At 41.0% G+C, this 576,716-nt stretch overlaps 1 protein-coding gene across 1 annotated transcript; it reads right to left on the minus strand.

Moving 5' to 3' along the window:
- Nucleotides 1–10,447: 10,447 nt before the first annotated feature.
- On the minus strand, nucleotides 10,448–310,346 carry LOC124777290 (WD repeat and FYVE domain-containing protein 3). Its single transcript, XM_047252642.1, has 55 exons — nucleotides 310,213–310,346; nucleotides 296,941–297,147; nucleotides 294,452–294,697; nucleotides 294,186–294,338; nucleotides 292,514–292,706; nucleotides 272,276–272,462; nucleotides 270,549–270,715; nucleotides 269,581–269,783; nucleotides 265,613–265,761; nucleotides 256,479–256,606; nucleotides 250,418–250,585; nucleotides 242,749–242,864; nucleotides 233,354–233,593; nucleotides 229,370–229,515; nucleotides 229,057–229,204; nucleotides 221,191–221,382; nucleotides 206,758–206,939; nucleotides 202,801–203,135; nucleotides 198,716–198,931; nucleotides 184,303–184,475; nucleotides 179,603–179,831; nucleotides 176,207–176,343; nucleotides 175,680–175,863; nucleotides 175,273–175,544; nucleotides 169,091–169,323; nucleotides 163,618–163,863; nucleotides 159,012–159,232; nucleotides 151,398–151,588; nucleotides 150,786–150,934; nucleotides 147,592–147,793; nucleotides 143,467–143,640; nucleotides 141,911–142,112; nucleotides 136,993–137,197; nucleotides 131,388–131,480; nucleotides 128,551–128,707; nucleotides 120,120–120,284; nucleotides 119,729–120,009; nucleotides 118,258–118,378; nucleotides 112,238–112,415; nucleotides 104,214–104,380; nucleotides 102,857–103,095; nucleotides 95,470–95,586; nucleotides 94,233–94,371; nucleotides 93,866–94,077; nucleotides 93,501–93,633; nucleotides 92,887–93,040; nucleotides 92,230–92,464; nucleotides 77,642–77,865; nucleotides 72,575–72,828; nucleotides 53,254–53,481; nucleotides 51,315–51,506; nucleotides 43,423–43,630; nucleotides 32,515–33,219; nucleotides 27,951–28,260; nucleotides 10,448–11,353 (listed from the first exon to the last, which is right to left on the minus strand). The coding sequence occupies exons 2-55, from the start codon at nucleotides 297,136–297,138 to the stop codon at nucleotides 11,236–11,238; spliced, it is 10,815 nt and encodes a 3,604-aa protein (XP_047108598.1). The 5' UTR covers nucleotides 297,139–297,147; nucleotides 310,213–310,346; the 3' UTR covers nucleotides 10,448–11,235.
- Between the last annotated feature and the right edge of the window lie 266,370 nt (nucleotides 310,347–576,716).

Genomic DNA, 576,716 nt, shown 5'->3' on the forward strand with positions numbered 1-576,716 from the left:
CTGACTAGAGGTCAATTTTGACCTTAGTTCAGAAACTGAATTCAGTTCAGGTACCTGTCCTGTTGTATAACTTTAATTTGCCTCAACTAAATGACGTTCAGTGTTGTTCTAAATTAGCACAACTCATGCGTGGCAACATCCCTACATTCAGATATCGACACAATTATTGTGCTTCAAATGAATTGTACATTGTAGATACACAGTATTTATTGTTGAAAGTTTCATGTGGTAAAGATGGAGGGAAGTATGCAAAAAAAAGGGCACTGTTCAATACTTCTTCATATCCGAAAAACATTCATACAGTAGGGACCGATGACCTCAGCAGGTTGATTCCTTGGTAATTTGCACACATTTGACCATCCATACAGAAGGCCATGTTGGGTCAGTATAAAGACATAATAAAAGGCATAAACTGATAAAGTTAACATAAAAAGAAAGAAAAAAGAGCAATATAAAGAAAGGGATCAAGAAAGCAATGTGGTATTTTGCATATTAATGACTATTCCTAGTGCAAAAGCAGTGGTAAGTGAGGGGAAAAAATCTGAGAACTGACCTATGATTGAACCTCAGACCATCTGCATCATAGTCCAGCCCATAACCACTAAGAGACGGAAAGAACCTTCATCCGACACTAACTGATTTATGTACGCTATTTCTTTTCATCAACACGCAGGCACTTTTCTGAGCTGTTTAAGCATATTTTTGGTAGTTAAAAGTTCAACATAAATCATGTAGTTACTGCTCTAGGAAGTTTTTTGTCAGAAATGTTACACCATTATTGTCTGCTGTCAAACTTCATATACTTCATTATTCAATGCAAATAGTTTGAATTTGGCTTCCTTACTCTGCCGCTGAAGTGTCTATGAAATGTCTAAACCAATTATATTAATTATGAGTCTTCACCAAGAATTGTTATGACATCAGTTATTATCTGGTCCCATTACTTACATCAGTGATAACCTTAACAGGGTGTAAACGTGGACAAGGAAAAAAAAATCCCGGATTTCTCCCAGATTTCCCGGTTAAAAATACACTTTCTCCCGGGTGAAAACATACTTTTTCTCTGTTAATCTTCGAATGATTATGGTTTTATACATATGAGCAGAATTTCCCGGCGCTTTGTAAAACTAAACACAGGGGGAAAAACGCGTTTTGGAAAGATCTTTGATGTGCAGCAACATGTACGCTGCATATTTTCGTATTACGACAGTATAAATTTGAATTCCACCAAACACCCGCATGTTACTTTCCGAAGCATTGAAATAGAGACTGCGATGCGCTTTTGTAAGCCACGTGATTTCGCCAGCAGATAACAGTGGGTATTCAGAGCTTAGGACACGTGATGCAGTCAGCCAATAGCAACATCACTGTTAAGTAGCGCGAACACACAAACAGAAAAAGTTAATGGTTTAAATTAATATACATGCTACACGAAACGCAAAGCTTTCACATACAATGTTGGTCTTTTATGCGCGTACTACAATTTAAGATATATCACACAAATGTGATCGTAAAATTTTTAATAACGACTTAAATGTCTGATCTTCTGGGCTCGAAATTCATCTAAATGGCTCGTCATCAAAGAGTTGATTTTTAAATGAAAGTCAAACGCTCTGTGATTTAAGAAATTCATCGTACATTATCGCATGTAGCTCCGTTGTAACTGCCAGAATGGTACTTTGATGATAACGCTTTTCAAACCACCATTCGGAATATTTTCCCGCGACCTGTTAGAAATAGGTTCGTTTCCGCAGTTGCCAGGGGGCGCCAGATGACAGGCGTCACCGCGCTTGCGCAGCTACGATGTTGCAGGGAGCCCGTATGTTCGGACGTGTAAAACATTAACAAGACATCAGAGGATACTCCAAGAGCATAGGAATTTCGAGACCCATACTAAAATGTGCACATTTAAAGTGCACATTTGTATGTCCATATTCCCAGTTAAGTAGGCCACGACCTGATATTAAGCTTTTCAATGTGGTTTTTGGGATGTAAATTTTCTTGGAGTATCAGTACTGTGTTATCTCATGTTTGGTTCTTTATTATGGCATAATGCCATACGTGCTAGAAGTTAAAAACGTGCACATGAAATGCAACGAACAGTGTGTGGAATTAAAAAGAAAATTTCTTTAACAAACCGACAAAAATAACTTCATTGTTCTGCAAGACAATTAATGCTTGACTGTTAGAAAGGTGGAAATCAGAAATCTGTTTTGTTTTCATTTGACGTGAGAACAGTAAACGAAGAGGAAACAGCAAAATCACTAAATGTAAACACGGGTGACGTGGAGACTACCCACTGTAACTCAGACCGCTCTGCGCATCAGCCCCGGATCTACGATATTTCCGAACCGGTGCAATACCCCGCCACTCCCTCGAGTGTTTGAGATAGGACGTCAAAAATTTAAAAAAGAATCGAATTTTCAAAAATACGTTCATTTTGTAGCGCACATCTTTCTGAAGAGTCTGATGCACAAAATGTGTGTTCGAGGAAATGTAAGACATGTTATTTGGTCGTAAGTGTGTCAAAGGGCAGTACCTCGCCTCCTCACACAGCATTCTTCTATCGCACGTAACTGTACTTCGCTCTGTGGAATTGAAACGTGTATATTTTGTAATGGATGCCATCAAACCATATTCAGGACAGTGGAAATTAAAGTGTCCTGTGGTGCCACTCTTGCTTACAACTGGCTGGTTTAACATCCTGTCCCTCTTTTTTTTTTTTTGTTTGAAAAAAAAAAAAAAAAAAAAAAAACCCTCTTTCGAAAATTTGCACTCTTTATTACCTATCAGCTAACAACTTGCTGCTTTGTGTGACATAAAATTAAATATAGGATACATAAACCCAGTAAAGACATGAGACAAGCAAGACGATACACATTTCTTCAATCCTTAGCTCCTAGAATTTTTTTTCTCTCTAATATTGCTACAGCTTTACATGGCGTGCTTTCCTTTCTGCGAAAGAATCTATTACCTCATCAAAGTTCGTCAAATGTTTTGCTACATGAAAAGTCGAAATGTCGTCTAATACTGAAAAAGCTGTTAATGCAAATAGGACCCAAGACTGGTGTGGTTTCCCGATCTGATTACGTCTATTTTGTCACACTCTGCTAGATAAAACAAAATAGTCCTTTCTAATACTGCAAAAATTGTAATACACACCAAATAAACGAGACTGTTTCGGCACAAACGGTCTTTTTTGTAACGACAGAATATAATTCGCAAAGTACCAATATCAAATTCCTTTTAGGCCTACTACAAGCAAAAAGCCTTACGTTAGGAAATAGTTTCACACTTCATTCACACACTCCAGTTTCTCAAGTATGAGATTGAAAAGTAGTAGTACGAAATTTTTATACAAACTTGGAATCGTCATATTGTTCCATAATTTATGTGATGTCCCTGTTTCTTCTCCTTGTTATCACTAATTCTGTAACTATTCCTGCCAATGTCAAAGCTTATTTATCTATTTATTTTACCTGGCAAGATTAGGGCCTTCAGGCCCTCTCTTACACCTAACCAGGCATACTCAGATTCAACAAATTTCAGTTTCTATTTATTCGCAGGCTAATTCCACTAACTCCTCCAGAATCACCGGTTTAGTTATCCCGCGATTATTCTCCGGCTAGCCGTTGCTACATGTTCGTACAAAGCGTTTTCCGCGCTTCTTCCAGAATAGAATTTAAAGCGGCTGCTAGCCGGGGACTGTACAACTGACCCTTACTAGTATAGCGATCTGCCCAAAAAATTTCTGTCAAAATTTCATTTTCTTAGATACACCGAGAAGGTAATACGTAATCTTTCTTACCTGTTATTCGTTTATTTCCACTCCTGTAGTCTGAATCCATGGATTTAGCTAGTAATTACAACAACGCTCATCATTCGCAAACCCAATCAACCACACAATCAGACAGCGGTTGGCATTCATCCGTTCGGCCTTACTCCGCTCAGCTCGTATAGCCCCTTTTGTCTGTAGGAAAGTTTGTTTCTACATGCGACAAGGATTCCCCTGACAGAGGCATCATGTACACTTTGCACGCATTCAAAAATCAACTTACGATTCATTCAGAAATCAACTTAGAATGTGTTCAAAAACCGACAGGGATGCGTTTCAAAGTCATATGAATAATTGATAAACTAATGTGTGCTGGATGCTAGTCGCTTTGTGAAACAAGTTTTTCCCCTCAATAGTATGAATTTGCCCCCCACCTCCCTCCTAGTTCTGGGCCTGCTGCGCATGCAAGAATATGGCAGCTTGGGCGCTCCAGTAGAATTTTCCCCGGTAGCATCTTGCTGCTTACTGCGACTGATTACACAGCCAAACAGCCACATTTCTGTAGCCAGACGCGGGAGAAGGTACCACTCAATTGCGCATGCGCATGACCCAGCTCGTAACTGCTAAAATGAATCTAATGTAAACAGTTGTGACGTCACGCTCATCGGAGGCAGTTTGTTGTTACAGAACATTGCATAGTCTTCCGAAAGCCTTTGACACATTTTGCTGTTGGCAGACGCGCTGTGTTTTGTTGCTGTATATGGCGCATTTCCTTTGCAATTTCAGTTTTATTTTCGTTTTTTCTCTCGTTCATGTTTACTTGCCATTTTTTATGTTATCAACAACTTTATTTCTTTTCGACATGTAATGGCACAAAATGAACAATTTCTTGGTAGTGTTACTGGGTTGTGAACTAAAATTTTGCGTCAAAGCTGATGGTGGTTCTAATCTCAGTTGCTTTATGCAACCAGGCCTTTGTGTAATAGTCTCACAACTGGAAAATTTTATCCTCTTCTCTGCCCTTTGTTGCCTCTTGTTGCCAGCTTTCTGTAACTATTTTTTTCTGAACCAAATTATTTAACTCCAGTATAATTATGTATAAGATGTCCTTTTCCCATAAACAACAATACTGTCTATATTTATTGCCACAACTCTTCTTTCCACACGATAAGAATGCATCCACACAACACATGATGACAGAAATAGCTTGCTATACTCCAATTCTCTTCTGTGCCTCCTCTCTCACATACATACATACATACATACAACATACATGCATACATGCACCACATACCTCTCTCCTACTGAAACAATCAAAATATTGTGCATGCCTTACAGCCATCAAATATGAAACTGGAGTACAATTCAAGATGTTATATACATGATTTTAACCATAAAAACAAAGAACAGTGTTTCATAAGTTTTTTATTACACAGCTTTTCACTTAAACCTCCCACGAGTCTTTGGCATTTAACATGCTATTAAAGAATTATTGTGCTATACCATGCCAAATGACATGTAAGAGAGCTGCTGTTAACACCCATGTGAAATTTTAACAAGTAATACTTTTTTGTTTATTGTTTGCCTATTATTTGCACTCGACTAGAAGAATTCTATGCAATGCTTATCACACACATTGTTATATCAACATTATGTACACAGCAATGAAAGAAAAACAATGCACATTACTATACAAACATACATTTCCTAACCATAAAAAAATAAATTACTAATAAAGACATGGCCCCCTAGTTGTTTTAATTAGGTACTAAACATAAACAGTCTATCTCAAGGAGGAGATGCCTTCATTTATGCAATCCCTGTGTACACAGGTCTGTTTAATACAAAAATGGAATGCAAAAATTCTGTTCTATTAATGTTGTACCAAATATCACTTCTACTTCATTCTTTTAGTCTCAGTGTCAGAGGGCTAATTTACAATTACTTTGTTACATATTTAAATTATCATTACAGTGGTCACAACACACAGAGGCGGCAGAATAGTAGTGCTACAAAGACAAAACAAAACACTAGAGCAGTTTCTGTGTTATCCATTTCAGTTGCTTTCTCGTTTTATCTTCCATATTTGTTTATCTTACTCTTGTAACCACAGAAATAAAGCCTTGTACATTGCAGTGATCTTCTCACAGTAATAAATCTTGAAATGGAAAAACTTGTTGAACACTTGGTTAATTAAATCTTCATTGTCTCGAAACTGCTCCAAAGCTCTGTTAAACTTAATTGCCATTCAACAATTTCCAGTCTTTTGTTTTTAATTCACTTCAGACTTGGGTACAGTTAGGTACACTGTGTAAAACATACTTTAGGCATTCTTAGCAGTTTATTCTTCAGTTTCAAAATGTTATAAATGATTAATTCTTGTCAAAATTCTGCAATTCCTACTAAACTAATGTCTATGGCCTCAACAATCATCATAACCAGTACTGTTCTATATAGCAGATCAATTCCATATTCCAGAAAACAATCCAACTTTTGAACCTTTGACTTTCTTTTTCTCTTTAACAAAAACTGAGCTGGCTAAAAAGGGAATGGGAGGGGCATGGTGTGTGTGTGTGTGTGTGTGTGTGTGTGTGTGTGTGTGTGTGTGTGTGTGTGTGTGTTAAGAGAGAGAGAGAGAGAGAGAGAGAGAGAGAGAGATGTCACACCACTACATCATCCATGCCTACTATTTGCATACCTGGAAGAGAGAGAAATTGCAAAGGAGTGTGATAGCTTGATGATTAAGTGAATGCCTTTGCCAATGAGTAAAATATTTGATCTAAGATATGATACGAGAAAAGTGAGTAGAATGAGGGAGGTACAGATTTAGTTTAAGCAAAAACAGTAGAGAGAACTGTTGCCCCATACATAATAGTGTGCTCTAGGAAAAAAATAAAATGGTTAGACATAAATAAACATACAAAAATTTGCAGCTGCGTGGACACCAAAGTGTACAGACAATTTGCAAGAAAGGACGAACTTACAAATGTGGGCAGCAGTCAGAATGACCAGTTTATTTAATAATTCAATTTTTTGGCCATTCAAGCTCCACAATATAGCAGAAAGTATCACAATGCACAAAATAATCCACAATCATCATCACCACCACCTGGACAAGACACCATTTAAGTAGTTGATATACATGCCAACACTTCTGAGAGGAGTTCTACTGATATCATAAGGCCTATGTATTTGGTAATCTAATATTGTTATTGGAACTTGAGAAAACCATGGTGCTGTAAATGTTTAGATTTTTAAAATAAAAAATAATGGTTTGGAATGACGCCAAGAGAAAGAAGACACAGGTAGTTGGTAGAAGAAAAATGGTATTTTATAAATGACAAATATGATACTTTGGACAATTGATGTTGTTCCTAAACTATCAATTTATTCTTCAGAAGTATGATCATGACTTTTTATTCAAATCAAATAGCAGCTAGGAGGAAACAAGGCAATCTCAATGGTACTTACACTTTCAGAATTCAGTAGTAAGAAGTAGAATGACTCAGCAATGTCAAACAGTACGTCTGTTTCACAAAACTCAATTAAAATATGGCCAAAATAAACAAAATAATAGCTTACAGGAACAGATAACAGCAGCTGAGCAGATTTTTCAGCCTTTCCATTTCTCGGAGATTAGGGTTATGAATTTTTCACTTGAGTATAAAAATTGTACAATTTGTATTATGTAGAATACACAGAAAATAGTCATGTTTTGATATAAGTCTGGCAGTATACAAAAGCAGCATTACAATGACAAAACATTTTTATTTCTGTACTACCCAAATGGTTTTGACTTCTTCCTAGTTTACTAAAATACTGTAGGTATGTGCCAAGCTTGCCCGTATGTATTGTGAATGTAAGTACAGTTACGTTACATCTCTTATATTGCACAGTCATTTATGTGTTGGTGTGACGACTGTCTTCACAGATTTTGTTAAGTGTAATAAATGCCTGTAATATATAAAGAACTCGTATATATTATTTTTTGGGCTTTACAACAAAAGTACTAAATAATAATTTAGTATTAAGTGTACAAGGCAATCACGTTTTGAAGACTGATCTCAATTGAACAAAGGATCAGTTATATGAAAATTATGACATAGGGCCTAACACAATGACTGTCATGACACATTTACTTCGAAAACAACAGCACAGCACAGAGAACTGAATTCCTCTTCAGCTTTTGTATTCAAAATGTGAGTGAGAAAGAGATACAGAGGAAAAGATAGAGAAGGGAGAGGAGGGTGGGGGTGGATTACAGAGAGAGAGAGAGAGAGAGAGAGAGAGAGAGAGAGAGAGAGAGAGACTACGTATACTGAGCCATGTTGTGACTGATTTGTTTTCTTTGGGCTATTTTCACCACTCTAGTTCATCTTTTTGGTTTTTCATGTTAAGATCCATAAGTTCAAGTTATTAACAAAGTAAAAATTTGTTTGAATGGGACAAAATACAATAACAGACCTATAAACCAATTAGAAATACAGACAAGTAGTAGCTGACACAGATGTTGCCATACTTGTAAGCTCTGCAAGTGAGTTGCCAAATTAACGACCCAAGTGAATAAAGTGGTGAAGAATCAAGGGCAAGAAAATAACAACAAATACTGTGGTCTCGTATCTGCACCATGATAAAAGATGAATTTGGAACAAAGCAATATTTTGAGAAGAGGGATGTAACTGCTATGTCACACAGGACAAAAATAACCTACTTTCACTTGTGAAGTATGTGTTCTTTGTAACAGCTGCTTGGTTGATCATCTGTTGAGATATATTCCGAGTCACTAAGAACCAAATATTTAAAGGCAACACTTTTTCAGAAGGTAAATGTAGACTTGTGTGATGCAGCAAGTGATGTACTTAATTTAGAAAACATTTTATGATTAAATGTTACTTGGTTGCTTTACGTATTGTATTTTTTAAACACAGAATTTAAAACCATGGGTTGATGAGAAACAAGCAATAAGAAACAGAATTAATCTTTCAGACTGCAGCAATTTCATACTGTACTGAGACCTCCTGAAGCTTCAGAACGGAATTATTATTTTTGTTAAACATTCAAAGAGTCGAAAACGATATTTTAGGGCGTATGATGATGCATACCTAAATTTACACAAGTGTACAGGCAAACTATGATAATTTAAAATTAACAGCTTAAAAGGATCTAACTCACATCGTTCCAGCAAGTGTAAGAAGTGTAAAATGTGTTTGGTATCACTAGAATTAAAACACAATTTATTAAAAATATATCCACACTGAGTGCCATTTCTAAACTGTCATATAATGTTAACAGAAGTAAATTAGAAATGCACATTATCTTCTGGCATTCTCTATTTTATGAATGACAAATGCATTTTTGGTCTGCTTTCCAGATTTAGCTTTCAAAGTGAAGGGTGTCTAACGTATACTTAACAAAACAGACAACTAAACCCAAAATATTTAAGTCTATGTTGAATGCAAAAATAGATAATGACTTAATAATTAAAGTGTTGCTCAGTAAGCTATGAATTAAATTCAACAAGCAAACATCTAAGTAGCAACATATGAGAGCATAAACTAATATATCGTTTACACCAGCCACACAATAATTACACAAGTCAAGTGTTTGGTAACAATATTTTTATAAGCTTCTAGATAAATCATCCTTCTTCTTTTAATTTAATACTTCGTTTGAATAATGATATATGCAACATGCCATAGCCATCTTCCTCAGGTACCGCCATTTGTAAACACACTTTTCTCTGTCATGATTTGTTCATCTATATTATAAGTTAATGACAAAGCTACTGCACTGTCTACAAAGTGAATGGACAGACATTATCTTCTATATGTACTTTCCAAATTAACTAGCAAGACATTATAGGCCTAGTAATCTCCTCTCGTAGTATTGAAAGATGGCAGTAGGCAAAAAATAAAAATAATATTTCCAATCTAAAGCAGGAAAACACACAAAAGTTTCAACAGACATAAAATTACTTAAAAATCCTAGAATATTGCAAGAGATCAAGCAAAAATTATAATTTAAATTAATGTCCATTTCATTTCATATTAAAACTAACATAAAAACACTCCAGTTTTGTGCTAAGTAATGTCATTCTGAAACTTCATAATTTGTGCTAATACATCAAATGAACAAATAACTCAAATTTTCAGCAAATGAACTAAGTGTATCTTTACTATGAAAGAATGTATAGAACATACTTTTTCATATTTTTTTTTTTTCATTTGTTTCCTGCTTGAAAGTATTAGAACCATTGAATATAATACTGGCAAATTTTGCTGGCAACAAAAATATTTACTTTATTTGTAAATACTGTCCAACATCTAAGACTACCAAGTGGAAAGAATGCCAGTATTGGAGTGCATAATTCCATATCAATACTTTTCTTGTAAATACTGGGAGACTGCCGACACAGTATCAAAACATAACTTCCTTTATACAAACCAATATTTAGGACAAAATATAGATTAATAGCCGTATAACAAAGATTAATTGAAAATTACACTTAATAACTGTAACAACAATTCTTCTTTCAGAAGAACAAAACTAGCAATTAAAATTCTTCATTCAGAAGAAGAATAATTATTATTACAAAATGTAATTTAACATCTTTATAACAATGATTAACTGAAAATTAAATTTTAGTAATTGTAAAAACAATAAAGACCAGTTTACAAGGCTATTATACTAATAATAATTTAAAAAGAATCACAAAAAAGCTAAAGAAACAAAGTTCATCGTCATATTCAGCTCCACCACAAATCTAATGGAACTTAAAGAAATATTTGTGGAAATTCCACTGCTGTCAATTTACTATGTATTTATAACTATGACTTATTATCCAGACAGCATGAGAGAGAAAAGGAGGGTGGTAGAGACTGACACAGCCATAGGTCATTACAAGAACAAGAACAACAACAAAGGGAGGAAAAACTCACAATTATTAGCATTCAAGAATTAAAATCTGAAGCCATTTCTAGTTATTAAAATTTCACATAAAACTAGCATCTGACTTGGAGCATCAAATGGCACTGACTATACATATGACTGTTGAGACTGACATTTATTAACACCCTGCAGCAAATTAAACTTACAAAATACAGTACAAAAGCATAACAAAACTATGATACATTTATTATTTGGTGTTCATACAACTTGTCTTCCAAAAAGACAAAGCATTCTTTTACCCTCGCTTCCTCACATTTATGCCCAATAATTTGACAGTTGCATTACTCATAATTCCAGCTTTACCAATACATTAATCAACTAAGTAACAAAATCCATTATTGTTTGTATCATCAATACTGCTAGTCATAATACAAGTTGCACCTTATGGAAATGAAAGAGGATTTCACATGATACAATACCTCCTGAGGTGAATTGACAATACACCAGGCAATGGTGTGAACTACTATTCTCTATGAAGGATGCTGGTTGCTGTGTATCACTAACACTGGGAACTATGTACCACTATCACCTGAAGCGTGCTGGGGCCGCAACAAAGTATAGCAGCGTTGGCACACACGAACTGGCTTCAGGATACGAAGTTTCGATATTTCTGATTCGAAACGACTACACCTAAAGTTTGGAATAAATGACAACAAAGAATTAAACTTTTGAAACCATAATTAGTGTATATAAGCTATTACTTATGATAATATTATACTACAGAATGTTAGAAATTTTAAGGCCATGCCTGCATACATCATGCTAACCTCTCTTTTGACAGGTCACTACGAAAGTGACAGAAGTAACAATGATAAAATTATTCAATTGAATAAATAGATTTTTATTTATCCAATTAAATAATTTTATCAATAATTGATTGTTTTAGAAGTAACAATGAGTCTCACAAAATACTGACTCAACATGTATTTAGACTCACATCAACAAAATAAGTTTCAACATTCAGAGACCCTCAGTATCTTGACAGGGTAACATAATTATCAATAAAAAAATGAAGTAAATGCTGTTATGTACTTAGAATGCTCAAAAATACCTACAGCAAAGAAACAGTGATGAGTGCCTATTCTGCATTTGTGTACAGTCTACAGCAATATAGTTTCCTATTTTTGGGTATTTAAAGCCTAGTAGAACACTCTTTTACTATTCAAAAATGAGCAATAAAAATTATAAAAGGTGTTACACATAGGAAGTCCTGTAGGAAAATTGTTATATCCTAGCCAGTAATGCCACCCGAGCCCGCTGCCAAAAGGTTGGCAGCATCAAAGTCCGGACGCCGTCCGCATAAGCAGCGCCAGCGAGACAGCAAATCGCTACAAGTCTGCGCGCGCCACCGCTGGCTTCTGGTTTCTTAAGCGCTGGAGTCGCGAGCGCTAGGACAGTTCTGTATTCGCCGCTCAGTTGTATACTCGCCACCGAATTGTGTACTTGCTAGTCAGTTGTGTGTTCATCGCAGCAGAGTTGTTTGTCGTCAGCCGACGCTGACCTAGCCGCTCCGACTCGAACTAGACAGATTTCTGTAGACACTGAGTTCACTACTGTGTTTCTGTATCTTCGTTAATAAAGATAAGTACTGACTTTTATTTACTCAGAGTGTTTGGGTTTTCATCTTTCTGTTCACTGTTCCAGCGGACCGGTCGGCCCGCTATTAAAAGTGTGGCGGTGACTTCGTAAGCCGTTTCTACAGCGAATTGTTTGACGCTACGAACGCCGCCACAAAACTGGCGACGAGGACTTCCGAACTCGTGTGCAGGGCTGGTCGAACTTGTTTCTGGTTATACTTATTATAGAGATAAAATTTTGGGGGCTGGTTTAATTTGTGTTCACTATGTCTGCCGAATTACAACAGTTGATCTTGTTACAGAGTCAGCAAATACAAAGTCTGGTGGACGTAATCGCCAAACAAGCGGCTAATCCTCCAACACAAAAGGAACAAGCACAGGCAGCACCACCTTTCCGTGCTTTTGATGCATCAAGCGAAGAATGGCGAGAATATTTCGCGCAGTTGCAGGCGCACATGACAGTCTACAAAATCACAGGTACTGAGCGGCAGCTTTATTTAATTTCCACTGCAGGCGTGGAAGTCTATCGACTGCTTTGTAAGTTGTTCCCGGAATCCCAGCCAGAAGCTTTAGACTATGACGTTGTTGTTAACAAGCTTGCTGAGTATTTCGAGTCGCGAGTTCATGTGGCAGCAGCCAGATTCAAGTTCTTCAGATTAAAGAAACTGTCACATCAATCTAATAAACAGTGGTTAACAGATTTACGGGGCCTCACCCGTCAGTGCCGATTTAATTGTGTGTGTGTGGAGCTTCCTACAGTGATGTCATGTTACGAGACGCTATTACTCAAAACATTGCAGATTCTCGTATTCGTGCTGCTATCTTAAAGTTGCCTGACCCGTCATTAGAGACTGTGATGAACATCATTGCAGCCCAAGATACTTTTGACTATGCTGAGTGTGAGTTAGATCAGCCATGTATTTCTCAAATTGCCTGTGCTAAGCAAGTTATGTCACGCCCGCGGCCCCACCGGCAGAGTCAGACTGTAAACACTAGCCGGCCGCGTCATGTTAAACACATTCGTCAGCCACGTGTGCAAAATGATAGAGTTAAGTCTTGCCCTAAGTGTGTTCTTGCTCATCCTCGTGAACGTTGCCCGTTGAGAAACGCGGTTTGTCACTTTTGTCAAAGGAAAGGACACATCCAGACTGTTTGTTTGCGTAAACGCAAGAACAATTCTAGTGCTGCCCAGCCCATGGATATTCATGTTCTTCAAAGCCAGCCCGCCCAGAAGGTCGCGTTTAAAGACTCTTCCACGGTTCGTGTGGGTAATAAACTTGTTCGCAATAAGCCACCCACCCAGCCCTCTGCTATGCGACCCAGGCGTAATTCAAACGCTGTAAAAAGTAATGTACAGACTGCAAGTGAAGCGGGAGTTGTTGTTCCACCCGCCCAACCCACGAGTTGTCGTAAGCAGCGAACACGCGCTAAACGCGCTGATTTTGTGTCTTCCCCCTCCACTGCACCGATCCAGAGGCAGTGTAATAAACTATTTGTGAAGCTACGCATCCAGGATAAGACCTTCAATTTTCAATTAGACACTGGTGCGTCTGTGACTCTCATAAATAGTGCTACGTATGCGGCTATCAGCCGTCCTAAACTTTCAGCGGCAAAACATTCTTTGGCTACTTATAGTGGAGAACAAATTCCTGTGTTAGGTGTATGTAGCGTGCCAGCCACATTCCGTGGCAATACAAAAACAGTTTCATTCACAGTGCTCCGCGCTACAGACAGTGTAAACATTAACATTTTCGGATTAGACTGTTTTGACTTGTTTGGCCTGTCTATCCAAGACAATGTGTTGCAAATTAATTCTGTTGTTGTTCCTCAAGACAGCATAACCGATTTGTGTAAACGATACAGTGACATATTTAAAGACGAACTAGGTTGTGCTGCGAACTTTGCCGCTCATATTACTTTAAAAGATAATGCTCAGCCTCGATTTTGTCGTGCTCGTCCAGTGCCTCACGCCCTCCGGGCACCTGTAGAAGATGAACTTCGTCGTTGGCAAAACAACGGTGTTATTCAACCCATTTCAGCGAGCCAGTGGGCTTCTCCCTTAGTTATTATAAAGAAACCGTCTGGCAAGTTACATTTGTGTGCTGATTTTAAGTCGACATTTAATCCTCAGACTGTCATTGATTCTTTTCCTTTGCCTAGACCGGACGAGCTGATGGATAAGTTAGGGGAAGCTCGTTTCTTTTCCAAAATTGATCTCCGTGAAGCATATTTGCAATTGCCCCTCGACGAGCAATCACAACAGTATTTTGTCATATACACATCGTTGGGGTTGTTCCGTTTTCTGCGTTTGCCTTTTGGTTGTGCGTCAGCTCCAGATGTTTTTCAGCGTTTTTTGTCACAACTTCTGGCTAATGTGCCATCGTGTTGCAACTATTTAGACGATATTGTTGTGTCCGGTCGGACGCCTGCTGAACATTTCCGTAATTTGGAGTGTTTGTTTACAGTGTTGTCTCAGGCAGGCCTATGTTGCAACATCGATAAATGTTCATTTTTCCTTACGGAGATGGAGTATCTGGGACATGTTATTAATGCTCAAGGCATTCATCCCTCCCAGTCACATTTAGCAGCTATTCGTGATTTGCCCGCCCCTCGCAATCTGCATGAATTGCAAGCAGTTCTTGGCAAATTGACATACTATATTAGGTTTATACCTAATGCATCACAGATTGCTGCACCGTTGCATCGTCTCCGCCGTAAGAATGTTCAGTTTGTGTGGTCAGCTGATTGCCAATCAGCCTTTCAGCAGCTTAAAGAGGCTTTATTGAATGATCGTTGTCTGGTCCATTACGACCCTAACAAGCCTCTGGTGTTAGCTTGAGATGCCTCTTCTTTCGGCCTCGGTGCTGTGTTGTCTCACCGAGTCGGTAACACCGAACGTCCCATTGCGTTCGCATCTAAATTGCTAAACAAAGCTCAGTGTAATTATAGCCAATTGGACAAGGAAGCGTTGGCTATTGTGTTCGGTGTCACAAAATTCCATCACTACCTCTATGGTAGACCATTCTATTTAGTAACAGATCACAAGCCCCCTGACGTCACTGTTTCATCCGTCTAAACCAGTTCCTCAGCGGACAGCTCAGAGACTACAACGTTGGGCTCTTTTGTTATCACAATACCAGTATGAGATACTGTATCGCCCTAACGCTCAGCATGCAAACGCTGATGCGCTTTCTAGATTGCCGATTGCTGTGGATGATGTCTTCGATTCCTCTGACGACTCTTGCCATCAGATTGACGCCGATAAGCATCAATCCCTCCGGGATTTTCCGATTGATTATCGTCAGGTGGCACGTGAGACAGCTACGGATCCTCATCTGAGTTTACTATTACGTTTTGTTCAACGTGGTTGGCCGTCCAAGGCAAAGGACATATCGGATCCTGTGGTTCGTCGCTATTATCCGCAACGTCATCTGTTGTCTGTTTCGCACGGAGATTTGCTGTTACGCACCGAGAATGACCAGCTTCGTGTAGTGGTTCCCCAAGTGCTCCAATCCAAGGTCCTCGACTTGTTGCATCAAGGTCATTGGGGAGTGGTCCGCACCAAGCAGCTTGCCCGCCGTCATTGTACATGGATCGGCATTGATAAGCAGATTACGCAGATGTCTACAGATTGTTCGACGTGTGCCAAACACCAAGCTGCTCCGCCTCAACGCTATTTTGAGTGGGCACGCCCTGCCGGTCCCTGGCAGCGAGTACATATTGATTTCGCTGGTCCATATTGGAATTCTCGTTGGCTCATCGTGATAGATGCATTTAGTAATTTTCCGTTTGTTGTGCCCATGCAGTCTACAATGTCTGCACAAACTATACAGGCGTTGACTTCAATTTTTTGTATTGAGGGTCTTCCAGAAGTTTTAGTGTCTGACAATGGTCCACAATTTACCTCTGCTGAATTTGAAAGTTTTTGTTCTGCCAATGGCATTCGCCATGTTCTTACTCCGCCGTTCCACCCTCAATCGAATGGTGCAGCGGAACGTTTTGTACGCACATTCAAGGATCATATGGACCGCCTTCGTGCTACGCACTCTCGTCAGCAGGCCCTCATCACGTTCCTGTCGTCGTACCGGACCTCGCCACGCGACGGCCCTTCGCCTGCGGAGCTTCTCCACGGCCGTCGTCATCGCACCCTACTACGGTTGTTGCACCCCCCGGATCGACTCGCCGCTTCTGAGCATCGCACGCGTTTTCAGCGCAACGACGCCGTTTTTTTTCAGAGTTTATCACGGTCGCCGTCGTTGGGAACGTGGTACCGTGATAAGGGTCCAGGGTCGCGGTTTTTATACTGTTCAAGGTGCACAGGAGGCATCAGAACCAGTTGCGCCGCACTGGCCGCCCGGATTCTGCCGCTCGTTCTTTGTCCACAGATTTGGTCCGCGGCGGGTTCCAGCCGCGCCTTCCAACTTTGCTGCCGCCCCCAGGGCAGCAGCAGCAGCAGCCGTCGCCGCTACCACGCCGACAGCCCGTCCCGTTGATGCCTCCCGCGCAGCTTCATCCGGGAGCGCCCCAGGTGGTCGCTCCGGCGCCTGCGGTCCCTCTTCAGTCGCCACCGCCTTCGGAGCTGATGGACGTCCCAAGCGGTGGCTGTGCAGCCTGTCCTGCAGCCGCTTTCCTTGGGCACCCCCAAGGAGTCTGACACCGCAGCGCTTTGTCCGGCGCCCACTCAGCAGCCGTCGACGCAGCGTCAGGAGACGCTGCCCCTCTTCGTGGGTCCCGACGCCCCGTCGCGTCCAGTACCAGAAGCTGCGCCCGTGGTCACAGGCATGCACCCTGACCTCGGTTTTCAGTCGGTGTTTCCTGAGGCCCCGCGCAGCCAATGCTGGGGTGCGGACCGGGGACTGCCACCGACAACAGTCTCCGCCCCGGTCTCTTCTGCTACGCCTGCGGCCAGACCCCTCCCCCGCCGTCGACGCTCGCCACGTCATTATTCAACGACGGTGCGGCGATTTGGGGGGGAGGAGTGTTATATCCTAGCCAGTAATGCCACCCGAGCCCGCTGCCAAAAGGTTGGCAGCATCAAAGTCCGGACGCCGTCCGCATAAGCAGCACCAGCGAGACAGCAAATCGCTACAAGTCTGCGCGCGCCACCGCTGGCTTCTGGTTTCTTAAGCGCTGGAGTCGCGAGCGCTAGGACAGTTCTGTATTCGCCGCTCAGTTGTATACTCTCCACCGAATTGTGTACTTGCTAGTCAGTTGTGTGTTCATCGCAGCAGAGTTGTTGTTTGTCGTCAGCCGACGCTGACCTAGCCGCTCCGACTCGAACTAGACAGATTTCTGTAGACACTGAATTCACTACTGTGTTTCTGTATCTTCGTTAATAAAGGTAAGTACCGACTTTTATTTACTCAGAGTGTTTGGGTTTTCATCTTTCTGTTCACTGTTCCAGCGGACCGGTCGGCCTGCTATAAAAAGTGTGGCGGTGACTTCGTAAGCCATTTCTACAGCGAATTGTTTGACGCTACGAACGCCGCCACAAAAGAAATATTGAAAGAACTGGAAGTTATGACTCTTCCATCTATATATGTCTACGAAAGTATATGCCCTTTGAAATCCCATCCCCGGTTCTTTCTTTTTTTTTTTTCTTTTTTTAAACAGAGATTACCATGACTGTGAACTAGACAAAGAACTGACTTTCATAGAGAAGTACAAAAGAAAGTCCAGTATCACTAAAGTGCAATGTACAAGTATCATCCCAAAATCTGTTTTAGTGCCCTAACCTCAAAAATTAAAAACAAGCTTAAGAAAATGCTTATAAGTGAAAGCTTTTACAGTGTTGAAGAGTACATGAATTTTATGAGTTCAAGAGCAACCATAACTCAAGTTAAATGTAGCCATGTGTCACTGGATATAGTATAAATGAAGATTTTGTTTGGTTTATGTACTTGGTTATCTGAATGATCTGCATATTTATCTGCACGATTTGCTTCTGTTTATGTATTTAATTAACAGTATGATTTGTATGCAGACATTATTACTTAAGGTTTTTTATATCAACATATGACAAGTCCTAATCACAGAATTTAAGGAGACAATCATTCAACTAGATTACAAATGCAAACTTTAGGATCATTTTTGAATGTAGTACGATGGTAAAGAGAAGAGCAAACTGAATGAAAGAATATATATTCCATTTAACTATTTAATATATTCATACGGAGAAAACTTCACCTACTGGACAAAACAACTAGCAGACTATTCAAGATATTCTGAGAAGAATGTTGTGTTACTGGACTTGGACTATAATCACTACACATTTTTACACAAAGAACAAAAATGCCTTCCTCTCATGTGGACAAGTTATGCAAACAAATATAACAACTTGTCTGTTGCTTAGCTACTGAAAGCACAGAATCAGGTATGCTGGAACTGTACGAATGAAGATGACACAGATTCTCAGCAGTGTGATTTATCAGCGTCTGAGGAGCCACTGGAAGGACAGAAGCTGGCCAATCACAAGAGTGGTACAACCAATGCCACTGAATTGTCTCGAGGTGTAATTTTATGATGTGGACACTCACTTTCAAACAACAAGAGGTATTCAGATAAGATTAAGGTAAGACTGTCAGTGAACAAGAACAGCCAGAGAAAAATTAGCTTATGTTCGCAGCCCACTGTAATAGGTGGCACACAATGATGATATGCAGAGTATCAAAATAAATTGTTTGCACTTGTGTTTGTGAAGGCATGAAGCACATTAGGCCGTAAGATTATTGGCCTATATTGACTGTTCCATAACGGCACTAGGGAACTGCCTGAAGCCACTGGGCACGAAACTGTTGTGAATAATACAAATCAAAACATAGGATGAAGCTTAACAACCAATACATTCACCCATACAGATGTACGAGACAACCAAATATCGTAGTGGTGTTCTGACTGGGTGGACATGAATTAACATTGGACAGTAAAAAGATCTAAACATCTACTAATTAAGCAACAAAACATAACAATATTTATCCATTTAGGTAATATTATTTTCAGTACAGGAATATGAACTACTGAAAAACATTTTGCACCACGTGCATATTTGCAAGCTTCTTAGGGGACAAATTCAAGGGGAGCAGAGAATGAAAGAATAAGTTTATCAAACATACAAAATAAAAACACTTTACTTTGAAATAAAACAAAACATAAAGCAACATAAAGGCACTCTGTTTGAAAGGGGGTATCTTTCCTTGTCTATCAAATCAAAGTCTGTTGCTAGAGAACTTTTAATCCTGTGCTGCTGCATCTCAGTGCACTGTGACATGCTTTCACCTACTTGACATGTATCTCAAATGTAGTAAGAATAAAACAAAGAGCTGTATTTACTGGATTTATACATATGTGACTGGTTGCAATTTTACAAGAGACCAGCTTCAGGGCTCTGAGCATAACAAACATGTAATTTCTTGTTCTGTATAAAATATGACCTGTGAATATCTGCAGTTACTTTCAAAAAATCATATATTTACTAAATTAGGCTGAACCAATTCCAGTTACATAAGTGCATGTCACATAATATTAGGTCGGTGCATAAGTTTGTAGCATTTTTCTATAAGTTTAATAAACACAACAGACACACATAAAAGAGACTACAGTCATCAGCAATAACTTCTCTTTCACTATTCACAAAAGTCTGCCAACATTTTTGCAATTCCACAACTGTGGAAATCACAGTTTCAATGCAAAGAACTCTTTGAGCAATGTTCGAAGCACATTTTCATCCAGAAAGGAAGGTCCTTGAAGGTTGTTCAATAGAGAGAAGAAAAGGTGAAAATCAGATGGCGCAATATCAGGTGAATAAGGTGGCTGCAAAATGACTTCCCAACGCAACTCCTATATCGTGCTTTTTGTCAGTGTAGCAGAATACAGGTGGGCATTATCATGGAATAGCATTACATTCATGTAGTCTTGCTGGTTGTTACTCCGGGAGTGAATCTGAAAGCCATCTCAGTTGTTGACAATAACTATCATCAGTGATGGTTACATCTCAGGGAAGCAATTCGTAATAAACCACACTGTCGCTGTTCCAGCAGATGTATAACATTATCTTTTGTGGATGCATGGGGGTCTTTGTATGGGGAGTTGCTGCTTTATTTTGGCTCAGCCATTCCTTTCTTTATTGATATTGGCATAAAGACATCATATCTCATCACCTGTGATAATATAGGATAGGAATGGTCGGTGTTGTTGTTGAGCAAGCAAAGAAGCACATATGGCCACCCGCCGAGTTTTGTGATTTTGGCTTAGAGCATGTGGTACCCATACACCCTATCTTTGAACCTGTTCCATTGCATGCAAATGTTGCACAATGGTGAAATGATCACAGTTCATCACATATGCCAGTTCTTGCATACACTGACTGGGATCATTGTAGATTGAGGTGTTTAAATGCTCGTCATCAAACCCTGAAGGTCTTCCTAAATGTGGAGAGTCACTAATGCCAAAACAATCTTACTTAAAATGAGAAAACCATTTTCCTACTCTGCTCTATCCAATGGGATTGTCACCATACATGGTACAATTTTGTTTCTGGCTACCTCTGCCGCTGTCACCCCTCTAATGAAACACAAAAGAATATGTCGAAAATGTTACGGTTTCTCCACTTGGAACTCCATTTCCTAGCATCCACATCTCCACTCACTATCTCCAACGGTTTCTCCACTTGGAACTCCATTTCCTAGCATCCACATCTCCACTCACTATCTCCAAATCACAAAATGACAATATGTAAACTTAAGACAGCAACAGCGAACTACAAATAAAAGGTGTCAATCGATAAATAAACTCACAGTAAGTGGAACACCAACATGCAAAACAAAAATGCTAAAAACTTATGAACCAACCTAATAATTATGATACAAGACACTGTCTATAGAACATACTACAAATTTCAAGTGGTCCCTGACAAGCCAAACACGTAGCATGTCGGGATATGGCAGCAAGAGAGGGGAAGAAAACCAATGTGCACTCCGTGTGCATTCCGGGGGGAGTCATTCCAGATGTGGAAAGGGTCCTTCCGGATGCCATGAAGGGTACAGGGTGCACCCATCTGCAGGTGGTCGCTCATGTCGGCACCAATGATGTGTGTCGCTATGGATCCGAGAAAATCCTCTCTGGCTTCCGGCGACTATCTGATTTGGTGAAGACTGCCAGTCTCGCTAGCGGGATGAAAGCGGAGCTCACCATCTGCAGCATCGTCGACAGGACTGACTGCGGTCGACAGGACTGACTGCGGACCTTTGGTACAGAGCCGAGTGGAGGGTCTGAATCAGAGGCTGAGACGGTTCTGCGACCGTGTGGGCTACAGATTCCTCGACTTGCGCCATAGGGTGGTGGGGTTTTGGGTTCCGCTGGATAGGTCAGGAGTCCACTACACACATCAAGCGGCTATACGGGTAGCAGGGGTTGTGTGGCGTGGGCTGGGCGGTTTTTTAGGTTAGATGGCCTTGGGCAAGTACAGGAAGGGCAACAGCCTCAACGGGTGCAGGGCAAAGTCAGGACATGCGGGGACCAAGCAGCAATCGGTATTGTAATTGTAAACTGTCGAAGCTGCGTTGGTAAAGTACCGGAACTTCAAGCGCTGATAGAAAGCACCGAAGCCGAAATCGTTATAGGTACAGAAAGCTGGTTGAAGCCAGAGATCAATTCTGCCAAAATTTTTACAAAGGCACAGACGGTGTTTACAAAGGATAGATTGCATGCAACCGGTGGTGGAGTGTTCGTCGCTGTTAGTAGTAGTTTATCCTGTAGTGAAATAGAAGTGGATAGTTCCTGTGAATTATTATGGGTGGAGGATACACTCAACAACCGAGCTAGGTTAATAATTGGCTCCTTTTACCGACCGCCCGACTCAGTAGCATTAGTGGGAGAACAACTGAGAGAAAATTTGTAATACATTTCACATAAATTTTCTCAGCATGTTATAGTCTTAGGTGGAGATTTCAATTTACCAGATATAGACTGGGACACTCAGATGTTTAGGACAGGTGGTAGGGACAGAGCATCGAGTGACATTATACTGAGTGCACTATCTGAAAATTACCTCGAGCAATTAAACAGAGAACCGACTCGTGGAGATAACATCTTGGACCTACTGATAACAAACAGACCCGAACTTTTCGACTCTGTATGTACAGAACAGGGAATCAGTGATCATAAGGTCGTTGCAGCATCCCTGAATATGGAAGTTAGTAGGAATATAAAAAAATGGAGGAAGGTTTATCTGTTTAGCAAGAGTAATATAAAGCAGATTTCAGACTACCTAACAGATCAAAATGAAAATTTCTGTTCCGACACTGACAATGTTGAGTGTTTATGGAAAAAGTTCAAGGCAATCGTAAAACGCGTTTTAGACAGGTACGTGCCGAGTAAAACTGTGAGGGACGGGAAAAACCCACCGTGGTACAACAACAAAGTTAGGAAACTACTGCGAAAGCAAAGAGAGCTTCACTCTAAGTTTAAACGCAGCCAAAACCTCTCAGACAAACAGAAGCTAAACGATGTCAAAGTTAGCGTAAGGAGGGCTATGCGTGAAGCGTTCAGTGAATTCGAAAGTAAAATTCTATGTCCCGACTTGACAGAAAATCCTAGGAAGTTCTGGTCTTACGTTAAATCAGTAAGTGGCTCGAAACAGCATATCCAGACACTCCGGGATGATGATGGCATTGAAACAGAGGATGACACACGTAAAGCTGAAATACTAAACACCTTTTTCCAAAGCTGTTTCACAGAGGAAGACCGCACTGCAGTTCCTTCTCTAAATCCTCGCACAAACGAAAAAATGGCTGACATCGAAATAAGTGTCCAAGGAATAGAAAAGCAACTGGAATCACTCAACAGAGGAAAGTCCACTGGACCTGACGGGATACCAATTCGATTCTACACAGAGTACGCGAAAGAACTTGCCCCCCTTCTAACAGCCGTGTACCGCAAGTCTCTAGAGGAACGGAAGGTTCCAAATGATTGAAAAAGAGCACAGGTAGTCCCAGTCTTCAAGAAGGGTCGTCGAGCAGATGCGCAAAACTATAGACGTATATCTCTGACATCGATCTGTTGTAGAATTTTAGAACATGTTTTTTGCTCGAGTATCATGTCGTTTTTGGAAACCCAGAATCTACTATGTAGGAATCAACATGGAATCCGGAAACAGCAATCGTGCGAGACCCAACTCGCTTTATTTGTTCATGAGACCCAGAAAATATTAGATACAGGCTCCCAGGTAGATGCTATTTTTCTTGACTTCCGGAAGGCGTTCGATACAGTTCCGCACTGTCGCCTGATAAACAAAGTAAGAGCCTACGGAATATCAGACCAGCTGTGTGGCTGTATTGAAGAGTTTTTAGCAAACAGAACACAGCATGTTGTTATCAATGGAGAGACGTCTACAGACGTTAAAGTAACCTCTGGCGTGCCACAGGGGAGTGTTATGGGACCATTGCTTTTCACAATATATATAAATGACCTAGTAGATAGTGTCGGAAGTCCCATGCGGCTCTTCACGGATGATGCTGTAGTATACAGAGAAATTGCAGCATTAGAAAATTGTAGCGAAATGCAGGAAGATCTGCAGCGGATAGGCACTTGGTGCAGGGAGTAGCAACTGACCCTTAACATAGACAAATGTAATGTATTGCAAATACATAGAAAGAAGGATCCTTTATTGTATGATTATATGATAGCGGAACAAACACTGGTAGCAGTTACCTCTGTAAAATATCTGGCAGTTTGCGTGCGGAACGATTTGAAGTGGAATGATCATATAAAATTAATTGTTGGTAAGGCGGGTACCAGGTTGAGATTCATTGGGAGAGTCCTTAGAAAATGTAGTTCATCAACAAAGGAGGTGGCTTACAAAACACTCGTTCGACCTATACTTGAGTATTGCTCATCAGTGTGGGATCCGTACCAGATCGGTCTGACGGAGGAGATAGAGAAGATCCAAAGAAGAGCGGCGCGTTTTGTCACAAGGTTATTTGGTAACCGTGATAGCGTTACGGAGATGTTTAACAAACTAAAGTGGCAGACTCTGCAAGAGAGGCGCTCTGCATCGCGGTGTAGCTTGCTTGCCAGGTTTCGAGAGGGTGCGTTTCTGGATGAGGTATCGAATATATTGCTTCCCCCTACTTATACCTCCCGAGGAGATCACGAATGTAAAATTAGAGAGATTAGAGCGCGCACGGAGGCTTTCAGACAGTCGTTCTTCCCGCGAACCATACGCGACTGGAACAGGAAAGGGAGGTAAAGACAGTGGCACGTAAAGTGCCCTCCGCCACACACCGTTGGGTGGCTTGCGGAGTATAAATGTAGATGTAGATGTACTGGGAGCAGTTCCATTCAGCTCATTCCTGCCTCCTGTAGATAGGTATTCAGAGACTCGTGTCATGTGCCCATGCATTATTGTCTCAGAAGATGAACTCATGATCAAAATGTCCAGTGAGCACTGGACAATAAGTTGGAAGATCCTGTCCTAGTAAGGTACATCCCTTAAATTCCCTTTGATATCAATGAGAGCTGTCTGTCACCACACACGGTAAAGACTCAAAACATGACTGACCCGGCTCCCTACTCAACCTGTGTGCCTGAAATACACACTCCCTTTATCCATATTCTTTTATGATGATCGACAGGCATCTGATAAATCTACTACTTGTTGGTGAAGAAAACCAGACACCATTTATTCAGGTTCTGTGCTCCCCTCCTTCACGCACCACAATGATGGGATGTTTGAACTGTTGTTTACAATGGATAACTACATGCCACATTGATGTTGTGGAGATGGGTGCATACTGTCTGGGCCAAGAAAGATCTCCTAGCAGATTAAAACTGTGTGCCCGACCGAGACTCGAACTCGGGACCTTTGCCTTTCGCGGGCAAGTGCTCTACCATCTGAGCTACCGAAGCACGACTCACGCCCGGTCCTCACAGCTTTACTTCTGCCAGTATCTCGTCTCCTACCTTCCAGACTTTACAGAAGCTCTCCTGCGAACCTTGCAGAACTAGCACTCCTGAAAGAAAGGATACTGTGGAGACATGGCTTAGCCACAGCCTGGGGGATGTTTCCAGAATGAGATTTTCACTCTGCAGCGGAGTGTGCGCTGATATGAAACTTCCTGGCAGATTAAAACTGTGTGCCCGACCGAGACTCGAACTTGGGACCTTTGCCTTTCGCGGGCAAGTGCTCTAATCTCCCAGGAAGTTACATATCAGCGCACACTCCGCTGCAGAGTGAAACTCTCATTCTGGAAACATTCCCCAGGCTGTGGCTAAGCCACGTCTCCACAGTATCCTTTCTTTCAGGAGTGCTAGTTCTGCAAGGTTGGCAGGAGAGCTTCTGTAAAGTTTGGAAGGTAGGAGACGAGATACTGGCAAAAGTAAAGCTGTGAGGACCAGGTGTGAGGCGTGCTTCGGTAGCTCAGATGGTAGAGCACTTGCCCGCGAAATGCAAAGGTCCCGAGTTCGAGTCTCGGTCGGGCATACAGTTTTAATCTGCCAGGAAGTTTCATATCAGCGCACACTCCGCTGCAGAGTGAAAATCTCATTCTGGAAGGACCTCCTAGTTGACTCCAAAGAGGTATACTTATGAGCCATAATTTGTAGGTAGGGGAGTTGTTGACTGTGGGTAACCACTACAAAGTGATGGGACTCTTCAACTTCTCCCTGTGTAATTCATGACAAAATAGTTCATAGGTGAATGGCTCGATGTCAGTGTCCAATGGGAACGATATTTCGGCAAGCAACCAGGTTGCCATTGTCAGACGCACTGACAAAATGCCTGCTTTGGAGCTGGTGTGAGGCTTCTATCTCGTCTCTCCCTTTGACCTGCCACTCTGTCTGCAGTCCTTGCCCATGGATAGGTCTGCCAGCTCGTTCCGTCCACTGTGCGGCCCAGGAATGTGTGCCATTACTGAGGATGTAGCAACTATCACATTCAATCAGCTGTTCTGTTGCTTGATTCCCCAACAGATTCTTTAACACTGTCCCAGATGTTTGATGACCGTGTCTGCACCTTGTTGCGGTTGCCATCGGTGTTCAAGGCAGTGATCTTTGAAAGCATGTATTGTGAATCGAGTGGCAAGTCTGAGGATGGTAGGGAGGGGAGGGGAGAGATAAAAGCTGCACAGCAGCTTTCAGGCAGGCAGCCCATCAGACAATGGCAACACTGTCGCATGGTAAATTTTGTGCCCGTAGACACTGACACCCGACTATTGGTGGTTTCGACCGTCTTCTGTCTCACAGTAATACGTGAATGTTCGAATGATGGAGCTGTATGCCGTCTAGCAGATAACAGCTTGTGGTGACGAACCTCCTTATTGTAAAGTAACAATGTGTGCACACTCCAGACACACTGATGGACTGTGCGCTGCACACAAGTCATCCACACTGTACCAGTCAAACTGAAAACATCGCGTGTTTACTGAACTGAACTGTACTGTACTGAGAAAGCAGGATTAATTTTACCTCCATTACACAGGTGGCTAAGCATAGCTATTTCCTATGGTCAAAAGAGCATTGAAAACTAAGTTTTTGATTAAGAAACTGAAAACTATGTGAGCCACAAACATGATGCAAAAAAGATTTTAGAGAATTTTATAGACAAAAGCTATTCAGAAAGTAGATTACATTTTTGCCTACAGCAACAATGGGCTGAGCTAGAGTGGCCTTGTCACTGCCTGAGCATCTGTCCATTCAGTTGGCATCCAGCTGTGTTGTTTCCCATCATTTCACAACATAAGTTTCAAATGTGTGCTGCAAATCAAAAATCCCATAAGTTGCAAAGTGTCATCAGTAATAACATTTTTGTTGGCAAAAAACCAGAAATCTATTGAAATCTATCGGCAACTGTGTGAAGTGTACGGAAACAGCGTAATCACTGAAGGTGGATTGTGACAATGATTTATTACGTTTAAAACTGATGGAACTAATGGATGACCAAGTGTTGTGACTGATGAACAGGTCACAAAAGTCAATGAGACAAGTGAAGAAAACCATCAATTCACGTTGATGGAGCTTTCATTTAGTTTTCCACAAATTTCACAAAGTCTGTTGGGTCAAATCATTGCACAGAAGCTAGGTCAGCACAAATTTTATGCAAGATACATACCAAAAATCTTGAAAGAAAATCACAAGAACCAGTGTATGGCTGTATCATTGACACTTACGGATTCTTTCCAAATCCACTGTACTGTCTGTATCTTGCACCCACTGACTACCATCTGCTTCCAGAAATGAAGACCTGGCTCGCAGCACAGCACTTTGACAATAATGCGAACCGTGGGAGGGTGTTACTAACCCACTGAAGTCTCAAGTTGGAGACTTTTATAATGATGAAATTTCAAAGCTTCTTTGCTCTTATGATAAGTGCCTGAATTTGTGTGCAGACTACATTGAAAAGTAGTATTTAATTGCCACTTTCAAAATGAGGATAAAACATCATAATTTTTCCTACACCTGTTTAGTACAGAAATGTAATCTATTTTCTGGGCAGCTCTCGTACATTAGCACAAATATTGGTTTTTACAATGAACTGTGAAAGATTCTAAAATGGCAATGGAAATAACACACGCCTCAACTAACACAGTTATTGAGACAGAAAATCTGCAAGGAAATGAGGAAATTTATCACAATATAAAAAAATCTCACAATGATACCTGGAGCAGTAGAGTCCTCCGCAACTACGGCAATGGTGACGGCGCTCGTAGAGTGTGAAGCGCACTCCGCAGCCTGCACAAGTGTCTGTCCCTTCGTCCTTGACCCAGTGATCAGCTACTGTCCGCCCCGGCTGATCAGACACACTCCAAGAAAACACTCTACCTCGTGCATCCCCCACGAACACAGCACGGTGATCTCGTGACACCGCGAGAGCCGTCACTGATGCGGGTTCTGCGTTGTCCTTGCGATCGTAGGCTGTGTGCATTGTTAACTTACTGCGGAACACTAGCTGCCTCTGCCAGCGGAAACCTATGATATATAACAACAACATAGCTCAAATATAGGAATGTATAGGACAGTCAATTACAAATATTAATTTGTTACCTTCAATACATGCTAAAACAAACCCATACCCAAAATTTAAATCCTATCAAATTCCAAGACACTTGCCCATCCATTAATATATATCTGATCTATAATATGAATTAATATAAAATTTTTATTATTATGTAATAGGATAGTATTTATAAGGGAATTTTTCAGAACTGGCGAATGATGCATAAATATGGAATACGTGTCATAGATGCTAATGAATGTATTACATACAGTCAATCATTGTTAAAAACTGCAAATGATGCTGTTCATTTGTTGTTTTATAGTTTGTGTTCATGATAAGAATGATTTTTTAGGACAGTTGAGTTTTTGGTTTCGAATCGACAATGTGTGTTGACCAGTGAAGTACAGTCATCTATTTCGCTTGAGGGAAGCATTTCCTTTGGGGTAAATTGGTTGCATGCTGTTGTGATCAGTAGTCCAGCTACAAATAATGTTATTTTCACATTTTAGTTTCCCAAAGTTTCAGAGAGAAGAGGCAAAACCATTACTTACTGCAGTAACATTTAATCTAGGTAAAGGATGATGTTTGGGAAAAACAGTGACTGTAAAGTAAACTAGGTCTAGAGCAGTTTGTTCAGTAATTGTTCCATTCATTATCTGGAACTGGTAGCTATCTACAGGCTGCACAGTGTCCAACGAGTTGAACCGCCACTTTCCTTTTTTTTTTGAGCTATGTGGTGGTAGGTTGTCTAGAGTGGTGGAATAGATTAAATTGTATTTTGATAAAGAAATGGAGGCTACTGTTAATATTTTTCATATAGTTGTATGAAGCCAGTGGTACTAAGCCCCACATACAGACAGTTTTGGTTACTGATTTGGGAGTTCATGTTTTAGAACTGTAGGAAGCAAGGAAAAGCATTATTTTCTGCTTAAAGAATGGACTGCTTTGAATATCCATGTTTATTGTAACCTGTTTATTTTGGTGTGGTGAGCTGCCAAAATTTGAGGTGGAAGAGATTTGCTTCATTGTGTAGTGAGTAAGTTGAATGTGGCAGTGGCAACTACCATTTTCTTTTCTTTTCTTCCCCAGAAAGACCAAAGGAAGTTTGATTCAGAGAACACTTTAGTACTAGAAGATAGCAAATGTATGCATGGAATGACAGAATAAAAATGCATAATATTTTTCAGCATAAAAAAAAATAAATCAAAAAGCGTGTTATGTAACAACCATCTGTCCAGGTAAGCTACAGAAATGACAACAGCTTCAAAAAGAAAGAGGAAAGCCTCAAGGTGAATGGATTCTTGATTCCCTTGCTGCAACGAATGACAGTTGCAGATAACAAGGTGAGAACCATAGTGGTAATGACCTCGGAAATACCTCAGACGTTGGCATCAGAGAAAAGCACTTGAAGTAGCCCTGAAGAAACGGATTATAAATTTTGCCAGCCATACTGGAGCTAGATTGTCAGGAGTGTCCCAGGGAAGTGTGATAGGATCGCTTTTATTGTCTATATACATAAATGACCTGACGGATACGGTGAGCAGCAATTTATGGCTGTTTGCTGTGGTGTACAGGAAGATGTTGTCGTCTAGTGGCTATACGAGTATAGAAGATGACTTGGACAGAATTTCTAGTTGGTGTGGTGAACAGCAGCTTGCTCTAAATGTAGAAAAATGTAAGTTAATGTGGATAAGTGGGAAAAAGAACAGCTTGACACAGTCACATCAGTAAAATATCTGTGCTTAATTTTACAAAGTGATATGAAATAGAATGAGCATATCAGGTTGGTAGAGGGGAAGATTAATGCTCGACTTCATTTCTTTGGGATAATTTTGGGTAAATGTGGTTCATTCATAAAGGAGACTGTGTATAGAATGGTAGTACTACACATTCTTGAATACTGTTTGAGTAATTGGGATACCCACCATATCAAATTAAAATAAGACATTGAAGAAATTCAGAGGCATGCTCCTAACAGGCTCAATCAGCAGGCAGTGTTATGGAGATGCTTCGAGAACTCAAATGAGAAGCCCTGTAGGGAAGACACCGCTCTTTTTGCAAAGCACTATTGCAGAAATTTAGAGAACCGGGATGTGAGGCCAATTGCAGAACAACATCACTGCAGCCAACATACATTTCACAACATAAGGGCCACAAAGATAACATGCGAGAAATTAGGGCTCATACAGAGGCATATAGACAGTCATTTCTCTCTCTCTCTCTCTCTCTCTCTCTCTCTCTCTTTCTTTCTTTCTCTCTCTCTCTCTCTCTCTCTTTGCAAGGGGAACAGGGATGGAAATGACAAGTAGTAGTACAAGGTATCCTCAAATGTAGATGTAGATGTAGGAATAATCTGTGGTCACTAGTTTGAATCCAGTGTGCCATCATCAATGGAGGGGGAATCTTTGACAACACTAGCCATTTGTGCTGGCAAAATGCCAGAAAAATCATTAAACAAATGTTGGCCAAAGAACTGGAGGCAGAGACAGTAGACAACAGGCAGTTTGTCAATGTTGTTGTTGTGGTTTTCAGTCCTGAGACTGGTTTGATGCAGCTCTCCATGCTACTCTATCCTGTGCAAGCTTCTTCATCTCCCAATACGTACTGCAGCCTACATCCTTCTGAATCTGTTTAGTGTATTCATCTCTTGGTCTCCCTCTACGATTTTTACCCTCCACGCTGCCCTCCAATACTAAATTGGTGATCCCTTGATGCCTCAGAAAATGTCCTACCAACCGATCCCTTCTTCTAGTCAAGTTGTGCCACAAACTCCTCTTCTCCGCAATCCTATTCAATACCTCCTCATTAGTTATGTGATCTACCCATCTAATCTTCAGCATTCTTCTGTAGCACCACATTTCAAAAGCTTCTATCCTCTTCTTGTCCAAACTATTTATCGTCCATGTTTCACTTCCATACATGGCTACACTCCATACAAATACTTTCAGGAAACGACTTCCTGACACTTAGATCTATACTCGACGTTAAAAAATTTCTCTTCTTCAGAAACGCTTTCCTTGCCATTGCCAGTCGACATTTTGTATCCTCCCTACTTCGACCATCATCAGTTATTTTGCTCCCCAAATAGCAAAACTCCTTTACTACTTTAAGTGTCTCATTTCCTAATCTAATTCCCTCAGCATCACCCGACTTAATTCGACTACATTCCATTATCCTCGTTTTGCTTTTATTGATGTTCATCTTATATCCTCCCTTCAAGACAATATCCATTCCATTCAACTGCTCTTCCAAATCCTTTGCTGTCTCTGACAGAATTACAATGTCATCAGCGAACCTTAATGTTTTTATTTCTTCTCCAAGGATTTTAATACCTACTCCGAATTTTTCTTTTGTTTCCTTTACTGCTTGCTCAATATACAGATTGAATAACATTGGGGAGAGGCTACAACCCTGTCTCACTCCCTTCCCAACCACTGCTTCCCTTTCATGCCTCTCAACTCTTATAACTGCCATCTGGTTTCTGTACAAATTGTAAATAGCCTTTCGCTCCATGAGCAAAAAAGCCTCAATAATTTTGACATCTGGTTTGTTAGGCTGACCTGCAGCATACATTTTATTAGCCAGTCATGTTACAACCTCAACACTTGATACCAAAATAGATGGATTGATAGGAGGGAACTGGACTTACTACTATCACTAGTGATGACTATTTTCATGATGGAGATAATGCAAGCTGTCAATGGTAGCTTACATTCCTTAAAATCATGGGCACTGTGTCATTTAGAGGATGAATAGAGAGCACAAAAAGAGACAGCAAGAAGAAATATAATTACCACTATTAATAAAGCAACCACAATGGCAAAGCCAATTTTGAGATGAGTCAGAAAATGTTATGGTTTCATTTTATCACTTTTCCTAAAAATTGTACTGACTATGCTCACGGTGAGTAATATCTTGAAGCTAAAACTAAATCCCAATTGTAAACTACAAGTTTGGAGTCAGTTTTTAATACCATATGAAATTTGCATTTTACCCACCCCTTTTGCTGCAGCAGGTCATAACAACACACAGCAACTAATTAATATTTATCTCTTTGTATAATGTTGTTACCTCAGTTAAAATAATGGCACAGATACAAGGTTTTTGCGCAAACCTGACACGAGACTAACAATGGATTTGGACATGGATATGTATCAGTGGGTGATTGCATCTAAAATGAAAAAGACTGCCATTCTTAGGCTTGAAGAAATGTATATTTTACTTACCTTCTCTCAGTACATTCTGCGGATTTCTGCGGCGAATCCTATTATTGGGCACACAGCTGGTGTCGACACTGGTCCTTGTTGTAGGCGAACTTTCAATTGTGTCTGCATGCTCCACAATAACAAATGAATCAGGAAGGCTAGTATCACTTTTGCTCGCACGAATCCTAGCACCCTCCTCACCCACTGCCACGACTCCACCAGCGGGCAGAGGCCCGTCGAGACCCGCCGAGTTGCTGTCGCTCTCTGACAGAGCTGCCGACATTATCAGCGTGCTGCCTTCACTTTTGCGGAACTGTGGGTTAGCACGAGCTGACGACCTGCGGCGCAACACCACTAGCGAGTCTGAGGAGTCTGTGCTAGCGCCTCTGACGGCGTGCTGTCGGTGCAAGTCGCCCTTGTGGAGGCGCTCGGCCTGACAGGGTGAAACTTCGCGCACCTCGTCCTTCCCAGCTTCCTTTCCCACATCGGAGTTGTCAGGATCGTTAGCACTAACAGACCTCTCCCTGGAACGTGTGTCACTAGTCTTAGCAGTGACACTGTCTTCTGTAAACACTTCCTCTTCTTGAGGTACCTTATCGTCATCACTGCAGGCTTCTTTCTCTTCTATGCTGGCAGCTTCTAGTTCCTTCTTAGATGTGTCACAAGCTGCCTCAGGTGCATCCTCATCTGACAAACTGCTCTCAGAGCCACTCTTATTTAGCAAACCTGTTTGGAAAACAAACCAATCTTTTAAAGTCAGCAACACATCTACATGACAATAGCAGTCAAAAAATTGTGAGACGTAGCAGCACTTATGACACAAGAGATAAATTTACTTACCGGCAGCCAGAACAAGAACAACTGCAGGAAGATTGACAAAGAAGTTTAAAAATGCAGTTGAATTTCTAGCTTTCATAACTCTTGAAAAATTCTTTACCCTACAGAGAAAAAGGAAGGTCAAGGGAAAAATAACACAAGGTGCTGAAGGAAAGTAAAAGCCACTCCATAATTCCGATCAGGTGATACACACGGCACAAGAAATGAGGTATTATTGAAGCAGTTGATATATTTAATTAGTGATGATAAAATATGACCATATCCATTGTAGTAGATAACATGTTTAAGATTTAGATGTGATGTGAAATCCTTTGATAAATTTCTTTAATTTTTGTATCTGCATCAGATTTAAAGTTTTTAATAGTGTTTTACACAATGGAAAATCTAGGATGGAAGTGTGGGCACTGTGGTTTCAGTTGCCTGAGACTGCAGTCATGTGTGTGAGTTGCATTTGCGTGAGTGTGTGAGTGCGTATGTGTGTGTATTGTTGGCAAAGGCCATTGGCCGAAAGCTTTAAGTGTCAAAATCTTTTTGTTGTGCCTGTCCCGCGACTCAGCATCTCTGCTATATGGTGAATGGCAACTTTTCTTCACATAATATTGTTAATGATGTTTTACATTGTCATCTTTGAGAACTGACAGTTTTAACTGAAAAGGAATTTGTTACCAAAGTATGTTCGAACAGTTTCTTAGTCTCAGCTGGCAGACCACTGTTCTACATGCTCTCTGCCTGGTGTAAATTTTATGGAATGACTGACAGAATGGCCATTGTTTCTTCCTTTGTCTACAGCAGTGACCTAATTCTTTGTGGAGCATTTTGAGGACTGTCTTAAATTTGGATCACATTCATCCATCCTCCTCCTCTTGTTTGTTGATGAGGACATTTTTGATTTGGCTGCATGGTGCTGAAACTCCTCCATGGTCTAAATATGATGATACACAGATTTACAATAACTTACAATCAGAACCATTTGGAGGACTCCAAGATTAAAACTCTATAGGTAAAAGGGAATGTTCCGACTGACTGACTCATCATTGCCCAGCCCGAACCACTAAGGACAGAAACTTGAAATTTCCAGAGGTGTGTTGTTCTTGTACAGTAGGCGTTGTTTAAGAAGGGATTTTTCAATATTCCACCCCTAAGGGGCTGAAAGGTTTTTTGAAAATATGTCACTATTATGGCAATTTTGAAGCTGGACCTATGAAAATTGGTATTAGGTTTCTTCAGTCAGAAATAAAGAACACGTTTCAGCACTTTAGGAAATTTAGCCACTATGGGGGTGAAATAGCGGGTGGAAGCTTCTTTTGAAAATAAATCATTATTAAAGAACAACTGAAGTATTTTTAAAGCTACATCTATGAAAATTTGTATATGACTTTTCAGTTACAATCAAAATTTGGAAATTTAACCCCTAAGGGTGTAAAATAGGAGATGAAATGTTTTAACAAAATAATTCATTGTGAAAGCTTTTTTTAAAGCTAAATGTGTTAAAATTTGAATTTAGCTTATCAGCTGGAAATAAAGAAATATATGTTTCACTGTTTAAGGAAACTCAACCCCTATGCGGGTGAAATTGGGGATGGAAGTTTGTATGGAAATATTTCATTATGCAGTCATTTTGAAGCTAAACCCATGAAAATTTCTATTTGGCTTCTGTATTAGAAATAAAAAAAACATATGCATTTCACTGTTTTTGGAAGTTCAACCCCTAAGGGGGTGAAATAGTGGCTGAAATGTTTTATGAAAATATTTCACTGTGAAAGCATTTTTAAAGCTAAATCTTTGAATATTGGTATTTGGCTTCTCAGTTAGAAATGAAACAATACGTGTTTCGCTGTTTTCGTTTTTGAAAATTCAAGCTCTAAGGGGAGTGAAATAGGGCCAGACTGATGCATTGACTCATCATTGTCCAGCACAAACCTCTAAGGACAGAAACTTGATGTTTGGACAGGGTGTTGATCTTATACTGTAGGCATCGTTTGAGAAGGGATTGTTTGAAATTCCATTCCTAACAGGGTGCAATAGGGGATGGAAGACTTTTTCAAAATAGTTCACCATTAAGACAATTTTACTGTAGAACTAAAAATATTGGTGTTTGGTATCTCAGTCAGAAATAAAAAAATACATGTTTTCACTTTATTGGATATTCAATCACTAAGGGGGCAAAATAGTTCATGAATTTTTTAAAAAATAAATCATTATTAAAGAACTACTAAAAATTTTAAAGCTACTTCTATGAAAATTGGTATCTGACTTCTCATTTAGAAATAAAAAAAAAAAATACCTGTTTCACTGCTTTTGAATACTCAGCCCCTGAAGGGTGAACCAGGGGAGAAAGATTTTAAGAAAATATTGCATTATATTAAAAAAGTTTTAAAACTAAATCCACACAAATTGGTATTTCATTTCTTGGTTACATATAAAGAAATATGTGTTGGGGGGGGGGGGGGGAGGGGGGGTGTTTCTATAGAAATATCACCATAAAAATGCAAGAGGCACAATTAACAAAAACCATGGACTCCACTACCAGAATTGCTTTTTTGATCAGAAGTGCATTCAGAAAAGACCATTCTTCCATGATCTTAATTAGCATGACTACTTTAGAAGGTGTTGCAATTTGTGAACAACATAAAAATTCTATTAAAGAAAAACAGAAAAATCCCTGCAGACATACAGTGTACGCAAGTGAAGAGGTGGACGCTAAGCTAGTACTGAAATAAATTTGTCCACGAAGAATAATTTTGGTGAATGATAGTCTCTTGACGATGCTGCTAAGACAACTCAAGAAGACAAATGATGTATCACACCTGGTAAAAGAAAGTCATTCTCTCAGGATTTTTTAGATTTATATCATTAATTATAGCTGCATCAGCTGAGATGATGTTCAATTATACACCCAAGATCCAAACATTGCGCAGAATCCCGATTTCCTCACAGTGTATAAAATGTCCTAACAATTTAAAGGTATGCAAAGGTGTGATGAATGTGACAACTGCTGATATTTTGACAGTTGCATAACTCATCATTTTCAAGGCTCAAATGCAATGACAGAGTGCTGTGCAAGGAAATTTAAAACCTCGGTAGGTGGTAAGTAAGAATGCTGTATACTTTCCAGTGAACTATATATCAGCAGGAGCTAGGTGACGATCTTTAGCTTCTAGAACTTCCTGCAGTCTCCCATCTTTTTTGTGGTGGGCAGGACATTATCTTGCCATGACAACAATCGATACAGTAGCGAGTGCACAAGAGCAGTAGTGCGGCAGACTCGGTCGAGTGAACATGTAGTGAAAGAGCTGTGAATCACATAGCTTAAGTCTTTAATAAGGCATTAATGGGAATATGTTGTTGGAATAGGAATGTAGAATCATCCATGGCTTCACTGTGGTGACTGACATTTTATAATTATCCATATCATTAAAGTCAATGACTGCAGTGCAGTCCAAAGTGTTTTTCATTGTTTGAAGATAAATTAATTAAATGGCTCTGAGCACTATGGGACTCAACTGCTGTGGTTATAAGTCCCCTAGAACTTAGAACTACTTAAACCTAACTAACCTAAGGACATCACACACATCCATGCCCGAGGCTGGATTCGAACCTGCGACCGCAGCGGTTGTGCGGTTCCAGACTGTAGCGCCTTTAACCGCTCGGCCACTCCGGCCGGCATAAATTAATTAATATTATTTTATTCTGGAGGGGTCTTACCATATTTCACAATTGATTTTGTAGTAAACAGCTGCTTATGCCAAGGGCAGTCAGGCTGCAGTTTCATTTTTTTATGCACATCATGATTGAAGTAAATCTCTTTCCATATAGTCCAATTTCCAACCATTAGGAACATAGTCAGAAATTTTAAAATTATAGGCTTGCAAGTGGCATTCATGCCATGGTGCAATTTTCAGACTTAACAAGCACAGAAAGGAAACTTACTGAACTACACAAGGCAACGATAGGGTATGTACTTTGCGTGTGAACATCGACAGTTACTGACACATGCACAAGAAGTGTCGTGTGTCAAAGCATGAACACCACCAGCAAACAGAAAACATGATGGATTACAGTGGCACAAAACATCATATCGCAACACATCAATGATGGTAGCACAGCAGAGTGAGCTACATTCTCAACCAGAAACAAGAGTGAGTGTCAAAAGAAAGCTTTATTGCTTTATTGGGTTGCATGTGGCATTACTGCTTAGCCACTGTTGAGGAGAAGTGCATTTTGTGGATCTGTTGTGAATAAGATAATGCATTACATCCAAAAATAAGAATCAAGTTAATGAGACTCGAGTACTAGGAAGTCATGGACGAAAATATCAAGAGAGGTAGTGAAAGTAAGTTAAACAAGTTGGGAACCGAAATTGTCATGGCTAAGACAAAGGTAGATGCAGACTGAGGAATTACAGAAGTGTCGGGAACTACTGCAACAGAATCTTATTTCATGGACGATGCAGGGGAAGCGAAAGACAGTAGTATATAAATCTTGTGAGCATGGCTAGAAATTTTATAAAATAAAGGAAATAAGACAGAACAAGAACTTACGCATATAAGCACTGGTAGCCAAGGGCATTTAGATATGCGAACACTCTTAGTAACAATAATGGGAAAGATGGAGGAGAACACGTCCTACTTGAAAGGAATAGATAAAAATGTAGATGAAAACACTCAACACCTTGATAAAAAGATAGATGAAAACACTAAACGCCCTGTTAAAAATAAAGATTATGACACTAGAAGCTTTTGGAGCCAGTCGCGGCTCCTCCTGGCAAAAGGGCTGAAGGGGAAGGAAGGTCAAGGAAAAGGGCTGGTAAAACCCTGACCCACGGTTCTAGGTGACTTTTGGAAACTCTACCTCTTTTCCTAAACCTCACCAGTCCTTTTCCTTCACTCTTCTTCCTTCTCCTTCAACTCTTCTGCCAGAAGAAGCATCCACTGGCTCCAAAAGCTAGCAAACTGTAATAGCTTTTATATTTTTGTTCTCTTGACACCACTTCATGAGTAGATATTTTATCTATCCAATCATATTTTCAAAAACTGGTTATTTTCACTGTGACTGAGAAAGAAGAGCAAGCAACATTTATACCAAAATGTGTAGAAGAAAGAGCGCAACAGGAAGGCCTTGATAATAATGGGAATAACTGAGGCCTGAACTACTGAAATCATGAATACAAAAGTGAATGGCTAGCACCTCAGTGGGGCAGCAACAAGCAGCCACACAAAATGTGGAATGACGAGCAGCAGGAAGGCACAAGTGGTTACATGAGGGAAGGTTTCTAAGGCTGCAGTGAATACATCAACTTCAGCGTGGGTTTCCACGCACACAAACAGGAGATGATACAACTGGCAGACAAGTGAGGCATGAAGAGCACCATGAGAAATGGGGACAGCAGAAACGAAATTTTGTAGGTAACGAGAGGAAATACATTGTACCAAAAGGAGAGGAAGAATAAAAATATGCCATTCTGTACTATAAAGAATGGAAGACGTAACGTGGAAATGAAAGATGTTTAGAGAAATAAAGTTAAATAATTACTCAAGGATATGCATAATGCTGCAAAGCAGTAAGAGAATAGTAATGAAATAAGTAACAATATAGTGCCTACCGTGAGATGTGAATGAAAACAAGACGAACATCACAACATTATCTAAGATGTTACCCACAAATACAGGTGTACCACATGTATGCATGCTGCATGTTGCACCTCCACAACCAGATCTAACAGTAATGATGTGAAAATAAATGCTATGAGAAAGAAAGAATGAACTGGAAAAAGGAAGATTTACGTGAAGAAAATAATTATTTTTGGAGTCCCTGTTTTCTTTGAAAGAGAAGGAATTAGAAGCTACCAAAACAAGAATGACAGAGTTAGAAAAGGAAAAAAGTTCAACTTTGAAAATCAATCAGACATAGTGAGGAGACAGGAAGAAAGGTGATGGTGCAAAATCCACCAGTTTCAAGTGGATTCAATTTAGAACACTATATCAAAAAGAAAGTGAATGACAATGACACAAACAAAACTTCAAACAAGGCTGTGGGGAAAGCACGATGACGAAAACAGAATCAATATAAATGGAAATGCGGACATTAAAGAATGACAAGGGTATTTGCCATACTCCCATGGGGGAAGAGAAAGAAGAGAAAATTATGGCAAGATATGTGAAGGACAAGTGGAGAAAATGATGACACTGCATAATTGTGTTGTGCTCTCCCACAAAGACACCAATGACAAGGAGCATTACATTTGTTTCTAAAACATTAAATGTGGCATAAAGGAATTATTTACAAATTGAAAAAGAGGTGTTGGATATCATATACTTTGTCAACAAGCTTAATAATCAATAGCGGTCCAGCACTTGCAACCTCTCTAGACTCGCTGGCGCCAAATTGAGATAGAGGTGTTGGATATCATATACTTTGCCAACAAGTTTCATATAATCGATAGCGGCCCAGTACTTGCAACCTCTCTAGACTCGCTGGCGCTTGCAGTGCCGCCATATGGCACGGACAGAGTGAGACTTGCAGATCGCACCAGCCGAGTCAGCTACAGGTCGTGAGCAAAGTCAGATTAGAATAGCCTCCAACTCACTAGGTTCACAGCCTCTAGTTCGCACATGTATTACTCATGTAATACCAATACTGTGTTATCTTGTGTTTTGTATAATCCAGTTAATGAGTCATTTGTATTAAGGAAAGACAGCTGTTATTAGTTATGATCCTGGAGCGCAGTAGTTCAGTAAAAGTTATTTACTAAAGTATTCCAGTACTAATTATTATAAAATGTTCCAGATTCCTACAAACACCCCGCTCGTGCTAGCCTCTATCATTCCACTGCAAATCCCAGGGGTACCGATTGAAAAGCATCTTGCATTTGTGTGAGGTCGTGACATGCTGCCATCGACAGCATTTCAATGCCCTGACCACCTCTGGCAGAGTGTGTATGTTGATTTCACTAGACCATTCCAGGGAGCAATGTCGTTGTTAGCTGTTGACGCCCTCTCTAACTTTATATATGTGGCACAAATGGTTACAGCTACTATCCATTGCCTGACCATCATAACTGCAATAGAGAGGGCGACTTCCACCTTAGTTTCTGACAACATCCCTCAATTCACGGAACCTGCATTTCAGGATTTTTATAAAGACAATGGGCACTAAGCAGCTGACCATCGCCTCCTTCCAGCTCGTGTTCAATTTGGAAGCTGAGCATACGGACAGGACCTACAAAAATGCAGATGTGCAATATAATGATGACAGCTGACACTGGGAAGACAATCACCAGCTTCCACGCCACCTAATGGTCCAACAGTGTGAATGGACGTAGCCCAACTAAAATTTTACATGGGCGCGGACCTCACACCCTCTCCGACCTGCTGAGCCCAACTCAGTGGACTCACTGCCCATGCACACAGCCATACTACCTCGTGGGCTCCCATGCGAAGCCTTATACTTTCAGCTGGGACTGCAGGACAGCCAATGTGCCATCGGCAGCAGTAGAGGGCAACAAATGTTTGAAATCGCAGTCGGCCAGAAACAGCTGGTCCGGCATCCGAATGAGCTCTGTCTGCGAGACGTACCTCTTGTTCATTCCATTTAGCTGCCGACTGGCTGCTATCTACACAACCATACACAGGACATGCCTACCCAACAGCCTGTCTGCTGCCCCTGCAACCTCAGCTCTGTCTTAGGCGTAAACAGCAGATTGACAGTGACCAGCAATTGGAGGCAATGGAGTTGTAACCACTTCCATCCCACTAGCCACCACAAGCTCTCGCCAACACCAGTTACGCCTCCCCACACAATCGACAGAGGTGGAGCGTTTTCAGACTTAGGTGCCCATGGAGGCCAAGTCATCCTCATCTCCAATATAGTCAGCATCCACTCCCTTAAGGCAAGACCAAGCTGTGGCCCAAATCCCATTGATCAACTGGAAATCCCACTGCCTGAGTTGGCATCTGATCTGGCAAGTCACACTGAGAAACAACCACATTACACTTTGGAGGGGATTTCTGCACTTTTGAACCCCAAGTGCTGATTAAAAGTGGGGAGGGGTGGGGAGGGGGGGGGGGGGGGGAGGTTAGAATCAAACAGTGTTTCGAATACCTCTCGTAGCCTCAGTATTGACATGGAGGACAGGTCAGAGAGTCTGAATACTCCAGCCGCAGCTTGCTCCCGTGGAGGTTGCATGAATAGCAGAAAACATATTATGTGGGCCTGTTTACTGACGCGAGAGTGCTGATAAATGTTGCAGCCCCACACTTGCCAGCCAGTGTTGCTACTTCACTGAAGACTTAAGTTCACACCACTAATTAGTAGGGTGTCTGACCTCGCCTGTATTATGTGTTTATTCGAGCTGCTCGCTGGAATGTTTGCACATGTGTATAATGAGTTTGCTAACCTCTGGACTTTTTTGTTTTTGGCTAGTCATTCATTTCATGATCTCCACTGCCATCAACCTCAGGAACTGTCCACCAGTCTTTGTTTTACTGCCAGTGTGAGTGACTACAAACTGTGTTCCACCTACAGCCTCATAAGCAAATACGAGGCGTGATTTTTAAGTAAGTACCGTTTTGAAATAAAAAAAAGACGTGCTAAGATATCTCAATAATTTTATTTTTACATGAAAGCCTGTACCTTAATCTACTTTTCTACACAATTTCCGTCAATATTGAGGCACTTGTCATAATGTTGTACCAGTTTTTGAATACCCTTCTCATAGAAGTCTGCTGCCTGACTTGTTAACCCCTGCACCACCACTGTTTTGACATCATCATCGTCTTGAAGACGCTGACCGCCCAGGTGTTTCTTCAAGTGGAGGAACAGGTGGTAGTCACTGGGCGCAAGATCGGGGCTCTAAGGAGGATGATCTAGAGTTTCCCATCGAAAAGATGTGATGAGATCTTTGGTCTGATTCGCCACATGCGGACGGGCATTGTCTTGCAGTAAAACGAAGCCCTTGTTCAACTTCCATGGACTGTTGCTTTGACTCTGGTGTGACGTAGGCTATCCATGTTTCATCGCCCGTAACAATTTGACTTAAGAAATCATCACCGTCGTTGTGGTACTGCTCAAGAAAAGTCAATGCACTGTCTAAATGTTTGGTTTTGTGCACACCCGTCAACATTTTCGGTACCCAACGTGCGCACAATTTTCAGTAATTCAAGTGCTCAGTCACAATGCCATACAAAACACTATGAGAAACATTAGGAAAGTCATCCCACAAGGAGGAAATAAAGCATCTGTTTTCTCTCACCTTATTGTCCACTTCCTGCACCAAATTTTCATTAACGACCGAAGGACGCCCACTCCGTTGTTCATCATGCAAATTTGTGCAGCCATCTTTAAATGCTCTCACCCACTTTCTTAACATTCCATCACACATAATGTTTTCTCCGTAAACTGCACAGATCTCACAATGAATATCAATCGCTTTTAGGCCTTTAGCACTAAGAAATATTATAACAGCCCGTACTTCACAGTCGGTGGGACTCACGATTATCAGAGGCATCTTAAACACTCAGTACACAACGTAAACAAGGAAGAATCAGACTGTAGTGGCGTCAGTGCGTAGATTAAGGTACAGGCTTTCATGTAAAAATAAAATTATTGAGATATCTTAGCACGTCTTTTTTTAATTTCAAAATGGTACTTACTTAAAGAAATCGCCTCGCACGCAGAACTACTGTTAGGGTGTTTTTTAAATCAGACTACAACTGGGACTACACCTCTATTGTTTATCTCTTGATGCTGACAGCCTAAAGAGTGTTATGAGAACTTGTTTACTTTCAAACTACATCAATGATGCTACTGGCTTCCCTCCATCACAGACATTGACATAATCTCTGGTGACATGTAAATTCCTTGATTTTTGCACGATATGATCACAATGTAATATGGCCAACCATGCCACATAAAATACCTGTACCCCAGAACACCGATTATGATAGCTCCTGACAATAATGCTGGAAACTCGTCAAAAAAAATTGATCATCATTTAAAGCTAATGAGGCAAGAAAACAGTGAGAGCTATTTAGATGTAATGATCAAATATTAATTGATGAACTACGTACTCTTGTAACTCAAAGTTATTCATACCTTGGGAGTCTGCTGTAAAGTCAGCTGATATACTCATTTGCTTCACTAGATCTTGGACACGAATGTTCCTGGTGTCAGTGGGCGCACACGGTTTTCCGTCACTGGAATCCACGTCTGCAACCTCTGACACCAGATTACTATCACTTCCTTCTTTCACCAGTGGTCTTGTTTCTTCTTTTGGTACTTGGACATAATCAATGGACCACATCTGAAATTGGTAAACCACATCAGAAAGATGTAAAATGTTAATTCAAAAATTGTTTCACAATAATAAAATGTATAAATCACAAAAAGCAAAGAGAAAACATGAGGAAAGGTAAGAAATGTGTCCCCTGTGGAACATGACAAAAAGTATTGCACAGATAGAAAAACCACAATTTCGCAAAAATTTAATGAATAATGAAATTCAAATCACAGATATTTCCTTATTCTGAAATGAACATCAAGCATTACAGTCTGATACTTAGACACACACCGTGGTTATGAGTATGTTATGTAGTTCATTAAATGTAAAATGCTTACAACAGTTATTTTCAAAATAGTGCTCATTTGAGTGACTGTATAAAGTATTGATCTTTAGCCTTATCCTTTGTGTTTTGTGCAATCTCCAGACACTGAGATTGAGGAGGAGATCCTGTCAATATTCATTCCTGATACAATAAATTATAAAACAATAATAACTAAATGATTGCTTATACACTCACATGGAAAAGTTTTAGCCAACTGAAAGCAATTTCAATATAATGATTGTGTATTTATATTAGATAATGAAGGCTTATTCGTTTTATTATTATTATTATTATTATTATTTTTGGTACTGTTCAGACATAAAAAATATAGGAGAGTCTAGAATCAAGTATGTAAGCACTTGCATATGACATTGGAGAACTGTAACTCATTTAATTCAAATTTGTTAAGTCAAATTAATGGTCAGTGACATGGTCCCCTATGAGGTCTATGCTGGTTTAGAAGTAGTTTCAGTGCCTATTGAAGTAAGTACTGGTTGATTCTTCACACAACTAAAGCAGTTAAAATAGAAAATACACCAAGTAAAGTCTTCAGATGTCGTTTATCAAAAATTTACATGGAACGTATTACGACAGTTACAAGTAAACAGGAAAGTAAAAAAGTAGTTGCAATGTAGACAGATGTAAAAGACAGATTGTAGCCTTTGATATCAATTCGTAGTTTATCTTGAAGTAGAAAACAAACACGCACATGCATGCGTGCAAAAAACAACACACACACACACACACACACACACACACACACACACAGAGAGAGAGAGAGAGAGAGAGAGAGAGAGAGAGAGAGAGAGAGAGAGAGAGAATGTGTGTGGTGGGGGTGGGGGTGGGGGTGGGGGTGGGGGTGGGGGGGGGGTGGGGGGGAAACATGCGCGCACACATCCTATTATGAAAATTACATTACAGTTGATTCAAACTACAAATGGTTTAAAATTTATGTACCAAAAGCTCTGAAATTCTTAAGAAGTTATTTACAATACTATAGTTGTGTAACTAATTTCATAAGAATTTTGAAGCTTTCTAAACTTAAATCTTAAACCATTTGTAGCTTGAACCAATTGTAATTTAATTTTTTGTGATAGGTCTGAGGATTACAAATGTATTGTATTGCGAATACATAGAAAGAAGGATCCTTTATTGTATGATTATATGATAGCGGAACGAACACTGGTAGCAGTTACTTCTGTAAAATATCTGGGAGTATGCGTGCGGAACGATTTGAAGTGGAATGATCATATAAAATTAATTGTTGGTAAGGCGGGTACCAGGTTGAGATTCATTGGGAGAGTGCTTAGAAAATGTAGTCCATCAACAAAGGAGGTGGCTTACAAAACACTCGTTCGACCTATACTTGAGTATTGCTCATCAGTGTGGGATCCGTACCAGATCGGTCTGACGGAGGAGATAGAGAAGATCCAAAGAAGAGCGGCGCGTTTCGTCACAGGGTTATTTGGTAACCGTGATAGCGTTACGGAGACGTTTAATAAACTCAAGTGGCAGACTCTGCAAGAGAGGCGCTCTGCATCGCGGTGTAGCTTGCTCGCCAGGTTTCGAGAGGGTGCGCTTCTGGATGAGGTATCGAATATATTGCTTCCCCCTACTTACACCTCCCGAGGAGATCACGAATGTAAAATTAGAGAGATTAGAGCGCGCACGGAGGCTTTCAGACAGTCGTTCTTCCCGCGAACCATACGCGACTGGAACAGGAAAGGGAGGTAATGACAGTGGCACGTAAAGTGCCCTCCGCCACACACCGTTGGGTGGCTTGCGGAGTATCAATGTAGATGTAGATTGGTAGTTGGCCCAAAATCAGTCACATGGAAATAAAGGAAAGTGTTCCGGAGACTGAATGTGGACACTTTTATATAATCAATGATTGCTTACACTCACTCATGACTATACCCAGTTTTGAGAAATACTTAAGTAGTTTATTTATAAGTTGTTTATTTCTTAGTTCACTATTTTGAAATAGAATTTCATAAATTGTTATGTAGAAGAAATTAGTATTCAGTACAACAAATTATTTTGAATGTTTTCTTCATCTGTACAGAACTCGCTGACACCCTTTGAATATTATGAATATTTAATTCTTCACTATAACTAAGAAAATATGACCATGACTATGATGTATAAAATGTTGCTAATTGTTATTTGTTCATACAAGCACCAATGCTAGACCAGTCTGTGTATCAGTTACGAACTAGTCATGGAGTAGTTTTTTTGAGGCAGTTTTGTCACAGTTTTTGTAGAATTTTCATACTCCATCTAAATAAGACGAGGCTATAATCAAAAATTTGGCAATACAAGTCTGCATGACATCAAAGATACAGTTTTGTTGCCTAAATGGGAAATATATCTGGACCTTGTAATGTGACAATATGCTGTCTAGCGAATGCCAGGCATAGTCAAGGAGCAATGGTAGAGAAAGTGGACGCTTATGCCATCTGTGGGCCAGAATCGAAGGCAAAGTGGATGTGCTTCCGCCTGGTGGCAGCTAAACTAAAGAACACTATGCGGGAGACAGTGTCTAGCTTGTGTTGCACTCTGACAGCGAAATAACAAAAGAATTAAACCAAATGAAATTGTTACATTTAGTAAAAATATAAATATAATATTACTTTAATATATGAAAATGAATGTAATTGAATATTGTAATGCTATGGTATTTTAATTCTAAATAGAGAGCTTGGCGTAATGTAAAGTAATGTTTAGGTGTGGGGTGAATCCCTGAGAATGAGAACAGTGTACAGGGTGGCACGTAATATTGGCAGTAGAAGTAAGCTGGCGTAGCTCTGAGGCAGAACAAGTGTTAAGTGGCGTAAAAGTGACTGCCAGTGTGTGCTATGGTAACGTTGCTAACAGACCATTTAGAAGTGAGCTGAATACAGATATGGACTTCGTTTATCGTATGGCTACAAACTAAATGGACACTAAGGCTTGTAAGACGCAGTATTTCGACGGAGATGGGCTGTGAGCGGCAAAATAGTACGGTTTCCCGCTCTGAGGTACATGGCACTGCATGGTGCAATGCTGTGTGAATTGCGACGAGTTGCTTGTGCTAACGGTGAGGTGTGAAGGGACCAGTAGCCGCATCCAACGGCATATTGTGATCTCAATAACTGATGAGGTCCATTGGTGAGCTCACTTCGGTAGCAACGAACTAGACGTTATCTTACAAGAGTATTATTATGAACAGTGGTTGTTATACCGATGCCATTACCAGTACATTTATATTTTGTGAATCAGTTTGTGTAACAGTCAAACCAAGTTCCCTACAGTGTGTAAAGTTTGGAGGCAATAATAATTTTGTGGTTTAAATTGCATTCCCTGAGTGTAATCAATTATTTAAAGGAAATAGCTCATTATTACCCCATATCCAGTGATTTCTATGTGCTGCAACATCAGTGAAAAGTTACGGTGCGTGAGTATCGGCATAGCTATATTACAAGAGAAAATAGTCGGAATTAACGCCGAAATTGCCAGCAGACGCCGCTTCATGCAACGGATGGAAGATGCCAGGTACTGTGCCACCTTAATTACTATCCAGCTCGATGTGGTGGCTTTTCAGTACATTGCCATAATCTAAAATTACTCGGTCCCGTCCGAGCAACATGACTCTCAATTAGGGTTTTCAGTAACTACGGTGACAAGCAGATCTATATTGTTCTTTAATTAAGCGTTCAAGGAAATTGCTGCCACACAGTACACATTGTGCCTTCAGCACAATGCAAGCTCAATAACATTAAATTCAGTCATTACAATTTGTGTAGTTTACATTAACCTAAAACAAGTTCAAATGTTTATCATGTGTGTTTATGTATTGTGAAATGATTTCAGGCTGTGGTATTGTTTTAAATGAAGAATGTCCTCCTGCTAGGCAATATCAAACATACAGAATTAAGTGCTCCCTGTTCAGTCACTTCAAAGAGATTATTAGTGTTACTACTAATCAAATATAGACATAAAAATAAGTTTGTTACGCGCCATTATCATTATTTATTCCAATAATTCCGTGCAGTAGTTGGATCACCATAGGGTGTCTATTCAAACCTACTACACGTGAGAGCCGCTTTCTGGAAGTCCGATGCCGCATGGTCTAATAATAATATAGTAAATTCAGGTAGTGGCATTGCAACCTACTCCTAAGTGAGAATAAAAAATATGACTATGAGCCAAAATGAACAAGATTCTTTCTAGAGTTAATTAATTGGCGTCATTTCCGGTGACTGTTCACAAAGTTTAAAGCTGAAGGCTAGGTTAGAACACAGACAGAAAATTCTGTGGTCTAACCGGGATCTGATTCTGTGACCTCTGTTTCCAGGCAAGCACTTATCGCTAAACCACCAGGTATGACTCTAGAATTAATAGTACATAACTTATGGCACCTTTCAATGTAACACCACCTACATCTTGTATATAAGGAAACATTTTGCAGGGTCTCTCTCATTCAGAAATCATATTTGAATGTTGGTGGGTTCTGAGAAGATTGTGTTACACCTTACATAAGAAATAGAAATGTCTACACAAGGATATGTTTGAATTAAACAGCAACTGTATTGTGGCCTATCAAGTCCGCAGTTCATCGTTGTACAATATTGCTACCTGCATTGGTTAGAATACCATAACTGTCATGTCAAAAAATGGAAATGAGCATATGGCATTGTGGGCCGGGAGTCCCCCATTCGGGGAAGTTCAGTTGCCGAGGGCAAGTACTTATTGCATTTGACACCACATTGGGCGAGTTGCACGTCGGAGATGGGGATGAAATGATGATGAGGACAATGCAACACCCAGTTACTGAGCAGAGAAAATCTCCTGCCCCAGCCGGGAATCGAACTCGGGCTTCTTGGTGTGGCATTCTGCTGCGATGGCCATTCAGCTAATGGGGGCAGACACTGTCATGTCAATATGGAATTTATGGATTCAGGAGGGACGTATTCAGTGCAATGAAGGATGGCAACAGCTGCACACCACTGTCGCCAAAAGGGAGACACTGTGTGTTTGGCCACGCAGACTGACTCAGAAAATTGGCCAGGCTTTGCAACGACATCTAGAGCACCCGCCTTTCTGTCCGGTGGCCAATATGCTGCTTCCTTTGATGGAATCCGAGCACAGTTCGACTCAATGCTCAGCCACATTAGAGCCAATGCTGCTGTTGCTGGCAGAGGTGGCAGTTCTGAGTTCCGGATTTCACACGCTCTACACTCCACAATCACCTACAACATTAATCATGTATTCTTTCTACTACACTGTCTAAGCACACACACACACACACACACACACACACACACACACACACACACACACACAGAGAGAGAGAGAGAGAGAGAGAGAGAGAGAGAGAGAGAGAGAGAGAGAGACTGACTGTTGTCTCCAGGCCCTAAGGCCCTAGCATCGGAAGTCAGACTGACTGCAAATCTATGTCTCCTCTGTGCAGCAAGTACCAATCTGTCAGTCCCACATAGTTGTCATTCTATTCCAGATTTTCCGTAAGTAAGATTTCGTTACTTGCTGTCCTTCCTGGTGTTGCATGTTTAATGGGCAGCATTTTTTTTTATCCAGAACACGTAAATGTGCCAAGGCATGTTACATTTTCCTGTGGCCCCCAGATGACATCCCTTTGTATAGCATGGTATCACAGATTGCATAATTGGCAGACACAGCTGCTTGGCAAGGCTGACAGTGATGGCCACTTCAAGAGGGCACCTTAGCAAATGGAACTACTTTGACAGCCTTCCCCAGAAGCTAATCAAATGCTGGAGGACATCAATGAATAAGCAGCTTGTCAACCCAGCCATTGGCTGCCAATCGTGCAGACTGATTATGTTCATTGTGCAATAAAATAATCGGCTCTGCTGGGTCCCTATAGTCGCTCTATAATCAGTTCACAGTAACTTTGCGACATGACCAGTTCACAACATGACCAGTCCACAGTTGGAGTCCACTCTAAAAAGCTAGCGAGCTACCATCTATGCCAGTCATCAGTGAGATGTATGACCATCAGTACACTGGACCTGCAGGAAGTCATCTTGGAATACAACTTGGTATAAATGAACTTTTAAGAGAAACTACCAAACTTGCACTTTTTTGTCAGGTTGCAAACATACTTACTAGAAGTTACCTGCTTCAGAATGTGCTGTTTGTGTTCAGTTATACCAGAGTTCTACATTCCTATTGCCTGTTGTAATAAATGCAGTTATTGGGCTTGCATTGTTTAGTTGTGTAGTTCTTTCTCTTTCTGACACTACACTGGCACAGTTGTTAACACACATTTCCACTTATCAACATACTGTCTCGCCTACAGCAGAGCACTCGCAAGCTACACTGGTGGCAGTTGATCACTGTGACAGGAGTACCGACCAACAGAGCAGTGGCACAGTTGACACATATACAACAGTATGCAAGTGAATTTTAACATTTGTAGGCGGTGAATTATGACAGGCATTTTTTATACAGTTACATATGTTTTTCTGTGACCTTTGAAAGAGCCTACACGAAAAGATTCAATGATAGAACATATGTGGAACTTTATTAAATAGTAAGAAGATAACAGTACCACATACTATTGTCCCACAATTAGGAAATGACATTTCACATTTAATATGCCTCGCTGTATCAAATATAATCCCACACGTCACTCAGGTATGGTTCACTTGTGCTCTGCTGATGTAGCGAAAAGACAACTTGCTCAGGAGCTACTTGTACGAGTGTCAAGAAAGAGAAACTTGTTTTTGTTTCTACTGAATGTTACCAAGCACTGGAGTGATTGTATGCTGAAAGGTATCCTCATCGTCACAAGCCCTCATGATCTGGCTTTGCAAACATTATATAATAGTTCAGGTATTGGAAGTGTGAGAAAATAAAATATACCAATGAAAAGTAACAGCAACTGAGAGTGGGGCAACTAACATTTGTGGGGCAACTAACATTTTAGCAGCAGTAACAGAACGCACGTCACCAAAAATTTGTATGTTTTTGTTTGTTAGTTCTGAAAAAGGTCATTGTTTGAAAGCTCAGTAACGGCAATAATTTCACAACCATTTATGTGCTCGTCGACTGCTCAATGATATGATATAAGATGAAAATTTAAACTTACCATTTAAGCTTGGCTATACTGTCAACTACATAATATGCCTAGAGAAAAATTGTGACCTCCGATCGTTTCCCTGGATTAGATTAGATCAGATTCAGTTTTCGTTCCATAGACCCGAAAAATGAGAATGTCAAAGTGAAACATTAAAAAGAGAAAAGCCTGGATTAGCATAAACATCCAGTAGTACATGCTATGCAGGGACAATTTTTTTGCAGAATTCTTTATTTTAGTATTTAAGTATTTTTAGCATTAACATAGTAAGTTTATTTACTTACTCTCGCCACACCATCTGTCGAGCCAGTCATGATCACATTCTGTGAGTCCCACTCGTGGGTCTGAGAAAAGGCAACACACAGTATTTGCTGCATTCTATCTGCTCTCCCAACACATGTATTGACACTTGCAAGCTCGTCGCCATTTATACTCCACAAATGTAACCATGTCCCCGCACAGGTTGCTATCTCACCCTGCAAGTCCAAAATTACAAATATTAATAAAACACTTCACACTCTAGAAAAATAACGTATGTAAAGTTCAAAACTGAAATTCATAAAGACTAAGGATTCTCATTTAATGTATAAACAAAACTACTAATGACATCCTCAGATGTGAAAATACATCAGAATTATACCTATTAGTCCCATTTCGAACCCAAAACAGTTGTAGAAACAGAATATAGTTAATACAGCTATAAATTATGGTTTCATTTGAATATTGTATTGTATGGGTCAGTCATTAGAGGAAACAAGCGCTCTGAGATTAAAATGGTTATGAGAAACCTGAAACTAAATGTGATAATTAAAAAAAACTGGAAATGTTAACTCTCAAGGATGTCAGATGCAAAGATAAAAGTATGTTACAAAATGGTGTTTAATTAAACAAAAATGTTATCCTTAATACTTGAACAGAAACATTTATTGCAACAATGAAAATTTCTTCGACAAAACTGAAACATTACCTGAGATATAAAGTTATTAGTGGAAAACAAGAAGCAGCACACTGCTGGTTAAGTCATGAAGCACTTTTCTGCATTCACAAACCAGTTGAAATTTTGAATCTAGTCTTAACCTTTGACTGATACATATTTAACAGTTAAAAATGAGGGAACAGGCCTTCTCATAGGCTGTATTTAATTGGAATTGTGGACAAAACTGTTCTAGACATGATTCTGTCCTGTAATGATGTTTCTCATGGTGTTGAATACTACTGGAATTCAATATTTAGGTCTGCAAAGCAAATGCCTTGTCAGCAACATTACAAGTGTTATAAATGAACAGATTACACTGAGTTAAAAGTTAATTCCATGATTTTGTGTTGCTGTTACATGGTGCTATGGTGATCATCTTACAAAGAGCAGGTGCGGCAGCAAAAGGTGAGTGGTGAGCTGTACTTAATTTACTGCCATATATATGAGTACTGAATGGGAGATGCATTGTTGGTTGTTGCGTGTCAAGAATGAGCGGCTGTTCAACAGAGACCTATGAAGAAATGGCTCCTGGAAAGAAGGAATGAAGCAGAAATAAGAGTTTAATGAGCTGTGCCTGTCAACTTCATACAGACTGAGCACAAGCTTGAATAGGGCAAGGGTGGTGAAAGACATCAGCCTCATCCTCCCTAAGGAAACCATCCAAGAATTCTCCTTAACTGATTTAGAGAAACCACATAAATTCTAGATTTGAATAGTTCAATATTTGACCCATACACTTCCTGAATGATGAAAGAGTTCCTTAATCAATGTAACTCCCCACTTGATGGTCAAACCATGTTGTCATTACTCTTGCATGTTGTCATTACTCTTGCAATTATTTTTTGTAATTGCTTGTTGGGATGTTACGGTTCAATAAAATGGCAGTATATGATTAAATGCAAAAAATCTAAATGGTGTGGACAAAAACTAATAGGTGAATGAAAGTAATGACTAAAGTTTATTATCCAGAGATCAGAAAACTGTGGATAAAGAGAGCAAATAACAGTGCCAGTGGGATGAAGGAAGGAAACAGTAGACAAAACAACAACTGGAAAAGCTTATATGAGGATAGGATGTTTGCCCTCTTTATAATAAATTCACATAATTTACTATACCTCTGTATGGAATGCAAGTTAATGATTAAAAAATAAACATTCAGAAAGCAAACCATCACACACTGACATTTGAACTATACAATAAATTAATGGATGAATGACAGTAATGATTTTAAGCACAGCGTCACTTACAGTGAGTTCATTCACAGCAACGGCAGCTACAGGAGCAGCATGGCCCCGCAACTGCCGAACAAAGATGCGGCGCGACAAGTCCCACACAATAGCTGTTGCATCTCGAGAGCCTGACACAATCACATTGTACGCTGGGCTTGCAGCCAGGCATGTCACTGCATCAGTATGTCCGTAAAGGCACTGCTTTATGTTTAACTGTTTCTTGTTGTACTCCCAAATGGTGACAACCTAAGGGAATATTAGTTATATAGTACAGTGAGTTAATCTGAACAGAACACAAAAATTATTGTCATTAAAAAAATCACATCCTAAAATTACATCTTCCTTCAACTACGTGAACAAAAAATGTACACACATAAGTTGCTGGCTATTTTTATGTACAACAGAGTGGAGCAACCTATCAGTCCCTTACAAAATTACCATCAGTTTTCAATAACCAGTATAATGTAAGCTGTGCACCATCAGGATCTTTTCACAAACTATCACGAATAGTTTTCACTCTTTCATTTTTTCATATGTGCGATGTTAAAGCCCCAATTATACCTCGGACACGTACACCCTGTTAATCACCTCTGATGCATACACTTTATTATTGGCAAAATGAAAGACACTAACATAGAACAAAAATTTGCTTTTGTGCGACTCTTGTATAAAGTAACAAAAGATATCGCTTTTCAGAGAAGACATCCACCGAAATGATCTGGACAGATAGAAGTCATCTGAACAGTATAAAATCAGTGTTATAGTGACTCACAAGCAGACTACCTTGGTGTCAACCGTCGATTATATTTAAACTAGGACACTTTTACAGTAGTATGTGTGTGTGTTTTTTTTTTTTTTTTTTTTTTTGTGGGTGCATGCGTGCATGCGTGCATGTATGCACGTGCGCAATTTTAAGGGTGAACACATCCTCCGAAAGGTAATATGACATATTTGGTTTTAAGTTAATATCTCTGAAACCATGAGAGAAAAAAAAGTTTAACAGTAATAAAATTCTTAAAGATAGTATAATCAAATTTTGCAATAGTGATATTTTTCAAAATACCCCCACTACCATCAGTTAATTTTACAAAATTACAAAATTTTTATGATAAAAATGAAAGAAAGTATGACGCTAAACTCAATCATGTACAACAACGATGGCGTTTGAAATTCCATTTTTGGAAAATAACCCATAAACCATTCACTATGGTAGTATTTTGTAAACTATAAAATTGTTACAAAATGTGATTATACCATTTTCTTGACTTAACTACTGTTAAATGTATCTCAAACAATTTGGTAACTTCCATGGTTTCGAAGATAATCCCCCGAAACCAAATACAGTTAATTATTTTCCAGGGGATGTTTTATCCCTTAAAAGTAAGATTAGGCACTTATAAAACTCTACGTGTCTTTTACAAGGAAATCTGCCGTCTTGTCTGTCACCAAATTTTACAGGAAAAAGTAATTAATTCATTGCATTTAAGCTCAGGTTATTAGAGATGTTTGTAAAATCTAAGGAACTGTTAAGCAATTTTCATGTTGCTGAAAACAAATCTGATGTGAGCATTGTAGAATTAAAAATGACAGATCCATAATGGTGACCCGATAAAAATAATTTTATCTTGCTCTTTGCTGAAACCAGGAATAACCTACAAGGAGGTAGCAACAATTTACTCCCATTTTATTTTCTTGTTGTATGGGCCCACAGCCTCTATACATTTTTAAAGGATATTATCTTGCTTTCAGGTGTTAGAATTTTATTTCGTGATTCCAATTTCAGCATTAAGAAATTTTCAAGGACAAGATTTATGCTTGAAAATGGCTTAATGCCGAAATTGCAATCACAAAATAAATCCTAACCTGCTGAAGGCAAGAGGAAATCCTTTAAAAAAATATCCCCATTTCGTTTTTTTTTCATTTTTTTTAGTTTATGTTTTTCATTTATTATTCTTTTGCACTATTTGTCTTGTTTCTATTTGTATTTTTTCCACTTGTGTGAAAATACAAAACACGCAAACAACAGACAAGTCAGAAAGTAAAAGATATAGGAAACTAAAAGGAAACGAAGAAATGGATAGTTGCTGAGAAGAAATGATGAAGACCAATTAAAGAAAATAATTAATGTAAGTTAATGCCAGGTGGGTGACGAGAAGCATGGACAAGTTCTAGCGTCAGCTCCCATCTGCACAGTTCTGAGAAACTTGTGTCTGGGGGGAAGAATCTAGATGGCGTGTGTGCTGAAACAGGCACTGAGGTCAGGACTGTCATGCTGTAGAGAATGCTCTGCAACAGCATAGTGTGTGTTGTCTGTATACACCCACTGTCTATGCCCGTTCATCCTAATTGGCATCTTGATGGTAGTCACACCAATGAAGAAGGCCGAACAGTGTTTACATGAAAGCCTGTACACAGCATGTTTCATTACACAGGTGGCTTTTCCTCTCACAGTATATGTTTTGCTAGTTGCAGGTCTGGTTTTTAGTTTTCTATGTCTTTTATTTTCTTACCTATATATTCCCCCCCCCCCCCCCCCCCCCTGCTGGCTGGCAGTAAATAATGTGGAGATAGATTTGGACAATGGCAAAAGTCGTGGGGTAGTGATATGCACATATACAGGTGGTGGTAGTATTGCATACACAAGGTACAAAAGGGCAGTACTTAGGCAGAGCTGTCATTTGTACTCAGGTGTTTCACATGAAAAGATTTCCAACGTGATTGTGGCCCCACAACGGAAATTAACAGGCTTTGGAAGTGGAATGGTAGTTCGAGCTATACGCATGGGGACATTCCCTTTCGGAAATTGTAAGGTAATTCAATATTCCGAAATCCACAGTGTAAAGCGTGTGCTGAGAATACCAAATTTCAGGCATTACCTCTCACAATGGACAACGCAGTGGCCAATGGCCTTCACTTTATGACCGAGAGCAGTGGCATTTGCGTAGAGTTGTCTGACTAACAGACAAGCAACACTGTGTGAAGTAACTGCAAAAATCAATGTGGAACATATGACGAATGTATCCGTGCAGTGAAACTTGGCGTTAATAGGGCACATTATCAGACAACCATTGTGAGTGCCTTTGCTAAGAACGTGACATCGGCTGCAGCTCCTCTCCTGGCTCATGACCATATTGGTTGGACCCTAGATGACTGGAAAACTATGGCCTAGTCAGATGAGTCCCAGTTTTAGTTGGTAGGAGCTGCTGATAGGGTTTGAGTGTGATGCACACCCCTTGAAGCCATGGACACAAGTCGTCAACATGGCACCTTGCAAGCTTGTGGTAGCCCCATAATGTTGTGGACTGTATTTACATGGAGTAGACTGGGTCCTTTGGTCCAACTGAACCGATCATTGACTGGAAATGATTATGTTTGGCTATTTGGAGACCACTTGCAGCCATTCATGGACTTGATGTTCTCAAACATGGAATTTTTATGGATGACAACACACCATGTCACCAGTTGTTAGCGATTAGTCTAGAGAAAATCCTAGACAATTCTAATGGATGATTTAGTCCCCAGCCTGCCCAACATGAATCCCATCAAATATTTATGGGACACAATCGAGAGATCAGTTTATGTACAAAATCCTCCACCAGCAACAGTTTTACAATTACCGATGGCCATAGAGGCAGCATGATTCAGTATTTCTGCAGGGGACTTCCAACAACTTGTTGAGCCCAGGACACATCAGGCTACTGCACTATGCCAGGCAAAGGAGGTATCTCCATGACTTTTGTCACCCCATTGTAATACATTGAAAAATAAGAATGAGAAGGAAATATTTGCACATTAGACATATACTGTATAGTTTGTGAACTAATTCTTGATTTGCTATTAGAAGGGAGGGTACAAGGACAACCTCAGAGAGAAGAACTGACCAGTGGGAGTAGGGCCTGCCCTGCCTGCTTTATAGAGTGCATCTGATGTAAGTATGTGTTGTGTTTTGGAGCTTGCCTCTGAATCTATATCTTCTCTACTTGTGGACAGTAAATCATTTTTCCTCAGGAGTCGTCATAGGCAGTGCCAACAATGGACCAGGAACTGATCCCTGCAGTTTATAGCACAAGCAGCATGAGACCAGTACACCTAAATGAAATATGGTAGGCATAAACAATAGCTTCTACAGTGCTGCTACACTCTTGATAATTAAAAGCTGGCAGTCACCAGGCACAAAGTGCCTACTTTTAACAGAATTCTACCAAATTATATATATGAGTATTGCTGCTTTTTGATAATACTGTAAACTCTTGACACTTCGTGTGGATAATTTTACAATTGATCACTAATTCTTAACATTCTCATCTATTACGAATGGTGACTGATATGAGAGTTTTGGAGTCCCACAGAGCAATGTTTATTCTGAGTGGATAGAGCCATCATAAAAAAAACCTCATGTGCATTCCTTACAGAGTTACCTACAATGGTAACCGACCATAGTGTGTACTGCACCCCTGAGCCAATTAGGGTGGCCCTGCACTTTCAGTCCTGCAGCACAATGTTGTCATAGATTCTCCAGATCAGGCCTCCCACATGTCTCAAAACCACCTGTCTGCTGATGGTTTCAGCAAAAATGCTGCCTTATGTGAGTTTAGTTGGAACACCATGGTCAAGATTGATTTTTTCTGGAAGAAAAGGAGTACGATCTCAGAACCCAGACAACATACATTTGTTTCTTCGAGCATGAGGCACAGTCTGTAACTGGTAGCAAACTATGTCTTCAGTTGGTGGCAGAAAAGCCACCGACTTGTTCAACTAGTCACCCGGGTGTACACAATGAAAACAAGTGTTTATTCTTCCGAGTGCCTGCCTCCAATTCCCTCAGAGATACTATTACTCATTGCATGTATGAGCGAATGAAGATTAATTGGTGCCTCTCCTTCTGCAACTATTTCAGTGTGGCGTACAGTGGTGAAGGTGGTAAAAGAAGATTAGTGTACGATGTGCAGCCCTCCCCTCACACAAAGCTTCCTCTGTACATGACAGCATTTACTACTGTCATTGAAACAAATAGATAATAAAATGAACGAGTACCGTATTTACTCGAATCCAAGCCGCACTCGAATCTAAGCCGCACCTGAAAAATTGGACTCAAAATCAAGGAAAAAAATTTTTCCCGAATCTAAGCCACACCTGAAATTTGAGACTCGAAATTCAAGGGGAGAGAAAAGTTTTAGGTCGCACCTCCAAATCGAAACAAAGTTCGTCTAGTTGTAATATGAGACACAATTTAGGTCGAATGAATGATGATACAGCTGCAGCAGTTTGGTTCGAGTCATAAGCTTAGCAGTTACGGTTTACCAGGTAGCCATTGCTACGCGTCACGCGCTCCGTCCGTATTTATACAGATATCCTTCCTTTTTCACGTGCTTCGTCTGGTTTGAATTGATTGCTTATTTTTCTTTGATCTGATAATTGCTGTTCTATTTGTTATAGGTGTTTACGTCACTCCAAGCTGAAAATGCATTACTGCACTGTGTCATGCATTGTTTGTCGCATTCTGATAGTGCGTGTTTACGGCCTGTCGCCGCTCGCGGCGTGGCTTGCTTTTGTGCGCGCTACCGCCGCTTAAAAATAAAAAATAGAGAGGAATCGTCTCATTAGCGAAACATTTGTTGTTACTTACACTACTGCTTTCTTCGATAATGATCAACAAGAACCAAATAACAGACTGCGTATGATAGATGATGTTCTGAACGAAATTTTAGCAAAAATTTTTCTCCATTCCAAAATCTTTGCAGGCGCCTCTTTAGTTCATTACATTCTGCACAGAAATTAGAGTCATCTTAGATTTAAAAATATAGTCAGTTGCCGTGCTTTATTCCTGACTGTATCACTATCAGGCATAAGAATAATACGAATATAAACATGACATGATATGTATATTCTTCCCCGTTTGCTGTTGTCTCACTCTAGTTTCGTAGTTTATTAGGCAGACAGGATAAATGAGATAGTAGCAAACACCAAACAATACATGGCAAAATGTTTATATTCGTATTAATCTTATGACGAAGAGAATACTACATGTGATTCACAATTCATAAAAGCTCCTATTAGCAACCATCTCTTCTCACAGGTAGGAAAAAATTCAGAACGTAGAGTTGGCCATATTGACAAACATCCCAAACAGTCTTGCCAGTCGGATTTTCGTAGTACATTGAAATGCTGCTACATTCGAAGATCAACAATACAGAATTTGTATTTACTTCGTTGGATAATGTACCAAAATGCAGTGGTCGAAACTCTGGGCGGAGGAAAAAGGCTCATCGTCTACTTTTTTTTAAATTTATTTACTGACACAGAGATTTTGGTGCCAGTATGTATCTTTGTGCCTACAAAGCATGCCTGTGTGGCGCTACATATATTCGACGGCAGAAGTTAGTTGTGGCGGCACCCACCAACATTTTTCAGAACTCCCGCTTGCTTTGCACTCGATTCTAAGCCGCAGGCGGTTTTTTGGATTACAAAAACCGGAAAAAAAAGTGCGGCTTAGATTCGAGTAAATACGGTAGTTTGCAAGCTAGTTTTTTTTTAATGGAAAGGAAGTCCATGGGAGTAGTTCATCTAACACATCAAACTGCATCATTTTCCAGTTGCACAAATTTTGGCAAACTTATTGTGCATCTAGAAACAGAATTTGCATTGGGGTTCCATTCTAATTAAAATCAATGAACTTCTATCCCAAAGCAGCACTATGTACATTCACACAGAACAAGAAATATCGGAGTTAACGAGAGGAGCAGATAAAAATCAAAAGTTTCCACACAATGTATAGTTATGGATAGTAAAAGATATTTTAGTGAAACAAACTACAGTCCTTATGTGTACTTAAACTGTACAGATTACGTGAATTATGAATCTTTTTATCAAAAATCTAACATGCCACAAAATTTCAGTTGGACGATGTAAAAATTTAGTACTAACCACATAATATACACTGTAGTTAATGAGAAATAACTGTTTCAAACGAAATATTATTGCACAATTTGTGGAAATCACAAATGTAAGTCACAACCACCAATTTAGTACATATTACATTATGCACAGCTTGGAGAATTATAAAAAATACGTGGTATATCATATTTGTGGCCGTACAACTAACTGCACACCTGACAAGCATGCATGTGAAAGTACGCTTGAGCATGTGTAGGGTAAATGGGCACTGGTATCAGGACTGTAGAAGCTGCTTGATGCTTAATCAAATTTGAATTATGTAAGCTTGTGCAAGAATGCGAGTGTGTGAATATTTGAGTGTGTGCGCCAAAAACAGGGAGGCTCCAACAAGCATACATCAGTTGTGATACAGTTTTCGTAGAAGTCACATCAAAAAGTCTAAAACATTTCAACTTTGCATCGTTGGAAGATTTTATTCATCTAGAAGTCAGACTTTACTGTGGAATATCAAAACAAATGTGCATCATTATAAAGCAAAAAGGGACACTGTGTACAATTTCCTTCTTGTTAAATATAAAGCAATTTATCCTGCATCAGAAAAAGGTGTAATAAAAACAGAAAACAAATTCACCGAGATCAAATTACAGTGGGGGGGATTGGAAAGTAATTATAAATTAGGGGCTGCGGCATATCAGATGTAAAAACAGTGCCACGGTATTTTCGCAGTTAGTACATAATTTAGAAGACAAGTGATATGTTTTCCAGAATACTGGGAGCCAGTTATAATGGTGCAGTCAGAGTTGAAAATATTCCCTTTATTTGTTTATACAAAACTTTCATGTGTAGTTTTATTGTACTTATTCTGATTTTATATAGTTTAATGCACAATATTTTGCACCCACGGAACTTGTCTTTCTTTACAAAGGACTTCATGAACTCTCTAATGTAGTTAGCATCAAATGCAATGTTTCCAGCAACAGACCTTTGTGATGGTAACATGTACAAATTATCCGATGTTATGCCAGCATGAATTCTGCCATATTTCACATCACCACAATCTAGATATTCACAAGCAGCAAGGGTTTGACCCATCATAATCATTAAATAATTATTTAAAACAACAGTTACTTTTATTACTTTATCAATCCGGCCTACTTTCAAATTTCTAGTTGTGTGAAAAATCCTAAGAACTGCTGTAAAATCGCTGAAATGTGCTCAATAATGTGCCAACTGCTTAATGGTAGCTGTAATTTTTATTCTTATGGAGTTCAAGTCACACTGCCTGAATTGTTTTAGTGTATCAACCTCCAAAGTAAAAGCATCATATCCTACACATACATATGGCACTTTTCATGAACTATTTGCAACTTTAGTTTCTCAAATTTTTAAGGCTTCTCAAAATTCTCTATTCTGAAGAACACCACCACCCAACACTCTACTATCTGTGCCGAAATCTAACACAATAAATCTATAATTTACACCTGCTATGGTAAGTAGGTCCATTCTACGAGTATATTTGTAATTAATATACAATGAGTGACTTACTGAAGAAACTATCTCTGCATGTTTTCCATCAGTGCAGCAAAGTAAGTACAGAAAATTCCATCTTACTGCAAAGTCATTTGCTACGTTGGGCCAGTCATGCGAACACACAGTCATCCAAGTTCGACATATTTCAGGTATGAACCGATGCTTGTACATGCGTGCTTGAGCCATGTGAGGGTGAGAGGGATTTGTGCTCGATTGTATGAAACGCTTGATCATGTGTGCTTTTCAAGTGTGTAGTTACATTTATAGCCACCTTAATGCGCACAAATTTTTATGCAACCAACAAACAGAAAAATGATACCAGCAGCCAGTTTAGTCCACATACAACACATTAAAATGACAATATTTGAAGCCAATTTCCCAAAACCACATGATCACACTAGCTCACAAAGGAAAAACTGAATGTTGGCTACATGCATACATAACAAGAGACACAAATGAAAGTACAACCATTTTTCTTACTTAGCCTCTGTATGTACCATATATTCTACATTAATGTGCAGAATTTGTACTCTAAAACTTAAGTTTATCCCACTAAGACAGGCCACATTCAGAGTGTATGTTCCTACTGGAGCCATTCATTCAAAGCAACCACCACCACCACCACCACCACCACCTCCTCCTCCTCCTCCTCCTCCTCCACAATGAACTTCCTATTATTCTTCCCGTTTCTCTATATTGCCTGAGCTTCCATGCTTTTCAATGTATTACCTTCTGTCTTCTTATTCCAGAGAGGGCACTATATTCCGTCCTGTGACTCTTTCTTAATTCTCACATAAGAATGTGCATGCTAATTATAATATTCTCTCTCTTAATAGCCTCATTGGTTAACGGTTGCTGTTCAGATTGTTTTCGGTACTTAATAGCAGATGTCACACATTATATCTGATTGTGCCCCAAACATAACATTTCAGTTTCTCCATGGCGAAAGTGAATAGTACATGCTGTCAAAGTATGGTCACCACTGTAGTGTCTTACATGTATGTATCCACCATCTCAAAATAACATTTTGCCACTCAGAATGTCAGTGATCACATGCATCTGAATATACCCTACCAAACGAGAAAGCGATGGTATATTGATAGACACAATGAAAAACACACAAATTTCAAGCTTTCGCAACCCAAAGTTGCTTCATCAGGAAAGAGGGAAGGAGAGGGAAAGACGAAAGGATGTGGGTTTTAAGGGAGAGGGTAAGGAGTCATTCCAATCCTGGGAGCGGAAAGACTTACTTTAGGGGGAAAAAAAGGACAGGCACACACACACACACACACACACACACACACACACACACACATATCCATCCACACATATACAGACACAGGTAGACATATTTAAATGCAAAGATGTTGGGCAGAGATATAAGTCGAGGCAGAAGTACAAAGGCAAAGATGTTATTGAATGACAGGTGAGGTACGAGGGGTGGCAACTTGAAATTAGCAGAGATCGAGGCCAGAGGGGGGGGGGGGGGGGCTGGAGGTGGGGCGGGGGAAGAGAGAATATATTGAAGGGCAAGTTCCCATCTCCGGAGTTCTGATAGGTTGGTGTCAGTGGGAAGTATCCAGATAATCCGGACGGTGTAACACTGTGCCAAGATGTGCTGGCCGTGCACCAAGGCATGTTTAGCCACAGGGTGATCCTCATTACCAACAAACACTGTCTGCCTGTGTCCGTTCATGCGAATGGACAGTCTGTTGCTGGTCATTCCCACATAGAAGGCTTCACAGTGTAGGCATGTCAGTTGGTAAATCACAATTTTCCCACGTGGAATGTTTCCCTCTTTTATATTCATATCATGAATATACCCTACGATATTTATGGTATCTGGGGAATGAGAGTCAGTACACTGGCATACATACCACCAACTCATTTTCAAGTGCACAAATGAATGTGGACACACTGTCCTCGTTATGTACTAATGAGCATAATATTGCCACGTTGATGTGTGCACCTGAAAGTAAGCCCGAGTTCAAAACAGACTAGTAATGCTTAGATTAAAGATTAGATTAGATTAATGCTTGTTCCATGGCTCATGAACGTGACACTTCATAATGATGTGAAACACGCCAGTTTCATGAAAGTTTCTTTACATTTTTAATTGTGTGATTACTAATTCATATCTAAAAATTAGACTGTTGAGTAGAAGGTGTTGTCATTTAGAAATTATTTTAATTTGTTTTTAAATGCTGATTGGTTATCTATCAGACTTTCAATGCTGGATTCAAATTAATGATATCAATATAATGGAAGGAAACATTCCACGTGGGAAAAATTATATATAAAAACAAAGATGAGGTGACTTACCGAACAAAAGCGCTGGCAGGTCGATAGACACACAAACAAACACAAACACACACACAAAATTCAAGCTTTCGCAACAAACTGTTGCCTCATCAGGAAAGAGGGAAGGAGAGGGGAAGACGAAAGGAAGTGGGTTTTAAGGGAGAGGGTAAGGAGTCATCCCAATCCCGGGAGCGGAAAGACTTACCTTAGGGGGAAAAAAGGACAGGTATACACTCGCGCACACGCACATATCCATCCACACATACAGACACAATGTCTGCTTGTGTCTGTATGTGTGGATGGATATGTGCGTGTGTGCGAGTGTATACCTGTCCTTTTTTCCCCCTAAGGTAAGTCTTTCCGCTCCCGGGATTGGGATGACTCCTTACCCTCTCCCTTAAAACCCACTTCCTTTCGTCTTCCCCTCTCCTTCCTTCTTTCCTGATGAGGCAACAGTTTGTTGCGAAAGCTTGAATTTTGTGTGTGTGTTTGTGTTTGTTTGTGTGTCTATCGACCTGCCAGCGCTTTTGTTCGGTAAGTCACCTCATCTTTGTTTTTATATATAAAAGACTTTCAATGCTATTTGATAAGTGACCAAAGACTTCTGCGGCAGCACAACTCACACCTTTTCCGCGTCAAAGTGTCATTTAACCCAGAACAGTGAAGATCAGCCTTAGTAAAGTACTCATTTAAACTAACAGCCTGATGGAAATCATATCATTCCTTGAGTACGCTGGAGTACAAGTTGCACTCTACAGTTCAAGACAACCTGCTACCAGATGGTAGCAGCAAGCTGCTTGCACATAATGCTAGACACTCAGGTCCCATGCATCACATTGTTCAGCTGGATGCTCAACATCATCAAACCACACGGCACATCTGTCTCGGTAAATTTCTTTAATACATTTGCCTTTCTATTTAATTGTATTTACTGTTTTTGTAAGGTGATAGCATATAGAATCATTATCAATCTAATTGAAACAGAACTGCTGAAATGACTGCAGAGTATTTTCAGAGGAGCCTTCTGGACTCTTTGCTGAATAATGTTGAAATTTAACAATGAAAACTCCAAGTTGGAATATCAAGAATATTATGAAAAGGATAGACTGCTACTCACCATAAACACGACATGTTGACTTGCAGACTGGCACAACGAAAAGACTGTTTTACACATTGAGCTTTTGGCAATAGCCTTTGTCAGAAAAGGAAACACACATCCACACCTCACACACACGACTGCTATCTCTGGCCATTAGAGCCAGAATGTAACTGTTGCGTTGAATGAAAGCAGCAATCAGGAGTGAGGCAGAGAGGGATAGTAGGGTACACGTGGGGGCAGAGAAGTGCGCTGTCTGGCAGAGCGTGCAGGACAAGGTTACCAGGCACATCATCAGGAGCCTGTGGGGGAGGGAGGAAGGGGGGGGGGGGGGGACGAGGAGCAGAAAAGTAGAAGAGCAGAGAAGGGGAAAAGATCAGTGGGCACACTGACAGAGAGCGACGCACAGTGGAGTGAGGGGACGTGAATTGGGAGGAGGTGATGGGGCAGAGGGGGCAGAAACTGTTGGTAGAGAGTGGACAAACAATAGATTCGCTGTAAGTTAAGGCCAGGATAATTTTAGGTGCAGAGAATGTGTTGTAAGGATAACTCTCACCTGCGTGGTTCCGAAAAGCTGGGGTGGAGGGGAGGACACAGATGGCATGGGTTGTGAAACAACCATCGAAACTGAGCATGTTATGTTCAGCTGCATTTTGTGCCATAGGCTAGTCAAGTTTGCTCTTGGCCACAGTTTGGCAGTGGCCATTCAGCCTCATGCACTGCTAGTTGGCAATCATACTGACACATCAGGCTGTGCAATAATTGCAGCAGAGCTGGTATACAACATGGCTGCTGTCACAGCTGACCAAGCCTCTGTTGGGGTATGATAAGCCCATGACAGACTGGAATAGGAACTACTGGGTGAGTGGACCAGCCAGGTATTGCACCTGGGTCTTGGGCCTGGGTGTGGCATTTGGATGGACTAGGATGTTGTGGAGGTTGGGTGGATGACAGAACACCACTTTAGGGGTAGTGGGAAGGATTTAGGTAAGATGTTCCTCATTTCTCTTGGGGGAGGGGGGAGGATTGAAAATGTGAGTCAGGCAGCAGCAGCAAGCCGAGACACACGTAGCAACAGGGAAGTAACTGAGTTTGTGACTTACGAATTCCTAACCAGGAGCAAATTTTATATCATGATCTGTGTGTTTTAATAGTTTAGTCTCTTGAGTTTCTGCATGTTAATTTATTATCTAATAGCCACAGTTCTTGCCTTTTCATTTGCATCGGAAAGTAAACCAATTTTTTGACATATTACACGTTCCTCATCAGGGGCGAATAATTTAGTTTCACCTGAGTGCTTTGGTAGTTAGGTGTTTGAATCTCTGCATATTAATCTAATTTCTTAGACACACTTCCTGTATTTTCGTCATGTCTACAGTAGAGTTTTGCAGCACATGCCAATAGTCTGTTTATCTGCTAGTTTAGATTTCCACGGTTTTTAGTATGGACAGAGACTGTGATTGCTGTGTGTGGATGTCAGCCAAGTTGGTAACACTTTGTTCTCAGCTCCAGGCTGCGATGGTCTCGGTTACACAGCTTGAGGCTGCATTGGATGTGGGGATTCAACAGACGTCCAGCACGTCCGAGTACTCTGATCGTCCTCAACGGCGGCCAACCCAGTAACTGCTTGCACTGAGGTTGACCCCTCACGAGTTGTTGAGTGGGAGGTCGCCCCAGGGTGTAGGAGGCAGTGAAAGATTTCCCAGGCAGCTGCATGTGAGTCCTCCCCGGTTCGTCTGACAAACAGGTTCCAGGTGCTATCTGTGGCTGACACTGTTGCTGAGCCAGATGCCATCACCTGTCCTGTTTCAGAGGAAACCTCTCAGTCTGCAAGATCCAGACAATCACTGAGGATGGTATTATTGATAGTTGAGAGTTCCAATGTTAGGTGCGTTATGGGGCCTCTTAGGGATGCGGCTGCCAAGAAGGGAAAGAAAACCAATGTGCACTCCGTGTGCATACCAGGTGGAGTCATTCCAGACTTGGAATGGATCCTCCTGGATACCATGAAGAGCACAAGGTGAAACCACCTGCAGGTGGTGGCTCATGTTGGTACCAATGATGTGTGTCACTTTGGATCAGAAGAGATTCTCTCTGGATTCGAGCGGCTAACAGAGTTGGTAAATGCTGCCAGTCTTGCTTGCAGAGCTGGCCATTTGCAGCATAGTCGACAGGGCCGACTGTGGAAACAGAGCCATGTGGAGGGTATAAATCAGAGGCTCAGATGGTTCTGCAACTGTGTAGGCTGCAGATTCCTTGACTTGAGTCAAAGGGTGGTTGGGTTTCAGGTTCCGCTGAATAGGTCAGGTGTCCACTATATGCAGGAGGCGGCTACACGGGCAGCAGGGGCTGTGTGCGTGGACTGGGTGGTTTTTTAGGTTAGAGGGTCTCGGGAAAACACAAGAAGGGCTTCAGTCACAAAGGGTGCAGGCTGAACACAGGGAAAATGTAGATACAGGAACCATTGGTATAACAGTTGTAAATTGTCGTAGCTGTGTTGGGAAAGTACCAGAGCCCCAAGCTCTAATAGAAAGCACTGATGCTCAAATCGTTATAGGCACTGAAAGCTTGCTAAAGCAGGATATAAGCTCAGCCGAAATTTTTGCGAAGAACCTAACGGTATTCCAAAAGGATAGGCTAAACACGGTTGGCGGAGGCGTGTTTGTTGCTGTCAGAAGTAGTTGTCGCGAAACTGAAGTAGATACTTTCTGTGAGTTAGTGTGGGCAGAGGTCATTGTTGGTAACCGGAATAAAATAAAATAATAACTGGATCCTTTTACCGACCTCCCAGTTCAGATGATACAGTTTGCTGAAAGGTTCAAAGAAAACTTGAGTTTGATTTAGAAACACGTACCTGAATCATACGGTAATAGTTGGTGGTGACTTTAATGTACCCTCGATATGTTGGCGAAAATACATGTTTAATTCCGGAGGTACGCATAAAATATCATCCGAAATTGTACTAAATGCATTCTCTGAAAATTATCTCAAGCAATTACTTCATGAGCCCACGCGAATAGTAAATGGTAGTGAAAACACACTTGACCTCTTAGCAACAAATAATCCTGAGTTAATAACAAGCACCAAAATGGATACAGGGATTAGTGAACACAAGGTTGTTGTTGCGGGATTGAATATTGTAATCCGCAAATCCTCCAAAAATAAACTAAAAATATACCTGTTCAAAAAAGCAGATAAAAATTCACTTGACGCCTTCCTGAGAGAGAATCTACACTCCTTCCAAATTAACAATGTAAGTGTAGAAAAGATGTGGCTTGAATTTAAAGAAATAGTATCAGCAACAATTGAGAGATTTATAGCAAATAAATTAACGAACGACAGAGCTGATCATACTTGGTACACAAAATGCGTCAAAACACTGTTGCAAAAACAAACAAACATGCCAAATTTAAACAGATGCAAAATCCCCAAGATTGGCGATCGTTTACAGAAGCTCAAAATTTAGCGCGGACTTCAATGCAAGATGCTTATAATAGTTTCCACAATGAAACTTTTTCTTTTTCTGGCAGAAAATCCAAAGAGATTCTGGTCATATGTGAAGTATGTTAGCAGCAAGAAATAATCAATGCCTTCTCTGCGCGACTGAAATGAAGATACTATTGAAGACAGCGCTGCCAAAGCAGAGTTACTAAATGCAGCCTTCCAAAATGTCTTCACAATAGAAGACGAAGTAAATATTCCAGCATTCGAACCAAGAACAGCTGCCAACATGAGTAAAGTAGAAGTAAATATCCTCGGAGTAGTGAATCAACTTAAATCACTTAATAAAAGCAAGTTTTCTGGTCCAGACTGTATACCAATTAGGTTCCACTGAGAGTATGCTGCTGCATTAGCTCCATACATAACAATCATATACAACCATTCACTAGATGTAAGATCCGTACCTAAAGACTGGAAAGTTGCACAGGCCACAACAATATTCAAGAAAGATAGTCAGAGTAATCCACTAAATTACAGGCCCATATAATTAACGCCGATATGCAGCTGGATTTTTGAACATACATTGTGTTCAAACATTATAAATTACCTCAAAGAAAATTATCTATCAACACAAGTCAACATGGATTTAGAAAACATCGTTCATGTGGAACACAACTAGCTCTTGATTCACATGAAGTGTTAAGTGCTATTGACAAGGGATTTCAAATCGATTCTGTATTTCTGGAAGGCTTTTGACACTGTAACACAATAGTGGCTTGTAGTGAAATTGCGTGCTTATGGAATATCGTCTCAGTTATGTGACTGGATTTGTGATTTCCTGTTAGAGAGGTTACAGTTTGTAGTAACTGATGGAAAGTCATTGAGTAAAACAGATGTGATTTCTGGCGTTGCCCAAGGTAGCGTTATAGGCCCTTTGCTGTTCCTCATCTATATAAACGATTTGGGAGACAATCTGAGCAGCCATCATCGGTTGTTTGCAGATGATGCTGTAGTTTATTGACAAATAAAGTCATCAGAAGAAGAAAACAAATTGCAAAACGATTTAGAAAAGATATCAGAATGGTGCAAAAATTGGCAGTTGACCCTAAATAATGAAAAGTGTGAGGTCATCCACACGAGTGATAAAAGGAATACGTTAAACTTCGATTACATGATAAATCAGTCAAATTTAAAGGTCATAAATTCAACTAAATACATAGGAATTACAATAGTGAACAACTTAAATTGGAAGGAACACAAAGAAAATGGTGTGGAGGAGGCTAACTAAAGACTGCATTTTATTAGCTGGACACTTAGAAAATGTAACAGATTTACTAATGAGACTGCCTCTTTTAGAATACTGCTGCATGGTGTGGGATCCTTACCAGATAGGATTGACGGAGTACATCAAAAAAGTTCAAAGAAGGGCAGCACATTCTGTATTATCGCAAAATATGGGAGAGAGTGCCACTGAAATGATGCAGGATTTGGGCTGGACATCATTAAAACAAAGGCGTTTTTTGTTGCGATGGAATCTTTTCACTAAATGCCAATCACCAACTTTCTGCTCCAAATGTGAAAATATTTTGTTGACACCGACCTACATAGGGAAAAACGATCACCACAATAGAATAAGGGAAATCAGAGCTCATATCTCATATGGAAAGATATAGATGTTCATTCCTTCCGCGCGCTATATGAGATTGGAATAATAGAAAGTTGTGAAGGTGGTTCAATGAACCTCTTGCCAGGCACTTGTGATTTGCAGAGCATCCATTTAGATGTGGATGTACGACATGGTAAATCTGTTTGTGGACTAGGTCTGGCGGATAGTGCCTGTCTGTAAGGGCCTTTGTGAGATGATCTGAATACTGGGCAATGGAGTTCTTGTCACTGCAAATACGCTGTTTCCGAGTGACCAGGCATTATAGGAGGCATTTTTTGGGTGGAAGGGATAGCAGCTGTAGAAATACAGGTACTGTTGGACGTTGGTGGATGTAATGTGGACTGAGGTGTGAATGGAGCCATCAGAGAGGTAATGGTCAACATCCAGAGAGGTGGCAGGCTGGGTTGAGGAGGAGATGGTGAAAAGAATGGGAGAGAAGGTGTTGTGGTTGCGAAGGAATGAGGATAGGGTGCTTTAACCCTGAGGACAGATTATGGAGATACCATCAATGAACTTGAACCAGACCAGAGGTTTGGGGTTTTGAGAGGCTGGGAAGGTCTCCTCTAGATGGCCCACAAACAGGTTGGCCCATGAGGGTGCCATGTGAGTGCCCACGGCTGTGGTGTGAATTTGTATGTACATTCCCTTCAAAGGAGAAATAGCTGTGTGTTGGGGTGAAGTTAGTAGGAAGTCTGAGGAATGAAGTAATGGGTTTGGAGTCTGAAGAATGTCGGAAGAGGTAGCGTTCAATAGCGTTAAGACCATGGGCACGAGGGAGAAATAGCATCAACAGTGACATGTAGAGATCCAGGATGTTATCGAGTGGGGCTGATGGAGTGTCAGTGAAATAAGTCGTTGGTATATCTGACATGAGAGGCTAGGTTATGGGTACCTCGTTGGAGGTGTTGATCAATGAAGGTCAAATTTTTTTTATTTGGGTCACAATAACCAGCTACAATGGGGCATCAAGGCTGCTTTACAACCCAGGCCATCTGAATCCTCATCTCCACTCCCAGCTTTTCTGAACTTTGCAGATGGCATTATCCTTACAACACATTCTCCGCTCCTGAAATTATCCCAGCCTCAACCTATGGTAACTTACTGCTCCCAGACTCTCCACCCAACAGTTACCCACCCCCCCTATCACCTCCTCCCAGTTCATGTCCCCTCACCCTCATTACGCATTGGTCTTTTGTCAGTGCACCCACGGGTCTTTTGCCCTTCTTTGATCTTCTCCTTTTTTGCTTCTCGTCCCCCCCCACCCCCCACCGCTCTCTCCTGGCCCTTACCCACGGCCTTCTTCCTGCTGCCCTCTAGTCTCTGCATAATCTACCGAGCAGCACTCCCCCCCCCCCCCCCCCCCCCATGCCCATGCTCGGCTATACCTCCCCATTCCACACCTCACTCCAGACTGCTGCTTTTGTTCAATGCAGCAGTTGCAATTTGGCCAGAGAGCTTTTCTGAGGAAGGCTTTGCCCGAAACCTCAATGTGTAAAGAGTCCTTTCATTGGTTCAGGCTGCAACTCATGTGTCACTTTTACAGGGAGTAGCAATCTATCTTTTTGATAATATTATTCTTGAACTGACAGTTTTTAATGGACAGGGGAACAAGTGCCAGTAGTTCTCACAAGACACACTATAAAGTTAACTATTTGTAGCACATAAGTGACTCACTTGCAGAAAATAGCATAAAAAATGACATCTCACTTCACATGTTGCAGTCATTCACCATTTCACATCACAAATCTTGTTCCTCGATTTTGTGCACCAAGAGGACATTCAAACACTCTTTACAGTCTCTCTGTTCTACACTATACTCTTCCATTTGAATTTTTTTTCTGTCTTTGATTTCACTATTCTTTCCTCGGTTTTCTGAATTTCCTCCTCCATTTCCAGTTTACAAATATTCAATCTTACACATGTTCAATTCAAATAGAATCCAATATTTCCAAACGTAATATATGGGGCTGAATGGAACAAAGCACTGTCCAGTTCTAATTTATATAGCAACAACCAGTGAAATTTTAACGCACCCACCTGGATGGAAGCCCAAGAAGATTTCATCAGCATCAACCAGTTCTCAGGATAAACAGTGTCTCACAAAATTGCCCTCTGGCATTGAGGTGATGTATGTTACAGCACTAGCAAACTTAGGCATTATAGTGGACATGGTTTGTAGTGCAATTAATTATAGTAACAAGTAATTTATGTTACTTCAAACGAAATGGTAGCCCTACATACTGTTGGGTACTACGTTAAGAGTAACATTTTTCTCTAATTTTTCCTTAACTTCTTCTCAAGAAAACTAAAAACACAATTTAGACAGAAAAATTGATTGGAAAATTGATACATGTTCAAGGGAATCTAGAAAAAATATACAACAGAAGAGATTAAAAGTTTGTATAACTTACCGTACTAGTACCAGCTGTGATAATTAGCTTAGGAGAGGGACACACACAAGCAACAACTTCCCCATTGCTCTGTACCATTGCCTCAGAAACAAACACAGCCTTTTCACTGTCATAATTACCAATGCGTAAACTGTGATCTGCAAAGCCCCAAGCCACGTATTTGTTGTAAGCTGGAGGTACCAATACTTTGTTCTGCTCCACTGCTAAAATGTTTTTTTCAGCATGTAAGATTTGTCCAACTGGGCCCTTAAGTTCTGCAACAAGATAAACAGTTTATTAAACATAAAATAATGGTTTCAACTAATTCTTTAGAAGGACGTTGTCAGTTTATGATAAAATGTAAACTGACTCTTTTGTTTAACTCAACAGAAAATACACTCCTGGAAATTGAAATAAGAACACCGTGAATTCATTGTCCCAGGAAGGGGAAACTTTATTGACACATTCCTGGGGTCAGATACATCACATGATCACACTGACAGAACCACAGGCACATAGACACAGGCAACAGAGCATGCACAATGTCGGCACTAGTACAGTGTATATCCACCTTTCGCAGCAATGCAGGCTGCTATTCTCCCATGGAGACGATCGAAGAGATGCTGGATGTAGTCCTGTGGAACGGCTTGCCATGCCATTTCCACCTGGCGCCTCAGTTGGACCAGCGTTCGTGCTGGACGTGCAGACCGCGTGAGACGACGCTTCATCCAGTCCCAAACATGCTCAATGGGGGACAGATCCGGAGATCTTGCTGGCCAGGGTAGTTGACTTACACCTTCTAGAGCACGTTGGGTGGCACGGGATACATGCGGACGTGCATTGTCCTGTTGGAACAGCAAGTTCCCTTGCCGGTCTAGGAATGGTAGAACGATGGGTTCGATGACGGTTTGGATGTACCGTGCACTATTCAGTGTCCCCTCGACGATCACCAGTGGTGTACGACCAGTGTAGGAGATCGCTCCCCACACCATGATGCCGGGTGTTGGCCCTGTGTGCCTCGGTCGTATGCAGTCCTGATTGTGGCGCTCACCTGCACGGCGCCAAACACGCATACGACCATCATTGGCACCAAGGCAGAAGCGACTCTCATCGCTGAAGACGACACGTCTCCATTCGTCCCTCCATTCACGCCTGTCGCGACACCACTGGAGGCGGGCTGCACGATGTTGGGGCGTGAGCGGAAGACGGCCTAACGGTGTGCGGGACCGTAGCCCAGATTCATGGAGACGGTTGCGAATGGTCCTCGCCGATACCCCAGGAGCAACAGTGTCCCTAATTTGCTGGGAAGTGGCGGTGCGGTCCCCTACGGCACTGCGTAGGATCCTACGGTCTTGGCGTGCATCCGTGCGTCGCTGCGGTCCGGTCCCAGGTCGACGGGCACGTGCACCTTCCGCCGATCACTGGCGACAACATCGATGTACTGTGGAGACCTCACGCCCCACGTGTTGAGCAATTCGGCGGTACGTCCACCCGGCCTCCCGCATGCCCACTATACGCCCTCGCTCAAAGTCCGTCAACTGCACATACGGTTCACGTCCACGCTGTCGCGGCATGCTACCAGTGTTAAAGACTGCGATGGAGCTCCGTATGCCACGGCAAACTGGCTGACACTGACGGCGGCGGTGCACAAATGCTGCGCAGCTAGCGCCATTCGACGGCCAACACCGCGGTTCCTGGTGTGTCCCCTGTGCCGTGCATGTGATCATTGCTTGTACAGCCCTCTCGCAGTGTCCGGAGCAAGTATGGTGGGTCTGACACACCGGTGTCAATGTGTTCTTTTTTCCATTTCCAGGAGTGTACATCCAAACCTAAATTTATTCCAATACTGAATGTGTAATAATTACAAAATATAATCATGTTTATGTTATTGATCACTACTTCAACATAGAGACACTAAGCAGTGTCAGGAGAGCATCTTATCTCCTGAAATATTCTCCATAAGCTCGTAATTCAATTGTTCTTGCAAAATGTGTGAAAGATTACAAATTAACCCTTAACCGGAATTGTGGGTCATGTGGACTCGCCGACAACAATAAAAACATCTAACAATGGAAACACGCGGAGTTGCAGCTTCACACACCAGTATAATCTCAGCACATTTTGAGGTGCACCAGGGACCAGGAGCTCACTGCTTGAAATTTACTGGAAGAGGAGGTAAGTGACATCCCTGGGTCCAATTTGACCCGCAATTCCAGATAGAGGATTTATTTAGTCAGTATATACCAACTTATTTTGTTGTGTTTCAGGCACTTTATTGCCACAATGCAGCGGGGTCTCCACAATGCAGCGGGGTCTCACTGATACAGAAATCTGTGAATTATTATTAGATGAAAATTATTTAGACACAGAATCTTTAAGTGATTTTTGACCTTGTTCTGAAGAGAACGTAAGTGGCGATGAAAATGCACAACAATAAATTTCCTCTGATTCAAGTAATTCAGCGTCTGATGATTCAGTAGAGAGAGATAGCTGGTTGTCAAGAAGTGCATATTTTCAAGGTAATAATCGATTCAAGTGGTCTACACAACCACCAGCTATGTCCAGAGTCAAAAACCACAACATCATCACTCACCTGCCTGGTATCATCAGTACAGTTCATGAAAAGTGAAACATGTCACCAATTTAATCATGAGAGCTGCTGATTCAGATGAAATGACCGTACATATTTGCACTAACACTAATCAGAAAATAACAGAATATTCAGAAAAGTATAAAACTAATGCTACTTACACTAACCATGTAAGTATTATGGAAATAAAAGCATTATTTGGGTTGTTGCTGTTATCAGGTGTATTCAAATCTGGCCATGAAGATATAGTAAGTTTATGGGCAACTAATGGAACAGGCCGAGATTTATTCAGAATAATGATGTCAGTAAAGCAATTTATGTTCCTGTTATCTGCTTTGAGATTTGATTATGTGAATTCTAGGGAAGAAAGAAGAACTAATGACTGCACTGCTCTCATCTCAGAAATATTTGGAAATTTCATTTAGAATTGTCAAAACGACTATAGCTGCTCAGAATATTTGACAACTGATGAAATACTTGCCCTTTTAGAGGGAAATGTTTTTTTCAGGGTTTACATGAAATCGAAGCCCGATAAATATGACATCAAGATTACGTGCCTTTGCAACATTAAAACACACCATTTCTACAATGCTTTTATCTATATGGGCAAAGCACTCACTAATAAAACAAGCCAACTTTCAGCTTGCGGAACATTCATTTGGAACTAACAGGAATATAACTGCTGACAACTGGTTCTCTTCTGTGGAGCTGGTTGACAAACTGATTGAAAATGATTTGACTTACGTTGGAAAGATGCGCAAAAATAAAAGGGAAATACCACCAGAATTTTTAGCCAATAAACAACGGGTTGGATCTATGTATTTGGTTTCATGAAGGATAAAACATTGGCATCTTATGTCAAAAAAAAAAAAAAATAAATAAATAAATAAATTCATCAATGCACCATGACAATTCAGTCAATGAAAACAATGGAAAACCTGAGATAATTAAATTTTACAACAGAACAAAAGGTGGTGTTGATACAATAGATCATAAATGCGCCAATTATTCAGTCTCTAGAAGAACTCAACAATGGAAATGTGTAATTTTTTCAGCAATATTGAAAGTTGCAAGTGCAAATGGATTCGTATTATGGAAGGCATCAAATGGTGGGACACATATGAAATGTAATCATTACATCAAAGAAATTGGGATAAATTTGATAAGGTTATTTACATAGAAAGAAAGATGGAGTATTCTTCATTTTCAGTAGATTTGAAGAGTAGGATAGATAATTTTCTAGAGGCAGCTGATGAACCCCAAACTGACCTACGATTAGAAAATTCACCTTGTAGTCAGAGTGGTTCACGAAAAAGAGGAAGATGATGTTAATGTGGTCCTAGAACTGACTGCAAACAATCACAAAAATGCAACAAATGTTTTAAATTCATCTGTAAATGACATGCAGAAAAAAATGTGTTGTGTACCAAGTGCCATTCTTAGTTCAGGTGCTGATATAGATAACATTTGGACACTTCCATGTTTTGTTTTCTTTATTTTTGTTTCTGACTGATGGCATAAAGAGTCCCTATTTAAATTAAGGGGAAGTATGAGAAACTCCATAGTGTATCTAGGTTTTTTAATCTAAGCTTTTTTTGTAATCATGTAGCATTCCAAAGTAAGGTACTAAAAATTCTTGTAAAATATGAGACATAGGACTTGAAGTTTAAAAAATAACACTAAACTTGATTTATATTTGAAATAAAACTTATTTTGATACAATCATTATGCATTTACATACGAATTATTTCTTTTATGGGGATTGTGTTGAATTTTTAGTCAAGGGTCCATTTGGACCCACGATTCCAGTTATGTTTGTCAAAATATTGATTCCAGTTAAGGGTTGATAAAAACAGTTTGAGAGATTTTTCCTTTAGGGAATTCTGTATAATCTGAAAGAGAAATTTACTTATTACCTTACTCAGTCTTGTTAAACTTTACATTTATTTGTTTGTTGCTTATTTGCAGGCATATATAGTAGTTATTGTCTAACAAATTACCCCTTCACTGATGGTTATTTGGTTCTGAGATCTTCCTCTCCAGGATATTTAAGAATCATCTGCATATAGGAAAAATCCTTTTTAATTCATTCTCTAACACCAGATGCAAAGTCTGAATGCAAAATTTTGACAATCCATGTTTCAGTAGTTAAGTACAATGAGAACTTCAACAATACCACCCTGTAAAGCAATATCTTTGAAAACGGGGTGAGAATCAACAATGAAACGTATTTTGGATATCAAATGGGGCTAACAGCACACTGTCCTTCATAAATTGCTGTTGCTGACATTAGTGAATTAACATATCTTAAAGAGCCAGCATCCAGTGAGATTTGTATGACTGTTGGTTGCTGGTACTGCAGCACCACCTCTTGTTCTTAGAGTAAACTAACTCTCAGATTTTTGTCAATACAAAGAAAGATCACGTTTTACCTAACAAAAAATGAATAAAACTGTACTAGGTAGGCTACACCAAAATTATTGCATAGTAATTCATACCTTTGATGGGTTGTAGTGAAGGTCGAAGATTATCCAGATTATGAAAGAATAACCTATCTCCTGTGGTAAAACTCAGGCCTGGTGTTATTGGGCCTGGATCTATCACTGATGTACGATGACTTATTTTTTTAGCTGGGTGAGGCTTCTTGAAAAGCTGTTTTGGAATCTGACCAAAGTTGTTGATGAAACCAATAGTTGCATTCTTCTTCAGAGGATCATCAATACTGAAAAAAATTGAAGTAATATATTCAGTTAATGTGACTTCAAAAGTGTAGCACCTGAATAGGCTCTGCTAATAAATTAATATATTTTTCAAACACATTGACTTTTATCAGTGTCTGACCATCTACTTTATCAAAACTCCATATGAGAGTAAAAAAGAATATTTTTAGAAATTATGTGATTTAGGTCACATAGGCATGACTCTTTTTTTTTACACCGAAAATCTTTGTGAGTTAAAGAAATACTTTATGGTTCATAAATCCACTGTGCTGACACTTTTTTAATCTTTTTTTTCAATTTAACAAAAAAAAGTAGGCTAGGTGTGGTGGGAAATGAAAGTAACTGTAGGTTGCTCCGACCTGGGAAAAATGAAAGTGGAAACCAATTCAACCATGTTTTGCTAAATATTTGCGTATTCTAAAGTAGCAATCAGATAACAAAGCCTTCAGATGAAAGAAAAACGTGAAAAGTCACTCCAAAACTGAGGATTCCTCACAAAATTTGATTGGATTTAAAAAAAAAACTCCATGATCAGATTGTGATGAGGCTCAATAATATCTCTACCAGACAGAGGAACAATACAACAGAGAAATAGCAGTGGAAAATGAGTCAGAGCATTGTGATATCCGTCTCCCTCATAGGTGAATTTGAGTTCATAATAACTCTTCCAATGAATCCTACTTTACTGGCAGAGATATATGATTAAATGAACAACAATAAGGAAAGAATAGATTTCTACTGAACTCATAGAGGAGGTGCTGAGCCGCAGACAGACACAATGAAAAAGAATGCTGGAAATATTCAGCTTCAGAACAAATACCTTCTTCAGAAGTAGAAAACACACACACACACACACACACACACACACACACAGTCTCTGGGTGCTGAGGCCAGACTGCGAGCAGCAGTGCATGATGGGAGAAGCAGTCTGGGCGATGGGGGTAAGGAGGAGGCTGGGGCAGGGAGGGAAAGGGATAGCAGGGTAGGGGTGGGGGATGGTAAAGTGCTACTTTTGGGAGCATACAGGGACGAGGTGGAGAGATGGTAGAGCAGGAAGGTGTAGTATGGAGGTTAGACAGAAGGCGGAGGTGGGGTGGGTGGTGGCAATAAAGGGAGAGAAGTAAAAAGATTGTGAGTGCTTTGGTGGTGTAGATTGCTGTGTAATGCTGGAGTGGGAACAGGGAAGGGGGGAGGTGGTTGCAGGACAATGACTTATGAAGGTTGAAGCCAGGAGGGTTATGGGAACATAGGATATACTTGCAGGGAAGTTCCCACCTGCACAGTTCAGAAAAGCTGATGTCAGTAGGAAGGATAGAGATGGTATAGGCTCTGAAGCAGTCATTAAAATGAGGAATGTTGAGTTGGGCAATGTGCTCAGCAACAGGGTGCTCCAGTTTTTTCTTGGCCACAGTTTGTCTGTGGGCATTCATGTGGACAAATAGCTTGTTGGTTGTCATGCCCACTTAGAATGCAGCACAGTGGTTGCAGCGTGACTTGTAGATCACGACTAGTTTCACAGGTAGCCTTGCCTGTGGTGGGATGAGTGATGCTTGTGACCAGACTGGAACAGATGGTGGGGGGAGGATGTGTGGGACAGATCCTGAATCTAGGTATATTACAGGGATATGAGCCCTGAGGCAAGAGTTGGAAGCAGGAGTTGTGTAGTGATGGACAAGGATATTGTGTATGTTTGGTGTCAGCCAAATACCACTGTGGTTGCATGGGAAGGATAGGGGGATAGGACATTCCTCATTTCAGAGCATGATGACAGGTAGTCAAAACCCCTGGCAGAGAATGTGACCCAGTTGCTCCAGGTCTGGATAGCACTGAGTCATGAGGAGAACACTCCTCTGTCGCCAGACGGTGGGACTTTGAGAGATAAGGTAAGGATAGTAATTATGGTCAGTGATGACCTTTGTATGTTTTGAGAGGGCTTGCTCATCAATAAAGATGTGATGGCCATGAATGACTAGGCTGAAGAGAAGGAACTGTTTGGGATGGAATGGATGGTAGCTGTCAGAGCGGAGGTATTGCTAGAGGTTGGTAGGTTTGATATGGACAGAGGTACTGATGTAGCCATCTTTGGTGAAGTCGAGGTCAACATTGAAGAATGTGGCTTGTTGGGTTGAGGAGGACCAGGTGAAGAAAATGGAGGAGAAGGTGTTGAGATTCTGGAGGAATGTGAGGATGTCCTCACACTTGATTCAGATCACAAAGATGTTGTAGATGCCTAATCAGAGGCAGGGCTACCTGTGAAATCATTCATGTGATTTACAAGCTAAGCTGCAACCACTGTGCTGCATTCTATGTCATGACAACCAACAAGCTGTCTGTCTGCTTGAACAGCCACCAACAACCTGTGGCCAAAAATCAGCTTGACTACCCATTGTTGAGCATGCTGCCCAAAACAATGTTCCTCATTTTAATGACTGCTTCACAGCCAGTGACATCTGGATCCTTCCTACCAACAATAGCTTTTCTGAACTGCGCAGGCTGGAGCTGTCCCTGCAGTATATCATACTTTCCTGTGACACTCCTGGTCTACACTGACATTAGTCATTTCCTCAACCCATCTATCCTCTTCCCTTTTGTTCCCACTCCAGTCCTACATAGTGTCCCCCCACCACCCTCATCTAAAGCATCATTTTACTGTTCCCCATCCCTCTCCTGCTACCCCCTCCCCACCCCAGCCTCCTCCTTACTTCCACCACCCAGATTGCTTCTCTTGTCATGCGATGCTGCTAGCAGTCTGGGCTTGACAGCCATAGACTGGTCATGCGTGTTAGTTGTGCACGCACATGCAGGCATGTGTTGTTTAATTCCATTGAAGGCTTTTTTGGCCGAACACTTACTTGTTTGACAGTCTTTTTGTTGTGCCTGTCTGCAATGCAACATCTCTGCTATTTGTTGAGTAGAAACTATCCTTTTCATAATATCATTGCTATTCTGTCCTGGGTTTTCCACTGTTTGAGTAACCTAATTGTCATATATTTCTTCTTCTTTAACTGAGGCAAAGTGGCTTAATTGTCAAAAAGTCCAGGATATCATAATACTATTTGGGCTCTGTAACTGCTTGAGATAAAATGCACAAATCAGCTAATTTGATGTCAGTATTAAAGGCACGGATATCCCAATCAGTAGATGTCAATTTTAAATTGCCTCTTATTATCATGGCACGACTGACAAAAATTACACATCTACTGCTCTCCTGTTTCTCTTTGCTGTATTTATTCACTTAATCATTCAACAAAAGTGGCCAATAACTGTGACCATTTACAGTTTCAGATCTTTCACTTTCACCCAGATTACTTCGCATTCTGAGAAATTAACTATTTCACTAGACTTGACACAGGTTTTGTCAACAGTAAATGTGTCACCTGCATTGGCACCAAAAATATGTTTCTGACAATAGCAGTCAGGATTTACGTTTTTACAGTCAATTATATATTTTTAGTGAGATTTTCATTCCCAGTGCTAGACAACAACTACTACTACTGTTAATCATTGACAATAATTATGAGATCTTATTCTGCATGCTCTGACAAAAAATGGTTCAAATGGCTCTGAGCACTATGTGACTTAACATCTGTGGTCATCAGTCCCCTAGAACTTAGAACTACTTAAACCTAACTAACCTAAGGACATCACACACACCCATGCCCAAGGCAGGATTCGAACCTGCGACCGTAGCAGTCCCGCGGTTACGGACTGAGCGCCTAGAACCGCTAGACCACCACGGCCAGCACATGCTCTGACAGTTGACTAATATTTAATTTAAATTCTTTGTATGACCTAATAAGACATACTTTCCTCTCTGCAACACATAATCTACAAGGTCAATATTTAGTAGCTCTACAGTAATTGAAATCTAACCAAAACCACATGTGCACACCACCCATACTTTGCAACTCAGCTGCTGCTTTGTGTGTGCAGCCACTCCCACCTCAAATCAGAAAAGCACCACAGTCCTCAGCCTTATTGTGCAGATCATTCTATCAGAATGGAGTTAAATAAAAATCACTTGCAATGGTCAGGATATCACAGCAGCATACCATGTCAAGTTCTGGTGCCTGAATCTTGATAAAATTTAAACTGGTTTGTACACATAGACTACTTAGCAAATAAACTGAATATCTTGGCATTTTCAGTGTGTATTTTGTCAACTGACACAAACACAGACACCGGAAAGATAATCTATAATTTCTACTTCAAGTCAGTTATTTGTTATGGTATAATTCTCTGGGAAAACACAGAATATGCCATGAGGCTCCTAGTATTACAAAACAAAATAATTAGGACCATCTATGTTGCGAAATAATGGGTACCCTGTCAACCACTGTTAAAAACTTTAAGAACACTATCCGTTATCTCCCTTTACATACGTAAGGTGTTGATTTTCTTTTACACACACACACACACACACACACACACACACACACACACACACCTGATATTTTGTTTCCATTTCCATCACAACTACTGCACAAGAGAGTTCTGACGCACTGTTTAAAACTGGATATGTGCTTAAAAATTTACAATAAAATAAATGGCAGTAATACATTTAACACTGAGCTTGGTTCACTGAAAAGACTGCTCTTTACTCTTCTGATGGAAGAGTGTTGTTATTCTGTTGAATAATCCCTTAAGGATAATAAGGACAGTTTATTTTTTTGTGTACTGAAAACTGAAAAAAATATAAGATCCTAAATAGAAATAATCAGAATGATACAAAATTATTACAAAATTCCTGAGAAAACAGGATTACGTGTTAATGAAGAAAAGACAGAATATCTGGTCATATGTAAGAAAATCTGACATAATGTACATTTGGCTGCTTATGGATTCACTTTCAGGATAGTTGACTCAGCTACACAGGGAGCCTTTTTAGTAACAACAATACAATGGATACAGAAACAGATACCCATGTAGCAACAGCAAACAAAACACTTTTTAGTTTTAGTAAAATCTTAAAGAAAAGAGCACTTACTACTAACTTCAGGTGCCCTTACACCTGTTGTAACAGTAAAATTACACAGATCTGAAAAATCAATACTTAAAAAGAAAGAAGAAGAAGAAGAAGAACTGTTAATACTTAACAGAACTGTACAAATGCCATAATACTGGCAAACTGCTAAAGAAGAGAAGGTTGAATTGAGCAGGCCTACAGAAAGAATTACAGAGAACAAACTACCTAGAACAGCCTTTTGCACAACAGTAGATGAAATGAAGTAGAACACCAAGAATTAGCTGGTGAGATAATATCTACATCTTCATCTGTATTCTGCAAACCACTGTGAAGTGCACTGCACAAGGTTATGTCCAATTGTACCAGTTACTAGGGTTTCTTCTCCTTCCATTCATGTATAGAGTGCTGGAAGAACGATTGTTTGAATGCCTCTGTGCATGCTGCAATTTTACATTCCTAGAGTCATCGTTTAAAGGCAGTTCTTGAAACTTTGTAAGCAAGCTCTCTCAGGGTAGTTTACGTCTATCTTCAAGAGTCTTTCAGTACAGTTTCTTCAACATCTCCGTGAAACTCTCCTATGAGTCAAACGAACATGTGACCATTCGTGCTGCCACACTCTGCATAACCATTCATGATGCCACACTCTGCACACATCACATTCAATATCCACTGTTAGTCCTATTTGGTACAGAACCCATATATTTGAGCAGTATTCTACAATGGATTGCACAAGTTGGTTGGTTTGGGGGATTAAAGGGACCAGACTGCTATGGTCATCGGTCCCTTTTTCCAAAGACAAAGAACACCCACAGAGAATAAAAACAAGGAACAGAAGAGATCACAGACGATACAGAACAAGAGATACTGAGACAAAGACAAGACAAAACAAACTAAAACCACACAGAGTGTGACGGTGGTTGGCCGACCATAGACATAAAAAAGGAAAGGCCAACCACTTAGAAACACATTAAAAATCAGTGTAAAACCATAGGCCAAAGGCCAGAATCAACACAAAACAATAAAATAAAACAGAAACACTCAGAGTAAATGATAAAATCCCCCTGCCCGAATAAAACGTAAAACTAAGTCAGCCATAGTGGAGTCGTCTGTTAAAAGGGCAGGGAGCGTAGCAGGCAGCGCAAATGCCTGCCGGACCACAGCTAAAAGGGGGCAGGCCAGCAAAATGTGGGCCACTGTCAAAGCTGCCCCACAGCGACATAGAGGAGGGTCCTCCCGGCGCAGTAAATAACAGTGTGTCAGCCGGGAGTGGCCAATGCGGAGCCGGCAAAGAACTACTGAGTCCCTGCAAGTGGCTCGCAGGGATGACCGCCACACAGCCGTCGTCTCCTTGACAGCACGGAGTTTATTGCGCATTGTCAGTTCGCGCCATTCATCGTCCCATAGTGCCAAGATTTTGCGGTGGAAGACTGCCCGCAAATCAGTCTCTGGGAGGCCAACGTCCAGAGATGGCTTACTGGTGGCCTCTTTCGCCAGGCGGTCAACATGTTCGTTACCCGGGATACCGACATGACCGGGGGTCCACACAAAGACCACAGAGCGGCCGCAACAGGCGAGAGTATGCAGAGACTCGTGGATAGCCATCACCAAACGAGAACGAGGGAAACACTGGTCGAGAGCTCGTAAACCGCTCAGGGAATCGCTACAGATAACGAAGGACTCACCTGAGCAGGAGCGGATATACTCTAGGGCACGAAAGATGGCGACCAGTTCAGCAGTGTAAACGCTGCAGCCATCCGGCAAGGAACGTTGTTCGGAAAGGTCCCCTAGAGTGAGCGCATATCCGACACGACCAGCAACCATCGAACCGTCAGTGTAAACAACACCAGAGCCCTGATACGTGGCCAGGATGGAATAAAAGCGGCGGCGGAAGGCCTCTGGAGGGACTGAGTCCTTAGGGCCCTGTGCCAAGTCGAGCCGAAGGCTAGGGCGACGAACACACCATGGGGATGTATGCAAAGTAGCCCGGAAAGGAGGTGGAACAGTGAAACCCTGGAGCCCAGAGAGAAGCTCTTTGACGCGGACCGCTATTGTACAACCAGACCGGGGCCGACGTTCTGGCATACGGACGACCGACCGAGGGAACAGGAGGCGATAGTTTGGATGCCCGGGCGAGCTTAGAACATGGGCAGCATAAGCGGCCAGCAAACGTTGGCGTCGGAACCGCAGTGGAGGTACACCTGCCTCCACTAGTACGCTGTCCACAGGGCTGGTGCGGAAAGCACCAGTGGCAAGGTGTATCCCGCTGTGGAGAATCGGGTCCAGCACCCGTAACGCAGATGGGGATGCTGAGCCATAAGCCAGGCTCCCATAATCCAGACGGGACTGGATTAACGCCTGGTAGAGCCGCAACAGTGTAGAGCGGTCGGCGCCCCAGCGGGTGTTGCTCAAGCATCTCAGAGCGTTTAGATGCCGCCAACACGTCCGTTTCAGCTGCCGGATATGAGGCAGCCAAGTCAACCGGGCATCGAAAACCACCCCCAAAAACCTGTGGGTCTCCACCACAGCAAGGAATTCGTCGGCAAGATAAAGCCGCGGCTCTGGATGGACTGTTCGGCGCCGGCAGAAATGCATAACGCAGGTCTTGCCTGCCGAAAACTGAAACCCATGCGCTACAGTCCAAGACTGCGCCTTACGGATAGCGCCCTGTAGCTGACGTTCAACAGCTGCAATGCCAGTGGAGCTGTAATAAAGGCAGAAGTCGTCAGCATACAGGGAAGCGGAGACAGAATTTCCCACAGCCGCAGCAAGCCCGTTAATGGCTATTAAAAACAGACAGACACTTAAAACAGAGCCCTGTGGGACACCGTTCTCCTGGACGTGGGAGGAACTATACGAGGCCGCGACTTGCACGCGGAAGGTACGACACAACAGAAAATTGCGGATAAAAATCGGCAGAGGACCCTGAAGACCCCATCCATGAAGTGTAGAAAGAATGTGATGACGCCATGTCGTATCGTACGCCTTCCGCATGTCGAAAAAGACAGCGACCAGGTGCTGACGGCGGGCAAAAGCAGTACGGATGGCCGACTCCAGACTCACCAGATTGTCGGTGGCGGAGCGGCCTTTACGGAACCCACCCTGAGACGGAGCCAGAAGGCCCCGAGACTCCAGTACCCAATGCAAGCGCCGGCTCACCATCCGTTCAAGCAACTTACAAAGAACGTTGGTGAGGCTAATGGGACGGTAGCTGTCCACCTCCAGAGGGGTCTTCCCAGGTTTCAAAACGGGGATGACAATGCCTTCCCGCCATTGTGACAGAAACTCCCCCTCGACCCAAAGACGGTTGTAAAGATCGAGAAGGCGCCGCTGGCAGTCCACTGAAAGGTGTTTCAGCATCTGACAGTGGATGCCATCTGGCCCAGGAGCGGTATCAGGGCAAGCAGCTAGGGCACTGCGAAATTCCCACTCACTGAATGGAGCATTGTAAGATTCCGGGTGGTTGCTGCGAAACGAAAGGCTCCGACGTTCCAGCCGCTCTTTAATGGAGCGGAAGGCCTGGGGGTAATTCGCAGAAGCGGAACTCATAGCAAAATGCTCTGCTAAGCGATTGGCAATGACGTCGGAGTCGGTACAAACGGCTCCATTCAGTGAGAGCGCAGGGACGCTGGCAGGGGGCCGATAGCCGTAGACGCGTCGAATCTTGGCCCAGACCTGCGAGGGAGTGACATGGAGGCCAATGGTGGACACATACCGCTCCCAGCACTCCTTCTTGCCTTGGCGGATAAGGAGGCGGGCCCGCGCACGCAGCCGTTTGAAGGCGATAAGGTGGGCTAAGGAGGGATGTCGCTTGTGACGCTGGAGCGCCCGCCGGCGATCTTTAATCGCTTCAGCGATCTCAGGCGACCACCAAGGCACAGCCTTCCGCCGAGTGGACCCAGAAGAACGGGGAATGGCAGATTCGGCGGCAGTAACGATGCCGGTGGTGACAGATTGAACCACCGCATCAATGTCATCAGTAGAGAGAGGCTCAAAAGCGGCAGTGGAGGAGAACAAATGCTAGGGCGCCCAGAAGAGTGACGCTGTGGTAATGACAAAAAGAGCGGAAAGTGGTCACTACCACACAGGTCGTCATGCACACTCCATTGGACAGACGGTAAGAGGCTATGGCTACAGATTGAAAGGTCAATGGTGGAGTAGGTGCCATGCGCCACACTGAAGTGTGTGAAGGCACCATCATTTAACAGCGAGAGATCGAGCTGCGACAATAAATGCTCAACGATGGCGCCTCGACCTGTTGCCACTGACCCACCCCACAGAGGGTTATGAGCGTTGAAGTCGCCCAATAGCAAGAAAGGTGGCGGCAATTGGGCGACCAGTGCAGCCAGGACATGCTGCGAGACATCACCATCCGGTGGAATGTAAAGACTGCAGACGGTAACAGCCTGTGGCGTCCACACGCGTACAGCGACAGCCTCTAAAGGCGTCTGGAGAGGGACAGACTCGCTGTGCAGAGTGTGAAGGACATATATGCAGACACCACCAGACACCCTTTCATAAGCTGCTCGGTTCTTGTAATAACCCCGATAGCCACGGAGGGCGGGGGTTCGCATCACTGGAAACCAAGTTTCCTGTAGAGCAATGCAGAAGAAAGGGCGAAGGCTGAGAAGTTGGCGGAGCTCAGCTAAATGGTGGAAAAAACCGCCGCAGTTCCACTGGAGGATGGTGTTGTCCATGGCTGAGAAAGGCGTGAAAGAACTGGGAAGGCAATTTACGCCGCTTGTTCACTCACTGCCACCGATTCAGTACCCGTACGAGAGGCATCCATGGCGTCTGAGGGACCAGCGAGATCAAGGTCCTCAGCGGACGCTAGAATCTCGACTTCATCCTCAGACGCAGAGCGCGAAAGGTGCGGTGGGGTTGGTGCCACCGCAAGTTCTTTGGCCTTAGAGGTCTTTCTCTTGGACTTCTCTCGCTGAACCTTGGGTTTCACCGGCTGGGAAGGCTTCACCGATTCAGTCTCCGGGACAGAGGAGGATCGTGAAGCCCTACGCCCGGCTGCTGGTGAGGACTTATGCCACTGGTGGCCGTCATCCTTCCCGCTGGTGGAACCCTGGGAAGGGAGGGTCCCAAGGGAACTCTTATGGGCTAGAGTAGCCGAAGAAGTTAGACGCTTCTCCGGCTGAGAAGCGGGGACGGACGTCCCCGACGGGTGGGAGGAGGTTGCTCCTGAGGTAGGTGGTGCAGGAGCAACCGGTTGGGGAGAGCCCCCCACGGGCAAGGGGGCAGGAGGAGTCTTACTGCTTATCGAGCTGGCTGGAAGTCTCGAAACTGATGGAGCTAGCACAGTCGTTGTAGCAGCTGCATACGAAGATGTCATTCTCACAGGATGGAGTCTGTCATATTTCTGTTTGGCCTCAGTATAGGTCAGCCGGTCCAGGGTCTTATATTCCATGATTTTGCGCTCTTTCTGAAAGACTTTGCAGTCAGGCGAGCAAGGTGAATGGTGCTCCCCGCAGTTGACGCAGATGGGAGGCGGGGCACATGGAGTATCGGGATGAGACGGGCGTCCGCAATCGCGACATGTGAGGCTGGAAGTGCAGCGGGAAGACATATGGCCGAACTTCCAGCACTTGAAGCACCGCATCGGGGGAGGGATATAGGGCTTGACGTCACATCGGTAGACCATCACCTTGACCTTTTCCGGTAACGTATCACCCTCGAAGGCCAAGATGAAGGCACCGGTAGCAACCTGATTGTCCCTCGGACCCCGATGAACGCGCCGGACGAAATGAACACCTCTACGTTCTAAGTTGGCGCGCAGCTCGTCATCAGACTGCAAAAGGAGATCCCTATGGAAAATAACACCCTGGACCATATTTAAACTCTTATGTAGTGTAATAGAAACGTTAACATCCCCCAACTTGTCACAAGCAAGTAACCTGCGGGACTGGGCGGAGGATGCCGTTTGTATCAGTACTGACCCAGAGCGCATTTTAGACAAGCCCTCCACCTCCCCAAACTTGTCCTCTAAATGCTCGACGAAGAACTGAGGCTTTGTGGAGAGAAAAGACTCCCCATCAGCTCTCGTGCAAACTAAGAATCGGGGCGAATAACTGTTACCTCCATCCTGAGACTTACGCTCTTCCCACGGTGTGGCCAGGGAGGGGAACGTTTTCGGATCGTACTTCTGAGCATTAAATTGAGCCCGAGAACGCTTAGAGACTGCTGGCGGCTGGCCGCCAGCGAGAGATGATGTACCACGCTTCATTGCGGGTCATCCGCCCTGATGCCACCTACTCCGACCAAGGGCCCTCCCCACGGGCGCCACCCAGCCACAGCAATAGCCACCTGGCAGGATGACCATTGCTGGGAGTCCTGATGCCCCAGGGAGATGGGCATCTACTCCTTGGCATACGTGGGGAGTGAACGGCGCAGGCATCAGTAGAGCGATCCCTGTGTTGTCAGGGGGCTACAACCAAGAGGGTACATGGCGGCCCCACCACAACGGACTGGCTACCGTGCTGGATGTTAGGTGACATGTGGTCCATGGGCGTCGTCAGTGCAGAAAATGGCCCTGCACACTGCTTGGCAGAAAGTGCACGCAGGGGCGCATCGATGCCCAAGAGATGGAGAGCGGGCAAGACTGCAACGCAACGACGAATAAGATGGCGAAAGTTCTCAACACAACACGGACACAATGCACCAAGTAAGGCGCCCTTCCCCAATCGGCTCGCTCTTCGGAAAAATTTTGAGATATGGAGGTCAAACCCGACAGGGGACCATCACATAAGGCCGAAACGTTTGAGACTCCTTTTAGTCGCCTCTTACGACAGGCAGGAATACCGCGGGCCTATTCTAACCCCCGAACCCGCAGGGGGGGATTGCACAAGTGATTTGTAAGCAATCTCCTTTGTAGACTAATCGCATTTTCCCAGCATTCTACCAATAAACCCACCTACCACTTGCTTTAGCCACAACTGAGCCTATGTGATCATTCTGCTTCATATCCTTGCAAAGTGTTACACCAAGGTGTTTGTTTGAGTTGGTTGACTAGGGGGAGGGGATCAAACAGCGAGGTCATCAGTTCCATTAGATTAGGGAAGGATGAGGAGGAAGTTGGCCACGCCTTTTCAAAGGAACCATTCCAGCATTTGCCTGAAGCGATTTAGGTAAATCATGGAAAACCTGAATTAGGAAAGCTGGACGCGAGTTTGAACCATTGTTTTCCATAATGCAACTCAAGTGTGCTAACTACTGTGCCACCTCACTCAGTGTTTGAGTTGGCCAATGCAAACTGTGACTCACTGATGTTATAGTCATAGAATACTATTTTTCGTTTTGTGAAGTGCACACTTTTATATTTTGGAGCATTTAAAGGAAGCTGCCTACCTCTGCCCCACTTTGAAATCTTATCACAATATGACTAAATATTTAGGTAGCTTCTTTCAGATGGTACTACATTGTAACTGCATCATCTGCAAAAAGTCTACGGTTACAACTAATATTGCCCACAACAGCATTAATATACAACATTAACAACAACAACAACACACTTCCCTGGGGCATGTGCAAAGTTACTTCTACATCTGATGACTCTCCATCCAAGATAATATACTGCATCCTCATCGCCAAAAAATCCTCAATCAAGTCACCAATTTGGCTTAATACGCCATATGACTGTGCTTTTGACAGTAAGTGTAGATGTGGCATTGAGTCAAATGCTTTTCAGAAATCAAGAAATACTCCGTCTACCTAACTGACTTGATGCAATGGTTTCAATATGTCATGTAAGGACAGTGTGAGATAGGTTTTGCATGATCGATGTTTTCGAAATCCTTGCTGTCTGGCATGGAGGAGGTCATTCTAGTTGAGATACATCATTATGTTTGAGCTCAGAATATGTTCTAAGATTCTGTAAAAAATCAATGTCGAGGATATTAGTGACAGTGTCCAACTACTGGTCACAGTTTTTCGTGCGAGTGATTTATGATAGATCACAGTTAGAAAAGTGGCTAACTCATTCACAAATTCAGTATAGAATCTGATCGGGATTCTATTGGGTCCTACAGCTTTGTTCAATTTTAATGATTTCAGCTGTTTCTTAACACCACTGACACTAACACTTACTTCACTCATCTTTTCAGTGGTATGAGGATTAAATTGATGCAATTCTCTGGTATGATGCAGCGAGGATGAATATCAACAGGAAATGGACAAACAGCGCACTTGACAAAAAGAAATGGAAAAGGCTTGTAGAGCAGGCATGTGGTTGATGAGGCTCCTTACTGCATATAAAGTACAGAAAGAAAGAAAGAAAGAAAGAAAGAAAGAAAGAAAGTGCACTGAAATCTATAGCAGGTATTTGAATCTTAATGTGGACACGGGAGTCATTGTTTGAATGGTTGTGTGTGTAAATGTATGTACTATTGCTAGAGAAAGAACCAGTACTCCAAATCTAGTGTGAATATTGCTTTCTGTTATGTGTTCCTGTGCTCCACACAGTGATTCACTGTAGGCAAGATGTCATCTTTTCTCTATTTTAAATATTTCTCCAGCCAGGAATTTCCATTATTATAGGAAGCTACGCATCTCAGAAATGTATGTAAAATAGTGAAAACTTTTGGATTTCCCCTAAAAAATTTTCTTATTGTAAAATTTAACATGTCTCTTATACATCAAATTATTTGAAAATTGTATGGAACGAGATGAATAAGTCACATTTCACCCTTTAAAATGAGACAGGTAACATATTATGCTTCCTTCGACATACATCTCACGGAATGACCATGACAGGAAAATCTGTGGAAATGGAACTCACATGTAGGTTTACTGACAGTCAACCTTCCCATACTCTACTTGTGAGTGGTGCAGAAAAGAGGGGTGTGGAGAGGGGAGTGTGTGAATACTGTAATAACAGAAGTTCCCTCCACCATCCCACATAATGTACTGTTTGTCCACAATAGTAAAAAAGCCTTTTACTTTTGTTGCCAGTAACAGTGAAACTTGACAATAGCTGAGAGAAACTCATTTGTGTACAAGCATTGGAAATGTTTCCACATGTGTCGCCTCTGCTTTCATACAAAACATGGGTAACAGTGCCAGCAGTGCGGGAAGGACTTGGTCCTACCATTCTCTCACCATTCCTCTTCCTGGGGCACTACTTATGAGTGGTAAGACATGCCTCCTGCCATTCCTGACTGCCACCCCATAAAGACTCTTCATACCATGGGCAAAAAGTAGTTTGCAGAAAGCACTAATAAAATTTTTGTTTAAAAGTTTGTGCAACAACTATAAAATTATGTATAGGTTGTACACTGACAATGTTTTATCAAATGTCAGTATGAACTTATTCAAATTGCCAGCCAAATGCCAAATTGTCTGGTTTATGTGATATACAGACTTGTTTATAAGAACTAATGGAGAAGTGTACAAAACTGACTTGTAAATGTCAACGTTTCCTTCATAGAAGAGATGGTGGAACACATTAACAGCCTCAACAGCAGCCTGTCCTTGCTGCTTGCATCCAAATATCAGGTCAATCCACTCGTGCAGATGTTGCGACACGTAGTCGCACTCAAGTGCCAGCCGGTGCACCCGTATGAACTCTCTCGGATCTTCCTTGGCCCAAGGTGGCAACACTACGTCACCCAACTGAACACCATTCTGCTTACAACCTGTAAACAGTAAAATATTCACGTAATGTTAGAGATTGCTTTTTTTTTTTTCTTCTTAATGGCACACACCCAGTAACACAAAACAGCTGTTTTTGGTGAATAATTTCCACTGAATGTAATAATAAACATAAATTACAGATTGCACATAGTAAGGGAAAAAGAAATGTTATTTAACATGCTTTATTGCAGCTACCACCAATTTAAAAAAAATGCATGCACATGAAATCCCACAAGTACACATTACACAGGGTTATGGAAAACTGGTGGTTCACAAAGAGACCAAGTGCATTTTGAAGTAACTTATAACGCAGAAAGAGAAAAGCTGTACCAGAGATGATGGAGCAAGCCTGGTAACCTAATAGAGAAGAAATTTAGATGACTATGGAACATATGGAGAGAAAAGTTTAAGCAATCATTCTCACCTAAATCGAAGTTATTTGAATTACAAAGGAACTCTGGGAGATAGAAAAACTCAGGTATCAGTTCTTTAACATCTGCCATATTATGTTTCGATGCTGATAACCATGCTTCTCGTACTGAGTGGAACATGCGATCAGCCAAATCAAAATGTCCTCCCTGTGGTAAAATACAATTTATGTCAAGAAAATATCAGTAAGTAATACAAAATACAACACTTAATTATTTTCATAAACAATTACTTTCAGAGAGCTTAACATTTTTAAGCTTACAAGCCATTCTGAAACACTTAACGTCCATCTTGTTGCTAGACTTCAGGTTTCCCAATAACAATAAAATCCACTACAACATACTACAATACCAATGATCAGACAGATACAAATTACTAGTTGGCACTGACTGAACATATGCTGTGCAAGTATTGCAGTGATCATGTTACTCTCTCTCTCTCTCTCTCTCTCTCTCTCTCTCTCTGTCCCATTTGCAAATCATATACCTCATCATATAGTTCTAATCAACAGGACACAGTTTAAAAAAACAGCTATATTGAAATCGTTGTGACACGAGTGACTATTTCTCAAATTATTAGCAGTATACCTTTTAATAACATGAAGCTCACCTGCAAACGAAGGAAATGCTGAGTAAAAGGTTCCATTCTCACAAGATAAGAGCACACAATCATGGCTGATGAATAATGAGTGCCATAATGATAAGGTGGAGTCTCACCATGAGGATCGTCCCATTCCTTATACCTAGGAAAGTAAAATGTCATAGATTGGATAATAGATAACATGATTCCTTCAAACATCTTGACCTTTTTTTGCACTTGTTTTGCTTTATGAGGCAACGATATAGTGTAGAATGGGAAATTTGGTCAAGATAAGCCTCATTTTAAATCAGCTTTATGGAATGTTTGAGGGGGGGAGAGGGGGGGGGACATGGAATATAAATACATAAAATCCTAGAACTATAAAAAAAAATTACCTTTTTTTGAACTGTTCCAATCTCTCTGGACTTTGTGCTCCCATCGGCTTTGTGAAATCCCTGAAAGTTTGCGAGTCAGTCAGATCTAACTCTTCACTCTCATAGTCAGCTAGTATCCACGGGAATACAGGGTACTGCATTAGATCATTATATGATCTGCCAGCTAAAGTATTCAGATGCATCAGGTACTGGAAATTGGAGATTTCACCACGCTGGAAAAAAGCAGTGTTTCAGGACTGACGATCAAATTTGAGAAGGAAAAGACTATAATATTATAAAAATGAGGAATAAAACATGAGCATTAATAATATGAATAAAATGTTTATATCATTCCATATGAAATTAAGTTTAACTGTGAGCAAATTACCACCCATCTCTGTGTGACAGATGTCTCTCCAATTAGAGTTGAAAGTAACCCTGCCCCTTGTTCCACATTTGCCGTTCTCTTTTGACCAGCTACAGATTGCTGCGCACTATCTGCAATGGCTGTGGCAAATGTCATAAACCTGCAAAAGTTATTTTTTTGCTATTTTTACAGAAAAAAGAGTTTATACCAAAATGCAAGGAACTAACATCTAAAATGTTCAAAAAATGATTATGTTGAATTCTGTAGAGGTATTATGGACAAATAAATATTGTTATCATCATCATCATCATCAGAATTGAAATTCAATCTAATCTTCCTGGTTTTGATTTCGTATGATATTTAAAATAACTGTTGCCACAACACACGATTAGGTGGCCTGCAAGCTTAAATAAGCATGGGAAACCAAATGTTGACAATGCCGGCTTTAGAGGGACATTCTCTCTTCATTTTGCTGTGTCATTCATCATTCATCAGTTAATTACATCTACACTAAAGTCAGCATATGTAACTACTTTCTTCTGCAGTTTTTCTGTTTTTAATTTACCTATCAGCACTTCACATGTACAATTGAAAATATTAAACAATAACTGCTATTTTCTCTGCACAATCATTCTCAGTGGTTAACACATATCAATTGATCATGATGATGAAACTAATCTGAAAAAGAATTTGGAATTATGTGGATCTAGGAATAGCTGAAAAATATGTGCAATACTACTATGATTCAATATGTGGAGAGAAGAGTTAAAGAGAAACACAGAATTATGTAGTTTTAATATCTGACACCAGCTTCCTAGTATTAGTAGGTGGAACACACTGTCTCCAGGGATATCTATTCACTACATCTCATGAAAGCTTGACTGATATTATATGTAGAGAACAGTCAATTTTTCAACAACGTTTTCAAAATTGCTAGCATGGAAAGCAATTTCATTTTCCTGCTTAAATTTTTTCATTCTGTCTACATGATGCCTTCTACATGATCTAGATGATGCCTTTTGCAAAGAATATGTGACACAAACTTAAAGCAGTTGAGTGATCAGTTTACAATACTGTTACTACTTTAACCTCCATCTATAAAATTAATATATATAAAAACATTTTGCACCTCTTTGATTTGGAAATATCTAAATACACATTTTTGGTAATATGTATTACTGTATTAGTTACATTGAGTAGAAATATTCTGTAATTAATAAGGTATGTTATAATAAACTAAATTTAAACATGATATTACCTCTGATACACCTTGTTACGCTGCTTTTTTTGAAATGCAAGTAAGTAATTGCGGCCATCTCCAGAAAACACTTCAAGAGCCATAGGTTGGAGAAGATAGCGCCTTTTATGAACTTCCCTGAAACAATGTTGCAATTTAATGAAATGCTCAGCCAGGTATCACATAAAAGTTACAATTATCATTGATATAAAAGGTTATGACCTACAGCTACTATGAAGATGGATACGTCCAGCAACATAAGCTTTCGCCTGCTACATCATACATCAAATATGTTCACAAATAAAAGCCACTACACCTCACAAAACCTTGTTATTCTATACAGAGTTCTGAACCATCTTGAAAACTAGCAGCTAGAATGAGTCCAACCATGTGATCTATCAACACACAACCAGCATAGGTTCAGAAAAAAACATTCGTGTGAAATGCAGCGGCTCTCGATTCATGTGAAGTAATGAGTGCTATTGATAAGGGCTCTACAACTGATACTGAATTTCTAGATTTCCAGAAGGCTTGTGATGTACTGCACAAGTGGCTAATCAATTTGCAAGTGCATGGAGTTCAGTCTCAGTTGTGTGACTGGATTCAGACTTTCTATCAGAAAGGTCACAATTAGTAGTAACTGAAAGAAAGCATCTACTGAAATGAAAGTTAGAATAACAGTTCTCTGAGGAAGCACTATAGGCCCTCCATGTTTTTAATCTAGACAAACAATTTACCAGACAATCTGAGCAGTTCTCTTATAATTTTATAACTGAAGTAATTAGAAGATGAATACAAATTAGAAAATGATTTAGACAAGAGGTCATCATTTAAAAAAAGTGCCAATAGACCATGAAATATAGGAAATGAGAGAGAAGACACACAAGTACTAAAAAAAATTTCAATATCATGAGAAGGAAAGTTGCTACTCACCATACAGAGGAGACGCTGAGTCGCAGATAGGTACAACGAAAACTGCGGTTTCAGTTCTATTGTTGACAAAGGCTATTGGCTGAAAGCTTTGTGTGTGAAAATCTTTTTGTTGTGCCTATCTGCGAATCAGCTTCTCCCCTATATGGTGAGTAGCAACTTTCCTTATCATAATATTGTTACATTCCATCCTGGATTTTCCATTGTTTGAAAAAAATTTTTTTTTCTTTACATGATAAAATTAAATTTCAAAGTTGTCACTTTGACTAAATACATAAGGGTTACTATTATGAATAATCTACAATGTAATCATCACATGTGGTGGGGAAGGTGAACCAAAGACTGTGTTATGCTGCTGAACACTTAGAGAGATGCCACAGTGGGCTGTGATGGCAACCACTAAAATAAGTGGGCAGGCAGCATTTTTCAATGTTTCTAAGTGTTAATTTTCCTCACATGCTATCTGAGAGTGATACGGTCGAGAAATACAGTATTCTGAAAATGGTTCTTCCACGTCAGTTGTAGAGTAATCATGTAGATTTAAATGACACAGCCTCTATGGCAAAACTGTTGAAACACTGTGAACCTCTGAACAATATTTCTACCAATCTCTGGCAATTTCTTGAATGGGAGAAGATCGGCAATCACCTATACAAAATCCAGAGTTTGTTCTCACAAACACTTTCACATTCCAATTTCCCATCTACCATATAGAGACATTTGCTGTCAAATAACTGGAGAAGTACACACAGCATGATCATACAGAGATGTCAAACCTATTGTTCTCTTGTTTCTACTTTGAAATACCACTATCCACCCCAACATCCTTTAAACTTGTTCAGTTAGTTATGTTTTCCACAGATCATTTGCAAGTTTCTTATCAAAATTATGGAGAACAGGATAATTTGATTTCAAATAATGGCTACATGCCGGCTATTTACAGGTTACTATGTGACAAAATAAGCGGCTTGGCCAGTCTTTATGGAGTGTTAGATGGAGATGTGTGGTGGAGAGCCAGTTAGTTGTGTGTGGCAAGGCTGAGTGAATTGGGAATGTTGGATAGGGCCACAGCACGAGCAAAGTGGCTGAAGACTGGCTTGTCCACAGACAGGGCACGGCACCGGGCAAAGCCCAAGGCTAACACGCTTGGCAACGAAGGAGGTGAATGCCGACATGGCCTGGCAGCTGAGTGCGTTAAATTAAAAGTATTGTATACCTACTAAAACTGCCAAAACTGCCTACTGCCGAGGTACGGAAAATATAAGGACATTTTTGGAATTAGCGGAAGCCCCAAATGCAATAAAATTATTAGCACATTTATACGTCATCTTGTTTAGAGGTCATTAAAGTTTAAATGATTATTTATTTATGATGCATAATAATCATTAGAAGACATCTTATTAATATATACAATACACCAACAAATAGGTCGTGACATCAGTTGCAGGATGAGCTAGCTCATTGTGCAATATCAATGAAAAGAAATTGTTGAATTATTTATAGTTTTAATTAAACTTTAATAAAATGGAATTCTGCACACAAACGCGTATTTAGTGTCAGCATGTTGACACAGCAGTCGGGTCTACGCTGTAATGATTTATGTAAATATATGACTTGTTACGTTTGTAAAAAAAACATTAAGAATGTGCTGAGTCTTGTAGTGCCACAGTGATGAGTAGAACACAGACATGTATTTGACTAGCTTCTGTGATTTCCTTTCTGGACAGAAGTAAAATAATAAATTAAAAACATAAAATATAGATATTAGTTATGGGATAAGACACAAATATAAAAGGTAGTTTTAAGAACATGTGTATTAAAATTTTATAATTTATACAAAAGAGTGTTAAGTGTATAAGGGGCGTTCAGAAAGAAACTAGCTGGAGGCGTAATTACTGAAACTACTACCTGTATGTTTGAAGTATTGGCCCTGCCTGTTGAGACACTTGTCCCACCGTGACACAAGGAGGTGATGACTGTCTCATAAAATTCCCAGGGCTGCGATGTTAACCAGTTCCGCACGTACAGCTGGACGTTGTCGTCAGAGGTGAATCGTTTGCCCCTCAGAGCCTTTTTAAGGGGACCAAGATGGTCCCCTACTGATTCACCTCCTGCAGCGAAGGAAAACAGTGAATGCCAAACATTACTCACAAACCTTGACCACCCTTTGCCAAGCGTTCAAATCAAAACAACCAGGCAATTTCATCTGTGGGATCATTCTGCTCCACAACAATCCAAAGCCTCATACAGCCAACACAGTCGCAGCACTCCAGCAGAAATTCAAATGGGAGGTTCTCAGTCACCCTCCATACAATCCAGACTCACTCTCTGTGATTACGCCATTTTTGATCCCCTTAAAAAGGCTCTGAGGGGCAAACGATTCACCTCTGATGACGACATCCAGCTGTATGTGCAGAACTGGTTAACACCGCAGCCCCAGGAATTTTATGAGACAGTCATTCATCGCCTTGTGTCACAGTGGGACAAGTGTCTCGACAGCCGGGGTCAATACTTCTAACATATAGGTACAGGTTTCTGTAATTATGCCTCTGGTTCATTTTTAACGCTCCTTATATTTCTGATAAGGTGGGCCAAGGAAAGTAACAGACATGACTGCAGTAGGTGGTCATGTGACCAAGCTCTGGAGTAGGCAAGCAGAAGAACCTTGTTGTCTTTTTGTTGCTTTGGTTGCAGAAGTGAAGATGGGCTTCTGATCTTTGTTGTTGGAACAGCAGAGGTCTTTTTAAACGAGTTTCAGTGGAACTTTGAGAACCTTGCAAAATGTTGAAATTGTTACATGTGCTACAAACTCTGACGTTCATTAGTATTTGGAACTTCTCATTTGGTGCTTTGCACGACACACTGAATCATTTATCTGCTGCAGGTTTATTTAGAAACATATGGCCACCTTTTCATACTCGATTTGTCTGATTCTTTACCTGCAAGTGAAATTACAAGTTGAATTTAAACCAAACAATTAAACTACTTCAATATCCTTTGGGATACTACACCTCATTTCATTAGCAATAATTCTGATTTAATATATTTGGAAACACTTGCCTAATTCTATAAAATTATGCTGATTATTACACAAAGCCACATCAATGCTTAATTGTTTGGACCAAAAGGCAGCAACACACCATCGACCATTAGATGCAGTCATGTCAAAGTTATTCTAGGTTGTGCACTTGTACAATCATTATAGGTTGGTACTGACAGGGCCACAGTGATCATGCTGTTGGTTCACTTGTTAGAAGGTAGACAGTGAGCTCAAATCTAAATAGTACACAGGCTTAACATATTGGTCCTAAATACAACTCACGTAACTAGTAGTAAACCTAATGATTTAAGATTCACATGGTACCAGTTTTTGAATAAAAATTCATCTAACCCACACAACTTTCAATCACGTGATGTTAACTCTAACTCTGCACAAAACAAAGAACATCAAACTATAATCAGTTTTGGCACCCTATCCTCCAAAAACATGCAAAGATCTCAGTCCTCTCCAAAGATCTCTCCTTTGGCTCCTCATACAGTTTAAATTTTAACTTACAGAAGATTCACTTTCCTTCATGCTAACTTATCAGAGCTAAGCTAAAGAGAAGTTCAAAAATTGTCTCACTTGTTTCATACAGCCATCCAAATGAGACTCTCTTCCACTCCCACAAAATAACCCCCAGCAAACCATCCATAAATTCATCACCTTCAACCTTGCTCCAGCTTTGTTGCTTACATTTTTATTTTTTTTTGTAGCATTCACTTGACCACTGAAAGAGCTGTAATTCACAGTCTTGTATAGATCCTGACCTAATCATCTCACTGTACACAAAAGTTCCAAGACTTTTACAATTAACCTGGGAGAAAATCACTTCCAGCTGTTCAACACTTGCATCCAGAAGTCTTGCTATAGTGATCCAAAAAATTCTAGCCTGATCTCCAATGCTTCCTCTTCATTCCTCCAGAATCTCGATATCCTCTCTTCAACTTGTTCACTTGCACTTGGTGGAACTCCCTTCTTGAATACTGACTTCAATATTTATTCCTTCATAAAAACCAACGTCTATATTAAACCAACCAATAATGTCTCCACTGTGATAGCACCCCATTCCATTCCAAAGTGTTTTACACCTACAGGTACTTATGCATGCTGCATCTGCTGTGACAAACATTCCAAATACGCTGAAAATCTTTTCAAGACCAATGGAGACAGGCACCTGAATCCATATGTGGTTCATAGCACAAAAGATCTCCGATATCCGCATCAGAACTAATCCTTATGGAAGTACTATTCCACCATACATCAAATTTAAGATAAAAGTTGTCCAGAGTTATGGGAATGCTGGTCTTGATGACTTGGCTCAACAAGTCATATTCCAGCAAATTGGTTAGATGAATGAGTAGCTGGTGTATCCAAACAATACTTTGTACTCACTAAAATTCACTACCATTAGAAGCAGACTATCTGTGAAAGCAGCCACCTCAAACACCAACCACAAGCACTGAACAATATTATATGTGGGCATTATCATAAATCAAATGGCTGCCATATTAAAACCCACAACTTAACTGTAGCCATTTAGTAACGAGATAAATTTCACAAACCATATACCATTCAAATTGATCCCATTACATCACACAATTGCAGTGCTGGCAAAAGTAGTTGTAAAAAGTACATTAAAATTTAATATTTTGTACTTTTCCTCGTTTATTTAAGAATGAACTTTAGTCTAGGCCAATGGTTCTGAACATGAGGGTAATTATCCTCCTGAGGGGTAAAATGTAATCATCTGAGGGGCAAAAACAAAAGGCTTGAACAGTCTTTCGGTCACAAGACTAAATTATTTTTAAAAATCATTACTATTATCACTATTCTGTAAGACTGTATTACTGACTAAATAAGTTACCAATACTATACCACAGAAGAAAGTTGCTACTCACCATATAGCGAAGATGCTGAGTTGTGATAGGCACAATAAAAAGATTCACACAATTAAAGCTTTCGGCCATTAAGGCCTTTGTCAGCAGTAGACACACACACACACACACACACACACACACACACACGCACACACACACACACACACACACACACACACACACACACACACCTGCAGTCTCAGAGAGCTGAACCACACTGCCTCTCTGAGACTGCAGATGTGTGTGTGTGTGTGTGTGTGTGTGTGTGTGTGTGTACTGCTAACCTGCTGACAAAGGCCTTAATGGCCGAAAGCTTTAATTGTGTGAGTCTTCTTATTGTGCCTATCGCAACTCAGCATCTCCGCTATATGGTGAGTAGCAACTTTCCTTCTCTGGTATTGTTACATTCCATCCTGGATTATCCATTGTTTGATTATTACCAATACTATATTTATTTTTCAAATGCTAGCATTAATGTGTGACACAGTGAGCTGGATGTTACAACTTGTGAAACAAAGGAATGATGATCATCTGCATATTGTCCACCCGCAGCACATGTACTTTGCATAATACATCTATGAACGTAAAATTGAAACCTATACATCACATATACTCCAATATCTCATTAAAAGTTAGGCACTGATGCTGATGATGGCAGGGAGGGGAACCTAAAATTTTATTTGGGCTCAGGGTTAATGGTCTCAGAAATGTTGGAAACCATTCCCAAAATAGACTAAAAATGACTTCAATATTCAGTTTGCAAAATAAACAAACTAAGGGACAGCACAACACAACAGTAACTATGTAATGGTTACAACGGTGCTGTAGGATCTACATTGTATTGTCATTATTATTATTGTTATTATTATTATTACAAGTGGCAGTAGTAAGACACAAAGTACTGGTAGCCTGAACTATTCCAGTATAGAAGTGAGAGCGAGAGAGAGAGAGAGAGAGAGAGAGAGAGAGAGAGAGAGAGAGAGAGAGTTAGAAATTAGCAATACCAACTGCCTCATCGACTCATCAGTTACTGATTTCATACACATTCAGATACTAAATATTATTCATCTTCTGTCATTTTAAAGGTGAAAGGGTTCATAGAAAATTCCTTTTCATTCTCATATACAGTTAGGCACTGATGCTGATGATGGCGGGGGGGGGGGGGGGGGGGGGGGGGAACCTAAAATTTTATTTGGGCTCAGGGGTAATGGTCTCAGAAATGTTGGAAACCATTGGTCCAGGCCTTTTAGAATCCAGGACGAAAACTGACTCTGGGTAGTGACGACTCAAATGTGGTTTACACCAACAGCTATGGGATTTTACTTCAAGTGGATACTGAATGGATCTGTGAGCCATACAGAATTTATCAAGGCCATTTCTATGGTACAGCAGGCAACCAGGGGAAATCTGGTGACTTTGGACTATACAAGAACCTGTATAACTCATGGACAATAAGGAGTTGCCATCAGATGCACTCCCATAGATAGTTAGCAAGTGTTAATACAGAGGTAATCAACATGTAGTCTCTAGAAGCATTACAAATAACAATACTTCTCACCTTATATCTTCATAAGCAAATTTTGAACACTGTCTCATAGCTCGTGAGCGTCTCGGACTCCCAGGACTCGGAAGAATTGGATCGTGGTCATGTTCGGGTAGTAATTCTATATCACGTATATCACGTGATCTATCAACAGTGAAGCCATCTATTACATAAAAGTGTTCTTTACCAAACAACAGAACCCCTTCAGTTGTGTCCAGGCCTTGAATACGTGCACATCTAAACATGTAACTGATCTGCAAAAAAGTAATTAGTCTTTTAGTACCTGTGAATCAACCTTATGATTAAAAGCAAGATCAATAAGTAAAATGGAAAAAATAAACCTTTTTACAATGCATGTAGATATAATGGAAAATGAGAGGTATTAACTGAAGATGCAACATTAATTCTAAATGAACTTTCCACCAGAATGAGTGCCTGATGAAACAAATAGATACTGACTAAACAAAAAGCTTCAAATTCATTGCATAAATATTGGACTGGGCATAGGGTAATCAAGTTTCCTCTTTTAACAGGACCATTTAATCCCTGATTTCATAACAGTTTTAAATAACTGCATAATAACAGACGTCGGTTAGCCCACACAGATAGCCAAGTGCTTTAAAGTGCCTGCTTCTAGGATATGAGGAGGTGCAACCAAATCCGCCTCACAGATTAACGACAAGTGCTGGTGTACCTGCCAGCCCATGTAGGTGAATACCAAGTGGGTCTCCACATTCCGCCTATGACACATGATGTGCAAATACTTTAAAAAACAATGTCACATCTGACCATAGGATGAACACTAGATGCAGAAAGAAGGGTACATGTGGATTCCTCCATGGGGGAGAGGGTGCAGGGAAGGGTTCTGGCAGGAGTGTTAAAATACCTTTTTGAGTGGTGGCCCCATTGTAATAATAGCATATATATATAGGTGTGGTTGGTTCTCCATTAACGTTAGAGACGTATCATATGAGGACTAACCTGGCACTGGCTGGATATTGGGCACCCGAGAGGAAGGAACGGACTTCTGTTAGAGAATCAAGTGAAAGTATTGTTCCCTTATTTCAAGAATAGTGCAAATCAATTAAATTTTTAAGTGCATCATTCAATAAACAACAAAACAGAGATTTGCTTTTAAAGGCGAAACAAAAACTGAAACATTGAAACTAACAAAACTGTAGTAGCGCCTCACTTAATTTTCTTTTTCTTCTTCTTCCTTCTTCTTTTCTTTACCTATTTAATTCTCTCGCCCTTTGATGAAAACTTTACATGATCAAATTTTAATAATTTAAAGAATAAAATATACAATATTTAGCACACACAGGTGTATTTCTCACACAACATGGATGTGCATATTATAACAGCACATTACCTTTTCTTGTTCTTCCAGTAAACGAGGAAGTGTATGGTTATCTGGAGCAGAATCCTGATCTTCACTTCCTGTTGTGTCTGTTGCGTCATCGTCTCCAGCATCTTCAGGTTCTGATATAGAACGATGCACACCATGCCTTTCCAATGCACATGGCACATGGTGCAGACCTAGACAAATAAATAATGCGCTGGATATAGGTACACTAATCTCACAAAAAATAGTACTCACGTTAAGGACCCAAGGCATTAAACTACTGATAATAGTAATAATGGAATCTTTCATTACTGCTTCTTTCATAATAAAAAAGTGATATCTTGAACTGCCATAAGTGAAACATGTCAATGTGATGAGCACAAATACACATGTTCCATCTTAGTGTGGCTTAATACGTAGCATCTGTCAGTAAGAGTAATCAGTTATTGTAGAAACAAACATGGTTGCTGTGTGAGCAATGAAACAAAAGTAGTAGCGGATTTAATTAAGAGAGAGAAATCAGAATTCAGATCGATATCTGGAATGGGGCAAGCTGGCACGGATCACGGAGTGGCAGAAGGGAACGGTTCCAGAGTGAACTGAGTTGGGTGTCAGCATGGTGTCGCAGTGACTTGCATGAGCCAGGAGGTGCAGGAAGACAGCCACAGTAGAGGTGCAGAAAAAATGCAGTATCCATAAGTGGTACCACTTCACATTGTGAAAGATGGACTGGTCCTACCAGTGCCCTCCAGCAAAGAAAAAAAATGTTCTTTCAATAAACAATTAAGGTGAGGCAGGATGCAGTGGCAAAAATTAGATAAAATCAAAATACTGTAGTTCAACTGCTACAGAGTTAAACTGAAGTACGTTCAGTTTTATGGAACAGATGGTGGCTGACACAGTGGTGCAGCGAGAGAAAAGGGAGGCAGGTACACAACTGTTAGGGACTTTGACTTCTGGCTATGAAAGGGACAGATGGGCATCAGTGTCGCTAGCCCAAATCTCACAAATAAGCTTTGCATTTTGCTCAAATAGAGCCAGAATGTGTGCAGTCACTTGCATGTAGGTAGTGCAATTTTATAATAGTGAGTGAAAAGTCTGCTTTGGACTGTGCTGATGACAGAGGCACAAATGAATGTAGTTCACTTAGCAAAGCTTACTCTGTGCAACAACACAGATGCCACCAATCATGGTAAGTCAGGTACTATGCTCGCTCCTGCTGCTTACTTTTCATTTGTGACCAAGCAACGATTGATGATAAATTACTGGTTACAATTACTACTAATTTGAATTGTGTTAGTGGGGCATGACTGGGCAGTTCCTTATCATTCCTTAGGAAAAGATCCTGGCATTGTGCAGGGAAGACACACGTGGCAGAAAGAGCATTATACTTGTGACAGTACAGATGGGATTATCCTTATTTTGACAAGATTTATTGCAACTATGAACCAGATGGAAGGCTGCATCAGTGGCATAAGCACCACACAGCGAGGCATGACCACACAGCCACCATCACAGTGCATTCTGAGTCGCACAGTACAGAAGTGGTGGTGTTTGTAAAAGTTTGTAAGAGGGTTTCGTATAAGCCAACACACACAAAGGATATATGCGACTTTTATCAAAACTTTGTTATTTTCTTTAGTGATGGCAAATCTACACTTACCCAAGTTAGTCTTATGATTCGGTAGTGATACAGGATTCACAGGGTACGAACAGTGCACGAGTGGCTGCACTGCACATAAAGTCAGACATGTTACAGGGCGAAGTCGGACAGCAGCTACTGCCCAAGCAGCAGCAGCAAAAGGGGAAGTAACTGATTTTGTGACATTTTACAAGTTCCTAACAAGGAGCGAATAATTTAGTCTCACCTGTGTGCTCGGGTAGTTTTGTTTTTGAATCTCTGCTTGTTAAACTAATTTGCTAGACACATTTCTTGCGTTTTTGTCAGAGTCTACAGTAGAGTTCCATGGTGTGTGTTGATAGTCATTTGTTTGTCTGCATAGTGTAGTTTTCCACTGTCTTTATTGTGGTTAGGTGCTATGATTGCTGTGTGCGGATGCGAGCTGATTTGGTCACACTTTGCTGTCAGCTCCAGGCTGTTTTGCCTTCAGTTACATGGATTGGGGCTGCAGTGGGAATCATTGTTGTGGACTGGCCGTGGGGATCCAATGGATGTCCAGCATGACCCACATGTCTGGCAATCGGTCCGCACTGGTGGCCAGCCCAGTTACTGAGGTTGACCCCTCACTCATGGCCAACTGGAAGGTCACCTCAGAACGTGGCAGGCTGTGAAAGACTTCCCCATGGAGGGGAGGTGAGGTGAGGACAAATGTAAGGCCTTCCTGGTTATTCTGACAAACAGGTTCCAGGTGCTATCTGGTCTGATGGTGTCCCTCTGCCAGATGCAGTTGCTTGTCCTGTTTCAGAGGAACCTCTCAGCGTGCAAGAGGTGCATTATGCGGGCTCCTTGGGGACTTGGCAGGCAAGGAGACCAAGAAAGTTAGAGTGCACTCTGTGAGCATACCAGGTGGAGTCATTCCAGATGTCAAATGAGTCCTTCCGGATGCCACGAGGAAAGGGTGCAGCCAACTGGAGCTGATGGCTCACATCAGTACCAATGATGTTTGTCACTTTGGATCAGAAGAAAGACTGGTTTCGAGCGACTACCAGAAGTGGTAAGGGATGCCATTCTTGCTTGCAAGATGAAAGCAGAGCTCACCATTTGCATCATAGTCGACAGGAGTGATTGCGGCCCTCTGATGCAGATCTCAGTAGAGGGTCTGAAACAGAGGATCAGATAGTTCTCTGATTGTGTAGGCTGGAGATTCCCCAATTTGCACCATAGGGTGGTGCGTTTCGGGTTCTGCTAAAAAGGTCAGGAGTCCATTACACATAGGAGGCAGCTACACTGGTATCTGGAGCTGGATGGTGTGGACTGGGTGTTTCTTTTGGGTAGAGGGTCTCAGGAAACTACAAAAAAGGCATAAGTCTAAAAGGTTCCAGGTAAAACACATAAAAGAAACAATCAGTATCAGAGATGTAAATTCTCATAGCTTTGTTCGAAAAGAACTAGAGCTCCAAGCACTAACAGAAAGCACTGAAGCTCAAATTGTTATAGGTACAGAAAGCTGGTTAAAGTCAGAAATAAGTTCAGCTGGAATTTTTGCGAAGGACCTAATGTTGTTCAGAAAAGATAGGCTAAATACAGATGGTGATGGCGTGTTTGTTGCTGCTAGCAGTAGTTTATTTCATGGAAAAATTGAAGTAGATAGTTTCCACAACCTAGTATGGTTAGAGGCCATTCTTCGCAGCCAGAATAAAATAATAATTGGATCCTTTAGTGGCCTTGCAACTCAGATGACACAGTTGCCAAGAAGTTCATAGAAAACTTGAGTTTAATTTCAAACACATACCCAACTCGTACAATTATAGCTGGTGGTAATAATAATAATAATAATAATAATAATGTCGTGTGACAAGGGTCTCCCGTCAGGTCGACCGTTCTCTGGTGGTGATTTAGTTTTACCCTCGATATGTTGGTGAAAAAAACATGTTTAAATCTGGAGATAAACCTAAAACATCATCCGAAATTGTGCTAAACACATTCTCTGAAAATTATTTCAAGCAACTAGTTGATGGTCACACACTAGTAGAAACAGATTTGAAAACACACACAACTTCTTAGCAACAAATAATTGTGAGTTAATAACGAGCATCAAAATGGATACACGGATTAGTGAACACAAGATTATCGTAGTGAGACTGAATACTGTAACTCCCAAATCCACCAAAAATAAATGAAAAATATATCTTTTAAAAAAAGCAGATAAAAATTCACTTGATGCCTTCCTGAGAGAGAATCTCCACTCCTTCCAAATTAACAATGTAAGTGTAGACCAGATGTGGCTTGAATTCAAAGAAGTAGTATCGACTGCAATTGAGAGATTTATACCAAATAAATTAACAAAAGATGGAGCTGACCCCTATGGTACACAAATCGGGTCAGAACACTGTCGCAGAAACAATGAAAAAAGCATGCCAAATTTAAACAAAAGGAAAATCTCCAAGATTGGGGGACTTTTACAGAAGCTGGAAATTTGGCACAGACTTCAATGCAAGATGCTTATAATAGTTTTCAGAATACAACTTTGTTTTGAAACCTGACAGAAAATCCAAAGAGATTCTGGCCATATGTAAAGTATGCTAGTAGCAAGACATTATCAATGCTTTTCTTGCATGACAGCAATGGAAATACTATTGATGGCAGCACTGTTAAGAGTCACTAAACACAGCCCTCTGAAATTCCTTCACCAAATAGGACAAAGTAAATATTCAAAAATTCGAATCAAGAACAGCTGCCAACATGAGTAACTTGGAAGTAGATATCCTCAGAGTGGTAAAGTACCTTAAATCACTTAATGAAAGCAAGTCTTCCAGTCCAGACTGTATACCAATTAGGTTCTTTTCAGAGTATGCTGATACAATAGCACCATACTTAACAATCATATACAACCATTCGCTCAACGTAAGATCCGTGCCCAAAGACTGGAAAGTTGCACAGGTCACATCAATACTCCAACAAGGCATGTGGAGTAATCCACTAAATTACAGGCCCACATCATTAACAATGATATGCAGAAGGATTTTGGAACATATATTGTGTTCCAACATTATGAATTACATCGGAGATCACGGTCTATTGACATACAGTCAACACAGGGTTAAGAAAACAACATTCTTGTGAAACACAACTAGCTCTCTAGTCACACGAAATGTTCAGTGCTATTGACAAGGGATTTCAAATTGATTCCATATTTCTAGATTTCCAGAAATCTTTTGACACCATACCTCACAAGCAGCTTATAATCAGATTGCATTCTTATTGAAAAGTAATTGATAGTATTCATAAATTCATAGTAATTGATGGGTTTTTAGCAAAATTTTATTGACAGATAGTCATTGAGTAATACAGAAGTGATTTCTGGCATGCCCCAAGGTAGTTTTAAAGACCCTTTGCTGTTCCTTATCTATATACGTGATTTAGGAGACAATCTGAACAGCCGTCTTAGGTTGTTTGCAGATAATGCTGTCATTTACTGTCTAGTAAAGTCATCAGAAGATTAAAACCAATTGCAAACGATTTAGATAAGATATCTGTATGGTGCAAAAATTGGCAATTGACCCTAAATAATGAAAAGTGTGAGGTCCTCCACATGAGTGCTTTGGAATCCATTAAACTTCAGTTTCGCAATAAATCAGTCAAATCTAAATGCTTTAAATTCAACTAAATACCTAGGAATTACAATTACAAACAACCTAAATTGGAAAGAACACACAAAAAATGTTGTGGGGAAGACAAACCAAAGACTGTGTTTTATTGGTAGAATACTTAGAAGATGCAACAGATCTTCTAAAGAGACTGCCTACACCACACTTGTCCGTCCCCTTTTGGAGTACTGCTGCGCAGTGTGGGTCCTTACCAGATAGGGTTAATGGAGTACATTCAAAGAAGGGCAGTAAGTTTTGCATTATTGAGAAATAGGGGAGAGAGTGTTGCGGACATGATACAGGATTTGGGGTGAAATAGATTAAAAACAAATTCATTTTTCATTGCAGTATGTCTCACAATGCTTCAATCACCAATTCTCCTGTGAGTGTGGAAATATGACAAGGTGACAATCACTGTGGGGTAAGAACCAATTACCTATCAAAGGGGTGGAATGAAACAGTAACATAGCATGCAGTTTGTGAATTCTCAGGATTTACTCAGCCAGTATTTGAGAATGAGATCACTGAGCAACTTGCAACAAACTTTACATATAATTTAAAACCCTATGAAATTTTTTCTCACGGACAACCCCAACAAAATGATGAGAGGAAAAACGTTTATCACTCAGTATTTTTCTGTTGTTCTTGCAGTAAAAGTACCGCAAGTGACATGGTGTTATAATTTCTTACTTCTTTACTACTAGATTTATTACTTCTTTACTACTAGCATGAAAAACTGCCATATCATGCATGACATGTAAATTCATTACTTCTTTGCTACTAACAGTATTTGCAATAAATTTTGCACACAGTATCTACATATGCTGCTGAATGTACTATCAAACAAATTGTATCATTGTATAGGGTAAGACATGCAGTTCAGGAGATAATGATATCATAAACACTATGCACAAGGCCAGAGGCTGTATGGTAAAGGCGTGGATGCCCAGCTATAAACAAATACCAAGGCAACGACGGGTTTCTCTGCTTTTATCATCATCAATATAGCAGCATATTTTCAGTTCAATAAATCATTTTTAAATGGAAAAGATCTGTAAAATACTGCTTAAAATTATAGTTATGAAGGAAAACTCAAATTTTTAAATCTTCTACTGGATTTACTTGTCTTGTTGACTACTTATTGGATTACAAGGGAATCATCAGCCAAAAACTTATGTAATATAAAACATGCTGAAAAGATAAAAAAAAAGGTGCTGTTCAACAGTTACACTGCATGTTTTCATTTATAAATAATGACACTAAGTCTAGAAGCTTAAAAATCTTTGGTACCTAGAGAGAGAAGTGTACAAACCAAAAGTTGTAAAAAGGTAAGAAAGATGGTAAAGAAAATAATGTTGAACATGTTAATCTGTCAGAAAGAAACAAGGGACAGTGCAGTTGCAACACCACAGCATTAACAGGCTGCTACAAGTGTATAACATATAACTGTAAAATTGGAGTGTTTTAAGATGATAGTTTCATTGTTATGTCCTTTCACCGCCACCTATGATAAATCTGAAGATGTAATACACAGTCAAATACGCAAGTTACCAACACCTGTGAGACACTGCAATAGATTCCTCGGGAATCTCTTGAATGAAACAGATCAAGCTACAAGTAGCACCATAAAGTATAAAGCAGGAAACAATGAGTTGGTGATGAACAAACAGTTTTTCCTTAACGTAATATTTTATGAAGAATGTAGATTGCTTAAGTCATAAAAGTAAACAAACCACAGTATGGAACCTGAAAAACATAAAATTTATCCACAAAAGTGCAGTGTTTCTTAAATCAGATTACAGATTAATAAGTGTAAAAAAAAAAGGGGGGGGGGGGGGGGGGGGAAATTCCAAAGCTACCAAAACTTGAACAGTTCTTGAAAGCTATCACCCAACCAGTGACTGCTTTACTTTTAGAAATGTTGCTGCATGGAGGTACCATCCTTGAAGTGCAGTCATGACAAATCTAGAGGATTAAGAGAAAGCAATCTGAAGCAGACAGTTGCAAGCTCATGAAATGACTAAAAGACATCAGAAATAATACAGTGAAGGTCTCTAAAAGGGGCAGGAACAGTCTGTTAATGTGACAGAAGAAATGGAGTCAATTTGGAAGACAGAGAGGATCAACTGTTGCAGTCATATTTTGAGAGAGCTTTGAAAGGCAATACTTAAAATTCCTAATTTCTTTGGAATTTCTAAAATCATTTGGCGGGGGGCGAATGGCATTCAGATGTTTTTTGTTTTGATGTGCAAAATCTAGTTGACTGGACACATACCATCAAGCTTTTGGAGGAATATCACTCATACAGGTTAACAGCTCATGTATCCACCATGTTATCAACAACAATAATAATAATAATTATGCAGTTAAAAGGAATGATGATAAATAATTTTAAAGCAATTAAAAATCTGTCACTCTGCAGTGGAACGTATGCTGTTTTAAAACTTCCTAGCAGATTAAAACTGTATGTGAGGCTGGGACTCAAACCTAAATGGAAGGAGGGAAAGTTATAGTTCAGCATTCTATCAATAATGATGTCATTAGATGCGGAACACAAGTTTGTGTCTTTTTTGTTAAGGAATTTAATGACAATGTATTAAGCTATGGATAGTTGTAAAGTCTTCTTATTTGCTTTGCTATTGAGTGGTCATAATCCATGAGGGGAGTGAACTTTGAACTTCAGACTACACTCAAGGCCAATGAGTGAGCAAACGACTGTGTGAACTCCTATATCAAAATTATAATGTTTAGTCGCATAAATATGTAAATTGCATCACACTTACCTAAGTCTCTGATGTCGTCACCATTCTCTGGCAGCTGTATGTCTGTTGTAGTTTCTTCCGAAGGAAGAGCAGCTTCCATGATGGGGTCACGTTCACGCTCAAACAAGGTCTGGGGGCGGTATTTCTGATAAAACTCTTTACTGTCCCAGCTTGTTGCAACTTTGTATTTCAGTGCTCTCTATAAAATACAAGAAACATACATAATACAAGAAACAAACATTAAATCATAATGCTTAAAAAATAATTAAAATAAATAAAAAAATTAATGAAATAAACTGAAAAATCACTAAGGATCATCTGCACAATAAATCAATTATAAATACAAATTTATAAATATCGGGGTACATTTCTTTAAATCGGTATAGGTCCAGCTTCCTTGGTCAATACTTTTCACGCCCAGCATATGTAAATTGTACTTTGTTGCAAAGTGCTAGCCTCCGGGTTGCTGGCATTTGGCAGTGCTTTTATTAACTCTAGACAATATGAGTGGTGACAGAATATCTCTGCCTCATTGAGGAAAAAGTCAAAATTTGGCATAGAATAACAATAGTTCAGCGACTGCCCTTCAAACTTAAAAGTATCTGTTGGAGATAGAGAGGAGACATCTGTTTTAGCAAAAAGAGTGTTGTGTGTTCCAGCCTCTAATGTAGTAGGTGAAAGAAGAACTTTATCTCATATACACAAAGCAGGCTCAATCCTAAACAAGTCAATAACATTCTGACAGTTCAATGTGATTACTATGTTAGCAGAGAATAATTTGAAGACATGTTTCTTACTGTTAGATTTTTTATTTCTTTGCTCATAATATTCACACTAGTGCTGACAGATTTTCTTACATAAGCTATAATTAATAAAACAGAGCATGTTATAGTGAAACAGCAATGTCATGTCCCAGTCAGTGAATAACCATCACTACATTGGCTGGTAACCAGTTAACATTCCAGTGAAACTTTTAATGGTTTCTAAAATTTTGTTGCTGTTTGCTTCAAGCTTTTATCTCCTGTAAGCAGAGATTTGAAAAATTCGTATTTGCATAAATTCAAATACAGATGTGAATTCCAACTCAAAATGTGAAAAAGCGAAATTACCTAATAAGTGATATTTTACACCCAGTTGGGTCCAGACAAAATATATTATCAGAGATAGTTTGATGTAAGTTTATTTTCTAAATATAAATATCAAGAACATAACCAGTTTGGAAAGATAATGAGTGTAATAATGCTTTTCCAGAAAAGGAAGAGTGCCAACGCAATGGTATATCAGTGTGCTCAATGCTCTAATGCCACAATGATTATGGGCAGTTGAGGCTGTGTGTGTAAGACAGTGGCGTGGCGTGGTTGGGAAGGTTGGGGAGACTCTGCAGTTATTATAGGGAGACAAAATAGTACAATAAACAATAATTTAAACAAATGAAACAAAACTTATCAAATAAAACAACAACAAATACTACTACTACTACTACTACTACTACTACCACTACCACCGCCACAAATAATAATAATTATAACTAACTTGTTCAAGAAACGATGACAAATTTGTGGAACTCCAGCAGCAAGAGAAGAAGCACTTACATTTTCTTGTACACAAGTGCAATGCGCCTGTCTTTACTTTCCACGAATAAGTCTATAACTCGGTCTACAAAGATCTGATTACTGGATAGCTCTCCAAGTAGTGACTTTTCTATTGCTAACGTGCTCAAACACGACAGCCGGATGTTGGACATTGAATCCCTTAAATAATTCTTCACTCGCTTAAGAGTACTCATGCTTCGTTCACTGCTTGCTGTAGTTGCGGGTAGGGTCAAAACCAAACACAGGAACTTCGTTGTTTCTTCATAAACGGAATCTAAATCATTGTTGACAATGTTCTTTAAGAGGATTCTTGGAGATAAGTGTTTTTTCTCATCAGCGTATATGTTACACAGTTCATTTTCAACTTGTTCTTGTTTGAAAAAAGGGTACTGTTCTAATAATTGAAGCAGTTTCAACTTTGGGAATTCTTTTCGATAGTTCGGGAAACACTTTTCTTTCAAAAGTTCAACAAACTGAATTTGGGGAAAGTCTTGAAACCTTCTCTCCATCTGAACAATTTCCAAATCCAGTATCTTGTAAGTTAGTGACCTGAGAGATGTCTTCTGACTGTCACAGAATGATAAGTTGTCATTCAAACACAAGCTGCATTTAATGCATTCATCAACGAATGTTTCCATTCTTAATTGTTGTAAGTTTCTCAAAACAGTTCTTATTTCATTGTGGCAAGCAGTTATATTGACAGATTTTGACTAAATAACATTAAAGAGATGATCAACATAAACAAAGCACCCTCAGTAGAAGCAAAGCAAGTAGGCAAATGTAGGACCATCCATCCGTCGTTTCATTCCCAATGCACAGCTCAAAGATTCTGGGTCCCACTGAGAGTCTGTATCAAATATATAATTAAAAACACTATATAGCCATGAGAAATGACTAGATGTTGAAACTGCCCTGGAACGAAAGTTCCAGCGAGTGTTGCTTGCAAGTGGCAGTTTAAATCCTGTCTCCTTTAGCAATACAGTTTGTTATGATGTTTTGCTGAAAAACGAATGGAATGCAGTAAGATCACTTACAAACATGCGTACTTGTCATATGATTTTGGAGGCATGTAACAGTAGCACATTCAGTTGGTGTGCGTACCAATGAAGAAACAGCGCATAGGGACAGAACTGCTTCACCAATTGTTGTAGTCTCTTTCAATGCCCGCCATTACTGAAGTGTCATCATATGTTTGACTAACCACTTTTCCTTCCCTATTCCATTCTTTCAATAATGCATGAACAATGTTTGACAAACCTTCAGCAGTTTTATCTCCAGATACATCGTAAAATCCAACAAATCTTTCCTCAATTTTGTCTGCTATACAGTACCTGAATATTCTACTCATTTGACTCTTACATGATACGTCTAATGTTTAATCAGCCTGAATCGAAATGAAACTGCAGTTCTGAGTTTCAGATTTTATTTTCTCATTAACTGACAGAGTTATCATTTCTATTACATCATTCTGTATATCTGGAGATGTTCATTTAAAGGTTGAGGATGATGATAGATGGTCTCGGATTAACTGCTCTCCTTAAGCTAGTAAATCCAACAATTCCAGATAGTTACCTTTATTGCTGGAGGATTCGTCTTCTCGATGGCCGCAAAAGGCTAGTTCTTGTTTACAAAGAAATACAATTGCCTGAATAAGACGAGCCAATACTCTCCTGCTGGATGTAACTTGTTCATTGTATTTCATTGCTGTCAGACGAGCAGCTTCATTAAGGGCGTGCTCAATTCTAATTTTGCCCAATAACTGAAATGATTCTTTGTTCTGCAGGTGACGTTTTGATGTCTGATGTTTTTGTGCTTTCCTGTCAAAGTTCTTTATTGTACAAATGCCCTCATTGCACCATTCCTTTTCACCACCAAACAGAAGACATATATAACGATATAATCTGTTATTAACTGCATTCGCAGTCAGCCGAGCATACCTTGCGTACCAGGCTGTCTGAAAAGTGTGTTTTTATTTGGCTTCACTTAAAACTACACTGAGTATAGAAGTAGGTAGTTTGTACTTCAATTCACACTTTTTTCATACGTTAATGTAGAAGAAGGCGTTTTTAATAAAAATTCTATAAGGCGTACAGTTGCTGGCTCACTCATATTGGCGACACAATGAAAAATGCACTAAAATCACCCAAGAATGACTATGAACACAAACCACGCGACTGTTCACTTCTATGTTAAAAGCAGCATAGAAGCGGCAGAGACTAGTCTCAATACCTGCTAGCAAGTGCAGTGCACCAGCCTTCGTGGAAGAGGGGAAGTGGAGGGGAGTCAAGAATGCTCAGGCGCACACAGCCAGGTAAGGGAAGGGAGGCACAGACTGAGAGCAGTCGAGTCTCAAGCAGGCAGATACACCAATACTCAGGGTGCGGCGGCACGGGCTACAAACCTGATGTCTTTGCACATTTAATGCTCTTAGTAGAAAGTTGTTTATATTTTCGTTATGAATTACTATTGCATCATTTTTAAGCACGAATACAGGGGAGACTAAGTCTCAAAGTCTCCCCTCACACTATGCCACTGGTGCAAGATACACACTGCACAATGTACACCAAAGCACTTGGCCATGGGACCTACCATCTTGGAACAAATAAATGCATATGTTAGTCCGCATGCAGAAGTTTAAAAGTTGGTACAATGCGGGACCTTTTCATGTGGCAGTTTTAGGTGGTGAGTGTATCTAAAACACAGAGGTTGGGCCTGAACTATGTAGTTTACAGCATTGCCAATATCAACAAGCAATTGCACAGTAGCCATTACCAAATGTTTTGTGATGTGTGTTGCTCATTTTCTTCCAATTTTGATAATTCTTGTTTGTCTACATTTGAAGCCAACTGACAATTTATAGTGCCTGCACTTTACACTATAGCAAGTTGAAAACAAAACCTGTCAATGTATTTTGACCATGCTGAAAGTCTCCCCCAAATGTGCAAATTGAGTTATTTTTGATTATTCCAGAATAAAAGCGGTCTTGGTTATTTTTGGTTCTGTTTCTATGCTAAGTTCATTGATTCTATTTGTACTCCTGTCAGATATGGGATATGGGTTGCACATGAATGCTATAAATGGTCCAAATAAATATCCTGCAGCTTTTGTAATTATCAGATTGTGTGGGAAAATAAAAATAATGTCGAGGAACACATTAAATCAAAGGACTGTGCTCACCGATGGGAAAATGTTGCTGGTACTCAGCAGAAACAATCATTTGTTGAAAACTTAAATTCGGGAAGAGTGTTGAAGTTTTGCTAAAGCAAGCATTCCAGTCAAATAATTCCCCAGTCATCTCTTTTTTCTAGCAGCCAATTTCTGGGCACTAAGGCCTCATTTCAGGCATGTAGCATGATTATCTTTTTAATATGTACATCTAATGATATAAAAACAGAAAACATTTAGATGTGAATTTTGTCAAAAATATATGCTACATTTTCAGGTCTCTACCTATGAGTCACAATTAGATACTCTCACACTACAATATATATATTTGTTAAGTACAATCAAAAATGATCCGAGTGTAATTCCGTAAGCTAAGGGGAATATTGGGCTCCAGATGGAGTGTTACAGACAAATCTGAGCCAATCTGATGGCATCATCCCTCCTCATTGTGCCTCAGTTGATCACAGTACACTCACTCTGAACTCAAGCGTGTCACAAACATGTACAGTCAGGCACGAGTGGGCAATGTCTTCAATTTGCACAGACTTTGCTATATACGCTATAGTATGTATATGCTCTTCACTCCACCTATTACTGACTGAGAGGAACATAAATACATTGTCAAATTGTGAAAGGACCATTGAAATGTTCAATTGTATCCATTGCATTAAGAACATGTCCTATGACTAGATCCCAGATGATAGGTCCACTCCTCTAGGTGTCCATTAATGATTTTGTCAGCATTGTATATCAGCTGTGTGACAATGGATGAGTGTTCTCCTAACAAAGCAGTGCTTCAATATACAGGGACACACAAAATGTCATGTTGACCAATGCTGTGATATAAAGAAGCCTCAAACAGACTGTGATTTCATGTAAACACAGGTGACATGATGATCTGAACACTTTATCATTTTTTTTGGGATTATCCACATATATCATTTTGGCATTATTCACAATTATCATAAATTTAATATCTTAATATGTATCTTAAAATTCCTGACATTGTATTTTTTTCTTTCCACCTTTATATTTTGGAAATGTCATGATGGCAACATATGCAAGTGTTCATGCTTCATAAATGCACTTCTCTCAATGAAAGAGAATATGAAAGACATTAATAATATGAGCAGTTTAATATACATGTTTACCATACATTTGCTGATTATATCACTTGTGGTAGTGTGACCTACAAATGCTCAATCATTTCATTGCCTTCAAATACTACACACAGTACTGTCTTACTAATTTTGATTCAAGGCTTTGATTTACTACTTTACTTACATTGTCTCCAATTTCAAGTTCAGGTCTGTAAGGATAATGTATATAAAACAGTTCATTTTTCATCATCTTCTTCCTCATTCTACATGGCCCCTCAGTCATATCTAGCATCCACTTATCTAACCTGGAATGAAAACAAAAATAAAAAAAACATAGAGTAAGTAAATAATTCCCTAAATTGAGGGGGAAAACAACACGGTGGTACTGAGATCAGTAAGTTCTGTAAGTAGCACAAAAGAATACTATGAGAAACATTACTACCATTTGAAAGATTAATTAAGAAAAAATTGAGATGTAAAACAAGTTATAAAATAAAAAATAAAACATGCAAACAAACAATAAAAGTGATGGTTATTGTATGTGTCCACACATACTTTTCAAATCCTCAATTACTGACACTTTTCGTAGCAGGACAGGTTTCTGTATATGTGTGTCCTATAAATTTCTAATCTTTGATGGTAACAATCAAAGACAGTTTCTTTTACTGTGATATTACAGTTAAATTGCACAAGTCATCACTGTGAACATAAGCTGTCTCAGCCTGCAGCTTCAACCCTGTCCACCAATTCTTCAGTCACTTATGGTAGACACCTGCTTTGATCTTTACACCAGCTTTGTTTCTCTCAATCTACAGTACACAATTTAATCCATCTGGTTCATCCATTACCTCGTCTTCATAAATGTAACAGATTTCATAGTTTTTATCAAAGGTGTCAAGTTTCACTCACTTCAAATACGAATCGCTGCTTGAATCTCATACATAGTAGTAGTTTTGATTCTGGTATCTTCATAACAATTTGTCATCACTCAAGCATAGACTGCTGTTCAATGAAAATGGTGTATACTCCAACCAAAAAACCTTTTGTGGTGCCTGACCAGTACATCATCTGCACCACATGACTGCCAGAATTCATCAACATCATTTGTTTTTTCCGTAGACTCAAACAGAAACCAATTAAAATGAGACAAAATACATATGTAGTAATTACGTAAACACAGCTTGTTTCAGTTGTTACACTCTGCAGATGACAATCTTTCTTAGATCTTAATAACTTACGGCCCTGGAATACAGTCTTTCAACGTGAAAAACATTCCAAATGTGAGTACTGCTCATAATCAACTTCAGTGATGGGAATTACTACGAATGATAGAAAAACGGTTTTATCTGGGAGGAGACTGGAGTGAAAGATGTAATTATGACCATACTGAACATGAAACTGAGGTGGGCAGGCTTCTTGAAGGATGATATATGCAGGCTTCTTGAAGGATGATATACATATATAAGAAAAAACCTCAAATAAAAATTTGTAGGTTACCATTCATACGATTTCTACTAATGAAGCAACTGTTAGTTCAACATACTCCCCAACATAATTGGTCTTGCACAAAATGCATGGCTGCAAAAGCAATCTGTACCCACATCTTCCACAAAACTTTTACAATTAACATCAACACTCTGACAATGCCAACTTACCGACTGCTTGTGACTGGACCCCAAAGGCCCCGCTCTCGTGTCAGTTCCGTCTCAGTCTGCAGCCACTCCTCGAATACGTATCGTTGAGTGTGAGTCTGAGTCTGGTGATGCATCTTTGCCCGTATTTCTACCAACTCCCTTACCAAATTGACATGGTTGAGAGTGTACGTGGCAACGTCAACCATAGATAGATGGGACTGTTTTACACGCAACGTTTCCTCCTTTTTCACCTTCGTTCGACTTGCCAAGCGAGTCAGGCCACCAGTAACTTTCTGGATTTTCTGCAAGGTGGAAATAAATTCTGAATAATACTGATAAAAGATCAAATTTTTAGAAAATGTTTTTAATATCAGTAACAAGAAGAAACAACCAGTGAAAAATGTACACTTACAGATTGTATTTGATTATGTAATTCCCAAGGAACCCTATAAGATGCTTTTCTTTCCATATCCACATAATTGAGCCACAGGCGGGTAGCTGATTCATACACTTGTTCCCTTACAGTGGTCAAATCTGGAGCCTTGTTGTTTGGTGAATTAAGTGTTATTTTAAACACCTATAATGAAAAGAAAAGTAACACATTTTAATCATATTCATGATAATGAACGCTGATAATATTATTCATTATTTTCAACTACAAAGTGTTGTAAGTGATATGGATTAAAATTTTATGTTCTCTCACCTCCTTCCCATGTTAATCAAATGATTATGCAAGAACTGATACAGTACGTATATGCTCACCAATTAAGATTAAATATAATTATGCAAGCATTTTGAAAGTTTCTTTTGTCTACAACAGAAAAATAAGAGCACCTCTGCTTTATTACGAGGGTAATCCCAAAAGTAAGGTCTCCTATTTTTTTTATAAGTACAGAACTCTGTTTGTGTGGCAGTTGGTCACACTGTTATGAAGAGTGCTTCACGCACTATGTACAAACATGCGCACACTGCACTGAGGTGCTCAGTCTTGGCTTGGCAACCGTTGAGAATGGAGCTCCCGTTGGATGTTACCGTTAAGTGAGAATTGTGCGCAGTTATTCAGTTTTAGAATGCAAAGGGCACTGCGCTGATTGAAATCCATCGCCAATTGACGGAAGTGTATGGTGAGTTGTGCATGGATATCAAAAAGTTCGTAAGTGTTGTAGAGAGTTTGCAGCTGGTCGGACCGAAACTCACGACGAACAAAGGAGCGGGAGACCATCAATTTCTGAGGAGACAGTGTTGACGGTTGAGCAAAGCATGTGGTTCCTGAGGTTTCCCGAAGCAACACTCACAGAATTTTAACAGAAACATTGAACTACTGGAAGGTGTGCGCATAATGGGTGCCAAGTATGCTGACTGAGGACCACATGTGGCAATGAGTTGATGCTTTCAGTGCATTTCTTCATCGTCTTGCAGCCAAACAGGACAACTTTCTGGACTCAATTGTCACGAGTGACAAAACCTGGCCATACCACTTTACACCTGAGAACAAGCAATAATCACGCCAGTGGCGGCATCCTTCTTTGCCAAAGCCGCAGAGATGGCGGCAAGCTGGTATGACATGGGCATACAAAAACTGCCACAGTGTCTACAAAAATGCATTGACAGAAATGGTGATTATGTTGAAAAATAGCTAACTGTTCAAGCTGTAAACTGATGTAAATCATTGTAGAAATAAACAGGTCTATGTACTTATAAAAAAATAGGAGACGTTACTTTTGGGATTACCCTGGTATTTTATGTCTGAAATGTGCCTCGTAAACCGAAAAACAGTTAAACATGACAAAGATGTGTCAAAGGCAAAAGGAGAGAGATACTGAACATATTGCCAGGAAATCACATCCGTAAAATGTATGAATGAGTAAAGATTTGATATATTTGTGATGTAGTGGATTTCCACTCTTTTGTGGAAGAGTACATACAACAAACACTTACTTATTGGAAACCCTATCATTGTTTAAAACTGATGATTTGAGGCTATTTCATTGTTATTTCCCATGTGTAAGGTCTTTACATGACTGAAAAACTTTCAAACATTATTTACTTAATAATAATTCTCAGATATACCGAAAATTCTCAATTTAAACTTTGGTCCTGAGATTTTAATTTCACAGAAGAGAACATCAATTAAGTAAATTAAGAAATACTTGACACCACCTAATCAAAGTGATTATGTTGTAATGATACATTACTTTCAATTCACTACCCCTATTCAGTGGAAGTAATCAAAGATTATCCGATTTTAATGTTACTAAAAGTCACCCAGAAAGACTTAATGGACAACTACCGTATTTACTCGAATCTAAGCTGCACTTTTTTCCGGTTTTTGTAATCCAAAAAACCGCCTGCGGCTTAGAATTGAGTGCAAAGTAAGTGGAAGTTCTGAAAAATGTTGGTAGGTGCCGCCACAACTAACATCTGCCGTCGAATATATGTAGCGCTACACAGGCATGCTTTGCAGGCACAAAGATAAATACTGGCACCAAAACCTCTGCGTCAGTAAATAAATTTAAAAAAAAAAAAAAAAAAAAAAAAGGTGGAAGACGAGCTTTTTTTCTCCGCCCCGAGTTTCGACCACTGCATTTTCATACATTATCCAATGAAGTAAATACAAATTCCGTATTGTCCATCTTTGAATGTAGCAGCATTTCAATGTACTACGAAAATCCAACTGGCAAGACTGTTTGGGATGTTTGTCAATATGGCCAACTCTAAGTTCTGAATTTTTTCCTTCCTGTGAGAAGTGACGGTTGCTAATAGGAACTTTTATGAACTGTGAATCACATGCAGTATTCTCTTCACCATAAGAATAATACGAATAGAAACATTTTGCCATGTATTGTTTCATGTTTGCTGTTATCTCATTTAAATGCTGTCTGCCTAATAAACTACGAAACTAGAGTGAGACATCAGCAAATGCGGAAGAATATACATATCATGTCATGTTTATATTCGTATTATTCTTATGCCTAATAACGATACAGTCAGAAATGAAGCACGACAATTGACTAGATTTTTAAATCTAAGATGACTCTAATATCTGTGCAGAATGTAATGTACTAAAGAGGCGTCTGCAAAGATTTTCAAACGGAGAAAAATTTTCGCTAAACTCTCGTTCAGATCATCATCTATCATACACAGTCTATTATTTGGTTCTTGTTGATCATTATCAAAGAAAGCAGCAGTGTAAGTAACAACAAATAGCAGTCTCTTGCCATTGTCTCGCTAATGAGACAATTCCTCTCTCTCTCTCTTTTTAATTGTAAGCGGCGGTAGCGTGCACAAAAGCAAGCCATGCTGCGAGCGACGACAGGCCATAAACACACATTATCAGAATGCGACAAACAATACATGACACAGTACAGTAATGCATTTTCAGCTTAGAGTGGCATAAACACCTATAACAAAAAGAATGGCACTTATCAGATCAAAGAAAAATAAGCAATCAATTCAAACCAGATGAAGCACGTGAAAAAGGAAGGGTACCCGAATAAATACGGATGGAGCACCTGACGCATAGCAATGGCTACCTGGTAAAGCTTAACTGCTAAGCTTACGACTCAAACCAAACTACTGTAGCTGTATCGTCATTCATTCGACCTAAATTGTTTCTCATATTACAATGGACTAACTTTGTTTCGATTTGGAGGTGCGGCCTAAAACTTTTCTCTCCCCTTGAATTTCGAGTCTAATTTTTGAGGTGCGGCTTAGATTCGAGTAAATATGGTATTAACAGCAATAACCTGGGGGAAAAGAAACACCAAATCTTTTGTGAAATGATTTGTCTAACTGTAAGAAATAACATAGATTAGAGAAATATTTAACATGCCGAATGATACTCAAGATCATTTACAGCAGCTGAAATACTCATATGTTAGTAAGATGATCAATGAGTGAAATTCCATCAGACAAATATCCTCTCGTATTTTTTAAAATTTTATGATTCTAAGTTAAACATTCAACTTTAAATTCTCAATCAGCACCACATTTGCTGTGCATCATTGCAAGAATCATTCAAAGGAACCCAAATGTTTCGCTAATCTATTATATTTCTACTTTGAGACAGATGATTTCACAATACATCTGACTGTTTCTTTTTCTCTGTTTTTTAAATTTTCAAATTTGGTTCAGACAAGCATGAAATATAATATATTTAAATATATATTGGTGTTGTTTTATTATTATTGTTGTTGTTATTGCTATTAAGAGTTCATAGACCACGAAAAAATGGGCAAGTTTCAATTTATGCTGTGGGTTGATATTTTTTGACATTTCATGTACAAAGCTATCAACTGCTATTTCTGAAATATTTCAGGTTTTCCCTGAAATAACTAAGTTTTTCTTAATGACCCTGGTTACTTTCACACAAATTAAATCTCTTTTTTCCAAAACTAGATCTCCACTGGCCAATTTGATACCCCATTTTCTAATGCCTCACTATTCATTTGGCTATGAAAATTCAGACAAGAGTTTTCCCTCATATCACTAATAACGTTTTTTCTTAAGTACCCTTATTACTTCCAAGATGCTAAATCTTTCTTTGCAAAACTAAACCTGGTTAATTTGATACCCCTTTTGTCCACTTCTTTGTCTTCATTTCACTATGAGAATTCTGATAAAAGTCCACTGTGCAATTTCTAGGCAGTCTTGTTTTTACTCTGTGCAAACACTCCAAAAAGCAGGCACTAGTGAAGTTGCTATAAAATGCACATCTACTTCCACAAATAATTTAGCAGATAAACACAAGATAAATATTTATAGCATGTGTTTTATGTCGTATCATTTAAACAATTATGCCTACTCAATGCTGCAATCAAACAAAAGACTTGTGATGCCCATATTTTTATTCACTTCTTTTTTTCATTTCAGGTGATCTGTTATCCTGTGTCTGAAGTGCCTTTTTAATTCCTTTTGGAGATAGTTAATTTTCTGACATATGACATTTATATTAGTGTTGAATTTTCAATTTGTTTTTCATGTTTGGCTTTGTAACGTTCCAGGCTTATGGTTACCACCACCCCTGCATTATGTACTGCTAGATCAATACTCTTATATCTCCAACTGTAATTAAATTCAATTACTTTTCGATAATAGGAAAAAGGCTTTTAAAAGAATAATAGCAATACCAAACAATAGTAGTTACCATACCCTTTGTACCATATATAATCAAAATCAGATTCAGGAAATTAATATAAGGACAATGTTTAGATAAAAGAATAATATACGTCATTCTCATCATCTGTAAATGGTACAAATTAAATCTCGAGCCTAGTTCCCAAAATATAGATAATTGATCATTTAGCATTGAAGAATGCTTATTTCTGCAATTTCAATATTGATGTGATTTTTACGTGTTTAGAAAATGTCTTAAACTTGTTCTCGCAAAGTAGGGAATATTATAGTGTTTGATAATGTTGATAAACTATTTCATATTATAAATTATGTTTTGCATTATTATAGCCAGTAGTACATTGTTGAAAGAGTATAAATATTCGGCCTTGAGTATTGTTAGGACAGATGAGTGTTGGACCCACTAGAGGACAGATCTGTGCATACAGTTGAGATAAGTTCTTGGTGCATGATTCAGGTTTTGATTTACAATAGAGCAATTCGTGTGTTTGACACTGTCTAAAACAGCATATTAGAACAGTGCAGTGACGGATTATTTCGGAGTGTTAAACAGCTTGATTTAACATCGCAAAAGGCAGAATGATATGTGACTTTATATTCGTACTTTGTTGATTATTAGTGTTGAACAATGCAATGGATCTCACACACTCATTTCTATCAAATTACTGCATCTGGACTATTTAATATCACCAGTGTAGTATGTACTACCATCGGTTAGCTGTAGTAGTAACAACGAGGCTTATTACACCGAAGATTGATAATGAGTTCATAAGATACAGGTTTTGAAGTGAATAAATATATGTACTTACTTTACTTCAGTTGTGGTCTACATCATTGTAGTGAAATCCATTGTCGAAAGAGCATGCAGTCATCGAGGGACACCGAAGGCAAGACATTCACAAGTATTTAAACCATTTTTAACTACTCACTAACCAGTGGGACATTACAGCTTCTATATTTGAACTGGTATTATTGTAACAGCTTGTAGTTTCATTTATTTTCATTCAAATTTGAAAATCATTTGGAGCTGTGTTATCAAATTACAACCATGTGCGTTCCACTTATTACTTCAGATTTTAAGTTGAATTCTGACAGGTTTGAAGACGTGAATTATCTTGCACTGGTATCAGTTCACAGTGTGCAAGTTAAGCTTGTAGCCATGATACAATGGTCTGGTGTGACCAACAAATCGATTTCCTAGCAGGCAACTGTGTTTTGCTAAATTATTTTGACAAACCCAAATAATCATTTTGGCTATATATTTACACATTTTGAATTTAAAATTTAATTTGGATACATTATATTCGTTTATCTCAAACTATAAGGTATATGTGTAAATCAAGTGGGGACTGCATTTGGTGATCTGAGGATAGATTGCTACTCACAATATAGAAGAGATGTTGAGTCACTGAGAGGCACAACAAAAAGATTGCTACACATTTGTGTTATCAGGCAAAAGGCCTTATTCTGCTTGTGGGAGCACGCAGAGACATGGTGGGGACAAGGTAGGGTAGCTAGGTGCAGTTGGGTGGTTTGAAAGACAGGAGGGGAGGGGGTGGCAAGGGTATGGGCGGGGAAGTGGAAAAGGAGAGTAATCGAGGAGGGAAAAAGACTAGCGGGTGAGTTGGTGGTATAGAAGGCTGTGTAGTGATCCATTAGGAACAGGGGCTAGTGAAGGTTGATGCGGGGGAGAGGGGCGTGGGGGGGAGGGTTGGGGGTTGGGAACACGTTCAGAAACTGGGTGGTCCGGCTGTCTCTTGGTCACAGTTTGTCAGTTGCCATTCATGCAGACAGACAGCTTGCTGGTTGTCATGCCTACATAGAATGCAGCACAGTCATTGCAGCTTATCTTGCAGATCACAGGGCTGCTTTCACAAGTAGCTCTGCTTTTGATAAGATACGTGATGTCTGTGACTGGGCTCAAGTAGGTGGTGGTGGGAGGATGTATGGGACAAGTCTTACATTTAGGTCTATTGCAGGGATATGAGATATTGGGCTAGGAGATGGACAAGGATACTGTATAGGTTTGTTGGGTGGTAGAATAGCAGCATGTGAGGGGCGGGGAAGATGGGTAGGATATTCCACATTTCAAGGCAGGACTAGAGGTAGTCAACACCCTGACATAGAATGTGATTCTGTTGCTCCAGTCCTGGGTGGTGCTGAGTCAAGAAAGGAATGCTTTTTTGTGGCTGGACAGTAGGTATGTGGGAGGTGGAAGGTGACTGGAAAGACAAGACACTAGAGATCAGTTTATGTACAAGGTTGGGATGGTAATTTTAGTCTGTGAAGGGATTACCGAGACCCTTGGTATATTTGGAGAGCGACTACTTGTGATTACAGATGCAAGAGCCATGAATGGCTACGCTGTACGAAAAGTATTTCTTGGTACGGAATGGGTGGCAGCTGTAGAAATAGAGATATTATTGATGGCTGGTAGGTTTGACGTGGACAGAGGTACTGATGTAGCCATCCCCAAGGTGGAGGTCAACATCAAGAAAGGTGGCTTTTGCGCTGAGGAGGACTAGGTGAAGCAAATGGGGGAGAAGGTGTTGATGTTCTGGTGGAATGTTGATAGGGTTTCCTCACCCTCGGTCTGGATCATAAAGATGTCATCAATGAGTCTGAACCAAATGAGAGGTTTCGAATTCTGGGTGGTTAGAAAGGTTTTCTCTGGATCGTCCGTGAACAGGTTGGCATGGGGTGGTGCCAAGCAGGTGCCCATTGTCATATCACAGATATGTTTTTAGGTATTGCCTTCAAAGATGAAGTAATTGCAAGTGAGGATTTAGTTGCTAATAGAGACCAGATAGGAGGTTGTAGGTTTGGAGTCAGTTGGGCATTGGGAAAGGTAGTGTTCAATAGTGGCAAGGCCTTGCTGCTACTGAACACTACCTTTGGAAGCTACTGGCCACTACCTGTGCATTGGAAATGCTAGTGTAGATGGTGGTGACATCAACAAAGATGAGCAGGGTGCCTGCGATAAAGGTACACGAACTGCAGAGTCAATGGAGGAGACAGGGCTTTGGGTTCAGTCCAATTGGCAGGGTTGGTGACAAAAAGGTCTTGCCACTGTAGGACTGGAGGAAGGAGAAATTTATCAATGCAGGAAAAGACAGATTGCTACATACTGTAAAGAATACATGTCAAGTTGCAGACAGGCCAGCCCAAGATGCTGTAGTTGGCAGTCGTGTGTGCCTGAGGTGTGCTTGCTTCTTCGTCTTCTTCTTCTTCTTCTTTTTCTTCTTCTTCTTGCGCGCATTGTGTGTGTGTGTGTGTGTGTGTGTGTGTGTGTGTGTGTGTGTGTGTTTTACTGACAAAGGCTGTGGCCAAAAGCTATATGTAAGTGTCTTTTTAATTGTGCCTGTCAGGAACTTGACATATCTTCCTACAGCAAGTAGCAATCTCGTCTTTTCTTGCACTGTTGATATTCCTACCTGTTGTTTCCATTGTCTGAGAAGGAGAGGTTTACTTTTTCATAAATTTATAACCTTTTATCTTACACTTTATTTGACACCCACTACGTTTGATGCACTAGAAATCATTTCCTGTATGTGTATTTACTTATGACAATGGTGAACAGGGATGATATTTTCATGCTTGTTTGACTACCATTTCAATGTGGATAAAGCTTAAGTTTTTTATGGTTGTTCATAAACAGTAATCAACATAATTTATGAAGTATGAAGTAATAAGTAGTAGTTAAACAATACCTCTTCAATTGCAGGTTTCTTGCACACGTACAGCTCTTCCCAGACTCTTCGTGCAGCCACTGCCATCAGGTTGTGGCCCTGGTGAGACGTCAACCTATCCTCTGTTTCATCTGTCTGAGGATTTACATGCCACGTTGTTTTTATGTTTGTGTCCAACCTGGAAAGAATTTCATCAATTACTTAAGTTAGACAAATGAAAAAAATCTACCTATCCCATAATACAAAACACATGAGGAAACAACAAAACATAAATTGTATATACGAAGACAAATCACCACTCAATGGCCATTTGCTGCTCAATACATACAAATTTTTCCACTCCAAATTTCCTAGCGGAATAACTGAACAGTTACACCCAAAAGCAAATGTCTGGGAAAACTCATATCAATATGACCCGAAAAGGTTCTGGTCCTATGCAAAATCGCAAAGCAGGTCTAAGGCTTCCAGCGAAGTAGTCGAAGGTAGCAAAACAAAAGCTGAAGGTTTAATTTCACATTTAAGAAATTGTTCACACAGGAGAATCGTATAAACATACCACACTTTGACCATTAAACAGACTCCCATACAGGTGGTAGTAATAAGCATCCATGGCATAGAGAAACAACTGAAAGAGTTGAAAAGAAATAAGCCTCTATGTCTAGGTGGAATCCCAATTCTATTTTAGAATGAGTAACCTACAGCATTGGCCCCTTAGTTAGCTTACATTTATTATGAATCTCTCACCCAATACAAAGTCCCAAGTGACTGGAAAAAAGCACAAGTGACTCCTATGTATAAGAAGAGTAAAAGAACAGACCTGCAAAATTACAGACCAATATCCTTAACATTGGTTTGTTGCAGAATTCTTGACCATATTCTCAGTTTGAATATAATAAATTTCCTTGAGACAGAAAAGCTTCTATCCACAAATTAGCATGGTTTTAGAAAGCATTGCTTGTGTGAAACTCTGCTTGCTCTTTTCTCACAGAATATACTGCAAATTATGGATGAAGAACAACAGGCAGATTCCACATTTCTAGATTTCAGAAAAGCATTTGACATATGGAACAGGTTCCCAGATACGCAAGCAGCTCAAAGGCTTAAGTAATAGAACCCAGTGTTGTTGACCTCGAAGGCGAGTGTTCATCAGGAAAGAAGGGTATTGTTAGGAGTGTCCCAGGCGATTGTGACAAGAGAGTTATTATTTTCTATATACATAAATCATCTAGTGGACAGGGTTGTTTGCTAATGATGTTATGGTGTATGAGTTGAGTAACTGCAGGAGAAAGTGGCAGGCAGATTTTTTAATTAGTAAGATGAATGGCAACTTGCTCTAAATGTGGGAAAATGTAAGTTCATGCAGCTGAAAAGGAAAAACATACCCGCAACATTCAGATACAGCATTAGTAGAGTCCTGCTTGATACACTCATGTCATTTAAATATCTGGGAGGTAACGCTGCAAAGCAATATGAAATGGAATAAGCTTGTGAGGGTAGGAGTAGGAAAGAGAAATGGTTGATTTTTGTTTATTGGGGGAATTAAGGGAAGTGTGGTTCATCTGTAATGGAGACCGTGATAGGATGCTAGCACAACCTAATCTCGAGTAGTGCTTGAGGGTTTGAGACCCAAACCAGTTCAGATTGAAGGAAGACTTTGAAGTAATTCAGAGGCAGACTGCTAGATTTGTTACCGATAGGTCTGAACAACATGCAAGTATTATGGAGATACTTCAGGAACTCAAATGGGAATCCCCGGAGGGAAAGCAATGTTTATTTTGCGGAACACTATTGAGAAAATATTGAGAAGTGGCATTTGCAGCTGACTGCAGAATAATTCTTTTGCTGTCAATGTACATGCACGTAAGGACCATGAAGACAAGATACGAGAAATTAGGGCTAACATGGAAGCATACATACAGTTGTTTTTCCCTTGCTCTCTTTGCGAGTGAAACAGGAAAGGAAATGACTAGTAGTGGTACAGGGTACCGCCTGCCACACACCGCTGGGAAGTGATCTGCATAAACATTTGCACCAAAGAAGCTGAAAATAAAGTAGCTGACAAACCAATTTATAGCAAAAAGGCAATACCGTGGTGAAAGTTCCAGACTGCAGACTAGTGGCTACTGAAATAGCTGCATTATGGGCAGTGTCAGGCTTAATTTCTCATGAAGTTGTGTCAATAGGAGAAAATCTTTTTGAATTTAATGTTTCATGTCCTTGGAATTTTCACTCATTTGAGCTCTCTTTTTGACTGTTGCAACTTTCACGAACACTATTATAACCATAGATACGAGTGGCATCTGATTTCAACAGAGCACACAGCACACAACAAATTTATGCAATCAAATGTTAAAACCTTGTTGCACACATAAAATGAAAAGAAGGGAAAAAAATAGAAGTATAATCTTGTAACAATAGTCTAACAGTAAATTTCTCAGTAAGCTATAGGATGTAGGTGAATCTGTCTGCAGTTTATCCAAGATAAAGTAAGTCATATCATGTTAAAACATTGTGTGTGTGTGTGTGTGTGTGTGTGTGTGTGGGGGGGGGGGGGGGGGGGGGGGGAGTTAACGGTTACTTCCTGCAAAGAGAGCAATATTAATTACTGAGTGACTGTATTTAGACAGGTTTCTTTCTAGAACTGTGTAACATTACTGAAAGATAACATTAGATATCACAAGTAGGGCAGGAAAAAAAGATGATTTATCTATTACGATGTATATTCGTAAGTTTCCCCCAGAAAATGCTGTTCTCTGAACAGTATTTGTATAATTACAAATTTCTCATTTTTTTTTTTTCTACTGTGTTTTCCAATACAGCATAAGTTAAGATTTATGGAAACATTGTTATATACTCACATAATTTTCATATCAGATGTGAGTTGCAATAAACAGTATGTTAGGCAGCCGACAAAATCCAGTTCATGATTTCCTGCACCAAAGATTAGACCTCTGAAATCAATAATGCCCAGAATTAAATTAAATACCTTTGGAAATACTATTCTAAGTAAAAACAAAAGATAAGGTAAATATTGTATGTAATTGTAAACTGCAGAGAAGCAAAGTAAACACAAATACAATGTGTGAAATGGCAGATACAACAACCTTAATTCCAACTGCGAGACAAGAGAATTTCGACATCTGTGCCACTATATAAGTCATTTGGATCAACTTCGTCATCAATGGATACCTCAACCTTCTCAATGTATGTCACCTCCTGCAGTTTCCTTTAACTTTCCCTGAACATTTTTCAGTATCTTGTAATACAAAATTATTTCCTGGGTGCTGCTTTCATACAACTTTAGTTACAGACTCCATTTCTTAAAATTTACCTTGAGTTATTCCTTATCTTTTCCCTCCCTCTTCTCCATCTCACTATCTTTTATCTTGCCATTATTTCATTCATTTATTTAGTGATGTGATTATCCTTGGCACAAATATTATGAATATTCCCTCTCCTCTCAATTATTTCCATTCCATTAGCTCTCTTTTACAGTTACGAAGACCATTTCATTCACCTCAGTACACAGTTCACCATCTCTGATAACATTTAAATCACTAGAATTTTCAACACCCCTAACCCTCGAATAGTTTGCTGGAAACAAACCTGTGATTCCAAATCTTATGAGCAAGTGTTTGATGCATATCTCGAGAACAAACATGACTGTTTTCTGTTCTGGCACATGATATTCACTGCCACTTTCTGCCGCATGTAATTCAGCATAATTTTATTCATCAAATCCTTTGAAAAGTCTACAAATGTTCCCTTCTCTTTGGATGAATGACATCTCAGGATCAATTTATTGACATTTAAACAAATATTTGTGTGTGATTGTGGATCTGCGATAACAGCACAATCTGAGTTTACTTTTGTTAATATCAGCAAAGTTCTGACTGTGTAACTGAAGACAGCAATAAGATACTTTCTTATCTAACAGAACACAACTTGTAACCATTGTAGTGCCAACACGTTGATCATGCTTCCCCAAATTTCTCTCTCCCACCTACGAGAAAATGAGGATATTTGTGGCTGGATTGGGAATTCTTTGATAGGAAGGACACGTAATATTTTCTTAGATGGAGACTCATCAACATATGCATAAGTAATTTCAGCTGTGCCCCAGGGAAGTGTATTGGGACTCTCACTGTTCACACTGTACAATAATGACTTTGCAGACAATATTAATAGTAACTTCAGGTTTTTTGCAGATGGTGCCATTATATACATTGAAGTACTGTAGAAGAAAGCTGTACAAATATTCAGTCAGCTCATATAATATTTCAAACAGGTACAAAGAGTGGCAACTTGCTTTAAATGTTCTAAGGTGTAAAGTTGTGCAAAATGGAAAAAAAAAACATAATATTCTATGAACATAGTATCAATGAGTCAAAGTTGGTATCAATAAACTCATACAAATACCTGGTTGTAACACTATGAAGAGTTATGAAATGGAACAATCACATGGGTTAAGTCATAGGGAAACCTTGTGGCAGACTTCGGTTTACTGTTATAATACTAGCGAATGCAGTCAGTCTAAAAAGGAGTACAAAAGACTTGTGTGATCCATCCTAGAACACTGCTCACGTGTGACCCATCCTAGAACACTGCTCACACATGTGACACCTATACCAAATAGGACCAACAATATTGAATGTGCACAGAAAAGGCCAGTACAAATGGTCACAGGTTTGACCTGTGGCAAAGTGTAACAGAGATGCTGAAGAAACTGAAGTTGCAGGCACTTGAACATAGGTCTAACTGTCCAAAGAAAGTCACTTCACAAAGTTTGAAGAACTGGCTTTAAATGATCACTCTAGGAATGTACTACAATTCCCTATATATCACTCTCAAGGGAATCAAAAGGACAAGATTACATTAAATACAGTGTGCAGAGAGGCTTTTAAGCAATCCATACATGAATGGAACGGGAAGAAGCCCTAATAACTGGTGCAATAGAAAGTATCCTCTGCCATGCACTTCAACTTGGTTTGCAGAGGACAGGTGTAGATGTATATGTAGACAGGTTCACTGAAAATTGACCCCTGATGCTTTTTATCAATATTTGCTCTATAACATAAATCAGGATCTCCACTGTTTCTATCAGTGCTAGTTCCACACTGATGAGTCAAAATGTTATGATGACATGCTTAATAGTGTGTTGGTGCACCTTTGGAAAACAGTACAGCTGTGATTTTGAACGGCATGGATTCGACAAGTGTTTGGTAGGTTTCTGGAGGTATATGGTGCTAGGTGTCTACACACAGATCGTGTAATTTCTGTAAATTATGGACTGGTGGTTTGTGGGTGTGGAGTTGGTGCCTGATAGCATTCCAGAGGTGTTCCATTTGGTTCAGATTAGGTGAATCTAGTGACTAAGACACCAGTAGAAATTCACTATCATGCTCCTCAAACCGCTCCAACACAATTCTGGCCTTGTGGCATGGACAGTCATCCTGCTGGAAGGTGCATGCAACCACTGTCGGTGAAGACATCAGGCACGAAGGGATGGAGGTGGGGATGGAGGTGGTCTGCAATAATTGCATAATCCACAACTGTTTTGGTGCCTTCAATTAGCGCGACAGGTCCTATATAAGACAAGGTAAATGTCATCAATAGAATAATACTGCCTCCACTGGCATGTGTTCGAGGCACAGGACAGATAGTGAGCAGCCGTTTGCTTGGGTTATGGATATCTTGACAGGACCATCAACCTAGTGTAACAAAAAAATGGTGATTCATCCGACCAGGTGACACATTTCCATCCATACGCAATCCAACCTTGATGACACTGTGCTCACTGCAATTGTAAATGATGACATCACTGGGTCAACATGAGAACACAGAGCTTCATCTGCTGTGAAGCCCCACATTCAAAATTGTGTGCTGAACTGTGTGCTCCAAAGCACTTATGCCCATACCAGCATTGCACTTTGTCATCAGATCTGCTGCAGATGCCACTTATCCTGCTTTACAGAGTGGAAAAACCTCTGAGCTCCACTTTCATTACATGATAAAGTGTGCACATCTGGCACCTTGAAACCCACTCCTGTATTCAACCGTCCATCAAAACGTTTCCACAGGTCCTCAGAACAGTAGCACGTGAACAACTGTCCAGCTTCACCACCTCCAAGATACTTATTCCCATGTGCCAGACCATAGCACTCTGCCCCTTGTCAAAGTCGTTTAAGTAAATGGATTTCCCCATTTTTGGCCCCTACAGTCACTAGAACTACACCAATTTGTAATCCATTCAATTACACAGTATGTTGCTCAATGCTGCCCTTCAACAAATGAAGTGGAATGATGACTTTCTGACATGCAAACAAAGCAGCTCAGGTGGACATCTAGATTAGCAATGCACAATCATATCACAATTGATAAAGTTCATAAGTTATATGAAGTACCAGCAATAGTAAACACGATCAGAGAAAGCCTTGTATGATGATATGGGCATGTTCTTAGAGCAGACACAACAACAGTAGCAAAGACTAGTTTTAGTTTGAGAATACATGGTAAACAGCCTGTAGGACAACCCACGTAGGAATGGCTTGATAGGTTGCACAGAGATCTCTAGATTTCAGGGCTGCACCCTCATCCGGCACTAGATTGGATTTAATGGCAACAGAGCACTAAAACAGTGGACCTCGCCAGCAAGGAGGACAAATGCCAAGGAAGAAGACGACTGTCACTAGAATGATTCTCCATTTGTGCATCATAACCACAATGCCACCAGATGACTCATAATTTCACAGTTGGTTGGTTGGTTGGTTGGTTGATAGTTATGGGACTAAACAACAAGGTTATCAGTCCAACAACATAGGAAAAGAGAGACTGCTACTTACTGTAAAGAATACACATTATGTTGTAGACAGGCACAATTATTTGTTTGACTTATGAACGTATGCAGGAGTGGTAAAATCGAGACACTAACACAATACTGATGCCGGAGCTGAGAAATAATTTAAAGAGGAGTGAGTGTATGGGTCAGACTGGCACGCAGGTCAGAGCAGACAAGGGGTCCCCAACAACTCATATGTGGTGAGAGAAATCTTGCCAATTAAGAGGATAATAGTAACAGTGAGAAGGCTAAAAGGGTAATGGAAATCAAATGAAACTTCCTGGCTGATTAAAACTGTGTGCCTGACTGAGACTCAAACTTGGGACCTTTGCCTTTCGTGGACAAGGTAGAGCTCTTGCCTGCGAAAGGCAAAGGTCCCGAGTTCGACTCTCGGTCTGGCACACAGTTTTATTCTGCCAGGTAGTTTCATATCAGTGCACAGTCCATTGCAGAGTGAAAATCTCATTTTGTAATGGAAATGACCCAGACCAACAATAGTAGAAGGAGCGGAAAGAAATAATCAGGCTAGTGGGTGGATGGGGCCAGTGTGCATTCCGCCCCCCCCCCCCCCCCCCCCGGCACTCTGCAAGTGACAGGGGCCAAACAAGCTGACAGTCAAAATGTTCTCTCTCATCAGTGTAATGCTCTTGTTTGTAAAATCCTGTGTTAGAGAAATAAGCCTTTCGGTCCAGTTCACTCAATTATATCTCCATACACCCCATTAATACTCTCACTCAGAGCTTGACAATGAAGGATGGAACACACATTTCCTGCAAAATTATTTGAAAATAGCAATTAATTCCTGCACTCGCAGCAGCTGGGAAATTAATGTGTGTCATCAGGCAAATGGCAACATTTTCTGGAAATCCATTTCCTACTCAGGTGAAGACTGAAGAAGACTTTGCCATAATATGATGAGTACAAAACATATTGAAAGGTAGCTTCAAGAAAGCACTGAAACTTAGCTGATAACATGAGATAACAGAAAAAAATTCACTGAGGAAGCCCGCATTCTCATGATGTAATTTTGGTAACATTATCCAACTTTCACATTATAGAAAATATGTTTGGGATGACAGGCACCTCTGCTTAAAATATTTACTTGCTTCCCACGTTTCTCTGATAAAACACGTCTTGTAGTCTACCATTTATTTATTTCACATACATGTTTTTAAGAATAACACTGGATAAAATATAAACAACAACATGTAATTTACAGACGTTTAAAATTTTAATATCATCAATTGCGTCATTTTGTTGCCTTGTGAGTGGCATAGAGATTGCACCACTGACCTGAGTATTAAGCCTCATAGAATTTTATACAGAAAATCTGATGGATTAGCAGCAACACAAGTTTTCTTTTGAGAGAGAGAGAGAGAGAGAGAGAGAGAGAGAGAGAGAGAGAGAGAGAGAGAGAGAGAGAGAGGGAGAGAACAAGGTGGAGGGAGGAGAAAAAAAGGAACAAAATTTACTGCTTTGTGCTGGCTGGAACTGCATAATTGAAGAAATTCTTTCTTAAGCAAAGGAATGGCCAGAGTAGTAACCAAATTAATTAACAACAAGGAGTTTCTTTCCAATGAGTACCATGGGACACACAACAACAACAACATCATCACTCAACTTACCGATGCGTGGTAAGTTTGTGGAGTGCCTCCAGTACCGCCATCTGGTCAGCTATGTTTTCTGTAGAGCGGGACAATAGGAACAATATAGTGCGATTCAGGCAATGGTAAAGACCTTCCAAGGAAACTGTTGATGGGCGACGCTTTGCCTGCATTATTAATTTCACCACAAACTCAAATACTTCATGTGGATCTTTTGCAAAAGTACCTGCAAAGAAAGAATGGTAAAAGTGGTGTATATCAGTATGGTTTTAAAGCATTGCAGTAAAGATGCACAATACAAAAATATACAATTATAAATGTAATTAAATCTCATCAAATAACTACAGAAACATATCTATATATTGGGAAGCATTTTTTGTAGTTATTTTCAGCCTTGTAATAGCAATTTTTCTCATCATCATTATCAAGTTTTTACACTGTTGCTACTTTAATTTTAAACTCTATGACATAACATAACACAGGCCTTGTCTTCCAAAATGTAAATATTGATATTTTGAATTATCCTGTAGAGTGCAATGATGCAATGACAAAGAGCATAACTGAATTCTAGGCCTTTGTGAGCCTCATTTAGTAGCTCTTATGCTTAAAAATATTTATGCTGAGCTTGAAATTTCAATTATTTTTCTATGTAAATCAACTGGTTTCTAGGCTACAATCTGAAATTAATTACATTTCTCATTATACTGTTGTTGACTAAGTTATTCATTTAGTTAGTTACACCTTCCATGGGTCACTTTGTATGATATATTTTAAAGATGTGAAATAAATCAATTTACAGAATATTCTACTTATTGTGAACAAGATAAATAATGAGTGATGTTATATCATTGCTTCACATTCAGTGGAAGTAGGGGGGAAGGGTCTGGAGAAAGGAGGTTGCCTTTCTCATTTTAGTTTGCATGGGTTGCCTAAATCACTTCAACTGAATAGTAAGGTGGTTTCCTGTCTAGCATAATTATCCATTTCTGTCCTCCCAAGCTGAATTACTGAACATCAGAGAAACAAATAATTTGAAACTGGGGGGGGGGGGGGGGGGGGGGGGTGAGGGGTTGGTCCATTCATGTGCTACTCCCACTCCCAACCCAAAGCTAATGTCACAGGAGCCATATCCCCATGGAAGACCCCACATGCAAGACCTGCCCAGTCCACCCATCTAGCACTTCCCACTCCAGTCCTGCTACAGGCCTATCCTACACCATCAGAGGCAGGACGACCTGTGAAAGCAGCCATGTCACGTACTAACTTGCAGAAATCAGTTCAGAGCTTTTTATGTTGGAACATTTGTGGATAAAATCCTACACCAAGATTTATAAACACTTTTTTTAATCAACAGATCAAGTACCTCCCCATTGACAATGTCAAAGAATAACATTTTTATGTTGGTATGACAACCGGAAATGAATGGTCACCACTAAACTGTTGTCAACAACAAAGTTGACCAGCCAGTGGCGCAACATGCAGATGAGCACAACATGCTTGACTGCAATGGCAGCTTCACAACTTGCTCTATCTGGATCCTTCTACATGCAAACAGTTCCCTCAACTAGACAGACGGGTGTTACCCTTATCCTTCACTCCCATAACCCTCCCGGCCTCAATCTTCACTAACCCATTATTCTACACCCACCCCTTCCTCTGTCCTGTCACCCCCTCTCAACCCACGTCACCTCCTTCATGCGCTGCAACCCACTGGCTCCAGCACCTGCACATCGTATGCCTAGACCGTGCATTGGCTACACATCCCTCCCACATTCCTAGCTGGCGAACTCGCATCCCTCTGAGCTGCACGTTCTGCCAGAACTTATACAGTAAATAAGCAACAAGTTTCCTAAAAAGTTATTTTATGAAATAGAAGAAGGTACCCAGATGGAACTTTTTAGTTATAGCTTTACTCTCTATATTTAACTTCTCTAACCATATGGTTACATGATGTCCAGACATGCACAGAACATAATCGTTTCAAAATGATTTTTGTACAGTTTTAATACTGTAGTGGTCACATGTGTATAATGAAAATTATAGGAAATCACAGTGGTGGAAGACCACCACCGTAATTTCCTATAAGACTAACTACCTCAACCCTTTCTCTATCCCAAAAAAATGCCTTTCTGACACCAGTAATTGCAAGGGTTTATGCAACTGTAGCCCCTGCATATTTTTTGCAAGATGCTCAGCTAGGCTACCCTTCCTTGTCTTATGAGCAATAATGATACTATCTTCAGCTGTATGTGCAATACCTTCAGCTGTATGTATTTTTTTATTTATTTGTAACGGGTTTTGGTGATACAATCCACCATCTTCAGACCCCTAGATGCAGCAACTAATATCATTTATCACGCCATACCATAGACAATATCATAAAAGCTATATTTACTTTTTAATGATGAAATGTTAATTATTTTATGACAAGGATAGATAGCTACTCATTGCATAGAGGAGACATTGAGACAAAGACAGGCACAATGCAAATATTGCTAAACATTTAAGCTTTTGCACAAAAAAGCCATGCTTTGGAAATAGAAAATATACACACATTCACACATGACCACTGTCTCCAGCCACTGTGGCTGCCTCCATGTGGGCACCCCACTGAGGAAAGTGACCATGTGTGTGTTACTTGTGCTTGTGTGAATGTGTGTGTGTGTTTTCTATTTCCAAAGTGGGACTTTTTTATCCAAAAGCTTATATGTTTAGCAGTCTTTTCATTGCACCTTTCTGTGATTCAGCACCACCTCTGCATGGTGAGTAGCAATCTAGCATTTCCATATGGACTTTTCATTGTTTGAAATGTTAACTACATTAGACTGAACCAATTTTCATTATACACTTGTGACCACTACAGTACTAAACTGTAAAAAAATTAACTATAGTGTCTCCACTGCAACAAACCCATACAGTTGTTCAACAGTGTCTAAAACCTATTAGGCTACAATAACCTTAGGAGCAGGTCTGCATTCCTCTTGTGTTGGTCACCTAAAACTTTCAAATGCCATGTACAATGTGTCACTTGCACGGCACAAAATTAATCCATACAGCTAAAGGTATTAACATTTTTGTATGTTTACCCAGCACTGATCATGATGCTGCAAGACACCCAACAATGCCACACTGGCACTTTATGAGAAGTTGCTGATCATGTTTCGTCCAGGACACCCACTGGTTACATAGGTCTTTAGCCGGACTGTTACCTACGCCACCTACTATGATCACCTGATCCCTTTCACCAAACTGCCTGTACAATGGCCCCATGTCCTCTGTCACATAGTGAAGACTGGCACATTGATATGCAGCATTTGGCCTACACCACTCTAGCAACTAGTACCTACCAGAAGATTATTTTCTTCCTAGTGCCTTTTGTTCCTGGTGTAGCAGTAGTTATTTGTGTATCACATTACTCTATTTTCTGCTACATCTAGATGAACTCCTCTCCAATTTCTCGATGCAACAAGTCACACTTATTGTCTAATGTAATATTCATTTTGTGGACAGTAATCAACAGCACAACATAAAGACATGGGAATTTCAATGTAAGTAATCTAAAATTCAAACAGTTTTATCTTTGAGATTTGTTTGCATTGTTTTCATTTGTTATTAGGTACAGTTACAGTTAAACAGGCCGTTTTCTGCTGTAGGGCGTCATCACCCCAATGAACTTTTGCCACTACAGAAAAAAAAGCAGCCAGAAACTGTATATGACAACAAATATAAACAGCTCTCTGAAGATGAACCTGTCTGTTCAAAATCGGTAATGGGGCTACTTGTGTAAATAAACAGCATTATTAACAGTGCCTGATTGCTGTTTTCTTCTTTTCAAGAATCAACTTGTATTTTTCACACAGCCACAGTCTCAAAATATCCGGTTTTGACAAATCAGCAACAAATTTAATACAGTCAATAGGCCCATATAAAAGTACATGACACTGTAATAGCTTTCAGGGAGGGGTGAGGAATAGGTTGGGGAAGGTTAAGAAGCTATGGCAGGTCATCCAGACCCCAGGGTGAGAAGACCCACCTGTTGTAGCTGGAAATTTGGTCAAAAATTCATGCCTGGGAACAAGTAAGGAAGACTTGTTTTTAAATACTGATATTGTAACCATTACAAAGCAACCATCCACCAACAATATCTCTGCTGGTATATAAAATGATAATTACTGCCTCAGTTCCCTATAGAAAGTATACGTTGCACTTAATTTCTTTTTTACCACACCTGATACTAGCTAACAACACACTGAAACTCGTATTTAGTATGAAGTTATGTGCAATCACAAATCTTGCTTTTCAAGCAGCAGTGTAACACCTTTCTTTTGACCAAGAAGACTAGCAGTTGGCTGCATTTATATAACATATGCAACAAGGTTTAAAAACTGAACTAAACACAAATCAGATACCAGTTAAGGCTGCAGTAAAGCAATTTACAAATCATAAACTTCATGTGAGTGAGTTACTACGAATAGTTGAAATTTTTTAAACTGCTGCTCCTTTAAAAATTTGGTCAATTCTGACAGAAGGTGCTGATTTTTCTAGCGATTTGCTAAATGACATACCTCTTTACGCCTCCCCTCACCCCTCACAGTTTTTGAACTGATTTTTTCCCCTTGATGTTCACTAGTTCACCTAAGCAAGACGAAGGACAGAAACATGCAATTGTGCTAGAGAGGCAACTATCTCGCTATTCAGTTGAAGTGATTTGTGGAAACAGTGAAAACTAAAACCAGGATGACAGCTCCCCTCTACTATTCACAAATAAGAAACCATGACACAGCTTCACTCTGAATTACGTTCACAATAATTACATTTAAGAATCACATAAAAGATTCATGACAACAGTAAGAGGGAGACTAGCAAATTATTGAACAGACAATTTAATATTTACAGTGGAACAAGTTTAGAATGCAGAAACTGCAATAACGTGACTCACCCTGCCAAAGCTTGTCCACAATACGTGAAGCGAGGTAGCACACATTGGGAGCAATATACTGAGGCGCCCCCCCAGGGACTACAGGCAGTGCAGCCTGCTCCCCGATGAGGACGTCGGCTGCCAGCAGGTGCTCCATCAGAGTTCCCAACACCTCTGTCTGATAACGTGTCTGCTGAGACATGCTTGCATTCTCCGGTGATGCCTGCATATAGAATGACACTCAACATTTAATTTGTTTGATGTGTTCTAAAAAATTCTATTCTAAGCAAACAGACAAGTTCCTAATAAGAAAAAGGTTTAATGCAGACTACAGTACAAAACAACACCACCTTAAGAACTAAAAATTGACAACAAGTAGGGAGATATCAGGAACAAAAAAATCTGTCCATAATGAAAAATATTTGTGTTCTCTCACTGTAATAAAATTTTGTAATTTCACATTCATTAACAAAAGGGTTTGTCTGAATAAAGGTATGTGTGCAAGTTGAACTTGTGTGTGTGTGTGTGTGTGTGTGTGTGTGTGTGTGTGTGTGTGTGTGTGTGTGTGTACTGCTGACAAAGGCCTTAATGGCCGAAAGCTATGATTGTGTGAATCTTTTTAGTGTGCCTATCGTGACTCAGCATCTCCGCTATATTATGAGTGGCAACTTTCCTTTGCTCATATTGTTACAGTCCAACTTGTTTATGTGATCGCTCTAAGCTTGTTGATACCAGTGCCTACCAATTTTAATTGTATATTACAACACTGAGGATGGTCACTAAGTGACCGAAAATCGATTTTGCGGATAATAAAACAAAAAAATACGACCAATGCTGTTTCTCCTTCCAATTATATCCATTATTTGGTCGTGGTGCACAGAACACTCCATGGAGTCGCCAATCAATTCCAACTTAAAATAAAACATTATCCCACTAAGTCTCTTATGACACAAAGCTATCAATTCAAATTTCCTGAAACGAAAGCGGGCTGCCAGCTAAAAGGATTGAAGATCATACTTGGTAACATAAAACATTTTGAAACAATCTTATATCGGGTGAATAATATTTCAATATGGATTCTGAATACCGGCAGAGTAACCAGTGTGGTGACAGACAGTTTGTATCTTGTGTTTATTTCCTTCATCAGCTTTCTTATACGTATGTTATCAGAAAACTTTGAGATCTTTTACACCTGGTGAATAAGACGAATGTTGAAAAGCTATCTGAACGTAGTAAAGCATTACTCATAGCAAGTTCTACTCATTAGTGCTATGTCACATAAGCATAACAAATTTCATAAAAACTTTACATTCAGTACTTCAGTCAAAGAACAAAGCTATTTTAAATTAATAGTACAACAATGTATATTCTACAGCTGTCCTTCAATGGCCACTAACAATAAATGTTTTCTGTTCTTTTTGCAAATAGCATGTAAATCAAATTTGAGCATAGTAATTTTGCAATGGTTAAAATAGTTAACAGTATTAAGCAATATCAGTGGTCACACTATTGAAATACACACATTATGAATAATCTGTAGTAGCCCAGAAGAACAATTTATCAACAAATCTACATACCTCAAGGACTAAGTCAATTGCAAGAGGACCTTTTCCAGGTGATGGTAGTGATAGCGAGTCCACTACAATCACGCGCAGGAAGTCCATCACAAATTTCCTTGCTGGGTGGTTGCTCAAACCCGAATCCTTTGATGGAGATCTAACAAGGACAGCGGAGTCAGAGCCAGGATAAGTCTGAGGAAAGATAAATATCATGTTTCAAGATTACAAAATTGTCATAATAGTGATTGACATGTGTAGTTACTAAAAATGTGAAGTAACAGGGAATATATACTTATCCATATGGTGAAACAAGGAGGGACAGTAGCCTACAAGCAAGATTCACTTTATGATGTAATTATGTTCATAAGAAAAAGGTTAAGTATACATCTAGGGAAGAGTACCTATACACACACACAAGGTGTAAGTAAGGACGTGAACTAACATTGTACTTTAACAATTTAGGTACATATAAATTCTATAATATTAATATTGGTATGCCACATGTAATTGCAAAAGAATGGCAGAAACTGAAATGGCAAAACAAGTGCAGAAAAGGATGAGGAAACAGAATGAACTAGTATAAAGTAGAAAATTTAAGGACAGGTTATAACTTATTTACACATTGAAGGTAATCTGCAGAAAATAGAACAGAGGAGAGAAAAGAAAGTTTTAGGAGCAGAACTGAGAAGAGGGAAAGGGAGGGGAAACCACTATAAATTGAGACTACATGGGTGAAAAGTATTGAAGGTTGGTTCAGACCTTCAAAGTAAAGAAGCTATAGAATTACAGTATTGAGAAGCGTGTCTAACAACAGCCCCAAAAGAGAGAAAAAAAACTGTTCCTATATTTTACACAGTGTAATAAGCAAATGAGAACTTTTGAAGGGTTTTAAAGCTGTGCCGACTTCATAGAGAGTTAATTTTAAAAACAAAATATGACAATTCTTCAAGCAAAAATCATTATGGTCTACTGCAACTGTAATCAATTTCTTATAAATATACAACTCATGGACTCATCATCATTTTATAGTCCCATGTCTTCTGTTCATCTTCACTAAAAATTCCAATATCCTTGCAACTGTCACAGGTGCAAATAGAACTCCATGTGCCCTTCCGTCCTACCCTAAACTCTAGTGCTGTCAGTATTCTGCACGCTAACAGTGTCAAGGAGCATTGAAAACATTTGTATCATACCAAACAAATGTACACAATATTCAATTTGATATGTTGGTATGATCATTACAAAGTATATTCCATGAATGAATGAATGGACATAACCAGACAATTCTTCACAAATCTCTCCTAGGCTTTTAGATGTTGATAATTCAATAACTATAGTAGTCATATTAACAAGCAATTAAGAAATCAGTTTTGTAGTGAAGCCAAGTACATACATTCTCAAAAACTACTTGACTTTAGAATGAAAGATTCATCTGGGGAAAGGAAAGAGGGTAAATACGGAAGACTGATCACCTGCGCAAAATGCGGTAGTCTCAGTGCTTACACAGCAGTTTGCACATTTTTTGCTTTGTTTTATTCTGTACAAGTTTCCCCCAGGCCCCCTAACATGAGTAATTTTTATTATTTAAATTTTACACAGCAGTCGCTTTTTTTCTGTGTCACCTTTCAGCTGATGTGACAACCATCGAACAGTTTGCACTGGAATAGGCCGAATCATCGTCATCAAAGCCACTCTTCCAATAAAATCGTGTCACAGGGTCACTTGACTTGTAAAACAGAACTCTCGGAGCTGTGACTGAAAAATCTGCCTCTCTTCTGTTCCAAGCCACCACTTAGAGCAAGGGTTCCCACAATTTTCCTCTGATGGAACAGTTTGAGAATCCTGGTACTTTGATGAAACACATTGTTTATTTAAAAATGAGAAAAACTTGTTTTATCCAGTACTTCATTTTTAAATCACAACTAGTTACACAGATATCTTATTCCTATTTTAATAGAATAAACAACTTGTTTAATTCAACTGTTGTGACATGGCTTCACCATTTCCCGTTCTTTGTGTCCATAAGCTAGTAAGTGTAGTGTGCACTGAGTTGAAACTCACAGCTTCACCTCTGCCAGTACTGTAGACATGGCACTGGGGGAAGTAAGGTTGTAAAGGCAATTGTGATTCCAGCTCAGATTGCTCAGTCGACAGAGTGCTTGCTTGCCAAAGGCACAGACAAAGGTACCATGTTTGAGTCCCAGTCCAACACACCGTTTTTATCTGCAGGAAGCTTCAAATCAGTGCACACTAAAATGCAGAGTGAAAATTCATTCTAGCAATGGATAGTATCTCAAAAATTTACCATGTGATGCTGAGGAAATTAGATTAGGAAGTGAGACACCAATAGAAATAGAGACCAAAATAAATTACAACTGGGAAAGCTATTTCTGAAAACAAACACAAAAAAAAAACACACACACACACACACACACACACACACACACACACACACACACACACACACAAATCACTGTCACTGAATATATATTTTTGTGTTAGGAAGTCTTTTCTGAAGGTACTTTTCTGGAATGTAGCTTTGTACAAAAATGAAATGTGGATGGTAAACAGTTTAGAAAAGAAGAGAGAAGAAGGTTTTGAAATGTGGAGCTACAGAAAAATGCTGAAGGCTAGGTGAGTAAAATGTACAACTAAAGAGGAGGTACTGAACAGAACTGGGAAGAATAGAAATTTGTAGCACAACCTGATTAAAAGAAGGGATCAGCTGATAGAACACATCGTTATGCCTGAAGAGATTGTCTACAATTTTGTGCTGGAGGGATGTGTGTAAAGGGGAGGAGGGGGGAGAGAGCAGAGGCAAGCTTGTTGAAATCAGAAATCAACAGCAGCAAAGTGTTCGGAGTTGAATATATATTGGAAGGATAAACTAGACAACATTTTCTATTGCTATGAAAAATTTAATAATATCTAGTAAGATAATTACAGTAGTGGCAGAGTGTGTCACAACAAATCTTGAGTACCTTGCACATAAATAAGTTAAGCATGTTGGCATTTTTTCTAAAATTTTTTACATCTGTGGAACAATTAAATTAAGTGATAGCAGAATAACCAAAACCATGCGCATTTATGGATTTCCATACAAAAAGGGTATTGTGCCACAAGAAAACTGAGCTTGGAGGAGAAACTAATTTCAGTTTCAAATTCCGCTCCAAAGACATACTTAAATTCTTTCTAACCAAAAAAGTTTGTGATCACTGTTGTAAAATTATATATACTAAATCACTAAAGATAACTTAAAATTATAGAATGACCAAAGGACTACAATCATGTGATCACATAATAGAAGAGTGGCTGAAGTTAACTGAGGTCCTTAGTAAGACTGAGTTGAATAGTCAAACAAAGAAACCCTAAATTGAAAATAGTGTTCAGTTATCCTTGGTTGACTGATCAAATAAATATTGGCAGTATCACTGTCTGTAAAAAATAGAACTGGGCAGAACAAAACAAGATTTGTTAGGTTGCCAAGGCTCTCAGGCATTGCGTCAGATGATCCCACTGAAATTTCATAATATTTCAGTGCAGCCTCCACCCAATCATCGTCATCATCATCATCATCATCATCATGTGGCATGTTGACAGAAAATCTTACCAATAAATACCACTATGACTTGAAGATGATGAAGATATGATTTGTTGCAACATTATGTACCTTCACTGAAGACACATGTAATTTCAAAGATCGCGTGCCCATACAGTTCACAGGCTTGCTTATGGAGACTACCTGGGTTGGCCCCCTTGTGCACTCCGGTGAGCAGCCAATGAAACAGTAACTCAAGTGATCGCAAACAAGTGCTCGGCCTATTCTGTAAGCTGAATTACTGTTGTCCATTCAATTTGCTCAGTGCTAAACACTACCTGTACCTCATTATCTTACGTTGGCTCTATAAAGTTCTATGTTCCATAAATCATGTTTATTGTTGCTATAACACAATATTGTAGTAAAAATGATAACACCCGAGAGTGAAAATAATTACTATGTTGGAAAAAACTTTAAAAAACATAAGAGATTTTCTGTTAATATAGTTGTGATACTGCCAACTACCTGCACAAGTATATAATGACTGAAAGGGCAGAGAGAGAGAGAGAGAGAGAGAGAGAGAGAGAGAGAGAGAGACCACTGACCTTTACTTCATCACCGGGTGTTGAAGCTGCACTACCTGCTTCACTTCCAGCTTGCCTGGGGAAAAGAGTGCCTGCCAATGCCCCCAAAACTTCACCAGTCATGCACACTGGCGTGAAATCTGCCATATTGTGGTATAAAAAGAATAGGAACTGTATAATTGTCACTGGGTAATCCCGCAACCATTCAGGTAAACTATCTGGGCTGTTAACAGAACAGAATAAAACACAATAATTTGCTAGATGACTGTTATATACATATCATATCATAGTTATTATTATTATTATTATTATTATTATTATTACAATAATCAAATCTTTAACTAATTTTTAGTCTTATGATTTACAGAGATTATCACTTCTTTCCTCAATAAGAATTGAAGAGAGAATTCTGTAGGAATTTGATGAAAAACAATGGTCTTGTTAAGTATGCTGTTCCCTAACATTTATAATCAAGCATTTTATGTTAATTAGGGTAAATGACCCCAATTTCATGGCTGCTTCTGATGATGGTGAAGTGAATGAGCCTACTGACTTTGTCAAGCTCTCTCCAGAATGCATAGATCAGATGTCTGACCATGACGATATCGACAAAAATATATTGGAAGAAACTCTTCCAAGCTGATGCTGCCGTTACCCTGGACACTCATACTAATGAAAAAAGAGAGCATGGGGAAAATACAGTCCATCACAAGAACAAAATTAAAGCTAATATCACTTATAACTGAACAACAGCAAATGCAACCAACACTAAAACTTACCCCAATGTAGCACAAACTGAACAGCACAAATGCCATTTGGCAGCAGTACTAAAAGTAAAGTCTGCAGTTGATTGTGTTGAATACTTTGATGAACAAGTAATGAACTTGAATGCTGGTGAAAGTGTCCAATATGCTACACAGAAGAATAATCACAGCTTAGATCCAATGAATACAAAAAAAGTTCTTTGGTATACTGCTCTTCATTAGATACCATGTTCTCCCACAGGAACAGCCATATTGGAATGAAGATGAAGTCTTTGATATAAGGTGCATTTGGCAGTGTATGAGCTGCAATAGATATCTCAGAATCAAGTGCCATCCTGACTTCAATGATAACACACATCTCAACAAAATCCCAGCTGTCAAAAGGGATGAACTTTTCAAGATAAATCCCATGATGGACTTTCTGAATAACAATTTCATTAAATTTAAAGTTTCTTCTGATAGCCTGAGCACTGATGAGCAGAAGGTTCGATATTATGGACACCATTATTTGAAACAATAAATTCGCAGGAAACCTGAGACTCAGATTCAAACAGAGGGCCATGTACAGTTCCAGTCATCTACTCTCAGTAATGAAAATATTCCACTGCTCCAATTTAGGAGGGTGGAAAGGGCACGTTGTGCGCAATCATCCACTGCTGCTCATCAAAAAGTGGTAGGATATCCATCATACCCAAAGGCATCGACATCCTGTGTTCCAGCTGAACTTAGGACTTTCCAAACTGGACATGTGATCGCAAGCATGACAATGGGGAAGCAAAGGAAATGTTGAATTTGCATAAAAAATGCAAGGAAACAATGCTTTGTACCCAATTGTCAACTCCATATTGAATGCTTTGTTTTTTGGCACACAAATTAAATGAAAATGTAAAAAGAGAGTGGCATATGTCATGATCCCCATTTGGGGACTGAAGTTTTTCTTTTCATTTTATAGTCTTATTCCCAGTCTCTATGTCAATAAGGCAACCTAGAATTACATGTAGATTGAAGGAAAAAAAATCATCAGGTAATGGATTAAGCCCATGCCACTTGTGAAACTCTACCAACTAGCTGTCATTAGTGTCACCAGACTTTTATCATGAAGTAGCTGCCAACACAGAAAGAACAAATCAGTCTCCTCAGGAAAACCATCCATTACATAAGCACATTCCAGCAGCTGCAAGATTGAGGCCCAGACCACTGTTGAGGCCAAGAAGAAGTTTCCTCAAGACCACTTCAGTCTCACAACCAGCAGCAGCAGCTATAGAAAGAACATAATTATGGATCTCTCAAACTGAGAATAACTCCACCTGGCCTCTCCCTTTGGAGACCCTCCAACCCGGTCATGAACAAAAATGGGTTGTGTGAAGGTCACTCAGCTGTCTTCATTCTGGAGTTGGAAGATACAGGAGTAATCTACGAAATGGCTCTTCAACTATGCCCCACATCTTGAACAGCAGAAGATCTGCTTACGGCCCTGGGTGCAACTGAAGTTGCACGATTTTGGTCAAGAGTAGTGTAGCTTGGTAATTCTTTCTTTTATTTGTTTGTAATGGTAATTACCACAAATTGTCTTTGTTTTCTCACTAATCAATAAATAACAGCTCTGCTTAAGATTTTTTTTTTATAAAGTCATTATAGCATCCTCACAATCTGGAGCTAAAAACCTCTGTTTCCTGCAACATACAACATTCCTCTGCAATGCAGGGTGGTGGTCACTGAGTCACCAAAACTGGCCGAGAGTTCGAAAGTAACGTGAAACTGGTGGAAAAGATAAACTTTCACAACTTGTGACAGTAAACCCCTTTGGGGACTAAAGGATGATATGCATACAAGTGCACTCATGAGTCTGAGAGCTGAACAGGTGTGGTTGCCAAGCATGTCTTTGGCAGAAGTGAACATCAGAAGTGAGGAGGTAGCTCACGGCTCAGCCTACAGATGACAGCAAGTGTAAAGTGCTTGTCCAAAGTGATTTGTCAACTTATATTTTTGTCAAGGTGGGAGGAAAGGAGGTAGCCGAGTTTGAATGGACACATGTGGTGTGATCCGCAGTCCTCTGTGTCCACTGTGGAAACATGCGGCAGAGTAACACACTTTTAAAACCATAGTCGCAGTAGAAGGTGCACGAAACACCAAAGCTAAGTAAAAGTTAAGCATGTCAGATTAAGTGTGTTGTGAAGATCAAAACAGATTAGCCTACGCTGAAGCACATGGCGCATTTAGTTTAGGAGTTCCACAGCCATAAAGACATTCAAATTATCATAAATTAAGAAAATCAGTAACTTCTGTTATATCGACTTAGAGCCAAGTGATGTCCCAAAAGAAGTGTAAAGTAAAGTAGAATGCTGGTCTGATACTAAACATTAGGAATTAATATTTATTTATGAGTTACTAGTATATTTGGCATGTAATTTTAATAAAAATATCATTAACAGTGGTAAAGATACCACATACCTTTTGCCCTCCTGGTTAAGCATTGTTCGGACCATTCCCAAAAGAACTATGATAGCTTCAGAACACAGAGACACCCGACTTGCCACACTTGTCACCGATTGACTAACAGGTACACCAAACATGAAATTCCATACACTGTCCAGGTCAAGCTGAAAAGTAAAACAGTTATTCTTTAAAGTCTGGGAATATTTTTCTTTTGGTTATATACACATTCATAAGAATATGCCAAATTTCCATTCTCATTTTTCTTTTCTCTCAGTATCCTTCAATTAGCTGCTGCTTATGTATCTGGATGCCCTGGTTAATGTTTCTAGGAAAAAACATTTATATGACAGACATTACCTACAAACTATATTTGCTTCAGCATGATGACTTGTAAGCATTGCCATTGAGCATGTAAGTAAACTAAGTCTTCTTTAGCTATTTCAGCAACATAATTACATTCTCCAAACAACACACTCAAACAACTGCTACAGTTATAAGAGAAATTAGATGAATCTCTTTGTGTGATATATTTTTACCAACCAAACGTCATTCATTCATAACATTGACATGTGTAACATATCCTTTTAAAAACGACATATAAATTACATGCAACAGAACAGTACTAACCTTCGAGTCTGCAGGAAGCAGCTTCACTGGTTGTCCCATCATTAAAGCCATAAGAAGAAAATAAACCTCTGGTACATCAATGTGCAGAGGCATTAAGTACCCAAGCCTCTGAAACCCAGGCACTCCCAGTGCTTCTGCTTTTATTTCTCTACAAAATGGGTACTTTGGCGTAGATGGTGTAAACTGACAACCTAATAAAATAAAATTGTATATGAGGAAGATGTTGAAATACCTGTATGAGCCATGATTGTCATTTGAAAGCACACACATTTTTGTCTGAGTATAAAGTAAGCAAATAATCCAAACTGGAAAACAAAAACAAACAATTGCCTCCCCACGTCACACAATTTACTGGCACTCTATATGCATGTCACATATTCATAATGATCGTAATTGCAAGACTAACCACAATGCCAGTGTGCAGTGCCATCAATGTTGAAATTAATGAGATTCCATTTTTACACAACTTATAGCCTCTTTCCCAGTCAACAAGGTTTTCTGTCATGTGTATCTTCATGGACTCTTTAATAATGATACCCCAAAAGAAAATTAGCAGTTGCCAAAACTATTATTTTATCATAGTCCACTGCATGTCTGGTGTATAAGCAATGTTCCATCAATGGCAGACTTCACTGGTTGCAAAAGGTGAATGGTACACTGATGATGTTCTGTGGCTCATGTGTACTGACAGTACCCTGTTGAATGTCAAAGTATTAATTTTTCTTAAAGACTGCTGCTAAGGTGGGTGAGCTCCTAAGTAGACTGTCAAAATTTGGAACTGTGTTTACCTTTTGCACAAGTCTTTTAAGAACAGATATGGTTCATGATGGATTAAGATACTTTAAGTCTGCAAATTCAAACCCCTATGAATTGGCTTACGGTAAACTGATGACTCCGAGAGTCATCATTTTCTACATCCTCATCATCTACATCTACATCTACACACACACACACACACACACACACACACACACACACACACACACACACACACACACTATACGAACAACTGTGAAGTGTATGGAACAGGGTACATGCCACTGTACCACTTATTACAGGTTTTCCCCCCGTTCCGTCCACCTTTGTAACACAGGAACAATGATTGATTGCCTGCCTGGGCACACTAATTAGTCCAATCTACCTTATTTTACAGACTATAAGACCCATTTTTTTCTTAGAAAAATTGCCTCCAAAATTCAGGTGCATCTCACTCTCGAAATTAATTTAAAAGTGCCCAATGTTTGATTTAGAATTTCCACTAGTCTTCAAAATAGCCATATATTTGATGCTGTGGGAAACCTATCCCTATCTAGCAAACACTGGATTCAGCTGGCAGCAATAGTGCACCGATGCGACAAACATGAGTTGTGAGGATTCACAAGCTTGCTAACACTGTCTCCCTCTCACCTCAACATCACAAACCCAAAAAACTGTCTAGCCTATGACGTGTCATTGCAATCTATGGTGCCAGTAAACTTGAACTGAAAGTGAATTGTGTTATCGGTAACAGTCCAATATTTTTGTTAGTAGCTGGTTTCGTAACGGAAAAAAATAAAAGCTATTCATTTGATGTGGGCTATAAATTTAAAGTGACAGCATATGCATAAGAACACGGAAACAGAGCAGCTGAGCACCATTTTGGCCCTCCAACTACAGAAAAAGACCACTCGTGATTGGTGGGCTTAAAAAAAGGGGGGAAGAAGAAGAAGAAGAAGAAGAAGAAGAAGAAGACGAAGGGGGGGGGGGGGAGAGAGAGAGAGAGAGAGAGAGAGAGAGAGAGAGAGAGAGAGAGAGAGAGAGAGAAATAGATGAGGAAGGCTAAATGTGCAAATAGAGGACTGAATGCAAAACGGATGATGATGAATTTCAGGGATTTTAAAGGTCAGTTTGATTTTATACACTAAGAATTTTTTTTAGTCTGACATTGCAATCTAATAACAAAATAGTAAAAATGTTATTTTTTAAACTAATTGCTTAAAAATTAATGTGCATCTTACAGTCAGTAAAATATAGTAGGTCTCTCAACCCCTAAAAGAGTGATATGTGAAGGGTTTAAGTATATTCCTACTGAAATAATTTAAAGCTGGTTCTTAAAATTTTGAAAGCAGACTTTCTTGGGATAGTTTATAACTAACTTCAAGAGCATGCCATTGCAGTTTCTTCAGTATCTCTGACACTCTCCTAAAAGTCAAGCAAACGCTTGACCATTTGTGCTGCCCTTCTATGTCAGCTTTCAATAACCTCTGTTAGTCCCATTTGATGCAAGTCCCACACACTAGAGCTATATTCTAGGATGGATCGCATAAATTATTTGTAAGCAATCTGCTTTGTAGACTGATTTCATTTTCCCTGTACTCTGCCAACAAACCAAAGTCTACCATCTGCTTTACCCATGACAGAGCCTATGTGATCATTCCATGTCATATCCCTAAGAAATGCTACAGCCAGTTATTTGTACGCTTCCAACTATGACTCATTCATATTACAGTTATGGGACACTACATTTTTTCTTCATTTTGTGAAGTGCTCAACCTTACATTTATGAGCATTTAAAGTAAGCTGCCAATCTTTGCAGCACTTTAAAATCTTATTAAGGTCTGACTGAATATTTAAGCAGCTGCTTTCATACACTACTTCATTAACATTCTTCCATGGGGCACACCCTAAGGCACTTCTACATCTGACAACAACTCTACATCCAAGATAACAAGCTGTATCCTCCCTACCAATAAATCCTCAATCCAGTCACGAATTTCACTTTGAATCCCATATGAATTTACTTTCGATAATAATCATAAATGTGATACCAAGTCAAATGCTTTTCAAAAACTGAGACATACTGCATCTATGTGACTGCCTTGATCCATTGCTTACATAATTTCATGTGATAAAAGTGGAAGTTGGGTTTCATATCATCAATGTTCGTGGATTCCATGCCGATTAGCACAGAGGAGGTCATTCTGTTCAAGATACCTGATTATGTTTGAGTTCAGAATATGCTCCAAGATTCTACAATGAATGGATGTCAAATATATTAGATGACAGTCCTGTGGATCACTTCTACTACCCTTCTTGCAGACAGGTGTGGCTTGTCCTCCTTCCAGTTATTGGGCATGGTTTTCCATCTAACTGGAATATCCAAAACCAGCAAACAACCATCTTTTTCTGCTCCCTTAGTAAACCAAATGCTCTAATGAACTCAAAATTAATATAAAAATGTCCAGTTTCTGATTTAGAATTCCCGCCAGTCTTAAAAACGGCCATATATTTGATGTCGTGGGAAACCTATCTCTATCTGGCAAGATTGGATTCAACTGGGATTCACAAGCTTGCTAATACTGTCTCCCTCCCACCTTGCCATCACAAACAAAGAGATGTGTCACTGCAGTCTACGGTGCCAGTAAACTTTAATCAAAAGTGATGGTGTTATCAGTAACAGTGGCTAGTTTGTTAATGGTCAGTACAAAATAAAACAGTGGTGCCTCAAGGTGCAGTAACAATACTGTCCAGAACAGCAATTTGCCCTGTAAATAACTCTACACATGGTCCAAAATGAGAGTGAGGACACAGAATAAAATCACTAATTCAGCAGCATGAGCTTCCAACAAATGTTTTAATACCACAGGGTGCAGAGAAAAGAAGATAATGTATCTTGTGGGAGATTGAAACATAGGCGGAAAAATGTTGGGGACAGTGCATATGAATAGTAACTAGCTACTCAGTTTTCAACAGCAGTAACACAAATTTGCCACCTCAAGACATAGAAGTGATTGACATCTCTCGTGGATCACAATGGCAGGATTCAATAAAATGGTACACAGTCTTCATGCGAGTGTGCTGGCCACAATGGCTGGGAGCTCGAATCTTGGCTAGTACCCACATGGGAACATGCATTTGCTGGTGGGAAAGAATGTCATGCACAGTGTAATGAACAGCTTTATATACTGTACTGTAGAGATGCCACAGCACTGGCAAGTTTCACGACTTTTTCAACAAGCATCTGAGAATGGACTCGGTACTGTGTACTGCACTATTAGAGATATGAAGTCCATAGATATGTGGCATGTCTGTCACAGTGTGTGCTCGGGATCAAACTCTGGTGTTGTAGCCCCAAGGAGAAGTAGAGAACTGAGAACTTGGTTAGGTCAACACAAGTTTCTTGGTCTAATTAGCCAGCAACCACAACAGACATACTGAGGGTCCTATATCATCATATTTCAAGATATTTGTCATCATGTGTAACATTCGAAAGTAAATTTATCGATCTTCGTCATTCCCGTGTATTTGCAGATACCTCTGGTTTATCCTAGGCAGAATTCTAAGGTAATCGCTGCCCACTGACAATATTTAGAATAAAGCCTGATTGTTGATGCTGGCTGTGAGTACTCAGAATGGCAGATTAATGAAGTACAGTCTGAGAGTCCAAGCCTAGAGGCTGGACTGAGACAATAAGTGGACCAGCACTGTTCTGATGAAATTGTTAATTTGTTTGGAATATGATTACCAGCACAGCATTTGTTCTCCTTGGAATTTCAGTGGGAAAAGATTGATGTCATACGGTGGCAAGCAGAATATTGCTAAACTGTGTGTGTTTAAAATTGCTTGCTATGAGTAGTGCTCTCAGCAACAGACAGTACAGTTAATGATCTACTAATGTTGACTGTTCTTATTTGAACCAGTCATTATTTGCTTTATTAAATTATCAGCCATTGGAATGTGTCTCCTTTCATTAATGGTGTAGAGAAAGGCAATAATCATCGTACAATACCATGCACCCAATGGTGGTCTTATTAAGGGTGTTCAATCACATGGCAGAACCAAGAGTTTTGGGCAGAAGCAGACAGAGGTGTACGAAGAAACAACCTCAGTGCAAATGGCTGCAGAGAGCTAGGTGTGTAAGGTTAGGGCTTAAGTGCTAAAAAAACCAGTGTGCGATAAAAGGCTGCCACAAAGCCATACATCTAATCAACTTAAACGTCAAGTTACCCTCCGTTTAGAGGCTATTGCACACAGTGACTGTTATTTTTACTTGTAAATAATAGATTTCAGCTATCAGTCATCCTTTGGAATTTTTATTGGCAGATCTAGATTTCAGCCAGAAACTAGCCATTCTCAATACACTATCATTTTTTATCAATGAATATTCAATGAACTGTGGATGAAGCCCGACCAACAGGCATTACATGCATTTATTAAAAATGATAGTGCATTGAGAATGGCTAGTTTCTAGCTGAAATCTAGATCTGCCAATAAAAATTCCAAAGGACAACTGATAGCTGAAATCTATTATTTACAACTTAAAGGGTGAAAGGTAACAGTACCGTCACATTAACTTTTTCTCTCTGGAGATTACGTGGAGTTGTTAAGAGTGCAAAGTCTGACACTGCTGAGAGTTACTCATCCACTGAGCATATAAAGACAAATGAGAAAAACAATTTTTCCTACAAGCAATTCATTTTGTGATTCCATTATTAAAGAGTCCATTATGGAGGTACATACAGCAGAAATACTTATTAACTGGGACAGCAGCTATCAGTTGGTTAATGCATGGTATCCCATTATTTCCACAATTTGTTCTCAGTTAAGCCAAAAGTGTGCTGATGGCCACAGTGAATGGCAACCAGCCAGATGACTGAGTTTGAAATTTACAGCATAAAGGGTGCTACCTCCTGGTGGTGTGGTCGGTGTTGTAATCACAATTGTGATGCATGCGCCAAACACATACTGTGCACAAATAAGTAGTGTGATGTGGGTGGCCAGTCGCAACCTTTGATAGCTGATCTGAAGATGTCTGGCTGGTGCCCAGATGAAGTGTCATGTGTGATAGTAAATGACAAATGGCCGCCCTCTTTAAACATCGAGTATTCAGTACACTGGGAAAATTTCAATATCACATTTGCGACAAATTCAAATGATAAGAAGTAAGGGAAAGAAGAAGCACTGAGTCAAACCACGAGACATACACAGAAAACTCAATTGGTGAGAACAATGCCAGTAGAATGGAGAAATCCAGGTTTGAGTTCCAGTCTAGCAAACACTTGTACTAGCCACAAATATTAAACCTAGTTTATTTAGTGCTTCCATTAGACCGGGTGCAGCACAGAAAATTCCTTATTTGAAAAGTGCATTATGTGGGCACACACATTTATGGATACTGGTAGTAATCAGAAAAAGAAACCAAGCCCTTCAAGAGCCACCAGGACACCAGAAACAATGAGCAAGTAAGGCTTGCGATTTTGAATTACCCCAAGCGATCTGCATGCAAACATGCACTGCTCTTGCAATTTCTGATCACACAGTAAGGCCAATTCTTCATGAAGACTTGAAATTTCATCCATACAAACTGCCAGTGGTGCACACACTTAATTCACACAACTCTGTTTCACAAAAAATGCATGTGACACCTTGATTGAAAACCCGCCTTATGATGCCCTTGTGTTCTTCAGTGACAAGGCACATTTTAATTTTCCTGAATGGGTGAATAAAGAAAACATGCAATACTGGAGTGGTATGAATCCACAAGAATTTCATGGGCAGTCCCTGCATATAGAATATCTGACTGGTGTGCAATATCTACAATTGGTATTATTGGCCCAAGGTTTTTGAAAAGAACAATACGGCAGTTACCATCACTTCTGAGTGTTATGTCTAGATAAGTGAGGAGCTTTTTCTCACTGAACTTGAAGAAATGGATGTGGGAGATGTCTGGTTCTTACTGGTCTATCTTAACTTCTTAGTGTACACAAATCGTCCAAGGATCCAGGGTGAGCTGTGGAACAATATTTGTGCTGCTATTGGCAACACAGACAGAAAGATGCTGGATGAAGTTGATCGAAACTTCTGCTTTTGACTCTCCAAATGCATTGAGCAGAATGAAGGCCACCTTCAAGATACCATTTTCAAAACCTAATGAAATAAAACTTTGATTGTACCTCTGTGTAAAGAAATGAAAATTAAACTTATCAACAATACTTTCTGCTTTTTTTCTTTAAAAAAAAAAATAATAAGAAAGTCCCTGCACCACGCCCTGTACTACCTTAATCTCAAGTTGACAAAAAAAATTCCCATTCTGAGACACTAAAAACATAGTCAAATAAAAATTAATGATGATTGTGCACTTGATTAAGTCTAGTATTTTTCACTTCTCCACATAAGTAAATACATGTAGAAAATAAAATAAAGCTTGTGGTCTCTCCACGAGTTTCAACATTATAAACCATATGAAAACAAATACCATATACCAACACCTAACATAAAATTGTGTGAAACATCACTTGTAACTGAATTCCTTGTCCAACATAAAGTTTTTATTTGAGACAAGAAGGTTTATTGCACAGTTGAGCCAATTACATGGAAACACAGGGCTGTAGGTACATCAGCAGTAAAGTTCACCAACTGTATCTTCTGTGGCATGCCAAACTGCTCTTTTTTCCTTCTTTTAGAATTTATCATTGGTAATTTCTTAAACACAGTCAACTGATGACAGACACTGCCAAGGCCAACAGAAATTTTTAAGTCTAACTTGTAGAGGCGAAACAAGGTTATATGTTTCACATCATAACAAATTTGATAGCAGAACATCAATAATTAAACTGATGAAATAGATCAACATACCCAGAACACTAGCTGCCATCTTGTTACGAGTCACTAGTTCAGCATCTCTCAACCATCCTCCACAAGAACTACCTTCACGAAATTTCTGCAGCAATGGTGGACAGGAACACAGCACCACAAGTATCCTGAGTCCCCAGACAACTGTTGACGGATGCAGCTGGCCTTGGAGGAACAAGAGCACCCAGTCTAGACCAAGAACCTGGACGACCTCTTCGCAGAAGCTGTTAATGAAGCACAATGCTGTCACTAAATTATAGAAATGTAATTAACTCCTCACTCTGATTTTTCAGTTACAATTAGACAGTATAGGAGCAACAACATATAAATTGGATATTTAATTTTAAAAATAAGGCCAGATCAGTAATTTGACAACTAAAAAATTAAATTTCATTTGAGAATCAAAATTTATTCTTCTGAAAGTAATTCATGTCAATATTTTACAACCATGACTTATTAAAGTGATAGTTTCAAATACTAACAAAGAGATAGAGGGGCTGGCCAGTACTTACCTCAGCTCAGTACAGCCGATAGATACACAAAAAACAGAACCGAAAATTTACGTTCCTAGCATTCGGAACAAATGTTCCTTCATCAGGAAGGAGAGAGTGGAAGTGATAGTTTGGTAATATTCGCACCTGTCAGCACCTGCCTTCTGTGGAATGGGGATTATTACATACTTCTTGAAGTCCAAAGGTATTTCTCTAATCTCACACATCTTGCACACCAGGTGGAATAGTTGTCTCATAGCTGGCTCTCCCAAGAATCTCAGCAGTTCTGACAGAATGTCGTCTAGTCCAGAGTCTTTCAACTTAGTTCTTTCAGTACTCTGTCAAATTCTTCTCACAGTATCGTACCAACCATCTCATCTTCATCTACTTCCTCTTTTCTTTCTATAATATTGCCTTCAGGTTCATTTCCCTAATATAGCCTCTCTATATACTCCTTCCACCTTTCAGCTTTCCCTTCTTTGCTTTCCATCTGAGCTCTTAATATTAATACAGCTGTTTCTTTCTTCTCCAAAGGCCTCTCTAGTTTTCCTATAAGAAGTATCTACCCTTCCCCTAGTTACATATACTTCTATACCCTTGCATTTGTCCTCTAGCTGTTCCTGTTTAGCCATTTTGCACTTTCTCTCAATATCATATGTTGTATGCCCATATTATGTTTCACCTGCTTCATTCGCTGCATTTTTATATTTTCTCCTTTCATCAGTTACATTCTATATCTCCTGTGTTATCCAAGGATTTCTACTAGGCTTTGTCTTTTTAGCTGTTTGATCCTCTGCTGCTTTCACTATTCCATCTCTCAAAAATACTCATTTGTCTTTCACTGAATACCTTCCTGCTGTTTCACTCAATCATTGCCTAATGCATCCTCAAACTCTCAACAACCTCTGGTTCTTTCAGCCTATCCAGGTCTCATCACCTTAATTTCCTAACCTTTCTCTACAATTTCTTTAGTTTTAATCTACTGTCCATAATCAATAAATTGTGGTCAGAGTCCACCACATCTGCCCTGGAAACATTTCATTATCTTATCATTATACAATCAATCTAAAATCTTTCACAGTTTCCATGTCTCTTCCAGGTATACAAACTTGTTTGATGATTCTTAAATCAAGTGTTACTGATGATTAAATTATGCTCTAGCAAAATGTGCTGATAGCCTCCTCAACATCGGAACCCTTTAAATAACTGAATTGTGACTTCAACAATGTATTATTTGCTGTCAGAGTGTTAAGAAGCCAATTGTATATTATGTGATTTGTCAACTTGTCCTCACAATGATGCAGTTCACACATGAATATCTAGATGTTGATGTCCATTAGGCGCAATATTTCAGCAAGCGAGCATGCGGCTGTCATAAGGTCAACTGATGAATTGACTGCCTATGAGCTGGTTTCCCCCCCACCCCCTTTCCTCCAACTTGCCACTCGATCTGCCAACTGTGCCCAGGAGCAAGTATGCGGCTAGACACCATTATTGACACCTCACTGAATTTGAATGAGGTCATGTAATAAGGCTACAAGAAGCTGGATGTTTTTATCTGCAATATTGTTGAAAGACTTGGCACGAACGTAGCCACTGTACACGATTACTAATAGTGATGGTTACAAGAAAGTATAATTGCAAGAAGATTGAACTCTGGACAGTCACCTGGCACTCCCACAGGGAAGGCCAGTGTGTTAGGTGTGTGGCTATGTCGCATGATACTGCCATTTGCACCAGCAATTTGAGCCGCAATAGGCATCGCAGTGACACTGAACTGTTACAAATGAGTTACTTGAAGGACAGCTCTGAGCCAGACACCCAGTAGCATGCATTCCACTGACTCCAAACCCTCGCCATTTATGACTTCGATGGTGTCAAGTGAGAGCTCATTGGAAGGCAGGGTGGAGGCCTGTTGCATTTTCCGATGACAGATGGTTCTGCCTCAGTGCTAGTGATGGCCATGTGTTTGCTACGAGGAGACAAGCTGAGGGCCTGCAACCAACCTGTCTGCATGCTAGACACACTGGAATTACACCTGGAGTAATTGTATGGGCTGTGATTTCATATGACAGGAGGATCACTCTCATGATTATCCCACACATGCTGACTGCAAGTTTTTATGTCAATCTAGTGATTCTCTCTGTTGCGTTGTCATTGATGAACAACATTGCAGATGGTGTTTTTCAGTGTGATAATGCTTTTCCACAAAACACTGCTGTAACCAAACATGCTCTACGGAGAGTGAACATGTTGCTTTCGCCTGCTCGCTCACCAGATCTATCTCCAGTGGAGCACATATGGGACATCATAAGACGACAACTCCAGTGTCATTCACAACCAGCATTAACTTTCCTGTATTGATTGACCAAGCACAACAGGCATGGAACTCCATCCCACAAACTGACATCCGGCACCTGTACAACACTATGCATGCACGTTTACTTGCTCGCAGTCAACATTCTAGCAATGACATTGGTTATTAATGTACCATCATTTCAAATTTGCAATAATTAATCTCACAGTTACATTAATGTCTGATATTGCAATGTTAAGCACTTAAATGTGTTACCTAGACAAATGTACACCTGAAATTTCATTACTCTACATTAATTATTCTTTGGTGTTATGATTTTTTTTTCTCCTTTCAGTGTATTAATATTTCCAACTCTTCCGACAGAAGAATTCAAGTGAGGTTAGTCATGGCGTCTCCCAACACTTACGAACTCAACATTTGTATTTCTTGACGCTTGAGCAATCTAAACTGATTCACACTCCACATAGCTGCCAACATATCTGCCAATACTTTTGCCTGGCCCAACCACAGTGTTTTCCCTGCTGAAGTCTTTACAAAGGGATCCAAAATCTTCTATTATGTGACCCAGACCAGCACTAGTTCATGCTGCAAAAGTTGGCCTACACCTCAAGTATGAGAACTACCAAACAATGAAATTTTCTTTCTCTTTCCTGGCTTCCCTAAATTCTTACTGTTCAATTTATCACTGAAAGTTACTTGTGACTGTCTACACTTACTTCTGCCTTAGGGCCTTCAGTTGCTTACTGAAGCAACAGGTAAAACTTATTTTTCATATTCACCAAAAAGCTGCCAGATGAAGTTCTAAGCTTGTTGTCATTCTCTACCCTTTTTTACCCTTGTCCCTCCTTAACCTGTCCAGATTTTTCCTAGCCTCATCTAATCCAGCTTGAAGTGCAGCAATTTTCCCCTAGTGTTCCACTATCTATCTATCTTCATTACACTATTCTTAAAAACCACTGAAGAGCTGCATTTACTTCCCCAATTTCCATGTCTTTATAGTCACAGCTGAGGCTCTGTTTTCAGAATAATCCCTTCAAAACATGGCTGGAGTATAATATTTTTATTTTCTAATTGTTCACTGTATTTAACCTCTTGCCTATTCCAGAGACTGAAGCAACTTCTCCTCCCCACAGCATCTGTGTATGCACTCTTTCCAGTTTGCCAATTTTAATCTGACAAAGCAAGTGATGAAAATACCAAAAGACATAATTTAACAGTGTTAGTGATCCAGCTGTGGCTGGTAAGTGGAAATACTTCTTCTGTCACGTAGATCATTAATGTTTATTTTCACCATGGATTTCTGTAGTTGTGTGTGTTTCTTGCCAGTGGAGCATCAGGGCAAGTGTAACAGATCACTAAAAGCCCTCTCTACATACGCTTCTTTTCTAAATGTGTCTGTCTATTTCACAAAGTAGACAATCATTACTTCCACATGATATCAGTACAATATCATCATTTGCTTCTCTTAACTAGATCAAAATTTCCGCAGATAATCAGTAGATAGTTTCTCTTTGTCTTTAAACAACACTTGTACTTTGAAACACAGTATGTCCTTCAGAAACAATTGCTCAGAAGACAAACTTAAAAATCTAAATTACTAGAAGTAGTAGTAGTAGTAGTAGTAGTAGTAGTAGTAGTAGTAGCAGCAGCAGCAGCAGTAGCAGTAGTAATAAACAGCACCACAGCCAGAGGTGGCTCTATGTCAACAATCCAAAATGCATGTCCTTATTACTGTAACTAAAAATGCTAAATTTCTCTACCTCTCTGCCACATATATCTTACAAAATATGATCATACTCACGTTGTACTAACAGCACTCCGTGGTGTGAACAGGAGAGAGTGGAGCAATTGTAAACATCGATTACGTAACACTATTCCTGTAATCATGTCAGATTCTTCATCTCCATATATGGGTACTACTGCCATGAGACTCAGTTCATCTCCAGTAATGGCAGGCTGTTGCCTATTCTGACCTTCTTGCAACGTTATCTTCTTTTCATCTGCTGTAGGCGAAGTGGGAAGTGTTGCTGCTACAAATTGTCCAAACCTATGGAAAATATTAAATCCTTACCGTACACAGTGTTTTCTTCTTTTAAACAATTGAATTAAATAATACCCTTAATCCTAAACCATATTTTAATTTATTTTGAAATGCACAAAGTAGCTGCCACTTGTGGTTTTATTTATGGTGAGATGTTCTTTACTATTCTGAGTTACGGCTGTGCACATGTGCGCCTAATATGGCTAAATGGACTGTCTGGACTGATAATCTGATATTATTGGATTTTGAGTGAGTATTTTTTTTTTTTTTCATATAAACACTAGATAGACAAACACATACTTAAAATGTATCTATTGGTAAGAAGGCTACACAGGACAATGGAGTGTAGTTACAGTTATACACAATGGAAATACTGCCTTATGGTGAACTCAAGAAATCTAGACACACTTAAACTAAACTAATCATATCTCACTATATAACTGTTCACACCCTAATTGGGAGACAAAAGGATGGTGAAAATAGGGAAGAGTATTTGCAGACCCCCATGAACCATGGACCTTGCCGTTGGTGGGGAGGCTTGCGTGCCTCAGCGATACAGATGTGCCGTACCGTAGGTGCAACCACAACGGAGGGATACCTGTTGAGAGGCCAGACAAACATGTGGTTCCTGAAGAGGGGCAGCAGCCTTTTCAGTAGTTGCAGGGGCAACAATCTGGATGATTGACTGAACTGGCCTTGTAACATTAACCAAAACGGCCTTGCTGTGCTGGTACTGCGAACGGCTGAAAGCAAGGGGAAACTACAGCCGTAATTTTTCCTGAGGACATGCAGCTTTACTGTATGATTAAATGATGATGGCGTCCTCTTGGGTAAAATATTCTGGAGGTAAAATAGTCCCCCATTCGGATCTCCAGGTGGGGACTACTCAAGAGAACGTCATTATCAGGAGAAAGAAAACTGGCATTCTACGGATCGGAGCGTGGAATGTCAGATCCCTTAATTGGGTAGGTAGGTTAGAAAATTTAAAATGGGAAATGGATAGGTTAAAGTTAGATATAGTGGGAATTAGTGAAGTTCGGTGGCAGGAGGAACAAGACTTTTGGTCAGGTGATTACAGGGTTATAAATACAAAATCAAATAGGGGTAATGCAGGAGTAGGTTTAATAATGAATAAAAAAATAGGAGTGCGGGTTAGCTACTACAAACAGCATAGTGAATGCATTATTGTGGCCAAGATAGACACAAAGCCCATGCCTACTACAGTAGTACAAGTTTATATGCCAACTAGCTCTGCAGATGATGAAGAAATAGATGAAATGTATGACAAGATAAAAGAAATTATTCAGGTAGTGAAGGGAGATGAAAATTTAATAGTCATGGGTGACTGGAATTCGTCAGTAGGAAAAGGGAGAGAAGGAAACATAGTAGATGAATATGGATTGGGGGGAAGGAAAGAGAGAGGAAGCCGCCTTGTAGAATTTTGCACAGAGAATAACTTAATCATAGCTAACACTTGGTTCAAGAATCATAAAAGATCCTGGAGATACTAAAAGGTATCAGATAGATTATATAATGGTAAGACAGAGATTTAGGAACTAGGTTTTAAACTGTAAGACATTTCCTGGGGCAGATGTGGATTCTGACCACAATCTATTGGTTATGAACTGCAGATTCAAACTGAAGAAACTGCAAAAAGGTGGGAATTTAAGGAGATGGGACCTGGATAAACTGAAAGAACCACAGGTTGTACAGAGTTTCAGGGAGAGCATAAGGGAACAATTGACAGGACTGGGGGAAAGAAATACAGTAGAAGAAGAATGGGTAGCTTTGAGGGATGAAGTAGTGAAGGCAGCAGACGATCAAGTAGGTAAAAAGACGAGGGCTAATAGAAATCCTTGGGTAACAGAAGAAATATTGAATTTAATTGATGAAAGGAGAAAATATAAAAATGCAGTAAATGAAGCAGGCAAAAAGGAATACAAACGTCTCAAAAATGATATCGACAGGAAGTGCAAAATGGCTAAGCAGGGATGGCTAGAGGACAAATGTAAGGATGTAGAGGCTTGTCTCACTAGGGGTAAGATAGATACTGCCTACAGGAAAATTAAAGAGACCTTTGGAGAGAAGAGAACCACTTGTATGAATATCAAGAGCTCAGATGGCAACCCAGTTCTAAGCAAAGAAGGGAAGGCAGAAAGGTGGATGGAGTATATAGAGGGTTTATACAAGGGCGATGTACTTGAGGACAATATTATGGAAATGGAAGAGGATGTAGATGAAGACGAAATGGGAGATAAGATACTGCGTGAAGAGTTTGACAGAGCACTGAAAGACCTGAGTCGAAACAAGGCCCCGGGAGCAGACAACATTCCATTAGAACTACTGATGGCCTCGGGAGAGCCAGTCATGACAAAACTCTACCATCTGGTGAGCAAGATGTATGAGACAGGCGAAATGCCTTCAGACTTCAAGAAGAATATAATAATTCCAATCCCAAAGAAAGCAGGTGTTGACAGATGTGAAAATTACCGAACTATCAGTTTAATAAGTCACAGCTGCAAAATACTAACGCGAATTCTTTACAGATGAATGGAAAAACTGGTAGAAGCCGACCTCGGGGAAGATCAGTTTGGATTCCGTAGAAATGTTGGAACACTTGAGGCAATACTGACCTTACGACTTATCTTAGAAGAAAGATTAAGAAAAGGCAAACCTACGTTTCTAGCATTTGTAGACTTAGAGAAAGCTTTTGACAATGTTAACTGGAATACTCTCTTTCAAATTCTGAAGGTGGCAGGGGTAAAATACAGGGAGCGAAAGGCTATTTACAATTTGTACAGAAACCAGATGGCAGTTATAAGAGTCGAGGGGCATGAAAGGGAAGCAGTGGTTGGGAAAGGAGTGAGACAGGGTTGTAGCCTTTCCCCGATGTTATTCAATCTGTATATTGAGCAAGCAGTAAAGGAAACAAAAGAAAAATTCGTAGTAGGTATCAAAATTCATGGAGAAGTAGTAAAAACTTTGAGGTTCGCCGATGACATTGTAATTCTGTCAGAGACAGCAAAGGACTTGGAAGAGCAGTTGAACGGAATGGACAGTGTCTTGAAAGGAGGATATAAGATGAACATCAACAAAAGCAAAACGAGGATAATGGAATGTAGTCAAATTAAGTCGGGTGACGCTGAGGGAATTAGATTAGGAAATGAGACACTTAAAGTAGTAAAGGAGTTTTGCTATTTAGGGAGTAAAATAACCGATGATGGTCGAAGCAGAGAGGATATAAAATGTAGACTGGCAATGGCAAGGAAAGCGTTTCTCAATAAGAGAAACTTGTTAACATCGAGTATAGATTTAAGTGTTAGGAAGTCGTATCTGAAAGTATTTGTACGGAGTGTAGCCATGTATGGAAGTGAAACATGGACGATATCTAGTTTGGACAAGAAGAGAATAGAAGCTTTCGAAATGTGGTGCTACAGAAGAATGCTGAAGATAAGGTGGGTAGATCACATAACTAATGAGGAGGTATTGAGTAGGATTGGGGAGAAGAGGAGTTTGTGGCACAACTTGACTAGAAGAAGGGATCGGTTGGTAGGACATGTTTTGAGGCATCGAGGGATCACAAATTTAGCATTGGAGGGCACCGTGGAGGGTAAAAATTGTAGAGGGAGACCAAGAGACGAATACACTAAGCAGAATCAGAAGGATGTAGGTTGCAGTAGGTACTGGGAGATGAAGAAGCTTGCACAGGATAGAGTAGCATGGAGAGCTGCATCAAACCAATCTCAGGACTGAAGACTACAACAACAACAACAACATTTGCAGATCTTGAGTCATGCAACAACTCGCCCCAAAATAGTATTCTCATGAAAAGCAAAGGTCAGGTTTGAGTTTTGGTCTGGCGTACGATCAAAAAGTTTTGAAAAAACACAGTCATGGCAGACTGAAAGATTCATTCTGGAATGGCATGTACAATGTTGATAATCTATTCTCTACCATGTCTGTTCTCTCTGAGATGCTAGAGTAGCAACATATCAGGAGAGGGGCAGCTTAACAAACAGGAAAAAGGCACTTACAAAATGGAGCTTTTATTCAGCCTGTGGTGCATAATTTAATAATTCCACAAGTAAAAATGTTGACCAAGAAAGGTATGAATTATTCAGTTTTGAATTTGGTGTGCACAGTTTGAATCTATCAGGAAGGTTTTCCCTCTCAACATGTCCAGTAAGCCTCCCCTGAGCCCGGCTCTGAGTGTCTTCCCCGAAATCTACCCCTTTTCCTAGACCACTCCAGTCCTTTTCCTTCACCCCTCTTCCTTCCCCTTCAAACCTTCTGCCTGAAGGAGACACTGGCACAGAAAGATTGCCTAGTTAGAATCTCTTACATGTGTTTTCTACCACTGTTTGGTGACTATTTTTTTATCCATCCAATTACCTCATTTTATCAGGAAGTTTTGTTACAAACAATCCTGTTGGAAGAACATCTGCAACTGAGCATTATAGCAGAGGTTGAAAATACCGCTTCAGTTGTAAATTACTTTATTTTCACACGACCAGTTTCAGACTGTTATAAGCCCATCCTCAGGTGTCATAGCTGTGCTGTGGTCCTCAAGTGCCGCATGTACCGAGCGCAGTGTGCTGCCTATGAGTGCAGAACAGCATACGCAGCACAATGCGCCTGGTAAACGCGGTGCTCGGGTACCACAGCACAGCAATGACACCTGAGGATAGGCTTCTAACAGTCCGAAACCGGTCGTCTGAAAAGAAAGTAATTTACAACTGAAGCGGTATTTTCAACCTCTGAGGAAGTTTTGTGACAGCATTGATTCAGCTACCAAGTGAGAGAATCATTCAGGATATACCTTACCATCTAAGTCCTCGAACACAGAGGAATTTGCATTTTACCTCTATAGTACTATGGATGAACTGCTTTGAATGACATTGACATTCTTTAATGTTCAGAACACAGTTCCAATTTTAAAAAGTTTATGAACTATGCAGCAAATATTTACTTTATAATAAATAACATTTTATTTAACCACAAACACAACAATACTGCAAGAATTTGAAGTTCATAATACTGATAACAATAAAAGCTAATTACAGTCTATTTTACCAACTATGCAAGCATTTCAAATTTATGGTAATGAGCACTAATGCCATGAAAATGTCATTTTTTATTGTAATTATACGCTATGAGCTACTGTTATTGCTAGAATACTGGCATTACCTCAGTATTTTAGTAACAAAATTAGTAGTAATATATTACCACTGACCCTAGAAGGTCAGAATGCCTCGGTGTTCCCGCCAGAAGGGTGCCGAGCAGTTGTAACAAGACCTGCCGTGTGGGAGCACACGACACAGAAGGCAGGACTAACAGCAGGCGGGGCACTAGGCCGAGGTCTCTCACTGTACGCAAATTGGCACGCTTCTCACTAGACTCCGAGACTAGCTCCAGGAGGTGCTCGAACAGAGAACGCTGGAGTTCACCTGGAGCTTCGTGCCAAACCTAAAACATATTGCTGAAATCACAACTACTTTCCAAATAAGGATAAAAAAACTGCACATCAATCTGGAAAGTTCACACACCAGGACTTTTGCCTGACCTCATCTTCACTACAGGTCAATCTGGAAAGTTCACACACCAGGACTTTTGCCTGACCTCATCTTCACTACAGGTCTGTCCCTGATGGAATGTAACAATACTATGACAAGGAAAGTTGCGAAGATGCTGAGTCGAAGATAGGCACAACAAAAAGACTGTCACAATATAAGCTTTCAGCCTGCAACGCCTTCGTCAAAAACACACACACATGTGCAAACACAACTTACACACATAGTGTCAGGCAACTGTAGCCACACTACATGCAGCAGCAGCGTATGATGGGAGTGACGACTGGGTGGGGTTAAGGAGGAGGCTGTGGTGGGGAGGGGGAAGGGGAGTGCTGCAGGTTTGACGGAGGACAGGCGAGAGGTGGGGGGGAGGGGGGGAGGGGGGGGGGGGGCTAGCAGAGAAGGAGAAAAGTAGCCAACCTTGTACAAAAACAGATCTCCCGTGCCTTATCATTCCAGTCTCCTACCACCTCCCAAAGGCCCACCATCTGGCCACAGAGGAGCATTCCCCCCATAACTCATTACCACCCAGGACTGGAGCAACTGCATTACATTCTCTGCCAAGGTTTCGACTACCTCTTGACATGCCCTGAAATGAGAAATGTCCTGCCCACTATCCTTCCCACCCTTCCCACAGTGGTATTCTGCCACCCACCGAACCTACACTATATACTCGTCCTTCCCTACACAATCCCTGCTCCCAACTCCCTACCTCATGGCTCATACCCCTGTAATAGACCTAGATGCAAGACCTGTCCCATACATCGTCCCACCACCACCCACTCCAGTCCAGTCCAGTCCAGTCACAAACATCACCTTTCCCGTCAAAGGCAGGCCTACCTGTGAAACCAATCATGTGATCTACAAGATATGCTGCAACTACTGCGCTGCATTCTATGTGGGCATGGCAACCAACAAACTGTCTGTCCATATAAATGGTCACTGACAAACTGTGGCCAAGAAACAAGTGGACCATCCAGTTGCTGAGCACGCTGCCAAACATGACAGCCTTTATTTCAATGACTGCTTCACAGCCTGTGCCATATTGATCCTTTCCACCAACACCAGCTTTTCTGAAATGCGCATGTGGGAACTTTCCCTGCAATATATCCTATGTTCCTGTAACCTTTGTTAGTCATTGTCCTCACTCATCCAGCCTCCCTCTTCCCATTCCAGCATTATACAGCCCTCATTCCACCATCACACCCCCCAGTCTTTCTACTTCGCTCCTTTTCTGCCTCCATTCCTTCCCCATCTCTCCACTGCCCTCCGTCTACCCTCCCAACTGCACATAGCTGCCCTACCCTCTCTCCACCTCATCCCTGGCGCTCCCCAGCTGCACTGCTCTGGTTTTCACCCCTACCCTACTATCCCTCCCCCTCCCTGCCCCAGCCTCCTCCTTACACCCAACAAGTCGCCACTACCACCATGCACTGGTGCTGCTACTAGTAGTATGGCTACAGTTACCTAAGAATGCAGTCGTGTGTGTGTGTGAGTTGCATTTGTGTGTGTGTGTGTGTGTGTGTGTGTGTGTGTGTGTCAGTTGATGAAGACCTCAGAAGCCAAAAGCTTTATTTATGACAGCCTTTTTGTTGTGTCTATCTGTGACTCAGCATCTTCTCTATATGGTGAGTGGCAACTTTCCTTTTCATAATATTGTTACAGGTGTGTACCTCTTATCCTGAGCTCAGAGCGAGCTGACATTCCTTTGAATCTTCACAAACCTATTCCTCTCCCCTTCCTCAGGAAGGAGCTATTAGTTTTTCTAACTAGGAAGTTTATCATTTTTACTTTTATATTGGTCTATCAGCAGTACTATACCATTCACTTCCTGAAGGTTAAGTATTGGCCAACAGTTCTGTCACGAAGTAAACATTCCAATGCACACACATCATAACAAGCTGATCATCAGCAAATGACATTAAAAATTTTACCTAGTATTACTAATGACTCATTTCTAAAAATGGTGTTTTGGAAGAAGAAGAAGTCATTTAGAAGTTCATACAAACACACCTACAGAAAAAAATGAGCTATTGCTTTTGGGATGGTAGGAGTGCTAAGAGTAATCTGAACTGTCCTGAAAATATTGAAAGCAAGATGCAGTATGTGGCTTTAAATATATATTTAGCACTTATTACAATAAAACTGACCCCCACTCCCCTCGAGTCAGTTTTTCTCCTAACACATATTTATAAGTAGCTAGTGATATTGTTTAGTTGAGGGAATCAATGAAATATTAGAGTCTGCAGAACATATGTTCACAGCGCACAACTCAGTAAGCTCTGCCTGGCTAACAACTAACCATCGTGATCCCAAATGCCGAAGGTGTGTTAAAATTTTTTTACACATTTTCATTATATTTTCATCTTTCTTTCATCATTTGCCTTCAAATCATTAAGGGATAGAATAATCTCAATTCTTAATGTGCCTGTGTTGATATAATTGTCCAATAAAGTAGTGGCAGTTATTGACTGCAAGAGTCGACCGCCTAATATTTGAGAACAAACTTCTTTGAAAACTGTTGATCTCAGTGTGTTCCGAACTCTGTATTCGAGCGGATGTGTTTGTACCAACATGTTCGAAATAAAGTTAATTCATTATAAGCGAGTGAATACTTAATGCTGTGTTCAATATTACCGTACGTAACATCTCGATCCCCATACTCGTGACCCCAACGTTCACGAATGCGGCTTACGACGCCAGAAATGTGTACTGGAACATCGCCATGGACAAACAATGCAGCAACCCTTTGTCGGATTTCTACGTCCATCAACTTCGCATCGCACCGCATCTGGATGCAGTGTACAGGAAGTGTAATTAGTGTGTAAATTCCCGACTCTTGTGTGAATCGTGCTTTTTGGTAACTTTCATCACCTTCTCACACGTCGACAATACGACCGAGGCGCACACGTTGTCCGTTGAAATCCGCTCAACGTGTCGGTAATTTCACTTCCGGACAGTGCAGTTTTCCTTCGCTGATTAATTTGGACAATTTTGACTTGCTTTTGTGTAATGAATTAACTTTGTGCAGTGCTTCGACATCAGACAATCATGCCAAACAATGGACTGCAACAAACAGGGACTATGTTGCAAATCCCAGTTCGCACGAACTCTGAACTATGGCTAAATGGCATGCCTGGTCGAATTTACAAATGCCCATCATGGCTACCGTGTCTTCCACGCCGCATACAAATTCGTTCGACCCAGTTTCCGCACAGCCCGTCTTCCAGAGTTCGAATGTTCGCGCCAACTCTTCCACCGCTTCTCCGCGCTTGTCCCTCATTTGCAGCATTCAACTACCAACATTTCTCTCCGACCAACTTCCAATGTGGTTCATGGCTGCGGAGTATATATTCTCCTCTTATGGCATCACCGACGAAAGTGAAAAATACCTCGTACTCTTCAGGCACCTAAAGGACTATCATTATATAATTACGGACATTACCTGTGACAATTTGAGTGACAAGTACACCAGAGTGAAAGCCGCTTTAATTCAGCATCTGTCACCAACATCACAAGAACAGTTTCATCGAGGACATCCTACCGATCAACGACAATGCACCAATTACACCAATGAGAATGCCGGCTGTTTCTCAGTGCAACACTGGACGTGCCACACCTCCCTCTACGCAGCACTCGAGCTGCACCGACTCTGCCCGACAGCGACGTCACGGCCCCCGCCTGCTGGCTCACTGACCTCAACCCAGTCGAAACAAACAGCTGCGCGACATGCAATCCCGCCACAGCTAACGCACCCGCATCTTGTCAACAACTCGCCGACACTGCGCACGCTTACTGCCCGGCCGTTCACTACTCAATTGCGCCCGCAACTTGTTCACCCACCACAGAAGATTTCAGCCGTATCAATGCTTCATACAGCAGTGAATGTGTTCTCACTCCGCCACCACCGAGTACTGAGTTTCACATTCGCTATCGCACACACGATCCCTTCTACTTGAACTGTTACATAAATACTGTGCCGCCGACCTTGTCGTGCATGCCAGGTTACCCTTTGATAGAGACAGATTCTGATTTCGACCCCATCTTACTCAGTGATACACAGCAGACTACTTCACGACATACATTTTCACCTGAACAACTGCGACAGCTACATGAGCAAATAGCGACATACAACTTGTTGGTACAAGATCAGTTACACATGCTGCAGCCAACACCGACCGACTGCTGACGATCTTTTGCCATTACTACCAGCTACAAATGATACCCTGACGATCACGCTACATGGATCTATGTCCCAGATGTCACAACTGCCATCATCACGCCGCCTCAAGTGGAAATTCTACGTTACTGATGTGATACAAGCAACGTATTTACGCCGCTGCCATCTTTCCTCGGTAGTTCCAGACACTTCATTTCTGTGCCACAGCATAACCAGCCACATTCCAGTGCCGCTTGCTTTGCCGCCCTCTTCACTACCTCCGCAATGTACGACCAACACATCTTCCGTTACTGCTTCGACAAGTGAGCATCTTTCCGCTCCGACACACGACCGCGCATCAGTTTCGCACGAGCAGCTTGCAGCTTTACGACTCGACTGCAGCACTGACAGTGACAGCACACACGCAACTCCAGTTCCATCAAACTGTGTTGCCTCTCCGCCATGGACCAGTAGTTCATCCGCCAATTCGACTTCTTCATGTTCACATTATGTCTCATCGCCTTCCTGCTCCGACCTTGGTTTCGCCGACCACGTCCGCCTTCCACTACCTCTCGCCCTCGCCATGCATCATGGACAGGGCTCACAGCTACACCCCCCAAACTTTGATCATGGTTGTTCCACACATCAAAACACTGACACTGTCAACTCCACTTGGAACATCCTGCCATCTACCGCTGTAACATACTCACCGTCCACGGACTCTCAGGTGACGCTTCCATCTACACCGAAGTCATCCGCCGCCAAGGTCAATCATGTGTAGCTTGCTGTTTTCTCCCCTGCTGCGACATCAAGCGCCTCTATAACTCCATCATTACCGCAACCTGTTAAGCCACAGCATGCTTGCTCCTTTATGTCATACGGCCAATAACAAACTGTTACCGGACACGTTGTACTTATCGCGGCACTTGCCGGCAAATACTTTGGCAATACATCACATTGCATCTTCGACACACTCCGCACCTTTGATCGGATCAAAACCCCGCTGCGCCGCACGGCATCAGCGCGACGATGTTCTCCCCATCGACACGCTGCTGCCTTCTGCTTCCACCGTGCCATCAGCAGCATGGCACGGTCAACCTGTGGACGCCTTCTGCACCTCCTTCCCTCTGCAGGTCACGCCTACCAAGACATCGAGAAACGGTCCGATCGCGCCTGCCACGACACGATCGGTCACGCGCCCCTGTGCCATCAGCCAGCCAGGTGCACACACGCCTCTCTTCATCCTCACCGTGCTCCGCACTACCGGCAGGGGCTCTGTGGCAGTTATCGACTGCAAGAGTCGACCGCCTCATCTTCGAGAACGAACTTCTTTGAAAACTGTTGATCTTGATCTCTGTGTGTTTCGAACTCTGTATTCGAGCTGATGTGTTTGCACTGACATGATCGAAATAAAGTTAATTCATTATAAACGAGCGAATACTTAATGTTGGGTTCGATATTACCGTATATAACATCTCGATCCTCACAAAGTGAATGTAGTTTTTTAGCTCTTTATTTACAAATATTTTAAAACATTATAAAGATGAACGTAGAGATTCACAGCTGTACTCACTTTTCACTATATTCAACAAAAACAAAAATTATGAGCCAAAAAATCTGCATTTTAAATTTGCATATAAAATTATCCTGCCTATAATAAAGCTACCAACAAGGCAATGTCTGTACCTCCACATCACAGAGGAGATCATGGAATGCAGTTGTGTTTGGAATAGTAGAACTTTCACGGCCACTGTCAACTGTTCCAACAAGGCTGAAGGTTAAATGTAGTATGTGGCTATTCAGAAGAGGGCGCTTCTTGCGCAACAGCATAGCTAATGTCTGGTACCCACGGCGACGGTCCATTTCTAACTGTGCTGATCTGTTGCTGCGAACGACACACACAAGTGCCTTGACTGCAGCATACAAACTTTCCACATCTTGAGCCATAGCGATTAACCCTGTACCGAGAAAACAAGCTTAATTAGCTCATACAGTCTGACACAGACATGTGAGAAAACACTGAAACACTAACACTATTTTAATGTCATTCTACATCTTCTTCGCTGACTTAACATCTACCTACAGTTTCATACCTAGTAGAACAGAACAGCCTCCAACATTGTCAACCATTTTGGTAACTGGTCTCGGGGAGAAGACACGCACTCCCAAGTACCCGATAACAACACCTCCAAGAGAGCGTGCAGGGCCACTCAAATGACCGGCAGAGTTATGCAGTATCCTAATTGGTGTAGCATTTTCATGAGATGACATACCAAGCTGAAACACATTTTGCAGATTTATGTCAAAACTTTAACAAGTTTTTAATGTAAGGCTATAATCTCCAAACATTTTCAGGCTACAACTTCATTATTTCAAGCGAAATTCCCCTCACTGACAACTTTAGGCCCTGGTTCATTCTACACATCTTCAGTAAACATTAAAGATTACAAAATACACTACAAGGACACAATATATTTCTGACAACACAATACCCTAGACTTAAAATTCATAACTGGCACAACCAGTTTGATAATGCATACTACACATTTAACATTCAATACACACATGCAATACTAACGCACCTCTACTCGAAAAAGAAGGGAAAAGAAGTCATACATACCTGTTTGGCAATTGCTTTATTGTCAGCTCTGCTGTATACTTTTCTGATCTTTGCCAATGTAAGCTGTGACACAGCTTTTGCATTTAATCCAAATATTACTTTCTCCTCTGCGATTAATGATGGTAGTGGTTCAATCCCTAACAAAAGGGAAGACCACTGTAAAACACAAAAACTACTACAACTGACAAAATATTATTTTACCTATCAATTTTCTCTTTTAAGAACACATTAGCCCACCACCTAGTAGTCTAAAACGAGTAGCAGTTAAGGCATTGCTTTATAATGTTTATGAAAAAGGTAAAAACACATTTTTATTTATAATCATTATTATAAAATTTCCCAGTACCATGTACCACAATTGAAAAGGAGGCATGCAAATCCTGCTACAGAAAGAAAGGTGTTGACTAATTGTAGCAGTGCACAAGTTTTCCACATTACAATAACCTAATATTTGATCTGTAAACTAAAAGATGTATTATTACATGTGAAGAATAAGTAATAATTAATCGTGGGCACAGGCACTTTAAAACTAACTTGAATTTCCAACTTTCAGAATTACTGAAATCCCTTCATCAAGATTAAAGGCAAGAGTTAGGTAAGAAACAGCAGAAAGAGGTATAGTTGCCGAAGACAAGGATTACCACTTTGTCATTCACCTGACCTACGTAATATACTTATCACACCCAACAACACACTTAAATCATGCCTCCTTACCTGTGTGACTGAACCCATTGTACATCTGTTCTGAGAAAACAGGCAAGAACATAAATCATAGTTTCACTATCGTTACAAAACATGTAACTAAAAGAATGGAGATTTGTTAGTGTACACATGTTATCTGTCAGTTACCGTGCATGTCTGACCTAGCTTTTTATATTGATTTCACTGGTACTTAGAAATTATTAAGAATGAATGGCCACAAGAAAATTGCCTACAAAAACAACACAGAACAATGTATTGCTGAATAAGTTATCAAACTTAACAGCAGTCATGGATTCTTATTTTACGGATCATGCCATTTGGCTTCCCTCACTCAACATTATTTCCTCAAACTTGTGGAAATAGGAATTCACTACCCATGTACTTTTTATTAACTTGACGCATGTATTTTATTTATTTAATTAATTTTCTCATTCACCTACCTTCCCTCCTCATCCCAATGTTTTTTCTTTCTTCCTGCCTTCAATTATCTTTTGCTTTACCATGCACCCTGTAACTCCTTTTCCAGTTGAACATTAAATGAAATATGTGATAGGTTCTAAATATTTCAACAAATATTTTGCAAAAACTGACAGGTTTATCTTTTTGAGAATGACCACTCCACTGTATTTTTACATCTTTAAGACTACCGTTTCCCCCCTCTAGCTTGAATGAAATGAAGCACATATAGTGCTACACTCTCATTTTTCTACTTGGCTGCTCTGCCACTTCTTTAAAGATGACAGAGAGAACTCCCATTAGAACACTTGGGAAGTTGGCGCCACACAAGCCTAAGTAGTATTAACAAAGAAAATAATTATTGATAATATAATGTAAATGGACAGATAAAAAAAATTTACTCAACAAGCAGTGGCAGGGGAGCACACACACAAAAGGATTTAACTTTCACAAGCTTTCGGAGCCAGTGGCTCCTTCTTCTGGGGGAAGAACTAAAGGGGAGTAAGTCTCCCCTGACCTGAGGTCCTGGGTGACTTTTCTAAACTGTTGTTCTTTCCATAAAGCTTCCACTCCTTTTCCTTCACCCCTTCCCCTTCAACTCTTCCACCAGAAGAAGGAGCCACTAGCTCAGAAAGCTTGTGAAAGTTAAATCCTTTTGTGTTTATGTTCCCCTGCCGCTGCTTGATGAGTAGATTTTTTTATTTGTCTATCTACATTATATTACAAGTAGTGATTAAGTATAAGTGTACCCCCTTCACACATTTAGCTCAAATAATTAACCACAGTCTTTAGGCCAGGTGTCACACTGTTTTCCATCAGAATTGCCTTGTGGTAAAAACAGCATCTGTGTAAAATATCCTACACTTCTTTTAACAACATGCTGCTCCTGTGTGTAACAGATATTGCTAGAAACATCAGAGCATACCAACAATTTGCAAGAGAAATGTTCCTCATTTTGTCTTTAGTCAATGATTTAGATTGATTATCCTTTGAAGACCACTTCACTTGATTTATAAAGGCTGACTCTGAGAGACTATTTCATGCATAAATAGTCAAAATATAGTCTGGTATATTAAAAATGATGGAGCAGTATAATACATAAAAGAATAATCTCCATTCAGATAAAGAGTCATACTACAGCATCACAGAATGATTCAGTTCGAAGTCTGCAAGCAACTTTAGGATGATTTTATCATTACAACAGTCACATAAATGGCAGTACATACACAGAACAGTGAAATCAATGGCCTCAAATGTTATCACCCCTTTCTTAAACCTTACCGAGACCTGATAAATCATAGGATCACAACACAAATGTTAATTACTTTTATTGTACTATTACAGATATGTGAGTAGTTGAAGCTTTCAAAACAACCTGATACATCAATAAAATTTTGAAAATGCAAAAGTATGTTCTAGACTGCCTGATATTTCAACTGAGAACAAACAACCATTTGATTAGCTAGATGTTCACATCATTTTGTGTAACAAATTAGTTAATTTAACACATTCCACTCAGGCCATAGTGACTGCTGCAGCCTCCGGGTGACAAACTTTTTCCACTTCCTTGCATGTCCTGCTCAGAAAATTAAGGATTCAAGCAGATTACCATGCATTCCAGAAATACCGTCATTGATTTAAAAAGGATTATCATCAATTTCTGAACCACATTCTTCAAGCACAATAAGAATTTCATCATCAGTCAAACTCTTCCCCATTTAACAACAAACTGTTGCAAGCAAGACAACTATGGAAGTGAGGTACACCAACGAATATGTGAAAACTGATTACACCCGTAAAATGTTTTCAAAGTTACACAGCACTTTGTGGAAGTAGGGACATCCATTTTGTGGCTCTCCAAAGCACTAAATGAGTGAACAACTGACTTCCAGCCATCACTGCTTGGAAACAATGCATCGTGGAGTAACAGTCAAGAAAGAGCACTGAGAGACTCTCTGAATGCCAACTTTTAGGGAAATCACAACACAATGTAGTTTCTACGGACAGTGACCAGACTGAATTAATTCCTGCACAAGTCTTAGATCTGCCAATTTCTTTTAATTTTATCTGTACAGAGAATGTTAATTTGTTTTTGTTGCATACATCCTGAGCTAGGTTTTACATTTGTGCATTCTTCGTCATTGAAATTTTTGCAATATAAAAATTCTCTTTCAAATACACAAACAAAAATTAAGTACAAGTGGTTCAAATATTCATAGTAATTAAAATGCAATATACCATTAAGTTCCGGTGCTTGTAAACTGCCCATATAGTGTGGCCCTAGTTGATGCAAAAGAGAGACAGTCTGTGGGCTCAGAACCTCTTCCAGCAAGTGGCAAGGTCCTTGTTTCCAAACAAGTCGCGAGTTGCGACGCCAGACTGGCGGCGTCCCTATGTACCCGTACACTGATGATGCCACAGTCAGATTTGCTGCACCGCCTCCTGGGTTCTGTGAGATGTAGTGCAGCTAGACAGAAAAAGAGAGAGAGGGATCTCAGTCTCTATTATTAATAATCAATGCACAACAGAAGTGACACATTACAGGAAATTTGTTAGCTATAAAATGAAATTTGTTGAAGAAAAACATTACATCAACATCATCTCATTCATGGTCAGAAAACAGCACAATGATGTAATGTTTCATCTATAAATCAAACATTGTACACTGCATAAATGTTCTGAAACTATGAAGTATTTATACATGCACAGTCTGAGATTATATGACAAGTTGCGATTTTATCTGAAGAAAAGCGAGTTGCATAAACTTAGCCAGTTGACATCATTTGGCAAGTACAATTCTCCCACGTGCTTCAGCAGATACTACATGCATGTGGCCTTCTGCCATGTGTGTCCCTCTAGCATCACAGCTTGGAAAGCTAGAGTGCTTGGTGCAGGCCAACCATATGGCCACAGGTGTTTCTTCCACATACTTCAGTGTAAATAAGCACATGGCTTTCCATTTCAATTTGTGAAGAGACTTCAGTGAAAGTTTACAAGAAAGACCACAATTCTAGTGATGAAAATAGTGATAAAAGTGTAACTATTTTGTGTATTTATTGTGGTAGAGGCCTCTCTTTCACAGTCGCAGTTTTACAAGTAATATGGGATTATTCTGTCTTTTATGACTGTAATAAAGTATTTTGCTGTTTATTTAAAGCATCTTCTGTGGTGACTGCAAAAAAATAAAAGGGAAACAAATCTGGGCCAAATAATACTTTATTACAGTTTCAAAAGGTGTAAGAACTCCTATATTACTTGTAATTGTTACAATCACTGAAGCTTCAAGAACAAGACTGGGCTCAATTTTCAATGAATATCTGGGAAACTGAAAATACGATGACATTGCCCATTCTCCTACAGCACAGGAAATGATGTGACTGATTTCTAATGAAAAAATGCTGTGTCCCTCCACATCTTCCAAGACCCAATGTAAAGCAGTCATCAATCCAAAGACTGTGTTGAACACCATAGTGCTTTATATTCATGGCAGTGTTAGAGGTGGTATGCCGTCACCTTCTGCTGACCTTTGAGCTGACTTACCAACCCAGTTACAGGTGGGCTTTTTCAGATCAATGAATACTGCCAAAGATGAAAGAACTGATAAGTGGCAGTTTACCACTGAGCCATTTCGAGATCTATCACACCAAAACATCGTTCTGAACCTGCATTGCTGGTAGTGCACAGTTTCTAAAATATCCTACAAAGTACTTAGTATCTGATTATTTAAGCAAATGTATGCACTTTTTCCAGCAGAGTGCCCATTACAGCCCATCTGCTGAAGCAGCCGCAGCATATTTAAACTTGGCACAAGTGATTTTTAGAAAGATTCCACTAAATTCAAAAAATGCAAGCTTCTGTTAAACTTTTCACTACAAGCATTAATTCTAAGAACAACTATTCTCTGAGAATATTGCTGTCTGCTGCTTAACATCTGTTCTGAACTGTGGTCTTGTTACAGTTGTTTTTTGTCAAAACACTACTAGAAATAGAATCTTAATTTTTCCATATGTTGATGCAATAGTCCTATGAGGACTATTATTGCATTGATTTGATTATTTCCTTGGATGACATTCACAGAGTGATGCAAAAATTTATAAATAGTGTACATATATTTTTCTGCACTATGAATCGTACAGCATTTAACACTGCTGGTGCCCATCCCATGAAAGGTAATGTTTTCTTAGAATTTTTTGCAATCAATCATCATGTAACCCATACTCATTCTCTTTTATTATGCACCTCCAATAAATACACTTACTATGTGATACGGCAAATCTCTTGCATCTCTGCAATTTCTCCCTGTTCTCAAAGAACTGAAAGCCTATTTAAAGTTGGTGTTTCAGAGTACACCAACCGAAAATTGTTACCAATTTTGTAACTGCCTCTGGTATATATATTTGTCCATTGTACACTGCTTTTAAGGGTGTAATGTATAATGTCTTGGCTAAAAAATTTCCTTCAATAACCCATTACGAAAAAACTATTACAGCATATACAGAACATAACAAATCAAAATGACTGAAAAGTGAAATACGAGTTCGCTATAAGAACAATGTTTTATATCCAAATGAAAACGGGAGCATTATTAAAGAGAACAACCAAATACCACAGCATCAAAATGGTACATTTACTCTGTTATTCTGGAAAAATATTAAAAGTAATCAGCAAGTACTCCAGATGAAAGAGGTGTTGAGCATCAGATACGTACATAGCTAAGGTGCTAAAGCATTTGTTAGTGTAGCTCATCTGTCAAATATTTTCATTCTTCAGCAGAGCACATATGAAGGGGTCGGCAGAAGAAAATGCCAAGCATCATATTAGTAGGGATTAGCCTGATCAAGTTATCTATTCTGCTTTTGAGTGCTCCATAAGCTGATAACAACTAGTTCCATATGCACCACTCGAATATACTGTCTCATTGCTCAGTCTTGTTGTATTTATGTCCTTGTCTTTGAATTTAACCAAACTTGTATCATGCAGTAATGCAAAAGATGCTATTGTGGGTTAGCACTGTCTTCAATGGACTACTCCACACACACACTCACTGATCCCCTCATTGGGATGCATACAGTGTTGAAATGACTGAGAATACAGAAGACTCAAAGAACAGTTCCAAGAATTGTGACCAATTATTTTCCCCGTGACAGAACATTATAGCAATATTAAAATACCCACTGCAGGCAATAAAACAAAAACACTGTGCAGGACAGTTGTTCAATTTCTGAGTATACAGCTTCACAGAGATGACAAACAGCATGTTACTCTCTTCAATATATATGGACTATATCTGCATGGGCAGATCACATGACTAATGAGGAGGTACTGAATAGAACTGGGCAGAAGAACTGGGCAGAAGAGGAATTTGTGGCACAACTTGACCAGAAGAAGGGACTGATTGGTAGGACACATTCTGGGGCATCAAGGGATTGCCAGTTTAGCACGGGAGGGAAGCGCAAAGAGTAAAAATTGTAGAGGGAGACCAAGAGATGAATACACTAAGCAGATCCAGAAGGATGTAGGTTGCAGTATCACACCAGTCTTTGGACTGAAGACGACTACAACAACAACAACAACAACAACAACAATATTTGTTCAACAGTCTAACATCTCAACTAAAACACACACTAAGACTGCTCTCGAGCACAAAACTGCCTCAGTCTAAACACATCTGTCTCATTTACCTACTGTACGCCCCTGGCATGGTGTACGTAGACTCCTTTCCACTTTGTCATTTAAGTGTGAATAGGCAGTTCTGCCAGCAGTTCTCTAGGTGCCTCCGTTTACAGCATCCAGAAGGTTTACAAACACTAGCAGTGAATTTGTCTTACTGCATGGAGATTATTTTGAAGGCCAACAAAAGTTTTGTTTCTCTTGTGTTACCTTCAGATTACGTTACACACACCTCTTAACAGTCAGACAAGGAGTTGTGAGGCAATGAGGGCAGAAAGATAAGCTTACAGGAGTGAATTCCACATATCATGGAATTTATCTGGGAATATGTAGAAGAAAGCTTTACATTCAAAAAAATCAAGGACAGATGAAATTGGTGTCAGGTATTTCTGTTTACACAGAAATAAAAAAAAAAAATATTCTTACAAAGGCCCTAATACTTCACCTGTGTTCTTTCTTGAATTACAGTTATAAAGTTAGAGAAATGAGGTCACATACATAAGTCCACTGGCAAAATTCTTTTTTGCTCCATTTTATTAATGGAATATGTAGTGGGATACAACAATATATCACACACAGCAGAGGAACACAAGGGTGTTCTTTCTACATAAAGTACATGAATGTACACACTAAGAATACTGTATCCTCTAAATTACTTTGTAAGAACTTTGATATGTGATACTCACCAAACAGTGGAGGCAGTGAGGAGCAGAAAGGTACATTTAAAAGTAAACTGTCTCACCTCAGTACCAAACTGTCTCACCTCAGTACCCAGAGATGACAGAAGTCGTGAATTTGAAAAATTGTGCATGTATAAGTGTGTGTGTTTTCTGTATGTGAAGAAAGACTTTGTCCAATAGCTTATTCTATTTTTAAATGTGCCTCTCTGTTGCCCAGCACCACCTCCATGTGGTGAGCAGCGGTCTGTCCTATGCACATAGTTCAACAATAAAAGAAATTCATAGATGGAAAAATATGTAAAATACGGAAATGGCAATGTGTGTGGGCGCGTGTAGGTATGCACTTTTACTGGAGAAAATGCAGAGCTTGAAGGCTACTGTCAATACTGTTTTCTATCATGTGTTCATGTGTTCCTGTGCACCAAAGATTGGTCTGTTATAGGTGAGTGATTGCCTTTTCCTTATTTTATGTACTATTCTCACTGCTGTTAATCCATCCCAGATTATCCATTGTTTCTAAGAACTTTACACTTACAAATGTTATAATTTACTCTGAAATAATTTCAAGCACTACACACAAGAAAGTACCTTTCTTGTATGCACAGGGCGTCCATCAACATACAGAGAAAATGTAGAATTCTTAAGGACAGCTCTATTGACAATTAGCACTAGATGGTGCCATTGACCTTCTTGCAAAATTTCTGGACACCAAATTCTCACACCCGAGTCTCCCATTGGCTCTGGTTCCCATTCTCCTGCATCTGAAAATAAAAATGTGTGTTTATGCAAATGGATAAAACAGAAAGTACAGAGTGTTTGGAAACGCCCATTACAAACTTCTAGGACTTGTAGAGGGGATTGAGTACATAATATTTTGAGCAGGAACCTATGTCCGGAAACTTACCATTTCCATTCTACAGTTGTTTCCATTCAGATGTTCAAATCATCAACTTCTGCTTGAGGAACTGAATTAGATGTGATACAGTACAGTTGTCAGGTAACAATTCAAAGGGAGACATAACAAAACATTCATTTATGACTTCAACACATTTATTTGTATTAACACTTGAACACTACTAGTTTTCATTACTCCAAAATGAAAAAGAACCCAGCATACTGTAAATAAGAACAGTATCGATGCATTAAAACAGCTGCTCAATGTGGTGACCACCAACGCTTTTACATTGTACCTGCAAAGCATGTTCTGGTACATGCTCTCCATCCCACCTGGTGTCTCTTCAATTTCTAGCACAGTGGCCAGAACTAGTGTCAGCAAGATCTTCCTCTGACTCTAAGGTAGTCTTGTAAATTAAACTTTGCATAAGACTCAACAAGTAGCAGTCCTTAGGAGTTAAATGCAGCAATTACGGAGGCTACACAGATGGACCACCTCAGCCTATCCCTCTTTTAACATATTGTTTGTTGAGATGTCTCACATGAGAAGTGCGGTGGTGCACCATCATGCTGAAACTACATTTCCAGATGGACAATCAGTGGTATAGCTTACAAGAACATGTACAGTGCATTCTGTAGGCAGATCAAGTACGCAGGTCCAGTTAGCTTGAGTGGAAGGAGGTACAGCCCACTCACTTGAGCATACAGAATACCTGCCCACATGTTAATACCAAACCGGTGCCGAAATCCCTGAACACGTGTGGCATGAGGATTTTTGTCTGCCCAGACACAGCTGTTTTGCGAATTCAGAACACAACCCCTATTAAATTTAGTTTCACCTGTGAACAGAACTCGCCGTGGAGACGGGATGTGTTGATGCAGCGGTGCAGGAACCACATGCAGTAGGTAACAACACCCACTGCACGCACATTTGTTCGAATTGTAGTTGATGGGTTCTCTTCAACGTGATGCAGTAGATCTTCAGGAAAATTTTTGTGAAACAGCTGACTAGCAGCTCTTCCATTATCTTGAGCCTCGCCATATGCAAGGAGCATGTCTGTGCATTTTGAAAACATGTACCGAACCATGTTTATTGTACCAGAAACACACAGGCACTGAAGAGGTCTCACAGTTAAATCACATCAAGTGACCATCTCATATCATGCCATCCTGTCTACCTATTGTATACCAGGACAAGCAACTCTGAGACTTTTCTCTTTCCCTCAGCAGAAACTGTGGTAGAATGGGAACAGTACATTTCCGGACATGGGTTCCTATTCAAAATATTACATACTCACTCCCCTCTTCAAGTCCTCAAAGTCAGTAACAGGAGTTTCCGAAGATCCTGTATAAGACAGTAGTACATAATTGATAATGTTTTCTTTGGTGAAGCTCAAAGCAAGAAAATAACTGGGTGGTTTTGGAAATCAGCCTTTTGCAAACACAGTAAGTTTATTTTTTATACTTTTCTAGACATGTTTCGACACCAATGTGTCACCTTCTGTGTGTCATATTTTATTACTGTAAAGTACAATATCACATTTGTAATAATTTAACTGCTGTAGGCCTAAGAAATACAATATTTGCAATTTGCTTCATTTTGTTTGAACACTCACATTAAAATTACATCGCTAACTGAACTGTTATTATACATCGATTTAAGTGCTTGTTTTCGTCAATTTTTTGACAGCATGTCATCTGCAAACTAGCTATGAAGAAAATTATTACATATTTGTTTAGAGCTGTTTCGAGGGTAGAGGTTATGCACGTTTCTGTACTTACATTTTCCGTCCTGTTTCGTGTCCCAGCCTCAATAGTTTACCAAAGATGCATAAAAATAACTGTCCAATCAGGCCCATAATCAATTTCAAAAATGCACCATCTTACCACCTAGCTAGACACTTACATTGCTAAAGAAATTATATACTTTCACAGACAACAGAAACCTAAAAAATACCAGTGAACTGATAGAAAAGATAAAAGATATAAACATAACATCAACAGCAACTCTGGTATCTTTTGACATCACATCCATGTACACAAATGTGCCAGTAGAAGAAACAATCAGCATTGTTAAAAAGCAGCTGCAGTATCAAGGACGCATAACAAGTACATACATAGATGAAAACCACCACCAAAAAAACATGGATACTGATCTGAAGATCCTCAGAGAAAGCAACGGTCTATCAAAAACTCACAATAGAGGAGAACTGCCACATACAAAGAGCAATAATACAGGGAAAGAGAGTCCTGAATGAAAATATAACACTGTGCAACAAAACACTGTTTGGAACACTCAATGAACTATACAAAAATGACTCCCCACAAAAAACATAAAAAAGCTTCTGTTTTCTGGGTTCTCAACCCACCTCTCTCTCTCTCTCTCTCTCTCTCTCTCTCTCTCTCTCTCTCTCTCTCTCTCTCACACACACACACACACACACACACACACACACACACACTCAGATCAGTGCCATAACAAACACAAGATCAATGATGAACAAGTGAGCAACGACAACAACATGACACCTCTCATTCAGTGTGTTATCAGAAGTGTGTGTGCAGATTACATTTCACCACATTTTGTGTAAGTGCACGTGATGTGAAGTAGTGAGTGGAAATTTGTGATGAACTGAGTGAAAACAATGCACCAAACAGCAGCTGATTGAGACACCAACCAGCGACATGAAACAGGATGGAAAATGTAAGTACAGAAACGTACCTAACCTCTACCCTTGAAACAGTTCTACACAAATACGTAATAATTTTCTTCATGGCTAGTTTGCAGATGACATGCTATCAAAAAATCGATGAAAACTAGCACTTAAATTGATGTATAACAATACAGTTCAGTTAGCGATGTAATTTTAAGGTTAGTGTTCAAACAAAATGGATCAAATTGCAAATATTGTATTTCTTAGGCCTACAGCAGTTAAATTATTACAAATGTGATATTGTAGTTTACAGTAATAAAATATGACCCAAAGAAGGTGACACATTGGTGTCAAAACATTTCTGGGAAATTATAAAAAAATTTAAAAAACTAATTGTGTTTGCATAAGGCTGATTTCCAAAACCACCCAGTTTTTAAATCACAAACACAGAAGAAAGGAAAGAGGAGCTTCAAACCTTAGTAAGAAAATAACTGTTTATTCAGTAAAAAATGCTCTCTGATTGTAATGCATAGTTAATTACGATAAATAACATAGTGCCTTACAGAAGGATATTCCTCAATGGAAATTGGTTAGGATAATTAATGAGGCCAGGACAAATGTTTTAAGAACAGCTTACAAGAAATGGCCTGGGATGAAATTTATAATGAACCAAATGCTAACATCAAATTTGATCTATTCTATGGTAAATTCATATCATTATTGAAAATAATAAATCAGAAAGGACGTTAAACAGCCATGTAAAAATCCGTGGATCACTAGAGGGATTAATTACCTTGTGAAAGGAAAACTTATCTGTTGGCAGGAACAAGTAGAGATCCTGCAGTAGTTGCACACTACAGAAACTACTCAAAAGTACAAAGGAAGGTTATTAAAAAAATAAAGGAATATGTATATAATGTCAGATAATAGCAATTCTGACAGCAGACTTAAAGCAATATGGAATGTAGTGAAATGAGAGACAGGACAACCAGCCACAGAACAAGTTAACATCACTACCGAACTGAATGGAAGGGCTATAAATGATGAGCTACAGGTAAGATATATATTTAATAATCATGCCTCAAATATAGTGCAAAGTATAGGACAAACAGTTCAAGAGAAAAATCACAGTAGTATGTTGAAAAAGTAACTCTCATAAAAATCAATCACATGAATGTACCATCAACTTCTTCTTCTTATGAAGTTAAGAAAATTATACATTCTCTCAACAATGAAAGCTCATCTGGTTTCATTAGTGTTTCCAATAGACAACTAAAGATTTGCTCCCATACAATAAGCCTGGTCTTGTCCGAAATGTATAATGTGTCAATAACACGGGGCATTTTTCTAGAGATGCTGAAATATGCTGTCGTTAAAACCCTCTTTAGGAAAGGTAATGCGAGAGATGTCAATAACTACTGACCTGTTTCACTGCTGACATCATTTTCCAAAATTTCTGAGAAGAAGATTTATTCTAGATTGGTATCTCACATTAGCGACATTAATATCCTCAGTAAATCACAGTTTGGGTTCAGAAGAGCTGTCTATTGAAAATGCCATTTACACGTTCACTCATCAAATAATATACAACAAGTACAATTAGTTCTTTTTGCAGATGACACTAGTATTGTAATCAGTCCAAGTATACAAACTGAAACAGAAGAAGCGGTAAACAACTTTCTTAAAAGTATCACTGATTAGTTTTTTGTGAATGGTCTCACTGTCAGTTTTACAAAGACACAACACATTCAGTTCTGCATGTCTACGGGCACTACACCAGTGATTTCCTCACCACATGGAGACGAAATAATAAATAAGGTGGAAACTTCAAAATTCTTAGGTGTCCATACTGATGATAATTTAAACTGGAAAAAGCACATTTTGGAACTCCTAAAACAACTTAATACAACCACTTTTGCACTCAGAATCACTGCAAATCTTGGAGAGAGACGTATCAGTTAGTTGAGATATTTTACATATTTTCGTCCAGTATTGTCATAGGGAATAATTTTCTGGGTTAACTTATCTTTAAGAAAGTGTCTTCATTGCTAAAAACATGCTGTAAGAATAATATGTGGTGCTCGCCCACAACCTTCTTGTAGACATCTGTTTAAGGAGTTGGATGTTCTGACTACTGCTTCACTGTATATTTATTCCCTCATGATATTTGTTGTAAATAATCCACCACAGTTCAAAAGGAACAATGATGTACATAATAGAATACCAGAAGAAAAAATGGCATTCATTACTCCACATTAAAGTTGTCTTTAGCATCAAAAGGGGTGCACAATGCAGCAACAAATATTTTGGATCGCCTATCCAGTGATATAAAATGTCTGACAGGCAGCAAAGTAAAATTTGGAAAGTTTCTACTTGACAATTCCTCCTATTCCACAGAAGAATTTCTATTAGCGTAATGTGTAAAAGATGGTGGATAGGAATTACTAACTCACATCTGTATAGCCTTACCATGTGTTACACTTATCAGTGGTGTAGTACATCGAGATGTGCAGAACTGAACACCTATCTTTTCAAAATTCAGAGATTTGCAGAATCTCAGTCAATGATACTGTTAAGAACATTTTTTACCATTTCTTCTGTTTTGTATGCAAGCTTTCCTTCTCATCCTGTACAGTCAGTCTCCCATGACCTAGGGTTCTGGGTGACTTTTCAAGCTCTACCCTTTTCCTAAACCTCTCCCATCCTTTTCCTTCACCTCTCTTTTTCCCCTTCAACCCTTCGGCTGGAAGAAGGAGCCACCGGCTCCGAAGGCTTGCATAAGTAAAAGCTCTTTTTTATGCGTGTGTTCTCCTGCCACTGCTTTGTGAGCAGATTTTTCTATCTATCTAATTACATTGTATAAAAAATGTAATTACATTGTATAAAAAATGTAATTAGATACATAAAAAATCTACTTACCAAGTGGCAGCTGAACACACACACACACACACACACACACACACACACACACACACACACACACACACAAAGAAGAAGGAGGAGGAGGAGGAGGAGGAGGAGGAGGAGGTTATAATCAGGCAAGCTTTCGGAGCCAGTAGCTCCTCCTTCAGGCAGAAGGGTTGAGGGAAAAGAAGACGGGTGAAGGAAAAGGATTAGAGAGGTCTAGGAAAAGGGGTAGCTTTGGGAAAGTCACCCAGAGCCACAGGTCAGGGGAGACTTACCAGACGGGATGAGAAGGAAAGACGGATTTCTGGCAGTCCCCGACAATCACACTTTTTACCTATACAATTACATTATTTTGTCAAACTTGATTGTTTCAATTACATTGTATGTATGCTTGGATTGATTACAACCAAGGAACAATGACAGGCCATAGACTGAGTTTTGGAGAACTCCATAAGCGATTTCTCTCAATCCTCTGATTACATTAGTTGAATTAATAAGTACAACTTCCTGTATTTGAGACAGGAATGGGAAGGTGCCAGAAGTACAATGCAAAAGGAGAAGGCCCAAAGAACCCAGGAAAGAGATGTGATTCAACAAAGTAGAAACAGGAGAAGGATTTGAAGCAACCTGGTTGGCAGCCATGCACTCTGTCATCAGGCCACAAGGGGCCCATCGGGACCATCTGACTGCCGTGTCATCTTCAGCTGAGGATAGGAGGGGTGTGTGATCAGCATACTGCAATCCCAGTCATTATGATGGTTTTCTTTGACTAGAGCCGCTACTATTCGGTAGAGTAGCTCCCCACTTGGCATCACGAGGCTGAGTGCACCCTGAAAAATGGCAACAGCGCATGGCGGCCCAGATGGTCACCCATCCAAGTGCTGGCCATGCCTGACAGCACTTAACTTCGGTGATCTGACGAGAACTGGTGTATCAACTACAGCAAGACCGTCTCGGTTGGTAGTCATACCAATAAAAAAAATGTGTGCAATGATTGCAGCAGAGTTGGTAAATGACATGGTAGCTTTCACAGGTGACCCAGCCCCTGATGGGGTAGGATAAACCTGTCACAGGAATGGAATAGGAAGTGCTGGGTGGGTGGATTGAGCAGGTTTCACACCTGGGTCTTCTGCAGGGATATGATCCTTGCAGCAAGGGGTTGGGATTGGAAATGGGATATGAATGGGCTAGGATGTTGTAGAGGTTGGTTGGGTGATGGAACACCACTTTATGAGGGGTGGGAAGTTTCTCAGGTAGGATGTTCCTCATTTCAGGGTACGATGATAGGTAATCAAACTGGTGGAAAAGGATGTGGTTCTGTTGTTCCAGTCCGGGGTGATACTGGTTGATGAACGAATGAATGGGACACTTCTTTGTGACTGGTTTGTCGGGGTGGTGGGAAGATGGGGGTGTGAGGGGAAATGGTATGGGAGATGTGTTTGCGGACTAGGTCTGGGGGATAGTACCTGCCTGTGAAGGCCTTGGTGAGACCCTCAGCATACTAAGCAAAGGAGTTTTTGTCACTGCAGATATGCTGTCCCCAGGAAGCCAAGCTGTATGGGAGGGTGATTTTTTGGTGTGAAATGGATGACAGCTGTCAAAATGCAGGTGTGGTTGGTGGGTTTAATGTGGACAGAAGTGCAGATGGAGCCATCAGAGAGGAGGACGTCAACTTCTAGGAAGGAGGCACGCTGGGTTGAGGACGATCACGTGAAGTGGATGGGAGAGAAGGTGTTGAGGTTGTGAAGGAATGAAGATAGGGTGCCTTGATTCTTTTTACATTCATATTTAGATATAAAGGAAATGGCTCAAAATGTTTCAACAAGAGCCACTTACTTCCATGAACATTAATAACTTTACTGAATGTTATATATAGAGTAATAGAAAACTTTAGGACTAACTCAAATGTACACCACCACCACCACCACCACCACCACCACCACCACCACCACCACCCAACCCCCTTAGTGATAGGGTCTAAAAATCTGCTGCTTTTATAGCTTTAGTATAGTGATATTGCTGCCAATTGTGACATAGCTTCTTAACCCCCCATGTGTGAACATTGTTTAAATCTTACTCTATTAATTTTGTTCATCAGATCTTCCCCAAGTTTCCACTACTCATAATCGTTCTTGTGGCCTTTGTACTTGTCCATTCATAGCAATACAACAAATGAGTTGATGTTTCAACAGCTGTATCACTAATATTATCGGTATCCCCATTTGAGAATGTTTTCAGTAGCTGTTTAATTCACCTGTGGATAACTTTTACAAGGATATTGGTCTTGTCATGGTATTACAGTTTAAAAACAAAAACCATAAGTCACATATACACGCATTTACATAAATACATGTCCAGTTTGAGAAGGATGGGATGGATAGTTGACCAGGCTTTACAGAGGAAAATAATTTAGAGAAACCACAGAAAACCTGTATCAGGATGGCTGGATAGTGACTGATGCCTCAGTCCTCCTGAATATGAGGCCAGTCTGTTTAAAACAGTGCAACCTCACTGAACATTACAAACACTCTTTCATAAATCAGGCCCATCGTGACAATGTTTAGCTTTGATATTGTGTGTGCTACATCCCATATGCTTCTCTCAATGTTAGTGCTATCTATTGCAAAGCCTGGAGTCAGGGTTTCAATTTACAGAAAAAAGATGGATAGATAGAAAGAAAGAAAATGTTATAGTGCAAAAGTTTTGTGTAAAAGAAAGAGATGATTTACTATTACTATTACTATTATTATTATTATTATCTTATTTCCTTTCTCAGACCTTAGGTCTGGTTAAAAATGGAAAGTGACGCGGACCTTGCTCAAGCGTGACTTCCTTTTAACTGTACGGTATCTGTTATATTGCATTTAGGAACTTTCGGGTGATTGAACATGTATCAATAATTACAGATTTCTGTAGTTGTATATATATGTTTGGATGTAGCTGTATTGCATTGATGTACTGGTGGATATTGTGTGGTATGACTCCTGTTGTTGATAGTATAATTGGTATAATGTCAACTTTATCCTGATGCCACATGTCCTTGACTTCCTCAACCAGTTGGATGTATTTTTCAATTTTTTCTCCTGTTTTCCTTTGTATATTTGTTGTATTGGGTATGAATATTTCGATTAGTTGTGTTAATTTCTTCTTTTTATTGGTGAGTATGTTGTCAGGTTTGTTATGTGGTGTTGTTTTATCTGTTATAATGGCTCTGTTCCAGTATAATTTGTATTCATCGTTCTCCAGTACATTTTGTGGTGCATACTTGTATGTGTATTATTTTTGCTACATTGTCATGTCTTCTGGGGTATTCTGTATTTGCTAGTATTGTACATCCGCTTGTGATGTGATCTACTGTTTCTATTTGTTGTTTGCAAAGTCTGCATTTATCTGTTGTGGTATTGGGATCTTTAATAATATGCTTGCTGTAATATTTGGTGTTTATTGTTTGATCCCGTATTGCAATCATGAATCCTTCCGTCTCACTGTATACTAGGGCCGTTCAGAAAGTAACCTCCGGTTGATTTAAAAAAATACACCAAGTTAAATAAAAATATTTTAATATATACATCTTACAACTACATCTTTGCACTATTTTTCTACATAGTCTCCATAGCGATTGAGGCACTTATCATATCTCTTCACAAGCTTTGAAATTCCTTCTGCATAAAAATCACCCGCTTGTGCCTGGAGCCAGCCTGTGACCGCATCTTTGAGCTCTTCGTCGTCATCAAACCGCTGTGACCCGAGCCATTTCTTCAAATGCATGAAGAGGTGATAATCACTTGGCGCCAGGTCTGGGCTGTAAGGTGGATGGTTGATAATGTCCCACTTGAAGGACTCAAGAAGGGCCGTTGTTCTGCGAGCAGAGTGAGGACGGGCGTTATCGTGCAAAAAAATGATACCGGAAGTCAGCATACCACGGCGTTTTTTCTGTATAGCCCGTCATAACTTTTTTATTGTTTCACAGTACACGTCTTGATTAATGGTCGTACCACGTTCCATGAATTCAACCAACACCACCCCTTTGGCATCCCAAAACACCGTTGCCATCAGTTTTCTGGCAGAAAAATCTTGCGAGGCTTTTCTTGGTTTGGTAGGCGAATTTGAATGTGCCCACATCTTTGATTGTTCTTTTGTCTCAGGGTTCACGTACTTAATCCAGGTTTCGTCACCGGTCACGATTCTGTTTAACAATGGTTCTCCTTCGTCCTCATAACGTGACAGAAAGTCTAATGCAGAGGCCATTCTTTGAGTTTTGTGGTGATCGGTAAGAATTTTGGGCACCCATCGTGCACAGAACTTACGGTAACCCAATCTTGCTGTCACTATCTCGTACAAGAGAGTCTTAGAAATCTGTGGAAAACCAGTAGACAACTCCGACATTGAGAAACGTCGATTTTCACGAACTTTTGCATCAACTGTCTGAACGAGTTCGTCAGTCACCAATGATGGTCTACCACTCCTCTCTTCATCATGAACGTTTTCTCGTCCACTTTTAAATAAACGTACCCATTCACGGACAACTCCTTCACTCATAACTCTTGGTCCATACACGGCACAAAGCTCACGATGAATAGCTGCTGCAGAATATCCTTTGGCTGTAAAAAACCTTATGACAGCACGCACTTCACATTTGGCGGGGTTTTCTATTGCAGCACACATTTCAAACTGCCACAAAAACTAAACTAGCGCAGGTACGACCTTCACTCAACCACGGCTTGATGCCGACTGACCTGTTGAGTGCGTGAACGCACAGATGGCGTCGCTACTCCCCCCACAACCCGCACTGTGACCAATCAGAGGTTACTTTCTGAACCGCCCTCGTATATTGCCTTTTCTTAGCCATGTGTTGGATGCGTCTTGATCGATGTGTGGCTGTGTTAGATGATACGGGTGCTTGCCATGTAGTGTTCTCTTTTTCCAATTTACTTTCTTCATATCTGTTGATGTTATGTGATCTAGAGGGTTGTAGAAGTGGTTATGAAATTGCAGTGGTGTAGCCGATGTATTTATATGAGTGATTGCTTTGTGTATTTTGCTAGTTTCTGCTCGTTCTAGAAAGAATTTTCTTAAATTGTCTACCTGTCCATAATGTAGGTTTTTTATGTCGATAAATCCCCTTCCTCCTTCCTTTCTGCTTAATGTGAATCTTTCTGTTGCTGAATGTATGTGATGTATTCTATATTTGTGGCATTGTGATCGGGTAACTGTATTGAGTGCTTCTAGGTCTGTGTTACTCCATTTCACTACTCCAAATGAGTAGGTCAATATTGGTATAGCATAAGTATTTATAGCTTTTGTCTTGTTTCTTGCTGTCAATTCTGTTTTCAGTATTTTTGTTAGTCTTTGTCTATATTTTTCTTTTAGTTCTTCTTTAATATTTGTATTATCTATTCCTATTTTTTGTATGTATCCTAGATATTTATAGGCATCTGTTTTTTCCATCACTTCTTTGCAGTCACTGTGGTTATCCAATATGTAATCTTCTTGTTTAGTGTGTTTTCCCTTGACTATGCTTTTTTTTTTTTTTTACATTTGTCTGTTCCAAAAGCCATATTTATATCATTGCTGAATACTTCTGTTATCTTTAGTAATTGGTTGAGTTGTTGATTTGTTGCTGCCAGTAGTTTTAGATCATCGATGTATAGCAAATGTGTGATTTTGTGTGGGTATGTTCCAGTAATATTGTATCCATAATTTGCATTATTTAGCATGTTGGATAATGGATTCAGAGCAAGGCAGAACCAGAAAGGACTTAATGAGTCTCCTTGGTATATTCCACGCTTAATCTGTATAGGCTGTGATGTGATATTATTTGAATTTGTTTGGATATTAAGTGTGGTTTTCCAATTTTTCATTACTATGTTTAGGAACTGTATCAATTTAGGATCTACTTTGTATATTTCCAATATTTGTAGTAACCATGAGTGGGGTACACTATCAAAAGCTTTTTGGTAATTAATGTATGCGTAGTGTAGCAACCTTTGTTTAGTTTTAGCTTGATATGTCACCTCTGCATCTATTATCAGTTGCTCTTTACATCCTCGTGCTCCTTTGCAACAGCCCTTTTGTTCTTCATTTATAATTTTGTTCTGTGTTGTATGTGTCATTAATTTCTGTGTAATGACATAAGTTAATATTTTGTATATTGTTGGTAGGCATGTTATGGGGCGATATTTAGCTGGGTTTGCTGTGTCTGCTTGATCTTTAGGTTTCAGATAAGTTATTCCATGTGTAAGTGTATCAGGGAATGTGTATGGGTCTGCAATGTAACTGTTAAATAATTTAGTTAGATGTGAATGTGTTGAGGTGAACTACTTTAGCCAGAAATTTGCTATTTCATCTTTTCCAGGGGCTCTCCAACTGTGAGTAGTATTAATTGCTTGGGTGACTTCATGTTGCAAAATTAGCACTTCAGGCATTTGTGGTATCATCTCGTATGTGTCTGTTTCCGCTTGTATCCACCGTGCATGCCTGTTATGTTGTACCGGGTTTGACCATACGTTGCTCCAGAAGTGTTCCATGTCTGTTATGTTTGGTGGATTGTCTATTTTAATGTGTGTGTTATCTATTGTCTGGTAAAATTTCTTTTGGTTTGTGTTGAATGTTTGGTTTTGTTTCCTTCTATTTTCACTTCTTTTGGATCTTCTAAGTCGGTTGGCCAATGCTTGTAATTTCTGCTTCTTTTCATCTAATTGCTCAATCGCTTCTTGTTGTGAGATTTTACCTAACCTTTTTCGTTTTTTTTCTGACATTTCATTTCTTATAAATTGTATTAGCTGTCCAATGTCTTTTCTCAGTTTTTCTATTCTGATCTGCAGCCTGTGTTGCCATGCTGGTTTTGTGGGTTTCTTCTGTGTGTTGGTTTGTTCTGATCTCTGCCTAGTGTGTATATTTAGTGTAGTGAGTGCTCCTATATAAACCAGTAGTTGTAACTCTTCCATAGTTGTGTTTTCATTTATTTTGTTGTGTATGATTGTGTTGATAGTTTTTATTGTTGTTTCGACTTGTGGGTTATTTGGCAGTCTATGCAAGAATGGTCTAATGTCTGCATTTGTGTCTTTGTATTCTATATATGTCAGCTGAAATTTCTCTTCTATATCTAACATGTGTGTCTCTTCGTGTTCTATTTGTGATTGTTCTGGTGGCTGTCTTAAGATTTCGTTTTCCTCTGATTGTTTAATTGATGCGTATTGGTCTTTGTTTGTTTGCTCTGGGATGTTTGAGTCCATTACTGTATTTTCTTCTTCTTCTTATTGCACATTATTTTGTTCAAGTATTTGTTGTACTTGTTGTTTGATGTTCTCTAATTCTGACTGGGGTATCCTGTTATTTTTGATTATTACACGAATCTGATCAGCTAGACGTTGTTCTGTTAAAAATTTTAATTCTGGGTATCTGGTAATAAATGTTGTGTATACTTGTGATCTGTATCCAGTTGTGTTGGTTCCTAGGTTTGTTGATTGGTAATAACAGAACATGAGGTGTCGATTAACTTCATCTGACCATCTCATCCTCTGTCTTTGTTTTCCTTCTAGGGTGATTTCAGGAAGCATATCCTGCAAAACACCTCTATTTGGATTTAAATCATTTTCCAGTTGGCTAGCAGTGTCGTTACCATTGTGGGCGGGCATAGGGTTCAAGCGTCGTCCCCGACCATGACGGCGCTTGTCCGAGGCTTCTTTAGTTCTGTCCTGAACCAACTAATCACACTAAAAGGGGGGTTAGCCCTATTAGTGGTTTGTTCTTTTCGTTGCCTTTTACAACTGGTAGAACATAGCAGAGGCCTATTCTTTTCCCGGGCCTCCACGGGGATTATTATTATTATATAATTCTGTTAATTTTTTTATCAAGCCCATTCTCTGTGTTAGCTAAGAAATTCTTCACTGGGTACAATCTACAGTGTAACAGCTCCTTTTAAATGCCTTTTTAAGTAAATTCATTTTAGTAATCTCTTTAAAATTGATATTGGTCAGAAGCTGAATACACTTGGATTAGTAACTGTAATAAAAGCTGTCGTCAACAGTCCCGATCACTGATATAAATGTTGAAGCACAGTTTTGTATTTATCTTCACTTACAGATTTGAGGAAAACTGATTACAACGATAACGTGTAAAAATTTCAAGCATTTGGATTTCAAACCCATACAGTTCTGATGTAGTAGCATAAAGGTATAAGTAATAATAATAATAATAATAATAATAATAATAACAATAGAAGAACATTACATAAAATTTCTTGAAAGTTTACAAAAAGGAAAACATGAGCATTAATGTTATAATTTTATGATCATATAAACTAGAAGAAAGAAGGAAATGTAAAACAATGAAAGGCAGCCATTCGCCAGCAGATTAATGATGGGTGGTGCATAAACATACTTAAAAAATAAAAGTTCTTATCATTCCTAGCTTTTTGTTTGATCTCATAATTTCGTTTTCTACTAAAAATCTTTTTTCTTAAATCACCACATTACATGAAGCCCTAGCCCAATATGCAAATTTTATATGCCACTGTAATCAAATATTAAAACTCAATTACTTACTACTATGGGGCATCACAGTTTCTTGGGTGGAAACAATTACAGCCTTGTCCCTTGCTGACAGCACTACAGCTAAACAAATTAGATGATGATCGCGGCCATTGCGAACAAGTGTGAGCAACCGAACACAGTGTGGATCTGTGCGTGGATCCGAAAACTTGTCTACGCAAATCCATGACGAGTAGCTCAAACCAGTCTGTGGTGGGAACATTCTGTCACCTAAAATCCAGATACAAATAAAATTAAAATGTAATACAATAAATAGTTCTTGTGCATGAGTACAGGTATGAAACCTCAGTGGTTAACAGTGCAGTTACCATACTCAAGGAAATTAAAAATGTTAGTTAGCAACATTTATCAATTAAATTTGCAAAGCATGTACTAACTATTGTAACAATGTGAGAAAACTGCTGGCTCTATGACCTAGAAAATTGTGCAGTCAGTGCTCAAACATTTGCAGCTTCTGCATTTTCCTGTAAACTTCCAAAACATTTGTCATTGATTATTTTTTACTCAATCAAGCAATGGCCCAGAGGTCAGTAAGTTTAGAAGATAATTCTTTGCTATGACTACACTTACAAAATCAGAAGGTGTCATTACTTGCGACTCACTTTTGTGCACGACACAAACTTCAAAAGTAATTTATTTTCAAGAAAAAAGCAAATGGTTTCAAGAGGGCACATAAAATAAGCTAAATTGTAGTGTCAAATAGACAATATTTTTATAACCACACATTTTATCATCAGACACATTGATGACCTAATGTGCTTACAGATATGATTTTCCACACACATCATAAGTATTTGGTGTAACAATTGGTTTATACACTCCTCTTGGGCGTAAGGAGAACGAAATTGAGAGTTGGAGTTTGAATGCATAAGTTTGTGAGATGGAAAAGACGGACAAGACAACTAATCCACACATAATACTACAAGTACATACAGAATAACATCTTTCGTGACAGTGTTGAATGAGTGATTGCTGTGATCTGGATATATGGAAGGTCAGAAACTACCATGTGAAACTAGTAAGTACTGTCTCTTTTTAATATTTTTCTGTGGTAGTTTATTTTGCCAGTAAGTCCAAATAAGGCGTGAATTCAAATGTGCCAAGAAAAATTGGGTGCCATAGGCTGTTAGAACTATTATGGCCCATTTAACATATTGTACCACACATGGCATGTCAACTGAGAAGTAAGTCCATGACTAACATACAAGATGTTCATAATTCAAGTTTCAGTTTCAAAATTCTGTAAACAGAAAACCACTCCTCACAATGACATCGAATTTGAACAGCATATTATTGAAGCAAGGGAAAACACCATGGGGGTATAAAAACAATTTAACGAAAATCTGACCAATAGCTCCTTGAAGCATCACACACTGCTGGTAAAGCTCTTTTACAAGAACGGTGACTGTGCGCCAGTAGCCCTACAGGAGTTCCACACATTCAAGGGTACGAAAACAGGCATTGGTCTGATGCCTGCTAAGACTCTGGAGCAAATGATTTCAAGATTCAAAAAGACAGGTTCCTTTGAAGTGCAATGTGGCAGTGGGAGGAAAGCCACTGATGCGACATTTGTCGAAGATGAGGCCACCGCATTGCAGGAGGCATCAAGCAGTGGTGTGCAAATACACAGTGCATGGGGAATTCCTCGAAGGTTTGACATGCCATTGAGGGTGGTGCATAAAATCCTATGAAACATCCTGCACTTCTATCCATATGAAATCACCCATATTCAGAAGCTGTCCTGCCACCAAGATATACTTTTTCCCTGGAATTTCTTGCTTGCATGGAAGCAGACAATGAATGGCAATGAAACATTCTGTGGGCAGACAATGCTCATTTCCATCTCCAAGGAAACTGCAGAATATGACCAACAAAAAATTCGTTTGCTCATCAACTGGTACAACTTTATTCTGCAAAGGTGACTGTGTGGTGGAGGTTGATGGCACTTAGTGTCGCAGGGCCATATTTTTTCAAGGAGACAAGTCCTGCCAATCCTGTTACCTCATCACTGGTAAAAGCTGCAAGAGTCTTTTGCACACCAGCATCATCCCAACCCTTCAGCAGTGTGTACATGTGTGTAGGATCATTTCTATCCAAGATGGCACTCCTCCACACACTGCATAGCCAGTGAAGTGGCTGCTGCAGAAACATTTCGGAAATTTAGAATTATCAGCCATCATTTTCCTACAGCCAGGATGACCACATCACCCGATCTCAGTATTGTGTCCGGGCTCCACTTACAAATGTAGCTGAATTGAAGGTATGCATTTCACAACACATTCTGAACATGACCTCCAAGACATTCCAACCTGTTGTGGAATGTGCAGTTTCTTGATTTCAACTTGCGGCAGAAAACGGTAGACAGGTTATTGAACATGTCTTGCGCTAGTCTCATGACAATTAGAAACCGAAGTCATTTTGGTTTTTACGTGGTTTTTGGTTCCAGAATGACTAAAAACTGATTGCAATTCATCTGCCATTTGTAGCTGACTCCATTCATGTTAAGACACTTACAGCACCATCTACGTTAAGACTCTTGCACCACCATCTACTTGTAAAATTTTCTTTACATTTTTTTTTGTGCATGATGTTTCCACCTGTGTCAATAATATGCTTATCAAATTTGACATCATTCTGAGCAGTAATTCTCTTTCTGTAGCATGTAAAAACTGGAAGTATAATTATGGACAACCTGTGCTTACAAGAGAGAAGTGAAAAACTAGTATTTATCAGAATTGAGCTGCTGTCAACAATATATAGGTCTGCTGCAGATGAATACGGTTCCAGAAGATCCAAGAAAAGAAGAATCAGTCATAACATGAATGTAGCTTACTGGCAAACAGAGATCCAGATGAATGTAACTCAGAGTACCTATTTAAGCTGAAGAATGTTTATTAAAGTGAGTTAGGATATGTGCTACCATAAAAGACAAAACACATTTCAAAGTATGAAAATGTAGGGTTTTCTAGCAATAAAAAACACAGTATGTCAGGAAGAGGCTGTCAATTGTAGGGCTGACATTCTGCAAGACTTTACAATCAATATGCACCAGAATGAATTTTCACTCTGCAGTGGATTGTATGCTGATTTAAAACTTCCTGGTAGATTAAAACTGTGTGCTAGACTGGGACTTGAAACTAGGGATCTTTGTCTTTCACAGTCAAGTGCTCTGCTGACTTAGCTATCCAAGCATGACTCAAATGCAGTATTGGTGGAAGCAAAGCTGCAAAGGTGGGGTGTGAGTCACATTTGGATAGTTCAACTGGCTGAGCACCTGTCTGTGAAAGACAAAGTTAACTCTTGGTCCAGCACACAGTTTTAATCTATCAGCACGTTACAATGTACTGCAGAAATAACCACACACCTATCTTCAAAATTGCTTACCTACAAAGAAAAAACTCAAATTTGAAGCACATCTGTCTTACTCGCATTCCATGACATTTAATTGTTCTAATATTGACATTCCAGCAAATGGATATTTCCTCATAGCATTTATTGGTGATGAGATAAATTGTTTTGAAGTCACTCCATTTCCTTCTATAAAAATTACCACCTCTTTCAAATCAGCCTCCCTCTTTCATGCTCTGCCTCTCCCTCTGCAATAAATACCTGTTTCCATTCATATACAGTTCTCACTCTTCTAATGTTTGCAAATAATCACAACACTTTCAGAAGTGATAGTGACCAAACATTCTCTGACTTTAATTGCACAATTTTTGCCTGTAGTTATGAATGATATAAAATGTTTAGGCATTACTACTTAGGAAATCTGACAAGAAATTATTTATATAATAAGACAAATGTACTTGTCCCCACATCTTTGAAACACTCATCTGGAAGGCAGACACAATAACATGTTAATTTGCAATCCTGCTATAGAAAGTATAAACAGAATATTACACAAGTAGTATAATGTAATGTTACTTTTATCAACATCTCATCTCAGTTTCAGGATCTCTCTGTGACTGAAAGCATAGTTCACACAAAAGATTCATTTAAAGTCAAATTACACAGATAAGGGAAAAAAAGATCACAAAATTCACTTAATTGTGCAACAAAAATCTATAAACAGGATTCACCTGATCCAATGCCGCCAACAACACTTGTATCAGCTGGGACTCCTAAACCACCCACAGTGACGACAGGTGGTCCTGATGGGCTCTGAGGTGCTACACTTGGCAGATATAAACATCCAAAACCCTCAGCTGACATATCAAATTCAACAAATGGAGGCAGTATGGAGCTCCCATGCACAGTACGAAAATCACGTGGCGTTGTCATAGACACAAGAGTTTTCACACGTGTTAATGGAACAGGACCACCAGGCTTACAATGAGGCGGTCGCAATGGATAAATACGGTCAACATCATCCATGGAAATGCAGCACAGTGGATCGCCAAGTCGAAGAAATTCTCTGCAAAAGTAATCAGTAGTCCCTTACTAGTGGAAATTATCTACACAAGAACATTATAGATATATTTCAAATGAAAAGTTTCTTAAATAACAGTTATATATTTGCAAATGAGCTTTTAAATGTATGCCTTAAATGTATGCCAGAAATTTTACCTTTTTTTTTTACAGTATTATTCTAAAATTGGCAACACTGCCTTAGCTATAATGATGTAGTTCACAAAATCCAAAGAACAAATAATGATTCATGATTGCTTGGAAAGACTAAAAGATTCAAGGACATCAGACTTTCTAATTTAAGTCATGTGGCCAATATGTTGTATTATCTGAAAAAGATTAATGGTCCAATTACTGTTGTCTTCTTGCAAACAATAACTGTTTCAATTTCCAACTAGAGCCAAAGTGATAAATTACCAACTGTTTGCTATTAACTGTTGAAAAATGTAGCAGCCAGATATAAAAAATATATAAGAGTAGCAGTTGTATCTATTATCTAGCACTGTTATTTATTTAATAAAATAAGAATACCAAATGTTGGCTCTTAACATTGTCAACAATCTGGACATCTTTGTCCTACTATATTTCATATGCCATTATGACACATTCTGGTGACTCGTACTTCAGGATAGCAATCCCACTCTCCAGAAGCTTGTTTCATGAACATATCTTAGTTTGGTTTCTTAATCTACCTCCAATAAACCAAAAATAAGAGAATGCAAGATTTTTCCAAATTATGACAGTATCCTTTTGTTATTTACATACTGTTCAGAAAAAGACTGAGCAGCTGTACCAGCTCAGGTAATGGTGACACATTTTAAAATAGCCTACTGCTTAGTGTAAGCAACTGGATAGATAAAAAATCTTCTCACAAAGCAGCAACAGGAGAACAAACATACAAAATATACTAGTTTGCTAGCATTCTGAGCCAGTGGTTCCTCCTCCTGGCAGAAGGTTTGAAGGGGAAGGAAAAGGGGTGAGGGAAAAGGACTGGTGACATTTAGGAAAAGGGGTAGAATTTGGAAAAGTCACCCAGAATTCCTTGTCAGGGGAGACTTAACAGTCGGGATGAGAAGGAAAGACTGATTGTTGGGGACTGCATTGGATGAGACTGGAAAACCTCTTAGCTTAAAGGAGAGGATAGTGCAACATGCAAGACAAGGACTACTGCTAAAACATCATGCAGGAGCTAATAAGAGCAAAAATCTAAGTGTATTGGATGTGATAAAGGTGGCAGGGGGACAGTGAAAAATAGACACACCAGAAAACTAAATATGTAGAAAGCAAAAAGGGAGTGAGGTAAGGAATAGTAACTGTAAAGAAATGCTGAGACTGAAGAAATTAATGTAAGTTAAGGGCAGGTGGGAGGCGAGAACCAACAACATCATGTAGTGCCAGTTTCCACCTGCGAAGTTCTGAGAAACTGGTGTCTGGGGACAAGACTGCAGATGGCACATGTGGTGAAACAGGCACTGAGGTCACAACTGTCATGTTTTAGAGTGTACTCTGCAACAGGATATTGTGTGTTGCCTCTGACTATGCCCATTCATTCTGGTAACTTTTTGGTAGTCATGCTGACGTAAGAGGCCAAACAGTGTCTGCATAACACCTGCTATACAACTTCTTGTTTAATGGGGTACGTTTTATACTGGCTCTTATGCAAATGCTGTAAAAATGTAAACTTTCACAGCCAGAAATGTCACAGTTAATAAAATGTTCTGGGCTATTATGCTGTGGTCAAATGGATTTCACATTAAAACTCAATGTTTCATCCCCATCTGCAGAGGACATTTTCAATGCGGATTGTAGCTTCTTTGAATGTGCAGTTCACATCCTGGCTCATAGCGAGCGAGAAGCATTTTAATGTGAAATTGATTCGACCATGGTATAACAGCCTGGAACATTTTGTTAATTATGCAAACACTGTTTGGCCTCTTATGTTGGCATGACTACCACCAAGTTAACAGTTATGGTGAATGGGGACAGGCAGAGAATGTATACTGGCAGCACACGATATCCTGTTGCAAAGCATGCTCTACAACATGACATTCATGACCTCAGCACCTGTTTCACCACACGTGCTATCTGGATTCTCCCCCCAGACATCAGTTTCTGTAGATGGAAACAGACACTACATGAAGTCATTGGTTCTCACCACCCACCTGGCCATAATTCACATTAATGTCTTCAGTCCCAGCATTTCTTCACATTAACTATTCCTCTCTTTATTCCCTTATTTACTTTATTTTCTGACTACTATTTTTTCACTGTCCCCTTCCTACCTCTATCACATCCAAAACACTTAGCGTTTTGTTCTTATTAACTCCTTTATGATGTTTTAGCAGTAATCTTTGTCTTGCATATTACCCTCTTCCACCTTTACGTTCCCAGGTTTTCCAATCTTGTCCAGGCACATTCCTAGCAACCAGCCTTTCCTTCTGTCCTCATCCCATCTGGTAAGTCTCCCCTGACCTGGAGTTCTGTGCGACATTCCTGAGCTCTACTCCTTTTCCTAAATGTCACCAAACTTCTCACTCACCCATTTTCCTTCCTCTTCAGCCCTTCTGTCAGAAGAAAAACCCACTACCTCCAAAAGCTAGCAAACTCGCATATGTTTTGTATGTGTGTTCTACGGCTGCTGCTTGGTGATTAGTTTTTTTATCTATCCAATTACTTATATTTTCAAAAATTGATTATTTTTGTTGATCTACTACTCAGTATCTGCTGCTCTTTACTGTTTCATTGTTCTGCTCACCATGGAAGATCACAAGCCCACTGTCCCTTGTCACTTACCATCCCATATTACTTTGGCTTTGTCTCAATTCTCAGGTTAACAGCCACCACCGACAAAGGTCTAGACTACATTTTATTCACATTTCCATACCATTAAATTCAATTTCTGACATTAACATGTACTACTATTCTATTTCTTTGGTTCAATCATTACAAAGTGTGTCGGCATAACCTCATGACTGTCAGGCACTTACTTCTTTAGTATTATGTAGTCTATCACTATGAGCTGTTCCTTAGAGTCACGTTCTACCGGATATGCACCACTTCCAGTTTGCATTATGTGACTCTGAATCTTGTGTGTGTCATCAGCAATTCAGACCTTTTGCACTTTTAATTCCAGTTCTTAATGTCTGTATTCTTGATAAATTTTTTGCCCCATACGTCTGTTGTCTCACAATTTATTTGTTTTCCACATTTCTTAAACATGTGGTACATCATCTAATCTACAGTTTATTTTTTAAGTATCTTGTGGTTGTTTTAACTTCATCTTGATTTATTCATGCTGCTAAGCTGATCTTTGTTATTTACATCGATTGGCCAGAAAAGTTTTCTCTTCCAATGAAATACAATATGACTATGAAGTGTATCTTCACATCTAAGAAACTCTATTCATCACAAACCTTCACAATCAGTCTAACAACATATTATAATGTTTTTTACAGGATCAGGCCACCATTATTTTATTAAGTGATTCAACTTCAATCCAGAGAGTGAGAAATGAGATCAATGGTAACTACTTTATACTGTTTTCTGGCAAAAAAATACTAATGTGACACTGCGTACAATTACAGAATACTGATTTCACGAAATATGACACACAGACAACAGATTCTAACCTGAGATCTCGTGGTTCTAGAGTTTGGGCTGCTAATCGCTCCAACATGTACTGAAGTGGAGGGTGAAGAGGATGCGTATCTTCTTCAAGTGCTGCACGGCCGCATGCCAACAACTGTCCAGGTAGCCCAGCTTCACACATTATCTGCTGATTTCGCTCTGATCGAACGAGACTCTTCAGTACCTAGCACAAATAACACAAATATTTCTTTTCCCATTCTTACATCAAATGATCAAACACACAAAACTAACTAATAATGAATTATGCCAAAGTGATTAAAAGCTATTTATTGCATATGAATTAGTAATTAATAATCTACTGGATACTGTAAAATGCAGATAAGCCTCAATACCACTCTTGCCATATTTTTGTGGGTTCCACAATCCTACATGACCAGGTTTATGTACTTAAAGGACTCATCTGAAAACTGAGGCAAGATCTGATCCTGCAACTCTCTTAACATGATGTTAAACCTTAATCTTCGTTTCTCTGATTACGTGAAAACAATCCTTTAGTTTCACACACAAAAAGGAATGGGCACTGCAAGGTCATTTTTGATAGTCACTTTTTGGGTGGCTGAAATTACTGAATTCACTCAAAAACTGAGGGTTTGAAATTGCTACATTACTCCAGACAAGTATAAAGACATTATTTTAACTTGTACCACTTTTTAAGAAAAGCTATCAACCTCTCTACATATGAGGCAGCAGAACACACACATAAAAGACAGTTGTAATTGTCAAACTTTTGGAGCTAGTGGCTTCTTCTTCAGGCAGAAGGGTTGAATGGGAACAAAGAAGGGTGAATGAAAAGGAGATTACTGTTTAAACATCATGCTTGAGTTAATAAAAGTAAAAGCTAAGTAACAGAGGTGGGAGGGGAGGGGGGCGCAGTGAAAAATAGATGGGAAAGACAATGAAAGATGTAGAAAACTAAAACGGAGTGAAGCAAAGAATAGTTACAGTGAACAAACATCTACATCTACATGGTTACTCTGCAATTCACACTTAAGTGCCGGGCAGAGGGTTCATCGAACCATTTTCACAGTACTTCTCTACCATTCCATTCTCGGATGGCGCATGGGAAAAAGGAATACCTAAATCTTTCTGTCCGAGCTCTGATTTCTCTTATTTTATTATGATGATCATTTCTCCCTACGTAGGTGGGTGTCAACAAAATATTTTCGCATTCGGAAGAGAAATTTGGTGACTGAAATTTCATAAATAGATCTCGCCGCAAAGAAAACTGTCTTTTTTCAGTGACTGCCACCCCAACTCGCATATCATATCAGTTACACTCTCACCCCTATTGCGCGATAACACAGAACGAGCTGCCCTTCTTTGCACTTTTTCAATATCCTCCGTCAATCCTACGTGACAAGGATCCCATACTGTGCAGCAATATTCCAGCAGAGGATGGACAAGTGTAATCTAGGCTCTCTCTTTAGTGGGTTTGTCACATCTTCTAAGTGTTCTGCCAACAAAGCACAGTATTTGTTTCACCTTCCCCACAATATCATCTACGTGATCTTTCCAATTTCAGTTGCTCGTAATTGTAATTCCCAGGTATTTAGTCGAATTGACGGCCCTTAGATTTGTGCGATTTATCATATATCCAAAATTTATCAGATTTCTTTTAGTACCCATGTGGATGACCTCGCACTTTTCTTTGTTTAATGCCAACTGCCACTTATCGCACCATACAGGAATTCTCTCTAGATCATTTTGTAATTGGAATTGATCGTCTGATGATTTTTACTACACAGTAAATTACAGAGAAATCTGCAAACAATCTAACGGGGCTGCTCAGATTATCACCTGGATCATTTATGTAGATCAGGAACAGCAGAGGGCCTATGACACTACCTTGCAGAACGCCAGATATCACTTCTGTTCTACTCAATGATTTACCGTCTATCACTACAAACTGTGACCTCTCTGAGAGGAAATCATGAATCCAGTCACACAACTGAGACGATACTCCATCTGCACACAATTTAATTAATAGTTGCTTGTGTGGAATGGTGTCAAAAGCCTTCTGGAAATCTAAGAATATGGAATCGATCTGAGATCCCTTGTCTACAGCACTCATTACTTCATGGGAATAAAGAGCTAAAGAGCTAGCTGTGTTGCACAAGAACAATATTTTCTGAATCCGTGTTGGTTATGTATCAATAACTCATTTTCTTCAAGGTGATTCATAATGTTCGAGTACAGTATATGCTCCAGAATCCTACTGCAAATTGAGGTCAGTAACATGGGTTTGTAATTCAATGATTCACTCCTATTTCCCCTCTTGAATATTGGCGTGACCTGTGCTACTTTCCAGTCTTTAGGAACAGACCTTTCGTCAAGTGAGTGGTTGTATATGATTGCTAAGAAAGGTGCTATTGTGTATACCTACTCTGAAAGGGACCTGATTGCTATACCATCTGGTTGATTTGAGTTGTTTCACAACACCTAAGATATTTTCTTTTATGTCATTCACACCAACAGCTGTTCTGGTTTTGAATTCTGGAATATTTACTTCATCTTCTTTCATGAAGGAATTACAGAAAACTGAATTCAGTAACTCCGGTTTAGTAGCACCATCATCGGTAACATTTCCATCGTTATCTAGCAGTGACGGTATTGACTTCTTTTGCCACTGGTGCACTTTACATATGACCAGAAACTCTTTGGGTTTTCTACCATATTTTGAGACAATGTTTTATTGTGAAAACTATTAAAAGCATCTCGCATTGACATCCGCACTAAATTTCGAGCTTCCATGACACTTAGCCAGTCTTGGGAATTTTGCGTTCTTCTGAATTTGGCATGCTTTTTTTCGTTGCTTCTGCAACAGTGTTCTGACAGGTTTTGTGTACCGTGGTGGATCAGTCCCGTCTCTTATTAACTTATGCGGTATGAATCTATCTATTGCTGTCGACACTGTATCTTTGAATTTTAGCCTATCTGGTCTACACTTACATAATTAGCTTGGAAGGAATGAAGACACACTCTTAGGAAGGCATCAAGCGAATTTTTATCTACTGTTTTAAATAGATATATTTTGCATTTATGTATAGTGGTTTTGGCTGATATGGTTTTGAGGCTCACTACAATCACCTTGTGTTCACTAATCCCTGTATCAGTCATAACGGTCTCTATTAGATCAGGATTATTTGTGGCTATGAGGTCAAGTGTGTTTTCGCAACCATTTACAATTCATGTGGGTTCATGAATCAGTTGTTCAAAGTAATTCTCAGAGAAGGCATTTAGTACAACTTGGGGAGATGTTTTCTGTCTACCGCCAGCTTTGAACATGTATTTTCGCCAACAAATCGAAGGTAGGTTAACTCTCCAACAATTATAGCTGTATGAGTGGGGTACTTATTTGAAATGAGATTGAAGTTTTCTTTGAACCACTCAGCTATTACATCATTTGAGTCAGAGGGGGGTGGGGGGTGGGGCTGTTGAATATAACCTCTACCCATAGCAATTCATAGGAACTATCTATTCCAACTTCACTACAAGATAAATTACTACCAACAGACGCAAACACACCACCACCTACTTTACTTAATCTATCACCTATGAACACACCCCTTTGTAAAAATTTCGGCAGAATTTATCCCCGGCTTTAGCCAGCTTTCTGTTCCTATAATGATTTCAGTTTCAGTCCTTTCTATCAGCACTTGAAGCTCTGGTACTTTTCCAACACAGCTACAACAATTTACGACTACAATACCAACTGTTGCTTGATTGATTCCCGTCGTTTCTTTGTCCTGTATCCTTTGAGACTGGAGCCCTTTTTGATCTTTACCAAGACTGTCTAACCGCGTAGCCACCTCCTGTGTGTAGTGGACACCTGACCTATTTAGCGGAACCTGAAACCCCACCACCCTATGGCGCAAGTCGAGGAATCTGCAGCCTACACGGTCACAGAACTGTCTGAGCCTCTGATTCAGAATCTCCACTCAGCTCTGTACCAAAGGTCCGCAATCGGTCCTGTCGACAATGCCGCAAGATGGTGAGCTCTGCCTTCATCTCATTAGCAAGACTGGTAGTCTTCACCAACTCAGACAGCCATCGGAAACAAGAGAGAATCTTTTCCAATCCATAGAAACACGCATCATTAGTGCCGATATGAGCCACCACCTGCAGTTGCCTGCACCCTGTACCCTTCATGGCATTCGGAAGGACTCTTTCCCCATCTTGGATGACTCCGCCCAGTATGCACACGAAGTGCACACTGGCTTTCTTCCCGTCCTTAGCTGCTCATCCCTAAGGGGATCCATCACCCGCCTAATACTGGAGCTCCCAACGACAAGCAATCCCCCCCTCTGCACTTGTCCAGACCTCTCAGGAAGACCGGCCACTGCCGCAACAGGTGAGGCCGCCCTTGCTGGCTCAGAAGTACTTTCCGCAGTGGGCAGTACCTAAAACCTGTTACGGAGGTGTAAGGGTACAGCCTTGCAGCCAGCACCAACTTTCGCCTTCTGCCCAGAGATTCGCGATCCCACCACGGTTTGCCAATCACCGTCAGGCAAGTGTCGACCGGTGGGGACGTCCGAATCTGAGGGCGCATTGGCATCAGAGATCCCACGTGATACTACAGGTTCCAGAGGCACCAAAGCGCTCGCCTCAGGTGTCCCAATGTCACTGAAGCCCAGGGCAACAGCCTGGAGCCTGTCTACCATGGCCAGCACAGCTTCCAGCTGTTTACAGATGGTGGCCAATTCCTCCTGAATCCGTACACAACAGGCATAGTCCCTATCCATTCCTAACAATTTTTTTCCTCTCTTTTATCTCACAAGCTGTTCAAAACAAACAGATGACTGACGACTACGTGAATTTACACTATACAGGTACTAAAATGCGATGCTGCAACTCTCAAATACTATAATAAGCCCGAATTTGTGAATTAAACTATGCAAGTACCCAAAAAATGCAAAGAAATTAAGAATTAAACTATAAAACAAATAAGTGAGCTAAGAGTGCGACTTGCTGCTGGGTGCTGCTTATCCAGCGGCGGCAGGGAGCTCACTCAAATGCTGAGACGGAAGAGTTTTGATAGTGCAAAGGCATGTTTTCACAAAGAATTGCACGTTTTCTAATTTTTCCAACTTTTTCCTTGCCCCTCTTCTTTTTTTTTGCCACGCCCACTATTTATAACTCTCCAAACTGTCCTCTCTAGCCATGATGAATCCTATCTCATACTACATCCATTCTTTTCGAAAACATGCCTTTGTACTATCAAAACTAAGGTCCCACATTCTTTTCTCTGAAACTTGCTTGTCCCTTGGAGTTACTCCATAAGACCTAACACTGAAAGTCCCTATTTCCCCATCTGCAAAATCCTGCAGTTATCTGCTCCTCATGTTTCCTTGAATGGTATCATCTGCCAAGCCAACTTCAAACTGCAACAACATGCCAGACTTCACCTCAAAAAGCTATCCCACCTTCTCCTAAACTACCTGAAAAATGGTATTTCCCTTCCTGTCCCTCTGCAGCTCCCTAAACAGCCACACCATCAACTAACACTCCTCTCCTACAAACCGAGCTTGGTCAACCTCCTTAACATCCCACAGCCTTCACCACTGCCTCCCAGACCAAGAATAATCCATAGTCCCAAGAATCAGTCACAATAGTACAGAGTCCTTAACCTCTCGTCTGAAGTACTCTCCCCTTCTGAATTATCTGTAATATCTAAGGGCCTCACTTTCAGTCCTAAACATGCATTTGATCATGCTGCTTTTGTGAAGGACCACCTTTCATTCACACGCAAAATCCATTTGAAATATCACTTTGCAACCCAATCCCAAAACCTTTCCAACAGCACACCTGACATTGAACCCTGTCTTGAACAGTTCAGACCACGATCCCAACTTGATCCACCACCACTACCTCAAAATCATCCCTTACAAGCCTTCCACGAATTCCTTACATCCAGCATTGCTTCACAACCCTTCCTCAGATCCCTACAACATGACCCTAACCAAACCCGTCCTCTGAAGAGCTCCAGGCTCTATGTTCCCTAAAAGTGGATGACTCCATCACTATCCTCCCATCAGACAAAGGATCTACTGCTATAACACTTGAGCGAAAGGAGTATGTCAGTGAAGGTCTACGTGAGCGGTCCGACACCTCTACATATAGTGTCGGCCATCAAAATTCCATAACTGTAATTCAAACTGACCTACAGTCCCTCCTTAAAACCTCAGGCCCCTCACAAGCACTAACACCTCCGTCCATAGAACTTCTCACCCCTCCCACAACCATGCAACCCCACCTTTTACCTTCTTTCTAAGATCCACAAACCCAATCATCATGGCCATCCTATAGCTGCTGGCTTCAAAGCATCTACCAAACGTATATCTGCCTTAGTTGTTCAACACCTGCAATCCATAGTAGACTCTCCTCCTACATCAAAGATAGCAATCATTTCCTAGATTGTCTGAGATCCGTGCCCACCACAATCCCACCACATACCTTGTTTATCACGATTGATGCCACTTCCCTCTATACCAGCATCCCCCACATACATGGCCTGTCTGCTGCTGAACATTTCCTCAGTCAGCATCCAGCTGATCCCAAACCTATGACTCCTTCCTACTCACCTTACTCAACTTCATACATACCAACAACTACTTCACCTTTGAGGGGCAAACATACAAACAGATCAGGGGGTACAGCCATGGGAACCAGGATGGCTCCTTCCTATGCCAAACTTTTAATGGACCACTTGGAAGGGGCTTTCCTGGAATCCATAAGTCTTTAGCCCCTGGTTTGGTTTAGATACATTGATGACATCTTTGTCATATGGACTCATGGTGAGGCTGACCTGCTAAAATTCCTGGAATCTCTGAATACCTTCTCCCATTTAAATTTCACATGGTCCTACTCTGATCCCATGGCACTTTACTTGATGTTGATCTCATCCTCACCAAAGGCTAGCAACACACTTCCATCCACATTAAATCTACCAACAAACAACAGTACTGAGATTTTGACAGATACCTTCCCTTCCACGTCAAATGTTGTCTCCCTTACAGCCTTGGTATTCAAGGCAAACATATTTGTTCAGATGCAGACTCTTTACAGCAATACACCACCACTCTCACCTCAGCCTTCGGTGGACGTGGTTACCCCTCCAGCCTAGTTAAAAATCAGATTTCCCAGACCATCACATCTAATCCTGGTACTGCTGATCACTCCACAAAACAGCTTCAGAGCACAACATTGGTGACTCAGTATTATCTTGGTCTGAAATGTGTTAATTAGCTACTTTGACAGGACCATACGTCCTAAAATCGTGCCCTGAAATGAGATCCATTCTGTCTGAAATAGCTTTCCGTTGCCCTCCCAATCCCCACAATATTCTTGTCAGACCTTATGCTCCTTCTGCACCCATCTCCCTCGCCTTGTGTCCATCTCCACTGCAAGACTTGCTCTATGCACCCTTCTAACTGACAAAACATGTACTATCAAAGGGAGAGCCACCTGCAAAACGACACGTCATATACCAGCTATTATGTAAACACTGTTCGGCCTTCTACATCGGCATAACTACCACAAAATTATCAATTTGGATGAATGGTCATAGGCAGAGGGTGTATACTGGCAACTCGCAATATCCTATTGCATAGCATGCTCTACAACCTGACATTTGTGACATTGGTGCCTGTTTCACCACACATGCTATATGGATTCTTCCCCCAGTTTCTCAGAACTCCACAGGTGAAAACTGACACTACATGATGTCGTTGGTTCTCACCACCCATTTAGCCTTAATTTACATAATTTCTTCAGTATCAGCATTTCTTTAAAGCAACTATTCTTCACCCCACTCCCTTTTAGTTTTCTACATATTTAATTTTCTGACCTGTTAATTTTCACTGTCCCCCTCCCATCTCTAAAACATACAATGCACTTAGCTTTTCACTCCTATTAACTCATGCATGATGTTTAAGCAGTAATCTCTTGTCTGCATATTACCCTGTCTTCCACCTTTAAGCTCTAAGGTTTTCAAATCTCGTCCGATGTAGTCCCCAACAGTCTTTCCTTCTCATCCTGTACGATAAGTCTCCTCTGACCTGCAATTCTGGGTGACTTTCCCGAGATCTACTCCTTTTCCTTGAGCTCTCCAGTCCTTTTCCTTCACCTTTCTTCATTCGCCTTCAACCATTCTGCCTGAAAGAGGAGCCACTGGCTCCAAAAGCTTGCCAATTCTCTAATATATGTGTGTTCTGCCACCACTTGGTGAGTAGATTTTTTATCTATCCAATTAAATAATTTTGTCAATAATTGATTGTTTTCGTTGTTATATCTCTACATATGAGGTGTGTTTGAAAAAGTAATTGAAATTTATTCATTTTGCGAGATTTATACAACCAATAATTTTTTTATATTTGCATATTCAGCAGTTTCAATTTATTTTTTTTTTTTTTTTTTTTTTTTTTTTTTTTTTTTTTTTTTTTTTTTTTTTTTTTTTTTTTTTGCTGCCAGTCAGAAAGGTTACATGTGTTTTCAAGTGCTTGGTGAATTTTTACTTCAGAAAAAGATGTACCAAACAATTTGCATTAAATTTTGCTTGGAAAATAGAATAAAGTGCAGCACCCCATTCGATATGGTGACTGTGGCTTTTGGCAAATCTACTATGAATAAGTCAAGAGTTTATGAGTGGTATAAACATTTTAAAGGTCTTTGACAAGACGCTGAAGACAATGATTGCCCTGGATGCCCTAGCACATCAGTTACTGGCGACAATGTGGAAGAAGCAAAGAAAATGGTTCTGGAAAATCCCTGAATCACCACTTCAGAGAAGTTGCTTACAATGTCAGCATATCTGTTGTGTCATGCCAATCATGCCAATCAATGTTTCTGAATGTTTTGGGCATGAAATATGTAGCAGAAAAGTTCATTAAAAAATTGTTGAATTTCGACCAAAAATGACAAGTAGACATCGCTCAGGAATTGCTGAATGAAGTTGACAACTTCTAAAGGAAACAGGTGACAAAACATGGGTGTATGGAATGTCAAAACCAAGGACCAATCGTACTAATGGAAACTGCCTGAAGAGTAAGCAACGAAAAAATTCATGAAGTTCGATCACATATGAAGGTTCTTCTCATTGTTTTCTTTGACAACAATGGGACAGTGCATCATAAGATCCTGCCTTATGGTCACATGGTCAATAAGGAATATCACCTGGAAGTTATGCGCTGTTTGCATGAAGCAATCTGAAGAAAACAACCGGAATTATGGTACAACCACTTGTGGAAACTGCATCACGACAATGCTCCTGCTTGCATCTCAATACTTGTTCATAATTTTTTTTGAAAAAAACAAGGCCATTGTGTTGCCTCAGCCGCCGTATTCACCAGACACGGTCCCCTGCGACTTCTTTCTATTCCCAAGGCTGAAGAGAACCATGAAAGGACGTTGTTTTGGCACCATTGACGAGATAAAAACAGAATCACTGAAGGAGCTGAACACCATAATGGAAAAGTGAGTTTCAGAAATGCTTCCAAGATTGGGGAAAGCACTGGCATAAGTGTATCATATCTGAGGGGGACTACTTTGAAGGAGACAAAGTTGTTACTGATGAATAAATAAAGATTCTTTATGAAAAACAAAAATTACTTTTTGATCACACCTCATACATCCTTTGCAGATAAAAGCAAGTTGATCAAGTAATTCACACACATTGTTTAAAGAGTATTGGTGGAACAATATGTGGTTCACTATGAGGTGTCTAGGTATTATACATAAAAAGCACAGTGTAAGTGTATATGTATGTTCATGATCTCCCCCCAAACCTCTGGATCGATTTCAACCAAATTTGGCACAGAAACAGTATGCATCACATATATCGGCGCTGTGGGATTTATAACCACCTAGATCCAACAGGAGCAGAGATACAGCCAAAAATGTGTCCTTCCTAGGCCCTCGTATATAGGCTGTTTTGCATGACAAGCATGTTGTGTGGGAACAATATCGGCCTGTGAAATCAATCTGTTTTTTTTTTTTTTTTTTTAGGGCAACCTACATGTTAGGAGCAAGAAAAGGTTTTCCGGAAGCCAACATGTAACCTGCCCTGCAGGAAAGGAATGTTGCAGGAGCAGTATTGGCCTGCTTTATGGAACGATATTGCAGGGGCTACATGAGCCAATGAGCATGGCTGGGGACAGATTAAGATGGACAGAGGAGGGGATAGACAGGCAACGAGGGGAGGAAATGGACAGAGAGAGAGACGGGAGGAGGGGGAAATGAGGCAGGTGGAAGGTGTAGAGATGTAGTGGGCAGGTGGAAAAGGAAGAGGAGAAGACGGGGTGTAAAGAGAGAGAGGAAGGATGATTGGTCAGAGGGAAGTGGGAGGAAGATATGGTCAGAGAGAGGGGGTGGAGAAAATGGACAACGAGAGGGGGGGGGACGAGATGAAGAGACAGAGAGAGCGAGGAGGAGGAAATAGACAGATGGAGGTGGGAGGATGTGGTGGACAGGCAGAGGGAAGAAGAGGCAGACACAGAGAGAGTGAGGTATAGGTGTATTCAGTATATGTGTTGAATACATATGTGGGTGAAACCATGGGGAACAGGACAGTATTCAATGAGTGTTTCAGACTTATCCATTATTTATGGCAGTGGAGTCAAGTATGAAATAATTAAGATGTGGCAAGGGACTAGTTAGTAGCCACTGAGTTGTCTCCTTCCAGTGTCAGGGCTTTCAAATTTTTTCCTCCCCTCCACCACCTCTGCATATACCATCCTCAATTTCTTCATCAACTTCATCCAAATTAAGCAATCTTGAAAAATTCTGAAAATTAGAGATTCATCAGTTCTTTTAAAATTGTGTGTCTGCAGCCTCATTCCAGTTGTTACTACTGTGGCAAGTAGTACGAAGATATTTCTTTTCTGTTATAAATATTCTTAATTTTTCTTTTTTACTTTAATTCTTGTTATAATCTGTATTAAAAAATGTGAAAATCCTACACACACAAGACACTCAACACTGAATATTTAAAACAGGACTGGAAACTGTTAAACAAAAGCAAGGTGTAGTCTTACAGATGTCACAGGTTTATGCTTGTAGATGTTTTTTGATATAGTCTTTGTTCCCCCATTAATAGTGGACCTTGCCACCACCTCATGGTGGACAGAGGGACGAGGGGCAAGGATTACATGCCTCAATCCTTAACAATGCAGATGGCCATACTGCAACAGCGATCACATTGGAGTGGTATCTGTGTGGAGGCCAGACTAGCGTTTGGCTCCTGAAGATGGGAAGCAACTTTCTAAATAATTTCAGGGGCAGCAGTCAGAAACATTAAGTGATCTAGCCTTGGAACATCTGCCATCATAGCCTTGTTATGTTGGTATTGCAAATGGCTGAAAGAAAGTGCAAACTATGTTGGTACATTTCACCAGTGACATGCTGGTGTACTGTATGATGACAGCATCCTCTTGGGTAAAAACTTCCAGAGGTTAAATAGTATTTCATTCAGATTCCACAAAGGGACTACTCAGTAGTATGTTGTCATCAGGTACAACTAATATAGCTTTTTCTTGGTCCGAGCATGAAATTCTAGAGTCGTTAATTGATTAGGTAAGTTCAAGAATTTAAAACAAAAGATCAGTAGTTTAAACTTAGATATAGTGGGAGTGAGAAGTTAACAGTATGAACAGAACTTTTCATCTGGTGAGTATGTGGTTATAAAATACCAAATCAAATAAAGATAATGCCAGACTAGGTTTATTAATGAATAAGAAAGTAGAGATGTGGACAAGTTACTATGAATATCATAGTGAATTCTTTATTGTAGCCTAGACAGACACAACGCCATATTCACCACAGTACACGTTCATGCGCTTACTAGAGATCCGCAGATGAAGATTGAGGGAAACAGAGACTACTTCAAAAATAAGTGAATTTTTTAGCTAAAGAATGCACACTCTAATTATGAGGTCACAAAAATTTCTCATTGTCCTCATAGTTTGCCCTCTGTTTTATATCCCTTCCACAAACCAACACATATTTCTACACTTCGCTGATACATGCCATCAATTTCACTGAGGTTTCACTCATTTGGTCATAGATTTGACAGTACAAGACACAGCCTCCACTAAAATACAACAAAGTAAATCAGGATCTGTTTAAAGATACATTTTATATTGGAAACAACATACTGAATGCGTCATATGGTGGCTGGCGGATATGACATCAGGCAATGGGGCAGAATGTAGTTCTGAGAGCAAGGAGTGCTTGGCTGCCATGAGGGTAACGTCTGTTGTATAAGATCATGTATGGTTCGAATAAATGTATTCAGTGGAAATCAGTCACAATTATTCTTCAATGTTTAACAGTTTCTATTTCTATAAACTACATGAGAACATCATATAGCTTTGTTTGCCCGATGGACTATATAACAACAAAAATAATCAATTACTGACAATATAATGTAATTATATAATAGGGGGAAACATTCCACATGGGAAAAATATATCTAAAAACAAAGATGATGTAACTTACCAAAGGAAAGTGTTGGTATGTTGATAGACACACAAACAAACAAACAAACAAACACACACACAAAATTCGAGGTTTCGCAACCCACGGTTGCTTCATCAGGAAAGAGGGAAGGAGAGGGAAAGACAAAAGGATGTGGGTTTTAAGGGAGAGGGTAAGGAGTCATTCCAATCCCGGAAGTGGAACGACTTACCTTAGGGAGAAAAAAGGACATGTATACACACTCACACACACACACACACACACATATCCATCCGCACATATACAGACACAAGCAGACATATGTAAAGGCAAAGAGTTTGGGCAGAGATGTCAGTCGAGGCGGAAGTACAGAGGCAAAGATGTTGAATGACAGGTGAGGTATGAGCGGCAGCAACTTGAAATTAGCGGAGGCTGAGGCCTGGTGGGTAACGAGAAGAGAGGATATACTGAAGAGCAAGTTCCCATCTCTGGAGTTCTGATAGGTTGGTGTTAGTGGGAAGTATCCAGATAACCCGGACGGTATAACACTGTGCCAAGATGTGCTGGCCGTGCACCAAGGCATGTTTAGCCACAGGGTGATCCTCATTACCAACAAACACTGTCTGCCTGTGTCCATTCATGTGAATGGACAGTTTGTTGCTGGTCATTCCCACATAGAAAGCTTCACAGTGTAGGCAGGTCAGTTGGTAAATCACGTACGTGCTTTCACACGTGGCTCTGCCTTTGATCGTGTACACCTTCCAGGTTACAGGACTGGAGTAGGTGGTGGTGGTGGTGGTGGTGGTGGTGGTGGGAGGGTGCATGGGACAGGTTTTACACCGGGGGTGGTTACAAGGGTAGGAGCCAGAGGGTAGGGAAGGTGGTTTGGGGATTTCATAGGGATGAACCAAGAGGTTAGGTGGACAGCAGAAAGACACTCTAGGTGGAGTGGGGAGCATTTCATGAAGGATGGATCTCATTTCAGGGCAGGATTTGAGGAAGTCGTATCCCTGCTGGAGAGCCACATTCAGAGTCTGATCCAGTCCCGGAAAGTATCCTGTCACAAGTGGGGCACTTTTGGGGTTCTTCTGTGTGAGGTTTTGGGTTTGAGGGGATGAGGAAGTGGCTCTGGTTATTTGCTTCTGTACCAGGTTGGGAGGGTAGCTGCAGAATGCGAAAGCTGTTTTCAGGTTGTTGGTGTAATGGTTCAGGGATTCAGGACTGGAGCAGATTCGTTTGCCACGAAGACCTAAGCTGCAGGGAAGGGACCGTTTGATATGGAATGGGTGGCAGCTGTCATAATGGAGGTACTGTTGCTTGTTGGTGGGTGTGATGTGGACGGATGTGTGAAGCTGGCCATTGGACAGATGGAGGTCAACGTCAAGAAAAGTGGCATGGGATTTGGAGTAGAACCAGGTGAATCTGATGGAACCAAAGGAGTTGAGGTTGGAGTGGAAATTCTGGAGTTTTTCTTCACTGTGAGTCCAGATCATGAAGATGTCATCAATAAATCTGTACCAAACTTTGGCTTGGCAGGCCTGGGTAACCAAGAAGGCTTCCTCTAAGAGACCCGTAAATAGGTTGGCGTATGTGGGGGCCATCCTGGTACCCATGGCTGTTCCCTTTAATTGTTGGTATGTCTGGCCTTCGAAAGTGAAGAAGTTGTGAGTCAGGATGAAGTTCGCCAAGGTAAAGCCACTGTCTCTGAGAGCTTGCATAAGTTAAACTTTTTTGTCTGTGTGTTCTCCTGCCGCCACTTGGTGAGTAGATTTCTATATCTATACAATTACACTATATAGCTTTATTTGTACCACAGGGAAAATGTTATTCAATCTTCTTCACACAACACACAGAGCACATGGAGGCTGTGAAGTACCTGTTACTGAGTGATGCTAGCCCCTAAATTCATTGCACTGTCACGCACAAAGTTATTTTAATCAAAGAACAACATCATAGATGCTTACCTCTGAAGCATACATCTGCAATGTGAGTGATAGCTGGGCACAGTCTTGATGGTGTACTGAAGGCAGGAGATGAAGCATGGCTACAACCACACCTGGGTGGACAATAATTGGGTCCGGGGCAGGTGGATTCAAGTTTAGAGAATTCACCACTGCACGGCGAGCTGATACTGGTGACTCTGGAGGACGATTCGACTGCAAACACCATTCATATTAGATCCACAACAATCGACTGGGATCTAAACATGTTTGCAACTTGTGACTATACACAATACTTTTCTCATATTAAGCATATATAAGCATCCACATATGGTTAATTTACTGTTAAATAACTGGCTATAAATGGATTGCTTTCTACTTAAATTAAGTATAATTGGATAACATACAGGATGGAACACAAAGCATACAATAGGCCATAAAATACTGCTTTTGAAACATGGTGCACTATAAATGAAGTTATTGGTAAATAAGCGATTTCATTTGTACCTGAAAAATTAGAGTGCAATGGATGGAGATCTCTCAACCAGAATCTAATTACATGCTAAAATACCTGTCCAACCCAGTTTCCCCAGTGTCAAACGTGGAAAAACAGTATTGTTTGCTGATGACAGTAACATTCTAAACAACGAAGAGTCACTAAGAGTACTAAATGAGAAAGCTGAAGAAACACACACATGTATGCAGGTGGATAGAAAACAATGAATTAACCCTAAGTGTAAAAAAAGACACCCATGAACAGCATTCGTTTCAACATAAATAGAAAACCCAAAACTAATTCTCTAGAAGTGAAAGATGAGCCAATAGAATGGGTAAAAAGTGCAAAACTGCTAGCAATGCATGCCCCTCTCAGTTAAAGTGGACTCAGCATGTTACTGTAATCAGGAAGAGAAGAATTTAAGCATGCAATGCACTTTGAACAATAAATTCAGTGGGTAATAGCTCATCCAATAGAACAATGTATTTTGCATATGTCTAACCTGTGATTAGGTACAGCATAATCTACTGGGGAACAAATGAGTAGAATATACAAACAATCTTTAAGCTACAAAAAGTGCTGTATGTATTACAACAAAAAGCAGCAAGAGGACTCACTATACTGAGGTGTTACACTCTACGAGAACCTTGAGTGTTCGATGTGAATACAGTTAGCAAACAGTGATTCACACAAGAAAGACGTCTCCACGTGAACTTGGAACCAGATGCAGCTAGCACTTACATCTCAGTAGAAGAAATAAAATGCAAGCCCAAAATAGTGTGCTACATAAGAGAATTAAATTAGATAAATGACCATAGACAAAACTGAAATATGTGCTCCAACTATAATCTAAAAAATTATCTGTAAATTTTTTTTTGTTTTCAAGGATTACCAGAAATGATACATAAATTACGTTGACAATTATGCTAATGTTGAACTGTGATGATTAAGAGCCATTTTACAATATATATTCAATAGAAAAATATACTGTACAAACATGTAACACAATAAAGCAAATATTGTATGTCTCTATTTGTATATCTTTAGTGCACATTGAAAGATGAAGAAGAAGAAGAAGAAGAAGAAGAAGAAGAAGATGATGATGATGATGACAATGATGATGATGATGATATTATTATTATTATTATTATTATTATTATTATTATTACACAACCTCAACAACTGGAATAACATAAAAAGAAAACATCAAATCAATTTGTTTTACTGTACACTAACCACTATGTACCAACAGACAAATTGCTGCAAAACTCCATATATGACACAAAAATAACATCAAATAAAATCTTTCAATTTGTATCAAATAACGATTTCAAATGCAATTCCAGAAAGGAAATGACTAAAATTTCCTTGCTGCTGATGGCAAGCTGTGAACTCCATACCGCAATGCAGTCAACACAAAATATTTGCTACTTTCATATGAGGTTGCACTAAATGTTTTATTTTTATATATGTCTAAAAAGGGTTCCTCAGCTGTAGTTCTTCTAATCTTATAAAATAAACCTTTACACAGTTTGTCGCAATACGAAATGTGATGCACAGATAAATATTTTTGCATTAAAGGAAACTAGTCACCGAAAAGCAGACATATTGCGTCTTTGAGGGACAACAAAAATGAAAGAAAACTTGTTAGCTATGGGAGCAATCCTTTATGAGCTAAAGTAGTATGTACACACACACACACACACACACACACACACACACACACACACACACACACCTAGTTTTTGTGCCCCCAGTGACAGAATGAAATATGAAAGAATTTCCACTCTTGTTTGATCAACAAAGCCAACCAACTGCATGAAACCTACCTCTCATATCAAAGACACTGTCCAGTTCCTTCACCAACTCTCCTTTACACTCGAAACCCACCACCTCATTCCCCATACAACTTACCAATTACATCCTGACTCACAACTATTTTTCCTTTGGAGGGAAGGTATACAAACAAATCTTCAGCACGGCCATGCGCACCCGCATGGTACCCTACTATGCCAATATGTTTATGGGACATTCCTAGCTTCCCAAAAATCCCAACCCCTAGTCTGATCCAGGTTCACTGATGATATCTTCATGGGCTGGACTCGGGGCCAAAATGCCCTATCCTCATTCCTTCACAACCTCAACACCTTCTCATTCGCCCACTTTACCTGGCTCCCCTCAATCTAATGCGCCACCTTCCTGGATGTTGACCTCCATCTCTCTGATGGCTCCATCTACCCCTCTGTCCACATTAAACCCACTAGCCATGAACAGTGCCTTCCTTTTGACATCTGCCATTCCTTCCACACCAAAAATACATACCCAACCTCCTAGCCAACTGTGGATGACATATCTGCAGTGACAAGAACTATTTTGCCCAATATGCTGAAGGTCTCACAGAGGTCTTCTCAAAGAGGCAATCCCCCCTCCCAAGGCCTAGTTCACAAACAGATTTCCTGTGACATATCCTCAGACACCACCAGTCCTCCCACCACCTGCAAGAATCAGTTGCATAGATGGATCCCCCTTGACACCCAATGAGCCGTGCGTGGCTCAGGCTTGTGCCATCTCTTCTTTTACATCCTGTTTTTTTTCATGTTGCCATCTCATTATGTTAAGTTTTAATTTCTGTTATCACTGAGTTGCTGCTTTGCTTCGTCTTCCCGGGAGCAGCAGCACCTATCGATATAGCCCTCATGTGTTATCTTTGCTGCCCTGCTATTACTTCCCGGTTGTCGTTTGTCATGGAGTCAGTTGAAACATGCCAGGAGGGCAGTTCGGACCTTCCAGTCATGGAGTTGGAAGGTGGCATTAGTTCAGTCGGGTTGGAGCAGCAGTGAGGCCTGGATGTCAATAGTTCGCCAGACCGCTGCCACCACGTATCACTTTAGCAGGGGACGGTCTTCGTGGATCGTCGGTCGACGCTCATTCTGGCCCCCTTCCACAATTCCTACTACTTGTCCTGTCCTGCGGGTGTATCAGGGTGTCTCACCCAATATCACCCTGGACTGGAACCACTGAACCACATCCTCTGTCAGGGCTTTGATGATGTATCATTCTGTCCAAAAATGAGGAACATCCCAACCAAGATCCTTCTTATCCCTTCCTAAAACGGTATTCCATCGCTCACCTAACCTACACAACATCCTAGTCCATCCCTATACCAATGCCAACCCCTTGCCACAGGGATCGTATCCCCTGGGGTGGACCAAGGTGCAAGACCTAACCAATCCACCCACCCAATACTTCCTAGTCCAGTCCTGTCAAAGGTTTATCCTATCACATCAGAGGTCAGGCCTCCTATGAAAGCAACTGTGTTATACACCAACCCTGCTGCAAACAGTGCACAGCTTTTTATGTTGGTATGACAACCAACCAGCTGTCCACCAATATGAATTGCCACCGACAAACTGGAACAAATTTGACCATTTGGTGGTACAACAGGCATCTGAGTAGGACATGCTAAAATGCAATTGCTGCTTCACAACCCAGACCATCTGAATCCTCCCCTCCACCACTAGCTTCTCTGTACTACACAGATGGGAGTTATCCTTTTAACACATCTTTCACTTCCATCGTCGCCGTGGCCTCAATCTCTGATAACCGACTGTCCCCACACTCTCCATCCAACAGTTTCCCCATCCTGCCACGCCTTCCCAGTTCATGTCCCCACATCACCTTCAGTGTGTACTGGTCACCTTTGGCTCCAACAACTCTGTGTCACATGCCTAGCCCACGTATCTGACACATCAAACTCATGCAAACCAGCTGACTCCCTTCAAGCCTTCAGCCACCCATCCCCAATCCCTCTCCCTGCCTCCCACCTCTCTCTCCTCTACCCATCCCATTCAACACAAACCCCACTACAACCTATTCCACCTGTTGAAATGCACCACTAGCACTGTTCATCCAGCCAGCATTATGTAGTGAGTGATCTCCTTAAATCTGGAAGTACTTACATTCTATCAGAACTTTCATACAACATTTGTCCCACAGATATCAGTTACAAATCAGTACAAAAAACAACCAACATTTCCTCAGTTTTACAAAAAGAAGTTTTAGGCCTTATCTTGCACATGTGTTCAACTGTTAAATGTTCCCAAATATTCAGACAATAAATAATAATTCACAGAAGACAGCATGGAAAGTGTTCAACATATGTGAGTCAAATGAGATTGATTTACTGTGTACTGCATAAGCTGAAATTTTTATGCCAATTTTCTTTCAAAACACAGGTGATCAAATAATAAGTCTTCATGTTATATTAACTAATAACTTTGACAAACAGGGAAAACCAACTTTGAATCCTAGTTAGCCTGAATGAATAAGGACATCATCCAGAAGCTTAGCGATGTATCCATCTACATCTACGTGATTATTCTGCTATTCACAATAAAATGCCTGGCAGAGGAGAAAACTGGTGATTGAAATTTCATGAGAAGATCCCATCACAATGAAAAACACCTTTGTTTTAATGATTGCCACTCCAATTCACATATCATGTTTGTGGCACTATCTCCTGTATTTTGTGATAACACAAAACGAGCTGCCCTTCTTTGTACTCTTCCGATGTCATGCGTCAGTCTAACCTGATGCGGATCCCACACCGCACAGCAATACTCCAGAATAAGGCAGACAAGCACAGTGTAAGCAGTCTTTTTAGTAGACCTGTTGCACCTTCTAAGTGTTCTGCCAATGAACCGCAGTCTTTGGTTTGCTCTACCCACAACATTACCTATGTGATTGTTCCAATTTAGGTTATCTGTAATTGTAATCCCTAAGTATTTAGTTGAATTTGCAGCCTTCAGATTTGTGTGAATTATCGTGCAGTCGAAATTTGATGGATTGCTTTTAGTATTCATGTGAATAACTTCACATTTTCCTTTATTCAGGGCTAGTTGCCACTTTTCCCACCATACAGATATCTTATCTAAATCATTTTGCAATTCGTTTTGGTCATCTGATGACTTTACAAGATGGTAAATGACAGCATCATATGCGAACAATCTAAGACTGCTACTCAGATTGTCTCCTATTTCCTTAATGTAGAACAGGAACAAAATGGTTAGAAGGCGCTTGTGAGGAATGGTGTTGAAAGCCTTCTAGAAATCTAAAAATATGGAATCAATTTGACAGCCCCTGTCGATAGCACTCATTACTTCATAAGTATAAAGAGCTAGTTGTGTTTCGCAAGAACGATATTTTCTGAATCTGTGCTGACTATGTCTCAATAAATCGTTTTCTTGGAGGTACTTCATAATGTTCCAAAAACCTACTGCAAATCTACATTAGTGATATGGGCCTGTAATTCAGCAGATTACTCCTGCATCCCTTTTTGGGTATTGGTGTGACTTGAGCAATTTTTCAGTCTTTAGGTACGGATCTTCCTGTGAGCTAGCAGTTACATATAACTGCTAAATATGGAGCTATTGTATCAGCATACTCTGAGAGGTACCTGACTGGTATACAATATGGACTGGAGGTCTTGGCTTTATTAGGTGATTTAAGCTGCTTTGTTACACCAGGGATATCTACTTCTATGTTTCTCAACTTAGCAGGTGTTCGTGATTGGAATTCAGGAATATTTACTTCATCATCTTTGGTAAAGGAGTTTCAGAAAACTGTGTTTAACAACTCCGCTTTAGAGACACTGCCATCAGTGATTTCAACATTGTGTATCGCGCAGTGAAGGTATTGATTGAGTCTCTTTGGGTTTTCTGCCAGATTTCAAGACAGAATTTTGTTGTGGAAAATATTAAAAGCATCTTGCTTCGAAGTACGCACCATATTTTGAACTTCCGCAAATCTTTGGCAGTCTTGGGGATCTTGGGTGTTTTTAAATTTGGCATACTTTTTCCGCTGCTTCTGCAACAGCGATCCGGCCCATTTTGTACACCCTGGAGGATCAGTACCATCACTTATCAATTTATGTGGTATATATCTCTCAACTGCTGTCGATATTATCTCTTTGAAGTCATTCCACAACTTTTCTATGTGTACATGGTCAGATTGAAAGGAGTGAAGACTGTCTCTTAAAAAGGTGTTAAGAGCATTTTTATCAACTTTTTTTAATTAGATATACTTTGTATTTCTTTTTGATGGTTGTAGGTGTTATGGAATTCAGCCTAGCAGCAGCTGCCTTGTGATCGCTAATCCTTGTATTTGTCACAATACTCACTATTTGTCCAGGATTATTTGTTGCTAAGAGGTCAACTAGGCTTTCGGAACCATTTATGCTTCAAGTGGGCTCATGAATTAATTGTTCAAAATAATTTTCTGTTAAAGCATTCAGTACAATTTTGGGTGACATTTTATGCCTGCCGCCGGCTTTAAACGTATAATTTTTCCAGCATATCGAGGGTAGATTGAAGTCACCACCGACTATAATTGTATGAGTGGGGTACCTTTTTGAAATGAGACTCAACGTTTTCTTTGAACTGTTCAGCAACTGTATCTTCTGAGTCGGGGGGTCGGTAAAAGAATTCAATTAATAGTTTAGTCTGATTGTCAGGTATAACATCTATCCACACTATTTCATGGGAACTATTTACTTCAATTTCACTACAAGGCAAACTACTACTGACAGCAATAAATATTCCACCACCAACTGTATTTAATCTATCCTTTCTGAACATTGTTGGATCGTTTAGAAAAATTCTGGCTGAACTTATTTCCGGTTTTAGCCAGCTTTCTGTGCCTACAACTGTATGAGCTTCAGTGCTTTCTATTAGTGCTTGGAGCTCTCATTATTTCACAACATAGCTACGACAATTTACAAGTACAATACCAATTGTTTCTACAACTACCTTACTGTGTTTTACCTACCCCCTTTTACATGGATGCTCTTTCTGTGGTTCCCTGAGACCTTTTAACCTAAAAACCTTCCACACAGCATCAGCTACCCGTGTAGCCACCTCCTGTGTGTAGTGGACTCCTGACCTATTCAGCGGAACCCGGAAACCCACCAGCCTTGCTTATGTGCCGGCTGACTTCTCAACACCTTAAAACTATACAGCCAGTGTCACCCTTACTTCTTTCATCATTTGTGTTCCATTCAGAACTTTCCAGCATGATGCCAATTTCATACAAAGGGCTGAAATAGCAATCAGTAATTGAAAACAGGACAGAATAGAAAATTAGACAGCCCAGCAGAAACAAAAAGGAATGCGGAGGGAGAGGGAGAGGGAGAGGGAGAGGGAGAGGGAGAGGGAGAGGGAGAGGGAGAGGGAGAGGGAGAGGGAGAGGGAGAGGGAGAGGGAGAGGGAGAGGGAGAGGGAGAGGGAGAGGGAGAGGGAGAGGGAGAGGGAGAGGGAGAGGGAGAGGGAGAGAGGAAGATACTCAAAGTAAGGAGCAGTTGTATTAAGCTTTCTCTACTCTATTTCCCTCTTCTGTACCTCTGATTGATGTCTTCGATGGGTTGGAGATTTGAAGGTTACGGCCGACATCAAGTTAGGTTTTTCAAATGCATCAAGAGCCACATCATACAGCATCCGAAGAACTAAACATGCGTACGACAGCTGTACTGGAATGTGATCTGGAATGCTTAAACAGGAACACAAGTGGTGTTATGCAAAAGAATAGCAATTTTGTTATGTAACGAGAAAACTGTACTCATATCTACTGCTTATGCAAATAATCTGTGACAACTCTACTACTGCTTATGGAAACAATCTGTGACACAACTCTATCATGGATACTAATTATTACCTTGGTTCGAGAACATTCCCTATAAATAAATTATGGAATGTATTTTCCTCTTTCGAAAGCAGTGTGTCATCACACTCTTCTAATTGTTGCTGACTAGAAAAACAGCCCAAGAGCCTCAGAGTGTCACAGAGGCTTGTTAAGCATATCTGGAAAGAAAGAGGGACATTTATCATAATTTTAACAGTCTTTAATGCATAGTGATACAAGCTAAAACAGCAAAGAATATGTAAGTTCTGCTGTAGTGTCATCTTAAGAGCACCACTGTCAATGTTAAAGAATAAATGTCTTTAAAAAGCTTGGGATTTTTGTCTTATATAGGAGCAATGATTAAAGATTCAGAAATTATATTCACTGCTGAATGGACAACAAAAATGTTTATGTAATCGTATACATAGTTTCTTTAATGACACTGATGTTGGGGAACCATTACACCTAATTTCCTTCCTTAATTTCCTTGTATTGAAATTTAATTTTTTTTCCAGAACAAACTTTAAAAAATCTCACTGAATGTGATTCTGAATCTTGTTTCATATTTTCATCCGCTCATTAATACAAAAGGTATCTGCTAACAAAGCATTTGTGAAAGGAAAAGCAACTATGGTACATCTGGTAACAAATAAAGAGTGTGTCCACAACAAGCTCTAAAAAATCAACAACAGGATAGAGCAAGGGATCTGTTGTTTATCAAATAATCAGAGGATGTTTTCAAAGAAAAAGAAGAAAAAAGCATTTTAAAAAATGCAGTTGCTGCAGACAGTGCACAATGGTATCCACCAAGAAGCTCTCAAGCGATAAAAATAGACTGACTATTCTTGTAGCATTCCTCAACAGTGTAAAATGTTCTCTTTCAACTGTTTCTGTACCTCAGTTGTGTCCTAGAGTTGACCCAGCAATACTGTGGCTATCTTATTATTGTGGATGGGACGTAACAGTCAAGATCCATAGAGAAGTAAATGTTTTCCTACACTTGAGGCAGCCAATAATGATTCCTACACTGACAACACATTTTAAGAACCAATACACTTTCTACATTAAAAGCACTTGATTACTGTAAATGACTTCCTAGTGGAATAATTTTCCAGCTGCCATGATGGCCAAGACAACAGGCTCATGTTTTGGACGAGTGAGGTTAAATCTCCCCCTCTGCCCATCCACATTTAAATTTTCCAAGGCTTCCCTAAATTGTTTAATGTAATATCTGGTATGTTTCCTTTAAAAAGGGCACACCCAATTATCTTCCCTATTATTTCCCAATATGAGCTAATGCTTTGTCCCTATTGACCCCATCAACAATAGAACACTGAACCCTAATTTTCCTTGAGAATCTTTGAGTCATATACCCCACATGAAAATAATCAGCTTACCAATGATAGTATTAATTTTCCAAATATCAAGCCACCTTGTCTCTCAAAACTCTGTTCTTAGCACAGTATGGACTATGCTTCTCAGCATTGTTAGTTTATTTGAAGTAGTAGTGGATATAAGGTAATATTTCTCATGCAGAATAAAAGTTAATTCCATCCTAATTTTTAATTAACAAGTCACATAAGTATCAAGTTTCCTGTGTCTACCAAATTTAATTTAAAAATGGATAGATAATTATGTAGGAACAATATGGTGTAGATCAATTACATTCAGAGCAAAGCATGAATTTCTATCTGTCTGAATCTGCTTACTGTATTCATTCTTTGGTCTCACTTTATGATTTTTATCCCCAACACTTCCCTTTCAACTGGTAATCCCTTGATGTCTCAGAATGATCCTATCAACCAAGCCCTCTGTTTGGTCAAGTTTTGCCACAAATTTCTTGTCTCCCCAGTTCTACTCAGTACTTCCTCATTAGTTATGTGGTCTACCCATCTAATCTTCAGCATTCTTCTGTAGCAACACATTTCAAAAGTTTCTATTCTTTTTCTATCTAAACTGTTCATCGTTCATGTTTCACTTCCATACATGGCTACACTTCAGACCCACACCTTCAGAAAAGACTTCCTAACACTTAAATCTTTATTCAGTATTAGTAAATTTCTTCGTTCAGAAATGCTTTTCTTGCCATTACTAGTCTACATTTTATATTCCCTCTACCTTGGTCATCATCAGTTATTTTCCTGCCCAGATAGCAAAACTCATCTACTGCTTTAAGTGTCATGTTTCCTAATCTGATTCTGTTAGCATCACCTGATTTAATTCACCTGATTCAATTCAACTGCATTCCATTATCCTTGTTTTGCTTTTACACCTGAGCTTTTCATATTGTCTTTCCCCCAAACGCCTCTTTAATTTATCTTTCCCCTAGAGAAATATGCTTCTAAATCCTTACATTTGTGCTATAGCCATTCCTGCTTAGCACTTTTGCACTTCCTATCAATCTCATTTTTTAAATGTTTGTATTCCCTTTTCCCTGCTTCATTTGCTGCATTTTTAAATTTTCTCCTTTTATCAAATAAATTCAATATCTCTCGTGTTATCCAAGGGTTTCTACCACACCTTGTCTTTTTACCTACTTGATCCTCTTTTGCCTTCAGTGTTTCATCTCTGAAAGCTACCCATTTGTCTTCTACTGTATTCCTTTCCCCTGTTCGAATCAACTGTTGCCTAATGCTTTCTCTGAAGTTCTCAACAACCTCTGGTTCTTTCAACTTACCCAGGTCCCATCTCCTTAAATTCATCTCTCTTTTCAGTTTCAGTTCCAATCTACAGTTCATAACCAATAACATGCAATTAGAGTTCACCTGCCCCTGGAAATGTCTTACAATTTAAAATCTGTTATCTAAATTTCTGTCTAATCATTATACAGTCAATCTGAAAACTTCCGGTATCTCGCGGTCTCTTCCACATATATAGCTTTTTTTTTTATTATTCTTGAACCAAGTGTTAGTGATGATTAAATTCTGCTCTGTGCAAAAATCTACCAAGCAGCTTCCTCTTTTATTCCTTTCACCCATTCCATATTCACCTACTATTTTTCCTTCTCTTCCTTTTCCCACTATTGAGTCCCAATCCTCCATTACAAATTTTCATCTCCTTTAACTATCTGAATAATTTCTTTCATCTCATCATAAATTTCTTCAATCTCTTCATCATCTGTGGAGCAAGCTGGCATGTAAACTTGTACTACTGTGGTAGGCATGGGCTTCGTTGTCTATCTTGGCTATGAAACTGTGCTCACTATGCTCTTCATAGTAGCTTACCTGCATTCCTATTTTCTTATTCATTATTAAACCCACTCCTGCATTACTCCTATATGACTTGGTATTTATAACAATGTATTCACATGATCAGGAGTTCTGTTGCTCCTACCACCAAACTCCATTAAATCTAACTTCCACCATCCACTTCCCTTTTCAAATTTTCTAACCTACCTGCCCAATTAAGGGATATAACACTCTACACTCCGATCCGCAGAATGCCAGTTTTGTTTCTCCTTACAACAATATTCTCCTGAGTAGTCTCTGCCCAGAGGTCAGAATGGGGGACTATTTTATCTCTGGAATATTTTACCTAAGAGGATGCCATCATCATTTAACAATGCAGTAAAGCTGCATGTCCTTGGGAAAAATTAAGGCTGCAGTTTCTCCTTGCTTTCAGCATTCAGCAAGCACAGCAAGGCCGTTTATGTTACAAGGACAGATCAGTCAATCATCCGAACTGTTACCCCTGCAACTACTGAAAAGGTTGCTGCCCCTCTTCAGGTACTACACATTTGTCTGGCCTCTCAACAGATACCACTTCGCTGTGTTTGTACCTACGATTTGGCACGCCACCCCATCGACAGCAAGGTCCGGATTCATGAAGGGGATACATACCAGTGTCACAGTGATGAAAATGATTAACAACAACAAAGGAATTTGGGAGTGGGTCTGTTATAGATACAAAATAATGCTGTAACACTAATACAAGAAAGAGGACAATTTTTAGTGTGTTAAAATATCATATGGACAGACATAAAGCAACTACTAAATATTTACCTGAAAAATTACATACCTCATTATGGAAAAATTTGGCATTTGCAGGTTCGAAGCGCATGGCAACAGTAACTGTATTAAAGACCATGTGCAGTAAATGCAGCACCTGGGTGTACGGTATACTCTCCCAGGGTTGAGATGGCTGTCCAGACAGGCAGCCCTCCATAGATACCAAAACACTCATTACATACACAAAGCCACCAACTTTGCGAAATACCGTACGGCATCGATGGCTTTCACGCAGGCAAATCAGCAATGACTATAAAAAAGAATACAACATCAAATTAATTTTGTTAGTAAGAAATGTTGTCACAGTTCAAACACTTCAGCAACTTGGTAATAAATGGTAATAACTTGCAGTACTACTATACATGCGCAAATAATCTGCGCATATTTTTTCCTGAACGTATGGATGAAAAATTGTGGTGCATGGATTAATTGTAATAAGGTTAGTACTGCTCCACCCCCAACAATAGACCCTGTTATACTATAGTGTTGTTGGAGCCTCAGACTGTGATGTGTAAATAACATGTTAGAAGTGAATTATTAAGCATGTGTTAACTTGTTAATTATGGCTACAAGTTCTTGTTATTACTCATACACAGCTAAAGAAAGACTTAAAAGTATTGAAGAAACAGAGAACACTGGAATCCGCAACAGGAAGAAAGTACTATGTGAGTGAGGGTTGTATTCATGACTGACAAAGAAACAAAATGTGGCTTCAAGAAACGAACAGTAATCACTGGGCATTTCGTTGCCAAAAAGTGAAGCACCTGGACCTCGAAAAAAGGTTTTTTAATATGTAGGCGACAATTGACAATATGGATGCAAGGTGACTAGTGAGATGAGCCAACTCAAAGCACTGCTTTAGCCAGAGAACTAGACATCACCAGTTTCAAAGCTAGCTAGGGCTGGTCACCAAAAGTTTTAAATTGAAATGGATTATGCTTCTGGAAGAACACTACCATCGCTCAAAAGCTTCCAGGCATTACAAGGTAAAAGTAGTGAATTTTCATCACACTGTGATAAATTTGTGCAATGGACATTCCTATACACAAGGTGAGTCAGGAGGAAATGTACATGCTTTAAGGGGTGATACTAGTGGAGATTCTGAACAAAAAACTCCTAATAAACATATGCCTTTTCTTAAATGTTTCCGGGTAAACCAACGAAAACAACTAGGAACGGGAAAGACGTAGCATCGTCCTTACTAACCTTGTCAGTATGCAGGATGGATGGAGAGGTTTGTATGGGCGCACGACAGCAATGTCTTCAAGCACCCACTCAAAACCAGATTGAGATGGGTGTCAAGAAAATACCCAGAACAGGGAGATAAAACAGATTGTAAAACACAGGTAACAAAGGTTGGAAAACTATGTGCATACCCACGACGAAGCATGGCGTCAGCAGTAAAACATGGACTACACAGGAAGAAAGCTAAAACAATGGAAGTAGCAGACTGACCACAAGGAAAAAAAGGGAGGAGCCAGCCACTCTGCAAGCCTAAAAGTTTAGGTCAGAGTCCAGACACATAAAACTGTAAAACGCTAGATACATTCGTCTCATCATCAGCTAAAATAGAGGGCAGATCCCCACCAATTTTTGCCACTGCCCTTGCAACACGATATAACATGCATTCCATTAAAATGTGGCAGACAGAGATGTGCACACCACAAGCATCACAAAATGGGGGATCCTCCTGCCATAATAGAAAGCTATATGTGAGAGGACAGTGTCTGATCTGAAGACGTGTAAGGGTCACTTCACCCCGCCTGAGCAACTAGCAGGAGGAATGCCACGGCCGAGTTGCTGGCTTCACCAACCACAGATTATTGGCCGTCACCTCCAGCCATTCTTCCTCCCACAACAGCATGCACTTCCTGTGGAGTGCAGAAATGACAGACTGCAAGGCAATAGGATACTGTGCTGCATCCTGCTCTCTGCAAGCTTCCTCGGCAGCTCAATCGGCCTGTTCATTGCTCCATATTCTGACATGACCTGGCACCCAGCAGAATGACACCTGCTTACCCTGCTGGTGGAGCAAGTACAGTTGGTCATATATCAGCTGGACCAACTCCTCAACTGGATACAAATTCTGCAATGATTGTACGGCACTCAGGGAATCAGAGCAGATGAGAAACTGATTGCCCCGAATACGATTCAGCTGCTCCAATGCCTTCAGGATCGCGTGGAGCTCTGCTGCAAAAATGGTATATTCATCAGGCAGGCGAAACCTGGTGACATGATCAGGGAACACTACAGAACAGCCACGGAAATCCCCTTGTTTGGAGCCATCAGCGAAAACGATGGTAAAACCATGATGCACATCTAAAACTAAAGCCTGGGTCTCTAGAGGAGCCATGGTGGAAATCTGCTCAAACCTCAACGAAAAACATTAAGAACAGCCATAGCCATCGCAAAAAAGCAATCCTGTGTGCGAATGCCATAGGGCCTCGTTACTTGTTGCCAGTTATGAAAAATCTGTGCCAGAGGAAGCTCAGCAACGATATGGTATGCGGGTGTGTATGGTGTGGACATAGTTTTATATGCCTGCTGCACCGTAAGTAGCCATCGCTGCATATGAAGTGGCGGTTCACCAGCCTCTGCACAGAGGCTTGGTATGGGGCTTGTTCTGAATGCCCCAGTGGCCAACCTAATCCCATCTGGTGCACAACGTCCAACATCTTTAAATAAAAAGGTCTTGCAGACCCATACACCATGCACCCATAATCAAGCCGAGATCGCACAAAAGCCCTGTAAAACTGGAGCATACAAGTCCTGTCTGCTCCCCATGTACTGTGGCTGAGACATTTTAAAATACTTAAAGCCTTAACTGACAGTTGTTTCAGGTCACTAAGATGAGGTAACCACGTAAGCTTCGAGTCAAAAATGAGCCCCAGAAATCTCACTGTGTCTTTAAAAGTAAGGACAGTGTCCCTCATTCTCAATTCAGGAAATGTTAAAATCGAACAAGAACGGTGAAAAAGAACACACACGGACTTCCCGGTGGAAAACTTAAAGCCACTCTTCTGCGCCCACTGATCCAAACATCTAAAGTTAAGTTGAAACTGACACATTGTCATTGCGAAGTTTGAAGAAGAGGAAAACACAGAGAAATCATCCACAAACAAGGAACACTGGACAGGACTTTTCACTATGGACGTAATGCTATTAATAGCTATGGCGAAGACAGTCACACTTAAAACGCTACCTTGAGGGGTACCGTTCTCTTGCTCAAAGCAATCAGGCAGGACGTCACTGACTTGGTATCTAAAATATCGTGGCGAGAGGAAAGACTGAATAAAAATGGAGAGACAACCACGATACACCCCATTCGTGAAGCTGCTCTAGGATGAGACGCCTCCAAGTAGTACCACAGGCCTACTTGATGTCAAAAAATACACCTAGAAGGTGATGACCGCATAGGAAAGCTTGTTGTATAGCCGACTCCAGGAGGGCAAGGTTATCAAAGGTGGAATGAAACCTCCTGAACCCACACTGAAAGCGGCCAAGGAGTTGCCACAATTCTAAGATCCAGACAAAGTGGTGGTTGATCATCTGCTCCAAGGTCTTTCCCATGCAACTAGTGAGAGCAACACTACAGTACCTGCTTGGGCATGCGCGGTCTTTCCCAGGTTTCAAAAGAGGAATTAAAACTGCCTCACGCCACAAGTCAGGAAAGTGACCTGATGCCCAAATGGCATAAAAAAATTCCAAGAAAGATACCTCTGTTGCACCTTGTGAGGTGCCATAGCATACTGTAATGGATCCTGTCGTGACCAGGGGATGTGTCACGAGCCACAGACAATGCAGAATCCAGCTCCCACATGGAGACTGGTCAGTTGCAAATTTCATTGGAGGTGGACTGGAAGTCCAAACTACACCTCTCAGCAACCATTCTATGGTGATGGAAACCCAGATCCTGACTGGCTGTTGTGGTAACTGTGGCAAAATATGCTACTATAGTTTGGGCAATGTCTCGTGGATCCATGTGGAGAGTGCTGCTATTCATTACAGCAGCCATGGGGCACCTCCCTCCTCTCCCACAAACTCTCCTGAAGGTCTCCCACACAATGGAACTTTTGGTGGAACGATTAATGGTATTCAGGAACTGTTGCCATGACCTCTTCTTGCTCTCTCGAATAATTTGGCGACATTTTGCCCTCGCCACTTGAAAGGCTGCAAGATTCTCAGCAGTTGGCTGACACTGGCACCTACGCAGAGCCGCACACCTGGTCCTGATTGCAGAGTGGCATTCTGCACTCCACCAAGGGGCAGGCTGCCTCTTCTGGTGGCTCATGGACTGTGGAATGGATGCTGCAGTCGCATGGTGGACCATTTTGGTAATATGATCCACCCACACCTTGACATTCGCACAGTGTTCGAACTGGGCCAACTGGCTATAAAGTGTCCAGTCGGCTCTACTGAGAACTCATCGTGGGGATTTCATTTCAGGGCCTACACCATCTGGCAGGTGAATCCAGATCGGGAAGTGATCACTTCCATGCAAGTCACTGGCCACTTCCAATTGAGCACTGTGGGCAAGAGCTGGAGAGCCAAGCGAGAGATCAATGGCAGAGTGTCGCTGTGCAGAAGTGAGTGCTCTGTCCCGCATTTAGCAAGTATGCACAGGATGACAGGAGGAGCCTCTCAATTGCTCTACACCTGGGACAGGTAATTGTAGAGCCCCAAAGCACGTTGTGGGCATTAAAATCACCACAGAAGATGAATGACTGGGGGGCACTGTGTAATAAGGGCAGTGAGGGCCCTTCATCAAGGGCATCATGTGGGGGAAGTAAAGGTAACATATAGTCAATGGACGATGCACATGCACAGACACAGCAATGGCTTGTAAAGTTGTCATAAGTGAGAGAGGCGAGGAGTGGCAGTCCATCCTGACGAAAAGATCTACACCCCCTCCAGTTCCCTCTCCACACAGGTCATCCCTTTTGCGGAGTGTATAGCCTTGGAGCGCAGGGGAGTATGAGGGATGTAAATAAGTCTCCTAGAGACACACACACACAGTGGACTACCCTGAGAGAGTAGACGAAGTTCCTCCACATGTGTCCCGAACCCCTGCAAGTTCCACTGAAGTATGGGAGCCATGTATGATGTGGGTAGCACCTTCATCCTATCTTTCTGATGGGGTGGGGATACTGCAGCAGGTGGAGGGGCAGTCACGGGGCAAGATGATTGCCCCACACATACATCATACTCCATCGGCTCTGGGGAAGAGCCAGAGGAAGCACATGTAAAATGACATCGACATGGTCAGACGGTTTACCACATGATCTGACCTGCTGTGCTTGCTTTATAGGAGCTTTTTGCAGTTTGGTGGGCTTTGGTGGAGCTGGTGTGGGAGTGATAATGGCCCTACTGGGCTTCTGAACAGCCTCAGCTGTTTGAGGCACCAGGGGCTGGCCCAAGTTGGCCACTGTGCCCTTTTCTGCTGTTCGAGCAGAGGCCACAGGCTCTGAAACATTTGCTGCCTTGCAAGTGCACTGACATCTGCAGGTGTTAGTGCCAACACTCGCCACCTCCGACTGCACAAAGGCATCCGCTTTTGGAGTAGGCTTCTGAACCATTGACGCAAAATATGTAGCAAATGTGGGAGGCTGTATCAACTTGTAGATACTTTTGGCCTCACCATAGGGGATACGCTTGATTGTTTTTATTTACTGGACTTTGCATCCCTCTAAAAAGATTTGGCAGTCCCTACTCCAAATGGGGTGGGTTCCAGAGCAACTGATACATTTGGCTGGAGACGAGCAACCAACTTCTTCATGAGCGGCCTTACCACAATTGCCACAAGTCGCTTCACCTTTACATCCTCAGGTGGTATGCCCAAAGCACTGGCATTTAAAGTAGCACATTGGGGTTGGGAAATAAGGCTTCACACTAAGGTGAAGGAAGCCAGCCTTAACATGATCAGGAAGTTTCGTGCTACTGAAGGTCAGATTAAAGGAGTCGGATTTAATAAGATGCCCATCAACCCTTTTCATGATATATTGCACGTCAACTATACCTTCCGGAGCCCACTCACATTGCAGTTCCTCCTTGGGAATGTCTATTATATCCTGGCATGTCAAAGCACCTTTGCTATAATTCAAGATGCTGTGCAGCTCAGTGTCTATGGCATATTTCCTCCCAAGGCATTTAGCAGTGTGGAGGTTAGTTGCCTGCTGGGAATTGGAAGTTTCCACTAGCAAGGTCCCACTGCCCAAGCACTGCACCAATTTTAAGGAGCCACAGATTCCCTCCAAACCCTTTTGTATATAGAAGGGCAAAACCTTCTCGAAACACTACCCTCCTTCTGTTTCACTATGAGAAACACATTTTGAGGACCAGAATGCATTCTGTTACTGAAGAATGGAGTTGTCAAAGAAGCGCCGGAGTCAGGGAGACTGACTACAAGAGTCCTCTTGATAGACTGGGTGTTAGAACCTTCCAGTGGCCCACCCTTTCCACCAGGAGGAGAAAAAGAAGATTTCATAGGATACATTTCGGTCCCACAAGCAGCTACGGAAGTAAGAGTCCACTCAGACAAAGCCCCACGTGCCTGAGTAAGCCTTATACAACCGAGGTGCGGCAAGTTCCCCAGAGGTTGCCCGCTAATGACTGTTCCACCTCAACAGCCATGCATCTCATCTGCACGCAGCACACCTCGAGAATGAAGTTTTTTTATTATAGAGGTTTATTACATCCTCGCGATCCGGGCAGTCAAGCCAAGATCCCTATTCGCTGAGACACACAACGTTCCACTGCCGCACTGCACGGTGGTCTCTGAAGCATGCCCAGAGCTTACGGTGACAGAGGACTAGCGGTGCTTACCAGTCCCCAGCTCCGGAATCCCGGGGTTGCCAAGCCCGTACCCAGCAAATGAATGCCAAGCCCCTCGGGCCCTATCAGTACACAGTTCACTTGCGCACGGTGCAGTTCTTTACCTCAAGTCACAGTCCAACAGTGCTTTAGTGCACGGTACTACTGTGTTGTTACGTGAACAACGAATACAGTTTTGTGTACTGAAAATGCTACAGATCTTCACACTTGCAGAGTATGCTAACATGGTGTTCATATATGGTTTGTCCAATGGGAATTCCAGAGCTGCTGTACAAGAATACCAACAACGATTTCCAAATTGCAGAGTGCCAGATAGCAGGGTGTTTAGCAGAGTGTTTCACAGATAGCGTGAGCAAGGTATGCTTCCCAGTGTAAATGTTGTCTCTGAATGTCCTGTACAACAAACTCTTAATGAAATTGACAACATTCTTCAAGCAGTGGAACGCAACCCTACTACTAGCTCTAGAAGAACTTGGTATTCCACAAACATGAATGATACGCAGAGTACACAAGCATGGTCTGTATCCCTTTCACCGGCAGAGTGTACAACATCTGCATGAAGGAGATACTGTCGCCCGGCAAGAATTCTGTCAATGTATCATTGCCAATGAGCAATTAATTCCACATATTCTGTTCACTGACAAGTCAACATTTATCTGCAACAGAATTAACAACACGCACATCTCTCATGTATGGGCAAATGTGCATGCTACTGTGGAAACGAATTTTCAACGACATTTCTCAGTCAACACGTGGTGCGGTATTATCGATGTCCAACTCATCAGCCCAGTTATTTTAGAAAACTGTCTCACTGGGAAACGGTATCTTGAGTTTCTTCAAAATGTGTTACCAAAATATGTGGAGAATATCCCTTTGGCAACATGAGCTCGTATGTACTTTCAGCATGATGGAGCTCCTACACATTCCGTACGGCCAGTGATACAGTATCTCAACACAACATATCCTGTTAGTTGGATCATTCGCTGTGGAGTCATTGCTTGGCCACCGAGGTCACCCAATCTTACCCCATTGGATTGCTGTTTGTGAGGGGGGTTGAAAAGTGATGTCTACAAGCACAGAGTGGACACAAGAGAGGAACTTCTTGCTTGTATTTTACATGTTTGTGCCCAGGTAAAGGAATGCAAAACTGAGCTCTGATCGGCGACACAACACCTGTCTACAAGAGCAGTAATATGCATTGAAGTTGACAGTGGACTGTTCGAACATCTTCTGCGAGGAAACATACACAATTAAACAAACCATAATATAACAGTATCTTAATTTACCGTCACCTGCACCTTTCCCATTCCTAGCTGTGTTCATTGGTTTACCTGGAGACATTTAAGAAAAAGGCATATGTTTGTTGGCAGTTTTTTGTTCAGAATCACCAGTAGTATCACCCGTCAAAGCATGCACCTTTCCTCCTGACTCACCCTATATAATCGCATATTGGTAATGCGGATCAAACTCCAGTCTATTTTGAGATGTCACTCAACAACCAAATACCAGAACAAGGAATCCAGCATCATGATATGAACTGGAGGCAATGAGAAGCAAAATTGTACAGTGAAGATGTTTGTAACTGGCAATGGATGAAAGCTAACACCTTATGTGATACCTAAATGGAAAACTATTCTGAAAATATCAATGAATCCAAAAGGGTGGATGGACAATGACCTCTTGGTTGACTGGGTGACTCACATTTGGCAATGTTGCCCTGGCCGTTACTGAATTTACATAACATGTTGGTCCTGGACAATTTCCGCCAGCATACAGCTGAGGAAGTGCGAGACAAATTACAAAAAGGGAAAACTGAGTTGGTCATTATCCCTGGAGGCCTAACATCTGTCCTGCAATCACTAGATGCGTGTATAAACTGTCCATTCAAAGCCGTATTTAAACAGTGATATATGCAATGGACAGCCAATGAAAACCACAAGTTCACACCAAGTGGAAAAATCAAGCGGCTGGATTTGTCCCAGATTTGTGAGTGAGTAAAATGAGCATGAGACTTCTTTCAGCTACCACTAGTGGAAAAATATTACAAAAAATGTGTTATCACAATTTTATTGGACAGATCCGAGAATGGCGCTTTATGGAAAGGTGGCGATGAGAAAATGATAATACCACAACTGATGATGGCAAAAAAGGCGGTAAATAGAATCATTATGTTAGAACAATTATAGGTAAATAAAAAACAAATCAAAGCCAATATCCTCCCACCCTCCTCCTTAAAATTGGGCTGCGCAGATTATTCGATGGCACAGATTATTCGTGTGTATATGGTATGTGTGACTGCCATAGGCACTTGTAATATCTGGTATTTACTGAATGCTATGAGGTGGGGAGAGAAAATTTTCTGGTGCAAAAAAACTTGATGTTCATGGTTAGCTTTGCAAGATCATAAACTCTGCTGGTGGTAGTGAAGAATGCATCCAGTGGGCCTACAGTGACAATAATTCACCAGCAAAGGCAACCGGTTTAGACAGCCAATGCATTCCTGCCCCTCATAACATTTCCATAGAATAGCTTTTTTCTCCTACCAGTACACCATTGAAAAAATTGATAACTGACCTTCAAAATGTGGGCTTTTAGCTGCAGCGCTGATGCTGGTGCAGAATGCATCATACCCAGGAGAGTTCCCATGTCATCATCACCTCCAGCACCAAGCAGAAGTTCACGAACAATTCCTGAAAGATATGTCACAAAATAGTACAGAATTAGAGAAAATCTTTTGTGTCATATTACATGTTATTGAAAATTAGATTTGGCAGTTACAGAACCAGTCACATATCACAGCTGTATACTGGCTACTGGTTATTTGTTCTGAAAATTGGGATGCGTACAATGTTATGACATTCAATGTGTAAAATCTTTAACATTTTTAAACAGATCAGAGAAGACAGTGAGGTTAAACATCTCACTGACAACATTCTAGGTGGAATTTCAGCTGAGAAGGACAGGAAAGGTATTGTGTACGTCCTTGTTGAAGGGTTCATCTTGGCATTTACCCAAAGTGAATTTTGTAAACATATATCTGCATCTTTTTTTAGTTAAGGATAACAGGTACCAGAATAATCATCCTTCTCACTATTCTATTCACAGAAAGAAGCATACACAGTGGTAGCCCTTTGCCCAAGCCCAAATTTCTCTAATTTTACTATCATAGTTGTTACACTGGATGCAAGATGCAACAAATGATATGTTTCTTGTTTCAAAATGGAATATGGGCTCTTTGAATTCTGACAGTATAGCATTTTTTGGAGCATCTGCCAATGGTGTTTGCTAATCCATCTTTACAAGGGTCTCAGAACAACAAATTATACTCAAGAATTGGTCACACAAGGATTTTGAAAGCAACTTCTGCATAGGTAATTTAAAATTCTTTAGGAACCTTCCTTTAAATCACAGTTTGGCATCTTACCTCTCAACACATAGATTCATGTTACCAACCTATATTAAATTTCTCCCGATAGAAACCACTGTATACCTGATAGTTGTGACTGACTCTTCAACTATGTAATCAAATGATATAAGGGATTTTCAATTATTTATGCACATTAGATTAAATTTTAGTAATTTTGAGGTTATCTGCAGGTCTTTGCACCAAGTGCAGACTGCATATCAACATTATCCACAAAGTCATTTATATAATGGTCTGAACAGAACTGTCGCATATCACTTCCTTATGACATGTCATTTGCTGCTTTTGTTTCATACAATGTATCCATATTAACAATGTGATATTAACATAAGTTTCCCGGGAAGTCTTTTATCTAGCCACATGCCTGTCTCAATACTCCATATGCATATATTTCAGTTGCTGAACTGTGTTGTGAAGCTGTACTGACGGGTTTCTGGAAATCAAGAAATGTGCCATCAAACAAGGCCCCTCCACCTACAAACTTGTACACTAAGTGAGTGAAGAGAGCAAGCTGGTCTTCACATAATCTCTGCTTAGAGAATCTGAGATGGTTGCTCCCAGAATGATACTCTGAATCTCAAAAAGTTGTCACATGCTAGGCGTTCGAGTCCTGCATGGTATGCAGGAGAGGTGGGAGATGAAGTACTAGAAGAAGTGAAACTGTGAGGGTGGGTTAGAGTGTCCATTAGTCGCATTTTTCCCGGGACAGTCCCGTTTTTTACCAAAATGTCCCGCTGTCCCGAAAGTTTTTTGGGGGATGCTCACAGGTCCCGTTTTTTTTTATTCCACTTGGCTAGAGTATTTTACGCTACTGGTTGTTTGACTTGCTATTAACTGTGCAATTATTTACGCTAGGAAGCGTGTGATGACTTTCAGCATACCCCAAACATGTACTGAACTGTCAAAAATCGCAAGTAATTTTAAACACACTATAGGTTACGAATAACAACGGAGATTCTTCTCTTCTAAATCGATCCACTGAATCCGTCCTTTTGGTCCAGATATATTCTACACCACTCATACTTGCTCTCTGGCTTTCGTCACCACACTGTTAATTGTTTTCACTGTGCAATCACTGTTTCATTATGCCAAAACGAAAGTGTAATTTTAAGAGCAATATAAAAAGTGAGTTTCCTTTTATGACTGGTAGTGGAGAAACTGTAGAATGTACGTTGTGCAGATCAAAATTTGCTATTGGTCGTGGTGGAAAGTCTGACATTGTGAATCACATTAAGACGAAGAAACATCGCATAATGTGTGAGTGACTACTATGTAAACTTAAAATCAGTAACAGAAATGGATAGGCAGTTGGCAGCAGAAGAAGCTAAGTCTGCATACCACAGTGCAATGCATAACCATAGCTTTAAGTCAATCGACTGTACTACAGCAGTTGTTAAAAAGCTTTTCAATCCAAAATTCACATGTGGACACACAAAATGTAATGCAATCATTTCAAATGTTATTGCACCATATACAGCTCAGCAGGTTTTAAATGTACTGAAAAGTGCTCGATTCATTTAAGTAATGATTGATACATTGAATCATCTGGATTTGAAGCTGGTTCCTCTCCTTATCAGGTATTTTCACCCTTAAAATGGTATCACGGTGAAAGTGCTCTAATTGGTTAATTTAGCTGGAGAAACTTCAGATTTACTTCAGAATTATGTGCTGGAGGTTTTAAAGAAGTATGATCTTGAGGGAAAGGTTTCTGTAGACAACACTAATATCAATTTTGGTGCTAAGCAAAGGAAAGGAAAAAACAATTTGTTGTATAAACTGCAACAGAACACAGTGAATAATGTAGTAGGTGTTGGCTGTCCAGCACATGTGGTGCACAATTACTTACAAATTGGCTGTAAAATATTTGCTCATTTCAAAAGTAAAAACATTAACATGAAAAACACGATTCATTTGGTGGAGTTTTGTCTGGTAATTCCTGGGTCAAATGCTGCTGTGGAACGTGTGTTTTTGTTAGTGAACTCTTCACTAACAGATGAATAAAAAAAACAGAATGAAAGTTGAAACAGTGAGGACCTTACTCATTGTCAAAACACACTTTAATGGTGTATCGTGTACTGACTTTTATGATACAATTTCAAACGAAAATGCACATCTTGATCAAGTACATAAAAGTGGAAAGTACGGTGATAGTGTGGCAGAATAATTGTAAAAAGTGATTTGGGATCATCTGAGTGCACGTTCTAAAGGTAAACTTGTATGTGTATTAAATTTAGTCAATACAATATTTATGTCCCGTTTTTTTTCTTCATTGTCCCAGGTTTTTCTCTAATTAATTTTAAATGTCCCCTTTTTCAATGAAAATGAAATGGACACCCTAGGGTGGGCCATGATCCATGTTTGGATAGTTCAGTCGACAGAGCGCTTGCCCGCGAAAGGCACAGGTCCCAGTTTGAGTCCTTGTCTGGCACACAGTTTTAATCTCCCATGAAGTTTCAAGAGTTATGGATGTTTATTTGGTGTGTAAGTATTATATTAATCAACCAATACTCACACATGACTGCAAAACGTACAATCAAGCTGATGGGTTCTGAATTTAACTGCTATTGCAAGTGTGGGTGGCTTTCTTGTCAACCAACACAGTGGTCCAGGATGTGTACAACTATCTTTTTGACTGAGAAATATCCATTACTTCAGTCAAATTAAAACTGATTTTCTGGCCTCCTTTCAAAATTGCCCTACATCTACACACATGCTCTGCAAATCCTCTCCTTCACTGTTGAAGTTCACTTGACTAAACTCAAATAATACAATCCATCAGCAAAAGAAAGATACTGCAGTTATGTTCCATTAACACAAATTGTTACTATACACACGACTATTTTTAATTATATGGCTGTCCATTGTCAAATTTCTTAAAATGGGCTCAAGGTATGACATTACTTTAACATTCACTAAATAATAACAGAAACGCCCAATTTTATGATACATTATAGGTACAAAATTTATAAATACTAGTATGTTATGAACAGCTATCTATGCAGAGGGAAACAACATTGACCCCAATGAATTAAAACCACCACTTTAAGACTCAGTACTAAACAACAACAAATAGCTTCGAAAAACACAGAATTAAAATCTACAGAAACAAAAGATGATTAGGAAAAATAAGATCATACAAATTCTTGACAAATAAGCTATCATCTGTGTTGCACACTAAAACAAGTTAGATACAGTTATCTGTACGTGTCCATGACAGAAAACTCATTACCTTTCAAGCAAATGACTGAAATTAACATACTCAAGGTTGTAAAATGTGATTATTCAAAAAGAAGATATCCAATGGCTGCCAGATCAGATACACTCAACACACTAATGGAGAAATCAAGGGATGCCAGGTGGCGTCATCTCTATACAATATACAGAGGTTGGACAAAAACATGAAAACAGCACAAGAAATGCATGCTTAAACATAAATTCAGGTGCTAGATATGCCTGCAGATTGTTCTGATGTATCTGACCACGTCCAGTGTCCTCAATATGTTGTGTCAGTCATGATTATTACAGTGTTCTGTGTAGTTGTCAGTGCATTATGTCAGGGCTAAGTGAAATTTGAACATGAGATGTTTCTGTAACCAACGCAAAGGAAGTGTCTGGTGTTTCAAGAGAGACTGCATTGAAAATTTATACCAGGGAAAGTGGAAAAGTATTACCGGCTAAGTCACAATGCAGATAAAAGTGCATGTTGAGTGATCTGACAGGAGGTAATTGAAGTGGATTGTGATGAAAAATTAGACAGCAACTGCTGTAAAAGTCACTGCAGAACTGGATGACACATTCAGGAACCCTGCCAGCACCAAAACAAAACGAAGGGAGCTCTACATACTGGGAAATGCAGGGTGAGCTGGAATGCCAAACTACACATCAGTGGTGCAAATGGCCATGACACGAGAATGTGGTGCCAAAGCCATAAAATATGGGTTGTGGAGCCATGGAAGAAAGTTATTTGGTTGGATGAGTCTTGTTTCACACTGTTTCCAACTTATGGTTGAGTTTACATCTGAGTTGTGTTGTCCCAAGCATATGATGCAGACTGCTTGTAGCTAAGAGTGAAACATGGCAGAGGTTCAGTGATTGTTGTAAACCCATATCATGGTGTTTCATGGGTCCCATGGTACTATTCACGGTCTCATTACTGTTGAAAATGACGTGACCATTTTAGCCACTCAGGTTCATCCCAAGATACAATATTTTTCCCCAATGATGATACTGTACTCCAGGAAACAGGGTCCTTGTTCACACAGTTTGCACTGTACACAACTGGTTTTGCAAGCACGAGGATGTCACATCTTCCCTGGTCACCATAGTCACCAAAATCTCAATTATATTGAGACTTTGTCATCTACTTTGGAGAGAAAGGTGCATGATAGCTAGCCACCTCCATCACAGTTACCTAAACTTGCCACTATTTTGCAAGAAGAATGATTTAAGATTCCATTGAAAACCATACAGAACCTGTATGTAACCACTCAGGGATGACTAAAAGCTGTTTTGAAAGCCATCAATTTTCTTATGATGTATTAGGCACAGCAATGTGTTGGTTTTTTGGCGTTCCGATATTTTTGTCCATCCCCTGTACTGATTGTGCCCACAATAAGCTCTCAGTCCATAAAACTATCACAAAACTCAAGAAAGAGAGAACCGATAACTTTTTAAGACCCATTGGTTACGAGAATCCCACTTCAAGATTCAAGTGGATTACCAGTAACACATTTTAGCTTGTTCATAAGGCATTAAGCATGAAAAAAGCTAGATGTTCAGCTCATTTCACTGAGAGTGTGACTGTCAGACCAATCCGTTTGCATTAGAGAATGATGGGTCACCAATCTGAGATGACTGAGTAGGCAAAGTTTACAAGAGTCTTACTTCTATGCATAGCACCCTTTGTTCTGTTTCCATCCAATAGAATAAGACGGAGCCATTAGAACATACACTGTTCTCTCATAAATCTGTTCTATAGACAAATATTATGAAAAGGAAAGTTGCTACTCACCATATAGCAGAGATGCTGAGTTGCAGATAGGCACTATGAAAAGACTGCCGCAATATAAGCTTCTGGCCAACGGCCAACAAAGACTTTGTCGAAAATAGACAACACACACACACACACACACACACACACACACACACACACACACACACACACACGAGCGCGCACGCATGCACGCACACAATGACTGCAGCCTCTGGCAGCTGGAGCCACAGTCGTGTGTGTGACTTGCGTTTGCATTTGCATGTATGTGTGTTTCATCTATTTTCAACAAAAGATTATATTGTGGTAGTCTTTTTGTTGTGCCTATCTACTAATGAGGAGGTATTGAACAGTATTGGGGAGAAGAGGAGCTTGTGGCACAACTTGACTAGAAGAAGGGATCGGTTGGTAGGACATGTTCTGAGACATTGAGGGATCACCAATTTAGTACTGGAGGGCAGCGTGGAGGGTAAAAATCGTAGAGGGAGACCAAGAGATGAATACACTAAGCAGATTCAAAAGGATGTAGGCTGCAGTAGGTACTGGGAGATGAAGAAGCTTGCACAGGATAGAGTAGCCTGGAGAGTTGCTTCAAACCAGTCTCAGGACTGAAGACCACAACAACAACAGCAACATCTGTGACTCAACACCTTCGCTATATGGTGAGTAGCAACTTTCCTTTTCATAATACTGTTACATTCCATCCTGGATTTTCCATTGTTTGAGTGTTCTATAGACCACTAGCAGGCATTTCTGTTAGGTATATTAAAATGACTTGTTCAAAAATAGCTTAACAAAAATACAGCTTCCTTATCAATTTTAGCTATATGGATATTAGACTATGGTCCGAGGCATGTTGTGTGGCTAACATTTCATCTCTTAATACTGGAGACATTCTCAAATGCTATAAATGCTTTGTAATCGTACAATGATTGGGGGATGACATTCTGTCATGTCACCCGGCTGGTGCCGAAAAATCACAGAATCGCACTAATGTTGGTTATGGAGCTTGTACACCAGGAAAGATGGTGCTGTTTCCTTTATTTGGCAATAAGGCTCACAACTTGTTTAGTTTCAGTCTTCCTGTTTTTCTGTTAAAGTTGCTTTTGTATTTTTGAATTTCTATTGGATCTTGATAAAACTATAGTACCACGGAACTGAATATGGTGGTTTCCTGGTCCCAGTGCATGATCTGCCACTGTCAACTTATCCGTATTGCCATAACAACAATTGATCTTGTGTTCTGTAAGCCAGGTGTCGGCAGTTTTCAGTTCCGATTCACACTTGACTGCATGTGCAAGGGAATTTGTACACTCCTGCTGCAGTAAATGGTGGGCTTAGATCCTCCACAATATTAAAATATTAATGCAACTCTCTTGTCAGTTTACACACTATGACAATACTCCAACAAAGTATCTTACTTTCTGTATTACAAGTCGGGAGATGGCATTGTAACATTCCTTTGAGATTTTACATTTTACAGTTGGAGCTATGGCACTGATCCAGCTACTGAGTGTTGTAGTTTGAATTTCCACAGATGTATTTCATTTGTCATTTAAATTCAAACAATGTAATTAAAAGAATTTGAATCTGACCACAAAGAGAGGTATTTTTAAAAAATCACTGCTCAATTTTTTGCTGCTTTATGGGTGATAAGATAGCCTGCAGAAAATAAAATGAACCTTTGGAAAATTATGATTGCAATTAATGCTAGTCAATAACCAACCATAAAAACTGTATGTGACAATTAGTTAACTACACATGCATTATTGCTGCTGTTTCTTCATCTTGTTGGGCTTTATGGAGCATGACAAGTCAATAATACATACCTAATGCCTGCTGCCTGCATTCAGAGTAAGGAACAAGATTGTGGGCACAGCGAGCACCACCACTTTCTCTGAAAACTGCTGCATTACTTGCATTTGAATGCAATAACAATGTTAGGGCTTCCATTACAAGCATTCCCAGTTTTTCACTTGGTGCTGGAATCTCATAATCTGCAATTCATTAAATAAGATATCTATAAATACCCAGCAACTGTTCCATATAATCACTAGTAATGTATATTCAGTACTAGATTTTTGCCAAACAGGCATACTGGAACTTAAAAGTGATAAAAACACACCTCAACAGGAGTCAGCAAAACAATAAAAAAGTTTTACAGTTGTAAGAGCATAAAAAATCATCTCATTTGATTCTCTGCCTTAATATATACACATTCAATTAAAACACCATCTAGAAATTAATTAATTACCAATAAAATTATTGCTCAGTTACGAGCTGTTTTACAAGATTAACACCACACAAACTTCATAAAAGAAAGTGTACACAAATAACTTTTAAAAATGCACACACTTACATAACAAAAACACTAGTTAATTACAAAGCAACCATTTCTACGCCATTACACGAGTAAAACTAGCGTTATGCATTCCAGAATGGCACAGTTTATACTGTTTTATTACAAAGCAATTTACTACACTTTATTTCTTTTATTACACTAGTGAAACAAGCGTTATGCATTCCAGAATGACACAGAGACAAAACAACAGAAAAGTGAACATAGTTTTAAAACCTTACAGGTGTCTCTGTCTAATCTGAAGACCTAGTCATTGCACCAAAGTAAATTAGAAGAAACGGAACAAACAGAAAAAAATGGGAAAAGACAAACAGTAACTCAATTTAAATTTTTAATGTGAAGAGTGCAAAATTAATATCATTGCTATGAGAAATTTCACTAATATGTACAAATACATATTTTTAATACTTATAATGACAGTAAAGTGAAGAATGAATATAAACTTATGAAAGCAATCAGTCATAAATACAGCGGAACTTCACTTAAGGAGCACCTCCCACAATGCACAATTCACATGTCGTTCATGTACAGCGGGGAAAAATTTCAACAATATGAACACCTATCATTGTCTCTAGTGGCATATGAACAATGTCTTTAGTACATACTGTAGTCTGGATTTGGCACTCTTTTTGGTACCATCTTAGTACAGCTTGTAATCACACATTTTTGTAAACTTTGGTACACACAGTGTTTTGTTGTGTGCAAATTTTAATAACCGTCATATAAATGTCCCTGAAGATACAGCCGCAAGAAGACAACCGTAAGAGAAAGAATATGAGCTTAGGAATAAACGTAAAATCATTGAAAAATGCAAACGTGGTGCGAGCGTTTCTGATTTAGCACACATACATTCGGTCTACCTCAACTATCTGCACTATCCTCAAGAACAAGGGACAAGATTAAGGAGATAGAGGTTTCAAAGGGAGTGATAGGAGTATCTAAACAATGGTTTCGTATTCTGGATGATGTTGAAAGGCTGCTCCTTATATGGACAAACGAAAAGCAATTGCAAGGTAACACCAATAACGACATCATCATTTGTGAGAAGGCGAGAATGATTTTTGCTGACCTCATTAAAAGGACGCCTCGATCATCAGCGGCCAAAGAAGTTTTTAAGGGAAGCTGTGGGTGCATCAAGAAGTTTAAGAGAAGAACCGACATCCACAGCATTGTGAGGCACGGCGAAGCTGCCAGTTCCGACACAAAGGCAGCAGAGAACTTCACCAGCAACTTCAAGATGCTGGTAGATTCTGAGGGTTATCTGACCCAACATGTTTTTAACTGTGCCAAGAAGGGTATATTCTGGAGAAAAAATGCTGAAGTATGCTTTTAGAACAGCAGGGGAGAATGCATTGCCAAGTCACAAGCCAATGGAAGGCCATCTCACACTGTTATTCACTGCCAATGCAAGTGGCAACTTGAAAATCAAACCATTGCTTGTTTACCATTCAGAAACTCCACAAGTCTTCAATAAGTGTAAAGTCCGGAAGAGCAGGTTAAATGTGACGTGGAGGTCCAGTAACAAGGCTTGGGTGACACGTGATCATTTTTCTGATTGGATCAATGAAGTGTTTGGTCCTTCAGTGAACAAATATTTGCTTGAGATAAATTTGCAACTCCACATCTTGGTTATTATGGACAACGCTCCTGCCCACTCTCCACGCCTACAAGACCATCTCCTTGGATAATTTCAATTCATCAAGAACCAATTTCTGCCTCCCAACACCATTCTGTTACTACAGCCAATGGACCAACAGATTATTTCTAACTTTAAGAAGCAAACAATAGGAAATCCAGGACGGAGGACAGAATGGATAGCTGCTACTCTGCATCTCCCCTATAAGTTGAGTAGCAACTATCCTTTTTATGATACTGTAACTTTAAGAAGCTCTATACCAAAGCACTTTTCGAGCACTGCTTTGAGTTGACTGAAGCTACCACTCTCACTCTCAGAGAGTTTTGGAAATATCACTTCAACATCATTGCCTGCGTCAAGATGATCAAAAAGATGTGGGAAGGGGTTACCAAGAGAACTATCACTTCTGCTTGAAAGAAGTTTTGGGCAGAGTGAGTTGTCAAATGTGACTCTGAGGCATTTGAGCCAGTACCTGTGGAGCCTGTCATCAACGAAACTGTGTCTTTGGCCAAGAGCATGGAACCACAAGTGGATAATATTGATATCAATGAGCTTGTGGAAGATCACAACCAAGAAATAACCACCGAAGAGCTTACGATGTAGTGTGTTTCACAGCAGGAAGCTGTAAGATTAGTTCAGAGGAGGAGGAGGAGGAGGAGGAGGAGGTGGTAACAGCAAAGCAGCTATCTTCTGATGCAATAAGATAAATACTGAAGCATGGGAATCAGTTGCATCGTACAATGAAAATCATCACCTCAATAAAGCAGTGGCTACAAGCACAGCAAATTTGTTTGACAATAATGCTGTCTCACATTTTTGCCAAGTATTGAAGCAGTGACAGAAACAAATGACTATAGATAGCTTCCTAGTAAAAAAGAATTAGTTATGTACTATGAATAATAAAGTATATAATACAGCATGTATAATATTCTTCAAATAAATGGCATGAATAAAATAAAACTTTTATTACTTTTTCTGTACGGAATGCATTACCGTATTTTACATTAATTTATATGGGATAAATTGCTCACTTAATGAGTGTTTAGCACTATGAGGAAGATTCTGTAGTGAATTATGCTCAATATGCAGATTCCACTGTTTCCTTTAATTAAAAACTGCAGAAAAATAAATTTTATCAATTATATAGACATACTATATGAACCAGACTTCCTAGACGCTTTATCATTCTTCCAAAAAAATCTACAGGAAGGTACTGTGAGTGGGGGACAAAAAACAAAGAGAGAGAGAGAGAGAGAGAGAGAGAGAGAGAGAGAGAGAGAGAGAGAGAGAGAGCTATCTGAAAGGCTATAAATAGGAAACAAGCAAAAACAAAGAAAAATGTAATAACATAAAACTAAAGGGCATAGGTAGGTAAATAAATGATCCACAGGAACAAGTAAATTGTAAAAATGAATACTTTTTCTTTATTGCAAAATAATGACAAAATTACTGTAAGAGGTTATACGACATGTACAATGATGTAGTTCACCACATAGATTCAGGTCAGGCAAACAGAGCAAAAATTAAAAAATAAAAGCCAACAGTCATATGTGACCAACCGGTTAATGTAGTGAAAGAATGCATAAACAGCTTAATAGTTCAAGTAACTACAGAGTATCTAAAACAAGTGAAAGTCATATCCCTATTAAAGTTAGTATAGAATAGACAAATTTACAAGGCTGTCTCTCTGCTGTAATCACTCCCAAAAGTTATAAAATCAATTGTGAAAGACGATCTAATGAATTTCCTGAACAAATCTAGCCTTCCCAGTAAGTGCAGACTGGTTTCCGAAGAGACAGAAGCACAGAATCAACCTCAGTGGAATTTACTGAAGTATATAACAGCTAAATTTTACAATCTATCCGATGCCTTTGGCACTGCTGGGCATAAAATTCTACTTATGAAGCTAAAACTATTAGAAATAAGAGGAGTATCAACCCCAGGAAACAGAGTGCAGAGGGTAATGAAATTTTAATAAAAAATTGATCAGCTCCAAATACATTAATGCAAGGAATGGCGTTCCTCAATGCAGCAACATAAGACCATTATTCTTCTTTATACATTGATACACACAACTCACTTTCCGCACAATGTCAGGTACAGGGAAAAAATCTCTGTGCAGATGAAAGCAACACTGTAATTACTGCTGAATCACCAGAACTCCTGGTACAGAAAGCAAATGGAACCCTCAAGGATGTTTACAGTTGGTGAATTACCAATAAACTAACACTGGCAATAAGCTTCACAAAAAACATACTCTAAAACTGGCAAAGAAAATAAAGAGAAAAGAATTGTAGCTTTGGTGGTATATTAACATCTCACACGTAATTTATAAAAGCTGAGGACAAGCAGAAGATTTTACAAGTAAAAGATTCTGATGAAAATCTTAGGACCATTAATAAAAGATGGAGTATTTCCCCTTAAGCCCAAATGCAAAAATCTAAAGGCAAATCCCTAAAATCATGATGATGTATAAAAAATGCAGCTTATGAGACATGTAGAAAGAATGGACCAAACAAGTTAACCCATCAGATTCACACATTCTTGAAACACAATATCGGTACAAACAAACAGAAGAAAACTTAAGGATTTTGTTTCAGCTACAGGACAGACTTGCAACCTGGGGCATCAAAATGAGAAAAGAGAAGGAGCAAATAATACATATGGATGAAGAAATGGTAGTGCTTTCATTCGTTGCACATTTCATTTTTTATATTTGCTGCTGTATATTACAAATTGTACAGGATGGTATTTGTAAACTATGCTAATGGGAAGTTCAGGAAGAGATGATTTTGTGTAGTATGAAGTTCCCTTTTGTGGAAGAAGAAGAAGAAGAAAACAAGAAAGCAAGAGTGTGGAAAAGAACTGACAGATTGAAAAAAAAATGTAGCTAATCTACAAATAAGGGGCCTTACGAAGTACTCTTCAACCCACTTCAGGATATTCATTGTGGATTTGTTTAGCGTGCACCAAAATAAGTCAGACATATTCCACAAACTCCAAAGACTGTAGGGCATCAAAGAGAAGCATTATGAAAAACTTACTCTTAATTTTACAGGAATTTATTCACAGAATGAACATATTACAAGCCCTAAATATGTCAGTAACACAACAACAGCGAAATAATAGAAACTAGGGCAAATTCATAAACATACAAGTAATTAGGCTTGGTGCATAATGGGCATCCAAGTAGTCAAGTAATAAATGAAATATCAAGCAAAAATAACTCTGGTACACCATGCACCTTCTGTTAGACGAGTCTTTATTGCTGAGCAGAGATTGTACTAGAGGTTGTTGACAGCAATTGTGTGACCATTGATGGAGGGGGAACTGCAGACACACACCATTTCAAAGTATTGTTGCAAATGACTGAAATATCGGCACACACATCATACACATGGTGTGTCAGAAATAGTCTGAAAAGCTGGTAACAGCACTGCAGGGGAGGTTGTACTGAAAAACAATTGTTAAGAAACCACTCTGCAGTTACAGAGTTATTTAGCACAGAAGTTAGCTAGTCAGGCCATCACTACAGGCAGCCTACTGTAGGTGGTGTTGCCAAACCTGTTCGCCATTTGGTTAGCTGAAACTTGAATTTGCGCACACAAGGACATGACTGGCTAACTTCAATGCTAGATAACTAGGAAATGGCAAATGTATCGAATTTTTTTCTTAACAATTATCACTCAGCACAACCTAACCTGCAACACCCTTACAAGCTTTTCAGGATGTTTTTGATGTTATGTCACTAAAACTAAAGTATTACTCGCCATTACCCTTCTAACTGGATACTACACACAAGGTTAACACTTTCATAAATAATGTTTCTGCAATAATAAATTCTAGTGTACCACACACAGCCCAGCAGTACTATGCCTTCAAAAACTCTACTAACCTTTGCCTTCATCCACTGCTTGCTTCTTCTCTTTCAGCAGTGCAGCATACCTGTGCAAGCACGTCACAAATACTTCCAAGATTCCAACTTCTCTGTAGACATTCTTGAAAATTTCATTGTGTTTAGAACTGGAATACAGAAGGGTCTCTCCTTAACAACAGCATATATCATCAAAGGCATAACTTTCTCAAACTGTTAACCCTGAAGTAAGATTCACATCCTTTTCTTGTACAAATGTTTTAGTCACATATTTATGACTTAAATTAAATGAGAATAAAAGCAATTAAGAAGGGCTTGATAACTGAAATTTGAGAAAGTTCTCCACAAATTATACAAAAAATTGTATAAATAGGCCTCACACACATTTCCACAGTTTCTGTAATTGAAACTATTCTTTGATCTACATGTCTGATAAGAAACAGATGGTAGAAGCTTTCAAAACTTGGGTCTGAGTAAACGGTTCCATTCTTTTCTTTAAGCCATTACTACTATTTTATTTACCACATACACATACTTCCTTTGTGGCACTATGCCACAAAATATAAACAAACATTGGAAACTCCAGGATGGAATATCAACAATGTAGGAAAAGACAGAGTGCTACTCACCGTATAGATGACACATTAAGTTGCAGATGGACACACAAGCCTTCAGCCACAGCCTTCATCAGATCAAGACAGAGCTGCCGGAGTTGGTGGTCATGTGTGTGTGAGGTGTGTTTGCTTGTGTGAAGGAATGGTGTGTGTTTCTGTTTTTTGTTCTGACATAGGCTGCAGCTGAAACCATATATGTAAGTGTCTTAATTCCAACCTGGAGTAGCAATCTACCTTTTCCTATGTTGCAGATAAAAACAAAGCCTTTCATGATCAATAATTAGTGCTTTACATTCTATCCAATTAAAATGTCCATGTTAAAGTGAGATACATAAAGTTCAATGAACAAAACATTTACAAACCTCAGAAGGTTTTCTGGTGTTACAGTTCAATGGCCATTGGTGGTCCAGTTAACAATTCATCTGACCATGTAGCAACATCTTTGGCCTTGTTTACCGTATTTACTCGAATCTAAGCCGCACTTTTTTTCCAGTTTTTGTAATCCAAAAAACCGCCTGCGGCTTAGAATCGAGTGCAAAGTAAGCGGAAGTTCTGAAAAATGTTGGTAGGTGCCGCCACAACTAACTTCTGCCGTCGTGGTATTGAACGACGACCGGCTGCAAGCCCGAAATTTGTTTGAACAACTGCCGTCGACTATATGTAGCGCTACACAGGCATGCTTTGCAGGCACAAAGATAAATACTGGTGCCAAAACCTCTGCGCCAGTAAAAAAAAAAGTGGAAGACAAGCTTTTTTCTCCGCCCTGAGTTTCGACCTCTGCATTTTCATACATTATCCAACGAAGTAAATACAAATTCCGTATTGTTCATCTTCGAATGTAGCAGCATTTCAATGTACTACGAAAATCCGACTGGCAAGACTGTTTGGGATGTTTGTAAATATGGCCATCTCTACGTTCTGAATTTTTCCTACCTGTGAGAAGAGATGGTTGCTAATAGGAACTTTTATGAATTGTGAATAACATGCAGTATTCTCTTCACCATAAGAATAATACGAATATAAACATTTTGCCATGTATTCTTTCATGTTTGCTGCTATCTCATTTAAATCCTGTCTGCCTAATAAACTACTAAGGTAGAGTGAGACAACAGCTAATGAGGAAGAATATACATATTATGTCATGTTTATATTTGTATTATTCTTATGCCTAATAGTTATAGAGTCAGAAATGAAGCACGGCAATTGACTAGATTTTTAAATCTACGATAACTCTAATTTCTGTGAGGAATGTAATGTGCTAAAGAGGCATCTGCAACGATTTTCAAATGGAGAAAAATTTTCGCTAAACTCTCGTTCAGAACATCTTCTATCATATGCAGTCTATTATTCGGTTCTTGTTGATCATTATCAAAGAAAGCAGCACTGTAAGTAACAACAAATAGCAGTATTTTGTCACTGTTTTGCTAATGAGACGATTCCTCTCTTTTTTTTAATTGTAAGCGGCAGTAGTGCACACAAAAGCAAGCCATGCCGCGAGTGGCGACAGGCCATAAACACTCATTATCAGAATGCGACAAACAATGCACGACACAGTACAGTAATGCATTTTCAGCTTAGAGTGGCATAAACACCTATAACAAAGAGAACGGCACCTATCAGATAAAAGGAAAATAAGCAATCAATTCAAAAAAGATGAAGCACGTGAAAAAGGAAGGGTACCCATATAAACACAGACGGAGCGCTTGACGCATTGCAATTGCTGCCTGTTAAAGCTTAACTGCTAAGCTTATGACTCAAACCAAACTACTGTAGCTGTATCGTCATTCATTCGACCTAAATTGTGTCTCATATTACAATGGACCAATTTTGTTTCGATTTGGAGGTGCGGCCTAAAACTTTTCTCTTCCCTTGAATTTCGAGTCTCAAATTTCAGGTGCGGCTTAGATTCGGGAAAATTTTTATCCTTGATTTTGAGTCTCATTTTTCAGGTGCGGCTTAGATTTGAGTAAATACGGTATGTGTGTAACAACTGCTTAATGCTTCAGCTATACAGAGTTGTTATCTATATTTCTTCCCTCATTTATATTCCAGCCAGGACTTTCCATTATCATATGAATATAATATTTTATTGTTATATCAAGTTCCATTAAATTACTTTCACTTAAAAAAATGGGTTAATTTCTTTACATATAGCCATTGGATACTTTAATTTCAAATATTATTTTTTTTTAATTAATCACATTACTGATTTTTGCTCAGACTTTTATTTCTACTTAACTATAGAGTTTATATTGTTTGTTTCTATTTGGACCTTTAATTTTCACTTGGTGTATTGATTGAATTAGAAACTTTTGATTGGATACGTTTCTTCAGTTGTGATATACATTCTTTATAATGCTGTTCATAACTGATAAACCACAAATTTCATTTGTAAAAGACTTATTATCATGACTTGTTTGAAATTTTAATTTGAGAGAGAAATGTTTAATTTAAATGATTCTATGATCAACTGCATATTAAATTTTTGTGTAGTGTTACTTACATTTTCTCTCTTGCAATTGCGGAGATTACTGTCTGTCTAGTGGAAAAAATTCAATTGATGTATTTTCTTATGTTAATATTTATAATTATGAACAGAATATTCTGGTATTGTTCTTACAATGTTATTTACAATTCCTCGTACTGTATTTTTAACTTAACGTAATTACAGTAGAAACCAATGAATTTCTGCACTGAAAAGAATATAAAACTAGGTGACTATTTTCATTGGTCCTAGAAAACCTAATTGGATAATAAAGGGAATCCAAGTTCTGGGAAAAAGATTACACAACCTGAGCTTTGCTGATAATATTATTCTATCTGAAAATAAAATAGAACAACTTCCAATACTGGTTATCAAAGTAGCATTAGTTTGCTCCAAAGTTGGTCTAAAAATGAATTATGATAAAACCAAGATCATGATGAATGAATGAATGGACACCGGAGGGAAATACAGAATGAAGAAAAAATGCCACACTTACAGACTGGCATGTGATTTCTCATCCAGATCCAAGGAAAAGCTTATCTAGCAAAATCGGATCAGCTTTGTTTTTAACACATGTATGAAAACAAGGACCCGGCAACACTATGACACCATGCAGCACTTCAAAATGTACAGAGGAACATGCATCACCCCACACTACTGTACCAGCCATCGCAGCTCACCGAGTACACTGCTGGGGCGTCAAACCCACATACACCATGGAGCTACAATTAAAAATGTTGATGTTGCAATATTAGTTTTATTTGTTGTACATAATTTCGAGCCCTGTGCTCATTATCAAATCATCCAGTAAGTTATACTATCCATCAAGACAGCCACATAACTGTTTATTTTAGTTAAACACATCATTGTAAAGTAGTGCATAACCAAACTTCAGTTTGTTCCTAGTGATTTAAAAGGCTCTCTCCATTTTATGTACTGTAGTCTCTACTGCTGTCTTTTCCTGGATGATGTTTGACAAAAATTCTCCTAGATATTTAAAACAATCTAGTTTAGATATTGAGTTGTCATTTTTGCACATTTTTGATATGCATTACTGATGTCTACCATGAACTGTGTTTTTCAAATGATATTTATAATCCTGTTTTTGCTGCTTGATGTAATAGTCCTGCAATTCGTTGTTCTGCACTTTCAAGTGAATCTGTAATAAGTGCTATGTCTAGACAATCTACAGTGATCTTTTTTGGCTTTACTCCTAATTGTATCGCCTTACTATTTATGGTCTTCCTGCAATCTCTATGCACTTTCTGTAAAGCACTGTTAAAAAAAAAGTGGTGACAAACCATCTCCTTGTCTCACTACTGATTTTAATTTACAATTTTCTCCCATAAATTTTTCTTCTGATGTTGTTTTAGTTAACACTGTTTTATTTCTATTGCTTTTTTATCTTAGTCCAAACTGTTCTGAAATGTTGAGTAGTGTATTTCTATCAACAGAATCATATGTCTTTTTGAAGTCTACGAATGTTATATCAAGCTTATGATTTTTCCTAATTTCTAAAATGTGTTTTAACTTTATGACTTATGAAGAGGCATTTAAACAGTCATTCTTTGCGCAGTCCATACGTGACTGGAAAGAAGTCCCAATAACAGGTACAATGGGACGTGACCTCTGCCATGTACTTCACAGAAGTTTGGAGAGTATAAATGTAGATGTTGACACGTTCGACACACTATCTGCCTTTCCTAAACACTCCCTGATACTCCCCTAATTGTGGCTCAAGTATTCTTTCAGTTTTGCTTCAAAGTGCCTCCAACAAGACCTTATTTGACACTGGCACTGACACTTGTTGGGATCTGTTTTATCTCCCTTTTTATGTGGGTCATGGATTAATGCAGACATCCAATCCAGGAGGCACCACATTTGTTTCCCAGATTTCTGTATTATTTTTGCTAGGCATACTATCATATTGTCTCCAGAATGCTTCCAGAAGTCCGTAACTAAATTGTCTTTCCCAGATGCTTCCTTATTTTTAAGTTGTCTAATGATTTCTTCAATTTCTTTGAATGTTGTTGGCTTCAAATCTTGTTCTTTTCATACTGTATTGTCAAAACTGAAATTTTTATATAATGCGCTGCAATTGCATAACTGTTTGAAATATTCGAAGAAGGACATGTCCTGAGGCATCAAGGGATCACAAATTTAGCATTGGATGGCAGTGTGGAGGGTAAAAATCGTAGAGGGAGGCCAAGAGATGAATACACTAAGCAGATTCAGAAGGATGTAGGTTGCAGTAGGTACTGGGAGGTGAAGGAGCTTGCACAGGATAGATTAGCATGGAGAGCTGCATCAAACCAGTCTCAGGACTGAAGACCACAACAATAACATTGAAATGTTCAGCAAGTATTTCACAGCGTTCAGAGCCACTGTATGCAGTTTCAAACTTTTTTGAATGTCTAAATTGTAAGCTTGGTGGAATATATTTTCTTAAATTAGTTTTAGACACTCTGTAGAAGCAAGGCACTTGGAGTAAATGCCCATTCTTGCAGAACTGGTAAGATCCTTGGCAGATGCTGACAGGTAAAGATATTACTGAAGCATCAGTTCAAAAAGTCATGGCTGCAAAATACTAACTTGATGTATCTACAGAAGGAAGGAATGACTGGTAAGAGCTGAACTTGGGAAAGAGCAGATTCAGTTTTGGAGAAATTCAGGAATACATAAGTTAACACTGACCCTAATACTTATCTTGGAAGATGGTTGAAGAAAGGCAAAACGGAACTTGTAGCTTTTGATCGTGCTGGCTAGAATATTCACTTTAGAATTTCAAAGTTATCACCGATAAAACAGAGGGAGCAAAAGTATAACAATAATGGGAATTCCTGGATGGAATAATATGTCAAATAACAGGAAAGGTAACCACTCACCTACAGCAGGCGGACGTATGGTGCATTGAAACACGTAACGGAAAACAGTATTCACATTTGCTCTTTTTCTAGGAGAATCACATACATTCACAGACACAACCATACAGACACACAATGCTGTGATCACACGGTTTTCTGTCACATGTTTCTATGTGCCACACACCAATCCACTATAGACACTATTTGGGCAGCAAAATAACTGATGGCAGCAGGAATAAAAAGAATTTAGTATGCAGATTGGTAGTAGCATGTAAAGCACTCCTAAAAAAAAGATATACTGATATTAAATTTACATTCATTTGTTAGGACATGTTTTCTGAAAGTATTTCTTTGCAGTGTAGCCTCATATGGAAGTGGAGTGGGGACAATAAACAGTATGGACAAGAAAGTAATAGAAACTTTTCAAATGTGGTGCTACAGAAGAATGGTGATGATGGATAGACAAAGTAATTAATGAAGAGAAACTGACTCGAATTTGGGAGAACAGAAATTAATGACACACTGCAACTAAATGAAGTGATAAGTTTAGAGGACACATCCTGAGACATCAAGGAGCCACCAATTTGGTAATGGAGTGCAGTGTGGGAACAGTGAAAATTGTAAAAAGAGAGATCTAAGCTTGAATACAGCAAACAGGATCAAATGGACATAAGGCACAGTGGTTATGCAGGTGTGAACAGACTTGCACAATGCAGACTGGTGTGTAAAGCTCCATCAAACTAGTCATCAGATTGATGATGACAAGGATGTGACACAAGATATCAGCTTTGTAGCGTCATTTGTCAATCTTATTTCTTCATTTCTTGTTTGTTTTACTGTTTCTCATTTCTAAGTGGTATACTTTTTTGTTGCATTTTGTTAAAAAATTTAGTAATGATTACATTTACACAAGAAATACTTTTTTATATTGTATTTTACACCTCCAAGTATTACACCATACCTTCAGTTCACCTCTAAACAACAGATGATCAAATTTTTATTGTAGTTTATAATTTGATGATACGGCTGTAAATGGTTCCCTTGTTGTAGCTATTTGTAAAGATAAAGTAATGAGGACTAAACAACATGATCAGTTTACTATTTTGATCTTTTACGAGTTACTATTTTTTAGTGGTATCAATATAATAGAAGGAAACATTCCACGTGGGAAAAATTATATATAAAAACAAAGATGAGGTGACTTATCGAACGAAAGCGCTGGCAGGTTGATAGACACACAAACAAACATAAACATACACACAAAATTCAAGCTTTCGCAACAAACTGTTGCCTCATCAGGAAAGAGGGAAGGAGAGGGGAAGACGAAAGGAAGTGGGTTTTAAGGGAGAGGGTAAGAAGTCATTCCAATCCCGGGAGCGGAACGACTTACCTTAGGGGGAAAAAAGAACAGGTATACACTCGCACACACGCACATATCCATCCACACATACAGACACAAGCAGACATATTTAAAGACAAAGAGTTTGGGCAGAGATGTCAGTCGAGGCAGAAGTGTAGAGGCAAAGAAGTTGTTGAAAGACAGGTGAGGTATGAGTGGCGGCAACTTGAAATTAGCGGAGATTGAGGCCTGGCGGATGACGAGAAGAGAGGATATACTGAAGGGCAAGTTCCCATCTCCGGAGTTCGGATAGGTTGGTGTTGGTGGGAAGTATCCAGATAACCCGGACGGTGTAACACTGTGCCAAGATGTGCTGGCTGTGCACCAAGGCATGTTTAGCCACAGGGTGATCCTCATTACCAACAAACACTGTCTGCCTGTGTCCATTCATGCGAATGGACAGTTTGTTGCTGGTCATTCCCACATAGAATGCATCACAGTGTAGGCAGGTCAGTTGGTAAATCACGTACGTGCTTTCACACGTGGCTCTGCCTTTGATCGTGTACACCTTCCGGGTTACAGGACTGGAGTAGGTGGTGGTGGGAGGGTGCATGGGACAGGTTTTGCATCGGGGGCGGTTACAAGGATAGGAACCAGAGGGTAGGGAAGGTGGTTTGGGGATTTCATAGGGATGAACTAACAGGTTACGAAGGTTAGGTGGACGGCGGAAAGACACTCTTGGCGGAGTGGGGAGGATTTCATGAAGGATGGATCTCATTTCGGGGCAGGATTTGAGGAAGTCGTATCCCTGCTGGAGAGCCACATTCAGAGTCTGGTCCAGTCCCGGAAAGTATCCTGTCACAAGTGGGGCACTTTTGTGGTTCTTCTGTGGGGGATTCTGGGTTTGAGGGGACGAGGAAGTGGCTCTGGTTATTTGCTTCTGTACCAGGTCGGGAGGGTAGTTGCGGGATGCGAAAGCTGTTTTCAGGTTGTTGGTGTAATGATTCAGGGATTCCGGACTGAAGCAGATTCGTTTGCCACGAAGACCTAGGCTATAGGGAAGGGACCGTTTGATGTAGAATGGGTGGCAGCTGTCATAATGGAGGTACTGTTGCTTGTTGGTGGGTTTGATGTGGACGGACGTGTGAAGTTGGCCATTGGACAGGTGGAGGTCAACGTCAAGGAAAGTGGCATGGGATTTGGAGTAGGACCAGGTGAAACTGATGGAACCAAAGGAGTTGAGGTTGGAGAGGAAATTCTGGAGTTCTTCTTCACTGTGAGTCCAGATCATGAAGACGTCATCAATAAATCTGTACCAAACTTTGGGTTGGCAGACTTGGGTAACCAAGAAGGCTTCCTCTAAGCGACCCATGAATAGGTTGGCGTACGAGGGGGCCATCCTGGTACCCATGACTGTTCCCTTTAATTATTGGTATGTCTGGCCTTCAAAAGTGAATAAGTTGTGGGTCAGGATGAAGCTGGCTAAGGTAATGAGAGCATTTCCTTTCACGCCGATCACCTGCCACCCTACCTAAAACCTCTTTCCTCATTCCTTTGTTTTTATATATAATTACTATTTTTTAGTTTATTTATATTATCTTGTTTCTAATTCTGTTTTTTCTCTATTTGTTTTCTTAAGGCATTATATCTTTTACAGGATGTGCTATATCTACACATTACACATTATAACTTTTAACTACATTAGAGGTAGAAAGTACTTCATCTGTGTAGTCCATGGTTTTTCTTTTCCGCAAAAGAAGTGATACACCTTATAATTTATATATTTTTCTTGTACTGCATAGTTTTAGGGAAAAAAACTTGTGAAGTACTTTTGGTCAAAACTGAAGTATTACCTTAGAATGTTGAGCAAAGTTTGCATACATATTATGCTGCAACTGACAGAAGACTGTGCCTTCAGAAGTATTGACAGTGATATGAGTTCTTTGCAGGGTACAAAATTCAGTTGAAATACTATAAATTCCAGGAGCTGGAAAAATTTCTCCTGAAAAATAACAAAGGATAAGTGCCATTAGTGCAGTAATTTAAACATCATATCAAGTTCATTTTACATAAGATACCTAGATAGTTGAATACACAATTTTATTATTAACATCAGAGTTAAATTTATAAGTCTCAGTACATATACATAGTATTTTCTATTCTTATATTATCAAGACATTGAATCTTCAAGCATGGTGACACATTTAGAAATTTAAAAAAAATGGTCAGTATAGAAATTAGGTAAAAGATGCTGGCAGAACTGAAGTTGCAAATGCTTGGACCGTTTAGCTGGTAAGAGCACTGTCCATGAAATGCAAGGTTCCAGGTTTGAGGATTACACTGTATTTCACACTAGTTAACTATACATGGCACCAGATGACACCATTTCTGCATTTCAGCATGTCCCATAACTTCTAATAATTGTGGCAAAATCTGCTTTTAGATAGTATAGTGTCCGATTCTAACCTCAACCTCCTTGGCTTCTGATAGAAGATATCACATGTTGCCTCCAAATATTTTTATCTTCCACTACTCCCTCCCAATAATTTATCCCCATCCTGTTGCATATTGTTTTAATTTCATTTACCCATGTACTCCTAGTTCTCCCTCTTGGTCTCTTACCAAATGATTTCTCCACGAATATTCTTGAAACTACTTAATCCGCTTCCATTTTCATCAAATCACCTGTCGATTGAAGTCTTTTGTAATTATTGCACTCATTATTGTTGCTCGTCGTGATAGCATGTAGGTTTTGGTGTTGTGTATTCTCTTCCAGCTTTGGGATTCATTATCATAGTACAGACCAAGGATTTTCCTATAAACTTTGTTTTCAAATATGTGGAAGTGACGTCCTTCCATTTTAGTTTAATTACATGTTTCTGCTCTGTAGTTTAGGACTGGTCTGATGATTGTGTTACATAGCTTCATTTTAAACAATGGAAAATCCACGATGGAATCACAAAATACTATGAAAAGGATAGACTGCTACTCACAATATAGAGGAGAGAGAGAGTCATTGACAGGCACAACAAAAATCTGCTACACCTTGGAGCTTTTGGAGAAAAGGCTTTCTTTTAAAGTAGAAAACACATGCACATTCACACAAGCACAACTCTCATATACATGACCACTCTCTCTGCCAGCTGAGACCCCTGCCTGCCTGCGACTCAATGTCTTCTCTATTTGGTGATTACCAATCTATCCTCTTCATAAAATTATAGCTTCATGTTAGTTTTACTTGTCAGTAGTTTAGACTCTAGAAGTTTTGTATAGAGCAGTATGATCTATTAGCATTCTGCAGTCTGATTTTCACTTCACTTGTCTCTGATTTCGTTTATGTATCATTGTGCCCAGAAATTTGAACTGTTCGGCACTTTTGAATTTTGTTTTCCAATTATTAAATGCAACTGACTGTCTTGTTCGTATCTCCAGCCTTGACCTATGATGCACTTTGCTTTCTTATCATTTACTTTTAGTACAAGATTGGATGCTGCTTCTACAAGCTTGACAAATAACTGCATATCTCTATTTCACTGTTTTCAATGAGCGCTATATCATCTGCATTTGTTAAAACTTTATTTCTTTGGAGGATCCCAGAAGACACTAGCTTCAGCTTCCTTACAACTCTCTCCACGGATGCATTTAAGAGAAGAGGAGACAGAGCTTCCCCATGTCTTGGTCCCTTTTTATTTTTAAAAATGGTCAGATTTTATTCTATTTAGCAAACTACTACTCATATTTTCACCAATGCACATTTTACAAAGATTAAGAAGATTGACTGGAAATCTCAAGTCTGTTATCACATTCCACAGACTTTGTCTGTCAATAGAGTCATAAGCTTTCATAAAACTGGTGAACAAGTAATATAATTTTTCTTTACTTTCCTGTATTTTTCATTTATTGTTTTGATTACTGATATATTATCAGTGGTGGATCTATTTCTTTGAAAGGCATTTTTATAATCCTGATAATATTTTCTGCGTATGCTTTCACATGGTTAAGCAATAAACAAAATAAAATCTTACAGACTGTGTTAACTCCTCATATTCCCCTATAGTTTCTGAAGTGTTCCCTGTCTTCTTTTTTATGTACTGAGACTACTGATTCTTTCCAGTCTGCTGGTGTGTTCTCAGTTTCCCAGGTTAACTGTGTCACGTGAAACTAACATCTGTGCAGTGGTTCTTCTCCATATTTTAATATCTCAGCAGCAATTCTGCTGCTCCCAGTTGTCCTGCCATTTTTAGGTATTTCTACTTCTCAACACATCTCCACATGTCAGTTCTGGAATTTAGTTATCATTAGGGCTGGTGCTGGAACATGTAATTGGTGATTCTGGATCAGAACAGTTCTGTAGATTGTCAGAGTATTCCTTTCTTGTTGATAAAATTCTGCATGGTTCAATAATTATATTTTCACCCATAACCTTCATCACCTCACATTTGTAATTAAAACCTCTTCGTTTAGATCAGTTGTGGCCAGAGAAGCTATGTGCCAACTGTAGGCTTGATGGACAAGCACTCCAGTGCCATGCATCAGAAATTGAGTACCAGTCATCTCATCATAATCCAAACGTAAGGGCTAATTTACCTAGTACCCTAACTATGCCCATCTATAAATCAAGATAACTCGTGAACTCCCCCTCTGTTGCTGCTATTTGGCTCTGGAATGAGCTACCCTGCACTCTGTGCACAATTAAATGTCCTGTTGCTCTAAAGGAAGAGCTGAAGCACTGCCTCCTGTCACTCTCTAACAACTCCTCAAAAATCAACATTTATAGTCAGTTTTCACCCTGCCAAACAGTAACGTAAATGTGCCTGCCTTCTCCCATTCACACTTCTTGCTTTTTCATTTCTCAGTCAGTCACATCACTTTACTTTCTTTTCACCCTTTTTAATAGTATTGTGTAGCCCCCCCCCCCCCCCCCCCGCTCTCTCTCTCTCTCTCTCTCATGCTCATGGCTGTATACTTCCCAGTTTACAACTATCTCCCTTTATCTTGTCTCTATTGTTGTAACCATGGACAAATGTACTGTGTTTTCTTTCTCTTTCATGCTACAGTAATCACAAAAGTTGTATAAATGTTGTATACTAGAAGTAACTTGTGTTTATTATAATGAACATAATATGTATAATGGCTGGTTAGATGTGACAGAGAGTCTGATGTCCCAGAACTTGCCAGGTTTAGTAAATCAACAAATAAGTAAATAAATATTACAGCCACTTTCCTCCCACACTCCTGACTCAGGGCACATGAAAAACTCATTACTGATTATGACATGTTGCACAAAATGAAATGCTGAAGCATTTCACAGTTTTTGTCACATTTTTACACCCTCGGTATTGCAGTAAGGAGATGTATGTGAATTTTGAAAGTATTTTCTACATCCTTATACTTTATTTACAAACACTTCTCACTAGACATCCACACACACAGTTTTCCTTCTGCAACTAAAGTTTCCAGACATCCATCTTCAGGACAATATCCTGCATAGCACTCAAATTGTCGTACAATATAGAACAGAGTCCAGAAATGCTCCTTGCAATTTCTGTATGCATTCCAACTCATTTAAATTAAGTCGTCATAAATGGCACGAAAATAGTTTTGATGCACAGTAGAGAATGGTGCCCACTGAGATTCCTACGTTGTGTGGAGTACCTAATTTGTAGTTCACAATGCCATTTCTGATGTGCTTTGCTAATGAAGAGTCAACCTTTATGATCGCATGAATGAAGGATTATTTAAAAAACCAGAAAACTTGTACAACATTTAACGATTTCTAAATTAAAAGTCATTTTATATGAATAATTTTCATGAAGTTTACCTGTATTTCTTGTGTTTTCAGATGAATTTTTTCGGCAAATTGAGAAAGGGTGTTCTGTCCCTCAAGTATAAAGTAATTTGCGTTATCTGCATGATATACACTAGAAATTGCATCAAGAATGGTGCAGCACAATGCAGGGCAGTTCGATTTAAGAAAAACAGATTGTAGTACTTGAAAGGCCTGTATATTTCTCACACTGGCTCCTGTAAGAATGAATAATTAGTTTCAGTTAATGAGGCAAATTAAAGCATAAGTTCCATGAAAACTATATTTAGGTGTAGATGGACATAAAGACTGAAAGAAAATTCTACATATCAGGCAGCAATAGGCATGAAAGTAAAGGTTTTTGCAAATACTATCTCTTGAACTTCAATAAAATTAGTTTGGATACATGGCTGCAACATGAAATAAAAACGAGATTTAACATTTCAAATTGCAACGGTACTTGGGGGGGGTGATGAAATTTTTGAGTAGTCTAGGGTTAAAAAGGAGAGCCATTCAGGGGAAACACAACATAACAGGACTAAACATGAATTATTACCCTTTTTCTCTTATCCTTTCAACAGTGTCTCACTCGGACCATACTGATGGCTCCACCAAATACTTGAACTACTCAAATACCTCCAGCTCTTCTCATGTTTGAAAAGCAATATTTCTGTTTTTTTTTCCTTTTTTTTTCTAGTTCTACCACTACACAGTTAACAGCTGCCTACTGCGAGTATTATTTCTTTATCTTTTTCATGTTAAATTTGAGATATTCTATGTATATAGATGTTGATGCCAAAAGAAATATTTAACTATTTTCAGTGGCTCAATAGAATATTTCAAACTGATTATGTATATTAGATTATGCTAAAATTACACCTGTAATGCATGTCGTTATTAGCTAATGTTAAGACAGTAACGAATGCACTGCCATTATGTTTGACAAGTATTTTTTAAATAAACTCTCCAACTGTTTCCCTTACCTCTCCCTGAAGGCTGCGGCAATGAGAAATTGCTGATTTTAAAGAGGGAACCCATACTAGCCTGGCTAGGGCGTAGTTCAATGTAACCACACATCGCAAGAGAAGCCACCATCAGAACCAGGTTACGGATGGCTTCTTGAGATTCTGGGCTAGTGTCATGTTCTAACCTAAAACATACACAATTTATGTATCAGTCCAAAAGAGGCATATAATATGCAGTGTCATTAAGTGCACGATTTTTCCCCTCTCATAGTTCACATTTGCACAATGCGTTAATAACGTAAATAATATCCGCTAGTAAGTATGAATTTCTTCAATTTTCAATGTGTCAGATTATAAGATATCTTATGAAAAATAACACAGATCTGATTACCATATAATGTATGATACTAGAGACAGAAACCACGAAACCGCTGGAAATCTCTTACTTAATATGCTCAAAGGAACATCATTCCTAACAACTTTCGACCATAATCTTGCAAATATGCAGATATGTTTGACAGATCCATGCCAAATATGAAAACAGGCTGGTTAATACAATAATTACAAAGCCCAAGACAGTCTTCAATAGTTTCGAACATTCCATTTCACAAATTTAACACTGGGCTTTTATGAGCAATTACACTTCTCATTATTAGCAGTGCTATCAGTCATAGCATGTAGTCATATTTTATTTTATTCACTGTGCACTAGTTCTAACACTTACATTGCACAAGTTTAGTGAAACATCACAGTTTAAAACTCAAACTCATTGCAACAAGTCAGTTCACATGAAGTAAATAATTTCTTCATAATGTAACAGTTCAAAGTGGTCCTCAAGGGCATGGCTTTAACCCAGCACCATACTGAGCATTTCCCTAATGTTTCCATCTGTAACTGCATTTCGAGACATCATTCACATGGGCCTTCTTCAAGGTATGTATGGTGACATCTGAATTCAGCCACCCATTTCTTAACTGTTCAAAATTAAGGAGTAAATTCATTAGAAGCCTTCACACTAACTTTGGAGGAATTTATGCAAGCACAAATTCATTCGGCATATAGAACTTTATGACTGCATGGAATATCGGTTCATAAATTTGAACAAAATATATATACAACTATTTTAAAAAGCTGTATTAATAAAACAATGCTGGAATCCTTAGAGCATTTCCTGGAATTAAGACAGGCAACATTAGTGCATTACAGATAAGTCAAAACACTGTCTGAATGTAAGTTGTCTCTACCAAGATGTTTATATTATTTTATCCAACCCTTGCTCAACACATCTATTTGCTATTTTTACCAGTCCTTCAGCTTTACTTATTCTGGGTGAGCACCAAGCCTCAATAAATTTCAACAATGAGCTCTTCCCACAAGGCACTTTATGAAGCACTAGTAGATAGTTTGAGCATGTGCTCATAACTAAATGCACAATAGGATGATACATCCACATCCACTGTGCACTTGAGATTGAGCACACACTTGAAACTGGCTTTATAACGTTTTCACTTTAAATAACAGGCTGGTGGAAACTATGTCGCCCTTTAAATCCTTCAACTTATCAGTACTTCCTATACATAGGTCCTTTTGAAACACAATATGCAAAAGCTGACTTTGCATTGAATTTTATAAGCATTTTACAGTGAGGCAAGCAACAATGGGAATCACACATTGTTCACAACAGAATGTTTAAGCTGCAAAGTCATTTAAAGAAACTCAGAAGCTCTGTTCAAGCAATGACTTACTTCAAAAGGAATTCGGACAGGAAAACATAACCCTGACAGCTGCGAAAATCATCAAGCAGTGTCTGAGAGACTTCACTGGAATCTTTCAGGAAGCAGAACACAGTTACAAACATCTCAACAATTTCTAGGGGTGTCAGTTCTTGAACTCTTTGCATATTTTCAATACAGAGAGCTACACAACCCTTATCTGAAACATAAAATGTTACATTAACACTGCAATGCACAAGTACACAAACAAACATTGAAAGTAAGGTATAAGCAAGCTTTTAAGACGACTCACAAGACAAACAATGGCAGTAAAATTTTGGAATATTCAATGCACCTAACACGAAATATTTTATATAACACACTTCTTGCCTACAATTCTGACTGATCATTGAATGAATATAAAATCCTTTCCTCTCTGCTTCAAGAACCATCCATCATATACCCCTGTGGCACAGTTCTTCAACATTCACAGTTTCTAAAGAAAAAACATAGTGATTTCAGACCCAGAAATAACAAGTCAAAACTGTCTTTTCTTTGAGAGAATAGAGTCATATTAAGATGTTACACATTTCTCCTATACTTGCACTGTGTCTTTGGCACTGAAAAATGATGAAGCAAAATCAAGGTGGTTTGTTCCACTGCTATGGATTCTAAGATTTATTTGTTTACAGATTTTTTTCTGTGGAGCCATCACAGTGATGACATTTACAAATGTCAGAAATGATAGTATTACTATAATTAAACTTGCAAAATATGTTTTATACTGCAACCGTTGTACCTTATATCTATGTTATACATTTATTACATTACAGGTGAAATCCCAATGGTTCACAATTAAAAACAGTGTCTTAAAATTCTTGGATGAATATTAACATTTTTCTATCAGAAAAGATTTTAATATGGTTGTAAAATTCTTTCCCTGCATACACCTTAAGAAGTCCAATGTGTGGGCTTCCATCTGTCATTTTTAGCCCAATGTTGTTCTTTCCTGGAAACTGTTAAATTTGTCCTGGTGTTGTGTTCATGTACATCATTGCACTTGATAACTTACGTGTAAAGAATAAATTTTTAGGTATTTGTGCTGCATAAACACATCACGACATGAATCTCTACAGCACATACCATGTACAAGTCTTACAGCTCCTTTCTGTAGGAGCATTATTCTTTTTAAGTGTACATCAGCTGCACAGCATTACAGTTCAATCACATAACTAAGGAAGTGGTAAATTGTTCCATAATATACTATTTTTCAATGTTTGGCTCGATACTATCTTTGCAAGCTGGCTGAGAGGGTATAAGGTATAACTGACTTTTCCACATACAAAATTTGTGTGGTTATTTCATCACAGATTTTCAACAACATACATACCTAGGAATTTACAGCTTTCATTTTCTGTAGCTGAGATGTTGCATATATATGGGTCATTCAAAAAGAATGAGCCAGAGGCATAATTACAGAAACCAGTACCTGTACGTTAGAAGTATTGACCCTTCCTGTTGAGACACTTGTCCCACTGTGACACAAGGTGGTGAATGGCTGTCTCATAAAATTCCTGGGGCTGTGATGTTAACCAGTTCCACACGTAAAGCTGGACGTCATTGTCCGAGGTGAATCATTTGCCTCTAAGCTGACGTTCTTCTCTGACCAAGATAGTCTCCTTCTGATTCACTTCCTGCAGCACAGGACAACAGTGAATGCCCAGTATTACTCACAAATCTTGACGACCCTTTGCCAAGAGATCAAATTGAAACGACAAGGCAATCTCACCTGTGGGGTCATTCTGCTTTGCAACAATGCATTGCCTCATACGGCCAACATGCTCGTGGCACTCCTGCAAATGGGAGGTTCTCAGCCATCTTCCATACAGTCTGGACCTCTCTTCCTGTGATAAAGCCAGTTTTGGTCCACTTAAAAAGGCTTTGATTCATTTTTGACGACAATGTCCAGCTGTACATGTGGTAACTAGTTAACATCGCATCCCCAGGAATTTTATGAGACAGCCATTCACTGCCTTGTGTCACAAAGGGACAAGTGTCTCCACAGCCAGGGTCAATACTTCTAACATACTGGTACTGGTTTCTGCAATTATGCCTCCAGCTCGTTTCTTTTTGAACGCTCCTTATACATTATTTACATTGTTTTCATGAGAACCGCCCATTTGAAATACCAGTAATTGAGCTTTGGTGACATTCACCTTTAAGCCCTGGTCTTTGAAGCACTTAATTACTTCTCTTAGACCACTAGTAGCAAAAGATTCTAGTTCCTTACATTCTCTCCCATATGCATAGCTTATTATATGGACATTAATGGGCTGTGCAATGCCGTTAATATATATAGGGAGAGAAAGGATTGAGCTGTGAGGTACACCTTTTATAACCTTTTCACTAGTGGACTGAACGTTCATAATTTTATCATCTAGCTTGAATGACAGTTTAGTGCATTGCTTATGATTCAGCAGGTATGTGGCTCGAGGATTCCTGGACTTCAGCTTTCTTTTTCAGAAGTAACCTATGGTTTACCGTGCTAAAAGCTTTTGTCAGGTCTAAAAATATACCTGCAGTCTACATCATCTGATCCAACAGACAGTAAACTTCTTGGAAGAACTGCATAAATGCTGTGGTTGTACTTAGATCTGAAGCCATGCTGCAAATCTACAAGCAGTGTGTTTTGAGAAAAAGGCACTTAGCTGGGAAAGGGTAATACTTCCATATATCTTATTAACGGTGGGTCTGGAAACATCTTCCTTACTTCCCTTTTTATACACCAGTTTCACTACACTTATTTTTAGGACAGTTGGATACATATTGTCACTCATGCTGCAGTTAGTCAGGTAAGTAAGAGTTCAGAGATTCTTTTAAGCACACCCTACTAATAGCACTGGATATGCCATCCCATCCAGATGAAAATTTTTCTTTAGCATGCAACTGCCTTGCATACTTCCTGCTCATTCACTTCCACACGTTCAAATTCAGTACACCGAGTGAGGTGACATGGGATCTCTACCTGTGCATCTATAATGTGGGTTTACTGGTCAACAGAAATGAAGTAGTTATTAAAAATATTACATGTAGTTTCTGATTACATGCAGTATTTAGGCTTTTTTTTTTTTTCAAAAATATTACATATAGCATTTGCGAGTTTTTCAATGTTACCAGCAAGACTTAAGCTGAATGGTTCAGTGTTCATCTCGCTAGGACATTTGCGGTACTTGCCAATCAGCTCCCATGATGTTTTACTTATGTTGTCAGACTGTTCTATTGGTTTACTGTTAATCTGCTTCCTTAGGTTAGCAATTTCAGTTTTAAAACTTTTCTTTGCCCAGCTGTATTCTTCCTTAAAAGCCTACAGAGCAGTAGCTTTATAAAACAGGTTTAGATGGTATATACTCTGCCTGAGCCTAATGAGATTTCGTGGGAGTTCCCATTTTGGCAGTTTTAACTACCTTCTGGATTTCTCCGACTGGACAGCAATATTCATAATGTCTCACAAGGGTTGAGTACAACTCATTCAATTTGTCATCAGGCCCTTCCTTTCACCCGATACACATAATCATATTTCTCATTTGCTAATTTGTATTTAAGAATGTTAATGTTTAAGGTATTTAGAGTTTGTTTCTGTAGAACAATTTTCGTTATTTTTGGCACAGCTGAATTCATGCACTATCATCTTACAGAAGTGATCAGAATAATGAAAATCTAAGCTACTGTAATTTACCTTATCTTTGACATTTTTGTTGATTACAGCATAATCCGTTCTAGTGGAGTATGTGACTGTCATTTTACTGTCACAGTTTACTATATTTATAAGATTATATGAGCTTAATACATCACTAAGTTTCAAGTTTACTCTACTATTTGGATTTGCATTTATTATAACCAATCACAAATGATTTTCTATTTTTGCAAACCACACATTCAATGCAGCATTTTGGTTCATTGTACACTTAGTCTGAAGTTTACTGCACAGAGTTAGGTAGGTGGATCTTACATCCACATTAGAGTAAGCTGAATTGGGTTGGTTTCAATTGTGTGTGAGAGAGGCACAGCCATTATTCTTCAAGATGGTTTAATTCATTTCTATGTTTATCATGTAACAATAAGGATCATTTTTGTCAGAGAATACATACCCTCTTATCTACAATTCTTGGAGCCACACACAGTGTGAAGGGAGGACAGTCCTTTTAAGATGTAAAGAAATTAAACTGATTATTTATTTTTCCTGAAATACTCCTGCATGATATCTATAGATAACATTGCTAGAGTATGATTTCATTTGTTACAATCACAGCAGTCACTGCCTATTACTCCAAGTAATAGGGATGATTGTCTAACCTGTTCAAAATAAGGGAATATCCATACATGCATTTCCACTTGTGACACTGAGTTGGTGGCCTATGGCATTCTTCCCCATCTACAATCAAGTTTCAGTGGGGGCAAAGACATGATAAAACAAAATGGTATATTCTCTCTGAGCAAGAGAAGACATTTGGAAGGCATCTTAGGAACAGTTCCGGCATAATGAAAAATTCAAATGTCCTATGGGATAATCAATAACAAGACCACCTCAAATGTTTACATACCATGTTTATTAGCAATCTAACAAAAACTGAATGAAGGTTTTCACCATACCAAATGTAGCCATTCCTGATGCTGAAATACTCTTCTTGTGTAAATATAATGTAACTGGATAGATAAATAATCTACTCAACAAACAGCAGTGGGAGAACACACATACAAAAAAGGTTTTGCTTATGCAAGCTTTTGGTGCCAGTGGCTCCTTCTCCCAGCAGAATGCTTAAAGGGGAAGGAAGAGGGGTGACATAAAAGGACTGGAGGGATTTAGGAAAAGGGGTACAGTTCAGAAAATTCACAAAGAACCCCGAGTCAGAGAAGGCTTACCGGACGGGATGAGAAGGAACGACTGATTGTTGGGGACTGCATCAAATGAGATTTGAAAACCTGAGAGCTTAAAGGTAGACGACAGGGTAATATTCAATACACATATTTCTGCTAAAACATTGTGAAGGAATTATTAAGAGTGAAAAGCTAAGTGCATTCTATGTGATGGTGGAAGCAGAACGCCAAAAATAACGCAGGTCAGAAAATAAAAGATGCAGAAAACGCAAACACAGTGAAGAAAGGAGTAGTTACTGTGAAGAAATACTGAGACAAAAGAAATTACTGTAAATTAAGGCCACGCGGGTGGCGAGAACCAAGGAAATGTTGTAGCGCTAGTTCCCACCTCCGGAGTTATGAGAAACTGCTGTCTGGGGGAGAGAATCCAGATGGTAAATTTGGTGAAACAGGTGCCAAGGTCATGACTGCCATGTTGTAGAGCATGTTCAGCAACAGGATATTGCGTGTTGCCCTTATACACCCTCTGCCTATGCCCATTCATCCTAATTGATTACTTGGTGGTAGTCATGCCGATGTAAAAGGTCAAACATTGTTTGCATAACAGCTGGCATATGATGTGTCATTTACAGGTGGCTCTCCCTTCGATAGCATGTGTGTTACCAGTTACAGGGCTGCTATATGTGGTGGTAAGAGGGTGCTTAGGGCAAACCTTACAGCAGAGATTGTCACAGGAGTAGGAGCCATAGGGTAGGGAGATGCTTGCAGAAGGAGCTCCAGATACTCAAGAGTTTGGGAGGGTGACAAAAAGCTATTCTAGGTTTGGTGGGCAAAATCTCAGACAGGAAGGATCTCATTTCATGGCATGATTTAAAGAAGTTGTGGCCATGTCAAAGCAAATCATGCCCTGAAATGAGATCCATTAAGGCCACCCATCTGACCTTGATCCATTTCTTATGTCTGAGCATTTTTTCACAGTCCATTTTAGTTTTCTACATCTTGCGTTTTTTAACCTGTCAATTTTTTGCCGTCCCCCCCTCACACCTCCGTTACATTAAGGAGGCAGGTGGCAAAACAAGAGAGGAAGTAAAGAGATCACAGCTTGCTATGTCACACACTGGTTCCTCCAAAAGTTTGCACAAATAAAACATTTTTTATGTGTGTGTTCTCCCGTTTCAATTACATTATATTGTCGAAAGTTGATTATTTTCTTTGTGATCTTCTTGTGTGAAGCAGGTCTCATCAGCAAACAAGACATGTGCAACTTCCTGGCAGATTAAAACTGTGTGCCGGACCGAGACTCGAACTCTGGACCTTTGCCTTTCACGCCAAGCGCTCTACCAACTGAGCTACCCAAGCATGACTCACACCCCGTCCTCACAGCTTTACTTCTGCCAGTACCTCGTCTCCTACCTTCCAAACTTTACAGAAGCTCTCCTACAAACCTTGCAGGACTAGCACCCCTGAAAGAAAGGATATTGCAGAGACATGGCTTAGCCACAGCCTGGGGGATGTTTCCAGAATGAGATTTTCACTCTGCAGTGGAGTGTGCGCTGATATGATACTTCCTGGCAGATTAAAACTGTGTGCCGGACTGAGACTTGAACTCAGGACCTTTGCCTTTCGTATGCAAGTGCTCTGCTCGAGTCTCGGTCCGGCACACAGTTTTAATCTGCCAGGAAGTTTCATATCAGTGCACACTCCACTGCAGAGTGAAAATCTCGTTCTGTAAGACAAGTGCAAATCAGCAATACTTTGTTACAGAAGACCCAGATCCAAATGAAAAGCTGATACAAAATCATTTGGTACCCGTCCTAGCCTCGACATCCACGTGGCGTTTGCCCACAACGCTCGGCATACTGGTACTTGAGGTGTGCTCACAGTCTAAGTTTGTATCCTAGGCAACAGATAGGGACCCTACGCCTCCTCTCTAACATTTTCCGCTCTAGCCCTCCCTCATCCCTGAGGAAGTAACTAACAGTTCTGGAAGCTTTTATGTTTTCCTATCAGCAATACTGAACATTTTGCCTCCTGAATGAAAAGTGCTGGCCAGTAATTTTGTGTCTTATTAATTACTTTCATCGATAGAATTTTCCTTTGATGCAACAACATTAGCAGAAAATATTACACGAACCTTTCCCCTGAACTGTGTCCTCTCATTTGACTGAGCCTCACCACTGTTTCAAGGATGGTTAGATATTAGAGATACCGATAAAACTGTGCACTTGCAGTTTATGATATGAGTTATGTCTGCCAGAGAACTGCAGTTGACACAACTGAATACTTATCTTCAGTTTCCTCTAATCTACTCAATGCACAATAACGTCAGTGGCCAAAGGTATATCAAAAAAGTCCTTATACAAACAAATATATAAATGAGGAAAAGCCACTGTCACTTTATTCAGCACTCTCAACATTTACGCACAGAAATTCAATGTCTATAGAATGTGTGCCGCAAATAGACAAACTAACAAATATATTCAAACTCTTACTGATCTACTGCCCCAATGATTACACGTACTCTAAACGAACACTTTAAACAATATGTAAGGTAATATGGATTGCCTGACATAAAATATTTGTTCTAAAATTTCAATTGTTCCTCTGACTGTACTACATGGCAGACAAACTCATCATCCTTAGAAAACCAAATACAATTTAAATACTTCAGATCTTTTTCAAAAAGATAACAAGTATAATTTAATTCTCACTCAGCGCATCCCATTCTCATTCTTAGCCATCAGACACCCAAACAGACAAGTAAAATACATAAAACTCACTTTACAATCATATTGTAAAATCAATTGTAAAAATACAAGGATTGGTAACAATGTAGAAGCTGAAATAAGTGCTACAGCCAGATGAACTAGCCAGCCACTCTGAAAACATAGTGAATTCTTTTATTTGTAGAGGTGCTCATACATAACATAAAATATTCAAACAAGTAACACATTCATTTCACGGTCATACAAAATAGAGAGCTGATCAGCTGATAAACCAAATATTGGTTATCTCTTGTAACAGCATAAATCACATTCTGTTAAAACATGATGTACAGATATGAGTACACCTCAAAAATTACATACTAGTCTGTTCTATCACTGGAGATGGAACTTTTGCATCACAGGGAAATGATGGTTGTCGATGCACACAAAAACCAGGTGGGTAGAGCAGAGTCTGACTAGGGAAAATTATGTTATGGGGTCCCCCAAGCATTTGTCCAAGGCCCCTACAATTTCTTATATACCTTGATGATCTACCTTTGCCCTCCAACAAGGCAAGTAACTTCACAATTTTTGCTGTTTATACAAGCACTGTGACTGACAAAATATCTGACACCATAGAGACTAAAGGCAACCAGTTGCTTGCAGATATTCTGAATTCATTCACAGTAAACTCACTTGCAACAAATCTCAGGAAAACAAATTACAGCCTGTTCCATACTGACCACAGAAGTATAGCATCCCCAGCAAAATAATAAGAAAGGACTTAAAAGACAGTACTTACAAAAAAAGAGACATTTAAAAATTGAATAATATACATTTTTCTCATGTATCCCTATTATAATAATTTCTCTGTGTAAGTTTCAAGGGCAAAGAAATATAACAAAATGATCTAAAGAGACAACAAGATACGCTCTTTTGTTAATTTTTTAGTCGTCTTCACTTCTTCTTTCGTCTTGCCTGTGTGTAGACGGACATCTTGCGAGTGCTGGCAAATGTAAGCATATTTTACACTAATTAAGCAGATAATTTATTGATTTAATATTATTGTCCACTTTTAATTTGTAAGAGGTGATCCCAATTTCATGTCTGCCTTCCTTGAATTAACCTGCATTCGAGTAATTCACAGTGGAACAATCGCAACGGCTGATGCAGCCGACGACGCCATTACGTGGCAATATTAACTTATAAAAAATTAGCGAAAGCGGAAAACATGCCCGCTATTAACATAACATACATTTTTCTCCACAGCCGACCGACGTTGTAGAAAATACGTAGCTTTAAGATTCTTATTTTCAGTACAACAGCCGAGAGCCAGAACCAGGACTCTGACTATAATGCAATGGTTAACGGAGGTAAGAAAAAATACTCTCACGCGTGTGTGGGCCACAATTGTCATTAATAACTAAAGATTTTTTGCTTTAAAGTGAACTGACTAGCCGAAGAAATTAATATGAAAAGTTTATTCCATTGTTCAACTTATATGCTCATGTTCTAAGATTCAGCGAGTCTAACGTTCATTAATGTAACAAATAATTTATACTGAAGATTAATATTGTTACAAAAGAGAACTTCACAGAGGTATTTAATTGTAAATCAAAATAAAATGAAATACCATTTTTATTAAGGCCCACCACGTAAGTCAGCACAATCAACGTTACCAACAAATAATATATTAAATTACGACGATCGACAGACACGAGAGAAGCTTACAGGGGATTGTTATTGCACAGGAAGGGCAGCAAATACAGAGTGTAAACTATACAATAGTTGGCAGGCTTAGCTTAGAAAATTGTATCCTATAAATCCCGGACTGGCTGTGCTCAACAGTGTTCGCCATCAGTATAATTTCCAATATCAGAGATATTTGTAAATCAAAGTCTGCTTATTCTGGTTATTTCCATTTAGTTGGCATAGTCCATATCAATTCAGGCAGGCTAGGAAAAAATCTTACCTTCGTAGTCTCAGATGTTATTGAATTTAGCAGATCTGAAAATGAAGGACTAAGTAAGGAAGCTGTATTTTTTTGGTTTCTCCAAAAAAATTTCTTCTCCGAGACACAGCCCTCCAAAGATGACGCTGCACATACCATTTCGAAGAAGCGAATTTTCAAAAAAAATTTAAAATTCTGTATCTCTGTAACAGTTCTAGATATTTTGTTGGTGTTTTTTATTTGAAAGATAAATGCTTTATGATTACAAAGAAATCCTCCATTTGGACTTATCTGTCAAAGTTCTTTTACTATACTGTTCTGAACTTTTTTATAATTTATGGATTTTTTTTTTCAAAAATGCCAATCCATAAAATTTTGATTTTTTTTTCTGTTGATTAGTACCATATAGTTCTACATTCCCTGAAAATGAGAGCTTCCATTTTTAGGTTTAAGAGGCTTTATAAACAATTGATATTTTTGCCATACATAAAACCTGTTTCATTACCACATTATCACGTAACAGGCTCATAAAAATCAAAACCTAGCCTTATTTAACATAATTTTAGTTTTGAAAGCTGAGTAAGAGACTCATTTTTCAAGCATTTTAAATGGTTCCAAAATGTACGTTGAAGATCCAAAGACTTAAAGGTTTCAGTTTATACAACTTCTGTGCACTCCGTTTTGTATTGAAATTAGCCTGTCAATGAACTAAAAATGTGTAACTTGCTTCAACATCTTCCTCTGATATAGAGTGATGCCTTCCTGTTGAACCAATAGGAATTGGAGCACTTACAATCTTCAAAACATTGTGAACAGGAAGTGATCATTGATAGCAATGTTGCTGTCCTTCAGCTGGAAACCAGCCGTATTTGATCTGCAAAGATTATATTTCGTAGTATGGTGCTTCAGCAGGCCTCCTACACCATCACAAGGCCCCATCCCATGACCATTAGCACTGTATACCCAGTCAGTTGGCAAAAGCAACTTACTCAATTCAAACAGCTGGTCCATGTGGTAGAATAAAGTTCACTACAATTTCTTTTAACTCATAACTGGTGTCTATTAATCTCTGCAATCCACCAGTCACAGTCACACAAACTCTCAGGTTGTGAATCTGAATACTATACTGCTGTTTCTGAGGTGTTGGCCAAACTAATGAAATTTCTTCTTTCTTGCTCTTTAAAGTGTGTGCAATGTGAGTTCGCCCATCACTTTGAATCCAAAAATGTGTCTTCCGAATTCCTTTCACAAGAGCAGTTTGTTTGGACCATTCTTCTTTTTTCTGCTCACGGAATTCTTCAATTTGCTCTTTGGAGGAAAGAATAAGGGCTGTGGATGTGTAAGATTTCACAACTCTCATAAAATCCTCAGCATTCTGAATTGCAGCCGTATTTGATCTGCAAAGATTATGTTTCGTAGCATGGTGCTTCAGCAGGCCTCCTACACCGTCACAAGGCCCCTTCCCATGACCATTAGCACTGTATACCCAGTCAGTTGGCAAACGCAACTTACTCAATTCAAACAGCTGGTAACAATTTTTAAAATGACTAGGAGCGACATCAGAAATAATGATGACCTTCTCTGCCTCTGTTTGCAGTTGAAGAATTTTGTGCATTGCTAGCCAAGCATGTGCTGGGTCATGTTCTATGTTATCACTTATAACTGCAACACTTGCAGTCTTGTTTTGAAAATATGTCACTCCTGTAAAATTGAAACCTGGTCATTATTCCAATGATACCCTTGTACCTCTTGTGAGAGAATTACACACCAGTTCTCAGCAAAATCACAGTGAAGCACTAAACATAGTTCTTCAGCCTGTACGCACCCTTTCACTTCTACAATGTGTTGTTGTTGCAATTTCTTCGGATGCTGGTGTGTTACTGCTTTCACTGACCATTTACCAAGTTCAGTTTTCTTAATTAGTTTATTTTCCTCCCATGCCACATATGGACTTTCTGCAAAGGTATCTGCAATGTCTTCCAGGCCAAGTGTGTGTATCCTTTTCCAGGACAGTCACCACATTCTTGAAACAAACAAGTCTCTAGCTTTATGTCACAGACTGCTAATAACTTCCACACCCAACCAAGGTGTCATATGTCACATACTCCAGTAAGTTCTTCAAAGTTAACACACAAAGTTCAAAATCCGCACAGTACACACATAAACAGACATCTCTAGGTGGGTGTGGAACTACCCACTCAGGTCGTAGTGCATAAAATTTTGATCTTCCAACAAGTGAAGTTGTGTAGTTGCTCTTATAAATTGCAAAAGTTTCTTTAATACTGTGAGACATGTACCTCTTCACTGTCACAACTTTTTGACCTTCAACTGTTACAGTTATAGTGTCTTTTTAGGTGGCACTCTGGCGAGAACAGTCCCATTTATCTTCCAGATAAAATGAGTGAACTATTTGAACTAGAGTTGCTTCTACAGGATGACCATAATAGGGATCTGGTCTTCCAAAGACTCCTTTTACAGACCTCACATTTCTTGATTTGTCTGCCCTTTACTTTGATACTGATGGAACATAGTTCAAAATTGTTTGCTTTGAAAATGTATCTGGAATAATAGTTAAAACTTGCACTTTTTCACTGTAGGATGCACAATATTCAACAGCTGAATTGATATTTGTGAAAAATTCCTGGCAAGAAGTGCAAGAATGCTTTGGTTCTTTTCCTTCTGAAGATGCAATTCCTACTTTGAAGAGTGTGGTCAGTTTTGCTGTAGTGTATTCATCCACAGCTTTAGTTATTTCTCTGCACTTTCTTGATTCATAACGCTTATGACTCGACTTCACTGACCACGGTTTCTTAACAGGACTAACACCTAGTTGACTGATTCAGGGTATTTAATTCTTCCTCTACTGATGCAAAATCTGCATCAACTGCACCATGGGAAGCTTCACCTTGCTCAGATACTATCACTGTTGTTATTCTGTCAAAATATTTAGAACACAAGAAGTCGTCACTGGAAACATCTTCACTTTGAAACTGAGTCTTCAAATGAAAACACTTATTCCCAACCTGAAAAAGTCTGTGTTTTTTGCCTTATATAGCACTCTTTTATGGATATGAAAATAGTCAGCACACTTCACTCTCCTGTGGCCCCAGTCAGAAGACATTTCAAACAGTCCTTTCCATAAAACACAGTGCAATTGTGTCGACTGGCAAATTCCTCATGAAAACACAGAACTCACTGGATAGTCTCAGATTCCTTAGAAGCCTCTTCAGTAAACAAATTAGCACTGAACAACTACGATACAGAAACCTGACAAGAAACTACAACAAAGTGAAAGAAATATCTGCAACAGTGAAAGTGAAAAGAAATAACTGCAACAAAGGAAAGTGATAAGAAATAACTGCAACAAAGAAAGTGATAAGAAATAACTGCAACAAAGAAAGTGATAAGAAATAACTGCAACAAAGAAAGTGATAAGAAATAACTGCAACAAAGAAAGTGATAAGAAATAACTGCAACAAAGACAACAGAAATAAACATTGTAACAAAGAAATTAGTACGAAGCAACTTCAGTGAAGAAATAAATTTACCCTTGAAAGTTAAAAAAATAATTTTTTAAAGTAAAACCTGTCCAACTTAAAAGTGGAAGCTCTCCTTTACAGAGAATATAGTACTACATGGTACTAATCAACAGAAAAAAACTAACTTTTCTGGATTGGCACTCCTGGAAAAAAAATAAAAAAAAATAAATTATAAAAAAAAATCAAAAGGCAACAGTAAAAGAACTTTGACAGACATGTCCAAATGGAGGATACCATTTTAATCATAAAGCAATTATATTTCAAATAAAAAAACTCTAACAAAATATCTAGAACTGTTAAAGAAAGACAGCATTTTAAAAAAATTTCTGAAATTTACATCTTCAAAATAGTCTTTGGATACCTGTATCACAGGGCAGGAATTTGTTTGGAGAAAACAAAAAATTATGTGTTTCTCACTTACTCCTGAATTTTAACATATGTTAAATTAAATAACATCCAAGACTATGAAGGTAACCCCCCCCCCCCCCCTCCTGAAGTGATACGGATTATGCCAGTTATGGAATAACTTCCTGGAGCAAATCCCAGCATAAAAATAATTATTTATGATGCAGGAGGTCACCAGAATTAGGTGTATAGCACCCCCAACACTAGAAGGAAATTATACCTACACTGTGGCAGAAGAATTTGTCCAGTTTAGAAAGGATTAAAATACATCAGCACCAAAATCTTTAACGCATTTCCAAGTAAAATTAAGTCCTTATGAAACAATAAATTATTCAAGAGTAAATTAAAAAAGCTTTTGTTTGAAAACACTGTTTTCTGAAAATGAGTCTTTTTTTAAAAACAACAAATAGGTCATTTCTCACACACTTCTATTTGTTGTTCCTGCACCAATTTTACATTTTATTTTAAACATCACAACTTAAATGAAAATATTAAGTAACACAGAAAATAATGGAAGTAACATACAGAAAGAACAGATAATGAATGTATTCCAAAACAGCTGCTACAGTACATTGCCAAAGGGAGGAGTAACATTGGTAGACCTGAGAGAAGATGGACGGATCAAAAAAGTCACAGCAGACCAATTGATCTAACACTTGACCGAGAATAAGACTGAAGAAGAAGATTTCAAACATTTTGTTTATATCTTACAACACATAATACCATTCTTTTCTACTAGTTTAATCAATATGAATCTCTATATAAACCCTTAATTATAGTCTGCAAATCATAGTTAGATCCCTTCTTATCTATAAGTGAAATGATAAACAATTTGTATGCAAATGATATAAATGTAAATGAAGTAACTGGGCGGATAAAAAATCTCCTGTTCCATAAATGACACGCATGTAATAAAATAAATGTTTTGGCTTGTTCCACATCCTTGCATCTACATACACTTATGAGCCTGTGGAATTTGCATCCCAAATAAAGAATTTAAGGCATGCAAGCGAATGACACATTACATCACAGTATTTCCCACACAGAAACCCTTAACTATTTCACCTCATTTCTCTGAATTTCTAAATATCCTGGCACCCCAAACAATGAATTATCTGCCACTGCTGCCAACCTAATTCTGTAATCATTAACACCTTTAATGATTTTAAGACACAATGGTCAAGCTGATCTATATGGCAACTGTGCATCCATATTCAAGGTAGGGCTACACAAAAGCCTTGCAGTACTTCACCATACAAGTTTGGTCTGGTATCATGAAGAGTAATTGAGTCATGTTCATATGTATTCAATGAGTTTTTGCTTCTAACCCGTAATTCATCAGATGTGACTATCGTTATATAGACCCACAAACTGAAAGAAGTTTTAAAACTGAGAACAGTATTTCCACATTTCGAGTGCAAGTAAGTTAAAAAGGTAAAAGAACAATGGAAATTCCTGGACATAATAATATGCAAAATAAAGGAAAGGTAGCCCCTATATCTGACTGCTTTGTAGTACATAGAAACACACAATAGAAGACCGTATTTACACACTAGGCAAAGGTAATAGGAATTGTTAAACAGATTTCAGTGAGAAAAATTTACAACTTCTGCTACTTGCCACTAATCAAATCATATTATCAGTTGCAAGTGCTGAGAGTCGTCGTAAGCCTGGAGAAGGAATAAAATATAGCAGTTACCCACAAACAAGAAACATAAGAGGGAGAGACTGAACTGTGGATGTAATGCCATTAATGGCTGCAGCAAATATTGTTACGCTTGAAATAAATCTGTAAAATATATCATTCTCTTCCTCACATCTCTGCAAAAATGTATCACACACCAATATATGCACACAAAAGACTTTCTGAAGATGAATACAGGTGCAAACAACCCCATTTGCAGAGACTTCTAAGCTACAAATAGTGTTGTAGGTGCTCTCAAGAAAACTACACCTAAAGGATGTTGTCAGTTGTATTTTAGCCTCCAGTAGCACAAGGTAGCGAAGAACTTTATATTGAAAACAGTCATGCAGATTTCTTTTTTGTAGTATTCTGTAACAAGAAGTGTTGGAATGCTGGTGGTGATCAAAGTAAAGTACCCTGCCATATACAGTATAGCTGATGTCTTTGCAGTGAAATTGTGTCGACAAACACCTACTACAGTAAAGCATTATAGGTGACCTGGATTGCTTGCAAAAAAATTGTCTATATGGCATTCCCATATCTTTGTAGAGTCAGTGAGCCATGAGTCCAGAAATACTTCCAATGACCTCTTTCTGCCCCTCTGATTGTTCTTGAAGCCTTTGTCCTCACAATCCTCTGCAGAAGTTCAGAATTTGAACTGTTATGGAGCCTCATGACTGATCTTTGTAGCACAATAATATTAGTCACACTACCCAAGACATGCACCGCTGACCCTGAAGTTCACTTGAAGACTCTGGGATACATGTATCAGTGATGCAGAGGATAACACTTACGGTCTGATCTACACAATCCTTGGGTACTCTCTCTGTGTTTTAAGAAACTGCCATTTGTCTGCACAGCATTCATTTTGCTCAGCTGAGCATGCATCATCATGGTGTGACTTGATAGGTCACTAAAGTTGACCCCAACATGCAACACACAGATGTCATATTCTGTGGTAACTGGCGTTTTATTGTCTGATGGGTTTCACTTAGCTTTCATGGCACTACTTCATTTTCCGTACTTTTCCCTTGTGACTCAATGGCACTGTTGAGGCCAACGGACGTTATTTTCAGCTGTTGCCTTCCCAATGGTGTCCCTATTTCATAAGTTGAGGATTTACTGATCACTGGAGCTGATTTGGAATCAACTGCAATTTTTGTGTATTTGAACTAGGGTATGTTTGTGTTTGTTGCCATATATGGATTATTTTTTATCAATGCTTTTATTGGTGCCAACAATGGTTATAAAAACATGTGGGGCTGGAGATACTTTTAATCTTTCTTGCCTTGGGGTATCACATAAAATTATAAACTTTCAGGCTTTTTTTCTTTTATCTTCCAGGAAGAGATGAAATTTTCTGCTGCACACTGCATGTATGGGAGTCTGAGACGTATGGTGTTACATTTAGTCTAATAAATCCAGATGTAATATAAGCTGAAAATATGGAAATTTTAATGTCAATGTAAATGAAACTCTTATCTCAAAAGCACTACCTACCTGACACATTAAATTGCGCACTTCCATTTATTTGTTTATCTGACACTGCCCCCGTAAAGCTCTGCAGTGTCACTGCATATAATATCACTGTATGTTACCACACCTTTGTTAAAGTTGAAGACATGATGCAGTTCTGCTATAACTTAGTACTTTCTCCCCATTGATTGACAACCTTTTGCAACATCACAGTTACAAAAATCAGTTGGCAGTTTCTTAATGGATCTTAGGGGCTTGGACTCTGCTTTAAGGCCCTTTCCAATATAGGAAGATAAAAAACTCTCTGAAGTACCTTCCCTTCAGATAGTTCACTGACTTTGTTGAATGAGTCATCTCCAGTGCTCTGTTACGTGTTCCTTTTAAGCATACAATGAGAGTCTACAGAGTTTGCAGACTTCCTAAACTGCTACCCCCACCTTGCTGCTTCATGTTGCACTGAACCAAATGAAAGTCTATATTCATGCATGAAAGTGCATCCACTGATATACAAATGGTGTTGAGAGAAGCTGTAGCATTCCCTCACAGGTATGCTTCAAAGCAAGGAAGACATCTGGAACGGTGCACTCCGTAACTCCTGCAGTGTGCCTACAAAGATGATTTCAAGAAAAATGAAGGCAGAATACGGCAAATTGATGCAAAGGACACAAGAGTGTTTTAACTAAACATTGACAATGTAGGAAAAGATAGATTGCTACTTACTGTAAAGGGGACATCAAGTTGCAGACAGGCACAATTAAAAGACACTCACATAAAAAGACAGAGAGAGAGAGAGAGAGAAAGAGAGAGAGAGAGAGAGAGAGAGAGAGAGAGTGTGTGTGTGTGTGTGTGTGTGTGTGTGTGTGTGTGTGTGTTTTACTGATGAAGGCTGCAGCTGAAAGGTTTATTTGAGTGTCTTTTAATTATGCCTGTCTGCAACTTTACGTGTCTTTACAGTATGTAGCACTCTGTCTTTTCTTACATTGTTAATATTCCTACCTGGAGTCTCCATTGTTTAACTGAACATTATAAATTGAAGCTGGGTCTTTCTGACATAAGAAGTAGAGATTATCAAAACAAGAGCAAACCTAATACTGCATAACACAAAATATGCTGTACTTCAAAGGAATGTAGAGCACTAACAACACTGAAGGAAATTAAAGAAGAAAATAAAAAATCTGCTTTCACATTATCACAGTAGTGCCAAGAAGGATACATCAATGAGAACTTGAATAGAAGTGGTGTTGGTAGTGAGGATGCATATGTACCAAAAGTATAATATGACAGACTTTGGTTCACCATTGTCCTCGAATCATTGAGTAGCTTATCTAATCTTGGAAGACGTAATCGTTTTTCTCATCACGGCATCCTCTACACTAATTTCTGCTGCACAGGGTTTAGCAGTAACCAGTGACTTTCCTCACTCATCATCAATCAATTTGAAATAAGTATTCATCCTACAAAATTAGTTATTTTAGAAGAAATGTTATGTTTTCCCCTCACCTCCCGTCTGATCAACAATTTCTTCACCCATAACGACTGGTTTCTTGTTTTCAAGTTGTTCACTGCCATGAGATATAATGCAGCAGTGCAGAGAAAGCAAGAATTGCTAACTTCCTTTTAGCACTCGACAACATGACTCCCTTATCTCTGTGCGCACTGCAGTGTCTACAAAGGTGCACCTTGTGGCATGTCAAACCAATCACAGCTTTTCCCATTCACTTTAGCATGTGCTTTATTGTGTCGTTTAAGGAACATGTGAATGGGCACTTACTGCCCTACAATGATTGTCTTCTCATTCCCACAAGAAGCTAAAACAATTAAATTTAAACTCAGATGGAGTTCCGCATGCCTGAGCAAGCCTAATTCAACTTAAGTGTAGCAGGTGCTACAGAGGTATCTTGTTAATATCTGTTTCATCTCAACAATCATCCAGACCATTAGTACGTAGTCCAAATGGATATTTTGGGCTTTTTAGAAAGGTTTGTGCCATCCACACAATTAGGTCACGGTCTGTGTGACACACAATGTTCCATCATTTCACTGAACAGCGGTAAGTAAAGCACATCCAAAATTAGCAGAAACAAAAGACTGGCAATGCTGACCATGTCCCAGCTTGGAAACCCCAAGTTGTCTAAAATCAAATTCAGTCAACAGTGACCAAAGTCCCTGAAGTATTATTTACATATATGTGATGTCTCAAATGCTATGCAATGAACTTTACACATCCTCCTGAGTTTGTCTTAGAAGTTTGCACTCACTGTACTATAATTGATATACAAGTTTATACTTACCACTTGTTTTCAACAATATGAAATCACATTTTTGTTACTAATTGTATGATTATTATCTGAACATGCATAAGGCAAGTCACAAGTTGTGTAAACCTAACATGTACAAATGCAGGTACTATGAAGAACAAAGTAAGTTTCTACTATGGACAAATTGTAACATGTAATCAATTAATTAAAGCTATCAGTTCTATTAACTGTACTCAAATATGTAAAATTGGAAGATAGTAATAGAGAATGATTACAAGCATATCTCCTACTTTTGTAACACTTTTTTTTTAGACAAGGATAAAAACAAACTGAAAAATTGTACAAAAGCAGGTATTATGAAAGAGACACACACAAGCAAAGCATATTAGAGAAACAGAGAGGCATGTAGCGGTGAAGAGTGAACTTCTGGAATATCTATACGTTAAAAGCATTTCACAGATGAGTCAAGGGTGCAAGCAAAACCTACAATAGAGAAACACAGAAGGAAGGAAATTAATAACTACACATAAATGAAAAGTTAACCAGATAACTGGTTAATGCACTACGTCTTGACTTACCACCGCATCTTCCCCACTCATCACTGCTCAGACAAACTAAGCTGCCAAGTTAACAATTTTCATTATGATACACCCTCCTCCCTCCTCTCCAGTGAAACATTTATACAACCTGGAAGCCACACACCAGGCAGCTTAAAATTCCCTGACAGATCTCATATCTTTCTCTTATACGTGTTAAAGGTCACGTTATTTTGCTATATAAACTTTAAATCATAGAAACTGTTCAATTCTTTAGAAAACAGTTCTACCACTGTAGTGAGTGAATGATTCAAGTGAAAGAATCTCAATTCCCCACTGAATCCTACAGAAAGCAGACATATTATCCCTTCTAATTTATATGTCAAATTAGAAATGCCCCTGACTTATTTTACTTGTCTCCCTATTTTTATTTTGAGAGATACAGTAAGAAATTTGAAAATTTTCAACACGATACTACTGCAATTATGTAGTAGTATTCTGCCAACACATTACACTTGAGAGACAGTTTTAACACTGCCCAACTTAAACAGGAGATTCAAATTTAATACCAATATCGCTTCTCTAGTCTACTCTACTTCAGTACCGCCTATTGTTCCTCATAGCTCTGACATACCTACCCAAAAAAAGATAAAGAAACATAAAAGCTGATCCTATTTTTCCCCCTTTCTTCATTTTTTACCAAGTACTCAATATGCATTCATGTCTCAACAAAGCAGAATGATACTTGCCATGTCAGCCGATCCTTAACGATAAGCTGATTTACGTGTGCTACGTTGATTGTCTTTACTAAGTATAATAATAAGTATAACATAACTACTGACTGTGTATGTAACTGACAACAGGCTGAGTGAGACCATGCCGCGACAGTGTCATCAGGACTTCTGCCGCGCTCTTGCGCCACATTACATTATGCGGAGGACACCAGCTAGTTATGGCAGAGAACAGAAGTGTGAGATCGTCCTTGCGAGCAAGTTCCTCTGCAGGTGCGGTATGGCTACAGAGCCTCACAAGTACCTGCAACAAGAGCAGAGTATAGAAGAATGGTAGAAAACTATGGATCTGAACAATAATTAGAACAATATTAAATGCAATATTAAAGTTTTATCAACTAATAAAGTAGGTCAAATGAAAACTGAGCAACTGGGAAGAAGTATCTTCTTCTTCCCCAGGCAGGGAATGTGTGTAGCCTGATTGCCTGCATGCAACATTATTCACATGAAAGTCAGTGAAAAATCTCTAAATGTTTGTGAATCTTGAGGTGGGAAATCTAGAATTCACCAAGTGGGTTGTGAGAAACTGCCTAAAATCCACATGCAGACTGGCCATCAGATGGCCCCTCGTAGTTACTCTGCCAGTTGGATTTGATCTGGGGCCAGCACACCTTCCCATCCTGGAAGTCGCACTTAAATACACACAGCTATCTAGGTGGGCAATTGGGAAGAAATACAATCAACAATTTACTGACACCAAAGTTATCTATGTTTTCAAACATTTATCCCTCTTAGAGAGACGGTAATTAAACTACTACTTTTGCAATTCGTTAAGATGCTGACAGAATAATATGTCTAACTGGATCCCAATATTGATGTTGATCGTATACCAAATGAGAAGTGATAAGCAATGCATAAAAATTAAGAACCAGTACCACCACCCCAAACCAGAGGGCACTGCCCCTCCCGCAGCCCAACACACACACACACACACACGTGCATGTGCCCTTACATCGTGTAGGGATACAGGCGTGTGTGTGTGTGTGTGTGTGTGTGTGTGTGTGTGTGTGTGTGTGTGTGTGTGTGTGTGAGAGAGAGAGAGAGAGAGAGAGAGAGAGAGAGCTGACTGCGAAAGTTAGCAAGTTTTCCTCCTCTTTTTGTGTTCCTACTGACAACTCAATGCTTCTGCTATTCACAAATAAAGAAACAGGTGACTAAACAAATCTTATACCTACTCTAAATCAGAGATAGTTGCACATATTTAAAAATATTGTGTGTGCGTGGGGCTGGGGGGGGGGGGGGGGGGGGCAGACCAAACTCCCATGAGATTTACTGTAAACAACACACCCTTGTTTGAAATAAACAGTTGCACCCATTCAGTAAATCCAAGACAGAGAAATAATGTATGTATGGAGAGCACATCTTTGTTCATTGTTCGGTAAATTTTTGTCATTTGGAATTATCAACACGTCTCTACAACAGCTGGAATCAGGCAGTGACAACCACATATTTTCAAGACAAAAGTGACATAATTATTTATATGCCTTGAAGCAATGCATCTGGAGATACTGACCAGTGTAAGTAATTTGGCAAAGGTCGTTAGGGAATGGCAGATGCAGAAGTTAACATCTGTGTGAACATAAAGGGAAATAAGAAAATGAAATTCCCTTAAATTATTATGAGGATTGTTAAGAGGATACTGAATACTATACATATAAATAATGAAATGTCAATAGGAGAACAAGCACTAAGTATATCAAGAGATTTTTTGGCATGTAAATACCTGCACAAATATCTTTTGTAACAAAATTCTTCTCTCTCTAGGAGTAAAATCACTTCCAGTTTCAGCTGTCTCAGGGTTTTCTATCTCAGGAAGATCAAAAAAGAGGTACAAGCATTTAACAAGTGTGGAAGGCACTGCTACTGACGTCATAACCTGAAAGTCATCAGAATTAATGAGAGATAACACTGTTTGTAAACCAAATACACAAACAAATGAATGTTTTGTTCAACTGAGGACTGTTTTAAATTAATATTTTTGTTCATTACCTGCACCAGTGAAGCATCACCAGCGGCTAGAAGATTAAGAGTCGAAAGCAACATCCAGCCATTACTTGACTCCTCTGAGTTTTCTATTTCAAGAAATTTCACAATGGCACAGCTAGCTGCCTCAGTCGACTGATTTGAAGCTCGACGCCTCATTTCTGACACCATGAGTCTGGATACTTGTTGACAAAATGCTAGAATGTCACGGAACTTTTCCATCATGTCAGCCGATGGACTGTTGCCAAATACCTGTAGCATAGATCATTAAAACTGATGTGACATTAAAGTAAACACCTTATCAGCAACCACTTTCAAAAAATTACATGAAACCTAGCACAATTTGGAACAAGTGTAAAATGAAATAAGTTATGCCACATATTCAAATAAAAAAAAAAAAAGCACGAGTTGAATGAAGGGCCTCCTAAATGCACTAAAATTATCAGAAACAGTACAACATGACAAAAATTATCTTACCTCAGTTTTTCGCTAAAGTACAAACAAATGGTATGACTCACTGTAATTACAGAGCAAAATTTGAAGTGAGTAGAAGAAAGTCATACTTCACTCAGCTACAAAGTTTATGGCACCAAAAGCTATAAAGCTGGTCAACACTTTAGGGCCAATCGTATGAGGTATTTAACATTAGGTTAAGACAGAAAATGACCTCACATCAAGCTTAATCTGGAAATCGTGTTGTATAAACATTAATCGTAGATCATAATGCCATGAAGTCTGATCATATCTGACTGGTGAAAATTCGTAGTTCAAAGTCAGGTTCAGCTCTAATCATCAGTTTATAGTGTAGATGCACTATGATTCATTGCTTTTCTTTTTAGCAGATATAAATTGAAATAACAAAAAAAATTGTTATTAATTTTAAAAATGGCAACTAAATATGTAACAATGCCATTCTCACACTGCTGATGCTCAAAATACTTTTTTTTTAAACGTGGAAGGTTGCGTCAAGAAAATTACTGGCTACTAAGTGTACTTAATGATCAGTCTCATAACAGCTCTTGAGAGATGACTCATAATTTATGTGATTAGTTCAACGGAATTTTATACACACTCAGCAGAGAGTAAGAAAGGAAAATTTGAAATATTTGCAGTGAACAATTAAGTTTGGGAATTCTGAAAGCAGCTGATAGTGGTTCAACATCATGTATGTACATTCTCTTTCAGATTGAGAAGCAGTAACTATGCAATTCATATTAATTTTTAACTACCAAACATGTACTTAATCTGCTATGACAATTCCAAGTGTGTTGATAAATAGGACATAAGCAAGTATTTTGAAACGAACTAACAACATACTAGTGTTTCACTCATTTTGGTGGCTCAGTGGTTGTGTTGTGGACTTAGGTGTAGAAAATCACGTGTTTGAACCCACGTCAATCTTGAATTTTTTTTCAATTTGTTACTATTATCTCTACTTTACTGGTCATAGATATATTTATAATGATATTAACAAGGCATTCCACACCACTGAAACCATGCAATACCATACTCTCTTTTTTCAGAGCATTCTGGGCCACTGTTGAGCAAAATTGTGTGTGCAACAACACTATACGAAGTGAATTACATTGTTTCCTTTTGTTTACTTTACAAATAACTGAGCAATCAAATGTGTCTACTGAGGATGACATCATGAGACCCAACAAGCTCCTCACACGTTTTATGAAAGAGTGAACCCATTCTTGGAGTTAAATAACAAGTCATTTAAGCTGACTTTTATTTTGGATAAAAGTACTGTAGACTAGTTGGAACTATGGCTCAGGGACTATCTGATGAAACAAACCAAAAGAAACCAACCACTGTTTGCAATGTGCACGCTGCTGTTAACCTTAAGATTTTACGCCACAGGAACCTTTCAAATAGTGGTTGGTGCTCTGTTTAAAGGATACATAGCAACAGCTTGCAGAGCTATCCTTGAGGTATCAGCCTTATTTCAGAATTAAAGTTAACAGCAACTTTCCTTAACCTTGTTGGCCATAGTGACTTCATCTGATCTCCTCCTCTTTTTTTCACTCAGTTATATCTTTATACTAGGCCAACACAATATCTTTCTCAAATTGAGAGGGTTTGATGATCGCTCCTTTTTCTGTTTACTTGCTCCCACGGTTATAGCACGAAACCTTCGATAATGAACGCTGCTTATCGACAATATACAATAAATATCTGCAGATGAAGCACAATAATCATGTTGATAGCCAATTTTAGGCATGTTGCCAAGCATGTTACGTGCTACCTAAGATCACACTGAATCTGCTTTGGTGGACCCAAGTTTAACATTATACAATAGAGCCAACTCCTGAACATAGTTCAATTTCTGATCTAATGTCAAATTTGATCTCCAGTCAGCGATTTTTATAAGATCAGCACTAAATTTCATGTTAAATAATATTTGATGATGTCAGTAATTAATGATTCATAGGCTATGCTAATATACAATATAAAAGTAATTACAGTAGTACTTTTTTTGGATAACGTACCTTGCAAAACAGTGGTAACATATTATACAGCTTATCATCACGTTCTTTTTCAGTTAGTGGGTGTGAGGGATGAGTATATTCAGAGAATAACTTCTTAAGGTGCATTAATCCCAGAGCTGTATGCTGAGGGTTAGAGTTAGCTTCATCTTGTGACATGGAGGGGAGGGTCCCTCCCCGAAACTTCCGCATTATGTTCATTCTGCTGTCCTGCAATTTCACACAAAATTTTCATTATAGTCCAAGTTTTGTAACAACAATAATAATAATGATTATAATAATGGATCATTAGGTAACACCAAATGATTACATAAAATTCCTGTCACATTAAATACACATTTGGCAATACCAAAAACGGCTCCAAATTATGTACATAATAATTTCAGTTAAAAGACAGTATATATCAGCAGTCCAGCTTTTAAACAGTGCAAAAATGACTTCCTTACATCTCTGTAGCTAGTATAGAAACTCACAAAAAGCAGGTGGTTAAATATGCAGACCTTGTGTTTTTTGTTGACTTCTTTGAGCTACTCATTTTAACAAGGCAACAAATCCTTGCGCCACATGGCCTGGTAAACAGCACAATGTCGGCCTCTTACTATAATTTTGGTTTGTGTGTTGACTGCGTTCTGAATGCTTTGAATCATTATTTGCAATTGCCTCGACAGAATCAGAGTAGTCCATTCAGCATCACATACTGTTTCAGATTGCACACTATGAACGTATCGGCTACACAAAAAAGCTCATAAATTAAGGATAACTGCAGAATATGATGCCACACAACGTGGCACTACACAAAACTGGAGCTAATAGCATAGGCACATAAGGAACACACACGACACAGATCAGTAAGTCCACGGTATTGATGATAAGTTGAGAAAACCGTCCCGAAAAACATATGTTACAAAACGCTACTGTCTCCTGCACATGTACCCCGACATCAATATGGGATACGATCACCACGCACACGTACAGAGGCCGCACAATGGGTTGGCATACTCTGGATCAGGTGGTCGAGCAGATGCTGGGGTATAGCCTCCCATTCTTGCACCAGTGCCTGTCGGAGCTCCTGAAGTGTCGTAGGGGTTTGAAGACGTGCAGTGATACATCAACCGAGAGCACCCCAGATGTGCTCGATGGGGTTTAGGTCTTGAGAAAAGGCAGGCCACTCCATTCACCTGATATCTTCTGTTTCAAGGTACTCCTCCACGATGGCAGCTCGGTGGGGCCATGCGTTATCATCCATCAGGAGGAAGGTGGGACCTACTACACTCCTGAAAAGGTGGACACACTGGTGCAAAATGATGTCCCGACACATCTGATCTGTTAAGAGTTCCTCTGTCAAAGACATGCAGGGGTGTACATGCACCAATCATAATCCCACCCCACATCATCAAACCACGACCTCCATACATGTCCCTATCAAGGACATTAAGGGACTGGTATCTGGTTCCTGGTTCATGCCAGATGAAAACCTGGCGAGAATCACTGTTCAGACTACACCTGGACTCGTCCATGAAGATAACCTGGGACCACTGTTCCAATGACCATGTACTGTGTTCTTGAATCAGGATTTACGGGCTCCCCTGTGGCCATGGGTCACCTTTCAGGTCTCCAGACGAATAAACCACGTCTGTTCAGTCATCTGTAGACTGTGTGTCTGGGGAGAACTGTTCCAGTGGCTGCGCTAAGGTCCCAAGCAAGGCTACTTGTAGTACTCCGTGGCCATCTGCGGGCACTGGTGGTAAGATATTGGTGTTCTTGTGGTGTTGTACACTGTGGACATCCTGCACTGTAGCACCTGGACATGTTTCCTGTCTGCTGGAATCATTGCCATAATCTTGAGATCACACTTTGTGGCACACGGAGGGCCCGTGCTACGACCTTCTGTATTTGACCAGCCTCCAGTCGCCCTAGTATTCTACCCCTCATAACATCATCAATATGTGCTCTTTGAGCCATTTTCAACACACAGTCACCATAAGCATGTCTGAAAACGTCTGCACACTTATTCACTGCACTGTACTCTGACATGCACCAACACACCTCTGTGTATGTGGACTGATGCCAGCACCACCGTGCGACAACTGCAGGTCAAATTCACTGCATGGTCATACCCCGAACTGATTTAAACCCACAAACTGCCCACCAGAGTATTGTTTCACCATGTATCAGCATTATCCTTAAATTATGAGCATGAGTGTAGATACAACAGTAGAGGGTCTGCAGCTTGTAATGCCCTACATTCATGGCATTCTAGATTCAAATGTAACATAAATGCAGACAAGTCAATCATACAGATAATAATTCAAACAGTTTGTTTCAAGTCTGTTGAGTTGGAAAAGCTAATTACTAAGATGGCATCAATTCAAGATAAGGTGCATCTGTTGTGATATGCCAAGATTTGCTCTATCACTATGGTGCAATGAAGTTTCTCAGTATGTCTCACAAAACAACACCAAATGTTGACAAGATAAAAGTGTAACTGACAGTTTTTGGACACAGTACATCTCTGTAAAACAACTGAATGTGGAAAGTGTTTTATTTCAGATAGAGGATGTCTTCAAATGATCATGCACAGTCCAAGGAAGTCAACTTGGCATACTTCACACAAATTTTAAAATTCTTACACAATTGTGCATGATATCCTGCAATAGCATCTTTGGCTGTGTGCATTAAAAGAGCAGATCCTGCAAATGCTGCTGGCTACAGACAAGAAACAGCAAAACAACTTGGTTTACAATGTGCCGAGACATATTGAGAAAAAAGAATGTTATTCTGAGAAAGGTTATGTTGCCTATTACAGACACATTTCAATAACAGAAGGCATAATGTCTGATGTAGGGTCCACAGTGTTCAGGAAAACATACCTCACACTGCAACAAAATTGATGGCTGTTGTGGACTGTTTTGTAATATGATCATTGGGCCATTTTTATTCACAGAAGAAACCAAAAAAGTGTCAACATACATAGATATGTTGGCTGAATAAGTCTTTCCATTGCTGGTACAAATACAGTCACATCTTGTTTCAGTTGTATGGTGTTGGTGTTCTGTTCCACCAGGCACTAGAAAAGCCAGGGGATCTACAAGAAACTTTTAGGTGAAAGTGGATGGGCGATTACTTTGCCACTTGAATATTGTGTCCCTCTATTTATTATTCTGGGACTACAGTAATGATCAGGTTTACAATGCTGAAGTGGCTGATCTTCAAATCATCTGGGATCAGACTGCAAATGCTATCAGCACCACAAGTATGCAAATGTTACAGTAAAGCTGGGTATACACTGGGCACTCCCTGTGCACCCAGAAGAGCCCACTCTGCAGTGCTATGGTTGTTATTGGAAAACAAACTTTACACCTCTGCAAGTTTGTAAATGGGAAGACATGAAAATTATGGTTCATATCAGGAATCTGTCCTCACTATAGGTAGCAAGCTTTTATTTTTGAAAAAGAGTTGTATGTAGCACCAACAATAAAACCTCATAACTTTTTCTGTCACTAAATATGTCCTTTACCACCCACCATAAGTTGGTTAGTGAAGCACAGGCATGGATAAACAAAACAGCACTGAGAAAAGCAGCACAGAATTCACCAATGGCTGCTAAATTGATAATTCATGTAGTATTGTTTGATGAGCAAGACAATACAAAACTAATGAGCCAATATACTCTGCCATCTACACAACCATGGAACCAGGAGAAAAGAGAACAAACGCCCCCTCCCAACCCCCATGCGAACGCATGCGCGCGCGCGCACACACACACACACACACACACACACACACACACACACACACACACACACACACACACACGTGCATATGCTTATGTGCACTTTGTTACAACTGGTGTACTGCCCCAGTTAAACTGTACCTCAGCACAGATGAATGATATAATACTGTCACATCAAAACCACAATCTAGTCCAAATCCATAGGTAGGGTCATCAATGAAGTACAAAATGTAAAACTGAAAGCATGTTTATTACTGACAGCAACATGCAGCCAGAATGGAACTGATCTCCTGGACAGAGAATGAATGTATATTTACAAACATCAAATATTCTAGATCTAAAAAAAAAATTGCAAAGATAAGAAATTTGAAAAACATTCCAGAAATGATAAATATTGAATAATAAATAACTGCTGATTGGTTTTGAACCAGTGACTTGCAGCCAGTGACACTTACAACTACACCACACAGCAAGCAGCAGAGTCTGTGGCATCACTACCTCTGCTGGGCAAACAGCAACCTGCAGTTTCAAAAGTCCTCACTGAAGCCAACTACAGCACCCTGGACCTACATTTTGTCAATGGTCCCCTGTATGGCAGCACTTGCAGATCCTCATGTTCTGGTCATTATCATTACTTTCTCTTCAGTGTAATGAGCATCAAAGGTAGTCCCTCCTGTTGGAGCTCCGTGACCAAGTGAGTCTTCAGTTTGTTCCTTCCCACTGTTGATCTGTACCTCTGGATTGTAATAGGGCTTCATACAGAGGACACTGACATCTCCATGCTTTTATCTTCTTGATGAAGGGTCATAGTCCTCAACTTCATATGTCACATCCGAAAAGCAATGAAGGAGAAGATACAGCACAGAGTAGCACTTTACTAACTTTTACAATAGTCAAACTTTCTGCACTGGTATAAAAAACCGTACTAAGTTTCTCGATCTACCTCTCACTGTCAGTGCTTATTTTTAAAGCACTCTTGGTCTTTCTTTGGGCGCCCGCGATCTGTATGTGAGCCAGCTGCCTTGTTCCTTTGGCCCTGGTAATGAGGTGTTTTGCATAATTATCTTGAGTATAATACAGTTGACCAATATAATACAGTTAACGATTTTCACTTCAGGCTTGCGGCTGTGGAGCAAAAAGAATGGCGTAAAGACCATAGTGTCTAGCTGTGCTCTGTAGTATGCGTTGTATCCCTATCTTTCTGTTCGACCTCAAGATATACAGACAGCATATTTGCCAAAGTTTTATTAAAGTGTTCTGTGTGGCCATTTGCCTGTGGCCATTGTCATCCTGTGGGTGATGTTGCAACATGAAATTATCTCCATTTTTAGTCTTGACTGGAAAACTTTCCCATGATCAGAGTCATCACACAAGATGTGGCATGCTTCAAAATGACATCCCCTACAAGGAACTTTGCAATTTTCAGCCTTCAGCAGCTGGCACAACTTTGCTGACAGCATAGCAAGTGAGCTCATTGGAGACTATTACCCATCAATTCGAGTTTATCGACTGTGGCACCCTCCATAAGAGGTCAATCTTAATTTGGTGGAATGGTGCTCTACAGGCAAGATTGGTACCAGATGCCCCAAACTTAATTGCAGCACATGCTTCTGTCATCGGCATTCCTTAAAGTGGCTCACACAGTGTCTAATGAACTGATAGAGACCTGGCCAGTGATACTGGTGTCTCATTTGGGTAGAGTCTTCACCAAACTCTGCGGACCAGATGTCAGAACAGCACTGTGGAAATCCTTCATGACTGCTGGCTGCAGATGAGCTGGGATGATGAGTAACCATTTGCACCCCATCACATCACAGACCCTCTAATACCATGGTCCAGTTATTAACTGGTACCCTCTTCTGATTGGTTCCTCATTCTTCGAGGCTTCTCCCCCTTTTCAGCAGCAATGTCATTTAAGACAGTGATGACAGATTTCTTCCACACTGCTGTGTTCCGTCAAAGCATTCCTTAAGAGGCAGTCAATGTCCTGGTGTTTGCATATGTTTTTGTGTACCATTACAACATCGTACTCCTGAAGCCTCAGTGCCCAGCTTGCCGGCTAACCAGATGGGTCCTTCAGATTACTCAGCCAGCACAGAGAATGGTGATTCATCACAATGATGTATGGTTTGCCAAATCATCACAGACAGAATTTGTTCATGCCCCAAACAATTGCTAAGAATTCTTTCTCAGTTGTAGAGTAGTTCTTCTCAGTCTTGGACAGTACTTGACAAGTGAAAGTTATCATCTTTAGAGCACCTAACTGATTTTGTATTAGAACTACTCTTATCCCAAAGCTGCTAGTGTCAGCATGAAGTTGTGCCTTGGCATTCAAATAATAAAATACTAGAACCGGAGATGTTAATACCTCCTTGAGGAAAAGGAAAGATCTTTCTTTCACCTCATTCCAATAAAGTTTGGCATCTCTCTGCACTAGTCCTTGCAATGGATGTGGCTTGATAGAGAATTCTTTAATGAACTGCTGGTAATATGAGCACATCCCAAGAGAACTTCTCATATCATGAATGTGCCATGCAATCAGATAGTCTTTAAATGCTCTTATTTTCTCTGGATCAGGGCGGACTCCATCGCCATTCACTAAGTGCCCAAGATTTATGTTTCTTGGATGACAAAGAGGCACTGTTTTGGATTCTGGTGGAGACCCGCAGTTTGAAAACTCTTGAACACAGTTGTCAGTCAGTTTAGAGGTTCTTCAAATGTCTTCAAAGAAATGACAACCTCATCCATATAACAAAGATATGTCATACATTTAATATTGCAAAGTGGGTTGTCCACCATAGGTTCAGTGAATGGAGCATTACATAGTCTAAACAACATACCTTTGAACTCAGAGGCCATTAAGAGTTATTAAGGCAGTCTTTTCCCACTCAGCCACATCAAACTTGATTTCCCAGTAGCCTGTTTGTATCTTCACAGTTGACAAATACTTCGCTCTTTCAAGCAGTCCAGAATGTCATCAATGTGTGGCAATGGATACACATATTTCTTCATGGTTTTGCTCAGCTGTCAGTAGTGATTGCAGAAATACCGTGTGCCATCCTCTTCCTCCTCCTCCTCAAGGACTCCCGGAGAGGACCAAGGACTCGCTGAAGGTTCAATGTCGTCACCTTGCAGCAGCCTCGCCACTTCCTACCAGATTAATCATTGTTCAGCCAGTGACTCTATATGAGCACTGGTTAACTGGTGGACAATCCCCAGTGTTAATCTGGTTTATCACTGTCCACTTGGTCTGTCTTTCTTCCATCCTGGATTCAAAAGTATCCTAAATTGATGCAAAATGGCTATTACTCATCCACATTGTTCCTTGGTCGATTCAATAGTAGCTTCCTCCCTTGCATTGTCTGTAGTGCACTAAACCTCTGTTCCTAGATTGGTTTGACTGCCCCTATGGACATCCCTTTGGGGATTAGTTATGAATGCTCACGACAATAAGTGATCCAAAATTCTCCCTGACATCCAAAATGCTTATGACAATTACTGGGATGTATATTTCTTTTGAGTTTTTTTTTTTTTTCGCTATAGCTGTGCATCTCAACTGACAATTGGAATTCATCTCAATTATGATAGTGAGATAACAATGTCTTCAAAGGCAAACAGATGCCCCAATCAATCTTTGTTATATGTGCTCATTGAAACAGCTTTATGAATATGAAGCTCTGATCTTCCACCGTCTGTGATTGCTTGTGATGCCTGCAAGAAGTCCCACCTGAGAATAACATAATGACTACACTCTGTTAAAATGATAAATTTGGAGGGCTCTTTTGTATCACTGATAGTTATTTCACAATACATGTTATTGTTTGCTAGGGATATTTCGTATTTGCGACCTTCAGCACAATCAGATTTCTATCACATAATATAGTCTTCTTTAGCTGGCAATGATACAGCATTTGATATTAGAGAAAAAGAACTGCCTGAGGCAACTAGTGCCTGGACCAGTTGCTCGTTGATGAGGATGTCAATGAGTTTTCCTGTCATCTTGATAACTGTCATTCTTGGAATTTTTTCAGCTATGGTGCCCTCACCTTCATAGACAGTCGTCTCGCTTAGTTTTCCCGAATTCATCAACTAGGCGAGAAGATGGTATCTTGGTAAGATGATGAGGAATGGCTACGGCATGCTGGCAAGTAACATTGTCCAGGATACAGTGACGAGCTTTGACCCACAGTTCAACTATATTATCTGCAGTTGACTGGCTTGAATAGGACTGTTGAGATGGTTGACGTCTTGCAGCAAAATAATTGTTGAATGTTCTTTCTCTGTAGTAGTGTACAATGTATCAAGGGTGCCCACAGTGAAAACAGATTGGTGTATTGTCCTCTGTCCTCCAAATATCTGTTATTCTATAAGGTTTTGGTGGAGGAGTTGGTTGTACCTAGCTTGGTCAGATGCTGGGTTGTCATTTGGCAGCAATGGCATAATGGCGAGGTGGCTGAATTTCATTTTTCACAATGCGTTTAACTAGTGTCAAAGATCAAGACACCTGTTCAATGTTGTCCTCTACCTCCTGACATATGGGGGTCAATAATCACGGCTGCTGTCTCTTGTGTACTCAAGCCAACATTTCTGGCTGCCACACACCTGTTGTATCTTCTCTCCTGTGCTCTGACTTGTGGTCATCTATCACAACTCTCTTAGAGACCACATTTGGGAGCCGATCACGCTTCTTACGTCCGACTCTCTTCTGCTGCATTTCCTCAATGTGCTGGGACCATCAGATGAATTATTCTGTTGTTGTGACATTGTACATCAGAAGAGCTTGCTACATGTCTTCGGCAACTCTTCCATCAAATGTGAGATTTTGTCAGCTTCTGTCATATTTGCATTTATAATGCTGCAAAGAGCTAAAACTTCCTGTATTTATGACTGTTGTCTCACTATGACGTTGGGCCCTGTTCCTCTGTCATTGTGCTAAGTGGACTTGCTGTTGATCATCAGTAAATGTTTTCTTCAATTCAGCCTGAAATTTGTCCTAGCTATTGAGCTTCTCTTTGTCATTCTCAAACTGTCACCGGACTGTGCCATCCAAGTGAAAGCACGCATTTGGCAACCACACCATGTTATCCCAATTGTCGTATTTGGAGACTCGGTCAAATCCTTTCATTTCATTAGATGAGTCTTGCCTGATGTGCAGGTGACTTACTGCTACTTGGGAATCCACATTTCTTGAATCTACGAATCTTAGCAATGATGTACTACTTGTATTCCACTTCCTGTCCATGAAGGTGATGACTAATTGGAGCTACAGTCATGTACATGTTTTCAGGTCCCATGTCTCTGCCAAACAATGACACACCAAACCCACAATCAAGTCTAAATGTGAAGGCAGGGTTTTCAGCTAAGCGTAACTCTTAGAACTGAAATCACATTTATCACTGACACCAACAAACAGGCAGAATAGAACTGATCTACTGGATAGAGAATGCAACTATCTCTACAAAAACCAAACATTCCAGAGTGCTAGTATTTATACAACCATAGAATATTACAGGTACACAAACACCACAAAGATACGCTATTTCAAGTACATTCCAGTAACAACAAATACTAAATAACAGATAACGGCTGGTGGTCAGATCTGAACCGGTGACCCGCAGCATATTGGCCAGTGGTGCTAACAACTACACCACACTGCATGCACCAGGGACTAGTGTCAGTTGATCTGAGAAACAGCTGAAACAGCTAAAATTGAACAAAATCCATGGAGTGATGGAATCCATATCAGATTTTATACATAACTAAAGACTGCAGAATGATTCTACTGCCACAAAAGTACATTTTGTGTAAGGACTGGAAAGAAAAGAGAAATCAGGGCTTGCATGAAGAGACATAGAAAGTCATTTTTCGCTTGATCTATTTGGGACTTCTTGGAACAACATTCAGGAAGTGGTAGCACCTAAAATGCACAATGTGCTCATTTTTTTGCACCTCTAACAACTTTAATGTTGATGACAGGCCATATTTCAATCTTTGTTCCTGTGGTAACACATCTTTAAGAAAGAAAGTCTTCTTCCCTATAAAATGTGCTGTAAGAATAATATGTCATGCTCATCCATGATCATTTTGTAGATATCTGTTTAAGAGAGTTGGGCAATCTGACTATTGCTTCACAGCACATTTATAACCTCATAAAGTCTTTTGTAAATAGTCCATTGCAATACTAAACAATGATGTACATTATTACAATACCAGAAGAAAAAAATGACATTCAAGACTCAACAATAATGTTGTCTTTAGCATAAAAGAAGTGCACACTGCTGAAAGTAAATTTTTTGATCACTTATCCAGTGAAATAAAATGTCTTATTATATATAAAAAACAAAGATGAGGTGACTTACCGAACAAAAGCGCTGGCAGGTCGATAGATACACAAACAAACACAAACATACACACAAAATTCAAGCTTTCGCAACAAACTGTTGCCTCATCAGGAAAGAGGGAAGGAGAGGGGAAGACGAAAGGAAGTGGGTTTTAAGGGAGAGGGTAAGGAGTCATTCCAATCCCGGGAGCGGAAAGACTTACCTTAGGGGGAAAAAAGGACAGGTATACACTAGCACACACGCACATATCCATCCACACATACAGACACAAGCAGACATATTTAAAGACTGCTTGTGTCTGTATGTGTGGATGGATATGTGCGTGTGTGCTAGTGTATACCTGTCCTTTTTTCCCCCTAAGGTAAGTCTTTCCAATCCCGGGATTGGAATGACTCCTTACCCTCTCCCTTAAAACCCACTTCCTTTCGTCTTCCCCTCTCCTTCCCTCTTTCCTGATGAGGCAACAGTTTGTTGCGAAAGCTTGAATTTTGTGTGTATGTTTGTGTTTGTTTGTGTATCTATCGACCTGCCAGCGCTTTTGTTCGGTAAGTCACCTCATCTTTGTTTTTTATATATAATTTTTCCCACGTGGAATGTTTCCTTCCATTATATTGAAATAAAATGTCTGACACACAGCAAAGGAAAATTCGGAAAGAAACTGAAGAAGTTCCTCCACGAGAACTACTCCTATTCCACAGAAGAATTTCTGTCATTGTAACACACAAAAGTTAGTGGGCAGCAATTACTAACTCACATCTCAACATTCAATAGTAACAAAATAATAAAAACAAAAATAAAAAAGTTCTAAATGTTCAGCATGAAGCCATATTTAAAAATTAATTTGCAATGAGAGTGTAAAATGACTCATTCCACATCATTCCCATTTATTGTGCAAATTATCTGGGGAACAACTAACCAACCCATACTATTAATTCTCTGTTCCTCACTATGAAAAAGAGAATAGTGCAAACAAAACATAAAACTGCAACTAACTAATATGTCTTCTCAACAGTGAGATGCTAAAAGAGTTCAAGTTACATTATTAATAGCCAACCATTAAAAACTATTAATTATAGTAACATAGTGCCTCACTCAGTATTATGCCATCTGTGGAAGTAAAATGTTTCACTAAGTATTATGTCATTTATAGGAGTAAAATGAGAAAAATATAAGTATCACTGGCAAACTATACCTTTTTGTTGGTAATAAATTGGTAAATTCAGTTGCATGAAAATAATTGTAATGTGCAACTTCAATGTAGATGTCAAATTCTACAAAATTAATTAATACCAAAGGAGCAGCACATTAACTCCATCAGGAATTGCTGCACAGAATAAAATTAGTGTCTCACAAGAAAATATTTCAACTTGAATGTGAAAATATAAGTTTTCTCTCTCAATTTTTTGGAGCTCTACATGGACAATGGTTAAAAGATGTTATCAAAGCAAAAAGTTGCTTTGCTGTCACATGTTCACTGAATGACTGCTGCAGTTTCTTGAGTTGGAGTCTTTATTTCACACCACGAATCCCTTGTGGAATAGGCTATATACGCAAGGATGACAGAGTTAGAATTTTGGGAGACTTCATTTAACTTTATTTGCATTGCAAATATCCTTTGCTACTGCACTGGCTACTCGAAAGTATGACCCCATAGGAGATAATAGGGTAAAGGTTGGGAAAATAAACAAGCTTTTATTTATCAATGCCAGTGACAGTGAAGATCATTCTCATTGTTAAGACACCAGGATTCACTTTCTGCACAAGATCCTGAGATAATCGTCAATCAAACGCTGTTATCTGGTCATAAAAGTGAGGTCCTTGCCAGTTGCACAATATTCAGTCTTAATTCCTGACAATACTGATGGAAGCAGTCATAGCTGCCGGTACCCAAAAGCATAAACCTTGAGACAAAAAAAAAAGAATTAGACAAGGAAGTTAGGGGGGAAATGCCCCAACCAAGTGAATCGAAGGGAACGATGGTTAGGTGCATATTACCATGTGAATCTTTGCTGAAGACTGTAAGAAAATGCATACTGTACAGGAAGAATTACAGTTATGAGTACATAAGGCAAATTATTCATGATTTAGGATGCACCAGTTAAGCTGAAATGCAGACAGCTAGTGATTGACAAGAATGGAGAGCTCCATCATCGCAACAGCTGGCTGTATGCCAAAAAGAAGAATGTTAAAATTAATTTAAAATAATGGGCATCTGTACAACTAATGTATTGTTCTACACATTTTACTAAGGTTTGAAGCTCCTCTTCTAATTCTTTCGTGTTTGTGAGTTAAAAAACTACTTGTGTTTGCATAAGGCTCATTTCCGAAATAACCCAGTTTTTTAATGTATTGTTGCTAAAACTACACATTTATACATCTGCAGACAGAGCAAGATAATTTTCAACTACTTTACTGATGAATAGCTACAAAAATTATTTCACCACTAAAGTTCATATATTTATAACTTAATGTAATGAGTCACGGGTGTATCAACAAAGTAATGGAGTTAAATGCCATAAAACATGTTAATGCACAGGTTCTTCGAAATGTAAACAAGACATGGAGCACCAAAGATGCGGAATGATGAATGGTTTACACCAATTTTCATCTTACCTACACCGTTTTTATCATAGAGATTTGTGGGCCAGGAGCATTGCATAAATAGCTAGTGCACACTTCGATCAGTCAGACGAAATGGGGTAATGATAACAGCAAAGTCAGTTTTTCCGGCTTTTTTTCCAATGACAAACAATTTATGAAAAAAAAGGCACTTATAATGGTGTGTGATTCTCGTGCCGATATTGAAACGGATTGCGACTACAACTTACTAGTACGTCAAAATGTTCACACACATGTAGAGGTACCGTTCGGGAACAATATTTTCCAATTGAATGTAAAATAAGGTGATACACGAAAACAAAAAATCTGCGTGCAATGCATTCGATTCAGTGTCTGGTTCTTTTTCCCTATGGTTAAATATTGTTAAGGTGGATGCAGAAACTTGAGAATTACTGAGTCATATGTCTTACACGGAACCTCCAAAACAAACTGATCTCTTCTAAACTTGTAACTCATCAATAATGACAGCAATCCAGTCCAGTATGACTGGTGAGCGGCGACTTCAGGTTTGAAAGGCTACATTATTTATTCTCTGAAAAATAGAGCGCCTTGCACTGAAAGCACTAATATTGCACAACTCACCAAACAGCTCCTGTTTTCAAGTCATCTTCATTATACATCCATTGATTAGGACACTGTTTTCTGTTTACAACAAACAGTTTTGACGTTCATTCTCACTGACATTACACGGAAATAACCTACACCGCCACTGAAACCGACATCACTGACAGTTGACACCAATATTGTCATCTGTCGGCCATACGAAAAGTAGCAGTATGGTAAAAACGTTAAATAATATCAACATGAGTATGGAACTTTACATATTGTCATTTCTTATAACGCCATCCCGCCCCCTGAACAGCTAAACAGCTGATGTTAGCCATCTTGATTTTCATCGACTAAATATTTTCATCACAGATAAAAACCCTTGCTACTCGGTCTCAGATACGTCATTAGGGAATACTTTCTTGTAACAAAAACGTCTCTGACCAGTGACATTATTGAAGCTGAGGGCGGTACACTAGAAATTAAATGTTGGCTAGCCAGTTATGTCTATAGGTGACGTTTCCGTACGCGTTGAAAGGCCCCAGTGCGTAAAGACCGGTCCATACGCAACGATCTGTCTGTGTAAATGTCTGTGCACACCACATCGGCGCAGACCGATCGCAGCTTGGGGATTGTAACTTTGTGCAGGAATGACATGCGCGCAAACCTGGAAGTCGGAGTTGGAGGTTTCGTCAAAAGTGCGCAGGGAGTGCATAATCATATATGCAGAGGCAAATATAAGCGCGTTGACGGCAAATTGCCGATTATCAGGTGGGCGAACTCTATTGTTCTCTTCTTTGCGTGTACACTTGAATTTTAAATGGCCGATATGCGTCAGTATCCTACAGAGTTCATTACTGAATCTATCAAAATTTATTGAAAATACAAATACATTTATGTAAAGTTAGAAAGGTATATTATATTGGAATAAGAAGCCAGCTGCTTATAATTATTTAACAAGGAAGAAAATAGCAGTTGACCATGCAGCAAACAAAACAAGTTTTATCATGTCCTGACCACACTTTTATTTTTTCTAAAAACACCTTACGCGTTTCGACCTTATGTTGTTTTAAAAGGTAAGTTATGTCAGTCATATGTAGCCACCTCGTCTCACATCATGTCCATGCAAACTGCAGCTGATAATAAAAATAATTATAATTTCATTTGCCCTGATTACCGCAAAAGTGAAGCAAAATAACACAATCTATTGAATCTGGCACTTAGAGCAACCAAATAAATAAGGCACGTTTATTGTATTTTGATCTCAATGGCTTTCTGGTCGACCATTAAAATCGAAAAACAACCAGGAACAAGGTGAAAATAGAAATTGGAGAGCAAATATCAGATTAAATTGAATTTGAGGAATTACAAATGTCAATAGGTATTTATAGGCCTCCATGTTAATTCTGCAAACCATTTATTCAGCTATTCGGTTTTTCAACTACAGGCCATTTCCATTGTATAGATGTTGTCAGCACATTTGCAGTTTCTATTATATTTATACATATATCTTATTGTAGACATATTTTTATTTAGTCAAAACTTAATTTAACAGCCCTTACATGAATACGTGAAACCATTTCAAGATTTGCGTAACATAAACTTTATAAGATAAAAGAATGATTTATCACACTTTAATATCCTCAGGAATTCACATACTCCTCTTCAGATTTTCATAATCACACACTTTCACCATATCACTGTTGCATCACCCAGCACGCAGGCACTAATTTTCACCATCTTACACTCTAGAAGCCTTCTTTGCAGCACCATGTCTGTTCAAGACACTTACAACAAAAAGAAGCAGCAGCATGACTACCCGACGGGAGACCCTAGCCACACGACATTTCCATTTACCATTCTTACATAGTGAGAATATACTGCTATCTTATATTTATGATTCATGTTTTGTGGATACATAGATACCTTAACAATTCCTTGTTTGAAAGTATTCTTTCAGGCTATATGGAAAGAAAATGACTGAATAACCTCTTAATTTATTTTTGGATACAGATGTCTTGTCAATGCATTTTATAATTTGTATATAAATTGTATAAAATGTGTCCAACAGCTATGAAGCCTTTTTTGGTTAATTTTAGATGCTTCCTGTATAGATAAAAATCACTATTTGTCAAAATACTACATATATGTTTTTATTTAACTCATCAACGCTATTTGCTTTCAAGTGCATAATAGTTTATATATATATATATATATGGAGGGACAGTCATTACACTAAATTCACTGAATTTATTTCTGTAGGGTTGTCTTGGGGTCCAGTTTTGCAATGCATCAGACATCAGACAGCCATATGCATATGCGCTGCATTTCCCTAATTTCCCTAGACTATAATGTGGTATGAAAGATGAGGGTAGAGTATTCCATAGTATGTTGTTAACAGTATGTCTATATATATACTGTCCCAGGCATCTTTCACATTAAGAATATACTAGAGGCTTTTTTTTAGCATGTTTTGCTAAGATGATTCACCCTTGTCAAGTGCTTATCAACCACATTACTCAAAAATTTGTGATACCCTACTTCTTTGAGAACTGAATTACCTATTTCAAGGCAGATATTGTAGTTTTATTTGTTTGTAATTTTACATATTTTGTCTTATTTGCATTTACAAATTAATTGTTTTCACAGAAATTCCCTCAAATTTGCAAGGGTGCTTGATTCTAGTCCTTCTACTGAGTCACTTTTCCCTACTACATTATTGTAGTGTCATCTACAAACCGTTACCAACTGCTGATGGTATACTGTCTACATACAGAATGAAAAGTAGGGACCCTAGAGCTGATGCCTGAGGTACAGCAAATTTACTGTAGTTGATTTGGCATCACCCACAGTTGCAGTGGGCTGGGCGCAGCAGCTTCATGCGTCTACCTCAACTAACAACATAATGTGATTTTGCAAATGTCTCTGTGGCTATGCCTCAGTGTTGTCACAGCTCTGTAGACGGCTAGTGTTTTCGCCTGCAGTCACTAACGCTTCGCAATAGATAGCTGGCAGCCATGTTGTGAGTTGCCAGAGACTTTTGTATGCCATCTCGACTATAACTGAAAATAGAACGCATATTTACAGTGGCATCATTATTTTTATCCTGTGCTTCTACACACTGTTCCTTGCTTTCCACAAATCACTTCATGTTAGCTGCCTTGCCCCTGATATAACAGCACCTTATTTTGGTTATTAGTCTGTTGTGAACACAATCAATAGCCCTTGAAAAGTCAAGGAAAACTCGATAGACTTTTCCTTGCTCTTCTTACGCCCCCATAACATCAGATACAAAGTTAGCTGTGACTGTGGTGGTAAAGCTACATTTTCTGAAACAGTGCTGTGCCTCACTGAGTATGTTATATTCCCATATAAAAAGTAGTATTCTATCTTTTTTTAAGACAGTTTCCACATTTTAGGCAAGGAAGATGTGATTGTAATTAGCTTATACATTGATCATGACCAGGCCAAATATCTCACGAAATAAACGTCAAACAAAAAAACTACAAAGTACGAAACTTGTCTAGCTTGAAAGGGGAAACCAGATGGCGCTATGGTTGGCCCGCTAGATGGCGCTGCCATAGGTCAAATGGATATCAACTGCGATTTTTAATTATGAACCCCTGTTTTTTATTACATATTCGTGTACTACGTAAGGAAATATGAATGTTTTACTTGGACCACTTTTTTCACTTTCTGATAGATGGCGCTGTAATAGTTACAAACATATGGCTCACAATTTTAGACGAACAGTTGGTAACAGGCAGGTTTTTTAAATTAAAGTACAGAACGTAGGTACGTTTGAACATATTATTTCGGTTGTTCCAATGTGATACATGTACCTTTGTGAACTTATCATTACTGAGAACGCATGTTGTTACAGCGTGATTACCTGCAAATACCACATTAATGCAATAAATGCTCAAAATGAAGTCCGTCAACCTCAATGCATTTGGCAATACGTGTAACGACATTCCTCTCAACAGCGAGTAGTTCGCCTTCTGTAATGTTCGCACATGTATTGACAATGCGCTGACGCATGTTGTCAGGCGTCGTCGGTGGATCACGATAGCAAATATCCTTTAATTTCCCCCACATAAAGAAATCCGGGGACGTCAGATCCGATGAACTACCAATCCACCTGTCATGAAATATGCTATTCAATACCGCTTCAACTGCACGCGAGCTATGTGTCGGACATCCATCACGTTGGAAGTACATCGCCGTTCTGTCATGCAGCGAAACATCTTATAGTAACATCGGTAGAACATAACGTAAGAAATCAGCATACATTGCACCATTTAGATTGCCATCGATATAATGGGGGCCAATTATCCTTCCTCCCATAATGCCGCACTGTACATTAACCCGCCAAGGTAGCTGATGTTCCACTTGTCTCAGCCATCGTGGATTTTCCTTTGCCCAATAGTGCATATTATGCCGGTTTACCTTACCGCTGTTGGTGAATGACCCTTCGTCGCTAAATAGAACGCGTGCAAAAAATCTGTCATCATCCCGTAATTTCTCTTGGGCCCAGTGGCAGAAATGACGTTCAAAGTCGTCGTCATGCAATTCTTGGTGCACAGAAATATGGTACGGCTGCAATCGATGTTGATGTAGCATTCTCAACACCGACGTTTTTGAGATTCCCGATTCTCGCGCAATTTGCCTGCTATTGATGTGCTGATGAGCCGCGACAGCAGCTAAAACACCTACTTGGGCATCATCAATTGTTACAGGTCGTGGTTGACGTTTCACATGTGGCTGAACACTTCCTGTTCCCTTAAATAACGTAACTATCCGGCGAACGGTCCGAACACTTGGATGATGTCGTCCAGGATACCGAGCAACATACATAGCACACGCCCATTGGGCATTTTGTTCACAATGGCCATACATCAACACGATATCGACCTTTTCCGCAATTGGTAAACTGTCCATTTTAACACGGGTAATGTATTACGAAGCAAATATCGTCCGCACTGTCGGAATGTTACGTGATACCACGTAAAACACGAATAGGTAATATAAAATTGGCGGTTCATAATTTAAAAAACGCAGCTGATATCCGTTTGACCTATGGTAGCGCCATCTAGCGGGCCAACCATAACGCCATCTGGTTTCCCCCTTCAAGCTAGACAAGTCTCGTTCTTTGTAGTTTTTTTCGTTTGACCCTTATTTCGTGAGATATTTGGCCCTGTCACTATCAATGGACCACCCAGTAGGTTTTTCTTATCGTCATTGTTATAAATAGACACATACTTACTCTTCCTGATACAATGCCACAAACGTTTCCTACAATCTCCATATTTCATTTTTCACCTCCCTCACTGTTTATAGGAAGATAGCGGCGAGTACAGGTGTATGCGATATTGCTGCAAAAATGAATTACCATAATGAAGTCATAAAGATAGCTTGTGAGAAGTGCAAAAGTGAATTCTCAAAATTCAGTGACCGCGTTTCAAGTTTGCACTATGTAATCGACGATCTAAGAAGAGAAGAAGACGAGCTGAAGCACGAAAATATGCAACTGAGGCATGAAATGCCGCAGGATAAAGCCGATAAATCGTCAGAATCGGAGCAAAATTTTACCAGTGTGCTACAGTGTGGTGCCCTGTAGCCTTTATTAATTTTACGGATATAAATTGAACTTTTAAATATTTAAGTTTTGTAATAAATCATTTAACATTGCAATGAATAAAAGAAAATGAGAAAAAATGATAGTAGAAGCAGGAATCGAATGTGAGCCAACAAACTGTCAGCAGCGTGCTTGACCACTGGGCTACTGCAACGGTACATGAATTTCCTACTCAAGAATCTCTCATATGCTATGCGTAAATCTTTAGATGGTGTTTTAGATTTTCCTACGGCCCACTCAAGCGAAATATTTTAGGATCTTGACTGGAGCATCTATCTGCTTCTACTCACACAGTTTCAGCCAAATTGGAGAGCCTCATCCCTTCCCCTCTTGTTGTCAGATCTATGTTTGGACTAGGTCTACCTAACTTTTTAAATCTCACTTTCTGCTCCAAAGATCAATTAGAAAAGGACCACTTCAGCAGATCATCTACAGAAAACACTTTCATGCTAAATTTTCTCATATACTCTCTTTTTTACCACAATATATAGGCGTTTTACTTACAACCTTAATAATCATGACAAAATTGAATACTGTATATTAATACTATGTACATAAATTGAATTGTTTTAGTATATTTAAATTTTAGAATTAATTGTAACATTATGAGTAATAAAGTGAAAAAATAATGATGGGGTGGGACTCAAACCCAAGCCAATGAACTGCACTGGACTACTTTTTTTTCTTTATAAGGAACCTTCTCGGCGCCCAAAGGAAAGTGTAGGGAACGTGAGTGGTGGTACACAGAACATCAATGATTTACTCGTTCATTTAATTCTTTTTTATGTTTTTTAATTATTATTAATACTACCAAGAATACCATAAACTGGCGTCAAACCAAGTAGGGAGTGGCAAGTCTCCAGACTCGGTGAGAATATCGATGCATAGTTTTTCAGAGACGAACATTCTGATGACCAGAGAATAACCGATTCTAAGAGTGAAAAAAGCGTGGGTCAACTTGTTACTGTAGTAACATCCTACTTCTGCTGTGGATTAAGAAAGACAATACAAAGAAAACTGGAAAAAATTATCTGTATTTGGGATTGCGGACAACTGCACAATGTCGTTCATTAAGGGTGTGCCAAAAGTCAAGGATATTTTTCTCGTCCTCAGCAAACAAGTAGTGAACTGTACTGTCTACAAATGCAGTTCACAGAGTTCGTCTTTGCTTACGTGAAGTATTCCGCGTAAAGAAAGAGGAGCCGTTGTATCTAATGAGTAGTCGTACGGGTAATTAGGAACAACACCTGTCGCACCTTTAACTACAATAACCAGACACCTCTCCAATCTGCATACCAGACGATGCTCGTCTGAGTCCAAAATATCACAGGCGACACAAAACGGAGCGTCTGTGAGGTGAATCCTGTGAAGGCGTGACCGGCATACTTGCTTCCCATTGACAGTAAGTTACCACACAGACTCAACATCAGTGTTAAGATAAGGAATCCAAACGGCACGCCAGTCGACGTGGGGATGCTTCCCCTCAATCACATTCGGTGACATGTACTGCTGAAGAAAGCCATAGATCGCCTTCATGTACGTCACGTGCACTGGCATTACCGCTGTACGAACGTAGTTTAGGTCGGGGAACAAGTGGCGGAAGTAAAAGAAGGGCGGTGGAGCGTCCGAAAGCTGGATAGGTACCCACCGTGGTACAACAACAAAGTTAGGAAACTACTGCGAAAGCAAAGAGAGATTCACTCCAAGTTCAAACGCAGCCAAAACCTCTCAGACAAACAGAAGCTAAACGATGTCAAAGTTGGCGTAAGGAGGGCTATGCGTGAAGCGTTCAGTGAATTCGAAAGTAAAATTCTATGTACCGACTTGACAGAAAATCCTAGGAAGTTGTGGTCTTACATTAAATCAGTAAGTGGCTCGAAACAGCATATCCAGACACTCCGGGATGATGATGGCATTGAAACAGAGGATGACACGCGTAAAGCTGAAATACTAAACACCTTTTTCCAAAGCTGTTTCATAGAGGAAGACCGCACTGCAGTTCCTTCTCTCAATCCACGCACAAACGAAAAAATGGCTGACATCGAAATAAGTGTCCAAGGAATAGAAAAGCAACTGGAATCACTCAATAGAGGAAAGTCCACTGGACCTGATGGGATACCAATTCGACTCTACACAGAGTACGCGAAAGAACTTGCCCCCCTTCTAACAGCCGTGTACCGCAAGTCTCTAGAGGAACGGAAGGTTCCAAATGATTGGGAAAGAGCACAGGTAGTCCCAGTCTTCAAGAAGGGTCGTCGAGCAGATGCGCAAAACTATAGACCTATATCTCTTACGTCGATCTCTTGTAGAATTTTAGAACATGTTTTTTGCTCGAGTATCATGTCGTTTTTGGAAACTGAGAATCCACTATGTAGGAATCAACATGGATTCCGGAAACAGCGATCGTGTGAGACCCAACTCGCTTTATTTGTTCATGAGACCCAGAAAATATTAGATACAGGCTCCCAGGTAGATGCTATTTTTCTTGACTTCCGGAAGGCGTTCGATACAGTTCCGCACTGTCGCCTGATAAACAAAGTAAGAGCCTACGGAATATCAGACCAGCTGTGTGACTGGATTGAAGAGTTTTTAGCAAACAGAACACAGCATGTTGTTATCATTGGAGAGACGTCTACAGACGTTAAAGTAACCTCTGGCGTGCCACAGGGGAGTGTTATGGGACCATTGCTTTTCACAATATATATATAAATGACCTAGTAGATAGTGTTGGAAGTTCCATGCGGCTTTTCGCGGATGATGCTGTAGTATACAGAGAAGTTGCAGCATTAGAAAATTGTTGCGAAATGCAGGAAGATCTGCAGTGGATAGGCACTTGGTGCAGGGAGTGGCAACTGTCCCTTAACATAGACAAATGTAATGTATTGCGAATACATAGAAATAAGGATCCTTTATTGTATGATTATATGATAGCGGAACAAACACTGGTAGCAGTTACTTCTGTAAAATATCTGGGAGTATGCGTGCGGAACGATTTGAAGTGGAATGATCATATAAAATTAATTGTTGGTAAGGCGGGTACCAGGTTGAGATTCATTGGGAGAGTGCTTAGAAAATGTAGTCCATCAACAAAGGAGGTGGCTTACAAAACACTCGTTCGACCTATACTTGAGTATTGCTCATCAGTGTGGGATCCATACCAGATCGGTTCGACGGAGGAGATAGAGAAGATCCAAAGAAGAGCGGCGCGTTTCGTCACAGGGTTATTTGGTAACCGTGATAGCGTTACGGAGATGTTTAATAAACTCAAGTGGCAGACTCTGCAAGAGAGGCGCTCTGCATCGCGGTGTAGCTTGCTCGCCAGGTTTCGAGAGGGTGCGTTTCTGGATGAGGTATCGAATATATTGCTTCCCCCTACTTATACCTCCAGAGGAGATCACGAATGTAAAACTAGAGAGATTAGAGCGCGCACGGAGGCTTTCAGACAGTCGTTCTTCCCGCGAACCATACGCGACTGGAACAGGAAAGGGAGGTAATGACAGTGGCACGTAAAGTGCCCTCCGCCACACACCGTTGGGTGGCTTGCGGAGTATAAATGTAGATGTAGATGTAGAGTGTGGTGCAAGGGCCTCCAGCAACAGGCTGGTAAGACAAGTAAGACAACGGTGCCACAGAGTCATTTGAGAGCTGAGGAAAAGGGCTATCGCTCCGTCAGGGACATGATATAAACCTATAGCGCTCGTGCACCAAGGCGGTGTGGAGGTCTCGTGCCTTACATTGAACAGGAATCCATGGTAATCATACACTGAAGAGCCAAAGAAGCTGGCACACCTGCCTAATATCGTGTAGGACCCCCACGAGCATGCAGAATTGCTGCAACACAACGTGGCAAGGACCCTACTAATGTCTGAAGTACTGCAGGAGTGAACTGACACCATGAATTATGCAGGGCTGTCCATAAATCCGTAAAAATAGGAGGGCATGGAAATCTCTTCTGAAAGGCACATTGCGGGGCATCCTAGATATGTTCAATAATGTTTATCTTTGGGGAGTTTGGTGGCCAGTGGAAGTGTTTAAACTCCAAAGGGTGTTGCTGGAGCCACTCTGTAGCAATTCCGGATGCATGGTGTCTCACATTGTCCTGCCGGAATTGCCCAAGTTCGTCAGAATGCACAATGGACACGAATGGATGCAGGTGATCAGACAGGATGCTTACATATGTCTCCTCATCAGAGTCGTATCTAGATGTGTCATGGGTCCCATATATTTCCAACTTCATACGCCCAACACCATTAAAGAGCCTCCACCAGCTTCAGCAGTCCCATGCTGACATGCAGGATCCATGGATTCATGAGCTACACGTCCAACCGCTCGATACAATTTGAAACGATACTCGTCCGATCAGGCAAAATGTATGCAGTCATCAACAGTCCAATGTCGATGTTGATGGACCCAGGTGAGGCGTAAAGCTTTGCGTCATGCTGTCATCAAGGGTACACGAGCGGGCTTTCAGATCCGAAAGCTCATATCGATGATGTTTCGTTGAGTGGTCCGCGCGCTGACACTTGTTGACGGCCCAGCATTGAAATCTGAAGCAATTTGCGGAAGGGTTGCACTTCTGTCACGTTGAACGATTCTCTTCAGACGTCGTCAATCCCGTTCTTACAGGAACTTTTTCCTGCCGCAGCGATGTCAGAGATTTGGTGTTTTACCAGATTCCTGATTACATGGTACATTCGTGATATGGTCGAAAGGGAAAATCCCCACTTCATCGCTACCTCGGAGATGCTGTGTCCCATCGCTCGTGCGCCGACTATAACACCACGTTCAAACTCAACTTCAAATGGCTCTGAGCACTATGGGACTCAACCTCTGAGGTCATCAGTCCCCGAGAACTTAGAACTACATAAACCTAACTACCTTAGGACATCACACACATCCATGCCCGAGGCAGGATTCGAACCTGCAACCGTAGCAGTCGCGCGGTTCCAGAGTTCAAACTCACTTAAATCTTGATAGCCTGCCACTGTAGCAACAGTAACCGATCTAACAACTGAGCCAGATACATGTTGTCGTACATAGGCGTTGCCAACCGCAGCGCCATATTCCGTCTGTTTACATATCTCTATATTTGAATACGCATGCCTGTTCAAGCTTCTGGAGCGCTTCAGTGTATGAACCCAATGACTCTAACAAGATGCAGAGGGCCTTATACAGAGGAATAGGTTGTGTCTATCGCACAAGGTGGATATGTGACGTCAAATGTATACCTTAATACTGTGTCCATTCCAGAAGATTGAGGACTTGCAAACGATGATTTAGCATCCAGTAATTGGGACAGTAAGTGCCGGCAGTTGAGGGCCATCATGCGCCACAGATCACTCGCGAAATCAGATAGTAGCAGCTGTCCCCCAGGAATCCCCGCACCTATAGCAATGCTGCTCGATTTGCAGACTTTGATGCAGCGACCAGAAGCTTCGCCCTAGTTGGCAACCCATGACGGCAACTCCCTGAGTTTAGCACCGAAACAAAGAACGATTACAAGATCGTCTGAATAGCTAGTACAGCTGAATACATGGCCACGAAGAGACTCCCAGAGAGATGCTGATGGACGCAGCAGAGCAGTTGTTCCATGGCGAAAGCACACAGCAGTGCATAAGTGGGCAGCTTTGACGCACCAAATGGTGGCTCAAGATGGGAGGAGTGAGACGGCCACTGTAGAGGACACAGGACGTAGCTCCACGAAGGGAATGCATTACGGCGTTGGCGGTAGCGTCAGGGTATCCCATACTGCAGAACATCCCTTCCAGGCAGTCGTGATCGACTCAATCGAAAGCCTGGCTAAAGTCAAGAGCTGCCAAAGTCCAGGCACACGACGAGCATGAGCAAGAGTGATTATTCCCCAACAGCTACAGACGGAAGTGTAGATGTTATTGGCACTTCCCAAAGAAGTTTGATAATGGGAAACCATGTAGAAGGCCGTCTGTTTAATCCATGGAGCCAAAAGCTGGGTAAAGATCTTTGTGCCCTAACATCAAGGGGCTGTAATCGCAAGTCTGTGAGGCTTTTGGATGAGAATGAGGAGACATCAAGGAACCTGTCTGGGTCCTACACGAGAGTCGAAATTACGTTCTGACAAATTTCCATCCACATCACCACTATTAAGGGGCGAGATGTTCGATAAAATTTCTATGGGAGGCCATCAGGGCCAGGCGACTTGCTCGTAGAAAATTGGAAATTTGTAGTAAGATCTCGTGGGACCAAACTGCTGAGGTCATTGGTCCCTAAGCTTACACACTACTTAATCTAACTTAAACTAACTTACGCTAAGGACAACAACACAACTATGCCCCTGTAATTCTAGAGGGCATATCATTTATATAAATAAGGAACAGGAGTGGCCCCAACACTGATCTCTGGGGCACCCCCCACTTGACAGTACCCCACTCAGACCCCACATCACAGTCATTTTCAACATAGTGAATAATGATATTTTGCTGCCTGTTGCTAAAGTAAGAGGTGAACCAATTGTGAGCTACTTCCCGTATTCCATAATGGTCCAACTTCTGCAGCAATATTTTGTGATCAACACAATCAAAAGCCTTGGTTAAGACAAAAAATATGCCAAGCATTCGAAACCTTTTGTTTAGCCCATGCAGTACCTCTCAGAGAAAAGAGAACGTATCATTTTCAATTGTTAAACGACTTCTAAAGCCGAACTGTACATTTGGTAGCAAGTCATGTGATATAAAATGATCAATTATCCTTACATATACAGCCTTTTCAATAACTTTTGCAAACACTGATGGCATAGAAATAGGTCTAAAATTATCTACACTATCCCTTTCTCCCTTTTTATAAAGCAGCTTTACTACTGAGTACTTTAATCACTGAGTACTTTAATCACTGAGTGCTTAAATCATATATTCCGCCAAAATATCTCCTCAATTATTTGTTAACCTTCCTCGACGGAACAGATTAAAGATGCCTATCTCCTTCCCACCTAATTATCTATTTCCTTCCTATTTCTTCACTTCCTTTCATCTACAAGAATGAACTTCCTCCTCCTTTACACTACATCTCTAAGAGAGAATCTACTACTATTTCGTCGAACTATCCACATGCTGATCTCTATTTCTCTCATTACTTTCACCTCTTTACCCAGAACACATTTCGTTTGTAGAAGAGTTACTTTAGTTCTCGTTTCCTTATCATTTCTTCATCATTCTCCATTTACCTTCCCAACAACATTTATTTTATTTATTTAACTGAAATAAGTACAAGTTAAAAATTTTATCTGTGTGCATTTTGCTATCTTTCACACTCTTTAATTTCTGGACATTTAATACAACTAAATTCTCGTGTGGAGTTACACTTTTTTCTTTTGTTTAACCTTTATTTACTCTTAAATTACTCATGTGGTGCAAACCTAATGATTTCCCTGTTTTTGGATTAATCAATTCGACTGCATTATCATGGACTACTTTACTTACATCCATGGGGCCTTTGCAAATAGAAAAGAATTTGTTTTCAGTGCTGTAACCTTCCTATTGTTTGGTGCTAATTTTACAAAATGTCGATGTTTTACTTTAGGTACTGGTGGGACTTCACTTATAACTTGGGTGTTACCATTGGTCTTCATACCATTCATATGGTCAATTCTGTCTTTTACCTGGATTTGGTAGCTTCAACTCGACTTCTTCTGCCGGTTCATTTCGCGTGTCTTGTCCCACTGAAGCTTTATTTTCCCCAACCTTTGTGCATTTTGGCCATTTGATAGCCACTTGAATAACCTTGATTTTGTTGCTGAAAAAGTCTAAACATTCCGCCTTCGTTCGCACGGGGATTGTATCTCTGCTCATAGTTACCACCGTAGTTTCTAGGACCAAATCCACCATTGTAATTCCGCTGCCCAACAAAATCATAGTTGTTATTTGCCCTCTTGCATTTCCAAAACCATAGTTATTATAGTTATTGTTGTTATCCCATGGGCGATTACCACTCCTTCCAAAACCATTACCCTTTCCTACTTTATTATCGCCATTGGAATTATTATTATTAAAACCTGATATGTTTTTGTTATGCCCCCTATTATTGTTTTCTCTGATTGTACGCTGTTTCTTTGTGTCATCTTTACTGAATATTAATTCAAGTTCTCTTAACATTCCTTTAAATGCTTGTATATTATCTCCTGCCCTACCAACCAATGACTGCTTATAATGTAATGGTAACTTCACTATGCACATCCGTATCAGTTCCCCGTCACTGTTTGGATTGTCTAAACACTGATTCTCTTTTGTCATTTCCTCGAAAAAACTAACAGGTTTCTTTTCTCCTGAATTTTCGAACAACCCTTTCTGTAATAACTCATACTTTATCCTGTTTTGTGTTTCTGTCGACCAGTATCGCTCCTAGAATGTGGATTTAAATTGGTCATACGATTGACGGTTTACAGCTACTCTTTGCATGGATTCCGTTATTGCGCCGTCCATATGCCCACAAATGAATCAAGTTTATGGCTAAGTGGCCAATGCTCTGGTAAATTGATCTGAAATTGATTTATAAATGTGCGTGGATGTAAGCCGTTCCCGCTTTCTTTGTCATGTTGGAATTTTCTGACTGTCAAAAAGTGATCATTGTCAAATTTTTCTTTTTCACCATACGGCGTTTGTGTTTTCACAACATTACTGGTTCCCTCCGACAGTGTCATGTTCTCTTGTACTCGTTCTACCAAATTTGGGTCTTGGTATGACGTATTTATGTCCCATCTAACAATGTATCTACGCAGTGGTGTGGTAGTTATCTACACCTTACCGTTCTTCGTGTATCGGACTGAATGATTCGTTTACATTTCCCGTTAATGGTTCAGTTTTTTGCCTTTCTATTATATTCATATTGTCTTGGGGTTTATAAACTGTTGTACTGTAACTTTGATATTGCGCAACTGGTACATGTGTCGCCGCTTCTCGCTTCCTTGTCTGCTGTGACCGCACATCACCTGCCTCGCTCACCTGTGTTAACTGTTCTTTTCCTGTTTGCTTTTGTTTCGCTTCCGTAATTATGGACGCAACCTCTTGTAGGTATACAATTGGAATTTCATGACGTTTTTGTGTTTCTGCTACTGCTACGGTAGACTGAACAACCGACTTTTTTCTTTCTGGATTTCTGTCTATCACTACGTCAGATGGTACTATCGATTCCGTCACCCCCCTACTATTTTCTGTACGATTCTCGATACACTGTTTCAATTCTGTACGAAGGTCTTCATACAGTTTCAGATTTTTCGAGACTCTGTTTTCAATTCGTGTGTCGAATAGTTTTAATGCGGCTCGCGTGACACGTTTTCTGACATTGAGCTCTTCCACAATTTGTTGCGCCTTACCAGACGTCTTACGTGCTAACTTATCCATTCTTTGATTAACGTTAGACACTGCATCCTGCACCTGGTCAATGTCAGATTGCAACTTTTTCCAATCAGCCATTAACGACTGTATAAGTTCGCGTGAGTCTCTCGCATTTCTCCGGATTTCAGTAAACTGTTCATTAACCTCCGTTGGTAGTTTTTGCTGATCTTCGCGGAGTTTTTCGAACCTAGCGTAGGTTTCAAATTGGAGACTACTTAAGGTAGCACTGTTTGCCTCTAACCCTGCATCTGTTGCTGTTTTCAGATTTGCTGTTTCGGTTTTTAAGTCTTCTACCCTTGCATTTGTTGTTTCACTCGTTCGCTTTACGACCTTAGTGAGTTGCTTCAATAATGCGAACACACTATCTGACTCATCGTCATCGCCACCTGTCACTATTTGATGTAAATTTTGCCGTTCGCATCTTTCACGTGGCGTTTCAACGACTTCCATGCACAGTGCGGACGCACTTGCAGACATTCTTTCTGTGGGAAACTGTCCCGTTTGGTTCAAAATTACTATATTTGGTTCAACATACCGAAGTTACTAGTCCTCTGACTCTATTTCTGACCCACTAGATCGGTCATTTGTTTTCGTGCATTCTCAGACTGGTACCAATCTTGAAGCTGCTACCATTCCCTCTGCATTGTAACTACGTCCCGTTAAGGACTCGCACTCGAGACTTTTTGTTCTACGTTGTAATTTTACTTGAATTACGTAACCATTACGATACCTCAACTCAACCTCTCGATACCAGCGATATTCTACTGTGTTTCTGTTAACTACTTAACATATTTCTGAGACAACATTCAGATTTGATTTCATTTGTGATACATAGATATGTTTATGTTGCAATGATATTATTCTTATGTTTATTCTTTCTTTTGTCACTATGATCTTTGACGTACTGGTAACTATGATTTTTGGGCGCGTAAGCGATTATTAGTTAGTTGTTAGAGAGTCGGACCTTGAAAAGGTCAAGTCTTGGACGTCATGTTGGAAAGACGTATAACGTAGTCAGCTTATAAAATGTGAACTTTAAAAGTGAGGAAGATGTTTTCAAGTATGTTTTGTATTGTGAAGTGATGTTATGTGTGTTACGTGATATTACAATAAAAGCAATTAAAGGGAAGTGTAACTTAAATTCGGAGTCCTGAGTATTTTTTTTACATTACTATTGTGCTAACTTTGAAAGGTTTAATCTTCAAGAATGGTTTATGAAGCGCATCTACAAAACTTTGGAATATAGCAAAATAAAACCTAGGCCTCTTTGCATCCGAGCTTGGTATCATCACCTAGATTTTCTACGATTGAGCCATGATTTTACAACGAGACCAGTGTGGGAAACACGAAAAGATGAGTACCAGAGTTTATTCATTATTACATTAAATGACTTTATTAACTGTGCTCTAATGACACCTGCCACATAATAACTATGTTGTTGCCCGAAAATGCAGTATTTAGCAGCGTGAGCAACACCACAATCATTATTAAATTTTGAGCTTGTCAAGATCTTCAGTTTGACCTATCTGCGACAATCTCCGTTCTTCCAACATCTCTGATCGTCTCGCTAACCTCTGTCTTTCTCGAATTGCACTCTCGTCAACATCAAGATATATGATCTTACACGTTTCCAAAATTTCATTGAAATTTTTTAGATCATGTACACATCATTAGCAACACCGTTCACTGTTTGTGGATTTTCAAACCAACCCAACAACGCCGTGAATAACTTCGCTCTCCAGCAAGGTCATCCACAAGCTGCTACTACACAATGACAAATGTTCTTCTACTTGCTAATACAACTTTTCTACACTTTGGATCACACATTTACTGTATTCTGTCCACTATACATTTACATACATTGGGTAAACTCATCACAAAACACCACGAAAAAAAATTTTTTTCTCAAAATTCAAAAATTTTTGTTTTTCTTACTAATTTGTCCAATTGCCATCCAGGCAGACTAATTGCCATCCTGCTAGGGTCGCCATTTGTATGGTGCAATATTTTTGGTTTACTTATTCTGGGTCTGAAGACAACTGTGTAAGTTGAAATGACATGTTTAATGTCACAATATTAGCACAAAAATACACGCTTTTACACAGTTTTCGATGTGACAACAAAAAACAGTTGTCAGGATAACGCATCTCTTCAACATCAAAAAGTGAAGTAATCCTAAATAAAAGAATATTAAATATTAACTCTTAGAAGGTTAAATTTCCTAAACACGACAATATTAAAGTTTAACTAGAAGTTTCTTTATAAAATTGTTCCTACACTTACGTTATGATGTTGGTCAGTACTGCGAAAATCGTCCGATTCCGGTTCAAAGTTCGGTACTCTTTTTAGGATGACAATCAAGTCACGGTGGATGCTTAGTTATATGACAAATTAAGCAAAAGATTACCCAAGGTCGCTCGAGTTTACAGTGGACGCAAGCTGGTGAACCAACAAGTTTACGCCTCTGCACGCGGTATTTACCTTAAGCTGTGATGAGCTGTCGTCTGCTACGCCGCCCTCTTCCGCAGAAATTGCTATAAAACTAATTGCACCTTTTCTGAATTTTCCAGTAGAAGCTTTCCCTATGCTTCTTAGTATGTAAGAGAACATGTACTCATCCCTAGTCTTAGAATGTGGCGATGTACACGAGCATGATTGGAGCAGCGTGCATATTATAATGCCCTCTCAGTTCTCGCAAGAACAATTAACTAATTGGCTGGTTCATTTCTCCAAAGTTGGATTTAAATAATACTACAGCTAATTTCTAGCTGGATATCAGCTGCTGTGAACGCAGTGTTCACACAAATTACTCCTCTGAGTCGTACAGAGTGTTATGCGCTCCATTCTGCACTTGATGCCAATTCAGAGAAGAGTCCCCGAAAATTTCCGACCATAGCCGAACTGTCTCCCCACCTGGGTTCTTTCGAATCTTCACGTCACGGCTTTTTTCGACCAATAGGAGCATTCCTCTTATTTTGAGGAAACTCTCTCTACCAATCGCAAGGTCCCTATAATTTAGTTGCGTCGAAACTTTGGCTCTTTTCTCCTTTCTAGCTCACTTCCGGCAATCGGACGTTTTGTGCCCATTCCAGATGCCTCAATGCATCCTTTGACTCTCTCATGTGTGTATCACTTACTGGGCACGTAATCGAAAATGCGTCACTGGTCTTGTTTCGTATCCATTTGGAATTCCTAAACGCAGAGCTTTCTTTCCTGTCCTGACTCAGATGGGCCGCTATATTTACTCTCCCCATCTGAGTCACCTGGTGGGTCATTGACTTTCCGCATGGGACACCCCTTTAAGTGATTTCCATGGTACCCCCTGTAGCGCGGCCTTGCCTCTATCCTCGTCCCTCTGAATTCCAAACTAAAACGCCTCTTACTGCTGGTTTCACATTCCACTCAAACATGCATTATAGAAACGCTGTGTTAATTACCATCGATTGAGTGTCATCCCTTTTTGCATTACATATTGATAGGCAAATTTGCTCATTACTGCCAAATTATGTTAGATATCATATTCACCTTCCGTTGCGATATACAAAACTCTCATGTAAGGTTCGAATCTGACTTTCATTTTTCTGCCACCTTACAAGAGCATCTAGTTAAATACATTGTCTAGCAATACATCACGATTCACTGTCCCCAAGAGTTTTCACTCTGCTCGTGCCAAAGATGGTTGGTCGCTCTAGAACGAATAACCCCACAGAGTCCCATGCTGGGACTACAGAGCACTGGGTTGTGTGGCGCCCAGTCTGTATCGACACACGCAGGAGTGCCAGGCAGTGTTGCTGATTGCAGTGGCAGAGGTGCAAGTGACCTGCTGTCTGCAGAGGGGCTACCGGACCATTTCACGTGGAGCGTGCAGGAGCATACGTGACCGATCACGTCTTGGCTGGCGCTTGTGTGAGGCGCCATCGGACCATTTCTCACAGAAGAAGAAGTTGCCGGCAGATGTTGTACATGTGGCAGGGGGCGATGTGTCACAGCAGTCGTCTGGTGCTGCTATACTGTGACGTCAGAGGTGTTGGTGGGACGGTTGTCAAGTTGGGAGACGCGGCAGAGCTGACTAGAAATGTCTGCTCTGGTCGTTTGTAATATGGTCAAGTGCACCAAAGTGCACAATCCATCGATCCCACAGAGGCGGCAAAGAGCGTTGGAAAGGGCTGACTAGAACTCCCCTGGTCGGTCGTTGTACGGTCAGGTGCACCAGAGTGCGCAATCCATAGTTTGACAAAAGTCCATATGACGGCGCTGCTGTGGTATTCTGGAGGGGGAGCCTGGCCTACACCCAACGAGTCGTTCTATCAATGGCAGATAATGTAACTAAATCCTCTGGACTCTAGTAGTGGCCCAACGATGTCAGTGTGGATGTGTTTGAAACATGGTGATAGGATGGGAAAGTCGGTTATATGGGTTGAGCATGCCACCCAATTTAGATTTGCTGGTAGGGCAGAGAGCATCGTGCCCAGTGGCGACAGCCCGTTTTTAGATCAGGCCATACAAAATGGCCTGTAATCAGCCATGTCATTGCCTGGGCACCTGGGTGGATGAGGTTGTGAAGTCTGTCAAATATTTTGCATCGCATGGCGAGAGTGATCAGTGGTTGTGGTTTTCCCAGAGAGACATCACAGATTAATGTCATGGTTGTCAAAAGCAGGGTGCATCATTCAGTCTAAAGACTCGTACTTCCATCAATGAGTAGTTGAGTGGCGGCATGGCGGGATAGTTTGTTTGTCCTGAGCCATGCATTAACAGTCGTATTGTAGGGAGGTTGCAGAAAGATGTTAGAAATAATTGGCGATGATAAAATCGCCTCTGTGCACATGGCCGGCCGCTGTGGCCGACCTGTTCTAGGCGCTTTAGTCCGGAACCACGCTGCTGCTACAGTCGCAGGTTCGAATCCTGCCTTGGGCATGGATGTATGTGATGTCCTTAGCTTCGTTAACTTTAAGTAGTTCTAAGTCTAGGGGACTGATGACCTCAGATGTTAAGTCCCATAGTGCTTAGAGCCATTTTAACCGTGCGCATGTGTGATGTTGTTCTTTTATTGACCAATAAGATCCAGGTGACGAAAACGTTGGGAGATGGGGTCTGTGAATAGATTGTGAATGACATCGACCAAGGCCTATGACCTGTAAACACTGTTACATGGCGACCTTCTATTTTTTCATTGAATTAACGCACAGCAGAGTCAATTGTGAGCAGCTCATGGCCGATGCTGACCATTTCGACTGTGTGGCCGACAGCTTTCGGGAATAAAATCGAGGTGGTTTTGGCACACCATTAACAATCTGTTGAATAATTGCTCCAATTGTGTTGTCGCTCATGTCATTTGTAAATGTCAACAGTGTATCCGGTTGTGGCTATGCAAATGTAACAACTTTTTAGTGTGGTGAAATGCTCCTATCATTTCTGGAGTCTATGGTAATTTCCTTTTCCCATGCTTCTCTCTGCCTTTCAAAACATCTGTTAGAGCGATCTGAACTCAGCTGCCTGCGGCGGTAAAAGGTGAGAATCCCGAGGAATCGTTATAGCTCGTGGTCCGTTTCTGAATGAGGAAGTTATTGCACCAGCAACATAGTTCAGTTTTCGGTTTGATCCCAATGGTATTACGAGTGTGCCTGAGGAAGGTGACTTCCATCTGCTGAAGTTGTGATTTCGGTTTGTTAATGAGCACTCCAACCTCGTCCAATAGGAATAAAACTTGTTCTAGGTGCTGTGAATGCTCGCCTGGAGAATGCGAAAAGGTGAGTACATCATCGTGATGGGTACAGCAATAAGGGAAGCGGAGCGGAAGATATTCAATGAGCAGATGCCAAGTCTGCACAGCATTTCTAAGCTCGTATGGCATAAAGAGATATTCAAACATTTCGAACAGAGTTATAGTGGCACTCTTTTGAATGTTGTCGGTGTGCATCGGTGTTTGTGGTCGATAACGCTGAAAATTTCAGAGCCTGCGAGGGCATGTCTAAAGTCCTGTATGTTGGAAATGGGGTAGCTGTCGTGTGCTGTTTCAGAACTGAGCACCCTGTAATCGTTGCACAATCTGGTAGAACCGTCTTCATCTACATCTCATATACATCTACATGATTACTCAGCAATTCACAATAAAGTGCCTGGCAGAGGGTTCATCGAACAACCTTTAAGCTACTTCTCTATCATTCCATTCTCGAACGGCATATGGGAAAAACGAGCACTTAAATCTTTCCATGCAAACCTGTGATTCTTATTATTCTATTATGATGATCATTTAACCCAGGTAAGTGGGAACCAACAAAACGTTTCACACGCTAAGCAGAAAGTTGGCGTTTGAAATTTCATGAGAAGGTCCTACCACTGCGAAAAATGCTTTTGTTTTAATGACAGCCACACCGATCCCTTTATCATATCTGTGGCAAATTCTGCCTTCTTTCGCGATACTAAAAAACGACCTGCTCTTCTTTGAGCTTTTGTAATGTCCTCTGCCAATCCTATCTGATGCATATCCCACACTGCACAGCAATATTCCAGAAGAGGGTGGAGAAGTGTACTGTAAGCAGTCTCATTTGAAGATTCTAAAAGGGACCTGACTGGTATACAATCTGGACCGGAGGCATTGCCTCTCTCAAGTGCTCTAAGCTGATACACTACACTGAGAATGTCTACTTGTAATACTCGTTGGCAGTTATTCTTTATTCGAAAACTGGAATATTTATTTCGCTTCTTTTGTGAAGGAATTTTGGAAAACCCTGTTTAGTGACTCTGCTTTAGTGGCGCTGTCGTGAATAACAACACAATTTTTAGTGTGCAGTAAAGTTATTGACTGGTGTACTTTACGTATGATCTGAATCTGTTTGCGCTTTCGCCAGATTTCGAGACACAGTTTCGTTGTGGAAACTATAAAAAGTGCCTCGCATTGAAGCTTCTGAGGAGCAAGATTGATTCTGGAGGCCTAGGGACTATCTGAAGGGAAACAGATCCTGCTTGAAGGGGTTCATTAACTAAGTTGTAGATCTGCTGGGGCTAACAGCGGTGGTTTATATCGATTTGAGTCCATCTCCAGTTCCTATGGTACGCATCGTTGCATCACAAACAGCACAGGCATGTGCGCATATGAGTCAGGATGGGGAGTACTGTTAACAGACGCTGCGCACTGTAGAGTACTGACCTTTGGGTGGCTGTTGGCAGCCGGTATCGTCTCTGTTGGCATGGTGTATGCTGGCTGGGGGGGGGGGGAGGGGAGGGGGTTTGGAGGGATGGGGTGTGATTGTGCAAGGGAGACAGGGCCGTGACCAGCTGTTTGTTGACTGCCATGTGGAGCTCCTTGTGTGCTGCTGCTAGGGCCACAGTGGCAGCAGGCAGCGACATTGAAGCTTGTCGTTTTCTACATGGACAGATTGCATCTGCGTGTTGCGAGCAGTATAGCATCAATGTGTGTGGAGAATGTCCTCTGAAAGTTTGGCACATTCGCGGACAATAGCGTGGACGGTGTGATCGAGGGGGAGAGCGATGGGCGCCGATCGTCGAGGCATGAAAATGGCAGGGGTAGCTTGGACTCGTTCATGTAAGATGTGGATGATGAGTGTGGACTGTAAGAGATTGGGAGAGCTGGTGATGCCGTGGAAAGTCGATTTCAATATCCGGTTCCAGCACATCAGTAACCAGGAAGGTCTTTTGACACTGGAGTGTGTCTGACAGGTGCATGGTGCCATATACTCTAATGTTATAGTCATTAGCCACCTGGAGCATGAGGACGGACAGAGGCTCGAAAGTCGGAGTCGAGGAGTGGAAGCAACCCTGTGTCTGTTAGTAGATATTGGTTCGATGCTCTGTTGAAGACACAGAGACGTCCATGAGCAACAGTTGAGGCAGGCATTTATGTATTAGATATTCAGGTGGGTTGTAGACGACTTGGGGAGGCATTGCAAGCCGAATGGTCTAAAGTGACCTGCTCGTGGAGTTTGGCTGTCTGTAAGGGTCCAGGCATATGTGTGTGGAATCGCCGAATTGTGTATGATATCCGCAGTGAGCAGGACGTGGAGCCAGTGTGGGTTGTTTGATGCTGTTGCCGTGCATAGCTTCAGACGCTGGTTTGCGATGCTGTGAAAGCAGCGAGGAGTGCTGCGATCTGCTATGATCGTGGCTGTTCGTGTCCAGTCAGCTGTGATCGTGCAGTGCAGAGGCAAGATCTAGGAAAAATGTCCCCACAAACGTAAACAGTTTTAGTAGAGAGTTGGCTAGTAGTCACGGCGTGCGCCTGAACAGGCCAGAGGAGGAGGAGGAGGAGATTAGTGTTTAACGTCCCGTCGACAACGAGGCCATTAGAGACGGAGCGCAAGCTCGGGTGAGGGAAGAATGGGGAAGGAAATCGGCCGTGCCCTTTCAAAGGAACCATCCCGGCATTTGCCTGAAGCGATTTAGGGAAATCACGGAAAACCTAAATCAGGATGGCCGGAGACGGGATTGAACCTTCGTCCTCCCGAATGCGAGTCCAGTGTGCTAACCACTGCGCCACCAGTATTAAGTGCCCTTCTCAATGCAGCGATTATGGAAGAACTCAACTCTATGAAAGCCAGTGCACATAGAAAGACTACTTTAGACAAATGGCTTTCAGAATCATAGGACAAGAAAGTGCCTGTGAACTCATCAGCTATGAATTCTTTTTTAGGCAGAACATTGTAACTGCCTCTAGAAAGCATCAGCTGATAATCTTCTGCCTGAATATTGGACGCTTAGACAAACCATACAGTAAGGCTTTAGTTCTAGAATCATCACACAGAGAAAATTGTAACCCTTTAGTTCCAGAGTCATTACAGAGTAACAGTACTTCATGAAAAAAACAGGATACTAATGGCTTAAAGAGAAAGCAAAAGGAAAATAAATTAGTTACCCCCCCCCCCCCCCCAGCAACTCTGGCATTTCTAGAATATTCTCTTTGGAATTATGAAGGTAGCAGGGGTAAAATGCAGGGAGCCAACGGCTATTTACAAGTTGTTCAGAGAAGAGACGGCAGCCATCTTGCAGTGGTTGAAAAGGCAGTGAGACAGGTTTGTAGCCAATCTCTAGTGTATTCAATCTACGCACTGAACAAGCAGTAAACGAAAGTAAAGAAAAATTCGAAGTATGGATCAAGCTTCAAGGAGAAGAAATAAAAACTTTGAGCTTTGTCGATGACATTGTACACTACTGGTCATTAAAACTGCTACACCAAGAAGAAATGCAGATGATGAACAGGTACTTAGGAGTTACTATCCGGAGCGATCTGAAGTGGAATGATCACATAAAACAAATAGTGGGAAAAGCAGGCGCCAGGTTGAGATTCATAGGAAGAATTCTAAGAAAATGTGACTCATCGACGAAAGAAGTAGCTTACAAAACGCTTGTTCGTCCGATTCTTGAGTATTGCTCATCAGTATGGGACCCTTACCAGGTTGGATTAATAGAAGAGATAGACATGATCCAGCGAAAAGCAGCGCGATTCGTCATGGGGACATTTAGTCAGCGCGAGAGCGTTACGGAGATGCTGAACAAGCTCCAGTGGCGGACACTTCAAGAAAGGCGTTACGCAATATGGAGAGGTTTATTATCGAAATTACGAGAGAGCACATTCCGGAAAGAGATGGGCAACATATTACTACCGCCCACATATATCTCGCGTAATGATCACAACGAAAAGATCCGAGAAATTAGAGCAAATACGGAGACTTACAAGCAGTCGTTCTTCCCACGCACAATTCGTGAATGGAACAGGGAAGGGGGGATCAGATAGTGGTACAATAAGTACCCTCCGCCACACACCGTAAGGTGGCTCACGGAGTATAGATGTAGATGTAGATGTAGATGTACTCATTGGACAAATATATTATACTAGAACTGACATGTGATTTCATTTTCACGCAATTTGGGTGCACAGATCCTGAGAAATCAGTACCCGGAACAACCACCTCTGGATGTAATAATGGCCTTGATACGCCTGGCCATCGAGTCAAACAGAGCTTGGATGGCGTGTACAGGTACAGCTGCCCATACAGTTTCAACACGATACCACAGTTAATCAAGAGTACTGACTGGCGTATTGTGACAAGCCAGTTGCTCGGCCACTGTTGACCAGACTTTTCAATTGGGGAGAGATCTGGAGAATGTGCTGGCCAGGGCAGCAGTCGAACATTTTCTGCATCCAGAAAGGCCCGTACAGGACCTGCAACGTGCGGTCGTGCATTATGCTGCTGAAATGTAGGGTTTCGCAGGGATCGAATGAAGGGTCGTAACACATCTGAAATGTAACGTCCACTGTTCAAAGTGCCGTCAATGTGAACAAGAGGTGACCGAGACGTGTAATCAATGGCACCCCATACCATCACGCCGGGTGATACGCCAGTATGGCGATGATGAATACCCGCTTCCAATGTACGTTCACCGCGATGTCGCCACAAGCGGATGCGACCATCATGGTGTTGTAAACAGAACCTGGATTCATCAGAAAAAAATGACGTTTTGTCATTCGTGCAACCAGGTTCGTCGTTGAGTACACCATCACAGGCGCTCCTGTCTGTGATGCAGCTTCAAGGGTAACCGCAGCCAAGGTCTCCGAGCTGATAGTCCGTGCTGGTGCAGACGTGGTCGAACTGTTCAATCAGATGGTTGTTGTCTTGCAAACGTCCTCATCTGTTGACTCAGGGATCGAGACGTGGCTGCATAATCCGTTACAGCCATGCGGATAAGATGCCTGTCATCTCGACTGCTAGTGATACGAGGCCATTGGGATCCAGCACGGCGTTCCGTATTACCCTCCTGAACCCACCAATTCCATATTCTGCTAACAGTCATTGGATCTCGACCAAGTGAGCGAGGTGGCGCAGTAGTTAGCATACTGGACTCGCATTCGGGAGGACGACGGTTCAATCCCACGTCTGGCCATCCTGATTTAGGTTTTCCATGATTTCCCTAAATCGCTTCAGGCAAATGCCGGGATGGTTCCTTTGAAAGGGCACGGACGACTTCCTTCCCCATCCTCCCCTAATCCGATGAGACCGATGACCACGCAGTTTGGTCTCTTCCCCCAAATCAACCCAATCGACCAACGCGAGCAGCAATGTCGCGATACGATAAACCGCAATCGTGAGAGGCTACAATCCGACCTTTATCAAAGTCGGAAACGTGATGGTACGCATTTCTCCTCCTTACACGAGGCATCACAACAACGTTTCACCAGGCAACGCCGGTCAACTGCGGTTTGTATATGAGAAATCGGTTGGAAACTTTCCTCATGTCAGCATGTTTTAGGTGTCGCCACTGGCGCCAACCTTGTGTGAATGCTCTGAAAAGCTAATCATTTGCATATCACAGCATCTTTTCCTGTCGGTTAAATTTCGCGTCTGTAGCACGTCATCGTCGTGGTGTAGCGAATTTAATGGCCATTAGTGTAAGTCTGTCAGAAGTGACAAAGAACTTGTAAGAGAAGTTGAACGGAATGGACAGTGTGTTAAAGGAAGGGAATGAGCTGCATATGGCGGTTCGATGAACCCTCTGCCAGACACTTAAATATGATTTGCAGAGTATCCATGTGGATGTAGATGTAGAACACTAACAAAAGTAAAACAACGATAATGGAATGTAGTCGAATGAAATCAGGTGATGCTGAGGGAACTAGGTTAGGAAACAAGACACTTAAGGTAGTAGATGAGTTTGGCTATTTGGGCAGCAAAATAACTGGTGATGGCCGAAGGAGAGGATATAGAATATAGGCTGGCAATGGCAAGAAAAGTGTTTCTGAAGAAGAGACATTTCTTAACATTGAATATAGAATTAAGTGTCAGAAAGTCTTTTCTAAAGGTACTTATTTGGAGTGTAGCCATGTATGGAACTGAAACATGGATGATAAACTGCTTAGACGAGAAGAGAATAGAAGCTTTTGAAATGTAGTGCTACGGAAGAATGCTGATGATTTGATGGATACATCACGTGGCTAATGAGGAGGTTCTAAACAAAATTGGGGAAGTACTAAACAGAATTGTGTAGCAAAGGAATTTGTGGCATAATCTGACTAGAAGAAGGAATCGGTTGACAGGACACACTCAGAGACATCAAGGGTTCGCCAGTTTAGCATTGGAGGGAAGTGGGGGGGGGGGGGGGTATCGTAGAGGGAGACCAAGAGATGAATACAGTAAGTAGATTCAGAAGGATGTAGGTTGCAACAGTTATTCAGAGATGAAGAAGCTTACCAGGACTGATTAGCATGAAGAGCTGCATCAAACCAGTCTTAAGAATGAAGACCATAACAATAATAAGATGCAATTTGAGATTTGTAGTATTGGAAATAAATTATTAGACTTGGAAAACTTTTTAAGATAAAAAAATGAATGTAATGTATAGTGTGTCTAAGAACATTGGCCCACAGAAAGTGAAGTAAATTTTTTCATACCTAACGATTACATTCTGGCAGTTAAAATGTGTAGAACTGAGAGAAAACATTTGAGAGGGTTGCAGCATTTATCAGATAAGACACAAAATTTTCTTAAATAACTGTAAGCTCATACTCCTCTGAATTTAATTGTACAAGACTGATCGATAAGAATATCACAACTGATAGTCCGTATAGAGCTCCCATTGGGAATTTTAATTAAGGAATTCGAACAATGATGAATAAAAAATTAAAATTCAAAACAATTGTTACAATATGTGGTGATTTCAATATAAAGTTTTTAAGCTAAGATGAACTCAACTCAAAAACATTTTAAACATATTCAGATTTATATTTACTTATCTTAGAAGAAAGATTAAGGAAAGGCAAACCTAAGTTTCTAGCATTTGTAGACTTAGAGAAAGCTTTTGACAATGTTGACTGGAATACTCTCTTTCAAATTCTAAAGGTGGCAGGGGTAAAATACAGGGAGCGAAAGGCTATTTACAATTTGTACAGAAACCAGATGGCAGTTATAAGAGTCGAGGGGCATGAAAGGGAAGCAGTGGTTGGGAAGGGAGTAAGACATGGTTGTAGCCTCTCCCCGATGTTGTTCAATCTGTATATTGAGCAAGCAGTAAAGGAAACAAAAGAAAAATTCGGAGTAGGTATTAAAATTCATGGAGAAGAAATATAAACTTTGAGGTTCGCCGATGACATTGTAATTCTGTCAGAGACAGCAAAGGACTTGGAAGAGCAGTTGAACGGAATGGACAGTGTCTTGAAAGGAGGATATAAGATGAACATCAACAAAAGCAAAACAAGGATAATGAAATGTAGTCTAATTAAGTTGGATGATGCTGAGGGAATTAGATTAGGAAATGAGGCACTTAAAGTAGTAAAGGAGTTTTGCTATTTGGGGAGCAAAATAACTGATGATGGTCGAAGTAGAGAGGATATAAAATGTAGGCTGGCAATGGCAAGGAAAGCGTTTCTGAAGAAGAGAAATTTGTTAACATCCAGTATTGATTTAAGTGTCAGGAAGTCATTTCTGAAAGTATTTGTATGGAGTGTAGCCCTGTATGGAAGGGAAACATGGACGATAAATAGTTTGGACAAGAAGAGAATAGAAGCTTTCGAAATGTGGTGCTACAGAAGAATGCTGAAGATTAGATGGGTAGTTCACATAACTAATGAGGCAGTACTGAATAGGATTGGGGAGAAGAGACGTTTGTGGCACAACTTGACCAGAAGAAGGGATCGGTTGCTAGGACATGTTTTGAGGCATCGAGGGATCACAAATTTAGCATTGGAGGGCACCGTGGAGGGTAAAAATCGTAGAGGGAGACCAAGAGATGAATACACTAAGCAGATTCAGAAGGATGTAGGTTGCAGTAGCTACTGGGAGATGAAAAAGCTTGCACAGGATAGAGTAGCATGGAGAGCTACATCAAACCAGTCTCAGGACTGAAGACCACAACAAAAACATTTACTAACAGTAGCACTATATGTGGGAATGCCTATTTGGACAATATTATAGTTAATTTCTCAAGAAGCCCTTACAGTGTTAGTATAGCAGGTTTCACAGATCATAATCGTCTACTCCTCACATACCATTATGTACAGTCAAGCATGACATGGGTTAGAGGTCAGGAACATGAATTTAATAAGTTATTTGTGCACTGCCTTAGAAATGTAAACTGGGACTTTGTTTATGAATACGATGTAGATAAATCAACTGTTGAAATACTCTTTAATAATCTCCTTAAGTTATCCTGGATAGTTATAATTAAAGTGCAACTACTCACAGAGGTCCAGTGTGGGCTGTAATCATCGTATGACAGAGAAACTTGGTAGATATACTAACGCATTAATGCAGAACCAGTTTATGCCACAAAAAGGTTTTTCCCAAGTTTGGCCACCAGGTACAGATCTGGCACTGTAATTATTTGTATTACTGTATGACATGCACGCTGTCATTTGACAAGCCATAGCGTGAGTGGACAATATGGCTATCGAGGATAGAGATCGTGCGGTGTTAGTGAAAACGTTTTATCTTAATGGCGGCAGTTACAGTGCTGTATTGAGAGACTATTGCTGGCTGAAAGGTCTGAGGAGGGGCCCAACGACATTAAATGATTTAACGAAGATGATAATGAAATTTTTGAAAACATCAGTGAGCTTGGTGTGGCACCTGGAAGAGGATGGCGTCCTATCCCAGTGGAAGTTATTGGCGAGGTTGCTGCTGCTGTAACTGACAATGCAGCACATTCTCCATTTAGAGCTACTGCTTGTGCAGTGTAGCGAGAATTGTACATCTCATAGTCAACAGTACAGAAGTTTAATGGTCTATATTATGCTGGTTCTCCTACAGGATCCAGAGGGTGCACCAACTGAAACCTCATGATCCTCAGTAACTTTCTGAATTTGCTCTTCGTTTCTGGCACAGATTGATGACATGTGGCCAGGAAATATCCTATGGAACGACGAAGTAAATTTTACACTGCAGGGTGCAGTGAATACACAGAACTGCCGAATTTGGGGTACTGTTAAATTGTGTGTTATGCAAGAAAAACAGTGCCCTGTGAGTCTGTGGTGTGGATCCACAGACACCTTTATTCTCAGTCCATTATTCTTTGAAGGGAACACACGCAAGGGCATGTCAGCTGCACCACGATGTCTGCACGTTATGAACACCTCCTTGTACAGCATACGATTCTTGCTGTGGAAGAGCCCAGATGGGTGGAAACCACTGTTTTCATGCAAGACGGGGCAAGACCTCATATCGCTCGCCAAGTGAAAGATCTGCTCAATGTAACCTACCATGAATGTATTATCTCCAGAAGTTTACCAGATGCATGGCTCACTAGATCAGTTTATCTGAATCCATCTGCATTTTGGCTCTGGGGATATCTAAAAGAGTGCATATCCCAGGGACACGTTCAGTCTCCAACTGATCTGAAGGCCAGGATACAAGAACACGTTGCTCAGATTCCACCTGAAGTGCTGTGAGCAACTACTGATCACTACGTTTTACGGATGCAGCATCTCATCAACGTCTACTGAGTTCAAATTAAAAAAATTGTGTAAGTCTTAGTTAATAATAAATATCAGTATTGTGCCTTTCTCATTTGTTTAACCATTTCTGTCCATGTTCTGTTCCTAATCCATTACACATGGAAACATTTCTATACATATTTCTTGCGTTCACAGCATGATATTTGCAACAGGTGGCCAAAATTAGAACTACTTTTTTGCCAACATAGATCGGTACCACATTAATGGATTAGCGTATCTATCAAGTTTCACTGCCACACAATAATTTAGGCCTACACTGTACCTCCATGAGTAGCAGCACTTTAATTTATCATAACCCGCTGGTACATTCACTTGTGGTATCGATGTACACCACTGGAAAGAAAGAGTACCAAAACGAATAGAATCAGTAAAAAGCTTAAATAATACACTGATAACATTGCTTCTATGAGGTAAAATATGCTCTCACTATAAAATTTATGAAAATAATAGGAAATGTGGCATGGTGCAGTATGATATTTATTATAAAGTGTACCTGCAATGTAAAATACCTTATAAAGCCAAATTTAAATTTGTCAAACAAGCTCTCTATGAAAATTACATAGAAGTAGCTTCCAACAAATGCAAGGTTGCTTGGGATATTACGACAAAAGAATTCATTTTTCTCAAACTCAAGATGTTCCATCTGCACCACAAGAGCTCAATAGATATTTTACTACTACAGCAAATGAATCGAGATAAAAAATTAGCCAGTCAAACATATCAGCAATTGATATATTTGTTGATCAACTTCCTAGAAGGCATGAACTTCATTGGGATATTGTCACACCCCCAGGATATAATAAAATTAAATTTCAAAACTATCAAGCTCTGAAAATTTGGTCTGCTACTGACTATCTTACTACAAAATAGAAAGGACAATACACCTTATTTGTAATCTATTTGCTTTCATTGTGAATAAATGCCTAGAATTTGGAGTTTTCCCTGTTCAGTTCAAATTTTGAGAAGTTATACCTACACACAAAAAGGGGAAAGTCATTTGCCTGAGAACTACAGACCAATGTCTATTGTTACAACCTTTTGCAAAACACTTGAAGCAATTTCTCACATGCAGTGTAATAACTGTTATGAGAAACATAACTTTTGTAAAACACAGCACGGTTTCTGACAAGGAAAAAATAGCAGTTCTACAGTCCTTGAAATTGTTGTATGACATTAACTGCATTTGAAAATAAAAATAACTGTCTCTTGACTTATGTAATATGAGTAAGTTATTTAACTGCATTTGCTTTCACATCTTACTAGGCAAACTACAGTATTATGGAATAAATAATATGGCATTATTTATAATTCATCCTTATCTAAATAATAGGAGACAATTTGTCAATTCAGAATTGGAATCTTTCCTGAAAAAAATTACAGTTTTTGGGCTTCAGGGCTCTGTCCTTGGAGCATTCTTCTTCAGTGTTGCAATTAATGATTTGCCAAATTATATTGGTCTTCAGTCAGTTAGCTGCTATGCTGATGATACAGTTTTGATCACTGCTGATCTAGATATGTGAAGGGTACACCAAACGTCACAGGACACTCTCTTCTTAGCATTAAACCGGTTCTCATGTAACAGACTATTGTGTATTCCAGAGAAAACTCAGGATCTACAGCTGGGACTAGCTAAAGACATAAAATCAAAAACTGTAAAACTGCTTTGAATACATGTTGATTCCAAACTAAACTGTCAACCCCACATGAATCATGTCTGCAAAAAGATATCACAGGTGTCCTATCTGACATGTAAATTAGCTGACCTAGTGAGTAATAAATACATTAGGGCAACTTACTCTGGGCTTTTCCAATTTCAAATATCATATGAGCTGTTGCTGTAGGGTCACTTGTATCATGTCAATGATGTACTACTGATTCAGAAAAAGGTGCTACAAATAATCTTTAAGGTTGGTCCAAAGGAACAGCGTCATTCTTTATTCAGTAAGATCAAAATATTGACAGTGATAATTCATTATATCTGTTCAACACTGATATTTGCTAAAAACAACATAACAGAGTTTAACACCAGAGAGAATATACATTGTCATGACATCAGAAACAAAAAGAGTGTCACACTCCGAGGCATAGCCTGAGAAAAACAGGCAACTCTCACGAAGTGAACTGTTGGAAATTATTTAATAAATTGCCATGTTTTGCTTTAAATATAGCTCTCAATAAATTTAAAAGTAAGCTGTATAACTGGTTAATAGGCGATGCATATTTTGTTTAAGAGAATTCTTGCATATTTGTAGTGTAGAAATTGAGTATGTACATTATGACTGCAATTCAGTACAACTGGTTAATGTAGGATAAATAATTTGTTCATGAAACGTAAACATTAACATAATGGTTGCTATCTCGTATCATGTTGTCAATGTAAAGTCTGTTCCACTATATTTAGCCAATACAAATAAAGAACCTGAATCTAAATCAACTTAAATATCCTCTGGTGACTAGTTAGTATGTCATCTGCTTGTTTAGAAGTTAACACTCTTGCTTCAAGTCATTGGCTCTGTAGCACATTCCCTACTACTCCCCTGCAGAGATGTATAATCACTAGACTTATTGCACCCAGTTTGGACATTCTTGGTTGATGCAGAAACCTGGGAGAAAGAGATTTGCGTCATTCTCCCTCCCCTATCGAAATGGGAGGGTGTACACAATTCATCAATACATCTATATTGCCTGTACCTTGCGCAGTCATAAACACCCGTAATTGACACCCCAAAAACATAAGACATAGCATTAACAAAATAAATTAGCAATATAGCCCCAATATTTTAAAACAGTTATAACAGAGTTTCACCCATTACTCCTAAGCGAAGCTACACTCTTATCACATTGCTATTCATTGACATGATCTAAGTGTTTAAGGCATTTTACATATACTTTACTCATCCTTCCTTGCCTCCTTCCTTCCTTTCTTAGATTTAATGCAATCTACCTGCAGAAGAGCATCTGCAGCTTCCTTAAATGTCTTAATGCGTCCCACATGCACAACGCAAGTCTTTGTTGGTAATTTAAACTTGACAGTGATGGGTGACATCATTGCAATGACATAATACAGTCGATCGTATCACACCACCAACTTGTTTATTTTACCCTTAGGCGTGTAGGGATTCATCAGTGACCTATTGACCAATTCTGTGGTGTGGTAATTTATCTATTTGCTCTTTATGCTCGGGTTCTGTCATGTTTGCTTCCTGTATCTTCTTCCAAACATCTTGTAAACAGCTTTGCATACTTCTTTAGTTGTTTCCCATTTTTCCCGCGCTTAGGCTAAATCACGTCAAAAGAAGAAGGCATCTTTCTACTGTGTATTACCTCAGATGGTGAAAGACCAACACTGCTACATACTTTAGGATTGTATGCTGACAAGATGTATGGAAGGTAAACTGTGGCCCACGAAGATAAGAAACGAGAAATCAGGGCTCACACGGAAGCATATAGGCAGTTGTTTTTCCCTCGCTCTCTTTGTGAGTGGAACAGGAAAGGAAATGACAATTAGTGGTACAGCCTACCTCCGCCTCACGCTGAGCGTTGGCTTGCGAGTATGTATGTAGATGTATATTCCAATCGTTGTGATGCTTGTTCATAACTGTGTAATATGGATGGACATCAAATTAGTCATCGAGGAATACTATACCTAAGATTTTCTCGGATCCCAAGGTAGTTCTGCTGGCTGAATTTATGGAGAATAGAACGACAGTCACTTCAGATGCCCACTGTGAAATTTTAAAGAAACTTAACCTAGCCATTCAAAACAAACGCGATGGTATGCCGGCATTCAGTGTTGTGGTTTTGTATGACAATATCCGTCCTCACAGAGAAAATAAAACTTTTGAAGCAATTCAAATGGAACGTTTTTGATCATTCCTCTTAAGGCCCAGACAGTGTCAAGTGTTTCTCATTTACATGCTCACATGATGAAATGGCTTCCGTCGCAGCACTTCAGTGATGACAAGGAACTTCAGAATACCATGAAAGATTGGCTATGTGCCCAGCCAGCAGAATTTCACGAAGAAGAAATTTGTAAATTAGTGAAGTGCTATAGCAAATGCTTAAATCTAAATGGCGACTGCGTTGAAAAATAGCAAAAAGCTGTAGTTCCAAGATGTATCAAACAATTTTTTTTTCCATGTAAGTTTTTATTTACAGCCAGACCGAGGTTAGTTCCTGAACTGCCCACGTACAATTTTGGACACAGTACTCAGCGTCCTGTACCCTTGTCCTCCACCAAAATTTCTCATCTGCATGACGATAAGTCATTTTTAACTAATCACGACTCATTCAGCTTGGCAACTTCGACAAAACTTCGGCTGTGTCCTGATTAGTTATTGCTCGTGCTTCTGGCCTCTATCTAACAATACAACACGAATGAAGGACATCAAACATAGAACATACATGTGGGTACAAGAACAAATTACACTAGTTCTTACTAAGGATCACAGTCCAACGTGATTCAGAACACTGATATACAGGATATCCACGTTAAACATATGATAATATAAAATGCGATAAGTTGAGAAGTAATTAAGATATTTATTGACGATGTGTTTCTGCTAGTATGGCAACACAAAACGTATTTTTACATACCTAATACACCTTGATGCCACACCATTAGAGGTGCGACATATGTCTAATCTGTATTCCACTTTTCTCCAAGTGTTTAGCATCACTGCAGGAAAAACATTTGCTATAGCTGCACAAATGCGATGGTGAAGATCTAGTAGACCATGAACTGGTATCTGGTTCACTTGGTTCCTGGTAAACCCCTACACAAAAAAATCAAGTGGAGGAAAGTCTGACTTGTAGGGGACAAGCAATCGATAGACGACGTCTCATAGTCCAGCAGTCTGGGAATTCGTGTTCCAAGAAATCCCTCACAATGTTCACGAAATGGCATGGTTCGCCATCTTATCGAAAGATCACATCACGATGAACTTGTGGCACAGCTAACAGCCCCAACATATCTGCATACATTGCGAGGGACTTCTTGGATCATGAGGTCTCAGATCACTGGACCAGGAGAGACAGTCCACTGATTCTTTGGCCCCTAGAAGTACAGACATTCTGCCACTTGATTTTTTTGTGTGGGGGCTTATCAAGAATGAAGTGTACTAGACACCAGTTGGTGATCTACCAGATCTGCGCCATCACGTTCGTGCTGCTATTGCAAACGTTATGCTTGCAAGGGGGCTAAACATTTGAAGAGAAGTGGAACACCGATTAGAAGTCTGTCGCGCCACTGGTGGTGCACATATATGCATGTATTAGGTGTGTAAAGAAACATTTTGAGTTAGCATATGTATAGAATCATGCTGTCAATAAATATCTCAAGTACTTCTCAAGTTATTGAATTTTATATTATTGTGTGTTAAACCTGGACACCCTGTACTTCAAGGCCATTCCATCAGCATTTACTACACACAGCCGGTACTACTTGTATGCATGTAAGCCATGCGAAGCCAAATTACAGTACTGGCACCTCACTAGTCGTAATTAATATTCCCTATAATTACACGTAAACTGTGACAAATCAGAAGACTCCTATCATTTTACAAATCTGACCTTTAAAATTCGATAAATGTCACCAAGGTCTCAAACAAAAGAAAACAAAAAAAGCAGAGCAAAAAGTTATTCACCAAAGTCGCACCGCTGGACCGCAACTATGGCTGAAGTCGTGGTCCCAGACCCAGCTGCAGATGTCAGTGGCCAGTTCTGTCACAACATGCAATGACCAGGTGGGTCAACCCTCGAGGTGTGTGGTGGTGAAGAATAGACTGGCATCAGGAGAGCAACATACCACCACCAGAAGACAGGGGCGAGCAGTGGTGAGGTGAGTGGATGCTTGTTGCACACCCAGTGGTATGTCAATGAAACAGTTTTGATAAGGTTCACGGTTTTGTAGTGCGGCAGTAATCGAAGTGCCACTCTAGGCAACAGCTCTCACAAGCTGTCAGTACTATGCAGCTGCTGAGGTAAGCACTGACTGGCATGTGCCTCACAGCCACTGGAGGGTGGTATCAAAGGAAGCAGCAGTGTCAGCACTGGCGATGCTGCGAGACCGATGATCCTACGGTGCATCAACCACGTGGTCAACGGGCTGCTAACAGCTTCTGGAGTAGCTGACAGTGCAATAACGACCACTACGTAGGCTATGTGCACAAAGAGCGGACCCCCAGAGGCAGAGTCTGCCCACTGGAACGGTGTAGGCAGCAAGTAGTTTGCCTGCAGAAGTGGGGGTGGACTAGCAGCTCCTCACCCCCAGTCATGTACTAGAGGCCACCAGAGCGCCCTCCATTTGCAGAGCTCCAAGTCACCATGGAACTCGTAGATCGGTAGACATGAAGACAGTGGACCATACGAGATCCCACTCATAGCTGGATGCCGGCAGACTGAGACACATCTAATTGATGCTTGTTCTGCTACTGCGCTGGTTTCTTCCGCATGAGTTCTAACAGAACTTTGACCTTTGCATGAAGTAAACGAGCCTTCCATGCCAGGAGCACTCTGTCTCTCTGCTGTGCAGGCGCTTCTGCAGCTCTGGCCGCTCAGTTAGGTGGCAGTCTGAAGCAACTGCTTTGATGGCGCAGCTGTAACACTTGCTACATCAGCGGGAATTCCCTGATGAAATTCTGCCTGGCTGTCGTAACCTGACCCGTTCCTTTGCTTCTTGCGTTACCAGCGAATGTGTCTTAATTTTACCCAGCTCTGCTCTTATTCTGGGCGCAGCAAAATAAATATAGTGTCAGTTTATAGTTCGCAAAGCCGTGACGAAACAACAGCAGGATATGGTTATTTCATTCGCTAGCGCATCGAAAAATACTATTAGGTGATTCTAATGTTCATCATTCTGCTTGGGGTTTAGACCAAAAGAATTGCATCAGAAAAATTAATTTGCAGTTGTTTATGAAGATAACTTAATCGTTTTAAATAACAGTTCCCCAACGAAGATAACCGCATCAGACCAACGACTGAGTGCTTTAGGTAAAAGTTTGTGCAACCAAGTTTAACATCAGACTGTGAATGGGAGGTAGTTGAAGAAACTGTTGTACCTGACATCTACTGACCATTCTCACATGTGTTACATAGGCGAAATGTGCTGTCATATGCGCAGCCTGGAAGTGGAACATTCAGAAAGCATACTGGAACAAGTAAACTACTACACCTTCAGAAATACACAGACAATTCAGAATATGAAGAAACTAAAAGAGACTAAGTGAATTTGATTGTTTATAGTGAACAACTGCACTGATAACCACCCCACAAAAGAAACCCTTTGCTCTGAAAACGAAAACATTGCCAGCAGGATTAGATGAAGAATACAATAATGAACTGCTGGAACGAAAGGAAGCACTAAAACTCTACAGAAAGCGCGCTTCTGAAGAAAAATTACATGAACTTCTATAGACTGCAGGCGAAACCAATAAGAAGAAATCTGAATGGATAAACTTCCGCTACAATCTTAACAAAGGTGTACTATGACCGTCTCCAGCCTCTTGTTGTCCAGTGTCGAACATAGTGATGTTTGGAGTAAGTTGGCAATTTGGACGGCTGGTCGCAGTTTCATAGCACTTGCCACAATGCAGTGAGTGACAAGGACAGTCGAATTTTAAAAACCAGTTCCTTTAATAATTAAAAAATTAATCTTTTTGCTCCTCTTCTTTGCTGTATGCCGTTGGCTCCTTGTTCTCTTCCTTTCTATGGTTCATCTTTTAGTAATTGTCTGGAGGATGATCAGGATACTAACAATGTGAATAATAACTAATAACAATGTGAAATCTGGCGGACTTTCTGTAGAAGTACACATATATTTCCAGTCATTTCACTTTTCGATACAAATCAATAAAACACTCATAACTCGTTCTCCATCCTTGCACTTCCGACTTGTACAACCAACTGCGCAAAAGAACAAAGACTTTCCACTAACCACTAGTAGCAAAGAAATTACTATCATATATATCGATCTATTTATGCAAAATAATCTTTGGGACATACATTTCATAAATAAAATACAATTAATTATCTATCATTTTGAGAAGTCCATAATCATCATCGTAATTACGTTAACTATTTATAAATGTTGATATTTAAACATTTTCTCGTAGCTCTGTAATTGTGGATTTTTGTTTTTTATTGCGGTATCGTTCGTTTCATTTGAACCAAGATCGGGTAGTACATTTATCTCACTGTAACCAGTTTTATTACAGTACCCAGCTCAACTATCTGGCCAGGAACTACCTGTACACATTTAGGGTGTAGCCTGCAACAATAGTACAACAGCTCTACTGAACAAAATAGTGGGTGATTTCTTGAAACATATGGCGTCAGATTCAGCAGCCCGTTGAACAATACTTTAATGGGGAAGAAGAGAAGGAGACCTTTTCATGTACGAATGCTTTACTGTTGGGGAGAAGTTGTGCCCCAGACAGTGACAATATACACTGGCGCGTAAAATTTAAGGTCGAAAGTAATTTTCACACGATGTATCGCTGCCCAGTAAGATAGTTCGATGAAACTTGCACAATACACAGAAGAAACTGTTACAGTATAGATCAGACGTTAAAGGACAGAAATACGCAATGAGGTGAACAGAAATGACACGTTTATTCAGAGAGAATAATTACACTCAAGTAACCGCAATTTATCAAGGTCCACTCGACATTAAAAACGGCGGGACGTGATTCTGAACAGGGGGTGTGACCACCATGAAAGGCAGTGGGTTCCCATACTGGCCAGAAGGTTGGTAAGGTGTTGTTGTGAGTGCAGCTGACAACTCCTGGATGATCTTTGGTGCATATGGACATGCTGCAGGTCAGTAAACTCATACAAAGTTATACCTCTCTGCACCATAGCACACGAACCACCCAAATTATCACGTTTTACAATGCTGGACAGACCACCACATGACGAGAGGTAGGAGCACGTAATGCACCCAGGAACACTGTCGAACATGTTCATTTTGGTGGACCAGGTGTTGTGGTATGGGGAGCCATAACGTTGTAGGGGCATGCTAATCTCCAAATCCTTGAACACAGTACATTCAGTGGTCAATATTGTTTTAACACTGTACTCTTTTCTGATGTGCATCTTTTCAGGCTTGCGTTGGGCCCTGTCTTCATGTTTATGGATGACAGTGCACGACTGCATCGAGCAGCACAGGTGGAGGAGCTCTTGGAATGAGAGGATATTCGGCGAATGGACTGGTCTCCCCATTAACCGGACTTAAACCCCATCAAGCAAGTGTGGGATGCATTGGGGACACGTATTAATAGCACAAACACGTGGACCAGTGACCAGTTGTCAAGCATGCTAGTGGAGGAACAGAATGCCCTATCCCAAGAACTCTTTACGAACTTGTAGGCAGCGTGGGAGAACATTGCAGAGCATACACTCCCATCCGTCGTGGTCACACACCCCATTAAGTGACATGTCCAACCTTTTGTAATGTCTGTGGGACCAGCATAAACTGCAGTGACTTCAGTGAAACCTTTGTCTTTGAGTGAGCATCATTTCGGTTCACATCGTTGTGTATTTCTTTCAGTTACCTTCTGTACTTCACTGTAGGAGTTCATTCGATGTATGGTGCAAGTTTCAAGCTGCTTTACTTGGCATTATCACATCATGCGAAAATTACTTTTGTCCAGAAGTAATGCGCACCACTGTAAATTGCCGCATGCTCTCATTCTTAATACAGAAAGATAGGAACAATTTTTTTAGTATTTTTAATAATATTTAGAACAAAGGAATTGATATTCCTGAAGGAAAGACATCACTAATAGTACTGATAGGAAAACACAGCAAACCATCTAATGAAGCAATCTCATATAGGCCACCACTGATCCTGAACTGTGTACGGAACATGCTGGAGACGATGGTGAAATACACACTTGACTGGCGGTATGAGCTCCACAAATTGTTTCCCGAAACACATTTTGGTTTTTGAAGAGAAATAGCACGTGCAAATCCATGTCAGCAAATCACAAAGTCTCAGCAGGAACTACTGTGTATTGCCCAATACCTCTCTTGCACGGGGCAGTATATTCAGTGAGTGTGAATGGTTTTAAAGTTTTGCAATCTGCCTCTCTATATGCCACAAACCGTCAATACTGCTCCCAGATACTCAATATTATTGCGCTTTAAATAATGAGCGTGTGAGGGTCTTTTACCGTAAAAAAATATGACATCTTTTTAATAATGTGTGGTACTGTGATAGAGAAATTTCAATTTTCGACAGACTGTCAACAGAATACGTGGGAAATCTGTGACAACAAAGAATATCGCTGGCAGTCGACTGAGACCACACGCAAGCGATCTTTGACTATCAGTTCTTTTAATGGCTTTTGAGGACACACCTTTTCACCAAGGTGTCATCCAAACAGTGCATGAATTCATTTGCTCCAGGCCTTGTGCTGCTGCCTGCGTTGTCTCCCAACTAGCCTACTGCGCATCAAGTCATGCCATGTATGGAGCCTAATTGAGCTACTGTTTCCACTCTACAGATGTTCCCATGGTAACCTATAGGACTGAGGACGTATCTTAAGCTCCCAACTTTTCAGCCAGGTTAACCAAGCATGTGGGTCACCATTATGACAACATTTTTGCTCCAAGTAATGTCATCAGTTAGAGCACAAAATTCGTCACACTAGTCATGTGGGTGAACACGTGCACAGGGTCAGGGATATCATCTCACTCCACCCTCAGGTAATAAATACGAGTTTACTAAAATAGCACTCCTTCACCACCTCACTCATTCCCTCAAAAGAACAATTACACCAGATTTAAACAACAGAGCTCTGTCGCAACTATATTGTTGGTTATGCACTCAGACTGATTTGCAGTTCATGCCTCATTATACACGATGGACATTATGGGTCATCAAGGTGCCCCTCACTCATTCCCTCAAAAGAACAATTGCACCAGATTTAAACGACAGAGCTTTGTCGCAAGTATATTGTCGGTTATGCACTCAGATTGATTTGCAGTTCATGCCTCATTATACACGATGCACATTATGGGTCACCTGCATGTTCAACTGGCATGGTCGCCCACTGACAAGAGACATTAGGTGCAGGACTCGACCTTCCAATCAGGGTATTTTCCATCATACAACATCCACAATGTATTAATAACGTTGACAACAATGGCTCCAAACGTGGCTTGAACCATGGCTTGGGCACAGCTGATATCACTGTGCGTGGCCGGACCAACGAGCTACACGCTGCCACAACAAACCTCCACCCACTGGCCATCTATGCCACACCTGTGTCCGTGCAAAATCACTTCTGCTGCTACCACACACGATCCATTGACTCTACTCACAACAGTTGCCAGCAATGTGACTCCCCAAACTCGAGGTACAGTGCACAGAAGGGAGCACTGGAGTTTCCAGGATGTCTAAGCCACCTAGACATCTGGAACAATGAAGCTGATCCCTCCTGCCTCACTCTCACCACGATAACAGACTCTTCATTCTCGACATCCTCAGTGGCCAATGCTTCCTCGTGAACTCTGGCTCAGAGGTCAGTACTTCACCACCCTCTTCTTCATTCCTCATGTCCTCATGTCTGTCTGCTCAACCGTCCAGCTCCACAGATCAAACAACCCGATAATCCGAGTCTACAAATCTCAGACCTGCTCAGTGGACATTGGTTTTGACGACGTTTTGACCTGGGCGTTTCCAGTTGTGGATATGGGTGACCCAGTCGTCAGAGCAGACTTCCTCCAACACTTCCATTTGGTTTCCTATCTATCTGGTCGCATTTTGATTGACACTGCTAGCGGCCGCTCTGCCACCAGTATCATTGGCCATGCCTCCTTGATGGCCTGGGAAAATGGTGCCGCCCATTTCACACAGCAGCTTCCGCCACTCACAGTAACACCCAAACGCCATTGGTGCCTTCAGGACTACCTTCTTACCTCTGATTGTATTTAGAAAGCACAACAGCTCTATTTTAACACAAATGTGACGAACATCCACCTGCAACATGACAACAGTGCTGTCCAGTGCAGAATTCACTAAACTAAGGAAGAACTCGGGGTACTACAGCGCCGTCTCAAGCAGTTACGTCGACCATCTTTGCCAGATTCCGACGGTCCATCCACCTCTGTGTCACCAAGTCACCATGAAGTTCTTCTGCCACCTGCAGGTAGACATACAGCAGTGTCTTCATCTGCTCACACAAACATCAGTACTGTACCTTTCGCCTGTCGCCCTTCTAATGTGTCTCCATGCTCTTCCCTGCAAAACCAGTTTGTACAGAGCGTCCTTAAAAATGGAATGGTTCATAAGATTATCACTACATCCAGTTACAGACTGTGTAGATTACCTCTGGTTTTACTCCGGGTCACTAAGGCAGTGGCATTGTATGACTGTCCGACAGCTTCTGGGCTTCACCCATCAAATTGGTTCCCAAAAAATCTAGATATGTCAGGTTGTGTGGTATTACCTGCAAATATCTATCTGCCTGGACGATATTCAGAAAATGGCTATTACGAGTATCATGCCTTTTGGTTTGTTTGAGTCTATATCTATGTAATACGCACTTAAGATCGCCTTTGAAACATGGCGACTCTTTATTGATGGTGTACTGTTAAAGTTTCTAGTCTGTTATGTCTAGCCGGGCGGGGTGGCCGAGCGGTTCTAGACGCTACGGTCTGGAACCGCGCAACCACTACGTTCGCAGGTTCGAATCCTGCCTCGGGCATGGGTGTGTGTGATGTCCTTAGGTTAGTCAGGTTTAAGTAGTTCCAAGTTCTAGGGGACTGATGACCTCAGAAGTTAACTGCCATAGTGCTCAGAGCCATTTGAATCATTTTTTTGTTATGTCTATCTCGGCGATATCTTGAGTTTCTCGCCGGACTATGACTCCCATAACACACGTCCCAAACACATTTTCGGTGCTGTCTATGACAGTGGCGCTGTGATCAACGAAGAAAGTTGCCAACTCTGACAAAAGGAAGTCGTTTTCCTCAGCCATGTAGTAAACGTATTTGGCATTCGCCCTACACCGCAATGTACAGATTCCATATAATAACTGCTGCCACTGCAGGAATAGCAAGAACTGGACCGGCTTCTGGGATTGGTAAATTTTTAGCGAAGGCGCCTGCCATAGGCAGCTTCGCTTCGGTTACTACTCACTTAAGCCCTCACTGATAAGAACATTACCAGCAAACACAAACGCTTGTGAATGTCAGAGGTGCAACTTGCTTTCCAATGCATTAAAGACCGCCTCGTCTGAGCTATATCTTTGGCGCATCCTCTCCCCAGCTCCCAGTTCATCATAACTCTGGGTCCTCGTGACTCCACTATTGGCACTGTCCTTCAATAAGAGGCGATAGGGTGTCCAATAGCCACTCCTATTTTTACTCACACAAACTCTCACCTTTGCAATGTAAGTGGTCAGTGTATGATTGAAAGCTACTAACTGCTTCAAAGGAGTACATTATTTCAGGCAAGACGTCAAAGGACGCCATCTGATTATTTACATGTACTGCCATCTGCTCACTGATTCTATCTGAAACCTAGCCAAGGACACTTGTCCCCGATGGTTTCGGCACTTGGATTATGTTGCACTGTTTACCATCATCTGAAAGGTGTGGAAACGTCATGCCAGATTACTTCTCGTACATCACCATTATGTCATCTCACTTAGACTATGAACAGTCTATTGAAATGCAACAGCAAGACTAGCAGTTACAGGACAGGCTCTTCCTCATGACTGTTCCACGAACCTATGGATCAAACTTTGGCCTATGTTGGGCACAACCCATCCAGTCCTCTGTATTGTTTCGCAAAAATCGTCTTGTGCTTTTGTTCCCCAACCATTCCACAGTGTCATCTTTGACCAGTTACATAACTTGTCGCACCATGGTGTACTTCCACTACGTGCCTGGTGATGGCCCAATGTAAATAAGGCCCAATGTGAAGAAATATTCTAAACTTTGGGCTCATGTGTGAGTCCCATGCCAAAAAAAACAAGATTTCACGCCACACTCAACCACCTGGGTCGCTTTGAAGTTCCAAAAGACGTTCCCAGTGTGTGCACCTCGATCTCATGGGAGCACTACACATTTCTGATGGCTATAGTTACATGCTTTCCTTCATCGACCATCGATGAGTCCACCGCCAAAGCAAATACTGACAATGGCGCCGCCCACATCACACAGCAGTTATGGTTGTCCCATGTCTATAACAACCGAACAAAGTCAGCAATCTGATTCCACCCACTTCCTTGAATTGTGCAACATGGTCGGCACCCATAGATTTAGAACGACAGCCGATCACCCACGGAGTAACAGGCTCATCGAACGGTGGCACTACACATTAAAAGTGGCTCTCACATGCCACGGCGGATTTTGGATACAGACATTACTGTGAGTACTCCTATGAGTGAATACTGCCCACAAACACGACCTTGGAGCTTCGCTCACTGAAATTTTGTGCAGTGAAGTGCTCTACCTGTCTGCGGCCTTTGTTGTCCAACAACCTACAAATACACCTCCAGACATCCCCAACCTCGTATCATGAGTAAAACGACACGTCGCTCACCTCCACATACGTCCCCCTCTTCTGCACTCATTGTCTAAAGTTTTCCTTCACAAGTCTCTAACAGACTGCAAGTTCGTGATGTTCAACAATGGCACAATACGACTAGCCCTGCAACCCCCATACTTGGGTCCCCACAGGTTCACTCGACAGCACAAAAAGCAGATCATCCCTGAATTCCAATGTGTAGGCGGCAAATGAATGTATGCAACCATCATAGCATAGCTGTGTCGCAGGTCCTCTAACCCTCTGCAGTACAGCTGTTCTACTATGTACTGAAAAGTTTATATGCACGAACCAGGATGGTTTCACAAAGCATCGCTCGTGCGAAAAGCGGTTTGCATTTTACTCACGTGATATACTGAGAGCTGTGGATGAAGAACAACAGGCAGATCCTATATTTCTAGATTTCCTAAAATTACTTGACACTGTCCCCCACTGCAGGCTGTTTAAAAAGGTACGAGCATATGGAATAAGTTCACAGATATTTGAGTGGCTCGTAGACTTCTTAAATAATAGAACCCAGTATGTTGTCCTCGACGGCGAGTGTTCGTCAGAGACAAGGGTATCGTCAGGTGTGCACCAGGGAAGTGTGATAGGACCGCTGTTTTTCTCTATATACATACACTGAAGTGCAAAAGATACTGGTATAGGCACACATACTCAAATAGAGAGATATGTAAACAGGCAGAATACGGCGCTGCGGTGGGCAACGCCTACATAAGACAACAAGTGTCTGGCGCAGTTGTTAGATCGGTTACTGCTGCTACAATGGCAGTATATCAAGATTTGAGTGAGTTTGAATGTGGTGTTAAAGTCGTCGCAAGAGCGATGGGACACAGCATCTCCGAGGTTGTGATGAAGTGGGGATTTTCCCGTACCGGCATTTCACGAGTGCACCGCAAATATTAGAAATCCGGTAAAATATCAAATCTCCGACATCGTTGCGGCCGGAAAAAGATCCTGCAAGAACGGGACCAACGACGACTGAAGAGAATCGCACAACTGTGACACAAGGGCAACCCTTTCGCAGATTGCTGCAGATTTCAGTGCTGGGCCACCAACAAGTCACAGCATGCGAACCATTCAACAAAACATCATCAGTATGGGCTTTCGGAGGCGAAGCCCCACTCGTGTACCATTGATGACTGCACAACACAAAGCGTTACGCCTCACCTGGGCCCGTCAACATCGACATTGGACTGTTGATGACTGGAAAGATGTTGCCTGGCCGGACGAGTCTCGTTTCAAGTTGTATAGAGCGGATGGACGTGGGGAGGCTCTGTAATAGTGTGGGGCGTGTGCAATTGGAGTGATATGGGACCGCTGATACGTCTAGATACAACTCTGACAGTTGACACGTACGTAAGCATCCTGTCTGATCACCTGCATCCATTCATGTACATTGTGCACACCGACGGACTTGGACAATTCCAGCAGGACAATGCGACACCCCACACGTCCAGAATTGCTAACGAGTGGCTCCAGGAACACTCTTCTGAGTTTAAACACTTCCTCTGGCCACCAAACTCCCCAGGCATGAACATTATGAGCATATCTGGGATGCCTTGCAGCGTGCTCTTCAGAAGAGATCTCCACCCCCTCGGACTCTTAAGGATTCATGGTGTCGTGATGTCAATTCCCTCCAGCACTACTTCAGACATTAGTCGAGTCTATACGACGTCGTGTTACGGCACTTCTGCGTACTCGTGGGTTTCCTGCACGATATTAGGAAGGTGTACCAGTTTCTTTGGCTCTTCAGTGTAATTTTTGACGTTATGAGGAGCGTGGTTTATGCATTAGAAAACGGATTCTGAACGGAGTAAAGTCTAAAATTTGTATCATTATGTTTCGTTTGTCTTTAATAAAAAGATGAAACCAGTGGAGGCAATTTGAAACACCTGTGCACTGTATGGACGGAGTTCTATCGAGAAAGTCAAGTGTATCGTTTCACGCACGATCTTTTTGAGATAAATCAATCACCAGACTCAGGAAGACAAACAGGCGTTTGTGAAGAACGTTTCTACGATTTACTACTATGGCCAATGACAATGTATCCGATAATTAGCAAGTGTGATGATCATTAACCTTCATGCGACAGTTCCTTCAGTAGTAATATTGAAGTTAAAAGAAAGGAAGGAGGATTACGGTACAATGTCTCATCGAAAACGTGATTAGACGCGAAGCAGAATCTCGAACTGGGAAGGATGGGGAAGGAAGTCGTCTGTGCCCTTCCAAAGGATTGATTCCGACATTTGCCGTAATAGATTTAAGGAGATCAACGTAAACCTAAATCAGTGTTGCCCGTGGCGATTTGAAGTGTTGTATGGTAACTTCATAAAGAGAAAATCATGGGTACGCCGTAACAAACATTTTCTCAAAGAATGGCTTGTGTACTTCCACAAAATGTATTGTTATTGATATACATCTGGTGGTACAAAGAAGATATTTTGTGTTACGAACTGCTTCACAGGGATGTGTCCTTTGCAGTTGATATTTATTGCCAGAAAATGAGATACCGTGCAGATGCAGAGTATCAAATGCGACCAGGAAGATAGCAGCAAGGAGCTTGGTTGGCAAACACACCTATCGTACGAACGTCTTCTAATCTGGCACCCACATTTGTTTACCTTTCTCGCCGCTTATCAGTCAGCAAGGAAGTTAGTTCGAGCTCAGATTCCAATTTTTCTCTGGATTTGAATCCTTCGAGATGATCCTGTCACATCATTTCGTAGTTTCTTTACGATGCCAAACTCTTCCAGGCCTCTACGAACGGCGCGATCCTAACTACCAGTGAAACGCAATTTGATAGTTGACACCTCTTCGTGTGGGATCAACAACGACGATATGCGTGGCGTTGAAGTCCCAGGCAGCAAAGGACTACTCGTTGTGTTACCTCTAGCCAAACATATGCACATTTCGCTACTGGTGAAGAAACAACAAATATTTCATGTTTATTCATAACTATAAGACAGTAGCAAAAGGAATCCCCCACCAGGCAAAAATCATTTGTAACGTCGTTTCAGATTCCAATATCATGCGATTGGTCGCTGTATTTAATATCTGAGATCTGATAGTGCTTAATTAACAATTCATATAGGTACTGGGTTCTACTCCCTGACCATTGCCACAGCTTTATTTCATGGCGTTTCACACTATCGTGTTACACTTTTTTTACATACCTTTCGTCGTTACCTCGCAGGGGCATCATGGCGTTCCCGGTGAAGTGCTAAACGTCTCTTCATTTATTTCCAAGTTCGGATATTCGGCCTTGTAAGCTGATACTGGTGGAAAATTGATATTTTACGTCTCTTTATGTCTAGCTGAATCTCGATCAGACACATAACATTTGTTTGGTTAGCAGTGGGTTTAAATTCAGACCAGAAACAACAAGTCGTTATGTAACTTAACGGATGTGATTAGACTTCAGAAGTGTCTTGTAAAGAAGTTTAATTTATAAGGGTTAAGGACTGTCTCATCTCTAATATCGTGTTTTCTAATATTTGTTGTATCGTTGTTTACATCTGGACTGACTGTCATACAGAACAGTGTTCTCTAGTGCATTCTTGTGGTAACCATTGTGTATAGTCAAACGACTGTACACCACAGGGTTTCAGCATTTAGAGGACACGCAACACAGCTGCTCTATGTGGCGACCTCAGTAGTCATTAAACATCGTGAGAGAGCAGAATGGGGAGCTCTGAGGAACTCACGGACTTCGAATGTCGTCAGGTGATTGGGTGTCACTTGCGTCATACGTCCGTACGCGAGATTTCCACACTCCTAAACATCCCTAGTTTCACTGTTTCCGAAGTGCTAGTGAAGTGGAAACGTGAAGGGATACGTACAGTACAAAAGCGTACAGGCTGACCTCGTCTGTTTACTGACAGAGACCGCCGACAGTTGAAGAGGGTCGTAATGTGTAATAGGCAGACACATATACAGACCATCACACAGGAATTACAAACTGCATCAGGATCCACTGCAAGTACAGTTAGGCGGAAGGTGAGAAAACCTGCTCTCACCTCCCGCTTCTCTGCTGACAATATCCTCGACATCACGACTCAACGCCTGATGAACTCTCCGCCACCCCTCTGACCCCTGACACCACTATGCGCTCATGCTTGAGCCATTCCCAATATGTACCGTTGCACCTTCACAACTACTACCTGTACCCCACACACCGTACATCATCTCCCAGCAGATGCCATCGTGCCCTTCGTGTCCACACGATGCCCAGGCAACCTCTCCATCTCCACATTTTCTAGTCGCCATGTGCTCAACAGGTTTCCCCTCACAATGTTCCACACTATGGGGGTTGAGGGGGGGGAGGGGGAGAGGGGAGGGGTTCTGTTGGAACTCTTGAACGACAGAACGTTGGTGGCGGTCGGCTGAAACCACGCGTGAGTGATCTTTGACTGTCCAGTTCACTTAGTGGCTTCTGCATTCTTAGATGTATTGTGGTTGTACTGCCTTACCGAAAATAAAAAGTGAGGTTATTCGGATTCTGGTTGTGTTGTTATACATTTTACATATTATCCATTATGTATCGCTATAAATATAATGCAATGATTTTCGTTGATGATACAGTTCACATCGCCCACGAAAATTTGACATAACCTGTGGCAGTTGAGCGCCCCATAGAAGGTCTCCCTACACTACTCAGTAATAATGTCAATAACATTGTGGTTTGGAATGTTGGATGATAAAGACACTGCTACTGTTATAATACCTCTTAATACTTTACCACAGGAGTAAAAGAAAGTTGAATGAAAAATTTATTCAAGCAATGTAAAAAATTACCCAGGAAAATTTGTTGGGGCAATTGAGGCTGTACGAAAAAAAAAAATCATAATTTTTATGTTTCAATAGTTCAGCACATTTGACACACTACTAGAAACGGTTGTCTCTTTACATAGGCATCTGTCCTCGATCCCTTCCTATGGAATCTGGAGTACAGAGCTTTCATTCATTATAAAATTTTCATACACTTCTGTAAGTGATCCCGTGATTCAGCTAAAGCTCTCGCTTAGGAAAATGTGTGATTATGTCACTGATCGCGATGAGACAATACCACAGCTTTAGAAGTTGCTGTACAGTTTTAAGTATCAAACGAATATTGAGTGGATAACCATCAATTCTCTGGAATTTAATAAGTTTATAGTTACTAACATCTTAAAGGACCGGAAATAATGATGGTTGAACACACTGTTTAATGAATAATAACCATTTTATTGAATATTTCGAATACTGCTTTTCACAACATGAAACACCTGCAAACGCATTGCAGTATCAAAGCGTACTAACTCTTTCTTCCTTGGAGAACCCACAATTCTCAGTCTCTGGCGTGAGAAAGATTATTTCTTCACTCTGTCGATCTTGATTGGTTGGACTGCCTTTAACTTTTCATGTTATTGTTATTGTCGTAGCCGCATAGTCCTCCCCTGCCCCCCGTTTTGCCGGCCGGAGTGGCCGTGCGGTTCTGGGCGCTACAGTCTGGAGCCGAGCGACCGCTACGGTCGCAGGTTCGAATCCTGCCTCGGGCATGGACGTGTGTGATGTCCTTAGGTTAGTTAGGTTTAATTTGTTCTAACTTCTAGGCGACTGATGACCTCAGCAGTTAAGTAGCATAGTGCTCAGAGCCATTTGAACTCCCCGTTTCAGTGGAGAGCACTAGGGGACTGATGTATCATACCGATTAGTGGGACAACAAACATGAAATGTTCAAAGATACACAATAAAACATGTTACATAAAGGATCGACAATGCTTCAGTCCAATTAATATGTTAAGAGAAATAAAAATTATACCTGTGCAACACATGATTAAAACACGTATAAGAACCTTATAGACAATAGAAATATAAGACAATAGCGGCAACAGAATCAACACGGAGTCTATAGTAGCATGGATGTACCTGTGAGAGAAGTAAAGGTCAATAAGGGTGTCTGTGAAAAAACGCTTAAATAATTGTGTTAAGATTATAACTGTAACTTATTTACCAGAGAGGGACAAAATGAGCAATTTCTGAACAGGTACCTGTTAATGCACAATTTTTTCACTGTGAACAATACTTTAATTTTCACTATTTGACAGTATAGTCCTCTAAGTGTGCTGGTGGTCTGTGCCAACGTTCGTAGCGTGAGTGTGTCGCATCAGCTGGTGTAAAAGTAGCGATGTGATCTGGAGCAGTCAGCAGTGTCCCTGAGTGATGAGAATTCTCTAACCTCCCTGTAAGGTTAGTGCAGACGATGAAACTTGTGACTCGAGTTTTGTGTCACCATCTTTCAAAATTCACGCCACTTTCGGCGTATGTACTGAAACTGTTGATGGTCTTTCATGTAGGCTGACGTCAAAAGTATTATCACCTCAGGGTGTGGGCTCGAATATGGCCCCTGGAGCGGCGATCTCACTGTATCATCACGCAGCATTACAAAATAACAGTTTTTAAGTTCTTTGTGTACAAACACGTTAACAGAACCGTGAGATTGCGAGGAAGGAGTGTGAATCTCGACGATATGCATGATATGCATTTTCACTAGCTGAAGTAATTCGGGCACATCTTTGGAGACTGGTAATGATGATGGTTCAGAGAGTTCTTGCGGTAGGTTTAGTGTGTGTCCATTCAGAATTTCAGACAGGGAGACTTGTAAGTCTTTGAAAATTGATCTCATGCCTAGTAACACCCAAGGAAGACTTTCCTATTACTCCCCCCACCCCACCCCCGTCCTCCAATGATACACTATTGCCGCTTTTAAAGTGCGATGCTACTGCTCTACCAACCCATTGCTTTGCAGGCGGTAGGTAGTGGTTCAAAAACGTTTCACTCTCCACATTTGACAAAGGTTTGAGGACAGCACTGACTCAAACAGACGACCCTTGTCCATTGGGATAACTGTGGGGCATCCAAAACCTGCAATCCATATTTCTACTAATGCTTTAACTGTTGATTCCGCCATGATGCCTGGCAGTGGAGTGGCCTCGGATCATCTCGACACTATGTCAATAGCTGATAAGATATATTAAAAGCTCCCTGATACTGGAAGGGAGTCCTCGAAGTCCACGTGAACAAGCTGTAGGAATTCTCAACGTGCTTGAAGCTGTGGTCGAGTGTCGTCCTATCTTACACTTTTGATCCTCCACAAATACTCGTACCTGTGTTCTAAGTCAGAACTGTTTTTTCATATCCGGCCATACAAAACGTTCCGTCACCAATCTCACCAATAGATGTACTCCTGGAGGAGCTAGTCCATGCAAGTTGCTGAAGATGGTTTTTCTGTAACTGTTGGTCACAGATGGGTGGACACAATCTTGCAATGTGTCACATAATAATTTGGTTATTGTGCCAATCATTTGTTCATGTTCTAATTTTAGGCTTGTTGTATTGTTTTTTAAATAACTGTTGGAGTTCCCCATCAGTCTTTTGTGCTGCCACAAGGTCATCAGAATCATGGCAAGCTGATACAGATTTCATTCTGAAAAGGCGGTCAATGACCATATTATCCACCGCCTTTATGTGCACAACGTCTGTGCAGAATTGACTGATCAATCCAAGTACCTAAAAACGTCGTGGTGAACAATCCTTACTGGGGTTTTTGATCGCCTACACCAGCGGGCAGTGGTCAGTAAATACTTTAAATTTTCGTCCATCAACGTTTGCCTTGAATTATTGTATCTAATGGCCTCATAAACCACCAATAACTCCCAATCAAATGCAGATCATTAGCACTGAGCTGTAGTCAACATTATTGAAAAGAATCTCAATGGGTATTGTCCTCCATCAGTATTCTGGTGCAAAACAGTGCCAATCGCCAAGTCACTTGCATCAGCTGGTAAGGTGAATGCGGCACCATCTAGCACGTAGAAAGGTCTCCTTTGAACTGCAGTCCGAATTAGCTCGCTCCTGTTGCACTATGCTAACTGCAGATCCAGAGTCAACCAGGAGCCAGCGGCCTGGCACTCAGCCTCACACGAAAATACTGGAATCCGTAAGCTGATAGAGTATAGGGTTGTTTTGGCCAGCTGCATGTTGTAGCCCGCTAACATTGTGCCTTACACTGTCCAGAGCTCCTACGGTAGGATTTGTTGTTGGAAATTGAAATTATAGGGTAAAATACATTTGTGGGCCACTGCAGCAAACTTCTTGTGATGCCAACACATTTGTCGCATAGGTAAGTCGCTGGTACAGGCTAAGTTGTCGTGATCCGATGACCTGGGGGCGACATACTGTTTTCGGGAGAAGTCATCTGCTTCCATGAGAGCTCAGCTAACTGCTGTTAGTGTTGTCACCATGTCCATTGTGCCTGCCTTGCCGGCCTCAAGCGAGCGTTAAGTGCTCGCATTTCACTGGGACCACACTCTTCTTGCTGTACAAACATGGCTGACGGCGTAATATGGGGAAAATATTTGATGTACGAAGCAGTTTCATTATGTAGATGAGATACTGTGTGGATTCTGTTTGCCAAGTTCAGTATGACTTCTACACGTTCCTGCACTCCTGAAATAGGCATGGCTTGTAGTGAAAGTGGAAGTTTTAGTATCCGCACTCTCCATAAGGTGTCACTTGAAACGATGTCGGATGTCACAACTTGCTGAAGGTGCCGCCACAATTGAAAGGCGTTCTGCTTCCAATTTCTTCTTCATAGAAAACATGTTATACTTGATGTTCATGTGTCTTTGACAAACTTAACACTAAAGACTTTCCTGTTGTGTCAAGCCTGTTTGATGTAGTTGGAGAGGCAACAACATCACTGTTCAGGAGAGAACGTTCTGCCAAATTGTTCAGCACGACTACGAATATTTCGTTCTCGTCTGTTATTTTAATTTTGTACAATTAATTCGGCAATTTGAAACAAAGGTTGATACTGGTTGGGCGGAATGCTTGCAATTTAGGAATGTTTTCTGATCAAAGTGGCTTGTTGCCGAACACTTGTCGGAAGGGTATCAGGTTGCTAGGTTTGGATGGTGAAAGTTTTTGGCACAGTCGCAGTATGTTGGTACACAAGATGTACATCTCACTTGGTTTTGCAGTTATAACCAGCTTAGTAGTAAAATTAGAGCACCCATCACAAGGCTCGATTCGTCGAATGGTGTGCTGCAAAGCGAGGACTGCTAAAATCTCCATGTTCTGTGTAGTTTGTAGGAAATCTGTCTCCTCCAATTTTCTTCATCCTGCGCTGATAGAATGAGAATGGCGTGCAAATCGCCATCTGCGTCCGCGTTCTGAGTGACAACGTTCATTATGTACTGGTGCTCTAATTTATCCTTTGCGACCTAGTGTTTGACATTTCGCATTCGTTGTTGTAAAGTATCTGCTGACTCACGGTCACCACCGTTGCTACTGACGTTTCAGTGTATTGGAACTAGTGATGGTCGGACACATTGTTTAATGAGCAGTAACTACACTTTATTCAATATAGCTTCACCCAACATAAAACACAAATACAGTGCATGACTAGAGCATCCTGACTCTTTTCTCCTGAAGAAGCCACATTCCTCAGTATTTTGGTCGGAAAAATTCGTTTATTCACTCTATACAACTTGATTGCTTGGATTATCTTTAAATTTTGATGTTACCGTTCTTGTCGTTGCTACAAGTTTAATGTATGTGATTTAGATCCTGTGACACGACACGTCTTGAAATTGAGTAGTTCATTTTTGTTAAAGATGTCCATGCCTCCTGAATAAATTCTATGAGGTCAGCTTTAATCTATTACGCTATAATACCTTGTTATTGGCAATTATTTCGAAGGTTCCAAATCTATTAACGCATTTTCACTTTAAACATAGTTGTGGAAATGTGTTATCCAATAATACGTGTACTAAAGGATTATAGTCTGGTAAGTAATACACATACACATAAATATCTACATATATTTTTATCCATACCTTTCCATTAATTAAATTGTTTTTAAACATTTTCCTTCGTGTTCAGACCTTATATGTCAGCATTCCGTGTATTTTCTGAGTAACAAATCATACCATTCATTCTTAACATTTCTATTTTAATATTAATTTTTCCTAACATCCCACAACGCCGGCTTTGGTTTTTACATTTAGGTGCACCCCAATACGAACTCATTTTCAGCACAACAACAACGGCGACGACGATATCTATCCAGAGAAACTATCCACAGACGGCATAATATTTTCAGGCAGCGCGATACATTTCAAAAGTTTTTGATGTGCTCAAAATTATTGCGCTACTTCTCATCTCACTCGTACACGTTTTGGTCCTGCGTATTTAGGCTCCAGAAGCAGCTTTTGGATTTTGTAGAGTAGACATGTGAACAAGAGACTTTAGTTAGTAGCGATTGTAATGACTGACGTCTTTTTTTTTTTTTAATTTTAGCTTTTTGTGAGCGATGTATCTCCCTGGTAATAGAATTCGTTACGGTACCTGTTTTGTGACGTATGTGGCAGCAAAGATTTTTCAGCCCAGTCACTGACAATGCGAAGTGCATTGGGTATTGACGGCCCCGGGCTAGGTAGGCGTCGAGGAGAAGCAAGGTTTAGCGGGTCAGCCAAATAATTCACTAGAATTGGCAAATCAAATCGATATAATCGGAGAGTGCTGACTGCTTCGTGCGGGAGATGGACCACATCACTGCAGAAACCGGATGTCGGACCGTTTCACTGCAGAGAAGCTGGAACTCCCCGAAGCTGCGAGAAGTTAATTACTCGCCTGTTGACAAATCATCAAATGACTCAAAGTTTACTGTATTTCTAATAGTTTTGGAGGTTTTAGCGCAAGAAGGGAGTGAATTTGTGGTTAAATTTAAAACGGAATGAGGTTTGAAGGTCTTATATTCACTGAACGCATACCAGATAAGGAAGGAAAAATTGGATTTAGTGTCTCGTCGACAACGAGATCGTTAGAGCCGGAGTACAAACTTGGATTATTGATGAAACTTAGAGAACTAAATCGCTTTTTTTTCCTTAGCAAAGAAACCATTCTGGCATTAGCTTTGACGAATTTAGGGAAGAACACAGAAAACGTCAATGGACCGGACGCGCATTTGAATCCCGCTTGTTTAAAATGTCCATAAATGTGTCCAACACATCGCTCTATGTAACCGATACAAACTTTTAAATGTGGCGTGAATACCCTCTGATTGTTTACAGATACCCAAAGAAGAGCATGCGCTTTACTGCAACAAAGAATATTAGCACAGAGGGTGTAGGATTACAATACTGCATTACCGATAAAAGAATTCAATTGTTGACCCGAAAAGAGGCACAGGACGGAACAATAAATGAACGTGTCGCAGTGGTTTTCCATGTAAAAAATATTTGTGCTAAGGGATGTTGGGAACGTGAAAACTTACAAAGTTGTATTCCCAATAAGTAGAGTATTTGCATCTATTTTACATCTACTCCCATAACGCAAATTCATTTATCAATTTAACGTGATAGAAACAACTGAAGTGATGTTGAGCTGCTGCTCTCCAATCCAGAGCCAGAGGTTTGTACTTTCAGTAATGTTTTTAAGCGCGGTACTGTAACTAAAGAAACAGCACAGTTTGTAATGATCTAGTCCGTGAGGAGTTAAGGATTCAGCTGAGGTTTCGCGTAGTAGCGATTGTGACCCGAGAAACAGGTTCTGGCTTTTATTGATTACCGATCCTATATACCCTTCTAAGGCAACGTTTTCAAACTTGGCTCCAGTGTGGTAGTGACCCCCTCCCCCCCCCCCCTTCCCCCCTCCAACTAAAATCTTGGTTATAGTATTACGCTAATCTGGAGTTTTGATCGAGGTAATAGAATTCGTTACGGTACCTGTTTTGTGACGTATGTGGCAGCAAAGATTTTTCAGCCCAGTCACTGACAATGCGAAGTGCATTGGGTATTGACGGCCCATAAGATCAGGTAAAATAGTACATAGACTTTTAAGAGAAGGTACAGGGTAGTTGTAATTAAACTTTCACTACTTGGGAGAACCACTGTGAGAGTGAAACTTCGTGGAAACATTTGTAAGGGAAAGCGGATGAGAAATAGGAATAAACCATTGAAGAAACACAGTCTAATTTCCACACTAGAAGCAAACATTCACTAGTTGCATACGATATTTACATTTCAGGTTACGGACATTGCACAATGTGACATCCATCTGCATCCATGATAGCCTGGAAATGCACTACTGAAGATTGCTGTACTGCTGCTCAAAGCAGTGGTTGACCCTGGAATGTTCAAGTGTTACGACACTGCTAGTGCACTGCTTGAAGATTGTACATTGCCTCCAGCATTCTCAGTGATAGCGATAACTTTTTCAACAGTGTGTGGTGCAATTTGCTGTCAGCCTCTCTCAGGAGCAGTTCCCAAATAGCCAATTAATTTGAACTTCTGAATCACGTTCTCCAACCCAAGTGTGGAAAGAGGACCTCTCCATATTCCTTTAAGACAATAATACTCACAAAGAGCGACAGCACTACTGTTATTGTCCTGGTAAAACAGGTTCACAAGTAAAGCCGTGCTCACCTTCTCCAGACCCATATTGACTGACTACAGCTGTAATGCATGCTGATGCTTGTATTTCAACCCTTCGTCGCAATACTAGAGCCGGCACCTAAATATAAGTCCTGACACTTACACTACTAACAAGTAAATTCTGCAGCACACAGTCTAAACATCATACCTACAAAATTGGGTACCCATATGGTAAATAGTTTTCCAACTACATTGGCTCAAATAGTGCAAGTTTAATTTTAACTACCCTGTATAGAGGTACTGGTATTCCAGATGTTAACAATCACTCTTTAACCAAAACTTTTATGATTTCAAACATTTGAAACACAGCTGTGAACCCATGAGGGCAAAGAAAAAGTCGCTGATGTAGTGTGTGCACCAAGTAAATAAATGTAATTCCAGATAGAATTTAGCAGTAAGTTTTAAGCTATCGTCTTCAAATGTAATATGTTCAAAACCTACAGTTGTGTCCGCATCTCGTGGTCGTGCGGTAGCGTTCTCGCTTCCCATGCCCGGGTTCCCGGGTTTGATTCCCGGCGGGGTCAGGGATTTTCTCTGCCTCGTGATGGCTGGGTGTTGTGTGATGTCCTTAGGTTAGTTAGGTTTAAGTAGTTCTAAGTTCTAGGGGACTGATGACCATAGATGTTAAGTCCCATAGTGCTCAGAGCCATTTGAACCATTTGAACCTACAGTTGTTCAATAGAGTGCGATATTGGACCATTCGCATCTCCCCTCCAACCCTCCCCCCCCCCCCCCCCATCCTGAAATCTTAATTGTGGTGACAGATTGGTTTGTAGCATAGCCGAGGTTTAGGATGGGATGGAAGGTGATAACTTGTTTCTGAGCTGGCAAAGCCAATGATGGTGAATGCTAAATCTATAGCATAATCTAATGTTTATGTTTGCACCATATTTGATGCACTTTTTTCATAATGTATAAAGCTCCTAGATAATTTCAAAAATCCTATATTAGACAAGGTACATGACTCCCATGAGTATTTTGATGTATACAGTGTACCAGATATACTACGAATAATGCAAGCAAGGGGCACTACATAACTTTCACCAAATTGTTCATTAGAAGACTTCACGTTTATAAATTATTTTGAGTCAGACAGGGAGAAGAGGTACCATTAAATGTTTCTTGGATAGAAAACATTGTATTTTTTGCAGTTTTGAAACCAAATGATTTCCAAAGTATGCTCATGTCTACATCTACATGACTACTCTGCAATTCACATTTAAGTGCTTGGCAGAGGGTTCACCGAACCACAATCGTACTATCTCTCTACCATTCCACTCCCGAACAGCGCGCGGGAAAAACGAACACCTAAACCTTTCTGTTCGAGCTCTGATTTCTCTTACTTTATTTTAATGATCATTCCTACCTATGTAGGTTGGGCTCAACAAAATATTTTCGCATTCGGAAGAGAAAGTTGGTGACTGAAATTTTGTAATTTAGATCTCGCCGCGACGAAAAACGTCTTTGCTTTAATGACTTCCATCCCAACTCGCGTATCATATCTGTCACACTCTCTTCCATATTACGTGATAATACAAAACGAGCTGCCCTTTTTTGCACCCTTTCGATGTCCTCCGTCAATCCCACCTGGTAAGGATCCCACACCGCGCAGCAATATTCTAACAGAGGACGAACGAGTGTAGTGTAAGCTGTCTCTTTACTGGACTTGTTGCATCTTTTAAGTGTCCTGCCAATGAAACGCAACCTTTGGCTCGCCTTCCCCACTATATTATCTATGTGGTCTTTCCAACTGAAGTTGTTCGTGATTTTAACACCCAGGTACTTAGTTGAATTGACAGCCTTGAGAATTGTACTATTTATCGAGTAATCGAATTCCAACTGATTTCTTTTGGAACTCATGTGGATCACCTCACACTTTTCGTTATTTAGCGTCAACTGCCACCTGCCACACCATATAGCAATATTTTCTAAATCGCTTTGCAACTGATACTGGTCTTCGGATGACCTTACTAGACGGTAAATTACAGCATCATCTGCGAACAACCTAAGAGAACTGCTCAGATTGTCACCCAGGTCATTTATACAGATCAGGAACAGCAGAGGTCCCAGGACGCTTCCCTGGGGAACACCTGATATCACTTCAGTTTTACTCGATGATTTGCCGTCTATTACTACGAACTGCGACCTTCCTGACAGGAAATCACGAATCCAGTCGCACAACTGAGACGATACCCCATAGGCCCACAGCTTGATTAGAAGTCGCTTGTGAGGAACGGTGTCAAAAGCTTTCCGGAAATCCAGAAATACAGAATCAACCTGAGATCCCCTGTCGATAGCGGCCATTACTTCGTGCGAATAAAGAGCTTGCTGCGTTGCACAAGAACGATGTTTTCTGAAACCATGCTGATTACGTATCAATAGATCATTCCCTTCAAGGTGATTCATAATGTTTGAATACAGTATATGCTCCAAAACCCTACTGCAAACCGACGTCAATGATATAGGTCTGTAGTTAGATGGATTACTCCTACTACCCTTGTTAAACACTGGTGCGACCTCCGCAATTTTCCAATCTTTAGGTACAGATCTATCGGTGAGCGAGCGGTTGTATATGAGTGCTAAGTAGGGAGCTATTGTATCAGCCTAATCTGAAAGGAACCTAATCGGTATACAATCTGGACCTGAGGACTTGCCCGTATCAAGCGATTTGAGTTGCTTCGCAACTCCTAAGGTATCTACTTCTAAGAAACTCATGCTAGCAGCTGTTCGTGTTTCAAATTCTGGAATATTCCATTCGTCTTCCCTGGTGAAGGAATTTCGGAAAACTGCGTTCAATAACTCCGCTTTAGCGGCATAGTCGTCGGTAACAGTACCATCAGCACTGCGCAGCAAGGTATTGACTGCGTCTTGCCGCTTGTGTACTTTACATACGACCAAAATTTCCTCGGATTTTCTACCAAATTTCGAGACAATGTTTCGTTGTGGAACCTATTAAAGGCATCTCGCATTGAAGTCCATGCCAAATTTCGCGCGTCTGTAAATTTTAGCCAATCTTCGGGATTTCAAGTTCTTCTGAACTTCGCATGCTTTTTCCGTTGCCTCTGCAACAGCGTTCGGACCTGTTTTGTGTACCATGGGGGATCAGTTCCATCTCTTACCAATTTATGAGGTATGAATCTCTCAACTGCTGTTGCTACTATATCTTTGAATTGAGCCACATCTCGTCTACATTTGCATAGTTAGTTCAGAAGGAATGGAGATTGTCTCTTAGGAAGGCTTCTAGTGACACTTTATCCACTTTTTTAAATAAAATTATTTTGCGTTTGTTTCTGGTGGATTTTGAAGAAACGGTATTGAGCCTAGCTACAACGACGTTGTGATCACTAATCCCTGTATCAGTCATGATGCTCTCTATCAGCTCTGGATTGTTTGTGGCTAAGAGGTCAAGTATGTTTTCGCAACCATTTACAATTCGCGTGGGTTCGTGGACTAACTGCCTGAAATAATTTTCGGAGAAAGCATTTAGGACAATCTCGGAAGATGTTTTCTGCCCTCCACCGGTTTTGAACAAGTATTTTTGCCAACATGTCGAGGGAAGGTTGAAGTCCCCACCAACTATAACCGTATGAGTGGGGTATTTATTTGTTACGAGACTCAAATTTTCTCTGAACTGTTCCGCAACTATATCATCGGAGTCTGGGGGTCGGTAGAAGGAGCCAATTATTAACTTAGTTCGGCTGTTAAGTATAACCTCCACCCATACCAATTTGCACGGAGTATCTACTTCGACTTCACTACAAGATAAACCACTACTGACAGACACAAACACTCCACCACCAATTCTGCCTAATCTATCTTTCCTGAACACCATCTGAGACTTCGTAAAAATTTCTGCAGAACTTATTTCAGGCTTTAGCCAGCTTTCTGTACCTATAACGATTTCAGCTTCTGTGCTTTCTATCAGCGCTTGTAGCTCAGGGACTTTCCCAGCGCAACTACAACAATTTACAACTACAATTCTGACTGTTCCTTGATCCAAGCACGTCTTGTATTTGCCATGCACCCTTTGACATTGCAGCCCACCCTGTACTTTCCCGAGGCCTTCTAACCTAAAAAACCGCTCAGTCCACGCCACACAGCCTCCGCTACCCGTGTAAGCGCCAGCTGAGTGTAGTGAACTCCTGACCTATTCAGCTGAACCCGAAACCCCACCACCCTATGGCGCAAGTCATGTATTTCTTTAAGGGTAATAACTAATAAAGAGATGGATGGGCAGGCCACTACTTCCTCCAGCATGCTTATCCAACAATTCAGTTGGTCAAAATATATAAGAATAACAAAACTACTAACTTTCAATACCCTGATCCTCTCTTCAAGGTGAGAAAGAGAAAAATGCCTGGGAGGTAGGAAAGGAGGGTTGCTCACTCTGAACCCAAATTAAGAGAGATCCGTGAGGTATAAGGAATGCAAAGGAGCAGTCTGATTATCATTTCCTTCCTCTCCCATATTTTTTCTCTTCTCATGCTGAAGAATATATGAAAGGAAAAAAGATTAAGATTTAGCATCTTGCCAATAATGAGGTCAGAGATAGATGACAACCCCAGTAGAATAAATTGGGAAGGAAGTTAAATAAAAATCTGGCATTTATCTCTATCAATTTAGGAAAACTTCCACAAGGACAGCCATTCTCTGAAAACCACTGTGAAGTACACAGTATATACATAGAGGGAAACATGCCACGTGGGAAAAATATATCTAAAAACAAAGATGCTGTAACTTACCAAAAGAAAGCGTTGGTACGTTGAGAGAGACAATAAAAAACACACAAACACACACACAAATTTCAGGCTTTCGCAACCCACGGTTGCTTCATCAGGAAAGAGGGAAGGAGCGGGAAAGACGAAAGGATGTGGGTTTTAAGGGAGAGGGTAAGGAGTCATTCCAATCCCGGGAGTGGAACGACTTACCTTAGGGGGAAAAAAGGACAGGTATACACTCTCACACACACACATATCCATCTGCACATATACAGACACAAGCAGACATATGTAGAGGCAAAGCGTTTGGGCAGAGATGTCAGCCGAGGCGGAAGTACAGAGGCAAAGATGTTGTTGAATGACAGGTGAGGTATGAGCAGTGGCAACTTGAAATTAGCGGAGGTTGTGGCCTGGTGGGTAACGGGAAGGGAGGATACATTGAAGGGCAAGTTCCCATCTCCGGAGTTCTTATAGGTTGGTGTTAGTGGGAAGTATCCAGATAACCCGGACGGTGTAACACTGTGCCAAGATGTGCTGGCTGTGCACCAAGGCATGTTTAGCCACAGGGTGATCCTCATTACCAACAAACACTGTCTGCCTGTTTCCGTTCATGTGAATGGACAGTTTGTTGCTGCTCATTCCCACATAGAAAGCTTCACAGTGTAGGCAGATCAGTTGGTAAATCACGTGGATGCTTTCACATGTGGCTCTGCCTTTGATCGTGTACACCTTCTGGGTTACAGGACTGGAGTAGGTGGTGGTGGGAGGGTGCATGGGACAGGATTTACACCGGGGGCAGTTACAAGGGTAGGAGCCAGAGGGTAGGGAAGGTGGTTTGGGGGTTTCATAGGGATGAACCAAGAGGTTACAAAGGTTAGGTGGACAGCAGAAAGACACTCTAGGTGGAGTGGGGAGGATTTCATGAAGGATGGATCTCATTTCAGGGCAGGATTTGAGGAAGTCGTATCCCTGCTGGAGAGCCACATTCAGAGTCTGATCCAGTCCCGGAATGTATCCTGTCACAAGTGGGGCACTTTTGGGGTTCTTCTGTGGGAGGTTCTGGTTTTGAGGGGATAAGGAAGTGGCTCTGGTTATTTGCTTCTGTACCAGGTCAGGAGGGTAGTTGCGGGATGTAAAAGCTGTTTTCAGGTTGTTGGTGTAATGCTTCAGGGATTCAGGACTGGAGCAGATTCGTTTGCCACGAAGACCTAGGCTGTAGGGAAGTGACCGTTTGAAATGGAATGGGTGGCAGCTGTCATAATGGAGGTACTGTTGCTTGTTGGTGGGTTTGATGTGGAGAGATGTGTGAAGCTGGCCATTGGACAGATGGTCAGCATCAAGGAAAGTGGCATGGGATTTGGAGTAGGACCAGGTGAATCTGATGGAACCAAAGGAGTTGAGGTTGGAGAGAAAATTCTGGAGTTCTTCTTCACTGTGAGTCCAGATCATGAAGATGCCATCAATAAATCTGTACCAAACTTTGGGTTGGCAGGCCTGGGAAACCAAGAAGGCTTCCTCTAAGCAACCCATAAATAGGTTGGCGTACGAGGGGGCTATCCTGGTACCCATGGCTGTTCCCTTTAATTGTTGGTATGTCTGGCCTTCGAAAGTGAAGAAGTTGTGAGTCAGGATGAAGCTGGCTAAGGTAATGAGGAAAGAGGTTTTAGGTAGCATGGCAGGTGATCGGCATAAAAGGAAGTGCTCCATCGCAGCGAGGCCCTGGACGTGCGGAATATTTGTGTATATGGAAGTGGCATCAATGGTTACAAGGATGGTTTCCGGGGGTAACAGATTGGGTAAGGATTCCAGGTGTTCGAGAAAGTGGTTAGTGTCTTTAATGAAGGATGGGAGACTGCATGTAATGGGTTGAAGGTGTTGATCTACGTAGCCAGAGATACGTTCTGTTGGGGCTTGATAACCAGCTACAATGGGGCGGCCAGGATGATTGGGTTTGTGAATTTTAGGAAGTAGGTAGAAGGTAGGATGCGGTGTGTCGGTGGGGTCAGGAGGTTGATGGAGTCAGGTGAAAGGTTTTGTAGGGGGCTTAAGGTTCTGAGGATTCCTTGAAGCTCTGCCTGGACATCAGGAATGGGATTACCTTGGCAAACTTTGTATGTAGTGTTGTCTGAAAGCTGATGCAGTCCCTCAGCCACATACTCCCGATGATCAAGTACCACAGTTGTGGAACCCTTGTCCGCCGGAAGAATGACGATGGATCGGTCAGCCTTCAGATCACGGATAGCCTGGGCTTCAGCTGCGGTGATGTTGGGAGTAGGATTAAGGTTTTTCAAGAAGGATTGAGAGGCAAAGCTGGAAGTGAGAAATTCCTGGAAGGTTTGGAGAGGGTGATTTTGAGGAAGAGGTGGTGGGTCCCGCTGTGACGGAGGACGGAACTGTTCCAGGCAGGGTTCAATTTGGATAATGTCTTGGGGAGTTGGATCATTAGGAGTAGGATCAGGATTATTTTTCTTCGTGGCAAAGTGATATTTCCAGCAGAGAGTACGGGTATAGGAGTATATATATATATATATATATATATATATATATATATATATATATATATATATAAAAACAAAGATGATGTGACTTACCATACGAAAGCGCTGCCAGGTCGATAGAAAAACAAACAAACACATACATACACATAAAATTCAAGCTTTTGCAACAAACTGTTGCCTCATCAGGAAAGAGGGAAGGAGAGGGAAAGACGAAAGGATGTGGGTTTTAAGGGGGAGGGTAAGGAGTCATTCCAATACCTGTCCTTTTTTTCCCCCTAAGGTAAGTCTTTCCGCTCCTGGGATTGGAATGACTCCTTACCCTCTCCCTTAAAACCCACATCCTTTCGTCTTTCCCTCTCCTTCCCTCTTTCCTGATGAGGCAACAGTTTGTTGCGAAAGCTTGAATTTTGTGTGTATGTATGTGTTTGTTTGTTTTTCTATCGACCTGCCAGCGTTTTCGTATGGTAAGTCACATCATCTTTGTTTTTAAATATATTCTTCTTGCGTGGAATGTTTCCCTATTATATATATATATATAATGATATGGTTACATTAGAGGGAAACATTCCACGTAGAAAATATATATCTAAAAACAAAGATGATGTGACTTACCAAATGAAAGTGCTGGCAGGTCGACAGACACACAAACAAACACAAACATACACACAAAATTCAAGCTTTCGCAACAAACTGTTGCCTCATCAGGAAAGAGGGAAGGAGAGGGAAAGACGAAAGGAAGTGGGTTTTAAGGGAGAGGGTAAGGAGTCATTCCAATCCCGGGAGCGGAAAGACTTACCTTAGGGGGAAAAAAGGACGGGTATACACTCGCACACAGACACATATCCATCCACACATATACAGACACAAGCAGACATATTTAAAGACAAAGAGTTTGGGCAGAGATGTCAGTCGAGGCAGAAGTGCAGAGGCAAAGATGTTGTTGAATGACAGGTGAGGTATGAGTGGCGGCAACTTGAAATTAGCGGAGATTGAGGCCTGGTGGATAACGGGAAGAGAGGATATATTGAAGAGCAAGTTCCCATCTCCGGAGTTCGGATAGGTTGGTGTTAGTGGGAAGTATCCAGATAACCCGGACGGTGTAACACTGTGCCAAGATGTGCTGGCCGTGCACCAAAGCATGTTTAGCCACAGGGTGATCCTCATTACCAACAAACACTATCTGCCTGTGTCCATTCATGCGAATGGACAGTTTGTTGCTGGTCATTCCCACATAGAATGCGTCACAGTGTAGGCAGGTGTTACGAAGGTTAGGTGGACGGCGGAAAGACACTCTTGGTGGAGTGGGGAGGATTTCATGAAGGATGGATCTCATTTCTGGGCAGGATTTTAGGAAGTCGTATCCCTGCTGGAGAGCCACATTCAGAATCTGATCCAGTCCCGGAAAGTATCCTGTCACAAGTGGGGCACTTTACCAGATCTCCAATTATTTTCTAGTTCACCCTTATCTCTCCCCATATATTTTTATCTTTCATTTTCATTTCAACCTCATCTTACACTTTCCACCTTCTAATACCATGTCACCCTCACAACACCCCCACAACGACCCCATTAAGTTTTATTTACATTCCCTCCGCAAACATGCCTTCACCCTAGCCAGATTACGCTCGCATATTTTATTTTCTCAGGCTTGTCTGACATTTGGCATAACCCCCAAAGGCCTCACACTTAAAGTTCCCATCTCTGGCTGCAACCCTTCTTTCCATCAGTCCCTATACCAGTTCCAAACTGAACAATCCACTGCCCTCACCCACCTAATCCTTCACCTACACATCAACTCAGCCAATGAACACACCCGTCAACTCCTATCCTTAATAAAAGTCCTCAATCTTTCCTCTCCCACATCCACACCGGCTATTCAGAGCATCCTCCTACAGGCCAACCGCAAGTTAGAGCAGCATGCCACCCTTCACCTCAAAAAACTATCCAATCTCCTGGTTTCCCACCTCCGGAAAGGCAACTCACTCACCCTTCACAACCTTTCCAGCAAACCTCAACCACCTCTCATTGCACACAAACCCAGTCTCTCCCATCTACTCAGTCTCCCACTTCCAGCTCCACTCCCTCCAAAACCTCAAAATTCCAAGCAACACAATCTGGCACCACAACACCCTAATTCAGTAGTTAACCTTTCCTCCAAAACTCTCTCCCAATCTGAAACGTCTGTCCTATCCAAAGGCCTCACCTTCAGCCCCACTCCCAGATTCAACCAAACAGCCCTCGTCAAAGATTTACTGTCCTACACTCGTACTCTCTGCTGGAAGTATCACTTTGCCACGAAGAAAAATGATCCTAATCCTACCCCTAATGATCCAACTCCCCAAGACACTATCCAAATTGAACCCTGCCTGGAACAGTTCCGTCCTCCGTCACAGCGGGACCCACCTCCTCTTCCTCAAAATCACCCTCTCCAAACCTTCCAGGAATTTCTGACTTCCAGCCTTGCCTCTCAATCCTTCTTAAAAAACCTTAATCCTACTCCCAACATCACCACTGCTGAAGCCCAGGCTATCCGTGATCTGAAGGCTGACCGGTCCATCATCATTCTTCCGGCGGACAAGGGTTCCACGACCGTGGTACTTGATCGTCGGGAGTATGTGGCTGAGGGACTGCGTCAGCTTTCAGACAACACCACATACAAAGTTTGCCAAGGTAATCCCATTCCTGATGTCCAGGCGGAGCTTCAGGGAATCCTCAGAACCTTAGGCCCCCTACAAAACCTTTCACCTGACTCCATCAACCTCCTGACCCCACCGACACCCCGCACCCCTACCTTCTACCTTCTTCCTAAAATTCACAAACCCAATCATCCTGGCCGTCCCATTGTAGCTGGTTACCAAGCCCCCACAGAACGTATCTCTGGCTACGTAGATCAACACCTTCAACCCATTACGTGCAGTCTCCCATCCTTCATCAAAGACACCAACCACTTTCTCGAACGCCTGGAATCCTTACCCAATCCGTTACCCCCAGAAACCATCCTTGTAACCATTGATGCCACTTCCTTATACACAAATATCCCGCACGTCCAGGGCCTCGCTGCGATGGAGCACTTCCTTTCACGCCGATCACCTGCCACGCTACCTAAAACCTCTTTCCTCATTACCTTAGCCAGCTTCATCCTGACCCACAACTTCTTCACTTTTGAAGGCCAGACATACCAGCAATTAAAGGGAACAGCCATGGGTACCAGGATGGCCCCTTCGTATGCCAACCTATTCATGGGTCGCTTAGAGGAAGCCTTCTTGGTTACCCAGGCCTGCCAACCCAAAGTTTGGTACAGATTTATTGATGACATCTTCATGATCTGGACTCACAGTGAAGAAGAACTCCAGAATTTCCTCTCCAACCTCAACTCCTTTGGTTCCATCAGATTCACCTGGTCCTACTCCAAATCCCATGCCACTTTCCTTGATGTTGACCTCCACCTGTCCAATGCCCAGCTTCACACGTCCGTCCACATCAAACCCACCAACAAGCAACAGTACCTCCATTACGACAGCTGCCACCCATTCCACATCAAACGGTCCCTTCCCTACAACCTAGGTCTTCGTGGCAAACGAATCTGCTCCAGTCCGGAATCCCTGAAGCATTACACCAACAACCTGACAACAGCTTTCGCATCCCGCAACTACCCTCCCGACCTGGTACAGAAGCAAATAACCAGAGCAACTTCCTCATCCTCTCAAACCCAGAACCTCCCACAGAAGAACCACAAAAGTGCCCCACTTGTGACAGGATACTTTCCGGGACTGGATCAGATTCTGAATGTGGCTCTCCAGCAGGGATACGACTTCCTAAAATCCTGCCCAGAAATGAGATCCATCCTTCATGAAATCCTCCCCACTCCACCAAGAGTGTCTTTCCGCCGTCCACCTAACCTTCTAACCTCTTAGTTCATCCCTATGAAATCCCCAAACCACCTTCCCTACCCTCTGGCTCCTACCCTTGTAACCGCCCCCGGTGTAAAACCTGTCCCATGCACCCTCCCACCACCACCTACTCCAGTCCTGTAACCCGGAAGGTGTACACGATCAAAGGCAGAGCCACGTGTGAAAGCACCCACGTGATCTACCAACTGACCTGCCTACACTGTGACGCATTCTATGTGGGAATGACCAGCAACAAACTGTCCATTCGCATGAATGGACACAGGCAGACAGTGTTTGTTGGTAATGAGGATCACCCTGTGGCTAAACATGCCTTGGTGCACGGCCAGCACATCTTGGCACAGTGTTACACCGTCCGGGTTATCTGGATACTTCCCACTAACACCAACCTATCCGAACTCCGGAGATGGGAACTTGCTCTTCAATATATCCTCTCTTCCCGTTATCCACCAGGCCTCAATCTCCGCTAATTTCAAGTTGCCGACACTCATACCTCGCCTGTCATTCGACAACATCTTTGCCTCTGCACTTCTGCCTCGACTGACATCTCTGCCCAAACTCTTTGTCTTTAAATATGTCTGCTTGTGTCTGTATATGTGTGGATGGATATGTGTGTGTGTGCGAGTGTATACCCGTCCTTTTTTCCCCCTAAGGTAAGTCTTTCCGCTCCCGGGATTGGAATGACTCCTTACCCTCTCCCTTAAAACCCACTTCCTTTCGTCTTTCCCTCTCCTTCCCTCTTTCCTGATGAGGCAACAGTTTGTTGCGAAAGCTTGAATTTTGTGTGTATGTTTGTGTTTGTTTGTGTGTCTGTCGACCTGCCAGCACTTTCATTTGGTAAGTCACATCATCTTTGTTTTTAGATATATATATATAAAGATGATGTGACTTACCAAACAAAAGCACTGGCAGGTCGATAGACACACAAACATACACACAAAATTCAAGCTTTCGCAACCAACGGTTGCTTCATCAGGAAAGAGGGAAGGAGAGGGAAAGACAAAATATATATATATATATATATATATATATATATATATATATATATATATATATATATATATATATATATATATGTACACACACACACACACACACACACAAATTTCAAGCTTTCTCGTGCAGTAAGTCACAGCATCTTTGTTTTTTTGAATATATTTTCCCCACGTGGAATGTTTCTTTCTATTATAGAACAACATCCTGAACAAGGGTTCCCTAGTTCTAGATTGGCGAAAATCTGTCAATTTTTAGCCGTGAGTGTTTTGTATCTGTCCACTGCCAAAATGAGTAAATTAGTGATCTGAAAATATAGTGCCAGTGTGTTCAAAGCAATTGTCATGTCATGCTTTTGCAAACCAGCAACTAAATGTATAGTGTCAGCAGTGCATGAGGAATGCGCATTCCCACATCTCTGCCTATCACCCCCTCCCCAGCTGCAGATGTGTCGGGCTTTGGTGGACAGAGCTTACTCCTGCAACCCCCAGAGAACTCAGCCAGGACATTGTGAACAAACTATAGGATTTCTTCCCATTCCATTCCTATATGGAATGCGGGATGAATGACAGTTTAAATGCTTGTGTGTGTGTATTCTCATAATGCTCTCTTTAATACTGATTCCTGAAACTTTATAACTAATTTTTCAGCATAACTGATGTCTATCTTCAAGTGCCTGCAGCTAAAGTATTTCAGGATGGTTGGTGACTGTCTTTTTTTGACACTCTCCTGTTAGTCAAACAAATATTTGATAATTTGTGCTGCCCTTCTTTGTATATGTTCAACATCTCTTGTTAGTCCTGATTGGGAGGGAATAGTCCAGTCTTGTCAGAGGTTATCCTGTCCCATCAGAGGCTGGCAGTGTCATATACCAGCTCTGCTGCCAACACTACACAGCCTTTTATGTTTGTATGACTACCAACCAGCTGACCACCATGATGAATGACCACCCAGTGGCATGACACGCAGCTGAGCAAAACATGCTCAATCTTAGTGAATGTTTCACAATCTGAGCCATCTGAATCCTTCCTCCCATCAACAGCTTCTCTGAACTAGGCAGTTGGGAGTTATTCTTACAACATACCCACAATTTCCATAATCACCCTGGCCTCAGTCTCAGATAACCTACTATCCCCTCACTATCCACTTCTCCATCCTGTCACCCCCTCCCAATTCGTGTCCCCACATCGACTACAGTGTGTGCCACTTTCCACTGTCCACCACAACTATACCTGCCACATTTCCCTCCCACGCTCCTAGCTAGTAAACAGCCCCCCTCCAATCTGCTAGCCTCTCACCTCCAGTCCCTCTCTCTGCCACGTACCTCCCGCTCGCTCTACCCACCCCATCTGACACTTACTGTCCTAACAGCCCTTTTATTACAATTCTCTGTCTAAAATTCAGAATGAGCAAGAAAATTATCCTTACAGAAAAAAATTATCTGAAACGTGCAAGATAAGACAAAAAGAATGTTATTGTCCACCATTAATAGACCTAAATATACTAAATGTTCCCTCCTTGTACTTATATGAAATAATTCTCTTCACAAATAATAGTCCTAAACTGTTTCTTCCAAATAATTTCCAGAACAGGTATGAAACTAGAAACAGAGCAACTTTCATAGTTCCTACACATAGACTTCTTCGTTTCATGCAGACCCCACAGTATATGGGAATGAAAATGTGCAACAAGCTAAAAATCATAAATTTTCAAAAGATTGAAACTGAGTCTATAGAAAAAATGCAGGATGAGTCAAAAAGAACTTTGGAATGATATAGTAATTCAAGCAATATAGTCCAGGGACATAATTCTGACTGGGGAGAAATCATATATGGGATTCCTCAAAGGCGAAGGTTTAATCTTGGATCCACTATGTTCCTATTCAGGAACTAAGATACTAGAAACAGCAAAGGTGGCAGCATATTCAGCAACAAGTGTACCAACAGGTGATCCATCTGTCCATTCTGCAGCAACATTTGAACTACCTACAGTGGGAACCCAGCCACTTAGATCATGGCATGAACAAGAAGAAGAGAAGAGACCTGCAAGAGTAGAAGCAGTATCAAGTGTAGCAGGGAAACGGAAAACTGTACCTCCATTATGTCTAAATGATTTTTTAGTAGAAGGCAGCAAGGGGAAGAAGCCCACAAGATAAATAGTGCCAGAGATTTAATAGCCTCTCAGCAAAATAGTGCATCTGTAAAGAAAGACAGGTTTGATTTTGTAATCTGTTATCTTAACATTGAAGGAGTAAGGGATAAAGAATTTATTGTCAATGACTTTGGATTAGAAAATAAGTTTGATATCTTTTGTTTAAGTGAACACTGGGCTAGTGAGAGTGAACTTACATTTATTAAATTTGATAATTATAATCTAGCCAGTATCTACTGCAAAAAATTGCATTTAAGAGGTGGTGTGGCAATATATGTTAACAAGTCACTTAGCGGTGCAGTCAATAGATTAGATCTAGATTTTCTGGGTGATGAACAAAACTTTGAAGCTGCTGGTATAGTAATAGACAGTTTTAAGTTAGTTGTAATTTCCCTGTACACGTCACCTAAGGGTATAACTAATGTATTTTTAGAAAAACTGGACCTTCTGTTACATGTACTTACAGATACTAGATGGATGCATTATGATATTGTGATAGGTGGAGAAGTGAATGCTGAATTCGATGTTACAACACAAAAACGAACTGTCACTGAACTCCAAAACCTACTAAGACAGTGCAACTTACATTCAGTCAATAACAAGCCTACGAGAGAACATGCATGTCTTGACAATATTTTTGTAAATTTTAAAACAACAGAAGAATCATGTTTTGTGACAGTATTTCCATATTCTGATCATGATTCATTATCTTTAAATTATACAAGTAGGTTCCCTCTTGATAAGAGTAATGTAAATAAGCCTGCCCCAGAAGTTGTGGTCGCTAGACCAGTCACAGATGAGGAAATTGACAGGTTTCGTACGTCCCTTTGTAACAGAGATTGGTTTGGCCTGTGTTATGATGAGACACATTATACTCTAAGCAATTATCTGCCAGCAAAGGCACTATTTGATAGGTTTCTTAAAGCGTTTTTGGGACACTTTAATGACTGCATTCCAATAAAGAAATGCAAAGTAATTGACAGAGTCCTAAAAGTAAAAGCTCCACATAGACAAAATACATGATATACAAAACAGCTGTCTACTATGAAAAATCAAGTTATGTTGTTGTACAATATTTATAAAAATCTGAAAACCAACCATGCTAAATTAGCCTATGTTAGATCTAGGAATGAGTACAAAAAAGCAATTGTGGAAGCCAAACAAGCACACAATCTCAGAAGTATTGAGAAATCCACCAATAAGTACAAAGCAGCATGCACACTAATAAATAGCTTCGCCAAAGATAAAAGAAGTGACAAAATTAGTATCTCTCCCCAGGAATTTAATGACTTTTTTATTAAATCAGTTGAGGAAGTAGGAAGTGCTATAATTAAACCTGAAATCAGCTCATCACAGTTACTGTCAAAAAATATTGCTGGGTCATCAACAAACACAAGTACCTTCAATTTTTCTGAGGTCTCACCTGGTTTTATGTTAAGAATAGTGAAGCAGATAAAATCATCAGACTGTGTAGACATATATATAGTGTACCCCCTAACATATTGTATAAACAAGTGTATACTGAAGGGTTTTTTCCCTGATGAGCTTAAACTGTCTAGGGTAGTTCCAGTACATAAAAAAGGAGTTAAAAATTCTGTCTCAAGTTACAGGCCAATATCCACAGACCCAATTTTTTTAAAAAGTTCTAGAATGCATAATTTACCAACAATTATCTGTTTACTTTGATAACATAGGATTAATAAGTGGATCACAGTATGGCTTTAGGAAAAACCTGTCAATCATTGATGCCATAGACAATGTTGTTAAATACATCCATCAAGTATTTGAAGATAATTGCTTTGCTCAAGTGACTTTTTGTGACCTAATCAAAGCCTTTGACTGTGTAGAACATACACTACTACTCGAAAAAATGGACTTTTATGGTGTTAAAGGCAACAGCCTTATGCTATTAAGATCATATTTACAAAACCGTAAGCAAGCCGTCTGTGTTGGGAAAGAAATGTCCAGTATAGAACAAGTTAAGGTAGGTGTTCCGCAGGGATCCGTGCTGGGCCCTTTCCTTTTCCTAATAATGATAATGACCTGCCATCATTTATTAACTCCAGAACAGTACTCTATGCTGATGATACAACGTTTCTGAACAGCAGTAATGATCTTAATAGCCTTAAAACACGTGTTACAGAGAGAATTGAGCAAGCTTCACTCTGGTTTAAAGCAAATGGGTTCCTGCTTAATGAAAGCAAAACCCAGCAGATGGTATTTAGTTTAAAAGACAAGTTTCCATCAGATGATCCTAGTTGTGTTAAATTTTTGGGGATATATTTGGATGATAAACTTTCTTGGAATCTACATATTAAGTATATTAGTGGTAAATTGTCTAGGGTAATCTATTTGTTAAGGTGATTAATGCACTGTGTACCTAAAAATTAGGTTAGAGTATGTTACTACTCATTTTTCCAAAGCATCATATCCTATGGTATTATTTTATGGGGAAACTCCACTTGTGTGCATGATATACTATTGCTGCAAAAGAAAGCTATTAGGATAATTACAGGCTCACCATACAAGGCTCATTGTAAACCTTTGTTTACTCAACAGAAAATCATGACAGTAATAAAGCTATATATTTATGATGTTTTAATCTACACAAAAAAGAACTTACCTAAAGTAAAATACAGGGCAAATATACATACAGCTGTATCTATACGCCCTACCACAGATTGTCAAAATCAGTTAACAGTTATGAACTTATGAGCCACAAATTATTTAACAAACTTCCACAAGCTATACAAAATTTACCAGAGCAACAATACAAACAAACACTTTATGACTGGTTAGTTGAAAACCCATTCTACAATATAAACGATTTCATGACCTGTGATATTAAACTGTAACGTTATTAAGAATTCTGTTCTTTTATAGCATGTACTGTATTGTATTATGTGTATGACTTTGTCTATTGCTGTAATGGCTTAAAGGAAATAAAATTATTATTATTATTATTATGTAAACAATCTTCCATCCAGTATTCAACAAGCAGAATTAGTTCTTTGTGCAATGACACTAATACTGTAAACAATTGAAGCATACTTACAGAAATAGTAAACAAAGTTCTTAAAAGTACCATTGACTGGTTTTCTGTGAATGGTCTCACCCTCAATTATAAAAAGCCACAACATATTCATTTCTGCGTATGGAGAGGGACTAAAGCAATGATAAGTGTAACACATGGTGAGGAAATAATAAATAGGGTGTACAGTTCAAAATTCTTGGGGGTCCATATTGATGAGAAATTCAATTGGAAAAAACACATTTTTGGAACTCCTAAAACAACTTAGTTGAGCCGTATTTGCACTTAGAATCATTGCAAATTTTGGGGAGAGACAAATCAGTAAGCTGACATACTTTGTATATTTTAATTCAGTAATGTCATATGGAATAATATACTGGGGTAACTTGTCTTTAAGAAAGAAAGTCTTTATTGTGCAAAAATGTGCTGTAAGAATAATAAGTGGTGTCCCCACAGTCATCTTATAGACATCTGTTCAAGGAGTTGGGCATTATTACTACTATTTCACAGTATATGTATTCCCTCATAAAGTTTGTAGTAAATAGTTACAGTTACAATTCACTGCAGTTCAAAATGAACAATGAGGTACATAAGTACAATACCAAAAGAAAAACTGGCATTCATTACTCCACATTAAGGTTGTCTTTAGCATAAAAAGGGGTTCATAATGCTGCAAGAAAAATTTTTGATCACATACCCAATGATATAAAATGTCAGACAGACAGCAAAGTAAAACTTGATAACAAACTGAGAAAGCTTGCCCTTGACTACTCCTATTCTGTAGACCAATTTTTACCACTATAATGTAGTAGTTGTAGTAGTAGCTTTATTCATCTGTAGACCTCTTATTACAAGGATATAGGGCATGTCAAAGTATTTACAAGTTTAGACCAATTTAAAATAAGCTAATTCGTGTACACATATATTTACAGATTTCTGGTTTTACTCCTGGTATACAATACTTTTTTTACAAATAACTTATTAAATAATGTAATGCCACATCACTCACTCATATCTCACTATCAGGCACTGCACACACTATACACAAATTGTTTCATAACACTTCACTCACTACACACACACACACACTGGTGATCTCTGGGCCATTTTCTGTACCGCAACTTCCCATTTGCTATCCTAAAAAACTGAGTCAGCATCCCTCCATAATGAGTGTGATGTTGAGCTCAGAAAGAGGAAGAGGTGTTAGTATTGTGCTATGCATAGCTTGGGGGTAAGTATTTCTAGAAAGGAAAAAAGAAGGAAAAAATCATAAAGTGAAGGTGTTATATGGACTGTTGGATGTTTTATAATAATTATTATCATTTATTTGTACAACATTCTTTTATTAAACCCCTACTCTGTTTTATCTAAGTAATCCCTCAATGTATAAAACGTATTGCGTAACAGGTACTTTTTAGCTGCCTTTTTAAATAAGTGTTTTTTATTTTTGCAATTTCTTTAATCACTTTTGGTAATTTATTGTGCAGTTTTATTCCTTGGTAGAAAATGCTGTTTCGAATTTTATGTGTATTTTTTCTTGGTAAATGTAAGTTGAGTCTATGTCTTGTTGCATGGTCATGGACAGAGTTGTTTGTGCAGTAATTACCAATGTAATTTTTGTTGTGTATAAAATCTCCAGTGTTTTGCTCAAATCTTTACAATGAGCTCAACTAGTATTTTTGGTTATTATTCCTATGGTTCTTTTCTGGAGTTTGAAAATTGTGTTCATATTTTGTGCATTTGTTCCCCAAAAAAGAATGCCATAGCTAAGAATTGAGTGTACATATGAATAATATGTAACTAAAAGACACTGCATGTTACAAACTGATGATAGGACTCTAAAGGCATAATGTGCTGATGACATTCTGTTTGCAAGTACTTTTTTTGTGTTCACACCACTTCAACTGAGAATCAGTATTCATTCCTAGAAATTCTGCATTTGTTACACAGTTAATACAGGTGCCATCTATATTTAATTTATCATTGTCATTTTTCCTCTTCAAACTGAAATTCATGGCATTCATTTTCTTTATATTCAATGTCACTTTATTGCATATTGACCAATCATAAACTTCCTTGAGAGTTTCATTTGCTTTCTCTGCAAGGAGTTCTCTTGTTTTCTCAGTGACTATAATATCGGTGTCATCACCGAAGAGAATTTTTTCACCATGAGTAACACTAGTGGTAAAGTCATTGATGTATATCAGGAATAGTACTGGTCCTAATATGCTACCTTGCAGAACTCCTATATTAATATATTTTGGTTCTGATAAGTGTTTTTCTAAATTAATGTATTTGAAGTATGTGTTATCCCTACTCTTTGTACCCTGTCTGCTAGGTATGAGCAAAATCAGTCATTAGCTACCCCTCTTAATCCTAATGCTTTTAATTTATTTAGTAGAATCTTGCGGTCGACTGTATCAAATGCCTTAGAAAGATCCAAAAATATGCCTGTGACACACTCATCTTTATCAAGAGCATCAAGTACAACTTTTGTGAATTTTACTATGGCTCACTCCATATTTTGGCCACTTCGGAAATCAAACTGTGATTTTCTTAAAATATTGTATTTATTCAAGTGATTCATTAATCTGTGTTTCACAATTGCATCTATTATTTTTTTAGAATGGTAACAGCAGGGAAATGGGCTGGTAATTTTCAATGTATTCTCCATTATCTTCCTTAAGCAAAGATACAACTTTTCCCTGTTCTAACTGCTCTGGAAATGTCCCTGATGTGAAGGATTCATTTATTATATTTGTTAAGGGGCCTTGTATAATCCATATGCATTGTTTCAGTACACACATTGGTACTTCATCTAAGCCTACTGACTTTTTATTTCTTAGTTTCTGAACAGTTTTATAGACTTCATTCTCTGTGGTTGGAAGCAACATTATTGTATTTAGTGCAACATTATTTACAGATGTTGTATCTGTTTTGGGGAATTTTTGCTGTAACTTCTCTTCAATATTTGAAAAATGCTCATTTACATAGTTTGCTAAGTGTTGTGGATCATTTATTACCTTATCCCCCTCCCTTAGCAGTATGTTATTCTGCATTTGTTTGCCTCTCCCCGTTTCCTTTTTTATAACATCTCAGACTGTTTTGCATTTATTCTCTGCATTATATATTATTTTGTCATTAAATGACTTTTTTGCAGTAATCAGCACCTTCCTATAAATCTTTTTCTATCTGTGATAGAAATTTAAGAATTCTGGATCTTTGCGAATCTTTTTCATGGAACTGAGCTGTTTAAGTTGTAGGCGACTTGCCTACAACAAATAATTGCATAGCCGTCCGGTATAATGAGTTAACAAAAAAATATTTATTTGTGAAAACTCACAATGAGAAGAAAACTAAAAACAACAGAGAAGTAACAAAAACTAGGAGATCCTCTAGTCTTACGGCAAAGATAAAAAAACAACACATGACCAAAAAAAACTCTCGTGCACTTTTGATCTCACTTTGCACCAGACATGAAAAATATCACTGCCACACAGCCCCCCCTCCCCCCCTTAAAGTACGGAGCCCCAGGGATATCTTGATACTTGAATTTTATTCGACATCCAGCTCTGGTGTGCGTCGGGTGTCTCGGGGGCGGTGACATTGTTGTTTGTGGTAGGGATTCACTTGTCTCGGACGATGTACTGAGCGGTGTTTTGGTATGCTCTGTGTCTATCATGTGTTGCTGCACAGGCGTGGTGTCAGAGGTCGGAGAGGGTAAAACCCATGCTGGCTTGACACGTTCAATCGATACCTTTGTCGGAACACCATTGCACATTATGTCCACGGTATGCTTATTTCTACTCAGCACCTGAAATGGGCCCGTATATGGTGGTTGTAAAGGCGATTTGACTGAGTCTGTTCGCAACATTACGTGAGAGCAATTGTACAAGTCTTTGTGTACAAACACCTTACGGTTACCATGGCGAGAAGGTGGCGGGCAACGTATATTTGTGCAGTGACGTTTTAGCTGCTGCACCCAGTATGTGAGGCCCTCTGATCCAGGTAGTAAGGTTGGTACTAAATAATCTGCAGGAATCCGTAGCGGCTCACCGTAAACCATCTCGGCAACTGATGCACCAATATTGGGTTTGTGAGCTGTCCGCAGGCCTAACAACACTAATGGTAATGCTTCCATCCATCTCTCTTGATGACACATCAATGCTGCTTTGAGTGTTCTGTGCCATCGTTCGACCATACCATTGCAGGCAGGGTGATAGGCAGTCGTGTGGTGGCATTGGAAACCGCACATTTTGGATAGCTCGAGGAACAACGTAGATTCGAACTGACGTCCTTGGTCAGTTGTGACATGAAGGGGGCATCCATATTGGGCAACGCACATACACAGAAACGTCTTAGCAGTAGTTTCGGCTGAAATATCGACTATTGGAGTTGCTTCTGCCCATCTTGTGCACCTATCTATGGCCGTAAACAAATATCTGTAACCCTGTGACTGTGGGAGAGGTCCAACCAGGTCCACGTGAACGTGTGCGAAACTAGCAGAGGTACCTTGAAAATCTCCAATATCAGCACGCACATGTCGTCCTACTTTACTCTGTTGACAAGGAATGCAGGAACGTACCCAAAGGCGCGCGTCTCTTTTCATAGAAGGCCACACATAGCGGTCTGTCAGCAGCTTTATTGTAGCGTTGGCTCCTGGGTGCAATAGTGTGTGGACACTGTCGAATGCCGTCTTGCGCAATATTTCTGAAATGAATGGTCTTGGTCTGCCTTGAGAAAAGTCGCACCACAGCTTCCGCTTGGAGTTAGGCACCTGAATTTGCTCGAACTTCAGACCTATAGACGGGTCGTTTAACAGCTGTCGTAGCTCTGCATCCTTGGTCTGTTCCACTGCAAGTTTATCATAGTCTATAATTTCTGAAATCCCGCAAATACGTGAAAAATAGTCAGCCACTAAATTTTCTGTGCCTCTTAAATGGCGTATATCTGTCGTGAACTGACTTATGAACACAATATAACGGAACTGTCTTGGTGAGCATTTATCACTGGTGTTTTTAAAAGCCGATGTTATGGGTTTGTGGTCTGTAAACGCGGTCACTGGTCTAGCCTCTATTTGTGGGCGGAAGTATCAAATTGCTTCGTAGATCGCGAACAATTCTCTGTCATATGCGCTCCACTTCTGTTGTGCAGTCTGTAACTTTTTAGAGAAAAACCGTAGTGGTTGCCATTGCCCTTCTACACGCTGGTGCAGCGCCGCCCCTATTGCTGACTGGCTCGTGTCTACAACAATAGCTAGCTGTGCGTAGTGAACTGGGTGAGCGAGCAACACTGCTTTGCTGAGGCTTGCTTGAAGATCATTAAATGCTTTGACCATTTCTTGTGTCCACTTAACTATTCGACGACCTTTGGCGTCATGTCCCTTGAGTGCATCAGTGAGTGGTGCTTGCACCGCAGCCATTGCTGGTAGGTGACGTCTATGAAAATTTATTTATCCCATGTATCGTCATAGCTCTTGGTAGTTTGTCGGTTTCGGAATGGCCTGTATCGCCGCGATCTTCTCTGGCAGAGGCAATATACCTTCTGATGACACAGTATGGCCAAGGAAAGTGACTTGGTTCTTGTGCATGATGCATTTATTTTCGTTTAAAATGACTCCATAGTCAGATAGACGCTTGCGAAGTTGACACAGATGCTGTTCATGTGTTACTATTTGGAGAGAAAACCAAAATGTCATCAAGATAAGCAAACCAAAATGTTAATTGTTCATTGCTTTTGCAGTTAATGTTTGACGTAGCTAACGAAAGATTTAAAGTTCCTTAATCAGAGGTCACCAATTATGTAGGCGACTTGCCTACAACAAATAATTGCATAGCCATCTGGTATAATGAGTTAACGAAAAAATATTTATTCGTGAAAACTCACAATGAGAAGAAAACTAAAAACAACAGAGAAGCAACAAAAACTAGGAGATCCTATAGTGTTACGGAAAGATAAAAAACAACACATGACCAAAAACAACTCTCGCGCACTTTTGATCTCACTTTGCACCAGACATGAAAAATATCACTGCCACAAAGTGTTTGTGAGGACTTCTTAATACCTGCTGTTATCCATCAGTTTTTGTGAGATGTTGATACAGACATGCATACTTTTGGAAATGCCTTTTCAAAGTTCAATTCAAACAATGTGGAGTATTTAGAGAATTCCATATTCACATTGGTTTCCTTATACACTTTATCCCAGCTTTGTTTTTCTAGTTCTCTTGAAAAATCTTTTATTTTGATTTCTGATAGATTTCATTTGTAGGCTTGTAGTTTAGGGAATGATTCAGTCACTGAGATATTTTACAGCTACATCACATTTTTCCCTATCCATATTTTTGGCCACATGGTCAATTACTGATGCAATCATTGTAGTAATCCTTGTTGCACTATTGACCAATAGGGACATGCCAAAACTTTGAAGGATGTTTGTGGTGGTACCGTTGGATTCATTTATGATATTAGTGTTGATGTTAATGCCCCCACACAGAATTATGTTGACCTTTGTACTTGAGACTTTATCTAGAACTTGCGTTAATTTATTGAAAAAAGTGTCCACACTACCACTGGGAGATCTATACACACACAAAATGATTAATTTCTTGGTGACATCAAGCGCTATTAATTCAATACCTGTTATTTCAAAGTGTTTCTCTTCACTTACTGTACTGAGATCATCTCTAGATTTGAACTGTGTTCCTTTTCTGATATAAGTGCATGATCCTCCACCCCTTGAAGTAGTTCTGCAGTAAGGGTTTGCCCTTTTATACAGTGATAATACTACATGTTGGATTTCTGTGTCTCTACACCAGTGCTCAGTAATACAAACTACTGTGGAGTTCAAAGATTGGAGCTCAACTTCTAATAGTCGTATTTTATTTTTTAATGATTGCATGCTTCAAAGGAGGATTGTTATGTCTGTGAAATGCCCCATGTTACTCTTTCCAATGGTTTGTTTTTCTTTGTGACATCTGGTATGTGTGATATTTGAAGTGTTAAAATCTGTCTTGTCAGTGATTGTTTCAGTATTTTTTCAAACTGCTGGAGATACTCTTTAGGCAGAGGAACCTGTTGTCTGAATTTATCCTAAAAAAGACCTACTTTTCCTACCTCTTACAACAGGTATTTGACCATGTGTGGCCCGAGATCCAACCTTATACTTTCTTGAATCAGCTGTACCAGTCTTCCCTTCCCAGTCCTGTTTAGGTGTAGGCCATGCCTAGTGAAACCCCATCTGTTGATAGTGCCGATGGGCACCAGAAAAACATGAGCAAATTTGGCTGTCCTCAGAGCCATCCCTAAACCCACATTGATTCACCTCACAGCTACATCAAGGTGTGGTCGATCATGATGCCGGAACAGCTCAATAAAGTGTATGTTGGTGCCATTAGTCAGGGAAGCTATCTTGTCCAGGTCACCACCTATGTCATATGCCCCATACCTGTCCAAACTCTTTCCCGGCCCACCCACTATCACTACATGGTCCTCTTTTGTAAAGTCCTTACATAAAGACCCTAGGTCCTCTATCACATGACTTAGCCCTGCATTTGACTTGAAGATACTGATGGCCTGGTATGCTGCCCCTAAACTTTCCTGTAATTGAGGGCCTACACCTCACTCATGGCTACTACCTAGCAGCAGCACTTTCTTCTTCCTAACACTTTGTACATTCCTAGGTTTCTTGGCCTCGGTTGAAGTGTGCTGCGCATTTCCTGCTCCTTGTTCTACCTGATGCTCTTCTCCACTTCATGTGTGAAAGATGATTGGTAGGAATTACTAACTCACAAAGAAAAGAAAAAAGAAATGTCCAGAATGTAATTGAGTGTATAAATTAATTTGCAATGTGAATGTAAAATGACTTGTTCCACATCATCACAATCTGTTGTGCAAAATGATCCATGGAACATGTAACTAACTAACAAGAAATTTGTTGAGTTAACTTACATAATCAATAGATGAGTCATTTTGTAGCAAACAATGTCAAGTTTGATTCACATAGTGCATCAGTACCCTATTCCATCACCACGAGTACCAGTGTAATGCACATTTAAAGTAGCTGCTTTCACTGGTGCGGAGCTTGCTCGCTGTGTGTTTTTGTTTATGTTTATCTGCATATGCTTGAAAACTTTTTAATTGCACAGAAAGATGAAGATGACAGAGATAGGATGGTTTACTACCAACAAGATAGCACACCACCGCATTTCCTCACAGAAGTTCGAGGTTTCCTCAATAATCACCTCACAGTTTGGTGGATTAGCCATGAAATGCCAGTCACATGGCCACTTCACTCCCCACACTTGACATCACTGGATTTCTTCCTCTGGGGCTACGTTAAGGACTGTGTGCATGTTCCTCTCCTACAAAGTAATTTATCCAACCCATAAAATTGAATCTACGCTGCCATTGCGCAAGTTACGTCTGATCTGCTGCAATGAGCATGAGAAGAAATTTATTACCGGTGGGATGCTGCAAGCGTATGCGTGCCAGAGAAGCTGAACACGTTGGAGTACCCAAAACAAACAAACCCTAAGAGCTACAACCTGCACTAGCATTTGTAAAGCCCATTTCATAAACAGGGACATAGAAAATTAATGGAGAATCCATACTACAACTATGACTATCTAGACAATACACACAAACAAAGATAAGCTAAGGAATTATATATACGAACAAGGATCCTAAACTACAAGATATTTACTAAAGTTACACTTCTATATGCATTATGTCTATATATATTTACAAATTTAAGTATTGAAAGTACACACACTAATTGTATTTGATGGACCAGAAAACTCTTGCTGCAGGTAAACAAGCGAGTACAATATAAGTGGCAAACTGAATAACAGGTCACAGCACGTCTATAATACACTTTACCTTTCAGATATGTAAGGTAAGTAGAGACGCACACATGACATTAAATGAGTTTGTGATAGCATGACTGCACACTGAAGTATATGAATACATGGTTGAATATATGAAAGAGGTATTAGCAGCCATTGAGCCACTGTACACTTATCCATGAAGATTTAGTTTTAAGTTAGTATTAAGTTTTCTTTCAGGGAATGATGCATCGACACATCCTAAAGTGAAGAAAGATAAATGCTTGTCGAGTGTTAGGTACCATATAAACATAAGAAGGACCACACTAGAAGACAAATATTGTTATAAGTTTACGATACATATGAATGTGATAGTGTGAAAAACAGTTGCAGTACATCACATATCACAATGCTGAACTAAGGTTGAGCACCACCAAATAATTAAGGAGTTGAAACCAAACTACTGTGAGCATCGACTATCCGTGAAAGCATCAAAACCCTGATTTACATTGAAATTTTTATACTCGTTTGTTACTTATATAAACACTGTTTTACGCTCATTGTACATAACATATAGTATTGATGATATAACTCTGTATACCTCAGCGTATGAAATGGTTATCCTTTAAAAAATGAACATAATAAGTAAATATTGAGCTGCACTTTAAACACTGAAAAGTATTCAATATGATTCGTATCATCTGGTTTGCATTGTGTTTATAAGCAACAAATTATTTTGTTCTTGGGAGCACAATTAAGACCGTCAACAAGACATAACTGAACACATAAATGCCTTTCCATGAAATTTCCTCAGTGCTGTAGTGTGTAGATCCTTCCTGGAGAATGCTAGAGGGGAGAGGCCACGCATAGTTATTTGAGCAGCGCATAGAATCTATTGTAGGAAATATTGTTTACTTCTTTAATTCTTTGGAACTGATAAATATGCTGTGACAAGAAGTCACTGTGAACTGAAATGAAATATATGTCAATTCATGCCATAAAGGAAAACAGAATCTACTATTGTATGAATGTTATATAAAGAATGTAAAACCAAACGAGAGTAAAAAGTGTACTCATATAATTGGAATTGAATAATGTAGTTAAATTATATTTTAACAAAAGGTACTAAAACAAAATGACAATCAGACTGTAATGTATATAAGCAACGATAATGGCATGTCAACAAATGAGTAGGATAAGTTTGTTTTTGTAGTTGTATTTATATTTTTTTCGTTATGTGCATAGTATGTGGAAAGGACACTACAGTAACTTTGTGTAATACAATGGTATGAAAGATGCTCCAAAACAAAACACAAAACATACGAAACCTGCCTGCAAAGTGTTAAGTGCATGTGTGAGATACGTGGGTGTGCACTTGATAAACTAAATATGACAATACTCCGTGTAACAAGAATTTTCTGTGCTCGACAACATTGTAAAAACATGAATTTTCTGTGCTTGACAAATAAGAGTGGCAAGAAACTTACCTTGTCGATGGATGTCGGATGTATGGGTGGTCTCCCCACTGAATAAATGAGAGCAACGAGATGAAATAAATTCCTCAGGCCCCTGATATGGAAACCAGTTGTTACTGCATTGAAGATTTCACAAAGGATCAAGCCACTGAACACGAGCATCACATATTTGTGCAGTGAAGCCTACTGTGAATGCACGACATGGTCACTCTGACTTTGTATTAAACATGTGAAAGTGAGCTGGGACGGTAAGGGACATTGAGCTGAATGCGCATGCTTTGAAAGCCAAACACTGGGCAGATACTGACTGACAACAATGGGACTATCTGGTGCCACCAAGCACTTTGTTAAGAAAGAAAACTTATGTATGTATGTGTTAAAAGAAGCTGACGTGTCAATACAAATTGATGACCATATAGGATAATTCCAATGGCCGAAAATAAAGGCTATGCTCATACCAGCCAGTGTTATCAACCGTTAAAAAGAGAAATAAGCTCAGACACTGTGCACCTACGTATGGCATCAGTGCACGGTGGGGGGCAATTGTAGTGGATCACACTATTTTTTTTCTTGTTCTTTTCTTTTCTATACATATAAGATATTTTGTGGCAAAGATAATATTTTCAAAGAGTTGAGATACACTCTTTAATTGATTAATTTCTGTATCTTCACCTGTTTCTCTCTATAAGTGGTAGCAGGCAGACGTATGACAAGTTCCGCTGTATTAACATTGATCAAAAATGTGTATTCTAACCATACATTAAAGAACAGTTATAAAAGTTATTAGGGAGAGAAAGTTTATGTATGGATAATTATATTAAGAACCTCATCTGTTCATCATTTAACCTGCGCTGATAATCCTGCATCAAGAGGATTTAAGCAGACAAGAAGAATTTGCATGAGCAGATTAGGGGCGATCCAGAACCAGTATTGTCATACCAACCTCTATGCACAATGACGGTAACAGGAAAAATAAGTACTTAAATTTAAATGATGAGTGTTGATCTAAAATGTATTGACTTTAAAAGTCTGTTGATACTAGTGCCAGTCACAGTTCACTCAGGATATGTGTAACTTCTTTCAGTTATTCTTTCCAATTTTTTTGACTATTCAAGCAGTAATTACTAATCAGTTTCCATTACGTACTTATTATATTTTATGCTCATCCCCCAATTCTGCCACTATTCATTGGCAGTACATTTGTACGCAGGAAACATGCCACAATCCAATCGTAATTTGTAAAGGATGTTTCAGGTTACTGTTAATTGATTATTTCTCTGACGCTACAGTACGCATAACTATTCTCTCAAATTAGCCACTCAAGTAACATCTACTACAAATTATTGGTTTCTTTTTGCAGTCTTGTTAAGTATTGACAGTACAAATAAATCTGAATTAATATTTATAGTGCTTTTGTAAGGCATGCCTGCTAACAGTACCTTTTTTCTTCTTCCAGTTTCACAGTAATGTAGAATCCAATTAACGTTCTCAATTTAGCAATGGTCAAATATGAAGAATGTGGCTTCCAGCTGAAATGACCCACTTCTCCTGAGGATGTATGTATGTGTCATTTGTTAGTTTATTACCTTGACATTCATTCGAATGATATCGACATTTAGTTTGAAATTGTGGATACGTTAGAAGAAACAGGAAATAACTGTGACGACCCCATGAATTGCGGATCAGACAACGTCAGTTGTGCCAGCAACAGTTTGAAAAAGAATATCGTCCAAGTCAAAATCAGAGTGTGAACTGTAAAAATGGAAGAATGAATTAAATGAAGTAAGAAATATGTGCCAAACGGAAACCCGAAACCATCTCAATGAAAATTGTTTGAAAGATTTAGAACTGCTCATGAGAGGCTATGCACCATTACTGATGGAGATCTATGTGACTGGGCCCTCCAAATTGCATCTGACATGCACATTGCTAATTTCTAGGCTTCGTCAAAATGGCCATGCAGGTTCAAGAAATCATACAGGATAGGAAGTTGCAAAATTACCAACTTTATGTCACATAAACACGTAGAGCAACTGCCAGTGACAGAAAATGCTATAGAGAAATTCATAGCTGACGCAAAGACAAAACTTGCTGTTATCTCTGCAACTGCTGTTTATAATGCTGATAAGCCAGGTTTTGTGAAAGGACTGTGTGCACACCACACTTTATCATTTTGGGGTGAAAAAAAATGGAGTTGGTTGCCCAATCAGTGAATGCAATGACACATTCATATACAATAATGCCAGTGTTAATTAAGCGTAGTTCACTGTTTTCAAGAACCACACGGCAAATTAAGACCAAAAATAAAAAATGGACTGTTTAGTTGCAGAAATCTTGTAATCAATGTACCAAAATCTAGAAAAATGGGAAAAAATAATTTTCAACATTTTGTTCGAAACATATTCCTACCAGCTAAATTCATTGCTTTTGTTGGATTCACGGTCTGGACATAACTATGCCTCTTTTTTGTGGAGGATGACAAAAAATCTGTAGATGTAATGTGGATTCTGCCTGGAACTACTAGTATGAGTCAACCCCTTGATAAAGAATTTTTTCAACAGTGGGAAGCATTTTTCAGCAAATTATCAGACAACATAATTTCTGATACCTCTCTCATTTCAGGTTTATCAGCGGAACAGTTTTGTGAAGCTCCAGTCATTTGTGCATTACCAGTTTTCTTCGCTACACATTATGAATTTGATCAAGTGTGCCTGATATGCAGCACAATACGTAGAACAATGGCCGAGACCATTTCAGACTCCATCCCTTTTAAGCCTAAATAAAACTAGTGGTTACTGCAAAGTGCCTGACTGCATCAATTTTTCCTTTGCCAGTGTGCCTGGTGCAAGAAAAATGTTTGTTTTTGTCATTCAATAGACACTTCTTATTTTTGTGATGACTACAGGAAATAAACAAAGAACTTTTTCACTGATAGTCAAATATACAACATTCAAACATTGTTATAAGGAATGGCCTACAGGAATTGTTATAAAATGTAGTACTGCAAGAAACATTTCATTTCAACAAATTACAAGTTCTCATTGATGGCAGTCGTCTGTGACATCAAACACTGCCCTGATTTTATTTTCTCTACTAGCCACTTTTATCAGAGTTACATGTGCAAGAATTGAACTGTTGATATGAAGTTATTCAAAAAATATTTGTATAGTTTAAGCCAGGTTTTCACCAGAACAAACAAGCTAATGAGCACAAGCAAAAGAGAATTCCAACTGGTGTACCCGGTAGGCCTCTTCCAGGTCTTTCAACTGGATGCCACTGCAGCTACTTAGGTATCCCTAAACTTCCCTAGTTACCTAATCGGAAACTGGGGACCTGCAGCTTAATGTGGAATCTGAACCACATGTCTTTCATGGCCACTCCAATATCTGTGAGAAGTGAATGCTCAGTTAAAACTCAAAGTGAATAGGACTTGATCCCGCACTCTCTTGATCACGAAGCACGTGCTTTGCCTCAAGACCACTTTTCTTAAAAAAATAAATGAATAAATAAAAAAATCACTATTAGACCTTGCACAGGCAGTGGAAACGCTAGCAGTGTCACCTCTTGAGATTGTGCTCAGCATTAGTAATTAGTGTTCTGTTTATAAATTTCCCCTCAATGATAATGAGAAGCCAGGGAAAAATGGCAGTCGACATACATGGAAAATTTTGGACCAGTGCTAAGGAGAGATGGAGATGCAATTCTGTGTAAAGTGCATGATCTCCACACATGTCACGTTTCCACACAAATTGAAACACTTAAATTCTTCCTTCCCTGTGCCATTTTGCATACTTCATCAAGCACAGTGTGCTTGCCATGCAAAATAATCCTCACTGAATAGCAAAGTTTCATATTGTGGCTCTAACAAGTTAGAGTTGTATCCTGTATGCCAAATATCAGCTCCAAAAATTAAAAACTAATAACACAGTGTTCACAGGCAATGTTCATTACCTTGTGTTCTCTTCCATTCCCTCTAGTATAAATGATGCTATGCATATACAAACAAATTTTCTGCAAATGCTCATTCGCACATGTTCACTTCCATTTGCTCCATTGTAAACCAGGCTTTAAGTGCTTAAAAGTGGTGTCTGTGAACTGTGGATAATTCCACTTCACGCATGAGTGGTTCACCAAGCTGCACACTAGGCAGGCAAGGCTGTACAAACTGCTGTTGTAAGCTGTTCTTCACGTGGCAAAAATGTTTAACTTCAACATTTATTAAAAAATACTTGCAGTGCCTCTTAGTAGCTAAAATTTTGGCAGTTCATTTCTTTTGTTGTCTTCTTTCCGTGTAAAAAATTTCAGGGTATGTTCCAACATGTCTTATTGGACCATTCCCTTGTGAGCAATTTATGTTTTGACAATAGACTTCGCTACATTCCAAAGACTGTGTGGCTGAACTCCCTAAGAATGATTACATCGATTATTGATATACTAATTGTGAATAGTGCATACCAAAATTTGAGGTGTTGATTGTCAGAATATATTTAGATCTTACCTGTTAATTGTATGAGTGTCTCCCCAGCTTGCTACATCTAATTAAAATTGCAGGACCAAATCTCTAGCTGGTGGTGTGAGAAGCAAGAAGACAACCATGGGTAAATGAGTTATGTAGGGCTCAAGGATGCCGCAATCATTAAATAGCCAACCCTTGCCCTTGTATTTATGGGACTTATGCAGTGTAGAAATTGAGAAGTACCAGTGAATTTATCTATGTCATACTCTGGGCATCTTATAAGCTCATGGCAGTGACACTATAGTACCTGGATCTCTCTTTGTCATAACTGCAATGGTCTGTGGTCACCCGTGTTGCACCAGTTGAAGAATCTCGCTGAGCACCAGGTCCTCAATGGCATGGCGTGCATCGAGTCTGGCATACTGTGGCAGGCTAATCATCGCTTCTTCAGTGGCATTGTCCAGGTGAAAAGAGACTTCAGGATCTGCATAAAAAGATGGATCCTGTCCTAGAGATAGGTGTTAAAGGAGGTCTGCATTCACTTGATGAGAGGCAGAACAGAAATGGATGTCAAATTGTAACTAGACAGAAAGAGGACCCAACACTACAGGCAGCATGCTGTCCTAGTTGGAAAGTTGGGTGACTCTTAAAAGGAGGAAGTATGTGCTTGCGATTGGTAAAGAGAGTGAAATGATGGCAATAGATATATATAATCATGGAATTTTTTCATGGCAAAGATGTCTATTTCTATTTGAGTATAATTATATCGGGCTGACGACAAGGTCTTGGACACAAAAGCAATAGGATGCTCAATCCCATCAATGACATGGGAAAGACCCACACCAACTTCGAAATCGAAGGCACCCAAGGTCAGGTGCACAGACTCGGTGGGGTCATATGCAGCAAGGCACTTAGGGCAGAGGAATCCTGAAATGACTTATCACACACAGGGGTTCAAGTCCAGCAGACAATCTTATGCAGGAGGCAACGTATGGGTTCAGCAGAGGTCACTGCATGCCAAATGAATTGCCCCACCATGGACATCAGTTGGCTGGTGTTAGTGGGGGCTAACAGTTTTTGGACAGCCTCAACATATTGTGAGTTAGGGTGAATCTTTATTACAATTGAGGTTTGCCTGTTGTAGGACCATGAAGGGCTTATGTAAATTGTCAGCCAAATCTTGAGTGTCTTTGCTGGCTACAAGAATTTTATCTAAATAGCTGGCCATGCTCAGGACCTGGTGGGTGAGGGGATCCAGGCATTGCTAGAAGATCACTGGAGCACTGGCGATGCTAAAGGGCAACCTGTTGTATTGGAAAAGACTGAAAAGGGTGTTGATCATCACACCATGACTCCTCATCGAGTGGAAGCTGGAGATATGCATCCCTGAGATTGATCTTAACAAACACCCTGCCACCTGAGAAATGAGCAATACCATGGGAATTGAATAGGGATCTGTGGCCAACTGAGGACCACAAATACGCATTGTCCCCTTGGGTTTCTCCATGATGACAATGGCTGTGGCCCAATGGCTGTTGGATGCCTGATAGAGGACGGCCTCATTCTGGAACCACTGTAACTCCAGTTGAAGCTTGTCACAGAGTGTGTAAGGAACATTCCTGACTTCACAGAATAGTGGTGTTGTGGATGGAATAGGGCCACATGTTCCTCAAAATTGTTGATCACTGATGTGGAGTGGGAGAAGGGAGAACTAACAGAGCTCCCTCAAGTAAATCCATCCCGGGATGGGTTCTTGACTATGTTTGAGGGTGGCATGTTGGTTGGGCAGTGGTTGCTTGTGAATGGTCCTGCAGAGTGCTAGAAGACTGAGGAGACTGATCGAATGCCCTTATAATTGGGAGACAAGTTTCTGGTGATGGGACCAAGGTGGGGGTTTCACTGGGGGCAACGTCATGTCTTTGACCAAGGAGGCTGGATATGATTGCCTACATGGAATGTTACTATGCTGGAAATAGCATTCGCAGGACAAGCCCTGGAGGTGGGTGACCCATTCCTTTTAAGACTGTTTGTGAAGCTTGTGGCAGCTACAAAATTTATTGTCAGCTGCTGCCACATGCATCAGAGAATCAAAGTAGTCCAGTAAGCTAGACTTCAGTCTATCATAAGGGAGGATGTGTGGTTCCAGTTCCAGGTTGAGTTGCTGCAGGAGACGGTAGATCTCAGGACTGGCGTGCATTGGCCTAAATACAGCTCTGGGCACCAGGATACAGGTGGTCCTATTTGCAGTCACATGGCTTGTGTAAGGAAAATGTCTGTGGAGCCAGCAACCTCTGACAGTGGTGGTGTTCCTGTCTGGCAGCTGTTGAAATGTGATTGTTGTCGTGTCGCTTGCAAGGAATCCCACGTAGCCTTGCTGTAAAGTGGGTTGCTGGCAGAGTAGGGATTGGCCCACAATACAGCAGTTTCAATATAGTCAACAGAGACAATTTTTATAGTTTTGTTGAGAATAGATATATATTAAGAAGTTGCTGTGTTTATCTTTATCTTTGGAATCAGCTGGACAATAAGCACATGACCCAAAGCCTAGGTTGTACAAAAATATTAAATTTTTGTGTAATACCATATAGTAAGCAAAGTAAACACACCTTTGCATTTCAGTGTCAGTTACAGCCAAAATCATTTTTATTCTATTGATTTCATGTTCTGTATCCAGGTAATGAGTGAAGTGGAAGGATATTGAATGTGTCATTTTGTGTATAGTGCAAATGCAACTCAAATAATACAATAAAATGTACAATGTAAATAAACTGTCAATAAAGGACACATACCCAACTAACACAAAATTGTATTACACAGTGGAAGGCTGTGTAATACACAGGGTGAAGAAAAATTCATGCACTCATACTTCACAGTGTGATTCCTCACATACTAGCAACACAAAAATGTCTCTCACAAAATTTCATCCTCCATGTATTTCCAGCAGTAAATGAATGTTAAAGATTGTCAATCTGGCAACACTGTAATCACTTGTACGATACCTACCGCTGTTAGCAATTGGTGCAGTGAAGGGTCTCATAGCTCACAAGATTTATTAAACACAATCTGTGACTGAAATATTATTGTTGTTGAATAAGAGCTACTCTTATCAGTGCATTTCATTTGTCTGCATGTTTGTAGCCAGGAAATCCAATATCTGGTCTGACTACCTATTCATTCTAGCTCATTTAGCATTACCCAGGGTGCACGTGTAGTATTCCACTATGGGTGCAAGCTAGTTTACACAATGTCCGGTTTGTGACTGTGGGGCTCTGAAACAGACAATCAAGCACATTAGAGATGAATGCCCCTTGCGTTCCTACCAGGGGAGTTGGAGCGATCTCACGAAAGCTGATTATACGGCTTTTATATGGATTAGGAACCTAGACATTGACAGTTAGTTAGTTTACACATAATTTTGTATTTTCAAATTTCTGTTATATATACACTCCTGGAAATTGAAATAAGAACACCGTGAATTCATTGTCCCAGGAAGGGGAAACTTTATTGACACATTCCTGGGGTCAGATACATCACATGATCACACTGACAGAACCACAGGCACATAGACACAGGCAACAGAGCATGCACAATGTCGGCACTAGTACAGTGTATATCCACCTTTCGCAGCAATGCAGACTGCTACTCTCCCATGGAGACGATCGTAGAGATGCTGGATGTAGTCCTGTGGAACGGCTTGCCATGCCATTTCCACCTGGCACCTCAGTTGGACCAGCGTTCGTGCTGGACGTGCAGACCACGTGAGACGATGCTTCATCCAGTCCCAAACATGCTCAATGGGGGACAGATCCGGAGATCTTGCTGGCCAGGGTAGTTGACTTACACCTTCTAGAGCACGTTGGGTGGCACGGGATACATGCGGACGTGCATTGTCCTGTTGGAACAGCAAGTTCCCTTGCCGGTCTAGGAATGGTAGAACGATGGGTTCGATGACGGTTTGGATGTACCGTGCACTATTCAGTGTCCCCTCGACGATCACCAGTGGTGTACGGCCAGTGTAGGAGATCGCTCCGCACACCATGATGCCGGGTGTTGGCCCTGTGTGCCTCGGTCGTATGCAGTCCTGATTGTGGCGCTCACCTGCACGGCGCCAAACACGCATACGACCATCATTGGCACCAAGGCAGAAGCGACTCTCATCGCTGAAGACGACACGTCTCCATTCGTCCCTCCATTCACGCCTGTCGCAACACCACTGGAGGCGGGCTGCATGATGTTGGGGCGTGAGCGGAAGACGGCCTAACGGTGTGCGGGACCGTAGCCCAGCTTCATGGAGACGGTTGCGAATGGTCCTCGCCGATACCCCAGGAGCAACAGTGTCCCTAATTTGCTGGGAACTGGCGGTGTGGTCCCCTACGGCACTGCGTAGGATCCTACGGTCTTGGCGTGCATCCGTGCGTCGCTGCGGTCCGGTCCCAGGTCGACGGGCACGTGCACCTTCCGCCGACCACTGGCGACAACATCGATGTACTGTGGAGACCTCACGCCCCATGTGTTGAGCAATTCGGCGGTACGTCCACCCGGCCTCCCGCATGCCCACTATACGCCCTCGCTCAAAGTCCGTCAACTGCACATACGGTTCACGTCCACGCTGTCGCGGCATGCTACCAGTGTTAAAGACTGCGATGGAGCTCCATATGCCACGGCAAACTGGCTGACACTGACGGCGGCGGTGCACAAATGCTGCGCAGCTAGCGCCATTCGACGGCCAACACCGCGGTTCCTGGTGTGTCCGCTGTGCGTGTGATCATTGCTTGTACAGCCCTCTCGCAGTGTCCGGAGCAAGTATGGTGGGTCTGACACACCGGTGTCAATGTGTTCTTTTTTCCATTTCCAGGAGTGTAGTAGTACTAATGTTACATACTTGTAATTTTAAACTGCATGTGAGTGATATGAATAAAAAATAAAAATCAGTGCATTAACCTTTCTAGTACCCCCCACAAGCATATGACCCCACAAGCACATTGGAAATATATATTTCACTTGTTTTCAAAACTATTATATTCAAAATATTTGACGTGGTAATCAGTGAAACAAATGAATCCTGGTATTGTCAAGATTAATAGTCAAGATACTGAGAGCAAAACATCAGTAACAGAATGTAGTGTATTTATTTTTCAATTTTATTACTAAATAGTGCTGATCTGTAATAGATTCAGTGCAAAAAATTTGATTAACGTAATTATTACAGATAAACAGCCACTAAAATGGGTGATAATAAAGAAGAAGCAATAATTTTCTTTCTCAATAAAGCAATGAATTTTGTGGAAATTGCTGAAAATAGCCTTGATGAGATTTAAAAGAAATTATGTGTTGAGACACAAAAGTAATCTTGAAGCAATACTATCACACTTAAAACAGAAGAAAATGGTTATTGAAAGTTTGGCTGATGTGTTAGAGGTAAATGTATACTTCTGTTACTGTTTTGAGCTACTGGATGTATAAAACTGCAGGTTCACATGGAGGCTTTGTAGGGGGTGTGCCCTGACACCTGTGGCAGTTTGTACCCTGGTGATTGGGGAGGCATGCAAAAGCATCATGCCACAAGAAAGGGAGAAATTGTTAGGAAAACCATTGAGAAGCAATGAAGATTAGAAGGCAGAGATATGACAAGAAATTAAAAATCACATAGATATCATCAAGATGGCAGGATATAATGAACCCATTGGCTTTTAGAGTCTTAAACTCAATCCAAAATGAAAACAAGATTTCTGATGACTGGACCCAATGTATAAATATACCATTATTCAAAAAAAGGTAATATATAAGGGGGTGCTCAAAAAGAAATGAGCCGGAGGCATAATTACAAAAACTAGTACCCATATGTTAGAAGTATTGACCCTGGCTGTTGAGACACTTGTCCCACTGTGACACAAGGTGGTGAATGGCTGTCTCATAAAATTCTTGGGGCTGCCGTGTTAACCAGTTCCACACGTACAGCTGAACATTGTAATCCACACGAGTGCACGTAAGGTTATGCTGACGTTCTTCTTTGATGAAGATGGCACCCATCTGATTCACTTCCGGCAGCCCGAGAAAACAGTGAATGCCCAGCATTACTTGCAAACCTTGACCAGCTTTTGCCAAGCGATCAAATCAAACCAACCAGGCAATCTCACCTTTGGGGTCATTCCGCTCCACGACAATGCGAAGCCTTGTACGGCCAACACAGTCGTGGCACTCCTGCAGAAATTCAAATGGGAAGTTCTCTGCCAACCTCCATACATTCCAGACCTACCTCCCTGTGATTACACAATTTTTGGCCCCTTAAAAAGGCTCTGAGAGGCAAACGATTCACCTTGGGTGATGACATCCCAATGTATGTGCGGAACTGGTTAACATCACAGCCCCAGAAATGTTATGAGACAGCCATTCACTGCCTTGTGTCACAGTCACCAAGTGTCTCAACAGCCAGAGTCAATCCTTCTAACATACAGGTAATGGTTTCTGTAATTATGCCTCTGGCTCCTTTCTTTTTGAATGCCCTTTATAAAACTACCTCAAAATTGCAGAGGTAGCAGGGGTGAAATACAGGGAGTGAAGGGCTATTTAAGACTTGTACACAAACCGAATGGCAGTTATAAGACTCGAGGGGCATGAAAGGGAAGCAGGGTTTGGGAAGGGAGTGAGATAGGGTTGTAGCCTGTCCCCAATGTTATTCAATGTATACACTGAAGAAGCAGTAAAGGAAACCAAAGAAAACTTTGGAGTAGAAATTAAAGTTCAGGGAGCAGTATCAAAAACTTTATGAGGTTTACAGATGACATTGTACTTCTGCCAGAGACAGCAAATGACTTGGAAGAGCAGTTGAATGGAATGGAGAGTATCTTGATAGGAAGATATAAGGAGAAAATCAAGAAAAGCAAAACAAGGATAATGGAATGTAGTCAAATTAAATATAAGGTCAAAGTTTTCGCACAATATATAAGCGATGCTCAGTCTGTGTCTTGCTGCTGCACAGGCAGCTGCATTGAACGCCGCCAACATGCCTTACAGGAGATATCGACCTCGTCGTCACACAACAGTTTACAAAAATATAGAAAACATCCAACTAACAACAACATCAGGTGACCAGAAGAATCGCATCCCAGTGAAGAGTGTCGCCGCCAACGCGCTCGTTGATGGACCATGTGTGTTTCTTGGATATACTCTTAATTTTAGTGTGGACATAAACGATACCTTCTCTCATGGTAATGGATGGTTGACAGTTGCCATAGTAAGAGGAGGTAGCGGAGTTCCAAGGGTACCTGGACTCGAAAGTTTTAATGATAGAGATGTAATTTCGTTTCGCACTTATCATATGTTTGAAATTGCCAATAAAGACTTTGGTAAATCTGCTTATGACTCTACATCTCCACTTGTATTGTATACATGTAACAAAAGATAACTCAATCCTAATGAATCTGTATTTATTTGGATAAAAGGTAAAGGTGTATGTGAAGATGTAAAAGTTGTTGGTGATTGTGTGCACCGCCAAGGCCATGCAATAAGAGTGTTTACATAACAAAACTGTTGCATCCTTGAGCCTCCGGTTCTAGACGTACCCTTGTCCGGTTAGTGGCTGACGCTACAGATCTTTATTTTTGGAAATATACAGTACAATCACCAACAAATTTTACATATTCACATACACCTTTACCTTTTATCCAAATAAATGCAGATTCATTAGGATTGAGTTTTCTTTTGTTACGTGTATACAATACAAGTGGAGACGTAGAGTCATAAGCAGATTTAACAAAGTCCTTATTAGCAATTTCAAACATATGATAAGTGAGAAACGAAGTTACATCTCTATCATTAAAACTTTCAAGTCCAGGTACACTTGGAACTCCGCTAACTCCTCTTACTATGGTATCGTTTATGTCCACACTAAAATTAAGAGTACATCCAAGAAACACACATGGTCAATCAACGAGCGTGTTGGTGGCAACACTCTTCACTGGAATGCGATTATTCTTGTCGCCTGTTGTTGTTGTTAGTTGGATGTTTTCTATATTTTTGTGAACTGTTGTGCGACGACAAGGTCGATATCTCCTGTAAGGCATGTTGGCAGTGTTAGATTTAGAAACAAGACACTAAATGTATTAGACAAGTTCTGTTATTTGGGCAGCCAAATAACTGATGATAGTTGAAGTAGAGAGGTTATAAAATGTAGACTGGTAATGGCAAGAGAAGCATTTCTGAAGAAGAGACATTTCTTAACATCAGATACAGATTTACATATTGGAAGTCTTTTCTGAAGGTATTTGTCTGGAGTGCAGCCCTGCATGGAAGTGAAACATGGACAACAAACAGTTTGGACAGAAAGAGTGTGGAAACTTTTGAAATGTGGTGCTACAGAAGAATGTTGAAGATCAGATGGGTTGATCATGCAACTAATGAGGAGGCACTGCATAGAATTGGTGAGACAAGAAATTTGTGGCACAAATTGAACAAAAGAAGGGATCAGTTGATAGGACACATTCTGAGACACCAAAGGATCACCAATTTAGCATTGGAGGGCAGTATGGAGGGTAAAAATTTTAAAGGAAGACCAAGAGATGAATGCAGTAAGCAGATTGAGAAGCATGTAGGTTGCAGTAGTTATTCAGTGAGGTTCACACAGGGCAGAGTAAAATGGAGAGCTGCATCGAACCAGTCTTAGGACTGAAGACCACAACAACAACAACAATGACATTGCTTTTGCATGAGTTAAAAATTTTATAGGACATCATAGAAAGAGACTTTGAAGGATAATTGAATCTCTCTTGGAAGTAGAACAGTATGGGTTTAGGAAAACCAATTGATCTGATCTTTGCAACAAGATCTCTCCTTGACAAAATGTGTGGTAAAGGATAAAAGCATCACAATAGCCTTTGTAGACATAGAAAAATCCTATGATAGTGTACCAAGATCCAAAATCTGAGAATACCTAGAGAGAAGAACTAAGGCACTGAGGTTCGCAGGAGAGCTTCTGTAAAGTTTGGAAGGTAGGAGACAAGGTACTGGCAGAAGTTAAGCTGTGAGGACGGGTCGCGAGTTGTGCTTGGGTAGCTCAGTTGGTAGAGCACTTGCCCGCGAAAGGCAAAGGTCCCGAGTTTGAGTCTCAGTCCGGCACACAGTTTTAATCTGCCAGGAAGTTTCATATCATCGCACACTCCGCCACAGAGTGAAAATCTCATTCTGGCAAATCCAAGCTACTTAAATGAAATATGTTTGATCTATGCTGAGGTGAACAAAAATGGATAAGACAAGGAATGCAAGGAAAGGAATGGATGTAGGTATAAAACTCAGAATAGTGGGCAAACTCTGCCAATCTAGATTTAGGTGGTATGGACATGTGAAACAGATGGCAGAAACCAGGATAGCCAAAAAATTACTTGAAATGGCTATAAACAGGAAAAGACATGTTGGATTGCTAAGCAAAAAATGGATGGACATAGTTACAAAGGACATTGCCAAAAGTGTTCTCCTTTGGGATTGGATCTGTGAAGAAGAACTGAATGTGGGTATAAAAAGTTGATAGACACTCACCACTAACATCCAGGAAACATGAGCTGTGACTTGATGATCAACACCCTGTGGGAGTCGCCTTCATATGAGTAAAGTACACACAATGCACATTGGCAGTTTATCTCTTGGAACTTCTGAAGTGACAGTTCCATTATTCCTTTGGAGTTAGATTATTCTTTTGTTTATTGAGATTGACATTTATCTTTAATCTTGTAATTGTGGTTAGAAAAATAAATAATTATAGCCTCCTGAAACTTATTATTTCATCTGTATGTGGAATCAGACTAAGCAGGATTGCTATAACCCCAATTTTGGAAAAAGAGGTCAGTAAGGATGATGTCTCCATCGTTCAAAAGATTTGGACTAGTGCCCCATTTGGATCTCAGGGAGGCAACTGATAAGGGGATATGAACATGAAAAAGATTGAACAACCAATGAAACGGTATGTTCTAAGAGTGGGAGCATAGAATGTATGATAATCAACATGGTAGGGAGCTAGAAGAGCTGAAAAGAGAAATGCAAAGCCTTAATAGAGATAAAGTGGGCAGCAATGAAATGAAATGGAAAGAAGACATGGATTTCTGGTGGGATGAGAATGGGATAATACCAGCAGCAGCAGCAGAAAGCAGTATATTGGAAGTAGGATTCATTATGAATAGGAAGGAGCAGAAGGAAGGGTTACAGGAGAATATGGGCTTGGTAGTGGGAATGAGAGAGGAGAGAGACTAATTGAGTTCTGCAATAAATTTCAGCTAGTAATAGTGAATACTCTGTTCAAGAATCACAAGAAGAGGAGGTATACTTTGGAAAGGCTGGAAGATATAGGAAGATTCCAGTTAGATTAAATCATGATCAGGCAGAGATTCTGGAATCAGATATTTGATTGTAAGGCATACCTAGGAGCAGATATAGACTCAGATCACAAATTAGTAATGATGAAATGTAGGCTGTAGTTTAAGAGACTAGTCAGGAAGAAACAGTGTGCATAGAAGTGGGATATGTTAATATCAAGGAACAAAGAGATATGCTTGAAGTTCTCTGAGGCTATAGATACTGTGATAAGGAATAGTACAGTTGGCAGTTCAGCTGAAAAGGAGTGGGCAATCTCTAAAAAGGGCAGTCATGAAAGGTGGAAAGAAAATTATACAAAGAAGGTAACTGTGAAGAAACCATGGGTAACTAAAGACATACCTCAGCTGATTGACAAAAGAAGAATTATAGAAATACAAGTCACTTAGGAACAAAATAAATAGGAAGTGCAGGGAAGCTAAGGTGAAGTGGCTGCATGAAAAGTGAGAAGAAATCGAAAGAGGAATTAGTGGAAGGAGGAGGAACTCAGCATACAGAAAATACAAAACAACCTTCAGTGAAATTAAAAGCAAGGGTGGTAACATTGAGAGTGCACTGGGAATTCCAGAGTAGAGACGATAGGTGGAAAGGCTACATTAAATGCCTCTATGAGACAGAGGACTTGTCTGATTAAATTGTAGAAGAAGAAAGAGGAGTAAAAAGGGACAGATAGGAGCTCCAGTATTAGAGTCATAGTTTAAAAGGGCTTTGGAGGACTTATGATCAAATGAGGTAGAAGGGATTGACAACATTCCATTGGAACTTCAAAATCATTGGGAGAATGGCAACAAAGGAACTATCTATGTTTGTATGTAGAAGGTATGAGACTGGCAATATACCCTCAGCCTTTTGAAAAAAAACATCATCCACTTAATTCCAAAAATGGCAAGAGCTGACAAGTGCAAGAATTATTGCACTATCAGCTTAACAGCTCGTGCATCCAAGTTACTGAGAAGAATATTAATCTGTCTTTCATAATTGCTTCTATTATTTTTTAGAATGGTGACAGCATGGAAATGGGCTGGTAATTTTCTATGTCTTCTGTATTACCTTTCTTAAGCAAAGGTACAACTTTTCCCTGTTGTAACTGCTCTGGAAATGTCCCTGATGTGAACAATTCATTTATTGTATCTGTTAAGGGGCCTTGTATAATTCATATGCATTGTTTCAGTACACACATTGGTACTTCATCAAAGCCTACTGACTTTTTATTTCTTAGTTTCTGAACAGTTTTTTTGGCTTCATTCTCTGTGGTTGGTAGTAACATCATTGTATTTAGTGCAATATTATTTACAGGTGTTATATTTGTTTTGAGGAATTTTTGCTGTAACTTCTCTGAAATACTTGAAAAATGCTCATTTACATAATTTTCTAAGTGTTGTGGATCATTTATTACCTCATCCCCCTCCCTTAGCAGTATTTTATTTTGCATTTGTTTGCCTCTCTCCGTTTCCTTTTTTATAACATCCCAGACTGCTTTGCTTTTATTCTCTACATTATATATTATTTTGACATTAAATGACTTTTTTCAGCAATCAGCACCTTCCTAGAAATCTGACATTGTGGCTGATAATGGAAGCAAGACTGAAGAAAAATCAAGACTTGTTCATAGGACATGTCCTGGAAAAAGGGTTCAACAATGGAAAATGGTATAAGTTGCTAGAAATTCTGAGAAAAGTGGGAGTAAGCTATAGGGAAAGATCGATAATGTCTATTGAGTACAAGAATCAAGAGGGAACAATAAGAATGGGAGACCAAGAATGAAGGCTTGGATTAAACAGGGCATAAGATGGGATATAGCCTTTTGCCCCTACTGTTCAATCTATACATTGAAGAAGCAGTGACAGAAATAAAAGGAAGATTCAAGTGGAGGAGTAAAATTCAGGGCAAAAGAATATCAATGAGAAGACTCACTGCTGACATTGCTATCTTCACTGAAAGTGAAGAAGAATTTCAGGATCTGTTGAATGGAATGAACAGTCTAATGGATACAGGATATGGATTGAGAGTAATTTCAAGAACGGTGAAAGTAATGAGAAGTAGCAGAAATGAAAACAGCAATAATTAACATCAGAATTGGGGATCACGAAGCAGATGAAGGTAAGGAATTCTGCTACCACAGCAGCAAAATAACCAATGACAGACAGAGGAAAGAGGACATCAAAAGCAGACCAGCACTGGCAAAAATGGCATTCTGGCTGAGAGAAGTCTACTAGTATCAAACGTAGACCTTAATTTGAGGAAGAAATTTCTGAGAATGTACTCTTTGAGCCCAGCATTGTATGGTAATTAAACATGGACTGCGGGAAACTGGAACAGAGAAGAATCAAAGCATTTGGGATAAGGTGCTACAAAAAAATGTTGAAAATTAGCTGGACTGATAACGAAAGGAATAAAGAGGTTCTCTGCAGAATCAGCAAGGAAAGGAATGTATGGAAAATACTGACAAGAAGAAGAGATGGAATGATAGACAAGTGTTAAGACATGAGGGAATACCTTCCATGGTACTAGAGGAAACTGTAGAGGGTAAGAGCTATAGGGGAAGACAGAGCCTGGAATACATCCAGGAAATAATTGTGGATGTAGGTTGCAAGTGCTATGTGAAGGTGAAAAGGTTGACACAAGAGAGGAATTTGTGGTGGGTTGCATCACACCAGCCAGAAGACAGATGACTCAAAAAAAGAAACTGGGTGATAATTATTAAGTCTTGTGCCAGTGATGCATCCCATAAATCACTTTTTTCTCACTTTTCATGCAGCCACTTCACTTTAGCTCCCTGCACTTCCTATTTATTTATTTCCTAAGTAACTTGTATTTCTGTAATCCTGAATTTCCCTGAACATTTTTGTACTCCCTTCTTTCATCAGTCAGCTGAGTTATGTCTTCGGTTACCTGTGGTTTCTTTGCAATTACCTTCTTTGTATTATTATCTTTCCAGCATTCATGATAGCCCTTTTTAGAGATTGCCTACTCCTTTTCAAATCAACTACCAACTGAGCTATTCCTTATCACAGTATCTATAGCCTCAGAGAACTTCAAGCATATTTGTTCATTCCTTGATATTAATGTATTAAGGACATTACTTAATAAATTAGAACAGCTCTCCAGAATTCTGTTTGAAATTCCATCAAACTATATGAGCTTTTGGTTTTTAGAATTTTCATAATTACATCTTTTTCAGTAGACCAGGAATCCTCTCATGCTACTCTTCCTGCTTGTGTAAAACACACTGTATAGTTATGTTTATTTATCTCTTATAGCAGTATGCATCACACACCATCGAATCGTATAATAGAATCTGTCTGTTACAAACCTATGATACTCATGTATCAAACTTGTATAATCCAGTCACTCAAAAAGTATATCATTGATTTCTCATTTACAGTCTCAATCTTATATTCAATTGAGCCTTTGCTTAGTGAAAGTGCCTTACTGATTATACACTATCCACATGTAGTGGCTAGCTTATTCTTATGCCAAGTACTCGTAAATATAACTGATTATATTGTCATCTTCTTAGGTCTAAAAGTTTTTGTGAAAATGGAGTTAAAAAGTTAATGAAATGAGAAAATTAAGTTATTTGAGGTGTACAAGATTTTACTTAAATATTGCACACTCACAAGTTGCAAATAGAATGTCATCAAACTTCAATACAAATAACTTAAGTCTTATTTTATTGTAGTTAAGCAATACAAATAACAAATTTTCTAAACTACTGGATATACATGTTAAGTGTAATTTTATAAAATGTGACAGTTGCTTACTTGAAGAGACTAACATTGCACCATGCTTCATAATCATTTTCAACCAAATGCTGTTAATATAATGGTTTCACCATTACTACAAGGCAGGGGATGTTGCAACATCTTCCTGTACCAGCAGTATAAGTGATGATGGATGCACTGATGGTGGTAACAGGATGCTTTGGTGCTGGTAGCACCACTGGTGGTAGGGTCAAAGATGGTGGTAGATGTGACATTTGCCGCACTTGTTGGGAAGGGGGGGGGGGGGGGATGAGATAGGTTCTGTACTCACTGCTGCAGTGGGAGTTGCCGTTGTCAGTATATTGTGGACACAGTTTTGGTGCAGGGGGAGCCCTGGCCCTCAGCATAGATAGTCAACATGCAGTATCCCGGCATCTCATTAACCAACATTGGTATCCAGCCTGGCCAGGCTCGACAATTGTGACCAGATTGGAGTGCCCTGGCTATTTCAGATTTGGAGTAGTAGTCACTTGGAATTGCCTTCTGTGGATACAGTCCATGACAAAGTTCAGCTGGGCTCTGTTTGCTGACAGGTGTGTTTTTACAGGTCCTTAGCGAGTTAGGGCAGACCCTGTGGGGGACTGCCCAGACATTTTCCTCATCTGTGACTCGAATGTGTGACAAACACATCTGTCTTACTATTTGACTGCAGATGAAACAGTGTGACCACGAGATGTTTTATTCTATTTCTGGTATCTGGCAGCACGGAGGTTGAATGCACACCAGAGGAGATGGACTTAGTGATTAGAGGGCAGCGTGGCTGCGCTGCATTGTGCTCGCACAGTGAGAGTTCCACCATCTCTCCACGTGAGTACTACAGCCAGTACCATTCCATGTGGCTGATATATAGGCAGTCACCCAGTGCACACCCCATCAGTTAAGTGTTCATGCTTGAAACTTTCAGATATTTCTTCAACGTAGTATGACTGTTTGATAACTACTTTGCTTGTCACCTGTCTCTGGTCACATCTTTAATTTGTCTCTCTGCTGCTCTTGACCTTGTTCCCATCATTGTGGTGATGGCTTTGGGTAGCACCTCATTGTCCTCTAGGTTGTTTGTCCCAATCCTCATCTGTTGTCTTGTCCGCAGTCTGCCTGTCATATTTCTTTCGCCTGTCTTAGTTCGGGTTACTCTTTGCAGGCAGATCTCATTGCGTGGCTGCCTATATATTGGCCGCATGTAATGGTACTGGCCGCAGTATTCACATAGAGAGATGGTGGCATTCTTGCCATGCGAGCACAGTGGCCCAATGGTTCTCTCTTATTATGTGGTTATTTTGAGGCTACCATCAATTCTCTTTCACTGGTCAAAACATACCCAATTACTCTGATGGAAGACCTCTTTACCAGATTTCCTGGTGAGGAATATTACCCAAAGACTGACCTTGTCAATGCTTACCTTCAGTTGCACTTAGATTAGGAATCTCAGAATGTTGTTGTTATCAACATGCCCTTTGGCGTTGACTTGACCCCTGCAGTTTTCCAAAGATATATGGGACAATAGAAGCAGCACATGCTGGCTTGTGTGAATTATCTGGATGATGTCATTGTTACAGCAAAGGTGTCTACGTGCTGGCCCCAACCTTGTGTTGATCAACAATAGGTCCTCTACTTTCACATTGATACCTCATCCTCCACAGTGGTAGCTTGCCATTGCAGTAAACTGGTACTAAGCTGCAAGTGAATGATTTTATCTCAAAGTTCTTCAATGACAGGGACTTGCTTGGGATCTGTATTCACTACCCACAAATCCTGAAAATTGTTACACACGTGATTTAAATGTGCTTGAATCCTAAAAATCTGCAAAAATGAAGGGGACATGCCCTGCAGCATCTCAGTATCCACCTGCACTACAGAAAGTGAAGTACCACACACTGCACAGGTTGCACCTACCTCACCAATGTTGTCAATCATTATGCAGACCTGGTAGTCTAATGCAACTCAGCTATGTTGCCTTCTATGGCCAGACCATATATTGCCAGCTCATACTGTAGTTGGTTTTATGTCAAATATGAAACATCAAGTATAACTCTCACGTCAGTGGCGAACACCATCTTACAGAACCTGCAACAAACAGAACAAGCAGTATACTTTGTCTACACACTATCAGAACATAATCTGCTACCACTGAAATGGTAGGGAGCTGCATCCGGGAATGGTAAGGCGCTAGCCGTACTAGTCTCAAACTTTTCATACTTTTATTATTATTATTATTATTATTTTCAGCATCACGGAAATTTAAGAAAATGTACATTTAAAAGACGATCCACCATTCAAATTTATAAGACTTTTAAATTCCAAAAATATTTGACTTAGGCAGTTTTTTAATTTGATTAAAACAAAAAAAGTTATTAAGCTGCAAAAAATTTAATCATTAAATCACTGTGAGGCAAAAGAAAGTGCTTTGATTAATAGATTCACAGTGTAGTTAAAAGGAAGTTGAAATAAAATTAATCAAGGCAAGGATACTGGCTTGAGCTTAGGCCACACAACAAACAATTGTTTGATTCAGCTCAGCCTCTAAAACATACGTGGCATGCACATCCAAATCATATAACAGATACATGTTACAGATCACATATGGATGCTTGTCCTCTGTGGTTCTTTACCCCACCAAAACAGACAATTAGGGATACAAATATTTTAAAACATTTCAACACCTGGTTGTCCAGAATGAATATCCAAAAATAATTCCAAAGAACCAATACAAGAGCACTGAAAGATATTACAATGTTTGAACCCCCAAGTGTTCCACATAAAGCGCAAAGTACAGATCTTAAAAAAACAATATCTGTACTTTATCATGTAAGAATGGGACTAAAGCCAGTCAAAATGTGACCTGATTTACAACTGTCTCAAAATAAATCTGACATGTTTTGATTATCAAGGATAAAGATCTGCTGTTAAAATTTGGCTGAAATAATGGCCACTGTTAAAGGCTACACATCATCATAGACATGAACCCAAAACAAGTCTCATTTAGCAGGGCTCGGCAAAACAGGGATTTGTGCAAATTCCATTGAACACATAATTACATGCAAAAAAGGTTCTCACCATTTATTTCTACACCGGACCCCAGAGACATAAGGAATGCTGATAGGACCACATATACCCACATAGGATCCAGAAATATGAGCTGGCTGATTCAGAAGACAGAACCTGGAGCTGCAGAGTCAGAGGGAAGCAATGAATTTTCAAATGGTGTCAACACACTCTACACGGTAAACAGCCACCATCCACAACCTCCTCCTCCATCCTCAGTGAACAAGCGCTCTTAGTGTGCAGAACAGCAACAAGACATGCCTCCACAGAGAACAGTGTGTGCCTTTAAAATTGCTTGTAGCAGCTGGCAGACTGCCCAGCAGCAAGACACCAGGAAGTTCATCGCTAAGGAATGAAACCAAAGAGGCACAACCGGCAGCTGGAATTGTTATGATTGTGCATGTGGCTGAGTATATATCAAGTGAAATTTGCAGTACTTGGTTTTTGAGTTGTGTGTGGGTTCATGGTATGGAGGGCTATGTTTGAGCTATGTAGGTCAAGTGAAATTTGTGCTATGGGGTTTTCAAGTTGTGTGCGTTACCAGTATTGTGGTCTTTGTTTGGGTCATATAGGCCAATCAAAATGTGTAATACATCTACATCTACATCTACATGTATACTCCGCAAGCCACCCAACGGTGTGTGGCGGAGGGCACTTTACGTGCCACTGTCATTACCTCCCTTTCCTGTTCCAGTCGCGTGTGGTTCGCGGGAAGAACGACTGTCTGAAAGCCTCCGTGTGCGCTCGAATCTCTCTAATTTTACATTCGTGATCTCCTCGGAAGGTATAAGTAGCGGGAAGCAATATATTCGATACCTCATCCAGAAACGCACCCTCTCGAAACCTGGACAGCAAGCTACACCGCGATCCAGAGCGCCTCTCTTGCAGAGTCTGCCACTTGAGTTTGCTAAACATCTCCCTAACGCTATCACGGTTACCGAATAACCCTGTGACGAAAACCCCGCTCTTCTTTGGATCTTCTCTATCTCCTCCGTCAACCCGATCTGATACGGATCCCACACTGATGAGCAATACTCAAGTATAGGTCGAACGAGTGTTTTGTAAGCCACCTCCTTTGTTGATGGACTACATTTTCTAAGGACTCTCCCAATGAATCTCAACCTGGTACCCGCCTTACCAACAATTAATTTTATATGATCATTCCACTTCAAATCGTTCCGCACTCATACTCCCAGATATTTTACAGAAGTAACTGCTACCAGTGTTTGTTCCACTATCATATAATCATACAATAAAGGATCCTTCTTTCTATGTATTCGCAATACATTACATTTGTCTATGTTAAGGGTCAGTTGCCACTCCCTGCACCAAGTGCCTATCCGCTGCAGATCTTCCTGCATTTCGCTACAATTTTCTAATGCTGCAACTTCTCTGTATACTACAGCATCATCCGCGAAAAGCCGCATGCAACTTCCGACACTATCTACTAGGTCATTTATATATATTGTGAAAAGCAATGGTCCCATAACACTCCCCTGTGGCACGCCAGAGGTTACTTTAACGTCTATAGACGTCTCTCCATTGATAACAACATGCTGTGTTCTGTTTGCTAAAAACTCTTCAATCCAGCCACACAGCTGGTCTGATATTCCGTAGGCTCTTACTTTGGCGACAGTGCGGAACTGTATCGAACGCCTTCCGGAAGTCAAGGAAAATAACATCTACCTGGGAGCCTGTATCTAATATTTTCTGGGTCTCATGAACAAATAAAGCGAGTTGGGTCTCACACGATCGCTGTTTCCGGATTCCATGTTGATTCCTACATAGTAGATTCTGGGTTTCCAAAAGCAACATGATACTCGAGCAAAAAACATGTTCTAAAATTCTACAACAGATCGACGTCAGAGATATAGGTCTATAGTTTTGCGCATCTGCTCGACGACCCTTCTTGAAGACTGGGACTAGCTGTGTTCTTTTCCAATCATTTGGAACCTTCCGTTCCTCTAGAGACTTGCGGTACACGACTCTTAGAAGGGGGGCAAGTTCTTTCGCGTACTCTGTGTAGAATCGAATTGGTATCCCGTCAGGTCCAGTGGACTTTCCTCTGTTGAGTGATTCCAGTTGCTTTTCTATTCCTCGGACACTTATTTCGATGTCAGCCATTTTTTCGTTTGTGCGAGGATTTAGAGAAGGAACTGCAGTGCGGTCTTCCTCTGTAAAACAGCTTTGGAAAAAGGTGTTTAGTATTTCAGCTTTACACGTGTCATCCTCTGTTTCAATGCCATCATCATCCCGGAGTGTCTGGATATGCTGTTTCGAGCCATTTACTGATTTAACGTAAGACCAGAACTTCCTAGGATTTTCTGTCAAGTCGGTACATAGAATTTTACTTTCGAATTCACTGAACACTTCACGCATAGCCCTCCTTACGCTAACTTTGGCATCGTTTAGCTTCTGTTTGTCTGAGAGATTTTGGCTGCATTTAAACTTAGAGTGAAGCTCTCTTTGCTTTCGCAGTAGTTTCCTAACTTTGTTGTTGTACCACAGTGGGTTTTTCCCATCCCTCACAGTTTTACTCGGCATGTACCTGTCTAAAACGCATTTTACGATTGCCTTGAACTTTTTCCATAAACACTCAACATTGTCAGTGTCGGAACAGAAATTTTCGTTTTGATCTGTTAGGTAGTCTGAAATCTGCCTCCTATTACTCTTGCTAAACAGATAAACCTTCGTCCCTTTTTTTATATTCCTTATTCAGGGATGCTGCAACAGCCTTATGATCACTGATTCCCTGTTCTGTACATACAGAGTCGAAAAGTTCGAGTCTGTTTGTTATCAGTAGGTCCAAGATGTTATCTGCACGAGTCGGTTCTCTGTTTAATTGCTCGAGGTAATTTTCGGATAGTGCACTCAGTATAATGTCACTCGTGGCCTTCATTCTTGCATTATTTAGTTGTGTTGTACATTGAGAATTTTGTGTGTTTGCTATTTGTTACGGAATGTTGTTGTCATTCTTATTGTCATATATTTAGTTTGTCCCTGTCCAAAATCCCTGTGGCTGTCCTTATAGTTTCATTCTATAGCTGGAGTTAAATATTTTACAGATTATTATGTTTGTTCAAGGATGTAATGTGCGTTTTCATGGTCACCATATTGTATATGCTTGAAACAGGTGTGTCCACCACCTTGATGATGTCACAAGTCAAAGTAGGTGGGTTGAATCACAACTTTCAGTTTTGCCTTTGTTCCTTGACATAACCTTCAAATTTTACAATTTATTTATTTATTTATTTATTGTCCTCTGAATCAGTACTGTACATGACATGCACATGGTGATGCATATTTAAAAATATGTCTGCTTGTGTCTGTATATGTGTGGGTGGATATGTGTGTGTGTGCGAGTGTATACCCTTCCTTTTTTCCCCCTAAGGTAAGTCTTTCCGCTCCCGGGATTGGAATGACTCCTTACCCTCTCCCTTAAAACCCACTTCCTTTCGTCTTTCCCTCTCCTTCCCTCTTTCCTGATGAGACAACAGTTTGTTGCGAAAGCTTGAATTTTGTGTGTATGTATGTGTCTGTTTGTGTTTCTATCGACCTGCCAGCGCTTTCGTATGGTAAGTCACATCATCTTTGTTTTTAAATATATTTTTCCCACGTGGAATGTTTCCCTCTATTATATTAATAATGTAATGATGTTGATATAGAATTTATTCAGATAATAAATGAAATTATGTAGAAAGTTGATGGTATTGTGAAAGGTTGTCAATTTGAAGGAAGTTTTAATGCAAAAGCTAGTAACTTTGATGATGATGAAACAGAATATGTACAGGCAGTAACTGAAACAGTTGACAAAGTAGATGTGATTGTGACTGAGTGCCAGTTTGGAAAAGACTGATCGATTTCTTTATTAATCCATGTGACAATTTACATTGTGTGGATTTCGTCAGCAAAATCATATATAATACAATATACCTACAATTATACACATAAAATTAGTATTTACACACATTTTTGAGGTATCTTAAATCAGTAATTTGTAATTTTTCTTATAGTACTGTACAATTTTGGATTACATATTATAATTATTTCCTCATGTATTACAATGTAGGCTACTTTAATTACACTACATGTTTTAATTCAAATAGTCCGTTACTGTGAAATAACTTTTATTTAAGGATGTAGGATCTTTGTAATGAACAGTAGAGAAAATGATTTTCAATTAACTGCACGTAATGCACATGAATTTGAAATGACATGAGTGCCAGTGGTAAATGAAATGGCTCACAAAGTTAGTGAGTTTGTTGAAAACAAAGATAAGACTTATGATGTTTCCAGGAAAGTAAAGAAGTTGCAATCAGGTAAAAATAATGTAAGTACTGTTGAGATGGTATGTAAGAAGGTAGGTAGTGGAAATACTGGAAAAGTGAACCTTGCCAAAGCATATGCAGTAATGACAAAATTGCCAGCAGTAAACATATCCAAGATTTTCAAAACTGCCTACAGAGTAACAAATGTGCATAAGGGCTGGACAAATTTTCATAGGTTATTTCAGCAGTCAATATACATTTCAAAAAACTCATGACCCTGAACTGTGTTAGGCTAACTGGATTTTATTAGTACTACTGGTTTTGGCTGTAAGCCACTATCTTGTACAAAAATCAGTACTAATGGCAAATGAAATGTTTTGGCCATAAACCATCATCTGATACAAAAATCAGTATTCATGACAAATGTGATGTTTTAAGTTTTTTCATTCTACATGATTGCTTATGGCTGAAACTGGTAGTACTAATAAAATCCAGTTAATGCAGTTCAGTGCCATGAGTTTTTTTGAAAAATGTGCATAATGTAGCTATAAATTTGTGTTAGTGGCGAATGCAGTATTTGAGGAGCCTGCTTAGATACTTTTAACAGAGTGAGAGGGACAGAGTCTCCAGATGATTTACAGATGGAACAGAGAAATTGTTGGCTTTGTAGGAAGTGAATAACAGTGCAAAGACTTAAGGATACAATTTAAGAACAATTATTTCCTAATAGTTTAACCATATTTGGACAGGTGTCTTACAGGGGCTTTCCACCTTTATAAATCAATGAGTACACCCTACCACACTAAATGTTAGTCCTCCCCAGCAACTCTACAATTCCTGAGTTCTACAGTTCAATATCAAAGAGGAGCACTCTGCTTGCAACTCGTTCTAACAATACACAGTCAAGTTTTTTAAGCTTAATGGGAGACAAGTGCAAAGCAGTATTTGTTCCTTGCTGTATGCTGACACACATAAAATATCAAATATTACTTGTTCTCAGTGTATGCGGTCATTCAAAATAGGACGCAAGTGTGAGACACTTGTTGCTCTTCATATTCCGACACAGAAAATGTCAATTATTTACTTGTTGGTACTACTAGCTAAGCAAACTCTACATGTGTTGTTCTTTTCTAACAGGCAGAAAACTCAAGATGATAACTGTTGCTGGATACTTACTGGTTATTCAGACATCCCTGGCACAGAGCAGAAACTGAAAGAGTAGAAAACAAACAGGTCACCGGGTCCAGACGGAATCCAAATTTGGTTTTACTGGGAGTGGCATTGGCCCCTTACTTAGCTTGCATTTATCAAGAATCTCTTTCTCAGTGCAAATTCCCAAAGTCAGAAAAAAATGAAGGTGACTCTTGTGTATAAGACAGGTAAAAGAAGAGACCCACATAATTACAGACCAATATCCTTCATACTGCTTTGCTGCAGAATTCTTTAACACATTCTGAGTTTGAATATAATAAATTTCCTTGAGAAAGAAGAGATTCTGTCCACAAAGCATCATGGATTTCGAAAGCATTGCTCGTGAGAAACTCTGCTTGCCCTTTTGTCATACGACATCCTACAGACAATGGATGAAGGGCAAGAGGCAGATTCTGTATGCCTAGATTTCAGGACAGTGTTCAAAACGGGCCCCACTGCAGATTGTTGATAAAATCCGAGCATATGGATTAGGTTACCGGGCATGTGAGTCGCACGAAGGCTTCCTAAGTAATAGAACCCAGTACATTGTCTTTGACAGCAAGTATTCATCACAGACAAGGGCATTATCAGAAGTGCCCCAGGTAACTGATTGGACCATTCTTATTCTCTATATTCATAAATGACCTGATGGACATGATAAGCAATTTACGGCTGTTTGCCAATGATGCTGTGGTGCACAGGACGCTGTTGTCATTGAGTGACTGTAAGAGGATACAAAGTGATTTGGATACAATTTCTAGTTGGTGTGATGAATGGCAGATTGCTCTAAATGCGCAGAAATTTGAGTCAATGCAAATGAGTAGGAATATCAATCCTGTCACATTCGAATACAGCATTAGTAGTGTGCTGCCTGAGACAGTCACATCGATTAAATTTTCACATGTAACTTTGCAAACCGATATGAAATGAAATGGGCTTGTCAGGTTGGTAATAGGGAAGGCCAGTACTTTGGAAAAGAGTACCTCATCTGTAAAGAAGATGGTGTGTAGAACTCAAATGTGACCCATTCTTGAGTTCTGCTCAAGTGTCTGGGGTCGCCACAGATTGGATTAAAGGATAACATTGAAGCAGTTGAGAGGTGTGCTGCTACATTTGTTGGTGGCAGGTTTGATCAGCACACAGGTATTATGGAGATACTTCATGAACTCAAATGGGAACCCCTGGAAGAAGGAATGTGCACTTTTCGCAATGTGCTATTGTGGAAATTTAGGAGAACTGGCATATGAGGCCAACTGCAGAATGATTCTACTGCTGCCAACATACATTTCGTGTAAGAACCAAGAGGATAAGATGAGAGAAATGAGGTTGCCTACAGAGGCTTATGAACAGTCATTTTACCCTTGTTCTATTTGCGAATGGGATGGCAAAGGAAATGACCTCCCACCATGCACTGTATGGTGGTTTGCAGAGCATGTATGTAGATGTACATGTACTCTCTGAATGTATACAGACTTTTTGGTTTTACTGCATCAGCAGTGAGGTGTCACTTATAGTGACTGCTCCCAACAAGGTACTGATTGCAACTTCCTTGGTGATGTGCATTAGTCGGTTGTATGCTAATTTTTCAGGTGCTTCTGGATGCGTTTCTCTAGCAGAGTTGAACATTCCGGCTGTAGGCCCGCATTCACTATTCGCCTTGGTACCTGAGGATTTTATCTTCACTAGCCCTCACTGCAGTGTCGTTGCCTCAGCAGTCTTGTCAACAAGTCTAGCTATGACACACCCACATTGATTTTGTAGACATCTGTTTAATGAGTTAAGCATTTTGACTAATGCTTGACACTATATTTATTCCCCCATGAAGATTGTTGTAAATAATCAACTGCCTGTAGAAAGAAACAATGATGCACATAATTACAATACCAGAAGAAAACATAACATTCATTACTCCACATTAAAGCTGTCTTTTACACAAAAAGGGGTGCACAATGCTGGAAGCAAAATTTTTGATCACTTGCCCAATGATATAAAATTTCTGACGGACAGCAAATTAAAATTTGGAAAGAAGGGAAAAAGTTTCTCTTTGACACCTTTTATTCTGTAGAAAAATTTCTATTATTGTAATGTGTAAAAGTGGTGGGTAGGAACTACTAACAAACGTCTGTATATTTAAAAAAAAATGGTCAGTGTGAAGCCATATTCACAGATTAATTTGTTATCTGAATGGAAAATGACTCATTACACATCATTAGGATTTATCGTGCAAATGATCCATGGAACATGAGACTAAATACACATTTAAATGTTCCTTGAGGCTGTACTGGTGAAGAACTCTCTCTGTAGCAGCAATGGTTTTGCAGCAATGGTTTTTTACAGTCTTGACTTATTAATACTCTGCACATACGACACCAATACTGATGGTTGATTATTGTATCTTAACTGCATAGAATGCTTCTGGGACAACGACTGTTACCCTGCTGATGTTTGATTGCTTTGGAACAATAATTCTTGTTATGGATATTGCAGACAATTTTGTAGATTTTACATGGTTTTTCTGTTTTATTGGTCACTCTGTCAGTGCTAGCGTTCCTGACAATTTGATGTAAGTACCCTTCTGCATTTGTTTCAAGTGGTACTGACGTATCTCTTCGTGAGAAATCCCAGGGTCCGTATTCTGGGAGCTTATGCTCTCTATGTTTCCTTGTAAAAGGTCAAGTTTGACAGACATCTCGTGAAGCTTTTGTAGGTTGCCTTTGGTTCCAGTGGTAGGTACTCTAAGTAATTATTGCTAGTTCATCAGCCAAGGCAAGTCATTTGATATTGATTCGTTTGCTTCTCATCTTCATATATTTTATTCCAAGTATTTCTGTCTGCCATACTTTGATTATATATCCAGCATCAGGTTTAAACGGAGTGGAGAAAACCCATCTTCTTGCATCATTCCTTCATTCAGGTCGACAGAAGCGTCCGATCCCACTCGTCAGCTTTGACCCGTGACGTAAGGCTGTTGCGGTGTGTGACGTCACGACGGTGTGGAATTTAGTTTGTGAGAGTGGCGTGTTTGTAGGTGTCGTTTTGATGTGATCGGTGGTGCTCTCTGGCGGTGTGTTAGGTGATGTTTTTGGTTTCGTTTGCGTTTGTGGCGTGTTTATAGGTGGCTTATTGTTGCGGTCGGTGGTTCTCTCTGGTGGTGTGTTTATGGGTAGCGTGTTATGTGGTGTATGGGGTTCATTTGCAAGATAGCAATGCACGTGCGTGGTATCGGGACTGTGCTTTCAGCAGAATATTTTTCAGGGAGTTAACAATTTTAGTTTTGTTATTTCAACTTTATTGTAGTTTTTTTCTGTTCATCGTATGTGAATTTTGGTAAATTGCTTTTATTATGACTGACAAGGTCAACAGTTTTCAGTTGTCGGTGATGATGGGGGACAGTGCGTTGTCTCCAACAAAATTTCTTCAACTATTCGGATTTTTGGATGAAGTCGTGAAGTGCTCAGCATGTCGTGAAGAAATGAGGCTTACTAATGTTCCGGCATCTCGAACCAGGACAGCTGTATGTGGAGATGTCGTAAGGATAATAGGTCAAGGGAAGTGTTCGATTCCAATTTTGTTGGTTTGTTGTGTTTTTTGAGCTTGTGATGATTGTGGATGTGGTTGTAGTTTTGGGCTTTATGATTTGGTATCGGTAGTTTCTGTTGACCTATATAGGTCAAGGGAAGTGTTCGATTCCAATGTGCGGTTGCTGTGGGTGTTCCGGTATCGGGAGTTGCTGTTGAGCTATACAGGTCAAGGGATGTGTTCGATTCCAATTTGTGGTATCGGGAGCTGCTGTTGAGCTATATAGGTCAAGGGAAGTGTTATTTGTGGGATTGGGAGCTGATGTTGAGCTATATAGGTCAAGGGATGTGTTCGATTCCAATGTGTGAGATCAGGAGCTGATGTTGAGCTATACAGGTCAAAGGAAGTGTCCGATTCCAGAGGATATTGTGTTTTGGGGAATTTGGAGAGTCTTTTCAGTTTTTTTCATTGTTGGTGTGGTTTGGTATGGTGGTATGTGTCTAAATTTTTTTATATTTACTTCGTCCCCACCCAAAAACCCCCAATTTCCCAAGCTTGTCCCGTTAGTTTCATTAGGTTTTTGTAGAACGGGTGTGTGTTGGTTTTTCAATGTATTTTCGTGTTTGTGGTCATGTTTACGTAATGACGTCATATGCGCCATATTGGAGTCGTAGTGTATGGTCGTTTCCGCCATATTTATGACGTCATGGGTCAAAGCAGACGGGTGGAATCGGACGCTTCTGTATTTCCCTTAATTCACTACTCGTCCAGTCAGGGCGGCCTGTAGTAGAACGTGGTCACCGCTCAGTTGTTTCGAATCACATACCCAGCAAGGTTTGCGAGCGGCACATTTCTTGGCACTGAGGCGGAGGCGTCGCGTCAGTGTGGCCCCTCAGGTGGGCGACCGCAGACAGCTTCCGTGGCTCGGTTCTCCTCCCCCAGCGTCACTCACGGGCCTCTCTCTCGAAACTTCGTCGCCGAGGTCAGCCTTGAAGCAGCCACTAGCCTCAGGGCAGGAGCGTAGCGATGCCCTTCCTCCGTGATTTACGGCGTTTGTCTTCCCGCGCCGCGTCACAACTTCCGCCACAGACCAGGCGGTGGGCGTCCATCGCAGCTTTCTCTACTTGTCTTCGGCAGCGACACAGAATGCAAGGCGTAATCTATTTTCTTTTGCCGCGTCCTTTTAAAAGGCAAAGAGGTTATTTCTACAATTTCATAGTATTCATAAAAGGCAAAGATGTTAATTCTACAATTTCATAGTATTCAAAACAATCTTTGATCGCAAATTTCTTTCTTTGTTTTGTCATCTGTTTCGATCTATGACGTTGTTTCAGGACACACTTCGAAGAGCCATTTAAGCCTCAGATACGCTTGTAAAACATTCGAGTATTGCAATTTGATACTTATTCATATGTGAATTACACAGCAGTTAATAAGGCAGTTCTGGTTAGAAGCCAAATAGAAAGCTAATGATCTCAAAAGATTCAAGTATACTTAATATCCAGAATGTAATTGGTAGAAATATTTTTTCCTAACATTGATGCCACTAATTAGCTAATTTCTTTAATGACTACCAGTGTCACTAGAATTAATATTTGCCTCACAGTCTATTCGCGTTGTATGCGTTATTTCATCAAAGCTTGCAACAATGTAATTTCATCAAAGCTTGCAACAATGTAAAATACTTACAACAACGTTTGTAATTAAAGAGAAGTTACGCAGCCCTTTATCACAAATGTAAACATGTACTGATTTTCAGTCCTAGCGATAATTTTGTACTATGTGGCTACTATTAAATGAAAGCATATTCAATCTGTAACTCCAATTTATGTTAGGAAAACGACGCAACTTATATTTTGCATGTAAAGTAATCAAAAGTAGTATGCATTGCTAATTTCCGTACATTATCTTGTGTCACGCTTTTAAACTGTTTATTTCACAAACTACCTAGACGTACTCATCAGGAAATAGTGTACCTACATTACGCTCTCCGCAGTTTCTCTCTGCATATGCATTTTCTGTTGCTATTTTGTAAATTTGCATAATAAACAATACTACTGATTGTTACTGAAAGTATAAATAGACGTGCAACAGCGTTGTCATTACGCAGATTGTTGCCAAGTTTTCAGGGAGTCAGGTGTATTCAGTTCGTAACGACAATTGTTCATTGGTGCACACCAACTACGCAGTAATAAGAGAATTCATTGCAACTACTGAACTTTCATTGATGATTCCCTCGATGTGGCAAGACTGCTACAATTTCTAACAGCAACGTTTTAGACAACGGGACGCCAGCAGCATAGCAGGTATGAAGCGCTAAAAGCTGAGTATTAAATTCTACCGCCGAGTTTACATCACTCAAGAACTCTATTGACATTTTCATTCTTATTAGTTTCAAGTCTAAATTTTCAGTACAAGTCCGTCATGTTATGTACCTGTTGGAGGATTCTTCTTTGTTATTCGTTTTTGGGGAGAATATTCTTCGAGATTTCAAAGTGGACATTACTATTTAGCAGCTTTAACTAATTATATTTACTCACATTCACAACAGTAATGTTACAACATCGTCATCAGATTTGTTTAAAAAAGACAATTGGAATGTGCAAAACGTATCGAATAGAGCATTACGGTAGCAGACAACGATATCGGTAATACCGGTAACGTAAGTAATCTGAAAGCAGCTAATTTTCAACAAACCTCTAGTAATAAAATCCTGTAACCAAGACAGGCACCATCAAAAGATGCAAAACCGTAATCAAACTGTGATAAAACACTAATGACCCCAGAATCAGTGCCAGCGTATTGTGCCAGCAGCTGCAGCGCGAACAACTGAAGACATTTGGCACGCACTTCGTGCACGCACAGTTAACAACTGTATGTTAGTACAATAGCGATAGGGATATCAAAAATCAACATAAGCGATTGTAACTTGAGTTAATAATGTAATGAAAATGAAGCTGGAACAATGTAATTAGGTCTGTGGTTAAATAGTAGTTAAAAGTTCAAAATACCAGCTCATCTTCTTCATGTTTCTACAACTTTTAGCGGTGCCTATGTTGGCTATAAGGTTGTTATATGTTGTTTACTAGTTTTGGAAGACAAGTTTTAGTTGTTTGTCGGTTCATGTACGTCAACGCTGTTACCAATACTATTGCAAGCCATTGTAATGCTCTCGTTGAAGAGTTTGCGCCATCTTTTTGTCTTTTCTGCACACATCGATACAAGTGGGTCTTGAAATAAAGAAAAAAAATTGATGTCAAATACTGTTTTAAATTCCGCAAATTTTAAGTATTGGGTCGCTGTATGCTTCAGTGTGATTATGTCACACTTAATAAAACGGCTCTGAGCACTACGGGACTTGACAGCTATGGTCATCAGTCCGCTAGAACTTAGAACTACTTAAACCTAACTAACCTAAGGACAGCACACAACACCCAGTCATCACGAGGCAGAGAAAATCTCTGACCCCGCCGGGAATCGAACCCGGGAACCCGGGCGTGGGAAGCGAGAACGCTACCGCACGACCACGAGCTACGGACACACTTAATCAAACTTCTACATGTATTAAAGCATAACAACAGTATATAGTGACAGACAACAACCTTCAAGGCCGTGCGGTTCTAAGCGCTTCAGTTTGGAACCGCGTGACCGCTACGGTCGCAGGTTCGAATCCTGCCTCGGGCATGGATGTGTGTGATGTCCTTAGGTTAGTTAGGTTTAAGTAGTTCTAAGTTCTAGGGGACTGATGACCTGAGTAGTTAAGTCCCATAGTGCTCAGAGCCAACAACCTTCAAGAAGAATATGCTGATCGCATATTTCAAACACTTCGCAATGTTGTGATTATGCATAAAAAAAAACATTATTATTACTCATCTAATATCGTTTTGTCTAACGGCATACTGCTAGTAGCAGCTAACACCCACTGCTGGATAAAGAATCCTCCAGACTTCTTTATCCATTAACGATCTGCTGCTGTAAGTGTCCATATTCCTGCTGTTTTCTAATGACATATGAGTACCCACCTGCCACTATGTCATTCTCTCAGTCCTTTCTTAACTGCAGGAATGTGTATCAGCTATTGTGATGAAAACGGACGAACGGTGATTTTCTAGTGTGACAGAAACTTTGCATGCTTTCAACATTTAACCTCTAGAGGCCGCAGAGGGTGGGGTTACTGGTAGTTGGGAGCTCCAACGTCAGGCGTGTAATGGGGCCCCTTAGGGATATGGCAGCAAGAGAGGGGAAGAAAACCAATGTGCACTCCGTGTGCATACCGGGGGGAGTCATTCCAGATGAAAGGGTCCTTCCGGATGCCATGAAGGGTACAGGGTGCACCCATCTGCAGGTGGTCACTCATGTCGGCACCAATGATGTGTGTCGCTATGAATCGGAGGAAATCCTCTCTGGCTTCCGGCGGCTATCTGATTTGGTGAAGACTGCCAGTCTCGCTAGCGGGATGAAAGCAGAGCTCACCATCTGCAGCATCGTCGACAGGACTGACTGGGGACCTTTGGTACAGAGCCGAGTGGAGGGTCTGAATCAGAGGCTGAGACGGTTCTGCGATCGTGTGGGCTGCAGATTCCTCGACTTGCGCCATAGGGTGGTGGGGTTTCGGGTTCCGCTGGATAGGTCAGGAGTCCACTACACGCAGCAAGCGCTACACGGGTAGCAGGGGTTGTGTGGCGTGGACTGGGCGGTTTTTTAAGTTAGATGGCCTCGGGCAAGTACAGAAAGGGCAACACCCTCAAAGGGTGCGGAGCAAAGTCAGGACATGCGGGGACCAAGCAGCAATCGGTATTGTAATTGTAAACTGTCGAAGCTGCATTGGTAAAGTACCGAACTTCAAGGGCTGACAAAGCACCGAAGCTGAAATCGTTATAGGTACAGAAAGTTGGCTGAAGCCAGAGATAAATTCTAACGAAATTTTTACAAAGGTACAGACGGTGTTTAGAAAGGATAGATTGCATGCAACCGGTGGTGGCGTGTTTGCCGCTGTTAGTAGTAGTTTATCCTGTAGTGAAGTAGAAGTGGAGAGTTCCTGTGAATTATTATGGGTGGAGGTTACACTCAACAACCGAGCTAGGTTAATAGTTGGCTCCGTTTACCGACCCCCCGACTCAGCAGCATTAGTGGCAGAACAGCTGAGAGAAAATTTGGAATACATTTCACATAAATTTTCTCAGCATGTTATAGTCTTAGGTGGAGATTTCAATTTACCAGATATAGACTGGGACACTCAGATGTTTAGGACGGGTAGTAGGGACAGAGCATCGAGTGACACTATACTGAGTGCATTAACCGAAAATTACCTCGAGCAATTAAACAGAGAACCGACTCGTGGAGATAACATCTTGGACCTACTGATAACAAACAGACCCGAACTTTTCGACTCTGTAAGTGCAGAATAGGGAATCAGTGATCATAAGGCCGTTGCAGCATCCCTGAATATGGAAGTTAATAGGAATATAAAAAAAGGGAGGAAGGTTTATCTGTTTAGCAAGAGTAATAGAAGGCAGATTTCAGACTACCTAACAGATCAAAACGAAAATTTCTGTTCCGACACTGGCAATGTTCAGTGTTTATGGAAAAAATTCAAGGCAATCGTAAAATGCGTTTTAGACAGGTACGTGCCGAGTAAAACTGTGAGGGACGGGAAAAAACTCACCGTGGTTCAACAACGAAGTTAGGAAACTACTGCGAAAGCAAAGAGAGCTTCACTCCAAGTTTAAACGCAGCCAAAACCTCTCAGACAAACAGAAGCTAAACGATGCCAAAGTTAGCGTAAGGAGGGCTATGCGTGAAGCGTTCAGTGAATTCGAAAGTAAAATTCTATGTACCGACTTGACAGAAAATCCTAGGAAGTTCTGGTCTTACGTTAAATCAGTAAGTGGCTCGAAACAGCATATCCAGACACTCCGGGATGATGATGGCATTGAAACAGAGGATGACATGCGTAAAGCTGAAATACTAAACACCTTTTTCCAAAGCTGTTTCACAGAGGAAGACCGCACTGCAGTTCCCTCTCTAAATCCTCGCACAAACGAAAAAATGGCTGACATCGAAATAAGTGTCCAAGGAATAGAAAAGCAACTGAAATCACTCAACAGAGGAAAGCCCACTGGACCTGACGGGATACCAATTCGATTCTACACAGAGTACGCGAAACAACTTGCCCCCCCTTCTAACAGCCGTGTACCGCAAGTCTCTAGAGGAACGTAAGGTTCCAAATGATTGGAAAAGAGCACAGGTAGTGCCAGTCTTCAAGAAGGGTCGTCGAGCAGATGCGCAAAACTATAGACCTATATCTCTGACGTCGATCTGTTGTAGAATATTAGAACATATTTTTTGCTCGCGTATCATGCCGTTTTTGGAAACTCAGAATCTACTCTGTAGGAATCAACATGGATTCCGGAAACAGCGATCGTGTGAGTCCCAACTCCGCTTTATTTGTTCATGAGACTCAAAAAATATTAGATACAGGCTCCCAGGTAGATGCTATTTTCCTTGACTTCCGGAAGGCGTTCGATACACTTCCGCACTGTCGCCTGATAAACAAAGTAAGAGCCTACGGAATGTCAGAGCAGCTGTGTGGCTGGATTGAAGAGTTTTATCAATGGAGAGACGTCTACAGATAAAAGTAACCTCTGGCGTGCCACAGGTGAGTGTTATGGGACAATTGCTTTTCACAATATATATATATATATATATATATATATATATATATATATATATATATATATATATATATGACCTAGTAGATAGTGTCGCAAGTTGCATGCGGCTTTTCGCGGATGATGCTGTAGTATACAGAGAAGTTGCAGCATTAGAAAATTGTAGCGAAATGCAGGAAGATCTGCAGCGGATAGGCACTTAGTGCAGGGAGTGGCAACTGACCCTTAACATAGATAAATGTAATGTATTGCGAATACATAGAAAGAAGGATCCATTATTGTATGATTATATGATAGCGGAACAAACACTGGCAGCAGTTACTTCTGTAAAATATCTGGGAGTATGCGTGCGGAACGATTTGAAGTGGAATGATCATATAAAATTAATTGTTGGTAAGGCGGGTACCAGGTTGAGATTCATTGGGAGAGTCCTTAGAAAATGTAGTCCATCAACAAAGGAGGTGGCTTACAAAACACTCGTTCGACCTATACTTGAGTATTGCTCATCAGTGTGGGATCCGTATCAGATCGGGTTGACGGAGGAGATAGAGAAGATCCAAAGAAGAGCGGGGTTTTCGTCACAGGGTTATTCGGTAACCGTGATAGCGTTAGGGAGATGTTTAGCAAACTCAAGTGGCAGACTCTGCAAGAGAGGCGCTCTGGATCGCGGTGTAGCTTGCTGTCCAGGTTTCGAGAGGGTGCGTTTCTGGATGAGGAATCGAATATATTGCTTCCCCCTACTTATACCTCCCGATGAGATCACGAATGTAAAATTAGAGAGATTAGAGCGCGCACGGAGGCTTTCAGACAGTCGTTCTTCCCGCGAACCATACGCGACTGGAGCAGAAAAGGGAGGTAATGACAGTGGCACGTAAAGTGCCCTCCGATACACACCGTTGGGTGGCTTGCGGAGTATAAATGTAGATGTAAATGGCTGCTTTCCATTGACGTACCCGATTGCGATTAGCAATAAATCCTGTCAAAGGGGTGGCTCTGTATGGTCAAACTGCTTATGTCGTAGTCCCCTAGCATGTTATAAAACACACATAACGTGCAATCTTCATGGCGTGAACTCACGGGTTAAGCAGCACTTGAGAACATCCATAGCTTGATATCAGCACCACATTTGGTGTAAGGCACAGTGGACCCTCAAGTATTTCCACATCTAACAAGGGAACCTCCCCATCGCACCCCCCTCAGATTTACTTATAAGTTGGCACAGTGGATAGGCCTTGAAAAACTGAACACAGATCAATCGAGAAAACAGGAAGAAGTTGTGTGGAACTATGAAAAAAATAAGCAAAATATACAAACTGAGTAGCCCATGCGCAAGATAGGCAACATCAAGGATAGCCTGAGCTATGGAGCGCGGTGGTCCCGTGGTTAGCGTGAGCAGCTGTGGAACGAGAGGTCCTTGGTTCAAGGCTTCCCTCGAGGGAAAAGTTTAAATTTTTATTTTCAGACAGTTATCTCTCGGTCCGTCCGTCCGATGCGAGGTAACTGCGCCGTAGTATGGGGACGCTACACCTAAACAAACATCGAAACACACGACGTCAGTCGACTACAGCGCACGGAAGAGAGTATTCATGCTAACGAGGCTCCCTGGCTGGCAGTTGACTGTTCGCTACTTTGGACGAGAGTGGATTAAATACGTGAGATGTATTCCGTGGGCAATATGAATGCAGCAAATATAGCTCGCGACTTCAATAACAATCGCACGGTTGTGCGGTGCGGTCGCAAAACACAGACACTAAACTTATTACAGTGAACAGAGACGTCAATGAACGAACGGACAGATCATAACTTTGCGAAAATAAAGAAAGTAAACTTCTCACTCGAGGGAAGACTAGAACCAAGGGCCTCTCGTGCCGCAGCTGCTCACGCTAACCACGGGACCACGGCGCTCCTTAGTTCCCACAACCCTTGATGTTGCCTATGTTGCTCATGGACTACTCAGTTTGTATAGTTTGCTTATTTTTTTCATAGTTCCACACAACTTCTTCCCGTTTTCTCGATTGATCTGTGTTCAGTTTTTCAAGGCCTATCCACTGTGCCACCTTATAACTAAATCTGAGGGGGGTGCGATGGGGAGGTTCCCCTGTAAGTTGTTTTATGAAACACCTGATCCTTGTCGAGTGCCACAATTTTATTTCCACGTCTAGAATGTTTGCAAAAATACGTCAGCAACACCAAAAAGGCAATTTTTATGTACCTTCACACACACACACACAATTAGTTACTTCAATACTGAGCCTAAAACATGACTGAATTCTTACCTCAAGTGCCCCAATGCTATTTGCGTGTCTAAATTGCTACAAATCACATGTGGCTAAGAAGTAACGTGCTAAATAGGCTGTTGACACTTCATTTTCAGGACTAAATGAGGCTTCAAGCACCGGCTTTAAATGATGGATATAGATGTAGAGCACACTACTGGCCATTAAAATTGCTACACCAAGAAGAAATGCAGATGATTAAACGGGTATTCATTGGACAAATATTTTATACTAGAACTGACATGTGATTACATTTTCACGCAATTTGGGTGCATAGATCCTGAGAAATCAGTACCCAGAACAACCACCTCTGGCCGTAATAACGGCCTTGATACGCCTCGGCATTGAGTCAGAGCTTGGATGGCGTGTACAGGTACAGCTTTAACACGATACCGCATTTCATCAAGAGTAGTGGCTGGCATATTGTGACGAGCCAGTTGCTCGGCCACCATTCACCAGGCGTATCAGTTCAGATCTGGAGAATGTGCTGGCCAGGGCAGCAGTCGAACATTTTCTGTATCCAGAAAGGCCCATACAGGACCTGGAATATGCGGTCGTGCATTGTCCTGCTGAAATGTGTGGTTTCACAGGGATCGAATGAAGGCTAGAGCCACGGGTCGTAACACATCTGAAATGTAACGTCCACTGTTAAAAGTGCCGTCAATGCGAACAAGAGGTGACCGAGACGTGTAACCAATGGCACCCCATACCATCAGGCCGGGTGATACGCCAGTATGGCGATGACGAATACACGCTTCCAATGTGCGTTCACCGCGATGTCGCCAAACACGGATGCGACCACTATGATGCTGTAAACAGAACCTGGATTCATCCGAAAAAATGACGTTTTGCCATTCGTGCACCCAGGTTCGTCGTTGAGTACACCATCGCATGCGCTCCTGTCTGTGATGCAGCGTCAATGGTAACCGCAGCCATGGTCTCCGAGCTGATAGTCCGTGCTGTTGCAAACGTCGTCGAATTGTTCGTGCAGATGGTTGTTGTCTTGCAAACGTTCCCATCTGTTGACACAGGAATCAAGACGTGGCTGCACGATCCGTTACAGCCCTGCGGATAAGATGCCTGTCATCTCGACTGCTAGTGATACGCGGCCATTGGGACCCAGCACGGCGTTCCGTATTACCCTCCTGAACCCACAGATTCCATATTCTGCTAACAGTCATTGGATATCGACCAACGCGACCAGCAATGTCGCGATAAGATAAACCGCAATCGCGATAGGCTACAATCCGACCTTTATCAAAGTCGGAAACGAGATGGTACCCATTTCTCCTCCTTACACGAGGCATCACAACAACGTTTCACCAGGCAACGCCGGTCAACTGCTGTTTGTGTATGAGAAATCGGCTGGAAACTTTCCTCATGTCAGCACGTTGTAGGCGTCGCCACCGGCGCCAACCTTGTGTCAATGCTCTGAAAAGCTAATCATTTGCATATCACAGCATGTTCTTCCTGTCGATTAAATTTCGCGTCTGTGGCACGTCATCTTCGTGGTGTAGCAATTTTAATGGCCAGTAGAGTATATGTAGATGTAGGTTGCATTCGCACCAGACTGTACTGATATGAACGACGAACATTCAGAGCACTTTCTGTAGGATTTTTAACTGATGGCACAAAAGTACAAATGTAAATGGAGAGCTACCATTTTAAATGATTATTGCTGGACAGTAAAAGCGGACGCCGCTACCATATAGTACCACAGGGACGCTATTAACGGGTGCTCTTAAAAAGTTTCACATTTTTCATCCTTTCTTGTAACTTGCATTAGCTCAACACTGCTTACCGCTAAATTTAAACTTCATTCTCGGGTTTTGCTAATTAAAACACGCAAGAATATTCTATTCACTATTCAACTGAACTTTTCATAGTTTATAGAATTGTGTTATTTGCTAGCCAGCTATCAAAAATTCTGTTGTCTACTGCATGTTGACAATGCAATTACGTTGTAGCGTTCTGCTTTGCGACCTTATTTTCAGTCCTTGTGTGGCAATAATGTTATTCGGGATCAGTACTCTATGCGCCACCACTTGGTATCACCCTCTTTCGGTCGTTACCAACGGCACAAATACGAATGTAATTAAATCGCGATGTCGTGGTTCGTGCCATACACATTAAAATGTCCAGATATGAAATTTTCTGATAGATTAAAATTGTGTGCCAGACTGCGACACGAGAGGGACCTTTGCTTTACGCTGACAAGTGCTCCGATGACTGAACTATTACATGATAATAATAATAATAATAACAAAAATGATTTTAACTTCTTGCAGAACATTTTCTCTATGCTACGGCGATATAAATTAAAGAAATTAGACAGTAAAATTTTTACAGTTGCCAGCGATCGTTAGTTTTTTCCTGAAAGAAGAATTTCATGTGTATAACAAGAAAATGAACGTATGATATTTACGTTAATGATTTGATCGAACTTATTGTAGATGAGAGTTATTTATTCAAATTTCTGTTAATTGAATTTTAGTCATAATACAACTAGCGGTGAATAATTCTTGCTTTCACTGAAAAAAACAATGGATACAGCCAAGCACGACTGCCAACGAAAGGCAAAAGTCCCGGGATGGAGTCCCGGTTCGGCACACAGTTTCAATATGCCAAGAAATTTCATATCAGCGCACACTCCGCTACACAGCGAAAATTCGTTCTGGATTTTCAGATATGTTTGAGAGCACTCTATAATGACGCGTTGCAAATACACTACTGGCCATTAAAATTGCTACACCACGAAGATGACGTGCTACAGACACGAAATTTTACCGACAGGAAGAACGTGCTGTGATATGCAAATGATTAGCTTTTCAGCGAACTATCAGTTTAATAAGTCACGGCTGCAAAATACTAACGCGAATTCTTTACAGACGAATGGAAAAAACTAGTAGAAGCCGACCTTGGGGAAGATCAGTTTGGATTCCGTAGAAATATTGGAACACGTGAGGCAATAATGACGCTACAACTTATCTTAGAAGCTAGTTTAAGGAAAGGCAAACCTACGCTTCTAGCATTTGTAGACTTAGAGAAAGCTTTTGACAATGTTGACAGGAATACTCTCTTTCAAATTCTGAAGGTGGCAGGGGTAAAATATAGGGAGCGAAAGGCTATTTACAATTTGTATAGAAACCAAATGGCAGTTATAAGAGTTGAGGGGCATGCAAGGGAAGCAGTGGTTGGGAAGGGAGGGAGACAGGGTTGTAGCCTCTCCCCGATCCTATTCAATCTGTATATTGAGCAAGCAGTGAAGGAAACAAAAGAAAAATTCGGAGTAGGTATTAAAATTCATGAAGAAGAAAGAAAAACTTTGAGGTTCGCCGATGACATTGTAATTCTCTCAGAGACAGCAAACGACTTGGAAGAGCAGTTGAACGGAATGGATAGTGTCTTGAAAGGAGGATATAAGATGAACATCAACAAAAGCAAAACGACGATAATGGAATGTAGCCGAATTAAGTCGGATGATGCTGAGGGTATTAGATTAGAAATGAGACACTTAAAGTAGTAAAGGAGTTTTGCTATTTGGAAAGCAAAATAACTGATGATGGTCAAAGTAGAGAGGACATCAAATGTGGACTGGCAACGGGAAGGGAAGCGTTTCTGAAGAAGAGAAATTTGTTAACATCGAGTATAGATTAAAGTGTCAGGAAGTCGTTTCTGAAAGAATTTGTATGGAGTGTAGCCATGTATGGAAGTGAAACATAGACGATAAATAATTTAGACAAGAAGAGAATAGAAGCTTTCGAAATTTGGTGCTACAGAATAATGCTGAAGATTAGATGGGTAGATCACATAACTAATGAGGAGGTATTGAATAGAATTGGAGAGAAGTTTGTGGCACAACTTGACTAGAAGAAGAGATCGGTTGGTAGGACACGTTCTGAGGCATCAAGGGATCACCTATTTAGTATTGGAGGGCACCGTGGAGGGTAAAAATCGTAGAGGGGGACCAAGAGATGAATACACCAAGCAGATTCAGAAGGATGTAGGTTGCAGTAGGTACTGGGAGATGAAGAAGCTTGCACAGGATAGAGTAGCATGGAGAGCTGCATCAAACCAGTCTCAGGACCGAAGACCACAACAACAATAGCTTTTCAGAGCATTCACACAAGGTTGGCGCCGGTGGTGACACCTACAACGTGCTGACATAAGGAAAGTTTCCAACCGATTTCTCATACACAAACAGCAGTTGACCGGTGTTGCCTGGTGAAACGTTGTTGTGATGCCTCGTGTAAGGAGGAGAAATGCGTACCATCACGTTTCCGACTTTGATAGCGGTAGGATTGTTGCCTATCGCGATTGCGGTTTATCGTATCGCGACATTGCTGCTCGCGTTGGTCGAGGTCCAATGACTGTTAGCAGAATATGGAATCTGCGGGTACAGGAGGGTAATACGGAACGCCGTGCTGGATCCCAACGGCCTCGTATCACTAGCAGTCGAGATGACAGGCATCTTATCCGCATGGCTGTAACGGATCGTGCAGCCACGTCTCGATTCCTGAGTCAACAGATGGGGACGTTTGCAAGACAACAACCATCTGCACGAAAAGTTCGATGACGTTTGCAGCAGCATGGACCGTGGCTGCGGTTACCCTTGACGCTGCATCACAGACGGGAGCGCATGCGATGTTGTACTCAACGACGAACCTGGGTGCACGAATGGCAAAACGTCATTTTTTCGGATGAATCCAGGTTCTGTTTACAGCATCATGATGGTCGCATCCGTGTTTGGCGACGTCGCGGTGAACGCACATTGGAAGCGTGTATTCGTTATCGCCATACTGGCGTATCACCCGGCCTGATGGTATGGGGTGCCATTGGTTACACACGTCTCGGTCACCTCTTGTTTGCATTGACGGCACTTTGAACAGTGGACGTTACATTTTAGATGTGTTACGACCCGTGGCTCTACCCTTCATTCGATTCCAGCGAAACCCTAAATTTCAGCAGGATAATGCACTACCGCATGTTGCAGGTCTTGTACGGGCCTTTCTGGATACAGAAAATGTTCGACTGCTGCCTTGGCCAGCACATTCTCCAGATCTCTCACCAATTGAAAACGTCTGGTCAATGGTGGCCGAGCAACTGGCTCGTCACAATACGTTAGTCAATACTCTTGATGAACTGTGGTATCGTGTTGAAGCTGCATGGGTAGCTGAAACTTTGCACGCCATTCAAGCTCTGTTTGTCTCAATGCCGAGGCGTATCAAGGCCGTTATTATGGCCAGAGGTTGTTGTCCTGGGAACTTATTTCTCAGGATCTATGCACCCAAATTGTGTGAAAATGTAATCACATATCAGTTCTAGTATAATATATTTGTCCAATGAATACCCCTTTATCATCTGCATTTCTTCTTGGTGTAGCAATTTTAATGGCCAGTTAAATTAACGAACGACGTTGACAATAAATTAACAAACGACGCAGTTGATCCGCCTTGGTACACACAACGGGTCAGAACACTGTTGCAGAAACATTGAAAAAAGCATGCCCAATTTGAACGGACGCAAAATCTCCAAGACTGGCGAACTTTTACAGAAGCTCAAAATTTAGTGCGGACTTCAATGCGAGATGCTTATAATAGTTTCCACAAGGAAACTTTGCCTCCAAACCTGGCAGAAAATCCAAAGAGATTCTGGTCATATGTGAAGTATGCTAGCAGCAAGACACAATCAGTGTCTTCTGTGCGCGATAGCAATGGAAATATTATCGACGGCAGTGCTGCCAAAGCAGAGTTACTAAACACAGGTCTCCAAAATTCCTTCAACAAAGAAGACGAAGTAAATATTCCAGAATTGAAAAAGCTCCCAACATGAATAACGTGGAGTAGTGAAGCAACTTAAATCACTTAGCAAAAGCAAATCTTCTGGTCCAGACTGTGTACCAGTTACATGCCTTTCAGAGTACGCTGATACAATAGCTCCATACTTAACAATCATATACAACCGTTCGCTCGACGAAAGATCCGCACCCAAAGACTGGAAAGTTGCACAGTTCACACTAATATTCAACAAAGATAGTAGGAGTGATCTACTAAATTACAGGTCCATGTGATTAATTTCGATATGCAACAGTATTTTGGAACAAATATTGTGTTCGAGGATTATGAATTACCTCGGAGAGAACGGTCTATTGAAGCTCAGTCAACACGGATTTAGAAACGGGTTATTCTTGTGAAACACAACCAGCTCTCTACGCACATGAAGTGTTGAGTGCTATTGACAAGGGACTTCAAATTGATTCCGTATTTCTGGATTTCCGGAAGGCTTTGGACTCTGTACCAGACAAGCGGCTTGTAGTGAAATTGCGTGCTTATGGAATATTGACTCAGTTATGTGACCGGATTCGTGATTTCTTGCCGGAGAGGTCACATTTCGTAGTAATTAACGGGAAGTCATCGAGTAAAACAGAAGTGATTTGTGTCGTTCCCCAAGGCAGTGTTATAGGCCCTATACTGTTCCTTGTCTGTATAAACGATTTAGGAGAAAATCTGAGCAGCCATCTTGTGTTGTTTGCAGCTGATGCTGTCGTTTATCGACTACTAAAGTCATCAGAAGATCAAAACAAATTGCAAAACGATTTAGTAAAGGTATCTGTGCGGTGCGAAAATTGGCAATTGACCCTAAATAATGAAAAGCTCATCCATTTGAGTGCTAAAAGGAATTCGTTAAACTTCCATTACATGATAAATTAATCAAATGTAAAGGTCGTAAATACAACTCAATACCTAGGAACTACGATTACGAACAACTTAAATTGGAAGGAACACATGGAAATGTTGTGGGGAAGGCTAACAAAGACTGCGTTTTATTGGCAGAACACTTAGAAAATATAACAGGTCTAATAAAGAGACTGCCTGCACTACGCTTGTCTGTCAACTACTTCGCGGTGTGTTGTCCTTACCAGATAGGATTGACGGAGTACACAGAGGAGTAAGTTCAAAGAAGGGCAGCATGTTTTGTGTTATCGCGAAACGGGGGACAGAGTGTTACTGAAATGATACAGGATTTGGAGTGGAGACCATTAAAGCAAAGGCGTTTTTCGTTGCGGCGGAATCTTCTCAGGAAATTTCAATCACCAACTTTCTCCTCCGGATGCGAAAATGATTTGTTGACGCCGACCTACATAGGGAGAAACGACGAGCACAATAAAATAGGGATATCAGAGCTGGCATGGAAAGATATACGTGTTCGTTTTTCCAGAGCGCCGTACGAGATAGGAATAATAGAGAATTGTGAAAGTGGTTCGATGAACCCTCTGCCAAGCACTTACTTGAGATTTGCAGAGTATCCTTGTAGATGTAGAAGCAGACAATGTTTTAAGAACGTAACCGCTATTGGCAATAAAGCATTCAACAGAATAGCAGCTGATGTGGTTAATTACGAATTTTTTCTCCAGTTACAATTCGGATAGGTGCCACGCAAGCCCGCAAGAGCTGTCAGCCAAAAATGCTTGCGCCAGGTCATAAATCACACCAGACGCTAAGCGATACATTTTTCGGACTATTGCTGTCTTTGTTATTTTACCCTGACTTCTTGAAATGAATAAGCTTTAGATAACTACACTTCAGACAGAAGAATCCAAATTCGACAAGAAGCTGTGTAAATGCGTGCTAAGGGAGAAACTATTTTCCAGTGAGACGACATACGCAATCGTTCCTCCAGCGTACCCAGTCAACAACGTCGTACGACTTGACTTTCTTTACTTCCGTAGTATATGCATCTAAGGTGGCAGTGGAAATAAAATTTTTTGCTTGTAGACGCTTCGTTTGACGCGTAAAAACAGTTATCAGTATCGTGATTGCTGGAAATTGCCTTGTAAACTGTAATTATTAACAGTGACTTTGCAAATGAACTGCGCCGCAAGATGAGTCATTAGTCTGAAACGAGAGGCGTAAAGAAGTTAAGGATAACTGACCTAATCTTTACACTTCTACCTCATACAGCACTCTAATTACCGACAATTACAAACAACTCAGTCCTCTCAAGCGGAAAGTTATGGCATTGCTGCGTTGCGGTAAGGTGTCGTAAGAGAGTGGGAAGAACCCCGGCTGATATTACCTGGTACGCAGATTTTAAAAGCAGCTAAATGTGATGTTTGTTCTGACAAAGTTTCCATTGTCACTGAAACTGCGCTGCAACCCAGATTTCTTCCAGAACTGTTACTTTCCAGAAAACATATGAAACTTCCACTGGATTCCAGAAGTGTTTGTCGACATTTTTATTCAGACTGGTTAAATAGTCTGTCCTGCCATCACTTTTCGGAATAGTAGTGCGTATGAAACACTGCTGATGGAATTTTGTTCGTGTTTAAGACACTAGACTCGAATTCGACACCGCACAAGAGAAGTCCTGATTTGCGTTCTTCGCAGTTACTCTAAATCACCTCAGGCGAGGGGGTTTCTTCAAAATTCTCGACGCCGATTCCTGTACTGCAGGACGAATAGTACAGAACTGCTCATGAAACAACTAAATACTTAACACACGTCTCATTCTGACGCGAGACCAATCGTAGCTACATAAACTACATATCAGACCAAACCTGATCCTATACTGTGTTAAGCACTGACGTTAAACCATTTCCAGTATTTTTTGAACACCTGCAAGATTCGCATTAGAGTTGCGTAGAAACTTCGATTCTCAAATAAACAATACACAATCGTACTATTATGTAAAATAGATGGTGACAATTATTGAACTATACGAAAAAAACGTAAATCAGTTACAAACTACGGGATGCACACACTTAATTCAACATATAAACGTCACTACAGATATTCGGATTATGTTATGACATGTAAGATGTGCCTACAATCATTGGCGATGATGTGATGCAGACGAATAGAGAAATTCTTCATGACCCACTGAAGTGTCGAAACATCGATGCTGTACAGCTCAGAAATAGTTTTGTGCTTATTGCTGTACACCTAGTCTTTAATATGACGACGACGATGTCCCATACTCCTTGACAGAGCGTAGGGGACGATGCGGGAGATCCGCACCGCCGTACTAGGCAAGGTCCTAATGGAGGTGGTTTGCCGTTGCCTTCCTCCGACCGTAATGGGGATGAATGATGATGATGAAAACGTCACAACAACACCCAGTTATCTCGAGGCAGGAAAAAAATCCCTGACCCCGCCGGAAATCTTACCCGGGACCCCGTGCTCGGGAAGAGAGAACGCTACCGCGAGACCACGAGCTGCAGACAGTCTTTAATATAGCCCCCACGAAAGGGAGTCACATGTGTGCAGATCCGGAGAATGTGGCGCCCAATCGACGTCCATGCCAGTGGCCTCTGGGTACCCTGGAGCCAAAATGCGGTCCTCAAAGTGCTCCTCCAGGATCAAACACTCTCCTGCTTCGATGGGGTCGAGCTCCGTCTTGCAAGAATCACCTATTTTTTAAATCAGGGTCACTTTGGATAATGGGAATGAAATCATCTTCCAAAATCTTCACGTACCGTTCGGTATTCGCCGTGCCACAAAGGAATATTGGACCGATTATTCCGTGATTGGACGTTGCACACCACACAGTCACCTGTTGCGGGTAAAGAGACTTCTTCATCGCGAAATGCGGGTTCTCAGTCCCCCAAATGCGCCAATTTTGCTTACTGACGAACCCGTCCAAATGAGAGTGGGCTTCGTCGTTAAATCAAGTCGAATAAAACGTACCAATTCCCATCGTGGCCCACCGCTAACTGTGTAGTTTGAACGTCCTAACGCAAACCGTTCACAAGTTACGACGATTTCATTTCATGTAGTTCATTTATTGTCCCCTGTATTAAGTTCTATGAAATCAGTATGAATTTTTCCCATGTATGGTTCACTGTTCACAAAAAAACGGCTCTAAGCTCTTCACATATTTTATTTAGGCGATCAGTTTCGATTCATTTGTAATCCACGGTTTGATGTGTCGCAGAAGATTTGGCGCAGACCTGCTGTATGTTGTTGTTGTGGTTTTCAGTCCTGAGACTGGTTTGATGCAGCTCTCCATGCTACTCTATCCTGTGCAAGCTTCTTCATCTCCCAGTACTTACTGCAGCCTACATCCTTCTGAATCTGCTTAGTGTATTTATCTCTTGGTCTCCCTCTTCGATTTTTACCCTCCGCCGGCCGAAGTGGCCGTGCGGTTAAAGGCGCTGCGGTCTGGAACCGCAAGACCGCTACGGTCGCAGGTTCGAATCCTGCCTCGGGCATGGATGTTTGTGATGTCCTTAGGTTAGTTAGGTTTAACTAGTTCTAAGTTCTAGGGGACTAATGACCTCAGAAGTTGAGTCCGATAGTGCTGAGAGCCATTTTTACCCTCCACGCTGCCTTCCAATGCTAAATTTGTGATCCCTTGATGCCTCAGAACATGCCCTACCAACCGGTCCCGTCTTCTTGTCAAGTTGTGCCACAAACTCCTCTTCTCCCCTATTCTATTCAATACCTCCTCATTAGTTACGTGATCTACCCATCTAATTTTCAGTATTCTTCTGTAGCACCACATTTCGAAAGCTTCTATTCTCTTCTTGTCCAAACTATTTATCGTCCATGTTTCACTTCCATACATGGCTACACTCCATACAAATACTTTCAGAAACGACTTCCTGACACTTTAATCTATACTCGATGTTGTCAAATTCCTCTTCTTCAGAAACGATTTCCTTGCCATTGCCAGCCTACACTTTATATCATCTCTACTTCAACCATCATCAGTTATTTTGCTCCCCAAATAGCAAAACTCCTTTACTACTGTAAGTGTCTCATTTCCTAATCTAATTCCCTCAGCATCACCCGACTTAATTAAACTACATTCCATTATCCTCGTTTTGCTTTTGTTGGTGTTCATCTTATATCCTCCTTTCAAGACACTGTCCATTCCGTTCAACTACTCTTCCAAGTCCTTTGCTGTCTCTGACAGAATTACAATGTCATCGGCGAACCTCAAAGCTTTTATTTCTTCTCCATGAAATTTAATACCTACTCCGAATTTTTCTTTTGTTTCCTTCACTGCTTGCTCAATATACAGATTGAATAACATCGGGGAGAGGCTACAACCCTGTCTCACTCCCTTCCCAATCAATGGTTCCCTTTCATGCCCCTCGACTCTTATATCTGCCATCTGGTTTCTGTACAAATTGTAAATAGCCTTTCGCTCCCTGTATTTTCCCCTGCCACCTTCAGAATTTGAAAGAGAGAATTCCAGTCAACATTGTCAAAAGCTTTCTCTAAGTCTACAAATGCTAGAAACGTAGGTTTGCCTTTCCTTAATCTAGCTTCTAAGACACGTCATAGGGCCAGTATTGCCTCACGTATTCCAGTATTTCTACGGAATCCAAACTGATCTTCCCCGAGGTCGGCTTCTACCAGTTTTTCCATTCGTCTGTAAAGAATTCGCGTTAGTATTTTGCAGCTGTCACTTATTAAACTGATGGTTCGGTAATTTTCACATCTGTCAACACCTGCCTTCTTTGGGATTGTAATTATTGTATTCTTCTTGAAGTCTGAGGGTATTTCGCCTGTCTCATACATCTTGCTCACCAGATGTTAGAGTTTTGTCATGACTGGCTCTCCCAAGGCCGTCAGTAGTTCTAATGGAATGTTGTTCAGTCCCGGGGCCTTGTTTCGACTCAGGTCTTTCAGTGCTCTGTCAAACTCTTCACGCAGTATTGTATCTACCATTTTATCTACATCTACATCCTCTTCCATTTCCATAATATTGTCCTCAAGTACATTGCCCTTGTATAGACCCTCTATATACTCCTCCCATCTTCCTGCTTTCCCTTCTTTGCTTAGAACTGGGTTTCCATCTGAGCTCTTGATATTCATACAAGCGGTTCTCTTTTCTCCAAAGGTCTCTTTACTTTTCCTGTAGGCAGTATCTATCTTACCTCTAGTGAGATAAGCCTCTACATCCTTACATTTGTCTCTAGCCATCCCTGCTTAGCCATTTTGCACTTCCTGTCAATCTCATTTTTGAGACGTTTGTATTCCTTTTTGCCTGCTTCATTTAATGCATTTTTATATTTTCTCCTTTCATCAATTAAATTCAGTATTTCTTCTGCTACGCAAGGATTTCTCCTAGCCCTCGTCTTTTTACCTACTTGATCGCGTGCTCACTTCAATACTTCATCCCTCAAAGCTACCCATTCTTCTTCTACTGTATTTCTTTCCCCCATTCATGTCAATTGTTCCCTTATGCTCTCCCCGAAACTCTGTAAAACCTCTGGTTTAGTCAGTTTATCAAGGTCCCATCTCCGTAATTTCCCACCTTTTTGCAGTTTCCTCAGTTTTAATCTACAGTTCATAACCAATAGATTGTGGTCAGAGTCCACATCTGCCCCTGGAAATGTCTTACAATTTAAATTCTGGTTCCTAAATCTCTGTCTTACCATTATATAATCTATCTGATACCTTTTAGTATCTCCAGGGTTCTTACATGTATACAACCTTCATTCATGATTCTTGTACCAAGTGTTAGCCATGATTAAGTTATGCTCTGTGCAAAATTCTACCAGACGGCTTCCTCTTTCATTTATTACCCCCAATCCGTATTCACCTACTATGTTTCCTTCTCTCCCTTTTCCTACTGTCGAATTCCAGTCACCCATGACTATTAAATTTTCGTCTCCCTTTACTACCTGAATAATTTCTTTTATCTCAGCATACATTTCATCAATTTCTTCATCATCTGCAGAGATAGTTGGCATATAGACTTGTACTACTGTAGTAGGCGTGGGCTTCGTGTCTATCTTGGCCACAATAATGCGTTCACTATGCTGTTTGTAGTAGCTTACCCGCACTTCTATTTTTTTATTCATTATTAAACCTACTCCTGCAAATCCCCTATTTGATTTTGTATTTGTAACCCTGTATTCACCTGACCAAAAGTCTTGTTCCGAACTTCACTAATTCCCACTATATCTAACTTTAACCTATCCATTTCTCTTTTTAAATTTTCTAACCTACCTGCCCGATTAAGGGATCTGACATTCCACGCTCCGATTCGCAGAGCGCCAGTTTTCTTTCTCCTGATAACGACGTCCTCCTGAGCAGTCCCCGCCCGGAGATCCGAATGGAGGACTATTTTATCTCCGGAATATTTTACCCAAGAGGACGCCATCGTCATTTAACCATACAGTAAAGCTGCATGCCCTCGGGAAAAATTACGACTGTAGTTTCCCCTTGCTTTCAGCCGTTCGCAGTACGAGCACAGCAAGTCCGTTTTGGTTAGTGTTACAAGGCCTGATCAGTCAATCATCGAGACTGTTGCCCTTGCAACTACTGAAAAGGCTGCTGCTCCTCTTCAGGAACCACACGTTTGTCTGGATTCTCAACAGATGGCCATCCGTTGTGATTGCACCTACGGTACGGCCATCTGTATCGCTGAGGCACGCAAGCCTCCCCACCAACGGCAAGGTCCATGATTCATGGACCTGAAAATAATTCGTCAATGGATCATAACCTGCTGTCAAGTTAAAATACGACTTTCAGAATGGATTTTAGCTCTGCAACGAACTGTGCGCTGATCTGAAACTTCCTCGTAAGTTGTAGCAATGATCCTGGCGGAGACTTCGAATCTTGAACTGGTACGAGACGAGGTAGTGGTGGAAGTAAAGCTATATGGGCGTGTTGTGAGTTCAATCGGTAGAATGTTGCGCTCGACAGGCAAAGGTTTGGAGTTCGAATCCCAGTCCTGTACACACTTGTAATCTGGCAGGAAATTACAAAAAAAAAAAAGACAGGATAATTTTCAACTGGTGCAGTTTCATTTTAACAAACATACAATTAACTGGTGCCACGAATAGTTAACGGAAGAAATCTGGCGCTTCGAAGATAGGTAATTTAACTACATATTCGAGTGCAAGGCGATTCAGAACGCTGTGTCGTTCGAAACGGCCGTACAGCCGATGACTTCTTTAGAGTTAACGCCATACCACTCATTTGTCTGGACTCCAGATACACAAGTCTTCTGCCGTTGGTAGTGCCACTAGTTCTTACTGCGCATTGTTGACCTTTGTTCCCGTAAATTGGAAAATACGGGCTGTTCAAAAAGTCTCTCCACAGTGCCGTATGATTGTTAGCCGCGCGTGCCGTAAGCCGCAGTGAATATACCGAAATGAAACTCAGTGAAATACAAGTTATTAATTTATTGAATATTCATTTTTACTTACAAATTTTCACATTAAATGTTGAAAGTGTCCCCCCTGTTGTTGAATACACAATTCAATTCGTCTAATCATGTTTCCAAACACAAGCTGTAACATTTCTTCAGTAACAGAAGCACTGAAAGTGGATATTGCAGTTTTCAATTCATCGATGGATTTTGAACGGTTTTTATAGACAGTTGCTTTCGCTGCACCCAGAAGAAAAAGTCAGATGGTGTTAGGTCAGGCGATCGTGGAGGCCAAAGTCCCTGTGAAATTATGCGATTACCAAAAACATCAGCAAGCAGTGACATTGAAACGCGAGCTGTTTGCGCGGTTGCACGATCTTGTTGAAAATAACAGTTCAGTATTTCACTTAGCACAAGTTCTCCTATGAATGGGTACAGAATATCACTGCAGTATCGTTATGCGTTTATTGCTTCGTTGAAAAATATGGGACCCACAATCCGTCGTCTAGAAACTGCAGTCCAAACTTCTATTTTCACAGAATGAAGTGGTTCCTCATGAATACACAATGGATTTGCAGCACTCCACATACGAGAATTTTGCGAGTTCATGTACCCGGATAAATGAAACCACGCCTCATCGGTAAAAAGAATTAAGAATATCCCTTCCATTTTGTTGAACGAAATTTTTGAACCATTTACAATAATGCAGTCTCTTGCCATGATCAGCATTTTTCAGTCCTTGCACGACTGCCAATTTGTATGGGAAAAGTTCTAATTTTTTTCTTACAGCTGTGTGGGCCGTTCCGACACTAACATCGATTTCCTGGGCGAGTTTTATTACTGACTTGTTCGGACTCATGGATATTTTATCGGAAATATCGAGTAGTTTATCCTCAGACATAACGATTGGACGACTGCTTCTCGGTTCATCTGTCACTGAACCCGTACTTCGAAATTTGTTAATCAAATCTCGCACAGTATCGCGATGTCGAAGTGCTGTCTCCAGGAAAACTGAATTAAACGTTTGACGAACTGAAACTGTGTATTTTCTTCCAGCTTTGAACACTTGATCGACTAAAAACACACGTTCTTCAATGGTTAGCATTCCAATAATGACAAAAACGAAGCAAACGAACGAAGGAACCAAACTTAAACGTTCACGTCAACACGTAACGACACACACCAACGATACTACTGACGCTGAGGCAAACGAAACGATGGAATGTTGGGAGGGTCCACTTGAAGGGAAGTAACCCACGCAGGCGAACAATCATACGGCACGCGCGGCTATCATACGGTACTGCGGAGAGACTTTTTGAACACCCCGTATTACGGAATGCTGTACAAAGGGTGTGATTTCCAGCAGTGCTGGACTTTCCTGTATCTTTATCTTACTGCAGCTCTTTGAACAAACGATCAACCACATATGAATGAACTTGCGCACTAACGAATTATAAATGTGTGTTATGTTTTACAGTCTGTGATTTACAGACAACGCTCCTACCTGCTGTGACCTTACAGTTTTGACTTGTCGTCTCGAAACACTCTTTGATTGTGACCTTGTCCTCCTGTCTCCAGTGCGTCTACTGCTCCGGAAAAGTAGCATACCTACAGAAGCATGTATACGTATATCTGAATAACAGACGACTTCACGAACACAAGTGCCTGGACAACCGTTCCACGGAATTTGTAACAAAAACGTTAATAAAATAAGCAACGTGCTGCATCACTTTCTTAGCGTCGTAGTAACATATCTTCGCTCCTCCGCATACATCCGCCTGTAATGTAAATGAGCTCGTTTCAGGGAATGTTGACGAAAAATAAAACTTATACTTTTTTGACGGTCTCTCATTTACGGGCGTCACTCTGCACCCTAAAATGGGTTTGAAAACATACGTGGCGTTAAGGACACTAGACGTCAGCTAAAATGACGCACTGAAAAATTCTTGTAACGACGAGTTCCTGAATGAGGAGGTACGTCACCTCCCGTGTTTGTGAGGTAGAACGTGTCCCAACACGGACGCATCTGCTTCTCTGCTCTGTGGGCACTTAAACTTGACACTTTTGACTGACGTGTGTTCACAGCAAACAGAGTGACTTTCAATTCCTCTAAGGCACCTCTCAACGCACCGTCGCAGATTTCGTGCCTTTTTTTTTATAAAAAAGAATGATGTTTGTAGCTGATGTTTGCTTTGGAACGTTTAGCAAGGAAAAAAATACGTGTTTGAACATGGATATAGCGGCACCGACGGCAAGATTTTGTTGCTTTGTCCTTCGTAACACTGAAGATCCCTCCACATATTTTAACCATTAATTGATACCATTTGTTCTAATTTTTTACAGCCTCTGATACCTCATGAAGAGTGCAGAAGTACGAGGGGCGTTTGAAAAGTCCGTGCAAACATAAAAACTCCTTACGTGTTTGGGGTAAACCTTTTTTTTATTTCTCGACATAGTCTTCTTTTAGACTTATACACTTTGTCCAAAGCTGTTCTAATTTGTTGACCCCTTCCGAATAATAGGAATTGTCCAAGTATGCAAAATAGCTATTAGTTGCTGCAATCACCTTCTCCTTTGAATAAAATCTTTGTCCTGACAGCCATTTCTTCAAATTTGGGAACAAATAGTAGTCCGAGAGAGCCAAATCTGGAGAATGGGGGGGGGGGGGGGGGATGTGAAACGAGTTGGAATCCTATTTCCATTAATTTTGCGACCACAACTGCTGAGGTGTGTGCTGGTGCATTGTCGTGATGGAAAAGGACTTTTTTGTGGTCCAATCGCCGGCGTTTTTCTTGCAGCTCGGTTTTCAAACGGTCCAATAACGATGAATAATATGCACCTGTAATAGTTTTACCCTTTTCCAGATAGTCGATGGAGATTATCCCTTGCGAATCCCAAAAGACGGTCGCCATAACCTTTCCAGCCAAAGGAATGGTCTTCGCCTTTTTTGGTGCAGTTTCCCCCTTGGTAACCCATTGTTTAGATTGTTGTTTGGTCTCAGGAGTGTAGTAATGTATCCATGTTTCATCCACAGTGACGAAACGACGCTTAAAGTCCTGCGGATTTTTCCTGCAAACCATCCTTGCAACACTTCACACTATTCCGTTTCTGGTCAAGCGTGAGCAATCATGGAACCCATCTTGCGGATAGCTTTCTCATTTCCAAATGTTTATGCAAAATATTATGTACCCGTTCATTCGAGATGCCCACAGCACTAGCAATCTCACGCACCTTAACTCCTCTGTCATCCATCACCACATCATGGATTTTATCAATGATTTCTGGAGTCCTAACCTCCACAGGCCGTTCAGAAACGTTCAGCATCACTTGTGCCCATATGGCCACTCCGAAAATTTTGAAACCACTTATATACTTTTCTAATCGGAGGTGCAGAGTCACCGTGATGTGTATCAAGCTTCTCTTTAGTGTCCTGAGGCGTTTTACCTTTAAATAAAGTAATGTTTAATCACCACACGAAATTCTTTTTCGTTAATTTTTTGACAATCACTCGACTTCCGTGATTCACACGAATGCCAAACACAAAGAAATAGACCAATGTGACTGAACCTTGGTGTGCGTTCTTTCCAAAGATGCAACTAACTAAAAATGACCTCGATCGCGCCGGTGGTGCCATCTCTCGGACTTTGCACGGACTTTTCAAATGCCCCTCGTATAGTTGCATATATACAACATACGACGCCCATTTCTCCTCAACTCAGTTACAGTACCTACTGTGATATTCAGCAACACAGTATCTACAGCATCAGAGAACTCTGTACAAACATTACCATTCCTCAAGACCCCCGTATCTAACTCTTTATACGATCATTATTCTTGACGATTCTCTTACTTCAGCCTACTCTTCATTACTGCTAAATTGTGGTTTGAGTCTGTACCTACTCCTGGATATGCATTACATTTCGGCATCAGGATTTCTGAATCTCTGTCTCTCCATGATGCAACGCAGCTGATGTCTTCCTGTGTCTGCTGGCTTTTTCCGAGTACACCTCCTTCTCTTCTTGTGATTTTTGAATAGTGCATTCGCTATTATTAGCTGAAATTTACTGCAGAAGTCAAGAAGTCTCTCTCCTCTCTCATTCCTGTTACCGCGCCCGTATTCTGTCATATTCTCTCTTCTGTTCCATCTCCTACTCTAGCGTTCCAATCCCAAATGATTATTAGATTTTCATCTCCTTTAATATACTGAATTACTTTTTTAGCAGTTCACTGGTGTAGTCTTTGTATCTCCTCATCTTCAGCTTGTGACTTCGTCATAGGCTCTTGCGCTATCGAATTGTGACGTTAGATATTGTTTTAACGGGTTTAGTCGTGACAGTCTGTCCCCCTTGAAGTAAGATCCAACTCGCGTTTTGCTAGTTATCTAATCTAATATTACCTTCCCGTTAGATATACAGGGTGATCAAAAAGTCAGTATAAATTTGAAAACTTAATCAACCACGGAATAATGTAGATAGAGAGGTAAAAATTGACACACATGCTTGGAATGACATGGGGTTTTATTAGAACCAAAAAAAAAGTTCACAAAATGTCCGACAGATGGCGCTGGACAGCAAAACTGCTACCGTGACGGGTGAGAGGTACGCCGATATGTTACAGAATCGCATCATCCCCAGCCTGGCTGATAAACACCTGCTGGAACGTACGATGTTTATGCAGCATGGCGCTCCACCCCATATTGCTAGACGCGTAAAAGATCTCTTGCGCGCGTCGTTTGGTGATGACCGTGTGCTCAGCTGCCACTTTCGTCATGCTTGGCCTCCCAGGTCCCCAGACCTCAGTCCGTGCGGTTATTGGCTTTGGGTTTACCTGAAGTCGCAAGTGTGTCGTGATCGACCAACATCTCTAGGGATGCTGAAAGACAACATCCGACGCCAATGCCTCACCATAACTCCGGACATGCTTTACAGTGCTGTTCACAACATTATTCCTCGACTACAGCTACTGTTGAGGATTGATGGTGAACATATTGAGCATTTCCTGTAAAGAGCATCATCTTTGCTTTGCCTTACTATGTTATGCTAATTATTGCTATTCTGATCAGATGAAGCGCCTTCTGTCGGACATTTTTTGAACTTTTGTATTTTTTTGGTTCTAATAAAACCCCATGTCAATTTGTACCTCTCTATCTACCTTATTCCGTGATTTAATCAGTTTTCAAATTGATACTGACTTTTTGATCACCCGGTACTTCAAATACAAAAATAGCGTCTCATACAGGGAGTGGACAAAAACATGGAAACGTAAAAAATACAACAAATTACCGTGCTGAATACGTTGCACGAAATCCGTTGGCATTCAAAAGAGATTAAAGTCGTCTCGTAATGGATAAGTTAGGTCGTGTACCGTTTTCGACGGAATATTATACCATTGTTCCTGCAAAATAGTGGTAAGTTCAGGTGACGACGATGAAGATCGATAGTGATCGCACTCTCTTCTCTCCAAATCTCCAAAGCAAGCCCCAAAGGCCGACTAACACTAAGATATACTGACTGTGGCGGCCAGGGGGATGCTACAGTTCATTTTTGTGCTTACAAAGCTAGTTTTGGACAATGTGATCTGTGTCAGCAGGGGCTTTGTCATCTTGCAACACAGTATCATCACTGGGGAATAGACATTGTACCATGGGAATGACCTTGTCAGCTAAAATGGTCACGTAATCCTTGGCACTAATGCGGCCTTGAAGAGTAAATGAGGGGCCCATGGAATACCACCCAATACCGCCCAAATCATCGCCGATGACTCTTTGAATGAAAACTCTGCCTGAACTTGGAAATAGTGTGAAACAAGACTTATTTGACCAAATGACTTTCTTCCATGTCTCCATAATTAAGATTTAGGGCATCAGCACCACGTTTTCCTGTTACGGTCATTTGCATCACTGACGAGTGGTTTTGGATTCCACCTGCAAATCCCTGCCAACTTCGTGTTGTTTTCGTGCTGCTAGGATTTGCGAGCGAGACATTCAGTTCTGCAGTGGTGTTTACCCCTGTATTTCCCCCCTGCGGGTCCGGGGTAAGAATAGGCCCGAGGTATTCCTGCCTGTCGTACGAGGCGACTAAAAGGAGTTTCAACCGTTTCGGCCTTCCATGTGTTGGTCCCCCTTGGGGTTTGACCTCCATTTCCCAAAATTCTACAGAAGTACGAGCCTTTTGGGGAAGGACACCTTACGTGGTGTACCACTGGTCCTAAGTGCACTAAGACCTTGGCACTCAGTATTGTACCGGCGTTGTAACCATACCCACTATTCCTCAAATTGGGCCTAAACGCCTGATGGGTTGTCCAAGTTACGCCCATAGTGCATCTCCATCTGCCCCAGCGATCATGATGGACTTTCCATGGCACCAGAAATCCAGCACGGTAGCCAGCCCGTTGTGGTGGGGTCGTCATGTACCCTCTAGGTTGTAGCCCCCTGACAACACAGGGATCGTACTGCCGATACCTGAGCTGCACCCTCCCCACATCGGCCAAGGAGTAGATGCCCGTCTCCTTGGGGCATCAGGACTCCCGGCAATGGTCATCCTGCCAGGTGGCCCTTGCTGCGGTTGGGTGGCGCCCGTGGGGAGAGCCCCTGGTCGGAGTGGGTGGTATCGGGGCGGACGTTTCGCAGATGAAACGTCAACACGTATCAGGTCGCTCTGCAGCCGAGTCTTTCAAAAGAAAAGGTACCGTTTCTAGTCCTGGTTCTCCTGCCCTTTCCCCCTTGGCCACTCCATGGGAGGAGGGACAGGCCCGCCGGCTTGGGGCGAAGTACTTCCCCTGCTATTTGGTCTGTTCTCGAACCGATGGGGGGACATTCGCCACCTCCAAGCCCATGTTCTTTGTTCAGCACATTGAGGACATCTTCGGGGAAATCGAGGCTCTCAGCAAGATGCGTTTAGGGTCCGTACTTATCAAGACCACCTCCGCCACACAGTCGGCGGCGCTCCAGGCGTGCGACCGCCTAGGGGACATCCCAGTATCCATTGTCCCACATCTGGCACTAAATAGGACGCAGGGGGTTATTTTTCATCGTGACCTCCTGCTACAATCTGATGAGGAGCTCAGGGCCAACCTGGAGCGCCGAGGCGTGCATTTCGTCCGGCGAGTCCAGCGCGGCCCCAAAGACCGTCGCATCGACACCGGGGCCTTCATCCTCGCCTTCGAGGGGGACGTTCTCCCGGAGAAGGTAAAGGTGATGTGCTACCGGTGTGACGTGCGACCGTACGTCCTGCCTCCTATGCCCTGTTTTAGGTGTTTGCACTTTGGGCACATGTCGTCACGGTGTGAGGCTGAGCCCCTTTGTGGCGATTGTGGACGTCCTCTTCGTGAGGAACATACATGCACCCCACCACCTTGGTGCATTAATTGTCCTGGCGTCCACTCGCCTAGATCCTCAGACTGCCCCACCTATCAGAAGGAGAAGAAGATACAAGAAATCAGAACTTTGGATCGTCTCTCTTATTCTGAGGCCAGGAAGAAGTATGACCACCTTCATCCCGTGCCATTGACCACTTCGTTTGCCTCAGTTGTGTCCACTCCTTCCGCAGTATCCTCACCCCTATCCTGTCCCCCCTCCACCTCCTCCGCCCATCAGGGGGCTCTGCCTCCACCTCCCAAATCCCTCCCTTCCAAATCCTCCTCCCCCGTGGCCCCCACCCCCTCTGCCCCAGGGGCCACCCTTCCTCCTCCTCCTCCTCCCCCCACGCCACCTGAGATGCGATCCTCTTCTCAGGCGTCCATCAGGGAAACGTTCCGGACCCCAGCTTCCGAGGTCCGGCGTTCCAAAACGGACCCCGCGCGTGAGGACCTTCTTCGGGTCCAGCCCACCATCCCTGTGCCTCCTCTGCCTTCCAAGAAGGCCTCCAAGAAGAAGTCTCTATCCCCCTCTCCACCCCGGCGCGTTTCTTCTGACGCTTCATCCGTGAGTCGCTGCTCCCGGCCGTCCTCAGTTTCGCTGGGACGCTCTGCTGCCAGGTGCTCCACCGGCCTTTCGTCGGCCAATGATGCGGCCCCTTCTACACAACCATGGACAGTGGCCGCAGCTGGCGACGAGTCGATGGAACCGGATCTGCCTCCCGTCGGTTGTAGCATTGTTCCCTTGCAACCTGGCCCTCCGCGGCCGTCGAGGTGACCAGCTCTTCCCCCGTCTCGTTCCCCCAACTTTTTGATTAGCGATGGCGTTGTTTCATTGGAACATAAGAGGTATTCGATCTAATCGGGAGGAATTACAACTGCTCCTCCGCCTGCACTGTCCGCTCGTCCTTGGTCTCCAGGAAACCAAGTTGCGCCCGACTGACCGTATTGCCTTTACCCACTATACCTCGGAGCGGTATGACCTCACCCCTGTGGACGGTATCCCAGCTCATGGTGGGGTCATGTTGCTCGTTCAGGACGATGTCTATTACCGTCCCATCCCATTGACCACCCCACTCCAAGCAATAGCTGTCCGCATTACTCTTTCTGCTTTTACTTTTTCAGTTTGTACCATCTACACTCCACCGTCATCTGCTGTTAGTCGGGCTGACATGATGCACCTGATCGTTCAGCTTCCCCCGCCGTTCTTATTGTTTGGCGACTTCAATGCCCATCATCCCCTTTGGGGCTCTCCTGCATCCTGTCAAAGAGGCTCACTCTTGGCGGATGTCTTCAACCATCTCAATCTTGTCTGCCTCAATACCGGCGCCCCGACTTTCCTCTCGGACTCTACTCATACCTACTCCCACTTGGACCTGTCGATCTGTTCTACCACTCTTGCCCGTCGGTTCGAGTGGTATGTCCTTTCTGACACCTATTCGAGCGACCACTTCCCCTGTGTCGTTCATCTCCTGCACCACACCCCATCCCCACGTCCTTCGAACTGGAACATACTGAAAGCTGACTGGGGACTTTACTCCTCCCTGGCGACCTTTCCGGACCACGATTTTCCCAGTTGTGACAGTCAGGTCGAATACCTCACGGCTGTTATCATCAATGCTGCCGAACGTTCCATTCCTCGTACTACTTCTTCTTCACGTCGCGTTTCCGTCCCCTGGTGGAACGAGGCTTGTAGGGACGCTATCCGTGCTCGACGACGTGCTTTACGCACCTTTCGCCGCCATCCTACATTGGCGAATTGTATTGAATACAAACGACTCCGAGCGCAATGCCGTAGAATCATCAAAGACAGCAAAAAAGCTTGTTGGGCCTCTTTCACCAGCTCCTTTAACAGTTTTACTCCCTCTTCCGTCGTTTGGGGTAGCCTGCGCCGGCTGTCGGGCATTAAGGCCCACTCCTCGGTACCTGGTCTGACCTCAGGTAATGAGGTCCTCGTTGATCCTGTGGCTGTCTCCAACGCCTTTGGCCGCTTTTTCGCGCAGGTTTCAAGCTCCGCCCGTTACCACCCTGCCTTCCTTCCCAGGAAAGAGGCAGAAGAGGCTCGGCGACCTTCCTTCCACTCGCTGAATCTGGAAACTTATAATGCCCCCTTTACTATGCGGGAACTCGAACGCGCGCTTGCGCTGTCCCGATCCTCTGCTCCGGGGCCAGATGCCATTCACGTTCAGATGCTGGCACACGTTTCTCCGTCGGGCAAAAGCTTCCTTCTTCGTACCTACAATCGCGTCTGGACCGAAGGTCAAGTCCCCAGGCGTTGGCGTGACGCCGTTGTTGTTCCTATACCCAAACCCGGGAGGGATAGACACCTTCCTTCTAGTTACCGCCCCATTTCTCTTACAAGCTGTGTCTGTAAGGTGATGGAGCGCATGGTTAATGCTCGGTTAGTCTGGATTCTTGAATCTCGACGACTACTTACTAATGTCCAATGCGGCTTTCGTCGCCGCCGCTCCGCTGTTGACCACCTTGTGACCTTGTCGACATTCATCATGAACAACTTTTTGCGAAGGTGCCAAATGGTGGCCGTGTTCTTCGACTTGGAGAAGGCTTATGATACCTGTTGGAGAGGAGGTATCCTCCGCACTATGCACAGGTGGGGCCTACGCGGTCGCCTGCCCCTTTTTATTGATTCCTTTTTAACGGATCGAAAGTTTAGGGTATGTGTGGGTTCCGTATTGTCCGACGTCTTCCTCCAGGAGAACGGAGTGCCTCAGGGCTCTGTCTTGAGCGTAGCCCTTTTTGCCATCGTGATCAATCCAATTATGGATTGCATTACACCTAATGTCTCAGGCTCTCTCTTTGTCGATGACTTCGCGATCTACTGCAGTGCCCAGCGAACATGCCTCCTGGAGCGCTGCCTTCAGCGTTGTCTAGACAGCCTCTACTCTTGGAGCGTGGCAAATGGCTTCCGGTTCTCTGAAGAGAAGACAGTTTGTATCAACTTTTGGCGATATAAAGCGTTCCTTCCGCCATCCTTACATCTCAGTCCCGTTGTTCTCCCATTCATGGAAACAACTAAGTTTCTAGGGCTCACGTTGGACAGGAAACTGTGTTGGTCTCCACATGTCTCTTATTTGGCGGCCCGTTGTACACGTTCCCTTAATGTCCTCAGAGTTCTTAGCGGTTCATCTTGGGGAGCGGATCGCACTGTCCTGCTTCGCTTGTATCGGTCCATAGTCCGATCGAAGCTGGATTATGGGAGCTTCGTCTACTCGTCCGCTCGGCCATCCCTATTACGCCGGCTCAACTCCATCCACCATTGGGGGATACGTCTTGCGACCGGAGCCTTCTACACTAGTCCTGTCGAGAGTCTTTATGCTGAAGCTGCAGAGTTACCATTGACCTACCGGCGCGATGTACTGCTGTGTCAGTATGCCTGCCGGCTGTTGTCTATGCCCGACCACCCCTCTTACCAGTCCTTCTTTGCCGATTCTCTCGACCGTCAGTACGGGTTGTATGTGTCTGTCCTGCTGCCTCCCGGAGTCCGCTTCCGTCGCCTGCTTCGACAATTGGATTTTGCCCTCCCTACCACCTTCAGAGAGGGTGAGAGCCCAACACCACCTTGGCTCCAGGCTCCGGTTCATATTTATCTCGACCTCAGCTCACTCCCAAAGGAGGGTACTCCGGCTGCAGTGTATTGCTCACGGTTTGTCGAACTTCGTGCTCGCCTTGCTGGTCACACCTTTATTTACACCGATGGTTCCAAAACTGACGATGGTGTCGGCTGTGCCTTTGTCGTCGGGGCCGCCACCTTTAAATACCGGCTCCTCGACCATTGTTCCAGCTTTACGGCCGAGATTTTTGCTCTCCATCAGGCCGTTCAGTATGCCCGCCGCCACCGCCATTCATCGTGCGTACTCTGCTCTGACTCACTCAGTGCTCTTCAGAGCCTTCGAGCTCCCTATCCGGTCCATCCCTTGATTCAACGGATACAGCAGTCCCTCCATTCTTTCGCTGATGGTGGTTCTGTCAGCTTTCTGTGGGTTCCCGGACATGTAGGAGTGCCTGGGAATGAGGCTGCGGATGCTGCAGCCAAGGCTGCAGTCCTCCTGCCTCGGCCAGCCTCCCATTGTGTCCCGTCATCCGACGTTCGTGGGGATGTATGTAAGAGGCTTGTGTCGTTGTGGTGGGATGCTTGGTCATCCCTCCAAGGAAACAAGCTCCGGGCAGTAAAACCGCTTCCAACTGTATGGACAACATCCTCCCGACCATCTCGGCGCGAGGAGGTCCTTCTGACCAGGTTGCGGATTGGGCATTGCCGGTTTAGCCACCGCTACCTGCTCTCTGGTGACCCAGCCCCGCAGTGCCCTTGTGGTCAGGCATTAACAGTGCGCCATGTTTTATTGTCGTGTCCCCGTTTTAGTCAATTTCGTGTTGTCCTGTCCCTGTCATCTACTTTACCGGATGTTTTAGCTGATGACGCTCGAGCAGCTGCTCGTATTCTGCGTTTTATAATTTTAACTGGCTTGTCCAAAGACATTTAACCTTTTTACTTATTTTATCTGCATCTTTGTCAGGTCCTTCTGGTGTCCCCCCATCCCCTTGAGTTGTAACAGATTCCATGTGCTCTAACAACAGTGACTGGGCGCTAATGACCTCAGCAGTTGAGCGCCCTTAAACCCAACCAAAAAAAAAAACCCTGTATTTCTCCTATTTTTTGTCACAGTACTCATCAATGGCCGTCAGTCGCGATCACTCAATGTACACTTTCGTCCACGTACTGACTTACTGGGTGCTGTATGTTTTGCCAGTAGCGCACATCTTCCCAACATGATACTTCGACACCGTAACCCAATGTCTTCAACACTGGCAGAACACCTGATCTCAACGAGATGACAAGAGAACAGAAGCTTTTGAAATGTGGTTCTACAGGAGAATGCTGAAAATTTGATGGGCAGATTGTTTAACTAATGAGGAAGCTACTAAGTAGAATTGGGGAGAAAAGAAATTTGTGGTCTAACTTACCTAAAAGAAGGAATTGGTTGATAGGATACATTCTGAGACATCGAGGGATCATCAGTTTAGTACTAGAGTGAAGTGTGGGGGATAAAAATCATAGACGGGAACAGAGATATGAAAACAGTTTGCTGATTCAGAAGGATGTAGGTTGCAGTAGTTATTTGGAGATGAAGAGCATTGCACAGGATAGAATAGCATGGAGAGATGAACAAAACAAATTTTCAGACTGAAGTCCACAACAACAACAAAAACCTATATTTAATGACCAAGGAAGTACAGAGTGTTTATAAATGAATATCGGATTTTTAACGCTTTATAATATTTATTATATTAAAATTACAGTTATAAATGATATGTCAAATGAAAAAGGAACTCAAACAGTTTTACAAAGAACCTTATAAATGTTCGGTGTGAGCATTATTTGTCACATGGCACACATCAAGTCTATAGCCGAGTTCTTCCCAAACGTTGATAAGTGTGTCTTCAGTTATTGTAGCAACAGCTGCTTCAACCCGGTTTCTTAATTCAGGGAGGTCTGCTGGTAGCGGAGGCACGTACACACGATCCTTGATAAAGCCCCAAAGGGGAAAATCGTATGGCGTTAGGTCGGGTGAACGTGCAGGTCATGCAAAGCAAGCCATGTCATTGGGCCCCTTGCGGCCTATCCAGCGCTAGGATACAGTGAAGTTCAACCAATCTAGCGGACTGCGGCGGAATGCGCGCTGCGCATGCGCACTGGTGCCGAACACAACTGTTTGAGTTACTTTTTTGACATATAATTTATAGCTGTAAGATTAATGTAATAAATATTATAAAGCGTTAAAACCCTGATATTCATTTATAATCACCCCGTACATTGATGGGGACCACTGCTGTGAGCTGCAGTGGGACATTAAGCTAAATCACCGGCGATGAGCGAAGATGTGTACCGCACCGGGATTTGAACCCGGGACCTCCCTGCTTACTAGGCAGGTGCGGTAACCACTGCGTCATCCGGACACTGTTTTTCACAACTGCACAGACTGTCTCGGCACGCCTCGTGGCCGATCCACACGCCCACTGAGCGCCAGCTAACCGCAGTCCCTGTCCACTGTACTCCCGTTCGTTACTCAGAGATTCCCTCAGGAGGTCGGACGTATTTGTGCATCCGCACTGAAGAAGGTGGATCCAGTCCCATCTAGGCTTATCAGTTCTACGAAAGCACGTATTTATAGAATTCATAGAATTACTGTATACTGTTTTCGCTTTTCTGGTGTGGTGCCTCTTGAAACACTAAACACTTCAGCTATTTCGGCTATGGAAGCACTCACCATTTATCCATGTCGAATTCACTTAGGTCCGACATACAGCAGTGCACTCAAAAGTACACAGGACACAATTCTGACGAAGACTGGCACTTGCGATGTAGTGAGGACATTGCACAGGTGACGTGTGATGTTGTCAGTCATACGACCGCACCGCAGCCTGAGAGATCGATCCGCTGGATGCGATTCTCTCGATAAACGGAACAGAAGAACGGCTGTGCTAGCCAAAGAGTACACAGCCAGTCGCAGTACTTATGTGCACCCCTCTACCATCCTCCACACCTAAAAATCCTTAATCTGTCCCATCCTCTGTTATGCCAGTCCTGCCTGGATATCTGCCCCCCATCCCAAATTCTATAAGTCCCTCCAGATCCTTGAGCGTCATGCACTCCGCCTCGCCTTCCGTATATGCCTCCCGTCCCCCACGCGGATCCTCTATGATCTCATTCCTTTCCCCCATCTGCTCCTATTCCTCGAACATATCCGCATCCTCTACACCTCCCGCCGCTTTGATCCCTCTCACCCCCTGGTTGCTCCTCTCCTCTCCCATCCCCGGCACCTGCCATGCCTTCACTGTTGTGTCCCCCCTACCCTCCATCTCTACACCCTACATCTCCTTTCCCAAGGTGGCTTCCATCAACTACCCCTCCCAGATGATGCCCTCTCTCCCTCCATTTATCCCTCCTATCAACTCTGATCCTCACTCTCCCTCCTTTCCTCTGTCCTTTTCCCGGGCTCCCTCTCCCCCCTTCCATCCTCTTTTTTCCCCACCTCCCCTCTCTCTGCCCCCTTATCGCCCCCGCATCCTTTTGCATTTCTCTCCTCTGCCTCCTATCTTTCCCTCTCGCGTCTCCCCTGCCCCTCTCCCCCTCTATGAGTCCTCTCCCTCCTTGGTCCCCCCCTTTCCGTTTTTTCCTTCCTCCCTCCTTGTTCTTCCCCCTCCTCCAGTTCCGCTCCCCCTCCCCATCTGCCTTTGGCTCGGGAGTGTCATCTTTGTGCCGCCATTTTCGTGCAGTGTTTTACAGTGAGTGTTCCATGTTGTGTTTTTTTTTTTTTTTTTTTTTTTTTGGGAAGTGTTGCGAACGGCCATCATACTATCGCTGGGTGTGCTTTCTATCTCTTGCGAACAGAAACCAGACTGTCGCCATGTTTTTTAATTGTGTGTGTACTATGTTACTTGTCTGATTCCTGTGTCTTTTATAAACATTGCCAACCCCTTTTGCTTTCTATTTTAACTTTCCGCATTTTTCCGCCATTTTACACTTTAAGTTACCGTTTTATCGCCTGTTTTTCTTGTTTCTTTTCTTCTTCCGTTTTTAAAAACAGTCTGTAGGCTGTAGAGCAGCGTACTAAGCTGCTGCCAGCCCGCCCCCTTAGGGGGGAATTGAAAATCAATAAAGGAAAAAAAAACAGTACTTATGCTCGCCGCGAGGCGCCGCTAGGCCACTTCGTGTGTAGCAGGAAGGTAGTGCAATTGTGCCAGTCTACAGTCCGTAGCCGCACTCAGTGGTCAGCCAGCGCCAATGTTAGTCATCGTCTGCAGCTCTGTCATTGCTGCCACCAAGTATTTGTAGCTCCGTTCCAAGTTAGTCTTCAAATTCACCGGATTCGACATTCAAGATTACGAGAGATTAATTCGTCACTGCAAGATTTGTGACTTGTAAATTATGTCATTCCACAGACGCTTAGTCTAGTCGCATCTTCTGTAATTGTCAACCAACTGATCATGGACTACAGCAAAGTTAAGTAATAAATACTTTCTTATTTTGTACTCCAGCTAATTAATTGTGTTTTCCTGTTGTAGCTACCATGTAGTCTTCCTCCTCTAGCATTACTTCTCCTCAACAGCAGTTGTCGATACCAGTATTATTTTTCGAATTTTGGACGGGTCAGTATTATGTCAATTGATTTTCTGAAAATTTTCATATAATTTTATACACAGTATGTTATATTTCAAGCTAAATTTCATGAAAAGGAATTACCTTATAAAATATTTTAGTTTCGATGCTACAATTGTTAAGTACTATTTCTGAATGTACAGTGAAAATTATTTTTTCTTAGATACATTTGAAATTACGAATTATTGGCGCACTTAAAATTTATATTGTTAATTACGCAATCCTGTACTGTTTACTATATTTATTTCTGGATTCATTTATGAAATAATAATCGAAATTAATAATGTAATGGAAAGTAATAGAAAGCTATTTGTTAGCAAAAATTGTAAACCCTTTGGAATATGTTTTTTTCTGCAGAGTCTACGAGACGTAAACACGACTCCGATGTTACAGGACGTAATTTTGTATTTTTGTGCGAAAAATGTAATTTCGGCTTTTTTAATGTGAAAAATCAAAAGACTGTATGATATACTAAAATGTGAGAAACTATATTTACGTAAAAAAATGCTGCAACAACAATCTTCAAATTTATTTAGTTCAAACCAACCATGAGGACCTGAAGTGAAATTTAAATTTTCAAGAATCAGACCCCTAGACAAGAAGAACTGGAGTCAACTCAACATGACAAGCTAAGTAAACTTGAAAGTTTATTGTAATCTTCTCTCCTCTCAAATCTTCATAAAAAGAGTTTGCTTATTAATGTGGACAATAGATAAAATTAGTAACGGAGGAGGGAAATTACAATCTGCATCTACGTTCAAGCATTCATTTCTGAAGAGGCTGTAACAACCTGCAAAAGTGTTCTCCAGTATGTTGTCATCAATATCTTCTACTATACTGGAGCTCGACATTTCGGATAGAGATGGTTCGTATTCAGTTGCACCTGAATGTTCCTGTTGCTCTGGAGACGAAAGCCTTATAGTGTTGGGAGAGCCAACTTCTTGCATGGGCTTATACTGTCCTTCAAAATTACTGTACCTATGCAGCGTATATTCTTGCATTTGTCCATCATGCCCATTGTATTTGTGAATCATCATGCTATTTAACGTAATCGTGAACTCTACATCCTCGATTCATATTATGCTTCCGTATTCAGAATCACGTCGCAACTTTGCCTCTGACTTTTTGACAATATTCGTGGGATTAACTCGGCTCGTGATAGCGATGTACACTGTTTACACTCTGACCCACAATCGAACCCTGTAACAGATGGCCTCCTACAGCAGCTGTACCGCTCACACAAACCAGTGTGATTACTTTTTAGTTCACGTCAGTTAGCGCTTTCGGACAACAGCCGCTTTTTGAAAGCGAATGGGTCATAGCACAGTTTTTGGGACAAGCGATTTCTATTCTAAGCGCATCTTCGTGTGGTTCCGAGCGTTCGATATCACGCACTTCCCTTGTGAGAATAACGCGGTCGCTGAACTATTCGCAGTAAGTCACCGTAAGCCCGCCCAATTAACCGTGCGCTCTAACGCACGGCTTTCCGAGCTGGGAAGAAGCGCCTGGTCCACTGACACCAATCCGCTCGGAGGGCTTGTGTCGAGGTGCCGTGAGCCGGCCAGTCTGTGGATGGTTTTTAGGAGGTTTTCCATCCACCTCGGCGAATGCGGGCTGGTTCCTCTTATTCCGCCTCAGCTACACTATGTCGGCGATTGCTGCGCAATCAAGTTCTCCACTCCACGTATGCGTATACCACCATTACTGCCACGCAAACACAGGGGTTACAGTCGTCTGGTGTGAGACGTTCCGTAGGGGCGGGGGGAGGGGGGGGGGGTCCACGGGGGCCGAACCTCACAATAACTCTAAAAGAGTGGTTCGGTGTGGGGCGGCGGAGAGGTGAAGTGGACTGCGGTAGTCGTCGTGGGGTTGTGGACCACTGCGGCTGCGGCGGGGTCGGAGCCTCTCCGTCCTTTCTACGCCCCCGGTTAACATACAATACAAGTCACCGTATTCACAAGGAATCCTGGTGCCGTTATACCATTTCCTGGTGCTTCTGGCGTTCGTGTGACCAGAAATTATTACCTTTTGTCCATTCCACGTCACTGGCCCTTAGTACGACGACGTCTAGTTGCAGCCTTTACATCTCCCATTTCAGAGTTAATATCTTCCCTACTGCATTCAGACTTTCGACATTCCAAGCTCCGACTAGTAGAATTTTACCTTTTCGTTGGTCTTCCAATCTTTTGCTCATGGTCAGCTCTCCCTTCGCAGTCTTCTTTCCATGAGATCAGAATGGGAAACTAATCCGGAATCTTATGAGACTTTTTCGATTACGGGTCACACGTCCCGTGGATACACATTATGTGTCTTTAATGCAGTGTGTAACGTAGCAAATTAATACGAGTTGTCGTCTTGCACTGAAAGCGTAGCTTGTCGTGAAGCCGGGAAGAGAACAGGTTTTCGTTCTCAAGCTGGCACAGTTGACGCTGCTACTGGGCTGGGCGAACACTGTACCTGCCTAACGCTGCGTGCAGTACGTTACACATACTGTCTCTGAATGTGAAGAAGTACTGTAAAACATTAGTCGATATTTTCATACTTAGTATACCAAATTTTGTGGACAATACAGCCATACTGTTAAAATTTTGAAACCAATAATTTTAATATTGTCGGAGATATAAATTTTTACCTAAAACACGCAATAACCGTGCTGACATTGATGAACCGAGTCAGGACCTGTAACGTATTCATGTATAGCATAATTGTAAGTATATCGAAGAGGACAGGTTCATATAATCTAATTTTCTGGAGTTTTCTTTCGTTTTAATGCCACAGATTTCTGACAGTACATTGGAAAATTATTATTGCGTCTTGTTTTGGTTGTGTGAATGTTTTTGAGAGACTGGAGAGTGAATGGAGGGCATACGTAAAGTGAGAATGTGATATTTTGTTAAAACTATGTCAATGTGTGCGTGAGAAACTTGTTGTGCAATAGCGAATTTGTGATATCTGTCCACATGAGCCAGATTTTGTAAAAGGCAGCCAGTCAGGGCGTTGAGTATTAAATTTATTAGTAATTTATTTTGTGGAAAGGAATCGCATTTTGTTTTTATTAAATTTTATTTAGTTTTGGAAAAACCCCGCAGATCAAATTTGTACCAAAATGAAGAAAATTGCGAGTTGATTGGTTCTCGTGTCGTGGACGAAAAGCGACTGCAGTATTATTTTAAGAAAGTTTGAGCCTTGTGAATGGTTTACGTAAGGAAATATTCGCGTGTGAACAATTCATGTCGTACTTAAACTCAGTGTATCGTGTTTCGTGCACATTACAAGACTTTATGGCGAGCACTTCTTTACAAGAAGCCTACTGAACGACTGACTGTGGTAATTCGCAAGTAATCGTGGGTCAATGACAGTTTAGGACGTTTAAAATATCGGCTCGGACTAAATATCTTCTGGCTGCTTTTGTGTGTGAACTCGTTACAGAGACATTAGTAACTGATGTCGGGATATTAAATACGGACTTGATAGCTATTTTCCTCAACGATGCTTTTGTCGGCTAAACCAGTATCTACCCAACGAACTTCAACGGATGTAATGTGACGTCGATTCCCGGCTGCGTCGGAGATTTTTCCGCTCAGGGACTAGGAGTTGTGTTGTCCTAATCATCATCGTTTCATACCCATCGACGCGCAAGTCGCCGAAGTGGCGTCAAATCGAAAAACTTGCACCAGGCGGGCGGTCTACCCTACAGCCCGACGGGAGGCCCCCGTCATATGACATTTATTTTTATTGCAGAGTGAAGAGGCAGACAATCTGAAACGATTCCAATTAGGTGTTTAAGGGATAGTGAGAGACCAACCCGCCCCACCGCAAGTGTTTCCATTGCCTTCGGCATCCTCATGCCGTTGATCAGTGCTGATTCTTCAGCCCTTGAGGAGAAGTTCCCACCCTAATCGCACGAGGATGCCGTGAACTTCTCTCCGCTCTTCGCCCTGTTTTGACGACGGCATCAACAGAATATGGTTGACGCCCTACACCAGAAGTCTTAGTTTCTTATAGAGTCTAAAACTGCAGTGACAGTTCGCTACAAGTACTGCAGCACTCTTTCGAGTGCTACTACACCATCACCACCACCACCACTACTACTGCTACTACTACTATTGCTATTCTTTCCCACTTTTTTCTACAACAACAACTACTACTACTTTTTTCCCTCTTCTTTCCCTTCTTTCGTTAAGCTGTAGGATCAGCGTAGATGAGGCGGTGGAAAATGTACACAAGCCGGGTTTTTCTTCTTTCTTCACGTACTTGTTTTATTACCTTCATGTGCTCATTTACTGAAATTTCACCCGTCTCCGTAATCCAAGGATTTAACGTCCGACAGAGGCGACACATTAATAGACAAGCTCGGACTGCAAAAATGTGAGGCAGGATATTAGCTGTGTCCATTTGGATTAAATCACCCCAGCATGCCTATTAACTGAGTTATAAAAAGCTACGAAAACGTAGATCTAGGATGAAATCCCTGTCCATTAATTCGAATCCATCATGGGGATGTGTGTCTTTTGCAGGCAAGTGCTCTACCGGCTGAGCTATCATGCGCTAATTCACGACCAGTCCTCAGTGCTTTACTTCCGCCAGTACTTGGTCTCCTGCCGTTCGGACTCCACAGTTCTCCCGCATATCTTGTACAACCAGCACTCCTGGAACGGAGGATACAGAGGAGAAATGGCTTAGTGACAGCTTTATTCTGCAACTTATGCAGTACAACTTCTGTGATGTTTGGTAGGTAGAAGATGAGGTATTGTTGGCGGAAGTAAAGCTGTGAGGAGTGGTCGTGATTTACGCTTGGGTAGCTCAGTCCGTAGAGCACTTGCCTGCAAAAGGCGAAGGTTCCGAGTTCGAGTCTCGGTCCGGTACGCAGTTTTAATCTTCCAGAAAGTTTCAACCCACAGTGAGTTACTCGGCATTGCGCTGTTGTAGGTGCCGTGCCATTGACTTCCTCTCACCTTAAAACTGAGTTACATAGCTAGTTACTCGTGGACCGAGGTGCAACATTGCATTTTCACACGTTAACAAGCACTACCTGGGGTGAAACTGGAGATAAGCGACACATACAAATCCTAGGACTGACTGAGGGTCAGTAATCTCGCACGGAGTCAGCGAGCCTCATGTCGGTTCCGTAGAGACCAATTTGTAACCAAAACTGTAAGTACTCTCTGGAGATAGATTTACGCTATAAAACTGAATTAAAAACAGTCCTGACCCCGCAATAAAATATTTATTGGCAATGGTAGCCAGTTTTGGTCAAAATGCGACCTTCCTCAGATCATATCACACCGTGATGGCAGGCGGTGGTCAGTATCCTGGAGCCACGAACGCCAACTGGTCCACGGTACCTGCTCCGTTCTCCGCCACCGCCTGTTCAGAAATGGTTCAAATGGCTCTGAGCTCTATGCGACTTAACTTCAGAGGTCATCAGTCGCCTAGAACTTAGAACTAATTAAACCTAACTAACCTAAGGACATCACACACATACATGCCCGAGGCAGGATTCGAACTTGCGACCGTAGTGGTCGCTCGGTTCCAGACTGTAGCGCCTAGAACCGCACGGCCACTCCGGCCGGCCCCACCGCCTGTCAGCATGGTGTCATATGATCTGAAGATGGTCGCATTTTGACCGAAACCGGCTACCATTGCCAATAAATACTTTATTGCGTGGTCATGACTGTTTTTAATTCAATTTTAAAATATTTTATCAAGACCGCTGTACATTTCCACGAGAAATGTACTCAAAAATTACATCTGTATTACTAAAGGGCTAAAACGGTTCGCCAGACACAGTGCAGGATGTCTATCTAACGTATTGTCAGGGCGCCATGGATACACCGGTTCCCACCGTCAGAACACCGAAGTTAAGCACCGTCGACCGTGGCTGGTATCTGGATGGGCGACCACTCGTGTGGTTTGAGGTGTCATGTCACAGGTTGCGTGGCCCCTCCCGCCGGAGGTTCGAGTCCTCCCTCGGGCATGTGTGTGTGTGTGTGTGTTTTTCTTAGCATAAGTTAAAGTTACTTTAAGTACTGTGGAGGTCTAGGGACCGATGACCTCAGCAGTTTGGTCTCTTAGGAAGAAAAAAAGATAAAAAAAACACCCGCGCCGCTATGCGCTGTTGACCTGCCGGGGCGCAATCTGCCTCGTGACGTCAACTGAGGGGCAGCTCGGCTGGGCATCAGCGGCTGCAGGTCACACCAGCTGACAACGGTCGGGAGAGTGCGGTGTGGTGTGGTGTGTTGACGTCACGTGCCGCTGCATCCGCGGGTGATAGCGCAGGCCGGCTGGCGTTGACACGGCGGTCGGTCGGTGCCGTTGAGCCTTCCGAGGGCTGTTCACACAGAGGAGTTCATCTAACGTTTCCCAGGCCAAACAAATATTAGATTGTCAGTATTTCAAATAATAATTGTTGCTGTTGTGATTTTCAGTCAGCTCTCCATGCTACCCTATCTTGGGCGAGCCTCTTCATCTCCGAATAACTACTGCTTAGTGTATTCCTCTCTTGGTCTCCCTCTGTGATTTTTACCACCCACACTTCCCTCCAATACTAATCTGGCGATCCCTCGATGCCTCAGAACGTGTCCAACCAACCGATCCCTTCTTCTGTTCAAGTTGTGCCCCAAATTTTTTGTCGCCCCAATTCTATTCAGTACCTCCTCATTAGTAACGTCATGGCCCATCTAATCTTCAACATTCTTCTGTAGTACCACATTTCGAATGTTTCTATTCTCTTTTTATATAAACTGTTTATCGTCCATGTTTCACTTCCGTACATGGTTACACTCCGGACAAATGCCTCCAAAAAAGATCTTCTAACAAATCTACACTCAGAAATACTTTTATTGCCGTTGCCGGTGTACATTTTATATCCTCTCTACTTCGTCTACCATCAGTTAAGTGAATTTTATCCATAGTGGATGCTGTTGAACTCCGTGTCTGTTCCTTTATACAAACCCTCCCCCCCCCCCCCCAAACAGGCCATGAAGGCCCAAAGGGACCGACCGACTGCGGTGTCATCCTCAGCCCACAGGCGTCATTGGATGCGGATATGGAGCGGCTTGTGGTCAGCACAGCGCTCTCCCGACCGTATATCTGTTTTCGTGATCAGAGCCGCCACTTCTCAATCAAGTAGCTCCTCAGTTTGCCTCACAATGGCTGAGTGCACCCCGCTTGCCAACAGCGCTCGGCAGACCGGATGGTCACCCATCAGAAAGCTCACAGTTCGTAGTAATACACGGAAAGTCATCGTTCCCCAAGGAAGTGTTATAGGCTCTCTATTGTTCCTGATCTATATTAACGACATAGGAGACAATCTGAGTAGCCGTCTTAGATTGTTTGCAGATGATGCTGTCATTTACCGTCTTGTAAAGTCATCAGATGATCAAAACGACTTGCAAAATGATTTAGATAAGATACCTGTTTGGTGCGAAAAGTGGCAGTTGACCGTGAATAAAGAAAAGTGCGAAGTTATTCACATGAGTACTAAAAGAAATCAGCTAAATTTCGATTACGCGATAAGTCACATAAATCTGAGGGCTGTAAATTCAACTAAATACTTAGGGATTACAATTACAAATAACCTAAATTGGAACGATCACATAGATAATATTGTGGGTAGAGCAACCAAAGACTGCGATTCATTGGCAGAACACTTAGAAGGTGCAGCAGGTCTACTAAAGACACTGCTTAAACCACGCCTGTCCGCCCTATTCTGGAGTATTGCTGTGCGGTGTGGGATCCGCATCAGGTGGCACTGACGGATGACATCGAAAAAGTAGAAAGAAGGGCAGTTCGTTTTGTATTATCGCGAAATAGGGGATATAGTGTCACAGACATGATACGTGAATTTGAGTGGCAATCATTAAAACAAAGGCGTTTTTCGTTGCGACGGGATCTTCTCATCAGGAAACATTCCTCACACACAAAGAAAGAAAATATGTTATGTGGACATGTGTCCGGAAACGCTTACTTTCCATGTTAGAGCTCATTTTATTACTTCTCTTCAAATCACATTAATCATGGAATGGAAACACACAGCAACAGAACGTACCAGCGTGACTTCAAACATTTTGTTACAGGAAATGTTCAAAATGTCCTCCGTTAGCGAGGATACATGCATCCACCCTCCGTCACATGGACTCCCTGATGCGCTGATGCAGCCCTGGAGAATGGCGTATTGTATCACAGCCGTCCACGATACGAGCACGAAGAGTCTCTACATTTGGTACCGGGGTTGCGTAGACAAGCTTTCAAATGCCCCCATAAATGAAAGCCAAGAGGGTTGAGGTCAGGAGAGCGTGGAGGCCATGGAATTGGTCCGCCTCTACCAATCCATCGGTCACCGAATCTGTTGTTGAGAAGCGTACGAACACTTCGACTGAAATGTGCAGGAGCTCCATCGTGCATGAACCACATGTTGTGTCGTACTTGTAAAGGCACATGTTCTAGCAGCACAGGTAGAGTATCCCGTATGAAATCATGGCGGTGAATCGAGGAAGTACAGTACATACTGACGAAACTAAAATGAGCTCTAACATGGAAATTAAGCGTTTCCGCACACATGTCTACATAACATCTTTTCTTTATTTGTGTGTGAGGAATGTTTCCTGAAAGTTTGGCCGTACCTTTTTGTAACACCCTGTATATCTTGAGGCTTTATTACTCATTGTGCGATGATTACCTAGACTATTTTTATGCGTTATTTCTGAATGAGAGCACGTCAGGACTTCCAACAAAGTTTACTGATAATGTCAAACGTTTTTGAAACTTCTTCTAAGCCGATACACGCCACATAATCAATAAAGAACAAAAAGTTATGTCTTACTACATTTTCTCTGCTCCTGCAGTGAAAATAAGAATCAAGCATGACGCTTTAATTTAGTAGTCTAATTCTTTACTACCAACAACATTCGCAACAGATTTTTCAGGCAGTATTGGTATATACCACTGAATGTACCAGCAAAATTATATCACTGTACGACTCATAGTTGAGGAGATGTGAAGTCATGAACGTTGAGATGCGTAAAAAATTAGCTTAACACATTAGCGCGTGATTGCGCAGTCACACGACTGAATCTGTTTTATGCGTGGTCGTTCGTTTTTTAAACAATCGGAGTTCCATATCGTGCTTCTGGAACTTGGCTGTTGCACTGATTCATCCCGCAATCTCTTCACCACGCCACGTACAGGGCTGGGATAAAAATATGGAAAACCATGACAATTTCGTGAGTGCTTCGGTAAGTAAGGTAGTCGAGGTGTTTGGCGTTTCAAGAGGCACGATACCGAAGACTTATTCTGCACAGAGGGAAAGAGGAGAAACATCAGCTGCTGAGTCACTGCATGGACGAAAGTGTGACTAATGGCGACAGACAGTCAGTGAAGATCAATGCGGCGAGAAATAAGAGGAGGACAGCTGCAAAAGCTTCTGCAGCACTTAATGTCGCACTCACGAATCTTGTCAGCACGAAGGGAGCTCCTTAAATAGGGAAACTGCAGGGCGAGCAGGAATTTCAAAAACCCCCATGAGTGATGCAAATGCCCGTAAAAGGAAGACACGTGCCGTGGCCATAAAAGAAGCATGCAAAAAAGTCATTTGGCTGGATGAGTCATGTTTCACAATTTTTTTTTTTTTTTTTTTTTTTTTTACACGTCTAGTTCCGTAGGACTGAATTGAGGAGCAAATCTCCAAGGTCATGGAGCGTGTAGTACGTGAAATAATAACATAAAAGTAACAACAGATAAAATAAAATGTTTAAGGACCCAAAAAAAAGCAAGCCATAAGTTTATGTAATCGCAATCAACAACATAACACACGTATCAGTTTCATATTTCAAGGAGTTCCTCGACAGAATAGGAGTGACTCATGAGGAAACTCTTCAGTTTCGATTTGAAAGCCCGTGGATTACTGCTAAGCTTTTTGAACCCTTGTGGACGCTTATTAAAAATGGATGCAGCAGTGTACTGCACGCCTTTGTGCACTAAGAGTCAAGGTAGTGCGATCCAAATGCAGATTGGATTTCCGCCTAGTATCGACTGAATGAAAGCTGCTAATTCTTGGGAATAACCTGATATTGTTAACAGCCGGCCGAAGTGGCCGTTCGGTTAAAGGCGCTGCAGTCTGGAACCGTAAGACCGCTACGGTCGCAGGTTCGAATCCTGCCTCGGGCATGGATGTTTGTGATGTCCTTAGGTTAGTTAGGTTTAACTAGTTCTAAGTTCTAGGGGACTAATGACCTCAGCAGTTGAGTCCCATAGTGCTCAGAGCCATTTGAACCATTTTTTTTGTTAACAAGAAACGACAGTAAAGAATATATATACAGAGAGGCCACTGTCAAAAAACCCAGACTAATGAACAGGAGTCGACAAGAGGTTAGCAAACTTACACCACTTATTGCCCGAGCCGCCCATTTCTGAGCCAGAAACATCCTTTGAGAATGGGAAGCGTTACCCCAAAATAAATACCATACGTCATAAGCAAATGAAAACTTACCGTGGCGAACTATGACTTACTTCAGATACCGTTCGAATAGTTAAAATGACAGCATTAAATCTTGGAACAAAACCCTGAACTCGGGCTTTCCATGGCAGTTTACTATCTATCTGAACACCTAGAAATTTGAAATGTTCAGTTTCACTAATCTTATGCCCGTTCTGTGAAATTAAAATGTCGAGTTTTGTTGAATTATGTGTTAGAAACTGTAAAACCTGAGTCTTACTGTGATTTAGCATTACTTTATTTTCTACAAGCGATGAACATGTCATGAACTGCACTATTTGAAACAGAGCCAATGTTGCACACAACATCCTTTACTACCAAGTCAGTGCCAACAGCAAACAGAAATATTTCAGAGTTACCCGTAATACTAGAGGGCATATAATTTATATAAATAAGGAACAGTAGTGGCCCCAACACTGATATCATCGCATTCGGAAGAGAAAGTTGGTGATTGAAATTTCGTAAATATATCTCGCGGCAAAGAAAACCGCCTTTGTTTCAGTGACCGCCACCCCAACTCGCGTATCATATCAGTGACACTCTCACCCCTACTGCGAGATAGCACGAAACGGGCTGCTCTTCTCTGCACTTTTTCGATGTCCTCTGTCAATCCTACCTGGTAAGGATCCCATACCGGGCAGCAATATTACAGAAGAGGACGGACAAGTATAATGTAGGCTGTCTCTTTAGTTGGTTTGTCGCATCTTCTAAGTGTTCTGCCAACAAAGCGCAGTCTTTGTTTCGCCTTCCCCACAATATTATCTATGTGATCTTTCCAATTTAAATTGCTCGTAACTGTAATTCCTAGGTATTTACTCGAATTGACAGCCCTTAGATTTGTGCGATTTATCGTATACCCAAAATTTATCGGATTTCTTTTAGTACCCATGTGGATGACCTCGCACTTTTCTTTGTTTAGTGCCATTTGCCACTTTTCGCAACACACAGAAATTCTCTCTAGATCATTTTGTAATTGCAATTGATCATCTGATGATTTTACTAGACGGTAAGTTACAGCGTCATCTGGAAAAAGTCTAAGGAGGCTGCTCAGATTATCACATAGTTCATTTATGCAAATCAGGAACAGCAGAGGGCCTATGGCACTACCTTGAGGAACGCCAGATATCACTTCTGTTCTGCTCGATGATTTACCGTCTATCACTACGAACTGTGACCTCTCTGAGAGGAAATGATCAATCCAGTCACACAACTGAGACGATACTCCATTTGCACGCAATTTGATTAACAGTCGCTTGTGAGGAACGATATCAAAAGCCTTCTGGAAATCTAGGAATATGGAATCGATACGAGATCCCGTGTCGACAGCACTCATTACTTCATGGGAATAAAGAGCTAGCTGTGTTGCACAAGAACGATATTTTCTGAATCCGTGTTGGTTATGTATTATTAAGCCATTTTCTTCAAGGTGATCCATAATGTTCGAGTACAGTATATGCTCCAAAATCCTACTGCAAATTGAGGTCAGTGATATGGGTCAGTAATTCAATGGGTTACTCCTATTTCCTTTCTTGAATGTTGGTGTGACCTGTGCTACTTTCCAGTCTTTAGGAACAGACCTTTCGTCAAGTGAGCGGTTGTATATGATTGCTAAGAAAGGCGCTATTGTGTTTGCATACTCTGAAAGGAACCTGATTGGTATACCATCTGGACCAGAAGACTTGCCTTTCTCAAGTGATTTGAGTTGTTTCGCAACACATAAGATATCTACACTATTGGCCATTAAAATTGCTGCACCACCACGATAACGTGCTACAGACGCGAAATTTAACCGACAGAAAAAAGATGCTGTGATATGCAAATGATTAGCTTTTCAGCGCATTCACACAAAGTTGGCGCCGGTGGTGACACCTACAACGTGCGGACATGAGGAAAGTTTCCAACCGATTTCTCGTACACAAATAGCAGTTGACCGGCGTGAATGCGACATTTGCCACGCCGGACATTTGCCACACTTGCCCCTTCGGCAGGTAGCGATCCCTCAGGTAAGGGACGGCCTTACTCGTACTTCTTCTGTCCGCTTTCAAACCGCCGTCTCCACATCTTACTCGATACAACCAGTACGTAAGGGACCTTCTTCTTCGACATCTTGGCCAAATACAGAGCATCTTCTCCGAAATCGAAATATTTATAACTTACGGGAAACGGAAGCAATACCGACAATTATGTCAGTATGCAATTAGTTCTGCCAAGTATAAATATAGATCCCTCTGCCTGTACGGTAGCTTCCTTTCATGCTTACTGATTGCGATAGAAACAGTCCATTGCCATGGGAGCAACAAGAAAGGAACGATATAAAGAGAATGCGAATGTACGCTAATCATTTCTTTTTGATCACTGCATTTGTGCCTCCTTTAATTACTACAACTGCATGCCCAAAAGACAATAAGGAAAGAAGAAATGGGTATGTGAATGTGTGAAAAGAAGAGCGACATACTGAATATTAATTTACACTCTAAAATGAGATATCCCTTGCGGCGAAACATTAGTTAATAAAGTATAGCGGGACAATGTTCAAAACATGACTGAAAATACGTTCACTAAATAGAGATAAGAACATCTATGATTGACATGTCATCTAAAGTCGACGTACAATTTTAAAATACTAGAAATAAAGAAATGAAGTAATGCAGAATGCTATGCTTGTAACGTACGTTGTTGTTCTACATTGTTTAGCTCTGGTATTTACAGGGTCACAGAGAAAGCATCCTAGGTTTCGGAGGGAAAAGCCGTAATCGTAATGAACTGCACTACGACAGAAACAAGAAGCACAACTTAAGGAAAAATAATTCAATGTGTGTTACAACTCACAAGCGACATTGAAGCAGATAGTTGCTGTGACTTAGTATAGACAGAGGCTGTATTCGACAACCGGAATAAATTAATAACTGGCTCCTTTTACCGACCCCCGGTCTCAGATGAAACAGTTGCTGAACAGTTAAAAGAAAACTTGAGTCTCATCACAAATACGTACCCTACTCGTACAATTATAGTTGGCAGTGACTTCAATCTACCTTCCGTATGTTGACAAAAATACATTTTCAGACCCTATTGTAGATAGAAAACAACTTCTGTAATTGTTCTAAATGCTTTTTTTAAAATTATTTTTAACAATTAGTTCACAAGGTCATTCAAATTGTAAATGGTTACGAAAACACACTTGATCTCTTAGCCACAAACAATCCTAAGCATCACAACGGATACAGGGATTAGTGAACACACAGTCGTAACGAGGCTCAATTCCGTAACAAAGAAATTCGCCAAAACTGTAGGCGAAATATATCTATTTATAAAAGCAACTAAAAATTTGGTTGACGTCTTTCTAAGAGACAGTCTCCAATCCTTCCAAATTATGTAAGTGAAGACCAAATGTGACTTATAAGTTCAAAGAAATAGTATCAACAGCACTCGAGAGATTCATACCAAATAAATTAATAAGAGACGGAACTGATCCCCCATGGTACACAAAACACGACAGAAAGCTGCTGCAGGAGCACCGAAAAAGGCAAATATAATTTAGACGAACGCAAAATCTCCAAGACTGGCGAAGTTTTACTGAGGCTCGAAATTTGCTGCGTATTTCAATGCGAGATGCATTTAATAGTTTCAACAACGAAACTCTCTCCAGAAATGTGGCGGAAAATCCAAAGATATTCTGGTTCTATGTTAAGTAAACCGGCGGAAAGGCTCAGTAAGCGATGTGGAGGAGGAGGAGGCGGGGGAGACAAGGGACACAACCCTTCGGAGCAGGTAAAATCGTGGCAAATGTCCGGCGTGGCAAATGTCCGCACACTGACCGGCCTTGCCTGGTGAAACGTTGTTGTGATGCCTCGTGTAAGGAGGAGAAATGCGTACCATCACGTTTCCGACTTTGACAAAGGTCGGATTGTAGCCTATCGCGATTGCAGTTTATCGTATCGCGGCATAGCTGCTCGCGTTGGTCGAGATCCAATGACTGTTAAATAGCAGAATATGGAATCGGTGGGTTTAGGAGGGTAATACGAAACGCCGTGCTGGATCCCAACGGCCTCGTATCACTAGCAGTCGAGATGACAGGCATCTTATCCGCATGGCTGTAACAGATCGTGCAGCCACGTATCGATCCCTGAGTCAACAGATGGGGACGTTTGCAAGACAACAACCATCTGCACGAAAAGTTCGATGACGTTTGCAGCAGCATGGACTATCAGCTCGGAGACCATGACTGCGGTTACCCCCGACGCTGCATCACAGACAGGAGCGCCTGCAATGGTGTACTGAACGACGAACCTGGGTGCACGAATGGCAAAACGTCATTTTTTCGGATGAATCCAGGTTCTGTTTACAGCATCATGATGGTCGCATCCGTGTTTGGCGACTCGCGGTGAACGCCCATTGGAAGCGTGTATTCGTCATCGCCACACTGGCGTATCACCCGGCGTGATGGTATGGGGTGCCATTGGTTACACGTCTCGGTCACCTCTTGTTCGCATTGACGGCACTTTGAACAGTGGACGTTACATTTCAGATGTGTTACGACCCGTGGCTCTACCCTTCATTCGATCCCTGCGAAACCCTACATTTCAGCAGCAAAATGCACGACCGCATGTTACAGGTCCTGTACGGGCCTTTCGGGATACAGAAAATGTTCGATTGCTGCCCTGGCCAGCACATTCTCCAGATCTCTCACCAATTGAGAACGTCTGGTCAATGGTGGCCGAGCAACTGGCTCGTCACAATACGCCAATCACTACTCTTGATGAACTATGGTATCGTGTTGAAGCTGCATGGGCAGCTGTACCTGTACACGCCATCCTAGCTCTGTTTGACTCAGTGCCCAGGCGTATCAAGGCCGTTATTATGGCCAGAGGTGGTTTTTCTGGGTACTGATTTCACATGACCTATGCACCCAAATTGCGTGATAATGAAATGACATGTCAGTTCTAGTATAATATATTTGTCCAATGAATACCCGTTTATCATCTGCATTTCTTCTTGGTGTAACAATTTTAATGGCCGTTAGTGTACTTTTATGTCATTTGTACTAACAGCTGTTCTGGTTTCGAATTCTGGAATATTTACTTCATCTTCTATTGTGAAGGAATTACGGGAAACTGTATTTAGCAACTCTGCTTTAGTGACACCATCACCGGTAACATTTCCATCGCTACCACACCTCTTCAGTGGTGTGCCGTAATACGTCTACGGACTCAAATGCAATAATGTTTTTTACGTACGCGGCCACTCCCTCACTCCGCAGAGAACTCCTTGAAAAACAGCCAGCTAAGCTGTTTGCTAGTGACGGATACTTCTGCCGAGTTTACGTCCCAAGAGTGGCACATGGCGCGGGTTCTCTGTGATGATTTGGGCTGCCGCGTTGTGGTGTTCCACGGGCCTCTTGATTACTCTGCAAGGTCGCATTACTACCAAGGATTATGGAGCCATTTTGGCTGGCTGCGCGCTATCGTGTGGTACAGTGGTTGTTCCATAATGGAGATGCTGCATTCAAGAGGACAGGTTGTAAGGTGGCTATAATTTCGCACCTTACAAGCACTCATCCACATACTTTGCCGTGATCCACAAACACAATTAGGTACCATTTGATAGGTTGTACTGCGTATATATGAATACATAAAGGAGACTGACATTGTCACATAAGCCTTGTAAATAATTGTTAACGTTTATTGCATGAAAGGTGATGGAGTGTCTTCATTATCAGAACAGCGTAATGAATGATTGCCTATACTAGTAGAGGTTTGGAACGCCAGTGGAGATGTAGCGGCGGGCGGAACTCAAGCCCTGGATGGAAGGCCGGCACAGATTTGTTGGTCCTGCTTAAACACAGGAACTAGCTAGACAGACGTCGTGGCATCTGAACGCGAAGACACAATACTGGGGCGACCGGCCGCTATCGGCCGCTATTGTAGTAGGGCCGGAAGGACAAGCGGATAATACTTCCGAACTCTGCAAATTTTGGACGCGGGTGCGAGGAACGAAGAAGAGGCACCTCGGAAACCACGCAGGCTGTGTTATTTCCAAACATTTTTACTCAGAAGCGTACCATTGTACGAGTATAGGTTTTTCCTCCCAAACTTTCCGCGCTGGACGGCAAAATACTAAAATATGGTTGGTGAGCGTTCGGAAGAATTTGTAGAGAGGGAGAATATTCCGTGGTTTCGGGAATATGATTCGTTTTCGGAATTACGATGGTGGGGAGCTGAGCCTTGCTGGGAAGCCAGAGGTGGAGAGACGAGGTCTTCCGTTGTGAGCGCCCGTGTGTGACGGTCGCTCGATATCAGCTTTGTTGGTACAGACGGACTTGCTGTCTTTGCTCTCAGGAGAGTTGATAGTTAAAACGGTTAGGCGCTGTACTGTTGCGAACCTATACGATTCTGGGCTTCACCTCAGGGTTGGAAGTCGTCGTTGAGTACACAGCGTTCAGTAATTGAGAGCACTTCTTCTGCCTATACTCACGTAGAGATGTTATCTGAACTCCGTCCTTTTGGTTCGGAGTTCGCGTTTCTCGTCTGTGGAACACAGAGATGAGAAGACAGTATCAGAATATATTAGTCAGAGGACCGCCTTCTGCCGTCACAGTGTTTGAAAGAGTTTATTTGTGGCTGGAGTTCTTGAATCGTCGCAGACGAGTATGAAACCATCACTTCGATGCACCGAACGCAGTACATACTGTGATATAGCAAATTGCTTCGGCTTATTAGGTCTATCAAAGCTAAATAGCTATGATTAGCTTATTTCCACTGAGGTTCCACACCACCGTAGATCATCTTTGAAAGTAGTGTCTTCTAGTGTTTGGTATGTGGATGATGTCAGTCATTTCGCGTTATTGATATTAGACCGCACAGTCATAATAAGGGGCAGAGTTGAGCAATTCATTAGTAATTTTAATTAGTAAATGTAAACTTTGTAATATAAACGTTTTTTAATCTACAATAATTATATAAGCAGGAACTACGTTTGTCATTTAGTAGGATTAGTTGCCTTCATCATTCTTTTATGTTTAGATTGAAATTTATAAAATTAAGACATCCTAAGACCTGCTTCAGGGGGAAGCCAGACAGGAGCAAATCTTCATTTTACCGTTTATTACTCTCCGTTGCGCACATTCATTTTACACCCGCCTGGAGTAGCATCTTGGAAGGTCCCCTACTACGACAGATATCGTCCAGGACTCGTTTTGGCAGCACGAGAAAGAGTGGCTCCATCTCCGTGGCCACCACAGTCAACAGGTGTCAGTATTACTGAGCCTTTCTGGTCTACTTTGGAGAGAAGGGTGTGTGGTCGCCATACACCTCCATATCGTTACCTGAACTTGCCACTGTTTTATTTAACCATTCCGAGATGAGAGGAAGTTGTTTTGAATGCCAAAGTTTTTCGTGCGTCAAATTAGGCGTGGTAATGTATTAAAGTTAGATATAGTGAGAATTAGTGAAGTTCGGTGGCAGGAGGAACAAGACTTCTAGTAACGTGACTACAGGGTTATAAATATAAAATCAAATAGGGGTAATGCAGGAGTAGGTTTAATAAGGAATAAAAAAAATAGGAGTGCGGGTAAGCTAATACAAACAGCATAGTAAACGCATTATTGTAACCAAGATAGACACGAAGCCTACGTTTACCACAGCAGCAGAAGTTTATATACCAACTATCTCCGCAGATGACGAAGAGATTGATGAAATGTATGATGAGATAAAATAAATTATTCAAATAGTGAAGGGAGGTGAAAATTTGATAGTCATGGGTGACTGAAATTAGATAGTAGGAAAAGCAAGAGAAAGAAACATAGTAGGTGAATATGGAATTTGGGCAAGGAATAAAAGAGGAAGCCGCCTGGTAGAATTTTGCACAGAGCATAACTTAATTAGAGCTAACACTTGGTTCAAGAATCATAAAAGAAGGTTGTATACATGGAAGAGGCCTAGAGATACTCGAAGATTTCAGATAGATTATATAATGGTAAGACAGAGATTTAGGAACCAGGTTTTAAATTGTAAGACATTTCCAAGAGCTGATATAGACTCTGACCACAATCTATTGGTTATGAACTGTAGATTAAAACTGAAGAAACTGCAAAAAGGTGGGAATTTAAGGAGATGGGACCTGCATAAACTGACAGAGACAGAGGTTGTAGAGAGTTTCAGGGAGAGCATTAAGAACGATTGACAAGAATGAGGGAAAGAAATACAGTAGACGAAGAATGGGTAGTTTTGAGAGATGTAATAGTAAAGGCAGCAGAGGATCGAGTAGGTAAAAACACGAGGGCTAGTAGAAATCCTTGGGTAACAGAAGAAATATTGAATTTAATTGATGAAAGGAGAAAACATAAAAATGCAGTAAATGAAGCAGGCAAAAATGAATTCAAACGTCTCAAAAATGAGATCGACAGGAAGTGCAAAATGGCTTAGCAGGGATGGCTAGAGGACAAATGTAAGGATGTAGAGGCATATATCACTGGTGGTAAGATAATATACTGCCTACAGGAAAATTAAAGAGACCTTTGGAGAAAGGAGAACCACTTGCATGAATATCAAGAGCACAGATGGAAACCCAGTTCTAAGCAAAGAAGGGAAAGCAGAAAGGTGGAAGGAGTATATAGAGGGTCTATACAAGGGCGATGTTCTTGAGGATAATATTATAGAAATAGAAGAGATTGTAGATGAAGATGAAATAGGAGATATGATACTGCGTGAAGAGTTTGATAGAGCACTGAAAGACCTAAGCCGAAACAAGGCCCCGGGAGTATACAACATTCCGTTAGAACTACTGACAGCCTTGGGAGAGCCACCCCTGACAAAACTCTAACATATGGTGAGCAAGATGTACAAGACAGGCGAAATACCCTCAGACTTCAGGAAGAATATAATAATTCCAATCCCAAAGAAAGCAGGTGTTGACAGATGTGAAAATTACCGAACTATCAGTTTAATAAGTCACGGCTGCAAAATACTAACAAGAATTCTTTACAGACGAATGGAAAAACTGGTAGAAGCCGACCTCGGGAAAGATCAGTTTGGATTCCGTGGAAATGTTGGAACACGTGAAGCGATACTGACCCTACGACTTATCTTAGAAGAAAGATTAAGGAAAGGCAAACCTATGTTTCTAGCATTTGTAGACTTAGAGAAAGCTTTTGACAATGTTGATTGGAATACTCTCTTTCATATTGTGAAGGTGGCAGGGGTAAAATAAAGGGAGCGAAAGGCTATTTACAATTTGTACAGCAACCAGGTGGCAGTTATAAGAGTCGTGGGGCATGAAAGGGAAGCAGTGGATGGGAAGGGAGTGAGACATTGTTGTAGCCTGTCTCCGATGTTATTCAATCTGTATATCGAGCAAGCAGTAAAGGAAACAAAAGAAAAATTCGACGTAGGAATTAAAACCATGGAGAAGAAATAAAAACTTTGAGGTTCGCCGATGACATTGTAATTCTGTCAGAGACAGCAAAGGATCTGGAAGAGCAGTTGAACGGAATGGGCAGTGTCTTGATAGGAGGATATAAGATGAACATCAACAAAAGCAAAAGGAGGATAATGGAATGTAGTCGAATGAAATCGGGTGATGTTGCGGGTATTAGATTAGGAAATGAGATGCTTAAAGTAGTAAATGAGTTTTGCTATTTGGGGAGCAAAATAACTGATGATGGTTGAAGTAGAGACGATATAAAGTGTAGACTGGCAATGGCAAGGAAGGCGTTTCTGAAGAAGAGAAATCTGTTAACATTGAGTATTGATTTAAGTGTCAGGAAGTCGTTTCTGAAAGTATTTGTATGGAGTGTAGCCATGTGTGGAAGTGAAACATGGACGATAAATAGTTTAGACAAGAAGATAATAGAAGCTTTCGAAATGTGGTGCTACAGAAGAATGCTGAAGATTAGATGGGTAGATCACATAACTAATGAGGAGGTATTGAATCGAATTGGGGAGAAGAGAAGTTTGTGGCACAACTTGACAAGAAGAAGGGAGCGGTTGGTATGACATGTTCTGAGGCATCAAGGGATCTACAATTTAGTATTGGAAGGCAGCGTGGAGGGTAAAAATCGTAAAGGGAAACAAAGAGATGAATACACTAAGCAGATTCGGAAGGATGTATGTTGCAGTAGGTACTGGGAGATGAAGAAGCTTGCACAGGATAGAGTAGCATGGACAGCTGCATCAAACGAGTCTCAGGATTGAAGACCACAGCAGCAACAATGGATTGGGGTTTTGGAGTTTCCATATTTTTGTCCATCCCCCGAATCTAGCCGACGGAGATTAGTAGGTGGAAATTTAGTTCGGTGTGCTCTTGCTGGTCTGCGAGAGCAGCAGCAAAGTGGTGACTGGACTGGGACGAGAAGAGGGCGTGGAGGTCTCCCTCGGCGGGACCCCCCGGCGGCCACCGTCCGCGGCGGCTGACGAAACGGCTTCGGCGGCTGCGTCACTCGCTGCTGGGGACACACCTCTCCGCCTCGGCCGTGGCCCCCCGGGGCTCGGAACAGACAGCGGCCGACGGCTCTCGCCGTTGCGTCAGCAGCCTTGCGCACCGCGCCGGCCACGCCCACACGGAACAGCCGGTGACCTCGCTAACTATCGGTTTCGTTCGTCGACGATAAGGAGGAACGGTCAGTATTCAGCGATATGACAGGAACGACCATTTGAAGCAAAAAATTTCACATGGACCTGTGCTCTATTCCTAATGGGTTTCCGCGATGGAACTTATTGAATGTACAGGATGTCCATAAAGTCCCTTTACAACTACATCTACATGGATACTCTGGAAATCACATTTAAGTGACTGGCACAGGGTTCATCGAACCACCTCTAATAGAGAATAGGGCGCAAAAAGAATGAGCAAGTGCATCTTTCCGTACGAGCTCTGATTTCCCTTATTTTATCAAATGGTTCAAATGGCTCTGAGCACTATGGTACTTAACTTCTGAGGTCATCAGTCCCCTAGAACTTAGAACTACTTAAACCTAACTAACCTAAGGACATCACGCACATCCATGCCCGAGGCAAGATTCGAACCTGCGACTGTAACGGTCGCGCGGTTCCAGACTGAAGCGCCTTTAACCTCTCGGCCCCTTATTTTATCGTGGTGATCGTTCCTCCCTCTGTAGGTCGGTGTCAACAAAATACTTTCGCATTCGGAGGAGAAAGTTGGTGATTGAAATTTCGTGAGAAGATTCCGTCGCAACGAAAAACGCCTTTCTTTTAATGCTGTCCACCCCACATCCTATATCATTTCTGTAACACTCTCTCCCATATTTCGCGATAATACAAAACGTGCTACCTTTCTTTGAACTCTTTTGATGTGTTCCGTCAGTCCTATCTGATAAGGATCCCACACCACGCAGCAGTATTCTAAAAGAGCACGGACAAGCGTAGTGTAGGCAGTCTCCTTAGTAGATCTGTTACATTTTCAAAGTGTCCTGCCAATAAAACGCAGACTTTGGTTAGCCTTTCCCCCAATATTTTCTGTGTGTTCATTCCAGTTTAAGAGGTATTTAGTTGAATTTACGGCTTTTAGATTAGACTGATTTATCGTGGAACCGAAGTTTAACTAGTTCCTTTTAACACTCAAGTGGATGACCTAAGACCTTTCGTTATTAAGGGTCAACTGCCACTTATCGCACCATTCAAATGTCTTTTCTAAATTGTTTTGCTGTTTGATTTGATCTTCTGATAACTTTATTAGTCGATAAACGTCAGTGTCATCTGCAAACTACCGAAGACGGCTGCTCAGATTGTCTCCCAAATCGTTTATATAGATAAGGAACAGCAAAGGGCCTATAGCACTGCCTTGGGGAACGCCACAGATCACTTCTGTTTTACTCGAAGACTTTCCGTCAATTACTACGAACTGTGACCTCTCTGACAGGAAATCACGAATCCAGTCACATAACAGAGACGATATTCCATAAGCACGCAATTTCATTACGAGCCACTTGTGTGGTACCATGTCAAAGGCCTTCCGGAAATCCAGAAATACTGAATCGATCTGAAATCCCTTGTCGTAAGCACTCAACACTTCATGTGAACAAAGATCTAGTTGTGTTTCACAGGAACTAGGTTGTCTAAACCCATGTTGACTGTGTGTCAATAGACCGTTTTCTTCGAGGTAATTCATAATGTTCGAACACAATATACGTTCCAAAATCCTGTTGCATATCGACGTTAACGATATGGGCCTGTAATTTAGTGGATTACTCCTACTACCTTTCTTGAATACTGGTGTGACCTGTGCAACTTTCCACTCTTTGGGTACGGATCTTTCGTCGAGCGAACGGTTGTATATGTTTGTTAAGTATGGAGCTAATGCATCAGCATACTCCGAAAGGAACCTAAATGGTATACAGTCTGGACCAGAAGACTTGCTTTTATTAAGTGATTTATGTTGCTTCACTACTCCGATGGTATTTACTTCGGCAGTTGTTGAAATATTTTAACAACATTTCTTTTCTTGTAATCAGTGTTTATAAAAGTTTTTTTGTCAGTGTTTAATAGACCTCTAAATGGGCGCCTTTAGTTGCACGAAGCACATCAAGACGGTACTCGACTTCTTGCCATGTTCGCTGTAGCATAGCGTCATCAATGACGGCAATGGCGTTACGAATCCTTTGCTTCAAGTCAGCAATGTCCCGTATCTGTGTTTGATATACGATATCTTTTACATACCCCCATAAAAAAGTCCAAGGGAATGATATCTGGCGAAAGCGGTGGCCAAGGAATTGGCCCATCTCTCCCAATCCATCAGCCTGGAAATTTTTCATTGAGGAACGAACATGTAGTCCCCATTGTGGTGGTGCACCGTCTTGTTGGAAAATGATAGTTGGTTGTAAGTCAGTCAATTGTGGTGCTATATATTCGGTCAGAGGGTCGACGTAAACATCTACAGTAATTGTTGACTTGTTGAAGAAAAGTGGACCAATTATCGGATGCGCATGATACCACACCACACATTCACTTTTAGACTATCCCGGTGAAGCTCCCTAGTCACATCGGGGTGTTCAGATCCCCAGATTCTCACATTGTGCTGTTTAATGTCCCAGAAACATGAAACGTTGCCTCGTCACTGGAACAAACTCGCTTGAGGAATGCTTCATCCTACGAAAGGCGTTCCAGCATGTTGAGTGCAAACTTTTCCCGTTTTGGCTTGTCATTTGGCAAAAATTGCACTTTTTAAGAGTACAACGGTAAGTTCTTGTGGAGGACAGTTGAACGTGGTAGTTGCAACTGTCTGGCAGCAGTGTGGATATACTTCGTAGGTGAACGAAGGAAGACGTTGAAACGCGATCGATGTTTTCCTCGGATGTTCTCGGTCGCCCGCTCCTCCCTCTATCCAACGCTGTCCCTCTCTCCATAAATTTTTTGTGCTATGCATGGACTAAAGGGCGCGATGGTGGATCTCTTCCATACTTCGTTCTGAAGTTTCGTTGAGTCTGAACATCCGATTTTGTCTCAATAAACCAAGACACACAGTGTGCCTTCTCTTGAGGAGTTGCCATTTTATAGAGGTTCAGTTCGTTCCATCAACAGAGTATCTCAAACACAAATTTTTAGTATATATTAGAACTTTAGTAAACTGTGATTAAAATGAAAGAAATTTTGTTAAAATATTTCAACAACTGCCGTTGTAAGGCGCTACAGTCTGGAACCACACGACCGCTGCGGTCGCAGGTTCGAATCCTGCCTCGGGTATTGTTGTGTGCGATGTCCTTAGGTTAGTTAGCTTTAAGTAGTTCTAAGTTCCAGGGGATAGAGGACCTCAGAAGTTTAGTCCCATAGTGCTCAGAGCCATTTGAACCATTTTGTCGTTGTAATAAAATTTTGAAGTTGTAAAGGGACGCCGGCCGTTGTGGCCGAGCGGTTCTAGGCGCTCCAGTCTGGAACCGCGCGATCGCTACGGTCGCAGGTTTGAATCCTGCCTCGGGCATTGATGTGTGTGATGTCCCTTGGTTAGTTAGGTTTAAGTAGTTCTAAGTTCTAGGGGGCTGATGACCTCAGAAGTTAAGTCCCATAGTGCTCAGAGCCATTTGAACCATTTTTTTGTAAAGGGGCTTTATGGACACCGTGTACATCGTTATTTATTTTCTGTATTACTCAACACATTATCAGGTTTACGCATGTACACAGTTGCTAAACATTACAACATGTGTTTTTCACAAGTAATTGGAGGGCACTGATACGCGCGGGAAGTCGCCATTTGCTGGCAATGGGACTGCGCTACGCCGTTTCAACAGTGTGTTGATGATCGTGAACACATTCTTGGAGTGCACGTCCAGAAGGAAAATGGGAACTTGGGAGAATACTTGTTTCACGCAATGTGCTGAACATTCTGCTAACCGCTCTACGATCAGAAATTCGGCTTATCGGAAAGCACCAACGGTGTCCTTCGACAGCGAGAATATTCCTCGATATCTCAAAACAAAGCCCGCATTTATTCAATCGAAACTGGTCTAGAATAAAACGTGTTGCATTTCTTACTGAAGGCTCCTCGTGTAATGAGTTTTCACTCTGTAGCGGAGTGTGCGCTGATATGAAACTTCCTGGCGGACTACAGCTTTGTGCCGGCCGGGGACTCGAACTCGGGACGTCTGCCTTTCGCGGGCAAGTGCTCTACGGACTGAGCTACCCAAGCACCACTCGCGACCCGTCCGCATGGCTTTATTCATTCCGGAGATAATCCCCCAAGCTGTGGCTAAGCCATGTCTCCGCAGTATACTTTCTTCCATAAGTTATAGTCTTGAAAGGTTCACAGAAGAGCTTCTGTGAAGTTTGGAAGTTAGGAAACGAGGTACTGGCGGAAGTAAAGCTGTGAGGACAGGGTGTGAGTCGTGCTTGTGTAACTCACTCGGTAGGCAAATGTCCCGGCTTCGAGTGCCGGTCCGGCGCAAAGTTATAATCCGCCAGGAAGTTTGAGACACCATATCACCATATTTTTCATTAGTGAAGAGGTGTGGCATTTTAGCCAGCACGTGTACAAAAGCATTTAACGGCATTTGTAAGGTTCCCCATATACGCATACAATGACGCAAATCGGCTGACGACGACACGGCGGTCGGTACGTACCGTTGGACCTTCCGATGTCTGTCTGGACAGAGAGAGAATTATGACTGGATAGGAGGCCTATGCAAAGTATTTTTCTCTCTTTACAAATAGATGAAAGAGAAGATAGGTTACTTCCAGTGTTAATAAACACATCTTATTTATTTACCCTCATTTATCAAAAATGCTAAATCACCAGTGAAATGTTTCATAAAATGTACCGTCCTGAAGGACCGAATAAATTACAGCTTCTATTGCTGCGTGACAAATTTCAGTTTCGCTACTCTCTCTTAAAGGTGCGAACAAGTAGCTTTCTTAACCCGATACTTTTGAAAAGTTGTAATGCACAATTCTTCGCTTAAAAATCCACAGTGAAATAAAAATTTATACGATTGTTTGAAATTTTCTTCATTCTGAATATTTGCTTAATCGTTATCCCTCTGTCATTTGAAATATTTGCTTGGTTTGAAACAGTGAAAGGAAAATTACGAATGAGCGTGCTGGCTGTAGAAAACTATGGCCGCATTGTTTCTCATTGCAATTTATATTATTTTTGGTTGAATACTCAACTAATAAATTGTGTTCTGCATTGAAAGGAAAAAGAGTCCGTTTCGTTAACCAAATTCTACTTTCCCTGAAGATACGTGAGAAACTTACAGCTGTATGTTGGACTTAAACTCTTAGATAATCCTCGCCTGCACTCCAATCATTTAAGCACAAAATTATCAGTAAAGAGTGTGAAGGGAGTGGTGATGGAATGGTATGCCTATTGAGCTTTTCTTCCAATTTGTTTCGCATACTAGCATTAAATGTAGGCATAAAAACGCGGGTAATGCGTTACTAATGAATTTCACGTTTCACGTGATACATTACGTAGCTTCAGTTTGACATGTTTATTGTTCGCTCAGGATACAATAAAGATTAAAATGTCATAAATACTAACTTAAACTCGAATTTCTTCTTTTTTTAATCCTCGAAACTAATCGTTAGGAAATGGTGCCATTTTCATATTCACATACCTACACAAATTTATCCACAATAAGAGAGCACCAGTAATGTCCACAAACCGAGCGAGGTGGCGCAGTGGTTAGCACACTCGACTCGCATTAGGGAGCACGACCATTCATACGAGTGTCCGGCCATCCTGATTTAGGTTTCCCGTGATTCCCCTAAATCGTTTCAGGCAAATGCCGGCATGGTTCCTTTGAAAGGGCACGGCTGATTTCCTTCCCCATCCTTCCCTAATCCGATGGGACCGATGAGCTCGCTCTTAGGTCTCCTCCCCCCCCCCCTCTCCCGTCAAATCAACCTGCCACCCAAAGCCCACAACATATGTAACTTTTTTGTATGGAAGCTTTGAGCCGTGCTCGGCTCGCGGTCATGCCGTTTATTACTCGTCATCTTGTTTTTGCGGTTCTGTCGCCTCCTTTTCCTTTAATTCGATTTACTGGCGCCCTAGGTTGCTGGCAGCAGCAGCGCTTATCGATAAGGGCACTGTCGTACCATCTCTGGAGCGACCGCTAGAATTTCCGGGTTGTCGTGTGTCTGGAGTTCAGTCTGGGACAGAGTGCCAGTGAGGCACGGAAAGCCAGTACTAGAGGACTTGCTGACCGCTGGCCACACACATGAACTGTCCGAAGGAAGCAGATTGGAGCGGGAACAACCGCCGGTTGGTCGTTCGGTTGGTCGTCTCATTGGACGACGTGTATTTGGTCTTTTGACAATTTCTGGGCGTCGTCAGTTGGTCATCTTGCCGGACGTGGGTCGGTTCCTTCCTCGTACAGAGATGTCGTCGCCGATGGGGAAGAGTTACTTCTGCATGGGTGGGTCCGAGCCAGCGTGCCCAGGTCGCCGTGTCTCCGATTTCCGAACGGACATCGAGTTGAGTCGGGTTGGAGCTACAGTGTTTACGTGGAACTGTGTGTAGCTTCTATGATTTCCGCTGAGCAGATGAATGCTGCCTGCATACTGGAGTAGCCAGTCGGTCGGTTGCGACAGAGCAACGGAACTGATTAGGTTGTTGGTTGGTTCGTCAGACTTCCCTAGGTCGTGCTGCCACACGATTATTTAGTGTTACGCCTGGCTGCCTGTCTCACCTAAACAGTTCTTAGAGTTTCCTCCCCAGGCCGACCCTTGGAACACTTCTGAGCACCACTGTTCTGTTCTTTGTGATTGTGATTTTCTTTTGTCACAAGTACTGTGCCAGGCCTTTAGCCGCGTATTAATTTTGTCTATGTTCAGTACTTGACCTTCAGGCGAACCTTACGTGAAGTATTTTAAGATTAGGCCTTTAGCAGTGTTTTATTTAAAATTCTTGTTTGCTCTGTATTTAGGCCTTCAGCCGCGTTTGTTTCAAAATCTATGGCTTTCAGCCGTAATGTGTAAATTCCTGTCTATAAGGTTTCTCTTTACTTAACTTGAATTCTTAAAATGGCCTTCAGCCGTACTGTGTAAATGCTTATCTTAAGGTTTGTCTTTAATTATTCTGAATAATTGTTTGAGCCTTCAGCAGTCAAGGTATTTAAAGTTTTCTTAAGATGGTTTTCTGTTCTACTGTGTAAATGCTTGTTTTTAAAGGTTCCCTTTTATTATGTTGAAAGATTATTGGGCTTTCACCCGAGGAATTAATTCAAATTTTCCTTAATATGGCTTTTAGCCGATAATTGTAAATGACTGCCGTTTAAAGAATTTCCTTTGCTGATCTGAAATATTATTTGGGCCTTTAGCCGAGAAGATATTTTAATTTTAACTAAGTAAGGCTTTCAGCCGTTTGTCTAAATTCTGGTGCCTTAAAAGGAATTATTTGAGGATATTTTAATTTTACTTAAGTGAGGCCTTCAGCTGTTTCTCTAACTCCTTGTGTTTTAAAAGAAACTATTTAAACTTTATTATTGAGAAGTTACTTGGGCCCTCAGCCGTGAATTGGTCTTTGTTTTAAAGAGAAAACGGTGCATTGTGTTTTCGAGGAATAAAGTTGTGTGTTCTTGTGTAACTAACAGTAACTGATCTTGGTCCCTTTCCACAACCTGATCCGGTCTGTCCTGCGAAACCAGACTTCAGCTTCACTAGCAGTTTTGATACATACGGCTTGTGCTGTGGCAGTACTTCATCCGATTTTCCTGTCAAGTGTCTACGTCGAGCAGCTACCGTGACCTTTACGAAGACTTACCATTTTACTCAAACAAAATGAACAAGCTACGCATAATCAACGTTTTATTAGGTTGGTACATAAGTTTATAGTGTTTTGTTTTGTATTTTGATATTCCCGTTGCTATGAGTTTAGTTAGCCTATCGATTGTCATTTTTTATTTATAGTTCACTGTTGCTATTTGAGTTAACATACTGTCACTTTGTCATTTGGAGGCAGTGACTGGGGCAGTGGACACTAGAAAATGGAGTGCCAAGTGGAGAGATCGGAAGACTTCTGACATGTCCTTCTGTTTGAGTTCAGTAGAGGGGTTATAGCGGCGGAGGCAGTCAGAAACATTTGCGCCGTGTATGGGGACAATGCACTGGACAGAGCACGACAAGAAAATGGTTTTCTCATTTTACGCAGGATCGTTTTGACGTTAGCGAATCTCTGCGTTCAGTAAGATCTTCGCGGTTTGATGAAGATGAGTGGCCGACCGGTTCTAGGTGCTGCTGTTACGATCGCAGGTTCGAATCCTGCCTCGGGCATGGATGTGTGTGATGTCCTTAGGTTAGTTAGGTTTAAGTACTTCTAAGTCTAGGGGTCTGATGACCTCAGATGTTAAGTCCCATAGTGCTTAGAGACATCTGAACCCATTTAATGAAGAAGACCACGCCACTATACTCGCGAGCTGACAAATGTGATAAATTGTGATCATTCGACCAACGTGCAACATTTTCATTCAATGGGGAGGATTCAAAAATGGGGTGCATGGGTACCGCATGCTCGAAGCCAAAATCTCACAAATCAGCGGTTGGCGACAGTGCATGTGCTTGCTCGTCATCAATTGGCTTGTGAACAACACCGACCATTCCCATCCTGTATCATTAGTGGTCGACAGGACCGACCGCGGACCTCTAGAACAGAGCCGCGTGGAGAGTCTGAATCAGAAGCTCTGACGGTTCTGCGACCCTGTAGGCTACAAATTCCTCGACTTGCGCAATAACGTGGTTTGGTTTCGGGTTCCGCTGAATAGGTCAGGAATCCACTATACGCAAGAGGCGGCTACACGGGTAGTAGGGGCTGTGTGGCGTGGACTGCGTGTTTTTTTTTAGGTTGGAGGCTCTCGGGGAAACATAGAAACGGCTTCTGTATCAAAGGGTGCATGTCGAGCACAGGAAGAACGTAGATATAGGAAAGACCGGTATGACAGTTTTAAATTGTCGTAGCTGTGTTGGGAAAGTACCAGAATCCAAGCGGTAATAGAAAGCACTCATGCTCAAATCGTTATAGGCACCGAAAGCTGGCTAAGGTCTCAGATAAGTTCAGCTGACATTTTTGCTAAGGACCTAACCGTGTTCGGAAAGGATAGACTAAACACAGTTGGCGTTTGCGGTTAGAAGTAGTTCATCTTGTAGCAAAATTGGAGTAGATATGTCCTGTGAGTTCGTATGGGTAGGGGTCATTCTTGGCAATGGAAATGAAATGATTATACGATCCTTTTACCGACCTCCCAAATCAGATGATACAATTGCTGAAAGGTTCAAAGAAAATTTGAGTCTGATTTAATAAACGTACCCGAGTCGTACAATTACAGTTGGTGATGGCTTCAATTTACTCTCGATATGTTGGCGAAAATACATCTTTAAATGCGGAGGTACGCATAAAACATCATCCGAAATTGTACTAACCGCATTCTTTGAAAATTATTTCGAGCAATTAGTTCATGGGCCCACTGGAACTGTGCACAGTTGTGAAAACACACTTGGCCTCTTAGCAACAAATAATCCTGCGCTAATAACTAGCATTAGAACGGATACAGGGATTAGTGAACACAGGGTTGTCGTAACGAGACTGAATACCGTAACTCCCGACTCCTCGAAAAATGAACGAAAAATATACCTATTCAAAAAAGCGGATAAAATTTACTTGACGCCTTCCTGAGAGACACTCTCCACTCCATCCAAATAAACAATATAAGTGTAGACACGATGTGGCTTGAATTCAAAGAAACATAAACAGCAAATCGGCAAGAATTGAATGATTTATACCAAATAAATTAACAAATGACCGAGCTGATCACCCTAGGTACACAAAACGGGTCAGAACACTGTTACAGAAGCAACGAAAGAAATATGCCAAATTTAAACAGACGCAAAATCCCCAAGACTGGCGATCTTTTGCAGGAGCTCGAAATTTAGCGTGGAGGTCAATGTGAGAGGCTTATAAAAGTTTCCACAACGAAACTTTGTCTCGAAACCTGGCAGAAAATCCAAAGAGATTCTGGTCGTATGTGAAGTATGTTAGCGGCAAGAAACAATCAATCCCTTCTCTGCGCGATAGCAATGGAGATACTATAGAAGACAGTGCTGCCAAAGCAGAGTTACTAAACACAGCCTTCCAAAATGCCTTCACAAAAGAAGACGAAGTAAATATTCCAGAATTCGAATCGCGAACAGCTGCCAACATAAAGTAGAAGTAAATATCCTCGGAGTAGTGAAGCAACTTAAATCACTTAATAAAAGCAAGTCTTCTGGTCCAGACCGTATACCAATTAGGTTCCTTTCTGAGTATTCTGATGCAATAGCTCCATACTTAACAATCATATACAACCGATCGTTCGACGAAAGATCCGTACCCAAAGAGTGAAAAGTTGCACAGGTCACATCAATATTCAAGAAAGGTAGTAGGAATAATCCACTAAATAACGGGCCCGTATCATTAATGTCGGTATGCAGCAGGATTGTGGAACTTATATTGTGTTCGAACATTATGAATTATCTCGAAGATAACTGTCTATTGATACACAGTCAACATGGATTAGCAAACATCTTTCTTGTGAAACACAACTAGCTCTTTACTCGCACGATGCGTTGAGTGCTACTGACAAGGGAGTTCAAATTGATTCCGTATGTCTAGATCTCCAGAAAGCTTTTAACACTTTACCTCACATGCGGCTTGTATTCAAATTGCGTGCTTATGGATTGTTGTCTAGTTATGTGACTACATTCGTGATTTCCTGCCAGAGAGCTAACGGTTGGTAGTAACTGACGGAAAGTCATCGAGTGAAACAGAAGTGATTTGTGGCGTTCCCCAAGGTAGTGATATAGGCCCTTTGCTGTTCCTAATCTATATAAACGATTTAGGAGTAAATCTGAGCAGCCGTCTTGTGTTGTTTGCAGATGACGCTGTCGTTTATCGGCTGCTAAAGCCATCAGAAGATCAAAACAAATTGCAAAACGAGTTAATAAAGATATCTAAATGGTGCGAAAATTGGCAGTTGACCCTAAATAACGAAAATTGTGAGGTCATCCACTTGAGTGCTAAAAGGAATCCGTTTAATTTCAGTTACACGATAAATCAATCAAATGTAAAGGCAGTAAATTCAACTAAATACCTAATTATTACAACTATGAACAACTTAAATTGGAAGGAACACATAGAAAATGTCTTTGGGAAGGCTAACCAAAGACTGCGTTTTATTGGCAGGACACTTAGAAAATTGTAACAGATCTACTAAGGATAGTGCTTACACTACGCCAGTCCGTCCTCTTTTGGAGTACTGGTGAGGCGTGTGGGATCCTTGGCAGATAGGATTAACGGAGTGCACCGAGGATGTTCAACGAAGGGCAGCACTTTTTGTATTATCGCAAAATATGGGACAGAGTGTCACTAAAATGATACAGGATTTGGGCTCGACATCATTAAAAGAAAGGCGGGATCTTCGCACGAAATTTAAGTCGCCAGTTTTCTCCTCCGGATGCGAAAATGTTTTGTTGACACCGACCTACATAGGGAGAAACGATAAACATAATAAAAAATAAAAAAGGGAAATCAGAGCTCGCAGTGAAAGATATACACACATGAAAAAAACTTCTGCGTCAACTCGATTGCGATAGTTCCGGAACCTGTACAGAAAATGCAATAGAGTCAACATAAACATCATTTCCGCCCTTTTTATTGCTAATGAAAACCACACATTGCATGTTGTAGCAGCGTACAGCGAGACCTTCAGAGCTGGTGGTCCAAACTGCTGTACACACAGGTACCTCTAATATCCAGTAGCACGTCCTCTTGGTTTGATGCTTGCCTGTATTCGTCGTGGCATACTATCCACAAGTTCATCAAGGCACTGTTAGTCCAGATTGTTCCATTCCTCAACGGCGATTCGGCGTAGATCTCTCAGAATGGTTGGTGGGTCACGTCGTCCATAAACAGCCCTTTCCAGTTTATCCCAGGCATGTTCGATAGGGTTCTTTTCTGGAGAACATGCTGGCCACTCTAGTCGAGCGATGTCGTTATCCTGAAGGAAGTCATTCATAAGATATCCACGATTGGGACGCAAATCGTAGTCCATGAAGAAGACTGGCTCGCCAATATGCTGCCGATATGGTTGCACTATTGGTCGCAAGATGGCATTCACGTATCGTACAGCCGTTACGGTGTCTTTCATCACCACCAGTGACGTACTTCGGCGCCACATAATGCCACCCCAAAACAGCAGAGAACCTCTACCTTGCTGCACTCGCTGGAAACTGTGTCTAAGTTGTTCAGCCTGACCGGGTTGCCTCCAAATATGTCGCCGACGATTGTCTGGTTGAAGGCACATGCGACATTCATCGGCGAAGAGAACGTGATGCCAATCCTGAGCGGTCCATTCGGCATGTTGTTGGGTCCATCTGTACCGCGCTGCAAGGTGTCGTTGCTGCAAAGATGGAACTCGCCATGGACGTCGGGAGTGAAGTTGCGCATCATGCAGCCTATTGCGCACAGTTTGAGTCGTAACACGGTGTCCTGTGGGTGGACATAATGCATTATTCAACACGGAGGCGTTGCTGTCAGGGTTCCTCCCAGCCATATTCCGTAGGCAGCGTTCATCCACTGCAGTAGTAGCCCTTGGGCGGCCTGAACGAGGCATGTCACGGACAGTTCCTGTCTCACTGTATCTACACCATGTCCGATCAACATCGCAATGGTTCACTCCGAGACGCCTCGACACCCCTAGTTGAGAGCCGTTCCTGGCACAAAGTAACAATGCGGACGCAATCGAACAGCGATATTGACCGTCTAGGAATGATTGAACTGCAGACAACAGGAGCCCTGTACCTCCTTCCTGGTAGGATGACTGGAACTGATCAGCTGTCGGACCCCCTCCGTCTAATAGGCGCTGCTCAAATATGGTTGTTTAGATCTTTGGGAGGGTTTAGTGAAATCTCTGAACGGTCAAAGGGACTGTGTCTGTGATGCAATAACCACAGTCAGCGTCTATCTTCAAGAGTTCTGGAAACCGGGTTAATGCAAAACTTTTGTTGTTGTGTGTAGTTGTTCGTTCTTTCCGCGCGCTGTTTGAGAGTGGAATAATAGAGCGTTATTGTGAATGTGGTTCGATGTACCCTCTGCCAGGTACTGTGCTCTGGGTGGATAATCAAGTGGTTCCAGGTTGTGGACACGCTGTAAGTGAAATGGACGTAACAATTGCTCTCGAAGGACTGTTCTTACATTCGTGCAATTGCACGAGTGTTGATTGAAGGATCCCGCTCCGCATGCTGCAAGACAGCTTCCTCAAATTGCACCGTTCTTACCGTACGACGGCGTCCCTGTCCAGGTAATCTGCTAGATGACCCGGTCTCACGCAGACGTTGGTACACAGCAGCAAAGGTCGTATGACGCGGGATACGGCGATTAGGATATTATTGTTGATAAACCCGCTGTGCAGCTCGTCCGTTGTGGTGCGCTACGAGGTACACACCAGCCATATCAGTGTACTCACTCCAGGTGTATCGCTCCATTAGTAAACAGAGACAATGCACTACTACACTGGTGGACACCAGTTGCCTACAACTGAAGATCGTAATACGGCATCTAACAACTGAAGAGCGTAAAACGGCCTCCACCGGTTTAAATAATCCTCATAGGAAAAAATGACATTAGGGAAAAATATTTGTTTTGACGTCCCCTACTACCTCCCAGAGTTTGTCGGTTTAAACACTTTTCACCCTGTATGTGCACACTGAGGGCTTGTAGTACCAGTGATTGTCGCTGTCACCGACGATCAGATGCCGCTCGGAATATCTGTCTGTGCACCCTCGGTTTTGACTCTGCGGACAGTAACTGTGTTGATGTTAGAGGTGAGCAGTCCTTGAAACATTCATTCTAGGTTACAACCATGCCCCATCGACGAGACCGTACTCCAGTTAAAAAGCGTTATAGCCATTTAAACGAGGTCGCATTGTGGGTCACCGGAATGCTGGACCGTCGTTTGGACGGACTGGTGCACATGTTGGGCAAAAAGTGTGAGTGATACGTCGCTGCTTACAACACTGATACGTGGAACACTCCCACACCTGTAGACCAGGGTCTGGACGTCCTCATAGTACAGACGCACAGTAAGATCGACGTTTTATACTAGTAGCGATGGTCGACCGAACATCTTCCAGGGGGAAAAAAACCGGGCACATGTTGCACCTGCTGTCACCTAGGTCCACTGGGAATGGTCTGCCTGTAGCAGGTCTAAGGTCACCTGTACCCCTGGCCAGGGTGCCACTGACACTGCACCACCGCCAAGCATGGCTACTCTGGTGTCGCGATTTACAGCGGATCCATGTAGATGTGGATGATGACGAGAAATGGCGTGACGAATGCAATTCAGAAAAGGCTTTTACCGGGTCTATGTCATACATGTGTACGCCCATCACTCGCATATAGACTGACCCTATCTCATAAGCCGAAGACAACGGGGCGTCATTCCACTCTCCAGTTAGCTCTTTCACGACACCAGAGTAGCCATGCTTGGCGGTGGTGCAGTGTCAGTGGCACCCGGGCCAGGGGTACAGGTGACCTTAGACCTGCTACAGGCAGACCATTCCCAGTGGACTTAGGTGACAGCAGGTGCAACATGTGCCCGGTTTTTTTCCCCCTGGAAGATGTTCGGTCGACCATCGCTACTAGTATAAAACGTCGATCTTACTGTGCGTCTGCACTATGAGGACGTCCAGACCCTGGTCTACAGATGTGGGAGTGTTCCGCATATCAGTGTTGTAAGCAGCGACATATCACTCACACTTTTTGCCCAACATGTGCACCAGTCCGTCTAAACGACGGTCCAGCATTCCGGTGACCCACAATGCGACCTAGTTTAAATGGCTATAACGCTTTTTAACTGGAGTACGGTCTCGTCGATGGGGCATGGTTGTAACCTAGAATGAATGTTTCAAGGACTGCTCACCTCTAACATCAGCACAGTTACTGGGCGCAGAGTCAAAACCGAGGGTGCACAGACAGATATTCCGAGCGGCATCTGATCGTCGGTGACAGCGACAATCACTGGTACTACAAGCCCTCAGTGTGCACATACAGGGTGAAAAGTGTTTAAACCGACAAACTCTGGGATGTAGTAGGGGACGTCAAAACAAATATTTTTCCCTAATGTCATTTTTTCCTATGAGGATTATTTAAACCGGTGGAGGCCGTTTTACGCTCTTCAGTTGTTAGATGCCGTATTACGATCTTCAGTTGTAGGCAACTGGTGTCCACCAGTGTAGTAGTGCATTGTCTCTGTTTACTAATGGAGCGATACACCTGGAGTGAGTACACTGATATGGCTGGTGCGTACCTCGTAGCGCACCACAACGGACGAGCTGCACAGCGAGTTTATCAACAACAATATCCTAATCGCCGTATCCCGCGTCATACGACCTTTGCTGCTGTGTACCAACGTCTGCGTGAGACCGGGTCATCTAGCAGATTACCTGGACAGGGACGCCGTCGTACGGCAAGAACGGTGCAATTTGAGGAAGCTGTCTTGCAGCATGCGGAGCGGGATCCTTCAATCAACACTCGTGCAATTGCACGAATGTAAGAACAGTCCTTCGAGAGCAATTGTTACGTCCATTTCACTTACAGCGTGTCCACAACCTGGAACCACTTGATTATCCACCCAGAGCACAGTTTTCGTAATAGTACATGGAACAATGTGAAATGCATCCTACATTTCCATCCTCTGTGTTGTTTACCAATGAAGCAATGTTCGGGCGTGATGGAGTCTTCAAAATGCACAATTCGCGTGTTTGGAGTGGGTATAACCCATATGCCATAGTTACTAGCGCTCATCAAGTGCGGTTCTTCGTTAATATGTGGGTCGGTGTTGTTGGGGACTGTTTAATTGGGCCGTATCTGCTACCTAGGCCATTAAATGGCAGGCACTATTACAATTTCCTCGCAGAGCATTGCCAGAATTTCTGGAAGACGCCCCACTCCCTACACGACAACGCATGTGGTTCTAACATGCCACGGCGCCGGCACATTTCAGTCGTCGTGTGCATCGATTCCTGAACCGACGGTCCCCAGAAACGTGGATTGGCAGAGGTTGTCCTGTACCATGGCCTGCTCGATCCCCATATGTGTCCCCTCTGGACTTTTATGTGTAGGGATAGATGCACAACCTTGTTTACGCAACTTTTGTTGCATCAGAAGAGGATCTGGTTGCCCGGATAGTAGCAGCAGCAGGAACAATTCAGGATACTCCTGCAATTTTTGCCCGTGTCAGACAGAACATAATCCAAGGGTGTAACCTTCGTTTACGTGTCAATGGAGGCATTTTTGAAAATCCACTGTAACTGAAATTGGGTTGTGTTAATGTGTTGTCTCTTGGTCATAAAAAAATGGAAAAGTGTTTGTTGGTTTAATTAATTTGCCGCCGGAGAAATATTCCTCTGCCGGTTTAAATACTCCTCGTAGGAAAAGATGACATTAGGGAAAAATATTTGTTTTGATGTCTCCTACAACCTCCCAGAGTTTGTCGGTTTGAATACTTTTCACCCTGTATTATACCCTTGCTACTCAACTCAGTCCCTTGAGGGTACTGCATTTTCCTCCGGCAGTGTACATACCTCTCACTCAGTTACGATGACGAGATAATCACATAAACTGCAACTCATACGGGCTGTTACTGACACGTGTCCTTTGTTCATTGCACACACCGTTCGTCACTGGAACAGGAAAGGAGGAATTAGTTCAAAATGGTTCAAATGGCTCTGAGCACTATGGGACTCAACATCTGAGGTCATCAGTCCCCTAGAACTTAGAACTACTTAAACCTAACTAACCTAAGGACATCACACACATCCATGCCCGAGGCAGGATTCGAACCTGCGACCGTAGCAGTCACGCGGTTCCGGACTGAAGTGCCTAGAACCGCACGGCCACCACGGCCGGCGAGGAATTAGTATGAAACTAGAAAGGCGCTCCGCCACAGACCATAAGGTGACTCGCGGATTACAGATGCAGAAACTAAACACTGGTGAGCTCCATCAGTATCTTCAAAAGTGAGCATAGTTGTAAAGAGCGTACCAAACTTTCACACTGGTAATACACTGAAACGCCAAACAGATTGATGTACCCGTGCGTATTGAAATACAGAGATACGTAAACAGGCAGAATACAGCGCTGAGGTCGGCAACGCCTACATAAGACAAGTTCATGGCGCAGTTGTTAGATCTGGTACTACTGCTACAATGGCAGGTTATCAGGATTTAACTGAGTCTGAACATGGTGTTATTTTCGGCAAACGTGCGATGGGACAAAGCAACTCCGAGGTAGGAAGTGGGGATTTTCCCGTACGAACATTTCACGGGTGTGCCGTGAATATCGGGAGTTCAGTAAAATATCAAATCTCCGACATCGCTGCGGCAGGAAAAAGATACTGCAAGAACGGGACCAACGGCGACCGAAGAGAATCATTCAACCTTTCCGCAAATTGCTGCTGATTTCAGTGCTGGGCCATCAACAAGTGTCAGCGTGCGAATCATTCAACGAAACATCATCGATATGGGGTTTCAGAGCCGAAGGCCCACTCGTGTACCCTTGACACAAAGCTTTACGCCTCGCGTGGGCCTGCCAACACCTACATTGGACTGTTGATGAGAGGAAACATGTTGCCTGGTCGAAAGAGTCTCGTTTCATCTCGTATCGAGCTGATAGACATGTACGGGTATGGAGGCAACCTCACAAATCCATGGATCCTGCATATCTCCAGGGAACTGTTCAAACTGGTGGAGGCTATGTAATGGTGTGGGGCGTGTGAAGCTGGAGTGATATGGGACCCCTGATACGTCTAGATATGACTCTGACAGCTAACATGTACGTCAGCATCCTGTCTGATCACCTGCGTCCATTCATGTCCATCGTGCATTCCGACGGACTTCGGCAGTTCCAGTAGGACAATGCGACACCCTACACGTCCAGAAATGCTACAGAGTGGCTCCAGGAACGCTCTTCTCAGTTTAAACACTACCGCTGGCCACCAACCTCCCGAAACATGAACATTATTACGCATATCTGGGATGCCCCGCAACGTGCTCCTTCGTATTCTTACAGATTTATGCACAGCACTGCAGGATTTATGGTGTCAATTCCCTCCAGCATTAGTTCAGACATTAGTCGAGTCCATCCCACGTCGTGTTGCTGCACGTCTGCGTGCTCGCAGGGCCCTACACGATATTAGGCAGGTGTACCACTTTCTATGGCTCTTCAGTGTGGTTGGCATAGTGGGACTATTATTTTATAAAAGGCAATAAAGAAGCGATAACGACAAACCTCTTTACCAACACAGTCGCGAAACGAGTCGGTTGTCAGCGCAGGGGGTCGCCTATCCCGATACGACCGTCCAATTATAAAATTTTCCTCAGGCAGAAGGCTGAAAACAATCGAGTGTTGCCATGCGGTATGAAGCAATCACTTGACCATTATGACACCGAGGGCTATCGCCTGCTTTGTATCGCTCAGTTGCGGTTACTTGTTAATGACGTCTTTGTTGCGAAAGATATCTTGTCGCTAGGCCTACTTCGGCCTATCTGCGTCAGCTGTTGTCATGGCAGCTAAACGACAATGTCGGAAACAGATAATTATTGACAAATAGTATTTGTTTGGCACTGGGATTGCTCGGCGAAGATGCGACATCGATTTTTATGAAACGTCTTATTCTCTCAATGTCAGTAAGATATATTCTCTAGTCTATTTCTTTAGTCAAGACCTCAGTCTTTACCGTTCACTAGAAAAGCATTGCAATCTCTCAAGGCTTTTAGGTTTTCATTCCTCTTTACATACTCCAACAAACCCTGTTTCCCCTTATCTCCGCTATTCAGTCATAATCAGCTTTTGATAGAGACACAAAAACCTAAAACTTGGTCACTGACGTTTGTTTCATTTCAATCACGAATAGAATAATTCGATCTTTGTGGTGCTCAATGTTATTTATTGATACCCACCTTCCCATTTATAATGATTTCCACACACTTGAATACGGTGCTCATAGATATTCACACTTATCTACCTTCCTGTTCAAGATAGTGCCAACAGCTAATGTTCTTGTGCTTACCATATAGTAGTTTGTTTTATGCACTTTTCATTTCACTGCACAAATCTGCTTTCAGCCTGCCCATCGTCCCCCACCCCTTTTCTCTCCCGTCTCTCTACTTCGGATTCATCACTTCCTCCTGAACATTCACTTTCCTGTCATTTCACACTTTTGCCCGAAGAAAGATGCCTTATTCATCCTCCCCTAGAGCTATTCTTACCCAGAGTCAGAAGAGGATCTGATGTATTTCTGAAACCTTTTCCACAAAGGAATCGGTAATTATGAAATTGTTTTAGAAGATGGGATGTTCTGCGGATACATTTCCTGTGCCTGTAAAGCAGAAGTTTCCCTTCGTCAGACGAAGAATACTCTGTGAACATTATCCTTCTCTCTTTATTCGAAGTGCCTATTAGTAGAAATCTTTGGCCACATTACCGCACGATTTTTATGTATAATCGTAGAAGTGCTTGGGCTCTAAGGTGAACATCTTAAATCAGTTGTGTCTAAGCTAATAACTAGACCCTGGTGTTTATTACAAACGTGTACGTGAAAGTATTCTTGGTCTGAAAATTTGTTACAAGTAAGCTATCCAGATTTTAGATGTCTTGGATTCTGATGACATTGCTCGATTTGGAAGACAATCTGAGCAGCCCTCTCAGGTTGTTTCCAAATGACACTGTCGTTTATCGACTAGTAAAGTCATCGAAGATCAAAACACATTGCAAAACGATTTGGAAAAGATATCTGTATGGTGCGAAAATTGGCAATTGACCATACATCACGAAAAGTGGGAGGTCATCCACATAAATGGTGAGAGGAATCCGTTAAACTTCAGTTACACGATAAATCAGTCAAATCTAAAGGCCGTAAATTCAACTAAACACCTAGGAATTAGAATTATAAAAACCTAAATTCGAAGGTGCATACAGAAAATGTTGAGGGGAAGGCTAACCAAAGACTGTGTTTCATTGGCAGGAGACTTATAAAATGCAACAGATCTACTAAGGAGACTGTCTCCACCCGCTTTTAGAATGATACAGGATTTGGGGTGGGCACCATTAAAACAAAGGCGGTTTTCGTTGCGGCGGAATCTTCTCACGAAATTTCAATCACCAACTTTCTCCTCAGAATGCGAAAATACTTTGTTGACACCGACCTAATTAGGGAGGAACGATCATCAGGGAAATCTAGAGCTCGTACGGAAAGATAAAGGTGTTCGTTCTTTCCGCGCGCTATACGAGATTGGAGCAATAGAGAATTGTGAAGGTGATTCGATAAACCCTCTGCCAGGCTCTTAAATGTGATTTACAGAGTATCCATCTAGATGTAGATTTAGAGTCTTGCTGCTAGGTGAGACTCACAGGAGACGTGTAGGCCGATTACTATAGGAAAATCTAGGCGTATAATACCAGGTCACAGGCATCGTGAAATCTAGCGCCAAACTTAGCCATGTGCCAGTGAACATAGGGGCTTTGTGCAGAGATTTTGATGGCGACCATAAGGTACTTACTGTAGGAGGAGCAGGAAACGCCCTGGCTAATAACTTGGAATGTAGCATTAAAGGTGACCTGCAGAAAGTATGAGAAGCAACAACACACAGCCGTGGGGGAGGGGGGTGGGGGTTGTCGAGGTTTTGCAGTGAAATTACAGGCAATGGGTGAACACTACTGTCCCAAGTTAACAAAGAGCTGAGCGAATTGCTTTCGACTAAAACGAAGTCTCATACCCGTGCCACCCCTGTCGCTGCAATGTAAGGGGGCCATAACCACACAAGACAAAATGCTTGTGACCACTGGAGTCAAAGGGGCGTATGTTTAGGTTAGAATAAGGTTAAGATAGAGATTATTGAAAGAAATTAGAACAGTTCACGACCATAAAACGTGTAACAGTTTCTCCAAAAAAATTAACTTGTTTCGCCAGAACATTAGAGGGTTGAAAAACAAAATAAATGAGTTTATTGTATGCCTGAAGATATGGAATATTCTCAAGTGTCATATGTTCTGTGTCTCTCTGAACTGCACCTAAACACAGGGATGGGAAGTCATATATCAAGGGGTTTAGACTAGCACCATTTCTGTGTAGAGTTAACATGGAACTATGAGGAGTTGCAACATATGTAATAGTTGAACGCAAAATCAAACATGCTGAAACAGATAGTTTTTGTGTTGATCAAAACTAGAAGCATGTGTTTGTGAGTTGTTACTGTAGAATTCTTCTCTGATAGTAGTAATAGTCTACACATCCCCACTACGAAAGTTTCTGCTATTTATGAGAAATCTAGATGCATTATTGAGCTACCTGATGGATGAGAAGCAACGTAGTTTGTGATTTCAAAGTAGATTTCTTAAAATATACCGACAGGTAATATGGACTAGATTCATTATTTGGGCATTTCAATCTAATTTCAAAAGCCAATTTTCCAAGTCGTGTGCAGAGGAGTGTTTGGACATTCATTGATAACATTTTTATAGACAGTGCTCAGTCTGAAACAATTAACATATACCCAATTGCTGACGGACTATCTGATTGTGACGTACAATTAATAGAAATAAACAGTATGACATCTTACAACCTGAAGGCAGGTTCATACAGTGCAGTGAGACTTATTAATGAGAACACGATACAGTGCTTTAAGAGTAAGCTAAAAGAGGTGCTATGGAATGAGGCATACGTAGAAAGTTATGCTAATGTCAAATTCAATGTATTACTAGCAGATTTCTGTCAATATTCGAAAGTTGATTTCCTAAAAAAAAAAATGACCGAAAAGATCCATTAGAAAAAAAAAACAAGTAAGCTGTGGAAACTCAGGGAATTAAAATCTAATGTAAGAGGAAGAGGGAAATGTATGTAAATACCAGAAAAAGTAGAGAGCCATCATTACTTGCATATTATAAAAAAAAGACTGTAGTATTTGAAGAAAAGTCTTTCAACTGTCCAGAAGTATGCATCTGTTGACAGAAACAAATAATGCAGATAATAATATTAGAACTATATGGGACATTCTGAAATGGGAGAAAGTAGAGTGAGCCATCGTACAAGTTTCCACAACAATTAAACTAAATAACAGTGTTGTGACTGATAATTGACAAGCTGCAGGTACTTTTAACAATTACTTTCTAAATGTAGTAATAAAAGTAGTATTAAATAGAATGAGTATTAAATAGTTCAGTTGAAGAAGCAACAGACTATATGAAAAATGTAATTCCATTAAACTTTAAGAAACTAGAAGTAGCACTAACATCATTGATTGAAATCAATAGTATTATAAAAATTCTAAAAAATAAAAGCTCAGTTGCTGTTGATGGAATTTCAAACAGAATTCTGGAAAGTTGTTCCAGCTTAATAAATAAGATCCTTAGTAATGTATGTAATACGTCCCTGGCACAGAAAATTTTTCCAGACAGAATAAAATATGTAATTGTTAAACTTCTTCATAAGAAAGGTGTCAAGATAGACTTAAACTATCATCCAATTTCCTTATGACATCTTTTATCAAAATATTCGAAAAAGTATGTACTCTAGAGTAGTCTCATACTAAAGTGGAAAAAAATGTACTTAGCGTATCACAGTTTCGATTTCAGAAGGGTTGTTTGACTGAGAATGCTATTTATATATTCACTCATCAAACAGTACAAGCTTTAAAGAATAAAATATCGCCAGCTGGTATTTTGATTGTGTACATCATATTATTCTCTCAGAAAAACTCAAGTCTTGCGGAATTGGTGGTTTATGCACAGCTGGTTTGAATCACACTTAACAGATTGAATCCAGAAAGTTGTGTTGCGTAATTTAAACATTGTTGGAGGGTAGAAAGTTTTAGTGACTGGGAGAAATCACAAAGTTAGTCCCACAGGGTTCAATTTTTGGTCCATTCCTATTCTTTCCTTATGTGAATGACCTTGCACTCACATTCAGAACGCAGTATTGGTACTGTTTGCAGATGATACTAGCGTTATAATGAATACCATCAGAGACAGTAATAGAACAGATTACACACAATATTTTCCACAGACTTATAAAGTGATTCTTATAGAATAACCCCTCCCTAAATTTTGAGAAAATGCACTATATTCAGTTCTGTACAACAAATACAATCATGCCAACAACTGGTGTAGCATGTGGGCAGGAGTCAGTAAATGGGGTAGAATGGTCCAAATTTTTGGGTGTATCATACTGATGAAAACTTGAACTGAAAGAAACATATTACCGAGCTTCTGAACCAATTAACTTCAAATACTTTTGCTCTTCTTACAATTGCTAATCTTGGAAACAAACAAGTCAAGGTCCTGACATATTTTGGATATTTCTATTCAATAATGGATTAATTTTCTAGGGTAACTAGTAACTTAGGAAGAAAAGACATATTCGCTAATGAAATTCGTCAAAAATAATCCATCACAGCTTAAGAAGAACAATGATGTCGTTACCTACAACATTAGATGGGAAAGTGACCTTTATTACCCATTACTGAAGTTGTCAGTGGCTGAGAAAGGAATTGAATATGCAGCACCAAAAATTTTTGATCATTTGCCCAATATCACAGTAAGACTGACAGATATCAAAGAAAGTTTGAAATCTAACTTCAAATGGTTTCTACTAAGTAACTCCTTCTATTTTATTGACAAATTTCTATTTATAAACTGGTGGAAAAAAGAACGTGTTTTATTTGTAGTCAGATGTTCTGGTAAGAAGAGATTTCGATTGGCATTTTACCCTAATATGCTTTCCAGTGCCACGACATCCATGGTAAATCTGCCCATATAATTTCTGTTAGTATTACATAGGATCACGTTGCAAATGTACCTAGTTTTTTAGCCTTCGGATTTTCGGTGGTGCTCTTCGAATAACTAATGAGGAGGTACTGAATCTAATTGGGGAAATCGGATAAAATAAGGGATCAGTTAACAGGACACATCCTGAGGCATCAAAGAATCGTGAATTTGATAATGAAGGAAGTGTGGGGAGTAAAAATTGTAGAGGGAGACCAAAGTTTGACTACAGTAAGCAGGCCCAAACGGATGTACACCTCAACAAAAGTTTGTAATATTATAGAGTTTACTACAATGACGTCATATAGTACACCCGTTGAGGTTTGTACAATACCTTATTAACAAAATAAACATCGTTCCTACCGAAAACAAGAACTATTTTGTTTAGTTATAAAAAATCACTCTGCAAGACATGCCATGGATGAGGCCATCAAGTTTATCTTGGGGTATGAGGTCGCACTCCTCAATGGCAACTTCAGTGGAGTCCCGAAGATTGGCAGGTGGATTCGAACGCTGTGCAATAGCCACCTTCAACAGGTCTCATGTATGCTCAGTTGCATTCACGTCTGGGGACTGTTCTGGCCATTGCATTCGGTTGATGTTACGCCTTTGAAGATACCGAGGCACTGCTACAGTACGGTCGGTCTTGCTTTGTCATCGACAAAGATGAAGTTCTCACCGATTTCACGTCTGTAGGGCCTTGCAGTGTTTGTAGGAGGTATCGAGGACCAGTCAAACTGCCTTAGGTGGGAATTAGAGGGTTCCGACGTCCCGTCATTATTGCCTCCTAGTAAATTATGCTTCCAACTGCAGACGGATGAACTTCTTGGACGTATCGGCGTTCCTGGTGTGGTGTAGTGCTTCTCAGAATCCTAACACGACCAGAAAGCAATCTTGGTCTCGTCAGCAGACATGACATTACTCCAACCTGCAATAGTCCAGTATTCATGTGCAAGAGCCCAGGTCCTTCGATTGTGTCGGTTCCTTTGGTTCAGTACGAAACTTCTCATTGGTCTTCTGGAATGAAGATAACCCTGATACAATCTTCTACGCACTGTTTGGTCTGAGATACGAAACCCTGTTACCTGGGAGAAGTAATTTCCAATATTAGTGGCAGTTGATGTTGGGCGCCTGCAAGCCGACAACTGGAGGGAACGATGCTGCATCGGTGTTATGATGCGAGGGTGACCACTGCGAGATCTATCGATCACATTTCCCATCCCTCTGCACTTTCTTCACACCTTAGACACACCACTTTGAGTGGCAGATAACCGGTCGGCAACATCTTGCTGTGTGTGACCTGCTGAAAGTAAAGCCACTATCCTCACTCTAATAAAGTGGTGTATGCCTCTACGTGGCATGTTACTGAAGTGCTCAACACAAATTGAATGAAGCTGTTATTGATACTGGACTGTTTGTGGTGTGCCGCTGCGACAGCGCTATGTTTACATGACTGGGAAACCGCCACAAAGCATGTGGGCTCTAACTGGATAATGCGTAAAGTGCCTAGGTCAATGAGACCTCCAGTACCGTATTCTACATTTTACTACGGTATTCCAAACTTTTGTTGAACTGTGTAATCTGCGGTAGTTAGTCGGAAATCATAAGATTTGCACAGGATAGAGTAGTGTGAGAGCTGCATCAAACCAGTCTTGGGACTGAAAGCCACAAGAATAACAACAACAGCTACAATCGTACTGTGCTCCAGGTACACTCTACCTGAAATTTTGTTTCATAATTACTAGCTGACATTCGATAGCTGCCAAAAATATTCAGTTAATGTCTGATAACATTACCCAACAAAATATTTTTTTAAATGTCTCCTTCATTTCATGTGTCAAATTCTACCAATTTTGAGTTGAGAAAAATGAATATGACGAAGAAGAAATTTTATTAGCTCTAATTTCTGTGATATACAGGTGGAAGTAATCTATTTTCACGGATTAAGAGAAAGTAATTCAATTACATATCCTAACAACACTGAAAGTCCGTATGACACTTCATTTAAATGACAATTACATTCTAAACGTTCTAAATTGATGGAAGAATATGAGGCAGTTATTTGGGTCTGAGGAGAATTTTGTGGTGACGTTATGAGATCGCTGTCTTCTGGCTTGCCTCTTGTAAGTGGGTTCCACAGCCTCCCTAGCATAGAGACCAACAGTAGCCGCAAGTGTTACTCCATTCCAGTGGTCCTGATATCTTCTCCCCATTACAGGAACATCCTAGTTAAACCTTGCTCTGTGTTCATTAGTGGCAACTTCACAGATGCGTTTATCACCTTTTTGTCAAAATCAGACTCATGGGATGTGGAAGGCTTGTTGGGTTGTTCCTCTTCCACAGTGTCTTCATCTGCTACTTGAAGCTCATAACTTTAGGGGTGGAGTGGGAACTAGCGAACTATCTGAAGTTGGAATAGGTCGAATAGTAGATGGGAGATAAGTGCACTGACCTATTCCTCTTTTCTTCATTGATAATCCTGCCTTTATAGATTTACAGAAATACCAGTTATCTCTAAGGTTTGCAGACTCCCGACGAACCACAGCAGAAACCATAGATCGTTTTTTTTATTTTTCAGCCACTCTCTTAGCGTAAGTGAGCAAGATTTGACGCATATATGTGCGGCTCATGATTTATCCTGGTCATCTACCTTCGTACCAAAATAATGCTGATAGACGCTCTTCAAAAGATGTGTCACATTGCATTTTAGTACGAAAATGTGATTTCACCACATGTGTAACAAAAATCGTTCATTGAAGTTACACATTTTCGTGGCAATTTGATTTAACAAATTGTACACTTAAAAAGCGCTCGAAAACCAGAAGTTCTGCACTAATTATCGTACAAACAACAGGAGAATGTTGTGTTTTGTCATGTAACAGGTGTGACAGCTCTAAAAAAAATTGTCACCAAACTTAAGTAGACGTGGAAAAATGACATGTCCTTGCATTCCCAAGGCAAGAGCTAATTGCTCATTTTTATGATGATTTTTGAGTTTAGCAGATGGAAATACACGGCGATAAGGTATTTTTGAGCTTGAAACATTTTCATTGCAGGACAGTGTAATCTGTTTGTGATACCTCCCTTACTTTACCAATCTTGTGTAATTTTACACCCCAAATAAGAAACTCCATTAGTTCCTGAGCAGTGTACCTTAATGCTTCGAAGCTGGCTTTTTTCCTTTCTACTAATCTCCACCAATTTCGTCATTAGTTGTTTATTCATAACCGAAATTTAGTGCTTACAGCCTGTTCATCACATTCGACGGTTATAAATTTTTATCTTCGACGGGAATGGTAAGTGGTCTTCAGCTGTCCCTCGACTAACGTAAATCAGACGACACCTTGTATCAATCGTCGGTAGTATTTTGGGCTCCAGCCCTACAGGTTACTGCAGCACACTTGCATCGATAAAATTACTGAGTCTATGTGTCCAACTACAGTAGAGCGCCTATAAGTTGCTACAGCGCAACGACGGCATTTAAGAAGCAGGCTAGTTCCAATGTATGCTGGAGAACTGCTGACTCAGAGATACGCGAACAACAGGTTTTGCCAGAGATTTGAGAGTCTAAATGTCGTCATTTTCCACTGACGCACAGTTGGGGCCTGCAAGTGTTCCAAAATCTGTCTGAAATATCCGCGACCCGTCGCTAAAATCCACTTTTATGTGGCCATCTAGTGACGGGAAAACGACATCAACAGCAATCTGTACAGCAAGATTGCAGCACAGATAAAACGGCGTTTTCAGTAACAAGGAAACACCGGAAAGACAAGTAGTTACGAATATAGATCATTTGCAGTGGCTTACAAACTTAAGGCTTTTTACAGCCATTGAGAGTATCTGCGAACTTGAAATTTATTTCCTTAGCAGATATTTACAAATGCCAGCTTCGCTAGACCAAGCCCCACGTCTTACTGATTAGGGCTTAATCATAGAGCGCTAGTGAACCAAGCTACGACTTGCTAGTTTCATCATTAAACTGTTTAGGGATACTGTTCTATGGCCTGAAATAATTTTTAACTGTTAAAATATTTACAAGGAGATTCCGATCACACTTGGCTCAAGTTACGGACTGTAAAAGCACTCCATCTTCAGGCCACGAGTGGCCTACCGGGACCATCCGACCGCCGTGTCATCCTCAGAGGAGGATGCAGATAGGAGGGGCGTGGGTTCAGCACACCGCTCTTCCGGCCGATATGATGGTATTCTTGACCGAAGCCGCTACTATTCGGTCGAGTAGCTCCTCAATTGGCATCACGAGGCTGAGTGCAGCCCGAAAAATGGCAACAGCGCATGGCGGCTGGATGGTCACCCATCCAAGTTGGCTGGCTCTGAACACTATGCGACTTAACTTCTGAGGTCATCAGTCGCCTAGAATTTAGAACTAATCAAACCTAATTAACCTAAGGACATCACACACATCCATGCCCGAGGCAGGATTCGAACCTGCGACCGCAGCGGTCACGCGGTTCCAGACTGAAGCGCCTTTAACCGCACGGCCACACCGGCCGGCACCCATCCAAGTGCCGGCCACGCCCGACAGCGGTGATCTCACGGGAACCGTGTATCCACTGCGGCAAGGCCGTTGCCAGTCAATTTCTGTAGTAAGTAATAAATTAAATTACGACGACCAAAGAAAACGCGAGAGACTGTTGGTGATGTGATTGTGAAGTGGAAAAGCGAAGCAACAACCACAGCTAAACCAAGACCAGCCAGGCCACATGTACCAACTGACATGGGCCGTCGAGCATCGCAGAGAGTTGATGTAAAGAAAAAGAGAGAGAGAGAGAGAGAATCATCGGATACTAGCAGACCAACTAGTACAATGACTGTGCGTAGGGAATGAGAAAAAAACGATATACATTGGTCAAGCAGCTCCTCATCAGCCACACATTTCTGTAGTCGATGCTAAACGACGCTTGAGGTGGTGCAAAGGGCGGCGCCAGTGGATGACTATGCATGCCAATCATGTGTACTTTTTAGATATCGTAATAACACATCTGCAGTAAATATTTAGAGTACAGTCATCACTCATTTAGGATATGATAAGAAACGACCTGTGGTCTTGGGAGAGTGTCTGTCGACTAGTCACATTAACGTTGTGGGTCCCCAGTTCGATTCCAGCCACTACTTAAATAAAATCATCGGTAATGGCGGACGAAGATACCTGGTATAAAGAGTCATCCTCATTCTGCCAACGACCTTGTCAAGAGAGGGCGAGTGAGCAGAAAAGGATTAGGACACACTCTTGCCCTTGGGGTGGAAAACTAATCCCAAAGGGAGGAAGGATCATCAATGAGCAACGGCACGAGATCGCATAAGACAATGGAAACAACTACATTAAAGAGAGATAACGTGTATCCACAGGACTTGTTGCCTGCAATTGAAAAAGTGTCACGATGATCTCTCCATCGGCAAAAGATTCCGAATTTGTGCCCCATTCGCATCTCTGGGAGGGGATTGCCAAAGGGGTGGTCACCATGTGGTAGAAGGGGAAGGATCAGAAGAAAGGGTTACGGGACAATATGGGCTTGGTAGCAGGAATGAGAGAGGAGAAAGGCTAATTGAGTTCTGCAGTAAATTTCAGCTAGTAATAGCAAATACTCTGTTGAAGAATCAAAGAGGAGGAGGTATACTTGGAGAAGGCCTGGAGACACGAGAAGATTCCAGCTGGATTACGATACGGTGAGACAGAGATTGTGAAATCAGATATCGTATTGTAAAGTGTACCCAGAAGCTCATATAGACTCGGATCAAAATTTAATGATGATGAAGAGTAGGCTGAAGTATAAGATACTCGTCCGGAAGAATCAATGTGGAAGGAAGTGTGGGCGTGGAGGTCAGCACACCGCTCTTCCGGCCGATATGATGGTATTGTTGACCGAAGCCGCTACTATTCGGTCGAGTAGCTCCCCAGTTGGCATCACGAGGCTGAGTGCAGCCCGAAAAATGGCAACAGCGCATGGTGGCCTGGATGGTCACCCATCCAAGTACCGACCACGCCCGACATCGCTTAACTTCGGTGATCGCACGGGAACCGTTGCCTCCGGACTGTGAAAATAATAATTAATTATTTACCGTTTTCGTATGTTTAAAATCTGGCTAAATAGGCTTCATACTTTTCGTGTTAGAACTGTAGAACACTTTATTTATTAATATAACTTAAAATCAACGCTTCCTCAACATATTAAATAATTTTAACCAAATAACTTACGAGGGTTCAGTGGGTGGTCGCCGTGACAACTTCCATGCTGATAATCGCATTAGTAACTCCGGATGCAAAGTAAGCATAGCGAGTTGCGTTCGGACCAGCGCGAAGTTCACACAGCGCTCGAAGGGCGTGAGAGGAAGCAGGATAGAGTGACCTAGAGGCTGCGGAGGGGTCACAGCTCGGCAGTCCGTGTTCACAGATCTTCGGTGTCCACAATGTGGGTGAGCAAGGCCAGTTGGAACAGTGTCCGCACTGTTCCAACTGGCCTTGCTCACCCACATTATCGTTTTTACGATTCCTTTACAAGAAACTAACAAAGTTAGTTGTCTTCGCAGAGTGATCTTTTTATTGTATTCCGCTGCCCGAAAATCTCTCTCAAAGCTAATCGTTGGTTCCAGTCCTAATTTGAGGGTTACCTTCTGTTTTAAATATGGAGATAAATAACTGTCGTTGCTGTCATTTACTTCAAGGTTGATGCAATGCAATTCCCCATTGCTATCATTAGCCTTGTAAGTAGGCTGTTTAGGTTTTTTTTATTGGTAACGCCACGTAGTGCTCTGTATGAAAATCACTGGCTGTGCTGTGTGCAGTCTGTGGCTGATTTGCATTGTTGTTTGCTATTGTAGTGTTGGGCAGTTGGCTGTTAACAGCGCGTAGCGTTGCGCAGTTGGAGGTGAGCCGCCAGCAGTGGTGGATGTGGGGAGTGAGATGGCGGAGTTTTGAGAGCGGATGATCGGGACAGAGACAGTAAATTTGTAAGACTGGATGTCATGAACTGATATATATTATGAATTTTGAACACTATTAAGGTAAATACATTGTTTGTTCTCTATCAAAATCTTTCATTTGCTATGCCTATCAGTAGTTAGTGCCTTCAGTAGTTAGAATCTTTTATTTAGCTGGCAGTATTGGCGCTCGCTGTATTGCAGTAGTTCGAGTAACGAAGATTTTTGTGAGGTAAGAATTCATGAAAGGTATGTGTTATTGTTAGTCAAGGCCATTCTTTTGTAGGGACTACTGAAAGTCAGATTGCGTTGCGCTAAAAATATTGTGTGTCAGTTTAGTGTTGATCAGAATAGGTAAAGAGCGAAATGTCTGCGTACGTTCAGTTTTGCTCAGCTGTTTGAAAATCAAATAACGTAACAGATTTATCAGCAGAGTAATTCATTAATTTTTCTAAGGGGACGTTACAGCCTTTATTTCAGTATAACTCCTGTATTTTACACCTCAGACGCTCTGCCCTGCTTACTTAACGTCTAGGTATGCCCCTATGATGATTTCCTTCCTCCAGCTGTAGTGCCGGCCGGTGTGGCCGAGCGGTTCTAGGAGCTTCAGTCTGGAACCGCGCGACTGCTACGTCGCAGGTTCGAATCCTGTCTCGGGCATGGATGTGTGTGATGTCCTTAGGTTAATCCCATAGTGCTCAGAGCCATTTGAGCCAGCTGCAGTATTCAGCTACGACTTGTGTGCTAATATACTCCAACACGGTGATTCAGCTAAGCTCTTCGCCTCAGATATTAGCTGAACTGTTTAAAATATCATAATTCTCTTTTCACCCAGGTGAATTTTGGAATAATTCTCGTTAAATGACTTATAGTCTCTTATCATAGCTTTAGCAGTATTATAGTGCGCGTCATTTATGTTGGCGGCCGAGTTTAGGTTCGTTTTGCGCATCTCACGTCACAAAACACAGTCAGCCAATGAACAAAGAACGACGTTGCCAGATCTCGACTGCAGAGCAGAGCACGGACGAGTGTCTTCAGTTTTAGAAACGTTCAGTCATAAATAAAGTAATAGAACAAAAGCAATGTCTTGATAGCAGACTTTCTTTTATAGAAATTTTGGAAAAAGCATTCTTTATACCAATTGCTTCATATTCTATTAATTAATTAAACCAAACAAGCAATAAGACTCTTAATTCAGGCGATAGCAAGGAAAGGTGTTCGTATCAATCTCACAAACCGCTTTTTCGCAATAAAGAACAGCGGTAATTCTTTATTTCCTATTGTGCTTCGACGAAGTGTGAGTAATTCATAGTCATACCAACAGTGTTTGTCGGTATTTTGCGCGGTCTCTTACAGTCCTCATGGAGTTTCGTCGTAGGACGAGCTGTGTTAGCGTAACGGTTAAGGCATTGGGTTAGTAAACCAAAGGTGAAGAGTCCAAATCTTGTGCGGGGCTTAATATTTTCTTTATTTAAAAACAATATCGAAGTGTCTTACTTCACGAATTTGATTCGTTTGAAAGCAATTTTTTGAAATTTCTAGTGCTTTGACTCTTCATTAACCCTTTCGCTGCTGCAGACATGTGCTCCCCGCATTCCGCGCTGTGCGCGATTTTGTCATCACTGCACTGCTTGCCTGTGCAGACACATGGTGTTCCCACTGCTTTGACACACTTATCATTCGATTTCACAAAAACTATTTGCCCCAAAAATTAGATTTTTACACATCTTCTTGACTGATACCTTCCCCCCATAGATGACTTAATTTTGTTTCGATGTTCAACCCAGTTATTGTGCAGCATTAAATGTAGTAAACCATTGCACGAAATTATGAAGAGTTTGCAGAGGTAAAAGTCCATAGCGTATACTTTCCGTATGGTCGATTCTAGTTGCCACAATGTTGAGAATGAAATGTGGACAAGATACCTAAATTTCATATAAAATTTACTGTATAACAATGTCTCATTTAATTTAAATACAACATAGGTGTCGTATGTAATATTGAGAAATATTCCGTATTTCGCGACTGTAATAAAAGCTTTATTTAGACCGGGAGCGTTTGGCTTTATTTTAAAACACTTCAATCAATGAAAGGTATGGCACATACACAATGGTACTCATGTTCTCTTTCTTTTTTTTTTGTTCCACAGTCGCAGTTTTACCAATGATACTGAAATATATTCCTCTTCTGCAACTGTAATAAGTGACTTATTTAGACCAGACGCTTTTCTCTCTTTTGAAGCATTTTCAGTGGACAGTATTTTGTCTCCTCCATTGGCAAGTCACTTTTCGTAGTTTTGTGCTGCGGTACCACAATATTCAACGTTTGTGTCGGCTGATCAGTGTTTTAGCATCTAAATGCTGTTTGTGTGTGCCACACACAAAAATTATATTTGACATAGCTCAGAGCACTTGACTGATAGACGGTATATTCAAGTCCTAATGTTTTTGTAAGTCCACAGTTTTGTTTAATGTATTTTGCCTATTTCCTTTTGATTGATTGAAGTGCTTTAAAATAAATCCAAACATGCCCGGTGTAAATAAAACTTTATTTATAGTCGCGAAAGACGGAATATTTCTCAATATTACATACGACACCTATCTGGTACTTCAATTAAATCAGATATTGTTATACAGTAAATTTTATATGAAATTTAGGTATCTTGTTCACATTTCATTCTCAACATTGTGGCAACTAAAATCGACCATACGGAAAGTATACTGTATGGACTTTTTACCTCTGCAAACTCTTCAAAATTTCGTGCAATGGTTTACTATATTTAATGCTGCATAGTAACTGCGTTGAACATCGAAACAAAATTAAGTCATTTATGGGGGAAGGTATCAGTCAAGAAGATGTGTAAAAGTCTAATTTTTGGGGCAAATAGTTTTTGTGGAATCGAATTATAAGAGTGTCAAAGCAGTCGGAACACCATGTGTCAGCACAGGCGAGCAGTGCAGTGACAAAATCGCGCACAGCGCGGAATGCGGGGAGCACGTCTCTGTAGCAGCGAAAGGGTTAATGCGTCCGTGGTGGCTTTACTTCATGAACTGCGCGCTCCCCCCTAAACGTAAGCTTGCGAACTATGCTATACTATGGCGCTGCTTCTCTTGGGGCGTGCGTCGTGTGCATCTGGCAACGCAGCAATCTCCCGCGTCTGGGCGGGCATGCGCGAACCGCCAAAATAAAAGAATTGAACTGTAGTATTTTATCCATCCTTAACAGCTGTAGTCGTTTATAACGAAATAATAAGCAACGTGTTGCAGAAAAGAAATTTAATTTCTTTACTTCGCAAATAATGCGATAGGTATAACCTGAAGCCGGTAAAGCAATTAAATTTGTTTTCTGAAACTGGGAGCTTTTTATTTTATTATCTATAGCGGTGTTAGTTTCATGTATTCAAATTGATTGATTCTAATGTGGTGGTTCAAGGCGCTTCAGTCCGGACCCGCGCTGCTGCTGCGGTCGCGGGTTCGAATCCTGCCTCAGGCATGGATGTGTGTAATGTCCTTGGGTTAATTAGATTTAAGTAGTTCTAAGTCTAGGGGACTGATGACCTCAGATGTTAAGTCCCATAGTCCTTAGAGCCATTTGAACCACTTTTAATTCCTTTGTCTGTTACTAGTATCGTAGTTGTTAAAGAGACATATTCACCGGTGTTTCACTCTTCAAAATCCGATTTGTTAGTTTCGGAGAAATTACAATATCCAAGATTAGAATTTAGGATTTACCTGTTTTGGACATCAAACAGATCACTGTCTCATGCGGAAGTTCATGTTGTTCAAATGGGTGTGAAATCTTATGGGACTTAATTGCTAAGTTCATCAGTCCCTAAGCTTACACACTACTTAACCTAAATTATCCTAAGGACAAACACACACACCCATGCCCGAGGGATGACTCGAACCTCCGCCGGGACCAGCCGCACAGTCCATGACAGCAGCGCCTTAGATCGCTCGGCTAATCCCGCGCGGCAGTTCACATTGTTTTACGTAACTGTTGCGTCAGGCTGATGGGGCTGAGAGAGCCTGGCTGATGGGCCTGAGAGAGCCTGCTTACGAAAGCGGAATAGTGGAGGAAAGTTCTCTTCACAACAGGTACTAATCGCACTTGACTACTTGTGGTTGGACCGACGCCACCAATGGGAATGTAATGCAGTGGCATCTAGGGATGGTTCACCAGTTAACTACACTAACACTTCCGCTGTTAAATTTTTATTTCTGTGGGGATCTACAGCCTCTAAACTAATGAAAGAGAACATGGTCCATAGTGTGTAATGGAGACAATCTTTTATTTAAATCTTGAGATTAGCTAATTTTGACGACTTATCATTTGCAGGCACCATGCAAAATTCCTACTTACATATGTAATATTATATACTACGTGCCGCAGTTGTCAAATTACTTTTCACTATACGTGACAAGTAGACGTTATATTTCATCGTTACACTGTGACTCACAACGGTTCTGCCTTGTTCATGTTTGCAAATGTACAGAACTATGTTTCAAACATAGTTTTTCATTAATCTGATCCGCGATCTTAAGGTTTTATTTTTCGATGTTAGCACCTCCTTCACCTCTTATCGCTGTGCTCCTAGTTTTGTGTTCCCCAAAATGATTTTTTACTTACCTTTAGGCGGCGTCAACGCTCAAAGATACAAATGATACAAAAGTGAAGATACAAATATGCGAGCTCATGCCTACCAAATAAGAATATCCTTTCAATGGAATGGAATTTACTCTGAAACTAGTGTTTGGTCCCCTCCCCCAAATCAACTAACTAAAAATCTCTGAAAGTCACCGGCAGATTAGAGCTGAGTGTGCGGGCCTGGGACTCGAAACTGGGACTTTAGCTTGACCTGCTGGGAAATTTCATGGCAGCTCGGGCACTCCGCCCGTGAAATGCAAGGCTCCGGGATCGAGTCCCAATCCGGCACACAGTTTTTAATCTGCCCGGAAGTCTGACGACAGAACATTCTCCACTGCATAGTGAACATTCATCCAGTACTCTGTCGATACTTTGAAATGAAACGTAATATGTCCAGTTTGGATGGGTAGAGGAAACTAGAAGTCTAAATGGGAAGGAGAAATGCCGAGTGGGCGCGGCTAGCGGCTAAGCTGGGTGGCACATGGCAGTCGATCGTGCCATGTTTAGCGGGTAGCCTGCAACACAGGCGCCGCCACAACAGAGAGCCAGCTGGTAGCTGTCCGCATATAACGGCCGTCAACTTTTTTGTTCAAGAGCTAACACTGACGTTGTGTGGCGCATCTCGGGCCCCATATGAACCAGTCTTATTATAAGCTGGTAACCTACGTAAGTCAGTGTTTTATAAGCCTCCAATAGACTACTTATAACAAGGGCGCGTAAGCTGGTCGCTGGCCACGTAAGTACTGATCGTTAGAAGTCGATACCATTCGGAACACTTCGTCTCGATTGTTTTCTGTTTCAGTCTTGTGCCGTCCTCAGAGACCCCAATGTTGTGACGCTGTAATTGCCTGAAGAAGTGTTGTCGTGTTGTGGAGCAGATGATTAATCGATTAATAACAGTAATTGTACTTATATTTAAAGGCAATATGCGGCATGCGACGAGATCGCAAATATTCACTATATAATTTGAATCTAGGTTTTCTTCTACTCATTTCTGTTGAAAACCCGCCAGGGTAGCCGAGAGCACTAACGCGCTGCTTCCTGGACTCGGGTAGGCGCGCCGGCCCCAGATCGAATCCGTCCGGCGGATTAACGACGAGGGCCGATGTGCCGGCCAGCCTGGATGTGGTTTTTAGGCGGTTTCCTCATCCCGATAGGTGAATACCGGGCTGGTCCCCATGTTCCGCCTCAGTTACACGGCTCGCAGACAACTGAACACTTTCGCACTATTCCATGGATTACACTCGGATGCAGACAGTTGGGGTGGAAGGGGAAGGATCAGAAAAAAGGGTTACGGGACAATATGGGCTTGGTAGTAGGAATGAGAGAGGAGAAAGACTAATTGAGTTCTGCAATAAATTTCAGCTAGTAATAGCGAATATTCCGTTCAAGAATCACAAGAGGAGGAGGTGTACTTGGAAAAGGCCTGGAGACACTGGGAGATTCTAGCTGGATTACGACATTTTAAGACAGAGATTCCGAAATCAGATATCGTATTCTAAGGCGTACCCAGGAGCTCATAGAGACTCGGATCACAATTTAGTGATGATGAAGAATAGGCTGAAGTTTAAAAGACTCGTCCGGAAGAATCAATGTAGAAGGAAGTGTGATACTTAAGTTCTGAAGAATGATGAGATGCGCTTGAATTTCTCTCAAGTTAATATTTTCTGGGGTAGTGAATATTAAATTAGGTAGTAAAGTTAAAGAGCTATGGAAGTCTCAACAGACAATCAGAGAAGCTCAACAGACAAACATGGGTACAAGGAACGTAACTGCAAAGAAACGTTGGGTAACAAAAGAAATGTATCGAGAGATCGATGGAAAATGAACGAGTATAAAAATGTTCAGGGAAATTCTGGAAGAAGAGAAATAAATGCGAAGTGCAGGGAAGTCAAGGCGAAATGGCTGCAGGATAAGTGTGAAGAAATCTAAAAGGAAATGGTGTCGGAAGGACTCATTCAGCTTACAAGAAAGTCAAAACAACCTTCAGTGAAATTAAAAGCTAGGCGCCAACATTAAGAGTGCTATGGAAATTCCACTGTTAAACGTAGAAGAGAGGGTCGATAGTGGAAAAAGTGTACTGAAACCCTCTACGAGGGGGCAAGAATTTTCTCATGACGTGATAGAAGAAATTGGAGTGGATATGAAAGACATAGGGGATCCAGTATTAGAGTCATAGCGTAATAGAGCTTCGGAAGACTTGTGATTAAATAACGCAGAAGGGATGGATAACACTCCTTCCGAATTTCTGAAATCATTGGGGGCTGAGGTAACCAGTCGACTATTCAAGTAAGTTTCCAGAATATATGAGTCTGAAGGCATACCGTCAGACTTCCGGAAAAATGTCATCCACACAATAACGAAGATATCAATGACAGATAAGTGCGTGAATTATCGCACAGTTAACTTGACAGATCAGGCATGGAAGCTGCTGACAAGAATACTATGCAGGAGAATGGAAAAGAAAACTGAGAATGTTTCAGAGGGTGATCAGTTTATCTTTAGTCAAAATGAAGGCACCAGGGAGGCAGTTCTGATGTTGAAGTTGATAATGGAAGCAGACTGAAGAAAAATCAAGGCACGTTCATAGGATTTGCTGACCTACAAAAAGCATTCGGCAGTATAAAATGCTGCTGTAAGATTGACTGGCTATATAGAATAGGTGCAATAACAAAGGAAGGTAGAGATAGAAGAACAAGAAAGAAGAGTTCAGATTAGAAAGAGTATAAAATAGGGACAGAAACTTTCGCGTCTGTTATTCAATTTATATATCGAAGAAACAGTGACGGAAAAGTGGGATTAAAGTTCAGGGTGGAAGAATATGTACTATAAGAGTCAGTGATAACATTGCCGTCCTCAGTAAAAGTGGGGAATGAGCACAGAATATGGAGTGAGAGTAAATCGAAGAAAGACGAGAGTAATGAGGATTAACAGAAGTGAGGTTAGCAAGAAACTTAACATCACATTTGCGGATCACGAAGCAGATGAACTTAAGATAGTCTGATTACCTTGGAAGCAAAATAATCAAAAAATATTCAAATGTGTGTGAAATCTTACGAGACTAAACTGCTAAAGTCATCAGTCCCTAAGCTTACACACTACTATACCTAAATTATCCTAAGGACAAACACACACACCCATGCCCGAGGGAGAACTCGAGCCTCCACCGGGACCAGCCGCGCAGAATAATCCTTGACGGATGAAACAAAGAGGACATGAAAAGGAGACTAGAGGATGCAGAGAGAGCATATCTGGTCAAAAAATGTCTAGTAGTACCCAATACAGGCGTCACTTCGAGGAAGAAATTTACGAGAATGTACGTTTGGACTCCTGTATGAAAGTGAATTATAGACTGTGGGAAAAACGGAATAGAAGAGAATCGAAGCATTTGAGATGTGGCGCTACACAAAATTGTTGAAAATCAGGTGGACTGACAAAGTAAGGAATGAGGAGGCTAAGAAAGGAATACATGGAAAACACTTTCAAGAAGAAGGGACAGTATGATAGGACATGTATTAAGGCATCAGGGAATGACTTGTGTGGTACTAGAGGTAGCTGTAGAGGGCAAAAAATGTAGAGGAAGACAGAGATTGGAATACATCCAGCAAATAATTGAGGACGTACGTTGCAAGTTCTACTGTGAGATGAAGAAGTTGGCACGGGAGAGGAATTCGTGGGTGGCCGCGTCAAACCAGTCAGAAGACCGAGGACTGCCTCTTCCCCCCTCCCTCCATTCCACAAAAAAGAAACAAAACAAAAATCATAGAGTTGCCACCTGCATACCTGGCGTGTGATATACAGATTATATGCTACAAAGTTCCCCTAGCTTTCTTAATTATTTCTAAAGTTATTAATTTTATTTTATTTTTATCCATCGTTTGCAGTGTTCCTTCCGTGGCTGTATTACTCTGGTAATAATAAAGAACAACCTCATTCAGCTACAAATCCTAATTTTTATTATAATGTACCATTCGTTTCGAGCCCTGGGGGAGCTCCCCTTCAGGTGCTCTGACAGTCTACATCAACTTTACATCCTTTCGTTTAATTCTGGGCCTGGCGAGATATATATTGTATTGTATTGTATTGTATGGAGCTGGGGACCTAGAAACGACGGAGAGGCTTCGTTCCCGCCGTAGCCCTCAGTGGTTCACAGCCCCACAACACACTACAGCAGTCCACGCACCCCACCGCCGCCCCACACCGAACGCAGGGCTATCGTGGGGTTAGGCCCCGAGTGGGGACTTTGCCATGCGACAATTTCACAAGTGTACCGTGAATATCAGGAATCCGGTAAAATATCAAATGTCTGTCATCGCTGCAACAGGAAAAAGATCATGCAAGAACGGGGCTACCGAGGAGTGAAGAGAATCAGTCAACGTGACAGAAGTGCAACCCTTCCGCAAAATGCTGCTGATTTCAATGCTGGGCCATCAACAAGTGACCCCGTGCGAACCATTCAACGAAACATTATCGTGTACCCTTGATGAATGCACGACACAAAGCGTTATGCCTCGCCTGAGTCCGTCAACACCGACATTGGATTGTTGATGACTGGAAACATTTTGCCTGGTCGGACGAGTCTCGTTTCAAATTGTATCGAGCGGATGGACGTGTATGGGTATGGTGACAACTTCATGAATCCATGGACCCTGCATCTCTGCTGGGGACTGTTCAAGTTGGTGGAGGCTCTTTAATGGTGTGGGGCGTGCGCATTTGGAGTGGTATGGAACCTCTTATACGTCTAGATGCGACTGTAAGGTGACACGTACGTAAGTATCCTGTCTGATCATATGCACTGTGCATTCCGACGGACTTGGGCAATTCCAGCAGGACAATACGACACTTCACACGCCTAGAATTGCTTCAGAGTGGGTCCAGGAATGCTCTTCTGAGTTTAAACACTTCCGCTGGCCACCAAACTCCCCAGACATGAACACTGTTGAGCACATGTGGAATGCCTTTGAACGTGCTGTTCTGAAGAGGTCTCCACCCCCCGTACTCTTACGGATTTATGGACAGCCCTGCTGGAATCTTGGCGTCGTTTCCTTCCAGCACTACTTCAGACATTACTCGAGTCCATGCCACGACGCATTGCGACAATTAAGCGTGTTCGCGGGTGCCGTAAACGATGTGCCAGTTTGTTTGGCTCTTCAGTACACTAATGGCCATTAAAATTGCTACACCAAGAAGAAGTGCAGAAGATAAACGGGTATTCATTAGACAAATATATTATACTAGAACTGACATGTGATTACATTTTCATGCAATTTGGGTGCATAGGTCCTGAGAAATCAGTACCCAGAACAACCACCTCTGGCAGTAATAACGGCCTTGATACGCCTGGGCATTGAGTCAAACAGAGCTCGGATGCCGTGTACAGGTAAAGCTGCCCATGCAGAATGGCTCTGAGCACTATGCTATTTAACTTCTGAGTCATCAGTCGCCTAGAACTTAGAACTAAGTAAACCTAACTAACCTAAGGACATCACACACATCCATGCCCGAGGCAGGATTCGAACCTGCCACCGTAGCGGTCTCGCGGTTCCAGACTGTAGCGCCCAGAACCGCACGGTCACTCCGGCCGGCCTGCCCATGCAGCTTCAACACGATAGCACAGTTCATCAAGAGTAGTGACTGGCGTATTGTGATGAGCCAGTTGCTCGGCCACCATTGACCAGACGTTTTCAGTTGGTGATAGATCTGGAGAATAACATTTTGTGTATCCAGAAAGGCCCGTACAGGTCCTGCATTATCCTGCTGAAATGTAGGGTTTCGCAAGGATCGGATGAAGGGTAGAGCCACGGATCGTAACACATCTGAAATGTAACGTCCACTGTTCAAAGTGCCGTCAATGCGAACAAGAGGTGCCCGAGACGTGTAACCAATGGCACCCCATACCATCACGCCGGGTGATACGCCAGTGTGGCGATGACGAATATACGCTTCCAATGTGCGTTCACCGCTATGTCGCCAAACACGGATAAGACCATCATGATGCTGTAAACAGAATCTGGATTCATCCGAAAAAATGGCGTTTTGTCATTTGCGCACCCAGGTTCGTCGTTGAGTACACCATTGCAGGTGCTCCTCTCTGTGATGGAGCGTCAAGGGTAACCGCAGCCATGGTCTCCAAGCTGATTGTCCGTGCTGCTGCAAACGTCGTCGAACTGTTTGTGCAGATGGTTATTGTCTTGCAAACGTCCCCATCTCTTGACTCAGGGATCGAGACGTGGCTGCACAATCCGTCACAGCCATGCGGATAAGATGATTGTCATGTTGACTGTTAGTGATACGAGGCCTTTGGGATCCATCACGGCGTTCCGTATTACCCTCCTGAACCCACCGATTCCATATTCTGCTAACAGTTATTGGATCTCGACCAACGCGAGCAGCAATGTCGCGATACGAAAAATCGCAATCGCGATAGGCTACAATCCGACCTTTATCAAAGTCGGAAACGTGAAGGTACGCATTTCTACTCCTTACACGAGGCATCACAACAACGTTCCACCAGGCAACGCCGGCCAACTACTGTTTGTGTATGAGAGGTCTTTTGGAAACTTTCCTCATGTCAGCACGGTTTAGTTGTCGCCACCGGCGCCAACCTTATGTGAATGCTCTGAAAAGCTGATCATTTGCATATCACAGCATCTTCTTAATGTCGGTTAAATTTCGCGTCTGTAGCACGTCATCTTCGTGGTGTAACAATTTTAATGGCCAGTAGTCTATGTAAAGAATATTGTAACTCAGTATAGAGCCATCAGAATATTTTAGTTAATACATTAAGTGATGAATGGCTTTCTAAATGCCGAACGAGTAGATAACCAGCTGTAGACCAGAGCAGCTTTCTGCAGTTAATGGTCTTCTACTGACAACACAATACTACTTGGCTAATTTCATGCCTCTCGTGACCTTTTCATCGTCAGTTCCGCATTACAGATGGGACACGTTTGGTCAGCTAGTGAACGACGCCGTCCTATGCGTGAGACACGGGGCCGCGGCTGTGGCTGTGGCGGTTGACCCCTGCCGGCCGTGACCCCGCGTGTCGCTGCGTGGCGGCCGGCGCACCGCTATCGGCTGCCGGCGCAGACACCGTGGCGCCACGCCGCAGCTGCGTGGGCGGCGCCGGCCACGGCAGCAGGCGGGGAGGAGGGTGGGGGAGGGTGTGGAGGGCGTGGCGCTGCACTCAGCGGCAGCAGGGGTGGCGGCCGTCTGCACCCGACGCGCAAGTGGGCCGCGCACGCTCGGCATCACCCACCTACAGAAAATTTGTGTTGTACGCAGGGCACTTGGTGCAGGGAGTGGCAACTCATCTTAACATAGACAAATGTAATGTATTGCGAATACATAGAAATAAGGATCCTTTATTGTATGATTATATGATAGCGGAACAAGCACTGGTAGCAGTTACTTCTGTAAAATATCTGGGAGTATGCGTGCGGAACGATTTGATGTGGAATGATCATATAAAATTAATTGTTGGTAAGGCGGGTGCCGGGTTGAGATTCATTGGGAGAGTCCTTAGAAAATGTAGTCCATCAACAAAGGAGGTGGCTTACAAAACACTCGTTCGACCTATATTTGAATATTGTTCATCAGTGTGGGATCCGTACCGAGGAGATAGAGAAGATCCAAAGAAGAGCGGCGCGTTTCGTCACAGGGTTATTTGGTAACCGTGATAGCGTTACGGAGATGTTTAACAAACTCAAGTGGCAGACTCTGCAAGAGAGGCGCTCTGCATCGCGGTGTGGCTTGCTCGCCAGGTTTCGAGAGGGTGCGTTTCTGGATGAGGTATCGAATATATTGCTTCCCCCTACTTATACCTCCAGAGGAGATCACGAATGTAAAATTAGAGAGATTAGAGCGCGCACGGAGGCTTTCAGACAGTCGTTCTTCCCGCGAACCATACGCGTCAGGAACAGGAAAGGGAGGTAATGACAGTGGCACGTAAAGTGCCCTCCGCCACACACCGTAGGGTGGCTTGCGGAGTATAAATGTAGATGTAGATGTAGATGTAGGGCTCGGCGAGAAATGAAAGTGACAGAAGTGGCGGTTCCAGATGGCGAAGCGTTAAAAAAATGGCCACCTGCGAATAGGACTCACACACTTAATTGCGTACATACTCAGCTCGTCCATTTTGGGAGTAGAGAATCTCGAACATTTTTGCATATTTTCAATACTGTCAAGTTACCGGTCGCACGGATTCCAAGATTTTCGAGAGTTTTGGAATTTTAGTAACATAAATGTGGCATACAGTCATGCAGGATGCAGGCGACCATTTTTATAAAATTTGGAAATCTGTGGTAATGTTCTATGGGACCAAACTGCTGAGGTCATCGGTCCCTATACTTACACACTACTTGATCCCCCCTGCGGGTCCGGGGATTAGAATAGGCCCGAGGTATTCCTGCCTGTCGTAAGAGGCGACTCAAAGGAGTCCATCCCCCTCACGGGGGTAGTTAGCGCCTGCGTCCGGAGACGGACGGTTTCACGACCTATAATCGTGGTCTTTTTAGTTTTTCACTTCTCGTTTCTTCCTTCCTTTTGTTGGTTCCTTCCTTTTGTTGGTTCCTTTCTTTGCTCTTCTCCACTTCACTGTCTTCCTTACTCTTTCCCTTGACTTCTCCTTGCCTTCTCATTGCCTTTTTCTCCTTGCCTTCTCATTGCCTTCTTCTCCTTGCCTTCTCATTGCCTTCTCATTGCCTCCTTCTCCTTGCTTTCTCATTGCCTTCTTCTCCTTGCCTTCTCTGGTCTCCGCCCCGGCGTTTGAGACAGTCTGTCCTCTTTCTCCCTCTCTCTTCTTTTTCCTCTTCTTCCTTCCTCCCTGTGCGTGTCTGAAGGCCGACCCACGCGTTCGCACGCGTAGCCGGTGACGGGGTAACGCGTAAGTCCCCGCCCTGGGTAGACATGTAAGGCACGCGCGTACCCCCTGGTAAAGGCCAGGCCCGGGGAGGGGTGATTGCCTGAGCTGATACCTTCTGACCATGCCGATTGGTCCCTCCGTCTGTTTCTCGGGAGGTGTGACCTGAGGTGTAAACATTCACCTAAGGCGGGAGTGCCCTCTGAGAGGGTCCCCACAAGGAAGGAGCGTGCCATCGGAGACGCTGGCAATCATGGGGGATTCCTCCGCAATGGATTCTACTCCATCGCTTTCGACTTCGACCCACAAACGGAAACGTGACCAGCCAACAGTGACAAAAGTACTACCGCCTGCCCCACAGTTCCTCGTAGTTTCTCGATCTGAGGACGGAAAGGATTTTTCCTCTGTCAACCCTTTCGTTATTCAGAAGGGCGTAGATGCCATAGCCGGATCTGTCAAATCTTGTACCAGGTTGCGTAACGGTACCTTATTACTAGAAACTGAGAGTGCCTTTCAGGCACAAAAACTGCTTCGGGCCACACTCTTGTACACGTTCCCTGTCCGGGTGGAGGCCCACCGCACTTTGAATTCGTCTCGTGGTGTAGTCTATAGTAGCTCTCTCGACGGATTGACTGACGAGGAGCTTCAATCTTTCCTCGCTGAGCAGGGCGTGACGGCTGTCCATAGGGTCATGAAAAAGGTCAATAATGACCTTGTACCGACCCGGACACTTTTCTTAACCTTCGATAGTGTTAAGCTGCCATCGCGCATCAAGGCGGGCTACGAGGTTATTTCTGTTCGCCCCTATGTCCCGACACCTACGCGCTGCTACCAGTGTCAGCGTTTCAATCACACTCGACAGTCTTGCTCCAATGCGGCTAAATGTGTCACTTGTGGCAGGGATGCCCATGAGGGTGACTGTCCACCTCCGTCTCCTCGTTGTGTGAACTGTCAGGGTGACCATGCCGCATCCTCCCGCGACTGTCCTGTCTATAAGGAAGAACGCTGTATCCAGGAAATTCGAGTCAAAGAGAAAGTGTCCACCTCGGCTGCTCGCAAGCTATTGGCTAGTAGGAAGCCCACGCTGCTCCCAGCGGGGAAATACAGCACTGTCCTCGCCTCTCCTCGGACTACCCGGGAGGTAGCAACCCAGACATGCGATCTGACCTTCAGCACCACGGTCGTCCGTTCGGCCAGTGCTAAGATCGCACGGTCGACGTCTCCTCTTCCTCCCATCACCCCACAGACACCAGCCACTTCCTCAGCTTCTGCTCAGTCGAAGACCCCGAAGTCAGATGCACGGGCCTTCAAGAAGGAACCATCCCGTGCAGACTTCCTCCGTCCCTCGACCTCCCAGCCTTCGACCGGTACTTCCACCAAACGTCCTTCTAAAAAGGCGCATAGGAAGCACAGTTCTCCTTCTCCGCCGCGGCGCCTTTCTTCTCCTGCGCCACCCAGCGGTTGCCGCCCCAGGCCGTCATCCGTTTCGCCTGGCCGCACCGCTGGTAGCCGAACATCTGGCCGTTCACCGGCGGAGGAAGCTCCCCCTCCCGGCCATCCTCCCGAGATGGCCGATGACCCTATAGACCCCATGGACGATGACTGTCCGCCTCCTGCTAGCGGCGGCAGTGCTCGCTCGAAGCCAGGCCCTAAGCGGCCTTCGAGGTGACCCCTTCTCTCATCTTCCTTTTCTTACGATGGCACTTATTAACTGGAATATTCGGAGCATTCGCTCCAACCGAGAGGACTTGAAGTTGCTGCTCCGCTTGCATCGTCCGCTCGTCGTAGCCCTCCAGGAAACGAAGCTACGCCCATGCGATCAAATTGCCTTGGCACACTACACCTCTGTGCGTTTTGACCTACCCCCTGTGGTAGGTATCCCCGCTCATGGAGGGGTTATGTTGCTGGTCCGGGATGATATTTACTACGATCCCATTACGTTGCACACCGGCCTGCAGGCAGTTGCCATCCGCATTACTCTCCCCACTTTTATGTTTTCCTTTTGTACCGTTTACGCTCCATCGTCATCTGCCGTTACCAGGGCAGACATGACGCAACTTATTGCTCAGCTACCTGCACCATTTTTGTTAACTGGAGACTTCAATGCCCACCATCCTCTTTGGGGCTCTCCAGCATCCTGCCCGAGGGGCTCCTTGTTAGCAGACCTTTTCAACCAGCTCGATCTTGTCTGCCTCAATACTGGCGCCCCTACTTTTCTTTCGGACACATCTCATACCTATTCCCATTTAGACCTCTCTATATGTACTCCCCAACTTGCACGCCGGTTTGAGTGGTATGCACTTGCTGATACATATTCGAGCGACCACTTCCCGTGTGTTATCCATCTCCTGCAGCATACTCCCTCTCCGTGCTCCTCTCGTTGGACCATCTCCAAGGCAGACTGGGGGCTCTTCTCTTCCAGGGCTACCTTTCAGGATCAAACCTTCACAAGCTGCGATCGTCAGGTCGCACACCTCACGGAAGTCATTCTCGCTGCTGCTGAATATTCCATCCCTCACCCTACTTCTTCTCCACGTCGCGTACCGGTCCCCTGGTGGACCGCAGCATGTAGAGACGCTTTACGTGCTCGTCGACGTGCTTTACGCACCTTTAAACGCCACCCTACAGTGGCGAATTGTATTAATTATAAACGATTACGTGCTCAGTGTCGTCGTATTATTAAAGAAAGCAAGAAAGCCAGCTGGGCTGCTTTCACAAGCACCTTCAACAGTTCTACTCCTTCTTCTGTTGTCTGGGGTAGCCTGCGCCGGCTATCTGGCACTAAGGTCCACTCCCCAGTTTCTGGCTTGAAGGTCGCGAATGAAGTCCTTGTGGCCCCTGAGGCTGTCTCCAATGCCTTCGGCCGCTTTTTCGCCGAGGTTTCGAGCTCCGCTCATTACCACCCTGCCTTCCTCCCCCGCAAACAGGCAGAGGAGGCTAGGCCACCTGACTTCCGCTCCTCGAATTGTGAAAGTTATAATGCCCCATTCACCATGCGGGAACTCGAAACCGCACTTGGCCGACCACGGTCCTCTGCTCCAGGGCCTGATTCTATTCATATTCAGATGCTGAAGAACCTTTCTCCTGCGGGTAAAGGTTTTCTTCTTCGTACATACAATCGCATCTGGATTGAGGGACATGTTCCCGCATGCTGGCGCGAGTCTATTGTTGTCCCGATTCCTAAGCCGGGGAAGGACAAGCACTTGCCTTCCAGTTATCGACCTATCTCGCTTACCAGCTGTGTCTGTAAAGTGATGGAGCGAATGGTTAACTCTCGATTGGTTTGGCTGCTCGAGTCTCGACGCCTACTTACCAATGTACAATGTGGATTTCGAAGGCGCCGCTCTGCTGTTGACCATCTGGTTACCTTGTCGACCTTCATTATGAATAACTTCTTGCGGAAGCGCCCGACCGCGGCTGTGTTCTTTGATTTGGAGAAGGCTTACGACACCTGTTGGAGGGCGGGCATTCTCCGCACCATGCATACATGGGGCTTTCGCGGTCGCCTCCCTCTTTTTATTCGTTCCTTTTTAATGGATCGACAGTTTCGGGTACGTGTGGGTTCTGTCCTGTCCGACACCTTTCGCCAGGAGAATGGGGTGCCACAGGGCTCAGTTTTGAGCGTCGCTCTCTTCGCCATCGCGATCAATCCAATAATGGATTGCCTCCCAGCTGATGTATCAGGCTCCCTTTTCGTGGACGATTTTACCATCTATTGCAGCGCGCAGTGTGCACGTGTCCTGGAGCGCTGTCTTCAGCGTTCTCTTGACCGTCTTTACTCCTGGAGTGTCGCCAATGGCTTCCGTTTTTCTGCCGAGAAGACGGTCTGTATTAACTTCTGGCGCTACAAAGAGTTTCTCCCACCGTCCTTACGACTCGGTCCCGTTGCTCTCCCACTCGTGGAGACAATCAAATTTTTAGGCCTTACCTTTGACACGAAACTTAGCTGGTCTCCACATGTGTCATATTTGGCCGCCCGTTGTACCCGTTCTTTAAATGTCCTCCGTGTTCTCAGTGGTATGTCGTGGGGAGCGGATCGAACCGTCCTACTTCGTCTATATCGGTCGATCGTCCGCTCCAAGCTGGATTATGGGAGCTTCGTATACTCCTCTGCACGGCCATCCATCTTACGCCGCCTCAACTCCATACAACATCGGGGTTTACGACTTGCGATCGGAGCATTTTATACCAGTCCCGTAGAGAGTCTTCATGCTGACGCTGGCGAATTGCCACTCACCTACCGGCGCGATATACTGCTTTGTCGGTATGCCTGTCGGCTACTGTCAATGCCCGACCATCCGTCTTATCGTTCCTTTTTTGACGACTCTCTTGACCTTCAATACGGGTTGTATGTCTCTGCCTTGCTACCCCCTGGAGTTCGCTTTCGTCGCCTCCTTCAACACCTTCATTTTTCACTCCCTGCAACCTTTCGAGTGGGCGAGAGCCGCACGCCACCTTGGCTCCAGGCTCAGGTCCGCGTTCACCTCGACCTCAGCTCGCTCCCAAAAGAGGTCACCCCCGGTTCGGTCTACCACTCCCGTTTTTTGGAACTTCGTTCGAAGTTCCACAACATGACTTTCATTTATACAGATGGCTCTAAGACCAATGACGGGGTCGGGTGTTCCTTTATTGTCGGGGCACAAAGTTTCCAATACCGGCTCCATGGCCATTGTTCGGTCTTCACAGCTGAGCTCTTTGCCCTCTACCAGGCTGTTCTTTACATCTGCCGCCACCGACATTCTGCTTATGTCATCTGCTCAGATTCCCTGAGCGCCATCCAGAGCCTGAGTGATCCGTACCCGGTTCACCCTTTCGTACACCGGATCCAACGCTCTCTTCAGCAGCTGGTGGACGTCGGTACGCCGGTTAGCTTTATGTGGGTTCCTGGCCATGTCGGTATCCCTGGGAACGAAGCTGCAGATGCCGCGGCCAAGGCTGCGGTCCTCCAGCCTCGGACAGCTTCTTGTTGTGTCCCTTCGTCCGATTTTAGCAGGGTCATTTGTCGGCGCGTTGTGTCGCTGTGGCATGCCGATTGGGCTGCACTTACCGACAACAAGCTTCGGGCCTTAAAACCTCTTCCAGTGGCTTGGACGTCCTCCTCACGCCCTTCTCGGCGGGAGGAGGTCGTTTTAGCAAGGTTAAGAATTGGACACTGCCGGTTCAGCCATCGCCATCTGCTGACGGCTGCGCCGGCGCCGTTCTGCCCATGTGGGCACTTGCTGACGGTTAGACACATTTTAATGTCCTGTCCTGATCTTAACACACTGCGCCTCGATCTTAACCTGCCTAATACTTTCGATGCCATTTTAGCGGATGACCCACGAGCAGCTGCTCGTGTTCTTTGTTTTATCAATTTGACAAACCTCGCTAAGGACATTTGATGATGTTTTTTAATCCTATGCCTGTCAGTCTGTCTTTTATTGCGTTTTCCCTTTTAGTTGTTGTTGTCAACTTGTGCCTCGCGGTGCATTCTTAGAGTAGTCAGGGCGCTAATGACCATTGAAGTTGTGCGCCCGAAAACCACAAAAAAAAAAACACTACTTGATCTAACTTAATCTAACTTTCGCTAAGGACAACACACACACACACACACACACACACACACACATGCCCGAGGGAGGACTCGAACCTTCGACGGGGAGAGCATCGCAAACCGTGACGAGACGCCCAAGACCGCGCAGCTATCCAGCGCGGCACCATTTTTACAATAATCAGTAGTTCTCCGTTCAGGCTGAACGGGTCTCGATGGCAAAAGTCAGATATAAGGCAAGGGAATGACTTTATTTGTGGGGTCCCACCCGCTCGTCTCTTATAGGGTGCCTAAAGGACGCTACTTTCTCGGGTAGCTATACGACAATTCAAGCAAATCACATTAATGGTTTTTATAACAATAAAGTAGACTGACAATACTTAACTTTGGTTTACAATCAGCTGTCCCTTGTGATGGGCAACATCCAAATAATCAATGTCCTTCGCTATAGACAACGCCCATAGAAGCAATTAATATAAGGCACAAGTCTCAGTATAACAGTTAGGATGGCGGCTCTTCTGATGCTCTCTCGTAGTGTCCGGTCTGCTAGTGTCCGTCTTCTACTGTCCAGCCGAGACTGCCAGGAGCGGCGCTTATATTCTCTTCAGGTAGAGGCCGCTCCTGCCGTGGTTCAAATGGCTCTGAACACTATGGGACTTAACATCTGAGGTCATCAGTCCCCTAGAACTTAGAACTACTTAAACCTAACTAACCTAAGGACATCACACACATCCATGCCCGAGGCAGGATTCGTACCTGCGACCGTAGCGGTCGCGCGGTTCCGGACTGAAGCGCCTAGAACCGCTCGGCCACCGCCGCCGCCGGTGCGGTCCTTCTCAGCGGGCTGTTGGCTGGCGTCGTCTCACAGCCTTCTCTGCTCTTGTGTTCTTCATCTTCGTGTCTGCGTTTGTCGGTGCGCCGAAACATTGTTGCTCGTATGACGCGGTTCGGAATTTATCTATCATCAGAGTTTCAGAAGCGATTACTGCAGGTAAATATGGCGTTTCAACTTGTATCTGACAGAAAGATTCGCAGACAAGTCAGTGAATGACTGTTTGATGACATACTACTGATTGTTTCAATTTCACGTTTGACATCGCGTAACAAATGAGAAAAGAATATTATTTTGTTTCATATAATTACAGATTAACAATTTTCGTATTTTCTTCCTTTACTTGTACTGTGAAACGTTGCTTCAATGGGAGATATCGTATAGGTTTATTTCCGACTCTCGAAATTTCTGACATAAACGGCCGTATCTTTTGATTGCAATTGGCTTCCCATGCTTACTGCACATGTTGTATGTTACCCGTCTACCCTACCGCACAACTTTACACCTACCGAGCGTATTTTCTTGGGAGACAAATTCTATGAATGTGTCTTGATTCACACAAATTACAGCGTGATACGTGTACCCGTTTCAGAGAAAAAGGGTTCTTAACAGTCCGACAGACAGAAAAGCAGACAGACAGATGGACGGACGGACAACAAAGTGATCATATAAGGGTTCCGTTACCTCTCATTGACGTGTGAAACCCTAATAATATCGTTGTTGGCGCGGGTCGGCTTAGGTGCGAGCCATTTACGTCTGCTTAGTGTGTGTGTGTGTGTGTGTGTGTGTGTGTGTGTGTGTGTGTGTGAAGGGGGGGGCGGCCAGTTGCTATGTGGAATTTCTTTTATTATTTTTAAATTTCGATTTTTACCTTACCTACACTGCGAACAAACCGAAATAATGTGCAATATATTGTTTTTACTAACATTTTTATAAAAGGCATGAAATGGAAAGGCAAATGAAAATCTTGTGGATAAGTGGTCTACGCGGCAAAATATAGGAATTAAGACGCAAAGGAATTACAGATATTAGCTGCGAGTGGCTGTTGATTGAAATCAATAGGGAAAGTTGACAATTTGTGCAAGACCGGTATTCGAACCCGGGCCCCTGCTCACTAGGCAGATGCTCAGACCACACCGCCATACGGACGCAGTGGTCATGGCGACTGCACGGACTGCCCCAGCGAGCCTCCCACCAGAGCCAGATTCTCAACTTACCCACGCACTACCAACGCGGTGCCCCTTGCCCATTATTCTCATTACTCGCGTCGTTTCGCCGATGCCCGTAATAGTTCGAGCCTGGGGTGCATCTGAACTGAGGGGATCGTTGGCCATCTACCCTTAATTGATTTCCAAAAGAACAGAAAGTATCATTAGTGAAAGTATCATGTCCAAAATTATCTTTAAAAGTAAAAGTATCTAACTCAAAATTGTTTCCTTTTTAATTAGTGAAAGTATCAAACGTAAAATTGTCCCAAAATAATTATTCAACAAACCTGCATCTGACTGCATCTGCGAACTTGTTTCGTGCACTCCTCCATTTTGACAGTAATGAAACATGTATTTGACTCAGCAATCAGGTTTAAGTGGATAATGCTCTCTGTGCAATGGCATTAAGATGGTACTGAAAAATTAACTGTTGTCCCTGATGTTTACTTAATGAAATTAAATCTTTACTTGAATAATGCCAGTTGTGCAATGGCATAAAATTAGTTATTTGAAATAACTTTGCTCTGATAACTTTAGTTATACCAAAATCGATTTCAAACCATGAACTGCACATATGTATTGCATAGAGGCCTTATTTTCTTCACGTTCTTTCATTTGGTGGGTAACTTTACTTTACTACTCATTTTCATGTTCAATACAAGCAAAGGATGTGGATTATGATTCAGGCTGTTTAATTTAAACAAAATGTTTTTTTAACATTTTTATGCAGCGACAGCAACTCATATTGTTTATATAAGAATTCTTATATAAACAAAATGTTGATCTTAGTATATATATATATATATATATATATATATATATATATATTGTTAAAAATTTAATTCATATACAGAAACTACCATTTCCAACATTTTTGTAGCACGAATCACTCTAACAAAAAATTGTACAAAACGATTACTGCGTCAAAACTTGGACATACAAATCCTAACTCTGAACATTATCTAACAAAAACCATGTTGAAATAATTTTATAGCTTCTCCCATTAACGTGCTAAAGTCTGCTCAGTGTACAACCTGAAAACTGCGTAGCGCGAATCCTACCTTAAAGCTGTCACCACACATCTGCTTCCTCCGGCCACCTGCGCGCGCCCGGCTCTCTTAACCAACAAAGATCCTCCTACTCAAAGATATTATACTCATTCCACCTTGCTGTTGGCAACTATCGACTTTATTTTCTGTATCTACCCTGATCAGACCTTAGCACATACCTTTCAATATATATATATATATATATATATATATATATATATATATATATATATATATATATATATATATATATCGTCGTTACTTCATCAAAATCTGAGAAACTTAACAACAACTTTGGTAGAAAAATTTTTAGACTCTTGTGATGGAGCTTTACAAGCAGGAGAACACATTTCTTCCCTTAACTGACTAGATGGGAGGACAAACATAAGCACAGTCATATGACGAGATTTTTCGAGATGAAGAAGGTCTGGCGTCATACAGGATTAAAGTGATTTAAAGTTTAGAAAGTATTTTGTAATTGGAGCAAAGCAGCCATAGGTATAAAATACTAAAAATTAAGTCTGGAACCGCGCGACCGCTACGGTCGCAGGTTCGGATTCTGCCTGGGCATGGATGTGTGTGATGTCCTTAGGTTAGTTAGATTTAAGTAGTTCTAAGTTCTAGGGGACTGATGACCTCAGAAGTTAAGTACCTTAGTGCTCAGAGCCATTTGAACCACTTGAACTAAAAGTTAAATAAAAACTACGTCGGCCGCCATTTCATATTTTTATTCGTAAGCAACAGGTTTCAGGGCTTTCCACAGACCATCTTCAGGCATTTTCCCGCCATTACGGCTGCTGGTAGCGGCAGACGGAGCGAGATGAGTAGAAGTAAGCATGTCAGTGACACCCTTACTTAGCGACATCCTTATTTCTATGCATCTCGCTCCGTCTGCCGCCACCACCAGCCATAATGGCGGGGAAAAGCCTCAAGATGATCTGAGGATAGGGCCGAAACTGGTTGCTAACGAATAAAAAACTGAAAACGCGATCGAGACTGTGTTTATTTGAGTTTTAGTATTAAAGTGATCCCCCTCCCCTTCCAAAGAAAAGAACTCGCTAGTCCAACAGTGCCGATGTCTGTTTTTGTCTCCAGGCAAAACATTTCATCAAAAAGCTACAAAACTTATCTTGTCTAATCGAGAGAGAAACGGCAATCACAACGCGACCAGACTCCATCAGAATACATTCCATTGCCAGTACTTCATGCAATGATGCATTACGCATTGTTTGCTGCCACACTGTACGATGAGAGAGAACCTTTCATCATTGAAAACCAAGTGTTTTTTTATAGAAACTTTAAAACGACCAAGTAATAGTAAAAAACGGCGTTTATAACGCGTACAAGAAGGCAAGAAAATTACTACTTGCCCTGTTTTAACGATGAATGTCACCCCACCACGTGTAATTCATCAACTGTGAGGTAATAAAAATACATAATTTAATATACGAGCACTGCGGGTACGCCTTACAATTCCCCTCCTGGAAATTTATTTGTAATGCCAAATTTTAGTTCACCTTTCCTTTTCAAGCCTTTTATGAAAATATTTAAAAAATACTAAATATTAAGCATTATTTCGGTTTCTACATCTACATCTACATTGATATTCTGCAACTCACATTTAAGTGCCTGGCAGAGGGTTGATCGAACCACCTTCACAATTCTCTATTATTCCAATCTCATATAGCGTGCGGAAAGAATGAACACCTGTATCTTTCCGTACGAGCTCTGATTTCTCTTATTTTATCTTGGTGATCGTTCCTCCCTATGTAGGTCGGTGTCAACAAAATATTTTCGCATTTGGAGGAGAAAGTTGGTGATTGGAATTTCGTGAGAAGATTCCGTCGCAACGAGAAAACGCCTTTCTTTTAATTATGTTCAGCCCAAGTTCTGTATCATTTCTGTGACACTCTCTCCTATATTTCGCGATAATACAAAACGTGCTGCCTTTCTTTGAACTTTTTCGATGTACTCCGTCAGTCCTATCTGGTAAGGATCCCACACCGCGCAGTAGTATTCTAAAAGAGGACGGACAAGCATAGTGTAGGCAGTCTCCTTAGTAGGTCTGTTACATTTTCTAAGTGTCCTGCCAATAAAACGCAGTCTTTGGTTAGCCTTCCCCACAACATTTTCTATGTGTTCCTTCCAATTTAAGTTGTTCGTAATTGTAATACCTAGCAATTTAGTTGAATTTACGGCTTTGAGATTATACTGATTTATCGTGTAACCGAAGTTTAACGTGTTCCTTTTAGCATTCATGTGGATAACCTCACACTTTTCGTTATTTAGGGTCAACTGCCAGTTTTCACACCATGCAGATATCTTTTCTAAATCGTTTTTCACTTTGTTTTGGTCTTCTGATGACTTTATTAGTCGATAAACGGCAGCGTCATCTGCAAACAACCGAAGACGGCTGCTCAGATTGTCCCCAAAATCGTTTATATAGATAAGGAACAGCAACACTACCTTGGGGAACGCCAGAAATCACTTCTGTTTTACTCGATGACTTTCCGTCAGTTACTACGAACTGTGACCTCTCTGACAGGAAGTCACAAATCCAGTCACATAACTGAGACGATATTCCATAATCACGCAATTTCACTACGAGGCGCTTGTGTGGTACAGTGTCAAAAGCCTTCCGGAAATCCAGAAATACGGAATCGATCTGAAGTCACTTGTCAATAGCACTCAGCACTTCATGTGAATAAAGAGCTAGTTGTGTTCCACAGGAACGATGTTTTCTAAAGCCATGTTGACTGTGTGTCAATAGACCGTTTTCTTGGAGGTAATTCATAATATTCGAACACAGTATATGTTCTAAAATCCTGTTGGTTCAAATGGCTCTGAGCACTATGGGACTTAACTGCTGTGGTCATCAGTCCCCTAGAACTTAGAACTACTTAAACCTAACTAACCTAAAGACATCATGCCCGAGACAGGATTCGAACCTGCGACCGTAGCGGTCACGCGTTCCAGACTGTAGCGCCTAGAGCCGCACGGCTACCACGGCCGGGCAAAAATCCTGTTGCATATCGACGTTAACGATATGGGTCTGTAATTTAGTGGATTACTCCTACTACCTTTCTTGAATATTGGTGTGACCTGTGCAGCTTTCCAGTCTTTGGGTACGGATCTTTCGTCGAGTGAACGGTTGTATGTGATTGTTAAGTATGGAGCTAATGCATCAGCATACTCCGAATGGAGGAGGATGAGTTTATTTGCAGTTAAAATATCGTAACAATTGAATAAAAGGGGAAAACAAGTTTCCGTATGAAGTCTCGTCCCCACGACCTACGGACTACCACTCTGCACTCTTTCCGCAGCGCCAACCGCTGGCTGGAAAAGACGCTAACACAGATGTCGTGTCTAGTTTTCGACAGTATCGTATCTTCTCTGATTTCAGCAGTGTCATTTAACGCACCAAGGACAGATTTCGTCCACGGGTGCCGTGTTCCGCCAAAGGTTCCCTTGAATGGCACTCGGCGTCCTTGTGTTTGCGCCCGTTTTTGAAGACTACTGTGACGTCACACTCCTGTGGCCTCAGCGCCCATCTAACCAATCGACTCGACAGATCGTGTACGGCGCCTGCTAACAATCAAGTGAAACCGTATCAATATGCACCTCACTATATCCGAGTAAGGTACATATACACGGCGAATCAAAAGTCCTTGGACACCTTCATAAGTTGGAAGAGAAAAGGGAAAATTGAAATGTGATGATGGGAACATAGGTTTGACGTGGGGCCCCAACTTTTGGAGTGACTGTCATTCATGGCCGCCATCTTGAAATCCGCCATTTTGGATTCAAGTCTTTTTTTTTTTTGCGAAGAGGATGTATGACGTATCAAATAACACTCGCTTGAGCTCTGGAATTAAGTGGTGGTAATTTGCTTTGTCTATCTTGTGCAGTTTAGAAGTTATTAATGTTCAAAGTTATCTTGATACCGACTCATGCTCTCTTTGTTCCAGGTGATCTAAAATTGGTCTGACACGTGAACAGAAGATCGAAATCATCTTTATATCAGGGGAACGCAGCTACTGAACAATAGCAGCTGACTACAGCAGACGGCACCCAGACAGAGAACCGGTATCGCACAGCACCGTGGCTCACGTGATTATCAAATCCCGGGAGACGGGATCTTATTGGGCGACCAAGGACTGCCACCAGTGAGGAAACTGCAACTGCGGATGATGCGTCGTTTGTGAAAAGTCCTAAACGAAGTACCCGTCGTGTGGCCCTAGCATGTGGAATAAGCCAAACCTCCGTTGTCCGAATATAGCACACCAATAAGTGTCATCCTTACAAGCTGCAGATGCAACATCGACTTAACGAGGATGACCCTGATCGCCGGATGGAGCTCTGCCTGTGGGCTACTGAACAACACGAACTGGACCCTTCGTTTGCCAAGGGCATACTGTTCAGCAACGAGGCGTATTTCACTTTGAACAGGGAGGTTAATCGACATAATTGTCGATACTGGAGTGACGCAAATCCGAACTGGGTTGCCCCAATTCGAGAACACAGTCCAGTGAAGGTGATGGTGTGGTGTGGCATATGCGACACCCGCATCATTGGGACATTTTTCATTTACAACACCTTAACTGCACCACAGTATCTGATGCTGCTGCAGGACCTTGTGTTCCCTTCCACACTGAACGCTGACGGCATTTTCCCATCTCATTTTCAGCACGATGGAGCCCCTCCACACTATGGCATTGGTGTCCGTGAATGGTTGGAGGAGCAACTGCCAGGGAAGTGGATTGGTCGCCGTGGTCCCGTGGAGTGGCCGCCCAGATCCCATGACTTAGCGCCCCTTGATTTTTCTCAATGGGGACATCTTAAGCAGATAGTGTATGCTGAGAGCATCCGTGATTTGAGACACCTGGAGGACCGCGTACAACACGCCTGTGACCAAATTGCAGGAGACACTCTCCTCCGTGTGCTGTCAGAGTGGTTGCAGCGACTACAGTTGTGCCTTGCACGGGATGGACAACACGTAGAACATGTGTTGTAGCAGTCGGTATGAAGGTAATTTCCCAATTTTGGACATTAATAACCTCTAAACTGTACAAGATAGTCAAAAACAAATTACACCACTAAATTCCAGAGCTCAAGCGAGTGTTATTTGATGTGTGATACACCCCACTTCCCACTTTAAAAAAAAAAAAAAAAAAAAAAAAAAAAAAAAAAAAAAAAAAAAAGACTTGAATCCAAAATGGCGGATTTCAAGATGGCGGCCATGAATGACATTCACTCCAAAAGTTGCGGCCCCACATCAAACCTATGAACCCATCATCACATTTCAATTTTCCCTTTAATCTTCCAAATTATGAAGGTGTCCAAGGACTTTTGACTCGCCCTATATTGCGCAACGGTACAATCTGTCATTACTTCCAAGATATTCTGATATGCCTCAACCAACTAACAACTTGTGTATGCCATTAACGGCTAGTTCCTATCCTTATATAAGTGATAAAGAAACTAAATGGTAGATACGTTTACTCAAGCATCGACTGACAATGCCTTAGCTTCTGAAAGAATAACATATGAGCTTGGCAGGAGCAGTTTCGCTGTTCTGGAGCGTGACTTACCATACATGTACAAAATTTCAACGTCGGATTATACAGACAATCAGTTGCACGTAACTGGTAGGTACACTGTCCTAGGTTTCGACACCTACTAGGGGTATCTTTATCAGAAGGAAATTTTTCTACATCGTGAAATTACATTATTAAAAAGCAGTGGTCAGAATTTAGAGCACCTCTGGCTTGAGCATAGCTGCTTTTGCTTTTTAGCAATGTAATTTTACATAATTTTACAATTTAGCAAAATTTCGTTCTGATGAAGATACCACTAGTAGGTGCCGAAACCTAGGTCAAAGTACCTACCAGTTATGTGTAACCGGTTGGTTGTATAATCCTATGTTGAAACTAGTATACAGATTCTGAATAACAGCCACGTTTAAAACTGGAGGATTTTCACAGAATTGATCCTTTTATACGACACCGACTCCTCATAGACATCTTACTTAGGCTGAAATAAGTTAAAAATCCGGACTAGCATTTATCACCAAATGTTTATTTGTTATTACCTCAGAAAGGTATGAGATGGAAATTTTAATCTGACCAGGGTAATGAAAATGGGAATTTCAAATAAGCTTCTGATTTATTCTGATTAATTACTACGACAAACCCTCACATACACTAAGACAGATCGACCCAATTGCTATACTTAATACAGTCGCATTCTGATCGATTCCTGAGTCGGCAATATTTCAAAAAGAAACATACACAGAAGTATTACCAACATGTTTGGCGAATGAAACAACGACTTATTAGCTCCAGATCGCGGGTTAAACGTGGCTCGGGAACGCAATCAAAAAGCTGTATATTGATCTCAGTCTAATAGTCACTCTGCTACACGGTTCGTAGGAAAGCCTAATCAGCTACATTGCCTCTGCATAACACGCCAGACCGTGAGGAAAACAATAACAGTTTATTACCCGAACACAATATTGCCGCATCTGGCCTCCCGCAGACGTTATTGGAAACTCTGGGTGATTTCACAGTAAACATGCTCAGTGGTGACTAACGAAAGCGAACCGCATGGTGAACTATTTCGAGAGAGTTGTACATATACTGCCAAGTGGTTCAGCGTGTCCTCGCGAAATGACACGATAAAAGCTGACAATAAGCCGACCGAATAATATCGTGGTCTGCTGATACCGCTTATCGCCGAGCAGAATAAAAATAGAGGAGCGACATGTGCTACTCGTAATCAGTTCAAAATATGTAGCTCACTCTCTCAAGATACGGGGTGTTCAAAAAGTCTCTCTGCAGTGCTGTTTGATTGTTAGCCGCGCGTGCCGTATGGCAGTGAATATACCGAAATGAAACTCAGTGAAATACAAGTTATTAATTTATTGAATATTCATTTTTACTTACAAATTTTCACTTTAATTGTTGAAAGTGCCCTCCTGTTGTTGAATACACAATTCAATTCGTCTAATCATGTTTCCATACACATGCTGTAACATTTCTTCTGTAACAGAAGCAGTGAAAGTGGATATCGCAGTTTTCAGTTCATCGATGGATTTTGGACGGTTTTTATAGACAGTTGCTTTCGCTGCACCCCAGAAGAAAAAGTCAGGTGGTGTTACATCAGGCGATCGTGGAGGCCAAAGTACCTGTGAAATTATTCGATCACGAAAAACATCAGCAAGCAGTGACACTGCTGTTTGAGCGGTTGCACCATCGTGTTGAAAATAGCCGTTCAGGATTTCACTTAGCACAAGTTCTCCTATGAATGGATACAGAATATCTCTGCAGTATCGTTGTGCGTTTATTGTTTCGTTGAAAAATATGGGACCCACAATCCGACGTCTAGAAACTGCAATCCAAACTCCTATTTTCACAGAATGAAGTGGTTCCTCATGAATACACAATGGATTTGCAGTACTCCACATACGAGAATTTTGCTAGTTCATGTACCCGGATAAATGAAACCACGCCTCATCAGCGAAAAACGTTTCATTAAGAATATCCCTTCCATTCTGTAGAACGAAATTTTTGAACCATTGACAGTAATGCAGTCTCTTGCCATGACCAGTATTTTTCAGTCCTTGCACGACTTTCACTTTGTATGGGAAAAGTTCTAATTTTTTCCTTACAGCTGTGTGGGCCGTTCCGACACTAACTACGATTTTCTGGGCGAGTTTTCATACTGACTTGTTCGGACTCATGGACAATTTATCGGAAATATCGAGTAGTTTATCCTCAGACAAAACACTAGGACGACCACTTCTCGGTGCATCTGTCACTGAACCCGTACTTCGAAATATGTTAATTAAATCTCGCACAGTATCGCGATGTGGGAGTGTTGTCTCCGGGAAAACTGAATTAAATGTTTGACGAACTGGAACTACGTATTTAGCGCCAGCTTTGAACCCTTGTTCGACTAAAAACACACGTTCTTCAATGGTTAGCATTTTAACAGTGACAAAAACAAAACAAATGAACAAAGGAACTAAACTTACACGTCCACATCAACACGTAGCGACACATACCAACGATACTACGGACGCTGGCTGAGATAAACGAAACAGCATGCGAACAGTCATACGGCACGCGCCGCTAGTAATCATACGACACTGCGGAGAGAATTTGAACACCCCGTATAACAGTGTAGCCAAGCTCAGTAGCGATTCCAATATTATGCACTCCTTCTCTTCAACTGAGCTGCAGCAGATGTATCGGACCGTAGCCTCTCTGATACAAACAACTTTCAAGCGCTCTCCGGTTCAGCACTGTCTGCCAGAACAAAGTCACAATAACAGGCACTTTGTACGTAAAATTACTCAGCGCAGAGTAATTCGCAATAACATGCACTGCATTACATTGTGAGACCATTTAGGACTGCCCATGTCTGACCATAACAAACTAACTGACCTCATACAACGACTGTCATTCCTGCTTTCAAATTTTACCTGCTCACATGGCATGACCATGGCTACTCGTTCAATGGCCCAGATACCGACTCCAAAGACTACTACTAAAACTTAAGTATTTCTCATGTAGCAGGGATAAACATCGAAATAAATCAACCCGCAGTTGGAAAATAAAGGCAAAGATACCTCCCCTAATCGATACGAAGAATACGTGATGCAAATGAAGGGTGGCTGAATGAACAGACACCTTTCAATCCTCTGGCTAACCAGCCAGCACAGGGAATGAAGGTTCATTATAACAGCGAACGGTTTACCATATAAAGATTACTGGTGCTTGTTGATGGCTCAAACTATTGCAATGCACTCTTTCCCGGTTGTACAGTAGTTCATCTCGGTCTTGGGGTGTCCTCTGGAAGCGTAAGCTATCTTTTTTTCAGCATCTTCCAGAATCTGCACTAGAACTGTACCTATCCCATTATCCCTAGGGTCGGTGCGAAGTTCCATCTTGCCGTTGTCGTCTTACAATGGTAGGACTGTGTGTGAAATCTTATGGCACTTAACTGCTAAGGTCATCAGTCCCTAAGCTTACACACGACTTAACCTAAATTATCCTAAGGACAAACACACACACCCATGCCCGAGCGAGGACTCGAACCTCCGCCGGGACCAGCCGCACAGTCCATGACTGCAGCGCCTTAGACCGCTCGGCTAATCCCACGCGGCGATGGTAGGACTGGATGAGGTGTTAGTGCCGCCTTAAGGACAACTGAAGTCTTTTCTTGCTCCTCGTTTCAGGAAAATTTGACCTCTCTTTGCAAGATAAGTGTCTTGCTATAGGGGTCCTTTATCAATTGACGATAGTGTGAAGACATTCTGAGAGAACGTAAGAAATCATAAATGTGGCAAGGAGATGAAAAATCTGTGATGACTTTTATTTTCTGCAAGTCGTGATGAAATCTACCGTCGTTGACTAGGTGCCGCCAGAATTTTATTTCTTGGACGACGAAGAGACACTTTCTCAGTTTCAGACCTGCAGTCTGGACAAACTTCAACAAAGCTTTCAGGCAGTTTGGATGTTCTTCAAATGTACAGGGCGTTTCAAAAAGAAAGAGCAGATTTCAAACATTTATTTCTCAAAAACTACAAATGATAGAAACACAATTCAAACGTTTCTTGTCAGAGAAAGGTTCAAAGTTTTTCAATGGTCCGCGCAGAAGTTCCATGCAAATCCGCAGTGGCGCTGGCGTTTGTTTGTAGGAAAATGGCGACGACACCACAGGAACGATCATTTTGTGTGCTGCAATTTGCAAAGTTAGAGTCCATTGTTGGTGTGCAACGTGCATTCCGCCGTCAATTCAACAAACAGCCGCCTCGTCATAAGCAAATTTATGAGTGGCATCACAGATTCGTAGAAGATGGTTGCATCTGCAAGCGAAAAAGCACGGGTCGTCCACGCACATCGGATGAAAATGTCGAGCGTGTCCGTGCAGCTTACGAAAGGAGCCCTAGAAAATCCACGGCACGGGCAAGTCACGAACTAAACATGTCTAAAACAACGGTATGGCGCGTTCTGAGTAACCGTCTGCACATGAAGCCGTACAAACTGCAGTTATTGCAAGCATTGCGTCCTGACGACCACAACAAAAGGTTCGAATTTTCAACTGCAATTCTACAGGACATGGAAGAGGACAATTTTGCCGAACGATTAATTTTTTCAGATGAATCAACGTTTCACATTTCTGGTAAAGTTAATCGGCATAACGTACGAATTTGGGCGAGTGAAACTCCGAGGGACGTTATTCAACATGAAAGAGACTCACAAAGTTTATGGACCTTTCTTTTTCATGGAGAAAACTATCACAGGAACCATTTACCTGGACATGTTAGAAAACTGGCTATTTCCTCAACTTCAGGAAGATTCAAATCACTTCATCTTCATGCAAGATGGCGCCCCACCACACTTCTCTGAACCTGTACGACGGTACCTAAATAACACCATTCCAGGACGGTGGATTGGAAGAGCAGGAGCACAAGATCAATGTCATCGTCTGTGGCCTCCCAGGTCACCAGACCTTACTCCCTGCGATTTTTATTTGTGGGGGTACATAAAGGACTGTGTTTATGTCCCACCTATGCCCGCTACTCTTCAAGAGGTACGACATCGAATTGTTGCGGCCGTGAATTCGGTAACTAAAGACCAGTTGCGTCGTGTGTGGCAAGAAATGAGATACCGGTTTGATATTTGTCGTGTAACAAATGGTGCTCATATTGAGGTACAGTTTTGATATTTGTTGTGTAACATTTGGTACTCATATTGAGTGAAGGACCGTTGGAATTGTGTTTCTATCATTTGTAGTTTTTGAGAAATAAATGTTTGAAATCTGCTCTTTCTTTTTGAAACGCCCTGTATTTGAAAAAATGGGTGTCATCCAAATGTAAAGACACTCCATCCGTTAACGGTGCAGAAGCAGACTGTGTTTCAAACCCTTGAAAATGGCAGGAGCGTTACGAAGTCCAAACGACATAATTTTGAACTCGTAGAGTGGTATGAACGCAGTCTTTTCCCAGTAAACCTTGTCAACCTCAGTACACCAGTAGCCTGTCTAAAAGTCGATAGCCGGCCGAAGTGGCCGTGCGGTTAAAGGCGCTGCAGTCTGGAACCGCAAGACCGCTGCGGTCGCAGGTTCGAATCCTGCCTCGGGCATGGATGTTTGTGATGTCCTTAGGTTAGTTAGGTTTAACTAGTTCTAAGTTCTAGGGGACTAATGACCTCAGTAGTTGAGTCCCATAGTGCTCAGAGCCATTTGAACCATTAAAAGTCGATAGCTGATAAATAGTTTGCTTCTTTCAAGCAGTCTTGCATGTGATCAGTGCCCAGCAATGGGTACACATATTTTTATGGCTTTGTTTAGACATTGGTAGTCTATGCAGAAACGCCATGTGCTGTCCTTCTTTACAGAAGACGACCAAGGATTCCTTGAAGGTCCAGTGATGACATGTTCCAGCTTCTTCCCAACTTCCTCCCGAACTATGCATTGTTCAGATGGTAACACCCATACAAGCACCGACTAATTGGTGGACGATCCACAGTGTTGATACAGTGTTTTGCCTCGGGGCACTTAGTATGTCTTTTCTCCAATTCGGATTTGAAAACTAGCGAAAACCGGCAACCCCGACGAAGTTGGTCCTCGGTCAGGCCAGACGCTTTTGGCAGTTCACTAGGAGCTTCCTCCAGTGTGTTGCCTGTAATGATAGCGGACCACGATTCTTTGTTGATGGCACTTAGCTCCCAGTACTGTTGTGGTTCGGCTGTTCCCACGCACACGCCATTATGGATGCGTCGTGGCTGCTCATGACAATCGACAAGACACTTTGCACGTCTGATTCATATTTTTAATTTATTTTCAAATGATCATTATTAAAAACAAATTGATGTTATTTTTATTTAAAAAATTTGTTTCAATATTTGTTAATTAACATTTGTATTTGTTGATAAATACTGAATTTAAATCATGTAAGGTGGCTATAATTTTGCACCTTACAAGCACTCATCCACATACTTTGCCATGATCCACAAACACAATTACATAGCATGTAATAGGTTGTACATCGTATATACGAATATATAAAGGACACTGACGTTGTCACGTACGCCTTGTAAATAATTGAGCGCTGGAGCACAATAGAGTCGCGACTGGGTGGTATTGTAGCAGGGTGGGAGGGATTATACTTCCGAAACTACGAAGATCTTGGACGCAGCTGAGAGGAACGAAGAAGCGTCACCTTGGAGATCATGCAGGCTGGGTTATTTCCGCGGATTTTTAATCAGAAGCGTTCCATTGTACGAGTATAGGTTTTTTCCTCGCAAACTTTTGTAACGTCTCTTAGCAAAAGACATATTATATGTGGTAAAAAAGAAAAGGAGAAAAGAATAATTGAACTGGATGATTGTAATTGCGTGGACAACAATTGTGTGGACTTTATGTAATAAAGAGAAAGCATTATGTGTCATGTTTTGTTCTTGTATAGAATTATGTACTGATTTTTTAAAATAATATCTGTGTCGGCGAATACTGAAACCGCCACAGACGATACTTCTTAAGTATCAAACAAAGATGAGAATATGTAACTAGTATAAATAGTAAAAACCGAACATTAATTTCTCTGTCGTCTTCTTGTAGTTACGTGAGTAGGAAGAGCCTGTGACGTTATATTGTACGCTTGCGTAGCATTCTTTTGTCAAGATTGAGAGAGGGACGCCATTAGACATTGATTTGGAAAGGTGTGTAATAATTTAATCTATTTAAATGTTTTGAATAGAGTTACTTAGTGAAAACTTGCGTTATGATTTGTAATAAGCTTGCCTGGCATTTTATCCCATCCCTTTAAGACATTTTCGGTTATTTAAATATCATTCGTGGTGCAGAGCTGCGCTACGAACGAACGAGCCGCTGCCGCGGCGCTTTCAAACTGCATTAAATGAAACCAATCATACCGCAAAGAAGCGGACAGGTAATAGTGAACTAAAATTATTTCTTTCAGCTTCCGGAATTGCAGAGCAGAGCAGCAGATTTTATGATGTGTTTTAAAGGTTGACGCGGGCTACTGATAATATATTATTAACAGCGCAAAAGGATAATTTACCTTCATAACATAAAATAAATCTTGCTGTGCGTAGTTCTGGTCTGGGAAACCTTATAGTAAAAACATCTTTTTCTCTGATAATAGTCTCATGGTCTCGTGTTAGTCGTGGTACTTATTGGTGTCTTACTGTTAACAAAAATCCACTGCAAAATTTTGATGTTGAACAATCATTGGGTACTGTAACATCAGTATTGATAACGAAATGATTTTCATTAACCTTTTCAATAACTGTAAAGTAAGGAAGATATGTTGAACTTTATGGCGAGTTACAGTAACTAAAAAATGTTCCTTTAATAGAAAGCCAGATCCAGAAGAATAAGAACATGATATATTTTGTTTTGTTGAAAATTAATGATCCAAAGAAAGTCACAACACAGCATCACTAAAAGGTATTTCGGGGCTCTTTTCGTAGCAACATATTTTATCTCATATATTAGTTGTTACGCGAGTAATAATAAAACAAAGCAAATAGAGAGCCAGCGAAACTTTCCACGCTGGACGACAAAAGACTAAAATATGGTTGGTCGGCGCGCGGAAGAATCTGTAGAGAGGGAGAATATTCCGTGGTTTCGGGAATATGATTCGTTTTCGGAATTACGAGAGTGGGGAGCCGAGCCTTACTGGGAGGCCAGCGGTCGCTCGATATCAGCTTTGTTGGTACAGACGGACTTGCTGTCTTTGCTCTCAGGAGAGTTTATAGTTAGAACAGTTAGGGACTGTGCTGTTGCGAACCTATACGGTTCTGGACTTCACCTCCGGGTTGGAAGTCATCGTTGAGTATGCAGCGTTTAGTAATTGAGAGCACTTCTTCTGCCTATACTTAAGTTGAGACGTTATCTAAACTCCGTCCTTGTTGCTGGGAGTTTGCGTTTCTCGTCTGTAGAACACAGAGAGGAGAAGACAGTACTAGAGTATATTAGTCAGAGGAGCGCCTTCTGTGTTTGAAAGAGTTTATTTGTGGCCGGAGTTCTTCCATCATCGCAGACGAGTACAAGAACCATCACTTCGACACATTGGATGCAGTACATACGGTGATATCGCAAATTGCTTCGGCTTATTAGGACTATAAACCTGAACAGCTATGATCACGTTAGTTTATTTCCACTGAGGTTCCACACCACGGTAGATCATCTTTGAAAGTAGTGTCTTCTAGTGTTCAGTCATTTCGCGTTATTTATGTTAGATCGTGTGGCCATAAAAGGGGGCAGAGGTGATTAATTGATTAATAATTTTACTTAGGAAATATAGACTTTTCTCATAAAGGGTGTTTTTTTTAATCTTAAATAAACGTATAATAAGAAACAACGTTTATCGATTAGTAGTATTAATTGCCTTCATCATTCATTTATGTTTAGATTGTAATTTATGGAACTAAGAGATCGTAAGATCTGCTTCAGGGGGTAGTCAGACAGGGCCAAATCATCATTTTAGCGTTTATTATTTTCCGTTGCGCACATTCATTTTACACCCGCCTGGAGTAGCATCATGGATTAAAAATGAAAACTGTCGAAGCAAGAGAAAATCAAACCGGCAAGTTCACCACTACTCGACTTGTACCCTACATGTTCATCCGCTGACAATGGACAATATTTTTATGTTGCTCCTACTGGTTTTGATACCTGATGGGAAAGTTGAAAAGTGCCACTCCGTAAGGTCGTCTCCTTAGCAGCGGACTCACTCGCCACGAGTAGTCGACTGAGACAAGAAATTCGCTCGTGAGAAACGGTCTTTGCCGATCAGTGGACTGTATTAGACTAGAAGAGCGCTGCGACACAGTTTCCGGCAGAGGGTGCACCCGCCGCCAGCTCGTGCAGCGGCCGGCCGAGGCGAGACAAAAGTCTCTGCTCGGCTGGAAGGAGGCCGAAGCAGCGTGGGTGGCGCTCGCCGAACAGCTGTCGGCCTGCCTGACTGCCCGAGCCTCGAAGCGCGACCGCGCCGCGTCTACGTCACCCCTACTCGCCTACGTCACAGTCCGTCCCGTACGCTGTGCGCGGCTCAGAATAAAAGCTACGAGAAGAACAAGTCACCGCTGCTTCGAGAGAGGCTAATAGTAGCAGCAAGGAGCTGACAAAAATACGGACAACGGGTTTTCCCCCAAGTGTTCAGCTCAGCAGGCTGTTTTGCGCAGAAGAGAGAAAAGCCCGTATCCGCAAATCAGCACGGGTTAAGAAAGCCCCACTCGTGCGAAACTCTGCTTGTCCTTTTCTCGCACGAAAACGACCGATTCGCGGATGAAGCGTAACGGGCAGATCCCATATTCGTAGATTTCCAGAAGGCCTTCGACACGGTGCCCCAGTGCAGACTGTTAAAGAAGATCTGAGTGTATCGAATTAGTTCCCAGATAAGTGACTGGCTCAATGAATTCTTAAATACGAGGGTTGGAACTAACCTAAGGACATCACACACATCCATGCCCGAGGCAGGATTCGAACCTGCCACCTTAGCAGCAGCGCGGTTCCGGACTGAAGAGCCTAGAACCGCTCGGCCACCAACGGCCGGCTCAAAGTAGTCACCGGCGTTGTGTAGAACCTGTTTCCATCGATATGTAAGGCGTAGAATATCGTTAGCAGAGCCTGTTCTGTTGATGGTGTGGATGGAGCGGTCTACTGCCTGTCGAATCTCTGGAACAGTTCTGAAGCGAATGCCACGAAGTGGTTCCTTCATCTTCAGAATCAAATCAAAGTCACAAGGACTTAAGTCCGGGGACTATAGTGGATGGTACAGTACTGCCCAGTCCCATCGAAGGAACAGAGCAGCCACAGCTTGCACTGTATAAGCCCGCGCATTGTCGTGCAAAATGATGGGTGGGTTGCGCAGAAAGTGTCGCCGCTTCTTTCGCAAAGCTGGTCGCAGGTGGTGCTCCAAAAACGAACAGTAATTCTGTGCATTGACGGTCTGCTGTGGAGGAACGTAGTGCTTGAGGATAACACCATCACAGTCGTATACGAGAATCATCATAACTTTAGACCGCTCCATTCACACCATCAACAGAACAGGCTCTGCTAACGGTATACGACGCCTTCCACATTGCTGGCAACGGGTTCTACACAACGCTGGTGACTGCTTTGAAGGACAGTAACAGGTGCAATCATGTAACTCTTTCGTATAGGTTGTGAATAAATAGTTGCCGCAATTTAAGTTTCAACCCATGCAATAGAAACCAGTAAGTTGTCCTCCACGGCGAGTGTTCATCGCCGGCCGCAGTGGCCATGCGGTTCTAGGCGCTACAGTCTGGAACCGCGCGACCGCTACGGTCGCAGGTTCGAATCCTGCCTCGGGCATGGATGTGTGTGATGTCCTTAGGTTAGTTAGGTTTAAGTAGTTCTGAGTTCTAGGTGACTGATGACCAAAGAAGTTAAGTCCCATAGTGCTCAGAGCCATTTGAACCAAGTGTTCATCGGAGACAATGGTATCGTCACACGTACCACATGAAAGTACGGTAGGACCGCTGTTACTCTCTGTGTATACATAAATGACCTGATGGACAAGGTGAGCATCAATCTGTGGCTCTTTGCTGATGATGCTGTGGTGCACGGGAAGGCGTCGTCTCTGAGTGACTGTAGGAGGAGACAAGATGACTAAAACTAAAACTATAATTGGTATGACGAATCAGATACTGGGCTCTGCTGATGATGCTGTAGTCTATGGGAAGGCGTCGCCTCTGAGTGACTGTAGGAAAATACAAGATGACTAAAACCAAATTAAAAGTGGTACGGTGAATCGTATACAGGACTTTGGGGCGTATGCATGAGCACATATAGACACGGATCATCATTTAGTAACCATCAACGCTAGTCTGAAGTTTAACAGAATCGTACGGAAGAATCAATGACGATGGAATTGGGATTCTGAAGTATTCAGCAATGGCAAGACACGTTTGAAGTTCACTAAGAACGTGGATATTGCGATAAGGAATATCAAAGAAGGCAGTTCAGTTGAGGAGGAGCGGACATCTCGGAAAAGGGCAGTTATACAAGTTGGACAGTCAAAGGTATAAGGAAAGGAATTCCGAAGAAACCTTGGGTAATAGAAGAAATATTTCAATTGGTCGACGAAATGAAAAAGTACAAAAATGTTCAGAGAAATTCAGGAATACAGAAACATTGGTCACTTAGGAATGAAATACAAAGAAAATGCAGGGCAGCTAAGGTGAAATGGGCGCAGGCAACATGTAAAGAAATCGAGAAAAGGAATTGTCTTCGGAAGGACTAACTCAATATGCAGGAAAGTCAAAACAGTAATCGGTGAAATTGAAGACAAGGATGGTAACATTAAGAGTGCAATGTGTAGTCCACTGTTAAACGTGGGTGACGACTGGTCTCATAACTTGATAGTAGAAGAAACAGGAATCGATATAGAAGAGATACGGGATCCAGTATTAGAGTCGCAACTTAAAAGAGCTTTGGAAGACTTGAGATCAAATAAGGCAGAAGGGATAGACAGCAATGCGTCGGAATTTCTAAAATCACCGAGAAAAGTTCCAATCAATCGACTATTGAAGTTGGCGTGTATGATCTACAAAACTCCTGACGTACCATCAGACTTTCGGAAAAAAATTGACACAATTCTGAAAATAGAAAGAGCAGATAGGCGCGGAAACTATCGTAGAATTATCTCAAGATCTTATGCATCCAAACTGCTGGAAGAATAATACACAAAAGAACGAAAAAAAATTGATGAGCTTTTAGATGACGAACAGTTTGTGTTTAGGAAAGGTAAAATCATCAGAGATTAGATTAGATTAGATTAGATTAGATTAATACTAGTTCCATGGATCATGAATACGATATTTCGTAATGATGTGGAACGAGTCGAATTTTCCAATACATGACATAATTAGGTTAATTTAACAACATACTTAAGTTAATATAACAACTTTATTTTTTTGTGTTTTTTGTTTTTCTTTATTTTTTATTTTTATTTTTTTAATATTTTTGTTTTTTTTTTCTTTTTTTTCGTAATTTATATCTAAAAATTCCTCTATGGAGTAGAAGGAGTTGTCATTCAGAAATTCTTTTAATTTCTTCTTAAATACTTGTTGGTTATCTGTCAGATTTTTGATACTATTTGGTAAGTAACCAAAGACTGTAGTGCCAGTATAATTCACCCCTTTCTGTGCCAAAGTTAGATTTAATCTTGAATAGTGAAGATCGTCCTTTCTCCTAGTATTGTAGTTATGCACACTGCTATTACTTTTGAATTGGGTTTGGTTGTTAATAACAAATTTCATAAGAGAGTATATATACTGAGAAGCTACTGTGAATATCCATAGATCCTTAAATAAATGTCTGCAGGATGATCTTGGGTGGACTCCAGCTATTATTCTGATTACACGCTTTTGTGCAATAAATACTTTATTCCTCAGTGATGAATTACCCCAAAATATGATGCCATATGAAAGCAATGAGTGAAAATAGGCGTAGTAAGCTAATTTACTAAGATGTTTATCACCAAAATTTGCAATGACCCTTATTGCATAAGTAGCTGAACTCAAACGTTTCAGCAGATCATGAATGTGTTTCTTCCAACTTAATCTCTCATCAATGGACATACCTAAAAATTTGGAATATTCTACCTTAGCTATATGCTTCTGATTAAGGTCTATATTTATTAATGGCGTCATACCATTCACTGTACGGAACTGTATGTACTGTGTCTTATCAAAATTCAGTGAGAGTCCGTTTACAAGGAACCACTTAGTAATTTTCTGAAAGACAGTATTGACAATTTCATCAGTTAATTCTTGTTTGTCAGGTGTGATTACTATACATGTATCATCAGCAAAGAGAACTAACTTTGCCTCTTCATGAATATAGAATGGCAAGTCATTAATATATAATAAGAACAACAAAGGACCCAAGACTGACCCTTGTGGAACCCCATTCTTGATAGTTCCCCAGTTTGAGGAATGTGCTGATCTTTGCATGTTACGAGAACTACTTATTTCAACTTTCTGCACTCTTCCAGTTAGGTACGAATTAAACCATTTGTGCACTGTCCCACTCATGCCACAATACTTGAGCTTCTCTAGCAGAATTTCATGATTTACACCATCAAAAGCCTTTGAGAGATCACAAAAAATCCCAATGGGTGGTGTTCGGTTATTCAGATCATTCAAAATTTGACTGGTGAAAGCATATATGGCATTTTCTGTTGAAAAACCTTTCTGGAAACCAAACTGACATTTTGTTAGTACTTCATTTTTACAGATATGTGAAGCTACTCTTGAATACATTACTTTCTCAAAAATTTTGGATAAAGCTGTTAGAAGGGAGATTGGATGGTAATTGTTGACATCAGGTCTATCCCCCTTTTTATGCAAAGGTATAACAATAGCATATTTCAGTCTATCAGGGAAAATGCCCTGTTCCAGAGAGCTATTACACAGGTGGCTGAGAATCTTACTTATCTGTTGAGAACAAGCTTTTAGTATTTTGCTGGAAATGCCATCAATTCCATGTGAGTTTTTGCTTTTAAGCAAGTTTATTATTTTCCTAATTTCAGAGGGAGAAGTGGATGAGATTTCAATTGTATCAAATTGCATAGGTATGGCCTCTTCCATTAACAGCCCAGCATCTTCTAATGAACACCTGGATCCTACTATATCCACAACATTTAGAAAATGATTATTAAAATATTTTCAACTTCTGACTTTTTGTTCGTAATGTTTTCATTCAATTTGATGGTAGTACTGTCTTCCTCTGCTCTTGGTTGACCTGTTTCTCTTTTAATAATATTCCAAATTGTTTTAATTTTATTATCAGAGTTGCTGATTTCAGACATGATACACATACTCCTGGATTTTTTAATAACTTTTCTTAATATAACACAGTAGTTTTTATAATTTTTGATAGTTTCTGGGTCACTACTCTTTCTTGCTGTCAGATACATTTCCCTTTTCCGGTTACAAGATATTTTATACCCTTAGTAAGCCATGGTTTGTTACAAGGTTTCTTACGAGTATATTTAACTATTTTCTTGGGGAAGCAGTTTTCAAATGCATTTACAAAAATGTCATGAAATAAATTATATTTTAAATTGGCATCAGGTTCACGGCACACCTCATCCCAGTCTAACTGCTGTAGGCTTTCCCTGAAATTTGCAATTGTTAAATCGTTGACTGAATGTACTACTTTGGAGGACTGTTTAGTATTGCTGAATGGAGCTATGTCATATATAGTAACTAGCTGTGCACCATAATCAGAAAGACCATTCTCAACAGGCTGAGCATTTATCTGGTTAAACTTATCTTGGTCTATAAAGAAGTTATCTATCAGTGAGCTGCTATCCTTTACCACCCGAGTGGGAAAATCAATAACGGGTGTCAAATTGAAAGAACCGTGTAATACTTCAATGTCATTTTTCCTATTACCCTCTTTCAGAGAATCTACATTGAAGTCCCCACAAATAATAATTTGCTTCCCCCTGTCTGACAGATAGCACAACAAGGAGTCCAAATTTTTCAGTAATAGATGAAAATTTCCTGATGGGGACCTATATACAGTTACAATTATAAATGTGCCTTTATTTAATTTAAGCTCACAGGCACATGCTTCTATATGTTTCTCTACACAAAACTTTTTTGTTTCTATACTTTTCGCACAATGATAACTTTTGACTTATATGGCAACTCCTCCTTTCTCCATATTTTCTCTCATTACATGTGCGGAGAGCTTATAACCACTTACATTTACCTTATCCATATCAGTAACAATGTGATGCTCAGACAGGCATAGTATATCTATTTCATTCTCAGCTTCTAAATCTTCTAAACAAACCAGAAGCTCATCTACTTTATTCTTTAAACTCCCAATATTTTGATGAAATATACTTACATTATTTTTAATTATACTTTTATGAGAACCTTTCCTTATTCTAACATTTGCAGTACTCTCCTGTCTGAGTTTCTCATTGTGCTTAGGCCTTGTTCCTATACCAGTGGTCACATGGTGTTCAGAGAGGCAGATTATATCAACTGGGTTGGGTGACTTTAATTCATCAATGCAATTACCTAGGACTGAGATACAACTTGGTGCAGATAAAATTTCTGGTGATTGGTGAAAATTTATAATTGATAGCTGTGATTGGTGATCCAATGTGCTAGAATTGTGCTGTTATTTCTTTCCTAAACTGAAGATTTGTTTCAATCCTGACCTCTCATAGAACTTGACATCTTTCTGTCTTACCTATCCTAAAAAAGGTGCTGCTCCAACACCTGTAACCACTGGTATTTTACCATTCATGGCAGTGCCTCCCCCCCCCCCCCTTAAATTTCCTGCTATTACCCCAGCCAGTTTCCCCTTCCCTTTCCTGTTGAGATGTAGGCCGTGCCTGGTATAGTCCCACCTACTGAGATAATCAACAGGAACCACACCAATATGAGCCCCCGCACCCGACCCAAGCAGCCGTTCCAACTCCAAATTAACTCTCCCAACAGAAGAGTTCAAATGAGGCCGGTCATGGCGTCTCAGTACAGATACAAACTCAACATTGGTGTGTCTCGATGCCGACGCAATCTTTACCAGGTCACACTCTATACTGTACCCAGGATCTCTGTCGATGCTGTTCCCTGGCCCTCCCACAATAACCACGGTGTCTTCCCTGGTAAATCCTTTACAGAGTGAACCTAAATCCTCTGTCACCTGATCCAGACTAGCACTTGGTTTGAAAGAATTTGTGACCCGGTATTCTGGTCCTAATTCCTCCTGCAGAAGTTGGCCTACACCTCTGGCATGAGAACTGCCTAACAACAAAACTTTCTTCCTTTTCGATGACTTTCCTACATTTTTTTTCAATTTCCTATTGAAAGTTTGTTGTGTCCTGTCTACACCTACCTCTGCTTGAGGCTCATCAGTTTCTAACTGAAGCAACAGGTCAAACTTATTTTTGACATTCACCACAAAACTGTCAGACTTAGTTCTAGGTCTGTTCCTTCTGCTACCTGTTGCCACTTCCCACCTCTCTTTGCCCTTCTCCCTCCTTAACCTGTCCAGATCTTCCCTAGCCTGATCTAGCTCAGCCTGAAGGGCAGCAATTTTCCCCTCCTGTTCCACTATCTTCCTATCTCTGCTGCAAATCCTACATAACCACTGATGGGCCTGATCCACTTCTTTCCCAACACCCACACCACTGCAGTCCCCCCAGTGAAAAAAACTACTGCATCCATCACACCAAACCCCGGAACTAACAATTCTACGGCAAGTCAGGCACTTCTCACTCATGGCAAAAATAATACTTTAGCTAGAATAAATCAATTAAATTACCGAAAATCAAAAAAGACGTTACAAGAATTAAGCCTATTCACAAATGTATATAAGCAAGTTTCTGATTTAAAATTCCGCTGTTTTTCTGAGATCTGTATTAAAACAACGAAGGTATACGCTATTTATTATATATTTCACTCGATGGAATGAAAAAAAGGACAATTAAACGAGATACTTTAACTTTGATTCTCCAAAAACGTTACGAGAATTAGGCCTATAAACAAATGTACATAGGCAAGTTTCTGATATAAAGTTACGCTGTTTTTCTGAAATCTGTATTAAAACAATGAAGTTATACGCTATTTACGGTAGTTTACTTATTTGTTACCGAGAAACTAGTTAAATTACCGTGAAACAAGAAACAAACACGTTTACAAAATTTAAGCCTAAGCGCGACTTCGCGAAGTTACGATCTTTCGTGTTTTCTGAAAAAATACGCAAAGAAAAGTCAAACCTTTAACGGCAAGACTAAACGATACACTAATGCACGTATTTAATTTGTTGTCGGCGTTAAACTAAATTATATTCCTGTCTAAATCACTTAACTTTCTGGAAATGGTTTCTGGCGTCACTTACTCGGCGGCCATCTTGTTCTAACTTTGCGCTTGATAATGCAAGAAAACAAGAAAAATCATGATACGGTCATAGGATTTGTCGATCTACAATAAGCGTTGGGCAACGTGAAACGGTGCGAAACCTTATAAATTCCGAGAAAAATAGGAGTAAACTACAGGAAAAGGTGGGTGATACACAATACGTGCAAGAGACAAGGGGGAACAATAGCGCTGGAAGACGAAGAAATAAGTGCGCGAAGTAAAAAGGGTGTAAGACATGGGGGTAGTCTTTAGCCCCTACATTTCAATCTATACATCGAAGAAGCAACGACAGTAACTAAACGAAGGTTCAAGAGTGGAATTAAAATTCTGTGTGAAAGAACGCCAATGATGACATTGCTATCCTGACTGAAAGCGAAGAAGAATTACAGGGTATGTTGAATGTAATGACCAGTCTAACGAATACAGAATACGGATTGAGAGTAAACCGGAAAAAGACAAAAGTAACGGGAGGCAGCAGAAATAAGAACACCATGAAAAATTTAACATCAGAATTGGTGGTCTCAAAGTACATGAAGTAAAGGAATTATGCTACCTTGGAAGCAAAATAACCCATGACTGAAGAAGCGTGGAGGACATCTTAAACAAACTAGCACCGGCAAAAATTCCTGGCCAAGGAAAATCTACTGGTGTCAAACATAGACCGTACTTTGAGGACGAAATTCCTGAGAATGTACGTTTGGAGCACAGCACTGTACGGAAGCGGATCGTGAACAATGAGGAAATCTGAACAGAAGAGAATCGAAGCATTTGAGATGTGATGCCACAGAAGAATATTGAAAATTAGGTGGGCTGATAAGGTAAGGAAAGAGGAGGTTCTCTGCAGAATCAGGGAGGAAAGGAATATGAGGAACACACTGACAAGAAAAAGGCGTAAAATGATGGGACACCTGTTAAGACATCAGGGAATGACTTCCACGGTACTAGAGGAAGCTGTAGAGGAATACAGAGATTGGAATACATCCAACGGGTAATTGAGGACATAGGTTGAAAGTGCTACTCTGAGATGAAGATGTTAGCGCAGGAGAGGAATGCGTAGCAGGAACAGATAACTTCCAACGTTTTGGACGAATGCTTTTCAAATGATAAAATTCTGCGAAATGCAATTTATTTGGTCGTTTTGCTAGATCGATGAGATAAGCACTAATGAAAAAGAATTATGATTATTATTATTCAGATTGGGGCCCTACTGGATCGCTTCCTTCACGTCTTCATTTCCTGCACCGATCCATTTTCATTTGAAGCATAACTGCAGATTTTGGAGATCCACCACCTGTCTAATTAACATGGTCGGTTCCGTCCTTTTAATATGCCCACAGAACTTTAGCATGCGTTTTTTTCATATCTAGATATATGCTGATATAGTTTTGAAGTACTTTGTTTGCTCTTAGTGTGTAAATTCCTTCTTCAGTACAATTTGGATTTAAAATTTTCGTGATTACTTTTCGTACTCCCTTTTGGATTGTTTCAATGTATCACTTTCTGTTTGTAATGAGCTACGTAGAAGGGACTTTGGTTTGTTGACTCTGTTGTCGTATCTCAGTATGGTGGTATTGAGATGCATTTTTCGTTGTAAAAGTCTCCTGTATGCCTGAAAGCTGTTTCCATTTTGTGACAACAAATTTCGAATCAGTCTTATCCATGCCAGTTTCTATAACGGTTTCTCCTAAGGATCTGAACTGAGAAACTCCCTCATATCTAGTTTTTAAATTTTTTCTTGCCAGATAGTTATTAGACGTTGTTACAGGACAGTTTTTCCCAAACTGTTCCATACCCTTATTAACAAACCATTATTCAGATGAGGATAGCCAATCCATTTAAAATGTTAATACTGCATGAAATTCTGTATACAATTAAATGTAATACCAATGACTGCAGATATAGATAGTAATCTTTCCTTTAACTCTATATGGTGATGGGTCCTAGCTGTGCTTTTATGCAACTTGAGACAGCCAGCTGACAATGAGTGCAGACAAGTGTGCCAAAGGGGGAGACGGCAGGCAGACAATAAAAATGTTTCTGCTGAAAACCAAGAGTCAGTCAGGCAGGGCGCTGCTTTTTTTTTTTTTTTTTTTCAAGACACCACGAAAATACCATCAATTCACTGAGGGGTCAGGGGGGCCGTTGGCCGAGGCAGAGTGTCCAGCAGGTTGTAAACTTACAAAGAGCGAGGAGCTTAAAGAATGTTCTTTAGGAAGGTTAGAATATTTGACATCAGGAGAAAACACAACATATTAAGTGTGGGAGATAGCTGTTGTAGAGCGAAGGAGGTCACAGGTGAAGATTTTTAAATTCTGTAAGGAAATTGACGGTTCATAGTAATTATTTTGGTACTGGGAATGAGAACTCTAGAGTGGATGTGTGCAGTCATTTTGATTAGAGTAAACACGAAAAAAACAAACATATAGTGGGAGAGAATTTCTGTATTCTGCCCCCTCTCCGAGAAAGAACTGAGGAGGACTGGTTAACCACAACAGTTATGTTAGGAATGGGGAAATTTTTGAAATTGTTATGAACTTTGCATTTTTCATGACTCGGAATGTATTCTGTGATAAGCTACCGAGATTTTGGCGCTTGCAAAACCAGCTAGATTTTGTGAAGGAGAGGAGAAGAGACACTTGGTATAGGGCACAATACAGAACACACTTCGTCACAGGGCATCAAAAAGAGAACTGAGATGTCTTGACTTCAGAGATGATCACAGACACCGGTGCTATACTGAGATTTCTCAGCCGTTACTACAGCCACCCTTAGCACCTGAGTATCAGCAGAGTGGTAAGCACGAGCCCCATTTGCGAGCGTTGCGGCAAGAGGATCGCGAAGTTATTTGTTTCAAGTCAAAGTTTCGTTCCTCCACATTCATTCATAGCCAACTACCCGCTTTGGAAAAAAAAAACTGAGCATGTGTTAGATGACGATCAGATTGGTTTTAGGAGAGGTAAAGGCACCAGAGAGGCAATTCTAACGTTGCTGTTGGTAATGGAAGCAAGACTAAAGAAACATCAAGACAAGTTCATAGGATTTATCGACCTGGAAAAAGCGTTCGACAATGTAAAATGGTGCAAGATGTTCGAAATTCTAACAAAAATAGGGGTAAGATATAGCGAAAGACGGGTATTGCACAGTTTGTACAAGAGCCAAGAGGGAATAATAAGAGTGGACGATCAAGAACGAAGCTCTGGGATTACAAAGGGAGTAAGGCAGGGATGTAGTCTTTCACCCCTGCTCTACAATCTGTACATCGAAGGAGCAATGATGGAAATAAAAGAAAGGTTCAGTAGTGGAATTAAAATTCAAGGTCAAAGGATATCAATGACACGACTCGCTGATGACATTGCTATCTTCAGTGAAAGTGAAGAAGAATTACATGATCTGCTGAATGGAATGAATATAGAATATGGATTGAGAGTAAATTGAAGAAAGACGAAAGTAATGAGAAGTAGTAGAAATGAGAACAGCGAGAAACTTAACATCAGGATTGATGGTCACGCAGTCAATGAAGTTAAGGAATTCTGCTACCTAGGCAGTAAAATAACCAATGACGGACGGAGCAAGGATTACCAAATGCAGACTAGCACTGGCGAAAAGGATATTCCTGGCCAAGAGAAGTCAAGTAGTATCAAACATAGGCCTTAATTTGAGGAAAACATTTCTGAGAGTGTACATTTGGAGCACAGCATTTTATGGTAGTGAAACATGGACTGTGGAAAGACCGAAACAGAAGAGAATGGAAGCTTTTGAGATGTGGTGCTACAGACGAATGTTGAAAATAGGTGGGCTGATAAGGTAAGGAATGAGGAGGTTCAGCGCAGAATCGGAGAGGAAAGGAATACGTGGAAAGTACTGACAAGAAGAAGGGACAGGATGGTAGGACATGTGTTAAGACATAAGGGAATGACTTCGATGGTACTAGAGGGAGCTGAAGGGGAGAAAAACTGTAGAGGAAGACAGAGATTGGAATACAACCAAGAAGTAATAGATGACGTAGGTCGCAAGTGCTGCTCTGAGATGAAGAGGTTGGCACAGGACAGGAACTCGTGGTGGGTCGCATCAAACCATTCAGAAGACTGATGACTCAAAAAAAAAAAAAAAAAAAAAGAGAGAAACTGCATTCAGTATGCTCTTAGGAGAGAGAACTGATCGTTGGTTGTACTTTCTGGTTTTTTCTTTAAGCTATCATCTTGTTTAGCAGCCATTGGGAATTTTCCAATAAAACAATACCAATCGCCGTTATTTAGGTTTTATTTTTAGGCTACCAGTTTCGACGATACAGTACGTCATCTTCAGGCCTGCTTCAATCGAGTAACCTTCGTGTTACAAAATACAGCACCCATTTCAGCTGGCCTCGTAACGATTATAACTCTCAGCAACCGCTGACAGTTGTCCAAGGAGCACGCATGCCCGTGATAATCGTTATGAGACCAGTTAAAAGTGCTGCTGTATTTTGCAACACGAAGGTTACTCGATTGAAGCAGACCTGAAGATGACGTAGTGTATCGTTGAAACTGGTAGCCTAAAAATAAAACCTAAATTAAGGCGATTGGTATTGTTTTATTGGATATTGACCATCCGTAGTCTCATACTCCAGACAAAAGATGGAGTTGCATTCATAGGGAATTTTCGTGAACACAGTTTTCCTATCACTCTACCTGAAGTCCACCCACCTACGCCAATGTACGAGGGTGAGTCAAATCAAAACCTTAAATATTTTTTAAATATTATTTATTATGCGGAAGTGGTACAAAGCTGTATCACTTCTCAACATAATCTCCCCCACGCTCAATGCAAGTGCTCCAGCGCTTATAAAGTGCATAAATACCTTTAGAAAAAAATTATTTTGCTAGTCCGCGCAACCACTCATGCACCGCGTGGCGTACCTCTTCATCAGAACGGAACTTCTTTCCTCCCATTTCGTCTTTGAGTGGTCCAAACATATGGAAATCACTGGGGCAAGGTTTGGTGAGTATGGTGGATGAGGAAGACACTCAAAATACAGGTCTGTGATTGTTGCAACTGTTGTGCGGGCAGTGTGGGGCCTTACATTGTCATGTTGCAAAAGGACACCTGCTGACAGCAATTCTCGTCGCTTTGATTTGATTGCAGGCCGCGGATGATTTTTAGGAGATCTGTGTATGATGAACTGATGACAGTGGTCCCTCTAGGCATGTAATGCTCCAAAATGACGCCTTTTTCGTCCCAACAGAGAGTCAGCATAACCTTCCCTGCTCATAGTTCTGTTCGAAACTTCTTCGGTTTTGGTGATGAGGAATGGCGCCATTCCTTGCTCGCTCTCTTCTTTTCTGCTTGGTGGAAGTGAACCCAGGTTTCGTCCCCAGTAACGATTCTTGCAAGGAAGCCACCACCTTCTCGTTCAAAGCGCCGAAGAAGTTCTTCACAAGCATCAACACGTCGTTCTGTCATTTCAGGAGTCAGCTGCCGTGGTACCCATCTTGCACACACTTTGTGAAACTGGAGCACATCATGCACAATGTGGAGTGCTGACCCATGACTAATCTGCAAACATGCTGCAATGTCATTCAGCGTCACTCGGCGGTTTTCCTTCACTATGGCTTCAACTGCTGCAATGTTCTGTGGAGTCACAACTCGTTGTGCCTGACCTGGATGAGGAGCATCGTGCACTGAAGTCACACCATTTGCGAACTTCCTACTCCATTCGTAGACTTGCTCCTGTGACAAACATGCATCACCGTACTGAACCTTCATTCGCCGATGCATTTCAATGAGTTTCACACCTTCACTACGCAAATACCGAATAACAGAACGCTGTTCTTCCCTGGGGCAAGTCGCAAATGGGTCGGCCATCTTTATTATGAAACTGCGATGGTATGTGTGCATCTGCACTATGCTGCCACCTACAGGCAATTCTGCACGCTGTTTGTAGCACGCTTACCAACTTACAGGATAACGGCGCGAAATTTCGATTTGTTATTACAAATTTAAGATTTTCATTTGACTCACCCTCGTATTTTGTACATGTATTTGCATCCTCATGACCCTTTTTAGTTACCTGTATTGTTGATTCAGTGATTAGAATCATATATGTGCATCAAGCAATAAATCGGATTCTTATAGTGACCTTTAGTTTCATTTAGTAGCATGATGGGAACCCGTATCAGTATTTCTGTGAGATACCTATATTTCACGTTCAATTGGGCCACCACTGTTTTATTCAGATAATCAGTTATCCTTTGCACGACTTTGCTTTTTCATTTCACATGACCTCATGAGGAGCAGTCGGTTTAACTGCCTAGGTCACCGGATTCTGATCTTGTAGCAACTCAGGGGCATGCCATACGCTCAACCGACACCTCACAATACGACTTTTGTTTTTTCAGATGGTGTCTTCGTCTTCCGGCAAAGCACCTCACCATGCTGGCGCGCCTGTGAGCTGCACGCAGTTCGCGGAATCGCAGCGACGGCCACGTGTTCCCCACGTGGTGGACCACCATCCCCCCACCACCCCCTCCTATGGCAGGCGGCCAACGGCTCTCGGGATTACACCGGACGGCGGTGCATTGTCTGCCTCCTTGCGCCACGCTGTTCCAGGAACCAGCTCACGCCTTGATTGCGGAAGGCATTAAAAATCATTTCAGCCCCAGCGTTGGAAGTGCTTCATTTACAGGAGAATATTAAAGAGTAGAGCTGTCGGTCTCTTATCCTGTCGGTGCTTCTGGGAAAAACAAGGAACTTAAGGGGGGGGGGGGGGGAACTTAACCAACCACAGTGCCTTTCAAATGGTTCAAATGGTTCTGAGCACTATGGGACTTAACTTCTGAGGTCATTAGCCCCCTATAACTTAGAAGTAATTAAACCTAACTAACCTAAGGTCATCACACACATCCATGCCCGAGGCAGGATTCGAACCTGCGACCGTAGCGGTCACGCGGTTCCACACTGAAGCGCCTAGAACCGCTCGGCCACTCCGGCCGGCTGAGTTCCTTTCCTGAGGGTGGTGGGGCAGTACCGACTGGTCCTCACGCTATATCTAGTAGTAGTAGTAGTAGTAGTAGTAGTAGCAGTAGTAGCTTTATTCACCCGTAGAAGTCTTTTTACAAGAAATAGGACCTGTCAAAGTATTTACAAGTTTAGAACCATTTAAAATAAGCTAATTCGTATACACATGTATTTACAGACTTCTAGTTAGAGATAATCATCAGATTTACTCCTGCTATACACCACTTTTTTTACAGATAACTTATTAAATAATGTAATGCCACACTGTTCACTCATATCTCACTATCAGTCACTGCACACACTATATGCACATTGTTTCATAACACTTCACTCACTACACACACACACACACACACACACACACACACACACACACACAGACACAGGTGCTCTCTGGGCAATTTTCTGTACCGCAGCTTCCCATTTGCTATCCTGAATATCTGAGTCAGCATTCCTCCATAATGAGAGAGATGTTCAGCTCAGAAAGTGAAAGAGGTGTTAGTATTGTGCTAGGCATAGCTTGGGGATAAGTATTTCTAGAAAGGAAAAAAGAAGGGAAAAAACATAATGTGAAGATGTTATGTGGAATGTTGGATGTATTAAATCATTATTATTATTTACTTGTATAACATTTTTTTATTAAACCCCTGCTCTGTTTTATCTAAGTAATCCTTCAATGAATAAAATGTATTGCATAACAGGTACTTTTTAGCTGCGCTTTTAAATAAGTGTATTTTTGCAATTTCTTTTATCACTTTTGGTAATTTATTGTATAGTTTTATTCCTTGGTAGAAAATGCTGTTGTGAGTTTTATGTTTATTTTTTCTTGGTAAATGTAAGTTGAATCTATCTCTTGTTGCATGGTTATGGACAGAGCTGTTTATGCAGTAATTACCAGTGTTATTATTTATGTGTACAGCTGACTGGTAAATGTATTCACACGGAGCAGTTAAAATCCCCAGTGTTTTGAACAGATCTTTACAATCAGCTCGACTAGTATTTTTGGTTATTATTCTTGTGGCTCTTTACTGGAGTTTGAAAACTGTGTTCATATTTTGTACATTTGTTCTCCAAAAAAGGATGTCATAGCTAAGAATTGAGTGTACATATGAATAATATATAACTAAAAGATACTGCATGTTACACACCGATGGTAGGATTCTAAGGGCATAACATGCTGATGACATTCTGTTTGCAAGTACCTTTGTGTGTTCACACCAGTTCAACTGAGAAATTTTGCATTTGTTGCACTGTCTATAAAGGTGCCATCAACATTTATTTTAACACTGTCATTTTTCCTCTTCAAACTGAAATTCGTGGCATTAGTTTTCTTTGTGTTCAGTGTCACTTTATTGCTTATTGACCAATCATAAACTTTCTTGAGAGTTTCATTTGCTTTCTCAGCAAGGAATTCTCTTGTTTTCTCAGTGACTATAATATCGCTGTCATCAGCGAAGAGAATTTTTTCACCTTGAGTAACACCACTGGGAAAGTCATTGATGTGTATCAGTAACAGTATTGGTCCTAATATACTACCTTATGGAACCCCTATATTAACGTATTTTGGTTCTGACAAGTGTTTCACTAAGTGTTTAGATCTATTTGAAGTATGTGTTATCACTACTCTTTGTACCCTACCTGCTAGGTATGATGGAAACCAGTAATTAGCTACCCTCTTATTCCTAATGCTTCTAATTTATTTAATAGAATCTTGTGGTCGACTGTATCAAACGCCTCAGAAAGATCCAAAAATGTGCCTGTGACACATTCATCTTTAGCAAGAGCATCAAGTACACATTTTTTGAATTCTACTATGGCTGACTCCGTATTTTTGCCACTTCAGAAACGAAACTGTGATTTGCTTAAAAGATTGTATTTATTCAGTTAATTCATTAATCTGTCTTTCATAATTTGAGAATGGTGACACCAGGTGTATGGGCTGGTAAATTCCTACGTCTTCTGCATTACCTTTCTTAAGCAAAGATACAACTCTTGTCTGTTTTAATCTGGAAATGTGCCTGATATGAAGGATTCATTTATTATATTTGTTAAGTGGCCTTGTATAATCCCTATGCGTTGTTTCAGTACACACATTGGTACATCATCTAAGCCTACTGACTTTTTATTTTTTAGTTTCTGAACAGTTTTATTGACTTCATTCTCCGTGGTTGGGAGTAACATCATTGTATTTAGTGCAACATTATTTACAGGTGTTATATTTGTTTTGGGGAATTTTTGCTGTAACTACTGTTCAATACTTGAAAAATGCTCGTTTACATAGTTTGTTAAGTGTTGTGGATCATTTATTGCCTTATCCCCCTCCCTCAGCAGTATGTTATTCTGCGTTTGTTTGCCTCTCAACATTTCCTTTTTTATAACATTCCAGACTGCTTTGCTTTTATTCTCTGCATTACATATAATTTTGTCATCAAATGACTTTTTTGCAGCAGTCAGCACCGTACTATAGATCTTTTTGCATTCATGTTAGAAGTTTAAGGATTCTGGACCATTACGAATCATTTTCATGGAACTTTTAATGTCTCTTGCAGCGGTCTCTCCGCGATATTTTCAGAATTTTTTTTATAAATTATATAACTCAGTACATATCTCGAAATATCTCTTTTTATCTTACCGATTCCTAAACTTTAATATACGATGATTATCAATGTAAAGTAATTTCAAGCCCTATTATTCCTTGGAGCGTGCATTTACTTCATGGAATAGCTTCTCTGCTATCTATGTTTTCTCTTATGAAAAGAATGATTGAGATCTTGCCGGTTAGCCGTGAAAAGAACGAAGATGTATATGTATGTATTGTTGAGCTAGTCACCATCTTGATGAGATTCTGTATGAGAAGGAATTTAATACATGAACTAAACTAAAGTAAGTGTGTTCGCGTATTATTTAACTGATTATTATTGACAGTGTCTGCTTACTACGCTGTGTTGCACGGGATCAGTGGGGAACGTCTGATTTACACTGGACGAACCTGCCGTTTTGTATGCTCAAGATATCCAGTTTATTACTTCCAATAAATAGGCTAACACGGTCTTACCAGCAGATCTCCGGTCTTCCCCATGTGATCACCGAAAGTTAATAATTATTACAAATGTTTTCAGGAGATCGACCGACAATTTTCGTCGCACCGAGACTTCGAAATTGCTTCAGTGCCTTATGGAATTTAAGTTAAGCTCAATTTAATCAGGACAGAACAGTATTGAACTGTGTGAATGTGATAAGCCTGCTTTGTGAATGAAAATTCCCTTAATATACGCATGTTTTTTACTATCCTGATCAGTGAAGCTAAGTAAGGTCGGTGTGAGAGAGATTTTTAAATTTTAGATCCCACAAAAAATATTCAAAACTGAGGTGATTAAGTGTTTGAGAGGACTTCTTAATATCTGCTGTTATCCCCCTGTTTTTGTGAGATGTTGATACAGACATACGTGCTTTTGGAACTGCCTTTTCAAAGTTCAATTTAAACAATGTGAAGAATTTAGAGAATTTCATATTCACATTGGTTTCCTTATACACTTCATCCCAGCTTTGTTTTTCTAGTTCTTTTGAAAAATCTTTTACTTTGATTTCTGTTACATGTCGTTTGTAGGCTTGTAGTTCAGGGAATGATTCGATGCATGACTTTATTGTTGTTGTTTGACAGAGAAGGTCTGATAGTCCGAGATCTTTTACAGCTACATCACGTTTTTCCCTGTCCATATTTGTGGTGACATGGTCATTTATTGATGAACTCGTTGTGGTAACCCTTGTTGTACTATTCACCAATAGGGACATGCCAAAACTTTGAAGGATCTTTATGAAGGTGCTGCTGGATTCATTTATGATATTAGTGTTGATGTTAATCTCGCCACACAGAATTATGTTGACCTTTGTACTTTTAGACTTTATCTAGAACTTACGTTTTTTAATTTATTGAAAAAAGTGTCCACACTACCACTAGGAGATCTATACACACACACAGAATGATTACTTTCTTGGTGATATCAAGCCCTGTTAATTCAATAGCTGATATTTCGAAGTGTTTGTCTTCACTTACTGTACTGAGATCATCTCTTGATTTGAACTGTGTTCCATTTCTGATATAAATGCATGATCCTTGACCCCCTGAAGTAGTTCTGCAGCAAGAGTTTGCTCTTTCATATAATGATAATACTACATGTTGTATTTCTGTGTCTCTACACCAGTGCTCAGTAATACAAACTACTGTGCAGTTCAAAGATTGGAGCTCAACTTCTAATAGTTGTATTTTATTTGTTATTGATTGCATGTTTTGATGGAGGATTGTTAAGTCTGTGAAATGCCCCATGTTACTCTCTCCAATGGTTTGTTTTTCTTTGTGTCATCTGGTACGTGTGATATTTGAAGTGTAATCTTTCAAGTACAGAAGGAGAATGTGTTTGTACTGTGCAGTCCCTGCTGTAACCTTACTGTATTTGGGCATTGTTGAACATCACATAGTCATTGTACACAATATCAACATATATTTTATCTTTCAGTGTTGCAGTACGATATTTTGGGCAACTTTGACTCAGGTAGGACATACAGTTAATATCAGTGAGTGGTTATTAAGTGTTGTTAGGTACATTGAATTTTAGAGTGGACTTGTACTTGGGTAGACAGATGATGTTACAATTTCTTGTTTATTAAAACATACTTGGGTTCAGTGAGGAGATACAAACATGTGTTGCACGCAACTAACTCCTATAAGGAAGAACTTTATTACACTGAATTTTCATTCCAGTTATCTAGTCATTTATTACACTAAAGGATGCAACTATTCACTTTGTAATACTCAAGAGCTTAAATATCTATTAGTTGGCGGCCCTGCCAGGATGTATACGAAAGCAAATAAGTATGTTTCAAGTTGGAAATACACTTATGTTCAGAATTACCAGCACACCTTGAACGGCTAGAGAAAGGACGTTCATGTACATGAGTATGTTCTCCAGAAATGGTTAGCATTTGAACCATGTCGGCCGGCGCGTTAAAAGTCAACATTGCCATTGCGGCGCAACACTAGCAACCAGTAAAATGCGCTATAAACTGAAGGTAATGGGTCAGTGTGGCTTGAGCAGACGTGCGGGATACCTCGCAGAGGTATGTGCGAACCGTACTATCACAGCAGTGAGTCTGAAAGAGGACGCATTGTTGACATGAGCGAATGTAACGGCTCCATCTGGGAAACTGCTGCTTGTGTGGGATGCAGTGTTCCGGCAGTACAACGGGCGTGTGCCGAATGTTTCATGGAAGGCTGTAGAACCCAATGAGATGGGTCAAGCCAAACCATCCGTACCACCGTCTGAGAAGATCGACTCCTCATCCTAAAGACATTGCAGAACAGATCTGCGTCCTCCTCGGCGCTGGCGCAATAGTGTAACACATCGTACACTGTGCACTGTGAGGTGCGACAGTCCATCGCTGTTTGTTACGGCATGGGTTACGTGCACGCCGTCCACTTCTCCGCCTACCTTTGACGAATGGGCAGATACATGCTAGACGGCACTGGTGTATGGAACGACACCATTGGGGACAGGAATGGCAACAGATAGCGCTTTTGGTCGAATCCAGGTTCTGCTTGTATGAAAATTATTGCCGCATTTTCATTCGCTGCAGAGAGGGGTAATGACATCACAGTAACTGCATCCGCGCAAGACATCAACTGAAGGCCTTGTGGTGTGGGGTTCTATTGAGTACAACCACAAATCACAGTTACTGCATGTCCAGGGCATTGACCTGTGTGACCTACGTGAATGATATCCTGCGACCCTTAACCATACCCTGCTGCACAACACCCCAGAACCCAGTTTTCACAAGACAATGAAAGACCACATGTTGCTGCATGAGCACGTGCCTTCTCGGTGTCATAGGATGTCAGCCTCTTTGCCTGGCCCTCCAGATCACGAAATTTGTCGCCAATAGAAAATATGTGGGATATGGTAAAAAATGGTTCAAATGGCTCTAAGCGCTATGGGACTCTTGAGTTCATCAGTCCCCAGTCTTAGAACTACTTAAACCTAACTAACCTAAGGACATCACACACAGCCATGCCCGAGGCATTATTCGATGATTAGCATTCTGCCGGCGTGCAATGATACACGTCGTTTCTGTTCGTGGGATCTTAGTTGCCAGTGTCAGTGAGTTAACTTTGTATACTTACGACGGCAAAATGCTAACCATCTGTGCAGAACATACTAATGTACATGTCCTGTGAATATGAACGTCCTATCTCTAGTTGTTCAAGGTGTTCTGGTTTTTTTTCTGGACACAAGTATAGTAAAATTGCGTAATTGATGTTTTGTATGTTTGGAGGCACAACTCTGCTCTCCTGGTATACACACTTAAGGGGCTCCGGAACGCCCTATACTTGCAATGTTAAAACAACGCTTATAAATTACATCTTTCCTCACAAAGTATTTGAGGTAGGAAGTTGAACTTTTTACTGATTATTTATTGGAATATGGGCTACAACTTAACACAGGGATTTTACAAAATTTTAGTTCAGTTATTAAAGATGATTTTTTTCAATTGTAATGAAAATTCACAACTTTTTTGCAATTTTTTATTTATATATTCAAAAATATACAGTTTTTTGGAAAATGGCTGTGTTAAATTATGCAGAAGGTACTGTGTAACATTTACTGAAAGCTTGAAACAAATATGTTTGGAAGATCCTTAGAAAACATGTAATTAGTATGAGAAAATAAAAGTTTTGGGACTCGAGCGACAAAGATTGGATTAACTTTTTAGTGCATTCCAGATCCATAGGATGGATTATCTTCATCCTCTGCAAACTTGTTCCTCCTCCTGTTTACTCTTGCTTGTATTTCTAGACTCTTTACAGCCCTGTCTGCAGCCCGAAGGCGTTCCTTGTCTAAAGCAAGCATCGCTCGTTGTTGTGTTCGTAGAGTTTGCTACCATTTTCTTCAGTTGCAGTTACTGCAACACTGTTCCAAAAGGTGGTCATGTATGAACACTTATCACTTTTCAGTTGTATTTCACTAGCAAGTCCTATGTGCTTTATTATGGAGAGTTCCAGACCAACTTCACTACAATGAATACATCTTACACAGTTTGAAAAAATTCCTTTGAGAACCGACATATCAAATATTTCATTCACATCCGATTCGCCCATAAAACATTCATAGTTTTCACTCATTGAACCAAGCTTCTTCTGTGAAGTATTTTCTTTCCCACTTTGACTGCTATGGGCAGGTGTACTTGAGAGGTTAGGTTCGCTCACTTGGTTATCGTCTTTATTGTTTACAGTAATAACACATACCTTTGGCTTTCCAACATTTCTCCTTTTCTTAAAAGCCTTCAGAGGATTTCTAATAACTTTACTTTTACTCATTATTATACTTCAACAAAACAGAGACTCAAGAAACAGAATTAATTACGAATATTTTCGAGATAACGACAGAGTAAATAAACATGAAACAATCGACAATCGCACCAGCGATATATACTGAACCATCACAGGTTAGCCACAACACATACTTTATCTCACATCACTAAAATGTACCTGATGAACACGGACGTTAATAATAACACCATTTGACAGCAGTTTAACAGCGCCACAGTGGGTCACGCCCATGTAGAACACATTTCAAAAAAAATTTAAAAATAGTTGTAGTCTTCGGAATTGAATAAATTATATATCTATTAAAAGGTAATAGTCTGCAGATTCAGAAAACGCAAAAAGTAAAAATTGAACTTTTCATGATTTTGAGCCTTTCCGGAGCCCCTTAAATCCTCACGCCACGGTACCGCAGCTCCACTGCACCGAAGCACTGTGGTGTTCAAAACAGAAAAGAGATTTGCCTTACAAACCCTCTCTGCCTTCAAAATTCGTTGCGAGTTGTTTTATTCAGTCGAACAGGTCGGAGTTACATACCGTAGCGTGTGTGGGACGTGGCGAGTGCGTGTGACGGCGTGTTGACAGCCTCCCCTGGCCGCGCGCCATGTCCCTGGCAGCTGCAGCCACGCACGCGTCAGTCCCCACTCGTGACGCGACGTGACGTGGCGCTGCGTTTCAGCTCAACACGCGCCGCTCCCCGTTTTTGATTTCAGGACTCTCTCTCACTCGAGTTGTGCTTGTTCGCTGCCTCCACACAGTGCGTCAGACTTCCACCAGACACCTCGCTGACCACGTCACGCGCCTGACTAATGTGCTTTCTGCAGGCGTGACCGCTCACACTTACTGGAAGACACCACAGGCTTATGGCACTAATGCAATTTCGATCTGTAAAGTATGACTGTTGCGTGCCGCTTAACTGAGTTTTATTCGTCGGAAGAAAGTGATAGACAATTTTTCAACTTCCAACTGCCTGCCAAACAAAGCGAACCACCTAGAAGACGTGGTCGGATGTTGTACCTGTAAACAATCGGAAGGTAAATGTTAAAAAATATATCGGCTCAACCACTTGTTTATTGTGTAAAACACTTTGTT

This window comes from Schistocerca piceifrons, chromosome 1, assembly GCF_021461385.2.
Source record: "Schistocerca piceifrons isolate TAMUIC-IGC-003096 chromosome 1, iqSchPice1.1, whole genome shotgun sequence".
Classification (NCBI taxonomy): Eukaryota; Metazoa; Arthropoda; class Insecta; order Orthoptera; family Acrididae; genus Schistocerca; species Schistocerca piceifrons.

What these genes read in the sequence shown, in the direction of transcription:
- LOC124777290 (XM_047252642.1), bottom strand. Translation starts at nt 297,138, where the DNA reads ATGAACATAATGCGGAAGTTTCGGGGAGGGACCCTCCCCTCCATGTCA. An exon ending in CTGTCCGAATTCCTTTTGAA is followed by an intron (nt 270,716 to 272,275) that starts GTAAGTCATTGC and finishes TGTATGTTTTAG; the next exon opens with GTTAGAACATGACACTAGCC. An exon ending in GCCCTGTGCATACAAGAAAG is followed by an intron (nt 179,832 to 184,302) that starts GTACTTTCTTGT and finishes TTTTCTGTCTAG; the next exon opens with CTGCACTACATCTCACAGAA.